The 576716-nt window shown below is 39.5% G+C and overlaps 2 protein-coding genes, 5 long non-coding RNA genes and 2 pseudogenes across 18 annotated transcripts, besides 34 other annotated features; 5 read left to right on the plus strand and 4 right to left on the minus strand.

Moving 5' to 3' along the window:
- Window positions 23908–24408: an enhancer, noted in NCBI's record as "H3K27ac hESC enhancer chr4:42263210-42263710 (GRCh37/hg19 assembly coordinates)". NCBI's record gives its function as "activates a minimal SCP1, AML or CMV promoter by ChIP-STARR-seq in primed H9 embryonic stem cells {active_cell/tissue: H9 hESC(primed)}" and the evidence as "EXISTENCE:reporter gene assay evidence [ECO:0000049][PMID:30033119]".
- Window positions 46969–47108: an enhancer, noted in NCBI's record as "active region_21513". NCBI's record gives its function as "activates an Ori minimal core promoter by ATAC-STARR-seq in GM12878 lymphoblastoid cells {active_cell/tissue: GM12878}" and the evidence as "EXISTENCE:reporter gene assay evidence [ECO:0000049][PMID:35858748]".
- Window positions 47925–48426: an enhancer, noted in NCBI's record as "H3K4me1 hESC enhancer chr4:42287227-42287728 (GRCh37/hg19 assembly coordinates)". NCBI's record gives its function as "activates a minimal SCP1, AML or CMV promoter by ChIP-STARR-seq in primed H9 embryonic stem cells {active_cell/tissue: H9 hESC(primed)}" and the evidence as "EXISTENCE:reporter gene assay evidence [ECO:0000049][PMID:30033119]".
- On the minus strand, window positions 48538–55357 carry LOC124900697 (uncharacterized). The gene is made up of 2 exons (XR_007058106.1): window positions 54822–55357; window positions 48538–49116 (listed from the first exon to the last, which is right to left on the minus strand). It is a non-coding gene; the product is annotated as an uncharacterized LOC124900697 (long non-coding RNA).
- Window positions 56545–57484: an enhancer, noted in NCBI's record as "OCT4-NANOG-H3K27ac hESC enhancer chr4:42295847-42296786 (GRCh37/hg19 assembly coordinates)". NCBI's record gives its function as "activates a minimal SCP1, AML or CMV promoter by ChIP-STARR-seq in naive and primed H9 embryonic stem cells {active_cell/tissue: H9 hESC(naive and primed)}" and the evidence as "EXISTENCE:reporter gene assay evidence [ECO:0000049][PMID:30033119]".
- Window positions 57485–58424: an enhancer, noted in NCBI's record as "OCT4-NANOG-H3K27ac hESC enhancer chr4:42296787-42297726 (GRCh37/hg19 assembly coordinates)". NCBI's record gives its function as "activates a minimal SCP1, AML or CMV promoter by ChIP-STARR-seq in primed H9 embryonic stem cells {active_cell/tissue: H9 hESC(primed)}" and the evidence as "EXISTENCE:reporter gene assay evidence [ECO:0000049][PMID:30033119]".
- Window positions 59055–59204: an enhancer, noted in NCBI's record as "active region_21514". NCBI's record gives its function as "activates an Ori minimal core promoter by ATAC-STARR-seq in GM12878 lymphoblastoid cells {active_cell/tissue: GM12878}" and the evidence as "EXISTENCE:reporter gene assay evidence [ECO:0000049][PMID:35858748]".
- LOC105374428 (uncharacterized) lies at window positions 61727–153983 on the minus strand. Its single transcript, NR_134668.1, has 2 exons — window positions 153890–153983; window positions 61727–62026 (listed from the first exon to the last, which is right to left on the minus strand). It is a non-coding gene; the product is annotated as an uncharacterized LOC105374428 (long non-coding RNA).
- Window positions 65100–65632: an enhancer, noted in NCBI's record as "H3K27ac hESC enhancer chr4:42304402-42304934 (GRCh37/hg19 assembly coordinates)". NCBI's record gives its function as "activates a minimal SCP1, AML or CMV promoter by ChIP-STARR-seq in naive and primed H9 embryonic stem cells {active_cell/tissue: H9 hESC(naive and primed)}" and the evidence as "EXISTENCE:reporter gene assay evidence [ECO:0000049][PMID:30033119]".
- Window positions 65127–65421: an enhancer, noted in NCBI's record as "tiled region #13490; HepG2 Activating DNase unmatched - State 12:CtcfO, and K562 Activating DNase matched - State 13:Ctcf". NCBI's record gives its function as "activates a minimal TATA promoter and a strong SV40 promoter by Sharpr-MPRA in HepG2 and K562 cells {active_cell/tissue: HepG2 | K562}" and the evidence as "EXISTENCE:reporter gene assay evidence [ECO:0000049][PMID:27701403]".
- Window positions 65167–65216: an enhancer, noted in NCBI's record as "active region_21515". NCBI's record gives its function as "activates an Ori minimal core promoter by ATAC-STARR-seq in GM12878 lymphoblastoid cells {active_cell/tissue: GM12878}" and the evidence as "EXISTENCE:reporter gene assay evidence [ECO:0000049][PMID:35858748]".
- Window positions 73035–73540: an enhancer, noted in NCBI's record as "NANOG-H3K27ac hESC enhancer chr4:42312337-42312842 (GRCh37/hg19 assembly coordinates)". NCBI's record gives its function as "activates a minimal SCP1, AML or CMV promoter by ChIP-STARR-seq in naive H9 embryonic stem cells {active_cell/tissue: H9 hESC(naive)}" and the evidence as "EXISTENCE:reporter gene assay evidence [ECO:0000049][PMID:30033119]".
- Window positions 76023–77222: an enhancer, noted in NCBI's record as "BRD4-independent group 4 enhancer chr4:42315325-42316524 (GRCh37/hg19 assembly coordinates)". NCBI's record gives its function as "activates an origin of replication core promoter dependent on BRD2, P300/CBP, MED14 and CDK7 cofactors, and independent of BRD4, by STARR-seq in HCT116 cells {active_cell/tissue: HCT116}" and the evidence as "EXISTENCE:reporter gene assay evidence [ECO:0000049][PMID:35650434]".
- Window positions 77631–78178: an enhancer, noted in NCBI's record as "H3K27ac-H3K4me1 hESC enhancer chr4:42316933-42317480 (GRCh37/hg19 assembly coordinates)". NCBI's record gives its function as "activates a minimal SCP1, AML or CMV promoter by ChIP-STARR-seq in primed H9 embryonic stem cells {active_cell/tissue: H9 hESC(primed)}" and the evidence as "EXISTENCE:reporter gene assay evidence [ECO:0000049][PMID:30033119]".
- Window positions 78179–78726: an enhancer, noted in NCBI's record as "H3K27ac-H3K4me1 hESC enhancer chr4:42317481-42318028 (GRCh37/hg19 assembly coordinates)". NCBI's record gives its function as "activates a minimal SCP1, AML or CMV promoter by ChIP-STARR-seq in primed H9 embryonic stem cells {active_cell/tissue: H9 hESC(primed)}" and the evidence as "EXISTENCE:reporter gene assay evidence [ECO:0000049][PMID:30033119]".
- Window positions 83992–84041: an enhancer, noted in NCBI's record as "active region_21516". NCBI's record gives its function as "activates an Ori minimal core promoter by ATAC-STARR-seq in GM12878 lymphoblastoid cells {active_cell/tissue: GM12878}" and the evidence as "EXISTENCE:reporter gene assay evidence [ECO:0000049][PMID:35858748]".
- Window positions 94907–95201: an enhancer, noted in NCBI's record as "tiled region #6384; HepG2 Activating non-DNase unmatched - State 13:Ctcf, and K562 Activating non-DNase unmatched - State 24:Quies". NCBI's record gives its function as "activates a minimal TATA promoter and a strong SV40 promoter by Sharpr-MPRA in HepG2 cells, with weak activation in K562 cells {active_cell/tissue: HepG2 | K562}" and the evidence as "EXISTENCE:reporter gene assay evidence [ECO:0000049][PMID:27701403]".
- Window positions 159947–160026: a silencer, noted in NCBI's record as "silent region_15392". NCBI's record gives its function as "represses an Ori minimal core promoter by ATAC-STARR-seq in GM12878 lymphoblastoid cells {active_cell/tissue: GM12878}" and the evidence as "EXISTENCE:reporter gene assay evidence [ECO:0000049][PMID:35858748]".
- SHISA3 (shisa family member 3) lies at window positions 160203–165202 on the plus strand. The gene is made up of 2 exons (NM_001080505.3): window positions 160203–161048; window positions 163727–165202. Exons 1-2 carry the CDS (start codon window positions 160772–160774, stop codon window positions 164164–164166), a joined length of 717 nt encoding a protein of 238 aa, NP_001073974.1. The 5' UTR covers window positions 160203–160771; the 3' UTR covers window positions 164167–165202.
- Window positions 160251–161140: an enhancer, noted in NCBI's record as "H3K4me1 hESC enhancer chr4:42399553-42400442 (GRCh37/hg19 assembly coordinates)". NCBI's record gives its function as "activates a minimal SCP1, AML or CMV promoter by ChIP-STARR-seq in naive H9 embryonic stem cells {active_cell/tissue: H9 hESC(naive)}" and the evidence as "EXISTENCE:reporter gene assay evidence [ECO:0000049][PMID:30033119]".
- Window positions 161667–161716: a silencer, noted in NCBI's record as "silent region_15393". NCBI's record gives its function as "represses an Ori minimal core promoter by ATAC-STARR-seq in GM12878 lymphoblastoid cells {active_cell/tissue: GM12878}" and the evidence as "EXISTENCE:reporter gene assay evidence [ECO:0000049][PMID:35858748]".
- A 5885-nt stretch (window positions 165203–171087) lies between the features above and the next one.
- Window positions 171088–419820, minus strand: ATP8A1 (ATPase phospholipid transporting 8A1). 12 transcript variants are annotated; one of them, XM_011513616.3, is made up of 38 exons: window positions 419540–419820; window positions 389710–389824; window positions 388329–388428; window positions 387251–387349; window positions 378748–378793; window positions 363193–363233; window positions 353526–353599; window positions 350975–351044; window positions 349064–349191; window positions 344336–344447; window positions 342528–342693; window positions 340975–341102; window positions 338337–338414; window positions 337334–337422; window positions 331876–331920; window positions 318683–318755; window positions 315220–315325; window positions 313913–313995; window positions 311728–311777; window positions 306632–306701; window positions 287478–287562; window positions 284875–285014; window positions 269731–269869; window positions 266165–266229; window positions 265519–265539; window positions 248211–248383; window positions 227608–227791; window positions 227405–227515; window positions 218240–218314; window positions 218012–218134; window positions 214696–214774; window positions 209298–209359; window positions 207293–207349; window positions 206280–206387; window positions 186332–186420; window positions 185522–185614; window positions 177342–177433; window positions 171088–175728 (listed from the first exon to the last, which is right to left on the minus strand). In XM_011513616.3, the coding sequence occupies exons 1-38, from the start codon at window positions 419586–419588 to the stop codon at window positions 175631–175633; spliced, it is 3516 nt and encodes a 1171-aa protein (XP_011511918.1). In that variant the 5' UTR covers window positions 419589–419820; the 3' UTR covers window positions 171088–175630. The 12 variants fall into 12 exon arrangements, with proteins under 12 accessions (XP_011511918.1, XP_011511917.1, XP_047305464.1 ...); XM_011513615.2 differs by lacking the exon at window positions 353526–353599 and adding an exon at window positions 357004–357077; XM_047449508.1 differs by lacking the exon at window positions 331876–331920.
- RPS7P7 (ribosomal protein S7 pseudogene 7) lies at window positions 234490–235108 on the plus strand (annotated as a pseudogene).
- Window positions 250867–250916: a silencer, noted in NCBI's record as "silent region_15394". NCBI's record gives its function as "represses an Ori minimal core promoter by ATAC-STARR-seq in GM12878 lymphoblastoid cells {active_cell/tissue: GM12878}" and the evidence as "EXISTENCE:reporter gene assay evidence [ECO:0000049][PMID:35858748]".
- Window positions 251811–251860: an enhancer, noted in NCBI's record as "active region_21517". NCBI's record gives its function as "activates an Ori minimal core promoter by ATAC-STARR-seq in GM12878 lymphoblastoid cells {active_cell/tissue: GM12878}" and the evidence as "EXISTENCE:reporter gene assay evidence [ECO:0000049][PMID:35858748]".
- Window positions 255727–256021: an enhancer, noted in NCBI's record as "tiled region #3359; HepG2 Activating DNase matched - State 9:DNaseU". NCBI's record gives its function as "activates a minimal TATA promoter and a strong SV40 promoter by Sharpr-MPRA in HepG2 cells {active_cell/tissue: HepG2}" and the evidence as "EXISTENCE:reporter gene assay evidence [ECO:0000049][PMID:27701403]".
- LOC124900698 (uncharacterized) lies at window positions 260959–262131 on the plus strand. The gene is made up of 3 exons (XR_007058107.1): window positions 260959–261015; window positions 261819–261958; window positions 262050–262131. It is a non-coding gene; the product is annotated as an uncharacterized LOC124900698 (long non-coding RNA).
- Window positions 264417–264917: an enhancer, noted in NCBI's record as "OCT4-NANOG-H3K27ac-H3K4me1 hESC enhancer chr4:42503719-42504219 (GRCh37/hg19 assembly coordinates)". NCBI's record gives its function as "activates a minimal SCP1, AML or CMV promoter by ChIP-STARR-seq in primed H9 embryonic stem cells {active_cell/tissue: H9 hESC(primed)}" and the evidence as "EXISTENCE:reporter gene assay evidence [ECO:0000049][PMID:30033119]".
- On the minus strand, window positions 324595–325137 carry CCNL2P1 (cyclin L2 pseudogene 1; annotated as a pseudogene).
- Window positions 373551–374095: an enhancer, noted in NCBI's record as "NANOG hESC enhancer chr4:42612853-42613397 (GRCh37/hg19 assembly coordinates)". NCBI's record gives its function as "activates a minimal SCP1, AML or CMV promoter by ChIP-STARR-seq in primed H9 embryonic stem cells {active_cell/tissue: H9 hESC(primed)}" and the evidence as "EXISTENCE:reporter gene assay evidence [ECO:0000049][PMID:30033119]".
- Window positions 389683–389732: a silencer, noted in NCBI's record as "silent region_15395". NCBI's record gives its function as "represses an Ori minimal core promoter by ATAC-STARR-seq in GM12878 lymphoblastoid cells {active_cell/tissue: GM12878}" and the evidence as "EXISTENCE:reporter gene assay evidence [ECO:0000049][PMID:35858748]".
- Window positions 399001–399050: an enhancer, noted in NCBI's record as "active region_21518". NCBI's record gives its function as "activates an Ori minimal core promoter by ATAC-STARR-seq in GM12878 lymphoblastoid cells {active_cell/tissue: GM12878}" and the evidence as "EXISTENCE:reporter gene assay evidence [ECO:0000049][PMID:35858748]".
- Window positions 401626–401675: an enhancer, noted in NCBI's record as "active region_21519". NCBI's record gives its function as "activates an Ori minimal core promoter by ATAC-STARR-seq in GM12878 lymphoblastoid cells {active_cell/tissue: GM12878}" and the evidence as "EXISTENCE:reporter gene assay evidence [ECO:0000049][PMID:35858748]".
- Window positions 401906–402025: an enhancer, noted in NCBI's record as "active region_21520". NCBI's record gives its function as "activates an Ori minimal core promoter by ATAC-STARR-seq in GM12878 lymphoblastoid cells {active_cell/tissue: GM12878}" and the evidence as "EXISTENCE:reporter gene assay evidence [ECO:0000049][PMID:35858748]".
- Window positions 404692–404741: an enhancer, noted in NCBI's record as "active region_21521". NCBI's record gives its function as "activates an Ori minimal core promoter by ATAC-STARR-seq in GM12878 lymphoblastoid cells {active_cell/tissue: GM12878}" and the evidence as "EXISTENCE:reporter gene assay evidence [ECO:0000049][PMID:35858748]".
- Window positions 419007–419056: an enhancer, noted in NCBI's record as "active region_21522". NCBI's record gives its function as "activates an Ori minimal core promoter by ATAC-STARR-seq in GM12878 lymphoblastoid cells {active_cell/tissue: GM12878}" and the evidence as "EXISTENCE:reporter gene assay evidence [ECO:0000049][PMID:35858748]".
- Window positions 419547–420016: a silencer, noted in NCBI's record as "silent region_15396". NCBI's record gives its function as "represses an Ori minimal core promoter by ATAC-STARR-seq in GM12878 lymphoblastoid cells {active_cell/tissue: GM12878}" and the evidence as "EXISTENCE:reporter gene assay evidence [ECO:0000049][PMID:35858748]".
- Window positions 420047–420256: an enhancer, noted in NCBI's record as "active region_21523". NCBI's record gives its function as "activates an Ori minimal core promoter by ATAC-STARR-seq in GM12878 lymphoblastoid cells {active_cell/tissue: GM12878}" and the evidence as "EXISTENCE:reporter gene assay evidence [ECO:0000049][PMID:35858748]".
- On the plus strand, window positions 420238–421062 carry ATP8A1-DT (ATP8A1 divergent transcript). The gene has a single exon (NR_186688.1). It is a non-coding gene; the product is annotated as an ATP8A1 divergent transcript (long non-coding RNA).
- A 16861-nt stretch (window positions 421063–437923) lies between these two features.
- On the plus strand, window positions 437924–466986 carry LOC105374430 (uncharacterized). Its single transcript, XR_925263.3, has 3 exons — window positions 437924–438161; window positions 451982–452097; window positions 466618–466986. It is a non-coding gene; the product is annotated as an uncharacterized LOC105374430 (long non-coding RNA).
- Window positions 513037–513096: an enhancer, noted in NCBI's record as "active region_21524". NCBI's record gives its function as "activates an Ori minimal core promoter by ATAC-STARR-seq in GM12878 lymphoblastoid cells {active_cell/tissue: GM12878}" and the evidence as "EXISTENCE:reporter gene assay evidence [ECO:0000049][PMID:35858748]".
- Window positions 548905–549448: an enhancer, noted in NCBI's record as "OCT4-NANOG-H3K27ac-H3K4me1 hESC enhancer chr4:42788207-42788750 (GRCh37/hg19 assembly coordinates)". NCBI's record gives its function as "activates a minimal SCP1, AML or CMV promoter by ChIP-STARR-seq in naive H9 embryonic stem cells {active_cell/tissue: H9 hESC(naive)}" and the evidence as "EXISTENCE:reporter gene assay evidence [ECO:0000049][PMID:30033119]".
- Window positions 549449–549992: an enhancer, noted in NCBI's record as "OCT4-NANOG-H3K27ac-H3K4me1 hESC enhancer chr4:42788751-42789294 (GRCh37/hg19 assembly coordinates)". NCBI's record gives its function as "activates a minimal SCP1, AML or CMV promoter by ChIP-STARR-seq in naive H9 embryonic stem cells {active_cell/tissue: H9 hESC(naive)}" and the evidence as "EXISTENCE:reporter gene assay evidence [ECO:0000049][PMID:30033119]".

Raw genomic sequence — 576716 nt, forward strand, 5'->3', positions numbered from 1 at the left:
ATTTGGATGCAAAGCTGCTTCTTGAAGTCTAATTGATTGTCATAAAGAAGTTCATATGTCAAACAATTTTGTTTCTAGAAGTTCGGCATTTTCTGATTTTCATTTGGCTTAGAAAAGTGGCATCGCCTCAACATGGTTTTATCAGCAGAGAAAGGAAGAAGTGGGGACAGGTGGCTCTTTGGGATCATTTTCTCAATAAACGTTCATAATAATGGTAATTGCTAACATTTATTGAGCACTTGCTATGCATGAAACATTGTCCATTTTATAGACGAAGATGCTGAGGCTTAGGAGAGGTTACTTTCTCAAGGACACACAAATAGAAAGTTAAGATTAGATGCGAAACCAAGCCAGTTGGACCGCAGCACCCACACCCTCACTCCCTGCTCTGCACTCCTCCCAGTGTTGTGCGGGTATGAATAATAGTTCCAGCAGATAAGGCCAAATTCTTTTGATCTTGCCTGGTGGTCTGTTAAACAGTCTTCATAGAGAACTAAAATAAAATATTTTGGTTGTCCATTCTCATCCTTTTATCTCACATGTGACCTTCGGATAATGTGACCACTGCAAATGTCATATTTACAGATTATTCAAAAGGTTTAAAATATTGGATAACATTTCCCCTCTACTTTTCATTATTTGATTTAGAAAAAACTCATAATGAGACAAAAGAAATTGGTAACCTCTAACATCAATAAACTTTTACTTGATGCCAGATGTCTCTTTTATTTAGGTTAATATATAGAAGCAATAGATATGTTAATTCTCTTCCTCCTTTAGGTGATATATTGTCGTTTAAACTACAAGAGTTCAGTATCCACTCTTATTAGCATCTTGGATTCTTTGTCAGTTGATTTTACTTTGTTGCTGTAGCAGGCAGCCTCTCATGTAACTCTGTGTTCTTGGGTTTTATTGCTAGAAATGCACTGAGCACTTTTATAGTTTTACTGTGCATTCTCTTCAAGGCAAAATTGTTATGTCTATACTGATATGCACTGTGTATAGGACATACCATTAAAAATCAACTTGTCACTGAGGAGCCTGAATCTGGGAATAGAATTACTGATGTTTCAGGATTCTAGTGAGGATCATGGAATAAAATTTGGTGATTTCAAATTTGGGTTATGAATGCCTTTTAGCCATGTGAGGTTAAAATGGTTGAAATTTGGTAGTATAAAAAGTCACCGGTTTATTAAAAATGGGTTTTTACCAGGACTCTCCTTGGTTCCCTTTGGTCAATTCCATTAGAAAATCATTAGCTGTTTACATAAATAATTGCAAACTGCTAGCAGGTAATGTGGAGATCTTAATCTTTTTTTTTTAAGTGGAACTTAAAAAAATGTATGTTTAGATAAATTTTTCTCTTCTTTTCTCCCATCCACAATCCCTGCCCATTTCCCTACTTTAGACAGACAGCAAGAAGAAACGAAACCAGAGGAGAAGAATGGAGCTGGATCGTCTGTGAAGACCCTGCCAGGCTGCAAAGAAGCTGCACTCATAATGCAGAGAATGCAGCTGGAGGAGCTCTTTGATTTAACTGTTGTTACTGAAATCTGTGCAGCATCAAGTGACTTAGAGCAGGAAGTTATCTTAGAATTCTGGAAAGATTCAAGGTGATTAGACAGTTGACGAGTGAGAGTTCAAAGCCGGTACCACTCATTTCAGGCAAGGTTTGGGCAGTGACATAAATCCTTAGCCAAGAGCTATAATAGTCTCCTTTAGGCTCCTTGAAGATAGGAGGCAGATCTTAATCCTTTCTGCATCTACAGTGAATTGTATAGAACAACAGTAGGTGCTTCATGAATAGCTGTCAGATGGTGGCTTTGTATATCACCAAAGGATGGGCCTCTCTGTCCCCTTGCAGCTCTGGTGCTCATGGATTAAATTGTTTGGTCCCTTTCAGTTCTTTCTATACCTGGCTTATTGGATACTCTCAACTACATAGTTGGAACCCTCCTTTTCCCATGCAGTAGTGTCTCCCATAAAGAATTTTTGTCTAGATTCTGTAACTTGTCATCCATTTTTGATTACAAGAATGGTTCCTATTCTATTATTTAAGACTCATGCCTCTTCATTTTTAAAATTCAGTTTTGTGTGTGATTCAGATCTTGAGCCCTCCCCTCTCTCCAGCACAGGCTAGTGCTGTGTTCTAAATGTTTGTGTCCTCCTGAAACTCGTATGTTGAAACCTAATCTCCAATGCAACAGTATTAAGGAGTAGGGTCTTTAGGAGGAGTTCATTTGCCCCTTTCCCCATGTGAGGACACAGCTACAGGCACCATTTATGAAGCAGAGAGTGAGCCCTCACTGGACACCAAATTTGCTGACCTCTTGATCTTGGACTTCCCAGCCTCCAGAACTATGAGCAATAAATTGCTGTTGTTTATAAATTACCCATTTGTGGGCAGGGCGCAGTGGCTCACAGCTGTAATCCCAGCACTTTGGAAGGCTAAGGCAGGCGGATCATGAGGTCAGGAGATCAAGACCATCCTGGCTAACATGGTGAAACCCCGTCTCCACTAAAAATACAAAAAATTAGCCGAGCATGGTGGCAGGTGCCTGTAGTCCCAGCTGCTGGGGAGGCTGAGGCAGAAGAATGGTATGAACTTGGGAGGCGAAGCTTGCAGTGAGCCGAGATTGGGCCACTGCACTCCAGCCTAGGCGACAGAGCAAGACTCCGTCTCAAAAAAAAAAAAAAAAAAAAATTACCCATTTGCCAGAGCAGCTCAAAAAGATTAAGACAGCTACAGCTGTGGCTTTAATGACTTCAAGTGTGTGTATGTGTGTCTGTGTCTGTCGATACACATGATGTGTGTGTGTAAATGTGCATATGTGTGTGTTGGTATACATGTGTATAACTGTGTAACTTTGTATAGGTGTAGGTATGTGTGCACGTGACTATGTATTTATGGCCAGGAGTTGGTCTGGTTTTCAGACATCTCCTCCCTCTTCTAAGAACTAACTTCTCCCAGGAACTGGGGGAGGGGGAAGAAAAGGGCGAACATCTCTCTGCCGTCCTGCACAAGTTTGCATGCTCCACTTGATTGGCTGTGTTGCTCTTTTTTCTCAGTGTCTGTGTAGGAGTGATATGGATGATGGTCATTGTCATTTTCCACTGACCAGGGACTCGCTTTCAAGTAGTTCCCCAAGTATTAGCAGGTCCTTTCAAGATACAGCTGGATCTTGCAGCAGACCCCTGGCTGGTTCTGTTCCACTGCATTTCTCATTGTCCTTCCTGCGGTGACAGTACCTAATCTTTGCTATCATCTGGAGCTAACCCAGTGCAAGATCCATCCTCTATACCTTTCTCCTCCAGAAATTCTTGGCTTCCTCTTCCCTGGCAGTCTCATGCTTGCCTCTCCTGCCCTGTCATGTCACATCTCCGTAATTCTCTTTTACATGGTCACAAGCACTGATGACAGATCATCACATCTTCTAGCTATGCAGTCATCTAACCAAGGAATGAAAGGCTGATCTCCTCTTCCTTCAGTCATTCCTGTCTTGACCAGTGAGTCTCTTGAGGCCCCTGATTGGATGAGCAGAGGGGATAGTCTCAAACACTTCACTCCCCTAGCCACATCCTTGCTCTAAATACCCACTTTATACTGACTGGGGGATTGCAAGGGAGGCAGTTAGTGATAGGGCAAGTCCAGAGGTATTTCTTGGTACTTCTCGTAAGCTCTGGAGTGGGATGACCAGCCCGAAATAATGGCATACTTAGAATGTGACAGATTAAGTACCTTTGGTCCTAAGCGTTAGGCCTTAGCTGCAATTCTAAGACAATCAGAAAAGTCCTGGTATATTTTTACACAGACTTTAGATGTGCATTCTAACTATTTGTAGCCAAACTACCCTTACCTAAAAAAGAGCACAACATAAGAACTAAAATGAGAAGCAAAAGGTAGATAAAGAATAAAATGAAACAAATACAAAATGAAAAGCAAAATATTAACATGTTATTTAGTACAAATACCATAAACTTGGTTCCCTTTTAATGATAATAATAGATTATTATGTGCCAAGTACTGTTCCAGGTACTTGACATGAATGATCTCATTTAATCCTTGCAACAATACTATAAGTTCATTTATTTTATTATTATTATTATTATTTTTGAAATGGAGTCTTGCTCTGTCGCCCAGGCTGGAGTGCAGTGGTGCGCTCTCAGCTCACGGCAACCTCTGTCTCCCGGGTTCAAGTGATTCTCCTGCCTTAGCCTCCCAAGTAGCTGGGACTACAGGTGCGCACCACCATGCCCTGCTAATTTTCGTATTTTTTTTTTTATTAGAGACGGGGTTTCACTATATTGGCCAGGCTGGTCTCAGACTTCTGACCTCATGATCCGCCCGCCTCGGCCTCCCAAAGTGCTGGGATTACAGGCGTGAGCCATCACGCCTGGCACAATAAGTTCATTTATTATTAGCATTGTAAAGATGAGCAAATGGAGACAGAGAGAGATAACCTGCACTTGGATGCCAAAGAGTGCATCAGTAACAAATATAGTAAAAAGATATCAAGCTGCTTTTCCTAATTAGCACTCTATGGGTATGTGATGGTTAATTTTATGTGTCAACTTGACAAACGTGGGATGCTCAAGTGTCTTGTTAGGCACTATTTCTGGGTGTGTCTGTGAGGGGTTTTTGGAAAATAATAGCATCTGAATCAGACTTAGTGGAGCCTATTGCCTTCTCCAACGCGGGCGAACAACATCCAATCCACTGAGGGGCCTAAATAGAACAAAAGGCAGAAGGAGGGAGGATATTTTTCATTCCTGCCTTCTTGCTTGAGCTAGGACCTTGCTCTTCTCCTGTCCTTAGAGTGGGACTTACACCATTGGTCCCCCTGGTTCTTGGGCCTTTAGACTCAGACTGAAATTACACCATTAGTTTCCTGGGTCTCCAGCTCATAGACAGCAGATTATGGGATGTCTCAGCCTCCATAATTATATGAGACAATTCTTCATTAACAATATGTATATGTATATGCATATATTCTATATATTCTATAATATGTACATGCATATATATTATATATAATATATGTATATAATTTTGGTTCTTTCCAAAGAACCTATTACAGTGTGCCAATTTCCAAAACAGCTTTTAGGTCATTGTAGCAAAATCTAAAAATTTTACTTGTTTAGTATCAAATCCTTCTGAAAGACAGCGCGAGTGTAGTGGTTAAGAGCATAGATTCTGGAACTGGACTATATGAGAGCAAATCTCAGCTCACCTTCTACTAGCTGGGTGGCCATTTATAGCTAGGGTTCCACCATCTCAGTTTCCAGTAAGTAGTGTTAATATTTAGCCTAAAGGGTTGTTGGCAGAATTAAGAGAATTGGTATGTCTAGAGACACACTGTCAAATAAAAGCAGTGCGTGAGGTGTAGATGTAATTTAAAATTTTCTGAAGTAGCTACATTAAAAAAAAAAGAAGGAAAAAGAAACAGGTGAAATGAATTATAATAGGTTTTACTTAACCCAATATAGGCCTACCTCATTTTATTGTGCTTCACAGATACTGTGTTTTGTTGCAAACTGAAGGTTTATGGCAACCCTGCATCACACAACTCTATTGGCACCATTTTTCTAACAGCACATACTTACTTAGCAACTCTGCGTCACATTTTGGTAATTCTCATAATATTTCTAACCTTTTCACTATTATTATATCTGTTATGGTGATTTGTGATCAGTGATCTTTGATGTTACTATTGTATTTTTTTTTTTTTTGAGACATCGTCTTACTCTGTCGCCCAGGCTGGAGTGCAGTGCTGCAATCTCAGCTCACTGCAACCTGCATCTCCCAGGTTCAAGTGAGTCTCCTGCCTCAGCCTCTCGAGTAGCTGGGATTACAGGCGTGTGACACCACACCCTGCTAATTTTTGTATTTTTAGTAGAGACGGGGTTTCACCATGTTGGCCAGGCTGGTCTCGAACTCCTGACCTCAAGTGATTCACCCACGTCAGCCTCCCAAAGTGCTGGGATTACAGGCATAAGCCACCACACCCGGCCACTATTATAATTGTTTGAGAGCACCACGAACCGTACTCTCATAAGATGGGAAACCTAATTGATCAATGTTATGTGTGTTGTGACTGCTCCACCAACTGGCCATTCCTCCATCTCTCTATCCTTTACCTTGGGCCTCTCTATTCCTTGAGATACAACAAAATTGAAATTAGTCTAATTAATAACCCTACAATGGCCTCTGAGTGTTTAAGTGAAAGGAAGAGTTGCATGTCTCTTACTTTAAATCAAAATCTAGAAATAATTAGGCTTAGTGAGGAAGGCATGTCAAAAGCCAGGATAGGCCAAAAGTGAGGCCCCCTGTGCCAGTCAGTCAAGATGTTAATGCAAAGAAAAAGTTCTTGAAGAAATTGAAAGTGCTACTCCAGTGAATACATGAATGATAACAAAGTCAAACACGCTTATTGCTGATACGGAGAAAGTTTGAGTGGTCTGGATAGAAGATCAAACTAGTCACAACATTCCCTTAAGACAAAGCCTAATCTAGAACAACATCCTAACTCTTCAATTCTATGAAGGCTAAGAGAGGTGAGGAAGCTGCAGAAGAAAAGTTTGGAGGTTGGTTAATAAGGTTTTAGAAAAGAAGCTGTCTCTATACCATAGAAGTGCAAGGGAAGCAGCAAGTGCTGATGTAGAAGCAGCAGCAAGTTATCCAGAAGATCTAGCTAAGATCAATGATGGGCCGGGCGTGGTGGCTCATGCCTGTAATCCCAGCACTTTTGGAGGCTGAGGCAGGCAGATCACCTGAGGTCAGGAGACCAGACTGTCCAACATGGTGAAACCCCGTCTCTACTAAAAATACAAAAATTAGCTGGGCGTGGTGGCGGGCGCCTGTAATCTTAGCTATTTAGGAGGCTGAGGCACAAGAATCGCTTGAACCCAGGAGGCAGAGGTTGCAGTGAGCAGAGATCGCACCATTGCACTCCAGCCTGGGCAACAGAGTGAGACTTTGTCACCAAAAAAAAAAAAAAAAAAAAAAAAAAAACAATGATGAAGGTGGCTACACTAAACAACAGATTTCCAATGTACACAAATCAGCCTTCTATTGGAAAAAAATGCCATCCAGGACTTTCACAGCTAGAGTGGAGAAGTCAGTGAGTGTTTTCAAAGTTTCAAAGGACATGCTGACTCTCTTGTTAGGGGCTAACGCAGCTGGTGACTTTACGTTGAAGCCAATGCTCAGTTGCTATTGCAAAAATCCTATGGCCCTTAGGAATAATGCTAAATCTACTTTGCCTGTGCTGTATAAACGGAACAAATAGCTTAGATGACAAAACATCTATTTATGGCATTGTTTACTGAATTTAAGCCCACTGTTGAGACCTACCACTCAGAAGAAAAGATTGCTTTCAAAATATTACTAGTCATTGACAATGTACTTAGTCACCCAAAAGTTCTCATGAAGGTATACAGGGAGATTAATGTTGTTTTCACGCCTGCAAATATAACATCCATTCTTCAGCCCACGGATCAAGAAGTCATTTTGATTTTCAAGTCTTATTATTTAAGAAATACATTTCGTGGCTGGGCATGGTGGCTCACGCCTGTAATCCCAGCACCTTGGGAGGCCAAGGCAGGCAAATCACAAGGTCAGGAGTTTGAGAACAGCCTGGCCAACATGGTGAAAACCCATCTCTACTAAAAATACAAAAAGTAGCCAGGCGTGGTGGCGCACACCTGTAGTTCTAGCTACTCAGGAGGCTGAGGCAGAAGAATTGCTTGAACCCAGGAGGCAGAGGTTGCAGTGAGCCGAGATCGCGACACTGTACTCCAGCCTGGGTGACAGAGCAAGACTCCATCTCAAAAAAAAAAAAAAGAAATACATTTCGTAAGGCCGTAGCTATCACAGATCATGATTCCTCTGATAGCTCTGGACATAGTAAATTGAAAACCTTCTGGAAATGGTTTACCATTCTCGATGCCATTAAGAACACTTGTGAATCATGGGAGGAAGTCAAAATATCAACATTAAGAGAAGTTTGGAAGAAGTTAATTCCAGTCCTCAAGGATGACTTTGAGGGGTTCAAGACTTTAGTGGAGGAAGTAACTGCAGATGTGGTGGAAATAGCAAGAGAACTAGAATTAGAAGTGGAGCCCGAAGATGAGACTGAATTGCTGTAATCTCATGATCAAACTTGAACAGATTAGGAGTTGCTTCTTATAGATGAGCAAAGGAAGTGGTTTCTTGAGATGAAATCTACTCCTGATGAAGATGCTGTGAACATTGTTGAAATGACAATGAAGGATTTAGGATATTTCATAAACTTAGTTGATAAAGTAGTGACAGGGTTTGAGAAAAATGACTACAAATTTGGAAGAAGTTCCACTGTGAGTAAAACGCTATCAAACAGCATCACATGCTACAGAGAAATCTTGTGTGAAAGCAGAGTCAGTTGATGCAACAAATTCATTTTTGTCTTTTTTTTTTTTTTTTGAGACGGAGTCTTGCCCTGTAGCCCAGGCTGGAGTGCAATGGCATTCTCCCGGCTCACTGCAACCTCCACCTCTTGGGTTCAATGATTCTCCTGCCCCAGCCTCCTGAGTAGCTGGGATTATAGGTGCCCGCCTCCACACCCAGCTATTTTTTGTATTTTTAGTAGAGACAGGGTTTCACCACGTTGGCCACGCTGGTCTGGAACTCCTGACCTCGTGATCTGCCCGCCTCAGCCTCCCAAGGTGCTGGGATTACAGGCATGAGCCACCATGCCTGGCCCCATTGTTGTCTTAATTCAAGAAATTGCCAAAGCCACCTCAACCTTCAGCAACCACCACCCTGATGAGTCAGCAGCCATCAACATCAAGAGAAGGTCCTCTACCAGCAAAAAATTTGACTTGGTGAAGACTCAGATGATAGTTAGCACTTTTTTAGCAATAAAGTATTTTTTACATTAAGGTATGTACATTTTTTTTTTTTTTTTGAGACAGAGTTTCACTCTGTTGTCCAGGCTGAAGTGCAGTGGCGTGATCTCGGCTCACTGCAACATCCACTCCCCTGGGTTCAAGCAAGTCTCCTGCCTCAGCCTCCCAAGTAGCTGGGATTACAGGCACCTGCCACCACGCCTGGCTAATTTTTGTGTTTTTAGTGGAGACAGGGTTTCACCATGTTGGTCGGGCTGATCTAGAACTCCTGACCTTAAGTAATCCGCCTGCCTTGGCCTCCCAAAGTGTTGGGATTACAGGCGTGAGCCACTGTTCCCAGCCTAAAGTATTTTTTACATTAAAGTATGTACATTGTTTTTTTAAAACATAATGCTATTGCACACTTAATAGGCGATAGTTGATAAAGCAGTGGCAAGGTATAGACTGCCACTGCTTTACACTAGACTAGTATAGTATAAACAATGTTTATATGCAGTGGGAAACCAAAAAATTTATGTGACTTGCTTTATTGCAATATTCACTTTATTGTGGTGGTCTGGAACCAAACCTGCAATATCTCTGAGGTATGCCTGTATATATGAAATACTATCATATCGATGATGCATAATTAATATAAAGTTATTAACGAAGCCAGGCACAGTGGCTCACCCCTGTAATCCCAGCACTTTGGGAGGCTAAGGCAGGCAGATCACTTGAGGCCAGGAGTCCGAGACTAGCCTGGACAACATGGTGAAACCCCGTCTCTACTAAAAATACAAAAATTAACCAGGTGTGTTGGTGGGTGCCTGTAATCCCAGCTACTTGGGAGGCTGAGGCAGGAGAATCGCTTGAACCCTGGTGGTGGAGGTTGCAGTGTGCAGAGCTCCTGCCACTGCACTCCAGCCCGGGCAACAGACCAAGACTCCACCTTAAAAAAAAAAATTAATGAGGTATTTTAGATTCTTGTTCTTGTTTTGTGCCGAGTTTTTGGAATCTGGTGTGCATTTCACACTCAAAACATGCCTCAATTTGCACAAGTCTCATTGCATATGCCTAGTAGCCACATTTGGCTGGTGGCTGCCCTAGCAGAGGCACATGGAGAGTGTTATAGGAGGGTTAACTATTATTTTACCTTCCAATTTTTAAAAATTGATTGATTCTCTTTTTCTCCACTGCCACACCTTAGACAAGTTTTTCATCACCTTTGCCTGGAGAAATGTATTAGCCTCCTCACTTGGCCTCCCCACATTCACTAGCCACAGCTCCCTGCCATCTATTCTTCATTCTGATGTCCAGGAATTCCTTCCAAAATACATGTCTGGTGGTATCCCCGCCCCAGTGCCCCTGAGCCTTCCTTGAACCACTCTCCTGCCTCTCTGGCCTTCAGGCACTAACCTTCCTTCAGCTCCATTCTCCTTCGTCAGTCCTTGGAGATGCCCCATTCATACCTCCTTTCTCCTTTCTGTCTGCCTCAGGAAGCATTTGCTAGTGGTTTCCAGTCCCTTGTCAAATGACTTTGTGAAAATGCTGTCATACAATCATATTTTTTTCTCCAAAGCTCTTGTCTCTACTTGTAATTTTGCTTTCATTCGTGGAATCAATTAATTAGCCTGTCTCCTGCCCTTACTAGACTGTAAATTCCTTCAGGGCAGGCAATGGATTTGTTTTATTCACCATTTTATCCCCTCCACCTAGCCCTATGCCTGGCATCTTACAGGCTCTTGTGAAATAATTTGAATAAATAATTGAAATCAGCAAATATGTAACTATTGTTACAAGACCTTACAAAAACAGAATGAAGGGAATTTAAAACAAGGAGAGAAATGCCACATTGTCAGCTTTTAGTTTAATTTAAAATTGTAAAGGGTAAGAACAGAGGGATTCTAGAATAGAATAATGCACCATGTAATAAGATTCAGAAAACTTCACAAACATGGAAATATGAACATTTAGACTGACATAAGGCACAGGCATGAGCAGACTGTGCCCTTTACCACCCCAACCGTATAAAATAAAAGGAGATGGGGAAGAGGAAGGAATATAGTGGGCCATATTCTACTTCTCTCATCCTTGAAAACTTAAGTATTTGATGGGCATAGAGAAGTCTGGGCGGTAAAGACAGAATGATCCCTCTCTAATACAGATTTAGATGACAGTCTTGCTTCCAAATATTCTGTACTCTTTTCTCTGTAACAGTTGAACTATCATGGAAATTCCAGTATTTCAGCAAGTCAACAACATATACTTATGTTTTCTGTATGCCATGTGCTAGGAATACAGTAGAAAACAATATAGCTGTCGTCTCTTTTATAGTGTGGATTTAGGGATGTTATTAACCTCTTATTTCCTTCCCTCTTAATTCTATGTTAGTTGAGCTCAGATGCCAAGAACTAGCTGAGGATTAAAGTACCATGTCAGGACATGTAAGACAAGTGACAGTAAAGGTAGTTCAATGAATCTCACTAATAAGATAAGAAATTCATTCTTCCCTAAAGAGAGAGACAGATGGTAGTGACAATGGAAAGAAAGGGAGAAGAATGCTCCCACATTTCTCCTTCCTGGAGTGTGGAGTGGATAACTGCTTCTTTCTAAGAAAACATGAAGAATCCATGAGAACCTCCACTCACTGCTAACATCAAGCTTCTGGCTCATCAATTGAGTAGAGAGAGAACACTAGAAAGAGGAGTAGGTTGGAGTGAGCCAGAGAGGGGATGAATTTCTATTTTGGATGAGCTACATCCTGGTACCGTAATACATTCATCCCAAAATCTCAGGGACTTAACCCCACAAAGGTTTAGTTCTTACTTCTTGTGCACACGATGTCTGTTAATGCATTTGCAGCAGCCTTCCAAGCAGTGAAATAAATCCACTCACTTTCATCTTGTGGTTCTGCTACCCTCACCAGGGCTGCCAGATTGCCCGGAGCTGTGAGATCCTTGGCATTCACAGCCTTTGCATGGAAGGGACGTATATCTCTCTTATTCACAGTCCATTGTGCAGGGCTAGTCACGTGACTTTGCATAACTGCAAGAGGGCTTGTGGTGTTATTCTCTGTGTTCAGGAAGGAAGACAGCTGGATGTTAGTGAGCACTAAGAATGTCCATCACATAAATGGTGCATTTACAGTATCTGTGAAATATCCAGGTAGAACTATCCCCTAGGCAGTTGGATAGATGGGTCTGCAATGGCACATCTCAAACATGTTGGTGCATAAGACTCATCTCCAGGACACTGTAAAAGATTCAGTTTCTTCAGTCCAACTCAGAGATTCTAATTCAGTAGGTCTGGAGTGAGGCTCTGGAATCTGAATTTCCAGACTCTGTAGAGACCATAATTTGATAAACACTTGTCTAGAAAATTTGGCATTACATGGATGGTTCTAGCTGCCACTCAGGGAGAGGCAATCATCTATGGAAAGAAGAGAGCGGGGTGAGAAAAGGAAAAGGAGCAGACTGAGGCCTGGGAAATACCAAGGGGTGAGTCTGTTTCAAGAATTAGGGTGGGCTGCCCATTTACGGCAAATGCTGCTGAGAGGTCTTGTAAGATGAGGACTGAAAAGGATGCATTGCCTTTTTTCCCCCCTGAGACAGAGTCTTGCTCTGTCGCCCAGGATGGAGTGCAGTGGTGCGATCTCAGCTCACTGCAACCTCCGCCTCCCGGGTTCAAGCAATTCTCCTGCCTCAGCCTTCTGAGTAGCTGGGATTACAGGCGCATGCCACCACGCCCAGCTAATTTTCGTATTTTTAGTAGAGATGGGGTTTCAGCATGTTGTCCAGGCTGGTCTCGAACTCCTGACCTCGTAGTCCCTCCGCCTCGGCCACCCAAACTGCTGGGATTACAGGCGTGAGCCACCATGCCCAGCTGGATGCATTGTCTTTAATGACAAGGAAGTTACCCATAACCTTAGCAGGAGCTGGACACCAGGTCCTGTTTGTTGAAGAGTGGGTGGGAATAGACCACCTGTGTGGACCATTCTTCAAGGATGTTTGGATGTAAAGAAGAGGAGAGAGGGAGGTACCTGAAGTGGGTGGGGTGTGATCAGAGGAACTTTTTTTTTTTTAATTCTTTAAGTTTTAGGGTGCATGTGCACAACGTGCAGGTTAGTTACATATGTATACATGTGCCATGTTGGTGTGCTGCACCCATTAACTCGTTATTTAACATTAGGTATATCTCCTAATGCTATCCCTCCGCCCTCCCCCCGCAACTTTTTAAAAATGTAAGTGAGACTGGAAAATGATTAAGTGCTAATAGGAAGGAGAAGTTGAAGAAAGAGAAGACAAGAGATCCTCACTAGATTTCCTGAGAAGACAGGAGGGGATGGAATATTGAGAACACTTTGGAAGGGTTTGCTCTAGCTCAACAGGGGAACACTCCTTCATCATCAAAGGAGGGAAAGAGGAAATAATGGTTTTGGGGTGCTCACTAGAATCACCTAGGAAGCTTAAAAATGTATATACTGTTGCCTGCTCTCAGCCCTAAGATTCTACTTTAATTGATCTGCCTTACTGCCTGGATGTCAGGATTTTAAACAAGCTCTCCCAGATGGTTCTAATGAATAACCAAGCCTCCAAGGTTTTCACTGGGTTAGAAACAGGTCTGCTTAGGGTTTTTGTAGATGCTTAGGTCACAGCTTAGACAGCACTTCCTTAGAGAAGACCATCCAGGGCACCCATTAAGTTAGGCCCCTGGATGTATGGTCCTATAGCACTGTACTTACTCACTACCTTTACTTCTAATTTCTTACAGAATGCATGTCTTCCTACTAGATTGTAAGCTTGTCGGGGCCACATCTATCCTGTTTACTACTGAATCCCAGCTGGCAGAAAGTAGTCATTTCACAATATTTTTGGAGCAAATGCATCAATCAGACCATCATGTGTAAGGGAGGTCACAGGATGAAGGAACAGTGCAGTGACCTGGAACACCATGCCACGCTGCTGCAACTGTGTCGGTCCGTGGCTGTGTGTGCGTGCTCTGCACCCCTAGATGAACTCACCAAACAGCATCTACGGAAAAGCCCATGAACTGTTGCTGCGAAGCAAAGGTGATTAAATGTAAGGTTATAACAATAGTGAGTGTTTCTCGTGTCATCAAGCATATTTTGTTTGTATTTTAAAGGTGATTGAAGTGCAAAATTACAGCTAGGCATGGTGGCTCACGCCTGTAATCCCAACATTTTGGGAGGCCGAGGCAGGCAGATCACGAGGTCAGGATATCGAGACCATCCTGGCTAACACGGTGAAACCCTGTCTCTACTAAAAAATACAAAAAAATTAGCCGGGCATGGTAGCGGGCGCCTGTAGTCCCAGCTACTCGGGAGGCTGAGGCAGGAGAATGGCATGAACCCGGGAGGTGGATCTTGCAGTGAGCTGAGATCGCACCACTGCAGTCCAGCCTGGGCGACAGAGTAAGACCCCGTCTCAAAAAAAAAAAAAAAAAATTAGCCAGGCGTGGTGGCACGTGCCTGTAGTCCCAGCTACTTGGGAGGCTAAGGCATGAGAATCACTTGAGCCCAGGAGGCGGAGGTTGCAGTGAGCTGAGATCACTCCAATGCACTCCAGCTTGGACGACAGAGTGAGACTCCGTCTCAAAAAAAAATAAATAAATAAAAGAAGTACAAAATTACTTAAAATCTGATTTGTTGCAAAATGAATACAGGTACTAGAAAAGGAGCCTCTTCATGAGACTATTTAATGGAGTATGTCTCCTTGAGGAGCCATCACAATCTGCAGGCAAGTTTGTGTACCTACATCAGTAAGAAAAGCTTTGCTTATTGCAAGAAATCTTATTTCTTCAGCCTTTGTCCAATTGTGTGTAACCACAGGCTCATTCTTATTATACAGATGCAGGACGGTTGAGTATGTGTGATTCTACATCATAATTATATAACCTAAGTGTTTACAATTTTTTTGGTAAATATTTTGCATTTTGTGGGCTATGTTGAGTATGTTTCACAACTAGTCAGCTCCACCACTGTAGTCCCACAGTATCCGTAGACAATACTTAAACAAATGAGCATGGCTGTTGTATTGATTTTATTGCTGTATAGTAAGTTACCACAAACTTAGTGGCTTAAAACAACATCCACTTATCTCACAGTTTCCATGGCCAAGAGTCAGTTTAGCTGAGTCCTCTACTCAGGGTCTCTCAAGTCTGTAGTCAAGGTGTCAGTAAGGGCTGCAGTCTCATCTGATGTTTGTGATCCTCTTCCAAACTCCAGGGCTTACTGCAGAATTTATTTCCTTGCAGCTGGTTAACTTGTGATACCTTGCTTCTTTATAACCCTCAGGAGAGCACACCTCAGCAGGAGGCTCAGATAGGTCCCAGCCGCCCATCTTTTACGGGCTCACCTGATTAGGTCAGGCCCACTCAGAATTATTTTTCTTTGGTTACTCAAAATCAACTGGTTATGAACTTTAATTCTATCTGCAAAATCTTGTCACCTTTGCTATAAAAAGTAACATAATCACGGGAGTGACACCCCATCATATTCTCAGTCCCACCCACACTTGAGTAGAGGAGAGATTATACAGAGTGTCTATACCAGGCCATGGGAATATTGGGGCTACCTTAGAATTCTGTCTGCCACATCGGTGTTCAAATAAAACAACAAATGGATACTGAAATGTGAATAGCAGATAATTTTTCACCTGTCACAAAACTATTTTCTTGTTTTGATTATTTTCCAATTATTTTAAAATGTTATAACCATTCTTAATTTGCGGGCTTGGGGAAAAAAAACAACAAACCATGCACTAGGCTGTATTTTAATTGTGGGCTGTAGTTTGCCATCCCCTGATATAACCTGAAAAATGGAAGAAGATAGCCCAGATTGCCTGGTAAGAAGTAGGTCCCATAACCAGATGTTAGATCCAGATGACATGGCTCTGCAACGTGGGAGCAATGCTGAAGTTTAAGGATAGCTTCTCTTGCAAGTTGCTTCCTGTGACCTGGCAGGATTTAACCTTGAATAGACAGGAGACCAAGGTCACTGACCTAAAGGCATCTCCTGTATGAGGACATGGGGACATCTAGGAAGCTGTTCTCACCAAACATACCCCAGCTGGAAAGCCCCCAGATGCTTTCTGAAGTTGTCATCTTTGTGCTTATTGATGCAAGCTGCAGCTTCTTTGCATTTATTTGTTCCAGTGCTTATTTTCTTCAAGCCTACAAACGAATCCTCTATGGGGCTGTGCAACTTCAAATAGTCAATCAAAGATGAGAATGTTCTTTAGTTTTACTGGAAATGTAATTCTGCAGAAACAGAATTTAGGAACAACCATTAAGAGCAACCATTGCTTTTCATATCACAAGGTACAATCATAATTTCAGATATTTGTATTGTACATCCAGGCTAATTTTCATATTATTTAAATCAAAATTTTCGACAGCACAAATAAAAAGATTAACAACAGTGAAAAACATCCTTGTTCCAGGAGCGCAAAAAATCCTTAATACTATTGTGTGTAACATTAGATATTAGAATCATAATATATTTGTCTAGCCACAAATGTATTTGAACAATGTTAAAATGATGCTTGCGGCATGTATTTCTTCCTAAGGCTTCTGTTTAAGAAAGTCTGGGCTGGGCGCAGTGGCTCACGCCTGTAATCCCAGTACTTTGGGAGGCTGAGGCGCGTGGATCACCTGAGGCCAGGAGTTCGAGACCAACCTGGCCAACATGGAGAAACACCATCTCTACTAAAAATACAAAAATTAGCCAGGTGTGGTGGCGGTCGCCGTAATCCTAGCTACTCGGGAGACTGAGGCAGGAGAATCACTTGAACCTAGGAGGCAGAGGCTGCAGTGAGCCAAGATTGCGCCATTGCACTCCAGCCTGGGCAACAAGAGCGAAACTCTGTCTCAAAAAAAAAAAAAAAAAATGGTGCTTGTCTATCTGACAGGCACAATACAAATATTAATTTGTTCAAACCTTATAATAGCCTTTTAAAGACAGCATTATTATATATCATCCTTGATAAGAAAACTGAGACGCTGAGCACAGTTGGCCAATATCTCCTGACTAATAACTGACTGAACTGGGATTTGAACCCCACCTATTTCATTCCAGATTCTGTGTTCTCAACCACTATCCTCTGCTACCTCTCCAGTATATACTACTAATAAAAATATTTTCTGAATATGCTGACATAGTTTATGATATACAAATAATAAGATATTTTTAATGAAAACACGGAAATTAAAAATTCTTGAAGGTGACATCCCTCCAGGTGACTAACGTGCCCAATTAAATGACCATCTTTCCACTCGTCTAAGCCTCAGCAGGCTTGCGGATTATCTTGTCAGTGTGTCATCCAATATTTCTTTTTTTTTTTTCATCCAGTATTTCTAATGCTAGCTTTGAGAGTCTTTTCCAATAATGGCAATATCAGAATCTTGGTAGGGATCAGTTGCATGGTACAGATTTGCACAATTGTATTAATAATTCATCAGATTTTTTCAATTGATGTAGAAGATGTTATTGTAAAATTATTCAAAATTTGTTACATTTCTATAATATGAGTGAAGACACTGAAATAATCCTGCGATGTTATCAAAGACAAATTTGGTCCTATTCAAACATAAGATTTCTGATACAGATGCCTGTTCTCAGAAGAATACTAATAATGTTTCGACCATCACATGCTTAGTTTTTATCAGCTGAAAAAGTTGATTGTCAAGACATTTTCCAATGACATTAAATCAAAACAATGCCATTGCAATTTTCCATGACACTTTTTCCAAAATGGAGGGACAGAATATTTCTCCATGTGAATCTTTGCATTTTAATCAGAATTGAGGAGAAAGATAAAAATGTGAATGGTTTCACTCTAAAAATAAAATAATTTTTTAGAATACAATTGCTAATAATGTTAAATATTCATTGTGATGTAGATTTAGTGAAACTAATAAAGGGGATGGGAATTGAATTACCTACCTGTAGAGGCATATATTGAAAAGTCTTTAACAGTTTTGCTTTATTTGAAACAAACAAGCCAACAAACAAAGATTTGTTAAAAGGCTGTGAAAAGGATGATCTGAAGAAGGCCTGGAATCATTTCTAGGATATTTTATTTTCTGTTGTTATGGAGACTTTTAAAAACAAAATTCTTATTATTTAAATATTTGCTTACCAAGTCAAAGCAGAAGAAAACAAAATCCTCTATAAAGATTTTCATGAAAAAATATGTTACTATTCCAATATTTCATACCACCTGGTATGACTGATTTATCGGATCATTTTTACTAACAACTTTTGGGGATTACTAAAGAAATTGATACAAAATCTCACTCAATAATCCAAATGAATTACTCAAACTTTCCAAGACATGCTTGGAAAAAATAAAGAACAAATTCTCAATTTATAAATTGAATTCTACAAATGAACACAAAAGTGGAACACCCTGCCATCTGCTTCAACAAGAATGATGAAAATGACAAGACAAAAATTGCATCAACCCCTCTGTAATTTTTGGCAGAATTTTGTACTTATTCTCATGTACCTATATTCTTGTCAATAAAAGGTGATGGTCGAATGTATAACTCATAAAATTTGATTTTGTAATTTTTGAGGCTTTCTAAAAATAAATTCACAAATTAAAAGTATAACTTGTCAGAACATGAAGTCAAATTTGGGCTCTAGAAATACGGTCACCATATGAGTGTTCTGGATCAGAAAGAGCACTCTAAGTCAGAAAGGGTGAAGCAAAGACAGTCACAGTGGATGTAAATGAAAGAAAAATGAGGTGTGGGTGATTTGAGGATTAATGGGGGCTTTTTCTGTCCAGAAGAAATGCATTGCAGACATAAGATGATTCTTGATAAGGTAATAATCGCTTACTATAGTCAAACTCTAAGTACTTCAGCCAGAAACTACTGAGCACCAGGAGAGAGCTATTAGGCATTGTTAAAGCAATTGATCGCTTCCATCATTATTTGTGTGGCTGGAATTTCACAATCAGAACTTATCATGCTGCATTATGAGGCTTGCTGAAATTCACAGATTTGTAGGGACAAATTGGCTGGATGTTTACAAAACTGTAAGGCTATCATTTGCGAATTGAACATCGACAGAGAGTAAAAAAACATCGTAATGCCCATACATTATCTAGGCACCCTGTGTTGGGATAATGCTTGTGAAGCTGACATTAGGCATGAAGAAAAGAAACAAATAGTCTAACAGATCTGGTAGTTAGTGTTTTGGAACAACCAAAGGTTTCTGGCTGGGAGAGTGGAAAACACTCTTATTTCCTGAATAGAAAGTTATGAAATGGTTCATTCATCCACAAATATTTGTTGAGTGTATGCTATGTGCCAGGCACTGTCGAGGTATGAAGAATATACTAGCAAACAAGACAAATCGCAGAGCTGAGGTCCAGCAAAGGCCCAGAGAGAAAAAATATTATTTTGTGACAGTTGGATTGACTATACGTAAAAAACACCCATAAATTTTATGAAGAAGAGATGTCTAATAATATTGCCACTATTAAATACCATCATGTGTCATGTAAATATAGTCAAACTTTAAATTTCTTTTGCATGAAAGTGGTATCTAATTGACTGAGTGTGCTTTTTTTTTGTTTGTTTGTTTGTTTGTTTTAAGACGGAGTCTCGCTCTGTCGCCCAGGCTGGAGTGCAGTGGCGCGATCTCGGCTCACTGCAAGCTCTGCCTCCTGGGGTTCATGCCATTCTCCTGCCTCAGCCTCCCGAGTAGCTGGGATTATAGGCGCCCGCCACCACGCCCGGCTAATTTTTTTGTATTTTTTTAGTAGAGACGGGGTTTCACCGAGTTAGCCAGGATGGTCTCAATTTCCTGACCTCGTGATCCGCCCGCCTCGGCCTCCCAAAGTGCTGGGATTACAGGCGTGAGCCACCGCGCCCTGCCAAGTGTGCTTCTTTTAAAAAATGTAATATTTAACCTTTGCACATTCCCAGAAGTTTGTTCACTTAGTTTTTCAAGAAAATTTAGGTTCGGCTGGGCGCGGTGGCTCACGCCAGTAATCCCAGCACTTTGGGAGGCGAAGGCGGGCGGATCACAAGGTCAAGAGATAGAGACCATCCTGGCCAACATGGTGAAACCCCGTCTCTACTAAAAATACAAAAATTAGCTGGGCGTGGTGGCAGGCCCCTGTAGTCCCAGCTACTCGGGAGGCTGAGGCAGGCGAATCCCTTGAACCAGGAGATGGAGGTTGCAGGGAGCCGAGATCACGCCACTGCACTCCAGCCTGGCAACAGAGTGAGACTCCATCTCAAAAAAAAAGAAAGAAAAAGAAAATTTAGTTCCTTATACATGGTCAACCAAATTAAAATTGATTTGCAAAAAGGTGGATTTAACATATACAACCTAGAGAAATTCCAACTTTGAGGAAAACACAAGGAAGCTCTATAGTTCTACTTGATACCTTCTTATAGTTAAAAGTGTTTCCAAGGAATTCACAATTTTTAAAAATATAGTTCTGGCTTTTTTTGTTGTTTGGGGGTTTTTTGTTTTGTTTTGTTTTGAGACAGGGTCTCACTTTGTCACCCAGGTTGGAGTGTAGTGGCGTGAATATGGCTCATTATAGCCTGACCTTCCGGGCTCAAGAGATCCTCCCACCTCAGCCTCCCAAGTAGCTGGGACTACAGGCGCACACCACCACATTTGGCTGTATTTATTTATTTATTTATTTATTTATTTATTTATTTATTTATTTTGCAGAGACGGGGTTTTGCCATGTTGCCCAGGCTGGTCTTGAACTCCTGAGCTCAACTGATGCACTGACCTTGGCCTCCCAAAGAGCTGGAATTAAAAGCGTGAGCCACCACACGAACCTATATTTCTAATGTACTGAACTCTAGATGTTGGCATTATTTCTCAGATGCACCCAGAAAATGTTCTGATAGTCTAAACAGAACTAACCCTGAAAAGCAAATAAAAATTTCTAAGCACTTCACGCAGTGCTTGGCACATAATAAGTACTTATTAAGTATTTGTAGACATGATCAAGCAAATTGGATATGACAAATTGGCATCACAATAACTAGGTAGTAGGGGCAGATCCAGTTTTGTGGAACCTGAAGCTTATAAAATTGGAAGCCCCCTTTGAAAAAGGAATACAAAATCATCCACATGAAATTAGGCATGAGGCCGGGCCCAATGGCTCATGCCTGTAATCCCAGCACTTTGGGAGTCTGAAGCAGGAGGATTGCTTGAGTCCAGGAGTCTGTGGCCAGCCTGAGCAACATAGCAAGACCCTGTTCTCTACAAAAATAAAAGTAAAAAAATTAGCCAGGCATGGTGGCACATGCCTCTAGTCCTACCCACTTGAGAGGCTGAGATGGGAGGATTGCCTGAGCCTAAAAGTTTGAGGCCACAGGGAGCTATGATTGTGCCACTGCACTCCAGCCTAGGTGACATAAGGATACCCAGTCCCTAAAAAAATAAATAAGTAAAATAAAATAGAATTGGCATGAAACTGAATATTTAGAATGAGAAAATAAATCACTATAAATTATATTTTTTCCAGCTTTATTTGAAGTACAACTGACAAATAAAAATTGAATGAATCTATTTACTGTATAGAACATGATGCGTTGATATGTGTATATGCTGTGTGTATGTCACCCTCTTCTGCCTAAAGCATACCTTCTCCCCCTTCATCTAACCAATCATTCATCTTTCAAAATGCTCCTCATCTATCACCTCTTCAAGGAAGCCTTTCCTGACACCCCCAAAGTCTGGGCTAGGTCCCACCATGTGTGCTCCCAAGATATCACCTCTACCATGACACTTACCCTACTGCACTGAAACTGGCTGTCTACTCATCATCTGAATTCCCAACAGCTGAAGCATCTTAAAGAAAAGACCTGTGTCTTTTATCTTTATATTTCAGCGCCTAGTGCCCAGTAAACATACAATAGCTATTTGTTGAATGAATAAATGAGATTTATTGACTTTTTTTGGCATCAAACGAGTCCAGACCCTAGTGATCTCAAATCCATCATCATACTCTGCACAAACTGATTGAATATTGATCCCTTGCCATTGCTTCAAGTTAAAAAAAAAAAAAAACCTTTTGAAAATATGATGTGCAGGGCTGGGAGCGGTGGCTCCCGCCTGTAATCCCAGCACTTTGGGAGGCAGAGGTGGGCGGATTGCCTGAGCTCAGGAGTTCGAGACCAGCCTGGGCAACATGGTCAAACCCTATCTCTACTAAAACACAAAAAATTAGCCAGGTGTGGCAGCGTGTGCCTGTAGTCCCAGTTACTTGGGAGGCTGAGGCAGGAGAATTGCTTGAACCCAGGAGGCGGAGGTTGCAGTGAGCCGAGAAAAAAAAAAGAAAAGAAAATATGATGTGCAGCTATAAAACAACAAAACTGATTCTATAAGACATACATAAATACCAGGTTCATTATTTTATGATCATCCTTCACAAATAACAATTTGAAATGACTGAGTTGCAGTCAGACTTGAACACATACTTGTTATGAAGAATTATAACTTCATTTCCTACTATAAAACTAATTGTTGCCATTGAAAATGTTGGAAAGAAACAGGCTGGTCTAGAGAAGACTTACAAAAAAATATTCGATTTCATTTCTGTTAAAACTTTACCTGATTTTTTCCTATGTCTTAGTCTCCATGTTCTGTTTTTCAGTTCTGTTTTTCAGTGGACTCCATATCTGTGTCATCCAAGACGCCTACTGTTGACATAAAGCTGCTGCATACGTAAGACTCTACTCAATTTATTTAATTCTACAAAAGCTTACTGAATATTTTCTATTCTAATTGTGCTAGCATTATGATCACATCACAGGAGTCAAGGTATTTGGATGCAATATTTTGTTTTCTAGTCATTTGTTGTTGTTGTTGTTTTTTTTGAGATGGTGTTTCACTCTTGTTGCCCAGGCTGGAGTGCAGTGGCGCAGTCTCAGCTCACTGCAACCTCTGCCTCCTGGGTTCAAGGAATTCTCCTGCCTCAACCTCCCGAGTAGCTGGGACTACAGATGCCCATCAGCACACCTGGCTAATTTTTGTATTTTTAATAGAAATGAGGCTTCACCATGTTGGCCAGGCTGGCCTCAAACTCCTGACCTCAGGTGATCTGTCTGCCTCGGCCTCCCAAAGTGCTGGGATTACAAACGTGAGCCACAGCGCCCGACTCATTTCCTTATTCAACAAATAATGTGAAGCTTTCACTATAAGATCATAAGACACTGCTGTAACTACCACAGGAGGAAAAAGGGATCAATACATTTCTGATTTCATAGAAATTATAATTTAATTAGGGAGATAAGATATGCAGACGTAACATGTTTAACATCAACACTGAAGTTTAATAGCAACATGAGCCAATTATATAAAAACTCTTCTATGATTAAGTCACATCATCCTGGGCTTTTCCAGGCTCTCCCTGGGTCGGTGGGTTCACCCTCACAGGAAGCCGGGTTGTGCTAAAAGGAAAGTTTCAGAAATAGGCTAGTGTTTGAAAATGGGGCAAGTTCCCAGCCTCAATTGCTTCATCTTATATACTCATAGAATGATGGGGAAATGTGTGTCTCCCTCTTTACCCCTCCCTTTTGTGTAGAAAATGCCCTCAGTGGGCTCAGTGGGTATCAGTGCCACAGGTGAGCATAGTAACCCTGACGGTCCCTTACAAGGTTGGCAGCGTGAAGCAGCACCTACCACTGTTGTGCTCTCAGGGTCTTTTTGTGTGTGTGTTTGACATCTGCAACAGATTTATTTTATTTTATTTATTTTTTTTGAGATGGAATCTGGCTCTGTTGCCCAGGCTGGAGTGCAGTGGTGCGATCTTGGCTCACTGCAACCTCCGCCTCCCAGGTTCAAGTGATTCGCCTGCCTCAGCCTCCCGAGTAGCTGGGACTACAGGCATCTGCCACAACAGCTGGGTAATTTTTGTATTTTCAGTAGAGACGGGATTTCACCATGTTGGCCAGGTTGGTCTCAAACTCCTGACCTCAAGTGATCCACTTGCCTCGGCCTCCCAAAGTGCTGGGATTACAGGCGTGAGCCACCATACCCGGCCCAGATTTATTTTTTTAAAGGGATGGATTTTGAGAGGTAACAATATGGGGCAGAAGTATGTAACAGAAAATAAATACAAATGTAAGCTGCTTTGCTAGCTGTTTTATAACCACAACAAACTAGTTCAGAGAATGACCTGTACAAAACACAATAAAGGTTCAAAGATGAAGGCGTTCCCTTAGCAAGGCTGAAAATGTCCATCTCTGGCATTTGGAATTAAAGCTGCAGTCTTTGGTTTTGGATGGATCTCTGGGTGTGTGGCACAGTCCAGGTTTTGGGGAGGTGAGAGGAGTCGCCAGATTCCTCAATCTGGAGAGTATAGTGTTGGTGATGACAAGATTTCCACTCTTCTCTGTGGGATTAGGACGGGAGTGTATTCTCCACCCACCACCAAGCTTAATTGAGGGGGAGATTTCAAGAAGTCTTGTAGCGGGCCGGGCGTGGTGGCTCACACCTGTAATCCCAGCACTTTGGGAGGCTGAGGCAGGCAGATCACGAGGTCAGGAGATCAAGATCATCCTGGCTAACACGGTGAAACCCCGCCTCACTGTGTTAGCTGGGCGTGGTGGTGGATACCTGTAGTCCCAGCTACTCGGGAGGCCGAGGCAGGAGAATGGCTTGAACCGAGGAGGCAGAACTTGCAGTGAGCCAAGATCGCTCCACTGCACCCCAGCCTGGGCAACAGAGCAAGACTGCGTCTCAAAAAATAATAATAATGAAAAAATAATAGAGTACTACACAACTATTAGAATGGACAAAATCTAAAACATTGACAACACCAAATGATGCTGAGGATGTGAAGCAATAGTAACTCTCATTCATTGCTGGTGAGAATGCAAAATGGAATAGACATTTTAGAAAACAGTTTGGCAGTTTCTCACAAAACTAAACAAAAAATTTATCATGTACAATTGTATGGCAATGTAGTCTTACCGTACAATCCAGCATTCATGCTCCTTGATATTTATCCAAATGAATTGAAAACTATGTCCACACAAAACATGCACATGGATGCTTATAGCAAGTTTATTCATAATTGTCCAAACTTGGAAGCAACCAAGATGTCCTTCAATAGGAGAATGAATAAACAAACTGTGATACATCCAGAAAGTGGAATATTATTCAGTACAAAATGAAATGAGCTCTCAAGCCCTGAAAAGACACAGGGGAACCTTAAATGCGTATTACTAAGTGAAAGAATCCAATCTGAAAAGGCTACATGTGTTATGAGTCCAACTGTGTGACACTCTGGAAAAGGCAAAATATGGAGACAGGAAAACGATCAGTGAGCAGAGAGGGGTATGAATTTTTAGGGCATAGAGAATTGTTAGGGCAATGAAACTATTTTGTATAATTATACAATAATGGATACATGTCATACATTTGTAAAAACCCATACAATGTACAACACTGTGAACCCTCATGTAAACAAACTATGGACTTTAGATGGTAATGATGTGTCAGTGTAGGTTCATTGATTGTAACAAATGTACCAACGTGGTGCAGGTGTTCCGGGAAAGGGTTCTAGATCCAGACCACAAAAGAAAGTTCTTGGATCTTTCCTCGTGCACAAGAAAGAATTTGGCACAAGTCTACAGAGTAAAGTGAAAGCAAGTTTATTAGAGAAGTAAAGAAACAAAAGAATGACTACTCCATAGGAAAAACAGGATGTTCCCAAAAGCAAGAGGAAGAAACTGCCCTTTAGGTACAATGTTTATACATAACAAAGGAAAAAAGTCATGGGGGAGGTGTGCTCTACTACTAGGGATTGTGAGAAAGGATTCTTAACCTTTGTGTAACTACTGACTTTTGCAAGAATCTGTATTATTATCTTTAAAGTGAAATTTAGTCTCAAATGAAGAATGTTTTTGTTCTTAAGAAAAAGAAAAAAAAATCATGCGGGAGGTGTGCTTTACTAGGGCTCGTGACAGGATTCTTAATCTTTGTTTAACTACTGACTTTTGCAAGAATCTATATTATTTATCTTTAAAGTGAAACAGTCTCAAACGAAGAATGTTTTTGTCCTTAAGATATCGGAACATCAGGATGTTTACTAGGTCTATTAAGTCCTGGGTCTGTTCAGTAAACATAATTAATCTGTTCCCTTAACTGTAAACATTTTGTGACTAAGATTATGCCTAACCTCCTGGGAATGTAGCTCAGTAAGTCTCAGCCTCATTTTATCCAGCCTCCATTCAAGATGGAGTCGCTCTGGTTGGAAGGCCTCTGACATAGGAGGTCAGTAGTGGGGGAAGGGATCAGGGTGGGGAACAAGTGGTATACGGGACCTCTCTGGACTTTATGTTCAACTTTGCTGTGAACCTAAAACTGCTCTAAAAAATAAAGTTTATTAGTTGTTAAAAATCATGTCTGCTACAATTCCTTTAGCCTTAATTCCTGGACGTAGATTTGTTAGAACAAAATAATTTGGTTTTAAAAATTTTCTGATAGGCCGGGTGCGGTGGATCACGTCTGTAATCCCAGCACTTTGGGAGGCCAAGGCGGGCGAATCACTTGAAGTCAGGAGTTCAAGACCAGCCTGGCCAACATGGTGAAACCCCGCCTCTACTAAAAATACAAAAATTAGCCTGGTGTGGTGGTGGGCACCTGTAATCCCAGCTACTCAGCTACTCAGAAGGCTGTGGCATGAGAATCGCCTGAACCTGGGAGGCGGAGGTTGCAGTGAGCCGTGATTGCACCACTGCACTCCAGCCTGGGCAACAGAGCGAGACTTGGTCTCAAAAAATAAAAAAATCAATAAAATAAATAAATAAAAAATTCTGATACATGTCGCAAATTGCCCTTCAGTAAAAGACATGGGTCCTAAATTACATATAATGTTTCACTTAAAAACCTTGATTCAGGTATATGAAAACGAAATCCATGTATCTTAGCCATGATCAAGGCAACTTTTGATTTTCACAGGGAAGGAGGAAAATCGTGGGAGAGAAAGTAAGCCATAGAGGAACCCACCCTGCATTGTGAGGTAATTAACAAAAACACCTTTCGGCAGAGTTAGCCTTAAGAGACGGTGAAGCAATGAAGTTTGCCTGTGGTGCCCTCAAAGTCCTCTTTCAGTCATTTCTAGTGCCTGGTCCCTCCCATCCAGCCCCTTCCCCCTTTCTTAACTGCATCATTACTCTTGTTCCCATTCCCGACAGGACAGGCACCTCATTAAGGCGTTTGTTAATAATAGATAATAGCGATTAGAATGTTAACTCCAAGGCAGCTGGGTGTGATGGCTATAATCTCAGTACTTTGGGAGGTCGAGGCGGGTGGATCATCTTAGGTCGGGAGTTCAAGACCAGCCTGGGCAACATGGTGAAACCCCATCTCTACCAAAAATACAAAAATTAGCCAGGCATGGTGGCGTCTGCCTGTAATGCCAGCTACCTGGGAGGCTGAGGCACGAAAAATCACTTGAACCCAGGAGGCGGAGGTTGCAGTGAGCCGAGATGGCACCATTGCATTCCAGCCTGGGCGAGACTCTGTCTAAAGAAAAAAAAAAAAGTTAACTCCAAGGCATATTTACATTTTTTTAGACTTTTGGACTTTTGAAGATCTAAAAGTATGTATTTCTAATGTTGGGGATTTGGGAATTCTTACTGTTGGGCATTTGGGGCTAATGGAGATTTCCTGCCACCTCCACAATTGCACAATGTAGGAGGCCCTGATTGTCTCCAAGGCCAGATATATTGTTAGGACTTCCTAGATAAGATGGTGGGCCTCATGATTTCTGGGTGAGACATGTGGGTGGTGTTTGTGTCTTTCCTTAAACAGTGTGCTATAGAGACCCTTTTCTCCAAGTGTGGTCCCTAATCCATCTGCTCAGAATCACTCTGGGAGCTTTTGTTTAAAATACAGATCCCTAGGTCCTTCTACTTACCTGCATTTTACAGTTTTTTGGGTAATCCTTAGTGATATTAAATTGACTCCTCAGATAAGTTTTATAAATACTAAAGTTTAAGAACTAGAGCTATAGAGCAGTGGCTGTCAACCCTGGGAGTACATTGAAATGACTGGGGTATTTTTTAAAAACAAATCTTATTGTGATTCATAGGTCATATTCCAGATATTCTGGTTCTATTGGTCTGGAGTAGGTGCCAGGTATCAGTATATCTTAAATTTTCTTGGTTTATTCTAATGCAGGGTTATCCAATCTTCTGGCTTCCCTGGGCCACATTGAAAAAAGAAGAATTGTCTTGGGCCACACATAAAATACACTAACACTAATGATAGCTGATGAGCTTAAAAAAAAAAACTCATAATATTTAAAGAAAGTTTATGAATTTTGTGTTGGGCCACATTTAAAGCTGTCCTGGGCTGTAGGCAGCCCATGGGCTGTGGGTTGGATAAGCTTGTTCTATTTTTTTTTTTTTTTTTTGAGGTGGAGTCGCTCTGTCGCCCAGGCTGGAGTGCAGTGGCGTGATCTTGGCTCACTGCAAGTTCCGCCTCCCAGGTTCACGCCATTCTCCTGCCTCAGCCTCCCAAGTAGCTGGGACTACAGGCGCCCGCCACCATGCCTGGCTAATTTTTTGTATTTTTTAGTAGAGACGGTGAGAGGTGACAGCATGCTGGCAGTCCTCAGAGCCCTCACTTGCTCTCTGCACCTCCCCTGCCTGGGCTCCCACTTTGGTGGCATTTGAGGAGCCCTTCAGCCTCCCCACTGCACTGTGGGAGCCCCTCTCTGGGCTGGACAAGGCCGGAGCCGGCTCCCTCTGCTTGCGAGGAGGTGTGGAGGAAGAGGCGCAGGTGGGAACTGGGGCTGTGCACGGCGCTTGCAGGCCAGTGCGAGTTCCGGGTGGGTGTGGGCTCAGTGGGCCCCACACTGGGAGCAGCTGGCCAGCACTGCCAGCCCCAGGCAGTGAGGGGCTTAGCACTGGGCCAGCAGCTGCGGAGGGTGCGCTGGGTACCCCAGCACTGCTGGCCCATCCGTGCTGCACTTGAATTCTCACTGGGCCTCAGCCACCTCCACGTGGGGCAGGGCTTGTGACCTGCAGCCCTCCATGCCCGAGCCCCCAACCCCTCCTCCCTATCTTCCCCCCACCACCTTCCACTCCCCACCTTCCCCTCCCAACCTTCCCCCCCACCTTCCTTCCCCCCACCCATGGGCTCTCGCGAGGCCCAAGCCTCCCCGACGGGCGCCACCCCCTGCTCCACCAAGCCTAGTCCCATCAACCACCCAAGGGCTGAGGAGTGCAGGCATGCAGCACGGGACTGGTGTGCAGCTCTGCCCAAGGCACCCACACGGGATCCACTAGGCAAAGCCAGCTGGGCTCCTGCCTCAGGTGGGGACTTGGAGAACTTTTATGTCTAGCCAGAGGATTATAAATGCACCAATCAGCACTCTGTGTCTAACTCAAGGTTTGTAAATACACCAATCAGCATCCTGTGTCTAGCTCAAGGTTTGTAAATGCATCAATCAGTGCTCTGTGTCTAGCTAATCTAGTGGGGACTTGGAGAACTTTTATGTCTAGCTAAAAGATTGTAAATACATCAATCAGCACTCTGTGTCTAGCTCAAGGTTTGTAAATACACCAATCAGCACTCTGTGTCTAGCTCAAGGTTTGTAAACGCACCAGTCAGTGCTCTGTGTCTAGTTAATCTAGTGGGGACTTGGAGAACTTTAACGTCTAGCTAGAGGATTGTAAATACATCAATCAGCACTCTGTGTCTAGCTCAGGGATTGTAAACGCACCAATCAGCACCCTGTCAAAACGGACCAATCAGCTCTCTGTAAAATGGACCAATCAGCAGGATGTGGGTGGGGTCAGATAAGGGAATAAAAGCAGGCTGCCCCAGCCAGCAGCGGCAACCAGCTGGGGTCCTCTTCCACACTGTGGAAGCTTTGTTCTTTTGCTCTTTGCAGTAAATCTTGCTGCTGTTGACTCTTTGGGTCCGCACTGCCTTTGTGAGCTGTAACACTCACTGCAAAGGTCTGCAGCTTCACTGCTGAGGCCAGCGAGACCACGAACCCACCGGGAGGAATGAACAACTCCGGACGGGAGGAACGAACAAACTCCGGATACGCCGCCTTTAAAAACTGTAACACTCACCGTGAGGGTCCACGGCTTCATTCTTGAAGTCAGTGAGACCAAGAACACACCAATTCTGGACACAGTAAGAGCCTTTGAATCCTGTACCTCAAAATCTTTGCCTTGCTGTTTCCATTAATGTTGGGCTTTTATTTCACAATCCTTACCTGATACTAACTCCCTATTATGAAGAACTGATCTGTAAACCAAAAATAAGATCCCAAGGTCTCCCGGCCACCTGCAGGGACTTTCTCTTAGGTCAGGGCACTCTAAAATTTAACCTGAAAGACTGGTTCAGGCCATTATGGGAAGTGGGAGTTGAAATGCATCATTATACCTCTTCCGCATTAACATCAACAGACTTTAAGTCTGATGAGAAACATTTACAATCTATTTGCTCTAAAACCTGCTACCTGAAGGCTTCATCCGCATGGGAAACCTTTGGTTTCCACAGCCCAGACATTCCTTCCCATTAGTAACTCTGTCAACCAATTGCCAATTAGAAAAAATTTAAATCTACCTATAACCTGGGTTCAGCTGACCCCCCCAACCCTGATAGCTGTCCCACCTTTCTGGAATGAGCCAATGTATTTCTTGAATGTACTTGATTGAAATCTCATGTCTCCCTAAAATGTGTAAAACCAAGCTTCACCCTGACCTTGGGCACATTGTTCTCAGGATCTCTTGAGGGCTGTGTCAGAGGCCGTGGTCACTCATATTTGACTCAGAATGAAACTCTTCAGGTATTTTACAGAGTTTGACTCTTTTTGTTGACACATCTGAATCAAATTTCCAATTCTTTATGAATTCTGACCTCACTTTTCCTCCATCCGAGATGCTTCCAAAGCACTGTCAAATATTGCTTTCTCTTAGCGCAGTAAACAATAAACTCAGCCTTGTCTTGTCAATGGGTTGTATTGATGACATTTTGTAGCCAAAAAGTTTGACATAGGGGGAATTGAGAATCACTGATATATTAGAGAGAATGCTAAAGTTGATGTCAGATGGCTTATTATTATTTTAATTGTCTGGGTCCTGACTCTATTGCTTATGAACTAGATGACCTTGGTCAAGTTACTTAGCCTCTCTGACTATTAGTTTCTTTTGTAAAAACAAGAGTTTCTGATACCTCACCTTTGCCTCAGGATCATTATAGGCTTCAAGGAAAATGTCTCTCAAAGTGGTCTGCAACCTGGAAAATTCTTTCTAAATGTAATGTAATATAGATGAACTGACAATCATAGGTTACCCTTTTTTTCCATTTAGCCTTTACTTGAAATTCATAACTTACAGTTTTTGAACACCTACTATAGGGTCAGAAAATACATGGCTCTTGGACCCTGCCTCCCTTTCTACTGCCTAAAGCAGACATTGTGACTCAAGTGCAGTGGTCATTCAGTAGCAGGCCTGATGACTTCAGATTCCTCCCTGTAACAGCACTCTAATGTCACCAATAATTGATTCTCGTTGGCACTCTTGCTAAAACTTATTTGTCATCCTGGCCAATTTAGAAGCAAGGAGAATTTCCTCCCTACACTGAGGTTAGAATTGAAGACTATTGAAATGAATTGACAATAGACAGATTAGCAGGAAACAAAGTTATACAAATGTATTAACATGAACATGGACATAGGAGTCCTGCAAATATGGGACTCAAAGAAGAGCCAGATGACTAAAATGTTTATACTATGCAGAAAGATAAAGAAGCATGGAGTGCGGCAACAGGTTATGGGAAGGAGAAGGTTGGAAAGGCATGACAAGCAAAGGCCGTCTTGTTATGCAAATGAAAATCTCCCAGGTAATCTCAGAGGTGTCCTCACAGAGAACAGATGGTAGCCTGTGGTCAAAGTTTCTCTTTCAGACCTTTAAAATTGGCAGACTTTTAGTCCCTTTTTCCTGTGAGTTCATCTTTCCTAGATCCAGATAATGCAGAAAAGGGGGTTCTTGGAGAAAGCCTGTTTGCATTGCTGTTTCTTTCACTAATGTAGATTTCCTCATGGATGCAAATCTCCCCCAAAAAAGACAGATTTTCAGAGCTATTTCAGTGTCTGCAGCCCCTGTAAAGCCACATTGAAATATAGCAGAGAAATATATATATATGTATGTATATTTTTGAAATATATATATTTTAAAATACATATTTTGAAATATATATTAAAAATATATATTTTAAATATATATATTAAAAAATATATATAACATATATATTTAAATATATATATTTAAAATATATATATTTAAAATATATTTAAATATATATATTTAAAATATATATTTAAAATATATATATTTAAAATATATATTTAAAATATATATATTTAAAATATATATTTAAAATATATATATATATATTATATATATATATATTTTTTTTTGAGACAGAGTCTTGCTCTGTCTCCCAGGCTGGAGTGCAGTGGCATAATCTTGGCTCACTGCAACCTCTGTCTCCTGGGTTCAAGCAATTCTCTTGCCTCAGCCTCCCAAGTAGCTGGGACTACAGGCATGTGCCATCACACCCAGCTAAGTTTTTTGTATTTTTAGTACAGACGAGGTTTCATCATGTTGGTCAGGCAGGTCTTGAACTCCTGACCTCAAGTGATCCACCTGCCTCAGCCTCCCAAACAAATATATTTTTGGGTGGCATATTTTGGTTTCCTTTACCAACTGTCTACCAGGTACTGTGCTAGGTGCTTTATTAAGCTCTTTTATTTAATCTTTACTACAATCTAATATGGCAGATTTTATTGTCCTCATTTTTCAGATAAGGAAACTGGAGCCCAGAGAAGTTAACTAACATGCATTTAGTAAGTAGCAGAGGTTTGTTTTGGAGCCAGGTTGTCTCTCCACATAACATGTTTTATTTATACAATGGCCATTTATTCATTATGTACCATAAGTTCCAAGCTCTTTGATACAAAATAGGTTAAAATGGTTATGCTTTTACCTTATCTGCATGGTTGGTGACCTTGATGTTAGGTAGGCAAAATTTTACCTCTACTCTCTTAGGGCTGTTTTGGCTGGGCCTGAGAATTAAACTGACATAATGAGGCAGGAGGATCATGTGAACCCGGAAGTTCAAGGATGTAGTAGGTTATGATCATGCCCCTGCACTTCAGCCTGAACAACAGAGCGAGACCCCTATCTCTAAAAATAAAAATAAAAAAATAAAAAAATTTAAAACTAAACTAACATGAGACAGATTAACAGCATAAACACATACAAATTTATTTAATATAAGTTTTATGTGCCATAGGGACCCTCATAAGAAAATGAAGACCCAAAGAAGTGGCAAAATCTAAATGCTTTTATACCAGGTTGAGCAAAGAAATGCAATTTTGGGGCTGGTGTGGTGGCTCATGCCTGTAAATCCCAGCACTTTGGGAGGCCGAGGTGGGTGGATCACAAGGTCAGGAGTTTGAGACCAGCCTGGCCAACATGGTGAAACCCCATTTCTACTAAAAATACAAAAATTAGCCAGGTGTGGTGGCACGGGCCTATAATCTCAGCTACCTGGGAGGCTGAGGCAGGAGAATTATTTGAACCCGGGAGGCAGAGGTTGCAGTGAGCTGAGATGGTGCCATTGCACTCCAGCTCTGGGTGACAGAGCAAGACTCCATCTCGAAAAAAAAAAAAAAAAGAAATGCAATTGTGGAAAAGTAACTAAACTATGTGAGGAGGCTAACGGAATATAAGGATTATTTTAACAAGGTCTGTTTGTTCAGAATTCTCTTGGTCTCAACTTCCCGTTCTTGATGATGTGGGAAACCAAAATATGCCACCCCAAAATATACTTCTTTGGCATATTTTGAGTTGGTTATTCAGAGAAACTGTAGAAAGAAATAGCTCAGAAAAACTATCCTTTTGTAAAAGAAAAATTTACATTTACCCAAATTAGTGAAGCAAATGGGGGATGCAGGAAGAGGCTTTCTCTGAGGTCCTCTTATCCGGATCTAGGAAAGATCAACTTGCAGGAAAAGAAGACCTAAGGTTTGAAAGGGAAATCTTTACCATGGGCTACCATCTATTCTCTCTGAGGGCTGCTACCTGAAAGGCTTCATCTGCATAACAAGCCAGCCTTTGCTCACTGTGAGTTTCTTCCCTTCACCCTCCTATAACCTGTCACCACCTCCCCTCAGGAGCTACAGGCTCTATTTCCTTGTGTACGGTGTAAAAACTTCAGTCACCTGGCTCTTCTTTGAGTTCTCATATTCTGTGTGACTCCCATGCTTACGGATGTAATACATTTTTATGCCTTATTTTTGGTTAGTCTTTCTATTGTCAGTTTGTTTTTTTTTTCTTAATTAAAAAGAGAGATGAGGTCTCACTTTTTTGCCCAGGCTGGTCCCAGACTCCTGGGCTCAAGTGATCCTCTTGCCTTGGCCTTCCAAAGTGCTGGGATTACAGGCATGAACCACTGCACCCAGCTATCAGTTTGTCTTATAGACTCAAATTATCGAACTTTCAGAGGGGTGGGGAAAAAACTCCCTTCATTCTTACAGTGACGGGAATGTTGCTTTCCTTTGTGTATGGAGGACATTTTTCACATGGAGATTTTGTCTCCTGCTTTTGGGAAAACAAAGGGAAAAGAGTGCAGTCTTCTTGTGCTTGCTCTTGTGTGCCTGTAATCCCAACTACTTGCTTGAACCCAGGAGGCAGAGTTTACAGCGAGCCAAGATTGCACCACTGCACTCCAGCCTGGGTGACAGAGTGAAACTCCATCTCAAAAAAAAAAAAAAAAAAAAAAAAGTGCCTCTAACTCAAAATAATTTATATGCCAAAGTGGCATCTTTTGGGGTGACATATTCCACCACCCTTCACTGTTTATCTGGGGAAATCCTAGAGGGGCTATGTTTCCTGAATTCACACATTACACTCCTGAATAAACACAGAGTAAATTTTCTGAGTAAACAAGAAAAGCAGGTGGAGATACCAGCCACAGGCTCTCACCCCTCTTACCAGAGTGGTCTGCCTGATTTCCAAGGCTGCAAATACACAAACTGATGTCCTTGTATGAGAGGCTTCTTCCTTCTGCTTGTCTCACTCAACCTAAAGGGCACGGCTATAATAGAGAAAATGAGTGTCTGCCCTGAACAGCCAAGATAACCTTGAAGGGAATAAATGAACATGCATATTGATGGAGCAATTTGAGTACATATTGATTCCTGGTAGCTGGTGTCTGTATTCTTAGCTCATATAATAGGTAGTAGGAGTTCTTATAAATAAGCCTACAGAATACTTTTTTTTAAGAAACTCAACCAACCTTTGGGAGATCTTGTTATTTTTATTTACAAATAATTGATGGAGAATGCAGTGTGGCCTATGGCTTGGTGATTATTGATTTTCAGTCCTGATTAACAGAGCTCAAAACCTATAGGTGGCTACAGAAACAATCCTGAGCAAACATGATTCCCTACTGGGAAATTAATAATGCAAAAGGAAATTCTCCCAATGAGTGTGCTGTTGGAAAGGAAACCATGTTGATTTTTCTTCTGGAAGGAGGGGAATACAGCTCTGGAAATTCCTGCTTCATTCTAAATAGGATCAAATGCAAAAACCAGGGACAAGAGTGAATATGATGGTTTGTGGTATTGTGCTTATATTTCTGTTCAATCAGCAGCAATTGTTAAGTCACTTGCATTTATTTAATATCCATTGCTCACAAAATAGCCTTTCAAGATCTTCTTTTTTTCTATCACTGTCGTGTCATGAGGGAGACAGCAAAGTCATATTCTTGGCTGTGCATGCGAACAGAAGGAGGCTGAATCCATTGGTGTATTCCAGTGGAACAGATACCTAGTGATACTGGAATTGGAACATCCATTCATCCACACATCCATTGTACATTTGCTGAGTGCCAGCCCTGTGTTTGCATCTGCAGATACATAGATAAACAAAACACAAGCCCCTGGCTTAGAAGCTCACAGTCTTATAGGGGAGAAGGAAAGACAGCCATGTGAGCAAATGTAGGCATTCTTATCATCCAAATATAGTCTTTTTAAAAAATCCCCCCAGGGCCGGGCTCGGTGTCTCATGCCTATAATCCCACCACTTGGGGAGGCTGAGGCAGGAGGATTATGAGGTCAAGAGATCGAGACCAGCCTGGCCAACATGGTGAAACCTCGTCTCTACTAAAAATACAAAAATTAGCTGGGTGTGGTGGCGCGAACCTACACTAAAAAAAAAAAAAAAAAAAAAAAATCCTCCCAAAATGTTGGATTGCATATTTTCAGATACAATAACCTATACTCTATTGTTTGTTTGTTTACTTATTTATTTTTGAAACAGTCTCATTCTGTTGCCCAGGCTGGAGTGATGCGATCTTGGCTCATTGCAACCTCCGCCTCCCAGGTTCAAACGATTCTTCTGCCCCAGCCTCCAGAGTAGCTGGGATTAGAGGTGCCCACCACCACACCTGGCAAATTTTTGTATTTTTAGTAGATACAGGGTTTCACCATGTTGGCCAGGCTGGTCTCCAACTTCTGACCTCAGGTGATCATCCTATTTCGGCCTCCCAAAGTGCTGGGATTACAGGTATGAACAACTGTGCCCAGCCCACTCTATTGTTTTAAATTGGAAAAATAATGTGTCCCCATCCCACCCAAAAATTCCAACCAATTTATCTAAGAATCTTTCAAAACACTTGTAAACACCTATACAACTAGCCACCAAAGACTATTGTTTAACATATATAAAAATTTTAAACACGAATTATCTGATTTTTTAAGCATTTAATGAATGCCGTATGGTTTTGCACAGCATATGAAGATACTGAAGAGTACTGCGTATGAATTATGTTTTACTTCTGTTGCCAGGAACACTGCCTCAACGCATCCCACTCTGATTTTGCTTATCAATTGACTATGCACAGTATTTCTCTAATATGTCATGTCCAGTGAAGCTTTCCAGAACCAACAGCACTTTTGAAATTTTTCTGCATTTTCTCTTGCATAAAAAAAGTAGATGGAGATGAATACATGGCCAAGCTGGGTCTTTTGAATGTTTACCTTTCTCAGTGCACTCTGTCACCTCTAAAGTACAGACTTTCCCAGACATCTTATATTCATCTGCCTTACATTCATCTTTTTTTTTTTTGAGACAGGGTCTCACTCTGTCATCCATGCTGCTGGAGTGCGGTGGCACAATCTCGGCTCACTGTGACTTCTGCCTCCCGGGTTCAAGCGATTCTCCTGGCTCAGCCTCCAGAGTAGCTGGGACTCAAATTCCTTACCTCAAGTGATCAGCCTGCCTTGGCCTCCCAAAACGTTGGGATTACAGGCGTGAGCCACCGCATCTGGCTTCGGATGCATTTTTGGTAGACATTTTCACTTACCATTGTGAGATCTCTGTGAGTGATAATGCATGATATGGAAAAACAGAAGCTTGAGATAATGTCCTTTTGGAAGAACAGCTGACATAGAGTAAAATGCAGGGCACTCTACGTTTTTGCCTGGATTTGCATGCATCCTAAATATGCAGATCTATTGTAATGGATTTCTGATTTGGATAAAGATTATTGGGTGAAAAATTGTGCAAGTCATTATAGCAAATGTTTATAAATTGAGTCCTCAGATAACAGAGGATATCCATACTTTCAAGAGGGGTGAGCATAAAGTAATGTGGTCACACAGAGTGATGAACTCTGTTTAGAAAGGTTGGGGAAGATTCCATCGTCTCAGCCCAAAATCTCCTTAAGCTGATAGGCAACTTCAGCAAAGTCTCAGGATACAAAATCAATGTACAAAAATCACAAGCATTCTTGTACACCAATAGCAGACAGAGAGCCAAATCATGAGTGAATTCCCATTCATAATTGCTTCAAAGAGAATAAAATACCTAGGAATCCAACTTACAAGGGATGTGAAGGACCTCTTCAAGGAGAACTACAAACCACTGCTCAATGAAATAAAAGAGGATACAAACAAATGGAAGAACATTCCATGCTCATGGGTAGGAAGAATCAATATTGTGAAAATGGCCATACTGCCCAAGGTAATTTATAGATTCAATGCCATCCCCATCAAGCTACCAATGACTTTCTTCACAGAATTGGAAAAAACTACTTTAAAGTTCATATGGAACCAAAAAAGAGCCCGCATCGCCAAGTCAATCCTAAGCCAAAAGAACAAAGCTGGAGGCATCACGCTACCTGACTTCAAACTATACTATAAGGCTACAGTAACCAAAACAGCATGGTACTGGTACCAAAACAGAGATATAGACCAGTGGAACAGAAAAGAGCCCTCAGAAATAATGCCTCATATATACAACTATCTGATCTATGACAAACCTGAGAAAAACAAGCAATGGGGAAATGATTCCCTATTTAATAAATGGTGCTGGAAAAACTGAATAGCCATATGCAGAAAGCTGAAACTGGATCCCTTCCTTACACCTTATACAAAAATTAATTCAAGATGGATTAAAGACTTACATGTTAGACCTAAAACCATAAAAACTGTAGAAGAAAACCTAGGCAATACCATTCAGGACATAGGCATGGGCAATGACATCATGTCTAAAACACCAAAAGCAATGGCAACAAAAGCCAAAATTGACAAATGGGACCTAATTAAACTAAAGAGCTTCTGCACAGCAAAAGAAACTACCATCAGAGTGAACAGGCAACCTACAGAATGGGAGAAAATTTTTGCAACCTACTCATCTGACAAAGGGCTAATATCCAGAATCTACAATGAACTCAAACAAATTTACAAGAAAAAGACAAACCCATCAGAAAGTGGGCTAAGGATATGAACAGACACTTCTCACAAGAAGACATTTATGCAGCCAAAAAACACATGAAAAAATGCTCATCATCACTGGCCATCAGAGAAATGCAAATCAAAACCACAATGAGATACCATCTCACAGCAGTTAGAATGGCGATCATTAAAAAGTCAGGAAACAACAGGTGCTGGAGAGGATGTGGAGAAATAGGAACACTTTTACACTGTTGGTGGGACTGCAAACTAGTTCAACCATTGTGGAAGTCAGTGTGGCGATTCCTCAGGGATCTAGAACTAGAAATAACATTTGACCCAGCCATCCTATTACTGGGTATATACCCAAAGGATTATAAATCATGCTGCTATAAAGACACATGCACACGTATGTTTATAGTGGCACTATTCACAATAGCAAAGACTTGGAACCAACCTAAATGTCCAACAACGATAGACTGGATTAAGAAAATGTGGCACATATACACCATGGAATACTATGCAGCCATAAAAAATGATGAATTCATGTCCTTTGTAGGGACATGGATGAAACTGGAAACCATCATTCTCAGCAAACTATCGCAAGGACAAAAAACCAAACACTGCATGTTCTCACTTATAGGTGGGAATTGAACAATGAGAACACATGGACACAGGAAGGGGAACATCACACACCAGGGACTGTTGTGGGGTGGGGGGAGGGGGGAGGGATAGCATTAGGAGATATACCTAATGCTAAATGACTAGTTAATGGGTGCAGCACACCAACATGGCACATGTATACATATGTAACAAACCTGCACGTTGTGCACATGTACCCTAAAACTTAAAGTATAATAATAATAATAATAATAATAATAATAATAAAAGAAAGGTTGGGGAAGATTGTGCAGAAGGGAGAGAGGAGCAAGGAAGATCTGCAGGATGATAGTTCACTAGACAGGCCAGGTGGAGAGGCAGAGTGGAGGGCATTTTAGGCAGAGAGAAAAATGTGTGCAAAGTCAGAGTGGCAAAACACCCTATCATATTGTGTTCAGGGAAATGAAAGCAGTTCCATATGGCTGAAGTATAAGGAGCAAGGAAGATGAAATGGAGAGAGAGGCATGGGCCTGAGAGGGAGGGGCCTTATTTGGTCTTTATTCTGGAATAAAGAATAAATGGATGAACCATAACTGAAGGCCTTTAAGCAAGAGCATGTTAGCATCCCATCTGAAGTTCAGAGAAATACTCTAGCAACGAAAAAGAAACAGGATCTGAGGACAGACACTGGAGGGCAGAGATGACAAGGACCCGAGCAAGGGTAGCTGCAGTGCTGATCAAGAAGACAGAATAGACTGGAGAGAGGGCTGAGAGGCAGAACTGATGGGAGTTCATGGTCTCCATGATAGACAGCAGCTCCTTTGATCCTAATGTCTAGATTAGGAAATCAAGATCAGGGGTTCTTTTTCATTTAGTATCTCCCAAATCGAACACAGTTCTTGGCAGACACTCAACACTTGGTAAATGGATAAATTCCATTGTTTAGCAAACACATCTTCAGCCAGGAGCTAAGTGAATGAGTCAAGAAATGAATCAGTGAATGAGTTAATAAATCAAATGACTATTTCCTGGTTAGTTTCTGATGGTCCTCCAAAGCAATTAAAGACTTCTCCTTCATTTCTACCACTGTCCCCATCACACGGAGAGCAGAAGTCACAGTTGGAATATTGCAATATCCTCCTAACTGATTCTGCAGTCTCTATTCTTTTGCCAAAAGTCCCAAAGCTAGAATGGTTGTGAAGTGAGGCTTCTCAGTTCAGGATTGTCTTGACCTCAGCTAAGCCTCAGCCACTCAACTTTTCCCATCATTTCTCTCCTCGATGGAAATAATGATTCTTATTCATCTACCTCACACAGATGTTGGACAGATTGATTAGTTAGTGTTCAAAAATTGCTTGGAGGATGAAAAGTGCTGATTATTATTATTATGTTGTCTAAGAGAAATTCCCTGCCTTTGAAAGGGAGCCATAGAATGGTCACTGACATTTAATTTTAATGCGCTACATCTCACAGGTGGAATATTTATTTACCAATAAAGAAAAATGTCTCTACATAGAATAGCTCCTTGAAGCCCATTCATCTGTTTTTAAAAGATGGAACTGAATTACCATCATGGAATGTAATTTGGGCAACATGGTTAAGGTTGATGTCTAGGCCTTGTGTCAGCAAGGGGTTTGCCCCCTTATCCAGGGGCACTGATGGTAAAAAATGGGGTTGCCTTTTGTAAGCCAAATGTCACCTCAAATGCTTCTGACATCAACCTAGATCATACGCAGAGTATTGGATGACTGTATATATACGCTGTATATATAATTGTTTTTCTTCCTTCCAGAATACTCTGAACTTACAGCTTTTCATCTTGGCCAGGAATGAATAATGGTTTCTTAGGAGTATCTTTTTTTCATTTGTTTGTTTCCTTACAAAGGTGATTTTTATGACTATACCACAGAAAGTTCAATATTGCATAACAACAGCAACAAAAAAGCAAGTGAACATTTTGAATTTTCCTTTTTTTTTTGGTTTGGAGCTTAATATAAAGTAAGGAAAAGTTGTAAGAAAAGTTTGCATTTAAATAATGGGGAGGGAACTCTTAATTTGAAGTGTGTAAATGTAGAATTGATGCTGGTGGCTTGGTATTCCAATCTTGATTTGCTGCTAGTTTTCCTCAGTAACTTGGGCTTTTAGTGTGATTTATGCCTAAACTTTTAGAGTAAAATTTATGAACTGCATTAAGTGCTAAGGAAGAAGCATAAAAATCAGCAATTTGAGAGTCTGGAGCAGTGGAGTGCTGTGTACAAATAGGCTAAATGGAAATAATAGGCTAATAGATGCGTTGGAGAAAAGCAAATGGCTTTCTGACATCAAGGAATCAGAGCTTTGGGAAATTCTTTAATTATCGTCTAATTGGCTGGGTGAGATAGTGTTGCGAAAGATGTATGAAATCAAGAAGTGAGAAGTTTCATTTTAAAATGAAACAGGTTTCTGTAGGGGAACGGTGAAATGTATGGCAGGATTTTACTAATGCAATCAATTGGACCAGCGTAGAACATCACAGAAGCCACGTCTTAGGACTTTGCCCAGCAGATGGCAGAAGCGAAGGTTCCAGATCAGGTGCGTGGGCCTGCGGAGCCATGATCTGTCTTCTAAACCCTGCCCCTGTGGCTGCCCAAGCATTATGGGTGGGGGGGCCCGGCCACTTTGCACTTTTGTTCTTGGGCTACATCTTGACTTTTCCCGGTTGTGTGCCCGCGTCCTCTTCTTCCCACGTTCGATCTCCAAGATTCCTCTGCCAGCCATGGGGTCCCCTGGGAGGGTGTCCATGCACTTTTCCTACTGCCTTTTTTCTTTATTCCAGAGCAGTTGCTGTGGACACTCAGCCCTCTTGATTTCTTTTCTATCCAGGAGTGCTAAGAGACAGCAGGAGTGGGGCCTTGGGAGTGGGGGTTATTGTATAAGCCTCCGAGCCAGGAGTTTAACCTTTACCCTTCGCCACAACCCTATGTGGTAGACAGCATTTTCCCTTTGGCTAGATGAAGCAACCGAGGCTCAGGGAGAATCAGGAGCTTGCCGAACGTCCACAGGAAGTTTTCAGAACAGCAATGGACCCTTTTCACTCAATATTTCCTGTAACTCTTGACCCTTCCAAATTTCTGCGGCGTTTAAATTCCCTGGTGTCATGTGGATCCATGACCTCTGGAAAGGGTGGTTACAGGAACTCTAAAGAGGTCTCAGAACATAGAAAACTTTGATGACTCAGGGCAAGGCGAACTCCCCACCCCAGTCCTCCCGGACCAGACAGACAGTGTCTCCATCAGAGTGAGAGAAGCTGCAGAAGGAGCCGCTGCAAGGAGACATTGTGGGTCTCTGAGAGAGGGAGGCCCATATGCCTCACCTTCCGGGGTGGGCTAGGGGCTAGGATCGGGTGGAAATGAAAGCCCAGCTGGTTTTAGAGGGCAGAGACGTCCTGAGGAGCGTGGCTGGTGTGGCTCCCAGTGGGGCCTGGGGCAGCCTCTGCAGCTCAGGAGAGGCCCAAGCCACAGCAGAAGAACCCCAGCCGGAAGGAACCGTGGAGACTCCAGCGAATGTTCCTCCAGACTTCTCAGGTGGCGCAGCTGAGGACAAGCTGGGAAGGGGAATAGCGCAGAGGGAAAGATCCAGACCACAGCTCCTTCCAGTCCGCCTTGCTCTGAATCACGGCTGCTGCCAAATGCAGGACCACAGTTTGCTGACAAAAAAGGGTTCTAGGCAAATGCATAACATTTTAGCATCTTAGGGGGGGCTTAGTAATCCCTGATTAAGAAAATGTCGTCATTACTTGAAAATACCTTTGATCTATCTATCATTACATATATTAAATAAAATTACTGACCTATTAGAAAACCCAGAGTGGTTCTAAATAAATATTTTCATTTTCCAAAGAAGAAAAAAATCAAGTCAGATGCCAGTCTGCAACACTGTGACCCCACATAGCCCAATATGTGCCAATATGTGCCAATATGGTGAAACGAGGAGGAACCATGATTGACTCAGCTAACCTTTCTGCCCCCTAGTGGAATGGGGACTCACTACAGAAATTGAGTTAAGTTAGGGAAACTTCAATTTTTGTAATTATTGACTTATTTATTTTTGAGATAGGGTATTGCTCTGTCGCCCAGGCTGGAGTGCAGTGGTCAAACTCAATTCACTGCAACCTCTGCTTCCTGGGCTCAAGTGATCTTCCCACCTCAACCTCCAGAGTAGCTGGGACTACAGACGTGTACCATCACATTTGGCTCGTTTTAAAATTTTTTGTAGAGGAGGTCTCACTATGCTGCCCAGGCTGGTCTCAAACTGCTGTGCTCAAGTGATCCTCCTGCTTTGGCTTTCCAAAGTCCTGGGATTACCGGCGTGAGCCACCACCTGGCGAGTTAGGGAAACTTTAAAGTTTCGGTTTTAGCGTTTGGGAAGTGAGGAGCGCCTCTGCCCCACCACTGTGCAACCTTGGAAGTGTGAAGTGACAGCCTTGTGTGTGATCTTTTCTGTTTTCCCCAAGTTTGCATTTTCGACATTAAAGTTTACTTTTTAATAAAAAAAAAGTTTTGGTTTTAGGTTTGTGGATGGGGATCTGTACCCTGAAGCAGCATTGACCCCAGGTTTTTCTGCCTCCCCAAACTGCTCATTTCACTGCACCCGGAGGAAGCGGCACTGTTAAATCAAGAAGTCAACATAATTTTAGCAACTGTTATCTCCGTATTATCTAGATGCCTAATATATATTTTTTAAATTGCACTGTTCAAACCCATTTAATTCAAGGTTCATTTTCCCCACTCATTTCCACTCAATTTAATGAGATTTTACTCAGTATTACATTAAGGCAAATCATCAGGGATCCAGGGATCTCTTTTCAAATATTTTCAGTGTCTTAAACAAAAAAGGCACTCTGTAAGTAAAAAATCACGAAGACATGAATGACTTCAAGATAAGGCATACTTCCAGTCATCCCATACATGAGAGCTTCTCACATATGAATCATTCATCTATTTGAAGTGAGTTTTCACACTTCGGGATAACCCAGTTGTTCTCAACCCTCATCATCATACTTGCAAAAAAGAAAGAGTTCAAAGGGCATTTATAGCAAGATTTTGCAGGTGTATGACCCCTGACCTCATAACGACTGAAGCAAAATTTCCAGGAGTTCGTCAGCCTTCATTTTAAGAAGTTACATGACTTGCCTGGGGTCACGTGGCTTGCTGGTGGCCTGAATGGTACTGACTGGACTTTTGCTGTGGTTTGTGAAACCTCAGGGGAAGGGCAGTGAGGATGTTTTGTGGTAGTTTCAGAGATTCACCTTCCCGGCAATAATGGTTCTCACTAGCACAGAACTGTCGGTTTGTGAGGTCTTTTTCTGGTTGAATTCTTCCAGGGTGACTGAGCTGTCGTCTGCCCTGGGGGCTACTCAGCAAGAAATGCATCTTCTCAATGGTTAATAATGTTCATTAAACTTCATCCTGCCCAGCTCTGACTCTGAACAGCAGCACTGGCTTTCGCTCTGACTTGCAAACCAATGCATCTGCTTCTCGCAGAAAATGTACTTAAACGCTGCATATATATCCTGAGAAATTGATGCTTTCCAGAATTCAGCCCGGACAAGAGCAGCCCTAGTTGGCCCTTTTCACCGTGTGTAGATGTGAAAGAGAGAAAATTCCTCTAGAGGGCGCTCGTAGATTCTTCATGAATGGAGTGCTGGTGAAATGCAGTTCTCCACAAATGGCGCAGACTGCACGGGAGCGAAAGGGGATTTATATAAATAGATGGATGTGGATATGCAATTTTTTTCATCTGCAAATAATGCCTCTTTGTTTTTCTTTCTGATCAGCATCAGTGAAAATCATGCACATGTGGGAAAGTGAAATATGGAGGATTTCTTTTTGTTTCCTTTGTGAATGAATAGTGAACCCTCACCTCTAGGGGAGTTTGCTGTAGTTCACTGCAGTGTCATATTTATAATTATCAGGAGAAGGAGGGAAATTAAAAGATTTGACTGCTTTACTCTTCAGCGGTTGAGCTGTCGGCCCTGGGGACATGCCGGGAACTTCATGTTCTGGCTGAGCTCTGTGGAAATCCTGGGGAATGGCTATTTGACCTCTCATTCAGCCACCTGAGGAAATCAGCTTTGGTTAGATCAGATGGACCATAATTGGCTTTGGAGTTGTTAAAGCACACTCTGGGTACACATTTCTCTATGTTTTGAAAAGCGTGTGTTTTCCTTGGATCAGATCAGCATGTAGGGGAGTCAATCACAGCTTGGGTGGGTGGTTGGACTAGAATGCTGTTTCCCAAGACCTGCTCTGCCTCTCAGCCTCCCCCAGTGACAGGGTGCCTGCCTGGCCCCGCTGGGCCCTTCTCTTCCTCCCCTTCCTCCCCTTCCTCCCCTTCCAGCCCAGGATTAGGGAGAGAGGGCTGAGTCTGCAACCTCAGCTTCCTGGGCTCAGGAGATCTTCCCACCTCAACCTCTCGAGTAGCTGGTATAATTTGCAAGGGAGGCATGGGTTTGGGTGATTTTAAGGGTTCTTTTCTTTTCCTTTTTTGAGACAGAGTCTCGCTCTGTCGCCCAGGCTGGAGCGCTATGGCGCGGTCTCGGCTCACTGCAAGCTCCGCCTCCTGGGTTCACGTCATTCTCCTGCCTCAGCCTCCCGAGTAGCTGGGACTACAGGCGCCCGCCACCACGCCCGGCTAATTTTTTGTATTTTTAGTAGAGACGGTTTAACCATGTTAGTCAGGATGGTCTTGATCTACTGACCTCGTGATCCGCCTGCCTCGGTCTCCCAAAGTGCTGGGATTACAGAGGTGAGCCACCGTGCCTGGCCTTAAGGGTTCTTTTCAACCCTTAGGTTCTATGACTCCATGAACGTGTGGATTCTGAAGTGAGAAGAACATAAATATGAATCAGTGTGACTTCAGCCTTGTAAATGGTATAACTGCTTTCCCTGCCTCTAGTCATGCCCCTCCCCAGATCATTCGCCAGCACCAGGATGATCCTTTACAAATGTGCATTGGATTATGGTTTTCTTTTCTGCTAAAAACTCTTCAGTGGCTCCACATTGCCCTTCATGAAAATGTCCAAACTCCTTAGCACACACAACTTACAAGGCTTGTTACAGTCTGTCCTACAACCTCAGCCCTTCCTCCTGGATGACAGGCAGCTCTCCAATGCACACACTCTGTCTCTCTCATTTCCAGGCCCATGCTGCCCCTTATGCCTAGAACACAGCCTCTGGGCTGACTTGCACACTCCTTGCCTGGCTGATGTTTTTCATCCTTTAGGTCTCGGCATAGGTGCTTCTTCCTCTGAGAAGCCTTACCCAACTCTTAAAGACTGAACGAGGTGCCCCTTCTTATGTTATCTTAGCATTCTGTTCTATCCTTAGCCCTGGAGACACAGAGTTTGTTCTTAGAAGCTGAAAGGCGTCCACGAGGATGTCTGGTAGTGCTGTCTGAATGTTCAAGTCCATTGAGAATGAAGTTCAGAAAGTTTTTAATCTACCTGAGAACCCAAACTGCCCATCCGGACGCTCAACCTTGTTAAATCAAGTTTAGTCTAAAGCTGCCTCCTTACATATTTTAAGTTAGGTCTAAAGGTTTCTCTGTACATTATGAACTGTAACAAGTGAAAGTGTAAACAGACCAGAGCCTACACATGTGCCAATCACCCGAGTTTTGGCCAGTCAAATGTAGCTAACTGTTTGAACCTGTTCAAATAAGGCAAATACTGAGCTGTAACCAATCCGGCTGTTTCTGTTCCTCACTTCCGTTTTCTGTACATCACTTTCCTTTTTCTGTCCATAAATCTTCTCCAACATGTGGCTGTGCTGGAGTCTCTGAGCCTAATTGTTCATTGCTCAATTAAACTCCTTTAAATTTAATTCCACTGAAGTTTTTCTTTTATCAGGCAGAACACCAATCCTGGAACCTATTAAATTATCCTAAATTTGGCCTAAGACCACCTCCCATACCTTGAGTATCACTAAGTAATAAACTGCAACCTAACTTAGTATGTAAACAAATGAAAATCCAATGAGGAGTATATTTTATAGCAAATAGCTGGGTGTCCAGCTTCTGCCAATCACAGGCTGCCATCTGAAAGACCACGTCCAAATTAAGCAAACGCCAGGATGTAACCAATCCAGCTGTTTGTGTACCTCACTTCCATTTTTCTGTCTATAAATATTCCCTGCAAAGTGCCCGCTTTGCAGAGGGGGGCTCTCCTAACCTCTTCTGCTTCTGAGGACTGCATGATTTGCGAATCCTTTGCTCAAATAAACTCTATTAAATTTAATCTGTTTAAAGTTTTTCTTTTAATAATCCTCTTCTCTTCTTTTCTTCTCTTTTTTCTAGACAGAGTCTTGCTTTGCTGCCCAGGCTGGAGTGCAGTGGTGCTGGCATGCTCTAGCTCACTGCAACTGCAACCTCCGCCTCCCAGGTTCAAGCGATTCTTGTGCCTCGGCCTCCTGAGTAGCTGGGATTACAGGCAGCACCACCAGGCCTGGCTAATTTTTGTGATTTTTAGTAGAGATGGGGGTTTCACCATGTTGGCCAGGCTGGTCTTGAACCCCTGACCCCAAGTAATCTGCCTGCCTCAGCCTCCCTAAGTGCTGGGATTAGAGGCATGAGCCACTGCACCCAGCCATACAATCCACAGCTTTCTGTCTACATTAGCAGAACTTTGCACCACTCTTCTGTCTTCATTAGCATGACTTTATTTTCCCAGAACCTGCCTATCGAGGCAAATGGATTGATTGTTCGTTACAGGAACTTGCAAAAGACTCTTCCAAACTCTTCAGTGGAAAGCATCAACAGACAATTTGTGCCCTAAATCTCTGAATCCTTTGCTTCCAAATTCTTGCCTTGCTGTTTCCACCAATTCTGGACTGTTCTATTGTTACTGGGGTGTCTCTGTTTTTAGAGCTTCCAAGATGGTGGCAAGCTTCTTGTTCTCTGACCGGGGGTTCTTGGCCTCACGGATTCCAATGAATGGAACCTTGGGCCATGTGGTGAGTGTTATAGCTCTATTAGGAGCCGTGGGTCACGGAAGAGAACTGTGGAACCCAGCTACTAGCGTTCAGCTCGATTAGGACGAACCCTGGGCTCTTAGCCATGCAGGAACAATGGCAAGCCTTTAGCCTGATTGGGAGCAGCAATGGGTGGCTCGCTGGGTCAGGAGCACAGCGGACACCCTGCCAGATCTGCAGAGGTGGAAGTCAGTGGTGGGTCTGCGATGGCGGCAAACAGCAGTGGTGGACAGCGAGCGAAAGCTCAGCTCGAGCCATAACAAACATAGACCAGAAGAGTGTGCAGTTGCAAGATTTAATAGAATGAAAACAGAGCTCCCATACAATGGGAGGGGACGCAATGGGGGTTGCCGTTGCCGGCCCGAATGCCTGGGTTTATATCCCGATCATTGTCCCTCCCCACTGTGCTCTCAGGCGATAGATGATTGGCTATTTCTTTACCTCTTGTTTTTGCCTAATTAGCATTTTAGTGAGCTCTCTTTACTACCTGATTGGTCGGGTGTGAGCTAAGTTGCAAGCCCCGTGTTTAAAGGTGGATGCGGTCACCTTCCCAACTAGGCTTAGGGATTCTTAGTTGGCCTAGGAAATCCAGCTAGTCCTGTCTCTCAGTCCCCCCTCTCAACAGGAAAACCCACATACTATTGGGGATGTTAGCCAACGACTGCTCTTAACTGCTTCCTGCTGAATTGGGGCTTAGTAGGGGTCGTGCAGTTGAGATTTCCTCGGAAGGTGTGCCTTTGATGTCATCAACATCGGAGCATGGGCTAACAGGCCGGTCTAGGGCTCTGTGGTAGATCTTAGTCATGGACTGCATCTGGGGCTCCATATGAGGAACCATTTGCAGTTTTACAGCTTTGAGTCTGGAAGAGACAAACAACAGGAGGTTAAAGATACAGGGATTGAAATGTATGGCTTGAAGTGCAGGGGATTATTTCTTTGGCACATTTCACAGGCCCTGACTATCTGCTTGATAGTTTTGAAAAGGCCTGGTCCAGTAAATAATAAATTGGCCATCTGATAGATGCTATCCATGCCCAAGTGAAAGGTTTGGTGAAGGGTTTTAAGTAATTTCCATTGATTAGCTGCAGGCAAAAGTATTTTCCCTTTTTCGGTGGCTAGCCATCCTGAGGGGAGGAAACTATGTCCTCGTGTCTATTTCTCCTGCTGAGTACTGGGGCTTGGTTTCCCGGAGGGGATTACCCCATACTAGGGATCCTTCTATAAGCATTTCTAATGGAGGGCCTGCCTTGTGGCTCTTTTGGCTTCAATATCCACTTGGTGGTTCCTTTCTATTTCCTTTTCCTTTCCTTTCTGATGACCCCAGCAGTGTAAGACTGCCACCTCTTTAGGTTTCTGTACAGCCAATAATAATCTCCTAATGGCTTCCTGATGTTTGATCGGTGTTCCCTCAGAAGTTAGGAATTTCCTATCTCTCCATATTGCTGTGTGGGCGTGGAGGACTGGGTAAGCATACTTAGAGTCTGCATATATATTTACCCTTTTTCCTTCTCCTAATTCTAGTGCCTGAGTGAGGGCTATTAGTTCTGCCAGCTGAGCACTAGTTCCTGGAGTGAAGGAATTACTTTCAAGTATTCCATTATCACTGACCACTGCATACCCCACCTTTCAAAGTCCTTTTTCTACAAAGGAGCTTCCATCAGTATACAAGTTGAGGTTGGGATCAGTCAAGGGAACCTCTAGAAGGTCCCCTCGAGCGCCGTAGGTTTGAGCAATCACCTGTTGACAGTTATGTTCTATCTTTTCTTCATTGTCTGAAAGAAATGTGGCTGGGTTAAGAGTTGAACAAGTGGGCAGTCGCAGCACTGGCCCTTCAAGTAATAGAGCCTGATATTTAAGTAAACGGTTGTCTGACAGCCACAAGTCTCCTTTAGAAGTGAGTACGCCGTTTACATCATGAGATGTCCACACAGTAAGATCTCTTCCCTGTATTATTTTAACTGCTTCAGATACTAAGACTGCTACTGCCGCCACTACCTGTAAACAATGAGGTCAACCCTTTGCAACTACATCAATTTCCTTACTCAGGTATGCCACAGGTTGCAAGCTCATCCCTTGGACCTGTCTAAGGACTCCTAGAGCTATTCCTGTTTTTTCTGTGACATATAAAGAAAAGTCTTCCCCGTTGGCAAGCTTAACACTGGGGCTTGGGTTAGGGCCTTCTTTAGGGCCTGGAAAGCTGCTTCTGCTTCAGGTGTCCATCTTAATAAATGGGTGTTGGCTTTCTGAGTTTCCTTAATTAGGGTATATAATGGCCTGGCTATTTCACCGTACCTGGGAATCCACATTTGGCAGAAACCTGTTATGCCAAGGAACCCTCTTAGTTGCTTTAGGGTTTTGGGATGAGGATAAGCCAATACAGGCTGGATACATTCCTCACTGAGGGCCCTGGTGCCTTTGGATAATTTTAGCCCTAAGTATTTAACCTGCTGTGAGCAGAGCTGAGCCTTTGGTTTGGAAACCTTGTAGCCACAGGTGGCGAGGAAATTTAAGAGCACTTGGGTGGCTTGATGGCACAAGGTTTCTGAACGGGCAGCTAAAAATAAATCATCCATGTACCAGAGGACAAGAGTGTCCAGGTAGGAGAACTGGCTCGGCTAATGCTTGGCCAACTAGATGGGGGCTATCCCTGAACCCTTGGGGTAAAACAGTCAAGCTGAGTTGAGACATTGGGTTCGAAGGATCTCCAAAGGCAAACAAGAATTGAGAGTCAGGATGTACAGGGATGCAGAAAAAGCCATCCTTAAGGTCCAGGACTGTAAACCACTCTGCTTCTTCTGGTATTTGGGAAAGCAGAGTATAAGGGTTAGGAACAACAGCCTCATTGATAATCCTGAGATCTTGCACTAACCTCCACTGTCTGTTGGTTTTCTGTACTCCTAAAATTGGAGTATTGCAGGGGCTACTGCATGGTTTTGCTAGGCTTTGAGCTTTTAGGTCCTTAACAATCTTTTGGAGTCCTTGTTGGGCCTCGGGTCTAAGGGGGTACTGCCTTTGGTAGGGAAAGGAGGCATAATCCTTTAGTTTAACTTGAACAGGACAGGCATTTGTTGCTCATCTGTATTGTCCTTCTGTTGTCCAGACTTCAGGATTAATTCCTTCTTCAAGCAGGGGACAACAAACAGGTGTTCCTTCTCCTATGTTCAGGTGTATAATGGCCCCTGCTTTTGCTAGAATGTCTTTCCCTAACAAAGGAGTGGGGCTTTCAGGCATAATTAGAAAAACATGTGAAAAGAGTAGAGTTCCCCAGTCACAACTTAGTGGCTGGGAGAAGTATCTAGTGGCTGGCTGTCGTAGAAACCCTCGGATAGTGACAGATCTGGAGGACAGTTGTCCGGGACAGGAGAGTAAGACTGAGAAGGCCACGCCAGTGTCCAGGAGATAGTTAACCTCCTGACCCTCAATGGTCAAGCATACCCAGGGCTCTGTGAGGGTGATGGCATAGGCTGGCGCTTGCCCTGGGCACCCTGAGTCCTGGGGCTGAATCATCTGGTTAGTGGCTTCTGACTCAGAGGACCTTCATCCCCTGGGGCAGTAGGCCTTCCAGTGATTCCCTTGACATAAGGAGCATGGACGAGGGGGTGGCTTATTTCTATTTGGACAATCTTTTTTAAAGTGTCCTTGTAGACCACACTGGAAGCAAGTCTTATTAGGCATTCGATTTGCCCAGCTTTTCCCTTTTCCAGAGTGTCCAAAGTCTGCTTGCCTGAGGGCCATGACTAAAGTGGTGGCCTTTTTTTAAAATCTCATTTGTCCATTCCACCTGATCCTCCTGATCTCTATCATAAAAAACTGAGGTTGCCAAGTTCAATAGGGTTTCTAAGTTTTGCTCCCGGCCTAACGCAGACTTTTGAAGTTTTTTTCTAATGTCTGCAGCTGACTGAGTGGAAAACTTATCCTTTAAGATTAGTTGGCCTTCAATAGAGTCAGGTGACAGAGAGGTATGCTTTCTCAATGCCTCCCTTAGTCTCTCCAGAAAGGCAGTAGGATTTTCTTCCTTTCCCTGTGTTATAGTGGACATCATTGAATAATTCATAGGCTTCTTCCTAGTTTTCCTTAGTGCTTCTAGCGCGCAAGTTAGTAAATGTCTGCGGCACCAATCTCCATGTTCTGATTCTGTGTCCCAATGAAGGTCTACGCTGGGAACTGCCTGCTGGCCTGTGGGGAATTGTTTTCTTTCTTCTGTTGTCATCCTATCATTGACCTGACTGAGATACCAGAGATCATCAAACTCTCTGGCTGCAGTTATGGTGGCACTTCTTTCATTTGGGATTAGTGTCTGATCTAGCAGTAACAGTATATCTCTCCATGTTAGATCAAAGGATTGTCCTAACCCTTGTAAAGCATCAATATAGCCATCAGGGCTATCTGATAATTTACCTAGGTTTGCTTCAAGTCTGACAGGGAAAAAAGATACATACACTCTGGGCCGAATTCTCCAGAATATATCTTATGGGCGTTTTTGCCTTGGGGGGAATGTTTCCCATCTGAAAAAAAAACATAGGGATGCCAGCACCCCTAGTCATTTTCCAATGAGCATTAGTCTTAGAGTGTCCTCTGTGGTCCTAATGCTTATTCCTTTCCAGGGTGCGTAACCACCCATGGACTTCTGCTTATCAGATTAGTTACGCTCACTGATGTAGCAGTCCTGCACCCCTTTTCCCGCCTTTCTTGATCACAAAGAAAGGGGTCTGGGCTGCTGGATTCTAGTGGTCCTTTACTGGTGTGCCTAACATTGCCTTTGCACTCAGAGGTGAGTTCCTTTCCAGGGTGCTTAACCACTCATGGAACTCTGCTTATCGGATTTGTTATGCTCTCTGATGTAGCAGTCCTGCACCTGTTTTCCCGCCTTTCTTGACCACAAAGAAAGGGGTCCAGGCTCCTGGATTCTAGTGGTCCTTTACCAGCATGGCCAACATTGCCTTTGCGCTCAGAGGTGAATTCTAGACCTGGGCTGGGTTCCTGAGTATTTCATAACAACCCAGCTGCCCCATCAAGATGCATTCCCATAAACAACAGTTCTTATGCAAATTCATGTCAGAGATGGTGTAGGTAACATTTTGAGTCAGGATTGAGATAGAGTCTTTTTGATTCTGTAAGTACTTTAAGGCTTGGCTGAGTGCAAACAGCTCGCACATTTGAGCAGACCAATTATTAGGCAATTTTCCTAACTCTCCTTCCACAAGAGTCTCCCTATCAATTACTGAACACCCATTGTGGTTTTTCACCCCCTCAATCACCCAGGAGGAACCATCTATCATCCTGTCCTAAAGGGAGTTCCTGCTGGGTCTGGTCGGACCTTTGTATGGTAATGAAGATTTAAATCCCATTAGGAAACCTGCTGGGTTAAGGGAATTTTCAGTGGTTAATGTTAAATCACCTTTTTCTAACAGAATAACCCCATACTTTAAGATTTTTGAGTTAGTAAGCTACCTTTTTGCTTTTTTGACTTAGAATAATTCTGAACTGGTGAGGTGTGCTCACAATGAGGTTTTCTCTAAAAGTTACTTTTCTACTTTCTTCTGTTAGCAAAGCAGTTGCTGCTACAGATTGAATGCATTTGGGCCATCCATGGGTTCCTGGGTTAAGGATTTTTGATAGGAAGGCTATGGGTTGTCAGTGGTCTCAGTGTTTTCGGGCTACACCCTTGTTTACACTGAAAACAAGGTGGTATTGGAGTGTTATAGGGTCATGGAGAAGACCTTCAATTATCAATTATAGGTTTTAAATTTACCCTGGCTTTTAAAGGAATGGGGCATACTTTTTTTCTTTACTAGTTCTATCTTTCTCTTTCTATCTCTCTTTGACTCCCTCTTTGTCTCTCTCTCTTTCTCTCCCCTCTGCCTCTCTCTCTCTTTCTCTCTTTTTTCTTCTAGCCCTTTGAAAACTTGGGGCCCTGGCAAGGGTGGTAGGGAATGGGTCCCACATAACTGTCCATGTTGAGAGCTGTATGCCTAAATGGGGAGAGATAACAGGGAGAAGACTCTCTGGGTTCATAGCCTAGGGGCCTAAGGACACAGCATAGATCCCTTCCTTAGATCCCTCTGGAGATAGAACTTGCTAGAGGAAATGAAAGTCTGAACCATTAGTACCTAGGAAGCAGGGATGAGAAGAAGTAGATTTAGAGGTAAAGAGAATTTAGGGGCTACACTTTCAAGAAAGTCATGGTTGGGACCCGGGAGGTATGGGTTAGAAGGAAAGGTAGGGGTGCACGCATGGGTGACTGTTGAGTAGAGACTTCTGGCTGCGCCACGATCTCAACTGTCTAATGCCAGGAGTTCGGGATGACAGCTTTCTGCCTCTAGTCAGCCCTTGGATTCCCCAGGAAAATTGAAAGTGGAAGCTGGTTCCAGGCAGACCAAAGCTCCCAACCCGGAAGGGTTGGGGGTTGTTAGAAAGCCCTTTCCCAGACAGCCTCACACCAGAGTCTTAAGTCTGGCGGCCACGCTAATCGTTCTTAACTGGCCGACAGGTGCCCGGTATTTTCCTCCAATTCTAAGGAAGGTTAGGACAGAATAGCAAGCGGAAGTGGTTCAATATTACTCACTGCTTTGGAGGTCCCTTCGTGGTCACCAAAATGTTACTGGGGGGTCCTTGTTCTTAGAGCTCCCAAAATGGTGGCGGGCTGCTTCCAAGATGGTGGCAAGCTTCTTGTTCTCTGACCGGGGGTTCTTGGCCTCACAGATTCCAAGGAATGGAATGTTGGGCCATGCAGTGAGTGTTATAGCTCTATTAGAAGCTGTGGGTCACGGAAGAGAACTGTGGAACCCAGCGACTAGTGTTCAGCTCAATTAGCACGAACCCGGGCACTTAGCCATGCAGGAACAATGGCAAGCCTTTAGCCTGATTGGGAGCAGCAGTGGGTGCCTGGCTGGATCAGGAGCGCAGCAGACACCCTGCCAGATCCGCAGGGGTGGGAGTCAGCAAGGGGTCTGCGACGGCAGCAAACAGCAGTGGTGGACAGCCAGCAAAAGCTCAGCTCAAGCCATAACAAACACAGACCAGAAGAGTGTGCAGTTGCAAGATTTAATAGAGTGAAAACAGAGCTCCCATACAATGAGAGGAGACCCAAAGGGAGTTGCCGTTGCCAGCTCGAATTCCTGGGTTTATATCCCAATCATTGTCCCTCCCCGTGTGGTGTCAGGCAATAGATGATTGGCTATTTCTTTACCTCCTGTTTTTGCCTAATTAGCATTTTAGTGAGCTCTCTTTACTACCTGATTGGTCAGGTGTGAGCTAAGTTGCAAGCCCGTGTTTAAAGGTGGATGCGATCACCTTCCCAGCTAGGCTTAGGGATTCTTAGTTGGCCTAGGAAATCTAACTAGTCCTGTTTCTCAGTATCATGATACTTACCCAAATTTTTACCTATGTTACCGACCTTGGAGATACTGCTAAACTTTGCAAGGTGGCATTCTCCCTTAGCGTAAATTCAGCTTTGTCTAACAGGTTGTGTTAGTGATGTTGGGGAGCCGGCTTCTGACGCGCTCAGTAGTCAGGAGAGCCGGGTGCTTCTGTCAGAGGCGTTTGAACCAGAGCAACATCATCCTGAATAGGAGCTGGGTAAAATGGGGCTGAGACCTCCTGGGCTGCATTATCAGACGTTTAAGGCATTCTAAGTCACAGGATGAGATAGTGGTCAGCACAAGATACAGGTCATAAAGACCTTGCTGTTAAAACAGGTTGCAGTAAAGAAGCTGGCCAAATCCCACCAAAATTAAGGTGGCCACAAGAGTGACCTCCGGTTGTCCTTATTGCTACACTCCCACCAGCACCACAATTTATAAATATCATGGCAATGTCAGGAAGTTACTCTATATGGTCTAAAAAGGGGAGACATAAATAATCCACCCCTTGTTTAGCATATCATCAAGAAATAACCATAAAAATGGGCAACCAGTAGCCCTCAGGGCTGCTCTATGAGTAACCATTCTTTTATTCCTTTATTTTCCTAATAAACTTGCTTTCACTTTACTCTATGGACTCACTCTGAATTCTTTCTGGCATGAGATCCAAGAACCCTCTCTTTGGAGTCTGGATCTGGACCCCTTTCCTGTAACACTTCCTCCTTAAGAAAGTATGATGAACTTTATTGAACTTCTGGAGAGCAGTTTGCCTGGATTTGGGTGTTTGAATTCTGAATTCAAACTTTACTCACCCACTCACCTGGCCCATGTCTTTTTCCAGTGTTTCAGTCAGGGATCATTAAGAAGGGACATGGGTTCATCTAACTAGCTTTATTGAAAATATGAAAGGGAATCTCTTGAAAACTAAAGTCAGTCAAGAAGTACATCCAGGCCTCAAGGAACCTGGAAAGTTACTAAACAGCTATTCAGACCATATCTTGCTCCCTAAGACCATGTGGCCTTTGGGTTTTGCTTTTCTTTGTACATCTATTCCACGCTTCCTCCACTTTGTTTTGGTTCCAGGGTAGCTGCTCATAGCTTTATCTTGCCATGATGCTGACTTTGTCCCTCACTCTACTTGGCATTGTGGGACCAGTATCTACCAATAGCTGGCTCTAATCTCCACATGTTTGGATCATACTCATGAGAACCCCTGATTAATCACTGACCAGCCAGTAGTGAAGGCTGGAGTCCAGGCTGGCTGGAGAGGGATTTGTTTCGATGCTATCTGTACAGGGGTTTTGGTCACCTGCAGTTTTCCCCTCCCAGCAAGGGCTCCAGGAGGGAGCAGACTGTGAAGGTTTTATGGTTTGGACAGTCAAACTTGCTGATGTAACAGAGATTCTACTTGTTGAAATGTATGAATGTCCTTGAATAGGGCCTTCTCATATTCAGCCAGAAGCATCTTAGCAGGATTCCAAAAAGAAAGACTCAGTCTTCAGTGTTGACTTTAAAACAGGTTTTTGAATTCCATAATGAAACAATAGTCTTGAAATCCAGGCTTTGTGAAAAGAAAATAAGGATTTATAAATTACAAAAGCCTCTTTTACATGTCAAGAGCAGAAGGGGAATGCATTTGAATTGGTGATCTGAACAGAGTGTTTTATGAGAAACCAAAGATAGAGACTCAGGGTATGCAGTAAGAAAAGTCCCTTCCAGCCTTGTGGGGGTAGGGGACAGGCAAGGAATACGAGAAAAGTGAGAGAACTAGAAAAGCTACAGATTCCATGGGAAGGAATCTGTGCTCCCCAGGGGAGGAGGAGATGAGCAAGGGGTGGTGAATAAAGTACAGATGGGTGTGTGGCATCCTACTGTGGCAGGGCTTAGCTCTTGTTTCTGAGGGATAATTTGGGAAATTGTCAGCCCCTTAAGAGTAGCCCTGAATTTAGCCTGGAGCTGGAACTTCATGGAGCCCTCGAGGGGTAATTTGAAAATGTCTAAGTGAGGTACTCAGGTGATGGGCCTGAGAAACCAGGGAATGTGTGCAGGGTATCCATAAGTTCTTAGATGCTGCTGTAGAGGGATGAAGAAGAGTCTGGGGTCAGAATGGGTCTGCAGCAGTTGGGGCCACACCATACTCAAGATAACCAGGTGGGACCAGCTATACCTCAGTGAGGACCCATGCAGGACCTGCAGGGACAAGAGTAGACCAGCCACACGACATCAGGGACCTGCAGAGACCATGGCCATTATGAAGATGTATGAGCTTTTCCCTTGTACCCAAGGGGGACCTTTTGGAGAAGAGAAATAGCCTTGAGAAGGAATTTGATAGTTGAACCAAGTGAACTTCTTTTTTTTTTTTTTTTTTTTGAGACAGAGTTTTGCTCTTGTTGTGCAGGCTGGAGTGCAATGGGCACGATCTCGGCTCACTGCAACCTCCACCTCCCAGGTTCAAGCAATTCTCCTGCCTCAGCCTCCCAAGTAGCTGGGATTACAGGCGCCTGCCACCAAGCCCAGCTAATTTTTTGTATTTTTAGTAAAGACGGAGTTTCACTCTGTTGGCCAGGCTGGTCTCGAACTCCTGACCTCAGGCGATCCACCCGCCTTGGCCTCCCAAAGTGTTGGGATTACAGGCATGAGCCACTGCACCCAGCCTGAACCAAGTGAACATTTACTCAGAGGAGACTGAGTTAGACCCAAAGGGTCTGTTTTAAATTAGAAGAAATTGAATTATCTTTAGTTTTCAAGTTTAAGTTTCTTTTCCACCGTCCACAGGAGTGGGACTTAAGAATGTGATGTGAACAGTTAGGGTGACAAAATACCCCTCCCCTTTTTTTGCACATCTGAACCATTGTGTTCACTGTGCTTTTATCATAGTATTGGGTCTACTAAGCCCACACCATTCCACCCATCATTTAAAAATATATGGCCAGGCGCAGTGGCTCACGCCTGTAATCCCAGCACTTTGGGAGGCCGAGGTGGGCAGATCACGAGGTAAGGAGATCGAGACCATCCTGGCTAACACAATGAAGCCCCGTCTCTGCTAAAAATACAATTAGCCGGGCGTGGTGACGGGCGCCTGTAGTCCCAGCTACTTGGGAGGCTGAGGCAGGAGAATGGCGTGAACCCGGGGTGCAGAGCTTGCAGTGAGCCAAGATCGCGCCACTGCACTCCAGCCTGGCGACAAAGCGAGACTCCTTCTAAAAAAAAAAATATATATATATATATATAAATATAATATATACATATGTATATGCACGCATACACATATGTATATACAAAACAAGGTAGCCAAGGAGTGTATACTTTGACTTACTTGTTCAATCAATATTTGTTGAACAAGTACTATTAAGTGGGCTCTAGTGGTATAGCGTGGAACAAGACCGGCATGATCTCTTCCCTAAGCAGTGGTTAGTCTTTGGGATAAGGGAGGCAGGTCATGTTTCTGTCCAGATGAAGATTTGTCATTGTTCATTGCACTCTGTGGCCGCTTGGAGGTATTTCCTGCCCACATCATATAAGAAGTTAGTACAATTTGTGTATTGGGCAATGTGGTCAGGTGCTGAGTTAAAATTCATTCTAGTTTGAATTCATTCTCTTTCTGTAAAGTTTCCCAGTGCCTATGGCTTTCTGAACCATTTCAACATATATTCATGATTGATCATCATTTGTCTAGCAAATGTTTATTCTGCACCAGTTTATAGGTTCTCTATTAGTTGCCAAAGATTCCGAGATAGATAGATGAAGACCTTTCAATCTGCTGACTGTTTACTGGTGGAATATGAATAAATCAATAAACATGAGGAGGGAATGAAGCTAACTCGGCCTGAGTTTGTGCAGACAAGGCAGGTCTGCCAGTTATGTTGCACAGGGTGTGCACTGCACACGGTGTCAGGCCAGAAGGGCAGAAACCTAGCTCATGGGCCCTGGCATAGGGCTGCATACATCCAGGGGAAACATTGCATTTCTGTTTACACAAGGTGCCATTTGCTCACCAGGCACTGAGGCTCTCCATCCATTGGACTAGCCAGAGGAAGTAACATTTCCTCATTTGCAAAAGAGTGCTGTGAAATCTGACAAGCATTCATAAGAGAAAATGGGATGGTTGAACTGAGTTTAAAAGAAATTGGTCAAAAGGACCACGCACAGGTGGCTCATGCCTGTAATCCTAGCACTTTGTGAGGCCGAGGTGGAAGGATTGATTGAGCCCAGGAATTAGAGACCAACCTGGGCAACACAATGAGACCTTGTCTCTCCAGAAAAATTTAAAAATTAGCCAGGCATGGTGGTGCATGCCTGTAGTCCCAGCTACTTGGGTGGCTGAGACAGGAGGATTGCTTGAGCCCGGGAGGTCAACACTCCAGTGAGCTAAGATCGTGCCACTGCACTCCAGCCTGGGTGACAGAGACCCTGTCTCAAAAAAAAAAAAAAAGAAAGAAAAGAAAAGAAATTGGCCAGACTGGGCATGGTGGCTCACACCTGTAATCCCAGCACTTTGGGAGGCTGAGGCAGGTGGATCACCTGAGGTCGGGAGTTCAAGACCAGCCTGACCAACATGGAGAAACCCTGTCTCTACTAAAAATACAAAAATTAGCCAGGCGTGGTGGTGCATGCCTGTAATCCCAGCTACTTGGGAGGCTGAGGCAGGAGAATCGCTTGAACCCAGGAGGTGGAGGTTGCAGCACGCCAAGATTGCACCATTGCACTCCAGCCTGGGCAAAGAGAGCAAAACTCCATTTCAAAAAAAAAAAAAAAAGAAAGAAAATTGACCATAAGGGCTGGGTGCAGTGTCTCATTCCTGTAATCCCAGCACGTTGGGATGCCAAGGTGGGAGGATCTCTTGAGGGCGAGAGTTTGAGGTCAGCCTGGGCAACATCATTAGACCCCGTCTCTACTAAAATAATAATAATAATAATAACAATAATAATAATAAAGAAATCGACCAAAAAAGACAGAGGTTTTGGAGAGTTTTCTAGGTAAAAGGAAGAGTGTGAGTGGATGTACTGTGGAGGGAGAAGATGGTGAATTTGGAGAAGAATAAGCAGTTTGCAAAAGAGACTGTCCAGGAACATGCTGGGAGATTAGCCCACAAGGATGGTCAGAGGCCAATCATGAGGGGGCAGATGTGCTGAGAAATTGGCCATTTGTCCTGTAGCTCTGGGGAACCTTTGGAGATTTAAATGTAAACTCTAAATCAATACATTTAGCATGGATTCACCCTTCCTGGCCTGCAGCCCTTCTCTCCCCCACTGGCATCTCTATTTTTCTGACCTCTCATTTTCTTTCCTGCCTTGGCCACACGCTTTGGGATTTAACTATAGTCTGCCTTTTCACTATGTATCCATCTGCTGTGAAATCTTCCTCTCCCTTTATCTCTTACCAGATGTAAAGCTCTGTGACAGCAAAGATTGTGCCTTGTACTCCTAAAAAATATCTCACTGGGCAACAATTCTAAAGTGTGGCATATGCACCATCTGTGATAAGTGAGGTGATTTTAAGTAGCACACAACAAATATTTTTCTTTTTATATATTCACAGTATTATATGTTTTACAAATATATTTAATATATTTATTTTAATGTGTAATAAGAAAAAAATACAAGTTAACCAAATCTGTGATTTTACTCATGTGTTTATTTAGGATGAACTTTTTATTTTTTATTTTTTTTTAGATGGAGACTTGCTGTGTTGCCCAGGCTGGAGTACAGTGGTGCGATCTTGGCTCACTGCAACCTCCACCTCCCAGGTTCAAGTGATCCTCCTACCTCAGCCTCCTGAGTAGCTGGGATTACAGGTGCATGCCACCATGCTTGGCTGATTTTTGTGTTTTTAGTAAAGACGAGGTTTTACCATGTTGGCTAGGCTGGTGTCAAACTCCTGAGCTCAAGTGATCCACCTGCCTTGGCCTCCCAAAGTGCTAGGATCACAGGCGTGAGCCACCACACCCAGCCAGGATGAAGCTTAAACAGGGTTTAAGTTAAAGAATTAGTTGACTTAGAGAAAAGAATACTCGTGGCCCACAGAATAGAAAAAATTGCATACTAGGTATGCAAATGACTAAAATTTGACATCTTGCATAGGCTTAACAAATAACAGTTGGGAAATTGACTTGATTTTAATTAGTTTATTTTACATGTTCAGGATGTTTTGCCTAAAAGGTAATAGTATAAATCTTGGAAGGAAGCAAGAAGGAATTAAGGGATAAAAGAAAGGAGAGAGAGAAAGAAAAGAGTTGGGAGAGAACAAGTGCCAGTCTTGGGCCTTGCAGTCTGAGGTTTCCATGCTGCTGGATTGGGATATGAGATGAGCTCATAGTTCTGTGTTTCAAGACTCTGAGCCCATCACAAGCAGATCATCAGGTGTCCAGGAAGAGGTTGGGGTTCCATATCCTCACAGATGAGAAGATTACCTGGGTAGGAGGCAGAATTGTATCATCATCTGGTTGTCTTCCCAGAGTCTAGCTTTGTTTTGATATCTTTTTGTCTTCAATGCTTGCTGGGAAAAAAAACTTTTCCTCTCCTATACTGTTGCAATTCTGGTCACCAAAATGTATGTGCTTTCCCTCCACACCATGCAATTCTCCACTTTGTGGAAGACACTGACTGAATTGTCATACAATGTAACTCAATTTGATGCTATTGGCTGGGCATGGTGGCTCATATCCGTAATCCCAGCAGTTCAGGAGGCTGAGGCAGGAGAATTGCTTAAACCTGGGTGTTCAAGAACAGCCTGGGCAACATAGCAAGATCCTGTTTCTACAAAAATTTTTTTAAAAATTAGCCAGGTGTGATGATGTGCACTTGTGGTCCCAGCTACTTGGGAGGCTAAGGTGGCAGAATCGCTTCAACCTGGGGACTTGAGGCTGCAGTGAGCTATGATGGTGCCAGTGCACTCCAGCCTGGGTGACAGAGCAAGACCCTGGCTCAAAAAAAAAAAAAAAAGGAACCAAGAGAAAGGATGCTATCCACCTAGAAATAGTGTCAGATCCCACAGGTTAGGGGCTCAGTCCCACAAGACTGCCCTCACTTCAGACACAAGTCCAAGTTGTTACCTGTGCTTCTTTCTTTCTTTCCTTCCTTCCTTCCTCCCCCTCCCTCCCTCCATCCCTCCCTTCCTTCCTTCCTTCCTCCCCTCCCTCTTTCTTTCTTTTCTTTCTTTCTTTCTTTCTTGCTTTCTTTCTTTTTCTTTCTTTTCTCCTTCCCTCCCTCCCTCCCTTCCTTCCTTTCTTCCTCCCCTCCCTCCTCTTTCTTTCTCCCTCTTTCTTTCTTTCTTTCTTTCTTCTTTCTTTTCCTTCCTTCCTTCCTTCCTTTCTGTCTCTCTCTCTTTCTTTTTTGAGACAGAGTCTCACTCTGTTGCCCAGGCTGGAGTGCAATGGCACAATCTCGGCTCACTGTAACCTCCACCTTCCTGGTTCAAGCAGTTCTCCTTCCTCAGCCTCCCAAGTAGCTGGGATTACAGGCACATGCCACCACGCCAGGCTAATTTTTGTATTTTTAGTAGAGACAGGGTTTCACCATATTGGCCAGGCTGGTCTCTTGGCCAGGCTGGTCTCAAACTCCTGACCTCGTGAATCACCTGCCTCGGCCTCCCAAAGTGCTGGGATTACAGATGTGAGCCACGGTGCCTGGACTGTTACCTGTGTTTCTGACATACTTGCTATAAATCAGGGATCCCCATGACCCCCTCCTAAGTTTTAATCATTTGCTGCCACTGCTCACAGAACTCAGGAAAGTGATTGACTTAGTATTACCCATTTATTATAAAAGGATATGTAGGGGAGTTTTAAATTTTCCTCTATTCTCTGAAGGTTTGATAAGTTGAATCTATGAAAATCAACTGACAATAGACAAATGAACAGGAGAAAAGGCACGCAAATTTATAACATGCATATGCATGGGAGAATCTCAAAGTATGAGATTCAAAAAAGGGCAAGATACTTGAAGCTTAAATAACAGCTTGAACTACAGAAAGAAATCGAAGCTTGGAGGTTCCTGGAGGGTGGTGGTGAAAAACTATTGGACGGTGAGGGGAGAGACTGCATTTTGAATAAAGATTGTCTCATTGTGCAGATAAAATCTCTCAGGTAGCTGCCCTCAGAAGAACAGGTGAAAAGTCTGTCCAGGCGTGGTGTCTTGGGAGATGAGTCCTCTAGTCTCCTGCTGTGTGAATTAATCTTCTCTGGTTAATGTAGAGATCAGGGAGGAGGTTCACGGCAACCACATTCATTCTGGAGGAACTTCCCTTAGTCAGAGACGGAAAATTGCAGAGAAAACACCTCCCTGTGCTTCAAGAGGGCCTCGGGAGGGAAGGAGGGGTGAGAGGCAGGGGATCAGGAGGTCAGAGAGATTCTCCTGTAGTTCAAAGCACTCAGCATGCCAAAACACCATACTTTGGGGCATTGTTTTGTGAGCCCCAACAGATACATCTCAGGACCAGCCAGATGGAAGAGATGAATGGGACAAGTTACAGGGGTAGGGGCACAGCTCTCCCATGCCCTCTCTGGATGCACCACCCTCCACCACCTCCACATGTTCAGCAACCTGTAATTTCTCAGAATCCTGTACTTTTGGGTTTTTATAGAGGCTTCATCACTTAGACATGATTGGTTAAATCACTGGCCATTGGTGATCATCTCAACCTTTAGCTACTCTCTCCTCCTCCGAGGTCTGGGGATGGGGTTGAAAGTTCCAGCCCTCTAATCACATGGTTGATTCCTATCCAACCAGCCCCCATCCCGAAGGAATCCAGGAGCTCCCAGCCATCAGTCTTCTCCTTAGCACACAAATAAACCCTTATTTCTTCCCAGATTCCAAGGGTTTTAGGAGCTGTGTGCCAGGAAAGAGAGAAAGACCAATATATATATATTTCTTATTATATCGCAACATCACAGTGTCTCTTATTATCCCCTGCCCCACAGCACCCGCCCCCCCCTACCCCAACACACACACACACATCCTTCTCAAGGTCATGATCATTCAGGGAGCAAAAGCACCGAGACGAGAGGTTTAACCCCAACTGAAACCAGAACATGTTCACTTCAATGGGTTTCCTCTGGAAGAAGTTCATATTTTAAAGTTTTTAATGTCTGTTTACCCCATTAAACACTTGGTCTTTGGTTAAAGGAATTTTAGGTAATAGTTCAGAGGTGGGAGATATTTGGGAGTTTTGAGAGAAGCAGGACTTAACCTTTGGCTTTGACATCATAGTCAGTATAGGATGACCTGAAGGATAAACACGTTTTGAAGGTCTAGGATGCCCAACAATGATGTCACCCCAGCCTTTTGATTCTCTCCCTTGGTTCCCATGTCCACAAATACAAAGGGTCCTAGGCCCATTTTCACGTGACCTTTTGGGTCAGTCAGACCACACAGGAGACACCTGGCACTCTCAGAGGGTCTAATGGAAAAGGGTTTAGTGACGAGGTTATTTACTGAGAGGAGTGGGGGTATGAAGCTCTCCAGGTTTAGCCACAGTGGGGCTACTGCTTTCCTAGGCCTGAAGAAGCTGAGGTGGGGGATGATGTTACAGAATTGGGAAGGCAGAAGCTGTGGTCATATTAGAATGCAGCCACTGCCAAGATGTGGCCAGGCCGGGAGAAAACAGAGGGCTCAGCACTCCAATGTCTTTTTCTTCCTGTCCTTTGATTTCCCGCCGGTGCCACCCAGTGGTCAAATAAAAATGGAAGCCAAAGACCAGGCAGGCTGGGTGATGCAATCCACAGAGAAGGGGAGAGGAAGAGAAGGGTGGGGAATTGACCTGACAGGCGAAGAGAATAACTGGCTGTCTACTCTCCTCCCATCCAGTTCCTGGAGACCCCCAGCCCCATTCCCTGCTTGAAAATCATGACGCTCGCAGAAAGTCAGATTTGCAGGATATTAAAAAAAGAAAGATAGAAAATAAAGGACACTTTTATACTTTATGCTCTGTAGATTTCAGTGACATTTTTGCACCTTTTGTTTATCTCAAAACAACTTTGTGAAATACATATTATGGAACTAAGTAGGTAAGTGTGTCTTGCTCAAATCACAATGAATGGAATCAGGACTTGACTTGACCCTCATGTCTCTAAGCTTTTCTCTTTCTTTTAGACGAGTGTCTTTCACTGGTCTCAAAGCCTTGGTGAGCCTTGAACCAATTCCGTGGATTATGACCCGCATTTGGAAAATAATGAAATAGAATTGAAGGGAACAGATTGGATGTCACAGTGTATTACCCATAATACAGGTTAATATTGTTTCTTGAAACTTTAACACATATAAATGTGTGTATGTGCTTTTGTGTATTAGGCTGTGATGTACTATATCACAACTATACACATAAAAAATACAACAGGTATTTCTTCCTAAGGTTTCTGTTAAAGAAAGTCCAGGCCAGGCAGAGTGGCTCACGCCTGTAATCCCAGCACTTTGGGAGGCCGAGGCGGGTGGATCTATTGATGTCAGGAGTTCGAGACCAGCCTGGATAACATGGCAAAACCCCGTCTCTACTAAAAATACAAAAAGATTAGCCGGGCATGGTGGCGGGTACCTGTAATCCCAGCTACTCGGGAAGCTGAGGCAGGAGAATCGCTTGAACCCGGGAGGCGGAGATTGCGGTGAGCCAAGATCACACCACTGCACTACAGCCTGGGTGATGAGTGCAGAGTGAGACTCCATCTCCAAAAAAAAAAAAAATAATAAGTCTGAAAGCATTATGTTAGACCACCTTCTCTTTTCACTCTGTTTATTCTTTCATTCATTTCTTCATTCATTCTCATTTATTGAACATCTTTTATGTGCCAGATCCTGAACTCAAACATCGCCAGATTTTGAATTCGGTATCATCATCTCACGCATTTGTTCAGTGCAAATTCTTTCTCCATTCTCCTTACACGCCCTGCTTCACCACTTTCACTTTCCTAAACAATCCATGCCTTCTTTCATCTTGGGGACCTTTGCAAAACTCCACCTATCCTTTTCCCCTCTCTCTGTGAGCTAATTCCTAGTCATCCTTCAGCTATAGAATCCTGCCTCTATCCTCAAAATCTGGCTTTGGTTCTTGAGGCAATTTTTAAATTGGGCTGCAAGTTATTTGACACTCACTCCAAAGAGGTAGAAACTATGTCACGTCTCCTTGATGTGTACTCATGACTACTTCAACCAATAAAGTATGGTGGAAGTGAAATGGTGTGACTTCCAAAGCCAGGTCATCAAAGGTCATGCAGCTTCCACCTTATTTGCTGGAATGCTCACTTTTGGAGCCCTGAGCTGCTGTGTAAGAAATCCAAATACCCAAGGCCACCATGGTAGAGAGGCCATATGTAAGTGCTCTAGGGGACAATTCCAATTAGATCCAGCATTCCAGCCATCTCTGCCAGGGAGCAAGACATGTAACTGGGTTATCTTGTACTCTCCAGACCAGCCCACCCACAAAATGGATGACACTGAGTGACCCCCATTGATGCCACGGTTAACACAAAAATCACCCAGCTGAACCATGCCTGAATTTGTGACCCACAACATTTATGAGATGTAATAAAATTGTTATTGCTTTAAGCCAGTATGTTCTGGGATGGTATTTTGTGTAGCAATAGATAACTGCAACAATTCTCTCTATGTGCTTCCATAGCATTCTGTTTTGTGAAGTTTATTGCATTGGAGCTTAACTTCTAAGATCTACTTGTCTGTGTTTCCTAACAGAAAATATGAAGCCTGAAATGATATTTTGCTGCCAATTGTATTTCTAATATCTAGCATCGGTTCCACACAAAATATGGACTTAATAATTATTTTTTAAAATTTGGGTTCAATTTTTTTAAATTTTGGGAACAGAGCTTATTACAGGTAAGGTGTTCATATGTTTGTGTCTGCCTGGACCGACTGATCTGATGTAATTATTAATAGAGTCCTCTTTCAGTTTCAAAATGTAAAGGATAAATGATACGAGCACTCTAATTAGAGGGGTCCTCGTGGGACCAGGGAAGGATTCTGAGTGATGCCCATCAGATTCATTAGAGTTCGGATTTGTCTCCGGTTGGATAAGAATGTTGAATTTTTAGATGAGCAATTTTAAAGAGTGACTGTTATTACCCTTGTCACCATTATATTTTGATTATATGCTCTATAATTAGATGTTGAAAATGCTAATGCATATTAATACTTGATTGATTTGATTACCCATCATAATTATACTTTGATCACTTTTGATAAATATATTGATTCATTTTTTATTTACTTCACAGTATTCTTTGTATAACTGCTTTGATAATATCTGATTACATCTTAATATTTGATTGCTTTGAGTAGCTCTTGTTTTAACCGTTGGGAAGTTGGATCATATTAGCTATGATGAACCTACTAGTGGTTATGAGGGTAGATTTTACAGTAAAACATACCTGGGTTTGATGTTCCCCATTACTTATACTGTGTGACATTGGGTAGGTCACTTAACCTCTCTGGCCTTTAGTTTCCCCATCTCTAAAATGGAAGATGATAAAAGTTACTCATGAGGGTGCCTGGTGGATTAAATAAGATAATCATGTATTAGTAGGGTATTCTGGCTGGTCCCTAACTGACATTCTAGATAATTCTCATGTGTAGACGGATGATATCCCCTACTCCACCCAAATATCTATTTGCATGAGCTGATACACATTAAGGCTTTTTGTTGATGTTGTTTCAGGAGGGGGCTCAGGGAGAAGGGAGAAGTTGTTCTGGGTAGGGTGCTGATGAAGGGGAGAGGAAGAGAAGAGAAATGAAGGAGAGGCCATGTCGTGGGCTCCATTCTGCCATTCAGGCCACAAGGTCCAGGTGTTCAGAGTACAAGAGGGCCTGGCCAAAGGGACAAGTGGGCTGACATCTGGCCACAGGGTTGCATTTGCTTGGGTGGCATGAGTATCTTTTCTAATTCACACCGAGGAGCCATGAGAGCCGCTCAGAGGTGTCACATGAAAGAAGGACTCAGTTGAGACTCAGTAGAAATGAAAGAGAAGAGAGAGACTGAGCGCAAACCCTGAAGTTCCTATGTGTGTGGAGGGTTTTGTGAGACTCTAGGTACCAGAACAGCAGTTGAGGCCCGGGAGAGCCTCTTTTCCCCTAGTGCTGTAGTTTGTGCCCTGGATCCCACAGTGCTCTGTGGGAGATGGCTGTGCCTGGCGATCAGCCTTCTCATGGGATTTGGGGACATTAGTGTGTGTGTGTGTGTGTGTGTGTGTGTGCACGTGCACATGCTGAGAGGAGAGGAACATGGATGGTATGTGGGTGGCGGTGACCCTTAATTACTGTAATAGCTAGAAATTATAGAGCATTTAGCTCCAGGTACTTTGCCAAACACTTTATACACATTATCATTTTTAATGGTCACAACAACCCTGTGACAATTACCACTAGTACTTTTATTATCCCCAGTCTACAGATGGGAAATAGAGGCAAAGAGAAATTAAGGAACTTCTCCCGATGCTACAGAGAGTAGAGCTGGGATTTGAATCCAGACGGTCAGATGCCAGAGTCGCTACTTTTAGCCATGACGCCATATTTCCTCCTCATCAGGGAAACTGGAACTGTTCCTGACATGGGTGAGCCCCCTACTCCTATCCCTGGGGTCACCGGGAGCGGGGAGGAGCTCAACTGCTGCATAAGCCCATGATCCCCAACTCACTGAAATCTGTGTTAATGGGATACATCACTTCCTCAGCCTAGGGACACTGTGTTTTGGATATAAAGCATACTTGCCCAGGACCTGGCTCTGGCTTAGGACTCAGTAGAGAATTCTATTTTTAGTGTTCTGGATGATTGGCTTAGCAGTTCCTTTCTTGAGTCATGTTTTTACAGATGAGAACACAGAGAACCTCTTAGCCAAGTCAGTGCTCACTTTGACCTTCTGTTGAGCCTGTCCTTGTCTCTGACCCAAACTGAAGTCCACAGTGCAATGGGATGACCTGCCTTCTCTCCAGCTGGGGGGAGACTCAGGTGTGGGTAATGGTCCCCTGGCACTGGGCCACTGGAGAAGGAAGGCTATTAGCTGCCCATCTGCCGGCTGCTGTCACTGGCTGCTGTCCAAATGACCCACAAGCCCTGGGAACGTTCAATGACCAGACACAGCCATGTGCTCCTGGAACACCGGAGCGACCACCCCATACTGAAAGGACACCTTTCCAGAATCCCATATGAGTCCCCACACATTAGCAAGCCTCTTCTCTTAATCCTTCCTTCCTTTGCAGAAAACCGATGTACCTACATCTCATCCCTGAAACTGTGAGATATTATCTTTTCTTTTCCATCCCTCTATTTTATAACTTTTTGAGTATAGTACAGTAATATTTTTAATATGTTAGGGATTTCCAAAATTGAGATGTTACTTTTTTCATATATATATATATAAAGTTACATTTTTTGGTCATGCATGGATTTAAAAAAAAATCCTTCGAGGAAATAAAGTAAAATGCTAACAAGTCTGTGGGTGATGCGATTATGGGTTAATTTAATTTTCTTCTCTGTACTTCGCAGTAAGAATGTTCTGTTTTTAATGATATGAAAGGAAGTAGATTTTGTTTGTATGGGTTTTTTTTTTAGATTAGTTGCCTCTTTCAATATTTTTATTCTATCTAGTGCAAACTATAGTGCAACTTTATTTCAAGTAGGCATGGTATTTTTTTTTTTACTCCATTTTGCTCCCTAAAATTTCTCTAGGATGGATCTGTTCTGCTAAGGAGTAAGTGGACTAGAAACCAAAAGTACAGACTCAGGCAACTTCTCATACAGATGGAAAGAGCTTTGAACCAAGAGTCAGAAGGGTGAGTCCTCCTTCTGGCTCCACCAAACATTGAGCTCCTTGGTCTTTTTTTTTTTTTTTTTGAGACAGAGTCACACTCTGTCACCCAGGCTGGAGTTCAGTGGCGCGATCTCGGCTCACTGCAACCTCTGCCTCCCGGGTTCAAGCGTTTCTCCTGCCTCAGTCTCCCAAGTAGCTGGGATTGCAGGCGCGTGCCACCACGCCTGGCTAATTCTTGTATTTTTAGTAGAGATGGGGTTTCACCATGTTGGCCAGGCTGAACTCAAACTCCTGACCTCAAGCGATCCACCCACCTCGGCCTCCCAAAGTGCTGGGATTACAGGTGTGAGCCACCGTACCTGGCAGTCTTTTCATTGGTAAAGCCACTTAGACTCCATGGCCTCTGCCATCTCTTCCAGGCCTGAACCTCAGTGAATCTTTGCTGTCTTGTGGAAATCAGCTGGAAAATAGGGCAACAATTAGCCTACAGCTGACTTTGTTAGAATATAACGATTTAAATACTTGAAGATCCTGGTAGTTCAAATTAAGTATGAGAATGGTTCTTCTGGTGCTGAGCAAAGGAAGAAAACTGAAGTAGTAGCAATCTGGCTGGCTTTTCCTGGAACTGTACTTGACGTGTTTTTTTTTTTTTTGAGGTGGGGTCTCACTCTGTCACCCACGCTGGAGTGCAGTGGCACAATCATAGCTCACTGCAGCCTTGACATCCTGGGCTCAGATTTCTCTCTCCTCTTTTTATGTACACATATATGTATGTATGTATGTACACATACATACATATATTTATATATGTAAATTTTTCTGAACTATTTGGGAATAAGTTGCATACATCCAAAGCTGTTGCCCTGGCACTCAGTGCAGTCCAGTCCTGGCCTGGATGTCCCTCAAGCCTGGTGCCACATCTTCCCTCCCATCACTCCCACTGCCACCAGCACACCCTCAGACTCAGACCTAGCGTTTTTCCTCTCATCAGAAAGCCCTCCCTCTACCCACGCAGACCAGAACTCCACTGTACGTGCCCTTCCTTGGGTGTTAAAAAGAAGAGTATTTAATTTGATTGGCTCACTTGGGAGAAGAGGCCAGCTCCCGACTAGAGTGCAGTGGTGCGATCATAGCTCACTGCAACCTCAAACTCCCACCTCAGCCTCTCAAGTAGTTGGCACTACAGGCATGCGCCACCACACCTGGTTTTTTTTGTTTTTGTTTTTGTAGAGACCGATTTTCGTCATGTTGCCCAGGCTGGTCTTGAACTCCTAGACTCAAGCGATCTGTCCGCCTTTGTCTCCCAAAGTGCTGGGATTACACAGGTGAGCCACCATGCCTGGCCTACTTGGTTTTTTTTTTTTTTTTTGAGTTGGAGTCTTGCTCTGTTGCCCAGGCTGGAGTGCAGTGGCACAATCTTGGTTCACTGCAACCTCCGCTTGCTGGGTTCAAGTGATTCTCATGCCTCAGCCTCCTGAGTTGCTGGGATTACAGGTACCTGCCACCATGCCCGGCTAATTTTCATAGTTTTAGTGGAGATGGGATTTCACCATGTTGACCAGGCTGGTCTCTAACTCCTGACCTCAAGCGATCCGCTTGCCTTGCCTCGGCCTCCCAAAGTTCTGGGCTTACAGGTGTGAGCCGCCGTGCCCAGTCTAATTGGCATATTTGTAGAGAAGAACCCACATGGGATAGGAAGGAAAGAAGATGGTCTAGTGTCTACTACTAGTGTCTACAAGCCCATCCCATGTGGTCAATGGATGGGACACAAAAAATCAAAAACACGAAGAGGAAGCCAGAAATGTCTCCCAGCTGGGGAGAGTATAAAGCGTCATAGGCCCCTTTTCCCATTCATGGGGCTGTGTGGTAGGAACGCAACAGCAGCCTCCATGTATTCTGTGACAGTTAATTCATCAATTTTGTTTTCCTTTAGTTAAACTGTAAGTTTAAGGTAAATATTGATATTTTCTAAGATATAAAAGCAGTCACTCATCACAATGCATTTCAACAAAACCAAACAGTTTGGTGATCGAGACTCACAGAGATTTCTCCTAATTGGATAAAAAGATGAGGCCTGTGCTTTTTCATTTGCTTGATTAATTACTGCTCTGAAACCCTTGAAAACAGACATGGTCTGTAAGTGGTATCTGTTGTTTAATCGAGGACAGATGTTTTTGAAAACCTTTTAAATAGGCCTAGAGAGTTATTGACTCTGAAGTGAATCATTGAACTGTATGTTTTTTACAAGTAACATGCCAGCAAAAAATGATTTTTACTAATATTCAAGTTATAGTCACCATAATTGTGGTTTGTCCTAAACCTACCAGCATCTAGAAGCAGCTGCAAGATAATGGTAGTAAATGGCATCACCATCGACCCAGGGGACTAGGCTGAAAATCCAATAATCACTCACAACTTCTTCCTGCCTGTACTTCTCTCCCTCATTCCTGCTCTGTCCAAGCCCCGTTGTCATTCTCAAGTTCATTGCCTAAGAGCAGTATCTCTCCAGGTGTCTCCTGTGTCTGTTCCTACCACCGCTTATGTTAAGACAACTGTGATATGGCTTCGGTGACTGGAGGAGCACCAGGGTCCTTAGTCTCATGCTGATTTAGATAAAACAACACGGACACATATAGAGTGGTTTTAAGGAGCGGAGAGTTTAATAGGTAAGAAAGAAGGAAGAAGCTCCCCCATACAGAGACTGGAGGGGGGGCTCCAAGCCAAGAGAGGAAACCCCATGTGCCGCAGAAAAGTGGCTGCTTATATGAGTAGGCTGGAGGAGGTGGTGTCTGACTTGGGTAGGGCTCAGGGGATTGGTTTGACCAGGCATGTCATTCACGTAGCCTATGGAAAAACTGGCCCTCCCACCCTAGCCTTTTAATATGCAAATGCAGGGTGCCATGATGTTCTACACACGTGGAGATATGTGGGGGTGGTCATGTTGCCAGGCACATGTAGGGGCAAGGGCAAGAGGACAAGGGTGGGAATTGCCATGTTTGGGTGGACCCGGTTTCTAATGGCCTGCATTTGCATATCAAAGCTTGCCAGCCCGGCTCTAAGAGCTGGGGCTTTCCTGCTAGACAAGAAGCATTTCTGGAGCTGCTTTAAAAGAAACAAAAACTTCCCAAGGACCCCTTTTCCTCTCTATCTGCCTAAAATAATTTCTTAATAACTCCTATAACAACCGTATCTATTAGGCCTGGTAGAAAACTACATGCACCCCAGATGGGTGAAGTGAAGAGACTTTAATGAGGACACTATTTGAGAAGCGTAGCGGAGGAGAATGGAAAAGCAAGGAGCAGTGGGGCACCTGGGTGACAAGAAGAGTGATGCCCTTCCTACTCCTAGGGCTGGGGCAGTGGGAGGATACTGTGTTCCCAAGACCCAGTGAGGGCCAATGGAAGAGGCTATGGGCTGTGATCACCCAGTGGTTGCCATGGTCAAAGAGAGCATGTGGAAGAGGCTGTGGCCTGTGTAGCACCGAAGTTGGGGTGAAGGGATAAAAACACCAACCCTTCCTCCTCCTGTCTTCTAGTCTTGTCGGTACCTCCTACTGGCCAAACCCAACTGACACCAAAGGGCAAGGGAGCCCAGGAGATGCAGTCCTCAGGCTCCTCTCTCCTGCACTAAGCACCAAATGCTGGTGAGGGTGTGGAGCAATAGGATCTCTCATTCGTTGCTGGTGGGAATGCAAAAGGTAAAGCACTTTGGAAGACAGATTGTTTTTCACAGAGCTGAACGTGATCTTATCATACATTCCAGCAATCATACTCCTTGATATTTCTCCAGTGGGTTGAAAACTTACATCCACACAAAAATCCTCAGAGGAATGTTTCTAGCAGTTTTATCCATAATTGCTCAAACTTGATCACAACAGTTTCTCTGCACAGGGTAGGGCAGAGACAGCAGAGTGGGTCTGGAGGCTCAAATGAAGAATAACTAGCACAGCAATCACCCCCCTGCACTTGAACTATTGCAGTAGCCTCTTAAAGGCTTCCCTGCCTTCAGGCTTGTTTTCTCTCCTAAAGATTCTCCATAATGTGACAAGAATGCTCTTTCTAAAGCAAAAATCTCCAGGTCACTCCCTTCTTACAACCGTTGAGTGACTTCCCATTGCTCCCAGGATAAAATTAGTACTCCCCAGCATGGTGTCCAATGTCCTGTGAGCCGCATCTCTATCCACCCCACAATTCCTTTGCACTCCATACAATGCTGGGAACATGAACCTCTCTCTTATCACCCACCTTAGCCCCTGCTTAGCCACGCCCTCTGCCTGCAATATTTTTTTTATTCCATTGTGCCTTACTCTCCATGCCTTTTCCCCAGCTGGCTAAATTCTGCTCCCTCACCTTTTGTTTTGTTTGGTTTTTATTTTAAGACTGCATAGGTTTCTTCCCTTTTTTTTTTTTTTTTAGTTTTTAAATAGACTTTATTTTTTCTAGCAACTTTATTTTTTCTAGCAACTTTAGGTTTATAGAAAAATCAAGCAGGAAGTATAGAGTTCTCATGTTCTTCCTTTATACCCCCTCCACAGTTGTTGCACTTGTTATTAACATATTAGTGTGGTGGTACTGTAGCAGGACGAGCTGCAGACAAAACTCCTCAGACACTGAGTCAAAGAAGGAAGGGGTTTATTCGGCCGGGGGCATCGGCAAGACTCCTGTCTCAAGAGCCGTGCTCCCCAAGAGAGCAATTCCTGTCCCTTTTAAGGGCTCATAACTCTAAGGGGGTGCGCGTGAGAGGGTCGTGATCAATTGAGCAAGCAGGGGGTATGTGACTGGGGGCTGCATGCACTGGCAATTAGATCGGAACAAAACAGGATAGGGATTTTCACAGTGCTTTTTATACAATGTCTGTAATCTATAGATAACATAACCAATTAGGTCAGGGGTCAATCTTTAACTACCAGGCCCAGGGTGTGGTGCCGGACTGTCTGCTTGTGGATTTCACTTCTGCCTTTTAGTTTTTACTTTTTCTTTCTTTGGAGGCAGAAATTGGGCATAAGACAATATGAGGGGTGGTCTCCTCCCTTAGTACCTTTGTTACTATTGATGAATCAATATACGTTCTTATTAACCAAAGTCCATAGTTTACATTAGGGCTCACCCTTTATGTTGTATAGTTCTGTGGTTTTAATAAATGCATAATGTCAAGTATCCACCATTATAGCATCTTAAAGAATAGTTTCACTGCCCTAAAAATCCCGTGTTTAACCTGTTTCTCTAACCTTCCCTCCCCTTAAACCTGTGGCAACCACTGATTTTTTTTTTCAACTGTCTTCATAGTTTTGCCTTTTTCAGAGTGTCATATAGTTGCAGTCATACAGTATGTGTCTTTTTTCAGACTGGCTTCTTTCTTTTAGCAATATGCATGCATATCTTTCCATGGCTTGAAAACTCTTTTTTTATTGCCAATAATATTCCATGATATGGATGCACTTCAGTTTGTTTATCCATTCTCCTATTGAAGGACATCTTGGTTGCTTCCAAGTTTGAGCAATTATGGATACAGCTGCAATAAACATTTGTGTGAGGGTTTTTTAGGGGATTGTTAAGTTTTCAACCCATTTGGAGAAATACCAAGGAGTATGATTGCTAGAATGTATGGTAAGACCGTGTTCAGCTTTGCAAGAAATTGTCTGACTTCCAAAGTGCTGTACCATTTTGCATTCCCACCAGCAATGTGTGAGAGATCCCGTAGCTCCATATCCTCACCAGCATTTGGTGCTGGGTCTTGGATTTTGGCCATTCTAATGGGTGTTGTTACATATGAGTCCTAAATTTCTCTTCAAAGAATCAGTATGTCAATATGTTCAATTCTTTTCCTTCTACTTTTAAACTTAACTTCCTTGTAAAGCAACCTTTTTCGATTACCTGCTCCACCCTGACTCATTCCGATTACATGCTCCATCCTGACTCATTCAGATTACCTACTCCACCCTCACTCATTCAGATTACCTACTGCACCCTCACTCATTCCGATGACCTGCTCATTTTACACCCTGACACATTCTGATTTCCTGCTCTGCCATAACCATTTTTCCTGACAAACCACTCACTGCGTCACTCTCTTTAAATTAGTCAATCAGAATTAGTTTAGCCTGTGCGGTCTAACCCTAGCCAATAGGGGAATGACACAGCAGCAGGGGCCGTGTGAGTCAGGGATAAGAACCCCTTCCCCTCCCTTGTCCAAGTGTGGGCTCACCATTTCTCCATCTGTAAGGAAGCACCCTTCTATAGAAGTACATTGCCTTGCTGAGAATGAAAAAGAAAATGTTATAGTCAAGTGCTATTTCTTTTGTGGCACCAAAACTTTATTTATAACAATTTGAGGGCTCGCTGGGGATTACATTCCCCTCTGGGGGCGGTCTCTGGTTCTCTCTAGTGAGGCGGCGTGCCCCGCCCCCCTGTGGCGGTCTCAGCGGTGAGAAATCAGGACCCATGCAGTGCGAGGAATAACCCGAGCTCTCAGCAACGCGGAAAGAAACTTGCCAGCAACCTAGCTTAAAGGATCCTCACATACTACCGCGACGACTCTGCACAGACCAAGGAAGGAGCAGCTGTGGGAGCCGGTAAAGTACTTCCTTGGTGGTCAAATTCTGGAGGGCTAAAAATGTGCGTGTGTGAAAGATCACAAACAACCCTACTTGCAGTGTTGTTTGTGTGGATGGTGACAAGTCCTACTGCTGGACGGAGTGAGTGAGTCCTCTCTGTGGTTCCATAGCTACCTCATATGGCTTAGGGCAGATCCTGCCATTGGATTTATACTGGCATGCCAACACTAAGAGGGGCCTAATTCTCCCTTGGGAGAGCAGCCAGAGAGGACAACACAAGTAGGAAATGTACAAGTGACCTTTAGAGGGGGAAAGGGAGGAAACAGGTCAACCTTCCAGAGCAGCAAGGCAAGTCACCCCCTGGTTTTCTGTCTGGAATTGGTGGGTTCTTGGTGTCACTGACTTCAAGAATGAAGCCGTGGACCCTCGAAGTGAGTGTTACAGTTCTTAAAGATGGTGTGTCTGGAGTTGTTCGTTCCTCCTGTCCGGAGTTGTTCATTCCTCCCGGTGGGTTCGTGGTCTTGCTGGCTTCAGGAGTGAAGCTGCAGACCTTCGCAGTGAGTGTTACAGCTCTTAAAGGCAGCGCAGACCCAAAGAGTGAATAGCAGCAAGATTTATTTCGAAGAGCGAAAGAACAAAGCTTTCACAGCATGGAAGAGGACCCGAGCGGGTTGCCACTGCTGGCTCAGGTGGGAATAACCCTTATCTGGCCCCACCCACATCCTGCTGATTGGTCCATTTTACTGAGAGCCGATTGGTCCGTTTTACAGAGAGCTGATTGGTCCGTTTTGACAGAGTGCTGATTGGTGCGTTTACAAACCTTTAGCTAGACACAGAGTGCTGATTGGTGCATTTTCAATCCTTTAGCTGGACAAGTTCTCCAAGTCCCCACCAGATTAGCTAGACACAGAGCGCCAATTGGTGCGTTTACCAACCTTTAGCTAGAGGCAGAGTGCTGATTGTTGCATTTACAATCCTTTAGCTAGACAGAAAAGTTCTCCAAGTCCCCACCCGACCCAGAAGTCCAGCCGGCTTCACCTCTCAATGGCACTCGCTGGGGTACTTTGTGGCACCTAGCTCGGGCACTCCTGCAGCCCAGAGGGAGCTCGTCCCCAGATCAAGCCCAGCAGGCGCCCACCGGCCGCACCGACTGCGGGGCCCACTTAGCCCGTGCCCACCTGGAACCTGCGCCGGCCCACAAGGGCCGTGTGCAGCCCCGGCTCCTGGTGCCTCTCCCTCCACACCTCCCCGCGAGCAGAGGGAGCCGACTCTGGCCTCAGCCAGCCCGAGAGAGGGGCCCCCACAGCGCAGCGGCGGGATGAGGGGCTCCTGGAGCGTGGCCAGAGCAACACCGAGGCCTAGGAGACGCCGAGAGCGAGCGAGGGCTACTAGCACGTTGTCACCTCTCAGTTTGAGGGATTGAGCCTTCCGGGGCAGGCAAGGAGAGCCATCCCTGGTTTGAGGGGTTGAGCCTTCCACAAATTTCAGGGGGTTGAACCTCACAGAAACCTCTGCTAGTAAGAAGGATATTCAGAACTCCCTTTCCTTTCTTCTCAAGGGAAGAAAGAGTAGCTCCACTTCCACCGGTCCCTCCCCTAGGGAAAGGGGAAGGAGAGGGGAGAACAACAGCATAAGCAGCTGGCAGAGGCAGGGAAAGACCAGCAAAGAGGAAAGAGAAACTGAGAGAGGAAGTTAGAGAGAAAGACAAAGAGACAGAGTCAAAGAGAGAGAGAAAGAGAGAGGCAGAGAGAGAAAAAGACAAAGAGGGAGTCAGAGAGAGAGAAAGACAGAGACAGAGAGAGTCAAAGAGAGAGAGAGAGAGAAGTAGTAAAGAGTGTATCGTATTCTTTTAAAAGCCAGGGTAAATTTAAAACCATAATTAATAATTGAAGGTCTTCTCCATGACCTTATAACTCTCCAAAACCACCTTGTTGTCAGTGTAAACAAGGGTGTAGCCCAAAAGCACTGAGGCCACTGACAACCTGTAGCTTTCCAAATCAAAAATCCTTAACCCAGTAAACCCGTGGATGGCCCAAATGCATTCAATCTGTAGCAGCAACTGCTTTGCTAACAGAAGAAAGTAGAACAATAACTTTTAGAGGAACTCTCATTGTGAGAACACCTCCTCAGGTCAGAACTATTCTAAGTCAAAACAAAACAAAACAAACAAACAAACAAAAAAAGCAAAAAGGTAGCTTCCTGACTCAAGAACCTTAAAGTATGAGGCTATTCTGTTAGAAAAAGATGATTTAACATTAACCACTGAAAATTCCCTTAACCCATCAGGTTTCCTAAATCTTAATCTAAATCAGGATCTAAATCTTAATTACCATACAAAGGTCTGATCAGATCTAGGAGGAACTCCCTTCAGGACAGGACGATAGATGGTTCCTCCTGGGTGATTGAGGGAAAAAAGACACAATGGGTATTCGGTAAGTGATAAGGAAACTCTTGTAGAAGCAGAGTTAGGAAAATTGCCTAATAATTGGTCTGCTCAAATGTGTGAGCTGTTTGCACTCAGCCAAGCCTTAAAGTACTTACAGAATCAGGAAGGAGCCATCTATACCAATTCTAAGTAAATATGGATTGAACAAGGTCTTATTAATAGCAAAGAATAATTGAAATCTCAAACTTACAAGGTTTTCAACAAAAGTTTGCTGAAAGTTAACAGTGTAACATGTATTATCCTAACTTCTAATCTTGTGGCCTTAGACAGTCTACTCCACAGACATGAAGGAAGTTCACTTTGGAAAAGAGTGGTTATCATCTTTGAGAAAAAAAAAGGCCAGCGGGGGTTGTGGGGGGTGGAGAATTTATGTAAAGAGGAATGTTACATGGTAAATTCTTGTCCTAAAATAAATTAACTGTTTGTTTAAAGAAAGGGATGTTTGCAACAAATCAGAAAGTTGAGACATGTCGAAGAAGTGTCTGTGAAAGTCATGAGAAAAAAAAAGTTATAAAAGGGAATTTATGCAAGAAATATTGTATAATGTAAAAGTAATTAGGCCTCCTGAATGTAAAACTATTGAAGAAACAGTTTATGTGCAAGGCGTGTAAGGAAAGTAAAATATCCCTTTGGTAAAAGGGTTATAAAGAGGCATAAGAATGTGGATTTTTACCTACATTAAAAGGTTAAAAAATATTTTGTTTTAAAGGTTTAAGCAAGTTTTGAAACGTTAATTGTAAAGGAAATTCTGAGTGTAAACATATTGGCTAAAGTTAAAGGGGTATCCAGTTTTTCTGTGAACTGGACATTAAAATAAAAGCACAACAGGTTTTTCTCTAACCTGCTCTTTAACAAAAATTATAAAAGGTTAAAAAGAGTCTACAAAAATCTTACTTTATGGTCAGACATTAAAAATTGGATAAATATGTCTACAAGCTTTTATTAAAATTAAGTTATTAATAACACTAATATAAAGGTGAAATTTAGCTTATCTGGTATAAAATAATACAGGATGCATTGTCAAATATAAAATGGTGTTTGGCTTTCTTTGGTCTAAAAACTAGTAAAAATAGGTGCTAAAGGAAATTTCTTAGTAAGAAGGCACCAAGGACTATAAAGTCCACTGCTGATGTCCCCACATTTAAAACAAAAGATCAATTTCTTAGAAATTATATAGCTGGTTTATCTTCCACTTTCCTTTCCCTCAAAACTAAAAGTCTTTTAGCACGGATACCACCCCTAGAACTTCTGGTAAACCAGTGCCAGCCTGAGGATCACGTTCTCATCAAAGGGTGGAAAGAAGGAAAACTTGAGCCAGCCTGAGAAGGACCCTACCTTGTGCTGCTGACCACCGAGACTGCTGTTCGTACACCGGAAAGGGGATGGACTCATCACACCCGAGTCAAGAAAGTGCAGCCCCCTCCAGAGACGTGGGCCATAGTCCCAGGGAAAAGCCTACCAAACTAAAGCTAAGAAAAATTTAACTCTCTTCTATTCTATTAATCCTTCTTCTTTCCTCACTCTATTGCTGACCATCTAACTATTAACATAACCAAGTCAATTTCACCTCAAACTATTGCATTTGATGCTTGCCTTGTTATACCCTGTGGGGGCTTGTCAAGTCAAAGACAGCTCTCTACTTCAGAAAAGTACCTCTGTCCCTCCTGACTCTCCTCAGACTGGACATTAGTGAATTGGGACCATTTAATCTGGGGAGATTTTGATAAAGACCCCAGTGTCAACCAGCAGTCTTGCCCCCTGATGTAGAGCTTTTGTGCCATAGTCGATCCAATGTTCTGTGACCACTGAAGAGCAAGGGTGGACTGCTCCAACTGATTTTTGTAATTTCCTAAAACCATACATTCATTTTACTAGAGGGACAGCCCCCACCACCGCCACCCCTCTGCCAACTGTCAGCTAAACCAGTGCAATCCTATGCAGGTTATTATCTCAAACCCTCTAAGTTCTTCCCCTTTTCTAAGCCAGTTCCCTTCTTTAAGCTAGTTTTATGGTATGGGGGCTGAGGTTTCAGGGACAGAACCTAATGGATTCTTTGAAATGCATTTCTTTGATCCCCTGCCACCTGCACCTTCCTCTAAGCCTTCTTCCAAAACCTCTCACAATGAAACAATTGCTCCTCCTCCATCTAACGACAAGACCAAAATAGCTATTGTAGAAGTTAAAGACTTAAAACAAACTTTGGCAATTAAGACAGGATACCAAGATGCAAATGCCTGGTTGAAATGGATCAAATATTCCATCTACACGTTAAAAGCAATTGTTATGCTTGTGCACACGGCAGTCCAGAGGCCCAGATTGTCCTCTTTCCACTAGGGTGGTCCTCCAGTAGACCGGGTGTGGGCTGCATGGTAGCTCTTTTCCAGGATTCTACAGCCTGGAGTAACAAGTTGTGCCACTCTCTCTCTCTGCTATATCCCAAAGTCTGGCACCCTGCGGGTCAGCCCCTGAGGGCCATCCAGCTTCCATCTCCCAACACTAAGTTCACTTCATGTCTCCCACAACAGGGAGAAAACTTAGCGTTCCTTGGAGACCTGAAGGGATGCAGTGAGCTTAAGAATTTTCAACAGCTTATCAATCAGTCAGCCCTTGTTCATCCCTGAGTGGAGGTGTGGTGGTATTGTGGTGGACCTTTACTGGACACTCTGGCCAATAACTGGAGTGGCACTTGTGCTTTAGTCCAATTGGCTATCCCTTTCACCCTGGCATTTCATCAACCAGAGGAAGGAAAAATAAGACATCATAAAGCGAGAGAAGCCCCTCATGTGTCTTTCGACTCTCACGTCTATTTAAATGCAATTGGAGTTCCATGGGGAATACCAGATCAATTTAAATCCCGAAATCAAATAGCTGCAGGATTTGAGTCAATATTTTGGTGGGTGACAATTAATAAAAATGTATATTGGATAAACTACATCTACTACAACAACAGCAATTTATTAACTACACTAGAGATGCTGTTAAAGGAATAGCTGAGCAATTAGGGGCTACTAGCCAGATGGCTTGGGAAAATAGGATAGCCTTAGACATGATATTAGCAGAAAGAGGAGGAGTTTGCATCGTGATTAAAACTCAACGTTGTATCTTCATCCCAAACAACACTGCCCCTGATGGAAGTATAACAAAGGCATTGCAAGGTCTGACTGCTCTGTCCAATGAGTTAGCCAACAACTCAGGGGAAAATGACCCCTTTACAGGATGGCTAGAAAAGTGGTTTGGTAGATGGAAAAGAATAATAGCCTCGATTCTTACTTCCCTCGCAGCCATAATGGGTGTACTTATTCTTGTCAGGTGCTGTGTCACACCATGCATCTGTGGGTTGGTGCAAAGGCTCATAAAAACGGCACTTACTAAAACCTCCCTTAACTATCCTCCACCTTATCCAGAGAAGCTTCTTCTTTTGGAAAATCAAGCAGAACAACTAAGCCAAGACATGTTAAAGAAGTTTGAAGAGAAAGCGCTATAAGGAAATGCAAGAAGACAAATTGTTAGATATGAGTTCTAAATTTCTCTTCCAAGAAATTTGTCAGTATGTTCAATTCTTTGCCTTCTACTTTTAAACTTAACTTCCTCGTAAAGCAACATTTTTCGATTACCTACTCCACCCTGACTCATTCCGATTACCTGCTCATTCTCCACCCTGACTCATTCCAATTTCCTGCTCTGCCATAACCAGTTTTCCTGCCAAACCACTCACCCCATCACTCTCTTTAAATCAGCCAATTGGAATTAGTTTGTCTGTGCGGTCTAACCCTAGCCAATAGGGGAATGACACAGCAGCAGGGGCCATGTGAGTCAGGGATAAGAACCCCTTCCCCTACCTTGTCCAAGTGCATGCTTGCCCTTGCTGTATCTGAAAGGGCACACCCTTCTATAGAAGTACATTGCCTTGCTGAGAATTAAAAAGAAAATTTTATATTTGAGTGCTATTTCTTTTTTTTGCTTTTCTTTTCTTTTGCATTTTTTTTTTTTTGAGATGGAGTCTCGCTCTGTCGCCCAGGCTGGAGTGCAGTGGCACGATCTCGGCTCACTGCAAGCTCCGCCTCCAGGATTCACGCCATTCTCCTGCCTCAGCCTTCTGAGTAGCTGGGACTACAGGTGCCCGCCACCACGCCTGGCTAATTTTTTGTATTTTTAGTAGAGACAGGGTTTCACTGTGTTAGCCAGGATGGTCTCGATCTCCTGACGTCTTGATCCACCCGCCTTGGCCTCCCAAAGTGCTGGGGTTACAGGCGTGAGCCACTGCACAGGGCCTTTGAGTGCTATTTCTAATGCAGCACCGAAACTTTATTTATAACAGTGTGCAGTGGTGTCTCCTTGTTGTTTTAATGTTTCAGTTCCCTAATGACATATGCCATTGAACATCTTTTCATTTGCTTAGGTGCCACTTCTGCTCCAGTTTTAACGGCTTAGTTGATGCTTTCTGCAGGAAAGCTCTCTCCCCCATTGTGTCAGATAGCCTTTGCTGTGTAATAGATGACTTCAAAACTTGGTAGCTGAAAATAGCAATCATATATCTGTGGGTCACGTGGAGTTCAGCTGATTAGGCAGGGTTGCGCTGGTTGGCCCAGCTTTGGGCTTGTGGGTCTCCTGGGTCTGCTGGGTCTGCTAGGTGACTCTGTTCCATAGGCCTCCAACCTTCTTTAAGCGTATCTGCCATCATATGTTCTCACGACAAAGGCAGAGGCACAACAGGGTGAGTGGAAACATGACATTTCTTAAAGTCTGGACTCACTGAGACATACCTGCAATTAGTTACAGTAAGTCACAGGGCCAACTCCAAATTCAAGGGGCAGTATGAGGCCATAGCAAGGATGTGGATGCATGATGGGGACGAGAGAAGAATTAAGACCAACAAGTCAATCCACCACAGTGCACTACTTTGATCATAACTTTCCTCTAACATGCAAATGTCCTTACCCCCAACCCAGGGTCCCAAAGGGCTTGATTGGATCTGCAGGATGTCATGGAGACCTGTAGACTAAAATGGCAAGTCGTTTGCACCTTAAATACCCAACACTCAGAGGCAGAACAGGAAGGAAATAACCAAAATAAAAACTTCCATCTCACATTCTCCTATTTCTTTTCACATGCCACTGGTCACAGCAAGTCACATGGCCAAAACTAAAGCCAAGGGATACTCATGATGAGGCCATGACACAGTAGGGATACAGAATTGGGGACAATACTTTACCCCAGTATAAACAGAAATGGAAGGATGGTTGTTCTTCCATTTATATCATCTGCCTTGACCACCACTTCTGAAACGGGCTTTAGAAAAATGCCCTTTTTTTCATCTGAGCAAGTTTCTCAGAATGCTTTCAGCCTGGAAAAAGCTGGGGGCTCAGAGGTCTTTTTACATTTCAAAGAGCCACAGTCCTTTATATTCAAGGCCAGAAGTATTTTTGTCAATAATACTTTCGAAAAAACTTTCTGAGTTTTACAAATTAAAAACAAGGAATTTTAAAAGTGGCAAGAAAACACATTTTTTTTTGTTGCCCTAGAAAGGTGAGCTAAAGGAACAAATTTTTCTTAATGACTATCTAAAAAAACAATTTTGAAGATGTGGTCAAAAAGATTGAATAGGAATGTATCCCATACATATTTCCTTATAGATAGTTTTACGGATAAGTAATTCAAGATTTGGACCAAAATATATATAAACTAATGTATAACAAATATTAGCTTGGTAGTAGTGTATTGAAATTGATATTTTAATTTCCCCAAATCTTTGTGAGGATGGCAGATTAAACAGGGTGTTTTTCAGTGAAAATATAATTTGTATATTTAGTGGTTAATGCATAACTTTTGAGAAAGTCTTTTTCAAAGACTTGTACATTGAGAAAGTGAATGATTATGATGTCTGAGTTCAACCTTTATGCAAGTCTGATGGTTTCTAATTGTTCGTATTTTAAAAAATTGTAATAGGATTTATTTGAGTTTTAAATTGATGGAACTTTTAAAATTAAAGATGATAAATGCTTATTCTGTGATTTTAGCATTTTCCTAAGAAGAGGTTCAAAGAACTGAGTGATGTAGACGAGACCAAATTCCTTCCATTTTCATTTACTTACATATAAGGACACAATTTCTCAGCACAAACAAGAAAACAGAAGGAATAAAATTTGGGGAAAATCCTTTATGAGTTTTTTTTGTCTTTATTTTATTTTAAGTTCTGGGGTACATGTGCAGGATGTGCAGATTTGTTACATAGGTAAATGTGAGCCATAGTCACCTAGGTGTTAAGCCGGGTAGGCATTAGCTATTTTTCCTGATGCCATCATGAGTTTTAACGTATTTTATTCTAGTCTACCCATGTGTCAAAATTCATTTGGGATATACCTCTCTGTGTGTCTGTCACTCCATAGTTGCTATTAATTGGGGTATAACAGGTTGTCGTGGGACTATGCCTTTAAGTTTTCTAGGTACCTGGTTGCACAGCTGGAAGGCTTTCCTAGACCAGGGCTACTCAAAGACGTAACATCAGCATCACCTGGGAGCCAGTTCAAAGTACAAGCTCTTGGGCCTTTTCCTGTAACTGTGGAATCGGAATCTCTGGAGGTGGTGCTTGGGTATCTGTGTTAACAAGCCTCTGGATGATTCTGAAGCACGCAAAAGTTTGAGAAATGACAGGGTACTATCTTATTTCTCCTGGAGTCTGGTCTTTAACCTGGGGACTTGGCTTAACTGGCAGTGCCCTGGGTTGGTTGTTTCCAAGCTGTATCTTAATGGCCACACCTTGACTTGGTCTTTGTCTCTGCACTGTATTTTATTTGGGAGTCTTTTACTGGCTCGAAGGGCTGGGGATAAAAAACAGTTCTATTTTCCAACCCAGCTAGTTTGGACTCTGTGTATTCCCTCTAAATTCTGCTTGCAAGCTAACCAGTTCTCCTCTAAGCTATACTATATCATATGTGATGAAGTCTTCCAATTGTAACCTTCTGCCTGGCAATCTTCTTGCTCAAGTTCATAGGTTCATTAGGCACATTTTCTATCTTTCAGGTTAGCTCAGGTGACAATTTTACCAGATATTTTGTCACTACATAACATAGGTCACAATTTTCCTGCCTCCTATAACTGTTTCCTTTCTTCAGCCTCTATCTGCCTCCTAGGCCCAAAACCAATACCACATATTTTAGGATTTTGCTGTGGTACCAATTTCTGTAAACGTTTGATATTGCTGAATAATAAACCACTCCAAAACTTGTGGCTTAAAACAATAATTACTTATGACTGCTCACAGGTCCATGGGTTGACTGGGGTTCTGCTGAAAGGCTGGGTGGCTCTGCTCCAGGACATGGTGGCTGCAGTGCCACTGCAGGCCCGGGTGGCTCCACTCCTTAGAGCAGTGGGCAAGCCAGGGCATGTTCTCATTGCCATGGTAAAGGTGCAAGAAGACAAGTGGAAATATGTGATGCTTCTGAAGTCCTAGGCTCAGAACTGGCCTCCTCTCGCTTCTGCCCACGTGTCACTGGCCATAGCATGTCACATAATCAAGCCCAAAGCCATGATGAAGCCATGACAAAGGTATAAATGCAGGCAAGTGTAAAGAATTAGGAACAATACTTTAATCTGGAATCCTCCCCAACATAAAAATAGAGTCTCTTCTACGTGTTATCATACATTTTTAAACGTACACTCCCAGAACATTTCTGTCATTGTCTCAGAAAAGCAGACAATTGTGCCTCCAGAACCTAGACGGTGCCTGAGGCACAGTAGATATTCAATAAATACCTGCTGAACAAGTGACTGACTGCATAAGTGAATGAATGCATTCCTGATGGATAGTTTGCCAAGTTAGATCTGTAGAGACCAAGAATTAAGGGATGATTTGGCTGACAAAAACAAGAAATGGGGAAAGGATTCCCTATTTAATAAATGGTGCTGGGGAAACTGGCTGGCCATATGTAGAAAGCTGAAACTGGATCCCTTCCTTACACCTGATACAAAAATTAAGTCAGGATGGATTAAAGACTTAAATGTTAGACCTAAAACCATAAAAACCCTAGAAGAAAACCTAGGCAATACCATTCAGGACATAGGCATGGGCAAGGACTTCATGTCTAAAACACCAAAAGCAATAGCAACAACAGCCAAAATTGACAAATGGGATCTAATAAAACTAAAGAGCTTCTGCACAGCAAAAGAAACTACCATCAGAGTGAACAGGCAACCTACAGAATGGGAGAAAATTTTTGCCATCTATCCATCTGACAAAGGGCTAATATCCAGAATCTACAAATAACTTAAACAAATTTACAAGAAAAAAACAACCCCATCAAAAAGTGGGCAAAGGATATGAGCAGACACTTCTCAAAAGAAGACATTTATGCAGCCAAGAGACACGTGAAAAAATGCTCACTACTGGTCATTAGAGAAATGCAAATCAAAACCACAATGAGATACCATCTCACACCAGTTAGAATGGCGATCATTAAAAAGTCAGGAAACAACAGGTGCTGGAGAGGATGTGGAGAAATAGGAATGCTTTTACACTGTTGGTGGGAGTGTAAACTAGTTCAACCATTGTGGAAGATAGTGTGGCGATTCCTCAAGGATCTAGAACTAGAAATACCATTTGACCCAGCCATCCCATTACTGGGTATATACCCATAGGATTATAAATCATGCTACTCTAAAGACACATGCACACGTATGTTTACTGCAGCACTATTCACAACAGCAAAAACTTGGAACCAACCCAAATGTCCAACAATGATAGACTGGATTAAGAAAATGTAGCACACATACACCATGGAATACTATGCAACCATAAAAAAGGATGAGTTCATGTCCCTTTGCAGGGACATGGATGAAGCTGGAAACCATCATTCTGAGCAAACTATCACAAGGACAGAAAACGAAACACCGCATGTTCTCACTCATAGATGGGAATTGAACAGTGAGAACACTTGGACATGGTGGGGAGCATCACACACAGGGGCCTGTCATGGGCTCGGGGGCAGGGGGAGGGATAGCATTAGGAGAAATACCTAATGTAAATGACGAGTTAATGGGTGCAGGAAACAAACATGGCACATGTATACCTATGTAACAAACCTGCACGTTGTGCACATGTACCCTAGAACTTAAAGTATAATTAAAAAAATAAGTTAAAGCAATAAACAGTATTCAAGTATACTAAAAAAAAAAAAGGAATGGTTTGGAATCTTGTCTGGACGTTTAATTCAAACCTTCAAGCTTTTCATCAGTATGTCTTCTTAGGAAAATAAAAGCTTACCTTTGTGTTTGGACTTCATAGGAGCAAAGCAATGCTTAGCATTTGGAAGACAACATAAACTAAAAAAGAGTAATAAAGGAAAAAAAATGGAACCAAAGGGAAATTGCCGAGAAGGAAGAGCTGATGAAATACCTATGGGGGATTTCATGCTACTTTATTTTTCTCAAACTCTTTCTTTGAAGGGATGAGTGAGGGAGTTCTAAGTGGCCGTCCCATGGGCGCCCAGCCCACCACTGCATGTGTTTTGTAATCAGAGCCAAGAATCAAGTGGAGAGAAGGTAGCACTGTAGTAAAACCTCCCTGCGCAATCTTGTTGGCAGGCTGTGTGACAACCTCAGTGAAGTGCATGGGACGGTCTGATGTTGGCTGACCTTGTTCACACCTTTCTTCTGTCTGTGCTCATGGTCTGGCTGTTGCTGCACATGACAATGGCAATATTTCTCCCCTTCAGAACTCGCTTCTCTGCTCTACTTTTCCAGAATTTTATTTTTACAAATATGTTGCAGTGCTTGGGACTAAAAGGAGAGAGAAATACAAGAAAGGGAGGAGGGAGGGAGGGAGGGAGGGACGGAAGGAAGGAAGGAAAGTTAGGACAAAGAAACGAAGGAAGGATAAAGGAAGGACAAAGCAAGGAGGAAAAATGAAGGAAGGACGGAAAGAAGGAAAGAAGGATGAAGAAAGAATGGAAGGAAGGAAGGACAGAGGAAGGAAGGAGGAAGGAGGGAATGTTGAAGGAAAGAAGGAAGGGAGGAAGGAAGAAGGAAGGAAGGAGGAACAAGGGAAGGAAGGAGGGATGGAAGGAAGGATGAATGAAGGAAGGAAGAAAGGGAAAGGGAAAGAAAGGGAAAGAAAGAAAGGAAAGAAGAAAGGAAGGAAGAAAGAAAGAAAAAGAGAAAGAAAGAAAGAAACAAAGAAAGAAGAAAGAAAGAATCTGGAGAAGGGCTCTGGGAGACCTCGGCATTATGGGAGTAGTAACTTGCCCTGTTTTTTCTTCTGTGCATAGGCTGCTCAGAGGTCATACGCAAATCTTGGGCCTGGTGTGGTGGCTCATGCCTGTAATCCCAGCACTTTGGGAGGCAGAGGCAGGCGGATCACCTGAAGTCAGGAGTTCGAGACCAGCCTGGCCAACATGGTGCTCCGTCTCTACTAAAAATACAAAAATCAGCTTGGCGTGGTGGCGTGCACCTGTAATCCCAGTTACTTGGGAGACTGAGGCAGGAGAATCACTTGAACCCGGGAGGCGGAGATTGCAGTGAGCCGAGATCATGCCACCGCACTCCAGCCTGGGTGACAGAATGAGACTCCGTCTCAAAAAATAAATAAAAACAAAACAAATCTGGGGCCATGCCTGAGAAGATTCCATCTGGGCACTTGTGGCTGGTGTCAAACTCATCTTAAAACAAGCCTTTGCCTCGAGCCCTATGCCTATTCTCAAGAATAGCTGGCTCCCTTTTCCTGCCTGGGTTTCAGTGCTGTTGGAACCAGCTCAGGACCCACAGACTCTAAACTCCACAGCAGAGCAGTTTTTGAGCCTGGTGAGGTGGGAGGGTAATGAGAAGTTGTTAATCTAAGGCAGTGACCTTTCCCTGCAAGTGTGGAAATGCTCATCGGAGGACTCCTCCTGCCTGGGATAAGGCCTGTCAGCAGGACAGCAAGCAGATGCATGGAGGAGGAGACGGGCTTCGGTGAAAGGCCATGCCCGCAGCCTTCCCAGAGGCCCTTACAGATCATGGCTCTCAGGCAGCCCAGGGAACCTCAGGCTCAAAGGCTATCAGGGTTTCAGTCTCCTCAGTTTTCCCTTGAAATAGGATGGCCATTGTGGGGCTTAGAATGAGGGGATGTTTGGAATGAAACCCTTTTAGAACACACCACCAGGGCTGAGATGTGTGTTAACTGCTTGGCCCATAGAAAAGGTAGGCTTCGCCTGGGCTGCATTTCAGGAGGCCTGAGAACCTCCGGATACAGCCTCTGCCTCAGCGGGTGCCAAGTTCTAGATTAAGTTTCTGCCTTTTGGGACTGTAGGACTGAAGAGAGTTCTTGACCACAGATGATTGACACACTCAGAGAGTAAAAAATATCCACACTGCCAGAGCAGCTAGTTGCCAGCTTTACGCAATTTTATTTAACCAACCAGCACTAGCTATGAGACAGACCCTTTTCTAAGTGTTTTATACATTTTAACTCCTATTGTATCAACCTCCTGTGCTATCTATCCCATTGTATAGATAAGGAAGCTGAGGCACAGAGAGGTTGAGTAACTTGGCCCAGGTAACGCAGCCTGGAAGAGGTGCTACCAGGCAATCTAGTGTTCTAATCTCATTCTAAGTCTTTTCTAATCATCACACTCTGCTGTCCCTCCATGTTTACCACTGGATAGAATATGGAGTGAAGACATAGAAAGTCCAACAGAAGTCCTTCTGTGGCTCTGGCTTTCAGAGCTGCAACTTTTGGTGTCATCTGACAGATGCACAGAGCATTACAAAAGCAGCCACAGCTTGAGCACTGAAGGCTTGCTTTTTGGAGGCTCAGCACACTCTAAGTCCTCCTGCTGAGTAAAAGGGTGCCAGGCACAGTCTAATTTGGTCACACTTTGGGGGAGCAAATACCTAAGCACTTTGGAGCTGGTGGATTTATCTGCAGGGATTGCAGGGATGCCTGGTGTGGGGATTTGCACAAACCCAAAACACGAACCCCCAGATGGCAAATACATGCTTAATGCTCATTAAAGAGATGGGCTGCTTGAAGGAATTCCTCCATTTCTTGCAAAAGGCAACTCGTATGATGGAAAAAACACAAGTTTTGGAGTCAGAGACTCAGCTGTGTGACCTTGGGTAAGTAATTTATCTCTCCAAGCCTGGTTTCCTTGTCTGCAGAATGGAGTGGATAATACCTTCTCACAGGGTGTTTATTTTTTATTTTTTTATTGAGACGGAGTTTAGTTTTGCTCTTGTTGCCAAGACTGGAGTGCAATGGCGTGATCTCAGCTCACTGCAACCTCTGCCTCCTGGGTTCAAGAGAATCTCCTGCCTCAGCCTCCTGAGTAGCTGGGATTACAGGCAGCCACCACCATGCCCAGCTAATTTTTTTTGTATTTTTGGTAGAGATGGGGTTTCACCATGCTGGCCAGGCTCTTCTTGAACTCTTGACCTCAGGTGATCCACCCGCCTCGGCCTCCCTAAGTGCTGGAATTACAGGTGTGAGCCACCACACCCAGCCCTTATAGGGTGTTTATAGAGGCTGAAGGAGATAATATACAGCTAATCTGGATGGGTCAAACCATTGACTAAGAGAAGGGACATTCCCAGAGGATGCACCATATGGAGGTTAGGAATCAGGAGGTGTGCTCTGGGATGGGCACATTCCCTTGAGAGCTGAAGATGAGCTCCCTGGCTGAGTGGTGCAGCTGAAAGTTCAGGGACTTAGGAGTCAGTCAGCTCTGGGTTCAATTCTTACCTCTATCCCTTATGGGTGACCTTGGAGAATCACCTAAGCTTTCTCAATTCAGCTTTTTCACTAATAAAATTGGAATTTTGACGCACGTCTCTTAGGACTGTCAACATTTGATGTGCTAATGAATGTAGAGAGTGTTAAAATAAAGCTAGCTTTCTCTAACCTTATAGGCTATAGCTTTATGAGTCAGCTAGCAGTCATGATATTCATCTCCCAAGGTCTGCAACAGATAAACATCTATCCCAGTGTTCACTGGACCCTTTATTGCTATTATTTTTAACTATAAACCTTGTTAAATCACTTATAGTTACACAAGGAGGGAAGGGAATGACAGTGACTGGACCCCATTGGAGAATCACTCTAGTAGCCAAACAGTGGGGGAGCTTTTCCAGTTTCCCCTTTGTTAACGTCATTCCTACATATTGACATGTACTTAACCTTTGTAATGTGACTTGGCAAGGCTAGGTTTTGAGGAGGACAGAGTTTTCTTCCAGGAAAGTCTCTCTTCCCTTCTCTCCCATCTTTCTCTCTGTAAAATCACCTCTTGACAACACCCACCAGTTTTGACTCAATGGTGGGCCACTTTTATTCAAAGAATACAAGGATCTCTAGTGGGTCCCTGAATGAGTTTTAAATGGGGTGTATGACACCCCTGAAATGGTGTTACATTTCCTCAGTTAGGGGGTCCACACAGTCACAAGGCTCCACGACCCTCCCTCCCACACAAAGGTTAAGAAACATTGTTCTGAGAGAAGAACGATGCAGAAATGCTACTCCATTTGGGGCCTAAGCACAATTTATTTCCGCAAAAGGATGGGAGGCAGATTTCCTTGGAACTTTTCCCGCTTTCCCTAACACAGAAGTTGTAGCAGTAAAAAAGATGTAAATCTTTTGTGCAGTTTCTTTCCCTAAGTATTTATCTTTGCTTTCTGGGGAGGAAGTCCTGTGTCTTTAGCTCCTCTGTGTCACTGAACCCCCATCTCTGGACCTGTCCACAGAGCAGGTAAACTTGCCTTTTCTAGAAGACCTTTGTCCTTGAAACCCTTAACTTGTTGATGGATGTTGTCATTAAAAGTCCGCAGCTGAGCAGAAGCCCTCCTGGACTCTGAGTTATGGAGTCTCCAAGCCTCTGTGAGCTGGTGACTGGTTAGGTGGCGCTGGGTGACCCCATGAACTTCCCTTACTACTGCAAACAGCCTTGCCCAACATGCACGAGCACCAGATGTCAGAAACCTAGTTGTGCCATTTAGTTTCTTCTTGTTTAGTTTCTAGAGGGTCCTAATTTGTGGCTTTTAAAGTAATTTGTCCCAAAACAAGCACCGTAGACTGATCGACTCTCTTGGGTATTTGTTTCCCATAAATCCAGCTCTCCTTAGATGAGCTTCAACTTGGATTGGAAAGAGAATTTGTTTAGTTATGCTGGGCTGTAGGCACTAAATTGGGCCGTATTGTCACTTCTCTTTGGTAATATAAACAAGCCCACAGACTGCTCACTCTCGTCAGTGACTGTAATCGGTCAAGTCTGCTTGCTGTGCTATAATTCAGAAGGAAAAAGTCCGATAACTTAGTCTGAGCTTCACCTTTCATGAGCCATCAGTTCATACATCACCTATGACATAAAAAGGGCCTCATTCCCACAGAGTTAGCCCCAGAAGGTTTTTCCCGGTGTTAAGTTCTTAAAAATAGCATCTGTGCTTAGGACATTATTCTCCAAAATTTTACACAAGTGCCAATGATTCTACTATATCAGCCTTGCAGGATAATTCCTCAGGGCTCCTTCTGTTTATTTAGGCCAGAGTGAATATTCAAGAACATAATATTTTGCAGGTCAATCTTTTATTGCTCAATCCAACCTACAGTATGCACCACACCTTGAATACCAGTCAACAGGGCTCTGAGGATAAAGGTTCACCTGCTTGTCATTTAGAACATTAATCATTTGACACATATTTTATTGGGTATCTACTCTTTGCCAGGCACAGTATCAGAATGGGGGCTAACGCAGAGAAGAGGATGGGCAAGGCTCTTGGTCTTCTGAAGCTTCTATTTGTATGAAGAAGATGGACCAAACATATAAAATAGTAATGGATAGATAGTAGAACTATGAAGGAAATAGCTAAGATGGTGTAATAAAGATTAATGAAGATGAGGATGGTCAGTGAATGGGTCTCTACAAAAAAAAAAAAAAAAAAAAAAATTCAGCTGAACCTGTAGAATAAGTAGCCAAAGGGGTCAGAGGGGAGAAGTGATCCAGGCAAAGGACCCGTCCTTCGTCTTAGTATTGCTGGACAATTGCCCATGGTTTTTTTTATCCACTGGAATGTTAGAAACCTGAACTTTTGACCCAGCATGGTGGCTCACACCTGTAATCCCAACACTTTGGGAGGCTGAGGTGGGTGGATCACTTGAGGCCAGGAGTTCAAGACTAGCCTGGCCAACATGGCAAGACCCCATCTCTACTAAAAAATACAAAAATTAGCCAGGCATGCTGGTGCACGCCTGTAACCCCAGCCTCTTGGGAGTCTGAGGCATGAGAAATCGCTTGAACCCAGGAGGCAGAGATTGCAGCGAGCTGAGATCGCACCACTGCACTCCAGCCTGGGCAACAGAGCGAGACTGTCTAAAAAAAAACCCCAAAACCTGAACTTTTGTCTCTTAAAATAGTGCATGAGACTAGCTAGTTGTGATGTTTTGAGAGTTGAAGTATTGTCTTGAATAATTGAGTGGCTTTATTTCAGAAGAACCCTCCCCTCCGTAGACCCCCTGGGGGAACCCGGGGAGTGTTCTGCCCATGGGAAGAGTGAGCCCAGATCACTCCCTGCCTGGTTCATTACAACCCTGGGAGAACACCAAGAACTCACTTTGTTGATACACAGTCTCCCAATGGAAAAATTACTTCCTGCTTGTAAATGAGTCACCAGGGGGTGTTGGTTTTCCTTCCAGAGGTCAGGCATGCTATTGAGCGCTGTGATTCCCAACTTGGGAGAACTGGGACACCCTCATGTCATTTGTTAGATTTCTTGATGACCTCATCCTCCAAAAGTGCTATGAGACAAATGTGCTTGTTTTAAACATTTAACTGGTCATAAAATTCATTTTACTTTGAGGAGTTTTGAAAAACTGATGAAACCCCAGGTGTTGGAAACCCATTGTTAGGCATTAAATAATACGTCGATTCGTTCAGGATCCTAATAGCCAGAAAGAAAAACTAGTTTCTTAAGATGTTTCTGTTGTTCAGAAAGGGAGGCAAGCTAATGATCTGAAACAAGAAAACCTCTGAAAAAGAAAAGGTGAGGCTGGCATTTGGATATCTGCTTGGGTAAAATGGTGGATGATTTGCCTTACTTTTGAGAAGGATGGTTCCTGAGTGTATCACCACTACCCTGGAGCATTCTCAGAGCTGCTGCCCTCTGAGACAGCAGGGGCTATGCTGGAGCCCCCATTTCTCCTTCCATGGACCTAGAGATGCTGAGATGTTCTCTCCCTCCCCTTCCTGAAGCCTGTCCCGACATTTCAATGGGAGATGCTCAGTGAAAATTTTCATTTATGTTTCGTGTTGAATTGTGTCCCCTCAAAAGATATTGAAATGCTAACTCCCAGTACCAGTGAATGTGACCTTATTTGAAAACAGGGTTTTTGCAGATGATCAAGTCAAGGTGAGGCCATTAGGTTGGGTCCTAATCCAACATGATGTATTTCTTACAAAAGTAGAAAATGTGGTCAGAGAGACAGACAGGTACAGAGGGAGGATGAGGTGAAGATGCAGTGAGAACGCCATCTACAAGCCAAGGAATTCTATCATAAGCTAGGAGAAAGACAGGGAACAGATTCTCTTTCACCGCCCTCAGAAGGAACCAACAGTGTTAATACCTTGACATCAGACTTCCAGCCTCCAGAACTGTGAGATGATGAACTCCTATTGTTTAAGCCACCCAGGACTTCATTATGGCAGCATCAGGAAACCAATACACTCAGCATGCATTTTCTCAGTAAATAGGAGGTGAACACATACTTGGGATGAGAAACTACTTCTTAGGCCTTTCTTTTTTTTTTTAATTTTTATTTTTAATTTTATCTTTTACTTTTTAGGGCCTTTCTTTATCTTAGGTGCAGAGGGGCCTAGATCTCAAAAGTGTTTGCCATTACTATCACCATAGTCACTATTATGATTTATTTTCTGCCAAACTCTGTATTAATAGCATTACTTTCATTATTTCATATATTTCTTAAAAAGTAGCCAACTGTATACCCATTTTATAGGAGAGAGTACATTGGGATCACCCATCTGATTAATGATGAGACTTGAGTTTTAACTATGCTGGGGGGCTCAGGATCCTGGCTTAGGGGCTTCTGAAGGACTGGTATATTAGTCAGGGTTCTCTAGAGAGACATGACTAATAGGATAGATGTATACAGGAAAGGGAGTTTATTAAGGAGTATTGACCCACATGATCACAAGATAAAGTCCCACAATTGGTCATCTGCAAGCTGAGGAGCAAGGAAGCCAGTCAGAGTCCCAAAACCTCAAAAGTAGGGAAGCCCACAGTGCAGTGTAGGTCCAATAGTCCAAAAGCTGAAGAACCTGGACTCTGATGTTCAAGGACAGGAAGCACCCAGCATAGGAGAAAGATGGAGGCCAGAAGACTTCGCCAGTCTAGTCCTTCCACGTTCCTCTGCCTGCTTTTATCCTAGCCGTGCTGGCAGCTGATTAGATGGTGCCCACCCAGATTGAGGGTGGGTCTTCCTCTCCCAGTCCGCTGACTCAAATGTTAACCTCCTTTGACAACACCCTCACAGACACACCCAGGAACAATACTTTGCATCCTTCAATCCAATCAAGTTGACACTCAATATTGACCATCACAACTGGGAATTGTAAGTCATACTAAAGTATAGCTTCTTATGGGTAAAGGAGTTGTAGAGGGTTGGTCTAGGAATCTATCTACCAATAATAAGACCATGTGTTTAGGAAAATGTGCTCTGAGTTTCACATAACTGACTTGCTAATGAATCTTTGAGACATATTCATTAGTTAGTTGGTTATATTTATGGGTTGCCTGTGGCATTAAGTTGAAATGTTATGTTACTTATAACCATGGTTCAGAATTTTTTAAAAATGTGCAGAGGTGTGCTATATTTTCTTTGTTAAATAATATTAGAAGATTTAAAATGCATCTTTTCTCCCAGCTGGATGAAGGGAGGTATTAATGGGGCTATTCGATTACAGATTAGCAGGATGGAAATGAAATTGAGGGGAAATCAGTAAATCAGAATGAGAGATTTATGTTTTAGTAAAGTCACTAACTTTTACAAATTAAAAATAGGGATGATGAGAGAAACAATTCCCCAGAAATCAAATAACCACACTTTTTGGATTGATGAAGATGGCCCTCCCTACTCCCTTTTTCCTCCATAAATGTTTTGTTCAGAATAAGGAGTATAATCATGGTAAGTGAATGTACAAAATAAGTTTTTTTCTTTTATAAAGAAAGCTTTTGAAACCTTATAACTAGAATTACTTGAGAAAATTATAATTATAATTTTGGCACTGATTCATTATAAAAGTTACTTACTAGATAATCAAAAGGGTTATTTTCTAATTTCCTGGTCAACACATTTTCTGAGACACTCTATTAATCAGATCTCAATTGGATGCAAATATCAGAATCTTAAATTAAACAGCTTAAAAAGTGGGAGGGATTTTAAAAGTCACCTAATTGCAAAGTCTAGTATGATCTCTATTAGTCAATAAAGATGAATGTATGAACCCAGAACAAAACCAGTCTCACCTGTTGATGTTAAAAATGTGGTGTGGACCGAGTGCAGCAGTTCACATCTGTAACTCCAGCACTTCAGGAAGCCCAGGCAGGAGGATCACTTGAACCCAAGAATTCGAGACCAGCCTGGGCAACATGGTGAGACCATATTTCTACAAAAAATTTAAAAAATTAGTCTGGTGTGATGGTGCACACCTCTAGTCCCAGCTACTCAGGAGGCTTAGGTGGACGATGGCTTAATCCCGGGAGGTTGAGGCTGTAGTGAGCCATGATAGCGCCACTGCATTCCAGCCTCGGCGACAGAGTGAGACCCCATCTAAAAAAAAAAAAAAAGAGTGAATATAAACCTAAACTTTGGCCAGGCACGGTGGCTCATGCCTGTAATCCCAGCATTTTGGGAGGCCAAGGCGGGCAGATGGCCTGAGGTCAGGAGTTCGAGGCCAGCTGGGCCAACACAGTGAAATCCTGTCTCTACTAAAAATACAAAAAATTAGCTGGGCATGGTGGCGGACGCCTGTAGTCCCAGCTACTCTGGAGGCTGAGGCAGGAGAATCGCTTGAACCCGGGAGGCGGGGGTTGCAGTGAGCTGAGATCATGCCACTGCACTCCAGCCTGGGCAACAGAGCCAGACTCCATCTCAAAAAAATAAAATAAAATAAAATAAAATAAAATAAGTCTAAACTTCATAGTTTCCCATATGTTGTCCTTAGATTATAAGAGTTTGAAACCACCCAATGTCAGTGAATGAATGACAGCTCAAAGATATAGATTGTTGATTTTGTGTCATTTTTACATTACCATAAACATGTTGGTTGCCTTTGAGTGTCTGGGGGGGCATTTTTAAATTGGAAAACTTTCAAATTTGCTCATAAAGGTTATTTTATCCTGAACTCCTAAGAAGAATAGGAAATGGATACAAAGTTAACTGAAGAACTCTAGCACTTCCAAATAAAATATCCATGACGTCCCCAGATAGTACTTGACCCTCATCATGTGTCTGAAAATGGCCAGCTTTGATGGGATTACATTTGAATTACATAATTCTTTGAAGGCGTTTTACTGACATATTGAACTCTTGTGGGCAAGAGAAGGCCTCCTCTCTCTACCTTCCTCCTAGGCTGATGAATGTCCCATTAAGGTGGTATGAGTTTTACATTTATGTCCCCACATGCTGGAATGAGGCCTAACTTCCATGCTGTAGATTAAGATGGGGAGGTGTGAGCTAATAGGTAGATATTGTTGTTTGATGGGGGAAAAATTCCTTTCTCAAGTAAAGATATTTTTCTTTTTTTAGAATCATGGAATTTGAAACAGCCAAATCTAAAGACTCCATTTTGCACACACTTTGCTGAGGACAGATAAAACCCTTACGAGTTAATGAGAGAGAGTGGGTGACGGGTGATGTGGAAAGAGCATGAGAATAGGAGCCAGGTGCTACAACAGTCTGGGTTCTGATTCCCAGTGGCAATCAGAGGAAAGCTGCCTGGGTCCCAAAGTGCTAACCCCCACTCAATAATCACATGCCCACAGTCAATTACACCAGAGGAAATGCCCACTCCTGATGGCTGTGTTGGGTTTTGGGGTCAGCTTATTCAGAGACTTCTGATCCCTCAGATTTTGGTGGGGACTCTGACATTCGGGTGGAAGCTTTCTGAGCAGAAACTACATAGCGGCTTCCAATAAGCTGGTTTCAGTCAGCACTGAGACTAGTCCCTTGTTTTGTTGTTTCCTGATAATGAGAACAGGGACTTGGGGTCTAAATTCCTTTTCTCCCAGGAAGTTCAACCATTTTAGGAAATCTGTACAGGCACATGCCTATATGTTAATAAAAAAATGCTGCCTATCTTCACTCACCATTCAGCATCCAAGTCCCCGGTGAACATGGTCAAGTTGTGAAAGATAACTTCCAAATCCACCACTGGGGCCACCATTGGCGCCAAGTGTAGGAAAAATGCACTTTTACATTTGAAATTCCTAGCAGACTCTTCCAGGAGAAGCAGCACATTTCACCGCAATGTGGCTACTCAGGTCTTCTCATCTAGCCGTCTACCTGCACACAATGGCCTGTGTAGAGCTTACAGCATCTTGTAGAGTCAACAATGACTGTAACACTGTAAAAGCCCAAGCTGGATTGACAGGAAAAAAAGCACTGTCTCCAACAGGACACAGGGAATATGATCACTCAGAGATAAGCCCACAATGTGAGGCATATGCAAAGACCAAGAATGCAACTGTTCATTGAACAGATTACACAACATCTCCCTTATTTCTTTACTCCGGACCACTGAGTAAGATGATGAGCAGCTTTGTTGTACCTTCTGCTTTTGTTGTTGCACCTTCTACTTTTGTTGTTGCTGCTGTTCTTTTTTTAAAATTCTAGTTCCATGATCCTATTACATTTCTAAAACTCAGGAAACAAAGTACCAGGGTGACAGGAGAATAGAGTTGAAGTCACGTTTACTGACGGAAACCAGGAGTTTGAGCACTGCCAGTTATTAGCTATGTGACTTTGAGCCAGTCATTTAATCATCCCTGCAAACCAGAGGTGACGGTGTTAAACAACCCATGTGGTTGTTATATTAAATGAGATTATGTATAAGGAAGTGCTTGTAAAACGGAAAGCACTGCACAAATACTACTTGAGATTATTGGTCAACTTGCAATGGAAAATGATTCTGTGTCCTTAAATCCCTTTGGCTTCCCTGGTCTCTCCTTTGGGATCACTAACTTCTAGTAGCCACAGCAAGGTGTGCCCAAGCATAGAAATAATCTCATCATCACCTACCATAGAAACAGTGGGAGAGCACACAGGCACTCAAGGACACACTCGTAGTAACATTTCTGGGCTTCACATCAAGTTGAAAATGCATGTCAAAAGGCCTGTGCTTGACCAAACTCTTTTTTCTCACTCTTCCCAGTACCTAAAAAGGATCATATAGTCCTAATTAGGCCTAGAGAGGCCCACAAAAGAAAGTTGTTTCCAAGAGCTGTGGATTTATGGACTGAAAACTGTAGGCTACTGTGTATTTTAATATATTCAGAGAGACAATTAAGATAACTTTAGTTATGGTTTTGGAAAACAGTCTGGGCAGCCTTCAACTGAACATATAGGCCCTCTCTGTCAAAAACCAACTGAAATGACATTTTTGGAATCAACTCACTCTGTTAAAAGCAACCAACCATCTGAAAACACTCAATGAATTGGAATAAAGTTGTACAAAGTTTTGTGATCCTCAGGAGAGGAACAAAAGTTTGGAAGAAAACTTAGCTGCCAAACTGCAGAAACAGAGAACTCACAAGGAAGGGAGTTCAAGGGCCTACATGTGTGAAAAAGATATTCAGCTTCGCTGAACAAAGTAATGTCAGCGAAAACAACAACAAAACGCCATCGATGGGGATAAAAGTAAATTCCAACACTCAGTGTCAGCTAGGTTCTGTAAAAATAGGCACTCTTCTACCCTGTGGGTGGGAATGTAAATTGGTATAATCTTTTTGGATAGTGACTTTGGCCAGATCTAAAGTAAAACTTTAACTTTGTAACTCTGCTTCTAGAAATTTGTTCTAAGAAATTCATCATAGATTCTAAAAGTCATGAGTGAATGAAGATGTTCATTGCAATCTTATTTATCATAAAGAAGATGGGAAAAACCTAAATGTTCAATAATAGGGGAATAATTAAATAACTTGGGATATAGTTATTTATATTTAACATGTTATACAGTGTTTACATTTTATTATTTTGAACTGTATTTAATAACATGGAGAATCTTGTTCTATAATGTTAGTTATAATAAAGGAAGATGCAAAACTGCACACAGTGTGGAAAGCCTACCTAGGAAATCTACATATAGAAAGAGTGAAGAGAATATAACATTAAAGATTGTTACCACTGTGTGGTAAGAATATTCACTGCTTCCATTTTCTTTATATATTTTTGTGTTTTCCAAATTACAGAAATTACATATAATTAACATGTACACATTATTTCAACAATTAATAAAAAGTAATTTTATTTATTTATTTATTTTTTAGAGATAGGGTCTTTCTCTGTTGCCCAGGCTGGAGTGCAGTGGCGTGATCACAGCTCATTGCAGCCTTGAACTCCTGGGCTCAAGTGATCCTCCTGCCTCAGGAACTTGGATTACAGGCACGTGTCACCACGCACTGCTAATTTTTATTTTGTAGAGATGGGGTCTTGCTATGTTGTCGAGGATGGTCTCAAACCCCTGGCCTCAAGCGATCCTCCCACCTGCACCTCTAAAAGTGCTGGAATTACATGCATGAGCCACTGCACCCAGCCTAATAAAAACGTAATTTTAAAAAGAGTAAATATTTGGTGTTCTCAAGAACACTTTCAACTGAGCTAGCTTTGAATGCAAATGGAGCCCCTACCTGCCCAGCAAGGAGGGAGAGGTCATTCCGACCTCTGCTCCTTTCTCCAGGAGAAATTCCAGCTGGAGCAGGAGAGGCATCATCAAAGTGAACACACAGGACTTCTAGTTCTGTCAACCATCAAAATTCTCTTGAATATGCACGACAAGAATTTAAAAGGAAGAGGGTGGGAAAAAAATCCCCTTCTAATATTTCTGCTCTTTTTCAAGTTTTTTTCACTCCCCGTCAGTTTAAATTCTGTTAAGTTTTATCTTTACCTTCTGTCCAATTGATAATCTGAAAATGAAGATAAAGAGACTGAGACATTCAGAATTTTCCCAAGAAAGTGAATTAAAATGGCCTGGGGAAGGCATGACTGAAATCTCTTTCTATTTAGGTTTGAGATGAAGCTGTGTAGTTCTAGAGTTTAGTTGGACCTCTGTGAGTCTAGTTGTTTCTAGCTTTAGCTGATTAAAAAAAAAAGAGCTTTCTCTTTTCCACCAAATAGGAAATGACTCAAACCTTGTCCAGTACATCTAAAAGATAGGATAGAATTCACAACACGGTATCAAGAAGAAAACAGCTGGCTGACATCGGTGCTGGATGTTTTCTGCTTGTCTCTCCAGATACACTTTACATCTCTCACTCTGCCCTCTGTCCAAGAAGACTGGCCATTCTGAACTGCATCTAGGCCTCTGCCTCTAAATTCCAGTTCGGTTTGGCCAGTGGGAGCCATGGGCAGGAGAAACGGAAGGGCCTTGACATATTATTCCCCTGGCTCACTACATGCTGGGCTGGGGCTTGTCAGCGGCTTTATCCTGTAGACAGCCTTTTCCAACAGCTGCAATTCTCTCTGGGCTCCAGCGACTGACTCCTGGCCCTTCCCTTCGTGCTTAGCAGCAGCTTCTGGGTGGTGCTGGCCCCTGGGTGCTTTACCATCCCTTGTTGATTTCCCTTAAACCTCACCAAACCTTTGTAAATTGTCCTTTTCTCAAACTCTCTTTAATTTCTCCTTTTGAATTTGCCATCTCTTTCCTGCCAGGACCCTGAGCTTTAAAATCCTTATGGCACAGTTCAGCTTCATCCTGTGTCATGTCTACCTATGAGAATATCCTGATGGCACATTTGACGGAGCTCATGTTTCATAATCATTATGGTGAGTAGAAAGTTTGCAAGCATTTCATAGTGCGACAGTGGTCAGCTTTAGAACCCCATGGTCTACAATAGTGGATCTTAGCAACTGAGTTTTACAAAACACCACTGTGCCAAAACAGAGGTAAGCTAGAGTGATTTATTAGTAATAATGAAGAATTGAGTTTTCATTCGTAACAATGAAAAAATGTTTTTTATTAAAAACAAAACTAACAAGAGTAGATGTGCTGTTTTTATAATTATGCCATTCTTACTCACAGACATTCCAGTGTGCTTTCTTGAGATAGAGGTAAAGGAGATAGGGCGGTCCAGCAAATGCACCACAATTTGCCCATAAGCTGCATGAATCCATATACCAGTCCATAGAAGTGACCCTGGGAGCATGTACCACATGTGCTATCACTTATCTATATGTAGTGGTAGAAAAAAGCTGGAGAGCTATTGTTGGATCACATAACAATCCATTAAGGGAATGCTCTTGACTTGGTAGCTCTACTATTTGTCATCCAAATTTTCTCATCAGTCTGTGTAGTAATAAAATTACTAATATTTCACCAATAAGTGCCTTAGTTGCATCTTCTTATTTAATCCTTAAAACAATTCCCATTGTACTAATTAAGAGTTCATTGGCCGGGTGCTGTGGCTCATGCCTGTAATCCCAGCACTTTGGGAGGCTGAGGCAGGCAGATCATGAGGTCAGGAGATCAAGACCATCCTGGCTAACATGGTGAAACCCCGTCTCTACTAAAAATACAAAAAATTAGCTGGGCGTGGTGGCGGGTGCCTGTAATCCCAGCTACTCGGGAGGCTGAGGCAGGAGAATTGCTTGAACCCAGGAGGCGGAGGTTGCAGTGAGCCGAGATCGTGCCATTGCACTCCAGCCTGGGTGACAGAGCCAGACTCCATCTCAAAAAAAAAAAAAAAAAAAAAAGAAATAAAGAAAAAAAAGGTTCATTAATAGGCTGAAAGGGAGGTAGTGTATGGAGGACATTCCATACTTTCACAAGGGAGCTCTAGCTAGGGTATCTTGGGATAAATGTGAGCCAGCTAATATTTATATCACTGCTTCCCGCTGAGGCTATGACTAATAGATCTCAAACAGTGAATAGAAAAAAAAGTTCAAATCTCTTCCTCTGGTCAATTTAACTCAATTAAATTGCTAGATCTTGAGGGTGCTGAGATGAATGAAACATAGTTCTGCCCTCCAGGAATCTGAAGCGTAGTTGGTAGACAGAGATATAAACAATTAATGATGGAACAGTAATAAAATATGATTAAAATGATAATAGAAACATGTTTAAAATTTAGTAGGAAAACAGATGAGAGAGCGATTACTTTTTTAAGAGGTAGAGGGCTCTCATGAAAAATTATGTATCGAAGGTGACGGTTAAGCTTGACCTTGAGGGGTGTTTAGAAGTTCAACAGTGAAAGTGGTGGAGAAAGAGGTATTACAGGAAAGGACCCAGTAGGGGTCTTTCTTCTCATTCCTGCCAAAGGCTTAAAGTTTCCAGTTGCTATTCAGCATTGCATTTCCCATGACCTGACTAGATTTCTCACTCGTTCCTCTTTGGGTCTGAGGGATTAAAGTGCTATTGGAAGAGAGGCATTGGGAAAGGAGAGCTGGCTGGTTTTCGGTAAAATCCAACCAGTGGTCTTGGTCTCAGCAGGACCATGTACCAACCACCTGAGAAAACTAGCTAAATACCCCGAGTCTGAAATCAGACAGAAATGTACAATTGGAGATGTGGATCCCGCTGTGGATCTCGTTCATGGGGCCCGCCTCTAACTTGGCTGCACAGATAGCCTTGGAGACAACTATCTGTCAGAGATTCTTGTGGCCACATGGAGTTTGGATTATGAAAGTATTAGGAAAATATTAGGAAAGGAGAATTTATAGTAGAGATTAATCAACTCAATACTATTACTCATAAGTATACTGTATTATATCAGACCAAGAAGAGGAAAGAAGATTTGGAAGATTGTCCAAGATGGCATAATGATTGATAGAGTTTACTTGACTGAGAAAAGCGGACTTTAAAATATGTGAGTCCTACAACTTCTTATCTTTGCCCCCAGACACATGCAAATTTTTTTCTTGCTAAGATCCAAAGACCTTATTCGCCACTGTCTTATGTCATCTGTCTTAAACCCTGGACTTAATATTGTCTCTTGTTCTTCCAAAGTGGTCAGTATAGATACCCTCAAAGCCTGACAAAGAGACTAGTGGATTGGGTAAAAGGAAACCAAAATGAAGGTGGAAAAGAATATATTACTCTTTAAATAGAACCAGAAATCAAGTGCTGAGATCAGCTTGGCTTCAAAAAGTAATAGGATGCAGCAACAAAAAAGACGCAATACTTAAGAGTAAAATTAACAATAAATATGTACGTTTTATATAGGGAAAAAAACAAACTTTAAAACACTCTGAAAGGCACAAAAATAGACTCGAACATATGGAAAGATGTTCAGGAACATATCCCTGTCTTGATAGAATGACTTAGTATCATAAATATCATAAAGATATCAGTTCTTCCCAAGTTAATGTGATCCCAGCAAAAATACAAATAAGCCTTTTTCTGGAGCCAGACAAGCTGATATTAAAGTTCATAGAGCAAAACAAAACAAAATCTAAAAAGCATGCAAGAATATTTGGGGAAACACAGGGGAAAAAAAAATGCTACCTAACATCTATTATAATGTACGATATAAAACTTCTGTAATTCAAGGTGTCGTTCTGGCACATGCATACACATTCAGACCAACAAAATAGAACAGAAAGCCCAGGAATAGACCCACATATGTGTGGAAATTTAGTACATGACAAAGGTGGTATCTACAATCACTGAGGCAAAAATTGACTTTTAAACAAATGGTGTGGGGACCACTAGACAACCATATACAAGAATAAACTCCACATGGATCCAAAATGAAACCTGGCCAGGTGTGATGGCTCACGCCTGTAATCCCAGCACTTTGGGAGGCCAAGGAGGGATGATTGCTTCAGCTCAGAAGTTTAAGACCAGCCTGGGCAACATAGGGAGACCTCGTCTCTATTTAAAAAAAAAATAAAAACAAAATTAGCCAGGCGCGATGCATGCCTGTAGACCCAGCTACTCGAGAGGCTGAGGTGGGAGAATTGCTTGAGCCTGGGAGATCACGGCTGCAACGAGCATGCCACTGCACTCCAGCCTGAGCCACAGAGCAAGACCCTGTCTCGAAGAAGAAGAGGAAGAAGAAGGAAATAATGAAATCCACCAGTGTTAGGAGAAAATACGGGTGACTTTATAGCAGAGATGTGGGGAGATGCTATCTAAATACAACTCAAAATCCAGATGCAACAAAAAACCGATCATTTGAACCACCTAAAAGTAAGACCTATTTGCATGGGAAATTAAAAAAAAATAATGGCAAAGTCATAAGATAACTGACAATTGGGAAAAAAAAACATTTGTAACATATATCACATAGGGCCAATACTCTTAAAATATAAAAAGTAGCAGGATGTGGGAGGTGAGAATGCTTCTCTAGTTTTTTCTTAGTTTATCATTTCAGTCTTCACTTCTGGGCTTTCTGTAAGGGCCACTGTAATTAGCTTGCTGTTGGGTTGGTCTGATTTAACATTTCATGGCCACTTTGTTGTTATTTTTTGCTAACTTGTACTTTTACTCCTGGGGACCTGCTTGATTTATAAGTGTTTTCCCAGTTCACATTTTGCACTGGACTCTGCACCTGGTGTTTTCCCTGGGCGGGCAGCAACGACTGGTTTGCCGGGCTCTCATTTCGCTGAGGGTTCCCAGTGAGACCTGCGCCTGTGTGGGCGGCAGGGGGTTCAGAGAAGGAGGCTGGGTGGAAGGGCTCCTTTAGCAGAGATTAATACACTCCAAAATACACTTAGTTTACAGTCGTGGGGATTTCCAGGTGTTACTAGACACAGAGAGTTCTTTATGGTATCCCAACAGGGATGGATAAGTTTTCAAAGGTGGGGGGGTAAGATAAACAAGTTTTAGGTCATAGATATCTAAACCGGATCCTCATTTTCATCTTTGTTACTTGAGGAATCATAGTTGAATGCACAGAGACTTAATTTAATTGTCTTCAAATTCATTAAAGTGTCATGGATGGGCAACAGGAAGATAATGATATTCTGGAATCAGGGAATGTTCTGGAAAATTAAGGGAATGGTGCCCAGACTGCTTTCCACCCCTCACCCCCAATACCCTCCATGTTACAGGGGGGGCAGCTTTAACCAGAGGTTCACACTCACATCAGGATAGAAGAATGCATTTCCTGGAAGTGCATTCTCGTAGAACTTTGGTCTGAGTTCTGAGCTGGACTGACTCACAATTAACCGGTAATTACTACTACAATAGCACTTTGCATTAGTAGAGAACTTTCTGTTTTTGAAAGCATTTCCACATTACTTTTCTCATTTGATCTTCACATGGCCCTGTGACACAGGCAGGGGAAGATATGTCTGCCCATTTTACAGATGAGGTAACGGGGGCTGACAGAGGTTAAGAGAGGTGGAGAGACAGACCAATGGAGGACTCTGGACTAAAAACCAGGGGACTTGGGATAGATTCCATCTGGCCATTCACCAGATGTCTTGAGCACATCTTGAGCAAGTCAGTTACATAAAGCTTTCTGAGCCTCCACCTCAGCTTCAGTTAAATGAGAGATTTGCACAAGGGGGTGGGTCCTTGAGACCCTCCCAGTGTTACTGTTACAAGATTTTACCACTTACCTGACTTCACCAGGAATTAGTCAGTGGATGGGAAACAGAATACAAGACCCCTGGGCCACAAAGTCCTTCCCTGTCCTCTGCCCCACACAGTGCAGAACCAAGGGCTCACTTGGGATGGCGGGGAGTGTAGACTTTTTCCTTCAGCAGGCTACAGATGGAAGGAATGAGCTTTCCTGTCTGATTGCAGGAAATTTCTGAAGTTCATTTTATTTTCTTGTAATTTTCAATTCCTCCTATGTATTTTTTCATTAACGTTTTCCAGCTTTATTGAAGTGTAATTTACATACCATAAAATTCACCCATTGTAATCACGTAAATCAACGCTTTCAGTAAATGTATGGAGTTGTGCAGTCATCATCACTATCTAGGTTTAGAGCATTTTCTTCACCCCAAAAAGTTCCTTTGTATCCGTTTACATTAGTCTCCATCCCCTTCTCCAGCCCCAGGCAACCACCAAGCTGCTTTCTGTCTCTATAAATTTGCCTTTTTGGGGCCTTTCATATAAACGGAGTCATAGAGTATGTAGTCCTTTCCATCTGGCTTTTAAACGTAGCATTCCAAGTGATGGCAGCGGCAGCCGTCAGGAGCGGCCACTGTGAAGACGCTGGCAGCAGCAGGGGAGGCACGGCCAAGGCTGTAACTCCATGGAGTTGGCAGGAGCCGGGAACAGGCGGGAGCCCTGCCCGGGTCGGAGCTGGCGTGGCACGAGCCCTGCCCGCCTGGGTGCAGCCTCCCCCACAGGCTCGGAAATGCCTGCTCCTGCTACCTGGCCTGTATCTGTTCTTGGCGCCCGCTCCGATTTCGGAGAAAAGTTGAGGCCGAGTCCGGGTGCTGTGGTAACCTGGCCGGGTATGCGTGCGCTCGGGGTGGGGCTGACACGCCAGCCCTTTGCCACCTCGGCCCCCTCCTGACTTTGAGCACTATCACAGAAGGTAGGCCAAGGGAGGGCCTGCCGGCTCCTCAGCTGTAGCAGCTTGGGTCCCATGATGGCAGCAGGAGGCAGACAGGCTTCTGGGCAGAAAGGGGCAGGTCCGGGCGAAGCCCCACCTTCAACTCAGGTACGGCCTGAAGTATGGGGGCCAGGCTCTCATTTCTGGATGGAATCTGAGGCCCAGATTAAGAACTTATGGTGCTTTTTCCAGGCCCACACATGGCTGCCCATGGACCAGTCAGCACACACTTCCTCCCTCCTGAATCCCATAAAACCCCCCAGACACAGCCGCACTCACAGAGGCTTCAGGACTATCAGCTGCAGGAAGGAGCTACCCAATTCAGTTCTCCTCAACTCTTTGGGACGACCTGCCTATGGATAGGAGCTCCCCACTCTGGGTCTCCTGTCCACTGAGAACTGGACACTCCTCAGGACCACTTGCCTGCGGAAAGGAGCTACCCACTCTGGGTTTCCTGAGAGCTGTTCTGTGGCTCAATGAAGCTCCTTCAGCTTGCTCACCTCCAGTTATCCATGTACCTTATTCTTCGTGGAGGAAGGAGAAGAACTCAGGATCTGCCAACTGGCGGGACTGAAAGAGCTGTAACACAAACAGGGCTGAAACACGCTCCCCCACTTGCCATGTTGTGGGCTACAAGAAGGAGGGAAGAGCTGTGGCCCTTTGGGGACCCAGACCTAGAGGCTCCCTGAACCATGGCTGTGACACCATCTTTGGGGCTCTGGATTTTGGTGTCTCCAAACTTCCAGGCACCACTGCACTCCCCTCGTCCAGACATGTGTGCCCACAGTGGAAGCCACTTGTGGTGCATCAGATCCAGTTGCAGGCTTGCACGAAGCTGGTGCCCGTGCTGTCACCTGGAGCTGCATGCCCCACTGCAGCAGCCGGAGTGCCTGGCTGCCTGCAGTGGCCAGACCCTGTGCTTGCTCCTTCACGCACCCTTCACCACTCCGGGCCTGGCTGCCCCTTGGCAGGCATGGGATCTGGGTTGATAGCGCTAGCCAAGTACAGCCTGCCAGGCCTGGTGGGCGGAATGAGCCCAGCAGGCCGGAGCAAAACTCAGGGAAAAGCACCACTGGCCACAGAGGTTTCTGGCTGGAAAAGCAACACCCGAAGAATCCTGTGACACACAGACTTACTTCCTTTTTATGGCCCAACAATATTCTACTGCATGGATATACCACATTTCACTTATTTGCATATCAGCTGATAAATAGTTCAGCTGATTCCACATTTTAGATATTATGAGTAATGCTGCTATAAACATTTGTGTACACGTGTCTGCATAGACATATATATATTTTTTCATTTCTCCTGGGTAAATTCCTAAGAGTGGAAATGCAGATTGTTTTTTTAAGGTCTTATGCAGTGTTTGAATCTCCACCTTTAATTTTTATACTTGAATAAAAGATCCATAGAAAAATGTGTGGGACAAGTAAATACATAATTTGCTTGTATTATACCTGATGGCTTTTTTTTTTCTGAGATGGCGTTTCACTCTTGTTGCCCAGGCTGCTGGAGTGCAATGGTGTGATCTGGGCTCACTGCAACCTCCACCTCTCGGGTTCAAATGATTCTCCTGCCTCAGCCTCCTGAGTAGCTGGTATTACAGGCGTGTGCCACCATGCCCAGCTAATTTTTGTATTTTTAGTAGAGACGGGATTTTGCCATGTTGACCAGGCTGGTCTTGAGCTCCTGACCTCAGGTGATCCGCCCACCTCGGCCTCCCAAAATGCTGGGATTACAGGCATGAGCCACCGTGCCCGGCCACCTGGTGGCTTTTATAAAAGTGTTATCAGTCTTAAAGTAAGACTATACAGTTTATAATCATAAATAAGGATCTGTTATGAACTAAATTATGCCCCCCCCAAAAAATTCATATGTTGAAGTTCTATCTACTTAATATCTCAAAATGTGACAAATTCATAGGTTGAAGCCCTAACCCCTAATACCTCAAGGATGTGACTGTATTTGGAGACTGGGCTTTTAAAATGGCCTTTAAAGAGGTGATTAAGGTTAAACGAGGTCATATGGGTGGAGCTTTAATTCAGTATGACTGATGTTCTCATAAGAAGAGCAGGATACACCCAGGATGTGTGTACAGAGGAAAGGCCATGTGAGGACACTGAGGACATCTGGAAGCCAAGGACAGAGGCCTCAGGAGAAGCCAGGACCACTGGTATCTCGATCTTAGCCTCAGAAGGGTGAGGAGATAAGTTTCTGCTACTTAAGCCACCTAGTCTGTGGTATTTTGTTATGGTAGCTCTAGCAAACTAATAGGTGTTCCTATATTTTAAGAAAGCTGCCTTTAAGTGCCATTGGCAGGGTGTTTCCATCACTCTAATCCCCTTCACATGTCGTATTCTCCATTGAGACCAAACACTCTGCTGTCCTTGGTGAATCTTTCACAGCCTCCCTTTATTCTGTCTCTTCCACATGGGTGGCCTCTCCCTGCATGACCCTGGATCATGGTCACATCTGCAGTTATTCCCCGCAGTGGCCAAAAGCCACATCCTCTGTGAGTACTGCCTCCCACTGGAAGCGAGTCTCTTCGGAACCCCCACCCTTTCATCTCTGCATTTCTATGACAGGAGCTCCCTCTACCCTGTGTGTCAGCTATCGGGTACAACTTATCTTTATGCTGGACTAAGAATCCTTGTGGACAGGAAAAGTGGTGTTTGTATTTATTATCCTCCTAACCTAACCTCTGGCTCAATGCCTGACACAAAGTAAGAATTGTTTCAATTAATTAAAAATGAAAACTGGCTGGGTGCGGTGGCTCACGCCTGTAATCCCAGCACTTTGGGAGGCCGAGGCAGGTGGATCACGAGGTCAGGAGATCGAGACCATCCTGGCTAACACAGTGAAACCCCGTCTCTACTAAAAATACAAAAAAATTAGCTGGGCGTGGTGGCGTGTGACTGTAGTCCCAACTGCTTGGGAGTCTGAGGCAGGAAAATGGCGTGAACCCAGGAGGCAGAGCTTGCAGTGAGCCGAGATCACACCACTGCACTCCAGCCTGGGCGACAGGCACTCCAGCCTGGGTGACAGAGCGAGACTCCGTCTCAAAAAAACAAAAAAGAAACAAGAAATGAAAACTCAAGCTACCAAGATACTTAGAAGTTTCAGAGCTTTATGAAGACATAAAATGCTAAAAGTGAAGTAAGGGTAGAAAAGGAATGCCTACCAATGTGGGAGTAGGCCGGGCGTGGTGGCTCACACCTGTCATCCCAGCACTTTGGGAGGCCGAGGTGAGTGGCTCGCTTGAGCCCAGGAGTTCGCAACCAGCCTGGGCAACATGGTGAAAACCCTTCTCTACCAAAAAAAAAAAAAAAAAAAAATCCAAAAATTAGCTGGGTGTGGTAGCAAGCACCTATAGTCCCAGGTACTTAGGAGACTGAGGTGGGAGGATCGTTTGAACCCGGAGGTCAAGGTTGCTGTCAGCCAAGATGGTGCCACTGCATTCCAGCCTGGGCAACAAGTAAGACCCTGTCTCAAAAAAAAAATGTGGGAATAACAGAATACATACATTGGAAAGTCACTGCTAGTGACCATCAGCCAAGCCACTTCTCCACTTAAAACCTCAGCTTCCTTGTCCTCAAGTGCGAGAGTTGACCTAGCAAAGGATGTTCTATGGCTAACGTGATATGTTTCTATAGATTATGATGAGTTCTGCAGGATTCCTGTTTTTGAAGTGCCTTTTTGAAGGGTGGAAGAAGTTCAAGGTCTAAATTGTATTATAAGTCAATTAAATGAATCTTAAAGTGAATGTTGAGGCCAGGCACAGTGGTTCATGCTTATAATCCCAGCACTTTGGGAGGCCAAGGCGGGAGGGTAGCTTGAAGTCAGGAGTTCAAGACCAGTTTGGGCCACATAGCAAGATCCCGTCTCTAATAAATTTATTATATTATTGTTATTATTATTATTTTGAGATGGAGTTTCACTCTTGTTGCCCAGGCTGGAGTGCAATGGCACGATCTTGGCTCACCACAACCTCCGCCTCCCGTGTTCAAGCGATTCTCCTACCTCAGCCTCCTGAGTAGCTGGGATTACAGGCATGTGCCACCATGCCAGCCTAATTTTTTGTATTTTTAGTAGAGATGGGGTTTCTCCATGTTGGTCATGCTGGTCTCTAACTCCTCACCTCAGGTGATCCACCCGCCTCGGCCTCCCAAAGTGCTGGGATTATAGGCATGAGCCACTGCGCCCATCCTAAAAATTTTTTAAATGAACAAATAAAATGAATTTTGAGTTTCTGTTTTCCCAGTAAAGCTTCTCTACTTCTCCAAATATATATACTTTAGAAGTGCTAGTCCATGCTTTCTGGGGGCCCAAACCTTAAAGAAGGAAACAAGGCACAGGAACTCATGTTCCTCCTCCTTTTGACAATGAACAATTTTGAAGAGATGTGCGCGTGCGTGCACGTGTGCATACACACACACTCTCTCTCACACACAATCAGATTGAAACTATAGAGCATCATTTTCAAATCAAACTCCACCAGGAGAATGCTTTGTGTGGGAATTACACTATAAAATAAAACACAAAAATTCCCCAAGTGACAAGAAAAAAAGAGCTTGTGTGGTAAACAACCCCAGAAGGGGCAAGTACTTCTGTGTAAGTGGCCTCTGACTTTCCTGGCCCAAGTTTTCACTTCTCCTTTGGGTTTCTTTAAGTTTTTCTTTCACTCTCCCTACTACACTCAGTCTCCAAGGATTTGTAGATTTTTATTTCTTTAGGCTGAGGCACAGACAAAAATTCTTTTCTTTTCCTCCCTTTGCTCAGCAAATTTCTGGAAAACAAAAAAACTGGGAGAGAGCAAGGGAGAAATGGAGGATGGGGAGTGAGTACCACCTGGCTGAACTGTCAGCATATAGGCCTCTTTTTCCCAGGCAATTCAATCCCGACCCCAGGCTGGCTGGAACTGCTGGCCAGCCCATAGACCCTGGTCCTCTCCCTCCTCCTGTCTTTAGCTGGTCTATAACATTGTCTTCCTGCTTAAGGCTTAGTCCACCCAATTATCCTGCACCACCAACGGCAGAGGAAGGCCAGTTATGTGGTCTTTAGGAAGTCCCCTAATCCTCTGGGATCTGCTACTGGGCTGGCTTTTAGCTTCTAGTGATAGCTCTTGTTTCATTCACTTGAGCATCAGTAATGAACACTGCTAAAGCCCAACCCCGTTCAGTCTATTTCTCAACTTTCTGATTTCATGATTTCCAGCCATGAAAGTTATGACAAAACTTGATTTCCTCTCTCCCTTACCCTGCTTTTCTTTCTCTCTATACATTTGACGGGAAGGGTCTCTTTGGTGGAATAAAAAGTCTGGAGATTTGTTAGTAAAATAATACACTGAAGTTAAAATAAGTAGATGGTCAACATTAGCAGGGGGAAAAAAAGCTTTTCAGGCTGGGCACGGAGGCTCACGCCTGTAATCCCAGCACTTTGGGAGCCTGTGGTGGGCAGATCACTTGAAGCCAAGAGTTCAAGACCAGCCTGGCCAACATGGTGAAACCCCGTCCCTACTGAAAATACAAAAATTAGCTGGGCATGGTGGTGCATGCCTGTAATCCTAGATACTTGGGAGGCTGAGGTGGGAGGATCGCTTGAACCCAGGAGGCCGAGGTCGAAGTGAGCTAAGAATGTGCCACTGTACACGGTGTTGTGCCTGAGCAACAGAGTGAGACTCTGTCTTAAACAACAACAACACAACAACAACAACAAACAAACAAAAAAAAGTTTTTCTGAAGGACATACTAGTGGATCTCCAAATTCTGGACACATGGTCCCCCTTCTAGCAGCTTCGGCATAACCTGGAGGCTCACTAGACATACAAATTCTCAGGATCCTCCCCAGACCTACTCGGTCAGAAACTCTAGGGACACAGCAGTCTGTATAGTCGTCCCCCTTTTAGCCAAGGTTTTGCTTTCTGTGGTTTTGGTTACCCATGCTCAACCACAGTCTGAAAACATTAAATGAAAAATTCCAGACATAAACAATTCATAAGTTTTAAATTATGTGCCATTGTGAATATTGTTATAATTGCTCATTTTATTACTTATTTTTGTTCATCTCTTATTGTGCCTAATTTATAAATTAAACTTTACCATAAGTATGTATGTCTAGGATAAAACATAGAAAACAGAATATATATCGTTCAGTACTATCTGTGGTTTTAGGCATCCATTGGGGGTCTTGGAATGGATCTCCCGTGAATAAGGGGGAACTACCGTGTCTTAATAAGGCCACCAGAAGATTCTGATGCATGCACCAAGCCTCTGGGTTACACAACATCCATTTTCCTCTTATTTTCATGGTAATAGAACACTGGGCAGCAATGTGCTCAGCTAAAATAAAATATTTCTTATCATCCTTGCAGATAGAATTGGCCAGTGAGTGCAAGCAGAAATCAGGGGGTGAGGTTTCTGGGAAATCTCAGCGAAGGGGGCTGGCTTCATGTTCATCACACCCTTGTTGCCTTTGCCCGCTTCCTGTACTTCCTGCTTGGAACTGGAGGTCCAGCAGCCATCTTGGATCACAAGGTCTAAGGCTGAAGGTGAGAGAGCAGAGAGATTGAAGGAGCCTCGGCCCCTAATAATGTGGTGCTGCCCCATCAGCCTGGCACCTCCTTCCTCCAATTTCTTTAGAAAAGAAATAAATGTCTCTCTTTAAGCCACTGTGGGGCTTTATGCTATATGCAGTTGAACCCAATTCTAACACATCTTATAAATACAATACTCTGAAAAAAACTTAAGCTATAAAAGCCTATTCTAGCAACATATGGTAAAGATGGGGTATCACTCTCCAGATTGAGGCATAAACCCAGGAGGAAAGGCTAGGGGAACAACAGATGGAAAGATCAGTGGCGAGATCTCTGGTGAGACCAGAGATACAGGGTCATTCTCAGATATTCATCCAAGATGAACTCTTTATGGGCTAACTCCATAAAGAAAACACGGATTACTTCTCACCATCCTCTGGACTTTGTGTATATCAGCTAATAATAAGAATTTGTTTCTAGTAATGGAGCATACCTACAAATACAACTAAAGGGCCAAGTATTTTTATAATATCTGTATTTTCTTATGCATATACTCCTATGCTAGGGATTGTGATAGAGAAATAAAGATGAATATTTTAAAGTAGCTACCTTTCAGAAACTCAAGATTTAAAAAAATGGCTGAAAGAGAAGACTTTGAATGCTCACAGCACAAAGAAGTGATAAATGTTTGCAGTGATGGTATGCCAATTACCCTGGTGTGATCATTACACATTGTATCTATGTATTAAATATCACTCGGTACCCCATAAATATGTAAAATTATTACATACCAATTAAAATAGTAACAAAAATTACAAATGTTCAATAAGGGGAAAACCATTGTCTTTTGCAGCTGTTCAGAGACTTGGCCTCAAGAATATTTAACATTAATTTTTTTCTTTTTTATTCTAGGCTAAGGGCAGTGCCCCATCTTGCTAAGGTTGGCATGATGCCTCCAGGGTTTCCTGTGCATGGGTTATGGATCATTTATTTTTTGTTTAACCAAAGTGGTTTGCGTTGAGCTATCTATATTAGACACCTGATTCAATTTGAGTAAATTCCTTTCACTAAAAAAAGATCCAGGCATTGTTTCACTCTGTCCTGTGTTTTCCTTGGGGTAACTTCTTCTGGGTCTGACCTTAGAAATAGTCCTCTCTGGAACTCTTGATGAGTAGGGTTTGGAATCAAAGCAGGGAAGAGTTACTCAGAGCAACTTCGTGGACTGGGTCATTCTGGAGAGGATAGTTCATTCATTCATTCATACATTCACTCACTAAATGGATGTTTATTAAGTACCTATCATGCACCAGGTATTATCCCTGGAGCTATGGTTTCTACTGGTAAGGCCTGGTCCCTACCCACTTTGCTCACAATCAGAATGGAAGACAGACCAGAAGAAAAACCAAAGGCAAACAGAAAGGGAAATCAAGACCCAGAAAGTAAAGGAGACAATTACACATTGTGACATGAGCTGTGAAGGAAACAAACAGGATACTTACAGAGAAAAACCAGGGTAGTGGGTACAGACCTTCCTTAGAAAGCCTCTAAGAGGAGGCAAAATTTGAGCTGAAGCTTAAAGGTTAAGAAGGAGGCAGCCAGGCTGAGAGCCAGCAGTGAGGTGTCCTGGTAGAAAGAACAGGGTGCTCAGAGGCTGGGAAAGGGTTGCAAGTTTCAGGAAGGGAAGGAAAGACAGTGTGAGGGACAATGGGGAGAAGGTGATGGGGCAGCATCTGAGGATTAAGGATTGGGCCGTCTCAGGGCAGAGGGGCTGCTGTGCAAGCCGTTAAATTGCCTGAGGATCTAGAGTTGGAATAGCTTCTCTTTCTCTAGCAACCTGTACTTCTCCCTTTGAGTCTTGTTTTAGATACACTTATTATAAGTCACTGAAAGATCTTCAAGTGCACACATGGGGAGACAAAGGATGAAAAAGAAAATTAGAGATGAGGAGAGAAGGCGGGCAAGAATAATTGGAAGCAGAGGGGCATATGGCTTCTTTGTCTTAGAGAAATCACAAGCACAGCCCTTTGAAGGTAGACACAGAGTTATAAATCTCATTTTATTATTTTACTTTCTTAAAGCTCAATTTGTAAAGTAAGCAATTAAAACGTTCAAATTAAAAAGCCAAAGTAAATCACAATTATGAGTCAGCTCTTAATCTACTTAGATTTCTTTTCCTCTCTCAAAATGAAGAATTACATTTCATGTCAACTTCCACTAAAATCCCAGCAATGAAATTGTTTTCCATGGAATGAAGGCAGGGAGGGGTCTTGTCACATAATGTCCCCTCAGCCAGAGTCCTGAAAAGATCATGTATGGAACAGTCCAATTGTTCATATTGGCATACATTTATACAAGAGTTTTCAAATTAATTATAAGAGTAGAAGACAAAAAAAAAAAAAAATCAAGAAAAGGGCATCTCCTTACTCTGGCCAGGACAAGATGTCAATCTTGTGATTCATCCAATCTGTAAACCTCATTAGAGGTTTTAATAGGGTGAGTTCCGATTGCCAGGGGCAGATGAGAGGTTCAGGTAGAAGAAGATTTTACCAATGGTCCAGGAGGAAAGGGGAGCAGGGTTTCTTTCAGTTACTCACCAATCAGATGCATGTATAAGAGGAAAGTTATAAGCTGTAATCTCCACTGTGGTTGCTGACATTAGATGGCTGGGCTCAGGAAGGAGCCGCGTGACTTTCTTTATATGTTTTTTTTTCACCAGCAACAAGCCGGATTTGAGCTGGCCATTACAGTCCAGTCACCTAAAGATCCCTGTGACTTAATTTCCAAATGCCCTTTTAATCAAGCCAAACTCTCAAATGCTGCAAATTTAGACTGTATTGTCTTCCTCTCTACTGTTCTAATTACACTGTTTTAATTAGATTTCTCCCATCTTATAGCATGTAGCCTGGGACTCAGATTTAATTTGATTTATTAAAATAATGTGATGTTGGAGGAAATTCTCAGCTGTTTCATGAGGTTTGTTTGTCTGTAGAAGGTTCACTCTGAAGTCTGCACAGCAGAGTATGTTTCCTTTCATTCTTTCCTCATAAGCACAGGTTATGTAGCTCCCTGCCCCAGCTTCATCAGGGGAAACCTGAATGGAAGCCAGTGTGAGAAGAGTGGGGAGGAGGGTTGAAGGAAAATAGAAAAAGCCAGGGATGGAGGAGGAGAGCCAAAAGACCTAAGGGACTACAGAGGGAGGAGGAGAGTGAAGGAAACCAGAAGGACAAGGATAAAAACAAAGAAATGAGTCAAGACCTCTTCGATCATCTTCTGAATTTTGTGTTCAGGCATCTCATAGGAAGATTCCGATGCTTGGGAAGCTAATTTTGGCAGAAGTATGCAGGTTTTATTAGAGGAAGAACTAATTGGATGTCCACATGCAAAAAAAAAAAAGAACCTTGGCTCATATGTCTCACTTTATACAAAAATTAACTCAAAATGGATCATAGACCTGAAGGTAAAACTTAAAACTATACAACTTCTAGGAAAAACAAATAAGAACAAGCTTTTGTGGCCTTGTGTTATGCAAATTGTTTCTTATCTATGACACCAAAAATAAGATCCATAAAAGAAAAAAATTGATACATTGGACTTTGTCAAAATAAAACATTTCTGCTCCACAGAAGTCACTAAAAGAAAGTAAAGAAAAGCCACAGGATTTGAGGAAGTATTTGCAAACACATACCTGGCAAAAGATTTGTATCTATCACATATACAAATTTCTCAAAACTCTATAATAAAGAGACAAGCAACTGAATTTAAAAAATGAGTAAAAGACTGAACAGACATTTCCCCAAAGGAGATAAACATGAATAGTAAATAAGCATCTATGAAAAGACACCATTTTTACTCACTAGAGTTATGTAAATTAAAACCAAATTGAGGCTGGCCACGGTGGCTCATACCTGTAATTCCAGCACTTTGGGAGGCCGAGGCGGGCAAATCACCAGAGCCCAGGAGTTGGAGACCAGCCAGGGCAACATAGGGAAACTGATGTTTTATATTTTTTCTACAAAAAGTACAAAAATTAGCCAGGCATGGTGGCGCACTCCTATAGTCCCAGCTACTAGGGAGGCTTAGATGGGAGGATCGCTTGAGCCTGGGAGTTTGAGGCTGCAATGAGCTGTGAGCATGCTACTGCACTCTAGCTTAGGTGACAGAGCAAGACTCCGTCTCAAAAAACAAAACAAAATAAAACATTAAAACCAAAGTGAGATACTACTACATATCTATTAGAATGGGAAGGCAGGCAGACAAAGAAGACAGAAAGAAGAAAGAGAGAGAGAGAAAGGAAGGAAGGAAAAGAAAAGAAAGAAAGAGAGAAAGAAAGAAAAAAGAAAGATAAAGAAAGGAGAGAGAGGGAGGGAGAGGAGAGGGGGAGGGAGGGAGGCGGGCAGGGAAGGAAAGGGAAGGGGAGGGAGGGGAGAAGAAGGGAGAGGAGGGGAAGGAGAGGAGAAAGGAAGAAAGGAAAGAAGAAAGAAAGGAAGGAAGGGAAAGAAAGAAGAAAGAAATGAAAGAGAGAGAGAGGGAGGGATGGGGAGAGAGAGAGAAGAAGGAAGGAAGGAAGGACGGACTGACTGCTGGTGAAGATACCTTTGTGGTGGGAATGTACACCACAAACATACCACAAAATGGTACAGTCATTTTGGAGAACAGTTGTCAGTTTCTGTTTTAGAAGGAGAGAGATGTGGCAGGGCACGGCGGCTCATGCCTATAATCTCAGCACTTTGGGAGGCTGAAGCGGGCAGATCACCTGAGGTCAGGAGTTCAAGACCAGCCTGTGACCAACATGGTGAAGTCCCATCTCTACTAAAAATACAAAAAATTAACCGGGTGTGGTGGCACATGCCTGTAATCCTAGCTATTCGGGAGGCTGAGGCAGGAGAATCGCTTGAACCTGGGAGGCGGAGGTTGCAGTGAGCCGAGATAACGCCATTGCACTCCAGCCTGGGCAACAAAAGTGAAACCTCATCTCAAAAAAAAAAAAAAAAGAAAGAAAAAGAAAAGAAAAAGATCAAAAGGAGAGAGATGTGGCGAGGCATTAAGCCCCGTTGTACAACTGCAGGAATAATAGATGGCTAAGGAAGTGATAAATAGAGAAGACACACAGATGCAAGAACTGACAGGACTTATTAGCTGGTTAGTTGTTATTGATGATGAAAGAAAGAAATATGGGTTAGATTAAATGATTGATTGTTCACCAAATATTCACTCTTTTCCTTCTTTTTCACTTCATGGGGGTAAAGGGGCAAAGTGCCATTGATCCTGGGCTTGACCTTGTAACTGGCTCTAAAAAGGAGGCTTTGAAAACCATGCCAAATGTCTACCCACATTTCTGAAGCTTCCACCCTCTGCCATGAGAAGAGCCTGCTCCCAGTAGCCATATTCCTTCACCCTGGGTCCAAGAATGAAGATCTAAGTTGAAGACTCAAACTCAACATGAAGCCCTGCCTCCTCTACCCCATTCCAGATGAGGCCAGCTGAGCTGCAACTCATTGACAGACCCATAAATATGAAATCAATGCTTGTTGTAAGCTGTTGAAATTTGGAGATGTTCATTAGAAAGATTATTACAGAAGAAATCTAATACACAAAAATTGAGATGAAGCATTACAACTTGGATGGCTGGGAGAATGAAGGACTAATTAGAAAGAGGGAAAAAGTTGGGAAAGAGAGGAACAGAGCACCTTTGGGGGACAAAGAAGTGCAGCATGTTTTTGTTCTGCTTTGTTTGCTTTGCTTTACAAATAATTTGATAGAATTCTCAAGTTCTACTGAGCTTTCAGCTCTTTGAGAGAAATGGTATATTTTGATCATCACTTCAGGGCTGAGCATAGTACCTGGCACCTCATAGACATGCAATAAATATTTGCAAAATAAGTGGATAAGTGAAATATGAGATGATAACAGGGTATTCAGGAGGAAATTCTCTAAACAAAAATGTGAATCAGAACTCAGGTGGGAGAACAAAACTTAGAGATAATGGAATCAATCAGTATAGAGGTGATGGGTAAACCTGTAGGAGGCCATGCATTCTGGAGGGAAAAGTGTAGGGACAGAGGAATAAAAGGCTAAGACAGGCTTTTGGGGTGGCCTAGGGCTAGAGGATGGGAGAATGAAGAGGGGATCTGTGGAGGAGACAGAAAAAAAATGATTGAAGAGGGAGGAGGAGAGCTAGGACCTCGTAGGATCATGGAAGCTAAGGGAGGAAAGGGCTTCCAGAAGGGGTGAAGGATCAATAGTATCAATTGCAGTAGAGAGGTCAAAAAGAATGAGTTAGAGGAAAACACCTAGAATTTCTCCCAAAAGGAAGTCATTGGTGAACTTAGAGAGAGATGCTTTCTTCCATGTTTGAAATATCTATTAACATCTAACAAAAAATATATACAGATATTTGAATCAGGATACAGAAATCAATCAATGTAAAGGCAGGTGACGGCTGATTGAAGGCATCAAACATAACTGAGAGCAAACTTTGGCTTTTAGTGTCATTGTCAAGAAAATGTCCTATGGAACTGGATGGGCAAAAATCACCTTAGAAATAGAAAAAAAATTGACACTGTCACTTCACTCTAATGCTCTGTATTGTTTCTTTTTTCATTCTTTTCTCTGTGGTAGCAAATAAAACAGATGCAGAGAATTCTAGCAGAGAAAACATATATTTCCTTCTAAGTGAAGTATTTGGAAAGCTGAGGCCATCTAGACTAGGTTAGAATTGCCTTAATTCATAACAGCAGCAGCCTCATAAATAATAGCTGGATATCAAGAAGAACCTCTGACATGAACTAGAACTTAGATAACAAGCTGATAGTACAGAAATAAAACTTGTTAGTAAAAGTGAACTTGGGGTTCCATTTTAAAACCGGGATTATTTACTTGGCCAAATGAGGTAATTAACCAAAGAATGATTAAGGAGTCTAAGGAATTAATTTATTTGATAGTAAGAAGACAAGGTTCACTGAGCTTAGTGATAGATGTTAAAGAAGCGATAAGAACGCCCTGTGTTTGCAAGCAAACCGAAACCAAACTGTCTCAGTGAGCTGCTAACTTCAGATATACAAGCAGAAGACTCTGAGAAAGGACTTCGCTGAAACAACAGTGAGAAATTCTACAGCATAAGAAATACTGCAGGGAGAAAGGGAGTTGGAAATAGTGATAGTTTAAAGTTCAATTAAAATGAAATTATTAGTAACTTAATGGTAATAGGGAAGGAAACAAAACAGTAACTCCTTAAAAAGGATTGACCAAAATATCCCAGAAGAGCAATATAAAATGCCCATTTGTTTTTGGTTTCTTATCATTATAAATGATGGACTATCAAAGCAACAGCAAACCCATTAATCAAGACTGTAAACAATTAAAATCTTTTTCCAGATCCGGGAAAGCATCAGAATTATCAAGACAGTGCCAAAAAAAGGAACATAAATTTCAGCCAGCCCTTTGGATCTGGGAAGTGTTTAGGCTACCCAGCCAAAAAGTCAGAGAGCAAACAGTCTAAACTAAGCTGATAACAACTGATCATTAATTAGAACTGAAGCCAACTATCTCAGTTTAGAGAAATATCTTGGCTACTCTGCTAAGAGCCAGAAAGCCAAAGGTCCAAGTTGGGTTCATTATCATTAATCATAGGCAAAGCCACTGCCCAAAAAAGCCCCTATTAGTGAAGGGGCGTCTTTGAGAAGAAGCAGCCCCAAGAGAAGCTGGCAGGGATGCTCCTGGGGAAAGTGAACAGAAGATGGGGGCCCTGCCCACTGTGTTTGGAGGCCTGAACTCAAGGCTCAAGTCCCTGGAATTAATCACATAGAACAAATTCTAGCATTAGAGGACAAGCTGATCATCTGGTAACTTGCTTTTACTGCAAAGACTTTTTCAAAAATGAGATTTTGGTCTTGGAATCCCATTGAAGTAGGAGGAAGAAGGTACAGTACAGGTAGAGCAAGGGAGAAATAATGGAGATGATTTGGATAAAAGGTGTCCAAAGGGAAATTAAATGCTGATAGCACCAAAAGTCAGTCACCAAATGGAAATAGGAAAAATGACAGTGAGTGATCGTGGGAAGTGACGACATAGGGATAGTTTTGAGGGGATTTAAGAATTGGATGCCATTTACAAGTTCATGCATACTCATATTTAAATGCACGTCCACATCCGTAAGAAAACTCTTTTTCTATGTAATTGGAGAAAGCACTAAGTGCCTTTTCATGCAGGTATCTATTTTCCTTATAATAATACTGTACTTCATGGGTTCTAGGCTGCATACTACTTTCACATTTTAGTATCTGAAGTCAGAATGTACCTTAAAATCAATAGTTTGTCATAGTATAATTGGGGTGTTTTTATTATTGATACCTAAAACAGTGATGCTTCTTACCATTGTTGCCATTTAGATGTGATGTAGTTCACAAATATTTCTCACTTATTCAGTAGTTATGCTGTGTTTCACTGAGTGGTCAGTCTGCGCTTTAGCAGAGAAAGTGGGTGAGGCCAAGGTCGAAAGGCAGATCAGTACCAACCAGGGAAGAGACCAGTGCATGATTCAGGTTGCTGAGAACTGACAACATGCAAACCAGGCTCAATTAGTATAGCATTTACTTACAGCAAGAGGAAAGAGGCTGTGCACAAGATCCAGCCCCTTGCAATGCTTTGGTCCCCCGTGGCTAGCAGATATGTTCTGCAGCCAACTTCAACTTCATGCTGCAGTAGAAGGACCGAAACGCTTGTCCCCTGTGGTCTGAAATACAGAAAGCTGGGTGCATGCCGGAGGGCCACTGAAGCATGCGTAGCTAAGCAGTTCCAGGAGAGGTTTGCATGTGCCGAACGCAGCAGGAACCGGCCACACTGGCTGTGCTCTGAGCTCTTTGCATGTAATGCTATTTGTGCACCTGCCAGCACATCCTGTATTGAGTACAAGATTCTTCTTGGAGACAGAGGGGAGGCACCCAGCTGCTCTTGGACCCTTCCCTCACACTATACACATATTTTGTGCTAACTCTTCATTAAAGCCTTATAACAACACAGGGCAAGTTTGGCTCTATAGTAGTTTTCTCCATTTCATAAATGAGGAAACTGAGGTTTCAACATGGTAAATAACCTGCCCAAGGTCGCGCTGCTAATAAGTGAGATGGCCAGGTCCTGAACGCAGGTCCATACATCTTCAGAGCCTGTGCACTTAACCAGGATGCTTACACTACCCTGCCTCTTCCAAGAAGATGGTCTTTGGAGAAGAAAGAGTATTGATAATTTACTCGGACAGGGTAGGTGTAGAAGAGGTGGAAGAGAATGGAGAAAATTCTTTTTAAGTAAGAGAAATACTCCAGGTAAGCAGCCTCTCACCCTTGTGGTTTGATGCCATCTATAATTGAAGGTGTTCATTCCAGGAAGATGGCTTTGTGAATGGTGAGACTGGTGTCTCCAAGCCTGCTCCTTCTATATCCTTGCATACAGGCCTCAGAAACCTGAATGAGTAAGATATTTAGTCCCTGGGGTTCAGATAGTGTGCAAGAAACCTGTACCACTTCACCACTGCTGAAAGATGCACGTTGTATTCCTGGAAGAGTTGATTAAACTTCTCAGTGTCTTAATCATCTAAAGAAGGAATCACACAAATACTATATTCAAACCTGAACTCTGGACTCTGTACATATGCATGTGGAGTATGTGTGTGTGTGTGTGTGTGTGCATGTGCATGTGTATGTGTGTGTATGTGGAGTATGTGTGTATATGTGGAATATGTGTGTATGTGGCGTGTGTGTATGTGGTGTGTGTGTTCAGAGATACATACCATTTTAAAAGCTGTAAAACATAATTACTTGGGTAAGTTTTGAACATGTGTGATATTTCAGAAATACCACTCTGATAGATCTAGGGCATGTTTACATATTTTTAAGCACACTAGGATAATTTCCATTCAAAAACGTGTATTTTATTCCCAAATGCTATGTAAATGGTAATTTTGAATGCATAAGTACATTTTTGGTTAAAGAGAACATCGTCATCACTTAATATATTACTGGAGATATACACAGATGTTGTTTATGCTTATGATTTATGTAAATTGCCTTTCAGTGGGGAAGAAATGTATACATGAGGTTTAAACTTGTTATTTCTTATATATTTAGTGTATGTAGTTTGTTTATATTTCACAGAAAGCAAATACAGAAAAGCAATAGAAATCAGCATATTGTACCAAGCTTTCTGACAATTTTGAATTAAATGCCCCGAATTTGTTAACTTTCAGAAATGCTGAAAAATTAAAAGAGACAATTTAAGAAGGGTGTATTTTCCCATCGTGCTCTGTGTACACCAGTTTCAGTAGTAAACTCATCTTTTTTATGTTCCCTGAGGGCACAGGCATTCGCAGCATCCTTCCTTTGCTCATGATGACTCTTCAGACCCCATGCCCATCTCAGAATATGCTTCATGGGGCCTTGTTCAATCCTACTTCTATTAGTATCCTGTGGCTGCTGTAACAAGTTACCACAAACCCAGTGGCTTAAAACAACAAAAATGTATTCTCTCACAGTTCTGGAGGCCAGAAATCTGAAATCCTTTTCACTGGGCTGAATCAAGAGGTCAGAAGGGCTGTGTTCTCTCTGGAGGCTTAGTGGAGAATCTGTTCCTTTGCTTTTTCCAACTGCTGGTGGCTGTCAGCCATCCTTGGCTTGTGGCTGCACCACTCCAATCTCTGCCTCCATGGTCACCTTGCCTCCTCCTCTTCTGTCTGTATCATCTATCTCTCCCTGTCTCTTATAGGACAGTTGTGATTAGAATTAGAGCCCACCCAGATAATCCAGGATAATCTCTCAATGTTAGGATCCTTGCTATGGACTGAATGTTTGTGTCTCCCCCAAATTCATATGTTGAAACCCAATCCCCAGTGTAACGGTATTTGGGGTGGGGCCTTTGGAAATAATTAGGGTTAGATGACGTCATGAAGATGGGTGCCTCATGATGGGATTAGTGCTCTTATAAAGAGAGAAAGAGACGGGAGATCTCTCTCCACCACCTGAGGATAAATCAAGAAGGCAGCCATCTGCAAACCAGGAAGAGGGCCCTTACCAGACACCAATTCTACTAGCACCTTGATCTTGGACCTCCCAACCCCTAAACCTGTGAGAAATAGATGTTTGTTGTTTAAGCCACCCAGTTTATGGTATTTTGTTACAGCAGCCCAAACTGAGTAACACAATCCTTGATCTCATCTGCAAAAGCCTTTTTCCTTTATAAGGTAAAGGGTAAAGTTTATAGGAATTAGGACCTGATGTCTTTGGGTGGTCATTTTTCAGCCTACTATACTACCATTCTCCTAACCCACCTCAAGTCTCAGCTTTTCCATGAAGTAGGAAAATGGAGACAGTCCTGAACTAGGAATCAGGGAGCTAGCCTCCAGTTTTGACTTAGAACTAACTTGCTTTTTTACCCTGGGCTGTCACTTCTTTGGACCTCAGTTTCCTTGATGTAAAACAGGTGAGTCAGATGCAACTTTGTCAATAAGGCTGCCAGAACAGTTTGGGTGGGAAAATTCTTTGCTCTGAAGGACTTCAATATCATTAGCATATCTGGCCCTAAATGCCTGGTCAAGATGAAAACCCTCACCCACACTTCACAGAGAGAGCCACTGAAATAGAACATCTCTCAGATGCCTTTAAAACAGAATACTATTTAAAACAGAATACTATATTTATGAATAAGAGTCTCCCCAGTTTAGAAGTAATGCATGTCATGCCAGTTAAATAAATATTGAAAAACAGTTTTGAGTACCAACAAGAAAGAAAATAACCCAAGATAATTGCTGCCAGCATTTTGATATTATCCCTCCAGTCTCTCTCTCTTCTTTCTTTCTCTTTCCTCCTTCCTTCCTTTCTCTCTTTCTTTCTTTCCCCTTCCTTCCTCTCTTTTCTTTCTTTCTCTTTCTTTCTTTCTTTTTTCTTCCTTCCTTTCTCTTTCTTTCTCTTTTTCTTTCTTTTCTTTCTCCTCCTTCCTTCCTCTTTCTCTTTCTTTCTTTTTCTTTTTTCCTTCCTTCCTTCCTCTTTCTCTTTCCCTCCCTCTCTCTCTCTCTTTTTCCCCTTCCTTCCTTCCTTCCTCCCTCCCCTCCCCTCCACTTCCCTCTTCTCCCCTCCCTCTCCTCTTCTCCTTTCTTTTTCTTTCTTTCTTTTTTTTTTTTCTTTTTTTCTTTTTTTGAGACAGGATCTCGCTCTGTCACCCAGGCTGGAGTGCAATGGCAGGATCTTGGCTCACTACAGCTTTGACTTTCCGGACTCAAGCAATCTGCTTGCCTTGGCCTCCCAAGTGGCTAGGACTAAAGGTGTGTACCACCACGGCCAGTTAATTTTGTATTTTTTGTAGAGACGGTTTCGCCATGTTGCCCAGCCTGGTCTCGAATTTCTGGGTTCAAGCAATCCACCCACCTCGGCCTCCCAAAGTGCTGGGATTACAGGCGTGAGCCACTGTGCTGGACTTTCATGCATCTCTATACATTTTAAAATTCAAATTGGATCTCACCATACATTCCGTTTCATCATTTCCTTGTTATTCTAAATAATACACTATTGATATTCCTTCATATTATGAAATATTCTTCTATGAGTTGATTTTTAAATGAAATTTAGTATTTCACATGGGTCACTGATAAAAACACCGTGAGTCACACCACTCTGACCCCTGTAAATACAGTGTATCTTTTTCATCTCCTGGGTTTGGCACCACAATTTTGGCACAAGATTATATTATGCTTTTATTCTCCTTATTATTATCATTCCTTTTTGAGACAGAGTCTTGCCCAGGCTGGAGTGCAGTGGTGCAATCTTCGTTCACTGCAACCTCCACCTCCCAGGTTCAAGTGATTCTCACTCCTCAGCCTCCCAAGTAGCTGGGATTACAGGTGCACACACCATGCCTGGCTAATTTTTTTTGTATTTTTAGTAGAGACAGAGTTTCACCATGTTAGCCAGGCTGGTCTTGAACTCCTGACCACAGGTGATCCACCTGCCTCAGCCTCCCAAAGTGCTGAGATTACAGGCATGAGACACTGTGCCCGGCCTTATTTCCTTTTTTAAAATAAATGTGTAAGAATCATTGAGAGTAGGTGCTGGAAAAATAACTTGAATGAAAATTAAAAGTTGGAAGCTGATGAAAGTTATCTTTCTTTTAATTAAGGTTTTTAAATTAAAATTTTAAATCAACACATAAGTGTACATATTTATGTGGTACGTAGTGATGATGTGATACATATAATGTATAGTGATGAGATGAAAGTTATCTTTAAACACTTCCTATCTAAATGGATGCCCTTCCCCATCCTGTTCTCTGCTAAAAGTGAAGATATCAACCATAATGTAAGCAACACTGATGTAGCATTTTAATGTGCCATGAAAGCGTTTGACATACATTAATTCATTTAATCCTCACAGAAAGCATATTAGGTAGGTACTCTTAGAATGAAACTGAGGCACAGAGAGACCAAGTAACTTGCCCAAGTCCACACAGCTAATAAGTGGCAAAGCTGGGATTTCAGTTAGGGTAGCATCACTCCTGAAGTCTGTATTCTTAGCCCTTCTACCATGTTGACTCTTTTTTTTTTTTTTTTTTGAGATGGAGTCTGGCTCTGTCACCCAGGCTGGAGTACAGTGGTGCGATCTCAGCTCACTGCAACCTCCGCCTCCTGGGTTCAAGCAATTCTTCTGCCTCAGCCTCCCAAGTAGCTGGGACTACAGGCAAGTGCCACCATACCCAGCTAATTTTTTTCATTGTTTTTAGTAGAGACATGGTATACCATGTCTGCCAGGATGGTCTCGATCTCCCGACCTTGTGATCTGCCCGCCTCGGCCTCCCAAAGTCATGCTGACTCTTAAAAGGCCAAAAAGGAGAAGTGGGTATGGTGGTAGTGGGAGTCTCCATTTCTGAGGGGTCTAGGAGTGGGGTCAACCTGTGTTGCATGGGTGACGGGTAATCATTTGGTGCCCCTTCTAAGGAAAGCACCTACTCTTTAGGTGCTTCTCCTGCATTGATTTAGCTGTGTTAGATGAGATCAGCAAAGAATGTCCTGTTATTTCTACTCTAGAGCACTATCTGTTTCTGAGGGAAGAGGATACATTACATATTGCTAGTTAGATCTGAAGTCCTGTTTGCAGACCTGAGTTATTTAGCACCTGATTTCTGACTTTTCTTTGCTGATATGTGAGCACCCTTTAAAGACTGGCACCCCAGGCATTGTGTAGCTGCCTGGCACTTTGTCTAGCTCTGACTAGAAGCTGGAGGCAGGCAGTGTCCCTTGGCTGCCTCTGGCATCTAGGGGAAGGAATGGGCGTTCCTGCTTCCCTTTCTCATCAGCTGTTAACTGATATGAAGAGTGACATTCTCCAAACCAGAGGAATGATCAGACCAAGTGTTATTTAAATGCTGACAAAATGATTCAAAATACTCATTAAAAAATGTTATTCATGTCATTATTATATATATTATTTAAATATCACTCATGAATAATTATTTGTTCAATAATTACTTAGAGAGTCCATGTGCCAGGCATGGTTCTGTGTGCTGGAGACACCACATTTTGTAAACAGATGAACTAAAGAAACTTGCCAAGTTCTGCCCTCATGGAGTTTACATCCTGAAGGGGAAGCCAGACAAAATCAAACATACATAGGCTAGACTCTCAGGCAGTGATCGCTGCTAGGAAGAAAAAGCAGCGGCAAGAAGACTGAGTGGATTGGGGTGGGGACAGAAGAGGGAAGCTGTGGGGATAGTGAGAGCTTGGTGTCATCAAGAAAGCCAGTGTGGGCCAGGTGTGGTGGCTCACGCCTGTAATTCCAACACTTTGGGAGGCCGAGGTGGGAGGATCATGAGGTCAAGAGATAGAGACCATCCTGGCCAACATGGCGAAACCCCATCTCTACTAAAAATACAAAAATTAGCTGGGCGTCGTGGCGTGTGCCTGTAGTCCCAGTTACTCCAGAGGCTGAGGCAGGAGAATCGCTTGAACCCAGGAGGCGGAGGTTGCAGTGAGCCAAGATCACGCCACTGCACTCCAGCCTGGGATAGAGCGAGACTCTGTCTCAAAAAAAAAAAAAAAAAAAAAAAAAAGAAAAAAGAAAAAGAAAGCCAGTGCAACTAATAAGGAACAGGTAAGGTGTAGAGTGATCAGAGGTGATGATGCTGGACACAAGACAGGGGCCAGGTCACGCGGGGCCTGAATGTGTTATTCAAGGCAGGACAGGAAGACAGTGATGGATTTTTTTTTTTTTCCTTGAGAAGAGGGTGAGGAGTCTTGGAGGATCGTCGGGGGTGCGAGATGTCTCATTATGTTGCCCAGCTGGTCTCTAACTCCTAGGCTGAAGCGATCCTCCCACCTCAGCCTCCCGAGTAACTGGGATTACAGGCGTAAGCCACTGCACTGGGCTCTCAGTGACAAGGATTTTGAATCAGCAAGAGATATATTCTTGAATTTTCATTGTCAACACCCATTATGGAGCCATGTGGAAGACAGACCCTAGGACGGGAGCAAGACAGGCTGGGAGGCTGGTTAGGAGCTGCTGCAGAAAGATGATGGGGGCTTGACCAGGCGGCAATGTAAGGGGTGAAAAATGGTCAGATTTAGAATGTAATTTTGAAAGTGGAGTTGATGGATTGGTTGTGGGGTGGGAGAGAAAGAAAGCAAAGAAGACTTCTGCTTTTCCCCCTTCAAGGGTAGGCACAGGAGGCAGTAAAATGTCAAAACAAAAGAAAATATTAAATTTGCCTTATTAGATATCTAAGTAAGATGTCTCATTGAATAAATGAGTCAGGGGAGAGCTCCATGCTGAAAGTCTAATTGGGGTTTACCAGCATATATATGTTATTTAAATCCATGGAAATAAACAGTCATTTGGAGCTGCGCCGTCCAACACAGTAGCTACCAGTAGCTACATTTCCTATGAAAATGTACCATCTGAATTGAGATGTACTGTAAATGTAAAATATATCCTAGCTTACAAAGACTTGGCATAAAAAATGTAAAATATCAGCCGGGCACGGTGACTCACACCTGTAATCCCAGCACTTTGGGAGGCCAAGGCGGGCGGATCACTAGGTCAGGAGTTCGAGACCAGCCTGGCCAACATGGTGACCCCCGTCTCTAAATATACAAAAAATTTGCCAGGCGTGGTGGCATTCGCCTATAATCCTAGCTACTTGGGAGGCTGAGGCAGGAGAATTGCTTGAACCCTAGAGGCGGAAGTTACAGTGAGCCGAGATCGCGACACTGCACTCCAGCCTGGGCGACAGGGCGAGACTCCTTCTCAAAAAACAAACTAACACAGTAAAATATCTCATTAATAGTTTTTAATATTGATTAAAATGTTGAAAAGATAGTACTTTTGATAACCTTGGTTAATAAATATATTATTAAAATTAGGCCAGACGCGATGGCTCACGCCTATAATCCCAGCACTTTGAGAGGCCAAGTTGGGTGGATCACTTGAGTTCAGGAGTTTGAAACCAGCCTGGGCAACATGGCAAAACCCTGTCTGTACAGAAAACACAAAAATTACCTGTGCATGGTGGCACGTGCCTGTAGTCCCAGCTATTAGGGAAGCTGAGGCAGGAGGATTGCTTGAGCCTGGGAAGCAGAGGTTGCAGTCAGTCAAGACCATGCTGAGAGCTGACAACGTGCTAGCAGCCCTGGCTCACTCTTGGCGCTTCCTCGGCCTCGTCTCCGCTCTGGCCGTGCTGGAGGAGCCGGCCAGAGCCGGCTCCCTCTGCTTGCGGGGAGGTATGGAGGGAGAGATGCCAGTTGGAGCCGGGGCTGCGCGGGAAACTCGCGGCCTGCCCGATTCCGGGTGGGCCCGGGATTGGCGGGCCCCGCACTCGTCCCAGCCGGCTGGCGCCTGCTGGGCTTGATCAGGGGACGAGCTCTCTCTGGGCTGCCGCAAAGTTGGGGTTAGGTGCCGCAAAGTCCCGGCTGCGAGTGCCATTGAGAGGTGAAGCTGGCTGGGCTTCTGGGATGGGTGGGCACTTGGAGAACTTTTCTGTCTAGCTAAAGGTTTGTAAATGCACCAATAAGCTCTCTGTGTCTAGCTAAAGGATTGTAAATGCACCAGTCAGCACTCTGTGTCTAGCTAAAGGTTTGTAAATGCACCAATCAGCGCTCTGTGTATAGCTAATCTGGTAGGGGACTTGGGAGAACTTTTGTGTCTAGCTAAAGGATTGTAAATGCACCAATCAGCACTCTGTCAAAATGGACCAATTAGCTCTCTGTAAAATGGACCAATCAGTAGGATGTGGGTGGGGCCAGATAAGGGAATAAAAGCAGGCCACCTGAGCCAGTAGTGGCAACCTGCTGGGTTGCCGTTCCCCACTGTGGAAGCTTTGTTCTTTTGGTCTTTGCACTAAGTCTTGCTGCTGCTCACTTTTTGGGTCTGCGCTGCGTTTAGGAGTTGTAACACTCACCAAGAAAGTCTGCAGCTTCACTCCTGCGGCTAGCGAGACCACGAACCCACTGGAAGGAACAAATAACTCCAGATGCGTCGCCTTTAAGAGCTGTAACACTCACCGTGAAGGTCCGAGGCTTCATTCTTGAAGTCAGCGAGACCAAGAACCCACAAATTCCGGATACAATGCCATTGCACTCCACCCTGAGCTATGGGAGTAAAACCTGAGCAATGGGAGCAAAACCATATCTCAAATAATAATAATACACTAATTAAATTAATCTCACTTGTTCTTTTTTTTTTAAATGTGGCTAGTAGAAAACTAAAAATTACATATGTGGCTCACGTTGCATTTCTACTGGGTAGCGCCTGGCTTTAGACAAAAAGTGAGTATAGTAAAAAAAGAAACTTTTTGAGGATTCAACGGATGGGGCATTCCATGATGTAGCACTTGTGAAGAGGGGGACCTAGGTGTAAAAAGGACTCTAAAGGAAGCAGCCTCAGAGGGAAAACACCGGGGAGGATGTTGTGTTCTGGAAACCAAGTGAAAAAAGAGGGAGCCAGCAGTTCAGAGACTGCTGTAAGGTGATGTACAATGTGGACTGGAAACTGACCGTTGGATTTAGCAATGTGGAAGTTGTTGGTGTCCTTGTTGGTTTCAGTGTGTATGTATGTGGGAGGGCGGGGTGGGAATAGGAATGGCATGAAAAACTCATCAGAGTTGACTAAAAAGGGAATTTAGGTAGGGATTAGAGCATCAGTTATAGAAATTTGGCCCTCCAGAGGAGCAGAATAATGGAGGTGCCAAGGAATAGGGGTTCAAGGGAAATATTGTTTGTTTAAGGGAAACATATATTTTAAAGTAGCTACTTTTTATTCTCTATTAAGATTTTGACCTAAGTAAATCATCTTGCAAATATCTATTAGCTCACAGGCATCTTCTATTTTATTTTATCAGAAATAAGAAATGCTAAGAATTTTAAAGGAGTACCCGTATTTGGTTTGGCCCACAAAATCATTGTGAACAAAGTGGTCTAGGATTACAAAAATCTGTTTTTAGGGTTACTAACATTACTACCACAATGGATTGCACACAGTTCCCTAAAACATAGAACTGTGACATTATCTGTGTTGCAGGGCAAGTGTGTGAAATTCCTGAACTTTGGAATAGAACATAAATGCCAGACTTCTTGTATTACATTTTGATGAATCATCATATCTTATTAATCTTAACAGTACTTAGTGTAGCTCATGGCACATAAAAAGTGCTTAATATAATTGAATGAATGAAGACAATCTCAGCATCTGAAATACCAAAGAGCCTAGCAGTACCCAAGAATTCACCAACAGATGGCACCATGCTGTTTCCCATAAGAGCTTATATAGAAACAATGTTAATATGACATTCAGTTCCAATTTCAAGTGCTGGTTAGGGGTAGAAATGGAATCCTCAAGAATATATTTTACTACTTTAAATTTTATAGCTGAATTATTAAAGCATGTTCATATGTTTTTTTTTTCTTATAAATAGCTAAATTATCTAAGGCCCTTTCCTTAGGTCAGAGCTTGAAAAGAAAATGAGATTGATTTGTAGATCAGATAAAGAAAATACCCACAGGTTATTATTATTAAAATATTTGTGAATACTAAGAAGTCGAGTTGCACAATCCATTCTCCCTGAGAGATTAAACTCCTTCAATGGCAGTAAAAACAAGGATGTTTTGCATACATCAGAGCACGGGCATGATGCTTTAGAGAGCAAATGTTGCATTTTGCAGTTCCAGTGTAGACTGGAGGTGACAAGGACCAACCTAAACACTCAGTGTGCTAGACAAACCAATATGGTCTTCACATACCATGTGTAAAATATTCCCTGGAGGGCCACATGTAAATAGAGCTCCCACTGTGACCCTCATTACCTTTTCTGTAGAAGTAATTATGACTTTCATAATTTTCTATGCCCTTTATTTAACCTGCAGGTCTGAGAAGTGGATGGATGTGTTTTAAGACAACAGTGTGGTGAAAAGGCCACAGCTTGGCAGCTCCTATAGCATGGAGAGTCACACACAGGATAGACAGGGCAACAGCCGTGGCATGAGCAACCTTACAGTATTAATCATTTACTTAACCATTTGAGAAGAGTGCCTGCTGCCACTTTATCTATCTAATCTATCTATCTATCTATCTATCTATCTATCTATCTATCTATCTATCATCTATCTATCTATCTATCATCTTTTTTTTTTTTGTTTTTTGAGATGGAGTCTCACTCTATCGCCCAGTCTGGAGTGCAATGGCGCGATCTCAGCTCACTGCAACTTCCACCTGTTGGGTTCAAGCAGTTCTCCTGCCTCAGCCTCCTGAGTAGCTGGGACAACCGGCACGCACCACCATGCCTGGCTAATTTTTTGTATTTTTTAGTAAAGAAGGGGTTTCACCGTGTTAGCCAAGATGGTCTCTATTTCCTGACCTCGTGATCCACCCGCCTCAGCCTCCCAAAGTGCTGGGATTACAGGCGTGAGCCACCACGCGTGGCCCTATCTATGTTATCTATGTACCTATGTATCTATCTAATCTATTTAGTCTCATCATGAAGTCTCTATCTCAGATGCAGATACAATCTGCAGATAAATGCAACTGGCCAAAGCTAAGAAAGTAGGTGCTTTTGAATTGGCTGGCCCTGCCACAATGGAGCAAGACAGGAGATACCCAGAGTTCCTGGTCCCTCCTTGCTCTCTCTTCCTTTGTGAGCCTGGTGACTGAGGTTTCAGGAAAACTCAAGCAGGGCCAGTCTGGGCCCCCATGGAGGGTTAGTAAGGTCTACTTAGGTACTGGTATTGTGTCCGGGATTGGTTCCTTCTGGTGAGTTCTTGGTCTCGCTGACTTCAAGAATGAAGCCGCAGACCCTCGCGGTGAATGCTACGGTTCTTAAAGATGGTGTGTCAGGAGTTTGTTTCTTCAGATGTGTCGGGAGTTTCTTCCTCTAGTGGGTTTGTGGTCTTGCTGACTTCAGGAATGAGGCTGCATACCTTCACAGTGTGTTACAGCTCTTAAAGATGGGTGTGTCTGGGCCGGGCAAGGTGGCTCACACCTGTAATCCCAGCACTTTGGGAGGCCGAGGCGGGCAGATCATGAGGTCAGGAGATCGAGACCATCCTGGCTAACACAAACCCCGTCTCTACTAAAAATACAAAAATTAGCCAGGCGTGGTGGCGGGCGCCTGTAGTCCCAGCTACTCGGGAGGCTGAGGCAGGAGAATTGCGTGAACCTGGGAGGCGGAGCTTGCGGTGAGTAGAGATCATGCCACTGCACTCCAGCCTGGGTGACAAAGCAAGACTCCCTCTCAAAAAAAAAAAAAAAAAAAAGATGGTGTGTCTGGAGTTTGTTCCTTCAGATGTTCAGATGTGTCCAGAGTTTCTTCCTTCCAGTGGGTTCGTGGTCTTGCTGACTTCAGGAATGACAGACCCTCCCTGTGAGTGTTAAAACTCGTAAAGGTAGTGTGGACCCAAAGAGTGAGCAGCAGCAAGATTTATTATGAAAAGCAAAAGAACAAATACCTTCCACAGCGTGGAAGGCGACCCGAGTGGGTCACTGGCTGCTGACTGGGGTGGCCAGCTTTTATTCCCTTATCTGGCCCCACCCACATCCTGCTGATTGGCCCATTTTACAGAGTGCTGATTGGTCCATTTTTACAGAGTGCTGATTGGTGCATCTACAAACCTTTAGCTAGACACAGAGCCCTGATTGGTGTGTTTACAATCCTTTAGCTAAACAGAAAAGTTCTCCAAGTCCCCACCTGACCCAGAAGCCCAGCTGGCTTCATCTCTCAGTATGTGTGATATAGCACATACTTTGCCAGTAGGGTTATCAGTGAATTTCTTGAGACTAACACCACTCTGAACTTTCAAATGTATGCCCATAAATGACTAAACATTTAAATGATGGCTTAGATATTCTCTCCATGTTCTCTTCTACCTGAGTACACTCCTCAATTGCCTTTGTGGGCTTTGCCTATCTTTCTTTTATTGGGGGCCCACCCAGGGATTGGTCACCAGTCTACTCTAATTCACCCATTGACTAAGTTGCTATGAAGATTCTAGCCTTCTTTCCTGAGCTACCACCTCCTCTCTCTAGCACCTGAACCTCTCTTCCTAAGTGTTCCATTAGTATTTCAAATGCAGTATACATGAGGGAAAAACACCTCATCATTCACTTCCCGCACCTACTGCTTTTTTGAATTGACCTTTCTTGTGTACGCACTGTATTTGAAAGGTTTCCAGTATCATATTTTTACTTTAAAAAAGACCATAACTTAGGTAAGTTAAGATGCATAATTATAAAACAGATACTCATGAAGACTTCCCTCAACTTTGGAATGAACACATTAACCAATATGATTGCATCTGTGTAGAGCTTCACTCCCTCAACCTTTTGACTCCTTCTCATAGCATATTAGTTTCCTATTGCCTCTGTAACAAATTCCCACAAATTTAATGGCTTAAAACTGCAGAAATTTATTATCTTGCAGTACTGGAGAGCAGAAGTGTAAAGTGGGTCAGCAGGGCTGCATTCCTTCTGGGGGCTCTGGAGTTTATATGTGGGGGAGAAGCCATTTCCTTGCCTTTTCTAGCTTTCCAGGCTGAAGCATTCCTTGGCTCATTGCCCCTTCCGCCATCTTCAAAGCCAGCATCACATCTTCAAATCGCTCTTTCTCTATCTCTGACCTTTGCTTCTGAAACAAGCCCAGTTTTCCCATAGAACTGATGTTTATGGTTTCTTTTGAATAAACATAGAAATTGACCCTCCCAGTCTTAAAACTTGCGAAAGTTACATTTTTCTCACCTGCGTTGCTTTCTCAGGAAACCAAGCATCAGGCCTCCCAGATAATATCAGGGAGCTGAAATTGACCAAATCACTGCATCTGGACAATGAAACGCCAGACCCCCCACCTGTGATGGTTGCCTGACCAACCACCTGCTGCCTGTTGACAACTTCTTCCTTACCTCTCCCTAATTCCTGTTTTCCATACATGCTTACATTTCTTCCCTGCTATATAAACCCCTAATTTTAGTCGGTCAGGAAGATAGATTTCAGGCTCTCATTTCCCATCTCTTTGGGATGGATTTGGATTTGGACCTATCAGGAGATGGACTTCACACTGATCTCCTGTCTCCTTGGCTGCAGCACCCAATTAAAACCTTTTTCCCTGGCAATATTCATTGTCTCAGTGATTGGCTTTTTGTGTGGTGAGCAGCAGGACCTAGACTGAACCCCCAGCATTTCAGTAACACTTGCATGATCATCTATCCTCTCTGACTCTGACCATCCTGCCTCCCTCTTAGATTACAATGGGTTCACCCATGTAATCCAGGATAATCCTCCCATCTCAAGATCCTTAACTTAATCACATATGCAATGTCCGTTTGCCATGTAAGGTAACATAGTCACAAGTTCTGGGGATTTGGACATGGACATCTTTGGAGAGTCATTATTCTCTTACTACACATAGTAATTACCACTATCCTGAATTGTGTTACAATTTCTTTGTTTAAGATAGCATCGCCAAATAGGGATGTATCTTAACATTTTATTATTACCTTTTGTTTTAGAACTTCATAAAAATGATAAAATATATTATGTAATCTTCTATCTGCTTACTTAATATTATTACTCTAAGATTCACTCACATTACATGTAGTTCATGTATTTGTATTACTGTTTAAAACATGCTGTTAATGTACCTAAAATTATTCACCCATTCTGTAGTTGATATAAGTAGTACGTTACGAATATTCTTGTTTCTCCTGGAGAAGGAATGCGCATGGGTTTCTCTAGAGTTTATATCTAGGAGTGGAATTTCTGGGTTATAAGTTATACTAAAGGATAAAATAGTGGCAAATTACTTTTTCAGTTATTTGACACTCCCAACACAGTACTATAAATGTTACAGTTTTTCCATATCTTTGCCAACAAGCAATAGAGTAAGTCATTACTGTATAGTAAGTCATTTCATTTTTAAAATTTGAACATTTCTATTACTTATGGGAGTAAGTATCTTTTCATATGTTTTCAGCCAATTGTGATTCCTCTTTGGATAAGTGCTTATTCATGTAGTTTGCCTATTTTCCCACTTTTAGGCCTTCTTTATATATTTATTAGATAAATCCTTCATTGGTTGGTTGTATTATGAATAAACAGCCAGACTGTGGCTTGTCTTTTTTTTTTTAATTTTTTATAGTGTCTGAAATAACACAAAGAATCAGATTGTCAAATCAGACTCACACGAGTCAGAGTCTTACCCAGTATTAAGCTTTACTAATACAGGATACAGGTAATTTTGAGATGAAGCAAGGGAGGTCTGGAACCATCAGTGTCACTCTTCAGATCCTTAACTGCCCCACCGGATGCACTCTGTGCCCATAATTAATATATGAGGTCTCTAAGCAATGTGTGAGATTCACCTCTCTCATATAGAAGGAGGCTATTTGGAAAATAAAATGTACCCAATGATGCACCACAAATCTATAAATCTCAAATTTTGTTTACCATGATTAGTTCTAGATAGCCAGATACATCCTGCTAAAAGCACCCCATAGATAAGGAGCATTCTATTCACAAATTCCATTCGTTTGCCAAGATGTCTGTCAGTCGCATGTTGACAAGAGTAGGCCATCTTTCCTGGTCCCTGCTCCCCATTCTCCAGCTGGAGATAATGGATTGCAGCCCTGCTGCTTAACCCTTTATTTCCCAATGTCTTTGATTAATATGTGTGATGTAAGGGAAGAATCCAATGTGTTTTTTTCTCTACTTGTAACCAATTGTCTCAGCAACATTTGTGGAATTTTATGAAATCTTTTTTTTTGAGACTGTAATCTATATGATACCCAATATTTGAAATAGACAACATTTGGGGACTTGCTTTATGAATTAGTTTGTGGTCAAGATTTGAAATATTTCATTTGTGTTTGGTAAGATTGCGTATTCTTTCCAAAGGTTATTATTAATTTACTTTTTAATTGACAAATACAAATTGTATATATTTATGGTATACAATGTATTTTGAGATATGTAGACATTGTAGAATGGCTAATCAAGCTAATTTACATATGCATTACCTCACATACCTTTTTTTGCGGTGAAAATACTTAAAATCTATTTTCTTAGCAATTTTCACATGTACAATACATTATTATTAACTATAGTCACCGTGTTGTACAATAGGTATCTTGAAGACTGTATTCTTTAGCTATTAGAGGCAGAGTTCTATAACCGTCTAATAAATCAAGCTGATCAATCTTGTATTTTTCAAATTTTTACTTCACAAATCTTCACGAAGATTTATTGTGTTCTTAACTTATGAATAATTGAGATAGATGCATTGAAATATCTCAGTATGTTTGCTATTTCGTAATATTTCTCTGTGATTCTATTGATTTTTCTCTCTATATGTGAAGGTTTCATTATTGAGTGCATACAAGTTTAAAATTATTCTTTATCTTGGGTGAATTTCTTATAATTTAGTGATCCTTTCAATCCTGAATAATGCCTTTTGTCTCTGAGTTTATTTTTCTGCTATCAATATATCAGCTTATCAGCTTTTTAAAATTAACATTTGTCTCACCTTTTTTTTTCCTTTTACATTCAATATTTCTGAGTCCTTGTGTTTTAAGTGTGTCTCTTATAAAGGAGCCTATATATTTTTTTTTTCTGTTTTTCTTCTGGTCAGAAAATCTTCGATTTGTTTAATCAATTTACATTTATTGTGATTACTGACATATGTATGCAGTGGTGTGATCTTAGCTAACTGCAACCTCCACCTTCAGGGATCAACTGATTCTCTCACCTCAGCCTCCCAGAGTAGCTGGGACCACAGGTGCATGACATCATGCCTGGCTAATTTTTGTATTTTTTTGTAGAGATGGGGTTTTGCCATGTTGCCAAGGCTGGTCTTGAACTCCTGGCCTCGAGCAATCTGCCTGCCTCAGCCTCCCCAAAATGCTGGGATTACAGGCCTGAGCCACTGTGCCTGGCCTTGAACTTGTTTTTATCATTATTTTTTCTGCTTTTCTTTTAAAAATTGATTGAATTTTGTTTTATTACAGTGTTCTATTTCATTTCTTCCCCACCTACTGGATTGAAAGTACAGACACAATTTCTATTTTTTAGATAGTGTATTTGAAATATTATTACTCATATTTAACAAGCATGAATAAGTAGTGGCAAAGTTCATGTCTTAGCCCATCTCCTGAACAATAAGATTAATTTAGGACATTTTGATTTCAATCACCCAATTTTCTTTTTCTTAGGATGTCTTGATTCTTCCTTATTCTTGAAGTATACTTTTGCTGGCTATATAACTTTAGATTGACAGTAATTTTCTCTAGATATCTTTGAGATTTTACTTTGCTGTCTTTTGGCTTCTATTATTGCTGTTGAGAAGTTGGCTGTAAGTTCAATTGTCCTTTCTTTGTAGGTTATCTGGTTTTTCTCTCTGCTTGCTTTTAAGCCCTCTTTTTCTTTTGAGTTCTGCAGCACCATTACCATATATGTCAGTATTGATTCTTTTTTTTTTTTTTTTTTTTTGAGATGGAGTCTCGCTCTGTTACCCAGGCTGGAGTGCAGTGGAATGATCTCGGCTCACCACAACCTCTGCCTCCCAAGTTCAAGCAATTCTCCTGCCTCAGCCTCCCAGGTAGCTTGGATTACAGGTGCCCGCCACCACGCCCAGCTAATTTTTGTATTTTTAGTAGAGACGGGGTTTCACCATGTTGGTCAGGCTGGTCTTGAACTCCTGACCTCAAGTGATCCACCTGCCTTGGCCTCCCAAAGTGCTAGGATTACAGGCGTGAGCCACCGTGCATGGCTGATTTTTGTTTATTTATTTTGCTTAGCATGTGTTTTAGTTTTTTGTACATGTGAACTTATATCTTTCATTATCTTTCTGGAAATTCTCACCCTTTACATCTTTAAATATTGCCTCTCTTTCATTATTTCTAGTTTTTCTTTCTGGAACTCAAAATAGGTATATGTAACATCTCTCATTCTATCTTTAATGTATCTTAAACTTTTGTTCATATTATCATCTCTTTATCTCTCTGTACTATATTCTAAAAAATGTTTTAAAATCCATCTTCCTGGCCAGGCACAGTGGCTCACATCTGTAATCTTAGCACTTTGGGAGGCTGAAGTGGGCAGATTGCTTGAGCCCAGAAGTTTGAGACCATCCTGGGCAACATGGCAAAACCCCTTCTGTACAAAAAATACAAAAATTAGTCAGGTGTGGTGGTGCATGCTTGTAGTCCCAGCTACTCGGGAGGCTGAGGAGGGAGGATCACTTGAACCCCGTAGGTTGAGGCTGCAATGAGCTCATGATCACACCACTGCACTCCAGTCTAGGCTACAGAGCGAGATTGTCTCAAAAAAAGAAAAAAAGAAAAATCCACGTTCCAGTTTATTATTTTCTCTTCACCTGTGTCTACTCTACTATTGAATACATGTATTATGTTTTATATTTTGACAATTGTAATTTTCACTTTAAAAAAGTTATTTGGTTATTTAATTTCACTTAATAATTTTAATACACTTTTCTCTTCATGCATGCTCATTTTTTTTTTTTCTTTGAGATGCAGTTTTGCTCTAGTTGCTTAGTCTGGAGTGCAATGGTGCAATCTTGCCTCACCGCAACCTCCGCCTCCTGGATTCAAGTGATTCTCTGCCTCAGCCTCCCTAGTAGCTGGGATTACAGGCACCTGCCACCATGCCCAGCTAATTTTGTATTTTTAGTAGAGACGGGGTTTCTCTATGTTGGTCAGGGTGGTCTAGAACTCCTAACCTTAGGTGATCTGCCCGTCTCAGCCTCCCGAAGTGCTGGGATTACAGGCGTGAGCCACCGCGCCTGGCCACGTGCTCATTTTTTTATTCCATCTTTCTTTTTTTTAAGCTATCATACACAATGTTTTAATACCACCCTGCATCAGATAATTTCAACTTCTGAAGTCTTTGGGATTTTAAATCTATATTTTACATGTCTGCTGTCTCTCATTTATGGCATTTTCCCCGCAATGTGTTTGTTTATCTTTGATTGTGAGTTCTTATTTGTTTGAAGACATTATTTCTGAGAAGACAGGGTATTTGCTTCTTCTAGTTACTAGGGCATCTGAATTCCCTGTGACAAATTCGCATCCTTCCAGTTTCCCTGGCCTGTTGTGAGAGTTTCACGTTCAGCTCCAACACCCTGCAGCTAGCCCAAGGCTTGAATTCACCAAGACAGTACATCACGGTGAAATTTGCATGTGGTTATGCCAAAGTTTTCTTTTCTTGCTTTTGAGAATAGTCCTTCATCCTGAGATCCCAGTAATGCATGAAGCATTTTGTTTTCATGTCTGATCTACTTGTTTGTAGTGGAGGACCTTGCAGAGTATTAGACACACTATATAGGACATGGACTTGCATTTCCTTTTTCAGGAAATGCCACTCAATCTGGATGTTAGTCTAGAAATACTTACAAACATATCTACCTCAGCTTTTCCAGGTCTGGCCTAAGCAATTTCTCATGGATCACTCAGAATCTTCCATCTAGACTCTGATTTTCTGACTCTATGCCTTCTAATGTACCCTCTACAATGTCACTAGACTTAGGGACTATACTGACCTTTTAAAAAATATAAACCTCATCATGCCATTTCCCTGATAAATATCATTCCATGGCTTCCCATCACATTCTAAATAAAGATAAAATTTCTCAGCATGGTCCCCAGGTCATCGTCTCTCTCTAGCCTCCCATTAAAACTGGCCCAATTGTCCCATAGAACTGATTTCAATCATCCAGTAGAACTGATGTTTATGGTTTCTTTCAATAAACATAGAAATTAACTCACACAGTATGAAAACCTAAGAAACTTACATTTGCTTTATCTGAATTCCTTTCTCAGGAAACCAATCGTCAGATCTCCCAGATCATATCAAGCAACTGAAACTCACCAGATCACTGCATCTGGACAACGAGATGCCAGACCCCTCACTCTTCATGATTGCCTATCCGACCACCTGCTTCTTGTTGACCAGCTCATCTTCCTTACTCCTCCCTAATTTCTGTTTTCCCACACATGGTTACATTTCTTCCCTGCTATATAAACTCCTGAATTTAGTCGGTGAAAGAGATGGATTTGAGACTGATCTCCCATCTCCTCAGCTGTAGCATCCAATTAAAGCCTTCTTCCCTGGCAATACTCATTGTCTCAGGCATTGGCTTTGTGTGGCAAGCGACGGGACCTAGACTGAAACCCTGCCATTTTGGTAACATCATGTGTCTCATACACCCCTTGACCCAGCATTACCAACCTCGTAGCCTTTCCAGAATGGTCTCTGCCCTCTTCCAGGGCAAAATGACTTCTCATTAGCTGTAAGTTATCAGATCCCTTTGTTTAAAAGTCTGTTTATTCTTCCTCCTAAGTAATGACTCTGCTTTGAAGACCAATTATCTTTCAACTCACAACATTTGTGAAAGCTGAATATTACACAAGTGGGAATGAAAGAAGAAATCCCCAAAGACAATTTTAATATACTCTATAACCAATTTATTACGGAAAAAAATTCTAATTGCGGGAAGAACTATCCAAGGATGAAAGCTTAATTAAATTGTGATCCTGGAAGCCTGAGCTTTTTAATTAAAAAAATGAAACTGTAGAATAACACTCTCTCCAACACTCACACATTTTAGACTGTCAGCCAGGGTAAGTTGTGTGTAATGTTCAGTGTGAAGGGGCTGTTTGAGATGTGTAATTCTTTTGCTTACTGCAAATCTGTCAAGTAAGTTAAAAACTGTGGGCTCCTGGTCTCCCCAAAGTAGAAGGTAATCAATATATTAAATCTAAAACTTAGTTAGATTTAATAAGAATGTTTGGTCAATTGAGTAAAAACAAAATAGATTATTTTTTGAGAAAAATCTATCAACTTGAATTTTTGTATCACATAAATAAAACAATCGATTGATTAGATATTTCCCATTGTTCTCATTGTGCAGTGGTCTCAGAGTGAATAGACAACTCAGGCGACGGATTTGGACTCTGGAGTCATGAGAACAAGAGCACAGAATCAGTAGATTTGGCCTTATGACCTTGGGCTAGTTACTTATATTCTAAGTCTTCTCATAGAGTTGATGGTGGCAATTAAACAAGGTAACACATAGCAAACACCTACCATAGTATCTAACACAAAGTAGGAACTTAAAAATGATTTAAAAGACTGGCGGAGTGGCTCGCACCTGTAATCCCAGCACTTTGGGAGGCCGAGGAGGGGGGGATCACTTGAAGTCTGGAGTTCAAGACCAGCCTAGCCAAATGGTGAAAACTCCTCTCTATTAAAAAAAAAATTAACTGGATGAGGTGGCGGGCACCTGTAACCCCAGCTACTCAGGAGGCTGAGGCAGGATAATCACTTGAACCCAGGAGGCAGAGGTTGCAGCAAGCAGAGATTGTGCCACTGCACTCCAGCCTGGGCAACAGAGGGAGACTCTGTCTCAAATAATTAAAAAAAAACAAAAAAGATTTAGAAAACTTCCACACCAAAGAGTGTAATACAAAATTAACTGCCATTTTGTGACCTCTGTTTGGAGGGAAATAATTTTTTAAAAAACCGTAGAAACAACTCGGCTGGATGCAAATTTAAAAAGCGATCACGAGGTTACCGTTAATGAATCAAAAACACCAGTGTTCACTAATTATCACCATTTTATATGAAGTTCTTCTAAAAAGAGTGTTTCTTGTATGAATAAGTTATTTTTATTTCTTATAATGAAACCTCTGAGGTCTAGCCATACCATCAAAATGTTAAAATATTTTCATTCAGTTAAATTATGTAATGTGAAAATGAATGATGGCCAGGAGACTGATGGCCAGTGTAATTCTGGTGAGAAATTATGTTGCACACATTGGTTTATTTAGTTAGAATTTTCTTTGGGTAATAAAATTAGTGTTATATAAAAATTAGTTTTATCTAACCTCATGTAGACTGCCATAAATGACTCTTGCAAGTTCAACATCCTGAGCAACTGTGACAAATCCCACGGAAGGCAATTTTACAGTAAACCAGGGCTACCCAAGACATGGTGAGAATGAGTTGTTGTGGATGACTGAAGGCTCCAGATAGCTGATATAAAATATCAAAACAATGAATACTTTATTTGGATTGGAATATTTTCTAACTGTATCATACATTTCTTTCTTTTCTTTTCTTTTTTGAGACACAGTCTCACCCTGTTGCCAGGCTGGAGTGCAATGGCACGATCTCAGCTCACTGCAACCTCTGCCTTCCAGGTTCAAGCGATTCTCCTGCCTCAGCCTCCTGAGTAGCTGGGATTACAGGCACGCACCACCACACCCAGCTAATTTTTTGTATCTTTAGTAGAGATGGGGGTTTCACCAGGTTGGCCAGGCTGGTCTTGAACTCCTGACCTTCTGATCCGCCTGCGTTGGTCTCCCAAAGTGCTGGGATTACAGGCATGAGCCACTGCGCCCAGCCTATTTTCTTTTCCCTCTGTCCTTTTTTCTTTTCTCTTCTCTTCTCTTTCTTTCTTTTCTTTCTTTCTTTCTTTCTTTCTTTCTTTCTTTCTTTCTTTCTTTCTTTCTTTCTTCTTTCTTTCTCTCTCTCTCTCTCTCTCTCTCTCTTTCTTTCTCTCTCTCTCTCTCTTTCTTTTTCTTTCTCTTTTCTGAGACGGGGTCTTGCCCAACCTCTTTTCTTTTCTCCCCTTCCTTCCTTCCCTTCCTTCCTTCCTTCCTTCCTTCCTTCCTTCCTTCCTTCCTTCCTTCCTTCCTCCCTTCCTTCCTCTCTTCCTTCCTTCCTTCCTTCCCTCTCTCCCTCCCTCTCTCTCTCTCTTTCTTTCTTTCTTCTTTTCTTTTTTGAGACAGGGTCTTGCTCTATCACCTAGGCTGGAGTATACAGTGACAGAATCATAGCTCACTGCAGCTTCAACCTCCTGGGCTCAAGGGATCCTTACTCCCTCAGCCTCCCAAGTAGCTGGGACTACAGGCACACACCACCACACCCAGCTGATTTTTTTAATTTTTATTTTTTATGTTTATTTTTGTAGAGACAGGGTCTTACTATATTGCCTAGTCTGGTCTTGAACTCCTGGGCTCAAGCAATCCTCCTGCCTCAGCCTCCCAAAGTGCTGGGATTACAGGCATAAGCCACTGCACCCAATCTATTTTTTTTAATTATTAGACAGATCATATATGGATTATAATGCAAGTTTTTCTGGATGACTCATGATGTATCCTTTTTTGGCCTGGATGTTAAGGAATCAGACCTTGATCTTGGTAGTTGAATTAGTCCCTCCATGTCACTCATGGGTTCACTTTTCTTCTTATGGATTTGCCAAAAGCACAAGACATTAATTCCAATGACTTGTCACAGGGTGTTGTTTTGGCAGCAATACTACCCAGGTCCACAAAGATGGCGGCTAGAGCAGGTCCATCACACACCAACTTCTCCTCTTGTCATTTATCCAGAGTCTGTAATCTGGTCTCTGTGTTCATACAGTGTTCAACCAGAAAAAGAACTCAGGGGACTGGGGAGGGGGCATAAAGAACCATGGTCCTTGTCTTCACCAATTTCTTCTGGTCAGTTGAATGTATTTTGCAAATCTGGAAGGATCTCACTCAAAATGCCCAGGTCACATATTCATTGTTTAGCTTAGATGTATGATGCCATTTCTCCTCTAAGTGCTAGCAAGCTGGGTGTGGTGGCAGAGTCAGTATGTTAGAACTGGCCTTGGTTCCTGCCATTGCTACATTAACTTGCATCATAAATGAGTAAGAAGGACAGATAAATGAAAATACCTAAACGTTTAAAAGGGATCTAGGACATGAGTTTGAAAACTGTGGCTTCTGGGCCAAACCCAGCCTGCTACCTGTTTCACATTGCCCACAAGTTATGAATGATTTTTACATTTTTAAATGGTTGAAAAAAACTTAAAATAAGAATAATGTTTTGGGGACGGGCGCGGTGGCTCATGTCTGTAATCCCAGCACTTTGGCAGGCTGAGGCGACTGGATCACTTGAGGTCAGGTGTTCGAGACCAGCCTGGCCAACATGGTGAAACTCTGTATCTACTAAAAATACAAAAAATCAGCTGGGCATGGTGGCGAGCACCTGTAGTCCCAGCTACCTGGGAGGCTGAGGCAGGATAATTGCTTGAGCCCGGGAGGCAGAGGTTGCAGTGAGCTGAGCTTGCAATGAGCTAAGCTTGCGCCACTGCACTCTAGCCTGGGTGACAAAGTGAGACTCTGTCTAAAAAAAAAAAAAAAAAAAAAAAATTGTGATAAGTGAAAATTACATGAAATTCAAGTTTCAGTATCCATAAATAAAGTTTTATTGGACCACAGCCATGTCCATTCACTTATGTATCCTCCATGGCTGCTTTCATACCATAACCTCAGAGTTGAGTGATTGTGACAGAGACCATATGGCTGGCAAGGCCTAAAATATTTACTCTTTGGCTTTTTACAGAAAGTTTGCTGACTACTGGTCTAGAAGAATAAATTTTCTTTGTTTTCTGCTTAGAAATTCCTTTTTTGGACTGAGAAGTAGGGCTATTTCCATGCTTATACAGGCTCATCCACTCTTATAAATAATGGTGAACAACTGTCTTCACATCACATGGTTGAAATACCAAGTATATTTGTGCATGTGTGTGTTTATGTATACAGGCACTAAGTATTTACAATACCTAAGTGTATTTCAATCTGACCATCACATGTGATGATAATTATTAACATAAATTATTCTTGTGAAAGGATAATGTTTATTAAATTAAGTCAAAAATTTTAACAATACAATTTTCATAACCTTCCCCCTATTCAATCAAGGGCATCCACTTGCCTCCAGATGTTTAGAATTTGTTAAAACAGGAAAGAGGAAGAAAAGGTCAATGCTCACGTTTTGGCTACCAATTTGGAATTTCTTTTGTAAGTTCATAGGGAGACAATGGTCTTGAGACAGTTGAACATTTTCTCAATTCCTTAAGCTCTCCTTTATGTATTAAGAGCTATGCCTGTGTGACTTTGGTTTATTAAAAGTGATAGTTAGCATGCCTGTAATCCCAGCACTTTGGGATGTTGAGGTGGGCAGATCATGTAAGGTCAGTAGTTTGAGACCAGCTTGGCCAGCATGGTGAAAACCTGTCTCTACTAAAAATACAAAATTAGCCAGGTGTGGTGGCATGCATCTGTAGTCTCAGCTACTCGGGGGGCTGAGGCAGAAGAATCACTTGAACCAGGGAAGCAGAGGTTGCAGTGAGCTGAGATCGTGCCACTGCACTCCAGCCTGAGCTACGGAGACTCCATGTCCAAAAAAAAAAAAAAAAAAGTCATAAGAACTCAGTAAATGATGTCAGTGAAGTTCCTGATTCATGGAAGAAAAGGGAAAGCCTGTTCCTGTTGGCCCCAGTGGAGTGTGTGGTAAAAGAAGGGGTAGAAAGTTAAGAAGCAATTGGTGAGACAAGTGTATTCTGGTTACTTCTTTCCAAGTCCATGTGAGACGGGAGGGTAGCGGAAACTTCATGGTAAGGTCAAAAGCAGAGTGGGGTTTGCCTCTTTCTCTGTTTCAGCTCTCGCGGGAGTCAGCCATGATGTGGGCCCTGCTTGCTGCCAAGTGAGGAAACCAGTTAAAATGGCAGTGAGAGGTGGCCAAGAAGATAAAGAGATTCAACTAGCACTTTGGAACCTGTCTAGGTCTGTGTGGATTGTGGAGGGATTTGAAGGGTTCCTCAAGCTGTATGGGGAAGCATGGAAGATAGCTGATGTGCCGGCTGGTGGCTTTGCCATGGTGTATTAGTACATTTTCATGCTGCTGATAAAGACATGCCTGAGAATGGGAAGAAAAATAGATTTAATGGACTCACAGTTCCACATGGCTGGGGAGGCCTCACAATCATGGCAGAAGGTGAAAGGCATGTCTCACTTGGCAGGAGACAAGAGAAAAGAGCTTGTGCAGGGGAACTCCCCTTTATAAAACCATCAGATCTTGTGAGACTTATTCACTGTCATGAGAATGACCCACCCCCATGATTCAATTACCTCCCACCGGGTCCCTCCTACAACATGTGCGAATTGTGGGAGTTACAATTGAAGATGAGATTTGGGTGGAGACACAGCCAAACCATATCACATGGTGAGGGTGATTTACCCTGTGGTCAATGACAAGGGGTCAACTGCTCATTACAAGCTAGACAGGGGTGCAGGGAGGATAGCAATGTCCACAGCACCCATGAAAGCCAGAGTGGGGCAGCCTGGGAAGGGAGGGTCATGGGCCCTTTCCAAGCCTCGAAATAAACCAAGTGCTTGCCAACCACAGACTTCTTCAGAGGATTCCTCCCAGAAACTGGGTCAGACTAGCGCCCCTGCACAGGCAACAGTGAGATCCGGAGAACAGCGAGGGCAGTCAGACTCTCTTGCCCTCCCAGGGCAAGGTAAGCTACTTCTCTCCCCTACCCCTTACACTCAGGGGTGAAGACCAGGGGGCAAAACAGCCCTCCTAAAGAGATGAGCCTCAAACTAACTGAATAAATAATCCAGAGAAACTCTCTTAAAGTAGAAGAGTCTGATACACTTTTTTTTTTTCTTTTTTTTTTTTGAGACGGAGTCTCGCTGTATCACCAGGCTGGAGTGCAGTGGCGCGATCTCAGCTCATTGTAACCTCCGCCTCACAAGTTAAAGCGATTCTCCTGCCTCAGTCTCTTGAGTAGCTGGGACTACAGGCATGCGCCACCTCCCCGGGTTGATTTTTGTATTTTTAGTAGAGACAGGTTATGTTGGCCTGGATGGTCTCAATCTCTTGACCTTGTGATCCACCTGCCTCGGCCTCCCAAAGTCTTGGGATTACAGGCATGAGCCACCGCGCCCGGCCTGATACACTTTTAATTAACTACTTTAATTCCAAGCATGCGTCCCAACCATCTCTCGTATACTCGAATGCCTAGCAAGAAGGGACAAAATATCAGCAGTAGAAAAAAAATTTTTTTTTTAAAGAACCTATGAATAGTAATATGCTAAACTTTTGACCCTTCTACTCTATTCAAATTTGTCATGCAGTTTTGTTCTAAGCAGTGACTTTCAAATGTTTTGATCATGTCCCTCAGTAAAAAACAAATTTTATATCACTACCAAGAACATATGTTCATACACACATGCCTGAAATAAAACATCATGAAATCGAATCTACCTTTAATTTGTTGTGTGATGTACTCTCTATTTTCTAGTGTTCTCTAGGTTTGAAAAAATGCCATTTATGTCCCATTAAATTGATTTCATGACCCATCTGATGTGTTTGTGACCTACAGCCTGAAACACACTGCCCCAAAGGCCTAATGAGGTGGATGGAACATCTCATTATACATTATACAGTTCCGGATGCTGTGCTTTCACATCCTTCTGTTTTCATAGCTTCACTGTCCCAACAACTACAGGCAGCAGCCATTTATTAAAGCTCTCTCCATAATATTTATCATAGCAGTCAAGATGCCTTCAGTTATATGTGATCAAAACCCAATCCAAGGCGAGTCACAGTGGCTCACACCTGTAATTCCAGCACTTTGCGAAGCCAAGGTGGGAGGATCGCTTGAGCTCAGGAGTTTGAGAGCAGCCTGGGCAACATAGTGAGATCCTGTCTCCACAAAAAAATTTAAAAATTAGCTAGGTGTGGTGGCATGTGCCTGTGGTTTCAACTACTTCGGAGGCTGAGATGGCAGGATCACTTGAGCCTGGGAGGTAGAAGCTGCAGTGAGCTATGATCGCAACATTGCACTCTAGCTTGGGTGACCCTGTCTCAACAAACAAATAAACAAACAAACAAGCAAAAAAAGCCCCTCAAACTCCAATCCAGACTGAATTAAGCTGAAAGTCAGTGTATTGTCTTATGTCATAGGGATGAGCAGCACAGTGTTACCTGCAAGTGCAACTGGGTCCAACATTTTAGGTCTCTCTCTTTTGCTTCTCTTGCCTCTGAGTTGGTCTTATTCTCACTTAGGCCTAGTCTACAAGGCAGGGAGCATGTCTTTGACTCCCCCAAGCACACAGTTCACAATGTAGAAGGAGAAGCCCCACCCAACCCCACTGTCCACATAAGACAGCTTGTGGACAGATGGGCCCAGAGAGATAAGGAATTCTGATTTCTTCAGCAAGATCTCAGGCCCAACCCTTGGCCAGGAGTGAAGCACTGATTGACAGTCTCTCTAAGCCAACACAGAATGGGAGAAAGTCGGGTACTCTTATTAAAGTAAGGGAGAGGAATTCTGCTCAGACCAGGAGAAAAATCAAGCAAGATAGATTAGAAAGATAGGTCCTGTATGGCAGATGTAAATCATTCTCTTATCAATAAAGTAACTTAAATTTAGAACCTGACAGTAGGCCTGGCACGGTGGCTCACACCTGTAATCTCAGCACTTTGGAAGGCCAAGGCAGGTAGATTATTTGAGCTCAGGAGTTTGAGACCAGTCTGGGAAATGTGGCAAAACCCTGTCGCCACCAAAAATGCAAAAAATTAGCTGGGCGGGCTTGGTGTTGCGTGCCTGTAGTGCCAGCTACTTGGTAGGCTTAAATGGGAGGATTGCTTGAGCCCGGGAGGTAGAGGTTGCAATGAGCCAAGATGGCACCAACTGCACTCCACCCTGCGTGATGGAGTGAGACTCTTTTTAGGACGAGGGGAGGGGTGTAGCATATACACTAAAGAGTTACTGAATCTCGGCTAAGTGCAGTGGCTCACGCCTGTAATCCCAGCACTTTGGGAGGCTGAGGCGGGTGGATCACCTAAGGTCGGGAGTTCGAGACCAGCCTGACCAACATGGAGAAACCCTATCTCTATTAAAAATACAAAAATTAGCCGGGCATGGTGGTGCATGCCTGTAATCCCAGCTACTCGGGAGGCTGAGGCAGGAGAATCACTTGAACCTGGGAGGCGGAGGTTGTGGTGAGCTGAGATTGCGCCATAGAACTCCAGCGTGGGTGACAGAGCAAAGCTCTGTCTCAAAAAAAAAAAAAAAAGAAGAGTGACTGAATCTCAGTCTTTGACATGCTTAACTGGAATAGCATTGCAGACAGCTACAACTTTGGTTGCTACTTCAATTCCAATTCAAGTAGAGAAACCAAGAAAGATGCTAAGAACAAGATTTCTTTTTGCCTTTGATGATAAAAAGTACATTAAAGAAGTACAAAATGAGGGTGATTACAGAATGAGTGGTTGAACAAAATCAGCAGGTGGAAATATGAAGCAGAAAGCATCCTCAAAGTACAATTATGATAGGATGAAGGGCATGCCAGGTGTTAAGTGTTTTGAATCGTCATTAATGAAGACAGCACTATTGACCCATTTGCTGTGGGAGGGTATCACGTTGACTTCACTTGCCACACTGCATAATCTGATTGTATCTATTACATCCAACTTTTCTGGCTGATGTCCTTGAATAACTCACAGCAGGTGTTTGCAAGCCAGGGTCAAGTGTGCATTCTGTACTCCCGATACAGAGGAAACGTCGTTGACCCACAGGAACGGAAATCAAGACCTTTGCCTTACTGGCCCTTTAAGTTACCAACAGAGCTAACCAAACCCAGACTACCTGAGAAGGAGAAAAATTAAAATAAAAGATACCTTTGGCAAGCAATTACATAACAGCTTTCAAAAAAGAACGCTGCAAAAATGTAAATCATTTCCACATGATTTACAAACTTTAAAGGTGACTTAAAAATTCTCAAAACATTCTGTTATGGCTGGTAAAAGTGAAAAGGGAAGTAAGAAGACAGAAACAAGACAAGAACCCTCTGTGTTTTCTTTCTCCTCCATAAAATATTTCCCCCACCAAAAGCACACATGGCCGCTGAGCAGCAACTTACCATTTTTCCAGGGTCAGTTCACTTTTCGTGCTGCTCTAAACCCTGCTGAAAGCCAGCTCCTCGGGGAGCCCCAGGAATGGGGGCTGGCCTCTCTTCAGTCTGCAAGCACTCAGAAGGAAATGCCCCTTGCTGAGAAAGGGGTGGTGTTAGGGGAGAATCCATCTACTGTCAAGGAAATTTCAATTAAATATGGATGCCAATTAATTTAATTTATATTTCTGCATGAAAAATGTCATTCTATTATACATGCACTGGAAGGATGCCAGGAGCCCAAGTTAATAAATTACAGCTCTACCGACATAATGTGGAATCACAGACTAATCGGATACTTATTAAATGCCCACCTGTGCTTGGGGCTACACCTTGTAGAAATCCAGCTGAAATAAGGTCTGTCCAGTAAGGCCTGTCCTTACACTGTGATCATCTGACACCCTCTCTCATCCTCCTCTTCTCCTAGCTTTGGGCATGTCTCAGGAGAACAACTGTAAAAATGAATAATCAACATTCAATTGCCAGTCGTTATGAATGGGCATATTTAATGAATAAGGGAATGAATGAAGGGGAACTGTAAATAATCTATTCAAATTAATCGGGGAACAGGCCTACTCTGGTTAGCAGGAAACTTGCCATGATTATTTGATTACAGATTCAAATCAGCTGGTGGTGGGTAATAATAATACCTACTGGTTATGAAGTGCCAACTCTGTGCCACACTCCATGTTTTATTTTGCATCCTTGCTATGTGTTTTATTTTGAATCCTTACAATAATCTTTCAGGGTAAGGATTACTCCTTCCCACATCCCTCATTTTAGAGACACAAAAGCTGAAGTGCAGTACACAGAAATGACCTTGCTCAAGGTCATGTGATTAGTAAGACGCACACTCTCCTGTCCTGGCCGATTGTCTTTGCATCATATCTCTGTTCTCTAGGACAAGTGTCAGCACTCTCTCCATGGGGGATGGGCTGGTGACTGCCCTATTCTGGCAGTGCTGACACACTGGAGAGTTCTTCATGCACTACAGTGATGATTAAATCACCAGGAGATGACTCTGTAATACCCCCTGCCTGGGAATTCATCCTGCTCTCCTCTGCTGCAGTTCTGTATAGTCGTGAAACGGATGTCACTCAGTTGCAACAAGTTCTCGAGTAGCCACTCATTGTTTTAGCCAGTTATTTATTCACCATTCACTAAGCACCCACTATGTGCTAGGTCCTAGGATCCAATAAAGTAAAAGGAGGTCAGACTAATGGGGAAGACAGATGCCCTAACACAAAATTGCAGTGTGTGTGGTTTAATACCACGGAATTGCTAACGTTCCTTTTGTTGTTTATTCAATCAATCCTTATACCCTGTATGAACACTTACAGAGTCTCTATAACATACTGGACAACAGGCCCGTTCTCACATTTTCAAGCCAGGGCAGGAAAAGTCATGAAAGCCATCAGCCTGAGTCTGTTCTTCTGACTTCCTCTTTCTTCCCATACCTGACTTCATCTTGCACTGCAAGGGGCCTCCCATGTATGTGTCTGGGCATCCCAGCCTATGTGTACAAATTTTGAAACACCTCCCGCCAGAACCTCTTAACATCAGGAAGAGGCTTCTGTGCAGCCTAGAAGCAACTTTTGGCCTCTTTGAGTAGGGAGTGCTGGGATCCAGGACCCAGAGAGTGGTACAAAAAGGGAGGGAATGGGCTTTGGGTGGGCACTGCCCTCTGGCTCTATTCACTCTTTCCCCTGTGGCTGCAGACAGGGCAGAGGAAGGCCAGAGGGCCTCAGAGTATGGTCCTCAATGCAGCCACTTGGCATCACCTGGAAACTCATTAGAAATGCAGAATCACAGGCCCCACTGCAGACTTTGTGAGAGTCAGGTCTGCTTTTTTTTTTTTTTTGAGATGGACTCTTGCTCTGTCACCCAAGCTGGAGTGCAGTGGCGTGATCTCAGCTCATTGCAACTTCTGCCTCCCGGGTTCAAGCAATTCTCCTTCCTCAGCCTCCTGAGTAGCTGGGGTTACAGGTGCACGCCACCACGCCCGGTCAATTTTTGTATTTTTAGTAGAGATGAGGTTTCACCATGTTGGCCAGGCTGGTCTCAAACTCTTGACCTCAGGCGATCCGCCCGCTTCGGCCTCCCAAAGTGCTGGGATTACAGACGTGAGAGCCACTGTGCCCGGCCAGATCTGCATTTTAACAAGATTCCCAGGTATTTCATGGCCTTTTGAGAAACACTCTCTAAGGGCCCTAGCTTAAGCCCCTCTTTTGGTAAATGAAGAGACTGAGGCTGCCCGAAACACAGGGCAGGAAGAGGGGCCTGGCCTGGGGCTGGGTTGCCCAGGTCTGAGAGTGTCCTTCTAGGCACCTTGCTATTCTCTAGGGTAAACATGTGCCACAGCAAATTTCAGAGAAAACACCTTTCGAGTAACTCAGATTGAGAGGGGCCTGGAGTAAGAGATTTACAACAAGCGATCCAAGGAAGAGAATTCCATGAAGTCATGGGCAAGGTAATTAAAGGAAAATTAAATTAAAGTGTTTTTTTCTGAATTAAAGGAGAGTGAAAACAAGTCATTGCACAAGCAAACTTGAGGGAGGGTTGAGGAACTCTTGTTTTTCATTTTGTTTCTGAGGCCAATGCAAATGAGCTGGAGTAGACTCTTCCATAGTCCAGTGAACTGCCCTTTTTTGTTTTTGTTTTTGTTTTCTGCATTCCTTTAGCCTTCCTCCTTTTTCCTCAGTATATTTTAGTTCCCAAACCTTTCTGATCCATGTGGCCCTTCACCTCCCTGCTTTTGGTTTTCTCAAATCATTCACTCAGCTCCAAAGAATATAAAAAAGATAAGTCAACAGAACAATTTTTTTCTTTTTTATTTTTTTTGAGACACGGCATCACTGTTCACCCAAGCTGGAGCGCAGTGGTGCCACCGCTGCACACTGCAGCTTCCACCTCTTGGGTTCAAGTGATCCTGCCACCTCAGCTACCCCAGTAGCTGGGCCTACAGACATGTGCCGCCATGCCCAGCTAATTATATTTTTATTAGTAGAGATAGGGTCTCACCATGTTGCCCAGGCTGGTCTTGAACTCCTGAGCTCAAGGGATCCTCCCTCCTCGCCCTCCCAAAGTGCTGGGATTATAGGCATGAGCCACCATGTCTGGCCAGAACAAAGTTTAAAAATATGGTCAGCAAATATGTCCTAAGAATATTAAATGCATCGGCTGGGCGCAGTGGCTCACGCCTGTAATCCCAGCACTTTGGGAAGCTGAGGTGGGCGGATCACCTGAGGTCAGAAGTTCGAGACCAGCCTGGCCAACATGGTGAAACCCCATCTCTACTAAAAATACAAAAATTAGCCGGGCATGGTGGTGGGTGCCTGTAGTCCCAGTTACTTGGGAGGCTGAGGCAGGAGAATTGCTTGAACCCAGGAAATGGGGGTTGCAGTGAGCCGAGATCATGCCATTGCACTCCAGCCTGGGCAACAGAGTGAGACTCCGTCTCAAACAAAAGGAAAAGAAAAGAAAAAAAGAGTTGCATTTCGATTTTATAAGTTCCCTTCAGCCAGCTACAGTTATCTACATGTTGCCAGTTGTGTTTCAGTTCTGCCTAGCCCATCTTCTCATCCCTATTGCTCACCTATCTTTTCTTTTTCCTCCTACCCTCCCTCTTTTCTTTCCCTTTCTTTCTGCCTTTCTCTCCTCTCTTTCTTTCTTGCTGGTGTTTATTAAAGCATAGTCCAGACATCATGTCAATTAACTCACTTCCTACAGAGTTTCCTTGAGGCAGGGCCACAAGAGAATGTATGTAGGCTGGGGAAATGATCTCTTATGATTATGTTCTTGACCAAAATAAGGAATTTGTGTTACTGAGATAAGAAACAATAAAGAATTTCCAAAACCTCTTCATAATACCCCAGATATTGTGGACTTTATTTTCTATCTCTATGTCTTCCCCCTAGAGTCTTTCAGGGGTGTCTATGAGAACTTTTTCATCTTCCTTTACTATTAAACTAGTAACAGAATAACAAAAACTTTGGATGTTTATATATCTAAAAAGAGGTGAATATTCTCTTTCTGTTGGTGAAAAGGATTCTCAGGGCATCAGTTTTGAAGTTAAAATTTGACAATGGAAAGTTTGCAGAGATCTTCTATGACAAGAAACCAAACATATCACTGCCTCCCCCCAACCCCTCGCCCAGGCAAACTCCTGAAGCTGATTGTTGTAATGGTTTTAAAGGTGCTTAGGATGAGGACCTAGATCTGAAGCATGGTGCACAGTTGTTTACTGTTCACACAAGTCAGATCTACGAAGGATCAAGTAATTTGGAGGTTTGGTTACTTTCCATTAGTAAACATCATCCAACTAAATTTGGGTAAAATGCCCTCTAAATAAGTCAAGTAGACAGGAGCTTTGAATGAGGGAATTAATTATAGCTGGTGTCTCCAGGAAAAAGAATCCCACTGTGGCATGGAGAATGTAATTAATGGGAGGTAAGTGCCAACAAATCACTCCTTAAAATATTAATGCTATCAAAGAACAGCTGGATAATGAGAGAAACTTGACCCTTGGGGGACCAGCAAAGGTTGCTGCTGCAGCAGAACTTTATGCAGTTATGACGTAATGAAATTCCTCTAAATTTTAACAAAAACTAATATTAAAAGGTGTGGTTCTGGGAAAGTTATTAGCAGTAAACATGTCATAATTTTTATCATCTGATTATAATCACTATATCTCATTTTTGCTGTGTTTCTAAGTGACATTTTCCTGTAATTGCTCAGGATATATATACAATTGAAACAACACTCCTAAAAAACAACTAGAGTTAAAAAAAAGATTAAGTCTGGCAAGACCTTTTTTTTGTAAATAAAAAACCCAATATCTAAGAAATTTCTGCAAAACAATTTCCCATATGCTTAAACTATTTAACTAAAAAACTGTTTCATTGTTTGTTATTGAAAGCTCCAACTTAATTTGTTTTTACTTAATAGCTTCGTATTGTCCTAAGAAATATGTAACTCTAAGAGAGCAATAAAGTTAAATATTTACACGGTCCCACTTAACGTGTGAAATGGACATGTATTTTCAGCAGCCACATAACTAAATGCTAATCCCAATACCTAAAATTAGAAATCAGAAGTAATTATTTAATTGGAATATACTTTAACTTAGATAAAAAAAAAAAAAAAAGAAATCGTTTTAATAGGAGATTTTTAAAAAAGTTTCTCCGGAATCGACTCGGTTCATCAGGAAGCTGCGAACGTGATAAATGCGTTTGACCGCGCACCTTGTGTCGCTGGAGCTGAGAACACTTTGTTCCTTTTGTTTCACTCAACTTGCCGACATCTAACTCAGGGACACGGGTATGCAGCTTGTTTGACAAATAAGCCGAGATACACCGAACATATTCACACATACCAATAGACGATGATTGGAAGTTCAGGATGCAGTCAAAATAAATGCTTGCGTTTGGCCCAGGTTTCACATAACACCAGTTTCATAAGGCACTTAGGCCGCTAACGGAGCAGTGCCCCTGAAAATAGCCCACAGGGGACACATCATTTAAATAAATGTGTTTCTTTCCCTGAACAGAAGTTCAGTTCTGCTCAATTATCATTAATTTTGCTCCTTTATTTCCTTTGCGGGCGTGAACGGAGAAGTCGTGCTCTTTGAGGTTTTGCGAGCTGGCCTTGGCTGGCAGAGGTGACCGGCAATCCTTCAGCCGGCGGAAAAAGTGCGAGTGTGTGTGTGTGTGTGCTTGTGAAAATGTGCCGTTCCTCCCAGAAAAAGTGGAAACGTAGGTGGAAAGCTCAGCACATGTTGGCGACACCTAAAAACCATGTTCTCGGTCCTGAACCTTTAGAAGCGGTATCCCAGGAACGAGTCTGAGTCTGTGCAACAGGGCACAGATGATTCGACAAACTTCAATGACTGCACCGCATTCATGCATTATATCCATTGAAAAGTAAATCCAGCGTCTCCACTCGCGCGCCCACGTGCGTGGATAAACGCGGGAATTCGGCAGCCCTCAACGTCACTCTGCAGAGATTTCCGGGCTGTGAGAGAGTTGGGGTGTGCGGCGGGGGAGGGGAGGGTCTGATATCTTCAGGTTGAGAGTCAAGTCCTGGGGGAGCGGCATGGGCGGGGGTGGCCGGGGGGAGGCGGAGGATGGAGCGCGAACCAGAAAGCGCAGAGGACCCTCGGCCCGCGCCGCACCCGCTGTGATTAGCTCCAGAGGCGCGATCCGGGAGGGCGGACTCTTTCTTAACCCTCATTGTCTCCTCCTCCCTCTTCCTTTTTAAAAGACGCCTTGCGGGCAGAGCTGTCAGCAACCCCGCGGCCGTTTGTACTTGGCCGCGGCGGAGCTGACTCCTGCTCCTGTGACAGATAGGGGCTGGGGCTGAGCGGCCGCCTGTCTGGGGTACTCGCACGTGGGGAACAAATTCTTTTCCTCCGGCTCCTCTCGGGACCCGGCGATCGCCACAGGTTGGGACTCTGTGCGGCGCTGGAGTTGGCAGCCCCGGGCGCTATGGCTCCCTTGAGGAGTGGGGAGGGAGGTGGCCGGGGGGTTGGCGCGCCCCTCGCGCGGGGAGCGCTATGAGCCGGGCGAAGGGCGGCAGCGACAGCCCCAGCAACTGCCTCTGCCGGCGCCTCCCGCAGGCCCTCGCCAACTCGCCCCGCGCACCATGCTGACTCCCGGCCTGCGGAACTCGTAGTGCAGCCCCTGTCGCCTCCCCGGCCCCTGCTATCCCACGCAGGACTGGCTTCGGCCGCCGGGGCCAGCAGCTTGCGACGTGTCCCTGGGGAGGCGGAATCGCTGTGCGCCCTGAGCCCGGGCTCAGCCCTTCGCTTTCCAGCTGCGTCCTGCTCCCGGCCGCCCAGGGAGCCCAGTGGCGATGAGGGCACTGCTGGCGCTTTGCCTTCTCCTTGGCTGGCTGCGCTGGGGCCCGGCGGGCGCCCAGCAGTCCGGAGAGTACTGCCACGGCTGGGTGGACGTGCAGGGCAACTACCACGAGGGCTTCCAGTGCCCAGAGGACTTCGACACGCTGGACGCTACCATCTGCTGCGGCTCCTGCGCGCTCCGCTACTGTTGCGCCGCGGCCGACGCCAGGCTGGAGCAGGGCGGCTGCACCAACGACCGCCGCGAACTGGAGCACCCAGGCATCACTGCGCGTAAGTGCGGGGCCCTCGGGGACATATCCCCGCCCGCCTAACGGCGGCGGCTGCATGTGTGCGCGGGAGGATGCACAGACCCAGGCAGGTCTATGCGCCTTCCTGGGTCTGTGCGCCAGGGGGACGCGGCCGGGTGGGGGAATCAAGGGATGAGTGGGTGGTCGCGTTTCAGATCATGGTCCTCTATTCATTTGCAGTCCCGCTTCCCGCCACTTGCGGTCTCTGCGGGTCGGCCCGCAGGGAAAGTTTGCCAGGGACAGTGAGGAGCGCGGGGCTTGTGCCTGGTAGCCGGGGGGAAGACAGCTGGAGCTCCCGGGAGAAGGGTAGTGCGGGTAAAGCCAGGGTAGACTTGGGTTTTGGTGGAGGGGCCGAGGGTGTCCCATTGCTCGCCCTTGTCACTTCGGGAGCTTCGGGAAGTGCCGAATGCAGGGAATCGCGACTCTTGTCGCGCGCTCATTTGCAGCCCTTCAGGGCTAAGAAACCCCAGTCACTTTTTTTTTCTGTCTTAATGATAGCGTTTCTAAGCCACGGCCCCGTTCTGCAGACTTCCTTTCAATTCTCTGCATCGAATTACCCTCTCCGGCCCACCCCCTATTGTCACGCCTTTCAGAAATGCCCAGGTCTTCGAGGTGGAGATTTAGAAACAAGGGTCGAAGGGGCTTCCCCGCCCCCTATTCTCACTTCGGAAAACACGGGTCAAATTTCCGCTGACTTCAGAGCGGAATAAATCACGACCCCAGCAGAGAAAATTTACACCTTGAAAAAAAGTTTTCCACCTGAATCGGAACATCAGGGAAACGCTTTAGAGCTTGAGGCGAGGGTTTTATGGCCAGGGAAACCGGAGAAGCGGGCGGAGCTGAGAGCGGGTGACACCCCAGGACTCCAGAGAGCCGAGGTCTGGAGCCCGCAAGAGAAGGTCGCCGGGAAAGGGAAGAGAGGCTGGAGAGATCATTAAGGGTTCCCCAACGGCCCCTCCCCGCAAACTGATAACCCAGAGGACAGGGGAGTCTGCCCTCCATTAGTGCTCCACTAGAGGGTGAATGTTGGGGGTCAACATTTCCAATCTAGAGGATTCTGGAAGTAGTTCTGGAGAAAAGATGCTCAGCGGAAAGTAGGGAAATCTAGGCCCTCCTGGCCTGTTAGAAAAATATAGACTCTTCCCCACGGCTTCACTCGCTCACCCTGGGGGACCCAGCTGCCCTCTGGGAGTAAGTGCAATTGCCCAGTCTGCAGCACGGGCTTCCTCTGCGCTCCCTACTCGGCTCGGATGCCAGAGGACAGCAGAAGGGAGAGGCAGTCTCCACACTCACTGAGTCTGGGATCAGGCAAACCCTGATGGACCTTGGCTCTGTCACTTGCCGGCGGTGTAACTTGGGCAAGTTACTTAACTGCTCTGGATACCTCTTCTCAGTTCTAAAGTGGGCATATTGCTCTCAAAGGAGTTAAGTTGTTGGTGACGTGAGAGTGTATGAATGCTGGAGCGCAGGGCTCAGTAAATGGTAGTTACTTACCTTTGCCTTGCCTTGCACGCTGGTGCTAGTAAACAAGGGAGAATGGGAGGGACACAGAAGAGCTTACGCCTAGTAGCCCACAAATAATTGATAGTTACCTGTCCCTCACTAGCTCTGTCTGTGGGAATGCGCAAACTTCTCTGATGTATTTCCACATCTGGAAAATGGAGCTTATCATGTCCATCTCACAGGGTCTCCAAGAGACTTTAATCAGATAATGAATAAGAAAGAGCCAGGCACACAGTAGGGACTTAGTCAATGCAGGCTTTCTTTCTTCTACCTGTAAGCTGGAGGCTGCGTCTTAGCACGGCTCTATCAGGGGAGAGACCTGGAGAACTGCCCAAGGGGATGCCTCCGGGCTTGGGAATTTTATGTCTGCCTTGTAGAGAGAGAAGGAAATTGGAGTTTGCTCTGTTTGAGGGATGCTTTTATAGAAAGTCTGGGCCGTGGACACCAAGAATTGCCTGGTGATCTATCTAAAGTTCAGTCTGACTTCCCAGGCTTGGATGGGAATTGAGAGGCACGGCAGCTGGAGTGGGTATTCCAAATCTTTCCTGGAAAGAAGCAGCCAGAGCTGGCAATTTGTGGTGTATGGTAGGAGACACAGTCGATTGGGGCCCTCTGTGAATTTCTTTATACTGTTCTTTCTGGAGTCTCATAAAATCCTGGGTCTGTGTGTAGAGGGGAATCTCATTTAATAGGCCTGGCTCCCTTTGCTTAGACTGGAGATTATTGAATGGGAGATGGATTGCCAGCCTAAGAGAGGGGACAAGTCTCTTACTGCTCACCGTGATCAAACTACTAAAACCTGCATTTAAACCTAGAATTATTTTAACCCCTAAAACTCACCCTTTCCCTCTAGTGCCTGAACAGGAGAACAGATTCCGTTTTTTTTTTCTGACTTCCAGATGTGCAATATGATAGTTAATTGCTAACAGAGGCTACGGTATCCGTTTGCTTCCTCCCTGCTAGGAGTAGCGAGAATATTCCATCATCACGGTTTGCATTGCATTTTGGAGGTTACCATTAACAAGCTCTGAAAAACTGAGCTGACAGCAGTGATAGTAACTGAGTCTCCCACCTCTCAACCCTCAGCTGCCCAAGCAGAGTTCAGAATCTGGGAGATCCTCATCTGAGCATCTGTTTATGTCTGTTTTTGCCTTTTAGAGCCTGTCTACGTCCCCTTTCTCATCGTCGGCTCCATCTTCATTGCGTTCATCATCCTGGGCTCTGTAGTGGCTATTTATTGTTGCACCTGTTTGAGACCCAAGGAGCCCTCGCAGCAGCCAATCCGCTTCTCACTCCGCAGCTATCAGACAGAGACCCTGCCCATGATCCTGACCTCCACCAGCCCCAGGGCACCCTCCCGGCAGTCCAGCACAGCCACGAGCTCCAGCTCCACAGGCGGCTCCATCCGCAGGTTCTCCTTTGCCAGGGCTGAGCCGGGCTGCCTGGTGCCCTCACCGCCCCCGCCATACACCACCAGCCACTCAATCCACCTGGCTCAGCCATCTGGTTTCCTGGTGTCACCCCAGTATTTCGCTTACCCCCTCCAGCAGGAGCCCCCACTGCCTGGGAAGAGCTGTCCAGACTTCAGTTCCAGTTGACACGCCCAGGCCATGAATCCACAACTCAGTCAGATGGCAGACAGGTGGAGCCCTGCTCCCATTGCCACATGCAATTCTGAGAAAATTTCCCTTGTAACTGATCAGTGTCATGGAGGAGCATGCTAGGAAAACACAGCACCTTCTAATTTGAAAGTTCCTGTCTCCAATCACAGAAAGGCTAAACCAGAGAACTGTTTTCTGGTTTTGCAAACATGTGATCATTACATTTCAATCTATGCTACTTTTATTCAAAATATGCAGCAGTTTGACTTTAAAGTTGCAAACTGGCTAAAAACGTTTTACTGGACATTCAGCTATATTGCTTAGAAAAGGGCTACATGTTTCTTTTTCATATAAGTTGTTCATTGAGTTATGATAGGAATATATTCATAAATAAGCAAAGAAAAATACCTAATTGTAATTATCAAAGGTTCACTTAAAAAATTAACTATTAGGTAAACTTAAGGGGGCAGTGAAAAATCTATTTATGATTTCGGGAGTAACCTAACCATGAATAATATTAGCATAATGAGAACATTTACTTTTTAAATAAATAACTAAATTTTGTTTACAATATGAGTTTTTCCAGAATACAAGGTTTCAATAATCACATGAGGAGTTTAAAGTTTTAAATATATACTCAGACATTCATTGTAACACAGAGTGTATGTAAAATCATTTCCCCCACTCACTGGAGGGAGTATTTATTGCAGACTTTTTGTTCAGCAACATTTAGTGTTTCAGTGAAAGTTGGACAGTTGGGGCTTAAAACATTTATTTGTAAAATGAGCTATGTTCAAATGTAAATATTTGTAATTTAATGTATTTACCACATTGACTGTACTAATTATTTAGTAGTCATACTGTAATTTTTATGTTAATAATAACTGGAGTTCAAAGTCTAGCTATTGGTATAATCATCTAATATTATATATATCTCCAGTGCCCCTGAATTTTATGTTTGATGACTATATATTTGGGCATATATCTTGTTGGATTAGAATAAATAAAACACTTTATATTTTCATGAACTCTATTTAAATTTTAATGTGATTCATTTTATCTCTTTAGCGATCCTTCTTTAAAAAAAAGGAAATGTTTTTAACACATACTTCATATTTTAAAATTAAAAAAAAATTCCATATCAGGGCTCGTGAAAGCAGCAAAGGAAGTGAATTTTTATGGAGGTCTCAGTCTACAGCCCTCCGATGTGTTTGGCCTGTAGAGAATTCATCATTAGGACGTTTCTCATAAGAATCTGGATTTCTGGCTTCTCATGACATAGAGGACGTGGCACCAGGGGTCCTGCACTGCCTTGGGGTCAGGTCAATCCTCTTCAGACAGGACACCTGCCATTTGCCAGCCTCCTGCCTGGTCTCCCCACCTGGCCCATCTATTTTTGCTATGCTACCTACCTGGCCCCTGCAGGTGTGGTTTGAAAGCCCAGATTTATAGGAATTCATACTATCATATGTCACTCTCAGTTTTCAAACACAATTAGTTAGAGGCAGAATTCTGTCCTAAGAGAGTTGTTTGGCCTTGTCTCTTCATTTTCTAGTTAAGGAAACAAGTTCAAAGATATTCGGCCTCTGCTCAGTCTAAAGGCAGAGGGGCTCTGACTTCTAGTCTCCTGCTTTATCCTGTATCTAAAAGTGGCCTGACTTCCGGGTATCCCAAATTGTTCAAAATAATTAAGGAAAGAAACAGCTGCATGTAAAAGGATGAACATTTATACACATAATCTTGGGCGCACTCCTATACGATTAGACTAGTTTTATTTATGTTTGTAGTATTTTGGTCCTTTTAATGGTTTTAAGGTTACCTTATTAAAGCTCTTATTATGAGCCAAGCATTAAGTATTAGTATGTATTAACTTATTTTATGCTCTAAACAACCCCAACAGAAAAGTATTACAATTCCTATTTTAAAGATTCGAAAGCTGAGGCACAAAGGAATGAAGCAACTTGCCCAAGGTCCTGCAGCTAGTCTGTACTGGAGTTGATATGCATAAACAAACAGATCCAAACAGCAACGGAAGACCTGCTTTGAGATTTTGATGGTTCTGTGCACAAAATTCATCGGAGATTTTAAGAGCATAAGCCTAAGTTTCGAAGGCAGTGATTCTCAGCCCTGTTGGACCCCAAAATGAGCTCTCCTTAGAACAAATATTTTGTGACATCCCTTTATGAGTCCTAAAATGAAATTTATAGATAACTCACTACACACATAATTTTTAAAAATCAATACAATGCCCCAATGGTGAATAGAAGAAAGAAAGGGAAGTAACTTATTTCTAAATGTAAAGGTTTGGGCAGACTTAAAAAAGACAGATGCTAACCCCTTATTCAAAATCACCATGATGTGACAGCTTCAAATCCAGACGGATGCAGTTGGTAATTCTGGCAACTCAAACACAATCGCACTGATTTCATTAATGTGATTTTTTCCCAGCAAAGTTTGATCATCCTTTGATTTGCACAGTGGCTGTATATCTGAAGAATTCAGTGTATACTAAGGCAGTGCAACAAATATAGGTAAAATGGGATTACGTTTTTTTTTTCACCAGTAGTAATGGTGGACATTCCAAAGTCATGCCGATGGACATCAAGTCTTTTTTGTTGTGCGGGCTGCTTCCATGCATTGTAGGATCTTGGTTACAACTGAGTCCCCCTCAGTGAATGCCAGTAGCACATCCACCTCCGCCCCAACGCTCTAATGCGGAAGATTCCCCCATGCAATTCCACCACGTCCCCTAGAGGGTGGAACTGTCCCCACTGAATACCATCTAGTTGCCAGATTTCTCTAGTAGCTGTACTTTTATTTGTCATCCCTTTGGAGAACAGTTTATGTCCATTAGACAAGTTAATGCTAAGGAATTCATAGAGAGTTCACATCTGCAAATTTCCCTTCCTGAGCAGGATGCCCCAGTCAATTTAACTGGCCATAAATTGTTTAAAATTAGAGAGATGTTGTGTACCTCATTGCAATATGGCATTCAGTGATACTAGATCAAATCATATCACGAAGTAATTATTGATATGCAGTACATGCCTTTGACCTTCTCTCTGGAAGCCAGGTAGCTGATATTATTATTCACAATTTTAGGTAAAAAGCCTATCTTGTGGCAGATTTCTAGATATTGTCCCATTCAACAATTCTTTGCTGAACACCACTTATGGGTCAGGTGCTGAGTGAGATGAATAAAAGATGATTAAAATGCACTTCCAACTCAAGGAGCCCCCAGCATCATGACAAAGACAAATACTTGTGATAAAATGTTATAGATGCTTTATAAAAGAAGCATGTTATCTTTTCCTGCTCTTTGTGGTAACTGCGATTACAGGGGAGTGCAGGATACCCTGGCAGCACTTACAAAGGACACTGTTCATCCTGGAGGTGTTGACATTGGACCTGAGCCTTGAAAGACATGTAGAACTTGAATGAAGAAGACAGGGCAGAGAAAGAAAGAGAAGGGGGCTGGAAATAAGGGAAAAAATATATCAGGCAGAGTAAAGAATTCATAGAGAGGCACAGAAGCACCCACCCATGAGCCTGAAAGAACAAGGAACATTTAAGAACCCAGAAGAAGGCCAGGAACTGTGGCTCATGCCTGTAATCCTCACACTTTGGGAGGCAGAGGTGGGTGGATCATGAGGTCAGGAGACTGAGACCATCCTGGCCAACATGGTGAAACCTCGTCTCTACTAAAATACAAAAAATTAGCCGGGCGTAGTGGGTGCCTGTAGTCCCAGCTACTCGGGAGGCTGAGGCAGGAGAATGGCATGAACGCAGGAGGCAGAGCTTGCAGTGAACTGAGATTGCGCTACCGCACTCCAGCCTGGGTGACAGAGCGAGACTCCGTCTCAAAAACAAAAACAAACAAACAAAAAAAAGAATCCAGAAGAAGAGTGAGGCTGGAGAGAGAAGTGGGGGCAGATTAGAGATCTTGAACACCATGGTATTTGAATAGATGTCAAATGCAAGAGGGAGTCTGGAAGGATTTTACAGGGGAGGGGATGGGATCATATCTCCATTTTAGAAAGATTAGGCTGCAAAGGTCAAATAAAATCTTTTGGAGTTTCCAAGGAGCTGCTCATCACAATCTGCTAAACCACCAAAATACAGCAGAAACTTGTCTGCTTTTGTTACTTTCAGAAAGAATTTGAATCCAACATCCTCATGCCACGATTATTGTGAAAAATAGAAGTTCTGCATTTTGAAAGGTCGTTATGCCAATAATGGATAACATTTATTAAGCGCCATGTGTGTCCCAAGTGCTTTATGAATTGTATCACTGAATCTTCACAACCCTGAAGAAGGGATTATCATCATGCCTATCCTGCGGATGAAGAAATCAAGGCGAGAAGGTTAAACACTGTGCCCAAGGACGGATAATACCATAGGGGACAGATCTGAACCCAGGTGGTCTACTTGGAAATTCTACATTCTGTGTGACATTAGACCTAGGAGGTCTAATTTTGTGAGGAAAACAAAAATATCCAATGTACTTTTCAGAAAATCTATTGGGGAAATAGTGATCAATTGCATCATATTATACATATCCTATTGATATCAGGGGATTGTAAGTCACGGAGAGCTTATGCTGCATTATGAAAATGTGGAATAAAATAAAGCATGAATAAAAACACTAGATGATAAATATTTCTCCCTTTACACATGAGAAATGGGATTCCAGAGGGTGATTGAGCATGGATTTTGAAGCTGTAATGCTTGGGTTAGTTTTCTGGCTCTGTCACTTAAAAGTGGAGTGACTTTGGGCCACTTAAATTCACTGTGTCTCAGTCTTCTCATTTGTAAAATAGAGACATTAGTACTACCTTTTTGCTTATGGTTGCCTTGAGAAGAAGTTACAGACACTGTCTCAGGTCACTTGCATTCTAGTGGGCAGAAAGCTGTGTAGTAAGGATAAATAACAGAAAGCAGATGAAATACTTTAGAATAAAAATGAAAGGCTAAGTACTGCGGGAGGGCAGATATCACTGTTGATTAGGGGTAGGGAACAGAGAAAATGGTCCTACAGTTTGATCAAGTAAGTCCTTGATAACCCATGGGCCCCTTTGGTACTTGGCCAACTTCCTGCTCGTCTGGAATAGGGCATCCTCTCATCCTGTTGGGTACTCATGGTCTGTACCTTTCTTTCATCATCTGCTTTAGAGAGCACATTCGTAGCCAGGTGTGGTGGCAGGCGCCTGTAATCCCAGCTACTTGGGAGGCTGAGGCAGGGGAATCGCTTGAACCTGGGAAGCGGAGGTTGCAGTGAACTGAGATCGTGCCATTGCACTCCAGCCTATGTGTCACAGTGAGACTCCGTCTCAGAAACAAACAAAAAAATAACTGTTCCTTTGAGACAAATTTATTTTAAAATAAATGTGCTTTTCTAACCAAAAAAAAGCACATTTGACATAGTAAATTTGCTTTAAAATGGTTATGTTCCAAAGTGAACAGATTGTACACTTGTCCAAATGGATAATTCCTTATTTTCCCCAGCTGTTTTATTTTTGTTATTATTAGCTACTTCTCATGGTGGAGAATTTACCAGGTTGACTTGAATCCATAGGAAATTTTCTAAACTGAGATAATCAAAAAACTTCCTGAAAGTAGATACAGTCACAACCAGGAATCTGACAAATTTCACTGGGTTGGCATCATTTTACCTTTGCATAATCTAAAATATTTATTTAGTATACGTTCAGGAAAACTAATAATTTACAGGCATGTTAAACTATTAAGGGAACAAACTGTTAACATATTTTTGTATGTACATGGCTATTTTAAAATTGCAATTAAACAGTAGTTAATGACATTATTCTGACAGGAAATCCTTATTTAAATTGCTAGTTTCATGACTTGAAAGTAATAAAAACTGAATGGCAAGAGGTATTTCATATTTTCCAACAAATTTTATTAGCCTATTCATGAAATTATCCAGGTTAGGAAGACCTTTCTTCATTAAAGTGAGGCAGTTCTGTGTTACTGAAAACTTTAGAGACGCCCTATGCATACAAAAACAAAATTTAAATGGAGATGACATATTGAATTTATGGAAATGTATTTCCAGTTTGCTTTTTGCTTATGGTAGTATTAGAAGGCATCTTAAAATACAGGTCAGTGGAAGCACGTGCTTATTTTAAGGAGAATGGAGTTGAATGTGAAAATTATTTGATAGAATTCAGAGGTAACATATCCATGAACTGTTTTGCTGTGGTTTTGCATGGAGGTCCCCACCCAATTGTCGTCCCTGGGAAGACTGTGGGAGAGGACATGGGGCTCCAGGCAGGTAAGCACGCATGGTCTCAGTCTAATAAAATCAGATGCTCCTCAAATTGCCTCTCCAGCGCCTCTTTGAGAACTAATCCTATTCTAGTAATTTACCTAATTGTATCTTCAGTTGTTTCTCTTTTACCAAAGGACACTTATTTTTGCTGAAGTGATTGTTCTTATTTCTGATGCTGTCTATACTTTTGTCTCATGTGCTCAATTTTATTATTTTCTGGTTACTGCCTTCAAATGTTATTGGCTAAACTTGAGCACTTTCTCATGAACTTAAAACAGTTTAGTTGGTTTAGAAAACAAATTCATCCAACATAAAAGGTTGAAACCATGAATAGGCTGTTTACTTGCAAGCTGATTTAAATATGCAACAGGGACAATCCTGGGAGGCTTTTCGTACTGAAGTGACAAAACACAGTAATTTTATTAAAAAATTCTGCTAATTATAAAAACTACCCATCTTACCAAACTAGAGTTAATACACTCCATTTCATGTTTTATTTAGCTGGATTAAAATGAAGGGATATTTTATAAATCACTGGGATACACCTTCTCAGACTAGTTACTGCTGGATTTGAAGGTTTTAGAAAGCAATATAATTTCTAGAACTAGCAATCAAAACTTCAACAATTTTAAGTAATGGTAAAGTTTATTTCATTTTTAATAACAATTAGAGGACAAAATGTTTAAAATTTGCAGTTTAAAACATGCACATTCACAAAAGGCCAATGACACATAACACTGCATAGAAATAATATTACTCAATTTTAATAACTATAAAACACAGTGCATCAAACATCAAGATAAACAAACCTGAGAAAACTACTATAACCACAGATTCAATACTCTCCACTCATGCAGCTTCACAATTTCTACAGCAGTTTCAGCAGGAATGGTTTTTCAGGGAGCTGAAAATACTACTTTATCTTTAACGCAAAACTGCAGTTTTCTGTAGTAGCTGCCTTCCAAGGCTGCCCTGTTTTTCTTAACCTAATAAACTTGAAAATGTAAAAAATGACGATTAAAGTAGTTAAACAACAGATAGTATTTACTGCATTTATGGCTTCCATTTAGAACCATGAAACATAAAAATATTATTTTTAACTATTCTGCTCACATCTTTGCAAGAACAGATTTACCTGTGGAAAGTTGCTGTTAATTCAAAGTAAGCAAATATGAAATCTAGCTTTCCTACTTAAGGGAGATTTATTTGCTGAGAAGTTTTGGGAGCTTTATTAAGAAAAGTTCTTAGAGGCAAGCTAAACAAAAGATTCAATTAAATTTGTTCAAATTTCTTTGTAAAATAATCTACTTATTAAAAAAGTTGTGCAGAGGACCAATTAATTTGTCTACTGAATTTTAAATTCCAGGTAGGCCGTGATAGAACTTTACAAGGCAGAAATAAACATCAAGATTTACAGCAATAGCCATGCATTGGCCTGGATCACTTTAAATATGAACTCATGCAAACCATAAACCTATCAAAAACACAGCTGTTCTCATACAGAAAGTAAATCAAGACGAAATATGGAAAACATTTATTTCCTTTCCTTCAAAATTTAACTTACATTCCACTTTAATAGCTGTTGAAGGTTAATTAAAATGCAGCAAAGTATAACTACGTTACACAAGTGACTTCAGTTATTTTAATGTGAGAAAAATCAGACTATGGTATCTTACGAGTCATTATAGAAATGTTCATCATTAAAAAGCATTTATTAGGCACTGAACTGCATGATGTTACCTTAAGTCATTTACAAAAGAATTCCTGGTCCATGTGATGTGAATGGGCTGGGCACTTTCTCCATAAATTTTGTAGATGACTATTTGTAAGATTATACACTTAATAGGTTTTAAAACCAGGAACTATCAAAGGGCAACTGCACAAAAATAAACACGATTATTTAGCTTTGTAGTAATTATGACATTGTCATAATTTTAAAACTATGAATAATACAATCTATTACTTTCTGACTAGCATTCATTTCCCGAGAAAACATTTTAAATGACAAGTTGTAAGTGTTGTACAGTGCACGCAATGCAAAACAAATTATCATGTGACTTTCACATTGGATATTTAGAATGCTGAACGGCAAAATTAAAGTATAAAATTTAATGATCAGAATGCTGACTGATTTCCATAATTCATTTCCCCTCTGGAAATTAAAGAGGAATCACTGATTCCATTTAATGACCATACAATTCATGTAAATGGCTAACATTATTTAGCAGAATACACATTCACCTGACTTGATTAGAAAAAGTTTTCCATTAACTTAGCAACACTGCTGAAGCAGTCTCACATTAGAGCACAGAGTGGAGGTGGGAGGACGGGAAGTACATATATCATTTAAAATTTACAACGTTCCTGAGAAACACTGTTTTCCTAATAATATCTACAATATAACATCTTTCTGGGTGTGAGACACCAATATATTTTTATATGTATATATAAAACATTTAGAAAGTCCATGCTCAATACCACTGTATACTATTCAACATTAAAGAAGCAACTTCCAGCTTTTCAATGCTAAATGAATGAGGATTTTCTATTATAAGTCGTATTGTCTGAATTGTAAACATTGTAAAGCAACTGTGTTAGCATTTGCCAGAGTCCCTATAAGGAACTTTTTAATTGAAGAGTACGTGCCCTTTATTTCAAAAAAACACATGTTAAAAGTCACATTGACTGTTTATTTCAATCCTGGTAAAACCATGTGACTTTTTTCCAGTTAAGGAAGGTTTAAAAAATCAGACTATTTTCTCTAATTTAACACTGTAAAGTCACTGCAATTGCAATGTTATATTTTAAGTTTCACCAAGAAGGTCATTCCCTGTCCCTCAAACCCCAAGTCTCACCCAGGAAGCAAAGAGACTGACAATGTCAATAATTCAAAAACAGGACGATGGGACAAAGAGGCTCAAATTAGTCACATTTCAGATCATGTTACACATTATCAACCGTAAGTATTCTTCTCATGTTTAAGAGCTCCACAGAAACAATCCACGTTTCAAGATTAAAATAAAACTTACATTTTTAAGTCAGAAAATCCAGTTCTATTATATCCATAATGTTTTTATATTAAAATTCTGCAGAAGGGTGCCACTGATGAAGTGAGCGCAAACAGAAGCAGCTCTTCTCTATTAACAGAATTAAACACTACAAAGTGTTTCTCTGGAGGGGTGCATTTCACTCTTGCTTTCTTATTTTTTGTGGTTTGACCTCAGCTATCACCACTGGGAAGCCCAGGAAAAGCTGCTCTGAATATTCATTCACTGGACAGGTAAAGACTGGGACTTCAGAATTTTGAAGACGATCTTAGACTCTTACACCTGTGGTCTTGCTAGATGTGTTGATTCATGACTCTCTCAATCTGTACCCCAAACAGGAAGGGCTTGGGAAGTAAAGTATGTAAACGTGTGTTCCCTTAAGGTTAGAATTATGTATATGTGTTATAACCTCTTATTTGTAGAAAATGGAGAGGCATACTGGTAACTAAGGAGCTACAAATACAGACAAGGAAATGACATATATCCTAATTTTAAATCTAGATTGAGAAAAAGGGTGAAAAGAATGTGAAAATATTAAACTCGAGAAGCGATCTGAAAAAAAATCACCTCTTCTCAATTCTAGTTGACTTTTTTTAAAAGAGAAAGTTCTACCTATTTTGCTGGTAAGTCCATGTAAAGGCAAGCAGGCTTTTGAGTAAAAGGCAAATAGTTTGCTTCAATCTCTGAAGTGTATCTGAAAACTAATTCCTTTTTTTCAAATGAAAGTATTATTTAAAAAATAGTGTAGAAAACTGGTTGTGGTTTTTAAACAGCCCCTTCATTTACTGTTGGTAGCAAAATAGCCATTTTCAGATGTCTTGTAAATGCTGAAAATAATTGAACTGAAGATACATTTTAAAACATACTAACAAAAGCTACTCATGATGAACGTGTCCTCTGACTGTAAAGTTACCGGCCTGAGTAAAATCCGCATTTTTTAAATGGGGAAAATGTACTACCTATTTGTCCCAATAAGCAGCATGTGACGAATTTTGGGAACTATTTGATGAGTGAACTGTGAAATAATTTTCAGTCTTCAGTATAGGGGGCAGTCACCATAACACTGGGTGTGCTACACAAGACACAGGCATCTCTAGTGGGAACTGGAACACAGGACAAAAGCCCATGCATTTATCTGACATGTTATTCCAAATATTGCAACAGAAGCTTTGGAAATCCCACGTAAATACGTAGCATATGTTTCTTAAGAGGAAAAACTTTAAGACAAAATGACATCACTCAATCTACTGCATTAGCCAGATTTTTAGAAAAATCTAAATGATGATGAAACTTCATCAGAAATACCTGAAACATACATAGTTTGAAAAATCAGTGTCATAACAACAGAGTCACATTAACACGTGTGTCCTCTAACAAATAAACACGACAAACAACAAAGAAGCATTTGTAAGGCCAAAGGTGCAACATCACCGATTTTAGTAGCAAATGCCTTGAAATATTCATTTTTGTAAATCACTCTTACATTTGGAAAGTCAGGCATGCAGATCTTACAGCGGAACTGGAAGTAAACTTTCTCTTACATTTCTGGGCATATGACTACTGAACTAGAAAAACACTTACTGAACCTCTTTGGCAAACATTTATCAAGACAATTTTGGACACAAATGCTTGTTTAGAAATTTTGCTCAGGAAGGTGAGTCAGTTCCTTAAGAATGCTGGTTTGTTTCAGCATATCCTGAAATCTAAGTCTGGATACCAAGAGTCCCTTTAACTAAATATCATTTAGAGTTTTTTAATGGTTGGTTACCTTGTGGTACAGCCAATAAACTGACAGTCAGTTACAGCCCCACAGTAATGGCATAAGAATACTGACTTATTCTCCGTTTAAGAAAGCCCTCTGGCAAGATACCAGGTCATTTTCAATTTCCGTTTACAAAGACTTAGCAAATACCTTAAAAAAATCCAAAAGAGATGGTGTTACAGTACAGTTGCACAGTGCTTATGTCTATAATATACATGAATCTGAATGTCCATCAGCGAGATGAGCTCAGATCTACCTTTCCTCTTCATGGACCAGACTGGAATTGGTTAGCAGACTGCGGTGACAACCTGGTAGCTCTCCTTAGAGAGGTAACAGAGCCTGCCTTTCAGGCTCTCCCCATCACCATTCGTCGGGCCTCTGTTTCGTGGTATCATATGCTCTTATCACTTCAGACTGTGAAACGATTCCATTTTCATCTTGAGAGAACGCATACCCATCTGTAGGTTAATGATAAAACAGAAATTCTCACAAAGGCACTGGAAACCACCGTTATTCTGACTTTTGGGTATTCATTTTCTAGCCTGGGGAACAAATGCAGCCTTCCCACATTCAAAAGCATGGAGACACTGATTTTTAATGCCTAGAAAAGATACAGACTTAACTTCAAAATAAAGAGTGGGATGATCTTAGGTTGCCAGTTTAGATTCTAGGTATTCTTCTCTCTAGAAGACTGAGTAGGCACCCTCAATTCCCCTAAATCCTCTGTCCCGTAAGTCAACTCCAACTCTTCTAATTTTTGCTTCCCCAATTCTGGAGGGGGTGAGGGAGTTGAGTCAAGTGGGCTCACATATTTCCACATAGGTCAGGTGGATGAGAGGAAAGGAAAAGTGATATGTAGGTGAGGTGGTGAATAATGTAATTGATTCAACCATCCCACCATGTACGGTCCCTTGGTATCTGTGGGAATGGCTTCAGGGACCCCCTTAAATATCAAAATCCACGGATGCTTAAATCCTTTATATAAAATGGCACAGTATTTGCATATAACCTACACACATTCTCTCGTAGACTTAAAATCATTTCTAGATTACTTATAATACTTAATACAATGCCCTCACATCAGTTCATTCTAGTGGATTCAATGTAGTATTTCGTCCATGGCAAGTTCAAGTTTTGCTTTTAGGAATTTTGTGAATTTTTTTTTCCCCCTTGAATATACTTGACTCACAGCGGGCTGAATCCACAGATGTGGAACCCACTGATAGAAAGGGCCAACTGTACATCAAAACATCACCTTGTACTCCATAAATATAGACAATTATTGTTTGTCAATTTAAAAAGGCGAGGAGGAGGAGATAAACACAAATAGCTGCTCATGGTGGCAAGTGGTCTCCTTCCTTCAGAGGACATTCCCCTTGGCTCTCAGCATCACAAATAAACTCACTCACGCCCCGACATGGCATGGGCATAAGGAATGGCCCCCAAGGGGATCACATCTTTAGAAAAGGCCTCTTGAAGTATAAAGAGCAAAAGCATTAGACATGAGTATACGTAAGTGAAAATAAATTATAAGTGGAAACAACATGAAACAAAAGATATATTACTCACACAAATACATTTACTACAGGGCTTTACATTTTATATTCTTTTTTAGATCTTGAAATGTTAAGAGGGCACAATATCTAATAATGTCTTACAACTCTAAATATTCATAAATATTTCTGAAGGGGAAAATATATGCTTCCTTGTGTTGTATGAAAGCTGAAAGGCTCTTGCAAAGTTATTCAAGTAGAAAAGATAACAAGACAGGGGCAGCTTTTAAGAATTAAGATTTACTGGCTTTAAAGAAAAAGATTTGAGGAAGCAAGGAATGTGGAAATACTGTTTTTCTTTAAGTGAAACAGCAAGATTTTAAAATTAACTATCTCTTCTGTTGAAAGTGAAATGGTTCTGACCAATGGATTTTCTGTTATTTACAGGTTACAAATATGCAAAACTTATTTTAGACATTAGTTTTAAATAAATATCCCTAAAGTCAGGATACTGTATAAATGCTATGATACAGCAATGGCAGAGAATTTATTTAAAAATAAGAAACTCAAATACTCACGGAGCAGATTTTGTTGCAAGGATTCAGAGCGGTACAAGTTCACGTGGTTCTTCTTAAAGACGTTCTTGAGCAGTTGCGCCCTCTCGGTCAGGCTGCAGAGCAGGTGCAAATGTGTGAAATGAATTATCAACTCGGCAGAGACCCCAGTGTGCCCACAGGACCACCAAAGAGAGTTAGACTTAAACAAAAGATTGCTCGAGAAATCCGTAGCCTAGTGATTCTTTTTACACATTTTCTCAGATAGCGAATGAAATTTCAAGTATTTAGACAGACTTTTGAGGCCATTTTCTCCCTAAGGAGTTTGGTCCCCAATAATCCTTCTCCCAGTAAAAAGTAGGATCTCCTCACCACCCCCCACTCAGTTATATTTAAGTCAAATGGCAACACAGAGCCAGTATAACACAATTAAAATAAAAAAATACAAAACAACAGTAGTGTTATTCACTTTTAAAAACTGACTACATATATTCTAAGCATGGCAATTTTTAGAATAAAAAATTAGTTATTACTATTTTTTTCACATTTGGCACGTTTTGGTATAAACTATTTTTTAGTTAAAAATATTAAAGTAAATATTAACTAACATTACACAAAGAAGACATTTCATAGACTTTTTAACTAGAAGTTCACTACCACTAATATGGTATGACATGTGTTCCTTAATTTTATTTTAAAATAAACTATTTTCAGAAAAATAATTATGGTAGGTGAAATAACAAGGAAAGTATTTTTCAGGAAGTGTTTAGAATAGTTGTCTCCTCAGATACAAATCCAGATAATTATGTAACTTCTAAAAGCACATTGTAAAAAATAAGGCATCTTCTCCCCCAACTTCCCATAAAAGTGTCTCACACAGTAGAAACTCAAATATTTGTTGAATACGTGAAGTTGAGTAATAATTCTGAAATGTACTTATAGACATCATCCATCTTCCAAATCATGCCATTTCTTCATTGTTTTATAAAATTGTTTTGATATTAAAGAACATAATAGGCATGAGAAACAAATAAGTAATCCATATGTGTTGCAGCAAATGTTTATGCAATTTTAATAACTGGAACTGATTCAGCTGAAAAATTTCCATCTTGTGTTTTTCCCACTATAAAAGCTTTAGTTAAATTGCTGTGTTATGTTAGTTCTGTATTTTGCCAATTTTTCTAAGACCCTGAAATGAAACAATATCATATACAAAAAAAGGATCCTCTGCAAAATGAACTCATTGTGTAAATGAATTATGCAAACATTTAGGCAAAAACCGAAGAAAAAATATTTAGAAATGTTAACATTTGTAGTAATCTTCCACATATATATTTTAAAGTCTAGGGAGGTTAACTGGTATTATTGGACATATTTTATTGTCATTGGAAATTAGCTACATGAAGGCAAGAAAACTAATTAATCTAAAACTCCAGCAGTTCTGCAAATAGTTGTAAAACTTGTTTCTGTCAGTGAAATAAACAGATATGAGAAATGAGAAAGGGCCATTTTTACAGAGTTGCTTTCTTACTCTACTCTTTAAATGATCTAGCATTACAGACCCATGGACCCTGAGGGACACTAAAATATGTAACTGCTTTGAGGAAGTCGCAGCTTTAGCAGCAGGTGGTCTGACTTCCTTAGCAGAGCCTTGTGGATGGGGTGCTGGAAAGTCTTTGGTGTTTCAAACCGAAATGACTACGGGAGACTAGAGGATGGCAATGTATCATTATGCAGCATCTTCTTCCCAAAAGACATTTTCCAGGTTTCAGGCTGGCCTTCCTAAATGCATAATACTTTAATATTACAATATTAAAGTGGTAAGAAGGCAGACATGAGAATTTAGTCTTTCATATTACAGCAACTGAAATACATAAGGTAACATAATTCCGTTTTGTACAGTTCATATAAAGGCTCTCATTAGCTCTTCTTTTATATCAAGTTAACGTACAGCATTAAAACAAAGCAGTAAGAAAGTCTCTTTCTTAAGAAAGAAGCACATTACTCAGGAAAGATCATGGGCTCTGGAGTAGGGCTTTGGTTTAATTTTGCGTTGGCTGCTTATTAGCTGGGTCACCACAGGCAAGCTTTTCTCTGTCATCTCCTATATATCAGGAGGGCAGTACTTAACTCTCAGGCAGACTGTGAGGATGCAGGGAGCTGTCAGCACAATGACTGACACTTAGGAAGCACTCAACAAATGCTGGGCCCTCCCACCTTTACCCCCAAGATGCTGAGAATTTATTATAAAAAATCAACTAGAACAGAGATCATCACCAAACAAAAGGTACTTTGTAAGGAGTATTTTTGATGCCTTGGTTTCTAGTCAACATAAGCGCAAGGTGAGATGTGTGTTGCTGCACATGGGTTTTAGTTTATAATGTTCTCATTCTACCTCTTTACTAAGAAAATGACTAGATTTTTGTTGTTTTGTTTTTCCTTAGCTATTTTGAACTTCTTGCTTTAGTCCTGTAGAGCAGAGTCCCTCCTTCAGAATATAAATGCCATTCACAGGAGGTTGCTAAATAAATAAGTGATGATGAGTTGTATTTCTCTAGTCTTATCTTACACCTTTGGGGAACTACTCATTTCAACATCTATGCAATTCTGGGCCATCAATGTTTATAGATACTGATACTACTATTAAGGCACATTATAAAATATATTTATGCTAACACTAATAGATATATTAAAAGTTCAGTTTTAGTGGAACAGCTTAACAGTGTGAAAAGACAAAAAAAAAAAACACTAAAGATACCTTCTCACTAAAACCACATTTTATTCACAACTCTTGACTAGCAGTTTTACGTAGTCTCTTATAGTCTTTCATTTACATACCAAGCTATGTAAATTTTGAGTTTGTTTAATGCAATCACACAACTACTACTAAATATTGTTACCTTATTTCCAAACCCACTAAAATGTTGCAATTTAAACATTTGGTGGAGGTGAATATAAAGATAACATGTTTAAAATAATATTTCAAATACTAAAAAATGTCAGTGTTGGTAAAAACCAATTCATGGTTCTGGAATGTGTTGGAACGTGTTGTCTTAAGGAATTTTCAGTGGGAAACTTGAAGAGGAATAAATTTGCATTTGTCTACATATTGAGTTGATAAGCTATTTAGGTTGACTCATTAAAATAAATCTCCAAAAAGTACGTAACTATCCATTCATGGAATGTTTAATGTATAGCATGCAATAGCTGTCCTACACTAGGGTAGCTGTGGTGGCGGAGAAACAAACAATGAATATAACAGGCCTATCTCTGCCCTGGAGCTGAAAACATTTCAGTGTTCTGTCACTTTTCTTTCTGAATGTTGGACAGAACCATTACCACAGTGATGAGAGAAGGCTGAAGGAAACATTTGACAGATCCCTGTGTCCTCAATCCCCACCAAAGTATTTAAGTCATACTGATATAAAATCGAGTGTGAACACTGAGAAATAAAATTTCCTTTCTACTAGTTCTGGAGCAAGGTTAAAACTGCTTTTCATTAAGATGAACAATACATCAGAAAGGTTAGAGAGAGCACTGTCACCATCTACACCACCGAGTTCTCTGACACCTCATATTCCCTACTCTCCCTGCATGCAAAAGCTGTAAACAATGGCCAAACGGTAGTGCCAGGCAAATCAGTGAGGACTGACCTGAAGATCCTAGGCTAAAATTCTATTTAGTAATGGCCAATGATGATATGCTGGCTAATATCTACAGTGAGAAATAAAAAAGAATTATGAGTCTCATTATTGTATTTGCCTATGAAATGCACTGCTTCACACATACTCCAATGATATCCAAAAATAATTGTCCTGCCTCCAATGAGCCCACAGTGTCCATCATTTCTTACTGTAAACTTTTGGATAAGGTTTAAATGTTCAGGACTAAGATTTGGGTTATTTTACTTTTTTTAAAGTACAATTTCCGTTTTATTTTTCTCCAGTGGACGGTTTTTCCTCAGTTCTTAAGAACTCAGCTCCTCACATGGACTTTGGTAGAAGTCATGAGGCAGCAAGGTTTGGGTTATTTTAAACCTTCAGGAGTAAGGTTTAGGTTATTCTCTCATCATTGTAGACTTGCATTTATTTCTACCATAACCCATGGCTCAAAAGCATGCGTATTTAGAACATACTTAGATTGATTAAACATATTTTTCCCCTAAAATGTAATAAAATGAATCTAATTTGCAGGGTAATATGGTAGGTGGCATACTATTTCCACTAAAAATGGCTGTTTTAACCAAGATGATTTTTTCTGAAAATGAACAAAGATGAGAAATTATTGTAAATATTAATCTTCCTTAAGTGCTTACAATTTGTTTTTCTGACATTTGCATTTTATACACAACTTGAGTTTAATAGTCATACTTACTGAAGATTAAAAAAATTGGGGATGATCAACTCACAAGATCTTTCTTAAGAACTGCATCATTGTATGACAAAAAAGTAAATGATGGTTGCTTTGGATATTACCTAGTTTGGGAAGTACAAATTATACAATTCTATGTTTTTATGAATCAGATTTCTGTTTCACAGCCCACAGGTCAACCATCAATTCAACAATCCTTTCTCCTACTCAGCAATCCTTTCGCCCACTCTTTCTTTCATCCATTCTTTAGTTTATTCTCTTAACTATTCCGTTCATCCACTCAACAAGTATTTACTGAGTGCTACTAAGTTCCTGGTGCTGTACCAGGTGTTGCATTGCAGCTATGACTAAGACATGGGCCTCTCTAGAAGCTCAATCTAGTAGGGGGAAAATAAAAACATACATAGAGTAAACTAATACTTTATAATGCAATGCGATCAGTGTACCTATAGAAGTTTATACAGAGTATAAACAGAGTATAATAGTACAGAGATAGTAGGCTAGGAATTAAATATTGTGAATGCAAACAGCTGAAAAAATTGAATCTACATTGGGTTTGGAAAGCTGGGAATTGGAGTGCCTAGTCTGTAAGAAGGGGCTCCCAAACAGGGGAACAGCAAATGCAAAGACTGGAAGATATAAAATAACATGGTGTTTTGGAACCAAAGAAAGTCTGGTATCATTAGAATTCACAAGAATCACAATTTCTTCCCTTTTGATAAAGTAGATATAAAATTTGCTAAGTTTTGGCTGGGTGCAGTGGCCCACGCCTGTAATCCCAGCACTTTGGGAGGCTGAGGCGGGTGGATCACGAGGTCAGGAGTTCGAGACCAGTCTGGCCAACATAGTGAAACCCCGTCTCTACTAAAATTACAAAAAATTAGCCGGGTGTGATGGCGTGTGCCTGTAATCCCAGCTACTAGGGAGGCTGAGGCAGGAGAATGGTGTGAATCTGGGAGGCAGAGGTTGCAGTGAGCCGAGATTGTGCCATTGCACTCCAGCCCGGGTGACAGTGCAAGACTCCGTCTCAAAAAAAAACAAACAAACAAAAAAAAAAAACTGCTAACTTTTTTTGAAATCTGAAATCAATGTCATTCTCCAAGATTCCTAAAATAATCCAGGGGGTAAAATCAATCCAACAATTCTTTAACCTTAGAGTGCCATTACTTTAAGCATGAAGATGTTTCCATCCAGTTGCTATTTTTCTCCTTTCACAGATCTTCCCCTTGCCTCCCTCCTCCGGGCACCTGCCATCAAGCACGAAGCCACTATGGTTACACTGATCATTAACCTTCTGATCACCAGTGGGCGGCAGTGGCAACATGGAGCACATGCTGGTCCAGGGTTTTTTGTCTGGTATTCAGCTGATAGCTAACACATTCCTGAGTTCTTAGGAAAAACTAAATAGCTATTTTAGGCAAATGAGCGAGGCAGCAGCAGGGAATTTATCTGATGCATTTCCTATGGAGAAGTTGGTGGTCATTTATGCTGGAATTCACTTCTTTCCTTTTTGGGCTCTCTGGCTTATTTTATTTAACAGAAGGAGCTACATATATTACGGAATCACTGAATGTTTAGGACCTGGGGGTCATTACACTGGCCTGATTTATGAATTGAAGTCATTGGTAGACAACAAAAAGACAAACTAAGTATCACGTGGAAGGGCTTAATGTGATTTTATTAACATACTTACAAATCTGGAAATTTACTACTAAGGATAGTAACAGTATTAACAGTGGCCTTTCCCTAATAATTACGAATACATTGTTTTATTCACAATTTCATGAGCTAGAACTCTTTTTTTTTTTTTTTTGAGACAGAGTCTCGCTCTGTCACCCAGGCTGGAGTGCAGTGGCATGATCTCTGCTCACTGCAAGCTCTGCCTCCAGGATTCACGCCATTCTCCTGCCTCAGCCTCCCGAGTAGCTGGGACTACAGGCGCCCGCCACCACGCCTGGCTAATTTTTTGTATTGTTAGTAGAGACGGGTTTTCACTGTGTTAGCCAGGATGGTCTCGATCTCCTGACCTCGTGATCTGCCCGCCTCGGCCTCCCAAAGTGCTGGGATTACAGGTGTGAGCCACCGCGCCTGGCCAGAACTCTTACTGTATTCTTTTTATCGCTAGAGAAAGAGAACTGACATAATTAATTTACTAGCTGAATTTACTGACAAACTGCAGGTACTTTCCTATGAGGAATCCTGTGATGCAAATTTTTAGATGAAGAAAAAGGTGGAGGGAGGAGGACACAACCCTGAAAGTAGGTATTATCATTCCCATCCTGTACACTGGGATGCTGAGTCAGAGATTAAGTACTTTGTCAAGTTAGTAGTAGGCTGTTTTTTGCAGCTCTATTATATTTTTGAACAAACAGCAAAAGGAGGCAGAATTGTGAATGGTTCAGAGCAGGAGCTCTGGGATCAGCTGGCATGGACTCCAGGCCCAGATCTGTCACTAACAACTTTGGGAACTTCATCTCTCGAAGCCCCAGTTTCCTCATCTGGAAAAAAATGGAGATGATGGATCTGTATAGGGTTGTTACTGGGATTCAGTGAGATAGTACACGTAAAATGCAAGGGAAGCACCTGGCACGAAGTGAGCGCTCAACAAAGGTCAGTGCTATTATTTTCAAAAAAGTGGCACACACTGGTGTGTGATGTGTTCCTTCAGCATAATGAGAGCAAGAGAGCTGGAAGCCAAGGTCTCACTGAGTTCTGACAACTACTCCATTGTGTCAAAATGGATAACAACAGTGAATCATGATTAAGGTGACATATACTAGGGTAAAATATTTCCTATAGTTTAGCCAAAACCTCAGCTTTAGTATGATAAAAATGAAGAAAAAAAATAAATTCCTCCTCCTATCTTAATAATTGTCTTTTATTATAGACTGCAACTAATTATAATTTCTTTCTTACAATGCTTTGTGAATTTAGTGGATTTGATTAGCTTTCTAACTTTCCTTTTTTTTTTGGAGGGGGTGGTGTAAGGAAGAGAACTTGGGATAGGTAATTCACTTCATATATGATACATATCTAGGTCAGTTCCTAATAACTACTGAACCACAAATGCAATTATACAAGGTAATTTGCCTTATATCAAACTATGATTTTGATTACATACTATTTTTTTTTCTGAGATGGAGTCTCGCGCTCTGTTGCCCAGGCTGGAGTGCAGTGGCTTGATTTCGGCTCACTACAACCTCTGCCTCCCAGGTTCAAGCTATTCTCTTGCCTCAGCCTCCTGAGTAGCTGGGATTACAAGTGCCCGTCACCATGCCTGGCTAGTTTTTGTATTCTTAGTAGAGATGGAATTTCACAATGTTGGTCAGGCTGGTCTCGAACTCCTGACCTTGTTATCTGCCCGCCTCGGCCTCCTAAAGTGCTGGGATTACAAGTGTGAGCCACCACGCCTGGCCAATTACATACATTTTATTATGGATACTATTTCAAGCTAAAAGTCTTTTTCTTCTCTTGCAGTTTAATAATACAATAATGTTTGTAACTGCCATTTATTTAATGCTCATTAAAGACTTTGCACTATGCTAAGTTCTTTATAATACTTCATTCAACTCTTACAACTAACCATGAGGTAGGTATTATTGCCCCCATTTTATTGATGAGGAAATTGAGGCTCAGTAGGATTAAGCAACGTAGCCAAGGGCACAGTTTAGAAAGCGACAGATTTAAATCCACATGTCTCTGACTCCCAAACCTGCCAATGACACTGCCAGCTTGATGCTGACAAATACAAGTCTTATCACTTATTTCCAACCACTAGTACAAGATAAATTTAAAGTTCATTTGGAAAAGAATATATTCACTGTGTATTTTACCTTTTTCCAAGTACAACTGCTCCTGGGTCTTGAGATTTTGCCTCCAGCTCCTGAACTTCATCGACCAATGTTTTAAAAGCAGTCCTCTTGATACTGCAAAAAGAAAAAAAAAGGGATTTGCATGGAAATACTTCTGTGAAGATTTTACAAAACTAGATGTCTGGCTTATTATCACGCGGTTGATAAAGCACAATGGTAACAAGAGTACAAGCAGTTTTTCAAAAGAATCTTAAAAATTACCGTAATTTTGAGAATATAGAAATTATAGTTTTAAAAATAAATGATGGTTTAGGTTTACAATATTGAAACTCCCATAGTTATTTAAATAAATATCATGTAATTAAATTAAATGCTATCTTTTTTGTGGGAAGACATAAGATTTTAAAATTTATAACCCTTGAAAAAAATTAGTAAGGTTTTCTTTTCTTTCATTTTATATTTTATATATGTTTGGAATCAGGCAAGCAAAACATTTCTTTTTATAATAAAAAATGTTTTTGGAAATAGTACAATTTTTCTTTTACTTTTATATGAGTTTTGGGGCTGTTTCTAAAAAACATACTCCCCGATGTAATTTTCTCCAGTGCCATTTACTTTTCTCTGTTAACTGAAACTACCCGCTTTACTACTCATTTCGTCTTTTAAACTAGTTTTCTAGTTCCTGAATCACCCCTTCCTTATTTAAAATTAAGTAATATTACCAGTCCCTATCCTGCAAGCTCTACATGCTTGAGTTGATGTTACCAAGAGAGAAATCTGAGGATGAATATGCATCTATATTTCTCCGTATATAACTGAGTATATACTTACACCTTGTACACCACATCAAGGAGCAGAGATGCCACAGGGATGAATAACAAGCCCATCCAAAAGACTCCAGAACTGAACAACATGGCTGCCTGTGTAAATCGTCAGAAAAAACATTACTTTAAAACCAAAAAATACATGATTTGTGTTTAGTTTTTATGTATTTTTAAGTGAAACAATTTTAAGAATATCATTCTGTAAGAGAGTATACAACTCTGAATTCGAACTTATGAAATTAACTTAGAATATCAAAATAAATCTTTGAGCAAATTTAAAATATACTCTGGATTAAATTCTCTTATAAGATATGGTGTAAAATAAATCATAATTAGAAACTAAATTTACTATTTCTGGCAAATGAAAATTACTTTTGTAAAATTATAGGATATTAAAAATTATCCAGATAAATCATGACTACTGTATAATCAAATTAAGATACCTACAAAAACAACAATTTGATTATTTTTGGCTAACATTAGGTAGTAATAATCTTAATTTTTGTTCAATGATTTATATAACTGGTATTGGTGCATACCTGTTATTGCTAAAGTCAAACCAAATATCTTGTATGTAAAAGCCAAATAAAAGTGTATTAAAAATAACTTTAATAATTTCTTTGTAATAAATACCAAATTGCTGTATTAGAGCCTTTTGGGTTGCAAAAAAAAATGATTCTGTAATTTAAAAAGTAATAAATTCTATTATTTATTTGCAATTATAATAAAAAATATCTTTGTAATATAATTAGATTACACAGAACTTAAAAGGAATAGTATTATACAATAAAAGCAAAAGAAATATTTTGGTTTCACTTCTTTTAATCTTTTTATCAAGAGGAAATTTTTAGTACCTATTTAAATCCATATATGTATTGTTCTAATTCCATTAAAAAGTAGCCAACTAACGCATGCACATTTAGATTCTACTAAAAATCATGCAAAATTAAAAAGAATCAGGTATGGTTCAGGAATTAAAAATAACCTAGAGTTTAATTATTCTAGGCAATTTCAAAATTACACATAAATAGTCCTAATCAATCAGTCCTTATCAAACATAAACATTTCTAATTTTAAATTATATTTCAGATTACTTATTCATTTGGACTCTCGATTAAGGACTAGGAACTGCTGTTTAAATTTTTTCTGCATTGACATGAGCTTATCGATACAGACCGCAGGTTCAGGGACGCTAAGATTTTTCGCTATGTAGAAGTGAATAGCTCTGAATACTTTTAAAATAAAAACATGCTATTACAAAAAATTCCAGAAAATAAGTTTTGCCACATGGGTTCAATGAAATAGCACCAATATTCGAGACACCAACAAGATGAAAAATACTCACATAAAAGTCACTTTATTTAATAAGCAAAACATGATCTTTGACATGTTTGCTGACATCCTCAATGGTGAAAACCAACAATAACTGTGTAATAGGAAATGTCTATCAAGTCAGTAGATTTTCTTTAGATTGAAAGAAGCTTTCTAGTAAGGTAACAACTGTAAAAAACCAATTTCTTTCTCCTTCTGGGGGGAAAGGTAAGGTAAGAATTCCAAGGCATGCAACTGAAAATACATTTACTTGGCTTAATTTTAATATATTTTAATTTGGTTGGGGGGGGGCAAGAGAAGGAGGATTTATTCTTGCCTTCACCACCTTGTATTAAATGTCCACCAGTGGAAAAGGCAAAAGTGGTGGAGATTCAAGGCTGCTAATTCTGACCATTGTGATGCTAACGATGAATGGAGGAGTGACTGGCGCCCCACCATTCAGTCTACCAGCCTTTGGCATTACAAATGAACAACATGAATTGAGGGGAAAAAAGTTTTTCTGCGTCATATCTGAAAGCCTGTCAGTTTTTTTTTCTTTTGCAGAGTTAATCCAAACCTAAAAGATTTAAAGCCGACATTCGCATTAAAGACAGAGAGTCTCTTTGTATTTTTTGGATGAAGAGGGGGGGAAAAATAAAATCCCACAGAGGTATTTCCTTCCTTTCTGTATAAGAAAGCTCCCCCTCACTCTGAAGAAACCAGTTTTGTCTCTAACTTTTCACATTTCCCCACTCACAGGCAGGTCAGCTGGGAAAAGGCGAAGGGATCCTGAGACAATGGTGGATTGCTCCGAACAGGAGCAGCCTGTTCGGGCCGAGCTCCGGTTCCCTCCGAGAGCGGTTTGCAAATTTCTCCTAATGTGGGAGACTGGTGCACCAGGCCAAGTGGCCCCCACTGCCCCTTCTCAAGGCACTGTGAAACCAAATGGAATTTGCCACGAAAGTGGCTCCCGGGGGCCTTGAGAAGGGATCAGCTGAGGAAGCTGCAAAGCTGGTAACAGGAGGGCACAGGCCGTGTGTGGCGAACAAGCAACTGCTTGTCTCTGCAGAGTGATGCCGGCTCAAAATCGAACCACTGGGGCTTCAAAAATAAACCAACGCTGCCTGAAAACACAACTTGCAGAAGAGGAATTGTTCTGAAATTTCTATGTGAACTTTCAGGGAACAAACCTTTGAGAAAATACGAGTTTATGTGCATTTGGCCAAGTCAGGGGGCATGACCGATAAGAGGGGTTTACCTTCTGACCCACAACGGCATGATCTGTTAGCACCTACGTTCCCACGCCAGACAGAAACCCTTCTTCACCTTCAATGTGCCCATGTTCAGTCTCATAGGAGAGAGAATTCAAGTGTGCCACCTGCCTACAAACTAACGGCATGGTTCTTCAGTCTACCTCTATGTGTTTACACTATTAATATCAGAGTGGCATGCTGTGACTCTTACTCATGGAAATGTATAGACATCTAAAACAGAAGGCCCTTTGCAGAACTCTAAGACTGTCTCCATGGACCCCAGTTGGAGCAGGTCTGGTGATAGGCCTGGAAGTGGTCCTGGCACGGCCCTTCCCAGCTAATCAGACACTCGGGAAGAAACTTCTCAGTCTCAGTTTCCTCAGCTGTACAGTGGATTGTAGGAATTAAACTCAATAATGTTTGTAAAGTGGCTGCATAACATTGATTATTAACAAACTTTCTTCATTTCAATTGTCAAATTTCTTTAAATGCTCTTGTCTCTGGTTCTTTCCAGTGATCTGTCCCATGAGCTTCATGGAAGCAAATTTTTATGACAATATCAAATTAACTGTAAATCAATTTATAAATTTTATGATGTTCATCTCAATAATATCACAGCACACGCTTGTCTTATCTGCTATTTTTAAAACGCAATGATGAAACATAGGCCAAAGTAAGAGATCCCTAATAAAGTGCCATTCATCTCAATTTGCCAATTTAGAAAATGGAGAAAAATAATTTTGTCATAGAAATTATTGACTACACCGGCATAATATATTAATTTTGGAAGGGAAAATTATTTGGAAAATAGTGCTTCAAAACATTTTTTTGGAGGGGAGTGCAGTAAGAGAAATGAATAACTTCCAGAGTAGTTGCGTTAACGCTGGGAACAACAACAAAAAACCAAGAAGTGATTATTTATTAAGTGTCTGGACAAAGCTTTATATAAAAGGCTTCCAAAGCTTAAAAACAGTGAAAAAAAACTATGAAAGGATGCTTTAAAGAACTGATTTACGAAAACGTAGAACTTCCACGTGTTCAAAGAAACATAACTAAAAAAGTAAACAATAAAAAACTGGGAGAATGACTACTACAAATACATGAAATTCTGGGTTAATATCTGACCAGAAAAATAGCCCATTTATCTTCATAAGAATAGCTGCAATCTCAAGAGATAGGCAAGAGACCTGGAAAGGTATTCATAAAAGCAGCAGCAAGTAATTAACAACATGGAAAAGTGTTAAGTCACTCTGCAGTCTTAGAGAACACTGACAAATTAGATCAGATTTTAAAAATTCACCATCAGTTTGGTGGAGTGAGAGGTGTATGGTGGAATAGGTATTTGTAGCAATTTATATTCCCACCAGCAATGAACTAGCCTTTGGAAAAGGTATTTGGCAATGTGCACCAACACCACAAACATTTATTCCTTTTAATTCGATAATTCAATTTCTGAACTATGTGTTAAAATGAAGTCCAGCTTTTGCTTATCAGTATCTCATGAAACTGTCCTGTGGTTGCTAGTCCTGAAAGCATCCCCTGAAAAGGGCCCATGGCCAGAGATTTAGTAAAGGTGAAAAGAAACCATGGCAGCATCCTCTTGGAGAGTCACAGCGCAGAGCAGCGTAAGGCTTCAAGAAGTCAGAGTAAAGCACCCTACTGAATAGTTTTTTAAACCCAGGTTTCCTAAAGGTATTGATTGATTATGGAACACTTTCCCCTACATCCTTCTTACAAACATCCCACACAACTAATTTTGGGGAATGCAAATATTCGTTGTGGGTTGTTATAAATAACAAAATACTAGTTAAAGCTAACAGGGCACTATGTGGCTCATTAGGCAAATGTGCATCCCTCGGTCTGAATGTTATCCAAGCTGTGAAGATGCTGTTCACAGATTGTAATTATCAGAAGACTGATAGTTTAGAAGAGTCCTGGAGGGAAACGTAAACTACCCTGGTATTCTCCCAGGAGCCTTCTGTTAGCATACAAACACCCTCCCTGGAAGGGTTTGCAGTTTGTATCATCATTCATATGGAAATCAGCCACTAATCACCTGTGGCTTAGATTTCTCACCTGAACTTGAAGCACAGGCTAGACTACTGAGCTCCTAACTTGTGGGTCGCACAGGCACCTCAAACCTCACACATCCCACACTGAACACACACTGTCTTCCCTCCAAAGGCTGCTCTTCCTTGGTACAAGCTATTCAGGGAATGGCATCATCCCTGGCTGCCCAAGACAGAAACCTGGGCCCTATTCCTGAATTGGCTTTTTACCCTGTGTCCAATATTTCACCAGGTTCTGTTGTGCTTTAGCATCTTCACATTTATCCATCTCTGGCCAACTTTGCTTATCCCAGTCCAAATAATTTGCCTGTCCTCCTAGCTGTACTGACTTCAGAAATACTCTGCTTCTAGCTGTTCACACTGCAGCCTGAGAGATATTTCCAAAAGGCAAATTCGATGTTAGCAGTTCCTGGATTAAACCCTTTCTGTGGCTTCAGAATGTCCTCAGAATAGAATACAAAATCTTTAATACAATTTCAAGACCTTTCCTATCTGACTTCTGATTGCTTTCCCAGTATCATCTCTCAAGCCAGGCCCATCTCTTGCTACACATAACATGTTTTGATGCCTGGAAAGCGCCCATGCTCACTCTTGTCCTCAGGCCTTTGCACCTGTGATGCCTACTCGTCCTTCAATTTTCCTTTCTTAGACTCAGAGGACACTACTTGGGCTTCCGTTATGTTGGCACCTATCACCCATTTTCTAGTTGCTCATTCATCCTCTTGTTAGACTATATACTCTCTTAATTCTCATGATCCAAGTGCTTAACCACCAAGCAGATGTTCAATAAATAATTGCTGGATAAATATGTTCTCACAACCTAGTGTTGTAGAAACTATGAAAAACAGAGCCTGGGGACCCTGTTCTTGAGATGTGGTGGTTATGGTTTGCTTGGTTTTCTTGTGCTCTGACATGGAGTTATTCTAGGGAGAGTTATTGCCAGATAATTACGTATTTTGGGGAGAGGAGTTGATTCAGCTCCATGACTATCCTTTTCCAATGTAGGCTGCCTTTTCTGTTGAAGGTTGACGAGTGTGCATTAAAAGCTAAATATGTTAAACTATCCCCAGCTCCCAGTCTGAATCATCAGAAGTATTTCAATGAATCCAAGAAAGGTATGATACCTGGAAATAAAAGTGTTTTGTTTTTTTTTTTGTGGTTGTGGGGAGGTGAGGAAGAGCTGTAGAATAGGCAGGAAGAGAAGGAAGTACCAGCATTAACAAAGATTTTAATTAACTACACAGTATGAACACTTTGCTAAGTTAAAGAAAAAGAAGCAGAATATAAAATTCCAGTCTTCCTCCTCTAGGCAAATACAAACTTTATCCTTCTGGCTGCCCTGGCCAAAATCCTCAAGTCATCTTTGTTTCCCCTTTTCTTTGAAACTGTGCATTCAATTTACTGGCAAATCTTATTGGCTTGACTTAAAAAAATCCATACACCAATGTTCACAGCAGTACTGTTCACTATAGCCAAAGGGTGGAAACAACATCAACAGATGAGTGGACAAGGAAAATGTGGCATATCCATACAATGGAATATCATTCAGCTTTCAAAGACATGAAATTCTGGCCCACGTTACAACATGGATGAACCCTGAATACATTTTGCCAAATAAAACAAACCAGACATAAAAGGACAAATGTGTGATTCTACTTAGATGCAGTGCCTGGAATAGTCAAATTCAGAAACAGCAAGCCCAATGGTGACTGCTAGGGGTTAGGGGAAAAGGAGAATGGGGATTGTTTAACAGGTATGAGGTTTCAGTAGGGAAAGATGAAAAAGTTCTAGAGATGGACAGTGGTGATGGTTGCACAATAATGTGAATACGCTTAATGCCATTGAATTTACACTTAAAATGATAAATACATTATGTATATTCTACCATAACAAAAACATTTAAATGAAAAAGAAAAAAAAAAGATTCTTAGAGCAAATCCTCTCCCCACCCCAAATCCAGAATCTACCCACTTCACGCCCTTCCACGTTTGCCTAGGCCCCCATCATCTTCTGTCTGGAGTGCTACAACAGCCTGCTAGGGGTCCCCTGGCCTCCTGCCTGTTCCCTGTACATACTATTCTTAACAGAGCCCCCAGAGCAGTCCTTTTAGAAGTCAGATCGTGACTCCTTGGCTCAACCCTCCAGAGACTTGGAGAAAAATCGAGAGTCTTTACAATTGTCTCATGGCCCTGGGTGTTCTGCCCCAGCCCTGTCTCCGAAGGCCAGCTCGCTAGTGCCTTTTTTTTTTTTCTCCAACTTTTAAGTTTAGGAGTACACGTGCAGGTTTGTTACATAGGTAAACTTGTGTCATGGGGGTTTGACATGCAGATTATTTCCTCACCCAGGTATTGAGCTTAGATATTTTCCCTGATCCTCTCTCTTCTCCCACCTTCCACCCTCCGGTGGGCCCCAGTGTGTGTTGCTCCCCTCTACGTGTCCATGTGTTGTCATCATTTAGCTCCCGCTTATAAGTGAGAACATGTGGTATTTAGTTTTCTGTTCCTGCATTAGTTTGTTAGGAATAATAGTGCTTTTACTAGTCACCCCCTCCCTCATTCAGCTTCCACCACCCTGCAGTCTTCAGGCTCTCAGCATTTGTCTATTTCCATCTGGAATTTTCTTCCAGATAGCCACAGGTCCTGGTCACAACACTTCAGGTACAGTGAGGCCTTGTGTGACCACCCCATTGAAAACAGCACCCCACCCCACCCCATCCTCTCCCCTGCACTCAAGTCCTCCAGAGCATTTAACACAGTCCAGCCTGCTGTATAATAGACTTATGTTTGTATGTTTTTCTTCTCTAGATTATAACCTCCCAAAGGCAGAGATTTTCTTTCATGGTTGTATTCCCAGAAACTAGAATAGCGCTTTGACATATATTTGTTGAAATATATTATTGATTTAACGACTAAGTTACTAAGTTATTGAAAAATTTTTATTATAAAATTTAAAGAGGAAAAAACTTTAATTTTTACTGATATGAGAAGCACTCAAAATAGTATAATAATGCCTCTATTTTCAGTCAGACTCTAATCTCTTTCTCTGCATTTATAATTATTTTCCTAGACTAGATTACAATCAAGAGGAGAAGGTGTATTTTTTTTTGTTCCCCCAAATGGCTCACAAATTGGGAAGAACTTACAATTTAATGATCCTTCTATTCAGAGAATGGTATGTTTATTTATTCAACTTTTAAAATATTTCTCTCATTTTTGTCAAATTTTCTAGTTTTTCTCCTACTAACCATTCACATAACTGGTAAGGTTTCTTCTTGTTGCTGTGAATGGAATCTTTCATTTTTCTTTGTGTAAAAAGGCTATTTTATCTTTAAAGATTTAGGCCCTTTCCAAGGGAGTTAACAAGTTAGAGAAAACTCCAAAAGTGGCAAATCCATTATGTATTTCCTAGGATTTTGCCAAATCCAAGAAGTCAATGGTTCTTTCTGGCTCTGACCCCTCTGAAACATCCTGGTAGCATAACTCTTCAGAGATGATTTGTACCATGATCCCCCGAAACATATACACCTCTCACATTTCTCTTTTTAAAACCTATCTGCCATGGTCTGAGGTCATTTAGTTTCTCTTGTCTCCTCCTAGGTCTCAGTTAACTCTTTTGGTCTTCTCAGGAAGCATCTTCTTCGTGAAATCATCATCAATAAAAATCTTCAATGCTTAGCTTCAAGTTTGCAGGTATTGTTTCTTTTCATGCAAGTTTTCTTGATCTTTCCAACCGCATTGTGGCTCTTTCCTCCTTGCTATACCGCAGTGCTTTGTCTATGCTCTATTAGCGAGGTATCTCTTCGGAGAAGGTGCATTTTGTGTTGCTGTATTCCCATTTCAGTCTCATCTCACCCAATCTCAGTTACCCATAATAGGCTCTTTTCTCCTCCACTTCCTTTTCTCAGTCACCCAATCTCAGTGGACTGGAAGATCTTATTCATGAAACCTGAGACTCCAGGGTTACTCTAGAGTACCCCGAAAACTGGAGAAATCCACAACTTTAACATCTATATTTTTACAGCAAAGATACTCTAGAGTATCTTAAAAGCTAAAATCCACAATATTAATATCTATATTTTTATGGCAAGGTAGAAATATATCAGTAGAATGCTAGAGTCCTCTCTGCTGGCAATGCTACCACTGATGTATGGGAACTTCACATCGACTATCAAAATCAACTCTGCTTTCAGACACTGAAAAGTGTCATTAGAATCTGAACTTGCAAACACTTCTGAAAGTGTCTTTGTGTTCCAGGCTGGTGAAATACCATGGTGGGACACTGCAGAGGTCATAAAGTTGTTGGACTCTTTCTCAGAGGCCCGAGCCTTCCAGTCTGAATTCATTATGGTAGTTGGGCATGGGGTTGAACTGGGTGGTACGCAAGCATCCCTGGATGAGCAGTAAGTGGTGAATTTGCCACCTTGTACTTTAACCAGAGACAAATTCTAAGTTCATATGAACCTTGGCATGAAGAGAAGTCCCACTGAATCCTTCAGTAGCTGCACATCTTGGGTAGTCTGGCTCAACACTTCCCTCTGAGAAAGCCTACAGACAAAGGAGTGCAAATGCCAAATTCTCTGTTCTGGGCCTTATCATTAAGAACTAACTTTACTGTCTTTCATTTTAGCTGAAAAAAATTCTTGCAAATTTCAATTATATGGTATATATATTCACATCAAAATATAATTATCTTCATGACTTCCTAGTTTATCAATAGCATTTATCACTTCCTCTGACTCAAATCTTTATTCTATGGCTTCTGGTACTCTCTGGAATACTGTATATTCTGTAATGAAAAGATGTCTGCCATGACTTACAGTAATGATGTTAATGACATTCAGGTAACTTTTTGTGACCTGGTCTTTGCTCAACTTTCTGGTTCTAGCTCCAATCATTTTCTGCCTTGGTAACACCACACTTGCTCCTTGCTTGGGCTGTTCTGTACCTGGAAAACTCTTTTCACACCCACCTTCCTGGACAGCTTGGGGAACAGTAGTACCAAGACACTTTTCCAAACAACAGCTTGGGCGTCCAGCGCTCTCTTCTCTGTTAGTCCCTGTGCATTATGAGCATAACAGCTAGCGTCTTACATCCTAATTGTCTGTGGGACTACTCCATGACAAACTAGCTCTTCAGAATGGACTCTTTTTGAAACTTTTGATCCACTGAACCCGGTATAGGTCCTGAGACATAGGCACTCCATAAATCTCAGTTTAATTGAACTGAATTGGGCTCTTACATGGGATGGTTACTTTCTCCACGAAACTAGACAGGGCAGAACACCCAGAAAATAACTAAAGGGTGTTTCAGATAAACCCCAATATGTTTACAATTATTCTCAGCAGCTTTTGATTACTCAGAGACAAAGAAAACTCTTGGCTTGGGTTATCCCAAACAAACAAACAAACAAACAAACAAACACAAATCTTAGAAAATATGCAAATTAGATACCAGCTCACAGCATTTATGTGCTTCTTTCCTTTGGACATTTCTCTGGGGTGATGAGGAGCTGAAAAAGGGGTTATCATCTCGTGGGGGCTAAGAACCAATACTCAATCTAGCCATATGATACAAGAAAGAAACTTTGCATCTCTGTTCTCTGGCAAGAGAGTAATAAAAAAAAAAAACGATTAAAAAAGGTGTTTAGAGGGAAAGGAGGAAGAGCTAGTTGGGACCTGGATAAACTAGAAGTTAATTTTTATAAAAAATTTTTTGACTATATATCAATGCATACTGAGAACTAAACATGCAAAAGAAAATAGTCTTTCTAAAAAGGCATCAAGAGCACTAGAAAATGTGCAGTTCTGAAACTATTCTCTAGGAATATAGTTCCCAGAATAGTGAAGATAATTAAAAACATAATTCGTTTTATTTTAATCTTCATTATTGTCCTATTTAAAAACTTAAAAGTCGCAGAAAAATGAGGACAGTATTAGTAAAAAAAATTTTTTTCATTAAGAGAAACAAAATTTTAAAATACTATGATGTTATTAAGTAAGTTGTATGAGACAGGGTATGATATCTCAGTGTTCAATATATTTACTTGTTACACCATTCTTACAGATTTTTATAATTTTGTGATGGTTCTGCATTTTACCTTTTTAAAAAAATCTTTAAAAAGCCATCTCATAAAGCATCAGTTGTTTGATTACAAATCAGTCTGTAAAACACAATAACCTGCATTTCAAGACTGTAGAAAATGATTTTTAAATACCTCAAAACTTCAAAAAGCACTTAGCTAAAGAAAAACAGCTGTTATATGGCTTACATAGAAAAACTGACTTACATGGCTGAGACTTTTAGTTGCCCTTCATTCTATCAAATCTATCTCCTTTCTCTATCTTCTTTAGATGCAATCACTTTGGTCCTTGGCTGGACACCTTTTCCTCCAGCTCAAAGGCTACATCCCTCTGGCTCTCTTGTTGCAGCTACTTTGGCTATATGATTAGCTTTTGGTCAATGAGATCTAAGTAGAAACGTATTGGTAATGTCTAAGAAGGAGCCTCAAATAGAAAGGGTTACTCCTTCTTCCCTCTCTTGCTAGCTGGAAGGTTGGTAAAATGGCTAGAGCTCAGACAGCCATTCTAGACTGAGGAAGTACACTAAGGTTGGCAGTACAGTAAGTTAAAGGCAACCTAGTCTCTGACGACTGTGCAGATTCCATACCAGTCCTGGACTGCCTGTCTCCCAATTGACTTCTATTACATGGAAGATAAATACGTTTTTATCTTGTTTAATCCAGTTACTTTTTTAAATGCTGAAAAATATGCCATAAAGTAACTTGCTTTGGATGATGCATGCTAGGGAGCTTAAGTGACAACTTTGAACAAAGCAGCTTAACACCAGTCATTGACGAGCCCTTTACCTTACCATATGATGGAATGCAAGAATTATGTCCAGTTGGCTGGGCGTGGTGGCTCACGCCTGTAATCCCAGCACTTTGGGAGGCCAAGATGGGTGGATCACCTGAGGTCAGGAGTTCGAGACCAGCCTGGCCAACACGGCAAAAACCCATCTCTACTAAAAATACAAAAATTGGCTGGGCGTGGTGGCGGGCACCTGTAATCCCAGCTACTCAGGAGGCTGAGGCAGGACAATAGCTTGAACCCAGGAAGTGGAGGTTGCAGTGAGCTGAGATCACGCCATTGTACTCCAGCCTGGGGGACAAGAGCGAGACTTCATCTCAAAAAAAAAAAAAAAAAAAAAAACAAAAAAAAAAAAACAAACTATCTCCAGTTATGAGCTTTATTGAAACAGATGGCACAACGACTTTCATACTTTCTTTCATGAGTATTTCTGGCCTGTCATTCAAACAAAAACTGTGGTGGTTCCCACACTAGAATGCTGGGCCTGGAGGGCAGAGAGGCAGTCCGCCCTCTGCCCACCTCACTGACCCCACCTCACAGTGCTCTCTCCAGCTCTCTCTGCTGCAGTCACGGGCCTTGTGTTTGGATGGAAAATCCCGTTGCCACCTTGGAGAATGGGCACCTGCTACTCCTTGAGCGTGAAATGCTCTTCTTCATATGACAGGTATTCATTCCTGCATCATGTGAGTTTCAGCTTAACCGTCCCAACTTCAGAAAGACCTTCCTGGAACACCCATTATAATCCTGTCCCCTATCATATCTGTTCTGTGTTCCTCCCGTCACTTATCACTTTGTCAAATTATCTTTACTTATTCTTCATTTAGTCATTTGTTAACTGGTTTAGTACCTGTTTCTCCTTCCCATTCCCTGGCCCCCTCAATTAGGCAATGGGGATCCTGCCCAATTAACTTGGTATTGAGGAACAGTGCCTGGCACCAATTAAGTCCTCAACACATATTTATGGAATGAATGAATGCGACAATGAATTGACTCTAGGGCTGAATAGTTAAAGCTGTGCCGTACCAGGAGCAGGCTTCGTTCAGCTTTCATACGTTGCTCATCACTGTAGCATACGGGTACACCATGGCCTCTCTCTCGTTTATGACATCAATGCCCCACCATTAAACAAAGGGATCCTTGAGGACAAGGCCAATTCCATTCATCCTTGCATCCTCCAGTGCCTAACACAGGCCCTGGCACACATTAGACGCTCGATCTACACTTGCCGTATATTGCAGGCAAAGGTGCTGTGGTTACAAAACACAATGCTGGTTCTCGTAATGGCTCTAAGGAGAGCTCTCACTGTAAAGTGTATGCAGATGTTCAGAGGTCCTGATTCACGATTACGTTTGTCATACCCATGTCTCCCTTTTCCTCTCAGCATTTCCATATATACTTCTCTTTACAAAATGGGCTTGGAAGTGGCTCTTGGCCAGCTGCCTTTAGAACAGTGAATGAAGGTCTACCTGTTTCATTTACTGTTGGGGGCATGAGGACTGTGACCAATGGCAGGTTTTACTGGATGGACTCACAGTCATTGGCTCATTGAAGAACATCTGACAGAATTTTGCATAGTTGTTCCCTCCAGGCTACTTGGCTAAACACAGTAATCTCAGATGAAACTCCATCATATCATAACACTGCCCCACCTCAGCAACAAGGGTTGGTCTTAAGACCAATAAATTACCACATGCTACGGAGGTAATTAAAAGCTGATAGATCAATAAAGACTCTTTTAACCAGGAAATTCCTCATATGAAAAGTAATTTATTATGTTGGATAAAATAGGCAACAGCACAATTTAGGAAAATCATATCACTAATGTAGTTTATTAATACCTTTCCTACAGGGCTGACACCAAAGGGTTCAACAAAGATTTTTATTGTTTTTCAGAAAGCCTTTACAAACCTCAATCAAGAGATCTGAAATTCTGTAAAACACATGCTCGTTCCTTAACTTCAATTTCCTTCAGTAGTTTTATAGATCCCTTAGGCCAGGGAGAGCAGAAACAGATGGTGCTCGGGAGGACTTTACAGTGCCTGTCTGCAATGCCACAATAAATTTAAAGGTTTTGCTGATACTAAGCTTCTGTTATTAATCCTGATATGAAACGATCCCTGCTGTAGCTGGTTTTTTATTTTTTAATCTGGTTTATTAATCATTGGCTAAACTATTTTCTCCTAGAAATTCAAAAAATACTCAGTAACATCATTTAGACGAGTCGGAAAAGCAGGCCAACATATGTTTATATAACATAGCACTTTTCCCCAGGGCCTACCTTGCCCCATAAATTGTTGTACTGGTGTGAAAAAATACAAGTCAGGTCTGAAAAAAAGTTCTCCTCTTAAATCACAACCATATTTGTGAGAGGAGAGGAAGACAGCAACTTATTTAAAGCGACAGCCAAGTTCGTCACACTAGTTTCTTTTTCCTTTCCTAAATGATTTCTTATTGTTGCATTTTCCAATTGTCTACCTTACCCCCACTGCCCCTAACCCCCGATATCGTAATTCCTTTTGAACAGTTAAATATTTCAATAATTTATGGTTGTGGGACACTTGTTAATCATTATCATTTGAATCATTATCATGGGTAGAGATGTCGAATTACTGTAGTGGAAACAAAGTGCAAAACTATAGGTGGGAATGTTTTCCAAATGAGAACACCCTGCCCACCAACTGAGAACAACCAACTCTCGGCTGGGTCTACAGTAACCAAGTCTGCACTAAACTCTGAGATATTTGAGGAATAGCTTTCTGGTCACTTCAGGCATGCAGAATGAGCGGAAGCAAAAGGGGAAAAGCTATCTGATGCCCTGAAAAGAACTTCTGGGCAGAGACAAAGGCAGCTAAGGACAGCTGAAGATGGAAATAGTATATGCACATCATGACTGGTCAGTTCATCAACCAGATGGAACTAAGTACTTCGATGGGTGGCACTGATGCTAGAAGGGCATTAAATTAAAGTTGATAAGTCTGGGAGAAAAGCCACAGGGAAGGGGAAAGAAAAGATGAGAGAAGAAATGGAAAAGGAACAGACAGGAGTGTGCACGGTGCATCAGGGGACAGAATCAGGCTGGGTTCACACTGTAGTTCAGATACTCTGGAGCTGTTTGACCTTCAGAAAGTGTGTCTTCACTTTGTGTCTGTGAAATGTCTAAAAGGATTTACCTTACAGTGTGGCTGTGAACATTAAATGAGTGACTACATGAAAAGTGCCTCTAACAGTGACTGGCCCTTCATCAATGGGGCCCTATTATAGCTGAGTGGCAACCATTCGTTTTCTGATGATGTAGGATGACTGGGTTTTCTATTTAATAGTTTTTTTAAATTTTTTTTAACAAAATGGGTATTATTTATGCTAATATTGCTGTTAAGAAGAGGCAAGAGGCTAGGATATGAAGTGAGATGGAATTTCTCTAAATAGGGTTGAGGGAGTCAGGTGGGTGTTGAGAAGGGGGAATTATAACTCTGGGCACTTTTTTAAAGAGATGGGAGCACTTTCATATCTGGCTAGCTTATAGAAATTGTTCAGGGCCCTGGGAAAAGCGGGGAAATGGCAGATGGACTGAATGCAAGGAGGATGGCTACAAGACAAAAAGAGTTATCACCTGAGAGTACGGAACAGCAATGGGCCCCAAAAAGAAGGTACTGAATTCCTCAGGATGCTAGCAGAAACCAATGGGATTGAAAAGAATGACCTGGGTTAAATTCTCTGGGTCACTGGCTATTTCTTTGCTTACTACACAGATTTGGAACATGAGTTTAGCGAAAACAAGGAGTATCTGGCATTAAACATAGCGCCTGGAGAACTCAGTAGGTACACAATAAATGTTGGTTCCCTTCCCTCCCCAACTTAGGGAGCAAGGATTTTCTTTCAACACATTGAGAGAAATGGCTCTGTCTTTGCTGCAAAGATGACCCAAGAATGTAAGTTGGAAATGACTATAAAGTCCTGATTGTGTGAATCTGCATGAAGCTGAATATAGAAGCATGAGACCTGTACCTGTAAGTTGCTGAATTTGTATAATTTGCACCCCGAGATCCTGTTAACTAGAGCAAAATATCTGTGCCCTTTTAAGATAGTTCTCTGAAGTGGACGCAGTAAAGAGAGGCATACAAGAGAAACTCTTAGGAATTGGAAGACAAACTCAGAGGCATAGAATGTAGTGCTGCTTAAGTATCACAGTGGCTGGGAGCTCATCTGCCTGGCCTGGGAAGGATTAGTTAAATGAGACCAGCATCCTGTTCTGCTGCTGAAAATCTTCATGTGTTGGAAATCACAAGATGTTGGAAAGATGTACTTATGTGAGCTGAAAGCTGCTTCTCTATAACCTCTATTTCACTGTTTCTCATTTGTTTGTCTAAAACACGGAAGCAAGCAAAAAATGTTATTTGCCAATCACTTAACACTCATTTATGGGGCACTAGGGGCCCCGCACCATTAGGTCTGAGTGAATGAGGAAAGAAATGAAGATACAGTCATCGCTCGAGAAGCAGTTTAAGCATTCTGAAATGGTTACTGTGGCACTGATGTGGAAGAAGGACTGAGGAAGAACAAGACCGCTGCAATGTCTATAGAGAGGAAATGGCAGAGAGAAGAACATGGAGGAGGTAGTGCTGCCAGTAAAACAGAATACAGAGATTTCCTTTCCTTTACAAATCCCTGAAATACCTGCGAGGACTGAGGGTCCCTTTAGACTTCTAATTTCCAGATCAAATACCATGCATTCCTCTTAGCAACTATTATCAGAGAAGGAGCACAGGGCAACGTTTAAGGTAGCAGACCTGGGGATCAGACATCGAAGTTGAAACCTTATCTCTGCCACTATGAGTCAGATAGTGATGTCAGATAAGGTTCCTAACTTCTCTGTGCCTCAATTTCCACATCTGTAAAGTGGTGATCATGGCAACCCATTTGGTGTGAGGATCATGTGAGTTACCGACAAGCACTCTCTCCTGATGTTCATGGCAAACACAACGGAGTCTGCCCTGACTTCTCCTCTGTCTCCTCACATCCAACCTGTCCATCAATCCTATTGGCTCTGCCCTCAAACTGTATTCAGAATCCAACCACTTCTTACCACTGCTGCCCTCCGGGCCCCACACACCATGATCTCTCACCTGTTTTACTGGAATAGCCTCCTAAGCGGCTTGCAATACAACAGTCAGAGTCCTACAGCGAAAATATAAATCAGGTCATGACACTTCCCTCTCAAGCTCCTCCAGTTTTTTTTTTTTTTTTTTTTTAATCTGACTATGAGTAAATGCCACAAGGCTTTATGGGAAACACAACTGAAAATATGGCTCTTGGTTCCCCTTACCTGCTGTACTTTTCTCTAGGCACTTAAACATTTCCATATTTCATTACTCATTGTATTTATGGTCTGCCCCCTTGCACTAGAAAAGTGAGCTATGGGAGGGCATGGGTTTCTGTCTGTTTCATTCAGGACTGAATCCACAGTGCCTAGAATAGCGTCAGACACACAGAAGAATCTCAATAGCTGTTGGATTGATTGATTGAAAAAAAATATATATATAGTCCTTACAGAACTACCTGGGATAAAGTAAGCGTTCAATATTCATGAGGTATTATTGGTGTTATTCTTCCCAGATCTTGGTTGCCTTTTTATAGAGCTCCTCTATTCAGTCAACGTCCCTTTAGAACCACACAGTGTCTCACTCTCCAAAATACCTCCTGAACCAGCACAGAGCAGAACAGGGCTGCTATTCTCTGTCTGCTCCACCTCTACAAGGTACCATCCTGGAGACCCTTATTAAGCTTTTGGGCAACCAAAACACACTTACGTACATAATTAATTATTTAGTGTGGAAGGAATTGCTGCCAAATCAACACAGGAAAGGACTGGGATCCTGGGGATATGATCTTTGGATTAGATACTTATGACCCTGTTAGTGGTGGTGACAGAAATTACCTACACCCTGCATCAGGAATCCTGCAGAACGGCCTCAAGTTCTCGGGGCTGCTCTGGGCCGTGTTTCATTACGTGGATATCATAAACATGTCAAGGCAGCAGATGCTAACATTTAACTTATGCTGGCATTACTTACAATATATTACTATATGCAATAGATAATATATGTAATGTACAATATATTACAATAATATATTGCTATGAAAGTTAACAGTTGAATAAGCTTTAAGACAGTTGGCCAATTATGTATATGCCTACAGATATAAATATTGGCACATACATGAATCTTTCACATTTATATATGTATGTATATATATGTATATATTTGGCTATATTCTTGATTGAGATAAGAATTTTAAGATTAGAAAAATATAGACCTAAGAGTAGTCACTACTTGTTGAAATTAACTGAGTTGTAATGTAACATAACTAGTGACCCTATATCTATAATAAAAATGTTAGAAATTGAATACAGCTACAACATTTTTTGGGACTTATTAGCCTAATGCCCAAGAAACAGTAAATGGAGATGATTTACCTCGGAGAATCTGAGTGGCATTCTCACTATATCCTTATATTGGCATTATTGTGAGGCTCATTTACACGCACACACACCCACATCCCACCACACCCACATCCATACCCACACCAAAATGCTTTGGGAGCACTAAAGTGCTACATAAACTTAAAGTATTCTTCTTTTGTTTGAATAAACAGACATTTTGGACGTGCTAGTCAAGCCTACCCTACAGCTGAATTAATCCATTTTCATATTTTCAGTGGAGCACCAGCTATTTAAACACTATATTCAGAGTAGCAGTAGTAATAAAACAACAAGAAAAGAACCTCTGTTAGCATTCCCACTGTATCTGAAGTGAACAGAAATGTGATGGAGTACTGACATTCATTTCACTTTGAATTAAACACAGCATCACCATGAGTCTCAAGAGACGATATTAAGTTTTGTGTTTGGGTAATACTGGGAATTCTACAGGCAAGGGTAGAATTATATTTGGTGGGCAAAAAGCCAGTCAAACTTCACACTTGTCCTAGAAGTAGGTGGTCAAAACCTCAGTTCTTGTCATCAAACCTATTGGCCACACTTGCTTAAACCATCTGGGTCTCAAATCTTTTGTGTTATTCATTTTGAAAATAAAATAAACATTAAGAAATGAGATAAAGGAAGGCAAAGACTTATGTCTAATGAAAAAGATATCAAGTTAAAATCGACCTAAGGGAAAGGCAGGTCCAATGAGACAGAGCACATCAGATAAAAACAAAGAATAGAATTAAATTTTCCAAATGTCATAATCAGATACATACACATGCACATACTTTTTTTCCTTCAGTTGTATTCCTTTATTTCAGGAAAAGGACTCAGAAACCAAGGTAAAGAGGAGACCCACTCACGGCATTCTCCCTGTTCTGCTTAGAATACATGCTGTTAAAATTTCTAGTTTTCACAATATATGTTTCAAAAGAAGCCTTCACTTTTTGTAGAAGGAAGTATATACTCCTTGATATGTCTGGTTTTGCTGTAATAGTATATAATGCCTCTCTCTAATAAATTTAACCACAAATTTTTAAAAATGTGTCTGCATTCTGCTAATTTATAAAAAGCAGGATGCTGTCAGATAAAATTTCATGAAAATGATCTATAAACCAGACTGTCAAAAGTGAAAGGTACTCAGGCAGTACTTAGGGGCAACAAATACATGAAAACCACTGGAAAGGGTTCCTGGGACTGCGGTAAAACAATGTACTGTCACGGAGCTCACATTACCTTGATTTGCAAGTTACTGTGAGGTCACAGGAAATCCCAAAATGTTTTCCACATTTACTTTTATACATTTTATGTCAAATTTCCTGCAATTGAAATCATAAACCCTCCTACTGCTGGAATCTCTTCAGAAGGAAAGGAGATCTTTTGACACTCCCCCATGAACACCTAATAACTCAATTCCTACCCGTGTAACAAGAAACTGAAAGACAGAATTGAAAATGGACTATGATAAGGCTGAAATGTCAGATGCCCTAATTCTTTCAAAATGAAAACCAAACTGATGTCATTAGGACAACTCAAAAAGTGCATTTAATCTAGTGACAGCAGATTTTTCTCTGGAATAAGAGATAACAGAAGAAATGATAGACTGTCCCCAGACAGAAACTCACCATTTCCCCAAATCTTTAATCAAAATGTATTTGTGGCTTTATGGTGTAATTTTAAAATGGCATCTTCTATATGGATATTCTTAACGAGATTCAAGCTCCCGACAACCATATTTTATTGTCTTGGTTATGTTTATGAAAAGGTAAGTCAGATTTAAGTAAAATGTTCAAGTTTAAAATATTCTCTCAAGATTAATCACTCGAAACTGTGGAATTTAAAAACAGCTTTTAAATGGTCAAATCCTATTTTAATATAAATCAACAAGATGGAAAATTATGCTAAACGATTAAGGTTTGCTAAAAAATACCAGTTTTTAAGGTTTTGTTGGATTGTGAGTTATTAGCGCACATTACCTCTCCTGACATATCAGGGGCCATCGGAATGGCAGGCCACAGAGATGAGTAGATTCCAAAAAACACCACCCAGAGTGCGATGCTCCCCCATATCGCTATGTGGCTGAACTGTAGAGCAAGGAAATCTGAGTCAAAAAAGTTTTATGTAGACCGAGTACACAAATACTAATGAAACTCTCTCAAATTCCCTTATTAACTTTTTATTATATCCATAAAAATATTATCTATAGGAGTTTCTACCTAATTGTGTGTGTTTTTTAATTGGATCTTTAAGTGCTAATCTCTTCTACAACAGTTGCAATGTTTGTGGTACTGGAATTTCGAACTGTTCCTCCTCTAGCTTTTTTGGTAGTTTTCTCCTCTTACGCTTACCTTTTTTACCCCTGAACATTTGGAAGCCTGCCTTACTCTTGGTCTGCATGCTCTCACCGAAACATGTCAGACCCTTGTGAGAATATTATATGTATGCTGATGGCTGTTAAATCCAAACGCCTTGTGGCAATCTTTCCCAGGGACATGAAACTTTAATGTCTTTTTGTTTCCGGGGTCTCTACTGGACGGGGGTACACCGCAAAACTAACGTATCTAAAATGGAACAAGACTGGGTATTTGTCAATGTCTGAGGACAAATCTTTAATATTTTCAGTCTTCAGAATCACTTTCCAATGGGTTTGCTGCAGAACACCAGTCCAGTGACACCTCTAAGAAAAGACTTGTAATCCGTAAGTTTAAAGTCTCACCACTTCCTGGGATACTCATAATATATGACAATACTTTAAAGGCTCTGAGAAGTCTTGTGGTAATGCACTTGTTTAAGTTTGTTTAACTCAGTATTTCCCAACTAAAACCTCCAGTTCTCCTTCCCCTACCCCTGACACCCCACAATTGAAAACCTGTGGACTAGGACATATTAACCTGGGACATATCAAGTTAGAGTGAAGACCACCACCAAGACTGGAGATAATGCACAAGTAAATGTGACATTTCTTGGTTGTGGTTAGATATTTTCTTACCCATGTCCAATATGATGTCTCCAATCCAGCTTTCAAACACACAGTTATCACCACAAACTAAAACAGAAGGGGAAAATGTTATTTTACCTCATAAACATGAAAGTTCATCAAATGACTGAAGGATTTATAAAGAACAGAGATCTCTGAATGTAACTATGGGACTAGGAGACTGCTGCTTGCTTTGTATATCCAACCAGCAAAGAGACAGGTAAATTAGCTGGGCAGCTGACGGGACTGTGATAGGTCAGAGGTGCCCAGGGCAGCACTGCACTTCCGGCTTCCTTGCCTCTCCCTCACCTGCACAGCCTGACCCTCCATCCACGAGTTCCTCTGTATGTGTTTTCTGCTTTTTGTACAATTCATGAACAGCAACAGCACATGCCTGGGTTAATTTGAGTTTTCAAGCTTACTTTACCTTTATTTTAAATCTCCTTTCATATTAAAAGTCCAACTTTCTGAATTTTAAAGACAAATTTTAATGAATAAAATAACCAGACATTTAGAAATCTAAATGCTTACTCTGGAACTTTACTTAAAACCTTGCTGAGTAGGACATGAGACATTTCTCCATGATATATGCACCCATCGCTGGGGCTTACGCTAGTCATTCTGAAAAAGGAAACTGGGGTTGGATTAATTGCTCTGTGTTTTCCACAGTGTAACATAATTATGAAGTGTACTTGCCATGGAGTCAGACTACCTGTGCCCAAGACGTTATCACTTAGCTATTGTGGTTAATGAACAAAGCAAGTTACTTCACGTCTCTGTGTCTCGACTCCTATACTTGTAAACTGGGACTGATAAAGCTTACCAATCTTACAGAGATTTTTTTTTTCTTTTCTTGAGAGTAAAACTCTAAAATACTCAGAACAGTGATTAACATGGAATATTATTTATTTATAATAATACAATCTTAAATATTGTTAGTCGTCAAGGAAACCCTAGGCACCTTTGATAGTTGTGGTGATGGAAGTGATGTTTGCTAGCACTTGATCAATAAATGCTTGAAGTGCCCAGTTCTACTTTAAGGCACATTAAGGGTTTGCACACAGCATGTGATAAGACACTTCCCAGTGGGGTTGTAAAGTCAGGTTACAGTAAGAACAGTTGAGCTTTCTCAGCAGGATAGCTAATGGCAATTTAGGTTATTTGTTAAAATAAAACTTACTAAATGCAAAAATTAATTTATGTGATCCAAACATTCTAAAAGAAGAGATATAGGCCAGGTGTGGTGGCTCATGCCTTTAATCCCAGCACTTTGGGAGGCTGAGGTGGGTGGATCACCTGAGGTCAGGGGTTTGAGACCAGCCTGGCCAACATGGTGAAACCTTGTCTCTACTAAAAATACAAAAATTAGCTGGGCGTGATGGCACACGCCTGTAATTCCAGCTACTCAGGAGGCTGAGGCAGGAGAATCACATGAACCCATGAGGCAGAGGCTGCAGTGAGCCAAGGTCATGCCACTGCACTCCAGCCTGGGCGACAAGAGTGAAACGCCCTCTCAAAAAAAAAAAAAAAAAAAGAGAAGAGATATAGTTTGAAATAAATTAAAGAAAAATACTCTCCTGAGACCTGGATACTGTAAAGTGTCCCCAGGAGACATCCATGACATACGCTCTGATCTATTTCTACCCACTGCTCTGCTTTCGCATTCATGTCATATGAGAAGGAGCCACCAGCCCCTGCAAACATACTTTTGCTTGTCTTTTACTACTTCGGTGGGTTGATGCCAAGAGAAAGGAGACCCCCCAGATTTGGCAAAACCTCATTCCTTCTGCTACTTAACGGCACTGATTTCCTATCATTCAGTTATTTTATTTCATTATTTGATAAAAATGAAATAAGACCCCATTATAAGCCCTGGGTCTTACTTAATTTTTAAAGGGAACCGTAAACAACCCTTAAATCCAGAAACACTCATATCACGTTTAAATTTAAAAATAAAATGAGGACAGATGAAAGGTTTTGATTTTACACGCAAACGAGACCGACATCCCGCACTCACAGTGTACACAAAGTTTCCCAGTAGCAGATAATCCGAGGTTTTCCCATTTCCAAATGCAGTACCTGTACGAAAAGGAGAGGCCTATTAGAAAGGAAAATGAGATTCTTTCAGAATCTTTTCAAAGATATTCAGAAAGTTTGAACGAAGGAAGGGAAATCAAGGGATACACAATGGAGCCAGAAATGAGATTAAAAAAAAAAACAACCCCAAACACTCTTGAGTGCTAACAAAGCTGCTGTAAAGATAGGCCACAAAAGACAACATTGAAGAAGGAAATCCGACTTGTTAACGAATTTTCAGAGTCCACAAGATTAAAAAAAAAAAATCCAACAAATTGTTCAAACAAAGCAGGAAAGGGCATTCTGGATCGTAATAAAGAACTCTGTTAACAATATGGATGAGAGTCATAGGGAATCTTCTCACTATCTCTCAATAAAGTTGTTGGCATTGGGCCAAAAGGGATTCATAAAAGCAACTCACAGAGGGCCAAGGAACACCAGTATGGTTTCAGGCATGTGGTTCTTTGAGGATCTGGCTGAGTATAGGGGCATATTTTAAAGTATTTTGTTATTTTAGCAATGACTAACAAACGTGGCTTTATTTCTATTTATTTATTTTTTTTAGACGGTCTTACTTTGTCATCCAGGTTGGAGTGCAGTGGCGTGATCTCGGCTCACTGCAACCTCCGCTCCCGGGTTCTAGTAATTATCGTGCCTCAGCCTCCGGAGTAGCTGGGATTATAGGTGTGCGCCCCCATGCCCAGCTAATTTTGTTATTTTTAGTAGAGACGGGGTTTCACCATGTTGACCAGGCTGGTCTCGAACTCCTGGCCTCAAGTGATCTGCTGGCTTTGGCCTCCCAAAGCGCTGGGATTACAAGAGTGAGCCACTGCACCTGGCCGCCTTCAAATGTGGCTTTAGACGAAGGAAGTGGTAGCTGATGCACAAAAATTTCTAGTACTGATAAAATCAAGTGAAAATAAGCAAGAGCTGAATAATTAAATCATTGATACCATTGAAAAATTAAAAATCCACGGTATATATAATACAGTGATGCATGCACATATTCAACGTTTATTCAGAGTCAAATATGTAAGGGCAAACTGTATTAGAATAAAGTATGGGATGAAACACAGAGAGTGGTACTGGTGAGCTTTGGAGACACCGAAGTTTAGTTCTATTACTATTAACAGTTGTGTCATTTTGGGTTATTTATAATCAATCCCTATGGAACTCTGTTTAGCTAAAACGAGTGAAGCTATTTAACCTGAGGGGGTTTTGAAGTGACAATGAAGTTCTGTATGTAAATCACCAAGCAGTATCAGGGCAAGGCATGTTCAGCATTTGAATAATTTGGGTAAATCACTCATTCTCATACTTCCTGGTCTATGGATCTCTTTACACTAAAAAATTATTGAGGGTCTCAAAAAGTTTTTATGTGGTTTATGTCTATCAATATTTACCAAATTAGAAATTAAAACAGAAAATTTAAAATTATGTATTGATTATCATAAATATAAAACCTAACACATGGTAATATAAATGACAGGTTTTCTGAAAAGTATTTTCCAAAGCAAACAAAAAAATAAGTGAGAAAAATGGTATTGTTTGGGTTTTCACAATCTCTTATTTCTGGCTTAATAGAAAGCAGCTGGATTCTCACGTTTTGGTTGAAATATAAAAGGAAATCCAGCTGCACAGTGATATGGAGTTACAAAGAAGAAGACTATTTTAATAATCTTTTCCAATAATTGTGGATAGTCTTTGATACTACATCAAAACTCAACAAGTAGCCTCCCTCCCTCCTTCTCTTTCTTTTCTTTTTTTTTTTTTTGAGATGGAGTCTCACTCTGTTGTCCAGGCTGGAGTGCAGTGATGTGACCTCAGCTCACCGCAACCTCCACCTCCTGGGTTCAAGCAATTCTCCTGCTTCAGCCTCTTGAGTAGTTGGGGTTACAGGCACACGTCACCATGCCCAGCTAATTTTTGTATTTTTGGTAGAGACGGGGTTTCACCAGGTTGGCCAGGCTGGTCTCGAACTCCTGACCTCAAGTGGTCCACCCACCTTGGGCTCCCGAAGTGCTGGGATTACAGGTGTGAGCTACTAAGCCTGGCCAACAAGTAGTTTCTCAAAGTGGTAGAGGTAGTTTCTTAAAGGTTGGTTGCCAGTGTGGAATCTGAAACTATATCAATGAACTTTCTGTACTTTATTGCATTAAAATCCATCAGTCTACTTTGTACTTTGCGTTTTTTTTTTTTTTTTTTTTTTTTTGAGATGGAGTCTTGTTCTGTCGCCCAGGCTGGAGTGCAGTGGCATGATCTTGGCTCACTGCAACCTCCACCTCCTAGGTTCAAGCGATTTTCCTGCCTCAGCCTCCTGAGTAGCTGGGACCACAGGCATGCGCCTCCACACCTGGCTAATTTTTGTATTCTTAGTAGAGACGGAGTTTTGCCATGTTGGCCAGGCTGGTCTCGAACTCCTGACCTCATGTGATCCACCTGCATTGGGCTCCCAAAGTGCTGGGATTACAGGTGTGAGCCACCATGCCCAGCCTACTTTGCACTTTGAATGGATCTTTTACCCATGCATGATTCTGCAGTCTCTGGTTCAATCCAGAAGGCACCATTCCTTGAGACAATCACTGCACTTTGGTATGCAGAACTGCTTTATATGTATGTTAATACTTCCCATTTTGTCAAATACAAAATATTATTAAGATGGTTCAAGTTTTAATAAAAGCATTAGTTTTATGGTGTCTTCATGCACATTCTTAAATGAAACCTAGTGCATGACGGTGAAGAATATAATGACTACTAGCACAGTGGTACCACTGTTTGTGGATGGCAAAAGGGTCTTGGGTATTCCCAGGGTCTACAGACTACTCTTTCAGAACTGCTGAGGCAAAGGAATAGATGAATATGTAGCTATATATTACACAGCATGTGTAAAGTTCTTCAGTATCCCCATCCTTTCAGAAATCAAAAAACAAAAGAACCCTCCCCACTAAAACATTCCTTATTTAAAAATGAAAACAAGGCGAAACAACAACTACAAATCTCTCAACATCAAAACCATAAAGTAGTTTATGCTAAACGTCAATTCACCCCTTAAAAAAAGAAAGCAAATGTTCCCTAGTCTTGGCTAGTTTTGGTCTCTATAAGCAGCACTCCCGTGAACTGCCTTGACTGAAGCTGGAGAGCTGCGCAGCTTTCCAGAGAGACGTAATGATGGATCTAGGAACTGCTTCTCTGGAAGATGAAGTCACTTGGGAATTCCTTTCAAACCCTGTCATTGCTAAGGTGTTTTGGATGCTATCTGGTTTAAGTGACTTTTGATATTCAATTTCTTTTTTTCTAATTTAGAAGGTTGAAATAGCAGTTTAGAAGACGGGCATACCTTATCTTTCAAACCTATATCAATTTTGCATTTTGAAAATAAATTTTACTTGGAGAGCTTGTCTGAGGTCAGGGTATCTTGAATTGTACCCTGGACCTCCATATCCTGTTGCTCCAAAAAGTGGAAACAATCTGAAGGTCCATCAACTGATGAACAGATTAAAAAATGTGGCATATCTATACCATGGAATATTATTCAGCCATAAAAAGGAAGTATTGATTCCAGCTGCAACATGGATGAACCACGGTCACATAATGATTCCATTTATATAAAATGTCTAGAATAGGTAAATCCATAGAGATAAAAAAAATGTAAGTAGTTGCCAGGGTCTGGTAGGGAAGGTGTGGAGAAACAGGGAGTGATTGCCAATGGATATGGGGCTTCTCTATTGGATGATATGAATGTCGGGCATCAGATAGTGGTGACATCTGCATAATTCAGTGAATATACTAAAAAACTACTGAATTGTACACTTTAAAAGAGTTAACTTTTATGGTATGTGAATTATATGTCAAAGCCAAACAAGCAAGCAACAAACTAACTCACTGTAATTCTCCTGGCCTCCAGGGTCAATATTCTACACTTTAATTAAATATTCTTACCATGCTCATTCCACAGCCTAGACATTGAAAAGTATTTACTGTTGTAATTTACTGAGCAATTAAAAAAGGAGATTAAAATCTTAGCTAGAATATGAAACCACTGCCTTCTTTGTAATACTCACCTCGCTTATGCCACAAGCTCTTGGTAATTCATTCACAATTTGCTGAGTGCCTACTACAAGCTACGCACTGTTCTAAGCACTGTGAATGCAACGAAACTACTAATTACCTGCCCATCTGAAGCTTCAATTTTAAAAGAGTTTTGAGAAAGATCATACAAAAGAAACAAACATATCAAAACCTGATTGACAAGTACCATGAAGACATACAGGCTGACAAGGGAATAGAGCCTAGGAGCAGTGGGGGCAGGTGGTGGCTGCTCTTTTGGACAGGATGATCGGGGAAGGCTTCTTGAGCACAGACCTGAGGCATCGGAGGGGAGAGAGCCAATTCGAATATCTGTGAAGAATGGGGAACAATTTGGAGGTGGAGGATTTTGTTCTAAGTATGCTAAATCTTTATGGAATTCTGAGGAGGGAAGCACCTGGCCTGATTCATGTTCTGCAGGGATCACTCTGGCTACCTATGGAGAGGAGATCATCAGTGGGCAGCAGCAGGCAGCACTCTCTTCTGTTGGCAACCATTAATTGATAGACGTAGGTATGGCCTGTACTTATAAAGGACTGACAATTCCTTGGGTGTACTATGTGTTGTGTTTTTGATTACCGTAGTATTGAAGCAGGCACGCTGAATGGTTGGTGTCTTCCCGAGGATCTCAAGGCAAAGTCGGCTCCAAGACAGAGCAGCACCAGCTTAAGAATCACAGGGATCTCTTTTCTAAAGTAGCTATTTAATGACTTTTATGTGTATAGGAAATGCACCATGATCCTCTTTCTCCAAACCGAGAGAATAAAATCACTTCCCTCAAAATGAGCAGAGTAAAAGCTAACACTCCAAGATGAACATAAAAACATATTAAAAACCTCATCCAAAACATTGGCTCAAGTATACTTCAAAATACCAGCATGTCTGATTAAGTTCAGTATAAAGGGCTTGATACAAGCCTCATAGGTATAATAAATAGGCTACATAAAATATTAGCACTTATTGTCCTCAAACTATACATCAACAGAGGGAAAAAAAGCCCTAAAATTTAACTCTCTGCAAGTTTGGAAAACATGAGACGTAAAGAAGAAAGGCTTTGCATATATTAAATCACTTTGCTCCCAAAGGAATAATAAAAATCTTCAAAGTGTGTACAATTTTTGGGTGCATGCATTTTAGGTTAAGAGAAATATCATACAATGAAACTGCTATACTTTTAAACATACATTGACAATGAGTTATTTTTCTAAAAAAGTAAAAAGTCATCTCTTTGCATTCATATCCCTTCTACTTACCATACTGAAGGGCTTTTAGTGGAAACCAAAACAGAATAACTGAGTGGAAGAGGCCATTTAAACAATGAACCCAGAAAACCTGAGGGAAAACAAAAATCCATGAGAACCATTTGCGATAAACTAGCTCTGTGAACTCTGACCTTTCTTTTTATCTATGAGCTAGATTCACAAAATGTGTTTCTGTCGGGCCACCACTGTGAATTAATAGAACTGACAGACACTTTCTGCCTCTTAGACTTTCATGGGTCATTTATTTATTTTTATGTTTCTCAAAATGTTTTTTCAGCTTCACTTGAATTTTTTTTTCTGCTTCTCAAAAACCAAATTTAAATTTCTGCCTGAAAAAGAAAATAAAATTTAAAATAAAAAAATGCAGAATTCTGAAATTCCTTAAGTGGGACTATTTTCATAATTCCAGAAGAATAGACTTTTAAAAGATTATAATTTGGGGAAATCCCTTTATATTCCCCACATATAACTGTAAGCTTTCCAATGCTAAAGATGTAATGCTTTCTCTTATCAAGAGATATAAAGATACTCTATACTATTCTCTGCAGGGTATCAAGATATATACTCGTTATAGCCAGTATTATATAATCATACAAATAAAGCACTGTGACTATGACTTTACTAAAGGCTTTCACAATTTAACAGTGTTAATACCAAGTTTTGTATAATTATAACATCATATAATAGTTACTACTTTTTATATCTATTGTATTTTAAGAACAAGAGAGCAAGCGTCACTGGTACTTTCTTTGTAACATGGATGTGAAAGATTAAGTTATAGAAAAACTGTTTAGAATTCTTATGGCCCCTCTGAACAGTTGTAGTTTTGTCATTTAAAAGTGCTTCTTGCAAACAAAACTTATGCTAAATAAAACTGGCATGTATTAATAGTTTTAAGCTGTTCAAACAACAGAAATTAAGTTGCCTGCCTCCCAAAATTTTCCACTGTGAGCTCAATCTCTTTTGTTAGTTCTCCCAGCCACACTGGATTGTATGATCCAATTTACGCTCCAATACATTACACATTTGAACTTGTGTTACTCATTAACCTTTGTCTCTTCTCCTCACTGTGTCATTACCACAAGTTTTTATTTGACAGAAAGCACAGGTGGGTGCAAGAAAAATTAGTTCTACTTTTCCATTTTCCTGACTGATACTTATTGTCACATGCTAATCCTTTAACCCCTGTCACGACCTCAGAACCTCCGACCCTTTTTACCATAACAAACATAAGCATCATCATTCAGGGCAACAATGCTCCCGCACTTGGAACCCCCAGCAACTGCTGTGTATACAACTGTGCATTTTGTAGCCATTTGTCCCTGAATTTTCAAACACTTATATGAGATTGAATCAAATACTTTTCACTGAAATCACTAGAAAAATCCATAAACCCTGTAAAACAGGGTTGGCAACTCGTGTATAAAAACTATAAACACTCAAATGGGTATAGAAATTGTATAACCCATTTGGGTTGATCTGATGACTTGTCTGAACTCCTGGGCTCTACAGATAATGAAAAGACTTTTTTCAACAATAAAAGATACGAGGAATGATGCTCCCACATTAAAACAATATACTACCCGCTATACCCTTTTCCTGGCCACAAAAATGTGTCCAAGTTGCCATGTACAGAAGAATGTGCCTTTGCAGGAATGATTTGGGGTAATTCTGTGAGGATCAATTTATGTTTTTAAGCAAGAATGGCATGGCCAAATTTGTGGTTAGAGGCTAAATTCAGAGACAGTACCATGGAGCCCACACTATGGTAGACGAGGCCTGTGGCTGAGGTTGGTTGGTGAGAATTATTGTTAGTATACCAACCAGTAGACCTGGAACTTCCCCAGCTCTCAGATCACTTTTTCAGGGGAACCAGAGGCCATAGTCTGATTGTGGCTTGCCATCATTTGTGAATGCTCACCATAGGTAATGAAAAACATTACAGCAATGTGATGAAATTTAATACAAACTGGGCATCACAAATAAATTTAAAAATCTAGAAGTAAAAGATTTAAAAATGAAAGCAGAGATAACTGCACATTAATAGTATTAGTTTTAAGAGAGTCCACTAAAAATACTTTTCAGAACCAATGGCATAAGTTAAAGAATCCTTCAGTCTGTCTGTCCTGAGCTAACCAAATTCATTTATTTAAAACAGTGCCACCAAGTTGTATGCATGTGTACAGCTGGATACATAGGCACGCTGTGTTCGTGAAGATCACGTCTCAGAAGAATAATGTCTTGCCCATAAACCTAGCACTATCGTTTATGCTGTGAGGTTAGAGGCACCAAAACACCTGTTTCACTTTATTCTCTTGGCATATGGAAAATGCCATTGAAAAGCTTTATGAATTCCTAAATATTTAAAATATCCTACATTAACTGTCCTGAATTCAAGATTCTGAGTTAAGGTTACATCTAATTATCAGTAACATGCTAATAAACATGCACTATATTAAACAAAAACAATTCTGTGAAAGTGTATTTTATTTGTTGCTTTCATAACACTAATATACAAATGTTAGTTTCAAAATGACACCTAACTTGATTGTTGTAATATTAAATTTTTTCCTCCTCACTCACATTAAACAAGAAATTGAATTATTAACAAATACCAATGGAAACACTTTAGAATATATACTTGCAGGAAAGTAAACTATATAGAAAATGAGGTGTGTGTGTGTGTGTGTCTGGGATAAATACTATTGGATCACACCCAGAATGTGATTTTAGATAAACTGTTGGATATTTTATCTTGTATTTTTAATTTTAGAGCTTGGAAATACTGAGTACTATTTCCCAGAGACTGTAATTTTAATGCCTGACACAATCAATCTAAAATTCTAATGAGGACAAAGTTATTTCACAAAATGGAAAATCAGTTAAGGAACAATAAAATACCTCTCTCACTCCTTTACACACATAAAGCCAGTCCTTACCAGTCCTAGATGACTAACCCCTGTGAGGAGTGAGCATGTCACCACAACACTGCAAAGACAGAAGGCCAGAGAACCAAAAGGACAATGATTTTTATACGTCAGGCCAGCTTTATTGCTGCCTTACAAACCCAAGTGAATTTGGTTACATTTTAATAATAAAACACACAAAAAACCCCAAACTCAACCAACCAACAAAAAACCTTCTCTGCCTGTATCAGAACCTTAAGAAATATGACTTGCCATAGTCGGTACCCTGGAGTTGTCTCAGGCTAGTGTATCCTTGGCCTTTGAAAACCACATACCCCATATAATGAGGGCAGTAAACACAGACCCACCAAACATGTCCCAGCCAGGGCACTGTGTCCTACCTTGGTGTTGAAGTCCAGGGCATTCTGAGATGTTTTGTATAATTCAGGGTACTTCAACATGTTCTCTTTTCTGCATGATCTCTCAAATATTCCAAGAGTTAAAGGAGGCATTGCTGTAAACATCTAAAGCGCACAAACTGGTCATTATGTCAAGCAGCCAAATGCAGGGTGAACCTTTATCTCCCAAGTATTCAATGAAACAGGAATTATCAAATGTCCTAAACTTACCACGTTATAGAGACCTATACACCATCTTTCAAAGAGGATCTGTCCAGAAAAGCCATTAACAAAGGCAAACCAGATCTAGGAAAAAAAACCCAAAACCCCCAAATTAGAATACAAAAGCATAAATGCATTGCTTAGAATCTGTTGTATACTCAACTGCTGCATAATAGCAGCATTAACATATTATACTCATGACTCTTTTGAAAATGACATTTCTTTGGTTTACTTTCTGATTGAAAGAGATGCTTTCATAGGGTATTTGTTATTTATGTCAGAATTGGTCCTGCTTGCTGAATCAAAAAAGAAATATATGAACAGGCAATCACGATTTAAAAATGATAAATAATCTTGTTTTTCTTAACGGTACTTTCAGAGAATATATTTATATGCCATTAAATTTTTACAGCTTCAATTCCCTTTTAAAATATCAGGATTGTAGTTATTTAAAGATTGTTTTTTAAAATTATAAAAGTAACACTTGTTTATTTAGGAAATAGTTTCCTGCAATAGTACAATCACCATTTTTGTCTGCACTGGTTGTATAGTTCATTCAAATTCACAAATTTACCTTACTGGAAACCTGCATATAGAGAGTGTCATACTCTGCTCCACCCCCTTAATATTATGTAATATGCATTTTCTTAAGTTGTCACATATCCTTTAAAATGATGTTAATGGATATGTAACCTCTACAATGTGGATGTAACTATTTTGGACATTTAGCTGGCTTCCAGTTGTTTGCTATTATAAATAACTCTAAACTGAAACCATATATCTCTCTTTTTTCCTTAGGGTGAATTCTTAAGGTGGAATAGGTCAAAGTACATGAGTCTTCTTAATAGTTCTTGATAACCACTGCCAATGGAATCTTAAATTTGAGTTTATATATTAAAATATTTTAACTTAAATTTTATTCATTGATAAAATCCCATCTTGACTAGAGCATAATGTTCTTATATATTTTACAATTCTCTTTAAAACAGAAATCTTAACTTTGGAAACAAAATTAAGGGACAATATGGACAAATTTTTCTCTAGCATGTTTAAAACATAAGAAAAATTAAAGTGACAATTAGTAAACAATAGTACCTACGTTATTGTTTTTAAAAAGCAGACCTGAAGTATAATTAAAAATCAAATATCAAATGGATCTGGGAGAGTACAAAGGCTGGTCCAGCAATGAGATTACATAAGCACAAATACAAAAACAAAACCTAACAACACCGACAACTACAAAACTGTTAGAGGAGAGCGGTCTTGACATGCGGCTCAACTGAATTTTTGAATCAGAGTTGCAGGGAATTTGCTACACTTCACGTTTCATTTAACCTCATTATGGAAGCATGAATTACTACAAATTCACCATTTATCAATATATACCCAGGCTGGCCTCCCTATGAACAGGTTCTGTAGCCACACTGATCTTCCTTTTTACAGTGGAAAGGAATGATTGAGCATGTATAAAAACTAATGTCTGCTTTATGAGATGGAAAAGAAAACAAAGTAGCAATAGCACATTAAAAATAAGTCCAAATTGTGTTAGAGCTGTAACACATATTAACCACAACAAAAGCAGAGAAATCAGAGTCAAATCTGAAATTCTTACTTGCTTTGCTACACATATTTATGGAAAATTTTTGATAATTTGCCCTAAACAAACAGCCAGATCATTGATGCATGCAAACTTTAAAAGAACTGAGCATCTTCACATGAAGTGAAGTTTATTCTTTCCTGGTGAGTATACACAAATTGACAAAACAGACATTAATGCTCTCTATTGTGTTTTCACATTTGGCCTGAGATGTGGATTATGTAAATACATATTTGGGATACTCAGAGTGATGGGGCTATTTTCCATGAAGGCAACTGTGATCTATTGTAGTAATTCATTCTAAAAAGCTCTTTCAGATTTCTTAAGGTATGATGGAAATATAAGGAATTTCAAAACAAACTTCCAATTATGGCCTCTCTAATCTATGAAGACACAGTCTAACCTTTGTTGGTCTGAAGAAAGCCGAAGCGCTCTGCATACCAAATTCGTCTAACGGACAAGATTTGGCTCAAAAGTTGTAGTTCTAAATGCATTTGCAATCATCAATACCGTACAATGAGAAGTTTATGTTAGTAAGTTTATATGTGGGCAAACATTAGTAAATACGAATGGTCCCCTAGCTTCTGTGTACCTAATATTTGGTGCTGATTCAAAGGCTACTACGAGCTTGAAATTTAAGATTCTCCCTCAAATCAATATTTACAGTAAGTTTCAAATTTGAAATAATTTGCAAGTAAACTAACATGTTTGTTTCCAAAGTGTATTTTAAAATGCATGACCTGCTTTATACTTTACGACAATTTTTAAGTGGAAAGGTATCAACACATTTTTATCATTTTATTTTTCCTACTGAAAGGTAGGTGAACATGTTTTTAGAAAATGTATTTCCTGGATTTTTAAGGGTTAACATTTTAATTTATTTTTAAAGAAGAAATGACTAGGTAAGAACAGAAACTTTCAATAGAGTACCTTAGATTTTCACTCTAATATTTTAATATTCAAGTTTACATATCTTAAAGGAGAAAGAGAAGGTCTTTAACAGTGAAGTAGCCTACCAGCAGGCCGATTTCAAGTTAGGCTGAGATTGTAGTTAATATTGGGAACATATCCCGTGCAAAATAAAACAACATCTAAATTATCCCAAACACATAAAAGTACCTCCTCTAATTCAACCAGAGCCACAGATTCAGAAAGAAAACACCGGTCCCTCTGGGGAGGTGTCTAGTTTATTTAAATTCACAGGGAATTCAACTCCCAGCACCACTTGCTGGGACAGTATCACCTTATTGACTTTTATCAAAGCTTCTGGAAATTAGAAACACAACTTGGTTTTGAGATCTTCCCAGAAAACTTGGATGTGACCAATCATTTGAAAGGAAAGGTCTTATTTTATGAGGAAGGAGTCAGACATATCAGAGAAATAAAAAAAAATCTCTCTTTAAAAGGAGCCAATAATTTAAATGAACACCTAGAGCTGCTCCTGGGCAGCTCCTGTAAGAAAGAGCTTTATACCACCATCTGCCAAATCTGTATTCGTCTGGCTGTAATTTACAGCAATGGAATATCTAGATAGTGACTTTCCTAAGCAATATAGCAAGGAGAAAAGCAGTGTTTGTAGTTTTAAATCTATAAAACACATAGTGTTCAAGACTATTCCTTTATTAGCATAGAAATTTCAGACCTGCTTCTCCTGGCATTATTTTCTAAATTCCACCTCCCAGTAGAGGCGTGGCAGCTAAAGCTTCACATTCATTTTCCTGATGGAGCATTTCTGCATATTAAACAGCAGCTTACAAACAGTCAATGAGTCCTCTGCTCCCACGCCTGATCAGCACAAAAAACTGAAAGGAGAGATTCGAGACTGGCAGTTGTCCTCACTAGAGACATTCAATGATGTGTTTTCTGTCTATTCATTCACAGTATTGACATGAGCCATTAACATCTGCAGAACTTGTTTTAGCTGGCAAAAGTTGGGTATCTGGGAATTGATTTAAAAGGTCATTACCAAGACAGTTGAATCATATTCAAAATACATTTCCACAAACTCTTGAGAAAAATAAAAATGAGATTTCCAGTAAAGTTTAGAACTCACTTCCTTTTCACTGTGTAAAGAATTTGATCAGTGTCAAATATCTCATGAACAGGTTTTAAAATCAAAGGCAAGTGAAGTTTAGGGTTAATCAACCACAAATCACATAATTCTGGGTTTGAAACAGGACAGGGCATGAAGATTGTTTTCATTTGATTTTAATGTTTTTATTTTCTCATTAGTACATAAATTTTGTCTACTTTATTGCTGTCAATTTAGATTTAAAAAGCGACAAGTTGGACATTCTTATTTTATAAAATTAACTTTTTATAAGCAGATTTATTGCTGGCAGTGGCTTTAAATTCCTGGTATCTTGATAAATCTATGTAAATAAACTGTATAAATTGTTATTTGCTTGAATGTCAGTGTTCTGGAATGAGAAGAACATATAAATAGAAAAGCTAGATATATAGAAGGGATTGAGAATAGAAAAATAATTACTTTAGAAAAGAACTACACATTTATATAAACAACAAAGAATATTTTTTTGAATCTTATAAACTATTTTAGAAGTGCATTTTGCTTCAAAACACACACTATTCCAGACCAAATCTAGCAGTAATGAACGAGTAAGTTCATTTACGTATCTTGTTTATATTTCCACATATTAGGTTATTTTTTTAATTTTTATTTATTTATTTTTTTGAGACAGAGTCTCGCTCTGTCACCCAGGCTGGAGTGCAATGGCGCGTGGTCTCTGCTCACTGCAAGCTCCACCTCCCGGGTTCACGCCATTCTCCTGCCTCAGCCTCCCAAGTAGCTGGGACTACAGGCGCCTGCCACCACGCCTGGCTAATTTTTTGTATTTTTAGTAGAGACAGAGTTTCACCATGTTAGCCAGGATGGTCTCGATCTCCTGTCCTCGTGATCCACCCCCCTCGGCCTCCCAAAGTGCTAGGATTACAGGCGTGAGCCACTGCGCCTGGCCTGTATTAGGTTATTTTATCTAATAGGTTGTAACCTTTTTAGTGACCATTACACCAAACTGCCTGTACACTTCAAAACTAAGTTTCAATTTTACTAGCCTGACTCATAATAAGAACTATGCTCAGTCAACATTTAACAAGGAGATAAGCATTCTGACAGAGGCACAAAGAACAGGTGAAGCAAATATACACCAGCCCCCAACGAAAGTGTCAACGTACTGACTTTGTTTATACTGTTACTTCTCAGAGTAAAGGATAGAATATGATTTCCATATAGCAAATGGATGGATCTTTTTTTTTTTTTTTTTTTTTTTTCTGAGATGGAGTCTTGCTTTGTTGCCCAGGCTGGAGTGCAGTGGCACAGTCTTGGCTCACTGCAACCTCTGCCTCCCTGGTTCAAATGAGTCTCCTGCCTCAGCCTCCTAAGTAGCTGGGATTACAGGCAACTGCCACCATGCCCAGCTAATTTTTTGTATTTTTAGTAGGGACGGGGTTTCACCATGTTGGCCAGGTTGGTCTCGAACTCCCGACCTTGTGATCTGCCCGCCTCAGCCTCCCAAAGTGCTGGGATTACAGGCGTGAGCCAACGCACCCAGCCTGGCTGTATCTTTTTTGACAGACGTGTAGAAACAGTCAACAGATTAAATGGTAAAGTGGCAGAAACAAACATCTATCTGTAAGGGAACCCTCAGCAGATTTATGAGACCATGGTGGGTCCTTGACAGGAGTGGGAGAATGAGGTTTTCTTAACAATGGGAAGGCCATTGTCATGATCTGCAGAGCTCCAACAGGGACATGAAACTGATAACACCTAGAATTACTACACATATAGCTTCTGACAATAAGAAGGCAACTTTTTAAAAAAAGGCAAATAACATATTTATCATGCCTTGATTAACCATTCAGTTCACTTATTTATCTACCACTGCTGTGCTGCCCAGCATGGTAGAGACTGGCCACACGTGCTCTTGAACACTTAAATGTGATTAGTCCAAATTGAGACGTGGTATAAATGTAAAATATACTCCAGATTTTGAAAACTTAGGATGAAGGATGTAAAATGTCTCATTAATAATTTTTGACAGTGATTACAGGTGACAATGATAATCTTTTGAATACATTGAGCTAGATAAAATATACTGAGATCAATTTTTTCTTTCTTTTTTTTTTTTTTGCTTTTTGCTAATGTGGCTTGCATTGTATTTCTGTTGGCAAGTGATATGGTTTGGCTGTGTCCCCAGCCAAATCTCATCTTGAATTCCCATGTGTTGTGGGAGGGACTGGTGGGAGGTAATTGAGTCATGGGGCCAAGTCTTTCCAATGCTGTTCTTGTGATAGTGAATAAGTCTCAAGAGATTTGATGGTTTTGAAAAGGGGAGTTCCCCTGCACAAGTTCTCTTGCTTTGCCTGCTGCCACCCATGTAAGACGTGACTTGTTCCTCCTTGCCTTCCATCATGATTGTGAGGCATCCCCAGCCATGTGGAACTGTAAGTCCATTAAACCTCTTTCTTTTGTAAATTGCCCAGTTTTGGGTATGTCTTCATCAGCAGCGTGAGAACAGACTAATACAATAAATTGGTACCAGTAGAGTGGGGTGCTGCTGAAAAGATACCCAAAAACATGGAGGTGACTTTGGAACTGGGTAACAGGCAGAGGTTGGAAGAGTTTGGAGAGCTCATAAAAAGACAAGAAAACGTGCGAAAGTTTGGAACTCCCTAGAGACTTGTTGAATGGCTTTGACCAAAATGCTGATAATGCTATGGACAATAAGATCCAGGCTGAGGTGGTTTCAGATGGAGATGAAGAACTTGCTGGTAACTGGAGCAAAGGCGACTCTTGGTATGTTTTAGCAAAGAGACTGGCAGCATTTTGCCCCTTCCCTAGAGATCTGTGGAACTTTGAACTTGAGAGAGATGATTTAGAGTATCTGGTGGAAGAAGTTTCTAAGCAGCAAAGCATTCAAGAGGTGACTTGGGTGCTGTTAAAGGCATTCAGTTTTGTAAGGGAAGCAGAGCATAAAAGTTCAAAAAATTTGCAGCCTGACAATGCAATAGAAAAGAAAAATCTCATTTTCTGAGGAGAAATGGAAGCAGGCTGCAGAAATTCGCCTAAGTAATGAGAAGCCAAATGTTAATCCTCAAGACAACGGGGAAAATGTCTCCAGGGTATGTCAGAGTTTTCATGGCAGCCCCTTCCATCACAGGCCCAGAGGCCTACAAGGAAAAAGTGGTTTTCTGGGCCAGGCCCAGGGTACACTCGTGCTGTGTGCAGCCAAGAGACTTGGTGCTCTGCATCCCAGTTGCTCCAGACATGGCTGAAAGGGGCCAACATAGAGTTCGGGCAGTGGCTTCACAGGGTGCAAGCCCCAAGCCTTGGCAGCTTCCATGTGGTGTTGAGCCTGAGAGTGCACAAAAGTCAAGAACTGGGGTTTGGGAACCTCTGCCTAGATTTCTGAAGATGTATGGAAATGCCTGGATGCCCAGGCATAAGTTTGCTGCAGGGGCAGGGCTCTCATGGCGAACCACTGTTAGGGCAGTGGAGAAGGAAAATGTGAGGTCAGAGCCCCCACACAGAGTTCCCCCTGGGGCACCACCTAGTGGAGCTGTGAGAAGAGGGCCACTGTCCTCCAGACCTCAGAATGGTAGATCCACTGACTGCATTGTGCACCTGATGCCAGCCTGTGAAGGCAGCTGGGAGGGAGGCTGTATCCTGTAAAGCCACGGGGCAGAGCGGCCCAAGACCATGGGACCCTACCTCTTGCATGCTTGACCTGGATGTGAGACGTGGAGTCAAAGGAGATCATTTTGGAGCTTTAAGGTTTTACTGCCCTGCTGGATTTCGGACTTGCCTGGGGCCTGTGGTCCCTTTATTTTGGCCAGTTTCTCTCACTTGGAGTAGCTGTATTTACCCATTGCTTGTACATCCATTGGATCTAGGAAGTAACTAACTTGCTTTTGATTTTACAGGCTCATAGGCGGAAGGGACTTGCCTTGTCTCAGATGAGACTTTGGACTGTGGACTTCTGAACTAATGCTGAAATGAGTTAAGACTTTAGGGTATTGTTGGGAAGGAATGATTGGTTTGGAAATGTGAAGACATGAGATTTGGAAGGGGCCAGGGGCAGAATGATATGGTTTGGCTCAAATCTCATCTTGAATTCCCATGTGTTGTGGGAGGGACCCAGTGGGAGGTAATTGAATCATGGGGGCAAGTCTTTCCTGTGATGTTCTCGTGATAGTGAATAACCATCTTGAGGTCTGATGGTTTTATAAAGAGGAGTTCCCCTGCACAAGCTCTCTTTGCCCACTGCCATCCATGTAAGATGCGACTCGCTCCTCCTTGCCTTCCTCCATGATTGTGAGGCCTCCCCAGCCATGTGGAACTGTAAGTCCATTAAACCTCTTCCTTTTGTAAATTGCCCAGCCTTGGGTATGTCTTTATCCACAGTGTGAGAACAGTAATACAGCAAGTTCCTGGAGGACAGGAACCATGCTTGATTTACTTTGTAGTTGTTGGACTAAGCCTGGTGTCTGGGCTCAGTAGGTGCTACAAAATTGTTTACAGAACAAAATGCATCCTTTTAAAAGTGGTATTCCTGACTCAGGTTTTCATTTTTAAAATGATGTTATGTTTGACACATAAAACGGATTATAGAAATCCCTTGCTATCCAGACAGAAACTAAATATTCTGATAATTTTTAGACAAATTTTTCATCATCTGAACTCTTGCTACTCACCAAACACGGAAACAAAAACAGATCTGGATAGAGAGGGATGCTTGTATGTAACAAAGATCTAAGTTTTGAAACATAATAGGAACAACAAGGCAACAATACCAGCAAAGCTACCTGCATATTCTTCCTGATTGCACTTCTTTGTCTCCTCCCAGAATTAGAGGTGCTAGCTTCAGTTGATGTTTCTCATTCCCTCACCTTTTTTAAAAAATAGCTTTTCTACATGTGTGTTATCCCTCCATGGTGTATTGCTTTCTTTTGCATGTTTTTGAGCTTTATTAAAAATGCAGTCAAGTTTATAGACTTTTATACATTATTAATAATGTATTTTTTACATTAAATACATTATTATCTCATTAGCATCTCTAATTCAACACTTCTTATCAAAGCAACATAACATTTTTAGCTAGAATTTAAACATAATTCTCCATGGCTGACAAACTTTTTTTTTTTTTTTTTTGGGGTGGAGTCTCACTCTGTTGCCCAGGCTGGAGGACAGTGGCACAATCTCAGCTCACCACAACCTCTGCCTCCTGGGTTCAAGTGATTCTCCTGCCTTAGCCTCCTAGTAGCTGGAATTACAGGTGCCTGCTACCACGCCTGGCTAATTTTTGTATTTTTAGTAGAGACGAGGTTTCACCATGTTGGCTAAGCTGGTCTCGAACTCCCGACCTCAAGTGATCCGCCTATCTCGGCCTCCCAGAGTGCTGGGATTACAGGCCACCTTTTTGTTTTAATACATTTAGAATTTATAAAGAGTTGGCAAATAAAATATTAATTAAAACCATGAGAAAACGTCTCCATAAAGAAAATTTCTTTAAATATGTATGCAAATGACAAGGATTTAAAATTTAACCTGCTATTACCTCGATAATATAGAGCACTATATTCTTGTAGAAGCAGTATAAGATGCACTTGGAGACTCTGTTATAGTTCCAGGCACCATGAATCATCAGTAAATTCTTCAAATATTTGAACTAAAACAAGAGTGGGAAAAAATTAGTATTTTCCTTTTCAAAGCATCAGTTGACTGAGAGGAATGATGTGTTTTGCAGAAATGACGCTTTACCTGAGCTATGGAGTAGTCAGAGGAATTAGCTGCCTGCAGGCCTTCATTGCCACTGATACCAACACCAACGTGCGCTGTCTGTATCATGCTGACATCATTTGCTCCATCACCGATTGCAAGCGTTACGACTTTGACTTGTTTCTTAACCATCTCAACAACTTCAGATTTTTGAAGAGGAGAAACCCTGAAATTGAAACACATTATCAATTACTGTTTTCTGAAAAAAGGAATTTTGAAATGCCATCGTGTTGAAGGATAAAAGATGCAAAAGACCTAAATGAATAGTTCTCTGAAGAAACCTTATGATAAAGTTTTAGGTTTGCAAATGTTTACTCATCTGTTAACCTGGTTACTGTATTAAGGAAAATTAAAATAAATAAAAACAAGCCTCAGAGGCAAACCCCTAGGTGACATCTAGAAGAGAGAATGCTTTGTTAAACATTAGCCTGCCAGAATGCCTTTACTTCCTAACAAACATCAGAATTTCTAATTCTTCACTTACAAATTAAAAACAATGTCATAAATGCTGCCAAACACTAACTAAATCCTACATAGTAGCTGGAAAGTAAAAGTTTTGAGCTTCTGCAATCTGATCTTAGATAATGTACTATACACTTAAAACTCTACTTAAATTAATTCTCAGACACCATGGAAAATGCCAAGTATCTGATTATAGTTCATGGGCTTCATTTTCTTCCAAAGCCACTAAGGGTCAAGTAAAAATCAAGCAACCTCTTATACAAATGTGGACCAGGAACAGAAAACACCAGTATCTCTATTAAAATCATATCTGGTATTAGATTTGGAGTTACTTTTCACAGACTTTCTAAAGCCATTTAAGAAATAAACACTAGGACTGGCCGGGTGAGGTGGCTCATGCCTGTAATCCCAGCACTTTGGGAGGCCAAGGCAGGTGGATCACGAGGTCAGGAGATTGAGACCATCCTGGCTAACACGGTGAAACCCCGTCTCTACTAAAAATACAAAAAATTAGCCGGGCGTGGTGGCGGGCGCCTGTAGTCCCAGCTACTTGGGAGGCTGAGGCAGGAGAATGGAGTGAACCCAGGAGGCGGAGCTTGCAGTGAGCCGAGATCGTGCCACTGCACTCCAGCCTGGGCGACAGAGCAAGACTCCGTCTCAAAAAAAAAAAAAAAAAAAAAAAAAAAGGAATAAACACTAGGACAAGGACAGAAGGGTTCAAAGACAGAATGCATAACACACTGTCTACACTGTATTGGAAACTATAGAGAAAGACAGGAAAACTACACAATAAATTGTTCTAACAAACAGTTAAGCTAATAATTAGATAGTAAGAAACAACTTATGTACACAATGTTCAAACAAGAAAAACATCTCAGAGCTAAATTATTTATCAAGGTTATGTGGCATAGATGACTAATAATAAATATCTGCTAAAACATCTGAAAAATCATTTACTATTCTATTTAAAAATGAAGATCACCACTTTGAGAGAATCGATACAACTTTGTCCATTTTCCTGATCATTCCATAGGAAAAATTTTTAGTGGTAGATACTCTGCACAAATATGTGCCTTCAGGAGGCCCCACTGCCCTTATGAACTGCTTCAGCCAGAGCAGCTCTGGTTTTTATTTCAAGTCTGAGAATCATTGCATTAGACTGTGAGCTGCCTGTAAAGTCAATTGGTCTCCTCTTCTTTGTATTTTTAGTGCCTGATCCAAAATAGATACTCAATACATGGTTGCTATACGAAAAAACCATTTTTAATTTTTTCTTTGGATTTCCTTTTACAGTCTGGCAATAGTACAAAATGACACAACTGTGAACTCAGCAAGGAAATGAATGCCTATCAGGCCATTAGCAGGCTATTTCACTGTTAGCTTGATTTTTCTTCAAAGCAATTTTCATTTCATTTTCACATTTTATTTAATTTTTCTTACCAGGCTAATATAAACTGGTAAGTCCACTGGCTGTAGGCCAATGTTTAAACCTGGACTATAGTTGACATTTAGTAAATGTCAAAAAGGAATGCTCACCAATAAATGATCTAGAATGGGAAATGGGCATGAATAGAGAGAAGCATTTGAAAGCTTTATCAAATTCTCTTTAATAGTCTAACAGTATGAATACATTATGAAGTTACACCAAGGGTTCAACAGAACTAGGAAACAGTGGTACTTTTTCCATAACTAAACTTGTAATAAAGGAGAAATCTCTGCAAGGTGAGCTGACATTAGTGATTTTTAAAAAGCATCAGAAAAGAGTTGGACTAAATTTAGTTTTCTTCATGGTGATCACAACCAACCACTGCTTTCTCTGCTTGATACTGTAATTTTCAACACCCAAATTAAAATTGGCTGAGGATTTTCATTCAATTCTGTATGGTTAAATGAGGTGTTAAAGAGTAGGATTGCCCTTAGCAACAATGCCCATTTAAGAAAAAAGAAAATGATATAGTGAGAGACATTTCAAAAGCACACTGCAGCTGCTACTAGCCAGAGCATCTGCTTCCATTACCAAGCTTTAAAAGTGGATGACTGGCTGGGCGTAGTGGCTCATGCCTGTAATTCCAGCACTTTGGGAGGCTGAGGTGAGCGGATCACGAGGTCAGGAGATCGAGACCAGCCTGGGCAACATGGTAAAATCCAATCTCAAATAAAAATACAAAAAATTAGCTAGGGATAGGGGCGCGTGCCTGTAGTCCCAGCTACTCGGGAAGCTGAGTCAGGAGAATCGCTTGAACCCAGGAAGTGGAGGTTGCAGTGAGCTGAGATGGCGCCACTGCACTCCAGCCTGGGTGACAGAGCGGGACTCCATCTCGGGAAAACAAAAGTGGATGACCCTCTTGGAATAAGATTGAAGACATAATGGATTTCCCTGACCATTAGTGATGTCAAGCATTTTTTCATATGTTTGTTGGCCATCTGTATATCTTGAGAATTGTTTATTCATGTCCTTAGCCCATTTTTTGATGGGATTGTTTTTTCTCTTGCTAATTTGTTTGAGTTCCTTGTAGACTCTGGATATTTGTTCTTTGTTGGATATACAGATTGTGAAGATTTTCTTCCACTCTGTGGGTTGTCTGTTTACTCTGCTGACTGATCCTTTTGCTGTGCAGAAGCTCTTTAGAAATGCAAATCAAAACCACAATGCGATACCACCTTACTCCTGCAAGAATGGCCATAATAAAAAAATCAAAAAAGAATAGATGTTGGTGTGGATACGGTGATCAGGGAACACTTCTACACCGCTGGTGGGAATGTAAACTAGTATAATCACTATGGAAAACAGTGTGGAGATTCCTTAAAGAACTAAAAGTAGAACTACCATTTGATCCAGCAATCCCACTATGGGGTATCTACCCAGAGGAAAATAAGTCATTATACAAAAAAGCTACTGGGACATGCATGTTTATAGCAGCACAATTTGCAATTGCAAAAATATGGGACCAGCCCAAATGCCCATCAATCAACAAGCGGATAAAGAAACTGTGGTATGTGTGTATATATATGTATGTGTGTGTATATATTTTATATATACATATTTTATATATTTTATACACACACACACACACACACACAGACACACACATACACATATATGAATGAGATGGAATACTACTCAACCATAAAAGGAATGAATGAATGGCATTCATAGCAACCTGGATGGAACTGAAGACTATTATTGTAAGTGAAGTAACTCAGGAATGGACAAACATTGTATGTTCTTACTCATATGTGGGAGTTAAGCTGTGAGGATGAAGAGGCATAAGAATGATACAATGGACTTTGGGGACTCAGGGGAAAGGGTGGGAGGGGGACTACAAATTGGGTACAGTGTATACTGCTCGGGTGATGGGTACACAAAATCTCACAAATCACCATTGAAGAACTTATTCATGTAACCAAATACTACCTGTTCCCTCAAAACCTATGGAAATAAAAAATTAAAACAAAAGACATAATGGAAGCCTTTTCTTATGATTCTGAAACATCAGTTGGTTGCTAAACAAAGATGTCAGATTTAAGTGGAGATTCATACAAAATAAAATATACATTCTTAAAATATTTAACTCAAAATATAAATGTACAAACTGTGATGCAGGTCAAAGAACCTTACTTTGCATAGGGGTCTGCTGTTTGAAACTGCATGTTTTTGTAGCAGAAATCTCACTCAGGCATAGTCAATGGTTTGCCTCACTAAAATGGAGACCAGAATGTACTGATTCCTTTTACCCCAGTTTATAGTTAGTTTACTCCAAAATTTGACAGCAATATTTTTTAGCAACTCAAAAAGTCTTTTAGAGCATTATACCTGGATTTACTAGCAATAATTTTTACTCAGTTATTTGAATGAAGTTATGAGATATTTAATTAAATGATTATTTCAAGAAGTACAACAGGAATAAACATACTAGGGAACGAGCCCCACTTACAATGCACCAAGTCAATTCATGGAAGCCGAAGAGCATGTACACACCCAAGAGCCTCTGGGTGTGAGCATAGTGTGCTGTGAGTACCTGGCAGAAGGCTGTAGGGAAGGAATGTGGCTGAAAGGGATTCAGGTTTGTCAAGCTGAAGTCAGTAAAAAAGATCCACTATTTTTATAGCATCCATTTAAAAAATGGTTCCTTGCTACAAGGGGGTTACAATATAGCAAAACAAAATTATAAGACATTAAAAATGAATGTAGCATAAAGCTTTGATATGATTGCCCCTCTTTGATAATTTCAGAAATCAACATGGGCTTTAAGAGGCCTCCCTTGATAAGTTAGAATTTGACTTGGCCTTTGAAAGGAGAGGAGAGTTCACTTCAGGTAACAGAAATAGCACATAATAAATTTTAACTTCACACTCAAAATTCTCCAGAATATATTATTTTCTACTGCTGTGTCTCCACCTGTTAAAAGATTACTCTACTCAGAGTTTATTTACTTTCTTGATTGTCAGTACACTTGCTTCTAGATTCATACAATTTCCATGAGTCTAGAACTACCTTACCACACAACAACTTAATTCTTCCTATGTCTATAAAAAAAATCACATATCCATGGCTGAGAATATCTAAAACCTAAACAAATGCCAATAGTGACTCAACGTATAATTCTGAAACATCATAAAGGCACTGTTTTCTTCCCTGAGATTGTTTTATTTTAACCATTTGTGGGTCTGCATCCAGGATTTAAATTATTCACAGTTATCTTCTGTTCCACCGTTGCTTTTTCTTCTTTGGTAGAAGAGACTCCATGGAAAAAGACTACGTATCCAATGTGTACTGTAAACGTCCCTTTCTCTTCCCTGTGGCTCCACAAACAGAGGGTGGTCCTTTCTGATACAACCTAGACGTGCACTGAGTGCAATATGCTTTTCAGATATTATTTTGGCTGTAGTTTCTGCACATGTTATTCATTATTTTTCTTATTTTCTATGCAGTAACTCTCACTGCCCTGTGAACGTTAGATCAGAGCACTGGAAATTTTTACCATTTAAGCTAAGAAGTATATAGGTGGTCCATCTTACATGAAGCTTGTTTTGCACTCTTAATGGGATTAGCTAAATGAATCACCTTTCTAAATGAAATATGAAGAATATATGTACATATATATAATAGATGTATAATAAAGGATAATTTAAGGAATTTTTTATAGGTAGCCAAAAGGAATACAATAATTTATCCACTGGATTGTGTTTTGGGATTAATAACCTAAAAAATTCTTACATATACACAAAATTATACTGATAATATAATATGATCTCAAAGACTTATACTGGAAACTTAAAAATTACTATGAAGTTGCCTTTAGAAGGTAAATCTAGAAAACTTTTTAGAAGAATATGAAGGAACATAGTATTTTCTAGTTCTCCTGAAGTGTTTTATATAGTGACCAAGCCCAGTATTTACTAAATTTCTTTAACTTCCTCAAACTTTAAATTTGAGGTCTGCTCCAGGTGCCTATTTAGAGGTCAGAATCATTAGTGAGGGGATCTGCTGTGCTTTTCTTTGCAACAAACTTCCTAAGATTTCTCCTGTGAATATCAGTGTATTTCCAACTGACTCATATTTTGTTGACTATTTACAGAAATTACAAAAGGAGAGAAAAACGTAAACTAGAAGATCTTACTTGAATCCTTCTGAACTAAAATTTGGCAGGTTCATTTATAAAATTTCACATTGAGAAAAAATTAAGATACAGCAAAAAAAAACCTGATGTACAAAAACTACAAAATATTGTTAACTCCTCTAGAAGCTCACCATCAACTTGTTACTTGGAATGAAAACAGCAGCTTACATAGCAAGTCTTAAAAATGATACTTAGCAATATGGTACATAATGAAACATTCAACCACTTCTTACCTAGAAGTGCGCTATTCAAATGACTGATGAGTGAGAGCTCTCCTAGCCTCCAAAACCAACATCTGTTGATATACTGTGCAGTCATAGGCATTCAGGAGACCTTACAATATAGAGACTGAGTCTACAGAAATAAAATACAGATAGCCTTTCCATAGGACAAAAAAGGAAAGCAAATTTAAAAAAGATTTCCTTTCTGCAATGCATTTTAGATATAAAACCTCTCTTTTGTAGAATTTATGTGGTTATAGGTAAACGTACTGCCTTCTGCTTCAATGATTCAGATAAGTAGTTTAAATAGGGACCGTTTCTATTGATGGTGTGTATTTGATTATGCATGTATGTGCATGTGTGCACTAATTAGCAAATAGACCTATGAAAGGCACTAAAAAGAGAACTCCGCCTAGTATAGATATTTATTATGGTGTTCACACAAGAAAGCTTAGTTTATCTACAATATTGCTGTTCATTTTCTCTTCAGAAAATATCATCTAGTTATATTGAACCTAGCACTGTACTCAGCACAAGGCAGAATTAAAAATGGTAGCAAGCTCTTCCTAGGCTGGCGCTTAGCAAGGAGAAGGCCATGTTCATTTCAAGCACCAAGACTGTGAAGCCCAACAGCGAGACGCCAAACGAGTTAAGAGTCCGGCATCTTTCAGGCTCTTCTGGAGCTGGAGATAAACTCGGACCTCAAGGCTCAGCTCAGGAAGCTGAGTATTACAGCAGCCAAAGAGCCTAAGTTGGTGGTGTCCAGAAAGCTATCATAATCTTTGTTCCTGTTCCTCAACTGAAATCTTTCCAGAAAATCCAACTCTGGCTAGTACGTGAATTGGAGAAAAAGTTCAGTGGGAAGCATGCTGTCTTTATTGCTCAGAGGAGAATTCTGCCTAAGCCAGCTTGAAAAAGCCATACAAAAAATAAGCAAAAACATCCTAGGAGCTGTATATGACACAATTCTTGAGGACTTGATCTTCCCAAGTGAAATTGTGGGCAAGAGAATCTGTGTGAAACTGGATGACAGCCGGCTCATAAAGGTTCATTTGGACAAAGCATAGGAGAACAACATGGAAAGCAAGGCTGAAACTTTTTCTGGTGTCTATAAGCAGCTCACAGGCGAGGATGTTAATTTTGAATTCCCAGAGTTTCCATTGTAAACAAAAATGGCTAGTAAATTCACAGTTAAAAAAAAAAAAAGGTAGTGGAACCAAATAAATGGAAATGTTACAAGAAAGAGAAATTTGGCCAGGAGCAGTGGCTCACGCCTGTAATCCCAGCACTTTGGGAAGCCGAGGTGGGCGGATCACGAGGTCAGGAGTTCAAGACCAGTCGGGCCAACATACCTGTCTCTACTAAAAATACAAAAAAAAATTAGCTGAGTGTGGTGATGTGCGCCCATAATCCCAGCTACTCGGGATGCTAAGCCAGGAGAATTGCGTGAACCTGGGAGATGGAGGTTGCAGTTGCAGTGAGCTGAGATCGCGCCATCGCACTCCAGCTCAGGTGACAGTGCGAGACTGTCTCAAAAAAAAAAAAAAAAAGAGAGAAAAAGAAAAAAAAGAGCATGGTTGAGGCAGTTCCTAAAAACATTAATTTGGATTGACCAAAGTATGTTTTATATATATCTGAATATGATCTAGGAAAAGGACAATGAAAATGAAAATAAAAACACAGAGGGCCCCAAATAAAAGTGGTTTCAAAAATGACCCTGAGGTTTCAAATTTGGGTTACTGGGAGAATGAGGGTCTAAACGTAAATGGAAAAGGCAAGAAGAATATTGACAGCGGAAAAGTATCAGGGAAGTTCTAGATACTCAGAAGTTTAGATAGTAGTGGGATACTCTGGCAGACTCATTTAAGCATGCTGACTGAAAAGTTGGAATTGGACTTGGAAAAGAGTGTAGAGTTGGGAATGTGCCTCCAGGTGTCATTGATTCAAGTATTTACTTAAGTATTAAGTGATCCTTTAGTATGTGATTAAAGCTCTGCGGAAGAACACAAGGAGAATAAAGCAGATCTCAGGATCTTTCTTCTGCCCCCAAGAGTTATTAATTTAAGGACTTTTATTGAGGTACTGTCCCGGGAGTTAAATATTGACAGCCTATATGATAGTAGTCCCTCTCTGTACACCTGCTCTGAAGAGACAGAAATTTTTCCTGCATGGATCAACGCCATGCCACCTCTCTATTTAGGGAGCCTTGCCAATGGGACTGGTGTGCTCTCAACTGGGAAGCACTTCTATTCAAGAAGGCCTAGAGTGCTTCCCCTTTCAGCTCTACCCTGTTGTGAGCTTGGTCTCAGAGTGGCCTCCATTCCCTTCCCATTCCCAGTGTCTGACTGGAGCACACATGCCCTGTGATCTCTTTTCCTATGACTCTGGGGAGGTAAGGAAGGGATAAAGTTTTTTTATTTATTTAATTAAATTGATAAATTAATTTTTTGAGATGAGGTCTTGCTCTGTCGCCCAGGCTGGAATGCAGTGGCACAATCTTGGCTCACTGTAGCCTCAACCTCTTGGGCTCAAGTGATCCTCCTACCTCAGCCTCCCGAGTAGCTGGGACTAAAAATGTACGCCACCATGCATGGCTAATTTTTGTGTTTTTTTTTTTTTTGTAGAGATGGAGTCTCACTATGCTGCCCAGGCTGGTCTCGAACTCCTGGCCTCAAGCAATCCTTCCACCTCAGCCTCCCAAAGTGCTAGGATTACAGGTGTGAGCCATCATGCACAGCCCAGAGCTTGTTTAGGCTGGAAGAAAATCAGCTTGCTCTTCTCTGCCTCATGACCTTCCTATGTTGTGTGGATAAGTTTCTCCAAGGAACCTTCTCTCACCTTAAAACTACCTAGTGGAAGGTGGAACAATTGGTCGCACAGACTATTGACAGAAACTAAAATACAACTCTGAAGATGTCAGGAGTTAAAAAAGGAGGCCAGTAAAGTTCAGGGTCATAATTATCAACTACAAATTCAAGAGAAACCTTTGGGGCGACAGGAAGTGGTGAATACTTGGGAGAAGCTGAGCGGCATGGAGGAAAAGAGTGGCATGTGAGGGATAATGGAAGAACACACAGATGGGCAAGGTTTCTGGCTGCATTGTTCCCTGCCCATGGCACCCTGTTTGAGCTGACCAGCATGAGTGGGGTGAGACTGGGCTGGATGGAGCCTCACTCATTCCAACTGTAGAGTTTGGCTTAGGTTTGGAGCTTATGAAATCAAACCCAAAATAACATGCTTAAAAAACAAAACACTCCAATTCCAGGAGTACATCCTCAGTGCCCTAAAGCTAAAACTGCAGAAAGAATTCCTACGCATGCCTTGGAACAGGAAAGCCAGATCTTTTGGTCAACCTGAAGGCACAGAGCCAGGCAGGGACAGGTGCCAGTAATATGGCTGTGCTGACAGACCCCCGAATGCCACCTCACACGGGGAATTCCATCAGAGTGCAGCTGCCTCTAACAAGAGGAGAGCTCAGGTAAAGGCACTAGGGGAAAACAGGGATTTAATGAACTGAGATTGGGCCCTGCCTCCAAATTTACCTAATCAGGACCTAGCTTTTGCTGTTCCTCCAAAGGGACATTAATGCCTGTTAGAAACAATAGGGGAAAGGGTCCCTCACAGAATAGAGTACAAAAGTTTCAAACCAGCATAGGAAAATCTGACCTAGAGAGTGAAAGTTAGGGGGAGAAAAAAAAAAGAAACAAAATCATAATAGATGGAAACCAAAATAAATGGGAAGAAATGAGGTCCAATATAGCAACAATTATAATAACAATATAATGTTTATTTGCACCCAACACATTGAATTCTCAGAACAATCCCATAAGTTATTATTGTCACCATTTTACAAACGAGGAATCCAAGGCACAAACAATATTTATTAAGGTTTAAGGTAAAATGGCAAATGATGAAGCTAGGATTCAATCCCAAGCAGTGTGGATTCAGACACAGCATTCTTTTATTTTTTGGAACAAGGTCTCACTCTGTCGCCAGGCTGGACTGCAGTGGTGCCAACATGGCTCATTGTAGCCTTGACCTCCTGGGCTCAAGTGATCCTCCTGTCTCAGGACCATAGGTGTATGCCACCACACCTGGCTAATTTGTAATTTTTTTGGAGACTCAAGGTCTTACTTTGTTGCTCAGGCTGGACAGACACAGCATTGTTAACCACTATATTATACAGAAGGATTGAACATAAGGATTTGGAGAAAAAACAAAAGACAAGACACATAATGAAACAAAGGAAAGCCAGGTTAGCAAATTAAATATCAGACAAAAAAAAAAAAAAAATTCAGGACATAGAAAAGGCCATAACGGTCAGAGAGAAATCTTTATATATGACAGTATATAATATATACTGTCAGGCAAAATATATATTTCACCTGAAATATTCAATTAGGCTATATAAGAGAAAATTAGATATAATTTATAAGAGCAACAAACATTTGAATAATAGGTGCCACGTATTAGCTCATTTATTCTTCATAACTCTATGAGAAGAACAATTTCTATCTCTATTTTAAAGATTAAAAAACCAGGGCCGGGCTGGGTGGCTCATGCTTGTAATCCCAGCGCTTTGGGAGGCCGAGGTGGGTAGATCACCTGAGGTCAGGAGTTTGAGACCAGCCTGGCCAACTTGGTAAAATATAGGTCTCTACTGAAAATACAAAAGTTAGCTGGGTGTGGTGGCGGGCGCCTGTAATCCCAGCTACTCGGGAGGGTGAGGCAGGAGAATCACTTGAACCCGGGGAGGCAGAGGTTGCAGTGAGCTGAGATCACACCATTGCACCCCAGCCTGGGCGACAGAGTGAGACTCCATCTCAAAAAAAAAGATTAAAATACTAAAACCAGAGAAGTAACCTGTTGTTCAGCTACTAAGAGGTAGAGTCTAGGCTCTGGAAAGTCTGGCCTCAGTTCCTGAGCACTACAGCACAGGGCATACCAGCAGAGGGAAGAAGAGTGGATTGTTTAGTAAATGCTATTGAAAGAATTTGCTCATGATGCAGAAATGAATAACAAAGGATCCCCCCTCCTTCCTAGCATATACAAAAATAAACTCCATATGTGTAAAAGACCTACATGAAAAAACTAAAGCTGTAAAGTTAACAGAAGAGGCGGGGTGCAGTGGGTCATGCCTGTCATCCCAGCACTTTGGGAGGCTGAGGCTGAGTCGGGCGGATCTCTTGAGGTCAGGAGTTTGAGACCAGCCTGGCCAATATGGTGAAACCCTATCTTTACTAAAAATACAAAAATTAGCCATGCGTGGTGGTGGATGCCTGTAGTCCCAGCTACTCGGGAGGCTGAGGCAGAAGAATTGCTTGAACCTGGGAGGCAGAGGTTGCAGTCAGCTGAGATCGTGCCATCGCACTCCAGCCTGGGCCACAGGGTGAGATTAAAAAAAAAAAAAAAGTTAACAGAAGAACATGCAGGAGTGGGAAGTCCTTTATATCCCAAAAGTGCAAACCATAAAAGGAAAAAATTAGTGGAGTTTGACTATGTCAAAGCCAATGATTTCTGTTTAAGGAAGGGTATCACAGGCAAAATTAAGAAGGGAGCCAGCCTAGAAGACACCTGCTACATCAATAATCAACAACAACAAAAAATCAATGTCCAGAATACACAAAGAGTTCTCATATACAAGCAGGAAAAAAGAGAAGAAACCCAACAGAAATTTCAGTATCCCTTTCCCTTCTTCAGCGTACTACTTTTCTTCATAGCAATATTACCACTGATTTTATATATGTCTGTTTGATATATATCAATTATTACCATTCACACATACACAAGCACACACACAGCAATTATTGTCTTTTGAATATTTGTGTGTATATTTACTGATGTTATTGAACAACAGCTATGATGTGAAGGCTGGGATTATTTTTTTCCCATTGTTCACCGCTCTATTTCTAGTACTTATTAAGGTTACTGGCACACAGGGAGCACTCAAAAAACACTTGCTGAATGAATAAGTGAATGAATAAATTTCAAAAGCAGAAACTGAGAAAGGTAAATACTCCTGTGAGATGTTCAACCTCTCTAGTAATCAGAGAAATTAAAATCAAAACAACAAGGCGTCATTTCACAACCATCAAATTGGCCAAGTTATAAATTCAGTAATACTATGTATTGTTATTAAGGTAGGGAAACAGCAACTCTATTCCATGGATCTGGGATGGCACACTAGTAGAGTTGTTTTGGAATAATGTGGCAATTCTGATGGGAAAGAATTATACATATACGCCACAGCCAAGCAATCCCATACCCATCCCCCTCTCTTTCTCTCTCTCCCCATGTAAGAGTTTTCTCCTAGAAAAACTCTTGCCTGGGGGCATACAGAGGATATAGATTGCAGTACTTTTCATTGTAGCAAAGATTTGGAGGAAACCTCTGTGGTATCCCTATGAGAAGAGATAAATAAAATGATGTATATGCATTAGTGTAATAACAAGCAGTGATAAGAATAAACAAACTTGGCTAGGCGCAGTGGCTCACGCCTGTAATCACTGCACTTTGGGAGGTCTAGGTGGGAGGATCACTTGAGCCCAGGAGTTTGAGAACAGCCTGGGCAACAAAGGCAGACCCTGTCTCTAAAAAAAAAAAAAAAAAAGTTTAAAAATTAGCTGGGAGTAGTGGCGCAGGCCTGTTATCCCAGCTACTCAGGAGGCTGATGTGAGAGGACAGCTTGAGCCTTGGAGGTCGAAGCTTCGGTGAGCTAAGATCAGGCTGCACTCCAGCCTGGGCAACAGAGCAAGACTCTACCTTCTCAAAAACAAAAACAAACAAAAAATAAATTCGTTCTACATATAGTGACATGGATATGTCTCAAAAACATGTAGAAAAATAAAGGTAAAAAATTTTTTTGGCGGGCGGCTCATGCCTGTAATCCCAGCCCTTTGGGAGACTGAGGCAGGTGGATCCCTTGAGCTCAGGAGTTTGAGACCAGCCTGGGCAACATGATAAAACCCCATCTCTACTGAAAATACAAAAACTTAGCTGGGTGTGGTGGCACGCATCTGTGGTCCCAGCTACTTGGGAGGCTGAGGTAGGAGGATCACTTGAGTCTGGGGCTGGGGGATGGCGTACGTAGAGGTTGCAGTGAGCCAAGACTGCACCACTGCAGTCCAGCCTGGGTGACAGAGACTCCATCTCAAAAAAAATTATTTACTGGAGTGTCATTATAAACACAAAGCTTTTCTTCAATTCAATACACATATGATAGATATTTTTCACAGAATCACATATATACAACTAAAGTACAGCAAATGGATGGGAACATATGAAACACTTGAGAATATTTTTTCTAAGGTGAAATAGAATGGGACTGGGGATAAGGGGAATACACACACAAAAAAAAAACCACATAAAAAAATCAAAGAGCCACTTGCTTTAGTTCAAGACTCTAGGGAGATGGCTAGCTTGCAAATCTTCCTCATTCTTTTGCTAGCATGTCCTCTAGCACCTTGCTGGGGGTTTTCCTAGAACAGAGGGAAGGCACCGCAGTGACCGAGCAGGGTCAGATATTTATGGCCCTGGGTTCTTCCTTTCTGTCCTGCTGCTATGTGTAAGTATGTATTGACACCTCATTGTAAAACAAATTCATGTCCTTATTTTTAGGGATTTTCTTGGTTCTGATGGCATGGATAAGTTTAATGGAGCCACCAGATTGTGCAGCTGGCACCATAAAAAGAATGTCCATTTTTTCAAGGAATTGTGGAGAAAGCCAGTGAGGAGAGATGAGGAAATGTTTCAATTTTTGAGAAAAGAAAGGAACAGTCTAGAAATTACTCTCCTTGGAGAGACTAGGAGAGCTTAGCATGAATTCCATCAGTATTGCAGGAAAGTTCTGTTTTAACTACCTCCTTCCATGTTCATTCATGAGCTACAGACACTTTATTATGGCCCCAGGGCTAAATTTAAGCAGCAGTGGTTTTTGTTACTTATAGTCTTATTGGAACATGGCCACACCCATTCATTCACAAATCATCTAGAGCTGCTTTCATGCTACAACTGCAGAGTTGAGTAGCTGTAAGGGAGAAAGCTGCATGGCCTGCAAAGCCTACAGATACTTACTATCTGTCCCTGCACAGAAAATATATGCCCCACCTTGCTCAAAACACCAAGCCCTTCTTTAACTTGTCCTAAGTCAAAATGGCTCAGATCCGTTTACTGAAAAGGAAGTAATCACTGGAAACCATCATGGGTTCAGGGAGAACCAGTTACACAAAGCTAACTCTGCTTCCCTTTCCCACACAATGAGGTCAGTAGGCTGACAGGTCAGAGAAATGCCATAGGTTCCACACATCATGTTCTTAGCAAATCAGAACTGTCAGAGAACCGTAAGCAATCCATTAGGCAGATTTGTATTTCACTGAAGAACAGAGGAGAGTGCTGATGTACTGATGACTGATTTTGTAAAGCTTTGGGGAGGCCTTCAGTAGAAAGCTACAGAGCACTGCATTTAAAATTTGTGGAACAGAAAAGAGTCATCAAGAATTTGGATGTGGTTGTGGAAGGTATATATGTTTATTCAAAGTTAGTATGAAACAAAACAGTAAAATGAATAAGAGGGATGGTGATGGAAATCAAGGTAGCAGTTATCTTTGGGAGGCTCCTCAACTAAAGGGAGCATGAGGGGCTTCTTGGGGGCTGGTCCTGCTTGGGTGCTTGTCACAGGAGTGTGTGCACTTTGCGAAAATCCCAAGCGGGTGCATTTATACTTTATGTACTCTCCATTACGTGTTACCTACCTCATTAGAATTATGTAATCTGCAGTTCTGCTTGTGTGTGTGTGTGTGTGTGTGTGTGTGTGTGTGTACTGGTGATGGTGGCAATGGTGATGATGGTTTACCTAAAAGGAGTCACACCTAAAACTGTAAAATGTTGAATTACAGTAGGCTTCTGTAGCATTTAGATTTCTTATATATTTTTAGACATTTTATTGTCAAATATAGACTTACCTGGTGGTGGTCATCATAATTGGCTAATAGGCTGTAATATAGCCATTGCAGTTCCTTTAATACTACTCAGTCAAGGTGGAATAGCAAAGGAGATGGACAGGGCTGAGCAGATGATTATTATGTTAAAGCAAACTATTGGCATTTTATGAAGTTATAAAGTGTATTCAGTGTGTCCTCTTTTAGCTGTACACGTATGAAAGAAATATTCTCTCAACATTTCCAACATTTATTCATATTTTCTTGGAAGCAAATATAGGGTTGACATTCATTAACAGTTTGTAAAAGTCTTTTCAAAGCCAAACATCTGCTTGGCATCCAATGGTGTTCACAAATTTTTTTCCTTAAAGGAATGTCTGTTGAGCATTTATTAGCTTCATTTGTGCTTTATGACTACTTTTTAAGTAGAACATATATTTAGAGAAATTCTTAAAGCTAAAGACAATCTCTAAAGATTTAAGAAGTAGATGTGCCTTTATTTAATGCACTCATGCTATGACAGCAAATATTCAGTGTCCCTTTAGACTTCTTGCAGGACCCCTTGATAGGAGTAAGGTGAAAGGTTTTGCCTGGAATGCCACTCCCAAATGACAACACTCACTGAAGTCAAGTGTTTTTTTATACACTATGAGGAAAATGGCCTAAAAGGGGGTTAAACTTTGATTAGAGATGTTGCAAGTAGGAAAAAATGCTTACTTCAATTTAACTTTTGCTTTTCAGAAGACATGAGTACATAAATTATGTAGAACGATGATTACTAGACAGTCTAAAAGCTGGAGGCTCTAAGCCAATTTTCAACCAACTGTCACAGAACATAAGTTTCAAAATATGTTTAAACTAAACTGACAACTACAGAAAAATGTAAAATTCTTTGAAAGGCTGGGTTATGTGAACTGATGAGGACCTCAGAAACCACATGCTATTTAACACACAGTAATACTTCACTGCAACATTCCCACTCTCTTCTGGAGGGAATATTAAAAGAGGTAGAACAGATGCTTCCCCAAATTAAGCTGATCCCAGCAGTAGAAAGACTGTTCCCAGCAGAGTGGCCAACAGAAGGAAGGTCCATCCACAACCTAAAAGGGCTATGAGAGGTCCTCTGGCCCAGCAGCTTTCCAACCAGGACAAGATAACCCAGGAAGGGGGCATGTGTGTATTTCCCACCCTGCTATGACGAAGCTGGTCCACTTTTATTTGCTTCCTATATCTGGGTTCCCTGGAAGATAGGAATCACTGATATTCCAATCTCTTCATTTTGTAGGTCACAAAACCAAGGCCAGAGAGATTCCATCAGATACCCAAACTGCCAAATCAGTAGAGCTAGAACAAGCATTCTGTGAATCTCTAGATAAAATGCTTTTATACCAATTATACAGACTGTAGGACCAGGGGGCATAAAGCACTGGTCCCTGAGACTAAGAATTACTTATTTAGTACAGTTACTCCCTGGGATAGTGCTTGATTTCAGCTGTATCCATAAATCTCCATGAGTCTTAGAACAAGCTTTTTTCCCTACGTCTACCTCTCCAAGGAGTTTCAGTGAGTCTGTAAAACCCCTGAAGGGCTTCATGAAATTTTACATGTTTGTGTGCATGTGTACTTCTTCTGGAAGGAATGGTCTATAACTTTCATTTATTCTCCAAAAGTATCCGTGATCACACCAAATCATGAGAATCAGTGGACTTGTGTGAGGGAGTAGAGGGGAAGAAGAACCATAAAGGAGCAGTTTATAACTGGGAAAATGAATCAGAAACTATCTATAAATTAGATGCATTCAGGTTATGCAGGTAAATACTCACAATGTTAAAAACAGAAGCTGCACAGTATCTATGAAAGAACAGTAGTTGGCCAGGTGCGGTGGCTCATGTCTGTAATCCCAGCACTTTGGGAGGCCGAGTGTGTGGACTGCCTGAACTCAGGAGTTTGAGATCAACCTGGGCAACGTGGCAAAAGCCAGGCTCTACTAAAAATACAAAAAATTAGCTGGGCATGGTGGTACATGCCTGTAATTCCAGCTACTCGGGAGCTGAGGCACAAGAATCGCTTGAACCCAGGAGGTGGGGGTTGCAGTGAGCTGAGATCGCGCCACTGCACTCTCCACCCTGGGTGACAGAGTGAGATTCTGTCTCCAAAAACAAAAAAACAAACAAACAAACAAACAAAAAAAAAAAAGAAAAGAAAATACAGTGCTGTTAGACTGATACAAACAGGTTTCATTCCACTTCTTGGGTTTTATATACTTAAGAAAAATATTTGAGGCACAACATTCAACCTATACTTTAGAAACCAAAACCACCAGGACTCCAGAGCCCTGAATAAATTTGGGGTGGGGGGATTAGTTCTGTCTCTGAAAATTTCCTTCAGAAAACAGTGGTGAGAGAGACATAATGTCTGCTGCCTGGGAACAACTGTTTCTTTCAATTCAGCTGAAGACTCTGGAGGGACAACACTCATCTTTATAACTGTGTCAATGAGGCAAACACTAAAATCTGCCTCATTCTGCCCTGTATGCTGATAGTATCTGGGAAGAAAGTGGCTGATGCAATCCTGATGATGGAACTAACATGGAGACTCATTATCTGTTATAGGAAGGCTTTCCCCTCTACTTCCACTCCACCTAGGGCTAAAGAGAAGACTGCAGAGGAAGATCAGATTCTGAATTATCTGCATGTGTGTGGAATGACAAGCAGTAGATTGGAAAATAGTTTAAATTTGAGAGAAAAGCCCATAAAGCCAGTATGAACATAAACGAATTTGGGAAACAGTACCAAACTGTATTTAGAAATAATAATCAGTATTTATCTGGAGCGTCTATCTTCTAATGGAGTAAAATAGAGAATTTCCTGAGGCCGGGAGATTGTAATCATCTGAGAAACGAGGAGTGACACTTGGGTTTAATTGGAAAGAATGATACACAGAATGGCCCACCTATTCCTATCCAGGGATAGAAGCATTATCATGGAAATTATATTCTGAGGTCAGTAAGCAAAATGACAAGAAGATGGTCTGTGCCAATAGTTTAAATGCCAAGAGGCACCAGGCCAAGAAGGTGCACAGACATAAATCCGGCAGTGGCACTGATGTAATTATGGGCTTAGACCAATTCTCAAACATGCCAGAAGCTGAACCACAGTCCTTATGGGAAAAGAGAGAGTATGAAGGTAGTTAGAAGAAAAAAGCTGAGGAAAGATATGTGACTTAAGAAAAAAAAAAAAAAAACCTTAAAACTGGAAATAAAACTCAGTGTCTGCGTAGGGACCTCATGGTCTTGAAACATGCATAAAACAGAACCGAGGGAGGAAGGGGCCACACACATCTTTATAAGCTCAGTTTCAGAGCTGAGCCGCACGTGCACGGCAGGGTGTGATTCCCTTCTAGGGACCTGGTGCCTGGAGAAGCCCAGAGGTCCATGTGACTTGTGAGCATCCAGAACAAGGATTTCGGGAGGGAATTTCACAAGCACAGAACATATTTTTTCTCCCTTGACTCTGCTTTCTAGTTTTTTCTCTCCCTCTGCTATTGTTTAATTTTGTGGTTCGACTTTTTGAAGAATGGTGGGAGGTACTGTGTTAAGCAATGCTTTAAGAATGAGGCTCAGCTGCAATCACTGCAATATGAAAATTGGCCTCCCACATCTTTCCAACCAAACTGTGATTTGACTTAGAAAGAAAGATACATGAAGGAGAGCAGGTATCAAGTGTTACTCATCTTTTATGTGTCGCACTGCGCCCAGCACACACAAAGTAGGCACATAACAGATGACTCTAGGGAACTGGCCATTTTATCTTAATACTTCTGTATTCTGTTTCATGTTGTTTCCAACTAGGAGCCAGCAATCATAACACTTGTGCTTTTGAGCAATCTTTTGTTGATCCTTATGATCCCATTAGTTAAAGTGATTAAGTGACCAAATCTGCCACATTATTCTGATGAAAAGTGTCAAAGTTGAACATTAGTCACACTTAGTCAAGACATTTGCAAGGAATCCAGCAAAATCACTGTAAAAGTAAATTTTAAAAAGCATGAGAATACCAAAGTAAAAATGAGTCAAAATAATTTCCAGTCTCTTTATGATTAAGCAAAGAGCCGGATGACTAATATTAAACATCTGTACAATATATTGTCCAAGAACTTTATAGTAATATTATTTGTTAATACATACCACAGAAAAGAAAAAGAAATTATATGACTAAAATAATTAGACTCCTGGGAAAGATAAGCAACTCTTAATTCTCTGAATATGGTATAATTTTATAGGCTAAAATGATGCTTATAAAGGATATTGAGAATAGTTTAAATTATATTTCAGAAAGTATGTCTCAACTGAAATTTAGGAAATGTCTATAAGGTATAGCTTATAATTCATAAATAATACCATATACAAAATATTTAAGTGAATAAACCCAGACAAAAGAGGTATAAAAAGCATAACTTTATTAGTAAATGTCTTTTTAAAGAAAACGATAAAAGCACATAGAATAGTTTTAAAGATAATACCAAAAGCACAGATACTGAGAAATCTTTCAGAATCTCTGCTAACATTTTATGTCCCAGGAAGAGAAGGCAATTTGAGAAATTGCTACCCAGGATCTAGACTGATCAACTCCTAAGATTCAATAGTGAATGACAAAGGGGAAATCCTTAGTTTTCATGGTGATCACAAAAGAGGAGACTGGGCATATTCATCATATTCATGAACCTACTTTAGGTCTTAGGAAGACGGAGTTTAAACAATTTATACGTAAATATGGGGAAGATTCCTTGACAAGAAACTCAGGAAGGACTGGAGCTATGTCGTTTACAAAAATGCCTTTCTATGAATTAGGCCTTGATAACTCAAAAGAGATTTTAATTTAGGATATAGGCAATTTTATAAATTAGAGGGCAAAGGAATGTATAGTCAATAAATACCTCTCAGAAAAATGCCCAGCTATTTGGAAAATGATTCAGTTTGCATCTTTCATCATGCTATTCCCCCAAAATAAGTCTTAGCAGCTGGATCAAAGATTTAAATATAGACAACAGGACCTTTAAAGAAAGGACCTAGGTGGAAATGCAGGTAGATAATGAATTTTAAACAAAGATAATGGCAAGAAACCTGTCGATTCAAATGAGGAAAAATACTTGTTAATGATTGTTAGGACTCACTTTTTAAAACTAACAAATTCCATCCCAGTTTGTGAACCTCAAGTCTTGAGTGAACACATTAGTAAGTAACCTAACTTTTGTAAACTCTGGATTACTTTCATTGACGTTTATAAATCAAGAACTTAGATCAAGTCATTCTTTACTAAAATCTGACAATGATAAGGAGAACTTACCGACAGCAAATGACAGCTTTGCATGACAAAGCTAAGTCCAGGAAATACTGTCGTACTCCAAAGGTTAAGGCATATTTGAGGGTTTTCCCATCAATTATAAGAGCAAAATCATTCTCTTTCCGGAGAGCATCACCAAGGGTAGTACAGTGACGACTGAGAGTTTCCCTTGTTCCCTGGAATATTAAACAAGCAAAAATGCCATCAACATTTACTCCCATTTGTTCTACTAGGATGCCTTAAGGATATTTGGCAACTACATTTAGTTATTTTTAGTGCTTTTTATGTTTCAAATTGCTTTCACATACTTTCAGTCATTTGATTCTTACTAGCCCCTCAGGAGCCTGCACAATTGTTATCAGAAAAAGTTAGTTACTTGATTGAAGTCACACATCTGTTCCTAGCAGGGTTGGGACTAGACTATAAGTCACCTGTTTCTCAGGTGATTCTGTAGTCTTTGCTCATTATTCTAACCATCATTGTTTGAAATGCTTGTTCCCCGGTGCTGTAAAGAAATAGCACTTGAACATAAATTTAATTTATTTAGTAAGGCCATTTTTACTTTTTGCAGAAAGGGTACACTCGCCAGCAGTTTTGCCACGAGAGTACACTGAACAAAGGAGACAGGGTCATTTATAACCTGACGCGTTCACCCCACCGCTGTGTCCGGTTTCCATTGGCTGGAATGGGACCTCACATTCTGTATTTGTCCCGATTGGCTAGCAACTTAGAACCTTTTAAAAGAGGCAAAGGTAAAGGAGAACAAAGGAAGGCGGAAGTAACTTGTGGAATGCTGAGAAAGGTAAAAACACTTTTAAATAAGGAAGAGGAACAGGCTATGACCTAATCTTGCTTGGACCAGTATAAGCATGTCGGGGCAAATATTTAGGCTAAATTGTGGGAGCTAGGAACATAAAGTACATTGATTTCTTTATTATGGCTAGCACAGGTCTTTGAATAAATTTTGCTTTTAAGAGAAATTACTATTTATTCCTAATTAGACGGGGAGGAAAGTCTTTGAAGAGGAACCTCTACTTTACTTTTTACACGACCATGCAATCACAATACGGCAAACATATTTTCAGTAAATTCTTTTGTTAAAAATCGTGTTAATTTATGAGCTAGTCAAAGTTGCTACTCCATGAATGAAGGGAAGAAGTTGGGGAATATATGCATCACTTAACTATGTTTTGGTCAACAGACTGAATATCCCATGGTGGGCCCATAAGATTGTGAGACCATATTTTTACTGTGCCTTTTCTGTGTTTAGATATACAAATACCACTGTGTTACAACCGCCTACAGTATTCAGTACAATAACAGGCTATAAGGGCTTGTAGCCTAGGAGCAATAGGCTATCTTGTGTAGCCTGAGTCTGGAATAGGCTATGCCATCTAGGTTTGTGCAAGTACCCTCTATGATGTTCATACAATGACAAAATTGCCTAATGTCATGTTTCTCAGAATGTATCATTTCATTAAGCAAACTGTAATTTAAATAATTTACAGGCATTCTTTCAAAAATCCTCAATGCTATTGAATTTAACTCCTAGTAACTAAGAGGAGGAAATGCACAATCTGTAAACTCTTGCCTCTTTTATGAACTGGCTTTTGTAATTTTAATCATGATTTCATGATGTTGTATTTAGTTGGGGATGGTGACCTGTGACTTGGTAATCTTGATGGATCAAATAAAAGAACGCCTTCTATCAATGAAGAGTTCACTTTCAGGGACAATAAAAGCCTTTAGTGTCAAGACAGCTTTGTTCACCTCAACTATTTGTCTCCCTTTGTCAAGAACTGCTTTCCCAGCTCTTCAAAGGGATAAAGTTTCAATACATTTAGTTTTTCTCCCCACATCCTATAGATTCTTCCTATAACCTAATGGAGCCAATTTCCTATTTCACAAGAGCCCTACCGTGGTGAAGAAACACAACACTGGCCTGGCACAAGGAAATATAATGAGTAATTCCCCTCCTATCAGATTTCTGTTCTGAGTGCTAAGCCTACAGTTATTTATAAAATAAATACAAATATACATATTTATATAATAAAATATACCTACAATAAAAATACAGTACACTTATATAACAATTTTTATTATGTTCATGGGATTTACAATTATTGTTCCAATTTAAGCATGTCGTTTTATATATATATGGTCATTTTGTAGTTATTTCACAGAGAAGCAAAGGCATAGGTAATTAAAATTTTATGTTGGGGATTTTTGAAAGTGTTTTTACATTTGTATGCAAATGCGGTTCACACTATGTTCTGGAATATCAGAATCCTTTTACCAAAATAATAGAACCAAGTTGTACTATAAAGAAAGACTGCCCAACTTTCCTAATGCTGAAGCTTCACTTAACAGTTGCCCTGTTCCCCATTACACACAGTGACACAAAGGACCACCATATAGCAGCATTCTTTGCAAAATTTTCTGTTCACACTTTACATCAGGGATGGGGGGAGAGTAGCTGTTTTAATTTACAAGCCTCACCCTCCTGTTTCCTGCTGGAAATTTTTGGCCCAAGAGGACTTAAAGAAGTGAAAAATGTTGGTAATAAATTCCACAAGCAAAATTTACTAATGACAATCTATAATAGATATCCCCTGGATTATCTTAACAGCAAATTCATATAGATTAAATGAACAAATAAGTCAATGAACTGATACAAAATATTTAGCACATACTACACACTAAGCACAGTTCTGAGATGCAACACAGAGATGCAGCATTTAAGTTAACACTTGCTACCATCCTGAGCAGGAGGCACTACTGTTATCTCCATTCTGCAGATGAGAGTGTTTCAGTTCCTTGCTTAAAAATATGTGGCTATTAAGTAGTGACATCAAAGTGAGAATGAAATTTCTGCGGTAGCCTGTCTTTTTCTATGCAATCCAGCAAAAAAAAAAACAACAAACCAAACTTCAGACAGTACCAGGCGCAGCAAGTTAGAAATGGAATGCCCACACCAGTCCCTCTGTTGCTTCCCTTGAGCCCTCATCATCTGTCTCTCATCTTGTCTTTACCACCAACAGAGACATCTCTTTATAAAACAAATTTAAAACACAAATCTTGTCTCTTCTTGCTTTAAAAATTTTCTAGGGCTTTCTACAGCTGACACAATAAAGTCTAAACTCCTTAAAATGGCATGTAAGGCTTCCTACATTCTGAGCCTAACTTTCCTTCCCAGTGCCCTTCACAATCTTGGTTTCTTTTGTTTCCCTCTTCCTGGAATGTCCTCCTCTCCAGAGGATCATCTGCTGCCTTCAAAAACCAAGCTTACCCTGTAAGCCCTCCCAGGTTCAGTCCACGCTACCAAGTGTAACTCATTCTACTGCAGCAAAACCCTGAGTTTCTTGACAGGAAAGACCGCGTTAAACCTGTTTCCCAGCAACAAAGGCAGTGTCTGCAATTACAGATGCTCATGAAATACATATTTATTGAATGAGAGCATTGATAAATTCTGATTTCATCCCGTTGGCAATGCTCCATTTCCCCCTTTATTATCACTTCTGATTAGAGAAAGAGAGAGAGTAAGAGAGAGACACACACAGAGAGAGGTCTTCTCTTTGCTCCCTAATTTTCCAGGGAACAAATAATCCATTACTTTAACAGACTTTCAAACAAAGGCATTGCTCACTAAAAAGCCTCTGTATTTTCTTTTAAGCTATTGCCCAAGTGATTTCTGAGCTGAAAACCTGAAATGAAACCTGAGACGGACCTCAGGAGGACTTCGAATTTCTTGAAAGCTCAGCTGCAAAACAAGACCGAAAGTCAAGTAAACCCCAGAACTGTGAAACGCCCTCATGAACCAACATAGGGTATGCAGTCCTGTGGTCCCCGCTCTCCCTCCTTTATAAGGCATTCTCTAACACCTTAAAATTTATTGAAAATTCTCTAAATTCGTGACATCAGTATCCCTAGGTTTTGTTGGTGACTATCACAGATCTCTGGCAAATCAGAAGGTGTCAAGAGATGTGATAGAAATAACATTTCAGAAGGTGAGTCAAAAACTTCTCACAGTGAATTCACTCGTCAGCCCACCTAGGGTGCAAGGTAACAACAACAAAAAAAGCTGCAAACATTTTCTCATTTTAGTTTATAGTTTTCTTTTGTAAGCTCTGTTGTTAGCTGTGTGCTGCCAGTTACAAGTTATATTTTATCCTTATTTACTGCCGGGAGTATTTTCAAATTCTTTTATTTATGAAACTTTATTGCTTCTCCCCTAAGTCCAGGAGCCATACTTTATGGCTGCATTGCATTGAAGCTTATCTCCTGTAGCTAAGGATAAATTTATTACTATATTAGCTGTTGTTTTGTTTTTTTGGCTACTGAAGGGGGAAATTTTTAAATATTGAAACTTAGTGACTTGTAAAAGTGAAAATATAGCAATGAGAAGCTAAATCAGAAAAAGGATCAAAGACCACAGGCTCAATGAAATAAAAGATCTCTATTTCCTTGTTCTGCATATTTTCACTCGTGGGCTGAAAGTCCAGGAGCATCAGAGACATTGCAAGGTAAAGGCAATCTGGGGAGATGGACAGGTAAGAGGAAAGGCTGGGGTTCAAACACTCAGCCAGGCAAGGGAGGGAGCCACAGTGGAAAGTGAGATTCTCGTGCCCCTTCCCTGACCTGCAGCCTGTGTGGTCATTCTGGACAACCATTCTGCTCTGCTCTTCCCATACCCACAGCACCACACAGACAGAGCCCAGTGCTCACTGGAAGCCCTTAGCCTGAACCTCCTACTATGCTTTCTTGCCTTGCAAATTCACCATTTAGGCCACACCCAACACAACCTCTAGGTTCTGTCTCGTTAACACAGAAAGGAAAAAGCCACCTCACTGCGAGGGCAGGATCTACTCCAGCTCCCTCTTCTTATGTGGCTGCTCATCACTGCTGGTCTAGTCTTTTATCCATGTCTAGTGGATTCCATGTTTCCCAGAGGCTACTCCAGACCTTTTCTTCTCTCCTCAAGAGTCCAAATTTGGCCCCTGTCACTTCGGCAAACATCGGCCTGTTTTACTGAGAACATTTATACATTTATAGCAGAAAGAATTCCCTCAACTTTCCTTCCTTAACCTCAAAACTTCCCTTTACCTAATCCCCTCTAGTTCTTGAGCTGGGGTAACACCTGCCTTCTCACCTTTTGTTTCTTTCACTTCTCTTTGCATCTTCATTCTCCCCATTGGCACTATTTCCTTTTCCTTTAAGCCTACCTAAAAGGTCACAATTTTCTTATTCTAAAAATAATGAACAAATAAACCAAGACACATTCCCTTGACCCTACTTTCCCTGAGTCCTCCAGGTGACATCAATACCTCTATCTTTTGGATCCCTGAAATACTTCATTTACAGTATACTTATACAAGGTAGCATGATGTTGAGTAGCTTATCTATTTATATGTCTATATTCCCTTTGGAACAGAGGTCTTTGATGAAAAGGTAATAACAGAATAACCAAATTATTAATGATTGGAGAATATCTTATAGGAAGTTAAAGTGGTTTTCTTGTGTGACCATTTTAAGGATTGTTGTCTGCTGCCTGTAAAACTCCTGTATACTCTTAAATACTCTGATTTAGAATAAAGAAAATGCTAATGTGCTTATCTCATAGAGAAAATGAAAAAGAGGTAGTCATGATCTAGTATCTACTTTGGCCTCAAATATTTTAAATTGTCTAGTGAATGTAATACAATGTATATTTAGATCAGCTACTTAGTCATCAACCTTGGTTGTAAAACAGTGGGCCAAGGAGAAATAATATTTATTTGGTTTACAAGAAACATGCTTGGGAAATAAAAATAAAGAAACATGCTTGGCAGATAATGAGGCCAAGTAGAATTCCTCACTTTGAATCATTAAGATATAACCTTCCCAAACAGGTAATATGTTCATATAATAAACTCTAATAAAATAATGTAACAGCAATCTTTGAGAAATTAGAGACTAGCAGCTTTATGGCAATCTTTTTCATTAATATTGAGGAAACCCTTGATAAAAACCCTTGATAAAAAAACAGGCCTATATCATAAACGTGCAGTCATAAAAAAGTGAGATGTGAGGGTGCCCTAGACAATGAAATCTGACACAGTTTCATAGTGAAATAAATTAAAAGCCCTGATTTGTTTGGAAAGTATCATAGCATGCAAGTTGTCATTTTCATTTTGGCAAAACTCTGCTTGGAACAAGCTAACGAACCCACAGGCCAGATGTGCAAAGAACATGTGAGGCCACCTAAGGACTGTGTTTTTGATGGCCCCTAAAGTAATGCTGCAGAAAGCACCTGCATAAAAATGGTCCTTTTCAGCTTTCTAGCCGAGGTTTACAGGAAAGACAGTATTACTCAGGAACAAATCCAAGCAACACCCTAGTAGAGAATGTGGAAACATCCCTAAGGAAAGGAAAAGCATAGCCTCTAGAATTTGACTCCATGACTCGTTAGCCAGGGGTTCACAGAGCAGAGACGAGGTGAAAATTATGGGTAAATAGTCCGACATGAAGCAGCTAATGGTAGTGGCTTCCAGATCTTGCTCTGAGGCTGCAATTACTTATTTGTGGCTTCAGTAAATAACATGTGCTCTCTCATATATGTCCCAGAGGGTGTCTATCAGTAAGACTAACCCCAAACAAAAAAGTAAAAGGAAAAAGCCTGTCTATACTTATCTAAAGTATACTTTGGCATTTAGGTCCAAACAAAAACAAGTATCCAGCATCTATACTTATTCTTAGGAATCTGTTAAATGTGTGCAGGTCAAATGATAAACTTATGTTACAAGGAGGATTCTATTCCCAGAAAGGAAAAAAAAATCAAAATTCTGCATTATACTTTGAGTTTCAGATACATCATTTAATAATGTATTTCTATTATGGAATGAGGGTCTGTATCCCACCAAAATTCATATGTTGAAATCCTAACTCCTATTTTGATGGCGTTAAGAGGTAGGGTCTTTGGAAGTGATTAGGTCGTGAGGGTGGAGACCTCATGAATGGGATTAGGGTCCTTAAAGCATTTCTGGAGGGCTCCCTTCTTCTTCCATCATGCACAGACACAAGAAGACACTGTCTATGAACCAGGAAGAAGGCTCTCAAGAGACACCAAATCTGCTGCCACCTTGATCTTGAATTCCTTGGTCTCCAGAAATGTGGGAAACAGACTTGGTGTTTAAGCCCCACAGTCTATGGTACTTTTGTTAGCCTGAATGAACTAAGACAATTTCGTTATTCTTGGATTTGTTATTTTTCTTCATGAGTTCACCACCAGTTAAACAAATAAGCATATGATCGGAACTAACAACAAATCACTTTTGGAAGATATACAACTTTCACCTTTGTCAGAATGAACATAAGTTCAGGAAGCCTGTGCTTCCCTCTACAGTATCAGCAACACAAGTTTCTGTTTTTACTTCCCTTCCTTAGAAAGGAAAAAATGCAACAGAATGTTATTAAAACACCTTCAGAAATCTTGCTGAACAAAGATGGTGACTCTACTGAAACGAGGTAACTGGAGGCAGAGCCACTGTGACACAACTCTTCATAGCTGGTCAGCAGACACATGCGAATTACCAGAGTGTAGAGAAAGCAGTGGTCTGCCTGTATCATACAAACGTGCAGTCATAAAAAAGTGAGATGTGAGAAAGTCCAGGCTGGCCCGTGAGGGTGCATACAATGGCTCTGGACACTGATAACATTTGAAAATAAAATGACGTCACACTGTAAAGAACTAAGTTCCAAAGGTCGAAACATACCCTATGGCTCAGAACTCCAGGTTTTCGTCAACTTCAGGTGGATGTACAGTATGGTAAAGATAAACTAATCAAACATTATTCACCTTCTTGGAAAAGGGAAAATTAAATGTTATTTTGAAAAAAATTCCCTAATGAATGATAAAAGTTAAACAGGAAATAATAAATAGTTTCAACCACTTACTTAAGACAGCAAGAACTCCAAAACCCTTTTGGATCTTGGGCAGCTACGTGAGCTTAGAGTTCTACAAAGGATTATATCACACATATCAAAAAGTATTATGGGTAAATTCATTTCATGGCCTATCATAAACTCTTCGCCAGAGTTATGTATGTATTTCAATGTACCTCCTCATGATTTAATGTAATTTTTTTGGTTTGACTGACTCTAGAAGGCCAACTGTGTGGTATTGGAAAGGTTTCCTCCGAATCCTTGCTCTGCCGCGTACTGGCTGTCTTTCCTCAGGCAGGTGACTTAACTTCTCTGAATCACATTTTTCTCATTCATAAGATTGGGTTACTATCTATTTTGTAGAGAGATTATAGTGATAAGATGTGCTAACTCCTTTATTTGTGAATAAAGTGCCCTGTCCAGTGCCTGGCATGAAGTGACATCCAGGAAAGGTTAGTTCTGCCCTTCCTCTGGTATCAGGTCTAACAAAGGTACTAACACGAAACGCGCCAGGTCCGGTGGCTCCCACCTGTAATCCCAATACTTTGGGAGGCCGAGGAAGGCAGATCACTTGAGGTCAGGAGTTTGAGACCAGCCTGGCCAACATGGTGAAACCCCTTCTCTACTAAAACAAAAAAATTAGCCGGGTGTGGTGGCACATGTCTGTAATCCCAGCTACTCAGGAGGCTGAGGCAGGAGAATTTCTTGAACCCAGGAGGCAGAGGTTGCAGTGAGCCAAGATCATGCCACAAAAAAAAAAAAAAAAAAAAAAAAAAGAGGTCAGGCTTGGTGGCTCATGTCTGTAATCCCAGCACTTTGGGAGGCCGAGGCGGGTGGATCACCTGAGGTCAGGAGTTCGACACCAGCCTGGCCAATATGGTGAAACTCTGTCTGTACTAAAAATACAAAAATTAACTGGATATGACATGACAGGTGCCTGTAATCCCAGCTACTTGGGAAGCTAAGGCACGAGAATCGCTTGAACCTGGGAGGTGAAGGTTGCAGTGAGCCGAGATCACGCCACTGCACTCCAGACTGGGCGACAGAGTGAGACTCCATCTCATGTGACTGGGATAATTTTAAGTTTTCTTATGAAATCTCCCAATGGCAATTTTATTTCAATTTACCTTTTGACTGCCAACATTCAATACTATCAGCTACTTCTGGAAACCTGTCTTCTCAATCTAGGAAAGATGGCATTATCTAGTCTCATGTGACATATAGCTCTTGGTACATGGTAGGAGGACAAATATTTATATAACTAACCACTGATTTTCTCTCTTAATTTCTGTCTCCAACCTGATAGAATTCTTAACTGAAAATAATTGGAAAGTTATAAACTGATGTGGCATTTCTCTTTTATTATCTGTATAGTTCTGCATAGGTGACCACATCAATGTATGTATTTGGTTTAAAATAATTAATTATAAAGACGACACCCAGGGTTTGTTTTGCTGACATGTTCTTCAGACACAACACCACTGAGTTCATTCTTAGGTTTTGTTTTTAAAGCAGAGAAATAAATGTTTACTGGGAGTAAAAAACAAAAACACCACCAGCACCTTACTTTAGTTTGCTAAGGCTCTACCTTTTAAAATCTACTATAAATTAATTTAAAATGTCAAATAAGAGGATATATATAAGAATCTTAAACTAACACATATTTTATTAGCTGTTTTGGTGGTTTGAGGCTCCACCTCATCATCATTTAAGACGTGAGGTATTTACAAATTTATGGTCAAATCATGTTTCATTCTGTCTCTACTCTTACACTCTCCAAATGTTCACACTTTAAAATTATGAATTAACGGAACATTCTAGAAACATTCTTAATAATACATTATGACCATATCAAGTATGGACAATGTTAGCACGTTCTTAAAGAGTGAGTTATGGCTCCCATAATAACATATGGATAAACCATTGGGTATTACTTGCTTTTCTACAATGTGTTATTGATTCAGTGGAACACTGGGCATTCCATATACTCCTACGCAACACATATATCAATACTCCTCCAGCTACTGCAGGTGGTAGTAAAAGAACGTATGCCTGAGAGTAGGGAGAAACTACATTTATGTACAACTGGCCCATTTAGTATTCATCCCAGTCAGGATCACTAGCTCTCTTTGACGTGGTTCCCCTGCAACCCCCTGACACATTATAAAATCAAAACTTATTTTAAAAAATTGTATTTATTGGTTTTTTTTTTTTGATGTAGTTTTTGATCAAAAAGCTTTGGTGTTTCCAAACTCGTAGCCTGTACTAGAACATAATGTTGAAAAACATATGTGTATAGAATCAAACCAATATAAAGTAATTTTTCCAAAACGGGTAAGGCAGACAGAAGGTGAAGTCATTAAAAACACATGGTCAAAGAGGTCCTCCAAACAGCTTAGAGGAAGGCGGCCCAACGAACGCATTTAATCAATATATATTGCTAAAGATAATGGGGAGAGGAAAAGAGAAAAAAAATTCCATGCTTTGCTAATACACAAATATAGGTTTCCCAGGACGGGGGTAGATATGGAATACTGTAATTGAGGAAGTGGTCCAATCTCCCAGAAGGGTCATGCCATCTGACAAAGGTCAAGGGTCACAAAATGGAGGCAGGTAGGAAGAGGAAGTTGTAGTGCTGGGTAAATTGCTCTTGGCCCCTCAACAGAGGTTTGAGATTTGGGATTATGATAGGTTCCATCAGGCAAATAAGTGCTTGCGAGGCATCTAGTCTCACTTAGGGTACAATGCAGAGAGAGGCAGCAAAGTGCTGAATCTGTGTCCAGTCTGTGTTTCAGCACGGGGGTGGGGACATGTAGCAAAGACAGACAAATCCAGGGAAAGGAAGGAAGAGTGGGATAAGGGATATAATTATATAATTTAAAGAGTTTTCTGGATAAAGGCTTTTACCAAAGCCCCCATGGTAATTATTTTAAACCACCACTGAAAGCCTCCTAAACACTTATTTTGACTTTGGTATTAAATATTCTCCAGTGGCAGCAGTGAATGCAGAAGCAAAGCACGCGGGGAGGAACTGGGTAGGCAGACATCCAGTCTCTCTCATTACCTTCAATTCAGCCAGGAAGAGGCTGCTCAGAATACACAACTGGCTTTCTCAAAATAAGCAAATTACAAATCAACAGTTTGGAGAAGGTAACAACTAGGGCCTGTGAGAAATTGTTACCCAGAACCACAGAGAAAGCTAATGTTGGGCCCATTTTCTAAATAATTTAAATTAATTAATGTAAGAAAATAGAAGAATCATGATCTGCCATATTTTCTCAGTGCAAATCCCAAACGCACACAATTTCCATTATTTTATATAGATATATACACACATATACACACATATATATACGCACATATATACACATACACATATATGCACATATACCCCCCCCCACACATATATACGTACATATATATACACACACACACAGTCAATAACATCTTATGTACAGTTGTATTAGCAAAATTAAATATGAGGTCTTTTCAGAATTCCATAATCACAAGATTTGGGCATTGTCATATTCCAGAAGAGTCTCCCTCTTTCAGGGGTTCTGTGGTCCTGGTGGTGAGTGGTAAAGGAGGTAGGAAAATGGGAAAGGGGGATAAGTGTTGGATGGAGAATGAAAATGAAACAAGTTAATAAGTTTGGGAGATAGCTGCTGGAATATTTCTTTCTGCAAATGAGTTACTGCTGCCACTGGAGAAGGTACGGTTATTTAAAACCAAAATCAAACAAAAACAGTTTGGGACTTCAAGCAATCAAGGTTCACATTTAAGATTCCAGCACTTGCTAGACATGGGAACTCAAAGTCTCTATCTGGAACTGAGACAAACACCACCAGCTCTAAAGGAGCACAGATTACAGATACACCAGGCGTACTGGCACATAGTAGGTTTCCTAAAAACTGTCATTTTATGCGTGTGCTGACTCATCAGAAGGTATTGGTGGCAGAGATGCAAAGAGGGCACGAGGCATGGCGTGCGCCTCTCAGAAATGTCAACAAACTTGTGGGGGAGAATGGCAAGGGGGCAGACTAGTTAGAAAGCATTTATCTGCAATTCTAGGTCTCAGGGAGCTCTTGGAAGAGTTCAGAAATTTAGCCAAAAATGAGGCAAAGAATATTCAGGGTTGAGGGGTGGAAGAACTTCTCAAAACAGACACACTATAAATTTGTGAACAACCTCACTTAAGGTTCTCAGCACAAGCCAGCCTCGCTGAATTTTGTTTAAAAAAAAAGGACACATTTAATTCTATGAGCCCAGACAATGGGTTTGATGGAACTTTTTCAACCACGTACTTTGGCTTGCAGCAGACACTGTCTTAAATCCAGGAAAAGGAGAACAGATTATTTGTTCATATGTTATTTTCATTTTTTGGTAATGTTTACACTTTTTACTAACCCATTTATTTCAAATGTAACAAAGTTGGCTTTCTTTACTGAGAGCTACTTGGAGTAAGCAGTGTGCCAGACAATATTCGAACAATCTTTTTGCATTAGGACATTATAAAAAAATATCTTTGCTTCTGATAGGGATACATTAACACCTTCAAAGTTAAACTTTGATCTTAAAATTTCAAGCCAAAAAGCTGAAACAGCTTTGCTAATGGTAAAAGAAAATTCACAGTACTGAAGCACCAATGCTGGCAGTGGAGGAAAACTCAGTGTGGTTTAAAACTTGCCTAAACTATTTTCAAAGCAATACAAAATATATTGTATGAGACTCATGGGACATATCAAAACAAAACCTGAAGTAGCCCAAATTCTCTTTTTTCCCTTCTTTTCTGGAGTTGAGTCAATAACTTGCTTATTCTGGATTTCTTTCAGAAGCCATTCAACAGTGGCCCGTTCCCAAAACAGTGAGGTCTGTCCGCATAATACATGTAAGTTGAGCTTAAAAGGGTACAGATGACAACTTCAGCCTTTATGTCCTGAATGTCCTATAAGTTATAGTCAAAACTTACATGGTGTTAGAATGTCAAATTCAGCTAGAAAAAAGTTAGCAATTCCATGAAGGGTTTTCTTTTACCACAGTGTTGAAAAATATATATTCTAATGCTTGTTAACTTAATATCCAATGTGGCTAACAATTCATTTTCTGTAAAATATGTAAGTGAAGTGAAACACTGGTATCCATAATCAAACCTACAGCTGGTTTGGGGTCATATTCTCAAATTAAGTAGAGAACTTTAAGTAATTTAAGAGTAGAATGGCTGTTCAAAGTCATCTGTTACATCGGACAGCAGTGAAGAACTCTCCTCTAGAAATAATAATACTAAAAAAAAAAATGATGATGATGTCCAGCATTGTTTCTAAGTACTTAACAGGTATTGTTGTATTTAATCCTCACAACTCCACCCCTAAATGAGATGGACATTTTCATTATTCTTGTTTTACAAATGTAGTAGATGAAGGCTAGAAAAACCTATTTGCTTCCCACACTCTGGAATCAAATTCCTTAGATGTATCCCCCAGTGCCGCCGAGCTACCTGAGCTTGGTCCAGTTATCCTTCTAGATTCTTTATCTGTAAAATGGGCATACTAGTATCTACTTATAACATATAAATTAATAGTTTCAGGTATAAATGTGATTGTCCCTATAAAGTCCTCAATCTAGTACCTGGTACAAAATACACAGAAAGCTGCATTTTCCTGCAGGATCCAAACACTACTTCTCATACATTAGGTGGTGGCTCCTGATCAGGCTGAAGGTGAACATCAACAACAGCAGAGACAATCTAGAAAAACTGCCAGGATGATCAGAAGGAGAGGTGGCAGGGCTTCTCAGGAGTTAAGCTTGGGAACACTGACTGCAAGCTTTTGAGGGTAGGAAATTTATGTCTCCAAACATCATGCCTGTTGATTTAATAAATGTATAGTGTATATTTTCCCTTTCTACCCCACTTTTGTTTTCTAGGAAAGCCTGGCAGTACAGAAAGGAGGATGAAAAATAGAAAAAATGGATTTGAGATGTAGCTCTACCTCTGGGGACAGATCCCACAACTCCTCACATAAAAGAGATGCCAGAAGGAGAGATCAAGGTTAAGGGTATATCACGAGAGACTCAAGACAGTCAATTTTGATACCTCTAAAAAATCTGTTTAAGTCACACAGTTAATGGCTTAAAAAATGATGGCCCCTCCCACCCACTCTAGATTTAGATGAAATTGTGGTGAAATCCTGAGCTATCTCAATGAAACATGTCTTCAAAATTTTTCTCCCACAAGAGGAAACTTAGACCAAACCTATACAAAAATATAATATGTTAGGTTGCCTGAAAGTATTTCCAGAGATTTGGAGTTGATGTGCCATGGAGGATATAAATAATATCGCATAAACCCAATCCTTCCAGAACTGTTTCAGTGCATTTCGAAAGAGTTTAATTAGAAACTGGGAGCCAAAGATGGGCCACAGTATGAGATTCTCTAGTGCTTAGCTCACATTCTAGATGTTTCCAGATTTAACAGACAGACTTTAAAAAATTAAAACAAACTAAACGATATAAAAGAGATGCAAAAGTATCACTAGGTATAAGGGTTTATCATTAATTAGAAGTCTGTGGGACATTTCCTGGGCATTGCTGTGGAGTTAGAGAAGTAAAATATTCCCCTTTCAAATCAGTATTTTGAAATTTCTGCCTTTGCAGATGCTTAAAGAAATGTCTTGGCTGGGCGCAGTGGCTCATGCCTGTAATCCCAACACTTTGGGAGGCCGAGCTGGGTGGATCAGTTGAGGTCAGGAGTTCAAGACCAGCCTGGCCAACATGGTGAAACCCCATCTCTACTAAAAATACAAAAATTAGCTGGGTGTGGTGGTGAATGCCTGTGATCCCAGCTACTCGGGAGGCTGAGTCAGGAGAATCGCTTGAACCCAGAAGGCGGAGGTTGCGGTGAGCCGAGATCGTGCCACTGCACTCCAGCCTGGGTGACACAGCGAGACTCGGTCTCAAAAACAAAACAAAACAAAACAAAACAAAACAAAACAAAACAAAACAAAAACAGAAATCTCATATTGAGAACACAATCAGAACTCCTAGTAAAGTAGTTCACAGCAGCACTATAGAAAGTTATTCAAATTTAAAAAATTATTTATCAGAAATACCTAATAGGTTTTGATCAACTTTACATGATTCTTAATTACATTTATCCATGAAATTTTTTTCTAAAAAGAAAAAAAAAATCAAGCTTTCTGCTGATCCTGGCAATTTTACAAGAGCCTGGTGGGTAACTGGGTGAGAACACCTGGCTTTGCTTTTGGACGACATTCTAGCCGGGGCTGCTGCTCTTGCTATGAAAGGAGTCAAGAATGAACCAAGGCAGAAAGACCTGTCAGGTTTCCCTATCAGGTCTGTAGAGTGAGACTTCCATTATGATTGTATTTTCAACTGTAGTTTGGTCTTATGTATTTATTTAAATGTTTTTATTAAAAATGCTGAAGAGTTATTTTTTTTAAGAAGGATACTCATATTGAAACTCAAAAAGAAAAAATTAGAAAGCCCAGTGGAATTTCTTCGGTGGTGATCTAGATTATGGAAGACAAAGATTTCTATTATCATAATCACTAGGAGAAAGGGTTTTCTATCTGAAATTTTAAGAGCTTCAAATATGATACATTATAGAAGTTCAACACAAGAAAAAGATTCAGCTTTTGGATTTTATCAGCTTTAGGAACAATATTTTAGTAGAAAATCTGAACAGAAAAATGCTCAATATGTATCACTTATGTGAAAGAGAACCTACAGTTGTAACTTGCCACCTTAGGGAAAAAAGTAAAAGATGAGGAAATAGTATTTTCTTATAACAAAAATGATCACTATGCAAAACAACTTACAAGCTACTGAAATAATATTCTCTCTACAAAATTTTATAACATCTCATTTTTTACATGTGCCATGTACTGTGCTAACTATGCTAATCCTATGCCAAAGGTTACATTCTCCTTACTTTGTAGGCAGCAGAACTGGCTCAGAGAAGCTGATTTTAATTTGCTGACGGTCCCACAGTCAGATTGGGACAGAACTGTGCTCTTCACCCTGTGCTATTTCACAGAATGATTTGAGTGCACTCATTAAAATTGTCACTTGACAAAACACACATTCACATTTCCTAAGACATTATATTCCTAAGTTCATTACTTAAATGCTAATTATTCTTTGTGCTGATAAAATAATTCTATTCACTACTGATCAGTACAATTTGAACACAGATTGGATGCGTTCCATTTCCATATCAACGAAAAAATAATGATTTACCTACAGGCACTCTAGCACATCTAATGATTTGCCTGAAATCTCAGCCATGGGTTTTATGACACAAGATCGGAAGGAGCTACGCGAAGTGATGTTTCCTTTCCTGCTGAGAAACAAATGAGTACACTGCAGCAGGTCTGACCCTAAACAGTCAGATTTGTAAAGTCACCACTTAACTCCCTGGGAGAAAAGCCTTCCCCAGACAGCAGTGTTAGAATGCCTGGCAGTCTGGAGCTGGACAAATTAGTGTTAATCCATTCAGCCACAGTGTTTGCCTGTGATCTTTAAACTGCTACTCGAACTGCTAAGGAGACTTTTAGCCACTTTACTTAAAAAATATCAGATATGATCAACAACAACCAAATTTAAAACTGATATACTTTTTTTTTTTCAAAAAAGAAGCCCTTAATTAAAAATTACTCAGTGACTCACTTCTCAAATATTTATAGTGTACTTACTATGTGCTAGGCCATTTGCAGGGCACTGAAAAAGAATGATAAACCAGAAAAGACAGACATAGTTCCTGCTTTTACTGAAATTTAGTATTCAACTTGAGACTCCTACCAATGTTTGCTCTGGTAGAAACAGGCAGTCCAAGTACCTTTGAAGTGTTTATTAATTTTGAGTTACCATCTTAGAAACCTCAAAAATGAAAATAAATGCCAGTGTCTTAACAATACACTGGTACAACACAATGAATATTTTTGATATTTCACTTCTCTTTCTTGAGATTACTATTCTCTGCTTGATACTTAAAACATTTAAAGAACATGCTTATCCAAGAACTGGAGAAAGATGATGGCAAGAATAAGACAAAAGAAGCAAGGCTACCATACGCTACGGAAGGTAAATGCCCAAAGCCAGACAGAAAGGATACCAGATCAAATGACGCGTGGCTTGCCCTGCTTTTGCTTCTGCATCACAGAGACAGCTCTGATTTCCTTCAGGTATTAAGAAAAACTGTGCACCACCTGTAACCCATGTTACTGACAAAGACATCAACACCATCCCTTCTGCAGTCATTTCTTCACCATCCCTTCCACGCATGTGGCCTCTCAGCTTCGTCAACATCCCTAATTACCAAGGTTTTCTCTGTTCTTTGCGTCATAATGACTATTTTAAGAAGTTGTATAATCACCTCTACGGCTCTGTCTTCCACCTAAAATAACAAATAGTCTCCTTTACTTTAATATTAACAGGTCACTTGACCTACATATTATTTTGCTAACTATTTTACACTGTATTCCTAACAAATCTTTCCTCATTTCCCAAATAAAACATCAAGTGATCACAGCCATGAAAAAAGACATCCTAGGGATTTACATTTCATTCCAGATGTTAGGACATTAAAGAAAGTCCGTCCTACTAGGAATGGTTGTTTTGTGTTGTTCAATAGCTTTCACATTTTTTTAGAAGAGGTAAAATATATATGAATACTGGAAGTTAAAGCAGATGTAAAATGTTTAACATACAGAATACTTGGATATGAGCAAGTTGCAGTCACTCAGCAACCTCTTGACATAATGCTTTTGTAAAACAACTTTTCTGTCTCACAATATTACGCAAATCATTTTGCAATTTCTTTTAGCTGTCACAGATGTAAAGCTTGAATCAATTTACATCAATGTGACTCAAAACAGAGTACATTATGTTAAAACAGAACAACAGTGATAAGGTACCTTGAACCACAGAAAGATAAAATATTTCCATAGCTATCTGAATATAAAATACTATAGCATGAATATATTATTAAAGGAGTTTTAAAAATACATAATTTTACTTACATCAAGAGAGCCTTCATTTATAACAATCATTCCCATGTTCTTCTTCAACAGTTTGCAGGAGTGTCCTGTATCCAAACACAGAGTATATTAAAATTAATTTCTCCAGAGAATATGTAAAGATGTTAAAACAATGATATGTACTATGAAAATATCTAAAGATGATTTTATAATGACTGAGGGCAACCAGTTGTTTTCCAGGTTTGTAGGAAGTTAAACATGAAATGCTCTTGCTTGCCATAGGAGGGATATGCAACAAGTACATCTGGCCTGTTAAGGCTACAAAGACATCTGGAAAAAGATGGTGGTAAGGATTCTCGATGTCCTGAAGCTGACAAATGGATTTGTAATACACTTCATGATAACCAACATGAAGAGCAAAAGACAGGCCAACGATTGTTTCTAGAAAATAGAATAACAGAACCCTTCTCTAGACACCTAGGGAAGGTGCAGGTGGCTGTCTCTTGGATCCGCTGATCCCATCACCATCTCCCTTCCTGGGAGAATCAGTACATCCTCTACCTTCCTACCCTCTCTTGCTTTGTTGCACTTACTGCAGGGCAAAAATCCTCCCTTTGTTCAATTCAACTTGGCCTACTCTGTACCTGTTTGCTACAGCCGACTGTGTCTAAAGAGGCAACTCTGCTGATGTCACATTTTAAAAATACCATCCTATTTAAAATAATTCCACTATGTGAGTACACTGCCTTTGTGATCTCATTCCGTCTCATGATTTCATGTATCATCTAAATGTTGACCATTTTGAAACTCCTATGTTCAACTCAGCCCTCCTTCCTGAACTCCAGACTCTCATATCCAAGTACTTACTTAACCGCAGACACTTACATAGGAAGTAGGCATTTCCATCATCTCAAAGTCAGCCTACTCAAAAACCAGGCTCCTGACCACACTCCTCCAGCCCCCATCAAGAAAACCTACTTTCCCTTCAGTTTTCATCATTTGGGTTAATGGTAATTCCATCCTTCGGATGCTAAGGCCAAAAACCTCGAAGTTACCTGATCTATTTCTTTCTCTCATACTCTACATCTATCAGTCAATCTTGTTGTCTCTACCTTTAAAACACATCAAGAACCTAACAACTTCTTACCATTAAAACACATCAAGAAGCCAACCACTTCTTACCCTTTCCCTTGTTACCACCTTGGTCCAAGTCTCCATCATATTTCCCCTGGATTAATGCAATAAGCCTATTCACTGGTCTCCCTGATTCTACACTTGCTTCCCTCTGAGTCCATTTTCAGCCTAGCAGCCAGAGTGACTGTTTTTACAGGAAAGTCAGAGCATGTCTTTCCTCTGCTGAGAACCATCAAGTGATGTCCCTGTTTACTTGCAGTAAATGCAGAGTCCTGACAGTGGCCTGGGAGGCCCCGTCCACCCTGGACACTGCTATGCTGAAGATCTCTTCTGCTACTATTCTTTCTTTTATTTTTGTGCTGTTTCTCTCTGTAACAGAAGACAGCTTTTCTCTAATCATCATGCGACAAGCTCCCTCTCCTCTTTTAGGTTGTTCCTCAGATGTCACCTTCTCAATAAGTTCTTCCTGACTGTGCTATTTAAAACTGAATCCCTCTGTGCAATGCCCTGTGTTTCCCTCCCATTTTAGTTTTCTTTATAGCAATCATTGATAGCTATTATACTATGTGCTTTTCTAATTTACTTTACTGTGCGTTTCTCTGACTAGTATCTGAGCTCCACAAGGGCAGAGATTTTGGGTTCTTTCGTTCCCTGCTCTGTTCCTTGCACTTAACCAGTACCTGGCACTGTATATACCACAATTATGCTGAATGGGTGAATCTTCCCTAAGTTTTTCTAGGAATCAATCATGGCTCAAGATTCTAAATGTTAAATGTTACCAGAAACCACTACTATACTCTTTTTTCATAGGAACATTCATAATGGTGAACATATCCTGAACTTGACATTTTCCTATTTTCCACATTTACTGCCCTTTATTGCCATATATTTTCTATTTGTAGTCTGTTTTATCATATTTGTGTTTTTAGGTCTCCCAATTTCAATATGTTCTGCATTTCACCATTATTTTCCTTCTCATATATATTCTTTCCATTTTCTCTCTAATAGCAGCGATAATTTTTACAATCAAAATTAACAACTTGTGTGGTTTGTAAAGTTCTACTAGTTTTTAAAAAATAAACTGAATTTTCTATTAATAACATCAATTTGCTATAAATTTGAAGTAGAGTTTTATATTTACAGGATATGTTAGGCTGACTGCTAATACTTCTAAAATAAATGTTAGCTAAATTTTAAAAAATACACAATATTTTAAAATGGCTTTCTAAAAAATGTGGTTTCATGCTGTGAACTCCTCTAAAATACTTCCTTCAACTTGGGTGGAGTTTTGTATGTAATATATATGATTACTATCAAGAGGATAAATCCATGTCAGGGTTTATAGTGCTCAAGCTACCTACTTTTACTAAATTTGGTGAAAAAACTTTTTTTTTCTTTTTTGGCATATTGCTGGTACTACAGGCTTCCAATGCCAAACAACTTTCCCTGTGTAAGATCTCTGTTAGGGACTCAATTGATCTCCCTACCACCACTCATCCCAATTCCTATGCTGAACTCCTAACCGCCAGTGACACTACATTTGGACATAGTCTTTAAGGAGGTAATTAGGTTTCAATGAGACCATAAGGGTGAGGCCTGCTATGGTCTGAATGTTTGTGTTCCCCCCAAATTCATATGCTGAAACCCAGTCACTAGTATGGTGACAGTAGGAGGTGGGGTCTTTGGGAGATGATTAGGTCATGAGAGCAGAGAGCTCATGAATAGGACTGGTGCCCTTATAAAAGAGGCCTCAGAGGGCTGCCTTGCCCCTTCTACCATGTGAGAACACAGTTAAGAAGGTGCTATCTATGAACCAGAAGGCCAGTGGTCATCAGACACCAAATCTGCTGGTGCCTTAACCTTGGGCTTCTCAGCCTTCAGAACGATGAGATATAAATTTGTTGTTTATAAGCCACCCAGCTCGTGGTATTTTGTTATGGTAGCCAGAACGGACTAAGACAGCACTGTAATGCAATAGGACTGATGTTTTAGGAGGAAGAGACATAAGGAGTAGTACACAGAAGAGGAGCCACGTGAGGACAGCCGATCTTGAACTTCCAGCTTCTAGAACTGTGTGAAAATAAATTTCTGTTGCCTAAGCCACCCAGTGTGTGGTACGCTCTTATGGAAGCCCGAGCTATTATAAACTCTTTCCAAAACATGGGGATTAACATAGTATGAATGCAAATTAGCAACCTTCTTCTTTCCTATTATCTTAAAATAACCTTTGGTCACATAATCAAGTATCAATACATAAATCTTCCATAAGCCCAATCTCCAGACAACTGCAGAAATGTTATCCACATGTGCCACTTATGGATGGGAGGCAGAGATGCAATGGTGAAAAAAGATTGGAATATTCCAATCTTGACATATCAAATCTTTTAGATCTTGAAATGTCTCAAATCCATCTTCTGAACTACATTAACTTATTAAAAAGCACCAACATGTAAAATGTGAACTAGGTGAATTACCGATGTTAATGGCAGTTTCTTGCTTGTCCCCTGTAAGGATCCAGATTTTGATGTCTGCTTTCATTAGCGTTTCTATGGTTTCAGGCACTTGATCTTGTAATTTATCCTCAATGGCTGTTGCTCCAAGTAGCTGAAGATTCTGAAAAAAATTAGTGGTAGAAATGTTTTAAAAATCCGTTCATATTCTTTAAAAACAAAAAATTGAAGTGTGTATATGTTTTAAAATCAGAGACTAAATGATAATTCATGGACTTTGGTGTAAATTCCAACTATCCCATTGAGTTTTCTGAAATATCCTTGACTTTCATGCAGTCTTTAGGCATTACACTGAGGCTCCCTGAAACTGTCTAACCCAACCCCTAAGGTAAGGAACAGATTCTAAAATAAATTTGCATAGAAGGGGAGTAAAATCCAAAGTCAGTTAAAAACAGCCTGGGCACGGTGGCTCACGCCTGTAATCCCAGCACTTTGGGAGGCCAAGGCTGGCGGATCACTTAAGGTCAGGAGCTCAAGACCAGCCTGGCCAATATGGTGAAACCACGTCTCCACTAAAAATACAAGAAAGCAGCTGGGCATGGTGGTGTGTGCCTGTAATTCTAGCTACTCGGGAGGCTGAGGCAGGAGAACCTCTTGAACTGGGGAGGCAGGGGTTGCAGGTGAGCTGAGATCGTGCCACTGCACTCCAGCCTGGGCAAGAGAGCGAGACTCCATCTCAAAAAAAAAAAAAAAAAAAAAAAAAAGTCAGTTAAAAAGGACAGGCATTCTAAAAAAAAAAAAAAAAAAAAAAAAAAAAACATACAAACAGCTATGGGAGACTACCATAGTGAAGATGCAATCTTGCTGACCTGTTTAAAAACAGTGAGGTTACATGTTAACACTATTAAATTGTAATTTGAAGCAGTGTCAGGAAATGTATACACAATTAGAAACCAAGAGGAAAAGAACAACAAAGTGATAGTATTAGTCTCTGCAAGGAAGAACAAGTTGAATGTTTTTCACATAGTTCCACATTTGTGTAGGGGAAGATCAGACTCAAAGATCTCTTGCTCATTAGATATTGTCTTGTACCATAAGACCAAACACAACCAATGGGCTCTGGGGAAAGCTGTTATTATTTTTATTATTTATTTATTTTGAGATGGAGTCTTGCTCTGTTGCTCAGGCTGAAGTACAGTGGTGCCATCTTGGCTCACCATAACCTCCGCCTCCCAGGTCCAAGTGATTCTCCTGCCTCAGCCTCCAGAGTAGCTTGGATTATAGGTACGTGCCACCACACTGGGCTAATTTGCGTATAAGACGGGGTTTCACCATGTTAGCCAGGCTGGTCTCGAACTGCTGGCCTCAAGTGATCTGCCCACCTTGACCTCCCAAAGTATTGTGATTAAAGGCATGAGTCACCACACCCAGCCAAAGCTGTTTTAATCTCTCATGAGAAAGAATGGTTTCTACTCTCATCTTCCTAAACGGAGATGGTAAGCGGGAGAGAACAATCTCTTGGCTGTTAGGGAAACCTGGTTTGCCAAATGGACACAGATAATGTTGTTCTTGGTCCTAAATACATAAGAATGTAGTGATGGATTAAGATATAAAATTTTATTTCCATCACATGACTAGGCACTGTTGCTAGCTGGGTACCCTTCTTAACAGTGCTCTGCAGGCCACAACCAACTGATTCTCAGTCTTGCCCTGTTTCAACCTCCAGCATGATCCTCGTCAGCATTTATCTTTCTTCTCAATCATTTTCTCCTCTCTTGCCTTCATTTTTTTTCCATTTAAAATATAGGTGAGGGCAGAATGGATGCAAGGGAATGAATGCAAGGGAAAGTAAGCCAGAATTGGTGATAACAAAGAAAGCCATTTTCTACTTTTCCTTATTGTTCACCAAAATTGAAGTCTAAAATTAGTCTCAAGCTTTGCTTAGGCATGAACAATAAAGTTAACTATATATACAAACATGCAAGTGAGAGAGAAAGTGTGTGTATATGCATGCATGTAATTTATACCTGCATTAGTTTGGAATGCTTTTTGGCTGCAAGTAATAGAAAAATCTAACAATGGCTTAAATAAATTAATTTTCCTCACTTACGTAGTACTGAACTGGGCAGTTGTGGACATTAAATTTGTAGCTCGACCATACCTCAACTCATTCTCCTGACCTCTCCCAATGTCCCAAGGTATAATTATAAAGGCCATATAGAAGACAAAAATACCAACTGTATCTATCTCTTACATGAAAAGCAAAGTGTTTTGAAAAGCCCTCAGCATATTTCCAAATACTCGGCCAGATAGTTTTACATGGCTAACCCCAACTATTTGTATTTAGCTTTTCCAGGCTCCATAGTAGAGCTGTTGAGGAAGAAGGGGGATGGGAATGAGTGCTAAATTGGCCAGGCAACAGTCCCCGCTATAGCGGCCATACAGGATGGGCACGCACATGCATAGTATTTGTCTTTGTATACATGAGTATGTATGTCTAAGTAGATACACACACATGTCCCCCACTGCCTTGCCTGGTGAAACTTGGTTCATCCTCTAAAACCAAACTCAAAAGTTATTGTTTCTTGGCCAGGCGCGGTGGCTCATGCCTGTAATCCCAACACTTTGGGAGGCCTAGGCGGGTGGATCACGAGATCGAGACCATCCTGGCTAACACGGTGAAACCTCGTCTCTACTAAAAATACAAAAAATTAGCCGGGCATGGTGGCAGGCACCTGTAGTCCCAGCTACTCGGGAGGCTGAGGCAGGAGAATGGCATGAACCCAGGAAGCGGAGCTTGCGGTAAGCCGAGATCAAGCCACTGCACTCCAGCCTGGGCAACAGAGCGAGACAGTCTCAAAAAAAAAAAAAAAAAAAAAAAAGTTATTGTTTCTTTTAAGCTTTCCTTTATTTCTTAAAATAAAATTTCCCCTCTGCTGTTCTCCTACAGAATTTTGCTCATCTTCATGTACATTAAGAGAAGTGTAAATGCATGAGTATGGTAGGTTTGCTCAAAATTAGGGACCACGTCTTGCTCATCTTAATGACTCCACAGCATTGAATGTCAGCATTTAGTATGTTTGCTAAGTGAGCTAATGACAAGACCAAAATCCAGAAATTACAAAAATACTGCTGCAATCTAGACCATTTTCTTTTCAATATATTCCAAATAATATGGATGGTTATTAGACACACTTGATGCATGACTTCTTAGTGTATAATATATAATACAGGAAGGTAAATTTCTTTCAAGAAGATAGCATTATTTTATTTCCTTTAATGGGAAGCAGATTTGAAATCTACCATAACCTGATGAACAATTATCATCAAGAAGTTCAAGCAAGGAAAGGAAGAACAATTCAGCATCAGTGATGCCAGCACCACAACTGTTGAATTTAAATGTTTACACAATGATTCTTCCAAATCTTCAGCTACTTTTAGGGCATTTGCAGTTAAATCATTCTGGCTCACATCCCAGTGAAGATCAGGATATAGCTGTGTTCAAATTTTAAGCATTTTACCCAAGGCATAAGGTTTTTTTTTTTAGTGATCATGGGGACAGCTTATTAATACAAGCCCTCAAAATTTCCTGCAAAAATATTTTTTTGCAATATGTTTCCCAAAACACTGGGGTAACTAGATAATGTGGGAGCCAAGATACGAACACATTCATTAGAAACATATAAACAAATATTTTGTATATTTTCTGTCTCTACTCTAAGGGGAAAAATGAGCTCAGAAAGTCCACCAATATAAAATACATTACCACTCACATACCTATAAAAATAAAATGACTTCACTGGAGAGATCACATTGAAATCATATTTGAAAGAAGGAAAGCATCTAGTTTTGCACAGGTAAAAGAGAAACATTTTCAAAGCAGGCACAAATAACATAAAGGATCAAAGATGTAGGGCCAGCAAGGTATGCTGAGAAAAGTCACACAAGTAGGTTAACATGGAGTGTTGTGGTGGCTTTAACACAAATCCTTAAGAAGAATAATAAAACATTTCGGAATATTCAGCAAAATTGTAATGGGTCTACTTTGATGCCTATGAAGGAAACACTGTACTCCATAAGCGTGTTAATTTTCCCTTTATCCCAGGAGCTCCTTGAGAACAGCACTGGTTAATTTTAGCAGAAGGTTCTGCAGACTCCTTTCCTTTTGCCCTGGTATCATTTATGGTGAGATCAGAATCTTGAGTGATGGGCTGTTCTGCTTTTGGAAATTAATATTGTTAGCTATATAATGATCACTAGAAAAAAAGATTTGAACTTTGCGTGCTTTTCCTGATCATAACACAAGAGTGTTTAGGCTATAATCAATTTCATCCCAAATATGTATTACCTTACACAGATGGCCACTAATGGGCACTAGGGGAATTACATATTCAGCAAGTGTTGAAATGCGATAAAATTCCCATGGCATTTATGGAATTCAAAAAAAAACTCCAAACACTAATTTTACTTTCTAAATGTCACCAAGCTAAATGTTATAAAGGCTTGAGGTTGATGACTCTTTGACATAATATAGATTTAGTTATCACTGAAAAAATCATAAAATAATGTTTATTCACCTAGTAAAGCCTCCAGTAATGTTTTCTCTTTCAGATGTTCCTAATGTATGCAGAATTTTTAAAAAGGCACATAAATGTAACATTTCTACTGTAAGTGAGGACAGAAAGCTTCATGTAGTTTGGTAAAATGTATTATGATAGCTTTAGAAATTATGATTTTTCCCCAATACATGTATATTTTGCTAAATAATGGAACCTCAAAGTGACCTATTTCCATATTAGCAAACATTATGTCAGTGCTTAGATGATGTCATTTTTTTTTAAAGTTTGTGATATGCTTCTAAATGAGAAAGATATAATAATCAAACTCGTATCAACCTAGGCTTCAGATTACAACATGGGCTATTTGGCAGAAATTTCCTTAAAGACAAAGTAATATTATTAAACCAAATTGTACCACTGGAGTAAATGTGGATAAATACTAGTAGGATTTATTTCCATATGAAATAAGATTATGACTAGGAAGATGTTGAAGAGGAAACCAGCATTTCACGGATAGAAAAATTGTACCAGGCACTGCTAAGTGCTTTACATTTAGTAATTCAGTTAATAGCTTTGGGGAGGTTGAGTAAATTGTCTAAGGTCAACTAGAGGTGCAGCTAAGCTATGACCGTAAGGACAAAACACCAAGAACTAATACATACCCAAGGAAGCAAATGGGATGTAAAACTGAGATTAGATGAAAATTAGAATTTTGTTCAAATCATCAGGTTTTTAAACTTTTGTGTCTGTTCTTGGTCTTCAATAATACTTCATTTCTATGAGAGGGTTTCAGCCTCAGGCCTGAGTCACCCGTCAGGTGTACCTATTTCCCTATTCCTACCTGCAGGCCTCAGGGTCACATTTCAGGATTAGCTCCTTTACAAGCACACATGCATGCCTGCATTCATTCACAAATATACTCCAAGCAGGTGCTTCTGGGCAGGTACTTGTGCCGGGGATACAATAGTGAGTTCCTTCCTGCATGAAATTTATATTTCAGAAAGCTTCATTAGAAACTCTCCTTGGATTCCTGGCTGCCTCGTTTTCTAACTGTACCTCCTTGCCTTACTGGTGTTTCTCCTAAACCCTGACTGCCTGGTTGTCATCAAGTCCCAAGTAATTAATTAGCCACCAGGCCAGAAATCTAGATGGTGCTTTTCAAACTTTAATTTTCAGAATCACCCGAGGAGCTTATTAACACAGAATGCTGGGCCCTACACCCAGAATTCCTCATTGAATAGGTCTACGGTGAAGCCTGGAAATGTGCAGTGGTTGCAAAGCTGCTGGTCTGAGAACGTAACTATGAGAACTGCTGATCTAGAGCAGGGCTGACTAGCTTTCTCTGTAAAAGGACAGATGGTGAATACTGTAAAGTTTGAGGGCCATATATTCTCTGTTGCAACAACTTAATTATGCTGTGGTAGCATGAAAACAGTTACAGACAACATGTAAACAAATGGATGTAGCTGTGTTCCAGTAAAGCTTTATTTACAAATAGGCAGTGGGTGGATTTAGCCCTTGAACTGGAGTTTGCAACTCCTGATGTAGAATGCTTGTGAGCATCCCATCTTTGCACCTGGCTCCATCTTGTCTGATCACCGTAGACATCCCCATGTCCAACTCCTACCATTCTCCCTTAGCCTGGCCTTAGACCCTCAGGTACCAATTCTCTTTCTTTTCCTTGCAGTTTCAAACTACAAAGCCTTTAAACTGTAATACAGGATTATCATTATTAGAGAAACAGTGCTCCCCTGGAAGAATCACGTTATATGTTATACCCTATCTTAAAAAATGTTATACACATTGTATGTTACATGCTATACATGTACTCTTATGTGAGTACAAAGGATAAACACAGGAATGAGGTATCATCTTAGTCTCGATGGCTCAAAGAAAATCTATCCAACATGAGCTGACACTTGACTTTAAATACTAAACAATGAATTAAGGTTTAGCCAAGAAATGGGGAGAGGTGGGGAAGGATAAGGGAGGTGATTCCAAATGAGAAGAAATTACATGTACAAAGACAGATGTGTGAAAAGACACATAATGTTTGAGAAGCTGCCATTCAGTCAGTATGGAAATGATAGATGAAGTGACGTGTGGCAGTGAGGAAGATGAGGCTGGAAAAGCCAGCAGGGAATGGAAATGGAAAGGTCTGTGTGTTATGCTGACAATCCCAAAGGCAAGGGACACCTGGCGAATTTTAGAAGAGGAGAGACAGGATCAGATTTACATTTCAGAAAGGTCACTAGTAGCTGTATGGGGCTGGATTAGGACAAAAGAAGCCTGCATGACAAATTAAGAGGCTACTGCAGTCACCATTCTCTTGAGGTTTAAAATACGTTAACTCTGGAATTGGGATGTGCTGTGGGATTCTCAGAGGCATTCTACAACACTGGTTCTCAGAGGTTGCTGGGCTCCTCTGTGTTCTGCATTCCACTGGGTATCATCCTTGTTTTAAAGAGACCTAACACCTTCTTTCCTTTCCCTTTATTCTGGCCTACAGTACTAAGACTAAGAGCATTAAGTCCTTAAACCATTGGAATGGCTCATTTGCCTACTTCTGGAGAAATCATTCAACTGGTTAATTTTTCTAAGGCCAAGAAATAGATTTTAACTTGGTGCTTTTCAAACCATAGAAATCACATTTGAACTCACAAAGCCAAGGGCTTAGTTATAAGGCCAGAATTCACACACCCAGCTGAAAGGAATCAGGATGTGAGAGGTGATTGGGTGTAGCTTGCAAAAACAACGCATCCATCTTATCTGAGTGAGAAGACAGCAATACCCAGGGTGGAAAATCTACCACGAAGCATTCATAAGAAGGAACCTATCCTACCAGAAAGGAGGAGCATGTGATTAGAGATCTAAGGAAATCTTAAGTACTTTAAATAAGAAGATTCTAACGGCCAGTTGAGGGAAAATCATGAAAAACATATTTCCATCTTGTTTTCAAGGAAAATGGAATACAGTACATAGAGTACATAGAGGCTGCCTCACTAAGTAGCTGAGTCTCAAACAGGCTGATGAGCCCCACTTCTCACCCTGAGTGATCTAGTGATTATGCAACTGCACAATTGATTTCATTTTATTTTTCAAGTCTCCAATATTTTATACACATTCTTGCTTTCTTCAAAAGCAAGTTGGCAACGTAACTTACAGATTATTAGCATGGGATCTGGAATTAAGACAGAACAGGGATTTGCATCCCTGCTCTGCCAACCACTGGATATGGGTCCCTGAGCAAGTAACTTAACTTACCTAAGAATCAACTTTCACAACAGCAAGATAAACCTAATAACGTAGATTTAATAAGGATGTTCTGCAGATGAAATTACACCAGTTATCTCACAAACATTTTTGAGTATACTAGGAAAAAATGTTGAATACGTACTTATGACACAGTTATATTTTTGTAAAACATTGTTAAAATTAATAAATTATTCACATTATAAAATGCAAAAACTAAAAAAGATGAAATAAAACAAATAGAAGTTCTAATATTTTCTTGCTTACCCCAATGGATCACGTTGTGTCTCACTTTAGAGGCCCTCCAACTAAATAATCAGGGTAAAGAGTGAAAATTGCGGAGCTTAGTAAATGCTCAGAAAGTGGCAGGTCTAATTAAATGAGCTAACTATAAATGTTCTTAAGCAAATAGAACAGGAAACTACTGGAATTTTAAACCACGAAATCACCCATACATCATGTAAATTTTCATTTCATTTTTAGCACAAATGAAAGTGATATGTGCAGCTACTAAGAATAGATGTGGTAGTTTTATCTGAAGAAGCATTCCATTCTAATACAGAAGTTACTGTGAACTTGGCAGTCATGAATGCTCAAGAAAAGTCCTGTTTTCCATTAAGTTTTATATTTCTCTAGGAATCCTCTAAACCATTTGTTGCCATATGTTGCAAAGGGCACTAAATTGTTGTTTAGTCACACTGAGTGTAATGGTTGATCTATATTACGCCACATCAAGGGACTCTTTAACCATCCCCCAAATGTCAACCACGTTTTGGGGAGGGGTAAAGGAAATAATGTAAAAAAGGATCACTACCTCACTGTCCTATCTTAGTGCCTTATCTCAGTGCCCAGGGCACTAAAGCCTCTCTGGAATGACATTGTTTTAGTTTACAAGTTCACTACCTATCTCCCACCACTGAAACAAAAGGCAGAAATTCTTCTATCCTCTCCCTGCTGAGCCCTAGAGCCTAGAACAGAACCTGCCACGCAGCGGTGCTCAGATATTTGTTGCTGAATCTTTCCAACCCATGATTTTCTCACATTTATATATCAAGTAACTTTGAAGACAGGTTTTATAAATGAACGAATCTAAACTTCTAAAGAATGCCTTCTGTAAAATTATTGGCTTCTTTTCTAACATACCCCTAAATTAATCCTTAGTGATAGCACATTTGATACCAGTGCCTTCAATGCATGGAAAGCATGAACTAGATTTGTTAATAGGGGGCAGGCTTTCATTAAGCAAGTACTTATTAAGCTCCAACTTCTGAATTAATTATTTAAATGAATAATTCATTTATTCATCAAATATTTATTGAGTGGTTAACATAGGCTAGTCAGTCAAGCGCTGGAGACACAGTGATAAATATGATAAACACAGTCCCTGCTTTCGTGAAACTTCAATCTAGTGGATGACATACATCAATCACAAACTACAAAATGCACATAAAACACAACATTGCTATCTGATCAAAAAAGGCTTGACAGCAGAGTTACAGTGTTCTGAGTTTACTCTTAAGCTCAGAAATGATCCTCTAACCCATAACCTATTTTAGAAAAACTTGAACAGATAAAAGCATTGGATAAGTTTCCATTAAAAAAAAAAGTTTCCCAATCCACGCATCATAATAAGAGAAAAATAAAAATCTTATCACCAGGGAAATACTGCTTTAATCAGTGATGAATCTAGGCAGGTATTATAGCTTACGCTGTTTTCTGTAATTCTCAAGATAAATGATTTACTTTCAGAAACACAGAAATTATTAGTAGGTAATCTATGCAGTACTAAAGACATAATTGTATTTTTCTATTGAAGCAAATAAATATTAAACATTTTCAAAAAATTATGTATTCCACGAAGGCACGCCTTCATATTTCAAACAATGGTTTAATTATAAAATAAGGAAGAAAGACCAGAGACTTCTATACTATTAATTTTCAAAGGAATCTAGTAGCATAGTATGAATATGAGACAAAACATAATTTATGTGTCTTAGAAATAAGTTAGAATAAAAGTAAACAAATTTTAACAAAGAATAGAAGCTCAGACCAAAAAGAAGTGATATCACCCTGGCTCCTGATATATTAAAGTGACAGATCAAAGGTGAGAAATTTCAGAGAAACCCCTGCCAATGAAACAAGGAACTTCATAATTATTCTGTTATTTACAATTCTTCTTGAGGAAATACAAAATTTTAATTTAAAAACCTGATTTAGGCCAGGCACGGTGGCTCAGGCCTGTAATCCCAGCACTTTGGGAGGCCAAGGGGGGGTGGATCACGAGGTCAGGAGATCGAGACCATCCTGGCCAACATGGTGAAACCCCGTCTCTACTAAAAATACAAAAATTTGGCTGGGTGTGGTGGCGGGCGCCTGTAGTCCCAGCTATTCAGGAGGCTGAGGGAGGAGAATCGCTTGAACCCAGGAGGCGGAGGTTGCACTGAGCCGACACTGCACTTTAGCCTGGCAACAGAGTGAGACTCCGTCTCAAAAAAAAAAAAAAAAAACAAATTCTGATTTAAAAAATATAGGCTGACACTATAAGTGGTTTCCCAATCTAAAATTATGAGTCCTAATATGTTGACTACCTTTCAAAAGAACGAGGGTGAGATAAAACAGGTCAAGTTTGTTGTCTAAAGAATGAGACCACTGTAAATTCTCTCAAGTGGTGACAAAAAGAGACTAAGAGGTGTTACTGTCCACAATGCCCAATGTGAACCTGCAATTCTTCGCAAAGTGAGTCAAGACAACTGAAATATCCCATATGATAATCCCATCTGCATTCTAACCATGTGAGCTTTCTTATTCCTGAACAAGTTAGGCCTTCCTACTAATCAATGTCACCTCTTGATTTATTTAGTAACAGCAAAAGAAAAAATAAACAAAATAGATGTGTCGGCAACTGATTCGTGAAACAACTCTCAGTGTTAAAATTTTTAGAAATGTCCTGAAAAGCTTACCATATGAATGCAAGTATTGGAGCTCAAACAGTACAGTTTTGGAACAGAGCTGATAATTATATTTTATAGATAGATTTAAAAGTCCTAAATCCTCTCATCTCGAGATGACTGTCAATAGGGATAACAATAGCCGGTGGGCTTTTTCACTTTCCATATCCTCCTTCCCATAGTGTTCCCCAAGAGTGAAGGCAGCACATTCTAGTGCTCAGTGTGCTGGGTAGTAACATACCTGAGTAACTAAGCATCACAACCAAAGGATAAATGCCTTGTTGTATATTTTTGGTCTATTTGGATATTTTTTTCAGCTTATGCTAGGAGTTACACTACCCAAAGGAATAAGGATTCAACTTAGTTTTAAAAACTGAATTACCAGTTTGAACAAACATTGGAGGAACAAGAGGCAGAGAGCAGCATTTAAAAGTATAACCTTAATCCTATTATAACATTTCCTCTTATTTTGTACTAAATTATTATTTTAGGAAAAACTTTACAAATCTTTTACATTTTGAATGTTGTGAATATAATACTACCATTAATGTGGCAATGACATATCAATTCAAATATGTTCAGAAACATCTTGCATACGGGCACAATGATGTACTGATCTTTTGAGGAATTTGTTTTCTAAAAGTCCACATACAAATGTAATACATGGTTTTCAAACTGTGCTTAGTGGATCCTCAGAGTCACAACAAGCCCTGCCTGGAGCACCCACGAGGGCAAGGTGGAGGCTGAGGGGAAAGCCAGTTTGGATCTCCTCTCTACTCTTACTCCAGCCAAAGCAGTCCTGCTTTCGTCAATTATATATATTATGATTCAGGCAATGTTTGCTTGGAAAATTCTGTTCTTAAAAAATAAAAGATGTGAAAACGACCCTCACAGTTTAAAGATTCACTGTCTGACATGCTAAGTCCAATAATGACATGCTAAGTCCAATATTATGGTCTACGTAAAAATAGATTCCAATCACATAAAAAATAGATTGCATAAACAGCATGTCTCAGTTAAAGCAGGTAAGGAAGAAGACAATGGATGAACCCTAGGACTGTATTTGCTCAATTTAAAGCCAGGGTAACATTCTGGAAGAATCTGTGGTCTGACACGCTGAAACTTGCCTCACTAGAGTGGTTTTAATGGCAGTAAATCACAACTTCTGAACCCTAATCCCAGCTGATTTTAACAAAGAATAGAATCTGAGATCAAGAAAGAAGTGATATAACCCTGGCTCTCTATATTAAAAATCCTACAGTCCTCCTATGATCACAGTTAATGGAAACACTTCAGAAAAACAGCTTGGTCACAAAGATCCCTGTGTTATTTATATATTTATTTATTTTTACCTTGAGACAGGGTCTCACTCTGTCACCCAGGCTGGAGTGCAGTGGTACTTTCACAGCTCACAGCAGCCTCAGTCTCCTGGGCTCAGGCAATTCTCCCTGCCTTAGGCCTCCTGAGTAGCTGGGACCACAGGTGCATGCTACCACATCCAGCTAATTTTTAAAAATTATTTACAGAGATGGAGTCTCCCCCTATGTTCCCCCAGGCTGGTCTCAAACTCCTGGGCTCAATGATCCTCCCACCTTGGTCTCCCAAAATACTGGGATTACAGGTGTGAGCCATCACATCTGTTCTATTTTGTCTATTCTTTTTCCCTACAATGATGTCTGCTCTCCTCCAACTGGTAAAATAATCCTTGGAGGCCCATTTCAAAAATTACCACCTCTCCAAAAGCTTCCTTCAGGTCAAATTTGTGGGCCACCTTTTTGGGTTCCTTAAGATTTCTTCATTTAGGGAATTTGCTCAGACCGTGGTACCCAGAGGGCCACAGTCTCATTTGCTTGTGCATGAGCATGTAAACATGAACTGCTTGATGAAAGTTATTTAAATAGATCACCAAATGAAGCTCCAGTTTCAGGAGTAGAGATGGACACAGAATCAGTCTTCATTTGGAGCAGGCTGGCTGAGTAAATGACCCAATCTCTTAATCTTTCCGGATCTTAGATTTTCAACAACAGAGAGCATGGCTTACTATGAAGTGAAGACAAATTAGTTATAAATTCCCGTTTTCATTTATTTTAGGTAAAAAACAGTCATAAGGGAGGTTTCTGTCATCTGTAAACTATATGTAGTTTACATGGATGCATATAGACACATATATAGATGCATGTGTATATGTGTATACACACACTCTCCCCACTTTTAATGGAGTGCCTCAGTCAACTTAAATTTTAATGTAGCTCATGATCGCCATCTGCTGGGAAAACGTTGAACATCTAGTTCAGTTAAAAGCTGGAGGTTGCAAGGCTTTTAATCAGTTATTAAAAGAACAAGAAACAAAACTGTTAAACCTAGAAAATCTAATCTATAAAAAACTCTAGGGCATCCAGAGAGTAAGGATATTAGGTACATTAAACATTCTACTCTAGAACTGAAGTTGTACTTCAAGTGGAAACAATTTAATATGTTTAGAATCCATTTTCAAATAGATTTTTTTATTCTGACATTACATATTAATTCTGTCTCATGAGGATTATAAGGCAAGGCAAGGCTGCCTTATATTCAGAGACAGGAAAAACATCATTTCCAAACTGGATTTTTTTTTTTTAATTCTTAAAAGAGTAACAGAAGCAAAGATTAAAAATCAATAGCACTAATGCTTTAAGATATGTGACTTTAGTTGGGCAGATTAAAAGAGATTGTGATTATGGCCTCAGATTATTTTATTTTACTACATAAATGCCCCAAAGACATAATCATATATAAATATGTTAGGAAATGGAGAGCGAGAAGGTGGAGGGAGTGGGGAGGGAAGAAGTGGGGAAGATAGGCAAGAGAGACATTGAAATAAGTCAACTGATAACAAGTCTCCTGGTGTGTGTATACCTATAACATTTAGGGTGGGAGTATCATGCTGGAAGACACCATACATGCTATCCCATGTCTTTTCATAAGTAAGCAGAATAAAAAGTTCAAATATAAGGAGGAGATATCTAGATATATCTACATATCTATCTCTATATATACAGGTATGATATATGTGAGCTTATATTTATATTTAGGTATCTTCCCCTTACAAAATACAAAGGCTATATGAGAAACAATCACCTTCCATAAAAAGTGATAATCTGTTGAGGAGACAGGACACCAATATCTCGAGTTGCATATGGTAACCTTGTGCAATAAAGAAAACCATCTGCAGCTAGAACATGGCATCCCCACATTACATAAAGGGAGGGGACGTGAGGAGCAGAGGGGGGAAATAGTCCAGGGAGGTACTGGTGGCACCAGCCACCTTTCAAGACAGAGGCACGACGAAGTACACAGTTCGATAGAGAGGAAAGAAGAACAAAGTATCAGCCTTTACTTACCTGGAGAAAAGATCAAGTAAACCGCAGCGGACAGGCTAGTTTGATTCTATGCAATACAAACATGAGTGCTATTGAAGAGTTATCTAATGGCAAGCTAGAGGTTAGAATGAAGTCACTTGAATGATTTAGAGCATGAATACTGGAGGAAGAGTGAGGATTCTGGCTCCCCCTATTAGAAGCTGTGTACTCTCAGCCAAATTACTTACCCTCTCTGTTACCTTGGATTCTTCATCTATAAGACAGGAATAATTAGCACCTCAAAGGGATGTTGTGAGGACTAGATTAATAGATGAAAGTGCTATGAACAGCACCTGGCACACGGCAAGAGCTACACAAAAATGTTTTCTTAATTAAGGAAGCAAGATTCTTGCTATTTATACAGCATCGATCATAATGTATCCATCACTTTCTGGCTTAATAGCCTTGGTTTCTTTATCTGTAAAATGAGGACATTTACAGCTGTGACAGAAATAATACAGGTATATGTTTGTCACAATGGTTTCTTTATCTGTAAAATGAGAACATTTACAGCTGCGACAGAAATAATACAGGTATATGTTTGTCACAATGACTGGACAAGTGTAAGCACTGGATTACTCTCATATATATTATCAGCTATGCAAGCTGTGTGATTACAGTACTATTTTATATTGCATTGCATATTATAGTTATTAACTCAAAGCACACATGTCATGTATGTAATGTGTGCGTGTGTGTAGGGGCATGTTCCATATCCTCAGAGATCCAGAAACTGAAATACATTGGCAAGGAGATTGCCAGACTGGCCAAACCTTGATCCAAAATTGTGAAAAGAGTGAAGATCTATACAAAGTAATGTCTAACCCCAAAGGCTTCTCAGCAATATTTTAATGCATATTAATACTTGTTAATGCTTAGATGATGAGAGGGTATTCAATAGTGAATGGTATGTCAAGATATTTTGATTTTTATTCCATTGGTTCCTTGAATAAAGATCAAAACTATCTGGAAACCAAACCCTCTGTATGATCAACAGAATCATCCACGTACCTTTTCAATCAACTCATAACTCTCTTCGAGTTTGAGTAGCCTGTTCTGCACAGATGTAGATGCTCGCTGATAGACTGCTCGCCACTCCTGAAAGTCGCTCTCTGAAATCTCAGCCACAGCAAAACATAAAGTTCTTAACCCTGAAAAAGATAGCATACATCACCCCAACACACCAAAGATTTTCTTCAGAAGTCTGAGGTTTCTGTTTTTATTTCACAAAGTCCCATTTTGAAAAAAGTGATTCCATACAAACAATATGATGAAGTCCAATTAAATTATGACAAAAACTTAGTATAAAATGTAGATTAATGTTCCCCTGGTCTTTAAAATTGGTACCCTGCTTCTAATTCCCAACCCTTTTAATCCATCTTCCATGCATAGTGTGGCGTTTCTAAAATCTGAATCTTATCAAGCAGTTCTTTGCTTCGAATCTTCCAATTTTTCCCCAGGACAAAATTTAAGCCCCAAAGCACGGCTTATACATGTTTCATCAGGTGCCTTCACTCTCATTCCCTGCCATTCACTTCCCACATAGGGGGGTCTTTGCACATGCTGGTAACTTTTTCTCCATTCTGCTTTTCCCAACGACTGCCCACTGTCTGCCTTGCAAGCAGTTTAAGACTCAGCTCTGAAAATCAGCTCTTTGATGCACCCTCCTCTCACCTAGATACCAAAGGCAGTAACACTCCTACAGCGTGAGTGACAATGTTTTACAGTTTTTCTTGTGTGTCTCCTCTATTAAAGCACTTGGAAAGCAGGGACCCAGAGTTCTTCAGTACCAAGCATAGTGGCTGACTTATTATAGAGGCCTCACAGATGTTTACAAAGGAAGAGAGACCCTGGTGGGGTCTACTGGGAAAGCCACCTTCCTCTTACTAGGATATATGACTGCATTTATTACTATTCTTTGTCATCATAAATCTGTAGTTTAAAAGTCTAAGTATAGTTGAGGGATAGTGGCAAAAAAGAACTGCCAGCAGATATACCCCGGGAAAACAATCAAAGCTGATATGTAAAGTGACCCACCCTGTGTCTGGTGCCTGCCAATTTCGTAACTCACATCTCTCTCAGCCAGAAAAGAGTAGATGCATTGGAAGAAAGGAGAGGCCAAAACACTTGTCAGCTACCCAAGGAAGCAGTTAGATATCTAGGTTCACAAGAAGACAACGCCCTCACTCCAGGTCATTTAACTCTTAGAATGACTAGGACCAGATGCTAGGCTTAGTGATCTCAAGACAAAATGTGTTTAAGGGAACACATCAGAAGTAAGAAGCAAGGAACATACAAAGTTCCCAGAGAACTCTACCTTCCAAGAAAGGGTGGTGTATTGCCAGATCACTGAGAGTGGAACTTAAATCCCTGAGGCCATCTTAGGACATGTTTTTCTCTCTTGGAAACTTGGCTGGAAAACTTACTGGAGGGTAGTCATGGGGAGAAGTGTCATCCAGCCCAGGGACAGAAAGAATAGGGTAGAGGTGGGGGCCAAACCATTAAAATCTATGAGTTGAGTATCTTTAACATCACATCTAGAGAGGAGAAAGATGCCCTCAGCTCTCCTCCAAAACAAAAAGAACCTGTGTTGTATGCTGGGTAGGTTGCACCTGCCAAGGACTGAGGCTGGGCTTTATGGAATCTGAATCCTATGAATATATATGTTTCCATGCTTTTACATTTTGAAGAACTGCACAGAGGTTTTTCAAAAGCCATCTTTTTTTTTGTTTTGGCTTTTGTTTTTGCCTAGTGTTTTAAAAAACATTCCTATCTTTTCTCTGCCTGAATTAACGGGAAAAAGTATTTGATTAGGTCAGTTTGGTGCCACTGGCAACAGTTCCAGCTGAAACAGATAGGAGTGAAAACTGAGACTGGAGATTTAGATTCAGCTATAACTACCATTGTTAAGTACGAGATAAGACTACAAATTCTTGTAGTAACTGACTCTCATGTTTAACAACCCTCGCTGCCTTTCATCTAACCTAGATCCTCTCTCTAGACTATGTACTGCTTTGCCTTGCACATAATATATTTCAGGAGGACAGAGAGACAGAGCAAAGCTTGTTTATCCTATTTTGGATTCTCAGGCCTCACACAGAGCCTGGCGTGTGGTAGGGGCTCTCTAAAAAAGTCTTGAGTTGTAATAAATTGAATAACAATTTTAATAGTTACGTAAGTTTTTAATAGAAAGTCCTGAGTTGAAACTAAATTTAATAGCTATTTTAACAGTTTAGGTTTATTTCTTCTTTCTTATTCAGATTAGAATATCTGTTTTTTTTTTTTGAGTCTTGCTTCTTTTCCTAATGAATTGCTCGAGATACAAAGTGAAGTATCTAAATGGTAAATATGATCCACTCTAAAAGTAAAACATTTATAGGCCCTACCATCTAAAACGTGGGGACAAAGTTGCTCAAAATTTTAATAAATATAGTTTTAGGAAAGTAAAATAAAAACACAGGCTGGGAACAGCATATAGTAAAATCTAAATTGCCAACAGCTGATATCTTACTTTAGGAATCTCTAAGTCTAATAATAATAAGGATCCTGCAAGGTATCAGAAGTATATGATTTCTTTGTATTTTAATCATGCTTTATTGCCAAATTACACTTACCTTCTGTAGCAAACTGCTCTAAATGTTTTAGGGTAATTTCTTTGTATTTTGACGTCTCTGCCAGTCGATCATAAATTACAGTGTCCTGGAAAACAAACAGAGGGTAAAATGATTTAATTAAGCATTCTGGGTTTAATAAAGTTGATGTTGGTAACAATAGCAGTAGGAAATCAGTGTAACAACCACCAATCTCTTTTGGCATTCGTTTTAAAGAACAAGATATTTTTGTCTAATAATACTATTTTGCTAGTGACATTAATAAGTCTCTAGTCTTGCATCTTCATCTTTCCTCTTTCTGAATAAAACTGTAGTTATTCCCATGTTCATATCTCATATTCTACCTCACTTACCTTCCACATGCTGCAAGATCTACCCTAACCCAGAAGGTTTTCCAGAACACCTTCATAGGTATTCATAGGTGCTGCAAGGAAGAACGGTCCAGAACTCAAGTAAGTTTGGCAAACACTGGACTGAGCAAAGCAACAGAGCTTGTCTTGCTGGAATAATCCTCGGGGACTTTAAAATGCCAGTGTGCACAGTGGATCTCGAAGGGGCTACATGCTATGTGCCCCAAACTCGTTGAATCACAGAACTTTTTAGGGTTTAGAGCATGTTTATGGGACCAGTGCTCACAGAAGAACAAACTTTAATACAGGACTAAATCCACTGAGAGGGCCAGTGGGTATTGTGGGAGAACCTCGAACAACTCTCGAAATGCCTTAAATAGCTGAATATTTCTGATTGTGTCACTTTAGCTTTAAGACTCAGTTTACTTAATCTGTAAAATTTTGTTACCAGATTATGTTTAAAGTCCTTTTCAGCTTTAACTTCATGCATCACTTATGCTTCTCTAGTTCTTGCTCTTTTATAAACTGCCTACTATTCATTTAGTTATTATGCAGCTTTGGTTTAGTGCTTTAAGAATTTTAGTGTTCAACCTTCACGGTTTTATTAGACCAGGAAAAAATAAATCACTTATCTGCAATTACTTTCTCAGTGGTATTACCCATTTTGGGGTCTCCAGTCTCAGGGCTGATATTTGGAAGCAGACTAATGGAGTATGATTTAGAACCCTTGAGAGAAACACAACTTAGTGACCTCAGAACAGATGGAGTATTCCAAGCCGCAATTCTGAATTTCTTTTCATTTTTCAGTGATGGAATGGGAAGTGGGGGGCAAAGCGAAAGGAAATGATAGTTTCCCCTCATGGCTCCTTCCTGAGAATGAGAAGAATCATTTGTAAATTCTTCTTTTAAGAAGAATTAAATTTGAAAATAATATTTTCAATGATATTAATACATTCCATTCTAAAACTAAGAAAATATTTGAAAACATTAAAATCATGAAAACAAAAGTGATAAGTAATATAGCTAAAAGGATTAAATTCGGTACTGTATCCAAACATTCTAGCGGAAGACACTGACGTTTAGAATGAGAAAAATTAATTTTCTACCTTCTTTATAGTGTTGAGAAAAAGCAGAAGAAAGATGTGGCCTTCTGCATTACATGTATAGTATGTTTTTAAAATGAAAATGGGTCGGCTAGCCATGCCTACACATGAAAAATGAATAAACATTGTGAAGGTTAATACTGAGTGTCAACTTGATTGGATTGAAGGATACAAAGTATTGATCCTGGGTGTGTCTGTGAGGGTGTTACCAAAGGAGATTAACATTTGAGTCAGTGGGCTGGGGAAGGCAGACCCACCCTTAATCTGGGTGGGCACAATCTAGTCAGCTGCCTGCGAATATAAAGCAGGTAGAAAAATGTGAAATGGCAAGACTGGCCTAGCCTCTCCCGTGCTGGATGCTTCCTGTCCTTGAACATCGGACTCCAAGTTCTTCAGTTTTGGAACTCAGACTGGCTCTCCTTGCTCCTCAGCCTGCAGGTCCCATGGCCTATTGTGGGACCTTGTGATTGTGTGAGTTAATGCTTAAGAAACTCCCCTTTATATATATGTATTTATTCTATTAATTCTGTCCCTCTAGAGAACCCTGACTAATACAGATTTTGGTACCAAGAGTGGCTCTAGAGGAACAGAATATTAAGATGGAGTTCTTTCATTGGTTTTGGGGTTTCTGGAGGTGGCTGCTTAATATGATTAGACCCCAAAATGCTAAGGACTCTACCTGTAGTATGGAGAACACTGATAGTCCTTGGCATAAACTGGAGAGTTATGTAAAATAAATGCATTTGACATTCCTGATTCTTCTTTCATGACAGACAATGAGTTTAGTGACTCTATACATAATACCTTTGGCCATATGTGGAGAACCAAGGAACATAATGAAGCTGGTTGGTTGCTCCTAAGTTCAGTGGACAAAGTAATGAAAGAAAATGATGAACTCAGGGATTCTATCTCCTGGCTTCAGAAGCAGATACTGAGTCTCAAATCTGCTAAGACTGCCCTGAGTGAGAGTCTTATCTCCTGCAGGGAAAGAGCTGAAATTGTGGAAAAACAGACACAAGCTGTTATCATGCGAATGGCTGACCCGCAAGGAAAGGTGCATGCGTAGCCTCAACAGGTGTCTACTGTTAAAGGGAGGACATTGATTGGAAAAGAATGGGACCCCGCAACTTGGAATGGGGACGTGTGGGAGGACCCTGATGAAGCTGGGGACACTGAGTTTGTAAACTCTGATGAACCTTTTTTGCCAGAAGTAACAGCTTCCCCATCCCCAGTAGGGGCAACTTCCCCTCTCTGAACCATGTTGCCATCAGCCTTTCCACTTTTGTCTGAGGAGATAAAGCCTGTGCTGCCTGAGGTAACAACGATGGCCTCCCCTGAAGCAGTTGCCAGGCAAGATGATGTTGATTCTCTTCTGGACCCACCCCCAACACCCCTGTTTGCTTCTAGACCTATAACTAGACTAAAGTCCCAGCGAGTCCCTAGACGTGAGGATGAGAGTGTGACTCATGAGGAGATGCACTACACTCAAAAGGAATTGCCTGAGTTTTCAAATTTATATAAGCAGAAAACTTCTAGGTCGAATGGATAAAAGACTAATTTTGAGTTACAAAAACAGAGAATCACAGTCCCTCAATCAATTTCCAAACTTGAGCCAGTTTATAGACCCAGAACCCCTTGAATGAAGGGGAGGCTGGGTACCCTAGAGGAAGGACTCCACTACATAACCGACAATTTATGCTGTTAATCCTTCTCCCATCCTTCCCCAGAGAGACCTCTGGCCTTTTACCAGGGTAACTTTGCACTGGGGAAAGGGAAATGATCAGACATTTTGGGGACTACTGGACACTGGCTCTGAGCTGGTGATGATTCCAGGGGACCCAAAATGTCATTGTGGTCCTCCAGTTAAAATAGGGGTTTATGGTGGTCAGGTAATTAATGGAGTTTTAGCTCAGGTCTGACTTGCAGTGGGTCCAGTGGGTCTCCGGGCTCATCCTGTGGTCATTTCCCTGATGCCAGAATGCATAATTGGCATAGACATACTTAGCAACTGGCAGGATCCCCACATTGGCTCCCTGACTGGTAGGGTGAGGGCTATTACGGTGGGAAAGGCCAAATGGAAGCCATGAGAGCTGCCTCTCCCTAGAAAAATAGTAAATCAAAAACAATATCACATCCCTGGAGGGATTACAGAGATTAGTGCCACCATCAAGGACTTGAAAGACGCAGGGGTGGTGATTCCCACCACATCCCCATTCAACTCTCCCATCTGGCCTGTGCAGAAGACACATGGATCTTGGGGAATGACAGTGGATTATCAGAAGTTTAACCAAGTGGTGACTCCAATTGTAGCTGCTGTACCAGATGTGGTTTCATTGCTTGAGCATATTAACACATCTCCTGGTATCTGGTATGCAACCACCGACTTGGCAAATTCCTTTTTCTCCACTCCTGCCTATAAGGCCCACCAAGCAATTTGCCTTCAACATACCTTTACTGTCCTACCCCAGGGGCATATCAACTCTCCTGCTTTGTGTCATGATCTTATTCAGTGAGACCTTGATTGCTTTTCACTTCCACAAGATATCACACTGGTCCATCACACTGATGACATTATGCTGATTGGATCCAGTGAGCAAGAAGTAGCAAACACACTGGACTTATTGGTGAGATATTTGTGTGCCAGAGGATGGGAAATAAACCTGACTAAAATTAAGGGACCTTCTACCCCAGTAAAATTTCTAGGGGTCCAGTGGTGTGGGGGCTGTTGAGATATTCCTTCTAAGGTGAAGGATAAGTTGTTGCATTTGGCCCCTCCTACAATGAGAGGCACAATGCCTAGTGGGCTTATGTGGATTTTGGAGGCATCACATTCCTTATCTAGGTGTGTTACTCTGGCCCATTTATCAAGTGACCCTAAAGGCCACTGGACCCCAGTTTTGAGTGGGGTCCAGAACGGACACAGGTCCAGGCTGCTGTACAAGCTGCTCTGCCACTTGGTCCATATGACCTAGCAGATTCAATGGTATTTGAGGTGTCAGTGGCAGACGGGGATGCTGTTTGGAGCCTTTGGCAGGCCCCCATAGGTGAATCACAGTGGAGGCATCTAGGATTTTGGAGCAAGGCCCTGCCATAATCTGCAGGTAACTACTCTCCTTTTGAGAGACAGCTCTTGGCTTGTTACTGGGCTTTGGTGGAAACTGAACATTTGACCATGGGTCATCAAGTCACGATGCGACCTGAACTGCGTATCATGAACTGGGTACTTTCTGACCCATCTAGCCATCAAGTGGGTCATGCACCAGCAGCACTGCATCATCAAATTGAAGTGGTATATACGTGATCAGGCTTGAGCAGGTCCTGAAGGCACAAGTAAGTTATGTGAGGAAGTGCCTCAAATGCCCATGGTCTCCACTCCTACCACTGTGCCTTCTCTTCCCCAGCCTGCACCGATGGCCTCATGGGGAGTTCCCTATGATCCAGTTGACAGAGGAAGAGAAGACTAGGGCCTGGTTCACAGATGGTTCTGCACGATATGCAGGCACTACCCGAAAGTAGACAGCTGAAGCACGACAGCCCCTTTCTAGGACATCCCTGAGGGACAGTGGTGAGGTGAAATCTTCCCGGTGGGCAGCACTTCAAGCAGTGCAGCTGGTTGTGCACTTTGCATGGAAAGAGAAATGGCCAGATGTGTGATTATATACTGATTCATGGGCTGTAGCCAATGGTTTGGCTGGATGGTCAGGGACTTGGAAGAAGCATGACTGGAAAATTGGTGACAAAGAAATCTGGGGAAGAAGTATGTGGATGGACCTCTGAGTGGTCAAAAACCGTGAAGATATTTGTATCCCATGTGAGTGCTCACCAACGGGTAATCTCAGCAGAGGAGGAGTTTAATAATCAAGTGGATAGGATGAACTGTTCTGTGGACACCACTCAGCCTCTTTCCCCAGCCACCCCTGTCATTACCCAATGGGCCCATGAACAAAGTGGCCATGGTGGCAAGGATGGAGGTTACGCATGGGCTCAGCAACATGGACTTCTACTCACCAAGGATGACCTGGCTATGGCCACTGCTGAGTGCCCAATTTGCCAGCCGCAGAGACCAGCACTGAGCCCTTGATATGGCACCATTCCTTGGGGTGATCAGCCAGCCACCTGGTGGCAGATTTTTGCATCATGAAAAGGGCAGAGGTTTATCCTCACTGGAACAGACACTTACTCTGGATATGGGTTTGCCTATCCTGCACGCAGTGCTTCTGCCAAGACTACCATCTGTGGACTCAAGATCTTCCACACAGTACTGCCTCTGACCAAGGCACTTACTAAAGAAGTGTGGCAGTGGGCTCATGCATCCACTGTCACAGTATTCCACACAGCACTGCCTCTGGCCAAGGCACTCACTTTATGGCTAAAGACGTGTGGCAGTGGGCTCACTGGTCTTACCATGGAACTCACTGGTCTTACCATGTTCCCATCATCCTGAAGCAGCTAGATTGATAGAAGGGTGGAATGGCCTTTTGAGTTACAATTACAGTGCCAACTAGGTGACAACACTTTGCAGGGCCGGAGCAAAGTTCTCCAGAAGGCCGTGTATGCTCTGAATCAGCATCCAATATATGGTACTGTTTCTCCCATAGCCAGGATTCAGGGGTCCAGGAATCAAGGGGTGGAAGTGGAAGTGGCACCACTCACCATCACTCCTAGTGATCCACTAGCAACATTTTTGCTTCCTGTTCCTGCGACATTATGTTCTGCTGGCCTAGAGGTCTTAGTTCCAGAGGGAGGAACACTGTTATCAGGAGACACAACAATGATTCAATTAAACTGGAAGTTAAGATTGCCACCTGGACACTTTGGGCTCCTCCTACCTTTAAGTCAACAGGCTAAGGGAGTTACAGTGTTGGCTGGGGTGACTGACCCAGACTACCAAGATGAAATCAGTCTACTGCTCCATAACAGAGGTAGGGAAGAGTATGTACGGAATACAGCGAATCCATTAGGGCGACTCTTAGTATTACCATGCCCTGTGATTAAGGTCAATGGGAAACTACAACAGCCCAATCCAGGCAGGACTACAAATGGTCCAGACCCTTCAGGAATGAAGGTTTGGGTCACTCCACCAGGAAAAAAACCACAACCTGCTGAGGTGCTTGCTGAAGGCAAAGGGAAAACAGAATGGGTAGCAGAAGAGGGCAGTCAACAATACCAGTTACGACTACATGACCAGCTGCAGAAACAAAGACTGTAACTGTCATGAGTATTTCCTCACCAATTCCCCAGCTAACATCATATTGAAAAGGGAAAAGCTGAAAGCTTTCCTCCAAGAACTGGAACAAGATGAGGAAGCCCTCTTTCTTCACAGCTATTCAAAATAGTACTGGAAGTCAAGGCCAGAGCAATCAACAAGAGAAAAAAATAAAAGGAATACAAATTGGAAAAGAGGAAGTCAAATTGTTCCTCTTTGCTGATGACATATCTTATATCTGCAAAAAACTGAAGACTCTAACAAAAAACTTAAATTTTAATAAATGAATTCAGTCAAGTTGCAGGATACAAAATCAATGTACAAAAATCAGTAGCACTTCTATATACCAACAATATCTAGATGAGAAAGAAAAAAGCCAATCCCATTTACAACAGTCATAAAAAACATAAAATACCAGGGCCAGGTGCGGTGGCTCACACCTGTAATCCTAGCAGTTTGGGAGGCTGAGGTAGGCATTCAAGACCTGCCTGAGCAACAAGGTGAAACCCCACCTCTACAAAAAACACAAAAAAGTTAGCCAGGTGTGGTGGTGCGTGCTTGCAGTCCCAGTTACTCGGGAGTATGAGGTGGAAGGATCATGTGAGCACAGGAAGTCAAGGCTGCAGTGAGCCATGATCATACCACTGCACTCCAGCCTGGGCAGCAGAGTGAGACCCTGCCTCAAAAAAATACACACACACACAGACACAGACACACAGACACACACACACATAAAATACACGGGAATAAATTTAACCAAGGAGGTGAAAGATCTCTATAAGAAAAACAAAACGCCTGTAATCCCAGCACATTGGGAGCACACTGGGAGGCCGAGGTGGGCTGATCACCTGAGGTCAGGAGTTCAAGACCAGCCTGGCCAACATGGTGAGACCCTGTCTCTACATAAAATACAAAAAATTAACTGGGCATGATGGCGGGTGACTGTAATCCCAGCTACTCAGGAGGCTGAGGCAGGAGAATCGCTTGAACCCAGAAGGTGGAGGTTGTAGTGAGCTGAGATCGTGCCACTGTACTCCAGTCTGGGTGACAAACTCCATCTCAAAAAAAAAATAAATAAATTGAAGGTGACACAAAAAAAATAGAAAACATCCCATGCCCCACTGGATTGGAATAATATAACTAAAATGACCATATTGCCCAAAGCAATCTATAGATTCAATGCAATCCCTATCAAAATACCAATGTTGAAAATGGCAGATAGGAGGCAGGACTAACTTGCAGCTCCTACTCAGATGGATGGAGCAGCGTGGAGACTCATACTGTGAATTGTCAGGCCTCTGAGCCCAAGCTAAGCCATCATATCCCCTGTGACTTGCATGTATACATCCAGATGGCCTGAAGCAACTGAAGATGCACAAAAGTGAAAATAGCCTTAACGGATGACATTCCACTATTGTGATTTGTTCCTGCCCCACCCTAACTGATACGATATATTCTCCCTCACCCTTAAGAAGGTACTTTGTAATATTCCCCCCAGCCCTTAAGAATGTACTTTGTACGCCTATCCCAAACCTATGAGAACTAATGATAATCCCACCACCCTTTGCTGACTCCTTTTTTGGACTCAGCCCACCTGCACCCAGGTGAAATAAACAGCCTTGTTGCTCACACAAAGCCTGTTTGGTGAACTCTCTTCACACGGACGTGCGTGACATGAACTTTTGCTCCAAGAACTACCACATGAACATATCAGGAAAGCCAAGAGAATCCACACTTTTTGAAGGAGGAAGACTGCTGCTGCAGGCTCCATGGGACAGCTGAGGGACTGTGAGTCAGCTTGCTTTCTCAGCTGGGAAGCTTGTAGCTGGGGGCAAGTTCTCAGCCCTGCTCACTGGCTGCTTGGGAACAAACTTGGTGCTGTTGGGGGTGCACAGTGGGAGTGAGACCAGCCTTTTGGGCTGCAGGCTACATGGGTGCTGGGTAAGTCCTGTGGCTGCCAGCTTTTCCCCACTTCCCTGGTGATGTGTGTGATGCAGCAGAGGCAGCCATAATCCCCCTGGGAACATAACTCCATTGGCCTGGGAACCGCACCCCCATCCCCACAGCAGCCTCATCAAGTCCCACCCAAGGAGAGTCTCAGCTCAGACATGCCTGACTCTGCCCCTAGCTGATAGTCTTTGTCTACCTGCCCTGGTAGCCCAAGACAAAGGACATCTCTTGGGAGCTCTATGGCTTCACACCTACTGCCTGACCCTAGGGCAAGCTTGCATCCTCCCTATACTATAGCAGCTGATGAGCTCTTGAAAGTGCCACCTCCTGGCTGGAGGCCAACCAAAACAAAACCAGCACACTTAACAAAAATACAACCAAGGACCCTCTCCAAGTCTACTTCACTACCCTGCTACCTCCACCAAAGCAGGTGCTGGTATCCACAGCTGAGAGACCTGAAGATGGATCATATCACAGGGCTTTGTGCAGACACTCCCCAGGACCAGCCCAGAGTCTGGTATCTCTGTGGGGTGGCTAGATCAAGAACGGAAATAACAATCACTGCCGTTTGGCTCTCAGTAAGCCCCATCCCTAGAGGAAGGGGGAGAACACCAAATCAAGGGAGTACTCCATGGGATGAAAGAATCTAAACAGTTGCCCTTGAGCCCCAGATCTTCCCTCTGACATAGTCTACCCAAATGAGAAGGAACCAGAAAAACAATTCTGGTAATATGACAAAACAAGGTTCTTTAATACCCCAAAAGATCATGCTAAGTCACCACAATGGATCCAATTCAAGAAGAAATCTCTGAATTGCCAGAAACAGAATTCAGAAGGTCAATTATTAAGCTAATCAATGAGGCACCAGAGAAAGGTGAAGTCTAACTTAAATAAATCCAAAAAATGATGCAGGATATGACTGGAAAAATCTCCAGTGAAACAGATAGCATAAATAAAAAACAATCACAACCTCTGGAAATGAAGGCCACACTTAGAGAAATGGAAAGTCTCAACAACAGATTTGAACAAGTAGAAAAAAGAACTTCAGAGCTCAAAGACAGGGCTTTTAAATTACCCCAATCTGACAAAGATAAAGAAAAAAGAATTTAAAAAAAATGAACAAAGCCTCCAACAAGTTTGGGATTGTGTTAAACGACCAAACCTAAGAATAATTGGTGTTCCTAAGGAAGAGAAATCTAAAAGTTTGGAAAACATATTTGAAGGAATCATCGAGGAAAATTTCCCTGGCCTTGCTAGAGATCTAGACATCCAAATACAAGAAACTCAAAGAACACCTGAGAAATACATCACAAAAAGATCATCACCTCGGCACATAGTCGGCAGGTTATCTAAAGTCAAGATGAAGAAAAAAATCTTAAGAGCTATGAGGCAAAAACATCAGGTAACCTATAAATGAAAACCTATCAGATTAACAGCAGATTTCTCAGCAGAAACCCTGCAAGTTAGAAGGAATTGAGGACCTACCTTTAGCCTCAAATAAAACAATTATCGGCCAAGAATTTTGTATCCAGCGAAACTAAGCTTCATAAATGAAGGAAAGATACAGTCTTTTTCGGAAAAACAAATGCTCAGAGAATTTGCCACTACCAAGCCAGCAGTATAAGAACTCTAAAAGGAGTCTAAATCTGGAAACAAATCCTTGAAATACACCAAAATAGAACTTCCTTAAAGCATAAATCTCACAGGACCTGTAAAATAATAACACAATGAAAAAAAAAGGTATTCAGGCAACAAATAGTATGATGAATAGAATAGAACCTTACGTGTCAATACTAACATTGAATGTAAATGGATAAGAATTCACCAACCAAGTATCTGCTGTCTTTGAGAGACTTACCTGACATATTAGGGCTCATAAAACTTAAGGTAAAAGGGTGGAAAAAGATATTCTATGCAAATGGACACCAAAAGCAAGCAGGAGTAGCTATTCTTATACTAGACAAAACAAACATAAAGCAACAGCAGTAAAAGACAAAGAGGGACATTATATAATGACAAAAGGACTAATCCAACAGGAAATATCACAATCCTAAATATATATGCACTTAACACTGGAGCTCCCAAATTTATAAAACAATTAGTACTAGACTTATGAAAGGGGATAGACAGCAGCACAATAATAGTGGGGGACTTCAAATACTCCAGTGACAGCACTAGATAGGTCATCAAGACAGAAAGTCAACAAAGAAACAATGGACGTAAATTGTACTCTCGAACAAATGGACTTAACAGATATTTACAGAACATTGTACCCAACAAATGCTGAATATACATTCTATTCATCAGCACATGGAACATTCTCCAAGATAGACCACATGATAGACCACAAAACAAGTCTCAACAAATTTAAGAAATTAGAAATTATAGCAAGTACTATCTTAGACCACAGTGGAATCAAATTGGAAATCAACTCCAAAAGGAAACTTCAAAACCATGCAAATACATGAAAATTAAATAACCTGCTCCTGAATGATCACTGGGTCAACAATGAAATCAAGATGGAAATTAAAAAATGACTTGAACTGAATAATAGTGACACAAACTATCAAAACCTCTGGGACACAGCACAAGGGGTGCTAAGGGGAAAGTTCATAGCATTAAATGTCTACATCAAAAAGTCTGAAAGAGCACAAACAGACAATCTAAGGTCACACCTCAAGGAACTAGGGGAACAAGAGCAAACCAACCCCAAACCCAGCAGAATAAATTACCAAGATCAGAGCAGAACTAAATGAAATTGAAACAACAACTATAAAATATAAATTAAACAAAAAGCTGGTTCTTTGAAAAGATAAATAACATCGATAGACCATTAGTGAGATTAACCAAGAAAATAAGAGAGAAGATCCAAATAAGCTCAGTTAGAAACAAAATAGGAGATACTATAATGTAACCAATACGACCAAAGTACAAAAGATCATTCAAGGCTACTGTGAACACCTCTATGTGCATAAACTAGAAAACCCAGAGGAGATGGACAAATTCCTGGAAATATACAACCCTCCTAGATTAAACCAGGAAGATACAGAATCTCTGAACAGATCAGCAGCAAGACTGAAATGGTAATTAAAAAGTTACCAACAAAAAAGGTCCAGGACCAGACTAATTCACAGCTGAATTCTATCACACATTCAAAGAAGAACTGGTACCAATCCTATTGACACTATTCCAAAAGACAGAGAAAGAGGGAATCCTTTCAGAGTCATTCTATGAAGCCACTATCCCCCAATACCAAAACCAGGAAAGGATAAAACAAAAAAAACTACAGACCGATATCCCTGATGAACATACACACAAAAGTCCTCAACAAAACTTGCTAACTGAATCCAGCAGCATATCAAAAAGATAATCCACCAGGATCAAGTGGGTTTCATACCAGGGATGCAGAGATGGTTTAACATCTGCAAGTCAATAAATGTGACACACCACATAAACAGAATTAAAAACAAAAACCAGGCCCGGCATGGTGGCTCATGCCTGTAATCCCAGCCAGCACTTTGGGAGGCCAAGGCGGGCAGATGACCTGAGGTCTGGAGTTCGAGACCAGCCTGGCCAACATGGAGAAACCCTGTCTCTACTAAAAAAATACAAAATTAGCCAGGCATGGTGGTGCACGCCTGTAATCCCAGCTACTTGGGAGGCTGAGGCAAGAGAATTGCTTGAACCCAGGAGGTGGAGGTTGCGGTGAGCCGAGATCGTGCCATTGCACTCCAGCCTGGGCAAAAAGAGCGAAACTCCGTCTCAAAAAAAAAAAAAACAAAAAAACCAAAAAAACCCCCACGTGATCATCTCAATAGATGCAGAAAAGGCATTTGACAAAACCCAGCATCCCTTTATGATTAAAACCCTCAGCAATATTGACACAGAAGAGGCATACCTTAAGGTAATAAAAGCCATCTATGACAAACCCATAGTCAACATTATACTGAATGGGAAAAAGTTGAAAGCATTCCCCCGAGAACTGGAACAAGACAAAGACGCCCACTTTCACCACTTTTATTCAACATAATACGGAAGTTCTAGCCAGAGCAATCAGATAAGAGAAAGAAATAAAGGGAATCCAAACTGATAAACAGGAAGTCAAACTGTCGCTGTTTGCTGATGACATGATCATATACCTAAAAACCCTAAAAACTCCTCCAAAAAGCTCCTAGAACTGGTAAATGAATTCAGCAAAGTTTCAGGATACAAAATTAATGCACACAAACCAGTAGCTCTGCTATACACCAACAGTGACCAAGCTGAGAATCAAGAACTCAACCCCTTTTACAATAGCTGCAAAAAAATAAAAATACTTAGGAATATACCTGACCAAGGAGGTGAAAGACCTCTACAAGGAAAACTACAAAACACTGCTGAAAGAAATCACAGACGACACAAACAAAGGCAAACACATCCCATGCTCATGGATGGGTACAATCAATGTTGTAAAAATGACATCCTGCTAAAAGCAATCTACAAATTCAATGCAATTTCCATCAAAATACCACCACCATTCTTCACAATTAGAAAAAATAATCCTAAATTTTGTATGGAACCACAAAAGAGCCTGCAAAGCCAAAGCAAGACTAAGCAAAAACAACAAATCTGGAGGCATCACATAACCTGACCTCAAACTATATATAATACTATATAAGGCCATAGTCACCAAAACGGCATGGTAGTGGTATAAAAATAGGCATATAGACCAATGGAAGAGAATGAAGAACCCAGTAATAAAGTCAAATACTTATGGCCAACTGATCTTTAGCAAAGCAAACAAAAACATAAAGTGGGGAAAGGGCACCCTATTCAACAAATGGTGCTGGGATAGTTGGCAAGTCACATGTAGAAGAATAAAACTGGATCCTCATCTGTCATCTTAGACAAAAATCAACTCAAGATGGATCAAAGACTTAAATCTAAGACCTGAAACCATAAAAACTCTAGAAGATAATATCAGAAAAACCCTTCTGGACACTGGCTTAGGCAAAGACTTCATGACCAAGATCCCAAAAGCAAATGCAACAAAGACAAAGATAAATAGATGGGACTTAAACTAAAAAGCACAGCAAAAAATATAATCAGGACAGTAAACAGACAACCCACACAGAGTAGGAGAAAATCTTCACAAAGTATGCATCTGATGAGGGACTAATATCCAGAATCTACAACAAACTCAAATCAGCAAGAGGAAAATAAACAATCCCATCAAAAAGTGGGCTAAGGACATGAACAGACAATCCTCAAAAGAAGATATACAAATGGTGAACAAACACATGAAAAAATGCTCAACATCACTAATTACCAGGGAAATGCAAATCATAACCACAATGTGATACCACCTTACTCCTGCAAGAATGGCCATAATCAAAAACTCAAAAAATAATAGATGTTGGTAGGGATGTGGTGAAAAGGGAACACTTTTACACTGCTGGTGGGAATGTAAACTAGTACAACCACTATGGAAAACAGTGTGGAGATTCCTTAAAGAACTAAAAGTAGAACTACCATTTGATCCAGCAATCCCACTCCTGGGTATCTACCCAGAGGAAAATAAGTCATTATACAAAAAAGATACTTGCACACATGTTTATAGCAGCACAATTTGCAATTGCAAAAATATGGAGCCAGCCCAGACGCCCATAAATCAACAAGTAGATAAAGAAAATGTGGTATCTGTATATACCACGGAATACTACTCAGCCATTAAAAGAGTGAAATAATGGCACTCGCAACAACCTGGATGGAATTGGAGATGATTATTCTAAGTGAAGTAACTCAGAAATGGGAAACCAAACATCATATGTTCTCACTCATAAGTGACAGCTAAGCTATGAGGATGCAAAGACACGAGAATGATACAACATACTTTGGGACCTGGGGGGAGAGGAAGGGTGGGAGGGGAGTGAGGGATAAAAGACTACATATTGGGTATCGCGTACACTGCTTGGGTGATGGCTGCATGGAAATCTCTGAAATCACCACTGAAGAATTTATTCATGTACTAAAAAATAAAATAAAATACCCCCCCCCCAACAAAAACAAAATACCAATGCCATTCTTCACAGTTAGAAAAAATAATCCTAAAATTCATATGGAATCAAAACAGAGCCCAAATAGCTAAAATAATCCTGAGCAAAAAGGACAAAGCTGGGGGCATCACATTACCTACATTTAAAATTTATTACAAGGCTATAGTAACCAAACAACATGGTATTGGTACAAAAATAGACACATAAATCTAGGGAACCCAGAAATAAAGTCACATATTTATAACCAACTGATCTTTGACAAAGCTGATAAGAACATACACTGGAGAAAGGTCATGCTTCTTCTTCAATAAATGGTGCTGGGAAATCTAAAAACCCATCCTAAATAAGGATGAAACTGAACCCTTATCTCTTGCCATATACAAAGAAAACAAAAAATCAAAATGGATTAAAAACAAACATAAGACTCAAACTTTTAAAAATACTAGAAGAAAACCTAGGGAAAACTATCCTGGGCATTGGTTTAGGCAAAAAATTTATGACCAAGATCTTGAAAACACAGGCAACAAAAACAAAAATTCACAAATGGGATTATATTAAACTAAAAAGCATAGCAAAAGAAACAATCAACAGAGTGAAGAGAATCTGTTGAATAGAAGAAAGTATCTGCAAACTATTCACCCTAAAAAGGACTAATAGCCAGAATATACAAGAAACTGAAACAACAGGCAACAAATAATTCCCTTAAAAGGTGGACAAAGGACATGAGTAAGCATTTCTCAAAAGAAGACATACAAATGGTCAACAAGTATATGAAAAAAATGCTCAACATCACTAGCAATCAGAGGCAAATCAAAACCACAATGAGATGTATCTTACCCCAGTCAGAATGGCTATTATCAAAAAGACAACAAATAACTGATGTAGGCGAGGATGTGGAGAGAAAGGACCTCTTACATACTGTTGGTGGGAATGTAAACTAGTACAGCCACTATGGAAAATAGTATAGAGAGTTCTCAAAGAAACTAGAATTACCATTCAATCCAGCAATCCCACTACTGGGTAAGTACCCAAAGGAAAAAAAAAATCAATATATCAAAGGGGATACCTGCACTCACATGTTTATTGCAGCACTATTCACAATAGCAAAGATATGGAATTAACTTAAGTGTCCATCAACAGACCAATAGATAAAAAAAAAAAACAGGTGTATATACACACAATGGTATACTATTCAGCCATAAAGAATAATGACATCATGTCATTTGCAGCATCGTAGATGAAACTGGAGGTCATTATCAAGTGAAATATGCCAGGCACAGAATGACAAACATTGCATATTCTCACTTATATGTGAGAGCTAAAAAAAATATGATCACATAGAGGTAGAAAGTACAAACACCAACAGGGAAGGGTGAGACAGAGGGAGGAGGATGGAAGGAGGGAGGATAAAGAGGACTGGGTTAAAGAGTACAAACATACAGTATGATAGAAGGAATCAATTCAATGTTTGATAGCCCGAGTAGGGTGACTATACTCCACAAAAGATGTATTGTACTAAGCTGATGGACACTCTAAGTATCCTGGCTTGATCACTCTGCATTATATACATGTAACAATTTCTCATGTACCCCATAAATGTGTACAAGTAATAAAAACAAGGCTGAGACAGGAGGATCACTTGAGCCCAGGAATCTGAGGTTATAGTGTGCTATGATCACATCACTGCCCTCCAGCCTAGGTGACAGAGTGAGACCCTGTCTCTAAAAATAAATGAATAAATGAATAAATACAATTAAAAAAATAAAAAAGTAACTACAATAAAATGAACAACCAATTTAATAATGGGCAAAAGATCTGAAGATACCTCATCACAGAAGACATATAGATGTTAAATAAGCATATGAAAAAATGTTCAACATCATATTTCAGGGAACTGGAAATTAAGCCAACAATAAAATACCAGTACACATCTATTAGAATAGCCCAAATCCAAAACACTGACAACTTCAAACGTGGGTGAAGATGTGGAGCAACAAAAGCTCTCATTAATTGCTAATGGGAATGCAAAATGGCATAGCCACTTGGAAGACAGTTTGTCAGTTTCTTACAAAATGAAACATACTCTTACTGTAAGATCTTGCAATTATTCTCCTTGGTATTTACCCAAATGAGATGAAAACCTATGTTTACACAAAAACATGCATATGCATGTTTACAGTAGCTTTATTCATATAATGGCCAAAATTGGAAAGAGACCAAGATGTCCTTCAGCAGGTGAACGCATAAACTGTGGCACATCCAGACAATGGATTATTCAGTGCTAAAAAGAAACAAGCTCTCAAGCCATGAAAAGACATGGAGGAACCTTAAATGAATATTACTAAGTGAAAGAGGCCAGTCCAGAAAGGCTATATACCATATCATTCTAACTATATGACATTCTGGAAAAGGCAGTAAAAGGAACAGTGGGGACAGTAAAAGCAACAGTGGTTGCCAGGGCCTTGAGGGAAGAGATAAATGACTAGGCGGGGCACAGGGGATTTGTAGGGCAATGAAAATACTGTATATGATACCATAATGGTAGATACATGTCACTACACATTTATCCAAACCTATAGAATTTACAATACCAAGAGTGAACCCTCATGTACAGTCTAGGGTTTGAGTGATAATGATGTGTCAGTGTAGATCATGGATTGTTACAAATGTACCACTCTGGTGGGGGATGTTGATAATGGGGAGGCTATGTGTGTGTGTGATGGCAGGGTGTATATGTGGACTCTATCTTCTGCTGAATTTTGCTGGGGACTTAAAATTGCTTTAAAAATAAAGTCTATATGAAATATATTAAATTTTTTTTCAGAACAGCAAAAATATATGCAAGCTAATTCTATGATTATTAAAAATGGAAGTCCATCATTTTTTATTTTTTATTCAAAGCTTTAACTCCTCAAACAAGTTTCTAGGTAGAAGATGATTCCAAACTATACAAGAAAGGATGTGATTCGGGTTTTGTAAACTGGACATTTATCAACCATTTAAAGTGGAAGGTCTTAAAGGCTCTCTTTTTTAAAAAAAATTATTTATTTATTATTATACTTTAAGTTCTAGGGTACCTGCGCACAATGTGCAGGTTTGTTACATAGGTATACATGTGCCATGTTGGTTTGCTGCTCCCATCAACTCATCATTTACATTAGGTATTTCTCCTAATGCTATCCCTCCCTCAGCCCCCCACCCTGCAACGGTGTGTAATGTTCCCCTTCCCGTGTCCATGTGTTCTCATTGCTCAACTCCTACTTATGAGTGAGAACATGCGATGTTTGGTTTTCTGATCTTGTGATAGTTTGCTGAGAATGATGGTTTCCAGCTTCATCCATGTCCCTGCAAAGGACATGAACTCATCCTTTTTTATGGTTGCATAGTATTCCATGGTGTATATGTGTTAAAGTCTCTCTTTATTCCCTTATCACTGAATATTACTTTTGGGATGTGGAAGATCTTTACAATACACTTTAAAATTGTATCCCAATCTTCTTTTTATTTAATATTTCTCTGACTAGTCTAAGCTCCTGACAAGTCTTAGGTCTTATCTTCCTATCTCCAAAATGCAGTTCGAACTGTGATGGTAGAATGCATACAATGAAAAAATGTTAGGTGTTTTAATCGATGAGAATACAAAATCAAAAGAATTCTAAAACTAAATTCATGAGACATCATGAAATAATTCTACCAAAATGCTTTAAAATCAAGGCATTCAAAAATTGCATTTCATTGTCTTTAAACCAAGGCATTTAACATTCTCAAAATGAATTTAAATAATAGGCTTGAGCTTCTTAAGTTCAATTTCCGAGTTTCTATGAGACAAAGCAAGGTTGTTGACTCTATTCAAAATAGGAATGTTCCAAGTTGGGAAGGTTATAAACTAGGTAAATGGAAAGAACAGTTCAGAAGGAAAATGCTGACTCATCTCAATTAAAAAAAAGGGCCCTGGTCAGATTTCTCATTTTCCCATGAGTATAAATATATTTAACTGGAGAAATTCAGTTAGAATAACATATTACTATTTCTGTCAATATAAGCTGCCAATATACCAAAGCCATGTCAGAAATTGTTATAATTAAAACAATGCAAGACAAATTAGTCCCATGACATAATTATGGTAGTAACTGTGATCTAATTTTCCCCCATTTCTATGCTCTTAAAAAATTAGATTCAAACTAGAGTGAATCACATTCTAATACAATTTTTAAATATTTTCTGTATTTAACTGTCTTCTAACAATTTATATAGTATAAACCTCAAATATTATGTATCAAAAATTGAATTATAAAAATAACCTAGGCCAAACTTTTTCAAAGCACCAAATTTACCCAGAAGGAATTCCACATTTCACCAGAAGAGGCTGAACACTATTACTATAAAACACCAACAAAAGTGGATGTCAGCAACTTCATGTTAAACATCTGTGTTACATTTCCATAGAATGCCTAACATATACATTATAAACCATCATAAATTATAACTGTAAAAAATAAAAATAAAAACTTACAGCTCCTTTGCAGTAGAGTCGTAACTTTCCAGATGGAGTGCGAACAATCACTGACATTCTTTTCCTAGCACTGAAAGAAAGAGGTTTTGCATAATGTGTCATCATACCAAGGATATGCATGTATGTGTTTGTCATGCCTCACATATTTTGATATTCACAGTAAAAAAATAAATCTGACCAAATCATGAGCCCTAACCTTCCACATACACAAACTATCCCTTGGGTGTACAGCTGGGCACCTGTAAAAGTTACATTATGCTTTTAAGGCACCAGGGTACCATCTACTCTTCTAGTGGAATAGTTGACAAAATAGTTCCTAAGAAACCTACAAGAGCTCATACCCACCAGAGTAAAGTCCTAGTTCAATGTTTTCGGATTTGAAAAAATATTTAAGTTGGTTTCTTAAAGGATAAATTATGTTATAGTTTTTATGAAAAATAGAAATATCAATACAAATCAATTGTTATTAAAAATACAAATGACAATCAGTGACACCCCATCACACATGAAGGCAAATACTAGTACTTTAAAAAACAACTTAAGCATTCACAACTAGTTTTTCAATGATGACTAGCAAACCACTGGCATCATGCTAAAAACTTAATTTATGCAGCAAAATTAAGCTAAAGAGCACAAATATTTTAATACTGTTGATGACATAGTTTAATAAGAACTGTCTGTCAAATGTACATCTTTCAATGCATTAGTAAAAAGAGATAGCAAATAACACTGAATGGAAGAAACTGCGACAGCATTACAAAGGATAGGACTCATTTGGACCATGAGTGTGTAAGCATCCTCCTCAGAACTGAGGGCAGAAGAGGACTACTCAAATGTCTGTATCTATTTGTTTTACCAGCTAAAAAACTGAGATGAGTTCAATATGCAGAAGCAGTCAGTTATGGTATCATAGTGTACAGTCAGGAGTTTCTTTCAGAGGTATTTAGAAATATTTCAGTTCCCGGCCTGGCACGGTGGCTCATGCCTGTAATTCTAGCACTTTGGGAGGCCGAGGCGGGCGGATCACAAGGTCAGGAGTTCGAGATCAGCCTGACCAACATGGTGAAACCCTGTCTCTACTAAAAATACAAAAATTAGCCAGGCATGGTATCACGTGCCTGTAATCCCAGCTACTCAGGAGGCTGAGGCAGAAGAATCGCTCGAACCCGGGAGGTGGAGGTTGCAGTGAACCGAGATTGCACCACTGCACTCCAGCCTGGGTGACAGGGCGAGACTCCGTCTCAAAAAAAAAAAAAAAAAAAAGGAATATTTAAGTTCCCTCTTTCTTTATCCATAATGCTCCTGGTATTACTACCCCAGTCTCTATCCCTGTACATCAGGAATACATTTAATTGGGCCTCCTTTGTAATGACACCTATACATTCTACGTTAGCCCTTCCTGATTCATGCCTCTTTTACTCCAGCTTTGATAATGTGGTCCCAAACTCATCAATGTCCTTGCTCTTCTCTTTTCCTGGTGAAACCTCCAAATATTGGGTGAATGAGAACTCTCTTTTGTGTTACATCAAAGTAGGTAGATGTTGCTGAAGAAAAGTTACCCGGCCATAGAGACTAGCAAATACATGATATACAACACCAACTGGGTGCTCCTTACTGCCCAGTAACCCAGCACATTCCAACAAGCTTGCTCTCTTGCACTGTGCAGGGCTACAGCACACCTTCTCCATTCTCCAAGTCTCCCGCGTTCCCTCCTCACCCCAGAAGCTTGACAAAAATTCACCTTGATAAAAACCTCAGATAAGAAATCCCTTTTTGCCCGGGTATGGTGGCTTACGCCTGTAATCCCAGCACTTTGGGAGGCTGAGGCAGGGGGATCATTTGAGGTCAGGAGTTCGAGACCAGCCTGGCCAACATGGTGAAACCCTATCTCTACTAAAAATTCAAAGATTAGCCAGGCATGGTGATGTGCACCTGCAATCCCAGCTACTTAGGAGGCTGAGGCATGAGAATAGCTTGAACCTGGGAGGCGGAGGTTGCAGTGAGCTGAGATCGAGCCACTGTACTGCAGGCTGGGTAACAGAGAGACACTCTGTCTCGGTTTGGGGGTGGGAAGAAATCCCTTTTCTTTCTGCCATTAAAACCTGCATATCTATGTGTGCACCATCTCCTCCATCTTTTTTCCTGATATGATGGAAGAAACATTTTCCTCTTATCAGAGGCCTTCCTTACACATGCCTGTGAACCTCCTCTCATCTCACTTTCTCAGTAACCTCGGTCCAAAGGTTATGCTGTTCTCCCCAGAATCTGCCTCTTCTCCTTCTGTAAGGATCCTGGTGATAAGCATTTAACATACTCTGTTCTCGCCCCGCAGCCATAAAAAATGATGAGTTCATGTCCTTTGTAGGGACATGGATGAAGCTGGAAACCATCATTCTCAGCAAACTATTGCAAGGACAAAAAACCAAACATCACATGTTCTCACTTACAGGTGGGAATTGAACAATGAGAACACATGGACACAGGAAGAGGAACATCACACACCGGGGACTGTTGTGGGGTGGGGGGAGGGGGGAGGGATAGCATTAGGAGATATACCCAAAGCTAAATGACGAGTTAATGGGTGCAGCACACCAACATGGCTCATGTATACATATGTAACAAACCTGCACGTTGTGCACCTGTACCCTAAAACTTAAAGTATAATAAAAAAAAAAAAAACAAAAAAACTCACCCGATGCAACCACTCCTCCATTAAGCCACATCCCTTTTCAACTCTTTCACATTTCACCTTCTCTAAACCATCACTCATCTATCCCCTTCATTCCCAGTCTTTTCCTTTTTCTTCTCTCCTCACCATTACAATGAATAGCTACATTCAACAAATACTTCTCAAACTTCTTACCTAACCTTGCAGCAGTCTCCGACACAGATGACCACTCTCTCTTTGAATCCTCTTCTCCTGGCTCTGTGCTATGACCCTCTCTCTGTCCTCTACATCTTTAACAACAAGGTTGTCTCTTTTGCTGATTCCTCTTTTTCTAATCAACCCTTACCCTCATGGCTTAATCTTCAGCCTTCCATTTCCCCCTCATTTTATATCTTCTCTTCAGGAGATCCCATTCAGTTTTATGACTTCAAATACCACTTACCAACCACTGACTGCCAAATTGCTATTTCAGCCATAGATTTCTCTTTTGTTTCAGGCCCTTATATTCAACTGCTTGCCTGATAGCTCTGCTTGTATGTCTCACAGTCATCTAAAACCTAAGACTTCAAACATTTCAACCTCCACATCTATTCCTATTCCCACTTCTGCCATCTGTGTAAATGGTACCTCTATCTACCCAGTTGTTCATGCCAGAGACCCTCACCCCTTCCTCGTTTCGCCTTCTACTGCCAATCCCTCACAAAGTCTCTCAGATATTCCTCTACAAGGTACACGGATTCTATTAACTTCCTTTTATTTTCACTACCATCATCCTAGTCTAAACCACTAATGTCTTTCATAGGGACTATTTAACAGCATCATATTCACTTTTCTCATGTTCATTCTTAAACCCACCTTCATCATTGAGTCCTGAAAGAACAGAAACTCCCAACCCTGCTTTATTTTTTTCTTCATGGCACTCATCACCTAGCATAGTGCTTTCTAAGTGTGGTTTAAAAAACGTATCTAAATGGCAATTAATAGACTACTTAATGACAGTCTACAGATATAATACAAATAAGCTTGGGAAAAGCAATCACTCTGACATGAAAAGAAAGAGACGAGGAGTGCACTTTGAAAATACTCCATTCTGTTTATTCAATGTATTCATCTTCTTTGGGCTTTTCAGAGTATCTAAGTTAAAAAAAGCTTTAAATAATAAGTCAGACAGACTGCATTATTTTTGTTATTAACCACTGGCATATGGTCACTCCTAATCAAGACAGCAACAAAAGTTGGCACAGAAAGAGAAATGCCTTTCCTAAGCAATGTACAAGTTTGTCTTATGCAGAAGAAAGTTCAAGAAAAATGATGGACACTTATTTCCTTGAGCAGCAGCATTACTTCCTCATGGCCTTAATTCTGTGAAGTGTCCTGTGAATGGTCACGCAGTCTTTAAAGACCCTGCAGCAAGGGCCTCTCTGCCTCAAGAATGCAGGTAAGCAGGTTACATTGTCACGTGGGAGTAAGAGGCTGAAAACTCACAGGCTTATCACTGATTATAACTGAAGGGATCTATTATTCGACCTTAAGAAATAAAATAAGTAGGACAATCACTTTGCTTTCTGTCCTTTCCTAACAGATGGTAACTGGTCTTATACTTAACAGAGACAAGAATACGGTTTTTCAAATCCTGAAGACAATTAGATATAATGAGCATACAATTAGAATGCCGGCTTCCTGATCCCGACTCATCTCCACCCCACATAAATCTGATGCCTCTAAACATAATTGTGTTTCCAGATCACCAGCCATAAGACGCATGGCCGTATACGCTGGGCTTGTGAATCAGGCAGCTATATTTCAAAACGATTTCTTTTTCTAAATTTTAAAATTGATACACAGTATTTGTACATATTTATGGGGTATATGTGATATTTTGTTAGATGCACAGAATTTATAATGATCAAATTGGGGTGTTTGGGATATGCAAGATCTTGATTATTTAATACTTGTATGTCTGGGAACATTTTAAGTCCTCTCTTCTAGTATTTTGAAATACACAACACATTGTTGTTAACTATAGTTACCCTACTTTATTATCAAACATCAGAATTTACTTCTTCAACATAACTGTGTGTTCATACCCATTAACCAACCTCTCTTTATCCCTTCCCCTCCCACTCACACATCCTTCCCAGCCTCTGGTATCTATCATTCTACTCTTTACCTCCATGAGATCAACTTTCAAAAAGACTTTAAAACTGCAACCAGTAGTCACGCATTGCAATACTCTGAAGAAAGTGGTTTGTAATTTATCTACAGATAATGAGAATAAAAAATGTACTAAAGATTTTGATTTAATATTTTGTCTAAACAAATTTAGTTAAATAAAAACAAAACATACTTTCTAGTTATTCAAAAGGGAAAAAATAAAAATGGATATAAATTTATCTTATCCATACAAATCACTGAGCAGATGTTTTACCTGGTAAACTCCAAGACATTGAGCAATTCATATCTTTCTTCCTGCCCCAGCTAAGAAGAAAAGGAATATATAATTACATACAGTTGGAAAAGTCTTAAGCTTCTAGGAAATAAATCCTAGCCATAAAATTTTACTGTAAAAAATGCCAACACAAACAAATTTTCCCTGCTGAAATATGGAAGGGAGCTTACTAACTTTTACGTAAATTGAGTTACAGGAAACAGAAAATCCAAAACAGGAGAAAACCAAAAGGAAAACCAAAAAGTGTCACCGAAGAGTTCTTAGAATATAACCTGTCCAGACAAGAGAATGGAGGGCTTCAAAAGGGATGTCGTAAGGAAAGAACTGCCAATGAACAGATTATGTGGTGTGACTGTATTGAGAAAAGTATACTAGAAAGTATGGGAACAATTAATATAGATAATAGGGGGGAAAAAAGGGAAGCAATGAAACAAACAGGTAAGAGATTTATCTTTAGAAAATGATGGAAAAAGTGGCCAGGTCTGGTGGCCATGCCTGTAATCCCAGTGCTTTGGGAGGCTGAGGTGGGAGAATCAAAGGAGCTCAGGAGTTCAAGACCAGCCTTGGCAATATAGCAAGACCCCATCTCTATTAAAAAAATAAATTAAAAAAAATATCAGGTGCGGTGGCACATGCCTATCTATAATCCCAACTATTTTAGAGGCTGAGGCAGGAGGGTCACTTGAGCCCAGGGGTTCAAGGCTATGGTTAGCTATGACTGCACCACTGCACTCCAGCCTGGGTGACAGAGCAAGACCCCATCTCTAAAAAAAATAATTGGTGTTGGGAAACACAAAATTTAAAAAACAAAAAAATAATTACCAAATACAACGATGTTCAGCTATGAATACTGTACAGGTAAAATAGAAGGCAATACTACACAGAAACTAAATAATAATTTTTAAATGAGACAATTTATATATAATAAAATGCACAGACCTTTAACACAGAGTCAAATGAAAATTGTGCAGTGTGGTAATTAGCACCCCAATCAAGATATAAAATATTCCCATCCTATAAATCCCCTTGTGCCCTTTTCCAATCAACCTCTTCCCTGCCCTGAGGCAACCACTGTTCTGAATTCTATCACCATAAATCACTTTTTCCTGATCTTGAGCTGCATAAAAATGAAATTAAAAAGGATGCACTCCTTTGTGTCTGGCTTTTTTTTTTTTTTTTGCTCGGCATAATGTTTTTGATTCATGTTTTGATTCATTTTTCATCCATGCTGTTGATGAATCAATAACTCATTCTTTTTTATTGTTTAGATGTTCCATTGTGAGACTGTATCACAATTTGTTTATCCATTCTTCTATTGATGGGCATTTGGTTTGGTTTCTAGTTTTTGGCTACTCTGAATAAAGCTGATAGGAGCATTTTGTTCCAAGTCTTTTTAGAAACAGAAACTTCCATTTCTGCTATATAACTATGAGCACAATTGCTGGCTCAGGTGTAAGTTTACCTCAATTAGACAACTCTGTAAGGTTTTCCAAAGGGACTTTACCACTTTACACATCTGCTAGCAGTATATGAGTATCCCACTTGTTCTACACACTCATTAACATTTGGTGCTATCCATTTTTAAAATTTAGTCTTTAGAAAATAAAAGAAAAAGTGGCCAGGTGCAGTGGTTCATGCCTGTAATCCCAGTGCTTTGGGAGGCTGAGGTGGGAGAATCACTTGGGTAGGTATGTAGTGCCATCTCACTGTGGTCTTAATTGTATCTCCCCAATGACTAACAATGTTTTTTCACATGCTTATTGGCCATCCATATAGCTTCTCTTGTGAAATGTTGGCTCAAGTCTTTTGCCCACTTTAAAACTTGGGCCTGAGTATTTAACTAAAAATTGGAATAAAATCATAATAATTTGAGTATGAGGAAGGATAAACTAAAAGGATGGTGATTCAAGAGATACACCCTCATGTAACAGAATCAGAAGATACATTAAAATTGAAGAGTCAAAACATGTATTAATAGTCACCTTTATTTTTTGAAAATATGAGATGTATAAATGCCTAAAGAAATAGCTAAAAGAACACCCAGTAGTTGCTTCTGGAGTGGGGAACCTCTATTTTACTATGAGCCTTTTGGTATTACTTTATCTTTGAAGCTATGCAAATGTATTACTTGGATTAAAAAGAACCTTAAAAACAACTAACTTACTGAATCTATAATCACCGAGTCGGGTGTTCTTCCAGTGAAAACAAAATTCAATTGCTTGGCTGCTCTGACCAATGCTCCCTCATCTGTTTTAGAAAAAGAGGTAAAAGCAAACACATGATTGAAAAAAAAATATTCTCAGCACAAGAGAAGTACATTAAGGTAATATAATTTTCTGTTTAATTAAAGTTCTTTTTATTCTGGCTCATGTTATTAATCCAATTATTTTAAAATTACATGACAATTCCAAAGAAATGAGGATAATAATCTTAAGTGTTGGAGACACATACAGAACTCAGAGTTACATTTCCGAAATGTCAAGTCTCACTGTTAGTCACAAATTCCTAAGAAGCTTAATTTAAATGTACCCTTTCATCCAGTGTATTTGCTAGAAAACTTTCTCAAAAGGAATCAGAGAAAATTGCCTTCTAAACTTTTATCCTTTTCCTCCTAAAATGTTGAGTCTAGAGAAACTAATATTGCTAATTGAGGATTCAGTTTAAACAAGCTTTAAATGAACTAATGATTTTAATGTCTATGAATTTCATCATGTTAAATAAAACCTTTTTATTGCTAGAGTAGGGTATGGCATAAGAAAACATCACATAGTTTCTACCCTAATGATATGAGACATAACAATTCTTATGCTTTTAAGGAAGTTAGTATATCCTATAAGTCACAGATGCTGGCTTAGAATGCAGTTTAAAACACTTCTAACAAAGTTCTCATCAAACTGACTATCTGCCCAACTTTACATTGAAAACAGATCTAAAATTAAGCCTAAGTACTTAATACTGATAACTGTACTAATAATATTTTATGGAATCCCTTCAAATGCGTAAAACTTTCCTCACCCAAATAAATACACAAGCTTCTTTATTATCATTAACAAAAGAGGAAGGCAAAATTGGTGTTCTAAAGTTATATAAGCTTACTATATTCAGGCGAACACTTCTTCCTTTTCCTATTTGTACCTGTGCAAAATCAGCTTGACTAAGAGTTCTTAGGTATTTATAAAGAAGCGAAAAATTATTATGTGTATGTAAAAAAGTACATTTTTCACTTATGAGAATTACGTTATTCACATTTTCATGTAACTTATGTAATATGCCAAAAATTACATATACAAAGTTACACATTTTAAAATATCATGTACATATTTAACCTTGAAAGCCAAGGTTTTTCTAATTGGTAAATAAAAATTTTTATCTAAAAAACACTCAATTTGGCTATCTTTTTAAAATTAAATTGACTTTTACATTCAGAACAATTTTCCACAAAACAATACTTTACAATTGCTTCATTTGTACCTGGAGATGCTGCTTGATAAATAATCTTGTCACCTTCTCGCTCTGGCACTGCTGTGTGACAGACTGCCATCATTGTAAGAAATTCACATATTATAGGTGCAGTTGGCTGTGAAAAATAAACACATAATTTAAGCCCTTCTCATGTGAACATTTTGACACTGACAGTAATATTACTTCATGTCTATTAAGAACATAGTTGTTGGCCAGACATGGTAGCTCACACCTGTAATCCCAGCACTTTGGGAGGCCGAGGCGGGTGGATCGCCTAAGGTCAGGAGTTTGAGACCAGCCTGGTGAAACCCCGTCTCTACTGAAAATACAAAATCTGGCCAGGCGTGGTGGCAGGCGCCTGTAATGCCAGCTATTCGGGAAGCTGAGTCAGGAGAATCGCTTGAACCCGGGAGGCGGGAGGCGGAGGTTGCAGTGAGCTGAGATTGCAACATTGTACTCTAGCCAGGACAAGAGAGTGAGACTCCGTCTCAAAACAAAACAAAACAAACAAGATAAACAAACAAAACCCCATAAAAACATAGCTGTTATACACTGGGGGTGTGGGATTATAGCCAACTAAGAAGCCAACATCAATTATAAAGAAAATGTGTTTTTTAATTCAAATTATTTTTCTACTCTTTCATTCCTTTTCTAAACATTTATACAAGACAACTTGGTGTTGTCAAATAGAAATAGTATAGTGAGAAAGGCAGATGTAGCTGAATCTTGTCGTTGGAGGACAGGATAAAAATTCGAAGATGTTCATTTACCTAGTTGTAATTCCTGATCAGATTTAAATTTTAGGCATGCAATCTTACTGCACTGGGGTTATACTTTGCGTTGGGGTGATAATGATTGAGGATTTTTCTATAATGCTTTGTCTTTCCTCTCCAAAAATGGTAACTTTATTCATATTTTAATGAATCAAAAAATTATGAACAACTCCTATGTCCAGGGGACTCTTACAGCCTGAGAAGACAGAAGGGTGTATCCTTTCTGCACGGAGCTTAGGGTTTATAGGAGAGAAGCCAGATATTTTAAATTACATATCTTCCTGTCTGGCTCTCAATAAAGAGAAATGTCATTCAATTTAATAAAGGAAAAACATTTCTCTATGCTCTTGGGCAAAAAAAAAATAATAATGTGAAGTGACTAGGGAGATATATCAGAACATTATTTGAAAAAACTGTGTTCAAGCTAGAACAGTGGACTAAACAGACATGGTCCCTGCCATGTGAAGCTTGGCGTTGTGGGGAAGACCGAACACAAATAAATATACACGTATTGTTTACTTATAGCAAGACAAGCACTGTAAAGAAGGGAATATGCAAATATCATGTAATGTGACTTGAGCGAGTCTGTGGTTATTCTCAAGATAATGTAATATTTGAGCTGATGAAGTTTTAGCCTCATGAAGAATTGAGCAAAGTGCTTTCCATCAAGCAGGAAAGGTCGTAAAGAAGGAAAAAAACGATGTGTTTTAGAAAATAAAAGGCAGCCAGTGGGATGAGGAGAAAGGAGCTCAAAGTGAGGGTGACAGCTTAGGCAGGGGCCAGATCATGTTACTTTATGAGTGAAGAGAGAACGCAGAGAATAGGCTTAAACAGGATAGTGAGGGGACTTGATTTCCATTTGCATTTTTCAGCTGTCATGGGCAACAATAACTGGAGAAGAGTAAAAATGGAACCCAGGAGACTGGCCAGGAGGCTACCACAGGAATCCACAGAGTGGGTGCTGGCGGTCTGGACTGGGGTGGTGAAAATGAGGATTAACTGCAGCCGACACCCAAGATAGATTCTAGCAATCAGTGCCAACAAGGACTTGGTGACTCAGAGATCTGGACATGGAGAGAAAAGAAGGCATCAAAGACAACCCTCTAATTCCTAAGAAGAGTCACAAGATAGGTGATGGTATGATTTACTGAAAGCTGAGAATCCAAGAGGGAAGAGGTGGTCTAGGGCTAGGCTTTGTAGATCCTGAAGTTAATATTTTGTTGAAGGCTCGCGCAGAAAAGAGAGATACAAAAACACCCCTAGCAACATACTGATAGGGCCCCACTTGGGCAAAAGTGACAAGTCCACCTGTGCTAGAGAAGATGCATATTTGAGGGTAACAATCATGAGTTCAAGTTGGGACATACTGGGTTTGAAGTGGTTATGAGAAAAAGTTCCGGGGTTTAACTCCAGAAGACTCTATAACTTGATCTTATGAAAACTGAGTGTCAGTGTGATGGTTAATACTGAGTGTCAACTTGACTGAAGGACGCAAAGTGTTGATCCTGGGGGTGTGTCTGTGAGGGTGCTGCCAAAGGAGATTAACATTTGAGTAAGTGGGATGGGGAAGGCAGATCATCTAATCAGCTGCCAGCATGGCCAGAATATAAAGCAGGCAGAAAACTGTGAAAAGGCTAGACTGGCTTAGCCTCCCAGCCTACATCTCTCCCTTGCAGGATGCTTCCTGCCCTCAAACATTGAACTCCAAGTTTTTCAGCTTTGGGACTTGGACTGGCTTCCTTGCTCCTCAGTGTGCAGATGGCCTATTGTGGGATTGTGTGAGTTAATATGACTTAATAAACTCCCCTTTGTGTGTGTATCTATCTATCTATCTATCTATCTATCTATCTATCTATCTATCTATCTATCTAATCTATCTATCTATCTATCTATCTATCTATCTATCTATCTATCTATCTATCTATCTATCCTATTAGTTCTGCCCCCCCCTAGAGAACCCTAATACAGTCAGTAACTTCATAAGCAGGATTTTCACATTGGGTGGCAGAAGCCAGAGTTTCTATTGTATATTTAGCCTATGGTACTGAGCAGATAACTTATTTCTATAAGTTATTTCGATAACTTATTTCTAAAATTGTTAATATTGAATTGTATCACAGAAGGTTCAATAATCATTTAAAATGAAACAATTTGAAAAGACAGAATATTGATGAATGATAATATTAAAATCAAATTAATAACCACCATGAATTAATGTTGGCCAAGTAAAAAGGATTTGGCATAGATTTTGATAATTATTAAAAATGATAATGAGGCCAGGCACGGTGACTCATGCCTATAATCCCAGCACTTTGGGAGGCTGAGGGGGTGGATCACCTGATGTCAGGAGTTTAAGACCAGCCTGACCAACATGGCGAAACCCTGTCTCTACTAAAATACAAAAATTAGCCGGGTGTGGTGGCGAGTGCCTGTAATCCCAGCTACTGGGGAGGCTGAGGCAGGAGAAATGGCTTGATTCTGGGAGGCAGAGGTTGCAGTGAGCCAAAATCACGCCATTGCACTCCAGCCCCAGCGACAGAGTGAGACTCTGTCTCAAATAACTAACTAACTAACTAAATAAATAAATAAAAGATCATGAAAGTAAAAAAAGAGAAACATGTAAACATAGAAGATAGTTCAGAGAAACATTCATTAGTTTTTATTCACTAACAAAAAGACAATGGTTTTATGTAACTTACATGATTATTTTGGAGATTTTCCAGCAATGATGAATCACTAAATGTTTTTTCATCTCCAAACTGTGAGTTCTGCCTGAAGGGGGTAAAAAATAGAGTAAACCCAGTTCATTTATACCAGCCCACTGATCTATTTGTTAATGTACTTTATGAGTAAAGTGTTATGTCTCCAAACCCTCAATAAATTAAATGTAATTTGGCCTGCATTTCTAAGTAAGACATCACAGATTTCATGATTGTATCACAAAATATATTCAAGCATTCTAAAATGTGAAAGATGTTTGCAGTGTAATGAAAAATAGTATTTTACAGTTCATTTTTTCTGGAGTTAAATTATATCGCAGCCACATAAAATTTGTAAAAATATAAAACTAAAACTATTAAAACACCTGGAATTGAATTTCTTCCACTTCCATAATATTTTCAATTTTTAGGATTCTAAGAATTAACGAAAGCTATTATACAAAATATTCTTCTATTTGAGTCATGAGAAATCTTTATATGTAGTGATGAAAACCATATGAAATATAAGAACATGAATAAACCATTTACAGATTATATCAACATCTATCATTAATATCTGAGCAAATATTTATAAACATATTACATTTGTTCTGTAAATATAAGAACAAATAATAAAAGTATGGAATTTTTGTGTTGTGGCTATCTTCAGATGAGCAAATGTATTATGTACTTCATACGATATAAATGGAGTCAATTATCTCTGCAAACTAGCTATCATTTATCTCACGGCCATACAATTTAACATAAAAATACTGAGATTCAAAGGAAAAACAAGGAACACAAGTGGGAATGTCAAAAGAAAAGGGTATAGTTTGCAAAATTTAGTGAAAATATATACATTTGAGGTTTAGTGCACAGAAGAAAATTTCAGATTTCACTGAGGGAAAAAAATGTGTCCAATACTAAACAATTATAATCCAGAAAGCTTTTGATCACAACATTAACAGGTTACAAAGAGTATTATCAATGTCAACATGTCAGATATCAAGACTGTCATATTGTAAAGGCAGCAGCTTGACAGGACGGAAAACTCTTTGAAGAAAACAGAATTTGAAAGGAGAGAACATACATAGTATCTTCAATGAAACACATTTCTCCAGTAAACTTAAGGAGGAAGTTAGAATGTTTATAATGGAACACATATCTACATGTAGTAACTTGCTCTATTAAGTCTCCAAATCGTAAGAAAATACATCTTTATTAGCAGGTAGTAGTTTAGAATGATCAAAATACCCTTGGGGGCCAAAGTGAACACGTCATCATCATCATTATCATTATTTCTCTAATTTTGAAGATGGAAGGAAAAAAATCTAAGAAAAAGATAGCATATATTTATCCTCCAAATATCACCATTAATTAAAAAGAGTTCATTACTTGGGGCTTTATGAAATTTTCCTATTAAAATATATTCATAAATGGTTTGTAGCTGTACTTTTCTACTTGTTAAACAAATGTCAAGGAATATTCACAGTAACATCTTGCAAGAAGTCTATTTTCTTTCCAAAGAATTCCAGACTAAAAGCCGTTTAAATCTGAAGATATGCCTTATTAATCTCACCAATAATTCTTTCATTTTATAAATCAGTTACTATAATTGACTTAATTTTCAAACATATTTATATTTGAGTAGCTCTGGATATGCAATTGAAATATTTACATGGACATACCCCATTTTCCATTCAGTAATGAAAGTTCTGTCAGGGATAATGCTAAAGAACTCTTCTTCTAGAAAGTGACTTCCTTCCCAAGATAATTTAAAAAACCCCAAAACAGGCTGGGCACCATGGCTTATGTCTGTAATCCCAGCACTTTGGGAGGCTGAGGTGAACAGATCACCTGAGGTCAGGAGTTCGAGACCAGCCTGGCCAACATGATGAAACCCCATCTCTACTAAAAATATAAAAATTAGTCAGGTGTGGTCCCAGCTACTCGGGAGGCTGAGGCATGAGAATCGCTTGAACCTGGGAGGTGGAGGTTGCGGTGAGCCGAAACTGCACCACTGGACTCCACTCCAGCCTGGGTAACAGAGCAAGACTACATCTCAAAAACAAAAACAAAAACAAAAACAAAAACAAAAAAACCAGAAACAAAAACTAGAAACAACTCATCCTCTAATCAGACAGCCTGGGTTGGATAACTCTGGCATGGAGCTTCCACCACTCCTCTCCAAAATTTTACAAAATATTTACTTTTAGTAAAAATAAACAGATAAAATTTGCAAGCTCATATCAGTTAAAAATAAGAACCATCACATTAAAAGTAAAAATAATAGGACTGTTAGTCAAACTTTCACAAATAAAAATGCAAGCCAACATCAACATTTGGTTACATCTTTGCCTAGTAATTTTTGAGTGTCACTTTGCTCCCAAGGAGACAATGACGTTATGGTATTTTGCAAGAAGCAATAAGGCAGGGAGTATCACAGTTAAGGTAAGGAGAACAGAGCAGGGAACCCACAATGTCATATAATTTGCAGCTTCTTTAGGCTGACTTAAAAGTTATGATACATTGTAACTACTCATTTTCTGATCAAACAAAAATGAAGAATCTCTATAGCAATAAAAATTAAAATATTCAAAGAATATATGGCTTAATCAGTATAGTTGTCCTTGCATATGACAGTATGTACTAAGACTTTTTTTTAAATTCAAAATTCATGTCAACAGGAGAGCCATCAGAGAAAAGGAAGAAAAGAGCTGAATCCATACTTTTCACCTTGTAAACCAAAATAAACTCCAGATGGATCAATGATTTTATAAATGTACTAAAGATATGTGAAACATTTTTTTAAAAAAAACTTAGGAATGGAAAAAGCTTAGGTATCATATATAATTCAGAAAACATAATATATAAATCTGACTACATAAATCTAAATATTTCTGCATAGCAAAAACTATGGCAACAGGCCGGGTGCAGTAGCTCACGCCTGTAATCCCAGCACTTTCGGGAGGCTGAGGCAGGAAGGCTGCTTGAGGCCAGGAGTTTGAAACCAGCCTGGGCAACACAGCAAGACCTGTCTCTGCAAAAAATTAAAAAATTAGCCAGGTCTGGTGGTATGCACCAGCTGGTGGTGTGTAATCCCAGCTACTTGGGAGGCAGAAGTGGGAGGATCCCTTGAGCTCTGGAGTTTGGGGCTGCAGCGAGCTATGATGGTACCACTGCACTCCTGCCTGGGTGACAGAGGGAGATCATCTCTTAAAACAAAACAAAACACAACCAACTTCTGCAAGAAAAGTCAAAAGCTAAATGACAAACTGGGAAAAAATATTTCCAACTTATAAAGGCTAATTTCCATGGAATAAAAAGAATTACCAGAAATCAATTTACAAAAAGATCAACAATGTAGTACAACAATGAGCAAAGGATATAAACACACAATTCACAAGGAAGGAAATATAAATGGCTTTATATATACATTCAACTTTACCTCATAATGAGAGAGGTGAAATTTAAATGTATCATTGTGGCAAAAATAAAACTTGACAACTTTGTGCTGTTGTAATTGTAGGAAAATAGTAAAGCATGTATCATTGGTGAGAACATAAACTATACAAATTCTAAAAGAAAAGCAATTGGGCAAAATTTAAAATTTAAAATACTTTGATTCAGTAATTCCAGTTCTAGGAATTTATATTGTTTAACTGGTATAAAATACTATATGTACAAATTTATACTTTGCAGTACTTGTTTTTTGTTTTGATTTTTGAGACAGGGTCTCACTCTGTCACCCAGGCTGGAGTGCAACGGCACAGTCTTGGCTCACTTGGAGTGCAGTGACACAATCTCAGCTCACTGCAACCTCCACCTCCTGGGTTCAAGCGATTCTCCTGCCTCAGCCTCCCAAGTAGCTGGTATTACAGGCATGTGTCATCACTCTTGGCTAATTTTTGTATTTTTAGTAGAGACAAGGTTTTGCCATGTTGGCCAGGCTGGTCTTGAACTCCTGACCTCAGGTGATTCATCCACCTCGGCCTCCCAAAGTGCTGGTATTACAGGCGTGAGCTACTGCACCCAACCCCTACAGTCCAGTTTTAATAGCAAAGAGTTAGGAAACACAAAGGCCCATCAGTAGTGCTGCTTAAAAATACTGTGGTGCATTTACAAACAAAGGGAAGCTTTTTATGGAATATGAAAAAATCTCAGAGATGCACTGTCAAATGAAAAGCTGGTGCAAAGCAGTGTGTACAGTATGCTTCACTTTCTGTAAAAATAAGAGAGAAAAAATAAATGTATGAATATTTATAGAAGAGATCGGTAAAGATACACTTGAAATTAGTCACACAGGCTGTCTTTGGCAGGGGAAATGGAGGGCTCTAAGACAGGGAGGGGATCAAAACCTTTTCTTTTACACTCCTTGAATTTGTAATATGTTAATGCATTGTGAACTTAAAAAAATCAAATTTAAAACAAGTACAAAACCCATCAGTCATCTGAAATAAACACCCTATCTATACACTAAATGCACATTATACACATATACATATTACACTCATGCACACACGAAAAAAGCAGGATAACTTTAAAATAACACCGTTTTGTTGTGTGGGTTTTTGTTTTGTTTTTACAAAATTCATCACTTTAATGAGTAAGGAACAGGGAGGGCAGCTCAGACATACCACTAGAATGGGAACTCATGGTTGTGTACACATTTGAACACTTAAGCAAGCAGAATGACAAATTACGAATTCTTTAACATTCCAAATGTCCTGAGTAGACAGAATTGTTTAACTACATAACATGCACATACAGGGAATTTCTTTATTTAGGAGCTGGTAGCCTGCACTTAGGTTGCACAGAGAAAAGTCTATGATTTTCAACACAGATCTAAATATTAGATTGGTGCAAAAGTAATTTGAGATTTTTGCCATTAAAAAACAATTGCAAAAACCACAATTACTTTTGCACCAACCTAATATTTTTCCCATTTAACAAGTTTTAAGTGGAAAATTCAGGTTCTGAGTTCTCATATGTAGCTTTAACTTGTTTTAAACATGTTTATTTATAACATGGATAGATAATGGAGCTATTAAGATCATTTTTCTCATATTGCGAGCCACTGAAACATATATATGTAAATTCAAGCGAATATAGCCATTTTATTGGCCTAACGTAATTGAGTATTGGTTTGGGAGTGAAGAGGCAGCTTGTTAGCACCAAGCCACACAAACGAGGACAAGTGCACTTGCTTTTTATCCAGCGTGTGCACGGCTGCTGCTCAGGTGGGCCGCGCACTGGGACAGGTGCGCACTGGGCCTCGGGCCGGCCTGAAGAGCACTTATGGTCTCCTCAATTCCATTTCAAAGTTCATCACAAGGTCCAGGGTCAATAACCTTTTCCAGAAAGAGTTGTAATGTGGGGCCACTCACACTGAGGTGGACATGCCAATGGCTCAAAGGTAGGCAGCCCTCCAGACATCCCTCTGGGAAAAGGCCTGAGGTCAGCTAGTGACTCTGGGACCCCTGGCTTACCCTCTGATGTCTGCTGTTCCCAAAGTAGTCCCACTCACAGTGATGGCCCACTCACAACCTCAACCACCCTGAAACTGATCTCTGTAGTTACAACTTTTCTTATTGTATTTTCAGAATTATCTGCCCACTCCAATGAGTGGCTTCATGAATTGGATGAGGTCTGTCTCTAAGACTTGTGAGACTTTTGTAGGGGGCTCGTAGTCCTTGGACACAGGGAGCCTCTGTAGGGAGCACCACCAGCTCATCTCAACAGAAGTCACTGGCTCTTTGACTTAGACCTGCAGGGAGCTGAGCTCTGTGGCTCTTCCTCCTCTTGGAAGGAGTGGATCTCAATAGGGACCTAAAAACTGCTCCTAGCTCCCGCTCTGCCTCCATTTCTCTCCCTGTTTGGTAAGACATTCATGAGGCTTTCCTGTGCCCTCCTGTGCAATTCCATGACGTATGGGCCAGGTGTTAGTTGCACTAACACTGTAACACCTGAAGGTATTATAATGATGATCTAATGGTGGGTATCGTGACAAAAGTCTGGCTCTTGGAGCCCTCATCTTTCTGCTTTTTATAATCTGGTTCTTTAAGTTAACGTAATTTTGATCCAATAGTAGAGGCTCAGGTTTCTTTTTTCTCTCAGATGTCAGAGGTGATGAAACACGCTGATGATATCTCCTATTTGTCTTGGAGTCTCTTCTATTTTGGAGGTCGGGTGAACACATGCCATTGACACATGCTCTGTGGAATGCTTCACAAAGGACTTGGTATAAAGAACTGATGGAACACCACCTGTTCGACAGTCATGCCATCGGCAGCAGGCAGAGATCCATGCTGGTGCCAAAGTTCCTTGCTGTGGCTGGTGTGAAGTGGAGGTGGTTGTCAGGGAGGAGGCACCATGCACTATAGCCTGTCTGCAGTGGGCACCCTGTGTGACCTTAGAGGCTCTCCTGGGGGACCCACTGCTGCTGCTGCTGCTGCTCCTGGGACCTCTGGCCTTGGGACCTGGCTAAGAAAGCATTGTTTTGGGGGAAAGTTCTGCACCTCCTGCTTTTCAATGGTACAACTGGCTGCAAAGTAAAGTCCAAAGTAGAGTCCAAAAATATGAGCAAGTGATTGAATTCAATAATAATATTTTTGTTAGATACTGGTTTTGACCAAAGTAATGAGGCCTGGTTTTCTATGTGATATTGTTTGGCTGTGTTCCCACCCAAATCTCATCTTGAATTCCCACATGTTGTAGGAGAGACCTGATGGAAGGCAATTGAACCATGGGGGCAGGTCTTTCCTGTGCTGTTCTCGTGACAGTGAATATATTTCACAAGATCTGATGGTTATTACAAGGGGGAGTTTTCCTGCACAAGCTCTCTTTGCCTGCTGGCATCCATGTAAGACATGACTTGCTCTTCCTTGCTTTCTGCCATGATCGTGAGGCTTACCCAGCCACGTGGAACTGTAAGTCCAATAAACCTCTTTCTTCTGTAAATTGCCCAGTCTCAGGTATGTCTTTATCAGCAGTGTGAAAACAGACTAATACATTAAATTGATACTAGTAGAGTGGGGCACCGCTGAAAAGATACCCGAAAATGTGGAAGCCACTTTGGAATTGGGTAATAGGCAGAGGTTGAAACAGTTTGGAGGGCTCAGAAGAAGACAAGAAAATGTGGGAAAGTTTGGAACTTCCTAGAGACTTGAAGGACTTTGACTAAAGCCTGATAGTGATGTGGACAATAAGGTCCAGGCTGAGGTAGTCTCAGATGCAGACAAGGAACTTGTTGGGAACTGGAGAAAAGGTGACTCTTGTTATGTTTAACAAAGAGACTGGCAGCATTTTGCCCCTGCCCTAGAGATTTGTGGAACTTCGAACTTGAGAGAGATGATTAGGGTATCTGGCGGAAGAAATTTCTAAGCAGCAAAGCATTCAATAGGTGACTTGGGTGCTGTTAAAGGCATTTAGTTTTATAAGAGAAGCAGAGCATAAACATTTGGAAAATTTGCAGCCTGACAATGTGATAGAAAAGAAAAACCTATTTTCTGAGGAGAATTTGAAGCTGACTGCAGAAATTTGCATAAGTAACGAGGAGCCGAATATTAATCCCCAAGATAATGGGAAAAATGTCTCCAGGGCATGTCAGAGGTCTTCATGGCAGCCCCTCCCATCACAGGTCCAGAGGCCTAGGAGAAAATGTTTTCATGGGCTAGGGCCAGGGTCCCCATGCTGTGTGCAGTCTAGGACTTGGTGCCCTGTGTCACGGCCACTCCAGCCATAACTAAAAGAGGCTAGTGCTTCAGAGGGTGGAAGCCCCAAGTCTTGGCAGCTTTCATGCAGTGTTGAGCCTGTGGGTACACAGAAATCAAGAATTGAGGTTTGGGCCAGGCGTGGTGGCTCATATCTGTAATCCTAGCATTTTGGGAAGCCATGGCAGGTGGATCACCTGAGGTCAGGAGTACAAGACCAGCCCAGCCAACTGGGGAAACCCTGTCTCTACTAAAAATACTTAAAATTAGCTGGGCATGGTGGCACATGCCTGTAATCCCAGCTACTTGGGAGGCTGAGGCAGGAGAATCACTTGAACCAAGGAGGAAAAGGTTGCAGTGAGCCAACATTGCACTACTGCACTCCAGCCTGGACAAGACAGCAGAATTCTGTCTGGGGTTGCGGGGCGGGGAAAATTGAGGTTTGGAAACCTCTGCCTAGACCTCAGAAGATGTATGAAAATGCCTGGATGTCCAGGCAAAAGTTTGCTATAGGGGTGGGTCCCTCATGGAGAACCTCTGCTAGCGCAGTGCAGAAGGAAAATGTGGGGTCAGAGCCCCCCCCAACAGAGTCCCTAGTGGAGCTGTGAGCAGAGGGCCACCATCCTCCAGACCCCAGAATGCTAGATCCCAGTGGATCTAGCATTGCACCATGCACCTGGAAAAGCCGCAGACACTCAATGACAGCCTGTGAAAGCAGCCAGGAGGGAGGCTGTACCCTGCAGAGCTACAGGGGTGGAGCTGCCCAAGGCAATGGGAACCCACCTCTTGCATCAGTGTGACCTGGATGTGAGACATGGAATCAAAGGGGATCATTTTGGACCTTTAAGATTTGACTGCCCTGCTGGATTCTGGACTTGCGTGGGGCCTGTAGCTCCTTTGTTTTGGCCAATGTCTCTCATTTGGAATGGCTGTATTTATCCCATGCCTATACTCCCATTGTATCTAGGAAGTAAGTAACTTGCTTTTGATTTTACAGGCTCATAGGCAGAAGGGACTTGCCTTGTCTCAGATGAGACTTTGGACTGTGGACTTCTCAGTTAATGCTGAAATGAGTTAAGACTTTGGGGAATTGTTAGGAAGGCATGATTGGTTTTGAAATGTGAGGACATAAGATTTGGGAGGGGCCGGGGTGGAATGATATGGTTTGGCTGTGTCCCCACCCAAATCTCACCTTGAATTCCCACGTGTTATAGGAGGGACCTGGTGGGAGGTAATTGAATCATGGGGACAGGTCTTTCCTGTGCTGTTCTCGTGACAGTGAATTAAGTCTCACGAGATCTTATGGTTATTATAAGGGGGAGTTTTCCTGCACAAGCTCTCTCTTTGCGTGCTGCCATCCACGTAAGACATGACTTGCTCCTCCTTGCCTTCTGCCATGATTGTGAGGCTTCCCCAGCCACATGGGACTGTAAGTTCAATTAAACCTCTTTCTTTTGTAAATTGTCCAGTCTTGGGTATGTCTTTATCAGTAGCTTGAAAACGGACTAATACACTATGTGACTCAACATCTTTCTAAAGGCAATTACAAAAGAGGAATTTCAAAAACATTCTGTGAAATGGCTGCCTTACTGGAATAAATAAACTATCTGCCAAGGTGACTGCTTTGAAGACTAACATTAATTTGGATGTGTCAGATCTCTTTGTTATACAGTCACACCTGGAAGAATGTTTTAGTGAGCCTAGCTTTTGCGGCAGAATAAATGAATACCACTCACTTCATACATAACTACAGACCAGAATGAAATGAGAAAATAAATAAGACCAGAGGATAGAAAATACAGTGTAGTACTATCCACTGATAGTGTGATAATACTAAAAACCCCAGTGAAATGACTAAGCACAGAACACTTTAAGGTGATCCTTCTGGGGAATCACCCTCACTAGCATTTACTTGAACGATTATCAACAAGAATAATGTGAAACTATATTAAACAGTTGAGAAAAAACAAATAATATGTTATTTTGGATTTGCTTCAAAATGATAGTGGGGGAAAGGCATAAATGAACTGGTCTTAAGTGCATATTATTGAAGCAGGTGGATCAGTACATCTGTCTGCTTTTGTTCATGCTTAAAATTTTCCACAACAGAAGACAGAAAATGATAAAAAATAATTATAGAAATATATAGTTTTAGAAAATGAGCATATCTTAGGGCTACATTGATGTTAAGAATAAATAGATTTTCCCCTTCAATCCAAAGTATTGATACTATCAATCTAGAGCAGTAGATTTTTAATAAAAAGGAATTAATCTGTGAGGTTATATGCTAGCTGATGGTTCTTGGCAATGATGAGAAAACCAGGTTAATCTGCAGTAGGTAGCTACTGGTTGGGAAATAGTTTTATCTCTATAAACTATTTATATTAATACACCTAAGCGAGTAGAGCTACAACCATCATCTGATTATCTTTAATGTTAACAGAATATGTGGAAAGACTTAATACATTATAGGTTTGCCTTCAAACTCAACTAAATGTAAATATGTAATCTACATATATCTAAGAGGTAATTATGTTTTTTTAATTTGGCATTTTTGTGAATACTGGTTCAAGTCGGGCAGTAAAATACACATAAGCTCATGGGTTTTATACATGGAATTCAATGAACTTTACATGAAACTGAAGCTGCTGAACAGCCATATTGGAATGCCCTTTCAGATTTTGGATTTATAGAGTCATCTATACTCTTTACTCCTGAAGATCAGCATGAAGATGCAGTCAGATGCCTGGAGCACAGGATTCAACTGGGATCACACTTTTGATCTTGGTTTCATTGGCAATGTGAAACCAAGTGGATGAGGTTGGGCAAATGCTCAAAGTTGTGCAAAGTTGTATGCCCTCATGCTAACTTTACACAAACTTGTTAAATTTTACCTGCTTAATCTGCTCTTGCCTAACACCACAAGAAATTTACTGAAAGAAATTCTAGGTTGAAAAATATTAAATGAAAAAGAGAAATATCAAGGTAAAATGACTGAAATTTCAAGGATATCTTGTGATCTAAAAAGCAGATATTCTTTAAAGTTACTTAGAGTCCATAGGATGTAATGTAACCAGTACTGTTTTATAACCAGGCTGATGTAGGTTTCAACTCTCACATCATCTACTCGTTTTTATAATTTGGGGCAAACTGCTTCTTTGCCTGAATTTCACCAACTTTAAAATGGCCATGTCAAATATGTCATGAGGATTAAGTGAGAGCACCAGAACTAACACTCAGTGTGGGCTGACTATGTGCAGACACTATCCAAAGCACTACACAAACAGAGCTCATCTAATCTTCAAAACCTCCTGATGATGCAACTACTATTATTATCTACATTCTTCCAGATGAGGACATTCAGGCAAAGAGTTGAGTAACTTGTTCAACAGTACCAGTAGAATGAAAATCTGAACTTGGTTGCTTAGTATCCAAAGCCCACATCTTTGATCACTCCACGTAACCTTGGACACAGTAGCAGCTCAGGAAACATTTGTTCTTTCATTTTTGCAGGCCTATAGGTAATTACTTATTTTATAGATGGAGAATCCAAGTATATATTTAAAATAAAGCTTGAGGCTGGGCATGGTGGCTGACACCTGTAATCCCAGCACTTTGGGAGGCTGAGGCGGGCGGATAACCTGAGGTCAGGAGTTTAAGACTAGCCTGGCCAACATAGTAAAACCCCATCTCTGCTAAAAATACAAACATTAGCCAGGTGTGGTGGTGCATGCCTGTAGTCCCAGCTACTCGGGAGGCTGAGGCAGGAGAATCACTTGAACCTGGGAGGTGGAGGTTGCAGTGAGCTGAGATTGTGCCACTGCATTCCAGCCTGGGTGATAGAGTGAGACTCCCTCTTAACAAACAACTCACTTTACTGTAACGGTAGTGAAAGCCTTCCCTATTGTTATTTTTAAAAATCATTACTATCTAAGCTTATATGTAACTATAAGTGGAAATGTACAAGCAATTTATGACAAAGCTGACAATTTCTTATTTGGAGTTACCTAGTTTAGAATATCAAGTTTTCCAAAAGGGTGTTTTACAAAAAGAACTTACTAAACTAGATAAAATAACATCCGCTCTTTCCAGCACCAATAAAAGTTATGAAACAACCTCTATTGAAAGTAGAATATTTTGAATGACGTGAGTAAACAAACATCAATTTTTAACATTTCCTTCCAACATTAAGAAAAATATGGAGAAGGCAATTTCTTCTTAGGAATAACTGAGTTATTTTAGAGGATATATATATCACTTCTATGCTAATGAACAATATTTAAAATTAATAGAATTATGTTAATGTTATAGAAAAGCAGATATAGTCGAAATTTTAACTACTTCTCAAAGGATTAAATAAGAGGGAATATATACAATATTAAACTTGAATTATCCACTAATAGTAAGATGCTTTGGTACATTTAAAAATATTAAAAATTACTTGTGTGTAAGTGTCAAAATGTACGACACTCCAAGCAATGGGCATGTGGTGTCTCATCAGTTGTCACAAGAACCAAACAGCTGCCTGTCATTAACCCTAGGTGTTGTGAGATTTACTGAAAATTTTTACCAAATCTTCACTTCACTGAAATAAATTCCCTGTTGAAAAATATTTAAATGATGTTATTCGACTTCAAAGTATATTGAAAATGTGGCTTCGTCACCAAATACATGAGTAATATGAAAATAAAAATGGAATGACCTATAAATTCTCAATGTTTTCTAAAGTTACCAACATTAAAGGAACATATTTCCTGAAATTTCATTTGCCCACCAACTCATGATGAATTATAGAAATATCAAAATAAATCTGCACTATCCAAGATGAAAATATAAATTCACAAAGGGGAGGAATTTTAAGGTAAAACCAACAAAAAACTCATAAAATAGTGAAATTAAACCCATAAAACGCTAACTTTAATGATGCCAAAATTAAATATACTAAAGTTAACTCTAGTGCTTGGTAGCATAGTTTTCTAACATTTGGTGCAGATTTTAAAAACGTTCACTTCATAGCCTGCACACAGACTTATTAGAATAATCGTAAGAAACACAGAAGAAAATTTCCACTGCTTGGGTATGTTTCAGTAGCCTCTTTTGGTAGCTCTGTAAAGTACATAAGTAGCGGCAGAAGGTGGCAGTACTGAGCTAGAAAAACCTGACGGCTTCAGGAGCTGTAGCTGAAACCTGAGGTAGTCCAAAGCCCACACTCTGGAATTGATCATTAGACTTTATTACAGATAAACAATGTAAAACTCTGGCAAACCTAATCTATAAACTACATGTTTCTCCATCAAAAATCAGGAATATTCAATAGATTTCAAGAAATATCTACTTTACAGCATTGTTACCCTAACTGCTCAGCAATATTTTATTTATATATATATATTTATATAAAAGAGAGTGAAATGTGTCTTACAAAACAATAAAATGCAAACCTTTTATAGGGATCAATGAGGCAGAAAGTTCCATAGAGCTTACCATTCATCAGGAGAGCAGCCATAATCCTCAGGTTCAGGGACATGGCTTCAGAAAGCAAGAAGAGAGGCAGAAAGAGAGGAAAAATAATCACAGAAAGGCTGGAAACATAAAACCACGAAGAAGGGAAGTATAAAAAGATGGATCACTGAAAAGTTAACAAAATGAACTTTTAGTTGAATCTGAAAGAATGGCAGTTAGTACAGCAAATAGAACATAATGATTCATGGTAGCTCAGCAGGTTTACAAAGTTATCCTGTAACTGTATAGCCAATTTGCCTCTTCACCAGAACATTTACTGATTTTATTCACAAAGTTCATAATTCAGTAGGAATTATTTCAACTTAGCAGTTGAAATGCTAAAGCCAATGGAAAATTAATCATATGTGTTATATAATCAGAATAAAGTGTTTCAAGGTAACAAACATGCTAATATCTTGAAACAAATTATCACACTAATAAAATTTGTCAAATACATTTTAGAAGTAACTTTGGCTACCACGAGATGATGGTTACTTCAACAGGTACATTAAAGTAAAAGTTACCTGCATTTCTATAATTAAATGGAACCTTAGTTTAAGAATTTAAATGATATTAAAAAATTTTCACTTAAACTATTTCACTCATTAAAACACTCTTTATTTCAAACAGGAAACATATTCATTAATATCTTCTTTAATTTCATCCATTCGCTCATCTGAACACTAGGAAAGTCTGATAGATGTACTTCATTTCAGCCAGTCATGTATTCAATTGGAAGGGGCCCATAATACATGACAGACCAGATTTTTTTATTTTCCATTTCTTTCATAATATAATCATATACTTTTCCTGTAAATTTATTAGACATGGAGTTTTAAAATGCAGAGTTCAGTACAAATGAAAAGTCACTGTTATTTTTGACGAATATACAATAAACTTTGTTAAAAACTCATGGGATCCTTTCACTTCCTAAAAGTTCAATCTTTCATCAACCCAGCCAAGGCAGGGACTTCATCATTCCAAGGCACCTCTTCCACTACCAAAACATTAATTTGCTTCCAGTGCAGTATCCACTATATCACTCCAATCACAATGGAGGTGGTCCCTTTTAACTCACTATTCTCTCTCCTACCAAAGGGCTTTTGTGCCTGCTTAAGAAGAAGGGCTAATCAAGCCCTTTGTGGGCTGGACTCCAAGAAAAGGAGTTGGCATGCTGCAAAGCTCTGTGGAAACTGGCTGCAACTCCATGTTTAAAGCAATCACTTCAGATCAGCCTCAAGGCTTGGACCCTAGCCCATGGACTGTGCCAGGGAAGGGCCTGGTACTAACCAAGCAACACTGTGCATGGTCCTGCCAAGCTGCACTAGCCCCAATCTCATACCAGGACAGGGGATAAAGTTTCCCAAGTCATGCAGCTTAAAAGCTCCAGAGCTCAAGTGCCAGAGACCCTCTTCACAACTCTGGCGCAGCCCTGGAAGAATGCTGAGCACTACCTAGAGCCCGATGAGCAGTAGGTGGCCTGCAAACCTGCCACTGATCCTATATGCAAGTTTCCCTGTTATTGCTGCTCCAGAAGCTCTGGTGTCTACGTGGTATCTGGCTTTTTGCCTTTGTATGTGCCAGTGCTATAACATCTACCTGGTAAGTTCTTCACTTAATCAAATTCATTCTTAGATCTCAACTCCAGAATCACTTTCTTAGGGCATATTTCCTTGCCTTCCCTGTTTAGATCAAACCACCCATTATAGCCTCACATAGACCTCTATACTGTGTTAGGACTTTATATTTGTCTGTATGATTACTTAATTAGCATCCACTAAGTGCCAATTAGACTATACACTTTAGGCAGGAGGAAATCATGTGAACTTTTGCCTTTTTTACCTGCATTATCTATCAAAGTGTCACATACATCAACACTTGAGATATACAGATAAATAAATGAATGGAGTTGACTAGAATTTATCACAAGTCATGGTGAGCAGTAAGATAAACATGGCTGTAGCAAGATCTTGGGGGATAGTATTATGATAATCGTGAAATTTCTCGTGGTGAGTCTCTTCTTGGGGTTAAAGAAGTAGCCGATCCTTCCAGCAAATATATAGCTAAACCAAATACTGTCAAGTAAAGTTATTCACACAGTATATTCATATATAAAGATTGCTTTTAAAAACTTATTTTTCATTTAAAGGGAAAATGCAAATGATGTTTTTAATACGAATTAAATGCCTTGTCCACACAAAAAAGCATTTTGTTTGCTTAACAGAATTTCTTTTTATAGACTGTATCTTGTTAAGCCTCATCCAACTTATTCTAAAAGGTCTAAATTTTTTTTTTTTTTTTTTACAAAGATGGCACTTAGGACTGTATCCCAGAATCTTCACTCTATTGAGATTTGTGGCCCCTGAACAGAGAAACTGCTTACCTATTCCGGGTATTCAAGTAACTATTATAAAACTGACTTATTCCCTACAAGAAGCAATTAGCTGAAATGATACTTTAATAACTAATGTTTACAGTAAAATGTCTGGTTTGTCATAAGTTAAATTTACAAATGATATCACAATTCACTTACATTTTACTGTAATTGTCCCATAAAAAGATCTAATGAAATAATCTAATAATTTTGCAGTGCATTCCTAACTAAAAGTTGATTTCTACAAGATAATCATCATTGGCAACTATGTACAAATCTATTTTATTGCCCATCATGAATCCAATTTGGGGCGAAGGTTCAGGGAAATCAAAGAAAATTTATTAAAATTAAATTCTGATGCACGGTTTTAAGTGTTAATTATAATTTTCTTACAAACATGGAATACCCAGAACTAGCTAGGAATTATACTATCAGGAAACTTCAAGCCTTATTCTTCTGATAAGACACAACAGAACTCACTTGAACCCTATCTGGGGTGAAACTGAGCTGTACCTGATGTTTTGGCAACACTGAGGCAAAATCAGCTCTGCACTTGTAACACCAAAGGCTTTTGTCAGGATATGAAATTTTGTGTTACTCTCTGGTTTTGCCACCTCCCTAGGGGCATAAACACCTTGCTTTCTTCCACTGGGGTTAAAAGTGCTCATACATAATAGTTCCCATATTAAGCAATTGTTAAATGCTGCTCTGGGGAAAATAAGATAGCAAAGCCAGGTCATTTCCCCCATCTGGATTCCCATAATCCAAGAGTGCCCAGAGGAAATCTACACAGAAAAGTGCTAGACAGTAATTACTCTCTCTCACCCCTTCACATCTAACCATGGAGACTGGCTGTAATTAAGTAACAGTGTTATTTTCCCTGCTGTAAACATGTGGTCAAGTCAGAAGTCACGGTTTCTCCAAAACTTTCAGACATCAACAACTCTCTACGATGCTAACAGTCCAATAATCCACCAGGATGTGTTTGGGAGGGAACACTGATAAAAACTCAAGGTTAAGGATGCCTAAAAGCACATACACAAACATGATCACTGGAAGCAGTTTAACTAGCTTTACTCTACATGGCTTCTGGTATCCTTGAAAATATGATACCATAACTAAAAAGGAAACAGATTTCGGCTTATACAGTTAAAATTTGCAAACAAATAAACTTCTGTTTATTTCTAAACATTATGTTAGATTTCGTATCTGGAAAAGGACTTTAGAAATGGTTTGGTCTCACTATCCACATCTTAAAGAGTAGGGAATATCTGAAAATAGATTTTCTAGGATTACATGGTAAATTCTAGACAAAGCCAGAACTCATGGCTTCTGACTGTATCTCAGGATTAAGAAATATTATTTCCTCAGGAAGAAATTCACTTCACTGGCAATTTAATCTCAATGATGACAATACTGAGCTCAGACCCACCCTATAACAGTTGTTAATGATGACATTGTCAACAGACACAGATGGGCACTGCTCTTTAGAACTACTGCCTAGGAGTGTTTAAGGACCTCTTCCAAGAATAAGAAAAAACCTGATAAAATGCGGAAGAAAACAGAGGCTAGATCTGATTTTAGCTTTCTGTTCTGAAAATTTCACAATCAATAATTACTAATTTGATGAACCTGCTTATTGAATTATAAAATCACACAAAGTAAAAAACAATGCCAATTATTAAACAGGCCATTGTGGAAATACTAGTTATGAATGAATACAGAATTTGTGTAAAAAAATCATCATAAATCTGAGAACTCTAGAATTGCAATAGGCTTTACTTTTCTCCTCTGGGATGATTGTGGGTAGAATATATAAGTACAAGATGTCAAAAAGTGTGGCTGCAACTCTCCTGCTCCAGTAGCAATTTGTTGGGAGGAGGGTGGAGGAGGCAGGTGAGCCTCTTACATCTAAGGAAATTAGAACATCTTCAGATAAAGAAGAAAGATGAAAAACAGCATCCAGCCCGGGAAGCAGTAAGTATGCTTCTTAAATCAACAGGCTGTCTTTACAGTGTGAAAAAGCCACTCAACTGCCTTTTTAACCTCGTTTATACATATAGTTTATAGTCATTTTTAGTCATGCTCTCGTAACGCAAAGAACAAGGATATCTAGGAATAACCATATACTTTTGGGATTTTTCATGAAATGTTTACTTATTTATAATTTTAACTAAGGCATTTCAAAATGTAACACTCTTTGTCACTGGCTTACTGCTCAGAGTGAGTGGGGAAGAGTGGGTGCAAGCCAGAAAACCTAGAAGCAAGTGTCCATGCTTGTATGAGTAGGAGGCTGATATTTACTAGTCTCACTTCTAGGTAGATAAGGATAATTGGCAAGTTTGACAATAGGCCAATGTCAACCAGCCAGGAGAGTGTTTCACCTTTTGATGTCTTTTCTAGGAAATGTAGAAATTAATTTTCTCACATTACCCTATAAAATATTTTAAAGAGAAGGCTATGGAACAGCTTGTAAGCATACCTGGAAGTAAGAAATAAATTAAATGGGTGCTCAACAAGCAATTCTAAAGAAATTAACAGCCTGATAAAAGTTTCTGATGATATTAATTATCCTCCAGATTCAAGAGTTTCATGTCTCTACCTCCTTTCCATCATCAGAATTTTAGATTGCTCTATGACTGCAAAAAGGAGAGATGATAGAAGAAAAAAAAAGTATCAAAAGGGGTAACTGTCACTATTTTAACTTGAAAACTGCTCAAGGCCTGATTATCTGTCCTTACCAGATCCAAGCTATACTCCAGTTTATAGTAGTGTAAAAGGAAATATATTTGTTCCTTATTACCAGGGCAAGAGAGAGACTTTCAGCAACACTAAACACTGAAAATACCATTGGGCAGAGCACCCACCTCATGTCATCCCAAATGAAAACAATGCTAAACTAGAAACGCGAAATATACATGTGTCCTAAAATTATAACAGCTGCTTTTCAGACTAAAAAAAACCAAACAACCCCATACCCTCCCCTAATAAGAACTCCCAAATGTACCAAACTGTTAGCACTAATTAAGCATGTATTTCATATCCTAATTAAAGGAAAAAACTCACCCATAAGCAACTCCCGCTATGGTGCACTTCTTAAACTGCATTACATTGCATGTCAGAGTACCAGTTTTGTCAGAAAATATGTATTTAACCTAAAAAAGTTTAAAATTTCTCATTAATATTTTGAAAGTCTTTATGCCACTCTTTTACAGAGAAACCCCTCATGCTTTTTATTAACATTGCAGGGGCACAATGAATATTACTAAGGAACTATTTTCTGCCCATTTATCAAGGAATATATTCAGCTTTTTAAAAAGTATTTTACAAATGAATCTTTTCACATATGAATATTAAAGACTATCACCATACTAGAAAACTATATAGACATATGCCTTAGTATGGTCTGAATTTCCACTAGAAAGTGCCACTACCACTACTTAACATTTACAGAGCACTGAAACAGCTATCAGCATTTCTCAATGCAACAGGCAATTGTAGAATTTGTAACAGCTTGCGCAATTAACTTCATGCAACATCTGAACTGGTAAGAAATAAGAATAATTCTGGACTAGATGCTATTTGTAAAGCATAAGTTGGAATATGGCAACAATACAAAAAAGAAAAACCTAGAATATGTTAATGGATTACAAATATACACATATGTGAATATAGTATGAATTATAAATCTAACATTCCTATTGACTAGACTCACATAGCTTCGTTGATGAACTTTTCCTCCCTTCCTGGCTGAAAGGTATGAACAATTCTAAAACTACGTTTATAACTTGAAAATAGCCAATATGTTGCATACTAGCTTGACTATATACCAAGGGACATCTCGAAGCTCTTGGAGTGCTTTACCTTGAGAGCAAAATCTCCTTGAGACAGTGTTTTTAAAAACTGATTTATTAAAAATGAGAATTGTTCATCATGCACTAACAAATATATTATTCAAATAGTGGAAAATTAAAAGCTGTCCATTCATCTGCAGTTATCATATATGGCAGATACCACACCAAATCTAACTTTTTAATTCCACACATAATCAACAATAAATTGAGTTTACCTGGCCAAGTTCCTCATTCAGATTAGATGTTCGAGCCATAGCAGCAGTGTCTGTGGGTTCATAGTGCATGTCAAGATCCTTTAATAAAATTAAGTAAATCATTGAACACAACTGGTAATAAGGAATTGGGTGAAACTTTAAAAGAAAACAATTAGTATATTCGTACTTCAATAAGTCACTGTTTGATGAACTATATGTAGGCACTAATTTCCTGTTATTCCTATACCATTTAATTCGATTTTTCTGAAAAGTATTCAATACAGACTACTATATTCCACAGTAAGGGCAGAACAGTATGGTAGTTAGAGCCTGTCTATGAATCATGCAATCTAGGTTTACTATCATTCCACCATTTTCTATATAAATGACCTATTATAAGGATTAAAAGATACCACACAAAGTGCTTCCTACTGTGTCCGACACAAGGCAGGTATTTAGTAATGTGAGCTAGAACTCAGCAACTAAGAACTGCTCAAATAATTAGGTCTTCAAACCCCTGGAAAAAGTACCCAAGAGATTCTATCTGGTTTTACTTTCTGGGCCAAGAAAGAAAAACAAAATGCACTTCTCAAAAGATAAAAATGTCACGCCTATAATCCCAGCACTTTGGGAGGCCAAGATGGGCGGATCACGAGGTCAGGAAATCGAGACCATCCTGGCTAACACGGTGAAACCCCGTCTCTACTAAAAAAAAATACAAAAAAATCAGCCGGGAGTGGTGGCAGGCACCTGCAGTCCCAGCTACGGTGGAGGCTGAGGCAGGAGAATGGCGTGAACCCGGGTGGCAAAGCTCGCAGTGAGCCTAGATCGCGCCACTGCACTCCAGCCTGGGCGACAGAGCAAGACGCCGTCTCAAAAAAAAAAAAAAAAAAAAAAAAAAAAAAAGAGCATAGTTTTTTACTTATTTGTACTTGCCTTGTGTCCAGTAATCATGAGACTTGACTATATTATCCTATGAAATTAACATTTTCTATATTAGACTATTTTATTAACAAATCAGGGTTGTAGTTCACAAATTTTCATGTCAAATGAAAAGGTCAAAATTCAAAGCCCATCTCTCCCATGTCTGTATTCTGAACTGATCAACATCACTTCTGAAATAGGTTATTGAGTTTTATGTGCCATGTGTTAAGAGAGAGATTAACCAACTGGGCCTTTGTTCAGAAGAGAAAGTGATCAGAATAGAGATTAATCTGGAAATCACATGAACTGAAGGACAACAGAAGGCGGGGAATGTTTAATTAGAAAGGAAAAGATAGGATAGAATTGGCATGATAGCTGAGTTCAGATATTTTGCAAGACTATCATTCAGAAACAAGATTAAGCATTTTCTTAATAGATCCATTGGGAAGAACCAGAATCAAAGGAAGACAGTTATAATCTCATTTTCACACAAGAAAGTTGCTTTGTAAAAGAAGGCTGGAAAGTCAGTGTTCTATCTGTCAGATGTTATAAAATCTCTGTATATTAGAAAGGTGGTTGAAAGCATAAGCCTGCTGGGTTCATCCAATACTAAAATTATATAATTCTTTGAAAGATATTATTTTTGAAAATCAAAACAACAAAGTGATTATCTAGCTTACTTATGTGATTCTCACAATGAGTTACCCTATTATTGCTATAAGAAACTTCAATAAGTCTTACTTATATTTGTACATATCCTATTACGTAATTTTTCAGCCATATATCTCCTGCATGAAGTGAGCTACACCTGCAGCTCATTTTAGATTTCTAAATCACACTGATTTCTTACCAATGAATTAAGAGATTGACAGTTTAGGTAGATAATTCGCTACAAGAAGATAATGAGCAGTTACAAAAGTATGTCATATTTTTCGAAACCCTAATATTGTTCATATTGAAAGACTTTACAATGATTGAAAAAGAAAGAAACATCAAAAATAACACAAAGTTTCTCAAAATAAAAGAAAAATTAAATTTTCTGGCAGATTAGGCCCACAGATTTAATTTAGATAAATTCATTAATTTTAACTTTAATAAAAATAAAACTAAGACATTTAAAAACATTTAGAAAGTAGATGTCCAACATTTTTCTAATATTTAACAATATTCAAGAGAAAAATTATGAAGAAAAATTCAAGTGAAGCTAAAATTGTTTACAGTGTAGAAAATAACATGATATAACATGATAATCTGGTTGATATCAGTAAGAATTACAGTATTATTTGTATAGTGATTGATTATTTTCAAAGCTCTTTGCTATGTCAAGAGATTCCTTAGTCCATAAAACCACTGTAAGATGTAGGTAAGGCATATTATCCCTATGATTGTGTTCAAGAAAATAAGTTTCAAAATAAGTGACTTGAGAAAGTTGATACACCTAGTAAATTATAATACTAGAACCATAATTCAGACACTTAACTCCAAACTCATGGTTCTCCATCTCCCACGACCACCATAGGTTTCCTGAACTAGAGACCCATTTTCCCTACAATGTCTGGCCTGTAAACTTGTGTGATTCTGAGATGAGGAACTTTGCAACAAATTAGGTTCAAAAATCTGATACTGTGGTCAAGAAACGGTAGATATAATTAAAACCTTTTTTCTCCTGAGATATCAAAATATCCTAAGGACAAAATTATTTTGTAGGGTGATAACAATCATAATTCATATTTACCCAATTTATGAAGTATGCCTGGGTAAATTTCACAACTTCTAATGTAACCAATAAGCTGATAGGAATGAGATTGTTGAAAAGGATGATGAAGGTCAAGAAATTCAGTCCAAAATTACTAGCGCCACCATCTGTTGGGAGAGGCAGGAAGAACGTCATTTACAGTTTTATATTTTATTTGCATTGACCCCAAATTAGCATAATACAAGTTTTCCATACTACGCAGCTTATTTGATAATTTGGGAGGAACACTTTGCTGATAATCTATCCTAATTCTCAAGTACATCCTTCAAGATAGAATTGCATTGTGTTCAATATGTTGTTAATCCAGGTAAGAGCTGTATAAAAGTACTAAGACAGTGAAAGGACTGTCAAATATTGCAAACCCTCTTCCAAACACAAAGTTTAGAGACATCAGGGATAGCACTGAGGGTTTATAAATATAAAATCTCAATTGGGTAGAATCACTTTTATATAAATTCTTAAGAGTATTTCCAATTTAAAGCATACTTTAAAAGCAAACAAGACAGCAGCAGCAAAAACAATCCAAACTATATGAGTAATATTCAGTCCTAGGTAAATTATTCTCCTAGGTACATTATACTCTTCTTCCTCAAAATGAAAATAAAACTGCTATACCAGATACAATTATAAAGTATACAAAGAAACAGACTGATGGTAGTAACAGTTCTGATACTGAAATAATAAATCAGTAACTATAAAAACAACTTGGAATTGCTGCAAAGATAAATCAATATAATAAAAAAAATTTAAAAATACCAGTTTTTGCTATGTGATTGTACTAGAATTTGCTTTCACACTTTTGGAAGTTAAGTCTTTATTGGCTAAGTACTCATGAAATGAAAATGTAAACTCATTTGACAGAAATATCCAGGGGTGGTACATTAATATCACAATAATAAAAGGATAAATGCTCTAAAGGAAAACTATTTACTAGCACCTTCTCTAAGATAACATTTAATATAGGACTTACCACATTACTGAGTTCAAATGAAAATACATTGGGTTTAAACATTTTTAAACCATATAAACCACTTTTTGGTACTTTTATTTAAATAAAATATAAACAAAGTATATTTTATTTAAGATAAAATATATTTAAATATTTATATTATTTAAATATATTTAAAATATTTTATATATTTATAAATACATACAATATATATTTAAATATATATGTTTTGTTATATCCACACATGGTCAATCTACTTTCTTTACCATATAGTTAACCACCTATGTTAAAAATATTTTTAAGGAATAGTTTTCGTTGATATATATAATAAATGACTATACTTAGTGAACATTTTATACCACTATAGAGTGCTCATTATGTTTTTAAGGATTCTGAAATTTTAGGATTCCCAAATTTTACTTACACTTGCTAGAAATCTCACTGAAAAATAAAGATCAAATGTCCAGCTATCTTGGCAACAAGGTCTTTTTAGAAACAATACGAAATAAAGTAAATCAAGATCAATTGTGAAACAAATACATGTCTTAATCTAAAAAAGTGCAGTAAGCACTTTATTGCTTACAGTTTAGATTGAGATACCAGTCTTTTCCAGAATGCCTTCGATTCCAAATGGCTGAGCCCACAGAACAGACAAGAGACATGGCAATTAAGATACAAAATAAAATCAAAATTTGTACATTTGTAATCCGTTCCACATTTGAGAGCTTAAGTGGTGGACTTGTTGAATTCTGTAAAAAGAAACAAGATGAGTAATAAAAAATGTACACCAATGATTTAGCAATCTATACTTAGTATTCTGTTGAGGATGACAAAGTCACAACTCAGTATCTAGATGTGGGTGGATACGTGAAAATTATGTGAAACCCATGACAAATGTAATAAGGTGCCAATGGTTAACCACCTTTTTTTCAAGGCCACTACACCACCCAGGCCTTTTTCTAGGAAGTAAACTATAAGAAAGAAGAGAACGAAATTACATTCCCTTTGCAAAAATAGCTTTTGCATTGTGGCAGGTAAGATGAATAATGCATTACTTGGCTATGTAAGCAAACAGGGTAGTCTAGAAACATTTAGTGTTTCCGTTCAGGAAGACAGGCAGACAAGGCAGCCCATGCTCCCGCAAACAGGCACCTGGAAATTTGAACATAGGAAGGCAACATTTAAAGGATCTCCGGCTTTCAAATTTCTGGTGGCATTTAGCAATTGTTTTACTGAACGCAGCAACAATTTAAGTAGTCCTGGCTATAAAGAATAACAGAGGCAAGTTGCCTCAGTTGTATTTGATGATTCAAATGGTTATGTAGACCTGTGCTAACCAAAAAATCCATAGAACAGAAAATTAAATGTCAGAATGAATATGAAATGAAGATTTATAGAATTTATAAAATGGCTAGTGGTGGAATCACTAACAGCAATCTCGCTTGCCTATTGATAATACCTTCATGCCTGTACAAGGTACAAAGGTATTAGCTCTGAGAGCAGATTTTCATTTAGTTTCTTAAAACTGTTTTCCACACCCATCTGACTATTGAATATTGATGGTATAACACAGGGACGGAGCAACTGTAGGCAGGTGTGAAGATCAATGCAAGAATTAAAGCTGATGGCAAAAATAGCCTTACATATAAATGCTATGAAAAATGGTCATTTGATTCAAATTTCTAAAAAATTTTATTAAAAGATAGAAATTTAAAAAGTTGACTATTGCATTAAAATTACAAGACAAATGTTTTAATGCAGATCACTTATCATGACATGGACGACTTGTAATAATCACTATAATAGTTAGTAAATGCTGCCATAGACCCATACACAAAATTCTTGAGAGTTCATGCATAATCCCTGGTGAACCTTCCAGTATTCCCGTGTGCAGTTAGCCATTCTTTTTTTATTTTTTTTTTGAGACGGAGTCTTGCTCTGTTGCCCAGGCTGGAGTACAGTGGCGCGATCTCGGCTCACTGCAAGCTCCGCCTCCTGGATTCACGCCATTCTCCTGCCTCAGCCTCCCGAGTAGCTGGGATTACAGGTGTCCACTACCACGCCCGGCTAATTTTTTGTATTTTCAGTAGAGACGGGCTTTCACCGTGTTAGCCAGCATGATCTTGATCTCCTGACCTTGTGATCCGCCCGCCTTGGCCTCCCAAAGTGCTGGGATTACAGGCGTGAGCCACCGCGCCCAGCCCAAGCCATTCTTATAGGGAGGTAATTTCAAGGTCCCACTCACAGGAGTACCAGATTCTGAACATATAGGGTTGGATCAGGAGTCTGTGACAGATGGTCTCCTATGTTTGGGACCACTGCACTGAGATCTGTAAATCATACACTCACAAAAGCCTTAGGTCCAAAAGGTTTCATAGAGAAAAATTTCACCTGCATCAGCTTGGTGTCATGTCCAGTGTAGACAACTATTCCATGAACCCACTGTGTATTTCTCAACTGAGCTCCTCGAAGAAGAATCTGATCTGCTCCCAGTGGAACGGTGCTAGGACAGATTACGTTGACATTAGAAACAGTATTTTCTAAAATGCTTAAGAACTCTAGTTACCATATAGTTACAAAAGTACCCATTATTAAAATAACCCTTCTCATATTTATTTCTGGAAAGTAATTTCCCCCCAGTACAAATAATTTTCTTAAACAGCAACGACACAAGTATTTACATTGCTTTTCCTTAACACCAACCAGTCATTTTCTGTAACTTCACTATCTGGTATGGACTGCACTCTGTCCCTCCACTATTCACATGTTGAAGTTCTTACCACCAATGTAATGGCATTTGGAAATGACCCTTCGGGAGCTAATGTGATTTAGAAGAGGTCATGAGGGTTGGGTCCTCATGAAGGGATTAATGCCCTTATAAAAAGACACTCGAGGAGTTTACTCTTGTCCTTGTGAGGACACAGCAAGAAGGGGCCTTTTGCCAGCCAGGAAGATGACCCTCACCAGAACCCAATCATGCAGGTACTCTGATCTCAGATGTTTAGCCTTTGGAAATGTGAGAAAAATAAATTTCCATCATTAAAGCCACCTAGTCTATGGTGTTTTGTTAGGGCAGCCTGAGCAAGCTAATACATTAACCAAAATAATAGGTAATGTTTTGGAATTCAGAGGCTAATTTACACAACTATTTATAACTTTTCCTAAATAAGTCCATTTAGATTTCTAAAAGTGTTAGGAAGTGATGGGGATAAGGAATCTGTCTACTCACCTCAGCCTCAACACACACACACACCACACACACCCACCCCCCACACACTCTCTCTCCCCCCCCACCCAAATTAAAAATAGCTTTGTACATAATAAAGGTGCAAAAAAATTCCTAAGATAAATACACAGATCTCACCACTTATTTGCATTGCCAGCCCTGACCCCCTACAGACAAGTCCCTGTACTTAAAACCTCTAGAACATTCATTTTTATAGTATTTGAAGATTGGTTTCCCAAGAATTGTGAATAAATTTCCAATGAATAGTAAGCATTTTGGAGCTGTTCATTCCTTATCATTTAAGACACATTTTTCATGAATAAGGTCCCAGTTGGTATTTTTGTGGATTTTTCACAAGGCTACCCACTATGGTAGGTTACTGGGTGATACAACTCACACAGGGACATAAGAAGGAACAAAGCCACCACAATACTAGAGTTCTTGAGGAAAATGTAATACATAAATTTTAATGGGTCATGGATTACTACTACCAAGTCTTCATTTTAATAAGAGAAAAAAGGTCAAATATAAAGAAAAATATATTTAAAAATTCTGGAAAAAGAAGGAAACAATTCCACAAGAAAAGTCGACAGACAACACAGAACTTCTTTGTAAGTGGAGGCAAAGCGAGGCTGAGGTCTTCATTTCTGGTGAGCTGCTCTGGCCCAGTAGGCTTGGAAGGCTAGTAGCAGCTTGGGCCTTGGACATTCAGGAACTACACAAATTCTGACACAGGTAAAATCAATCCCGATGCGTAGGTAACAATTGCACTTGAATGAATCCTTAGGAAATACTGTATTCCAATTTAGAGAAAGAACAAAGCAATTGCAACTCTCATTCTTTATGTACAATAGCATGCCTTTAGGACCTGTCTGGAAGGAAACCCCTCTGGTATATATCTCAAGATTAAGGGTGCATTTCAGAGTTGAAAGGGGCCTTGGGCCTAAAGTGGGTTTCCAATAACTTCTTGGGAAGCTGCACTATGCTCTGGGACACACGTGTGACAACTGTTCCTTACCCAGCCAATGGGGTATAATATGGCAACTGTCACCTCAGCAGTGGTGGTGTGGATTGACCGGAATTAGACACAAACTCTTCAAAAGCAAAACATACCACTTTTCAATTACAAGGACTCAAGAAGAATTAGTTAGTTTTCATCATAGCTGGTGTTCCAAGGCTTCTGGCATTAGACTATGACCCTCATCCTTAAAAGCAACAAAGTATACTCATTCCAAAGGGTCTCCAAGAGCTTTGGGTAATCACTGTAAACCCCAAAAGTGCCACAGATACAAAGGTCTTGAAAATCTATCTTTCACATGAAATACAGCATATTATATAAATTCTCTTTGTACCTTGAATCTTGGCACCATCATACAAAGTTTCTCCTTCACAGCATAGATTTGCTCAGCAACAATTTGACAGAAAACTGTTAAGACATGGAAGCTGGCCAGTTAGGAATGTCAGACTATAGAAACAATACTGGTATAAATGGCCAAATCTATCATTAGTCTTTAACCAGATGTTCATGGAACGATCACTCTGTGAAAATTTTAGAACAACATATAATTACTTCACGGATTACAGGAAAGCTTTTGGAGGATCTGAATGAGGATGACAGTTCAGGGTATACTTCAAATGTCCTTTAGAATTCAAACACTCTAATAATGCAATTACAAAATAATGAAAACACCAAAAACATTCTCTCAGGCTGCTGAGTTCAACTAGTATATTTAGCCAACATTTAGTTGGCCACTACAATGCCTGGGAGATAAGGTATACCATAAAGTAGGGGAAGCAGGGAAAGAAGGGAATGGAGGAGGAGAAAAGAGGGGAGAAGGGAAGCAGGAAAGACTTCACCTTTTCTGCCAGTTTCTGCCTCATTTCTTTGCTCTCTTTGCAACAAAACTCTTTGAAAAAGAAGTCTATACTTGCTATTTTCAACTCTTCTTCCATTTTCTCAAACTCACTATCGTCAGGCACCTGTTCTAATCAATTTCAATGATCTCCACTTGCCAAACGTAAATATGTTAGTGGTCAGTCTCATTGTACTTGACCATCAGCAATGTCAGACTCAGTTTTGGTCCCCCTGCTTTGGTACAGTTTCTTCACTCTCTCTTGGTTACCATCCTATAAACTTGGTCTCCATCTCTTTCACTAGTGCCTTTGCCTTTCCCAACATAACGTTGGAGGGTCTCAGGATAGCTCTTGGGTCTCTTCAGTTTTCTGTCTATACCCTTTCATTCTCAGTTATTTCTTCCATCCTCATGGCTTTAAATATCTATGCCACTTACTTCCAAACATATCTCATGAACCCAGACTTCTGTCCCAAACTTCAGATATATATTCAACAGCCTCCTGGACATCTCTGTTTGGACCAAACTTATAAAGTCCAAAACTGAACTGCTGACCTTTCTTCCTCAAAATCCTCCAGTGAATTCCCATTTCACTCAGAGTAACATCCTCACAATGGCCTACAAAGCCCATAGGATCTGGCCCTCTATTTTCTCTAGGCCCTTCTTCTATTACTCTCTTCATTGATCATAGCACTCCAACCACACTGCCCTAACATTCCACAATTATTCCAGGCACTTTTCCACTTGAAGATCATGTAATGACAGAACTAATAATTTACACTGACTACTCCTTCCATCTGGAATTATCTCCCTCCAGATATTCAAAAGGCAAATGTCCTCACCTCCCACTCATCATTGCTCAAATGTTACCTTTTCAATGAGGCTAACTGTGACCACCCTAACAAAAAGTTGTTCCCTTCCAAAGACACCCAATCTTCCTTATTCTGTGCTATTTGTTTTCCCAAAGCATTTATCACTTTCTAACATAGTATAAACTTCTTATTTATCATCTTATTGTTTGTATGTTTGCCATTACCTTACTGCAAGAAAGTAAGCTCACAAGGTGCTATGGTCTGAAAGTTTGTGTCTCCCCAAAATTCACATGTTGAAACTGAATTCCCAAAGCGGTGTATCAGAAGGTGGGGACTTTGGGAATGGAATTCATGCCCTTACAAAAGAGGTCCGAGAGCCTCCGCCATGTGAAGACACATACTAGATGACATCTATGAGAAACAGGCCCCAGCAGACACTGAATCTTCTAGTGCCTTGATTTCGGACTCCCCAGTTTCCAGAACTGTGAGCAATAAATTACTGTAATTCATAAATTACCCAGTCTAAGATATTTTGTTACAACAGCCTGAACAGACCAAGGCTTAAGGCCAGGAATATTTATCTGCTTTGTTCACTGTTGCCTCCTTAACACCTTAACTGGCTTGGCTTACTGGGTGCTTAATATGTACTGGTTGAATGAATGAGGGAAGGGGTAGAAGAGAAGAAACAAGAGAGGCAGGAAGCAGGTAACAAAAAGAGATGAGATGACTATAATTAATACCACAGGCTAGAAAGAACATTTGAAATTTCATGGAGGAGACAATAAATTATCCAGTACAATAGACCCCTTGAAGGTAGAGTCTGAACTCCTTGAAGCATCTCAAGATCACAGGAAAGGACCCAGGCCATGCAGATTGAATAGTTAAGCCTATAACACGAGTATTTGGCCAAAGAATAGAATAAGCCACAGGTAATTCTTACTCCCATTGTTTACCCACGAAACAATGTGCCAGAAGCTGGGAATATCTCTGAAAATATCCTCCAGCCAGATTGGCAGGAACTCTGGGAAGTCATCAGCTATACTACATGAATGGATAAGATTCAACATCTTCACAGAAGGACTCAGGGCAGAATAAAAATGCTTTAAAAAGGGTTTTGAGGACTCAAACTTAGCACACAAGAAGATAATATGTATCCAGACTTAGAAGACACAGCAATACTCTATGACACAGTGGATTCTGTGTTTTTATAAAGACGGATTTTACATACCCATGTCCATCAAGCCTTATGTTTCCAACAAAATCGTAGAGATGTCTGTTTGGACTTTCACACTCAATTCTGCCAGAAATCCTCATCAAACTGTCAACGTCTTTGATATCTGATGTTGCTGGTAAGCCCTGTTTGGAATTTTTAAATAAGCAAAAAGTATATTAAATAAGTTGTATCTGGGCAAAGAGGAGGAATTTTGAATTCATCCAAGTCTTAAGATCTAAAAGATCCCATTATTTTTATAAGCAATTCTCCTCTACTCTGTCAAATCATAATTAAGAGACACCTTCCTCCCTGACTTGAGCACAGGTTTTTAGCGCAAGAATAGGGCACCTTTATGAGAGTTCTTAAATATATTTAGGAGACTATAAGCTAGTCTACAAAGATAATTTGAAGTCAGTCCCCAAAGAACCATTTGCTTGTGAAAATAAAAGTAATATTTAGCACTATACAGTCTGAGTCTGTCTTCAGAATCTAAACAAGATGAAAATGGATGGAATCTGTGTTCAAAGAACATAGCTTTGTTTCTCTTTTTTTATTCCAGAGAAGGGAAACTCCAAAACAGGTTTTCCCTCTGGCCAACCAGAAGCAGCTGTCACTGAGCAGGGCCCCTCACACAGTGGCAGTCTGGGTCCAGGCCCTCTGTGATGATCTAGTTCCAACACATCCCAACCCTCCCAAATGTCATTTTCATCATTCATCTAGAAACCAAAGGCATACATTTTTAAAGTCCCTCTTAAAACTTTAAAAACTTTACAGTTATTTTTGCTTGACACGATATGAAAAGTAAATATAGAAATGTAAACTATTCCCCAAGATGAGTAAGATGAGTGAGAGTTTTTGAATGGCAATAGAAAGTACGGCTTTTTAAAAAACTTTAATTTTAGGTTCAGGGGTGTACAATGGAGCTTATGTAGTAAACTTGTGTTGTGGGAGCTTGTTGTACAGCTTCTTTTCTTTTCTTTTTTTTTTTTTTTGAGACGGAGTGTCACTCTGTCACCCAGGCTGGAGTGCAGTGGCATGATCTCGGCTCACTACAACCTCCGCCTCTCGGGTTCAAGCGATTCTCCTGCCTTGGCCTCCTGAGTAGCTGGGATTACAGGCACATGCCACCATGTCCGACTACTTGTTGTATTTTTAGTAGAGACAGGGTTTCACCATGTTGGTCAGGCTGGTCTTGAACTCCTGACCTCGTGATCCACCTGCCTCGGCCTCCCAAAGTGTGATTACATGTGTGAGCCACTGTGCCCATCCTTGTACAGCTTTTTTTTTTTTTGAGACAGAGTCTCGCTCTGTCGCCCAGGCTGGAGTGCAGTGGCGCATTCTTGGCTCACTGCAAGCTCCGCCTCCCGGGTTCACGCCCTTCTCCTGCCTCAGCCTCCCGAGTAGCTGGTACTACAGGCGCCCGCCACCATGCCCGGCTAATTTTTTGTACTTTTTTAGTAGAGACAGGGTTTCACCGTGTTAGCCAGGATGGTCTCGATCTCCTGACCTTGTGATTCACCTGCCTCAGCCTCTCAAAGTGCTGGGATTACAGGCGTGAGCCACCGCGCCCGGCCCTTGTACAGCTTTTTAACATGGCAAAGTCAAATTATAATTTGAACCAGGTGAATAGGAAGAAGTTAAAACATATCAAAGCACTTAGAACTACTATTATCTGAGTGTTAGCTATTACATAATTAAAAATATTACAAATATATCTATAAGATAGATCATATTTAACCAGACAAATACATCAGAATCTTCCATAATACTTAACAATACCAGTTTATAAAACCTCTTTGTTGTGGTTCCATGGGAACATATTTGCAATAGGACAGATTAGTTCAAGACAATAACACAAAGAAAGAAGCTCTTAATTCCATGTAATAAAATAGCAGTGATTATACATATACTTGTATCAGATCTTACCTGTCTAATTTTCAAGTTTGTTTCACCATCTAAGTTGGATGTTTCAATGTAGCACATGGCTTGGGGCTCACTGTAGTTTGGAGTTGAGAAGCACAAAGATTTAGTGCGGGAAGAAAAGCATAATAATAACTTATTTAAATGCTCAGACTCACTAAAGCCTTTCGTTCTAGACAAAGTAATAGTTACTTAGCTTCTTGATGATTTTCATTCTAACAGCAAGATGCTGTGAGGCAGAACCCATGCATGACAACTCACGGATTAGCTTTTCAGCCAGAAGGACCCAAAAGCAATTTCCTGACAACAATCAGTAATGGTCTTCAAGATAATGCAAATGAATAGATTTGCACATTATATTTAAATTGTTCATCCACATAGACACAACACAGACTGTATCTGAAATGTAAAGCAGTTTTGTGTCCGGATTTATCTTTAGCTCAAAAACACCACATGAGATTTCATGCTCATGGCACGCATGTAAATTGGTTAAGAAAGTGGTTGATGAGAAAATTCCAGATTGCTAGTTCTACAAACCTGCATTTACTACCCTTTTAGCTATGATGAATAGGATCACATAAACCATAATATTTAAATTTAAGGTTATTTAAAAAAAGTAATATGAACAAATTTTACAATGAAAGCGGATATATAGCTTTCTCCCTCTATGTTTTCCACTCCTGCTCTCCTATTAAAGTTGCTTGAGAGATTCTCACAGCGGTAAAAACTAAAACTAAAATCAGTCAGCTAGGCCATATTGCTCCTTGACCTAGAAGATGCACTTCATGGGTTCCCCACCAGTGTGTCTTAGTAAAATCTGGTGTGTGGCGGCTGGCCTAAGGGGTCCATGTTCTCCAGTTTTATCACACCACCACAGCCCAGACTGTCTTATCTTTCCCTTTCACATGCTGATTTGACTTGCCCAGCAACTACAGACATCTAAGTTTGTAGCCCAACTGTATAATCTGATCCTTAATTCTAAAGAAAAGCATTCTAATCTAATTAATGCTTGGTTATATAATAGGCTTAATTTACTAATATCACATAAGTATTATAAATGTAATCTCTTATAAGCATGTGTACTCAAAGCTAGAAAGAAAAAAATTTACAAATTACAAACACCTGGAATTTTCTAATCAACTTCCAACTTGTACATGTGCAAAACAGACTATTCCTAGTTTCAGAAATGGGCATGTAGCTTAATTTTGTGGCCCGAAGATTTGTGAAAATTGCTTAAACACATAGACATTAATCAAAAATATTTTACTGATTCATTTTAAAGTAGCTCTGCAGGTTCTTCAATTTACCCTATGAGCTTTCTTTCGTAAAAGCTGCTACTTTTCCCCAAAATTAAGTCCTTCAATATTTATATTTTCACTCTATAACTTATTCAAAATTTTATTTTTAAAATCACTGTCACAATAGCAATTTGGCTCTGGAAATTGCTCGAAATTTGTAATTTACTTATGTATACATTTGAAACATAGTTTATGAATTTATAAAACACACCTGATAATATAGAAGCACGATGACAAAGAAAATACTAAATGACAATGTTGATTCCATATTCTGACAATTAGAATAATATTCTAATTCTACTTTTTTTTTTTGCATAAAGTAACTTATCTAGGTCTTTAAATGGCTAGGAAGTTAGGAAGTTCAAATGGCTAAGTTCTATTTGAAGTTGGGGTAATAAAATAAGCATCGAAATTCAGAACATTCTCAACAATCACTTAGGACAGCAGTTACTGAAGCAATTCTTAATAGTGCTGTGAAAAGGCAGCAAGAAGTCTCAGATAAGGAATCATGCTAGATCATAAATATTTCAGCAAATTATGATGACATCTAAAACACAAACTAGTCAAGAGAGGCAAAGCAGGCTTTTTGATTAGTAAGTGAAAAATGAAACAAGATGCATATCACAATACAGTCACTAGTAGACAGCTGAAATTGATCACAGTAACGTGCACTTTGTCACTAGATACAAGTGGGATAAAAGTCGATCCCAAAGCATGCGGTACAAAATGTGCAACATCCAGCTTTGTGCAGGGGGTCCTCTATAAACCCTATGAGCCCAAATTATAGTCACAATCGCTGGAAGGATTTTACAGAACTTACAGAAAAATTTAAAATACAAGAATAAGACATGTTTATAATCTAATCAATTTTCAATGACTGTTTCATGAAAAGCTTAACATTATTCAAAATAATATCCCGGAGAGATAATAAATTAAGCCTTAGTACTTAGGCATGTTATTAAATACGAATATATATTAATGGTGCACAGGAAATTAAAATCTACCTTTACTGTCATGCCTCTTAGACTCCTATTGATAACAACAGGAGTTCAATTTGCCCAGCTGAAGGACAAGCATCAGTCAACATAGTATTCAAAAATCCCTTTAAAACATCTGTGAAATGTCCATCACCAAGCAGTATAAAAAGTTTGTGTTTTAAAGGAAGAGACACAGAACTCAACCATATTTGGGTGCAACTGTTCTCCGGTTTACGGTGAGGACCCACATACACGCATCCTATACGACTCAGTGGTTCTAACCTTGAGGACAGACTGATGAGATCTGCTGGGAGATGTTCCCCATTGGTCACTTTCACTATCTCCCCTACTGCCACCTACACGTCCCAGTATAAAATAATTAAAATGGCCAAAAAAAAAAATGAACAGAGGAAAAAAAACAAACAAATGGACAAAAGAGACAGAAAGTTCGAAATTATTATAGAAAATAATACATGTTAATAAAAACATCTAATGCCAATTTTTTTCAAAACTTATTTTGATCAGGTCTGAAGGCATAAGAAAACATTTAATATTTGAGGGTTATTTATTTGCTTTTTAGCCCAATTTAAAGTTTTAGTGTGAAAACTTAATTTTTAAAAGTTTACTCATAAGCTTATCAAATTAAAGCATATTTTATAGAGAACTACATTATAGTCTAGATTTTTCTTTCTCAAATTTCTCAACCTCATGCCATCTACTGTATGTCCACTTGTACCAAAAAAGGAAGAAAATAATAATGAAAATTATTTTTTAGGGTTGTGATAGGGTCTTGAAAAAAAAAGTATACTAGTCCCTGCCCCACTTAAAAAAAAACTATTAAAAATGTTCTGACTCCAAAATATTTTTAAAGTTAATTGAATAAATATCTTACTAACTTTAATGCAAAGCTGCAAAGAAGTCAGCTTTGCATTATGCCTTAGGAAGCTTTGCAGTTATGCCTTAGGAAGTCAGAAGGCATAACTGTAGCCTTTTGAGTTACTTAGCAATTAATGAAGTCTAGAGAATGCATTGTTTTGGAAGGGTAAGCCTTTGAATCCAGAGAAATTTTTTCAGAGAGGGTATGAAATAGACATGCGGAGAATATGGACTTGAATTAACAGCTTGAGTTATTTTACCCTACTTTATACTTTCTTAACACATAAATGTATTCATTATTTATTAAATGCTAAAATCTGTTTCATTTCAAAATGAAAGCCTACGAAACACAGTAACTTTCAACCATGTTCATGCTTTAATTTCAAACTACCTCACAGAAGATGTACTCTTAGTAATTAAAAATTAAAAAAATTGAAAATTAAAATATTATAAACAGTTGTTTACTCTTACTGCTAAGTGGTTGCTCACTTGCGGGTAAAAATCATCATGTACTTCTTTTGATAGTGGACAGTGTGAAGATAGTAAATTAGGAGTATTCCAACCCTGACTTAGTCATTACCTAAAGTCAAAATTTCTCTTTCAGTTAAATGATTAAACAACTACTACCTATTTCATGAGGTTAATGTAGATTCAAAGGAGCTAAGTAATGCTAAAACCCTTTGAGGAAAAAAAATACTGAAAGGTGGTACTCTGCTACTTGGATTGAAATGTCTAGCAGCACAGCTTTTATTTTGAATTCTACTCAATAACAAAAAGCAATGAATCAGATAATCTTTTAAAAATATAATCTTGGAGGAAGTTAATCGCTGTGGAGACCATATTAAGACACAGAAACTATTTCGATAAATTGAAATTCATAGCCACCAGTAAGTGTTTTTAATGCTTATAAAACAAATTCTGTAAAAGTGGTCTAAAGTTTAAGAAATACAAGTAGCTTGCTGGGGAGTTTCTGAAGTTGGATAGAGTCAGACGGCAAAGATTTTGAAAATTTCCAACTTAAAATTAAATACAAATTCAGGGCAGTATAGTCGATTATCTTCACATTTTTGAGCATCAAAAATAAAAATTGTATTTAACGGTTCAGCCTATATGATTCATTCTATAATTATGTCTCTAAGAGTTTAATTGGGAAAACAATACTTTCCCAAATTGTTAGAAGGTGTTACTATCATTTTGAACTTATATACAGTCACGTGACAATGACAGGTGTAGCTTCTGAGGAATGCATTGTCAGGCATTTTTGTCACTGTGTGAGCATCATAGAGGGTACCTATACAAACCTAGATGGTATAGTCTATAGGCCATATGGTATAGCAGATTGCTCCTAGGCTACAAACCTGTACAGCATGTTACTGTATGGAATAGTGTAAAGAAACAGTAACACAATACTAAGTATTTGTGCAATAGGAATTTTTCTGCTCCATTATAATCTTATGGGACCACCGTTGTATATGTGTTTCGTAATTGACCAAAATGTTGTTATGCAGCACAAGACTTCAAACATTCAGATGGCCAAGTGTCCAATACATTCATCACATTTTTACTTAGTAAAACTGAATGGACACCATTCTGTAAGGTACTCTTAAAGCTTATCAATTTAAACAAAAAGAATTGGGGAATATTGGAATTTGATCATTTAATCCATCTTAATATAAAAGATGTGAAATCAAGGCATGAGAGATTAAGCAGTTGGTTCAAAATCACCAAATCAGAATAAGAATCCTGGCTTTTCACTCCCTAAAGAGAGCTCTTTCTAGTGCCTGATACTACCTAGAACCTGAGACAATGACAATAAGCTCTCCCTCAAGCTAATTCTGAAGACGCCAAGAATGGACGGTTAGCTTCACTCAGTTTTAGAGATTTATCCTGATAAAGTTATAAGCAAAGGAAACTAAGAACAGAGGGGGTGATTTGAAAACATCTATATTATTTTTTCTGAAAACAAAAACCTATAGGTACATGGCACAAAATTATAGAAATATAACTACCTGCAGTTACTTTAATTGGTTGTAGACTTACTTCTATAAATATCTAGTATAAATACTTTTATTTGTTAAGTTTCGCTAACTTGTCATGAATCAAATCACTTTAAATGATGACCTGATTAAATAAATTTTGAAAAAAGGACACTGTCCATATTCATATGTGGATTTACAAATAAACCTGTCCAAGGAAATGATGATAAACAACCTCTAAAATATTAAAAACAATTTTTCTTAATTTAAAATAGGACTAGTTTATAGTTTTTAAACCTAAAACCATTTGAAAGTCACATTCTTTAAAGAGTAACAGTGCCATATGTTCTGACTACTAATTCATGATTAAAATATGAGTAAAATGAAAATTATTTAAATTAAGTAACTGAAAGAACTTAAAAGAAAGAGCAAAGTACTTTTGTGTTGGAAGAGTATGGCATTTCAAAAGGCATAATGGCAAAAAGAATCATTCATCCATTTTTTTATACCATTCCATCATAATAATCAAGAAACTCTGTAGGGATTTATGACGAACAAGGACTGAAAGATAAAAAATATCAATAGAACCCAATCCATGTATTATATAAAATAAATGACAGGAAATCTTAAAAGAGTTATGATCCCCACAAAAGATCTGGATAGATCCAGAGGGAGAGTAGACTCTTAATTATATTTGAATGATAAAGTATAGTACCTATCACTTATTCTATATGGCAAACATGAAAAAGCCCTTTAAGTCCAATCAATTTTTTAAATGTTTAAATAAAAATTATTAGAGAGGTTTTAAATTCTTCGTTTATTCCTTATTTCCTTGGAGAAATCACAAGGTCAATGCAGGGTAGAGAAACCATCCTCTACACTGTTTGAGCATCAGTAGGCATCTCTACCTTGATGAGAGAAGTACAGTGTCAGCAGGTATATACTCTTTGCCTTTTATTATAACTATATCTCCAACATTTACCTGAAAGAAAACTGGGAATTGGTTAATTATCTGCATTGAAAGATAGTTACAAATATACAACCCATTGTAAAAAGCATAGAATACACAGTAAAAATGGTTATCGGCAAACAAGAACCACTTATCTTCACAAAATGGAAGAAAATTATCTAGGAGTGAGACCAGGGTTGGAGGAATCCTTTAAAAAAAATGAACATTGTATATTGGATATATAACTTATCTTGATAAAATCAATCTATTCTATCCACTTAATTGACACCTTAACTTCTCATATCCTCTCTGACATAAAAATATAAAGGAGGGATTTACCAATATAAATCTTTATCCTATTGAAGAAAATCTCAATGCAACTGGAGACGCTATCATATATAATTGCTCCTCACAATAACGCTTGTGAAACAAGTATTGCTTATAACTCATCATTTGGAGAGAAAGAAAATGAGTTTGAGATTCTGAGATTTTTGCTCAAGATCATGGGGAGTTGAAGAGCTTAGACTCAAATCCACATTTGACTGTCTGCAAATCCTGATTTTGCATAATTTTGTGAAACTATCAATGTATTTTAAATTAAAAATTAATCTCTTCATTGTACTACCTCTTAGCATTTTTCTGAGCCTGGCATAAAGATAAAGAGATACTATTTTCAAAAACTGATAGCAGTCATTTAAGTGACAGATGTGTCACATAGCTTTTGGCAAACAACACAGTAACTAAGCAACAACTTGGCTTAACTGAGTTGACCAAGTTACACTGTTAGCCGCTCCCTTTACATCATGAAAGTTGACCTCTTAGTAGACAAATGAGACTAAACATGAATTTCAATACTTAATAGATGGAAAAAAAAGACTTTCTAAATTAAAGCCTGTTTGTTCTTCCCCCTCCCTACTTTTCCTTGAACTCTAAAATAACACTATGAGGGTAAGAACAGAATAGTGTCTTTTGTGGGAATCATAATAAGAAATTACTGCAGAGGCAGCCCACTGCAGTCTATTATTTACCAAAAGAAGAGGTTAGAAAAGGTTGGGGCAGGGGTATTGTCTTTTTATTTATGACACGTATGCTTAAGTTCTGGGTCCCTTGATTCAAAAAATAATTCAGCTGAAATCTGAAAGTTGGACTAGCTGAAACTGGCAAATTACCAGGGATCTTGGAATCAAACACCCCCTACCTCAAAAAAGGGCAAAGAGGAAAAATTAAAAACTGCAAGTATAAATGTAAACTGGTCCTTAAAATAATGTGCTGTGATGGTACTGTGATTACACTCACTGAGAAAGATAATAAAATGTAAATTCTCTGAAATCATGGCACTTAGAATGCATCCAGGTTACCATTTAATTTTCTTTAATCAACTCCTGTATGTTAATGTTTCCTCTTAAATTCAACTGTGTGCTTCACAAAATCAGAATCACGTCCTCTACACTATCGTGTTAGAGTCTAACAGTCAGACTTAAACAAATCCCTAATTGATTGTGCTGCTTTCCAACATCTTTACTCATTGTAAGACAAAAGAAGGGCTTGTGGTTCCTAAACTCAATAAAATAGTAACAATTTATATGGTACCCCAGTGGCCTGGGAAAACCAGGGGCTTACTAAATGCTGAAGTTCTTACTAAAGCATGCTAAATCAATGACTGCTAAAGTTCTTTACTGTAAGGAAAGTAGGGAACTTAACTCCTTAGAATGTCTATGTTTAAGATCAATTTCTCAAAAGACATCCAAACACCTGTCTTTCCTTTTGGATTCTGAGCTCCTAATACGGCATTCCCCTTCCAGCCTAGTGTGTGCATAAGAGGAACCAAGAGAAGAAAAAGTCAAGATGACAAAAATGCTTTAATCATACATATTCTAATTGGAGGAATGTCATGATAAAGCAATTTTAGTCCCCAAAATGCCAAAGTTAAGGAAATGTTTAGGGCTTTCAGTCCACTACCTACAGCCTTCTGAAGTCACTCATATTTGCAACATCAAGGATTATGTAAAATAGTAAGATTATCAGACTGCAATAGCCTGATTTAAAAATCCAACTATTAGCTGGGCATGGTGGCTCACACCTGTAATCCCCGTACTTTGGGAGACTGAGGCGGGCGGATCACCTGAGGTCAGGAATTCAAGACCAGCCTGGCCAATATGGCGAAACCCTGTCTCTACCAATACAAAAATTAGCTGGGCATGGTGGCAGGCACCTGTAATCCCAGCTACTCAGGAGGCTGAGGCAGGAGAAACGTTTGAACCCAGGAGGTGGAGGTTGCAGTGAGCCGAGATTGCGCCACTGCATTCCAACCTGGGCAACAGAGCGAGACTCCATCTCAAAAAAAAAAAAAAAAAAGAAAAGAAAAAAGAAATACATATTGTGGTGGAAGCTTCATGCACAAAAGTGGCTTTACAGAGTAACTTTTACACATGCATACAGCCCACCATGCTTCCTTAATAAGCCAGAAGAATACGTTGATTCCAAGATTCTTTGGCTAAATTCTCCACCTGCATACATCTCAAAAACCTGTGAACAGTGTTAGCTGCACCTCATTGTAAAGAAATAATCTGTGGCAAGAGCAATGAAGCCAGCAGCTTACCGTTCAGGAGTCACAATGTAGTTCCTTGTGTAGGGCTTTGTGATTACCATACTTTCTTTTAAAACTATGTATCTGCAAGTTAACCTTTTGCAACAGGGAAAAGGTTTCAGGGCAGTAACTGGAGAGATAAACCACTAATATCTGAGAGCTGAAGTCTGCCCAGCTGTGAATGATTAGATGCATGCTAGGCAAATTTGTAGGTCCTTTGAGGATCATTAAAGAGCAACCACAGTAGCCACACATTTAGAAAGGCAGAGAAAGAGCCCTGAAGTAAAGCCCATTTACACTAAGGTCTATCATATTACCTTGGCATGTAGACGACACTCTTGGTTTTGGTTTATTGATTTTATTTTTAATTGGACTAAATATCATATAAGGCAAAGAAAAGACTTGCCTCAAAATCTTGTTATCCCAACAAGTAAGGCTGCTTTTGTGCCTGTTCGCTTGTTCAATAAACGATTTACAAAGCCAGTATTTCAGTGTACATAGTACTATTTTTTTTCACCTATGATTATATCTTATGATACAGGAACCCTTACTTGTCTTGCTTGCTGCTTTAAGCTCACTGCTTGGCATATGCACTCAATAAACACTTGTCGAATGAATAGTATAATTTCTTCTGTGTTGCTACACCATGTGACATTACAGATTTTACTTGTCACAAAATATGAGTATAAAATGCCATAATTTATAAAACTGTCCCTATTGTTGCATTTCCATATGTTCTAGTTTTTTGCTATTATAAGTAAATAATGCTACAATAAACATTTTTATACACGTGGAGATATTCTCCAACTTTTTCTTTTCTTGGGATAAATTTCCAGAATCCCGTTTTCACAGTTCTCAATATAAATAGCCAAACTGCTCGTTCACAATAGTATGTAAATAAAATATTTCATAAAAATAAATCTGAAATGTTTGTTTTTATTTATTGAATAGGTAGCAAATGAAACTTCAATATGGTTTAAATTTGCAAATTTTATTAGGTTGAATATTATACTGAGTCTGGTCAATTATCATATTTCTGGTTTACTGTCAAGTTTTCCTATTTATATAACAATGATCTTAATCATTTGTCCTATTTGGTGCAAATATTTCACATAGCCTGCCTACTTATTTGTGGCAGTTTTTGTTGTGTATTTGTTTTAAAATTTATATAATCTAATTCCATAGATTTTGAGATATTGCTCTTCTTCAAATATTTATTAAGGCCTTTATTCTATTTGTACGTTTTCTAAAAACAACATTTTAACATTTAACTCTTTTAGTCAGTTGACATTTATTTTAGCATAGGTTGTGACTTAGATATAAATATTCAAATGCTATTTCTTAAAACTGCTAATCTGTGATAGCAATTCTTTAAAAAATAATTTTTGCCTCCTTTTTCAAATATTAAACAGGCCTTATTTCAGGGCACTATATTTTATTCTATACTACTTAAATCTGCTCCATGTTATTCTACTCATCAATGTCTATTTTTGCAAACCACAGTGTTTTAATAACTTTTGCTTTCCATTTCACCTGTAATCTTTACACACTGTTCATTTTTCCAAAATATATTCTACTTTCTTAACTGTTTATTTTTGCAAATCAGATGAAAAATTTAGTCAATTCTTGAGGAAAATATAATAATTTCCCTGGGATTATATTACTTCATAATTTGGAACAAGTGATATTTCACTTTTAATTTTTCTGGGAATATGACATACTTGTAAATTTGTATGAATCTTGAATATCAAAGTTTGGATGCTTTCTTTACAAAGGTCATACACATACATTAAATTTACTTGTAGGCCTCCCATAGGCCACTGGGAATGAGACCTCTTCTTCACTTTATTTTCAAACTTGATACTGCCAACTTAAGAATGATGTTAATTTTTGAATATTTATCATGATTTCATCACTGAACCAACTTTTAGTGATTCTAATTACTTCTATAATTCTAATTATTAAATAACTTCAGCTCTTTTGGGCTGGATGACTTTTGGCAACACTTTAAATTCTGTCCTTCTTTATCTCAAAATGGGATGCCTAGGTTAGGTGTGCCATTGACCTGTGAGATGACTGAAAATGCTATTATTATGGGTAATCCTGGCTGGTGATTTGTCTGTCAAAAATAGGAAAAGTAAGAATTACAATAATCCAGGTAGGTTAGCACAATCTTGAAATAATGATTGTTTATTAGGAAAATAAGACATTTTAAAGGTTTAGAGTGAAGTAGTACATTATTATCTCCTGACTTTCTGTTTATTTTCTGAGCAAGCAGCCTAGGTTATTTATTAGCATGCATATTTATGTTAACTACACTGACAACCCTAGGTAAAATAATATTTGTAATAAAATTCATCTTATCATACTTGATTATATCCTACCTGTCTTCTTTCTAAAATGTTTAATTCCATAGGTGCCAGAAAAGAGTAGAAAAGAAACTTATTTTGAAATTGCTTTTAGCATTTTTATTTTGTTCTTCTGAAAAAGAGATTCCTATCACAGAAATAAATAAAACACAACCAAGGTATTTTCCCATTTGTTGCTCTCATGTCAAAAACCAAAGAAAAAATAGGGGTAAATTTTCAACTATATGAAAGAGGAGATGTCAGTCTCTATTCTAGCCACTGATTGAAAATCAACAGAAATTTAATTAATTTTTAATTGGGGGGTACAAGATATCCCCTGCAGAAATACAAGATGACCATGACAAGGTAGAATCAAGGGCATGGACTTCAACTAGCTGGGAAGTACTGGAGTGCAAATAAACTGTTGGTTACACTTCGATTGTCCTAGCAAAATACTGTCCTGTGAGATACACCTCTAATGTCCTGGCAATCCCAGGAAATAAAGTGCCCTAAGAAGGGTGGCTCAGACTCCAAAAAGTCTTTTACCAAGTTACCAAAGCTATTCATTTGTGGATGACTAGATTTTAAACCTTCTTCCAGAACTAAGGGAGAACTAATAATAATTGCTTACCTTTTGAAAGTGAAGGCTGAAAAGAATAAACACCTGAATAACATTTGTTAAATTATGACTTAACCTACTAACTGCCATGTTAGAGGTCCTATAAACAAATTAATCTTTGATGTTAAAGAACTGATTTCATTAGAAGACAATGTTTAATTTGTAAGATTTTTGTTTTAAAGGAATTAGTGGTAAGCAAATGTAATTAGTCTCACTATATGAATTGGAAGTAAAATATGCAGAAGTAAAACATCAGAACTCAAAATTCTTATTTTTACTTGGACAGTAGATGAGTAAAGCAAAAAATTACAACACAAAACAGTTCATGGTTAAATAAAATCTATGATAACAGTACTCAAAATATACTATGAAAAAAACAAAAAGTTCTAGATATTTTTCAAAATAAGTCTTTCTATAATACAGCAGAAATATTAAATGAATGTGACTGAAGATGCCATGCATGTTTATATTACTAAATAGCTTTTATATTAGTAAAATTCTTCACATTTGCTCATATTATACAAAAAATTATATATACTAGAGTACACCGCTATGTATTTCTTCTCCTGGAACAAAATAAAAATCAGTGCATACCTTTTCCCAGTGGACAATTTCCCAAGCACCATTTCTCAAAACTGGAAAGAGAAAAGGTGACATTTTAAACAACATGTTTTACTATGAAAAGGCCATTTCTGATGAAATAATAATTTTAAACGAATAGCTTCAGTCAAAATAACTAGTAGCAATTTTTATAGGTTAAAATTCTAATTATGATAGCAAGAATATGTAAACTTACACAAAAATTAGAAACAACCAATGTATATTTTAGCTCCCACAACATCACTAACAGAGAGCATCTGATTGGTGTTACCAAGGGCTTTCTTTAGCACATAGAGGAACTATGGGGCTCAGCTGGAGGAGAAAGCCACAAAAATGATGTGAAAAAGGAAGCGACAAGCTTAAAAACATTTCAGATGCTACAAGAGTAGCAATGTTTAAAAAGAAAAATCACAAGCACAGAATAATAGATTTCTAATAGTTTAGTAAAAATTTAACACATAAAGCCAACAGAGAAAGAATTTGTACCTTTAGGTTTATATTAATGCAAAAAAACAAACAGCGACAAAAAGCAAAAACAACCCAAATTTTCTTTTTTTTTTTTTTTTTTTTGAGATGGAGTCTCACTCTGTCACCTAGGCTGGAGTGCAATGGCACAATCTTGGCTCACTGCAACCTCCGCCTCCCAGGTTCAAGCCATTCTCCTGCCTCGGTCTTCCAGGTAGCTGGGACTACAGGCATGCACCACCATGTGTGGCTAATTTTTGTATTTTTAGTAGAGACAGCATTTCATCATGTTGGCCAGGCTGGTATCGAACTCCTGACCTCAAGTGATCTGCCTGCCTCAGCCTCCCAAAGTGCTTGGATTACAGGCGTGAGCCACCGCGCCTGGCCCTAAAAATCCAAATTTTCTATATTTGGTTTTCTGAAAAGAAAAAAAAAAGGCAGAAGAAGAGGCTACTATTAAATTATGATGGGGGGTAGGTATTTCTTAGGGTTTCGCTACTGCTTCACATCAGTAGGGTTATCCAGTATAATTTTTTTTTCCTGTGATGTTGTCTGTGCTATAACACTGAGTATGCTAATAAACACCAAAAAATAAAAATAAAAATAAAAATAAAAATAAAACAGGATAAGAGAGTATGTGAGGTAGCCGGCACAGCACTTAGTACTTAGGGAGAGAAATATGTCAAGGCCCATCAACAAATTATCCAGATGTAAATTCCATGAGGGAAAAGCATTTAATATTTGTTTTAATATTATATTCCCTGGAAACAGCACAGTACCTGGCACACAGTAGCTACTCAGTAAGTATTTGCAAAATGCATAATTTATAGGTACAAAAACAGATTCAGTTTCTTTTGATGTTGGGATAGATGAAGCCTGAACCCTCTAAAGCGATCACAATAATAATCCCCAAAATGTTAAACAGCAAATTTAATATTAATTAAAAACAAAAATGTTTTGAACTCAGTGTTTCACAATATAAATTATTTAAATTAAAATATTATCTGTGTTTCTAAATTCCCTGAACACATACATTATGTCTTAGCCATTTTTTTTTTATTACTTGTACTTGCAGCACTTTTGGTATATGGGACATTCAGATGCTTATAAAACAAATTAATGAATACCTCACAGTGCATTTTGGTGAATCAACTTCATTAATTTAAAAAAATAATCATTCCAAGCTAGAGAGAGCTCAAATAAAGTATTTCCAGCACAATATCTTAACCGCAGAAGTTAAAGTACCAATTTTTACAGTGCTTAAACAGTTACGGACCAAGGATCTAAAGCACAGGCACCTTAAATTGATCACTGGATCCTGAAACACAAGACTCTAATGCCTGCAGAGCTCACCCAAACTGATCCCAGGAGTAAATCCCCTGCTCGATGTTGCTCATGGAGCAGTAGGGGTTTGGTGTTTCTGACCCGGAGTCAAAACAGCCTCCGGTAGAAAAGCAAGAGGTGCTGTCTCTGCCAGAGTCCAACAGTATGTTCCTCAAAATAAGTTGTAACAAAGCATAAAGAATAAATGAGGGCTGGGAGCAGTAGCTCACGCTTGTAATCCCAGCACTTTGGGAGGCCGAGGTGAGCGGATCACCTGAGGTCAGGCGTTCGAGACCAGCCTGGCCAACATGGTGAAACCCTGTCTCTACTAAAAAAACACCAAAAAAATTAGCCAGGCATGGTGGCGCACACCCGTAGTCCCAGCTACTTGGGAGGCTGAGACAGGAGAATGGCTTGACCCCGCGAGGGGGAGGTTGCAGTGAGCCAAGATGACGCCACTGCACTCTAGCCTGGGTGACAGAGCAAGACTCCGTCTCAAAAATAAAATAAAATAAAATTAAAATAAATAAATAAATAAATAAATGAGAGCTCCCCTTTAATTATGTAACCCAGTGGCTACAATATAATAAGAGAGATGGTAACAAAGAGAGATGGTAAAGTCCTGTTCAAATCAACTACACCCAAGATCAACTGACAGAGTGAGTGGGCTATAAGTTTGCATTAATTTAGGAAAAACTGGTCAATAGTGTCTAGAGCTCTGTATTGCCACTTATTTCCTTCGGATCCTATCTCATATTAGTAATTATCCCAATAGTAATACTTAGTTTTTTTTAAAAAAAAACTATAAGTGTCCAATATTTCTAAAATCAAGATATTTGACATGAAGATTAAGACTTCAGATTAGACAGGATGAATAAGCTCCAGAGAACACACTATCTTCCTGGAATTTGATTTGGGTCTCAAGTCTTCCAATTCACGGACAAGCTATCTTTCTGTACTTATTTACATCTTAATTTTTCTTGGATATGTTTTGTAGTTTTCTGTGAATGGGTCTTTCACTAGATTTAATTCTTGATATTTTATGTTTTTTCTTAACCTCACGAGGGTTATTTTTTATTCTATATTCCAGTCATTGGCAATATTTAGAAATGCATTAAATTTTTGTACAATGAATGACCTTGTCATCCTGTAATTTTGTTACTTCACTTATTAGTTTGGGTATGGTTTTTTTAACTTTTATTTTGTTGTTTCTGTAGCAATGCTTTTGATGCAACTTAATTTCTCTTTGTGAACAATGCTGCATTATGATTTTTTGGCAGTTTTATTATGCTCATATGCCTCCCTGTTTATCCCATTTTAAAACTCTTACAGAAAAATGCCTTTGAAACTCTGGAATAATTTTTACTACTAAAAACTTCCTGTTGATTTTATGCCTTTAGCATCTCAAAATCTGCCAATATTTTAAAAATCTTCTCCACCATCACCAATATCAGCACCCCTAGTTCAAGGAACCACCCCCTCCCAACTGGATGTCTGTATTAGCCTCAGGCTAGTTTCCTGCATTCATTCTTAATCTCTTTCAAATTCAGTTTCTACAGTGTAGCTATAAGGATTATCTATGATGATTTTACATAAATGTTATAATTACATATTATTATGTATCAGTCCATACACACAAACTTGGGTCACCCCTTGCTCAGAACTCTTCAGTTGGCTTCCCTAGGCTCAAAAAATAAATCAAAACATCTACAAGGCCTTTTATGAAGCAGCTCTTGCCTCTTTCCTGTCATCACTTCTTGTCACTCCCAACACACCCTCCTTATGCCCTCTGTAGTGAGCGCACCATGCTCTCTGCTGTCTCAAATCCTTTGCACATGTTTCCATGCCTAGAATTCTCTTTCCCTCCATCCTCACCTAGTTAACTTGTACACACACCTTGTAGATCTCAGCTTTAACAGCACTTTCTCAGGGGACATTGTGTTGACACCCAGTCCTTCCTCCTCACCCCCAAATCTAAATGAGCTCCGTGCACTTTTCCTTTAGAACACTTATCACAGCATCACAGTTTTACTGTATACTTAATTAAACAGGATTATTTAAGGGCTGTCTCTTCCCCCAGATTATAAGATCCATGACAAGAGAAACCTTCCCTATTATACTCACTGTTACCATTCCAGTGTTATCACACAGCACACACTGGTGCTCAGTAAGTACTAACTGGGTGGAATGCTGGATCCACTAATATTCTTATCTGTCATAGGATCATATAAAACCATTGCAACAGTTATAGATTTACTGAAGATACAACTCCACTACCTAGTAGGGCTCATGTTAAAAATAACATAAACATGACATTTAATAAATAGTTGTATAGGAAAATACTTTGGCAGTTTCTCAAAAAGTTAAGCACAGTTACCACAGACCCAGAAATTCTACTACTAGGTGTATACCCAAGCAAACGGAAAACATATGTTCACACAAAACTTGTATATGAATGTTCACTGAAACATTATTCATAATAGCCAAAGGGTAGAAACAACCCACATGTCTATCAACTGATGAATGGATAACAAAATGTGGTATAGCCATTAAATGGAATGTTATTCTGCCATAAAAATAATTTAAGTGTGGATACAATGACATGAATGAATCTTGGAGATATGCTAAGTGAAAGAACCCAGACACAAAGGGCCACGTATTGTATGATCCCATGTACATAAGATGCCAAGAACAGACAAATCCATGGAGACAAAAGGTAGGTTAGTGATTGCAAGGGATTCAAGGAAGAAAGAAAGACTGACTGTTTACATGTATAGGGTTTCTTTTTGGATTAATGAAAATGTTCTAGAATTAAGGTTGTGGTGATCGGTGCATAACCTTGTGAATGCACTAAACACCCCTGAACTGTATCCTTCAACATGGTGAGTTATATGGTATGTGAACTATAACTGAATTAAAAAATAGCTACAGAAAAAGATGCCAATGAACTATTTTAACATTTGCTTAAAATAGACATCTCAGTTTTATAAGTGACTAAACCAATTTTCAGTGCAAGCAGTTAGAAATGGTTATGTAACCCTCAGAGGCACTAACACAAACTGTTCTCTGGTATCAGCTCAGGGCCACTCCTTCCAGCTCTGTAATTTAATCTAGCCCTCCTCAACATGCTGTGACTTTACAGATGTTTGTTAGTTCACATGTAAAAAATAGCCCTGATCCACTTTGTTGGGTGCCATTTAACACATGGGAAGTGTCACAACAGGCTTCTCAGATCCAACAGATTATGCCAGAGAGTCTTCACTCAATAACGGATAGTGGAAGCCAGTGGCACTTACATGGAAAACCGCCTCCAAATCTGCTGCACTTCTGCCGTCCTCCTTCAAATCTGCTTGACGCCTCCATCTTCTGTACGTGCTCATTTTCCCTCAACCTTGCTCTGATCAGTTTTCTCTCCACATTCAAACTTATTTACCTCCTTTCTCCAACCGACCTTTTGCGAATCTTTGTCTCCAGCCAAACAGTGCATTCTCCTCTCCACCCAAATGTTCTCTCTCAATTCATTATTGGAGAAATACTTAGAAAAATGTGGCATACTGCCCAAATGTACACATCTAAGAAACTTTTAAATACATATTCAATGTTTTCTACCAAATGACAAAATCAATACATGTTTCCAGCAAGACAGGTATGTATACAAGGTAAAAGCTGACATTCCTCTTCTCAAGGCCAGTTTCTCACAGTAAGGAGTACTAACTGATGAATCCTCGCACACCTTTCTCTAGACAAACATGGACATTCTTGTTTTTTCTTTCCCTTTTAAAATTTCTCTGCCACTTGGTTTTCCACTCAACATGCCATAAATACTTTAATGAATAGCAGAGATATTTAACTCATTTTTGGAAAATACTCCATGGCACAGATGTGTCAATTACAACGGGTTGGATAATTAGGTGGACACACAAGACTTCACAGGATGTATTCACAGAAGACTTTACTCAAGGCAAAGGATATGGTACAGCAGGAAAATGAAAGACCAGAAAAGCATCAGAGGCCTGAGAGACTGACAGGCATGGCTCCCCAGGATCCCTTCTCTTTCACCCTCAACACGGGTGTTGAAGCTCCATGGTATGTATGTGAAATCTGAATTTCAGGAAAGCCCAGGCAAAAGTTTCCAGTGGCGTCTTTTCTACCCTCTAGTTGACTAGCCAAGGCAAACTGTGTAGCCAGTAAAACTAGTTAAGCCATCAATCTCTATATATGCTTAAACTGAGTAGAGAAGCTAGTCTTGGGTGGCTACAAGGGAGTTTCAAACCTTAAACAGCACATTATAAATCACCAGCTAGTCCGTCTCATCCTTGTCTTAGGCAGTGTTCAGCATCACACTTCCAGGTGTCCTAGAGATAGGCACAGAGCTGTCCTTGCCCTGTGTGAGACAACTCAATTTTCCACAACAGCTGCATCATAAAGCATTCAACTATTCTCCCCCTGGTGCAAATTCTGACTTCTATTTTTTTCTACTACCACAGCAATGAAATATATTCACATGATTGTACCCTGTAAGAGAGAATGCCCCAGAGAACATTGCTGACTCCGGGGCATTTGAGTTTGTAATTTTATCAGATACAACCAGATACCTAAGAATCTACAGCACTCCATACTTTTACCAGCAATGTATAAATTTCCACTGACTATAAACTGAGACAAGCACAAACTTATCCATTCCTTGAATTTTGTCAGTCTGATGAGTATTTGATATTTATTCTGAAGGCTGTAGTGGTCTGGATTAATGAAAGTATAAATTACCTTTACATCCCTACACTGGGTTGGAATCCTAACTAAATAGAGTAACGCTTCTTTGAAAATATTACAGAACCTTGCTGTTCAACACTTGCTGCATGGGCCTGCTGCATCTGCAGTGCTGGTAGGCTCCCTAGAAATGAGGACGTACTTCTACCCCATCCCCCATTTACTGTGTTCTTGAAATACAAAACCAGAATACAGAAATGAAGAAAGGAAATACACAAACTTGAGGCTAGTGTCTTCTTGGAATATAGATGAGTATACTCTGATAAAGTTAAAAATCAGCTCACAACATAAAAAAAAGTTTCCATACAAATCAAGACTTGAACACTGGCCAAGGAAACTAGTCAATCCTATAATTCATTGTTATCTTTTAGAACTGGTTCTTAAACACCCAGTCCTTAGAACAATGAAAATAAACACCACCACATGTATTATGCTGGTGACTGAATTAGCAATCTAGGTATTTTTAAATCATCAACCTCCTCTGACCCGGCACAAACCTAAGTTTAGAGAAAGCAAGAAACAATGCCCAGCCTGTGATGAGCATTTAGGGTTGTTGAGCCAAAAGTAACAGAGATGCTATTCTGATTCTACAGGTTTTTTTTTTTTTTTAATGTATTCATTTCAGTAGAGAATTAGGTAAACCTCACATTACACAGCCAAGGCCAATGTAATTTTGTACATTTAGAATGTGTTCAAGAAACCAGTCACAATGTAACTGGATTAGATTTCAACAAGGAGGTGACTGTGTTCCTCCCTACCTTCATTTAGGAAGATGACATTCCTCCAATATATGGAAAGCGTTAAGAGCCTAGAGGAGATGATTAAAGAAGCCTGGTGAAGGGGAGTAGGAATAAGTTACGACAGGATTGTCAGAATGGCTAGTGGTATGGTGCTTTGACAGCTCATTGTTTTAAATGCAAAACTCCTCTACCAGTTCCAACCAAACACACCTGTTATAGTTTTCTAACAGCTTAATTAGTCTGACAGTCCTGCCATGGGAGAGCTCAGACTAAACAATTACCTCAAATGTAACTTGTTTTTATTCAGCAGGATACAAGGTAACAGCTTTGTTGTAATAGGTTTCTTTTTTGAATGAAAACATTCTGTTAGAGAACATTCGGGATTCCTCAAAGGCCCTGGAGGAAGTGGCCAGTTTCTCAGGACCCAATCAAATAATGCACAGGTGCAGGTGCTGACTTACACTCTAACATCAGCTTCTCTGAGAGAAGCACGCCTCCCACCCACCCCACCCCAATCAGAATGGTCTACCACTGGGGCCACTGCTGAAAGTGTCACCGGGGTGCCCTCCCCGGGCAATAATATCATTTTTTTTTTTTTGGAGACAGAGTCTCGCTTTGTCACCCAGGTTGGAGTGCAGTGGCACGATCTCGGCTCACTGTAACCTCCACCTCTCAGGTTCAAGCAATTCTCCTGCCTCAGCCTCCTGAGTAGCTGGGATTACAGGTGCGTGCCACCACACCTGGCTAATTTTTGTATTTTTAGTAGAGATGGGGTTTCGCCATGTTGGTCAGGCTGGTCTTGAACTCCTGACCTTGTGATCTGCCTGCCTTGGCCTCCCAAAGTGCTGGGATTACAGGCGTCAGCCACCGCACCCAGCCTATCATTTCTTAAGTGGGTAACAAGAGGCAAGTCATCCAAAAAGACAATGACACTACTGTTGTCATAGAGGAATAGTAAAACCACAGAAAATGTAGTGTGCTCCAATTCCTCTGAGTCAGCATTTAAGAGGAATTTTAGGTCATCAAGGACTGTAGTATAGCTGAGACTATGGCTTTGACTGGGGCAAAGAAGGAAAGCCAATATGCCAACATTAAAATATTATTTTATTCACTATATAGACTCTTACTTCCAAAGACAACTTTAAGGCAAAAGCCTCAGTGTGGCACAAACTGACATGGCACAGGAAGAGTCTCTTGTATAAGCTTGCCTATAAAGGTTACATTAAACCACCAGGGGCTTGGCTGAACCATTAGTGTCCACTGACACAAAAGACAATGGAAACTTCCTGGATTCCTCTTTCAATCATGTAATACACATAATAATACATATATTGATGTCAAATTGGTTGATACTACTTCTATCAACTCATTTATACAACCTTTAAATGAGTTGTCCTAAAAGCACGACCCCCTCACCAGCAGTGTCACTGAGAGGTTAAAACTGAAACTCTGGGGCCCCACTCCAGGCCTACAGAAACTCTAGGTGTGAGTCCCAGCAATCTGTGTTTTAACAAATGCTCCAGGGGATTCTGATGCCAAATTTGAGAACCAATGGCTTATTAAACATCAATATAAGTGGCACGATGTGATCGGAGCACAAAGACCAGCAATACCCTATTCTCGAAATGCTTTCCCTTTCTCCTGCTCACAGTCATGAGTCCCTCACTTTTTCCTCTGCTTAATTGAGAAATTCCTTGAAAGAAAAATCTCCCTCCACTGCCTCACCCATCAGTCATTCCACAACTCCTTGCGATCTGGCTTCAGTTTTCAGAGCTCCACGACTACTCTCTAGTTAAGAAAAATGAACAACGGCTACTTCTTTTAAATGCTGGATTTAGTGGGTGTCTCAGTCCTGGTCTTTTGATTTGGCAGCACTTGGTATTTGACTGGGTTTCTCTCCATTGCCAGGTCCAGTTGAATCTATCCACTGTGTGCTTTCCTTTGTCTTCTACTTGACACAACCTGTCCCCCTCCTTAATAAGAAAATCAATCTCTCTGTGCCTCTCCTTGCCACCTCTCCATACAGCTGTCAAATTCTTTCAAAAGCACAAGTGGAAGCCTATCCATACTTTTCAGAATTCCATCCAAGTTCCTCACCCTGGTTTTCAAAAGACTCCGAAAAATGACCCTAACTTGCCTCCCTGTCCCTGTCCCTCATTGTTTCATGACATGGATTCTATGCCCTGGCCAAAACAGACTATTTGCTATTTCCAGAGTACATCTCATGTCTTCCCACTTCCACAGTAACGCTCATATTAGTCCTTTCACCCTGCATCACTCACAGTTACTACCCTGATATCTGCTTACCAAAGTTCCACTCTTACTTCATGAACCCCTCAAATGGCATTTTGGAATCCCTACATCTCTCATTTGGCCCTTAATTTTTTTTTTTTTTTTACCTTGAATTATATCAGTCTGCATCTTATCTTCCCGACAAGATTATAATTTCCTGTAGGACAAGTATGATTTCTCTTTGCATTTTCTACACAGGGTCCTACACAAGAAAGATGTTCAATAAAGACTTTCTGAAGTAAAATAACAAATGTTCTAACTTTGAATCACACCCATTTTTCCCAGAAAATATGTTAATATAACTTATTTGGGTTTGGCAAAAACAGGAGAGAGAAAAATTCCCATGAAAGCAGACTACCTGGTTTAAATTTAAAAATAAAAGACAATGTGAGTGGAGTATGCACATACACGAATAAAGCACAGAGCAAAGTCATAAAGCCAGCCATAAAATCAGTCCTCTCACTTTAACCATCTTCCCAAATTTCCTCAATGGGTTTTGCTCCTTTGTGTGCAAAAAAAAAAAAAAAAGTGAAAGACAACCTGGAGCTGTCTTTCCCCACAAATATCTCCTCTCCATCCAGAGCTACTGCTGAAGACATCTAACCAGTTCAATGGTTAGATTTTAGTATTTGCATAATACTCAGATCTTTGTGACAATCTGAAAATATTATAAAGCTTATAGATGTCTGAAATTACTTAGGCCATAAATATGCTTAATTTTAAGTCCCTAGGATCACTGAAACACTACTTTCTAAAAACCATTTATAGGTAAGCCAACATACACGTGGCAGAATATATGTTCAGGTCTACCGAACAGAGCAGATGTGGGGGTACCTCCAGAGAGACAAAAAGGGAGCAACACTCTCTTTTTCAGCAGGCAAGAAAGGTGTTGCTATTTTAAGTCCCTTAGCATAATACATCTCTTTGAACAGCACTGAAATGAATTGAACCAGATGAACTCCGCCTTGTTGTTAGTAGGTCATTTCATGCTTAACAACCCGCAACACATTCAATCCACATCAACTCAACACCTTTTTCACAAAGGACTTTAAAGCTGAAATGGTTTCCAGTGGGAGATAAGCAACTATGCGCCCTGCAGGGAAGTAGTCTTGTTAGTGGCTATCAGCTGTCACTCACTCAACTCCATTCAGAAAAGGCTGATTGATGTAGCTCTGGGGAAGGAAGATAAGGTGAATATGAGTCGATTTATTATTTTTAGCTATGTGTCTAGTTTAAAAGAATTTCATGTGACCCTTTCTAAATAATCAGAAAACTGCTTTATTACTTATTCTAATGCTTAGTATCATAATAAAATAGGGTACGATATTAAACAATTTAGCCTTCATTTAACTATAGCATCAAACCAGTTGATCAATGGGCTGCTAAGGATCGCAGCTCTATCTCCCACACATTCTCATATGCAGAATGTATACAGACCATCGTCCAGGGAATACACCTGGGGCTTTAAAAAGCAAATTTACTCATTAGGAAGCATTTACAAATTTTCCCAAATACCTTAGTTTGCACCTGAACTCCATCCATCCTTTCCCAGGCCCCCATGTTGTGATTTTAGATGAAGTTGTCATTCCACTTGAAATATTGACAAGCTAGCCATCATGGCATTTCATAAAAAACGACAGCATATTTTTACCAGTTAAAATAAAAACTAGCTCAATCACCACAATAAATTCATATGGGGACTGGCTTCAATGTGCATATTAGAATAACAATTATAAATTTGTAATTTATAAATTTCTGCAAAGATATATTTGGCAGAACAACTCATCTCAGAGAAAACAATGAGAGATGGCCTCTTGTGTGTGTAGACACATGGAGGAGGCTGTGCCAAAATGTGAGTTCAAATACTGAGGGAAGAGATCAGAGGAAATGAAAGTAAGGTTAGATACAAGGAAAATGAGCGCATTCTGAACAGGGCAGTGCTTTGAGTAATGAAAGGGATCAGTAGACAAACTATTGTATTGACAGAAGGTGAAGCAAGGGTTAAATGATAATATAATGACTTTGACAGAGAAGATAAAGTGGCAAGAACTTCTGCCATATTTGGATTTTATCAGTGACTGTGAAAGTCTGGGACACAGTGTTATGAAGATACTGCTTTTCATCTTATTCGCACTCCAGATAATGAATTTTCAGGAAGGCTTCTTTTCATTTCCAGTCTTTCTTCTTCCTTTATTATGTATACTGAAGTATTTATCTGGAGAGTGGTTCATTTACTCGTTCATTTAACATGCACACAGAGAGCACCTACTAAGACAGGATCCTGGTCTGGGAGCTATTGGGAACACAAAGCTGAGTAAGAGTTGGACCTTCCCTCTGTAGTGTTCCTATCTAGTATGCACAAACCATCACACAACAAAAACACTGGAGCAAAGAGAAGCAGCCACAGTGCTCTGGGTGGAGTGGACCATAAAACTCATCAAGACTCACTCACATCCCTGGACTTCTGAGCGTCAACCTACTCTGTCTTCTCTCTGCAGCTAGGTTGTTGGAAAACAGTACACAATTTTATATTCATCAGGTCACTGAATCATCAACCAAACCAGCTTATATATCTCTGGGGCAAGGCTTGTTTCCAGAAGTGGTGTTGACAACTTTTAGGTTCTGAGTTAGGTCTCAGCTCCATAATTCGATCCCTGATTGAGTTAACTTATCAGTGAAAACAGGGCATCCAATAAGCACCAGTTTTCAGTTAAACGGTTGAAAATGTTGGAAATAAAAAGACAAGTTTATATTTCTGAAGTTGCTAAGGAATGAGAGTGTTACCCTCTGATGCCTCACATAAGGAGAGAAAATATTCATTCCTCTGTGAATATAAAAGGGTTAACATTTGATTGAGAAAAAAATGTCTCTTACATATTATGTGGACTTGACAAACACTGACAAAATGAAAATGAGTTGGATGCTTCAGATGTCCATCAAAAATTAATTACCTGTCAAAAATACTCCTCCCTCCCCACTCCTATACACCCACTTCTGCCTCAATTCAGAAAAGCAAATTGAATTTCATTCTGGCCTAATAACAGATGGCTTTCATGTTAAGCAATCTGAATTATCTGACAGCAAACAGTATCCTACTCGAACATTTTTGTTATCTCCTATCAACTGCCAAACCAAGAAGACCAATACTCAAAGGCAGCAAAGGGGAAAACAAAAATATACTATTCTCTTAGGAAACAAATTCAACTACCAACATAAAAGCCATAATTTCTTGGATATGGGACTTATAAGATCTGAAAGAAAGTACAGTCCCCCCTCAATATCCATGAGGGATTAGTTCCAGGACCTCCCATGGATACAAATCCATGGATGCTCAAGTCCCTTAAATAAACTGGTGCAGTATTTGCATATAACCTATGCATGTCCTTTCATATACTTTAAATCATCTCTACATTACTTATAAGACCTAATACAATTTAAATAGTAAATATGTAAATAGCTATGTAAATAGTTGTTATACTATATTTTTAAACTTGTATTTTTTTTTATTGTTGCATTGTTTTTCTTTTTTTTAAGATAGAGTCTCTCTCTGTCACCCAGGCTGGAGTGCAGTGGCGCGGTCTTGGCTCACTGCAACCTCCGCCTCCTGGGTTTGAGCGATTCTCCTACCTCAGCCTCCCGAATAGCTGGGATTACAGGCGCCTGCCACCACGCCCAACTAATTTTTGTATTTTTAGTAGAGATGGGGTTTTGCCATGTTGGTCAGGCTGGGCTTGAACTCCTGACCTCTGGCGATCCATCCGCCTCAGCCTCCCAAAGGGCTGGAATTACAGGCATGAGCCGCCCCGCCTGGCCTCATTTTTTTTTTTTCCTTCTATTTTTGATCTTCAATTGGTTGAATCTTAGGATGAGAAACCTACAGATATGAAGTGTATTCTGTTGACTGAAATGGCTTTTATAGCTAAGCCCTAATATTTCATTTTTGAATTGAGTTTTATATATATTTATTATAGAAGCTTTTCCTCTCACTTGCCTATTCTCATATTTAGCCATAGGGCCAATCCTGTTATCTATGAAGGGGACTCATGAACCAAGATGGATAGTCAAGAAATAAAATTTTATCTGAATGGTAGGCAAGGAATTTTTTTTTTGGAGGTAAGTACGTACCCAGAAGGGTGGAGCACCTGTGTGGTAGCCCAAAATCATCATAGCTATGGTGACCACACCTCTACTGTACTATGTCAACTTCTTGAGCCAAGGCTTGAAAATCAATAATTGCCAGTCACTGAACATAGGAGCCCTCTGCTACAAGATACATTATGGGTTGGAAAAGCATTTATGTACTTCTGTTTCAAAAGCTGTTACTGAATATTCTGAGCAATACGGCAACAAATGCAAAAACTGCATATTGCCAAAAATACCAGGCTTGAAACGTCTGGATTTTTTCCCTTTCAATTCCTGTGTTTGTCCCTTCACAACTAAACTCCTGGAGTAGCTCTGTCCCAGGCTTCTAACAGTCCCTTACTCCTGTTCATTCTGCCTTCCATCTTTAACCCACATGTTCGGCCTGTCTCGTTTTGGCTCATAAACCTTCAACAGCGACTCAATATCCACAAGAAATATTGGAATCCCCTTGGCTTAGCCTTCAAGACCCTATACAATTCAACCTCAGCCTACCTTTTAAATCATGATTTTGTTTCCCTCTGATGTGAATCTCCTTTCTGCGCCTGGCAGTCTAATAATGGTTCAGCAAAGGAGTCCTACAGTCTTATTTTCCTGAAAAACCCCTCTTCCTCCTTTCCCACTCAACCCACACATAAAAATATCTTCTCCATTCCTCTCTGTTCATCCAATGTCCTCCTAAAATTCAAGGTCTAGCTCAAGATACACCACAGTTTTCTCTCCTTACCAATTTTTATAGCACTTGACATAGAAACTATGATTTGCCACAAAAATCCGAAGATAATTGAGATCATGTAGTCCAAATCCTTCATCTTCCACACAGATCATCTCTTTGTACTTTTACATGTTTTTACATGTACCTATTTCAACAAATATGTTATAAGCTCTTTATAAGTTGTAAGTTGAAATTCCCGTCTTATACTTTCTTATATGTTCCATAATAAAATACTCTCAGTAAATATTTTGCAAATTTATTAATTAGTAAATATATCATCCTTAAATGTATTAAAAATTGGCATATAATGCCTATTGTGGGAGGTGGTGAAAAAGAAGCAGGGAATTTTGACAGGACTCCATAGAAATATCAGCAGTATAAAAATAGTCTTCCTAAATACCAGATAATGTTGGCAGACATCACTTATCCTCACCACATCAGAGAACTTCAGAGATGAGATTCTCAGATGGGGCAAATTCATTCAGAGATGAGCTAAGATGTCTGTTTCTCACATTCCTGGGCATTAAAAAAAAAAAATCTTAGAGCATGATGGCGAATTTGCTTGTATTGAAGATCATTTTGCTTTTGGCTGTATCAAAATGAGCCCCATCCAAAAAGAGCTGTGCCAAAATGCCATGCACTGTACAGAAGCAGGCCGGGTTGTATTTGTTTTATTTCTGGAGTGTCTGTCATCTGCATGTATAACTCAGTGTTTCCAAAATGCTTTTCACTCAAGTGACATCACATGTGATTATTTTCTATACATCTTTTCTAGAATAACATCTGTAGATTACAAACAAAATAAATTTATAATATTTAACACTGTCAAAACAACTGCAGACTTTATGGACTGTATTTGAGAGACTATTGCTATGAAGCACTTAAATATATTTAAAATGTTGGCTTTCAAAAGTATTATCACTATAAATCACTTTAAAGTGAGTTTAAGTGTCATCCTAACAAATGCCACAAAGCAAAAATCAATCTACCCCAAAACAAAAACTTGAGATGCACACTATTTGCAATTGAATTATATGTAATTGAAGTGTTTGTATATACTACAAGTAGGTTTGACAAATATGAGAAAAAAGCATGTAAAATTCCTACCTTGCGTTTGTTTCTTGTTCACTGCATTATCAGCTTTATGTCGTTTCTAAAGTTTAAAAGCAAAAAGAACAACTGTGAAAATGTGAATAAGATTACTAAAACAAGAGAGCACTCATACCAAAAAAGATTTAGCTTATGTTTCTCAAGGTTTTTATCATTTCTCATTCATGTCAATGTTAAAGTATACATTGATGGAGGAGTGGTGATGGGAAGAATTAGAGCACACCTAGGAATTTTAAAACTGAAAGAACAATTCCCAGTATCTCCATAGAGTGCTCCTCTTCTGAGAGCATAAGTTTGTGGTCCTCACAAGGATCTTACCTCGGCACATAGGTAGGATTAAAATTTTAATGTACTAGAAAAGTATGAAAGGTTGATTTAGTATTTTGCTTTAATAACTCACTTCAAAAAGGAGATTGCCTGAGAGAATTATCTATAATAACTACTGTTTAATAATAGTATTGAAATATTTTCAGCTTACGAAATTTGTTACCGAATTAAGCTGAGCACATCCTCTATAATTTAATGATATGCTGATGTCGGCCAATGACTTGAACCAACGATGTCTACCACTGGCATACAGTCTCCCCTGTTCAATGCTCCCCAGCATTCCCTCCTCCCACCACTTGCAACCGAAAGCCATTGAATTACATAATCTTATCATATCTTCCTTCCTCCCAAGAGCACCTACAAAATTACACAATAAGCAAGTGAGTTAGTCTAAGTCTAGGTAGGTTTGAAGAGTTGCATAAGCCAAGGTTTTATAGCAGTGGGTAAGAAGAAGAAACAGAAGGTCAGAGGAAAGGTGAGAATCTGAGTGCCCAGGAAAGCTATTTTCTCTCCGGTTCACCTAGAGGTTTTCCATGGCTTCCATCTAAATTTACAGCATCGAGTGTAACTCATCAGACTCCATTAACACTGCAGAAGAGCGGTGAGTGTAACTAACTCTGTTCGCTCAAAGATTGTATCATACAAAGCCTGAAGTTGAATATAGTTGTGCGTACCTGACTATAATATGGGTTGGAACAAATGTAAAACAAATGAGTTCCTAAGTTTTCCATTTGAGAAAAAATACAGTTTTCAGAATCACAGTGTGCATATGAAAACACTGCAAGAGAAAAATCTAGAAGTGTGGATTAGCACTCCAGGACATGGCAACACCCAAGAGGAATAGATAAGAGCTGGCAGCATACACTCAGTCTGTGGAAACAATCAGCTACTGAACTGCACAAAATGCAAACAAAACATTCAAAATGCCTCTGCGAAAGAATTGTTGAGAATGATTCTTCCCACACAGACATGCAGGAACACAATCAGAACTCCTTTTCAGTATAAAATACTCACTAATAAAAGTGTATTAATGTAGACTTTCAATAGGCATATTATTGCTTCCAAAAGCAAGCACAGTTTGCCAAAAAAGATTCTTAAATGTTTAAAGTTCTGTTAAATTTGTAGCATCAGTAGAGATTTTGTAGTTACAGAACTTTGAAAATATTCTTTTTGCTTGTTAGTAGAGATTAGAAGAAAATTAGAAAGTGATCCAAAACAAATTTTCATCAAAAATAACAGTCCAAGGTAAATTTAGATATTCAAAGGAGGCACAAATGTTTCCAAAATACGAGACAATGGTTAGATTTCCAACTAAAGGAGATAAATAAAAGCTAATTAATGAAACATTCCACTTCAAAGAGGAAATTTAATCTTAGTGAAACCCAAGGCGATCTTAAACATCACTTTCCATCTACAGCGAACTCTTGCACAAGAGCATCTCTTTCCTCTATCTTCCCATCACAGAATTAGGTTACTTGTCATGAAACAAGTGTGTTGAATATATTAAGAATCTATCTCAATAGGCAGATTTTAATCCCATGCCTACAAAAAGAAAGCATCTAACTTTTGTGTCTTGATAAGATTATTCCTTCTAAAACTAATAGTTCATAAAAAATTAAGCTATTCTCTGAGTTCAAATACCTCAACTGTGTCATAATCCAAATTCATTTACTATCACTGAGGGCTAATGAATTATTTAATATCATCAGTATTAGATTGACAGCACACGAATAAACTGTATTGTATAAACAGTGTTATGAACTTCAGGATACATAGTATGCAATGCTGACCACTCCCTCCTTCTGGAAACTCTTCCCTCCCTAGGTATTTCTTATCACATCATTGCCAGGTTTGCCATCTGCACCTTGACCCTTGTCTCCTCTGCCTACTTGCTATTCAGCAATGGTATTGCTCAAGGCTTACTCCCTGGCCCTCCTCACTTCTAACTCCATATTCTCTTCTTACAACTCTTTCATACCTGCAGTTTCAATTATAACCAGTACATAAATATATACCAGTCAAAACTCTCATCTGAGCTCCACGATTATATCTGGTTGCCTCTTTAACATCTCTCCGGCAATCTCAAAGGCATCTCAAACTGTTCACAAGGCAACCAGGGACCTTAATCTCCAAGACCTGGTACTTGTCTCAGACATGGAAACACATGCCATCCATTTACCCAAACCAGGAAATTCATTCTAATACCTTTGTCTCCCTCTCATTCCTATCCAAGCCATTCTTTCACTCAATAAATATTTACTAAACACTGACTATGTGCCAGGCCCTGTTACTGTTGCTGAGACTACAGTAACAAGTGACAAAACCCCTTCCTTGCATGGAGCTTACATTCCAGTGGTTGTGGATAGAATAGGGTATGTAGCCATGTTAGATAGTGGTAAGTCTTGTCAGTTTTACTCTTAAAAATGTACTAAATTCATTTTCTTACTTTTCACCATGTCTACCATACCTGCTGAGTCTAATATATCTTCATTTTTTTTACACTAACAACTAGAATATTCTTGTCTGCACAAATGCTCTGTTCTCCTTGCAATCCATTTTCTACTGTTAAGCCAAAAGGATCTCTAGATGATAATACAGTTAACATTTATTCATCACTTACTATATACCAGGCACTATTCTAAGGACTTCACGTCCATCATTTAATTCTCATTAATAGCCTAGTGTGATTTTTTTGTTTTTTTTTTGAGATGGAGTCTCATTCTGTCGTCCAGGCTGGAGTGCCGTAGTGGGATCTCGGCTCATTGCAACCTCTGCCTCCAGGGTTCAAGCCATTCTCACCAGTATGATTACTTGATTAGTGTCGATCTCTTCTATTGGATATAAGCTCCATCACGGCTAGTTTTACTCACTAACATAGTCTCAGTATTTGGTTCCTACGCATTGTAGGCTTTGAATAACTGTTTTATAACGAATGGAGTCTCCTAGTATTTAAATTAACAAGTTTATAGCAAAGAGGGAACATTTTTAGTGGTAAATATCAATTTAACAAATTTGATCTTTATCACAGGAACTAGCATTTAGCATAATACAGCTTTTTAGAAGAGAGTTCTCCATCAATTTTAGAGTATTTCCAAGTATGTGTGTTATTTGTTATTAACACATAAAAATAGAAAATCATAGTATGTTAAGTTATCTAAAGCATCAAGAGTTAAAATGCACTGGGGGTGGATAAGTCTTCAGTACCTTACCTGCAGGCAATTCTTACTATATTTTAATCTATCTATCTACACATATATATATATATATTTTAAAATTTTAAATCTATATATATAGAGAGATTTAAAAACATTATCTAATAGAATATAGGAAAGTTTACTAGATTGTAATCTCTGCTTTATTCACTGATGTATTAGTGGCAGCCATGACCAGTCTTCACCAATATCCAGCTCTCCACTTCCATGGACCCTGAGATAACACCTTCTCTTTGCCATGCCACTAGTTCTAATATTGAGCTATAAAGAGATGCGTGCTCCATTTCTGGGCCAAAACATAGAAGAACTGAGATTCCATCCCCTCTCCCCACCCTTGCTACAATAACCACCTATATTCCACAAAGCAGAATCTTGATTCAGGCTGAATCCCTGATGCCCACCATCACGTGTCTTTGAGTAAGTGAAAAATAAACTTATATATTAAGCCACTGACATATGAGACATGATTACCAGCACAGCAAAAGTTTAACACATCCTCATACATATCCTAATGAATGCCTGGCAGCTCAAGAGTTCTTCAAATGTTCTTGCTGAACGGATGAATGAAAAGATGTATTCATTATTCTCACTGATAAAGACAGCTCTTTGTCCAACTATCTAAATTGTTATTTGATTTGTCCCCCATTTTAGAGAGTATTCTTTCAAACTTTCTATCACTTTACAGTTTGGCATAAACTTCTTGCTAAACTACTCTTACAATTTCTAGTCAATTTCTTAACAGTGATTTCATTGGAAAACTACTTCATATGATACTATTATCTCACAATACTATTATTACATTCTTTAGGACTGCATGATTAGCAACTTTCTAATAGTACCTGATTATTATATTATGCCAAAAAGAGTTCTGTTAAAAAAAAACTTCTTGGATACAATTTTATTTGCCACGTACTTTCAAAGATGGAGTACTAGAAACCATAGCTAGAGAGATTATAGCTTTGCCAGGGAACAAAACAAAGCAAAACAAGACAGGGAAGGCAGTTTTGAGTAGTGATTATAAGGCAGGAGTCTGGAGCCAAAATGCCTTGTTTGGATTCTGACAGCCCCAGTGTGACTTTGGACAAGTTACCGTACCCCTCCTGCCTCCTCTTATCTGTAAAATAGGGATAAGATCAATAACATCTTCAAGGGTTGTTATAAGATTTAGTAAATGTAAAGGACATAGAGTAAGTACAACCTAGAAGCACAATAAATGTTGGTGACTCTTCACAATCATGCAGAGCCAAGAGCACTGGATAGGACGGAATTCTGATTCTATCACTTTCTTAGACAAGTTACATGACCTCTCTAAGCCTCAGCTTCCTTACCTTTAAAATTGGGTTAACATCCAACTTTCAATGTTATTGAAAAAATTAAACGAGAAAAACATTTGTGAAACACTAGCATGATGCCTAGTAAATTAAAGGTACTCAATGATAATTAGGCTAAACAAAGAAAAGGGAAGTCCAAAAGGCAAAGAAAGTGACAAAAGTGTAGTAAAGACCAATCCCTGTGGACTGCCAAGTCCTACCACAATTTAAAGGTTGGCAAGTCTATGTGGAGCAATGCAGGTAGGAGTCTCTTACACTTCTCAGCTAGTGTCTCCATCAAGTATGTCATTTCCAATCAAGAAGACTATGCTGTTTTATACACATGCACAACATCTGTTTCTACTCTTAAATACTTGGATGATTTTGAAACTGATGATCTAAATGTTCAATTGACCCATTCCTAACATGGCAAATGCCATCTTAATGAGATCCCAATTTGATCCTCTATAGAAAAAGTGTTAATGTTTGTATAACTTTAAATTGGAGCGTTCTAAATTTCTCACCATTTCCTGGCTTTACCATCTTACTTTCCTAAGGATTAACAGATTGTCCTCTCAGACTGGCAAACAACTATTTTAGAATAAAATACCTAGGAATACAGCTAACTAGGGAGGTGAAAGATCTCTACAAGGAAAACTACAAACCACTGCTCAATGAAATCAGAGATGACAAAACAAATGGAAAACATTCCATGCTGCTGGATAGAAGAATCAATATTGTAAAAATAGCCATACAGCTCAAAGCAATTTACAGATTCAATGCTATTCCCATTAAACTACCATTCTTTACAGAATGTCAATGAATAGTTTAAAATTTAACTATTTAAAAATTCATATGGAACCAAAAAGACAGCCCAAATAGCCAAGGCAATTCTAAGCAAAAAGAACAAAGCTGGAGGTATCAATTATGCTACCCAACTTCAAACTACACTACAGGGCTACAGTAACCACAATAACATGGTACTAGTAGGAGAACACACATAGACCAATGGAACAGAATAGAGAACCCAGAAATAAGACTGCACACCTACAACCATCTGATCTTCGACAAAGCTGACAAAAACAAGCAATGAAGAAAGGAGTCCCTATTCGATAAATAATGCTGGAATAACTGGTTAGCCATATGTAGAAGACTGAAACTACATCATATACAAAACTCATCTCAAGATGGATTAAAGACTTAAATGAAGGCTGGGCATGGTGGCTCACGCCTGTAATCCCAGCATTTTGGGAGGCCAAGGTGGGTGGATCACCTGAGGTCAGAAGTTCAAGACCAGCCTGGCCAACATGGCAAAACCCTGTCTCTACTAGGAAAAAAAAAAAAAAAATTAGCCGGGAATGGTGGTGGGAGCCTGTAATCCCAGCTACTCGGGAGGCTGAGGTGGGAGAATCGCTTGAACCCAGGAGGCAGAGGTTGCAGTGAGCCAAGATTGCGCCACTGCACTCCAGCCTGGGCAACAGAGTGATAATCCATCTCAAAAACAAAAAAAACAAACACAAAAAAAGACTTAAATATAAAACCCCAAACTATAAAAACCCTGGAAGAAAACCTAGGCACTACTATTCAGGACATAGGCATGGGCAAAGATTTCATGACAAAGATGCCAGAAGCAATTGCAACAAAAGCAAAAATTGACAAATTGGATCTAATTAAAGAGCTTTTGCACAGCAAAAAAGAAAAAAAAACAACAGAGTAAACAGACAACTTACAGAATGGGGGAAAACACTTGCAAACTATGCATCTGACAAAGGTCTAATATCCGGCATCTACAAGGAACTTAAATTTACAAGAAGAAAACAACCCCATTAAAAAGTGGGAAAAGGGCTGGGTGCAGTGGCTCACGCCTGTAATCCCAGCACTTTGGGAGGACGTGGCAGGTGGATTGCCTGAGGTCGGGAGTTCGAGACCAGCCTGACCAACATGAAGAAACCCTGTCAGTACTAATAATACAAAATTAGCTGGGCATGGTGGCGCATGCCTGTAATTCCAGCTACTCAGAAGGCTGAGGCAGGAGAATCGCTTGAACCTGGGAGGTGGAGGTTGCAGTGAGCCGAGATCGCACCACTGCACTCCAGCCTGGGTGATAAGAGCGAAACTCTGTCTCAAAAAAAAAAAAAAAGGTGGGCAAAGGACATGAATGGACACTTCTCAAAGGAAGACATACATGCGGCCAGCAAACGTTGAAAAAAAGCTCAACATCACCAATTATTAGAGAAATGCAAACCAAAACCACAATGAGATGCCATCTTATACCAGTCACAATGGCATTTATTAAAAAGTTAAAAAATAACAGATGCTGGCAAGGTTGTAGAGAAAAAGGAACATTTATACACTGTTGGTGGGAGTGTAAATTAGTTTTGACCATTGTGGAAGACAGTGTGGTGATTCCTCAAAGACCTAAAGACAAATACCACTTGACCCAGCAATCCCATTACTGGGTATATACCCAAAGGAATATAAATCATTCTATTATAAAGACATATGCATATGTATGTTCATTTCAGCCCTATTCACAATAGCAAAGACATGAAATCAACCTAAATGCCCATCAATGATAGACTGGATAAACAAAACGCGGTACATATACACCACGGAATACTATGCAGCCATAAAAAAGAACGAGATCATGTCCTTTGCAGGGACATGAATGGAGCTGGATGGAGGCCATTATCCTTAGCAAACTAACACAGGAACAGAAAACCAAATACCGTGTGTTCTCACTTGTAAATGGGAGTAAATGATGAGAACACACGGACACAGAGGGGAACACCACATACTGAGGCGCATTGGAGGGTGGAGGGTGGGAGGAGGGAGAGGATCAGGAAAAATAACTAAAAGTAACTAATAGATGCTCGGTTTAATGCCTGGGTGATGAAATAATCTGTACAATAAAACCCCATGACACACGTTTACCTATGTAACAACCCTGCACATGTACCCCTGAACTTAAAAGTCTCTCCTTCTCTCTCTCTATATATATATGAAGTAGTTTAAAAGAACAGGAAAAAAACCAAACCAAAACAAAACATTGGTTTCCTCAAGTAAGACAGTTAAAATAGATATAACAGAAAAAAGGCCTGAATTTATTTGGTAGAGTTAGTTTTATAAAGGAGAAAGAGACTTCCCCTTTCTCTTATTACCACAGAATAAAAATAGCTAATTTGGTTACTATTACTTTCTTTTAAAAAAATGAGATAAAGGAAAAAGAAACTTAGAACTATTAAATAAGGTGAGAAGAAATCCAAGGCATTTAATAAAATGAAATTTATAATTATTTAAATTAAAAAATAGAAAATACCAAAAAATATCACTTAGATAATTTGGAGGGTTTTTCATTTAATTGAAAATAATGTTCAAATGTACTTTTCTCCTCAAGCCAATTATTACAGTAAATTAATTTCTTTTATTTGCTAAACTATAAATGCAATAGAACACTGTAACAAACATTCAGCAATATTACAGAAAACAAAAATCAACTTCAGGGATAGGAACATATTCTAGACATTTTGAAGTTGAATGGATATTTTAAACAGCCCACGCCAAGAATTAAATAATTTAAGAAAAAACTAATATTTAAAGCATATATAAATAACAAAGTCACATACAATTATGAAAAAATAGAATACTTACAATATCTTCTATTATCTCTTTGATAGCTGCCACAGCTAAAATAAATAAGAGAGGAACCAGTGTTGTATAACGACCTGTTGGTGACACATCAGGTATTTGCTGTTTGGAAAAAAAAAAAAAAGAGAAATCCAATGAGAACTAGAAAATTTATAATAGATTCAAGAAAACAGTCTCAGTGCCTTCTAAAATATGCCTCACTGATTTTACTATCTTGGCCGACTAATGCTGAGTGAGGTAATGTGTTCGTATCTAATAAGTACTGGAAAAGCATGTTAATTAGTTTCACAGTAAGCAGTTGTATATAGGACTACAACCTCCATTGGAAGACTGGTTACATAAGTTACAGTATATCTATTCATTAAAATATAACTATTAAAATGATATTTTAGAAACACAATGAATAACTGGGAAAATATCCATACATTGTTATATGAATACAGCAGGTAACAAAACAATAGGTATTCTATGATCCCCTTTTTGTAAACGAAGTCAATAAACGATGCTTGGGAGGAAAAAAAAAAAAAAAAAGACCAGAAGGATATATACCCACAATTTAAGAGTAGTTGTCTCTGATGGTAGAATAATGAGAGTTTTAAATTTTTTTCCTTGTGTTTTGTGGTGTTTTAAAAATTTTTTATTTTCAAGTTCAATGAAAATATTTTTTCAAATTTAAGCATATGTTCAATATGCTACTTTTTAATAAACTAAAACTTTTTCTGACTACAACTAATTTAAATACAAAGAGAAGCACAAGATTTAACTTCTTGCATTCTAAGGTTCAGAGTTGATACTTTTACTATGAAAATTAGCATTTTAAGAAAACGTCCCATCCCCTTTACCACCCAAAATGAACAGTCCTTGCCACATCAAATTTATAGAACACCCAAAATAAGCTGATAAAAATGAATCAAAAGGCTGGAAAAGGTAGTGGATTCCAACACTGCTTGCAGCAGGAGCCAGAAATGTCCACCAAAACCAGCTTATCTCTCGGCATTTACATAAACCTCAGGGGATTGGTCACGGGCTTAACATTTATTAGTACCTGAACATTTGACAAGGTTTTATGACGTGACTTTACCTGCAGCAGTGCAATAAAGAGAAAAAATGAATTAGCAGCTCTTCTGAACTGAGAGTAGAGAAATCTTGGAAGGAATGTGATTATGTTGTATTTTGCAGTGCTAGAAAACAAAAATGAAAAGTAGCATAAAACTTCTCCATAATTAGCACCCACACTTACAAAGTTCTGTTACTAACATATAAAAAGTTAGATAAGGAACATTTGCCGGCTGTTTCAAATTGGGAGAATATTGCAAAGGGTCATTAACCTAAATGAAAAAGAGTGAAAAGGTTAAATAAATGGTAAAGCATGAATACCACAGATTTTTTTTTTTTTGCATAATCTTTTGTCCTATTTGGCCAATTATTCTGCTTAACATTACTAGAAGTAGCTTACAAAGAAGAGCAACTTTGGAGTTAAAGGGCTCCAGCCCTCCATAAGACAGAGTACAACGTGTGACTAGAAAATAAAATCTTGCCAAAAGAACCCCGAAATCAGCAATTTGAGCAATTTGACCAGACACTGTAAACAGAGATGCCTTTCCTGGATAATTTCAGGGAGATCTCTGGGGTTCTGTTTGAATTTTCTTCACTGCCACTCCAGGAACATGGCTAGAAATCCACACTAAACACACCAGATATGCCCACATCAGTAAGATATCACTACTTAGGTCTTAGAAACACCCAGATCTTCCTCTTGTTTATCAAATAGAAAGGAGATTAAAGCAGACACATGCCACATTACCCAAATTGAGAAATGTTCCTCTAGAATTTGAAATTGTACATATTAAGTGGGCACTTCTCAAATCTAGTTAACTCTGCCACTGGAGAAACACTTTATTGGTATTGAAGGTGTTTATGTGGTCCCAGAAGCCGCATAAGTGGCCAGTGCTTACACAGATACTTTTTACATTATTGTTGGAATGAAAACACAACAGTGCAGTGAAGTAATTCGCACAGCCCTCCATTCCTCCACACCATACTAAACTTCACAACTATCAAAAACCAATACTTAAAGACTATATAACCAGAAGGAATTCTTGGTGCAGAATTGCAAAGACCTCTTCTAAAATGTTAAAACTTGCTAACCAAAACCAGTAACGCATCGCTCTATTAACAGGTTTAGGACAGAGGCATTTACACATAAGCAGCTTTCATTATTCAATATCTATGCAGCATCGGCAGAGGATGGGTGCTTATTCTTTCTGCTCCTCGCTATTTCCAGATTCTTATGAATATTTCTCTATGGGAGAGAAGATGGGGAAACAGCCTATTCACACTGCCAACAGGGAGCTCTCAAATATTAACTGACTGCACTGAAAGCTCTTTGCAAGCATTTTCATTTTGACCTAACCAGCTCTGCTCTGCTGGCTGGTCTCATGGCATTCTTTGGTAGTTCTTACCTGACATGGTTATTGCAGAATTTTGTCAGCTGGGGCTGGTTGATGAAAATAGTCCTTACTTCCTCCTGGTCAGCCAGTGAGGTCTTCTCTGAAACATCATCTGTCTTCTCATAACCTTAAAAAGAGATCTTCTTATTGTACAAGAAATGTTTTATTGTCCAGACCAAAAACAGATTTCATAACTAGTCTAGAATATGAAATCTGTTAAAAGCTACTTGCTTCCCCTTAACTGTTGTTTCTTTTATAATAAAAAGTAACATCCCCATATTTAACATTTCTACTAGATTTAAAGGGCAGCATTTAACAGTCATGTAAAAACTGAGCCATATCAAAAACAAGACATAACATCAACTTTCCATTTCCCCCGTAAGTGTTCAACTTCTTTCCTTCCACTATATAAAAAGATGCCCAGAAGTAAACCTTAATTTTAAACTGGTTTAAATTACAGTTTTAGGTAAAACTAACAAGGTAATTTAAAATATAGTCAAAAATTAAAGCATATGCATTTAATACTTTTCTGGGTTTTTTCCCAGATGAAGACAGAAGAAAAGATAAATAGTAAGGTTTAAATAGAGAACTGCAACAATGATCCAACTCACTATCATCACCTATTTTTTTCTCCAGTTAGAATTCATGTTCACAAACGAACTTTAAATTTCTCAAGAGCACTTCAAGTCATCTCATAATCATTGAAACAACAGGATACATTCAACTGGGTACTTTGTTGCAATGTTGACAAACACTTTAAAAAATACATACAAGTTCTAGAACAGAATATCAACAGATAGTATTTTAAACAGCTTTTTGTGTCTTCTAGTGAAAAATCAAAGGGGTGACAACAGTACTGTATCTCCAAAACCCATTTTTCTTCTCTTTTCTGCCTAGCCAATGCCAACTCCTCCCATAAGACCTGCTGACATGTGGTTTCTTCTGAAGTGTTCTATGATGTTCAAGTTAGGTAAAACGTCTTTGGGTTTCCACAGCCCTCTGAACCTCCCCACTCTTCAGCAAAACACTTACCAGAAGGTTTTGTTGCTGCCTGAGTCAGGTTCCCCCTACCAGAATGGGAACTCCCTAGGGCCATAGAGGGTGTGTTATTCATCTTCTCAACACCAGTGCCAACAAACAGCAGGTACCCAATGTTTGCCGAATACATATACCCAATGAAAAATGAGTGGTTGACTGTTTTTTGGGGGCAAGAAAAGCTGCTCCACCCACTGATGAAAAAACAACTGTTGGCCAAGTGCTGGTAACAACTATGTGAAAAGCTGGCCTGTGGGGTTTGTTATAGTATGAAACCAGAAAATCACTGAGGTGTTCTACAAAGGTGAGAAGCATGAGCACAGGGACTGGGGTGTGAGAAACGGTGTCATGTGTGCAGGGGAGAGCAAACAGGGCAGTGCTGCTGGAGCACAGACAGAAGGCGGACGAGAAACCACGCTGAGGAAGCACGCAGGCCAGGTCCCAGAGGACCCTGCGCTCTGCTTGGCAGCCAACCACTGAAAGCTTTCCAAGTAGGAGGGGCACAGGGTGAGAGGCACATTGTATCCTTATCACCCTGGAGGTCACATGGCTCCGAGTAGATTCTGTCACACCCATTTTGCAGTTTCAGACCCAATCAGCAGCTTTGCTCACAGTGTTTCCCTACACCATGTTCTAAACACATACTTTTCCCTCTAGTTTTGTATAATTGAAATTTCACACATGGGTTATTGAATAGAGGGAGATCAATCTTTAAAAAAAATTGAGTCCTTTATTAGGTCTTCCTTCGTGGTAGCATGAAGACCAGAGTGTGCTGTTCCCCGCCTCTGGATTAGAGAGAGAGCCTCAAAAAAACCAGCTCTTCACTCCACTCTGAGCTGATGTTCTCAGGTTGTGTTGTATTTACTTTATATAATGGACTTTTGAGTGTTGTATCTACTTTATGTAATGGGACTTTTGAGGGCCCCGCCCTTGGATGTCCTTAGCTGAGGAACTGGGTGTTACTCCATCCAGACACACCTACTTACATTGAGGTCTCAAACGCTGCTGGGAGAGCACTGGATATTGCTATCCACTGAAAGCAATTGGATACTGCATCTCCCCCTCAGATATTAACTTGTATTCAAGAATTTCTGTGGGGCAAAGGATTTTCCTTGAACTAAAGGGACTGGAATTAACCCCATCCCTTATGTGGGAATCAGAGTAATTAAAACAATCCTAATGGATTAGTAGGGGCCCAACCTAGGTCAGATAATAAGGGATCTTTAAAGAGAAAACTCACCAAAATGAAGGGGAAAATCTAAACTGTAAACTGTTGCCAGGGGTAGGACCATCGAAGAGACTGGATGGCTCTGAGCACAGGATTTCACAGACAACATAGGCTTTCTTTACCCAGGCATTACAGAAAAGCTTTGGAAAGATATTGTACATGAAGCTGAATGTATGCAGAACGCTTCGCTCTGTTGTGCCCTGACCAGGTGTGATACTGAGGAAGGGAGATCTGCACTGAAAGCAGGGAGTGAGGCTCTCAGCCAGTGGAGCTGGTAGGCACCTCTCCCCTGTCTCCTCAGCAGTGACATGGAGAGCCATCAGGCACCTGAAGCCCACTCCCAGAATGTTTGAAGGCCAGAGATTGCAGGTATCACCTTCTGTTATGTATCCAATTCTGTTTACTCCTAGCAGGTGACAGCAAGCTAGCAGTAAACAGGCACAGCAACCTCAGAGGTTCTCAGAAATATCTCAGTGAACATACTTGACCTCAGAGATCCTCAGGAATATTCTGATGAAGGTACCTGGGAAAAAGACTAGCATTTTTGCTAATTTGGAAGTGAGAGTTTGTAACCATTATAATTAAACTCTTCAATGCAATCATCTTACATTGCAGAAATGGGCAACTTAGGTCTGGACTTAACGTAAGTAACCTGTCAATCCAGACTCTTTCCATGTAAAGAGAAACGGACTCTTCCATTTGATTAATGAACCAACACTTTGAGGAAGGTAGGTAGCAATTTTGATCTCACAGCTCTGGGTTAAAGGTGAAAACACATTTGCTACATTCAAAATTGAAAGTTATTCAATATGCACCAGATAATTCTATTTTATGATTTCATTTTTTTATTTCCTCTGCATATCACCACCTTCATCAGCTATAATAACCACATAAAGAGCTACATGTGCATACCTGGGCAATGCCTAAGCTGAGCTATTAGAATGGTGACAAAGGCAATCAAAATAGGAGAATCCTTTACCACCCTGCCCCAAAGAGGGTCAAACTAAGATGGTATTCCTTCTTATACATGGAGTTCTATTCCTCGTTTTAAGGAAGGAACCCATGTCCCTTGCTGTTTAATAATTTAGAGGGTTCGTTCACATAAGTCATTAAAATTTACTAGTAGCTTTTAATCCACCTGTCTGAACTCCTAAGGACTACTGAAAACTCTGACGCTTTTATGTCATCCCCTCACAGAAAGCAAGGGGAAGGCGAGTGCCGTTCTTGATCTGGTAACAGTTCTGAGTCTTCCTGGTAGGTCAGGCCTTCAGAAGCCTTCTTTGTCTGTAAAGTCATGCTAAAGGTGAACTTTACTGAGAGAAAGAAACGCATCTTAATCATGCTCTTTGGTATCTCTCTCAGCTTTTCCTAGCACAATCTTGTGCAAAGAGGACATACAATACTCACCTATTTAACGGAAATGGACTTCAAGACATTCAACAGACTGCTTCTGAGATCCACTCAGTGCCCCACCCATTTTCTCTGGGTTCAGACTGAACTCTGAAGCCCACCATGCAATGGGTTTGAACTCCGTATTAAGTATAGTCGAATGAACAGTATTTGGTAAATGGCAAAGCCAAGAATAAAACATGACCTTAGATAGTTACTTACTTTCACTAGGCTTCAGTTTCCTAATCTGTCAAAGAGAAGTATTCTGTGTTCATGTCCTGGAATAGTTGGTAGTAAATGAAGGAATATGTATGCAATGTACTTAAAACACCTAATATTGTAATAGATTACAATACATGTAATTTGTATTACAATAAATGTAATAGATATTGTAAATGTCTATTATACTTAAAGAGCTAACAGGGTGAATAATGATACAGTCATAGGCTGAGCCTCATAAAAATGGGAGGCGGCTTCTGGGTTAGAGGTTGAAGAATGTTTTGGGGTGGTAATTCTCTACCTTGTGGTGTAACTGACAATTCACCTGCTTCCCTTGTTACATGGTAAGTTACCTATTATACCTCTGGTTCATAGTAAGCCCTCAAAGCCTGATGAATTAACAAGTGAGCAAAACCAGATTAGTAATATACTAGAAACAGATCTCTTTCAAGTAGACATATGTTGCCCAAGCCTGTAGGACTGATGTCCAAACAACAATTAGTAAATTTATGATGAGAAGTAATTGCCACAGGAACTAGAGTAACTGAAGTTCCATAATCAATTCAACTCTCCCAGATTGGCCTGTGTAGAAGTTAAATGACCAAAGTAACCCACCCACCAGTGGTTAGGTGAACTGAGACTCTCATAGCATTAGGGAAGTACAGCCTGATGCAACCAATCCTGCTAAAGGGGTAGATGCATCTGTAGGACCAACCTCTTAAAAGTTTGTTGCAATATCTTGACAATGAGGCCATGATACTTCAAGTCTGTTGGCTAATGCTTCTATTCCCTTCTGCAGAGCTGAGAAGAGTGCTGATAATGTTTAACCCCATGACTTACCCCTTCCTTGACCATCTCCATACCCATTTCCACCTTCGAACACAAATTGATATTTAATCTTCCAATGGGATTACCAAATCCTGTAGGCCTAGGAACCAATCTAGCCCCCTTGCAGGTGACTTTGCTCCTGTATATGTTAGTCTTAGAAAGAAACGAGAAGGTATACTCAATTCGCAAATTTCCAAGTTGTTGGAGACATCTCAAAATGGCCCACAAGTACAGACACACAAAGTAAATGATGATAGTAACACCAGATATATGCGCCTTCCTCACATTTTCGATTCTCCAAGAGACTAACTCAGGCATTCACCCCAATGTCCTTGGTGCTCAGACATTTGACATCCACTAATGGCATTATTAGTCTTCTTAAATTAAGTTTCACAGAGCAAATTGGCAGGCAAATTCATACACCTATCACTTTGAGGAATGGAACTGAGCAAGGATCCTTTTCTATGTATGAAAGCACATTTGTATAGCAGCTTCTGGGAAATCTTAGCTTCTTTCAACATTGTGTTCTCCAAGGTCTGTAACTTCTTAAAAACGGTCAGAATCAAACCAGTTCCCAGAAAAATGAATCTGGTCTAGCTTTTATTGAAATGAGCAAGGAAAAGACTTTTCCTTATTTATGCCAAATAATGTCTGTAATATTCTGCTTGATTCCTATTCCCCCTGCCAGCAGAAAAGCAATTTTGTTTTCTGAATTGTGGTTTATCTCAAGCAATAATAAAATTATCCAGTATTTGCTATGCATATTTTAAACCAGAGACTCTAAGAGGCCAAATTTTGCATTCTTGGTCGTAAAATGGCCAAATGCTATTTCTAAACTTCAGAAGGACCAAGAATTTCAGTATAGGGAATAGTCACATGTAACTTTTAACTACTGAATATGTTAATAAGATTACTTTGTATTACCAAATAAAAATATACAAGCAACATCCTTCTGGTGACTATTTTAGCTTCCAGCAATAATTTTATTTGTCAAGAAAACAAAGGATGCTGGTGGGTCACTATCCTAATTATGACTCTGAAGTGAGCAAGTGCTCATCTTCCCCGAACAGTGTTTCATCACTTAACCCACTTAGGGGCTGTGAGGTGAGCTCAAGTTCTTCTACCAATTACCCACATGACCCTGCACAAACCACTTCATCCCTGGGGGTTATTCTCTTCCTTTGTAAAATGGGGAAGCCAGGCTAGGCTAATAATCTGACAGTTACTCTCAGCTCTAAAATTCTGTGAAATTAATATCTGCTGAGCAGCAGGCAGAAAAGAAATCAATAGTTTTGTTCAGAAGAGCAGGAAAATTCTGAAAAACAAAGTAAAAAAAATTTCCCTTCTTGAGCCTTTATTGAGATGTTTCACAGCAACAGTTGCCTTCCTTAATCTGCAGCCAAAACTCAGTCACGAAGTGAAATGGTGCTTTGTGATGGTAACTCAACATCCATATTTGAAAAGCTAAGCAGTGACTATAATCAGTTGCCAACAACTACCTGGCACCTACTGATCAGTGACTACTGGGTTGCTGAGAATGACGACACAGAGTCTTCCTTTCTTCATCTGCCCAGATTCATCATCACATGCTTATATGCACACAGTACAATGTAACAGAGGAAAATGCTCAATAGTATAAGTGAAAGGCTTCTGACCTGCTCATATGAGAGAAGTATCATTTCTGAAATATTCCATTTTTCATCCGAAATATCATGATCTAATAAGACCTGTTGTTCATTCATTTGCTTATTCATTCATTCAACATACTTAAGAATCTACTATGTTTTGGGCATTTTAAAAATGTTATAGAAATAGCAGGAAATAAGATAAGGTCCTCTTTCTCAGGGACTTATTTTCTAGAGAAGAAAAAGATAATTACAGAACATGGTAAGAATGAGGAAGAAAATAAACAAGTGATTGTAGAACAATTGACAGAAGTCTCTGTGCTTAAGTTTCATTATGCATATAATAGAACTAATAACAGTATCTTACCTCAAAGGGTGGTTGTAAGGACCCAGCGAGTAAATATGAGAACAATGCCTGGCACGTAGTAAGAGTTTAGTAATGAATGTGAGCTATTTTCATTGTTGTTGTTATCACTGCTAGTGATGCTACTATAGCTGCTGCTATTTTACACTGAATGGTCAGAGAAGACGTCTCAAGGAGATGCTGAGTTGAGACCTTGATGACACATAAAGGAAGATAAGGGACAGTTGTCAACCCAAAAGGGGGAATAGCAGGAAAAGCCCTGGAGGGGAGAATGAGCTTGGCATTTCCAGGAACATGAGGGCCACTAACAGTAAACAGAGCATAAAACAAAAAGAAGCAGGGCCAGATTGGGAGAATAACAGCCTGAATTTATATTCTTTATGCAGTAGGAATTCACTGACAGGTTTAAGTAGAAAGACCATTTCGAGGACACTGTGATAATCCAGGTAAAAGATGATGAGTCCTGGGTTAGACTGGTGACAGAGATGAAAGGAAGTGGATGCATACATTATACTCTGGAGGCAGAGCTGGCATGAGCCATATAACCTCTTCATGATTGCATGATGCTCCATAGTACTACTGCCTGGTGCTACTCCACGCAAAAGCCCAAGACATGAAAGAAATGTAGGATTTTTAAAAATCTGACCCATAATGTTTTATTTTGATCACATGCTAAATTTACAATATTTTGGATGTGTTGGGTTACATGTATTGTTCAAATTAATTTTGCCCATTACTTTATTGTAGGATTGTAAATACAACAAATAATTAACCACTTAATGAATAGAATTCTCTTTACAGCCAAACAACCCTAATCCTTAGATACCATGCATCCTTTTTCTCATTATTACATGGTAATCAATAATGTTTAAAATACAGAATATAATCAAGGAGGGCATTAAAGAATCATGCCTAAGAATGAGAGAGACTGTTTAGGTCTACCAGTTATGAGCTCTGGTTACTTTAGACAAGATAATTAACCTTTAGCTACCTACGCTCTTACAAGAGTTTGTGGGGATTACATGAAATAATGCATGTGTAAAGTGCCTGGCTCCTCATGCATATGCAAAAATTCTAGCTATTATTTTTATTATGAAATCAGAAAGGCATACTATGGGAGAAAATAAATAGGCTATGTAGTCAGATGTATGTTCAAATTCAGATTATAACACTTCTACATGGGCAAATTATTTTATCATCTGAGTCTCAGCTTCCTCATCCATAAAATATGGTTAATGTGAGGATGACATTATGTTAGCAATGTAGCACAATACTTGTCATTCAAACAGTTCCCGTCACCCTATCCTCCCCACAGATTAATCTCGCCTTCAAAATACTTGATACGGGAAAACTAAAAGTCTTAAAGACTGTAATGTAGGTATTAACATTTACTTATTTTGGATAATATTTATAGTTGTGACCAGTGTAAATCAATATAGACAGCAAAATAATAAATTTTGCCATATAATTTGGTCAATTAATATTGAGTACTTTTTTTTTTAACAAAATTGTCATCTGTATGGGGTTATGCAACAGAAATGCAGGGGTGGTAGGTAGGAGGGAGACAAGAACAAGATACAAAATCACTGTTGCCTGGTAATACGGTTATAGAACCACTAAGTTTTTTGCAGACTCAACTTTATTGCAATTATAAGTAAGGCTGTAATTGGAATCAGAATATCTATTATATTATTTCCTAAACATATTTAGGAGAGTGCAATTATATAACCTTTCACTCAATGGTTTCCAATATTAGGCATTAAAGGGACCATATTAGCTGCTCAAGTTTCTTGACTTAGGTTGGGGTCATTAAACAAGCAGTCATGCTTGCAACAGTCAAAGAATCTAATAAAAGAATATTAACAGGGAAACTAGACAGAGACTTTACAAGCACAACTGCAGAACTTAGGTGTGATTAAAGTTAGGTACTACTAAGATGGAATTATTAGCATTAACCACTATCCTTTTCAAAGGCTTAATAATTGAAAGTCCTGAATATATATATGCACACATATGTATTTGTATATATTGTTTTGATACAGAAGCTTAAGAATATATACATACACACATATATACATATATATACACACACACACACACACACACACACACATATATATATATATATATATATATATATACACATGTATGTATGTATGTAAGCTTCTTAAGCAGGTGCAGCAGCTCCTGGAAGCACATGAAAAGCTTACAGAAAGGTTGAGGAAGATCTAAGGCAGCTTGACTAATGGAATCAGTTCAAGATACCACAGATTCAGTCCTCTCTGTGTTCAGCCTTTTCATCTCTCCAGATGGCAAATTGACTGTGATTGGCTTAGCATGGGCCATGTGCTTACTTTTAAGTCAAAGAGGGGCATGGTAACTTGATGGAGCAGTCCCCTAAGACTATGGGGGAAGGGGGAGTTCTCCAAAGGAAAGCAATGGGCTTAATACACACACACACACACACACACACACACACACACACACGCACACACACACACATAAGCTTCTTAAGCTGGATCAAAACAATTCTTGGCTGAATAATTAAGATGTTTGTATTTACTTTGTTTTTAGTGGTATCTTAGTACAGATAGTTCATTTAATTATAAATGCAGAAGCAATTACTGCAGTGACAAAAGAGGCTTGAAATCCCATGTTCTGCATTGTTAGAGCAGAACAGTCACTTCAAATGTTCGATTGTGAGCCTGACAGCAGCTGTTCAGAGACGGGTAGGGGGAGAGAGAGAGAGAGAGCTCATGAAAAGAAGGAACCACTACTCTGGAAACAATAAACTGGGTGCTTCAAAGGTAAAGACTTACAAACCACATTTTCAAATATGGCACTGAAGAAATCAAACACCCTTAAAAGCATGGAAATTAAAATGGAAACTATTTAGCAATACCTCTCAAATTTCTAGATCATGACAACAGTAGCCAGAGGAAAAATGGAATTTTCAGTTGCATTAATACACCATCCCTGTACCGAGTGTTAATGCAGACTCTGTGCAGTGGACAATCTGCTCTTTCCAGCTCGGCATCTGCTTCTCCTGGAAACAGCCCATTGCTTTCCTTTGGAGAACCCCTCCCCCAGAGTCTTAGGGGACTGCTCCATCAAGGCTCCATGCTCCTCATTGACTTAAAAGTCAGCACACAGTCCAGGCTAAGCCAGTCAGTCAATTTGCCATCTGGAGAGATGAAAAGGCTGAACACAGACAGGAATGAATCTGTGGTATTAGTCAAGCTGCCTTAGATCCTCCTCAACCTTTCTCTAAGCGTTTCATGTGATTCCAGGAGCTACTCCACCCGCTTAAAGGATATGCTCAGCCTATATATTATGGAGTCTTGACAGAATCATTTCAGTCCTCTGTTGGAAGCCAAGTCCTGTCCCAACACCCATCTAATGTAGGTGGGCAGTGATGCCCTACCCAGACTGGCTAGCCTTCTACAAGAAGCTAAGCCCTGTTCCCTGTACCTCAACCGCTAGCTGGCTTTTCTGATCAACATGGAATGATGACCTGGAACCACAGTGCAATTTTCCTGCTTAAGAATAAGCAGGCTACCTGGAACCTTCCCCAACAGGCCCTACTTGCTGGATCAGATCTCTTCTGATGTTAACAGCTGCCCTAAACAAGCTCTGAGTCCAGCACGTTCTGGGACAACTGTGGATTGCAACTCTAAGGAACTTGCACAATAGCCAAACGGTTTTCCACATCCCTACCTTCTTCTCCATCACCCTCTTGTTCATGCAACTGTGATGCTAGCTCATTACCTCCAAGTCCATCTGAGTTATAACAAACATTACATACCCTTGATCATGTAAAACATGGTTATCTCCTTCAACAATTGATAGCTTTTCATTATACAAAAGGGTTCACTTTTTAAAAGAGTTCTAAAAATGAAGATTAGGAGACATCACTTGTCATATGGAGACTTGCTCAAGGTTAGAGAGTCACTGAGCACCAAAGGCAAGACAACATTTGGAAACTGATAAAGTCCAACCCATATCTAAAGCTCTGACACTGATAGATAGATTCATGCATTCATTCAACAATTAAATTTGACCTCACCTCTCCCTTTAACTCTGTCCTTTGCTGGTCTATTACACCTCAACAGTATTTCCAGTTCAGACATTTCTCTACCCCTTCAGCCTTGTTGGATGCTACTTAAGTGTCAAAATACTCTCCTTGGCCATTCTTCTTTGAAGGGATACCTACAAAAGTTTTGAATATATTGTCTATGTAAAAGACCATCATACATCTGACACTAATCTTTTGAGCTATATGCTTAGTTCAATAATAATAAATGCTATGCATGCTTATGTACAGAGGATGGGACAGGCACAAGGGTATGGGTAAGTATCTATTAAGTATGCTACTCTAATATGGGGAAGTAACATGAATGACCCTTCAGGAAAGTCCCTTCTGTGCACTAAATGTTTGCTAAATTTTCTATTTCAATATAAGGCATCCAAAAATTCCCAGAAATTTATAGTCTTGTCTCTATCCTAATAACCACTAATATATTTTGTCATCAGGACCTGTCATTAGGAGACATGGTAAATGACATGTTTCTTTAAGTGCCTTTGAGGGAATTGATTTAAAAATAAACAAGTGTAAAACACACCACAGCAGTTATTGTCTAAAAAAGGAAAAAAAGTAATGGCTTAACATTTCTTGAACTCACGCTAAATTGCGACAAGCCCCTGAAGTAGCACTACAAATTCTAAGTGGTGGATTCTAAAGAGTACTCCTGACATTCAGAAGAAAGGATATCCTTAAGCAGTATTACAAGGAAATCTATAGTATGCCTAGAGTTGGGCGTCACACATAGTAAACAGTCAATCTTGTTGGCAGCCAGCCTTGGATATTAACCTAAAATAATAGTCATCTTCGGCATGCTGAATTGCTTGGAAATAATAAAACATTTACTAACGCCATTTCATGCTTAACTGGAAAAGGAACCAGAACAATGAAAGACAGAAGGAATTTAATGACATCTCCTTGGGAATAACCCACAGATAACTTTATCTGACAGAAGAATTAAATAGTATATTTGCCAACATAGATGTTTAAAAATTGACACAGAAGCAGACTGCACCAGAAACGAGGGGTTGCAACCACCAGACATCTACCAAGCATCTCCTAGAAGTCTCAATTAGCTTAAAGCACCACTGACTTGCAGTGGCATTAAGTTCACCTCTAAAAATGCACAGGAAACAAGGCAGACTGACACTACGGACTGGATTCTAATCCAAGCAAAAGTGGTAAAGTAGTAATGATACTCTTCAAAAAATAACTGTATCAAAGAGTTTTTGACTGTCAAAGGGGAATACCAGGCCATGTCAGATATGTATTCTGGATTTCAGGAGGGCACATTTCAATTTATTATCAAGACCCACAAAGTGCAGAAGCCCCAACAGCTGTCCAAACCCACATGCTGAGTAATTGTGGAAGGCCCTGACAAGGCGGGGAGGTGGTCAGGGAGGGTTGAAGGAGTTGTATTTAGAGACCACTGCTGCTTCACAGGAAGTACTTGAACAAGCACAAGATTAAAAAAAGATCACAGGAAAGGTTGAAAATAGATAGGTTCACATGTTCAACAGTGAATATTAACAGATGCACAGACATCTGAGACTGGAGGAAAGGTGTTGTAAAAAACGTTAGAGACCACTCGATTTTTCCCCCTTTCATCTGGGACACAAAGAATTGATGAGATGAGCCTGCTGCCTAGAATAGATGATACAATGTTGTTAACAGATAATAAAAGGCAGAACTTCTCAGCTCCAACATCTACTTTGCTTCAATCGTCTATCAAGGATAATCATCTTAAGACTGGAAAGGTTAGAATGAACATTAGTTCGAAGAACTAAACCAAAAGACAAGGTAGGGGATTATTTTAAGAGGGAAAAAAAGAAAAATCAGCACCTAACTGCTCTAAATGAATTCCTAGCCTATAGTAAATACATATATGTATGTGTAGGTATATATAATTATTTTCTAACCTACAGAACTGTGAGAACCTGCAAAATAGTTAAGTGAACTGTTACTAATCAGAGAAGAACTATGGTGAATGAGAGAGGAACTAAAAGATGAAGACAATTTAGTCATCGTTCAGTATGCATGGGGGATTGGTTCCAAGACCCCTTACCAAATCTGCAGATGCTCAATTACCTTATATAAAGTGATGTAGTATTTCAAATAACCTACACACATCCTCTTGTATATTTTAAATCATCTCTCGATTACTTATAATACCTAACACAATGCCTACACGTCATTTGCATGGATTCAACATAGTACTTGGTGTGTGGCAAATTGAAGTTTTGCTTTTTGAAACTCTATGGAATTTTTTCTGAATACTTTTGATCCATGATTGGCTGAATCCATGGACGTGAAACTCAGGGATAAGGAGGGCCACCTGCACTCTCCCAGTGTTCTAAAAAGAAGATGGATCATAAAGATCATAAACCACTGTTTTTTAAAATGGGAGTCTACAGATGTGCTTTCAAAGTTCACAGATTTACAAAATGAGATCCACTGCTTCTAAAGGATTTTTGGGAAAGATCTGAAAATTCAGAAGTTAAAAGAACATTTCTGAGAATTCAGTTAAACATGGAACTGAGCTTAATTATTTTGAAAGCAGTGTTTCTCATACAAAGAATATATTCTCAAAGACCAAAAAGAAATGTTTCCTCTAAAAAAGGTCCTTTACATTAGATAAGTCTGAATAATAATGCTATTGGCCAATGAGTTTGAGGCCAATGCTAGTCAAACATTAAGTGCAGCTGATTAACAGACTGCTTAAAAGGGAGGTGGTGACTGGTGGGGATCAGTAAGCCTCCACTGACTAAATCCCTTTTCTTTCTTTTCAAAAATAGAACCCTCAGCATCTGGATTTCAAGAAGGCTTTTGTGTAGGCCCTATTGTTATAAATGAAGACACACGATTCCATGATTATGAAACAATGTGGATTCACAACTATGTAGCTGACAAACATACATGGAGGGGTCTCACATACTAAAGCTATTCTTTGGCCATCCCTGCCTGTGAGCCCTTCTGAAAGAGCCTCCCCTGGGTCACCCTTGGACTCGGTCTCTCCTTCCATCTCCTGGCCTGGCCTAGTACCTGAGCCCTAGGTGTCAGGGTCAACATGGAGCACCTGACCAGCCAGGCCAGTCAGATCCCTTTTAGAGAATGTGGATTTGTGGTCAGTCAACTCAGCACCAAGTAAGGAACATCACGGACAGGTGGGCTGGAGGGAGCATCATGGCACTCTGAAGCCACATGCATGCCAAAGTTAGGAAGTGAAGGAGCAGACGTACAGAGACTTCCCCCTCACCAGAAAAAAAAAAAAAAAAAAGAACAATGAACCTCTGCTGTGATACAAGAGGATCCCTTACAGTAAATGCCTAACTTGGTAAGGGCTCTGGGTGCAGACTGCCTGGGTTCCAATGACAGGATAAGGACACATGACACGATTAATCAATGTACAGATGACATGAAAAAAATCAGAATTCTAGAAGATTTTGAAAGGCTGAATAAGTTGAAGGTTCTATACTAAAGGCCTAAAGAAGCAACTGTGTAAATACAATATGGGAGACACCTGACCCAGCAAGGCATGTAGAGCATAAATGTTTTTACTGCTTTTATTGCTTTCTTATCAAGAAAAAATCTGAGGTGTCTGAGAATGGAATGGGCTGTCTTAAAAGGGTGTGTGTGGGTGTGTTCCCTTCACTGTGAGGTATTCAAGCCATATCAGTTACTGTGTTGCATTAAATGACTTCTAAGTTCCCTTCCAACTCTAGAATCCAAGGATTCTATCCTTTTAAATTTCTTTTTTTTTTTTAAGACAACTATAAGCTTATTGAGAGAACCACTGATACAGTGCAGGGCGCAAGTTTTCCGCATTTTGTACATGGAAAAGAGTATTATTAAATTAGTTACTACAAATGCTTGTAGGATAGTTAACCCCATTGACTTCAGTAGCAGTGTGTTCATAGGAAGATAGAACTGAATTACAGCTCTGAATGAGCTAGGCCTTAAAAAGTACTGGGGAAAAAAATGAATGAACAATGATGAAAGTTATCTGAATCATTACAACTTTAACTTTTAGAGCTATTTACACATTTTATAACATACAAACAGGTAGATATATGATTAGTTCCAACAGACTAGTCCTCGTTTTATTACAAGAAGCAGAAACACCCAAATAACATCATTATGCTGCTACATTAATCTCAGAATGAGTCAGTGGAGTTTAACTGGCACCTGCTTCTTATCTCCATTGTGACTTTGCAAGAGAGGAAAACAACTCACCTTTGTTTTTTTTTTTAAACAAAGTCTCAATCATCAAAAACATCCAGTGAAGAAACTAAAGTCTTCCTGCCCATTACAACTTTGGTAGGGACATCAGTATAGCACACACAGCAACATACACTGTCCACAAACAAGACAAGTGTTTTATCCTACAGAAACAGACATTACCCAGGATAAGGAAAGTGTGACACTCTCATCTGCCTGTTGATAACACAATGCCACAACCAGGTTTGCCAAATATCCAACAAATCCATTAAACAAAGCTAGAAAAAGAGGAAACCCACAAAAGAGCATCCAAGAACTCCAGCACACCCTAACGAGACTCTGAGAATGGGTGTGGCTCTGGGATGGCTCATCTACCACAAGCACTGTGGGCAGTACTGAAGAACCCACTAAGACTGGTCAGATGAGACTGGCTCAAAAAGCCAAGAATCATTTTCACAAAACAAAGTAAGGAATGGTCGGCATCCTTCAGTTTGTCAGGATGTAGCTAAAGAAGACGACAGAAACCTCCACTAAACAGATTAAGATAGGATGTGTGAATGACAGCTGGTGGGCTGCAAAGACTGAAAAGACCCAGCACATTGCTCAGTGACATTAAAGCAATGACACCTACACATGTGTGAGATTGCCGCACGCCCTACTCAATCCACAGGTAGAACAAAAACGATGCGAGGGTGGATGAAACAAATGCTTCAAGAACCTTCTAATGCCATAAATAAAAATCACTCCATGCAGTAAGTACCTCCTAATGCAACATTTTACCTCAAGATGCTACTACTACTAATTAGAATCATGAAATTAGCTCCCTAGACCTGCTGGTATACCGTGACCACTGCCATGCAAGGTGTGATGGGCATACAGATGAATATAAGAAAACTCCACGAAGACTTCAAAACCACTCCAGCGTTTTTAAAAGTTCAGTTTCCAAAATCTGAACAGCCTGATCTTATCCCAGTCACTCACCAGATGCAGATTCAAAAAACATTTGCTTAGCACCTACTTTATAGTAAGTGCTTTCATTTAATATATCCACTCTGGAAAATGTCCCTGCAGTTTGGAGCACCTCAAGAGCCAAAAGAACGCAGTGATCACGTGAAAGACTGTTCTCATCAACTCTGACTGGGCAGCAAAAAGTCCTGGCAATGTAATTATCGATCCCAAACAGAATAAATCCATACAGTTCCCAGATACCTAAAATTCATAGCAATGGGGAACACGTATTACACTAACAGGTGCATTTACTGAAATTCTAAAGAATATTCAGAGAAAAGAAGATGAGGGAAACAGAAGATGGAAATTCTGAAATCCAGATTTTAGGATGAATGCAATACTCTAAGAGAATAAAATAAATGTCTACAAACATATGTATTTTTGACACATGGGACTTTCTCACTCCTTTCTAAGATGCAAGCTGGTTTTCATTCCTTCATCCCAGTGTTTTCTATTTCGGTAAATGGCACCACTGTTTTGGGCTCAGGGCCCAAAACTTTAGTCATTTTTGACTCCTTTTTTTAAAATTCCATAACCTAGCCATCAACAAATCTGTTGGATCTATCTTCTAGTTATATTCTGAATCTTGACCACTCCCCATCATGTCCACTGATGCTTAGTAGTTGAAGCCACTATCATTTCTCCTTGTTTCAACCCTTACCCCCAAGATGAAATCAGAATCCCTGGGGGTGGGACCAGGGGTCAGTGTGTTGAAAACTCCTTGGGAGATTCCAGTGTGTAGCCAGGCTTGGTCTCCTCACTATCCAACAGGCAGATGATTCGCTGGTAGGTATTATCACTTTATCAAAGAGAAACAGGAGTCTCACAGAGGTTAAGTGACATGCTCAAGGCCGCACAGCTTTGAAGGGCCAGAACACACATATCACTCCAGGCCTACAGGAAGTCCCAGTGCCTTGTTTCACTTTCTCGCCAATTATTTATAGGGCATTAGCTTAGGATGTTAAAGATAGCTTCAAGCGTAGTTATGTCACAAAACAAAAAAGCCCTACTTGCAGGTGGCTACCGTGTCATCTGGTACTGAGCAGACCAAAAACACATGAAACAAACAGTAACAATGGTGATTTATTTGCTTCAATGAATTTTTGTTTAAAAGGTCAATTTTAGCTGAACATATGGAAAAATATCTGACCTATAAAGAAATCTACTAAGTTCAGACTGAAGGCCTTCGTATTAAGGCTTAGTTAAAATGAAAATATATAGGAGAGTGGTTCACCAACCACAGGGATAAATTCCACCGGGAAATTCACTTAATAAGTTCAAGGGGGATTCAATTTGGTACCTGGGGAAATTAAGAGAGTTTTTTCTTTTGCTAATTGTATTCACTTGGAAGTCAACAAAAGGCCAACTCATGTAATGATTCTCTTACTGAACGTTAAACGAAGAGACAGAAATCAGTTGCCATCTGGGGTTAAATTGAGCCAACAATTCAGAACTTTCCAACCTCTACAAGATCAAATTCTGGCTTTTGAAAATAATTTCCATCTGCAAAGTACAAATCACATTATCACCTAATAAAAGGAAAGTCTAAATGCAGAGACAAATAAGGATAGATGAGAACTATAAAATAAACAGCAATCACGAATGCTGGACACAATGCACTTGATCTACAGTACTATGGTGTTTTTCTAATCCCCAGAGCGTCAAGTGATAATCTTCCCACCCGGCAGTGGCCACCAGCAGCATCCTAAAGCTAGAACCCAGCGCCCATCAGAGCGGCCACCGAGAAACACAATGGCCAAATAAAGAGTCTCAAATATTGGCCTCATCTCAGCAATTAGGGAAGGCAGGTAAATTGGGAGTTTTCACATTTTGTACGTTAACCTATAAAAGATTATTTCATGTCATAATGGGATAAATCAATAAATCTAGACTGACGAAAATATACTCCTTGAAAAAAAAAAAGTTGCCACAGAAATTTCAAAGACTATTACCAAGTCATTATGCTATTTTTTTCAGCTGCAAATGACTAAATATTTGGGCTACAAATATAGGCTGAATAAAGCAACTAATTACTACAACATACTAAAAGCAAGCAGGTTACCAAAAAACTAGTAATGACACTGCAGAAAAGCTCATATTGAACAAGCTCCCAGAGTAGATATAACACCAGCTAAAAATAAACTAAATGTGTTGTACTCTTCACTTAGTTGTACTGAATTGAATGTTCAATTCAGAATTTTAAAGAAAGTCTTCAAAACCTAATAAATAGTATTAATGTATGACCTTGATCATTTCTGAGAGGGGAAATTAAGAGGAGTATAATTAGTCCTATTAGCTAACTGGATGATACACAATTTACCAAAAATATTGATTTTCTTTGGTAAATATTTTGGGTAAATTGCTTGTCTATCACTTGGCTAGCTAATACTCTTGGTTTCTTGGCTCGCAACCTATATAGTTGTATACAATTTATTCCCATCCTCTCTGCCAGCAAGTAAATTCAAGGTTGTATACCAGTGTTTTCAATACCACTGCACATGAGAATTACCTAGGAGATAAAATATTAATGCTTGGTCCCTATCCCTATAGAACAGACCAACTGATTCCATCGTTCTGGGATGGGTCTGGGAATCTGTATTGTTTAGAAGCTCCCTATCTAATTCACTATGAAGCCAGGGTTGAGCATCACACGATGTGGCTATAAAAACAATTTACATTTCACAAGCCTCCCACTGCCCTGTCCACATTGGACACACTTTTCATTAAAGATAGCAGAGACATTCCTCCCCATGTCATTTCTCTAACATTTACCCATGACAATGAAAATAAAGTTAGGAAAGTTGACTTAAGTCCATCTGAGAATATTTATCACAACCATTCTGGCATAGATGGTAGACTGAACCCAGCTTAACATGTAGAGCAGCCACCAGGATTGGATAAAACTTAGACCCATCTCATTTCTTTGGTCAGAGACAGAACATGGCCTAGGTTAGAGAAAAAAAAAAAAGTAGAGTGAGACAGACTAGAAGGGAACTGGAAAGGGCCAACTAGTCGCAGCCACTGGAATAACAATACAATGGTGGAGCGACAGATCCAGGACAAATGGAAATGGGCAACACCTACACTCAGAACCAAAGATCTCCTGCATGGGGCAACGATGTGGGTTCAGGTGAGCTGGCCAAAAGCAACTGTGGGTAAAGTGAAAGCAAATGATACTCAGAAACCTTGGTAGGCCTGGCGTGGCATCAAAACGGCTCACAAATGCTGAGCACTGGAGTCCAAGCTAGGGTTGGGAACCAGCATCTTGTCCTGCCAAGAGCAAGGCAGGCCCCCCCATCCTGGAGCTCTATAAGCTGCTGGGACAGGCACTCAGGGTCAGGGAAGTGGTGACAGGGTGTGCATGCCTCATCTTTAGAGTGCTAAGTCAGAGCTCTTCAAATGTTGACGTTAAAGATTTTTGGGACTAAATCTATGTGGGATTGAGGAAGGGACACGGGAAAAAGACGGTCTGTAGAAGCTGGAAGATTTGTTTTATACAACGTTAGCTTTACTTCAGGACCAGAATTAACCACAGGGACCTAGGTCAATTACAGAAGCTGAACTGGTGTAGGCTGGCATCAGAACAAACCATCTCTTTGACTCAACCCTGCATACCATTGTTTGCTTGTTTCACTCACAAAGGCCAATCTTGTACTCTAAACAGGTCTGGCCCACTAAAGTGGTGCTCTGGTCCAGAACCCAGGCTGGCTTTGGCCTTCTTAGTGACATTCTGAGCTGTCACTCAACTAATCTGATATTATTAAGCACAGCCCTAGATGGATCAAGATCAGTCATCTCTTTTAAAGATAATTCACATAAAATAATGAACAGAGGCTCAATTTAAAACAGACACCTCTCTTTGCCAAGTCAATTAGAGGTCTAATTAATCCATGAAGCCAAGTTCTATACAGTTGTCCCTTTAGCACAAGTGATGGTGATATTGTACATAAAAGAATACTACTTAAGAGTTTTATCTACTTCACATCTCATGCTAACATTTAAATAAAAATGAATAGGAAGACATGGCAGGGTGTTTTATTTATCAAATATATTTTATAAGAGATTAAAAAATTGGAAACAAAACAGGCTACAAAAGATGCCACAATGTACTTACATAAAACCTCTAAACTGCCAAGTCAAAGGCAGTATTATCTAAGCACCCATATAATGTGTGAAGTTTTATACACACGTGACTGCCTTCTGTTGTTAAGAAGGGAGCTGAAGACTTAAACCTCAAGATCTACATATGTATTTCTAACAAGCTTACTTTGAGCTATGGGTTTCCATCACAAAATTTTATATTCTGAAAAATTCTAGTAAATCCTAACAAGTAAGCATATGCTAGAGGTATAATTTACAACTATGCTGTTCAATACAGTGGCCACTAGTCACATGTAGCTACTGAGCACATGAAATAGTACAAATTGAGATGCACTATAAAATGCCCACCAGATTTAGAAAACGTAGCACAAAAAATGTAAACTACCACTCATAAATTTTTATAACAAAATATTGAAATAATATTTTGGATATATTGGGCCAAAGACAATTTATATTTATAATACATATTAGTATTTATATATTAAATACACTATTACTTGTATTATTTAATATTAAATATATAGTATTAAAATTCATTTAACATCTCTTTTTACATTTTAAATGTAGCTGCTTGATTGTGGCTCACGTTTTATTTCTTTTAGTGCTGATCTGAGATATAAATGCTGATTTGTAAGTAGATTCCATGGAACCATTAGCTAAATCTAGTTGGTCTAAATTTGACCTTATTCCTAGCAAAAAGGAGAAAAAAGAGTAATATCTCAGCTATCATGTCAGGGCCACTACATGAAATAATAAAAGTGGTAAGTTGGAAGCAGAGTCCACAATACATCAGCAGATAGAAATGAACCATTCTTGCTCAAAAAGTAGTAAAACCAACAGATACCTGGTCAAATCTTATTAATTTAAAACCTCATTTAAAAATACTTTGCTTTAAGACATACAATATAATTTTAAAACCTACAGAGACAAAAATTAACTGAAAAACTGAAATGAATTCAGACTGATACCAATATCAAAGTAGCAATAATTGAAGAGGGAAACTAAGCATACATGACTCAATATAAGAAAGATGCCAATTCTCTTAATATAAATTTATAAACAATGCAATTCCAATAAATATTCCAACATGTTTTTTAACTTGATTCAATGATGTACTCATAAATTCTAGTAGAAAAATACAACTGTGGGGGAAAGAAAACCCAGAAAAACCTAGAGAAAAGAGCAAAGCAAATGGGACAGCTAAGAGAATATTTTTTGTTATGTTGCAATAAAGGAATTTGATACCAGGGGCTAAAAGGGACCAAAATAAAGAGAGGTGGCGGCGGGTGGGGTGGGGGGAAGGGAAAGAGAGACTGACTCCAGAAAAAAACTCAAATATATACATACGGAAGCACCTCAAATCAGTGTGGGAAGAAAGGATTATTAAATATATGGTTATTATGTCAGGTAAATAATTTGAGGAAAAACTTAGATCCAGGCCTCACATTTCACCACAAAGTAAATCACACAGGAATTACTAATATAACTGTTTAAAATGAAACCCAAAAGTACTAAAAGAAAAATATAATTGAAAAATTATCTTGAAAAATATGACATTAAAGCAGAAATTTAAAAAAAGGAAAGATTATACTTCATAAAAATTAATTTACATACATGTTAAAGCACTACAAAGTTAAGATAAACTATGAATAAGGAAAAAAGGTATTATCGTTAACATATAAGTTCTTAAACTTCAATACAAAACTTGATAAACAATTCAGAAAAAAATAATCACTACATTTACCAAAATATGTTAAACCTAATAAAGCAATGTAAACTTAAAGACTTACTTTTTACATTCTATATCCATAAGGAGGAAGAAAAATGCTATACAGTGCTGCAAAAGGGATAAACAGGCACTCTCATTCACTTTCAGTGGGAGTGTAAACCAGTATAATCTTTCTAGCAATTTTCAAATATGTATCAAAAGTCATAAAAAGATATATACTTTTGACCCAGAAATCCCATTTCTAGGGACTTTGAACAAAACCATCAGAAAGGTGTACAAAAAGATACAAAGATGCTTATTCAAGAGTTTAAAAAACTGAAATGACCTAAATGTCCACCCACAGGGTTCTTTAGTAAGTTATTCTGTACTAACATAAAAATGCTAAGCTGTCATAAAATTAATAAAATTGATCTGTTCATTCAACAAAAATTTACTGAGCTGCTACCAAGTGTCAAGCACTATTCCAGGCACTAAGGATATAACTAGTGACAGTAGACAAAATTTACACAAATCTATATTGGCACAGATATCCATAAAATTATTAAAAATAATGCAGATTACCTCATTCTTCCTAACAAATATATCTTTTCTGGAAAATAGTTGGGAAGGACATATACTAAAATTCTAACATTGTAAATATATAAATTTATATGAAGTATATAAAAGTTTATAATCACAATGTGATTATATTTGGATGGCATAGTTTGTGATGAATTTTACTCTCTCCTGCAAGACTTTCTGAAGCATGAGTTTTTCCCAGTAAGCAGGCAGTACTTCTATCAAGACTCATAGTTAAGCTCTTCCATTAAAAACAAAGCTCAGAGTTATCCATTCATTCAACAAATATAGAGTGGTGGCTATGTGGCAGACAAAACTCTAGGTGTAGAGGGTACAGCAGCGAACAAATCTCACAAAAACGCTCCTTTGGGGTGCTAAGGTTTCAGTAGGAGGGTACTAGATTTAGTACATCTAGATTTAGCTCTGAGTATTTTACAAATTGGATTATAAGGCATTTTCATCTTTAGGACATAGATTCATTCATTTAACCAATGCCTACTATGTGCCAGGCAATGTCCTCATGGGGAGCAATATATCAGTGGACAAACCAGACAAAACCCCCTGCCCTTAGGGAGCTTACTACCCGGAGAATACAATCATTGGAAGGTTTGGGCTCCTTTCGCTAAGAAGTAAAGAATGAAGGGGAAAGTGGTGGCCTTCATGTCATTGACATTCCAATGAAACCATGTGAATAGAGACCCACGCAGCAAACATTTCGTTAACTTCAAAAGTGTCCTCTGACCTTTGCAAACATTCCCACAGCTGTAACATTAGGTATATGCTTCAATTCTGTTTTTGAAATGACAGAAAAAACAAACCATGAATTCTGCACTGAAGATAGAAAACCTAAAATAATCAGATCTAATACACTTATATCTCCAGAATTACACTAAGTAAAATGACACCTACTTTGAGATTTTCAAATATTGATGACATGCTGTATCGCTATACTCATACACACCTTCTCACACAGTGCCACTTCAGGTAAAACTGAACTCATCTCCATACTCATCTCCATGTTTCCTTTGGGACCTCCTTCATCGACCACAGCCTTTTGTCCCACCACCCATTTAGCTGGCACACAGCTGGTGCATAATAAGTGGTTTTTAAAGGAACAAAAACCTTAGTCATCTTTTACCTGGAATAGCGTCCTAAAATTTTTCCTTTAAGGACAGCTTAAATTACTTTTTATTCCTTTTGTTACCTTTTATGTAAATAAAACATACTATTCTACATAGTTACAAACATTTTAGAGTTGCCATTTAGAAAAACAATTCCTAAAACAACTTCTGGATACATCGTTTAGCACATATTTTACATAATCAAATAAATGTCATTATATTTTAGCATTATAGTATTCAACAGAAGAAAACACAAACCACTGGATAGGTATGTGAAGTTTTTGTGTGTGTGCATTTCTTTAGTTCTGAACAATTTAATCCTTATTATATGTAAAGTATGAGCTCCAGAGCAGTTTCTATGTTATCCAAGCAAGAGCCTTTGGCAATCTGAGAACTTCACTGTGACTGATTCTGTTGTCTGCCTGATATAGTTTGGCTGTGTCCCCACCCAAATCTCATCTTGAATTGTAAATCCCACAATTCTCACATGTCGTAGAGGAACCCAGTAGGAGGAAACTGAATCATGGGGACAGGTCTTTCCCATGCTGTTCTTGTGATAGTGAATAAGTCTCACAAGATCTGATAGTTTTATAAATGGAAGTTCCCCTGCACAAGCTCTCTCTGCCTGCTGCCATCCATGTAAGATCTGACTTGCTCCTCCTTGCCTTCTGCCATGATTGTGAGACCTCCCCAGCCATGTAAGTCCATTAAACCTCTTTCTTTTGTAAATTGCCCAGTCTCGGTACGTCTTCATCAGGAGCATGAAAACAGACTAATACAGTACATTGGTACCAGAAGAGTGGGGTGCTGCTGAAAAGATACTGAAAATGTGGAAATGACTTTGGAACTGGGTAACAGGCAGAGGTTGAAAAAAGTTTGGAGGGCCCAGAAAGCAGGAAAATGTGGGAAAGTATGGAACTCCCTAGAGACTTGTTGAATGGCTTTGACCCAAAATGCTGATAATGATACAATGAATTCCAAGCTGAGTAGTCTCGGGTATGTCTTTATCAGCAGTGTGAAAATGGACTAATGCACTGCTCAATAACCATACACCCTTTTCCGTTTGTAACACAACACTGGGTAATGTGTCCAGCTGGAAATTTCCATTTCCCAGCTTGCCCTGCAAGTGGAAACCAATGCAAAATAAGCATTAGTTTTTGTGTGGTGCTTTCTGAAAAACCTGTTTGCCTTTCACCCTTCCATTTTCTCCTGGCTAAAACTATTGTACATGATGGCTGGCACCCCAGCAACCATGCTGTGACTTTATGGAAGACAAACTCTCAGGACAGTGAAGCAGAAAGGCACAAGGAGCCAACATCCCTTATGACTTTGTGTAGCAGGCACAGCCAACCCTGTCTACCTCCACACTAGTTTTACAGGAGTGAGAAAAACTATTTTGTGTAAGCTACCATTATTTCAGTCTGTTTCCAGATTTCAAATGCTAAGTTCAAACACCCATTTGATTTATCTGGGGCAGCTAAATAAAGAGACCTAAAATTCTTAGTCTTCTGCTTTATCTACTCTTGCCTTATGGCAAATTTTTCCACTATCAGGGTTTCAACTATTGTCTCTCAAGATTCCCAAGTTTGAGGTTTCCCACATCTCACCTAAAAATTTCCAACTACCTTTAAAACATGTCCATTTGGATGTCCCCGTTACCTCAAAATTTGAATTAGTATCATCTCTTATTTTATTAGTCCTCCTTCCCAATTTCCTTGTTGTTTAATAGATTTTCTCAACCAGTCAAGCTCAAGACTGTAATGGAAATTTCCTCAAAATGTGTTTCACCAGCACCAGGGTATCTTGGGAGGCTCATTAAGAATGCGAATCCCCAAGCCCACCACAGATTTACTCAACTAAATCTTCACAAGCCAGCCCAATAAGATCCCTGATAATTTATGAACCTACTACCAATGTTATTACTAATAAAATATCAATATGCTATTACCAATAAGATCCATGGTAACTTATTAATATTAGAATTCTAAATTATTGTTGAGACTTGCTTTTTTCAAAAAAGTCCTTCTCTCTCCTGCCCTATGTTTACTAAATATTCACTAAATAGCAAAGTCCTATAATATGATTGCTATGATTTGGCTGTGTCCCCACCCAAATCTCATCTTAAATTGTTGCTCCCATAATCCCCAAGTGTTGTGGAAGAGACCTGGTGGGAGGTAACTGAATCATGGGGGCAGGTCTTTCCCGTGCTGTTCTCATGACAGTGAATAAGTCTCACGAGATCTGATAGTTTTATAAAGAGCAGTTCCCCTGCACACGCTCTTTTGCCTTTGCTCCTCCTTCACTTTCCGCCATGACTGTGAGGCCTCCCCAGCCATGTGAAACTGAGTCCATTAAACCTCTTTTTCTTTATAAATTACCCAGTCTTGGGTATGTTTTTATTAGCAGCCTAAGAGCGGACTAACACAATGACCTTTGTGACCTCATTTCCTACTATTCTTCCCCTCACCGTTCCTAATTCCCGATGTGAAACTGAGTCCATTAAACCTCTTTGTCTTTATAAATTACCCAGTCTTGGGTATGTTTTTATTAGCAGCCTAAGAGCGGACTAACACAATGACCTTTGTGACCTCATTTCCTACTATTCTTCCCCTCACCGTTCCTAATTCCCGATTCTCTCCTGCCTTGGGGCATTTGCTCTGGCTGGAACACCCTTCCCCCAGATCCCCACCAGGCCAACTCCCTTATCTCCTTCATGCCAACTTTTCAATGAGGGCTAGTCTAACTAACCTACTTAAAATTGCAATCCATCCACCCACCTTAAACATTTTGCTTTCTCTTCATTTTCCCCATTTGCCACACAACAAATTCTATAATTAGCATATTTTGTGTGTGTTTTGTCTCCTGCCTCACTAGAAAGTAAGCACCTCCAGGGCCATGCTTTTCCTCTTCTGTTAACTGATGTATCCCAAGTGCCTGTAACAGTAGTTGAAGTTCAGTAGACATCTGCTGAATGAGTTAATGATTCAGTCAGAAATCTGATTCCTCCCTTCCCATTCTCACTGTTCCACTCTAATACTAATTCTGACTTTTGTCATTTTAAGACTGTTTTGCAAAAGAGTCTATCTACCATACCTTTTCCTCCAAACCAGCCAACACACTTCCAGACTTAACTAAGTTACTACTTTTAGGATGTCCCTCCCTTATAACGATGTGGCCCCCAACTGGCCCTGTTAGATATTATATATTGGAGTTAGGCTTAAATAAGAAATTAGATTCAATGAACTCTAAGAACCTGTTCAAATATTCGGTCCTGTGTCCAAATGACTCACCTTGGCATTTAAAATGCTTTGTAATCTGGCAGTAATCTACCTATCCAAACTTTTAGCCTGCTCCTTCCAAGTTTCCCTCTGCTCCCGGCCAATTTCCTTAAGAACTCTGAAATAAGCCATGTTCACTTTCCCCATTTGTTCTTGTTATGACTGTCTTCAACACTCTCCTAACTACAGAAATAGATGTCAGTATCCTTTAGGATCCTGCTGCTCAGACTGTGATCTGCAGGCCAGCATCCTTCAGCATTACATTCTTGTCAGAAATGTAGTAACTCTGGCCCCACTCCAGACCTCCTGAATCAGACTCTGCGTTTAACAAGATCCTCAGGTGATTCCTATGAACCTTCGAGTTTGAGAAGCACTGTGTGAGGGCTCATCTCAAATCACACCTCAATGAAATGTTCACTCAGCAGGCCTTATGTTCAGTAATAAGTATGTACTAAATTCCTAATCTTCCACAGGTCCTGCGTCCCCCACAGCATGCACAATATTTAATTAACAACATCCCCTCTTAGACTATTTATTCCCTCTTTAAGTCCTTTCTCCCCAGTTTGGTTGTAAACAACTTACAGGCATGACAGTCATACATCTGGCCAATCTGGATGAAGGGAACAGAAACCCATTCAAGTCATTTCAAGGGGGGGAAAAGAGCTTATTTTAATGCTACTTGGGAACTAGGGCTATAAAATTCGGGAGGGCAGGCTCCAAGGTCTCGCCACCCTCTCTCAGGATCTGTGTCTGCCCATCCATTCCATTTTCTTTGCTATCTCTCTACTCACTCATAGTTTCTGCTTTCTTCTATCAGCAGCATTCCCATGACTTATTATGGCCACCCATTCTCTCCCATACCAGCCTATTCACCTCTGCTCCCTTCTGCTTTTACTCTAAATCTCTAACTTTAATGTTTTCAAGAGAGATATGATTAACACAGAGACTCTTTTTGAGCCAAACCACAAGGTTACAAGTGTCTGAGTCACATAAGAATTGGTTGACCCTGGGTCAGGAGCCAACCATAGTCCAATCAGCTGAGGCCAAAAAGGCTGCAGTTCAGAACAAGGCCCTCTAGGCAGCAGGGCCTCTCTCAAAGGAGAATATTCCTTAGGAAAGGTAGGACTATATTTTTTAGGAAAGAAATATTTCCTAGGAAAGAAAAGTGTGGGCAGAGCAGGCAATGAGCCACAACGCCAGCCCCACAGAGTCATTATTTGTCTTCACCACAGTCCCAAGCACATGCTGAAGCTATAATAAACTGGAATCAACTAATCTCAGGGGAAAGGGTCATTCACTCACCAAGCACCACTATGGCCCTGACACTGTGCTGGACGCACAGGGAATACAAAGATTAAACAAGCAGCAGTCCTTGTTTTCCCAGAGCTCTTAATCCAAATGTGTCACTGAACTAGTTACTTGACCTTGGGCAAATTACTAAACCATATGGGCCACAGTTTCCTCAACTATCAGATGGCACTCCACCTTCACCAACCTCCAGGAGTGTTGTAAGTTTCCATAAAGTAATCTTTGTAAAAGTACTTTGGAAAATACACAAGCCAATCAAGAACAATACTGCAGCCCTGTAATCCCCTCACATGCCACAGGTTTTGCAGTGCTCTCAGACTTTTTCTCTTCCCCTTATTTCCCACAATATAGGACCCATCAATTGCTATTATTTAAAAGAACACCACCAACTATTACCATTCTACTTTCACTATCTCTATGACTAATTTCACTCAGAAGTGTAAAAAAAATGAATTTTTACAGTGTGCATTTTAAAAGTATAATGTATTCAACTGTGTATGTAAAACTATAATGCCCTATATAAGTATTTTTTGGGTATTACAAATGACAGCATGTACCGAATTCCTATGTAGTACACAGGCCAGTTTTGAATCTTGCTTCGTCTTCTCCCCACAGCAGTTTCATTTAATATTTCCTAAATACTGCAATCAGAAAATTTCAGGGACCCTATTTTTACAGGGAGCCCCTAAGGAGAAAAAATGGCCTGTCTCCATCCCTGAAATCCAATTCTCCTAACTTATATATTTTTCTAAAACCACTTCACCACCTGTCTCACATTAAAAGATGGAGGTGGGGAGGAAGAGTGGGAATCAGCGATGATGGCAAGATAGATTTCTGAAAAACATGTTATTCCACCCTCTGCAGGATTCAAGTACAGGTTTATGGGAGAGGACAAACAAACCTTGGGATATTTACAGTCTTGGCTTTGACGCGAGCAAAATCAAATAATATTTACAGAGTGCCTGCCACATGGCAGGCAGGATGTTGAGGGCTCCTCGGAGACGATGAAGAGTCTGGGCCCTCGGAAAGCTTACTTGCTTCTACCCCGGAGCATCTGTTGCTCAGTGTTGACAACCATGGCCATTCAAGAGCTGGCCCCAGGTGGAGCAAAGAAAACAGCTTCCACCTGGCTGAAAAGTCAGCTCAGCTGGCCGAAGTGAGGGTTTCGGGCAAAAGGGAAACACAAAAACGAAACCTCAGACGCGAGCCGGTGGGACTCCGCTGCAGGAGGCAGAATTGCAGAAGCTGTAATGCAGGGAACCCACTCGGCACCCGACCCCGATGAAGGCTCCCCGCGCTTCGAGAGCCAAGGGACTACGGATCAAAGGATCCTGCAGCCGGGGAAAAGCAAACTCGCTTCGCTGGGAGCTCAGATAGGGGGTTGCAAAACGGTGGGCGCCGGAGGCAGGGGCGGCGGGCTGGGGATCTGCTGAGTGGAAATCGAACTGGTGGGGAGGGAGGTGGGCAGGGCGAGTGAGCTCAGTGACTGGGACCTAATGGTCACACTGCGGTGCAAAGCACGCCTCGGGGCTCCCGCGGAGAACACCCATTCGAGGGTACTGGAGCCTGGAAAGGGTCTGCGAGTACACTGGGGGCAGCGCGGGGGGAAGGGTCCCCTAGGGGCCGGGCGCGACAGTCGGACTGCCGCCGGGGAAGAGGTAGGATGCGGTCTCTTCCAGGATAAACACACACGCTCACACACACACTCGCTTCCCGACCCCGGGCTAGCCCCGAGCCTCGGCGGCCCCTTACCTTCGGCGCGCGAGCGGATCTCCGACACGGTCCTCCGCATGGTGGGCATCGCGGCGGCGGCTGCAGGTGGGTCCTCAGCCCGGACTCTGCACCTGTCACGGCGTGGTACACGCGGGAGACCCGGCTGCGCCGCGCAGAGCGCTCAGCTGCAGCCTGGGCCGCGCCGCCGCCCACCTAGGGCAGAGCTGCCGCCGGGCGCGGCCCCCGCACGCCGACAGGAGGAGGAGAAAGGCAGCGGTGGCGGCGAAGGTGGCGGCGCCCGCAGAGCTGGGCGAGCTCTTGCTGCAGCCGCGGAGGGGCGGCTCGGCGAGGGGCGGAGCTCGGGCGCCGGCGCCGGGGGAGGGGCCTGCGGGGCTCGCGCTCCCCCTCCCGCGGCCGCTCAGCAAGGAAGGCGGGTGAGGGGCGGGGAGAGCCAGGGGGAGCCTCCTTCGCCCCGCCCCGCCCCGCTTCGGACCGTATCACGACTCAAAGGGGGGATCAACTCTTAGCCTCCTTAGTCCTCCAGCGTTTTCGCTCCGCCCTGTGGAGTTGGTTGACCCGGTTCCTCCTCCAGGCCACTCGGACTCTCTCACATCTTGCTCAGAAAGGAAAGACTGCTCTGGCTGCTGCATTCTCACGAATCCCCTCCCGCTACCCCTGGCTTTTGATCGCAGTGGAGCCGCCCGTCGTCCGGAAAGAGCTGTTGGGTCTGAGCCGGCAGGCGAAGGCGAAAGGGTCTGGGACTACAAGGTTTAGCTCCCAGCCAGAGCAGGAAAGGAACGACTGACTGTTCGCCATCTGGGTGTAATTCTAACCTCTCTGCACGCCCAGCCCGACTCGTGGCCTGAGCCGCACTTGTCCTCCTGCCTCGCCCACTAGCAACAGGCTGCCAGGTCGGGAGGCCCCTGGTGCCCATGGTGCTCTTGTCCATGGGGCTTGGGTGCATCTGGGCCCCGCCTGCAAGTGGGCCCGGTGCATCTCCCTAGTTCAGGCTCTGCAGCCTGACAAGGCACTGAAATAGCAATTAAGCCAACTAAGTATTGGCCCAGGTGGTTCACAAAAGACTTTTTTTTTTTCTTTTAGTTAAATCTGCATAAAGTTGGATGCAGTCGTTTTATCTGCAAAGGGGAGAGGAGTCTTTGTATAAAATCCATAAATATGTTAAATTTTAATTTGCCGATGTCCTTCAGACTATCATAGCCTCATTACCTTTTATTTTGTATACCGAGATCTATGCTAAAAAGTTGTCAAAACAAATACTTCACCTTCAAGTTAAGATGTAAGGTTTTGTGCTGTTTCTGGCGAGCTGCTGAACTGGCAGGAAAGGAATAAACCAGAAACAATAAATCAGAAGCAATTTGCTTCTTCCCTCATTTCATGCTCTTCCTCCAGCAACCAGCGAAAGAGATCCTCACATAGAGGCCTTTTATTTGAGATCTTTTCACATCCTGAAGGGAGAGAGCTGGAGAGGTTTGACCTGAGAGAGAAGTGATTATTTCCAAGCCTCAGGAAAAAATGAAATAAAATCTGCTAATAGCGTCCTATCTCCATTTGTGGTATTTCTTCTGCTTCCTGCAGGTAGCACTTGCTAATCAGAGCCCTGCCCTACATTAATACTCAGGCAGTCAATGCATATTTATGAAGAGCCCACTCTAGTTGGCTCTGATTCAGAGGCTGGAATTAGAACAAAGAAAATGTATTCTCAGTGTTCATGGAACATCTCAGGGTAAAGCAGGACTCAACAATAAATGAATCTATCTGTTTCAGTGATAGTCATGATTTAAAGTATGGTCTTCTAAACGTAAAAAATGAACACAGCTTTATCTGGACTGTCATCACTGGGCATTTTTATTTCTTCCAAGGCCCAGGGTCTCCTTGTATAAAGCAGGCTTGCTCTGGCTTAATGAACATGAGTCTGAAACAAAATTAAAGGGCTAACATAGCAAGGAAAATAGTAAAAATAATAATCAGCTTTAAAAGTTAGCGAACAGAAACTGGAGGAAATGCAGTGCTTTTCTGATTAACATTTTAGGTGTAATTCTATATGAAGCCATAACCAGTTCTTATTAAAAATCAGTGCGCAGCAGCATGACGATAGTTCATTTATGAGCAATCACCTTTGTAATTCCTAATTAGTCCTCAGATGGGGTTGAGGTTCAATTCTGCTTATTTACAAGTAATAACTGAAGGAACTCCAGAAGTTACCTCTGTTTTGTATAGAGCAATCCATTTTTTACATGTGTGTCCCATTAACTCATCAGCAAAGTTGAAAACGTCATTGATACAGGAAACAAGTCACTTATACAGAGAAGAATATTGCATGATATAGTCTATAGATTACCGTGTGTCCTTTCCCTGATATTATCACTTTATCCATAATGGCAAGCGTATCCCAACTACCTTATTTCTTAAAAACCACTCATTCCTGACTGCTAGAAATCACACATTTTTATTGGTTCAGAACTTGATTGAAGTTGAGGATTGCATTAATCTGCATCTGCTTGATTTTAAGGCTCTCAGATCGTCTCACCTTCTATTGTGTGAGAAGTGCAATGTGCCAGCCCCTGGCAGGGAACTCCGGTTCCAGCCACATGACTTTGTCACGGAATCTGTAGTAGAATTCAGATGTCAGCAAGATCATTTAAAATCTTTCAGGTCATATGACTATACTGCTGATAGACTTAGAAGGAAGAGGGTTATTTAAGGACAACTTCCCTAAGATCCAGGTTTTATCCTCCACAAAATGTACATTGAATACGTAACACGTGTGAGGTGCTGAGCCAGAGAACTAGGTTATAGAGGCACTTAATGAAAGCTAAACAGCAGTAGCAACAAGATGGCTAATATGTCATGCCAAATAGACAAGCAGCAACTATGGACTTTGAGAGAAAGCTAAGTTTCTAAGAGCTAGGGTGATCAACATTGTTGAGCTAGATCTTAAAGTAGGGGTTAATTCTATAGAAATAAAAAGGAGACCTCTTTCTAGTGGGAATGCTTGGTAGTCATTGTTTAATGAATGTTTAAGGTCAGTGGAGTGATAGAGGAGCATATATATTTGGCAGGAACAAAGAGACTGACTTGACTACAGTAAAGGTTTTTCACTGGGAATCCATGTATGGAGACTAAAGGTGCCAGATTTGGGAGAGTCTGCAATGTCATCTTAGGATACTTTTGTTTCCTAATGAGCCTTCTAAATGAATGATGCTAGGAATCCCAATATGCCCACTTTTAAGCGTTTGTGGGTTTTTTTTTGACATTTTTCCCTTGAATTTTGCCACAAATTTTCCTCAACTTTACTAAGTAAATTATGTTCTAATATAATGAACATTGAGTGGCAGATGTTCATTACATTCCCAATAACTGTGCCATGTAGGACTAAATGGGAAAACATGTCCTTAGCTTTCTCTTTGAATTAGGATGGCTGTTTTAAGTCATTAGAGAAAATAAAGTATGTGTAAATACGTCTACTCTGTTCTACTGTCACAGCAGGGTGTGGACATCAATGGAACTTCATTGGCCTACAGACTCAGGTTTAAACTTCATTCAAATCAGAGGTGACTGTCAGGTACCCAGAGTTGGGTAAATGATAGTTGAAATTACAAAGGAAAAAAATACAATAAAAGAACTAAGAGGATGTCACTACTGGAACTAAACAGATTGGAAATCAAGTTTTCATGCCAAGAAAATTAAATAGGAGAAAGAATAGTCTTTTCAACAAAGGATGTTGGGACAACTGGATATCCACATGCCAAAGAAAAAAGTTGGACCCCTGCCTTGTATCATACACAAAAACTAACTCAAAATGGATCAAACACCCAAAATGTAAAAGTTAAATTATCTATAAAACTCTTCAGAGAAAAATAGTAAATATTTATTAACTTAGATAATAGTTTCTTACATATGGCATCAAAAGCACAAACAACAAAAGAAAAAATAGATAAATTGCACATCATCAAATTAAAAACTTTTGTCTGGGCACAGTGGCTCATGCCTGTAATCCCAGCACTTTGGAGGCCCAGGTGGGTGGATCACTTGAGGTCAGGAGTTCGAGACCAGCCTGGCCAACATGGTGAAACCCCATCTCTACTAAAAATACAAAAATTAGCTGGGCGTGGTGGTGGGTGCCTGTAATCCCAGCTACCTGGGAGGCTGAGGCAGGAGAATCGCTTGAACCCAGGAAGCAGAGGTTGTAGTGAGCTGAAATCGTGCCACTGCACTCCAGTCTGGGTGACAGAGCGAGACTTTGTCTCAAAAACAAACAAACAAACAAAAAAACAAAACCAAACTTTTGTGCTTCCAAATACATCATTAAGAAATTGTAAAATAACCCACAGAATGGGAGAAAACTTTTGTAAACCATATAGCTGATTAGCGACTTGTACCTAGATTATATTAAAAACGATTATGAGGCTTGGTGACATGGCTCTTGCCTGTAATCCCAGCAATTTGGGAGGCCAAGTAAGGAGGATCATTTAATCCCAAAAGTTCTAAACCAGCCTGAGCAATGTTGAGACCTTGTCTCTACAAATAATTAAAACATTAGCCAGGCGTGATGGTGCACGCCTATGGCCCCAGCTATTTGGAGGCTGAGGTGGGAGAATCACTTGGGCTGGGGTGGTCGAGGCTGCAGGGAGCTAAGCCATGATCACGCCACTGCACTCCAGCTTGGGAGACAAAGCAGGAACCCATCTCAAGAAAAAAAAAGAACTATTATGATTCACTAATAAAAAGACAACCCAATTTAAAAATGAGCAATGAGCAGAGGATCTGGATAGTTATTTCTCCAAAGCAGATATGCAAATGGCCTATAAACTCATAAAAAGATGCTCAATGTCATTAGCTATTAGGGAAGCGCAAATCAAAAACCTGAGATACCACTTCATACTCAGTAGAATGGCTATGATCAAAAAGATAGATAATTTTGTGTTGGAGAGAATGTAGAGAAGTTGTAGCACTCATATACTGCTGGTGGAATGTAAATGGTGAAGTTGCTTTAGAAAATAGTCTGGCAATTCATTAAATGTTAAACATGGAGTTACCATATGGTCTAGCAATTACACTTTTAGGTATACACCTAAGAGAAAAGTAGATGTCCACACAGAAATTTATACACAAATGTTACATTATTCATAATAGCCAAAAAGGGGAAATAATGCAAATGTCCCTCAAGTGATAAATAAAATGTGGTATATTCATACCATGGTATATTCTGCAATAAAAAGTAATAAAATAACACATGCTATAACATGGATGACTTTGAAAACATGCTAAGTGAAAGAACCAGTTACAAAAGCTCACATATTGTATGATTCCAATTATATGACATGTCCAGAATAGGCAAATCTACACAAACAAAAAGATTAATGGTTGCTGAGGGATGGGGGGTGGAATGGGAGCACTGGGAGATGACAGCTGATGCAGAGTTTCTTTTTAGGGTAATAAAAAATATTGTGATGGATGCACAATTCTGTAAATATACTAATGGATTATATTAAGGTGAATTGTATGTTATGTGAATTATATCTTAATAAAGCTGTTAAAAATTTTTTAAAATTAAATCTCCAAAGGCATCAGCCAAAAAATGACCAAGTCCAGAAAATCCAAAAGAGATATCAGAGGATATTCCTATCTTGGGAGGAATTGCACTTATTAATTACTTGATATTACCTGGTTTGTCATTGTCTGGGACCCCCAAAATTATGAATTGGTCCCCTTTGGGAGAAACTTATAGTCAAGTAGGTGAGAAAAGCTTGCTCACTAATTTGTTAACTCACAATGCAGCTGGAGGTGCTTTGGAAACTCATGTCCTGGGGGTTGTTGGAGACATGGCTGAGAACCCTGCTTGTGATTGAGATTGAGGCATGGAAAGTGGATTACCACACAACCATACAATACATACACTAAGCAGTGCTGGCCACTATACTTCCAATTCTTTTGCAGAAGCACTAAAGAAACGGGTAAATTAATCTTAAGTTTTACATAATTAACATCTTTTAGTTTAACATTTAGGTTGAGATGTAAAATTCTATCTAATAGCAAAGCTGCCTGGTTATTCCAAGTGAAGATTAGGCTTTGGTATCTATAATCATGGGTGTTATATATTAATTTAATGCATAGTGTATGGTTAAAGTATCATTATACTGTTAGACTTGTAAGGGACTTTCTTTGCCCCAGCCTTCTTCATTTTGATTGCTTACTTTGTGTCACCACCTTTATATGCACAACCCTCCAATACACGAGCGAGATGTTTAGGCTCTGTTCCCAGAATGTACCTTCATTCTATGCACATTACTTTATCTCTACCTCTACCACCTGTGTACAAGTCACCATCATCGCTTGCCTGCCATACTTTCTAACTGGTCGCCCTGCTTCTATGCCTGTCTTCCATTCGTCTCACGGGAGCCACCATTATTATTATTGCTTTAAAACACAAACTGGTTCATGTTATTTCTTAAGACTCTTTGGTAGCTTCCCATGGCACTCAGGAAGAAAACCAAATCTTTATGATCCTGCCCTTGCTTGTTTCTCAGACTCAGCTTCTCTAGCCCCTCATTCGTCCACAGGGCTCAGATGATTCCAGCCTACTCCAGCTAATATTGCCCCACTATCCCCAATGCTAGACACTGCCACATTGCCTTATTCTATTTTTCTCATAGTACTTATCACTATGTGGAGTTTTCTTATTTGTTTGTTTACCTGTTTATGATAAATAGTTCTCGCTGCGTTTGTCTTGCTAATTGCAATTTGTTCAACCTTAACAACAGTGTCTGTCATACAGTCCAGGATTCATACATAGTTGTTGAATGAATGAATGTAAATGAACTGGATCCCTCAGATTGGAAACTGGAAATGAGTAGAAGGATAGGTAGTGTTCCATCTGAAGAGATAATAAGTTATGTCCTTCATAAGTATGTTTATTGGGGTATATTATTTTGTGAGAATTATTTGCATGAAATAATTTAGAACATATTTGCTTTGGAGTATTTGATATCAGCAAAACCTTGTGCCACAAAAATTAATGTCAAAATTAAGTGATCAAATTTTAAATATAAACCAATTTCAACCAAAAGTTCTAAATTTGCTGTCATTGAATAATTTAGTCACTTATTCTTACTCATAATGATAAAATCAATACTTTTCCCTCACAACTATGATTCATTTCTCATACCTGTAGTACTACTGTCTTTTCAAACACCTTAGCAAGGTCTTAATACAAAGTTATAGTGTCTTTAATGTTATTATCTTCTGCATATACTGGGTATTTCCAACAAAAAAGTACAACAATGTTTTCTTCAATATAATTGAAAATATTCTGCTCCTGTTTAAATGAAACTAGAGTTTCAAAATGCAGTTTTGTATTATATGAAAGAACTCTTGAAAGAAATTTTTAAAGAATTAGTATCTCCAGGATATTTAAAATCAGGTTCAACTCACACACAATCTTTTGGGAAAAACACTTATTGAGTATTTTATTCAAAAAGTAAATGCACATTCAAAGGGAAATGATCTGCTGTATCATAATATCTAGTGTTGGATCTTACATTCAATAGCGTTATTTCAAACAGATGAAAAGAGATTAATTAAATTATTTTTTTTTTACTTTAAAAGTTTCCTGCATATCAGAGCCAAGATGTGAAAAATTCATACTTAATTAGAAGTGCTGCTTCTTTTCCAAAGGTTACCAAACAGCATTTCAATAATGCTGGTTTCTATACAAAGTATTATTATAAAATAGTCCCTGAACTTGTGTATAAGACAATCAACATAATATTGTCATACATTTAGACATTTTTAAAAGCAGCTTTATTGAGGTAGAATTGATATACAATAAACTTCATGTGTCTAACATGTAGAATTTAAGTTCTGATACATATATATAACTGTGAAGCCATCACTACATTCAAGATAAGAAACATATCCATTCCTTCCAAAAGTTTCCTCTTGACCCATGGAATGGTTCTTATCTGTAACTAGATAAGCTTTTTCATCAGCATTCAGCACAACTTATTGAGTGCCCACCATGTTTTAGATAATGAGCAGGATATTGGAAATTGAGTGGTCAGCTGAAACAGACAGGATCCAGACTGTTATAGAATGTATGTTGCATCAGGAAGACAAATACTAATCAAATTATTATGTGAATAAATATAAAATTACCACGGTATATTGTACTCTGGGCAAGCTAGGCTGTATCTGTATATAATGATTGTATCCCCAAATATTTCTGGGCCTCCACACCTATATCAGAAACCCTTTAATGTTGCTTATAGGGCTTTTGCAATGTATCTAAAAATTTACACTAAACATTTTGTTTCTACTGCATGTTATGTCTTTTATTTTGAAAACAGTATGGTATGATGTTTGATGTATGAAAAGGATAACCAGTGGAGAAAAATATTATTATATAATTTATTTTCTTGATGTTGACCAGAAAGTCAATATTGAAAAAGAAAAAGGGAAGGAAAAAAACCTCCCAAGAAAATCTTGCTTTTTTTTCTCACCATGTCACATTAGGTGTTATTTCAAGGAGACAAAGTCACAATAATGAGGTAAAAAATATTGACGGGGGAAAGTCCAGAATTTTTATTAAAAATCAAGCATAGGCTGGGCGCAGTGGCTCATGCCTGTAATCCCAGCACTTTTGGAGGCCGAGGCAGGCAGATCACGAGGTCAGGAGATCGAGACCATCCTGGCCAACATGATGAAACCCCATCTCTACTAAAAATACAAAAATTAGCTGGGCATGGTGGTATGCACCTACAGTCCCAACTACTTGGGAAGTTGAGGCAGGAGAATCGCTTGAACCCAGGAGGCAGAGGTTGCAGTGAGCCAAGATTGTGCCATTGCACTCCAGCCTGGCGACAGAGTGAGACTCTGTGTCAAAAAATAAAAAATAAATACAAAATTTAAAAAGCATAGTAAATGAAATAAAGACGATTATCAAGTACAATTTTGTAATTCCATAATTCCATGACTTTTAATTTAGAAAGAATGCCAGGCTTAAGTAAGATCATTTTCTGATGAAATAAGCTATAGCTTTCAAATATAAAATATTTGCCAATTGTGTTTGAGCCTCTTAGATGATATGGCCCCTGTTCAGCGGTTCATAATTCACTTTAGTGTTTAGTAGATTTATTGGAAAATCACAACTTTTTTTTCTCTGACCCCAAAAATCTCAGAAACAACATCTGCTGTAAAGAGGGATTGTTTATCACTGTAGCTTCTTGCCAACTTTGAACTGTGAGGAAATCCACCAAATGGAGAAAGAGAATGAATACTTAATTCAGGATTACATTTAGGTATTTGTCCCAGAGAGCAGAAGCTGGGGTCAGGGGCAGACACTTTAAGGAAAAGATATAAAGGAACTAAATGGAGGTTTGTGTAAGCTGGAGACACTGAAGGTATGAGCACAGGTGAACTCGTGCCGGGTGTGGGAGCAGAGTCTACACCTCTTGTATAGATCTGCTTGTCTGTGCCAGACTGCAAATGGCAGCTTTTTTCTCCCTGCCCGTATCCTCCTGTCGTCTGTTTTACGTTTGGTCTAAACACCTGAACACTGACCTTAGCCTATTAAATTGGAATCTCTTCTCTCTTCTTCCTGAATCCATGGTATTCTGATTCCAATTTGCCTCCCCAGCTTCAGCAGCCATATATTCTCTAATTGAAGCAGCTGCAATCTGTTGCCTCGTGTAGCCACTCAGTTTCCCATGCCCACTGGTTTAATTCTGCACCTAGTCCTGGCCCCTTTTGGCTTCCTCTGGGTTGTTCTTGATCTAAAACTGACAGTGCAGAAGGCAAAGGGAGACCTGTAGGTTGGGAAATAGTATTAATAAAAAATTTGAATAGGTACATGGGAGCCAGATTATGAAGAACCATGCAAACCAGCAAAGGTGATAGGAATGAATGCACAGAACAAAAGGTAGTCATTGTAGGGAGGCTCTGGGACACATGATAACCTTGTACTTTGAAAAGGTTTTTGTGGTGATAATAGAATATGAAGCATGGATTAGAGGTAGAGAAACCAGACTGGAGATGATAAAGGTCTGTTCAATTAACAGAGGAAATGGTGATTTTAAAAAGTTAAGTTTGAATATAATATGAGGCATTTATAGTAATACTTCTGGGACTATGGAGAATAAAGGACAATAGTCTATCTGCAGAAAAAACAGATACTCTTCCCTCTCTAGTTACAGATGTAAGTATAGATATAGATATACTTGAACTTTTTAGATGTTGGGTTAATTTCCTACTGAGTCAGAAATTCTGACGTTTGAGGAGGGAAGAGTACCTGACTTAAGGAACAGAACTGAAATCAGAAGATGTGGGTTTGGATCTCAGCTCTGGAACTTTTGAGTGGTTTAATCATGGGAATGTCATTTGAAGACCTTTCTGAACCTCAGATTAGCTCAGTGGGTTAACATGCGGGCTCTGCAGTCAAACTGCTAGACTCTGATCCAGGTTATACCACTTGCCAGATGCTTCATTTTGGAGAAGTTACCAACTTTTCTCTGCCTCAGATTCCTCATCTGTCAAATGGGGATAATTATAACGCCTATTTCATAGGATTATTGTGAGAAGTACCTGAGATATTTTATTGCAACATACAATACAAATTTTAGTTGCTTTTATTTATTTATTTAGAGTCTCATTCGGTTGTCCGGGCTGGAGTGCAGTGGTGTGAGCTTGGCTCACTGCAACCTCTGACTCCTTGGTTCAAGCGATTCTGGTGCCTCAGCCTCCTGAGTAGCTGGGATTACAGGCGTCTGCCACCATACCTGGCTAATTTTTGCATTTTTAGTAGGGACGGGGTTTCAACATTTGCCCAGACTTGTTCAAACTCCTGAGCTCAAGTGATTTGGCCTCCTCAGCCTTCCAAAGTGCTAGGATTTCAGGCCTGAGCCACCGTGCCCTACCTGCCGTTATTATTTTAATTTAGTACATCCAACATTTTTCCTACTCTGTAAGTGACATAAAATTAACGATTATAGTTACTAGAGGCATTTTCTTCAGTCATGCCTTTCTTGGTAAAGTCTAATAATGCAAGTTTATGTAATCTATCATTTGTATGACAAAAGGCATCAATGTTAGATATTTAATTGTGATGGAGGATTCTATTTACTGGTTTCAAGAAACTTGCTGTAAAAATGCTCATTAGTAATATTTAAAACAATGTGCCTCTTTGGGTCATTATGTAAATGAATAAATATAAAATCACCACTGTATATTGTACTGTTGGAAAGGTAGTCTACAAATGTATATATTGATTGTATCCCCAAATATTCAACTGCACATAATGGAAAATCCCAAAGGTTCAATTGCACATAATGGAAAATCCCAAAGTAGCAGTAATTTAAACAAGGTAGAGGTTCATTTGTCTCTCATATAAAAAAAGTCTGAAGATATCTCTACACTGCCTTCAGAGATCCGGAGACTTCTATTTGTACTCTGCAATGCTAACACATAGCTTCCATCCTCAAGGTCACCTCATAGTCCTAGCACACTGAGTCAGATTCTTTCAGCATCTACTTCTGAAGCCTCAGATAAAAGTTATGTTCAGCTCTTATTGGCTCATCACCTGGCCATGTGTAGCAGATAGGGAGGATGGGAAATTAGTTATTTATTCAACCAGTAATGTACCTAGATAAAAATTTGGGATTCTGATACTTAAGGGAAGGAGAGAATGGATTAGCAGGTAGGCAGCCAGCATTCTCTGCCAAACTTTTCAGTAAATCTCAGAAATCTTTCTCAAGGTTGCATTATGAAAATTCTGGAGCTTTCCATGGACGAAATAATACATTTTGTCCAAATTGTGTTTTTAAATGTAAAAAAAAACCAGAGTTTGCATCATCCTAGAAACAGGTTACATGAAACAGGGTTTTAAACTGCTGACACTTAGCAAAGAACTTGTTAAATGTGAACCGAAATAGTATTAAACGGAGTACAATAGAGAATAGAGGCTGAAATTAATTTTGTGAGGTAGTAACTTATTAAGGTGACTTTCTGGATAAAAATAAATGGAATCTTGGAGGTGAATAAGATACTAACAAAGCAATGGATGAAGTAAAACGAAAAGATTTCTTTTAGTTTTTCCTTTGTTTATACAAAAAAAAGGGAAAAGTAAAAAAATTATTGATTTTTGAAGAGACAAGTTCCATAATGGTATTTTGGGAACATCATCTCTTAGCTATGCTCAAACTACACCGTGAGGGAAAGCGCAGAAGGAGAGCCCGGTTAGGATGCGCCTGTGGCCATCTTGTCAATGGAAGTTTTCTGTACTTATGTGTAGTTTTGGGGTCCCAAAAGGATTATCCAAAGCAAACTTCATTTTAAAAATTTAATATTCAATTTATTAAATTTGTATGTAACAAACATAGCTCTTCTTTAAGCTTTGAAATTTAACTTAATTATTTTAGTATACTTAGACATCTAAGTAGATTTAACTTAATTATTTTATTGTACTTAGACATCTCACAAATTTTGAAAATTACTTTTGAAGCGGTGTTTAATTAATGTTTGATTCCATTTATAAACTTAAACCCCCTTAAACATTTTAAACTATACTGACAAAGTTGATACATTTCCTTTTCATATTTAAGTGCTTTAGTCATCTGAAAAAGCCTTCTCAGTACTGAAATAACTATCATAATACGATAAATTTAAATTATAGAAGATATGTCTTAGGCTTTTATAAACTCTCTAATACTGATTAATTTTGACATAGAATCTTTGTCAATTAGTCTCATCACTTTAATTTGGAATTACACAGATAATTTTAGTAACAGGTCAAATTCTCCTAAATATAGTGACTATTTCTAAACCTTACTAAAAATATTAGTACTATAAGTTTGATTTACTTAATCCTATATATGTATATGTAATTCTACAGGTTCACAGCTATTGATTCTCTTGGAAACAATTATGCTATCCAAACAATTTCAGGGTTAGCATGCTAAGCACTTTCGGAGGTTATACTTTTAGCTGGCTGAGGTTGAATGTTAACCAGAGATGTCATCTGAGACATTTGAGCTCTAGCATTACAGATATCCTTGAAAATTTTATGACATTTTTGGCTGTCAATGTGCCTGAGTCCTCCAGATTCAAGTCATCCATTACCTAATACTTTTCTCTACCACATTTGGTCCATTTGGTTGATTTCAACTAGTTTATTACTGTGTCACCCCACTCTAAACTATTTTCATATTTTTTCTTATTAGGACTGGCAGGTATAGTTCTTTTAATGACATTGATTTGGATTTTGTTTACCTCCCAGTGCTTCCTCTAACTGGTACCTTTCAGGTTAAGGGCTAAGCTTACAGCCTGAATGAGGGTGACAGCAACTGGGTGGAAACAAAGTGCAAAATGGAAAGGTATTAGGAAGGGAGAATAGACAGTAAACACTAAGGTTGGGGATGGATTCCAGGAAGAGGAGACCACGTTGAACAAAGACCCAGAGGAAAGGTGGAGCTTGGCAGCTCCAAATCCTCACTCCATATCTGCCCACTCCCAACATCCCCAGCAGTTATTATGGATGGAGGGTGATGTCCTCTCCTGCTGCATTCCTGTGGGAACACCCAACCTAAAATATTTATCTAGACTAAGGTATAGAAAATCTGTAATTTCAGAGCTTCCTTGGGTCTTTTGGTGGCCAGAATTTGCTAAGCAAGGACAGACAGCTCTGTTTCCTGAAGAGATAGATTTGTCTTACCCACCAATAAGCCTCTCCCTGTGTTTGGAAACTAGAGGATGAATATGAGAGTAGTAGTTGGAATGAACATTCGTAACAAAAAGTGCTGTCTCCTGGCTGGAAAAGGGAGTGTGTGAAGATCATTCAATTTTTATAGAACAATCTCCTCTTCAGTACGAACCTATTTGGTAGTTTCTGAAAAATCATTCCTTGTTCTTTTGCATGTGTGTGTCAAGAAAAGAGATATGCCAGAATGATACAATAATTATTTTCTAACTGAGCAGGAAGGATGGTGAGACATGTCACACCAATGGAAGGACCTCATCTCAGGCAGGTTCTTAATATGCCACCCTCATCCACTCTAGCCCCCTCCCTCTGTTTATTTCATTCTAGTCATAATTACCCAGTCTCTGAGCACTAGCTTATTGAGTTCAGTGTATTGCACTGGTCTCAAGATGGTAAGGGTTTTCTGGAGTGGGAAAGGGGTTGGCAGTGAGAAGCTGTGAGAACATTTGTGGGGAAAAGATGATTGAACAGTAGGACAGGGAAGCAAGTCTAGAGACTGGCATGTGCCCTCAAGGAGAGTCTCTGTGAACAGGGTGAACTATTTTTTGTGGTGACATCATATTTACCCTAAAGTTTTGCATTTCAATTTTAGAATTTTGACATAATTTCAGATTACAGAAAAGTTGCTAGGATCCAACAAAGAACATTTTTACTATACGGTATTTGCTTTATTCTTCTCTCTTTCTTTCTCTCTATTGTTTTTTCGGAACTGTTTGGGAGAAAGTTGCTGGCATGAATCCTGTTACTCCTAAATACTTCAAAGTGTGTTTTCCTAAGGCAAGCACATTCTCTTACATAACCACAACACACTGATTAAAATCAGGAATTTAATATTAAAACAATACTATTATCTCATTTACAGACCTTCTTCAGATTTTATCTTTTGTTCCAATAATGTTCTCTAGATCATGTGTTGCATTCAGTTGTCATGTCCTTTTAATCTCTTTCACTTGGAACAGTCTTCCTTTGAATTTCATGATATTGACTTTTTTGAATAGTACAGGCCATTTGTTTTGTACACTACCCCTCAGTATGGGGTTGTCTGATGTCACCTCGTGGCTTTGGCAGGAAGTCATGTTGCGTTGCTGTCAGTGCATCCTACAGGCACAGGATGTGAATACCCCTTTCCTGTTGATGTTAACTTTGACCACTTGGGTTAAGATGGGACTGACAGGTTTGTCGACTGTAAGGTTACTATTTATCCTTTGGTAATTAGTGTTATCTGGTAGGGAGATTAGTTTTACATTGTTAATCAGTCTTACATTGTAATTTCACTCTGTGTATTTGGAACGAAAATTTTGTTGTTGTTTCTTTTACTTTTTAATTTTTCTTTCCCCTAAAGGTGTCTTACTTGTCTACTTGGTTATTCTCAGTGCTGCTGCAGGTACCTACCCTTACATCTTTGTTGGCCCAAGCCTGCAACCCTGTCTGCACTGGCAACTGCCCATACTAGCAGAGTGTTGATGGCAGAGGGAGGAAGCCACAGCTCCCATTGCTCCCTCATCTCTTCAACCTAGAACACAGCCATAAAAACTACATGAAATGTACTTCACTGAGAGTTTTGGGGGTTACCAAAAGAAATTCTATAAGATGGAAAATAAGAAGATATTCCCTTTAAATTCATGACACTTACAAAAAGTTTGTAAACTATACAAAGGCATAGTTTACCTCATACCTTTGTTACAAAAGACATTGAGGCAATTTGTTCTGTAGACCTTATATATACCTCTTCTGTTATGTGGGAAGCTTAGTTCCTGCATGAGATCAGATAAATAACAAAACCAGTATTATCACACTTGAAAACTAATATTAGTTCTTTCATATTGTTACATATCCAGGAGAAGCTCAAGGTAATTTAACTTTTAGTGATTCTTTGCACACAAGTTGGATATCAAAGCTGGAGAAAATTTTCTCATTGAGAAAAACTCTTATGATTGGTGTAAATGTACAGCAATAGTGAAAGGAAACATTTTACTCTGACCTACAGGAAATCTTATTGTTTCTAGTTTTTCTTTACAGAGTAGACAGTGGAAAAAATTATAGAGTAAAATATAGATATTTCCTTTTGAATGTCTTTTTCCAGACATATTAGCTAAGATGTTCAGGGAGCGTGTGTGAGAAATGAGATGGCATTTTCAGTAAGAGCTAACGAGAGGAGTAAGCACACATTGAAATTTCCATTCTGCCAAAAACCTGGTCCAGTGAATATTTCATCTTAAATAATAAGAGGAAAAGCTAATCTCACATTCTCTCAATTTCATTTTAGATTGTTTTCTGGCATTGGGAAGTATAGAGAGAGTTTTCTTTTTCTTTTTTTCTTATCACAACACTGTATGTCTTAAAAATACTGGCAATTGAGAGTGTTGAAATAGTGAGTGAATTATTTGGATTGGTCACCTTGAAGAAGCTGAAAGAACTTGGCAGGTATTCAAAAACTGGAGATTGAATGAGTTAAGGGTAAAATTGATCTGTCTTGCAGCTTTCTGTCTAAAAAACTGCCTCCTTTTTTGCAGTCTTGGAGTCTAAACTCTCTTGTTTCAAACACTGAGAAGTTTTAAAAGCCCTGACAAATGCCAGTAAAATCTATCAAGCAAGGTCAAGGAAACTACTTCCTCTCATCCAGTCATAGGTATCCAGGCAGTTTGCTCAGGCACCTAGAGTGCCACTCAAAGCAAGGCAGTCTGCCGCGCTTGAGCTCTGTTCTTATTTCCCCATAGTACATTCAACTGCCTGAGCATCTGACTCAGACATAGCAGAGATATTGCTGCTGCCAGAGGGTAATAGTTTGTCCTGTTATCCTGGAATGCCCTTGCACTGAGAAAATGAGAAACTGGGCAACTCAATGAATTTCCCATCCTGTGGATTTCTCACTGGCTCTCCCTGGCTCTATTTCTTCTTCCATTTTAGAGGGAATAGTCATCCTGCTTTTCAGGCTACCACCTTTTCTTTGGAATCAGTTGGATGCATTTAATGCATATGGAAGAGATGCTGAGAGGGCATGTAGTAGAAATAAGAATAAAATATTTCATTTTTTTCTGATTTCTTGGAGAATGAAATGTTCCATGTAAGTGTATTTTTCTAGACAATTGAAATCTATGCCTTAAATGTCAAAACTTGTTTTTAACTTTGAGAAATGATGTAGCACAGTGGTTAAGCACACAGACTTTGAGGCAAATTGTCTGTATTTAATCACTCTCTACCTTCGTAACTTCAGGCACTTAGCCCCTTGTGCCTCAATTTCCTCATCTGTGGAGTGAAGATAATAATAGACCTTATCTTACAGGGTTATGGAGAGGATTAAATAGTATTAAATGAGTTATTATATGTAAACATTTAAAACAATGTCAAATATATAGTAAGCATATAGAAGTTATTATTATTAATTTATCCATTCATATACAAATCTTACCCTGAAATGGTACCCATCTTCTTGTTATCTTTTATAGAGTATATTGAACATTGACTACTCAGTGCCTTCATACTCAGGGAAAGAATATAGTCATGCCTTCAGAGAGTCCTAAGATGATGCCGACGATGAAACAATAGCTAACATGGTTTCATGAATGTTCTTGGTTAATCCCTGCAAAAAACCTCTAGGATAGGCACACTAATAAATAGACTTAGAAGGTGTAAGTACTTGCCTGACTTCACATAGCTAGAACCGGATGTGAGATACAAACTCAGGGCTGTCTTACTTCAACGCTGGTAGTCTTGGTCACCTTACCACACTGCCTTGTGGTCAGGACTCCTCATCCCCACAATGGTTTCCAAACTTGAGTATCCCACAGGATCAACAGGAGGGCTTGTTAGAGCATAGATTTCTGGATTCCACCCCAGAAGCTCGGATTCAGTAGTTTTGGGGTGAAGGTTGAGAATTTGCATTCTAAGTTGCCAGGTGATGCTAACGCTGCTGGTCCACAGGAACCACACTTTGAGAACCAATATTTTCACTAAATGACTCCAGACAATATTTAATACCAATTATTTTTTATTTTCTCTTTACTATCAGTTGCCACTTGAAGCTATCAATGTATTCTTTTGCTTTTAAACACTATTCTACGCACATCTAGCCATTTAAAAACTCTCTATAACCTACCTCCTGTGGTATTTGTGGATTTTATGACAGCAGTTGCTGTTTAAGAGGCTGCTTTCAATCACTAATCAGTTCCCTCGTGCACTTGGCTCATGAACGCCACGAGGACTTTGACTTCTTTTCTTAAACATTGCTTCTTTTAATTTTAATGTATAAAGTATCGAGTGACTAAGATTCATGAATTTAAATATCTATCATATGCCATTTTTTCCCCTTCCCAATGTTGAGGACTTTATGCCCATTGTTATAGTAAACTAAATATGGCCTGAGAAGGACTCTGTAATTCTATATTTGAATTCTTGTGAATGGACTGTAACCTAGCTTAATAGTCAGACAAAATTGAAACTCTAACTTAATAGTATGCACCTGTAACAATGGCTGAGTGTTGGCCAATCCCAGCGGCCATACTTCAACCACTCACAGAGGTTGAATGTTCAAACTGCGTCCAAATAAGGCAAATGTCAAGCCATAAGCAATCTCACTGTTTCTGTACCTCACTTCCTATTCCTGTAAGTCACTGTACCTTTTTTTGTTCATAAATTTGTTCCAACTATGAGGCACCCCTGGAGTCTCTGTGAATCTGCTGTGATTCTGGGGGCTGCCCAATTTGTGAATCGTTTACTGCTCAATTCAACTCCTTTAAATTTAATTCAGCTGAAGTTTTTCTTTTATCAGATGGTGTCAGAAGCGGGATCTGAAGTGCAGCTTCTAGCATCCCCCAGCAGTGCTGAATGAACACTCAAGGTACCTGCAGGACCCACTTGTGTCCATTGATCTCTCAGAGCCACTGGGGATCATGGGTAAGCTCGCTCTCCGATTTCAGGGCTCCACGGATTTGTGTTTTGAGCTCTCTGAGTTTCTTTGAGCAAATTTCTGATCCAAACTGGGTTTGGAGTTGTGACAGAAACTGGACTGGGTCTGGGAACAGATTTGATCCAGGAATTAACTGGCTTGGATCCAGTTAGAGGCCTCTTACATCTGACTGGGTCAGAAAGGAACTGGTAGTAAGCTGTAATATTGCAGGGGTTATAAACTTTGGCTTTTGAAAATTCACAGGGATTTTTGTGTTCCACCCCTTTATTTAATTTTTCTTGTGCACTTAGGTAGGAAAAAAAATCACTGGCTAAGTTAATCAAGAGAATCTGAGAGTAAAGCCAATATTGTAGGTAAAAATGGGATCCTTAATTTCTGGAAAACTGAGTTTCTCCTGGTTTATGCTTTAGGCCTGGGAGGCAGCGAAGTCTTACAGAAATGGCAGAATCTTACTAAAGATAACTTACAGTGGAATGTTCTGAATGAACAACAATGCATTGAAGTACATTTAAAAATGAAGGCTCTTGGTGAAGTCCCTTTTGGCTAAGAATGAATTTGGCACTACAGGAGGTCAACTGCTATTGTCTTTGGAATAATCTGCCTTGCACTCTTTGCTGATGGCTGTGGGTGACAGGATTAGGCATGTACAGGATTGTGGGACATGGGGAGCTTTTTCCCTCCTAAAAGGGGAAACTTGAGAGCTGATGAGACTGCTGGAAAAGATTCCCTTTCTACTGAGAAGCAGCTGCCTGAACTTTTCCATGTGGCTGCAATGGGTGGGTCTTTCTCTGGCCTCCCTGATCATTTCGCCTTCCCCACCCTGCCACAGGCAATGCTTTTCTCTCTCTCCTTTCCCTTATCTTTTCTATTACTCAAGGCGACCATCTTGCCCAGAGACCACATGTTGAAACTCCTGGCCGGAGGTTGGATTAATGATGATGGGACCCAAACAGAGACAAATTGGAGTCTTGCCAATTTGATATTGAGTGCTAAGCAGAGTGGCTAATGTCTGTGTTTTGTCACACGTATTTTACTCTGGCCAGAACGAAAAAAAATAATTTTCCTTTATGATGTGTCTTGGCCCCCAACGCGATGTTGCAGGAAGCTGAGTCACTAGAGCCACTCAGGGAAAGGGAACCCAGAAGCCTGGCATCCCAGCAAAAAGATAAGAATTTCTTACCAGTCAGATTTTGGGCTTCTCTCTCTCTGTGCAAATGGTTGAATGAATGGTAAAAATCACTGTTTATCTCCATCTTGCTTTATGTCCTTGAGAGCTTAACCTTGTAACCACACTTTCTCTTGGTCTCCGTCTTCCAGGGAACAGGAATTTTAGGGTTTATGGCATAGTTATCTCTAAAAATTATCTTGAGTAGTTAAAAGCCTTTGCAAGCTCAAAATTAGCTACTCTGGATTCCTTCTGGGGAAGGGAGTGGAGACTGCTCTGTGCTGTAGCTCAGTAGCTGAGGTTTTGCCCTTTCATAGCAGTGGTCCAGGTTCGTATTCCATGCTTACAAAGCAAGTTCTTTTTTGTTTAATATCTGCATGACCTTGTCTAGTCTCTTCTCCTTTATGTATTATCTTAAATTTTCCTTTCTCTGAGCATCTGGGAATTTACCTTTGGTAAAGTTCAAAAGCTGGAAATGGCCGTTTGGCCTGGCTAAAATCAAGTAATAAAAAAATTTTAAGGGACTTTATTAAAGAGTGCTATGGTTAAAAGTCAGCTTAATTAAAAGATATTCAAGCTTTAACAGCCTGGACTCCTTGGGAAAAATGGGAGGCAACAGAAACCCCTTTCCTGGCCCTGTTCTTCCAAGGGCTCCACTCTAAAGCCAATAACCGATTAAGAAACAGAAAAACTGGCAAATGAAAAATCTTACAACTACTGTAGTAATCTCCTTCTGTCTAATTGTATATGTGTTGTGTGTAATGTTTATGTAAAAGAGCTCTAATTAACTGGCTTAAACAAAAGTGCACAAAATCTAATATTTTGAAAGCAAAATAAAAACTATAATGCCTTTTAGTTCATGTAACTTTAGTAATCTTTGGGAAATAAAAAAAGCTTTTAAGATTATTAATAAAATAAAGATATTTTGTCTAAATTATGCAGGTCAGATATTAGGTTTGCTAAATGCTTTAAGATCATAAACTGCTTTGACTTTTGAAAATTGTTCAATTTATTTTGGAGATATTAAATTCTAAATAAAGCCTGGGGATATATGGAATTAGCCATGCCCCCTAGCTATGCAAAGAAAGTTATAAAGAAAAGAGATTTTATATAAGAAAGGATGTTGTATGGTAAATTCTTGTCCTAAAGTAAAATGATTGGTCTTTAGAAAGAGGAATGTTTAGGGCAAGTCAGGAAGTCTAAACATGTCATATATGGTCTGCATAAGTCGTGAAAGAATTTATAAAAAGAGATTTATTCCAGAAATGTGCAATTTAAAGGTGATTAGGCCTAAATTCTTCATAGAATGCCACTATGACTGTTAAATGTACAGCTTGTCTGCTTTACAGCTAGGTAGGCCCTGGAACACGTGGAGTTAGATGCTGGAAAGAATCAGACCTTATCTGCATTTCTGTCTGGGTTCTGGGCTCCACACCTAGTACATAATTAAAATCCCTTACTTAACAAGGTTTTCATCAAAAGTTAAAGTCTCTAAGAGTTAACACTGTAATATGTAATTGACACTGCTGAAAAATAAGTTTACATACACGGTGTGTAAAGAGAATAAAATGTGTTTTTGTAAGAGATTATAAGAAGGTATAGGAATGTAAATTTTTGCCTACATTAGCGGGTTAAAGGATTGTTTTAAATTAAATAAAGCTAAATGTTTGAAAAAGTTGTGGAAGGTTTATTAAAAAAATTGTAAAAGGTTCTATGCGTGAACATATTGGCTAAAGTCAAAATGGCATTATTCAGTTTTTTCTATGAATTGGACATTGGAATCAAAGCACAACAGAGTTTTCTTAGACTATTGTTCTGCTCTGAGAAAAAAAATTGTAAAGGGTTATAAAAGGTTTATAAAAATCTTACCTTATGGTCAAACTAATTAAAACTGAATAGATTTGTAAAATATTACTTAAAACTAGCTTTAACATTAAAAATATACTAATGGAAACATAAAATTTGGTTTTCTCTTTTAAAAAGGATTTTTATGTGATATTAAAAGATTATGAAAGGTTTTGGTTTACCTTTTAAGTAAACTACAAAAGAAAAAGAGAGGAAGTGAAAGAAAGGAGACAGAGTCAGTTGGCTTCCTGCTATCTCCACTGGGTCTTATTTAGAAAGCTGAGTCTACTCTCTATCAGAATAATGTTTTTTCCTTTAAAAAATTTTTGAGTTATCATTTTGGCTAAATGGATGACTTATGGTAACCTAAGATTCTATTTTGTAATATCCAATGTTTTAAATCTTTAGTATTTAATAAACGATTCAAAATCAAGCTCTAGATTATCATGCTAAATCAGCCAATACTAAAATTGTTTAAATATACAATTTGAATAAACTCCATGGTCTAAGTCAAATTACCTCTGATAACATGTAAGTTATCAGTGCTATGCACCTAAATTGGAGGAACAACTAGTATTCAAGAGGACATAAGTCCAATGTTAAGCATGGACTCATGAAGAACCAGGACAGCCATCTTGTCCTTCCTGAGTCCTTAAAGCTTTTGTTATTAAAGGCTCTGCATTCCATGACTCAGCATGGAAAATATAAAATAATCCAAATAGAATATATTGATGTGGTGACTCATAAATTTGGAGCTAGTTTAAAACCAATATTTGGTTCCATTTTCCTGGGAAGACAATCAAAGCTTCAGGTACGTTTGTCTACCTGATGGGCCATTTAAACATTTATAAAGGGATTTCATTCAATTATCATTTTCAATGCATGTTTTCTGGTAGCATAACAGCTTTCCCATGCAAGAGGGCTGTTGTTATAACAGTAGATTATTATACTACAGTGTATTTTTACCAGGTAAAGAGAGCTTTTTATGTTTCACTGAGGGCAATCCCTTCACAAGCTAGAGCCCTAAGATTGGATCTTCTGAGAACATTAGAGAAAGACTGTCCTTCCCAACCACACTTCAGCAAAACTTTGGAGACTTGAGCTTTGGGTTCATAATCTCACAACTGAGAAGGGTCCCTCCACCCTCCTGGAACTGTACACCCATTGGAACTTTTAAGGTAAAACTAACCAGGAAAGTTTCTCCCCAGAAGAAGATGACATCCTTGATTCAAACAGCTTTTCCCAAGTTTACAGATCATGACTTCTACTATCACAAGACTCTTATCTTTAAATATTTTTTCCTTATTTATGCTTCTATGAACAATAGGAATGAAAAGGGGTCTATTGTGTGCACTTATAGGGTATAGTTTTATTTGTGAAGGATTTTGCAGTCAGCCTTATACATGAATAAACTTATACTTTAATAGATAAAAGATGAAGGTGAAGTGTAGGTGAGAAACTTTGGTGGTAAATATGTTGCCTCATAATCACTCAAAACTCCTCTTTGGGGATTAAAGAGACCATTGCCAGGAGGCCTTCACTCTTCTAGCAGGACATCATTTTTTGGGTCCTTTTTCCATGGTTTAGAATAAAAGGCAATAATTAGAATTGTCACCCTCATAATAGGCTCTACAGCAAATTCTGCTTTAAAAGCTATCGTTACACACAGACTTTAAATTCTCTTGTGGAAGTTATACTAAGTTAATAGATGTGGCTAAACAGAAAAGTACCTGTGCAGCTGCTGACACTTGTGGCCTATGGAGAAATACATCAAATGTAGATTATTAAAATTCAGTTGTAGGGTATTAATGAAAAGACCACTTAGTCAAGTGAGTAGACTCTTCATCCAGCTCATTATTAAATGTATTTAATTTTACACGGTTTGGTTTATGGGGACCTTGGGTAAGGACCATACTCCAAACTCTTGGTATTATCCTCCCAATAGTCATAATAATATTCTCCCTGGTACACTGTATTCTCTCAAAGGTTTTAAATGTTTGCATGCAGCCATCTCTAGAACATCAAGTGATCTCTCTTCAACTGGAATGACAAAAGCTGAAAGAAATGTGCAACCATGAGGACACCGTAACCTATGAATGACATGCTGAGATCAAAAACCCAAAATGATGATAACTGAGAGTGGTGCTAAGGCCCTAAGTATTGGTTACACTCTCACTAAAGTGAAACCTGGCCAAAAAGTGGAATTTTTTTTAAACAAAATTATGGGAGGCCATTATTTTGGACTGAGCTCATGCACTAGGCCCCAACAAACTGAACCAAACTAAAATGGAGTCACTCATGCTAAATGTGACACAATCAAACTAAGGCTTTAAGAAAACACAGATCCTAGAACAGATCAGGTTTTGTTTTTCTCCTGTAAACAGGATGTTCCAGCATAAGGAAGTACCCTCTATTCAGTCCTTGGTGCCTCCTTGCAAAACCCACTGTTCTATTGTTTTTCAGTGGGTTTCAAAATCAAATAAGTACATTTACAAAAGAGATAGTAACATCAGTGACTAAGATTTTGGCCAATCTCTCAAAATTGAGAAAATGTCTAAAAGGGGGAATTGTTAAAGCCAACTAAATATGGCCTGAGAAGGACTCCATACTTCTATATTTGAATCCTTGTGGATGAACTGTAACCTAGCTTAATAGTGAGACAAAATTGAAAATCTAACGTAATAGTATGCACCTATAACAGTGGCTGAGTGTTGGCCAATCCCAGCGGCCATACTTCAACTACTCATAGAGGCTGAATGTTCAAACTACGTTCAAAAAAGGCAAAAGTCGAGCTGTAACCAATCTCACTGTTTCTGTACCTCACTTCTGATTCCTGTATGTCACTTTACCTTTTTTGTCTATGAGTTTATTCTGACCACGAGATACCCCTGGAGTCTCTGGGAATCTGCTGTGGTTCTGGGGGCTGCCCGATTCACAAATCATTCATTGCTCAATTAAACTCTTATAAATTTAATTCAGCTGAAGTTTTTCTTTTATCACCATCAAAGATTATTCTACAATAGATCATAGGAAAATCTAGCAGACCACTCTGACTTGGCTGTTTAGTCTCCTCAACTCAGGAATATAGTTCCAAGGACCTGGTGTTGTGTATCCGCTTTCTTATTTTCTATCTATTTATTCAAATCTAGTCTTGTCTTTTGTCAACATAGTTCTAAAATCCTGTATAAGCCATGAGGTGGTCACAGAATTAGGTCTAGAAAGATTTTGAGGAGAGGTAGAACTTTTTTTCTCTTCTGGTAACAGGGTAGATCCTTGATTCCTGAACTGCTGCTTCTTAGATTAACAGTATATGAGTCAGGAAGCTCATGATTCTGGCCTTTTCTGATGTGATCAATTCCCCACTCTATTAAATTACAGATAACTTTGAGTACACTTCTGTGAGAAACTGGACTGTCATGGAGAGCTATATTGACTCACTTGTTTCTTTGATCTCAGGTTGATCTGTTGCATTGCTTTCTTGGCTGTTCAGTAGTAAATGGAAATAAACAAAACCTTAAACATAGCCCAAGTCATCACTGTAGACAAAACTTTAGGTCAATTCTCATGCCCTCACATTTAGTTTCCTATTCTAAACTTACATTTTTTTTCAATATTGCTACATAGTTTTACATAGGCACCTTCTACCTTATCCAATGGCAGTCATCTTCCAAGCCTACTCTGTACCTGTCTTTGGGCTTTGTGTTGCAAGAGAAATATAAAAAATCTTTCTTTAAACCTCTGCAAGTTGGATTTTCTATTACTTCTAACAGAATACATTCCTTAGTTGATTCACTCATACAATCAGAATCCTGGAAGATAGGACTATTCCAGAAGTGGCTAATTCAGTTCAACAAAGTCAACAGAAATTCAACAAAGTTGAATTCAACAAAGTCATCAGAAATTGAGGTTCAACAAAGTCATCAGAAATTGAGGGTCTTGCCATTTTTCTACTTCATAGTTGCTTGATGCTTGTGGCAGCTTCAGACATCATATCCTTTCATACTAATGTGAAGAGAGAGGGAAAATAAAGAAATGTTTCCGTCCTGGTCTTTTTTGAGAGAAGAAAAATGTTTTGAAGTTCCTCAGCCTACTTCTTATGTCTCATCAGACAGAATTTGGTCAGTGTCCACACCAAACTAAATGTTTGCCAAGGGGGATAAATAACCATGGCTGGCTCTGGCCAATCAGGAGTCACTGCTGGGGATGGAGATGGGTCCTGTCTTCCCAGAAGGAAATATTAGGTTGGTGCAAAAGTAATTGTGGTTTTGTAACTGCCCAGTGAGATCACCTTGACCACGGCCTAGGCAGAGCCGATTTGTCAAGACAAGGGAATTGCAATGGTGAAAGAATAATTCACGCAAAGCCAGCTGTGCGGGAGACTGGAGTTTTATTATTACTCAAATCAGTCTATACGAGCATTCGGACATTAGAGTCTTTAGGGATAATTTGGTGGGTATGGGCTCCAAAAGTGGGAAGTGCTGATTGGTCAGGTTGAAGATAAAATCATAGGGGATCGAAGTAAGTTCCTCTTGCTGACTTTGGGGTGGGATCACAGAACTGGTTGAGCCAGATTCACAGTCTGAGTGGTGTCATCTGCTGCAGGGTCTGCAAAATATTTCAAGCACTGATCTTAGGTTTTACAACAGTGATTTTAGTCCCAGGAGCAACTTGGGGAGGTTCAGACTCTTTCAGTCAGAGGCTGCATAGCCCCTAAACCATGATACCTAATCTTGTAGCTGATTTGTTAGTCCTACAAAGGCAGACTGGTCCCCAGGGAAGAAGGGGTTTTTCAGGAAATGGCTATTATCCATTTTGTTTCAGAGTTTAAACTATAAGCTAAATTCCTTCCCATGGCCAGTTCAGCCTACACCCACGAATGAACAAGGACGGTTTAGAGGTTCGAAGGAAGATGGGGTCGGTTAGGTCTGATCTCTCTCCCTGACATAATTTCCTCAGTTATGATTTTTTTCAAAAGTGGTTTGTTTTTGCCTTTTTTTAATTGCAAAGACCTCAATTACTTTTGCACCAATGTAATAGCTACTTGGAGGCCAATTAACAAAATCAAGTTTCTGTTAGAAGGAAGAGGTGGGGAAATGGATAAAGGCTGTTGGCATAGCAACTGACAGTGTCTAGTGGTGAAATACTGCTGGCTTCTTTGACCTGAGTCACTTTCATGGGTTCTTACACCACTTAGGAGAGAAAGTTCCTCAGTGATATATTGGATATTCTGGTAATTTGACATGTGGAAACTTAAACTAATTTTTATTTGGGAAAGTTAATTAAATTGGTAAATGAATGTTATGTAACTTTATAGAATGGTGCAGGATGATGAACCCCAGCCTAACACAAATAAAGCTAGAGTTAGAAAAGTTATTTTATTTTAAAAAATAATCATTAAGGATTTGTCACGAAACAGTCCTTGCAGAAGACTTACTTTCACTTTACCTTTTGAATAACCTTATCTTTTTGGAGAATAATTGCATTCTAGGGCAGATGCCTTAATATAAATATCTGAAAAATGAGAGGCCACCTAGAAATGAGAAGAAAGTTGAATGATATGACATCCTAGCCATTGTTTGTTTTTAAGGTGAAGATGTGAAGTGGCTCTTAATTAAATTTTGCAGAGTTTTGCTGAGAAATTTTATCTCTGCCCTCAGATTTATTCCCAGCTTCAGTGGTTTGTAAGGATGACTGAAGAGCCTGGTCACCTCAGAGCTGTGAGGGCTGGGCTCAGAAGAACACAAAGAAGGACCCCAGTGATTTATGATTAGAAGAGTATTTTTTAAATATTTACAAATGAATAGAACTAGATAACTATAACATGAATAAATAAGGTAGGCCTAGCTGAGCAAAATTATGAGACAGACTGTAATAAACAATGTGTGTTTATTTCGGAAAGATCAACTTGAAAAGGTGGGCATGTTGAGTCTAGCTATCACTCAAGGTAGAATTAACAATAGTCACTTTTTGCTTTATAAAGATATTAAGTTGTCCGATTCTTAGTGGTTCCTGGTAGCAGTTTATATAAATTCCTTAAAGATCTGCATCGGCATATTTATTATAGGAGATGCCCTTTCCCACTAGAATGTACCTATGGGATTTAGGGATGTTTTATCCATTTCAAAAATCATTTTCTTATCCTTCAGTTCTTATCCCTTAGATATAGAATCATGTCCTCTGCAAACAGGGATAGTTTGACTTCTGTTCTTCCTATTTGGATACCATTTATTTCTTTCTTTTGGCTTATTGCTCTGGCCAGGACTTCCAATTACTCTGTTGAATAGGAGTGGTGAGAGAGGGCATCCTTGTCTTGTGTCAGTTTTCAAGGGCAATGCTTCCAGCTTTTTCTCATTTAGTATGTTGTTGTCTGTGGGTTTGTCATATATGGCTCTTATTATTTTGAGGTATGTTCCTTCAATACCTAGTTTATTGAGGGGGTTGAACATGAGGAGATGTTGAATATTATTGAAAGCCTTTCTGCATCTATTGAGATGATCCATGTCATTTTTCTTTAGTTCTATTTATATGATGAATCACATGTATTGATTTGCATATTTTGAAACAACCTTGTCCCCCAGGGATAAAGCCTACTCAATTGCGGTGGGTTAGCCTTTTGATGTGCTGCTGGATTCAGTTTGCAAGTATTCTGTTGAGGATTTTTGCATCAATGTTCATCAAGGATATTGGCCTGAAATCTTCTTTTTTTCTTTTGTCTCCGCCAAGTTTTAGTATCAGGATGATGCTGAGCTCATAGAATGGGTTAGGAAGGAATGCCTCCATCTCAATTTTTTGGAATAGTTTCAGTAGAAATGGTACCAACTCTTCTTTGTACATCTGGTATAACTCAGCTGTAAATTCATCTGGTCCTGGACATTTTTTGGTTGGTAGACTATTACTAATTCAACTTCCAGAGATGGTTATTGATCTGTTCAGGGAATCAATTTCCTCCTGGTTCAGTCTTGGGAGGGTGTCTGTGTCCAGCAATTTATCCATCTCTTCTAGGTTTTCTAGTTTGTGCTCATAGAGGTTTTTGTAGTAGCCTCTGATAGTTATTTTTATTTCTGTGGTCTCAGTGGTAACATCCCCTTTGTTGTTTCTGATTGTGTTTATTTGGATCTTCTCTCCTTTCTCCTATTAATCTAGCTAGCAGCCTATCTTATTAAAAAACCAACTCCTGGATTCATTGACCTTTTGAATTTTTTGTTTGTGTGTGTGTCCTGATATCCTTCAGTTTATCTCTGATTTTGATTATTTCTTGTCTTCCGCTATATCTTGTTTAATTGTTATGTGAGCTGCATGCACCTAGGAATATAATCTGTGGTGTTGGTTCTATTTTCTTTTACTAGTTATACAATTTCACTTTAGACAAGCTTATAACCATTTTGTCTGTGAATTTTTTCATTAGAAGACATGTAATTGCAATATTGTTTTCAAAATGAATAACTAATATCATTGCATTGCTTTATTAATGCTATGCACACTTTGGCTTTAAAAAATCATTTCTTCATATATTATTGCACTTACAAATATAGCTTTAGTTGAATCATTGACTATTAAACACCAAGTGATCAAGTGTTGTCAATTAAAAAGGCCCTTAAATCAAAGCAGCCTTTCCTCTACCTTCCCTTTGAAAGAAGCTACGAAAATTAAAGGACATGCAATGTACTTCTATCCAATATGAAAGTAATAGATCTCTGGAAAATTATTTTAATAGTCTATAGAGAGAGTCTTATTAAGATCAAGATCAAAGCAGCTTCATGGCTGCCTTAGAATATGTATCAGTACACTTTGCTGCTGAGTGAAAAAAGTGAGTTATAACAACAGCATGTAGAGGCAACACCATTTTGTTTTGTTTTTAAAAATGCTTCCACATATGTAAAAATTATGCATAGAAAGACCATTATGAAATACATTAAAATGAACCTTTTTAAAGTGGAAAAAAAGAGATATATGTCAGTAACAAGCATCAGTTTTATTTTTCTGTGTCTGTATAGACATAAATTCTAGAAGTTTCCATGTATTTTGTTGTAAGGCTACCTAGAATACACACCAATAATTAGACCGAACAAAGACACAGTTTACACAACTGAATATTGTCAATTTTCAGTGGTAGAAAGTATAACCAAGAATAGAATAGCAAAAATGACAAAACAAAAACATAAATTTTAAATCTTAAAAGTTATGTTTATCAGAGTTATGCTATTCCTTATTATTATATCTGAAGATGAGTACAATATTGGTAGGCAAGAATGTGAGATAGCTTATTATTGTGTTTAGTATTCCCTCGTGTGAAATAATATTGGCATTTACATTCATAGGAGCACTGTAGTTTTTATTTTTGTTAAAACTCAGTAACAAGCACATTTGTAATATGAAAGAGTTGGGTTCATTTCGCTTTACATAAAAGCAACTTCATACGCAGAGCTCATTAATTTATCCTCAAACCATGTATAAATTATTGAACCAGTCTTGTTTTGCTAGATAAGTGGAATATGAAAATGAGATCTCAACAGGCAATATTTATTAATTTCTATGAAGTCTTTATATATTTCTCTTCTACTTCTTAAAGATACAGAGGGAATTCCAGCATTTCTGATTTATTAAGGAATGAGTACAATCCAGTTAACCAAAAACTTTAGAGCAGGAGTTGAATTTTAAGATTTCTTTAATTTGGTTTGCCTTGGATTATCTCATAAGAACATGATTTTTAATTCATTTATATGCTTTCATATGTGGATTCATCCCCTTTGTTCTTTGATTTTGTCTTTTTATTTAAGAAAACATCCTGGTGGGGCGCAGTGGCTCACGCCTGTAATCCCAGCACTTTGGGAGGCAAGGCGGGCAGATCACGAGGTCAGGAGATCGAGACCATCCTGGCCAACATGGTGAAACCCCGTCTGTACTAAAATACAAAAGAAAAAAAAAAAAGAAAAGGAAAAAAATTAGCTGGGCCTGGTGGCATGCACCTGTATGTAGTCCCAGCTACTTGGGAGGCTGAGGCAGGAGAATCGCTTGAACTCGGGAGCAAAGGTTGCAGTGAGCCGAGATCACACCACTGTACTCCAGCCTGGTGACAGAGTGAAACTCTGTCTCAAATTAAAAAAAAAAAAAAGAGGAGAAAAGAAGACATCCTTCATGAATTACTGATTTCTTAGATTATGTGTTCGTTTGCTCTTTCTCCTGATATTTACAAAGAGGTTTTTTCCAGAAAATGATATTATGAGATTCCTAGAAATAATTGAATTGGCAGATAATTCAGGAAGATGTGAAAAATATATATTAATAACAAGTTGGAAAAATTCAATGTATATAATGACACCAAGCATTAGTGAGGATGTGGGAGAAGATGAAACCATATACATGTTCATTGGAGTGTGAATTGGTTTCACCATTTTGGAGAGCAATTTGGGAGTATCTTGCAAATTAAAAGATGTACACACCTTACCATCTCACTCTTGGATTTCTCTACCCTAGAAAAACCAAGGTACTTTTGCAGAGAGAAATTATTTGAGCAAGTTCGTAACAAGGGAAACAATCCACTTAACAATGAATAAATATATAAATCATGGTTTATTCAGACAATTACAATGCAAGTTTTATAATGAATGATCCAGATCTACATGAATAAACATGATTAAAAAATGCAATGCTGAGTTTTTAAAAAAGTTGAAAGGAATCTTAAAGTATAATACATTCATTTAAATGTTAAACATAGTTTTATTTATGGATGCTACATACATAATAAATGTACAAAACTGTCCATGAAAATAATGCACACCAGCTTTAGAATAATGGTTACCTCTGGGAAGGACGATGGTAGGTTGAAGATATGATGTACCTGTGACATTTCATTTTTAAGAAGACAAAGTGAGCAAATTAAAGCAAAGAAAGCCAAATATTAACATGGGTTTAATCTTAGCATTTTAACAATGTTATACCTACAGGTGTCTTTCACATTATCTTCTGTACTCCTTTATATGTTTAAATGGTTTCATCATGAAAAAGAAAAAAATTCCTAAGTGTTCACTCTGTGAATGGCTGCATCCAACCAAGTGAATGTAATTCCCTTAGTGGGCAGAATTGAAGTAGGGGAATTGAAGAGGCTTTCTCCTAAGCTAGGCATGGAGTAGCTAAAGGAATTAATTTGTCAGTGAATGAACTTTGAAAGTGGCTATTCTCATGTGAACTTAATCTATTCTGATATAGTCTTCTTTAAGAAAGAAAAACTTGAGCAGTTAACTTCTTTAACACTCCTGTATCTGCAGTAATAAAAATAATGATAATATTATATAAGAACTTTATATTCAGGTTCTACTCAATGATTTATATATTTTCTCATCTAATTCTCACAATGTCTCTATGAAGTAGTTGCTATTATAAACCACATTAAAAGATGGGCTAAAGTGCTTTTCCCATTCACATAGCAGAGTTAGTATATTACTGACAAGAGTAACCACGAGAATCATTTACTCTGAGAACAAAAAATTAATAAGTAAATAAAGAAAATATTAGGGAAAATGGGGATGATCCTGTCAACATTCCTTCACTCTCATTTAATAGTGAACTCCGCATTCAGTTGCCATCAGTATAGTTTCAAAATTAAGGAAGATTATGCTTATACACTAACAGACCCTGTATTGTTCCTTTTCAATATTAAATAGAATAATATTTCTTTTTGTTTTAGTGTTAGTAACTTCAAAAATAGTTTTCTAGAATATGAAAACATGGATTTTTATTAATAATCAGCTATTTGAATAGAAAAGTCATGGCTACTTCTTTTTTTATTCTTTGAGACAGAGTCTTCTTCTGTCATCCGGCTGGAGTGCAGTGGCGTAATTTCAGTTCACTGGAATCTCCACCTCTTGGTTCAAGCAATTCTCATGCCTCAGCCTCCGGAGAAACTGGGATTACAGGTGTGCACCACCATGTCTTGTTAATATGGCTACTTCTTAATTTCCTTCCAGCTCATAAAATTTCTGTGTTCACATAGTTAGATTGGTTAGATACTAATTCTACCTTTGAAAAATAATAATCATTTTATAAAGAAATAGAAATTTGCTCATTTGAGCATTTAAAGGATTTTCAAATTGAGAAACTGTGTAGGTAGAGTTTTGATATAATAAAGTCAAAGCAGAAAGATTTCCTAAAATATTCTTCAAGTGTATTTATTTTTCTTGGAAATAAGAAAATCTAATGGGGATGAGATGAAATTTTGCGGTAAGTTGACTAGTTTTCTGAAGTTATTTGAGAATAGGCTTAATTTTTTTAAAGAATTAATTGTAGCTAAATTTATCAAGCCATCAAATGTTCCAATAAGCAATGGTTAATTTCCAGGCATTGAGCTCTGCCTCTTTACAGAAAAGGTCTCATGTAGTCCTGACAACATTTTAAGGTGGGTATTTTTACACTCACTTTACAGATGGGAAAACTGAGGATATGAGAGGTCACATAAAGGGTTCAAGGTTGTACAGCTTGCAAATAGCAGAGTCATGATTCAATCTAGAATAGGGTTTGAATCCATGCTCTCAACTGTGCTGTACTATCTCCCTCAGGCTGTTAAGAAGAACTCTGTGTAAAACCTTCATAACTGATTTCAGGAAAAGCAGGCGAATCTGAGCTCTGAAACCTGCCATCCTGTTTTATGGCAGGTTGAGCACATGCTGCTTCTTGATGAGAAACAGTCACACAGATAGGAATAGTAACCTAAGAGCAAATCAATAAGGGAGTTTGAAAGATGGAGACAGAGTTTAATGGAAAAATGTCTTTGGCTTGGAAGACATGCTAGGGATCTGTAATTTGTTTTTCTTCTTTTTTATCCATAAAAATATTTGAGGAGTAGTATTCCGAATTATTTTCCAGACAGAGAAATTGTAAAAGACTGCCAGAGAGTGAGTGAAGTTGGGTTCAGAATAAAGTGTTTTATTATTACAAAAGCAATATGTGCACATGTTAGAAAGCTAGAAAATATTGATAATCAAAGAAAATAATAGAAACTTAGAAATTTATAACCCTCATTGAGTGGTAAACACCATCATTACCTTGGTGTTCACAACTCTACATACATTCTTTAAGAATCAAATCATGCCATGCAAAAGCTACTTGATTGTAGCTTTTTTAAAGTTTAAAAGCATATATTTTTATTCTTTAAGGCATCAATGGAGCTATAGAAATGTCAATACAATATATGTATATCCTTGATATTTTTGACATTTCCATAAAACTCACTCACCTCAATACAGCATTATTTTCTTCTGTTCTCTATTTAAGATAGTTCATCATAATGATGACCTGACACTTGATGCCAGCTTCTTGGTGCATGTCAGGACTTTCATGAATTGAACAGTAAACGTGACAAATCAGTATCAATCATGATTCTTCTTCCAGGTTGGAAGGCTAAGCCAGGGCCCAAGTTAAAACAGAGTCAACCATAATTTCTGAAAGATAAAAGAGAGCCTACAGGGTATATATTTTACACATGAGGAAAGTGAAGACCCCCCCCAGATAATGTCCAAGGCCACACAACTATTACTAGTTATTGGTGAGAGAGCATGGTGAAATCCACCTGGCCTAACATCTAACCCATTGCTCTTTCATGTGCTGCATACTATCTCCCAGTAAGGATCCCATCTCATGAGATTGGAAGATAGAGTACTGTGTGATCTAGCCTTATTAGAGGCAATGTTTCCAACCTCCAGACTCATGGCCCTGAAGAAATTGGGAACATATCTACAATTATAAAACCCCATAAGGCATAGTAATTGTCTCCATTACACTTTAATAAAAGTCTTTTCTAACATGGGAAGAGCGGAATGCTCATTAGTAGATCTTAGGATTTAGGACAGCCATTGAAGGGGGTTTTTATTTCCTTTGTAAAGTCTGACTGGGCTATGAGGCATGGTGAGAGTTTGAGATAGAGGAATGAAAGCAGACCAGAAGCTGGCCAGAAAATAGCTAAAGATTTAACTTCACCAATAGGCATGTTTCTTTTCCTCATCCCCTCTCTGTCAGTTGTCATTATTATCTTTGCCCATTACTAAGAATTTTACAAAATATAACATATGTCATGCCTATTATAGACATTGAGCTCAGTGCTTTCATATGCATTATGTTATTTAATGTTATGAATCAAATTATGTTATTCACACTGTACAGATTAGCAAACTGAGGCTTGACCTCAGTAATGTTAATACTAACCTTACGTAATTTGGTCAAGGACCTCCAATCCTAGCTGATAATTAATCTAGGATTCTAACTTGTCTTTGGGTGTCCAGAGCCCATGCTGTTTACAATCTGGTACGCTATTCTTCTGATAAACATCCAGGAAGGGTTGAGGTCCCAAAATCCAAGTCAGAGTACAGAGCAAGATTGAAAGTGTTCTGTATGGTGGCATGAGAAGAGGGGTAAAAGCTGGGGCACATGGGATTTAAGGTAAAGAGCTTTCTTCTGGTTCACATTGTCCAGGACTAAGGAATTTGATTTCTCTGACCATCCCTGAGGCCATGCCCTGGGAGTAGGGTTAGAAGGGTCCCCCAGGCTGAGGGTCAGGTCTGTACTTTTTGTCCAGCCGCAAACATAGATGAAAATTAGGAATCAGAGAAGAAACCTCTAGGATTAATGCTAGATGCTCATGGAGGTACCACAAAGCGTAATTCACTCTGAACCTCCTACACACAGTCATTGATGTAACAGACCGATCACAGAGCTCATTCACTTCCAAATACACTGCCAGGTGCTCTCATGGGATTGGAACCTAGAGAGGGTTGAAACTGCTGATGGAAATTCATCAGCCTGGGCTGTTGAGTGAGTTGTAAGACACAGACTTCACTTACCGACCGGAGTAGTATTTATATGCACTATTAACAGGGATTTTATGTTCCGTGGAATTGCTTCTCTTTCTCAGTCTAAGTTTATTTTACATATATTTTAGAAATATTTGACAACTACTCCAAAAAACAGACAGTGGTGGATCTAAGTCAACGAAGCTTCCATGTTGTATTCAGTTCCTGGCTAATGAGAGATTTATGTGTGTTCGGTCTCAGGGCAGAGATGAGAATGATGAGGATCTTTCAGCTAAAGAAAACATGTTCAAGTGACAATATAATGGTGAAAGAGTATACTCAAGCTAATAAATGTCACTCGGAAAAGTAGTGAGCCAGCTTTATCTCTGTGTTGCCACTGTCAGAGTGTGCACATTTTTGATCTGAATATTTATAGCAATAATTTAAAAAGTGTGATCCCTAGACCAATAGCATGAGAGTCAACTGGTAACTTGAAAATGCATTCTCAGGCCCCACACCAAACCTACTGAGTTAGAAACTCTGGAGGTGGGGACGAGTCTTCCAGGAGACTGTGATGCAACAAGTTTGAGAAGCACTGATCTGCAGCATTATACCATTTAACTGTCAGAGCAGCTATATGAGTTAAGTATGATCATCTTTGTTTTACAGAAGAGAAATCCAAGAAATGTCAAATTAATGAAAAGTGTCATGTCCAAGATCACACAGCTAGTAACTGGCAAAATTGAGATTAAAATTCATCGTTATAAGGCTCCAGAATCTATATACCATGCTACTTCCAGATGATTTTAACTATCAACTGCATTTAATTATTTAATCCATTTGAACATTTTCTCTAGAGATAATTATATCATATATATTTGATAATATATGTTTATTTTGCTTTTCATGTAGCACTGAAATGATATAATACGCACATGGGGGAGGCAATAACTCCACTTCCATCCTCTTAGGGTCCCAGTTGGGCTGGAAGATTAAGTTGACACAAGACAGATTAACAGGAAAAAAGCACAAAAATTTATTTAATTACAGTTTTAGGTGGTACAGGAGCTCTCATAAAGAAGTGAAGACTCAGAGAAGCAGTTAGAGTCTATCACTTACATACTGAATTGGACAAAGAATAGCAAATTGTGAGATGTGGTATGACAGAGGGGCTTGGGCTAGGGTAGTTAACTGGGTAGAGAACTGACTAGGAAGGTAAGGGTTAATTTAACCAAATTTATCTGTAAAGATTTCCCTTGGCCTCAACTTCCCATCCTTGATAAGAATGATGCTTTCCTTCTGGTATAGGGAGAACATTTTTTCACATGGGAAATTTATTTCCTGCTTTTAAAAAGTAGAATGAAGGTCAGAGTGATCTTCCTGCATCTGGTGTTTTTTTTTTTTTTCCTTAAGTACCTTTAGTTGAAAATAGTCAATATGCTGGAGCAGCATATCTTGGGGTGGCTTGTTCATAACTCCTTCAGGAGCCATCTTCTGCATGGAATGATCTGGAAAATCTTTCAGATCAACCACTTCCCTTCTATTTCCCTTCAGTTCTTTTTCTTCCATAATTTATTGTGAAAAAATTTCAAAGCTACAAAGCTTGAAAGAATAGTCTAATAAACACCATTAAATTTTTTACCCAGTTTCCAGATATCATTTTGTCACTTTTGCTTTATTTCTCTCTATGTGTATATATAGGTGTATGTTTGTGTATTCCCCACACACACTTTCCTGAACTATTTGAAAATAAGCTGCAGATATTATAACAGTTCATTTCTAAATAACTCAGCATGTGTCTCTAAGAACAAGAGTTTTCACTTACATAATCACGATATTAGTATGCCCAACAAGTTTAACATTGATTCAACAATATAATCAAATATACAGTGCATATTCAAGTTTCCCCTATTATTATTGAGACAGAATCTTGCTCTGTCACCTAGGCTGGACTGCAATGGTGCGATCTCTGCTCCCTGCAACCTCTGTCTCCCAGGCTCAAGCAATTCTCCTGCTTCAGTCTCCTGAGTAGCTGGGATTATAGGTGGCCACCACCACACTCGGCTCATTTTTGTATTTTTAGTAGAGGCAGCATTTCACCATGTTGGCCAGGCTGGTTTAGAACCCCTGACCTCAAAAGATCCGCTCGCCTCAGCCTCCCAAAGTGCTGGGATTACAGGTGTGAGCCACTGAACCCAGCCAAGTTTCCCCAATTATTAAAGAGAAAGTCCCAAATATATATATATATATATATTTTAAATTCAAGATCTAATGAAAGTCATGCAACGTGTTTTCCTGTTGAGGAATTTTAATCACCTCTGTTTGTTTGTTCACTTTCATGCCATTGACATTTTTTGGAGTGTGGATTTGTCGTCTCATAGAATGTCCCACTTCCCATTTGTGCACTCCTGTTGCATCTCATTAGGAGGCACATGATATCTGGACCATTACTGATGATAAACAGTTGGTCATTTAGTTACGTGATGTACAATAGACCTTTGCAATAAAAGTACCCGTTGCCCTTGTAAATAAAAAGTAGTCTGTGAGATGATGCCTTGAGATCATAGGACTATATTGTTCTTCAAAAACTTCACTCAATGGTGATTTTTCTAAATCTATTACTTCTACATTTATTATCTGGCATTTTTCTGTAAAGAAGACCCCTCATTGTTTTTTCCTTTTCCCCCTCCCTCATTTTTTGTATGCATGTATGTACATATGTGTTATCACCATTTACTTTGATTATTCTTAATATTATCTTTTTATTTAATGTATCAGTTTAAGAAATCTATTACTGTTTTTGGAAGCAGAGATACATCACACATTTTGATGAGCAATGTTCACTCTATGGCCACTGGAGTTAATACCTAGATAGAAAAAATAGAGAAGATTAGATAATTTGTATGTCCAATGGATGGTTCAGCCCTTCATTGTTCCAGTCTCTATCCTTTCTTACAACTTCTTTGAGGTTTTTTTTCTTGCTCTGTCTCCCAGGCTGGAGTGCAGTGACGTGACCTCAGCTCACTACAACCTCTGCTTCCCAGGTTCAAGTGATTCCCCTGCCTCAGCCTCCCAAGTAGCTGGGATTACAGGCACCCACCACCATGCCCAGCTAATTTTTGTATTTTTAGTAGACGGGCTTTCAACATGTTGGCCAGGCTGGTCTCGAACTCCTCACCTCAGGTGATCCACTTTCCTTGGCCTCTCAACGTGCTGGGATTACATGTGTGAGCAATCGTGCCCAGCTTCTTTGAGGTATTTTTGGGCGGCATATAGGAAACAACGGCCGGAGAAAATCTTTTACGTTTGAATTTTTTCAAATTCTTGTAACAGTAGCCTGCTTTTAAAAGATCTGCTTAGAATTTGGGTCACAGACTTGATGTCTGGTGGATTTCTACATCTCTGTAAGTTTAGTCATCTTTCAGAAGTATTATATATATACACGTGAGTATGGCATATATCAATATGCTTTATATATATACTCATACATTTAACTTTTATGAGAAAAAAATCTTTATACAGTCATGTGTCACTTAACGATGGGGGTACATCCTGAGAAATGCATCAGTAGGCCATTTCATTATTGTGCCAACATCAGAGAATATACTTCCACAAACCTAGATGGTATCTTGTATTCTGCAGGTAGGTTATATTGATAGCATAGCCTATTGCTCCTAGGCTACAAACCTGCACAGCATGTTACTGTACTGAATATTGTGGACAATTGTCACACAATTGTAAGTATTTGTGTATCTAAACACATCTAACATAGAAAAGATACAGTAAAAAATACAGTATAAAAATAAAAAACTGTATACCTGTATAGGGCACTCACCATGAATGGAGCTTGCAAGACTGGAAGCTGCTTTGGGTAAGTCAGAGAGTGAGTGGTGAGTAAATGTGAAGGCCTATGACAACACTGTACACTGCTGTAGACTTTATAAACACTGTATGCTTAGACTTAATTTATTAAAAATATTTTTCTTTCTTCAATAATAAATTAGCCTTGGCTTACTGTAAACTTTTTCTATATCAACTTTTTAATTTTTTTTATTATTCTTATACTCTAAGTTTCAGGGTACGTGTGCACAAAGTGTGGGTTTGTTACATATGTATGCATGTGCCATGTTGGTGTGCTGCACCCATTAACTCGTCATTTAGCATTAGGTATATCTCCTAATGGTATCCCTCCCCCCTCCCCCAACCCCACAACAGGCCCCAGTGTGTGATGTTCCCCTTCCTGTGTCCACGTGTTCTCATTGTTCAATTCCCACCTATGAGTGAGAACATGCAGTGTTTGGTTTTTTGTCCTTGCGATAGTTTGCAGAGAATGATAGTTTCCAGCTTCATCCATGTCCCTACAAAGGACATGAACTCATCATTTTTTATGGCTGCATAGTATTCTATGGTGTATATATGCCACATTTTCTTAATCCAGTCTATCATTGTTGGACATTTGGGTTGGTTCCAAGTCTTTGCTATTGTGAATAGTGCCACAATAAACATACGTGTGTATGTGTCTTTATAGCAGCATGATTTATAATCCTTTGGTTATATACCCAGTAATGGGATGGCTGGGTCAAATGGTATTTCTAGTTCCAGATCCCTGAGGAATCGCCACACCGACTTCCACAATGGTTGAACTAGATTACAGTCCCACCAACAGTGTAAAAGTGTTCCTGTTTCCCCACATCCTCTCCAGCACCTGTTTTTTCCTGACTTTATAATGATCGCCATTCTAACTGGTGTGAGATGGCATCTCATTGTGGTTTTGATTTGCATTTCTCTGATGGCCAGTGATGATGAGCATTTTTTCATATGTCTGTTGGCTGCATAAATGTCTTCTTTTGAGAAGTGTCTGTTCATATCCTTTGCCCACTTTTTGATGGGGTTGTTTGTTTTTTTTTCTTGTAAATTTGTTTGAGTTCATTGTAGATTCTGGATATTAGCCCTTTGTCAGATGAGTAGGTTGCAAAAATTTTCTCCCATTCTGTAGGTTGCCTGTTCATTCTGATGGTGGCTTCTTTTGCTGTGCAGAAGCTCTTTAGTTTAATTAGATCCAATTTGTCAGTTTTGTCTTTTGTTGCCATTGCTTTTGGTGTTTTAGACATGAAGTCCTTGCCCATGCCTATGTTCTGAATGGTATTGCCTAGGTTTTCTTCTAGGGTTTTTATGGTTTTAGGTCTAACGTTTAAGTCTTTAATCCATCTTGAATTAATTTTTGTATAAGGTGTAAGGAAGGGATCCAGTTTCAGCTTTCTACATATGGCTAGCCAGTTTTCCCAGCACCATGTATTAAATAGGGAATCCTTTCCCCATTTCTTGTTTTTGTCAGGTTTGTCAAAGATCAGACAGTTGTAGATATGTGGCATTATTTCTGAGGCCTCTGTTCTGTTCCATTGGTTTATATCTCTGTTTTGGTAGCAGTACCATGCTGTTTTGATTACTGTAGCCTTGTAGTATAGTTTGAGGTCAGGTAGCGTGATGCCTCCAGCTTTGTTCTTTTGGCTTAGGATTGACTTGTCAATGTGGGCTCTTTTTTGGTTCCATATGAACTTTAAAGTAGTTTTTTCCAATTCTGTGAAGAAAGTCATTGTTAGCTTGATGGGGATGGCATTGAATCTATAAATTACCTTGGGCCGTATGGCCATTTTCATATTGATTCTTCCTACCTATGAGCATGGAATGTTCTTCCATTTGTTTGTATCCTCTTTTATTTCATTGAGCAGTGGTTTGTAGTTCTCCTTGAAGAGGTCCTTCACATCCCTTGCAAGTCGGATTCCTAGGTATTTTATTCTCTTTGAAGCAATTGTGAATGGGAGTTCACTCATGATTTGGCTCTGTTTGTCTGTTATTGATGTATAAGAATGCTTGTGATTTTGCATATTGATTTTGTATCCTGAGACTTTGCTGAAGTTGCTTATCAGCTTGAGGAGATTCTGGGCGGAGACAATGGGGTTTTCTAGATACACAATCATGTCATCTGCAAACAGGGACAATTTGACTTCCTCTTTTCCTAATTGAATGCCCTTTATTTCCTTCTCCTGCCTGATTGCCCTGGCCAGAACTTCCAACACTATGTTGAATAGGAGTGGTGAGAGAGGGCATCCCTGTCTTGTGCCAGTTTTCAAAGGGAATGCTTCCAGTTTTTGTCCCTTCAGTATGATATTGGCTGTGGGTTTGTCATACATAGCTCTTATTATTTTGAGATACGTCCCATCAATAACTAATTTATTGAGAGTTTTTAGCATGAAGGTTGTTGAATTTTGTCAAAGGCCTTTTCTGCATCTATTGAGAAAATCATGTGGTTTTTGTCTTTGGTTCTGTTTATATACTGGATTACATTTATTGATTTTTGTATGTTGAACAGCCTTGCATCCCAGGGATGAAGCCCACTTGATCATGGTGGATAAGCTTTTTGATGTGTTGCTGGATTCAGTTTGCCAGTATTTTATTGAGGATTTTTGCATCAGTGTTCATCAAGGATATTGGTCTAAAATTCTCTTTTTTTGTTGTGTCTCTGCCAGGTTTTGGTATCAGGATGATGCTGGCCTCATAAAATGAGTTAGGGATTCCCTCTTTTTCTATTGATTGGAATAGTTTCAGAAGGAATGGTACCAGTTCCTCCTTGTACCTCTGGTAGAATTCGGCTGTGAATCCATCTGGTCCTGGACTTTTTTTGGTTGGTAAGCTCTTCATTATTGCCTCAATTTCAGATCCTGTTATTGGTCTTTTCAGAGATTCCAATTCTTCCTGGTTTAGTCTTGGGAGAGTGTATGTGTCAAGGAATTTATCCGTTTCTTCTAGATTTTCTAGTTTATTTGCATAGAGGTGTTTATAGTATTCTCTGATGGTAGTTTGTATTTCTGTGGGATTGGTGGTGATATCCCCTTTATCATTTTTTATTGCGTCTATTTGATTCTTCTCTCTTTTCTTCTTTATTAGTCTTGCTAGTGGTCTTTCAATTTTGTTGATCTTTTCAAAAAACCAGCTCCTGGATTCACTGAGTTTTTGAAGGGTTTTTTGTGTCTCTATTTCCTTCAGTTCTGCTCTGATCTTAGTTATTTCTTGCCTTCTGCTATCTTTTGAATGTGTTTGCTCTTGCTTCTCTAGTTCTTTTAATTGTGATGTTAGGGTGTCAATTTTAGATCTTTCCTGCTTTCTCTTGTGGGCATTTAGTGCTATAAATTTCCCTCTACACACTGCTTTGAATGTGTCCCAGAGATTCTGGTATGTTGTGTCTTTGTTCTCCTTGGTTTCAAAGAACATCTTTATTTCTGCCTTCATTTCGTTATGTACCCAGTAGTCATTCAGGAGCAGGTTGTTCAGTTTCCATGTAGTTGAGTGGTTTTGAGTGAGTTTCTTAATCCTGAATTCTAGTTTGATTGCACTGTGGTCTGAGAGACAGTTTGTTATAATTTCAGTTCTTTTACATTTGCTGAGGAGTGCTTTACTTCCAAGTATGTGGTCAATTTTGGAATTGGTGTGGTGTGGTGCTGAAAAGAATGTATATTCTGTTGATTTGGGGTGGAGAGTTCTGTAGATGTCTATTAGGTCTGCTTGGTGCATAGCTGAGTTCAATTCCTGGATATCCTTGTTAACTTTCTGTCTCGTTGATCTGTGTAATGTTAACAGTGGGGTGTTAAAGTCTCCCATTATTATTGTGTGGGAGTCTAAGTCTCTTTGTAGGTCACTCAGGACTTGCTTTATGAATCTGGGTGCTCCTGTATTGGGTGCATATATATTTAGGATAGTTGGTTCTTCTTGTTGAATTGATCCCTTTACCATTATGTAATGGCCTTCTTTGTCTCTTCTGATCTTTGTTGGTTTAAAGTTTGTTTTATCTGAGACTAGGATTGCAACCCCTGCCTTTTTTTGTTTTCCATTTGCTTGGTAGATCTTCCTCCATCCATTTATTTTGAGCCTATGTGTGTCTGGGCACGTGAGATGGGTTTCCTGAATACAGCACACTGATGGGTCTTGACTCTTTATCCAATTTGCCAGTCTGTGCCTTTTAATTGGAGCATTTAGCCCATTTACATTTAAGGTTAATATTGTTATGTGTGAATTTGATCTCGTCATTATGATGTTAGCTGGTTATTTTGCTCATTAGTTGATGCAGTTTCTTCCTAGCTTTGATGGTCTTTACAATTTGGCATGTTTTTACAGTGGCTGGTACCGGTTTTTCCTTTCCATGTTTAGCGCTTCCTTCAGGAGCTCTTTTAGGGCAGGCCTGGTGGTGACAAAATCTCTCAGCATTTGCTTGTCTGTAAAGTATTTTATTTCTCCTTCACTTATGAAGCTTAGTTTGGCTGGATATGAAATTCTATGTTGAAAATTCTTTTCTTTAAGAATGTTGAATATTGGCCCCCACTCTCTTCTGGCTTGTAGAGTTTCTGCCGAGAGATAAGCTGTTAGTCTGATGGGCTTCCCTTTGTGGGTAACCCAACCTTTCTCTCTGGCTGCCCTTAACATTTTTTCCTTCATTTCAACTTTGGTGAATCTGACAGTTATGTGTCTTGGAGTTGCTCTTCTCGAGGAGTATCTTTGTGGTGTTCTCTGTATTTCCTGAATTTGAATGTTGGCCTGCCTTGCTACACTGGGGAAGTTCTCCTGGATAATATCCTGCAGAGTGTTTTCCAACTTGGTTCCTTTCTCACCATCACTTTCAGGTACACCAATTAGAGGTAGATTTGGTCTTTTCACATAGTCCCATATTTCTTGGAGGCTTTGTTAATTTCTTTGTATTCTTTTTTCTCTAAACTTCCCTTTATGCTTCATTTCATTCATTTCATCTTCCATCGCTGATATCCTTTCTTCCAGTTGATTGCATCAGTTACTGAGGCTTGTGCATTCGTCACGTAGTTCTTGTGCCATGGTTTTCAGCTCCATCAGGTCCTTTAAGGACTTCTCTGCATTGGTTATTCTAGTTATCCATACGTCTAATTTTTTTCAAAGTTTTTAACTTCTTTGCCATTGGTTTGAACTTCCTCCTTTAGCTCGGAGTAGTTTGATCTTCTGAAGCCTTTTTCTCTCAACTCATCAAAGTCATTCTCCATCCAGCTTTGTTCCGTTGCTGGTGAGGAGCTGCGTTCCTTTGGAGGAGGAAAGGTGCTCTGATTTTTAGAGTTTCCAGTTTTTCTGCTCTGTTTTTTCCCCATCTTTGTGGTTTTATCTACCTTTGGTCTTTGATGATGGTGACGTACAGATGGGTTTTTGGTGTGGATGTCCTTTCTGTTTGTTTGTTTTCCTTCTAACAGTCAGGACCCTCAGCTGCAGGTCTGTTGGAGTTTACTGGAGGTCCACTCCAGACCCTGTTTGCCTGGGTATCAGCAGTGGTGGCTGCAGAACAGCGGGTATTGGTGAACCGCAAATGCTGCTGCCTGATCGTTCCTCTGGAAGTTTTGTCTCAGAGGAGTACCCGGCCGTGTGAGGTGTCAGTCTGCCCCTACTGGGGGGTGCCTCCCAGTTAGGCTACTCGGGGGTTAGGGACCCACTTGAGGAGGCAGTCTGCCAGTTCTCAGATCTCAAGCTGCGTGCTGGGAGGACCAGTACTCTCTTTGAAGCTGTCAGACAGGGACCTTTAAGTCTGTGGAGGTTATTGCTGTCTTTTGTTTGTCTGTGCCCTGCCCCTAGAGGTGAAGCCTACAGAGGCAGGCAGGCCTCCTTGAGCTCTGGTGGGTTCCACCCAGTTCGAGCTTCCTGGCCTCTTTGTTTACCTGCTCAAGCCTGGGCAATGGCGGGCACCCCTCCCCCAGCCTCGCTGCTGCTTTGCAGTTTGATCTCAGACTGCTGTGCTAACAATGAGCGAGGCTCCGTGGGCATAGGACCCCCTGAGCCAGGTGCAGGATATAATCTCTTGGTGTGCTGTTTGTTAAGCCCATTGGAAGAGCGCAGTATTAGGGTGGGAGTGACCCAATTTTCCAGGTGCCATCTGTCACCCCTTTCTTTGACTAGGAAAGGGAATTCCCTGACCCCTTGCACTTCCTGTGTGAGGTGATGCCTCGCCCTGCTTTGGCTCATGCACGGTGCGCTGTGCCGACTGTCCTGCACCCACTGTCCAGCACTCCCCAGTGAGATGAACCCAGTACCTCAGTTGGAAATGCAGAAATCACCCGTCTTCTGTGTCACTCATGCTGGGAGCTGTAGACTGGAGCTGTTCCTATTCGGCCATCTTGGCTCCACCTCCTCAACTTTTTAATTTTAAAAAACTTTCTCACTCTTTTGTAGTGACACTTAGCTCAAAACACAAACACTTCATACAGCTGTATAAAAATATTTTATTTCTTTGTATCCTCATTCCACAAGCTTTTTTCTATTTTTAAAATTTTTATTTTTTACTTTTTAAAGTGTTTTTGTTAAAGACTAAGACACAAACATGCACATTAGCTTAAACCTACACAGGGTCAGGATCCTCAATATCAATGTCTTCCACCTCCATATCCTGTCACACTGGAAAGTCTTCAGCAATTATAACCCACATGGAAGCTGTCATCTCCAATAACAATTCCTTCTTCTGGAAAACCTACTGAAGGCTGTTTACAGTTAACTTTATACAAATATAAATAGAAGGAATACACTCTAGCAATGAAGATATAGTAACCAGTAACATAGTTGTTTATTATCATTATCATGTACATAATTTATTACATAACGTAGTAATAAGTAGTAATTACATAATTACATGATGTAATAATTGTATACATTCTGTAATAATAATTGTATGTGCTAGACTTTTATAAAACTAGCTGTGCAGTAGGTTTGTTTACACCAGCATCACACAAGAATAATGTGTTGTGCTACACTGTTAGCAATGGCTGCAACGTCACTGGGCGATAGGAAATTCTCAGTTCCATTATAACCTATGTGGTCCATCTTTGAAATGTTGTTATGTGGTGCATAAATGTATTTTCTGTGACAATATGAGTCATCATCAGGTTTTAATATTGCTAATATTGTTTAATATTGCTATGGGGAAAATAAATAACTAAGATGCAAATGATCTCTTTTGTTTCTTGAATAAAATTGAGAAAACAAATCACAACAATTGGAAGCAACTTTCAGAATATGTGCAAAATATAAACACAATGAATTGTGAGAAAGTAAATTTTGTGATACAGTGGATGAATTGGGATTAAAAGTGGTAAATTACTATTTTGATAAAAATGTCATTTAAAAATTATTTTAAAAAGTCACTTCATGATCATTTAGACTTGCTCTTATGAATTAATAATGTACATATATTTTAAAAGTATGTGTAGGAAAACAAGAAAAACTGGGAAAAGTAATTTAGGATTATTTATAAAGTGGAAATTAAGAAAAATTAGAGAAGCTGAGTGTAATGAATTTCCAGCTATGCCCCTTCTGGTTTTCTTGAAAATTATGTCTTCTTAGTGCTGGGAAAACCCAGAAAAAGACCAAATCTGTGGTTGAGTAAGTGGTTTGGATATTAGAAGTGTATCTGCAAAACTTCAAAACAAATCTGTTACTTTAAATCAAGCTCCCAAGAATTTATTTCTTCAACTTTTTCATCATTCTTCCATTTAAGTGTGTATATCTGGGGGATACATTGTCCTGTGCAGCTCACTTAGCTGGAGAAAATGTTTCAGAGTTTGGATTTTTCAGAATTTGAGGCAAACCATCTTGATCTTTCAGGTGCAAACAGTGTCACCGTGAACTACTGGACAGGATGTACCCTGCACACTGGCTCCTAGCCAAGAAGAAAATGGGGCCAAACGGATTGCCAAGCCATGCACTGGGAGCAGATGCTTCACGTGGATCAAGAGGCTTCTGCCCAGAGGGCCTTTCTATAATTTATGCAAAGAACACAAATGGGCTGTTAACCCTAGCCAAATCTACAACATTGATGCAATTTGGAGATATTCTCCATTAAGTGCTATTCCCACATGACTCAGGAAGAGAGGTGGCGAGTGGCAGATGAAGGCGATGCTCCTCCATTAAAATGACAGGTACTGGCAGGGCGCAGTGGCTCACACCTGTAATCCCAGCACTTTGGGAGGCCGAGGCAAGTGGATCACCTGAGGTCAGGGAGTTCAAGAGCAGCCTGGCCAACATGGTGAAACCTCGTCTGTACTAAAAATACAAAAATTGGCTGGGCGTGGTGACACACACCTGTAATCCCAGCTACTTGGGAGGCTGAAGCAGGAGAATCACTTGAACTTGGGAGGCTGAAGTTGCAGTGAGCTGAGATTGAACCACTGCACTCCAACCTGGGTGACAGAGTGAGAAATCATCCAAAAAAAAAAAAAAAAAAAAAAAAAAAAGACAGGTACTGATTATTGATGATCACTTTTCATTTTCCCTGGTCCCTCCAGAAGAGGAAACTGGTCTTACAAAGCTTTTTCCAGTAAAAAACAGTGCTTATGTTTAAAGAAATATTTCTAGTATTCAAGTTGAGTGACACGTTATTAATGGAATCTAGTTTGGGGGATTTCTACTTTGAGTTTTAGTTCCTATGATACTGGAATTTCAAAATAAAAGCACTTAAAAATATCCTTTATGGTAAGTTTTTAACTACCTAAGAATTTTTTATTCTTTATTTTTACTCTCTGCAATCATGTTAGGACAGCTTAAAATAATCAATGGCTTTTGAAGGAAAATCTTTACCAAAAAAGGTTAAGGGACTGAAAAAGGAACAACAGTAACAAACCTTAAAGAAGCGTTTATTGCTATTTTCTTTTTCTCTTTCTGTTGCTAGCTATTTGATCTTTCCTAATATAGCTGATTCTCACTGTTACCTCTAATTTTTTTCTGAGAGCTTTTGAAAACTATTTCTTTGAAAGAAAGTAAGGCAAAGCAACAGTTTAGTCTGTTTATCAGACTTCAATATTAAAATATTAGAAGTACTTTTGGAAAACTTCTTAACAAATCTTCTGTTACTTTAAATAAAGCTCCCAGAAATTTATTTCTTCAACTTTTCCCCTATTATTTCATTAAAGTGTGTATATCTGGAGAATACATTGTCCCCCAGATATTAATTAATTAAGCAATTTAGTTAAGCATTAATTAAGCAATTTTATATTTGTTTTTATTACAGTTGCTGTTCTGGTCAGAATGATTGCCAATGATAGCAACCTCTAACAAACACTGCACTGAAGTTAATTGTCTTTACATCCCTGAAGGGGGAAACTGGGAAATGATGGTGATTCTTTGAAAATAGTCATTCCATTTTTTTTTTTAGATATGCCTGTTGAGCTACCTTTTCCTTGTATACATGTGAGCAACAATATTTCTAGGTATAGATCATTTATAGCTAACCAAGTTCCCACAATCTCTGCAAACCTTTGTACTTTTCTTTTTTCTTTCTTTTCTTTTTTTTTTTTTTTTGGTTTTTTTTTGAGACGGGGTTTGTCCAGGCTGGAGTGCAGTGGAGCAATCTCGGCTCACTGCAACTTCTGCCTCCCAGGTTCAAGCAATTCTTCTGCCTCAGCCTCCCGACTAGCTGGGATTACAGGCATGTGCCACCACGCCTGGCTAATTTTGTATTTTTTTTTTTTAGTAGCGACGTTGTTTCACCATGTTGGTCAGGCTGGCCTCGAACTTCCAACCACAGGTGATCTGCCCACCTTAGCCTCCCAAAGTATTGGGATTACAGGCGTGAGCTGCTGTGCCCGGACACCTTTGCACCTTTGTACTTTTCAACAGCTGTGCCTGTTCCACTCCCTCCCCAACCCACTGCCCCTCCACCTCCAAAGGCCTCCTTACCATGCCAGATAGACCAGATGATTGTTTCATCTTGTTGAATCTTAACTTGCTACCCTGGAGATACTGCCTACATTCTACCCTGGAGATACTGCCTACATTCTACCCTGGTTTGTAGTTTTCAGTGTGATGATATACCTGAGGCAAGTGTGTTGGGGTAACTAAGAGTAATCTTTTTCAAATTGGTTTATAATCAAGCAAATTTCTCACTGGAACTCAAAGAGAGGGAGACAAGCTCCTTCTTTTCTCACACCTCCAGTTGGGGTATGTTTTTTTCTCGTTACGAAGAAATATTCAATACTTTTAAAACTTGGCCAATTGCCAGATTCATGATGCCACTGTAAAGGTTTACAACGGATTTTTGGAGGTAGCTATATTTAAGACTTTGCTATTATAACATCAGAGGCTGTTAATTCTCCAATGTCCACTATAAAATAACAAAGTGGCGATTTTGTTGCTTTCTTACAGAGTCAGCAGAGAGGCTACAACTGAGGAGCTTTCATAAATCACAAATCACAGGATTTACAATTTGGGGAACTATAAGAGGAGATAAACAACAAACTGAGGTTTTTGAGATATTGGGAATGTTGCTGACCTGTAATACTGATTCCTATTGTGAATTCCTTTTATTATGTACTTATTTTTTCATAGTAGTAGATATTATACTGCCTATATTCCTTTCTGATAATTTTGGGAACATAGAACAGCAAGATTTTGATATTTGTAACATTTAGCATCTGAGTGCAAGTGACAACCCCAAAGCAAGAGTGGCTTAGAGAAGGCAGATATTTATTTCTCTGTCAATTAACAGGAGGCAGAAGCAGGCAGTTTAATAAAGAGACACCACAATCAGGTGGGACTAAGGTTTGTTCTACCAGGTCTTTTTGTCACCCTAACATGGTTTCCAACTCAAACTCCAAGATAGCTGCTCCAGATGGAGACCTCACATCTGCACTCCCTGCAGGAAGGAGGAAGGGTCTGACCTTTCCTTTAAGGGGGAACACTTCCTGTAGCTGGTACACAACACTTCTACTTAGATCTGACTGGCCAGAATTTAGTCCTATGGCCATGTGTCTCTATAAGGAAGACTAAAATGTAAATTTTATTTTGGACAACCATATGCCCAGCTAAAAATTAGTGGTTCCATTACCAAAGAAGTAGGAGAGGATGAATATTGGGAAACAATTAGCCGTCTCTGCAATAACCTTTTAATAGTTTGCTCTAGATGCTATAGAGGCTAGATTTTTCCATTTTGTTTTGTTTCTTATTGATTTTCTTAAAGAAAAATACTAGATATTTACGTATAAACAATACTATTTTTTTCTGTCATATTTGCGACTAATAAATTTCAATGCTACTTTTTAAAGTCTTTTAAATTCAGTTAATGTTTATTAAAGGAGAGATATAAAATGCTTATATTGTCAAATTTACTAACCATAAATGTTGGGATTTTTTTCCCATTGCTTTTAAGTGTATAAAATGTTTTCTATCCTGAGATCCAGAGACTGGGATCAATAACCACCTTCATTTTCTTCTACTTTATTTTTTGTTTAACTTAATTAGGTATATGGTATGAGGAAAGTCTCTAAATCCGTAATTATTTTCTAAATAGCCACTGTAGATCTTTGTTATTTATTAATCTTTTTCTTTTGCATTGATTTGTAGTGTCTTATTCATTATATAATTACACAAACAAAAATAATATATGTATTTTTAACTTACCCTGTTTCACTGGTGCCAGAAATGTTTTTGTAGCAGAATATTTGCTTGTGATGAGGAATTTTGTTGAAAAGTATTTGGATGTCCTTCTGGCACAGTTATCACCATTTATTACCTAGAGATAAAAACATTTCTCTCTTTTTTAAAAAGTGAATTTAGAAAATGCTTCTCCACATGAATGTCCTGTAAGCACTTCAAACTCAGTATGCCCAAAAGAAACCCATCATTTTGTAGCCTCATTACAACTCTCCTCCTGTAATGTTTCCCAGGACGGTTAATGGTGTAGCTTTTATCCAATCTCCCTAGCTACAAACCTCAGCATCACTTTCCTTCTGCATTTCTTCCGCTATTCCCCAGTGTTTGCTAATCTGTCCTGCAATGTTACCAGAATCAGTTTTTTTTTTTAATTTTTAATTTTATTTTTAATTTAATTTTTTTTTGGAAGACGGAGTTTCGCTGTTGTCACCCAGGCTGGAGTGCAGTGGCACAATCTCGGCTCACTGTAACCTCTGCCTCCCGGGTTCAAGTGATTCTCTTGCCTCAGCCTCCCGAGTAGCTGGGGTTACATGCGGCTGCCACCGTGCCCGGCTATTTTTTGTATTTTTAGTAGAGATGGGGTTTCACCATGTTGGCCAGGCTGGCCTCAAACTCCTGACCTCATGTGATCTGCCCGCCTCGGCCTCTCAAAGTGCTGGGATTACAAGCGCGAGCCACCGTGCCCGGCCCAGAATCAGTTTTCTCCATTTGTTGCCACTGCCTCTACTCTCAGGGTTGCACCTTCTCTACCCTGGATGCTGAGAACAGCTCCAGCCTCTCACCTGTCCATCCTCTGCATAGGTATCAGTTATCTCCCTAAATTACAGATTCAAATACATTACTTCTTCTGCTCTTAATCCTTGAGTGGCTTCCCATCATCTTTGGAATAGAGTTCAAACTCATTAACATGATATTCAAAGCTGAACACAAGGTAGGTCTACAGCAAACTTTCTTTTCCCCACTCTTCACTCCTGGCTGCCCATGAAACCTGTGTTCTGTCACCCAGGTAAATGGCTCACCTTTACTTTTGAATATTTACACATCCTTTTCCCTTGAGCTGTTTTGCGCATAAACACCTTTCCCTCTCTGTTTGCATAACCCACACTTTAAGTCCCAGATCAAATATCTTTGGCTCTTGAAAGCTCTCCTTATCCATTCAGTCAAACTTAATTGCTGGGTGCTCTATGCTCCTATTGAATTTGTGCACACATTTATCATAGCCCAGATTACCTTCTAAATTATTTAAGTTGGAGTGTATCTGGTGAGACAGTACTTTTTAAGAGGACTAAACTGGCCATCTGTCTTTGTAGAAACAGAATATTACTTTTTTGCAGATTTTTTTTTTTGTTCTGGGGAATAACCCAAATATTTTCTCTTAGTTGTACAACTGCAAGGTGAATTTGCACCTGCAGTGTGAAGTATATGTAACTCCTGTCCCTCTAGTACCCCTCAACATTCAGAACTAATCCCTGGTGAAGAGGTAGCTATGTTTGCAGAGAGGCCAAGGAATATCCTGAGAAGACATAGGGAGATGCCATCTCTTTCTTTCAGAGGTTTAGTGGTAGAATTTTTCTGATAGGTTGAGAAGGTCCTGCTGTGGTTCCCAGTCACAAAAGCTGTGAAGGACCGAAGGGGAGCTCGCTGTGAAGAGGGAAGACCTTACTAATGACCCAGACTCATTACCACTGTCCCTGTTTGTGGAGGTCAGTTGTTTGTGATAGAGCTTGAGTGTGGGCTAGAAACTTCTCTGATCTGACATCCTGTCATGGTGGGTTTGTGAGTGCAAACTAAAGGAGATGAAACTTTGGGAGCCCAAGCACGAATTATCACTGCAGCCTCTTCAAGAACCTGACTCAGCAAGGATGACTTAGCAACCAAAAGCAAGGACACATTTTCGATAATGACACACCAGGTGGTAGCAACAAAAGTAATGAAAATTATAAACCAAGTTTCACAGTGCCCTGATCAAACTCTCTAATTTTGTCTTGTGAACTACAAACGGTCCTCCTTGAACTGAATAAATGCCTCTCTTCCCAAGACTCCTGTTGCAGAAAGAGCTTAGATAACTCAGAAATGGGGCAATTCAATTGTTAAAAGTGTGACCATATTTGTACTCCAAGCTGGTTAAGCAGGTTTTCCAGGTTACACTTAGTTGTGTCTCCCCAGTGACCCTGTGAATGTTGGCAATGTGGGGAATAATCTTTATATCTCTCTGGTGATGAGAACGGTGATTTGAACATTATAAATATTTGAATTGAATTGTTTCCAGCCCATGTTTATTTTAATGTTTATAACTACCATCATGAAACATGTAACATTTAAACGTTTTGTATAAAACCATACTTTCCATTTGCAAACATGCCTGTAGCAGGTATGAGCCATTTGATATTAAATATGAAGCAGAGCTGCCTCTGCTCTTTGGGTCCCAAGCTGCAGTTACTACTGTATATTATCATTAGCAATATAATAAACCTCTTAGATATACAGTGTCATTACATTTTTGAAAAAGGTATTTTTGCCTACTTTGGTTGGAACTGGAGAAAATTTCTTCACAAAGTCAGCCCCCAGTTCTCTAGTTGCAAGTTTTTCAAATTTGCTTGGTCTTGCTCTGTTGTGTAGAAATCGATTACCATTCCCTGCAACTTAAAATATCATTTTTCTTGTTTAGAGAGGAGGTTTCTAAGTGTGCCCTACTATTGGAGAACGTTTATGCTGACCACCTATAATTTAGAATACATAAATCTGCTCCGGGGAACTTGTGCTGGCTCAGCATTTTCCTCCTAGTTCGTCAAAGAGCCTTTTGTGCCAGCTCTACATGGTCCTTATTGTTAGTTTCTTTTCTCTATTGTTGGCTGTTTACATGAAAGGAGATTCAGTGGATTGTTTGAATTTAACTTTTCATACCCTCTGTGAAACCACGTGCTCTATATTCCAGTGGTAAATATAATATCCAGTGGTTTTACTGAAATTTGCAAGAATTTTTATTAAAAGACCTACAGAGGTATTTCTGTAGGAAGCCAGTGCTGATCTAGCTACAATTCTATGTATGTACATTTATATATATGAATGAGTATATGAATGTATGTATCCCTCTCTATCAAACCAAGTATCTAATGGCTAGTAAATGTTTAACCATAGGATCTCCAGGCAGAAAAAAGCTCTAGTTATAAACTTTGTCAATTTCTGTACCATAGCTTCTCCCACTGTGGCTCATTTCAAGCTACCAGTATGTCAGCATTGAACACAGAGTTGGGAAGTGATGCACTGGAGAACACTTTATATGGTATTTTCACCATATAGACACAAAAGACTTAAGTCCCAGAGCACAGATAAAAGTACATAGTAAAATAACTAGAAAGCAGTCACTTTTGAGTATTTATAATCTTTGTTTGAGTGTAATTTATTTAATCATAAGCTTATGTAATTCAGGTTTTTTTGTTTGTTTGTTTGTTTGTTTTTTTTTTTTTTTTTTTTTTAAGATGTAGTCTCTCTCGGTCACCCTGGCTGGAGAGGAGTGCAGTGGCGCCATCCTGGTTCACTGTAACCTCTGCCTCTCGGGTTCAAGCGATTCTTCTGTCTCAGCCTCCCAAGTAGCTGGGATTACAGTTGCACGCCACCAGGTCTGGCTAATTTTTGTATTTTCAGTAGAGACAGGGTTTCGCCATGTTGGCCAGGCTGGTCTCGAACTCCTGACCTTGGGTGATCCGCCTGCCTCTGCCTGCCGAAGTGCTGGGGTTACAAGCATGACCCACTGCTCCAAGGCTGTAATTCAGTTTTTAATAATGGTCATGTTTAAGAACCACTTGCAAAATTCCTGAAAATTTAGCAGTTGGCTTACAGTTGGGATAAACTGGCTCCCATACAACACTGTATTAATCTATATACTTCTATCCACTTCCTTCCCTTTTCTAAGAAGAGTGGGCTCCTGTGGATGGGGAGATCTTTGTTTAACCTCATGTGTAGATAAGCTGGTATGGGGGATGAAGTAGGACTAAATTGCTGAGTGAGATAAAGGATGAAACTTTTGTGTGGGGGCAGTTGAGCACTAAGATTTTAGGAAGCTGGAGGCAAGAGTTAGCTTGTTCTATGATAGAAGGATGGAAAGGAACATTCCTTTCTTCCTCATTATGAAAACCATGGGGAAGACTTACATACTTTATTTATTTCATGCAAAGTTGAACTATTCAAATTTGGAATAGTATGATATAAAAATATTACTAGCCTCTTTTGTAATAGAAAGTTTAGAATATTATAATATACTGTTACATTTATTCCTATGGGATAATTATCTTTCCAGTTTCCTGAGTAGAATGACTGGTGTTTTCAGAAATGCATCAATCACATAAAACACTGTAGTTTGCCATCAGGTACTTGATGCAAATTCCTTTTTTCATTTCTTATATGAAATCTTTGGTAAAATCTACATTGCTTAGTAATGTCTTTAGTGGGAATGGATTCTGTTTGAGAGGAAAATAATGTAGAGTTCTAAATCATAGTTGAAGTGACTGAGACTATATGCTGGGTTATAAGAGGTATTTGAAAACAATGTTATCTAAGGCTGGAAATTAAATTACATTAGATGAAGTACAGAATCATCTGTTAAAAACCTAAATTTAGGCGGCATAGCATGGTGCTTCAGAGTACAGATCCTATAGCCCAACTATTGGAGTTCAATTACAGATTCTATCACTTATTACCTGTGTGACTTCGGGAAAATTATATAACATCTTCAGTTTTATTGGCTATAAAACAGGAATTTTAATAATACTTATTGCATTGTTTTGAAGATTAAATGAGTTACATATAAGGCACTTAGAATAATTCCTGGCACATTGTAAACTCTTAATAATACATATTGCATTGTTTTGAAGATTAAATGAGTTATATATAAGGCACTTAGAATAACTCCTGGCACATTGTAAACTCTAAGGTTAGCTATTATATCTAATTGATCTAATAATTTAGGAATAGGATTAATTAGAATATAATATATATATACATATTACATATGTTGGGCTTCTGAGTAGTTCTAATGAAGAGCTTTTTCCCTGTTTGAATTCTGAACGAATTAAGATATAAGAAACAAGAGTGATACAGATGGGGGAATAAAAATATTTCCTTTATTACTGACAATGCCGATAAAGCACAACATGCTTGCGTCTGTATGCAAGTAGGCTTCTTAATCCAGAAACTTAAAATTAGGCAGGCATACTGACCCTGGAAACCTACAAGCATCCTCTGGAGGGCCAGACTCTTTCCATATGGCTGAGAGCAAAGAACAGCACACACTGACTGAAGGTGGACTGACTTTCAAAAGAAGGGGAAAGGAGGAGGCTGGGCTCTGCATGCCTGGCTGCTCCTCCATACTTAACAACCAAATTAACTTACTGCTCTATAAGTGAGTAAGTGGGGACAGGACAGGGAAGAGCCAGGATTATTTCATAATGGAGCTCTTTCCACAAGGTAAGGAATAGAAGGAAAAGAAAAGCCTTCCCCTCTGTACCACTTTTTAGCCATTAACACAGAAACTAATTTTAGAGTTTTTAACAGAGGGCATTTTATTTGGCTACTCAGGTCGTGAAGGACCTAAGAAATTCAACTGTGGATACCCTCCTGAAACAAATAACTTCCACTGGGGATACCCTCCTTAAACAAAGGGAGAAGATGGTACTACTAGAGTCCAAGGGCTGGAGTCACCCAGCAGGAGCTAGAACCATGGTGGGTCTGTCCAGCAGAAGCTCCAGCCACTTAAACACTGCCTGAGGCAGGAGAAATACCCTGGCTTCTCCTTCCTCCACCTCTCCAATCTCTGTCCAGTGTCTCCCACTGGCTGACTTTAGATGACAGCCAACTAATAGGAAAGCCTGGAAAACAGCCTGCAGGGCCAGCACCGCTGCTATACAAAGTAGAGAGGGAGAGGGTGAGTGATAGATCTCTAGGCAAACAGGGCCAGGACCTGTGGGCGTGTGGGTGCATGCGCACATGTGTGCATATGTGTGTACATACACACATCTTCTATTTCACACTACTCTGCTTTTGAACACTTTGTACTGTGTAGATCAAAATATCTTTTCAGATAGTATGATTTTAGTATTGCTTAGAGACATTGGTTTATGGAAGTAAATTGAAGAAAGTTGAAAATCAATATACAATTTGGTCCATTCTAAAAATTCTGGCCAACATACTCTGCAATAGTTCTAAGATTATGGGTTTCCAGACTATTTCCTGATAGTATCAGATTATTGCCTAAATTTTCTATTTTTTGTTGTCCTTTTAAAGATAGACTCAAGTGAAATTCTATACTTGGAATTCAACTTGATACAAGTCAAGCAATATAGATGCTCTACCTATTCAACTCCTATACATCAGATAATGGGCACCTTCTCATCTTGGTTCCTACATGAAGTCTTCCCAGAGCACCATAGCCCTCAGGGAGGTCTTCATCATTAAATTTAATGCACTTAATTTTGTGATATTGCTTTGTAGAGTTACTTGTTTTATTTGTCTAATCCTGTGCCTCATTTTTAAGAATTGGCACTGTGTCTTAAACTGTCACAAATTCTCCAAGAAGTTAGTTGGTTAAAGCCAAGTTGTATGGGTCTAGTTTAAAAGTCCACTATTATACCATTGCTTAACAAAGTTTTCTTAAAAGCATTTTATTTTTAGGCTTATTTAGTGCTCATAGGTCATTTTTCCATGTTGTGAACCAAAACAATTAAAGAAATGGAAACATTGGATTGGATTTGTTCTCCTGAGAATTATGAACCAATGGGCCACAGCTGCTTGCTCTCAAGGTCTGGTATGATAATGAGTCTCCAGTAGAGAGGTAAAGAGTCAGATGGCCTGAAATTGTTACCAGTACAAGGTGTCCAGGTCCTTACATCTTGAACAAAGAATTGGACAAAATGCACAAACAAAGCATGAAGAGCCAAAGCAGGGATTTATTGAGAATGAAAGTACACTCCACAGTGTGGGAGTGGGCCCAACGTAGGGGCTGAAGAGCCCCATTACAGGATTTTTGGGAGTTTAAATACCCTCCAGAGAATTCCATTGGTTACTTGGGGTATGCCCTATGTAAATGAGGAGGATGAAGTAAAGTGACAACGTCATTTACTATGGAGAGGATATTTCCTGTCATAGCTCAAGTGTGGATCAGCCTCATGTTCTCTGCCTCCAGACCCTGTTTTCCTGCCTCAAAATGAGATCCTGGTCTAAAGTAAGATGAGCTACTTATGTAACCTCTTACACAGAAAGTTGAGATAATAATGGTACCTTCCTCATTTAGTGTGAAATAACCTGTGCTTTTTGCTTAGAACTGTGCCCAGCCCTTGGGATTAGCTGTTATGATTCAGTATGCCTGTTGTTTTTATTTGCTTATTTATTTATTTATTTATTTATTTTCTCGAGACATGGTCTATGCTCTGTTGCCCAGGCTGGAGTGCAGTGGTGTGATTACAGCTTACTGTAACCTCGAAGTCCTGGGTTTAAGTGTCAAAGGCATCCTAACCAGAGTGATTCCATCTTGAATAAAGGCTGGATGAAGCCAAACCTTCTGGGTTACATTCCTAGAGTGTTGAACACTCTTGGTCACAAGATGTTTATAGTTGAGAGAACGAGTTAATGATGTTAACTAACTAAATAAATAAAGACCCAGAACTTATAGAAAAGTCCAAGTACTTTAAGAACAAGAAGCATTCTTAGTTTAAGGATAGTAACATAGAAAAGCATCAATACTGATAGCCTGTTACAAGCTCATCACAAGCTTTTGTAATAAAGTATACTATCCTTAATAATCTGTGTAAACAAACATCGTATTTGAAATGGGTATTTTCCTCTTCTTGCTTTCTGAGGATGCCCAACTCTGTAATTGAGCAGTCTGTAAAAGACTATCTTAAATTTTCTCAACTCTGCAATTCACCCTGATTTCTTTCTCATGTGAGATCCAAGAACTCGCTCTTGGGGTCTGGGACAAAGCCCTTTTTCTAGTGATATAAGCAATCCTCCTGTGTCAGCCTCTCAAGTAGCTGGGATTACAGGCACACGCCATCACACTCAGCTAATGCCTATTGTTTTTAGAAGTTTATTTTCAGATAACAGTCTCAGAAATATAAAACACTGAGTTCCTACTTAACGCACAACAATATCTCATGCGCTTATCTGCAGAGCTGCATCGAGGGAACTGAGAAGCCGAAAAGCTGCCCAAGGTGCCAAGCTCTGAGGGATGGTGAAACATCATTGGAACTGTAGCAAGTGAGAGATGTGATTACTGGAATTCCCTGTGGGAGTATTGTGTTTTAATGAAAGAGGTGCCTTAAGGAAGCACCTAGGTTGCGAAAGGTGCTCAAGCAATAATAGATGATTGCGAAATCACCTTCTCAGGAAAGAGCCCTGTAACTGTAAGGATTCTGCTTTGTGAATGCAAATTTGGGCCAATTTATGGTAATGGTGAAAAGGTGGAGAGCTCCTATCAGTGGTCTTTCTCCATTCCTTCCCCAAGCACCACTAAGCTCCAAAGCTCACTGAGCTATACTATCAAACAGTATTTGCCTAGCATGCTGCACCAATTCATTAGGTCATCAGGTGTATATGAATCATGCCATGGATTAGTAAATTGAGGGAACTTGTAATTTGTATCAGTCAGGGACCAAGTGATTTGAACAGAGAGAATTTAATATAAAAAGTTAACTAAGTATAAAGTTATTAACTAAATAACTGAAAAGGTCAAAAGACAATTCTAAGGATCCTTGAGGCAGCAATTGTTAAGAAGAAATTAGGGCTGAGGGAAGATAGGGAAGAGGCTGGAATTACTAAAATAATTTAGAGTTCTAGAAGACACACCTTGAGGAGCTGAAACTCAGACCTCTGAGGAGGGGTCTTGCTCAGCTGGTTCTGATGTCTTTGAGCTCAGAGGAGTGGCCTTGCTATACACTGAATATTTGTGTCCTCCCCAAATTCATATGCTGAAAACAAATCCCCAATATAAAGGTTTTCGGAGGTGGGGACTTTGGGAAGCGATTAGGTCATGAGAGTAAAGCCCTCATGAATGGGATTAGTGCCCTTATAAAAAAGAGCCCAGAGAGCTTTCTTTGTGCTTTCTGCCACCATGGAAGTTACAGTGAAAAGAAGGCTCTCTATGAGCCAGGAAGTGGGCCCTCACCAGACACTGAATCTGCCAGTTCCTTGACCTTGGACTTCCTAGCCCCTAGAACTGAGAAATAGATTTCTGTTGTTTATGAGCCACTCAGTCTATGATGATTTGTTATAGTAGCCAGAATGGACTGACAGACCTGTGGAGCGGGTGCTGGCCCAGCTGGTGCTGGGGTCCCTAGGGATGGGTGGGACTTGATGAGGCTGGTTCTTCAAGTGTTAAAAAACTGCCAACTGGATTCAGTTGCTACTACAGGAAAAAACTGTTGCCCTTGGGGTGAAGAAAAATTGCTGGGGTGATGCTTACCAAACAGGAAGCAGCCAGCAAAGAGCAAGTCTCTCTTTCCTCCTCCAGCCTTGTAGCCTGTCCCTATTGGCAACAGCAAGCCACGGAGTCCCAACCCCTGCATGGCAAAGCAGGGTATACAGAAGGGTGGGCTTAGAGCGGCAAGATAGTTATTTAATACCTGGGACACACATATTGTGCATCATAACAGGGTATGTAGTGAGTATTGGTGGCTGCATCTTGAGCAAATACTTTACAGAGCTTCTACTGCGTGCTACTGGAAATACAGAGCTGAATATGATCTGTGTGTCCCCTTAAGTAGGAGACAGGGAGTCCAATTTATAGAACAAATAATGTGATGAAGGAACAAACATAATTGTGACCATAGTACTATGGGAGCATAGAGAGGGGAACCTATAGGTAGTGAATCTAATATTCTTTACTTCGTGAATTAAGTGCTATCTCTGTAGCTTAATTATAATAAAATAAAATAGAAAACAGCATCAATGTTGATGTCAGTTTAAAAGTGATCAGTAAAGGTAGTGTGGAGCAGTTCTTAATATTTCCCTTATGTTTCACCAAACTTAATCTCACCAAATCTGTCAAACCAGTACCATCTATTTTTGTTTACTGATTTTTTTTTAATTTCAAAGAATTCTGATGCTGTCAAATTCAGGATATTTCTTTGTTCATGGAAATAATTATACATTTATTTTGTTGAGCTTTACCTTTTAGTATTCTACAAAATGGAATAATATTTCACAGTTCTTGAGTAATGTTGGTAAAAGTAATGTACCAGTGATATTTTATAAAGCTATTCCAAACATTTATTTTCATGTATTAACTTAGCCTACAAATATTTGCTTTGTGCATACTATGTAAAGTGTACTTCTCTAGGTTCTGGAAGAATATAAATAGAAAAGACACGATGTGATAGACACAATTGGGTGCTAACATGCCGGCTATTTCTCTGCTTTTATCTTACTATCACTAATTAGATTTTGTCTAGATATTGAAGAGCAACAAGTCCCAGCACAGGGACAAATCTTGATTGGTCTAAGATAATTATAGTAATCCTGGTCTCCTTTGCTTTGGTTTAGAGTGGGGTTTGTAACCAGTGTTTACCCATTCATTGTGAAGTGAATTTTCTTGTAGGCTTCTGGGAAATATTTTTTGCCTTGGTAAAATGGATAAAATGTCTTAGTGGACATTGTTGTTTGAGGATATGATATTTGGAGTTATGGAGGCTATCTGAAAATCCTAAGATGACAGCTTCAAAAATCACAGAGATGCCAGCTGGCATCCAGTCATGTAGGCCCACTGAACTGGTCACCTAAACAGTAAGACTATTTTAGGAAAGTGCTGACAAGTGACTTACTGTGTAAGGGTAGCAAGTTAGACTCTTCTGGGTGACCAGAACGGACTCTTCCAGAGTGGCCAGTTCAGTGGGCCAACACAACTGGAAGAGTCTAACTTGCTACCCTTATTGCCATTTTTAGTTTGGTTCTGTGTTAGTTGAAATCAAAGTAATTCTAAATGATATACATGGTCTCTGTCTTGCAGTCTTCTAAAGATTAATACATAACTTTTACTTTTTAAAACAGCGTTCTAAAAAAGGAGTAGTATTTTGCTGCATTACATGATTTTAACTGGGAAAACAGATGTTTCAGGGAGTAGATATCATATAGGTATACAGTATGTAGATATAAAGTATCTTGCCAAATAAGTTATATTAGTCCATTTTCACACTGCTATAAAGATACTACCTGAGACAAGGTAATTTATAAACAGAAGAGGTTTAATTGACTCACAGTTCCACATGGGTGAAGAGGCCTCAGGAAACTTACAATCATGGCAGAAGGTGAAGGGGAAGCAAGGCATGTCTTACATGGCTACAGGAGAGAGAGAGAGAGAACAGAGCAAACTGCTACTTATAACACCGTCAGATCTCGTGAGAACTCACTCATTATCATGAGAACAGCAAGGGGTAAACTGCCCCCATGATCCAATCACCTCCCACCAGGTCCCTCCCTTGACACGTGGGGATAACAATTCGAGATGAGATTAGGGTGGGGACGCAGAGCCAAACCATATCATAAGGGATGCTCTGTCTTTTAAAGAGAAGTATCTCCATGAACATCTAATAGACTGGGAACTTTCTTGTTCCTATAGCATGTTCTTGGCTCTGCTCTGCCTATCTTAATTTCCTTCTGTTAGAGATTTCCTAGGGAAGGTATGTCTGGACTTCCTCTGAACTTGCTCCTGAAAGTCAGACTATTTTAGAAAAGTGCTGACAAGTGACTTATTTCTTGCCACTCACTAGACATTTTTAAAATAGATGTAAACATTGAGTTTTGGAGTGATGTTTGGAAGGGCCACACCTTGCTTGTCAGGGAAGTTGTTTCCTGAATGTGCCTGATTTCAAACTAACCCCACGTAATAAACTATTGCTCTTCTCATGCTTTCAGTATCTCCCTGCCTCCCTTTATAAACTCTAATAAATTAACCCTAAGAAACAAATTGACAAAGAATGTGACTAGAAAATTTACAAAAGAAGACCTGTACATAGAAAGTGAACCAAGTGTTCAGCCTAATTAAAAAATAATAAATATAAAGAAATATTATTTTCTGTTTATCAAATGTACAAAGATTTAAAAGTAATAATACCCCATGCTTGAGAGAGTTGGGGATATAGACGGTCTCAAGTATTGCTTGAAGATAAATATATACCCCCTTATGAAGAATTATGGCAATATGTATTAAGTTCTTGAAAATATTTATAAATTTCAGCTAGGCTAGTCCAATTCTAAGCATTGATCCCAAAGAAATAATTCTTTTATTATTTATTTATTTATTTTTATTTTGACAGATTCAGGGTGTACAAGTGCAGGTTTTTTGAATGGATACATTGCATAGCAGTGAAGCCTGAGCTTCAAGTGATAATTCTGAATGTAGAGAAATCTTTATATACTCGCAGCATTATTTATACATAATGAACAGTTTGAAGCAATCCTATTAATCAATACTAAGAAAAGTGTGGATATATTTTAATGCACCCTCACAATGGATGCAAATATGAAAATTATGCAATATAAAAATTATGGCTATATAATTTTATACCTCAAATGAAAGGCTATTGTTTTAATACTAACAGAAAGTATCAAAATAAAATATTATATATGCTGTGTGTTATAACTTTACTATGAAAAAATATAAAATGGGAAAATATAAGATTTTAGCAATATTTTTCTCTGAATATGAAAAATATTTTTTCTATATACTTTTCTGTAGTTTTAAAATTTCCTGAAATGAGCATGTGTTATCTTAATAATCAGGAAGGAAACAATTTGAGAAAAAGTTTAACAATTTTCTTATAAGGACTACTTAGCTTCTATTTTTAAAAGAAGATCTTCCAACTGCTATTATTTTTCATTTATAAAAAAATGAAGCTACTAAAATGTAAAGCTTCCTTAGGTCTCTAGGTTTCAAAGGTATAATGAAATACAAAGGAATCTGGTGCAATTTTTGTTCTTTTTTTCCATTGTCATCATGACAATGCATTTATAACAGGCAATTTTCTGTTCTCTGGAAAACAAGATACATCACATTAGAAACAGATTTCTGTCTGGTGTCTCAGAACATTTCCTGCTTTTCAAAGATGTTGTGTTTTTCCTTTTTCTTGAAAAGTCGGCAGTTTTGCAGAAGGCTAGGTATATACAGGCCTAGGCCTACATTCAGGCTGAAGGCTGGGGTGCTTGCTACCTGTGGGGCAGTTGTTGAAAAACTAGGGAACGAGTAGAATGAAAAAAATCAACACCAGGAGTTTGGGAACCCACACTTATCCTCTTTTTGCCTTTTGAAGATTGCCTGGATGCCTTGGGGCTAAGTCTCTGAATAATTACAAGCTAATGCTGAATATATATCATCTCATATACATATGTATTTCTTCAAGTAAATGTAATGTATTCCCGAGGTCACACTTCAAGTTTGTATGTATATATATAAGATGTTAAAAATCTTATTTTTTTCCAATTGTTAATATATGCTGATTACTTAATATGTGTGTGTGGGTGGGGAGTGGTTTATATTAGTTTTCTATTACTGCTATGGCAAATTACCTTAAACTTCGTGTCTTAAAGCAACACCAATTTATGATCTCACAATTCTGGAGATAAGAGGTCCAAAATGAGTCTCTCTGGACTGAAATCTAGGAGTCTGCAGAGCTATGTTCCATCCTGGAGGCTCTAGGGGAGAATCCATCTCTTGCCTTTTCCAGCCTCTGGAGGCTGCCTGCATTCCTTGGCTTATTGTGTCTTTCCATCTTCCCCAACCAGCTGAGTCTTCACCACATGGCATCACTCTGACACCGATTCCTCTGTCTCCCTCTTACACATCTTAGAACTGTTGTGATTATATTGGATCCTCTCAATAATCTAGATAATCTCCCTGTTTTAAGGGCAACTAACTGGCAACCTTTATTCTGTCCATGACCTGAATTCCCTTTGCCATGTAACCTAACACATTCACAGATTCCAAAGATTAGGACACAGGCATCTTCTGGGCCCATTGTGTTGCTTGCTGCAGGAGAGTTTCAGAGAAGTAAAAAGATGTAAATAAACAATCTGAATTCAATCACTCAAAGATAACTACTGTTAACATTTTGGCAAATATTTCTGCTTAAATTTTGTAAAATCTTGAACCAAGTTGACTTAGATATAGAACGGAAACTTTAAATGTTTTCTGACCCATTTGTATATATATTGATATAATTCATATACGAGAAAGTCTCTGTCCCTCCCCTGTGTTCTTCCAGGTTTCTTTATGTAAATACATATACAATAACATCTCTGTTCCTTTCTTTATCTTGTAGTGGGAGTGGGCACAGGAACAATAATAATAAATAATATTTATTGAATATTTATCATGCACCAGACACTATGATAAGTTCTATGAATTTAATCTTCACAACACTTTGAGTGGGTACTATTATTATCTTTACTTTTAAGATGCAGAATCTGAGACACAGAGTAGTGAAGTAATTTGCTCACAGTTTTTATGTGGTAAATTATAAACTGAGATTTGAACCCAGAGAGTCCAATTTCAGAGCCCACATGCTTAGTTACTATAATGAGCACATTGCTTGCTAATTTAAAGAGTTCGTTAAAATTTCTGTCATCTCAAAAAATTCCTTACATAGAAGGGATTTTGCCTCAAAATGTCATGTGTTTCTGGAAAGGTGTATCTGACACTCTTGGTTGGTGGCCCAGGAGCTATACCCAATAGCCATTCCAAAACATTTTCTGCCTTGCTGGTACCCACAATAGAGCTGAAAAAGCAGAAACTTGCTTTTAAAGCCTCTATTGAACTCAGTTCTGGCCAAAGAAACTGTAAGACATTTTCTGAGAGAACTCTGGGGAAGCTGTTGCCTTTGTTATGTCATCAGGAAGGAGAGTTATGAAACTTTTCTCTCTCTCCTCTGTCCAGCCCTTTTCCCCCATTTGGACATGGCCACATGAAGATACAATATTCAGAGGTAAGGCAGACCTCTTGCAACAATACTACAGGAATTTCAAAAATTTCAGCACAACTTCGGACATTGTGGAGTTGCCAAACCTGGAGCTGGTTATCTCCAGACTTCTTGTGAAGCACAGCAATAAATAGTCTTACACTTTAAGCCCATGTTAGATTTCTTTTACTTGCAGCCAAACACATCCTAATTAATACACAGCTCAATAGTACTACTAAAGAGAAAACATCTGTAGTGTGTGGTAAAATCATGGGCCTACCTTTTAAGAGAGATGTAGGTATTTGCAATACCATGACAGCAGCCTGTCTCTATGCAAGGGGTTTTGAAACCTTGTTATGGGAACTGGGAGGAGTTATCCTGGAAAATATGATCAAAAAAAAAATTATAATATGTAATATACTTGAAGGGCTCTCTGATAGGTTGAAAGCATCCACAAATTCTTGCTATCCCTGTGTGCACATTACTTTGCAATGTGACATTTCAGTTGTTCTGATCCATCCATTTAATTTCCATTTGGCCATGTATATTAGTTTCCTAGGGCTGCCATAACAAACTGGCGGGCTTAAAACAACAGAAATTTATTTTCTCATGGTTTTTGAAACTAGAAGTCTGAAATCAAGATATTGGCAAGCTCAGGCTTTCTTTGAAGTCTCTAGGGGAAAATCCGTTCCATGCCCTTCTCTTCTTAGCTTCTGGAGTGACCTGTAGTCCTTGGGGTTCCTTGGCTTATAGACATCTCTCTCCACTCTCTGCCCCACTAATCACATGGCATTCCCCCTGTGTGTTTCTGTATTTATTCTCTTTTCATAAGGACACCCAGTCATACTGGATTAAAGAACCACCTTACTCCAGAATGGCTTCACTTCAACTTAACTAATTATATCTGTAGCAATCAATTCCCAAATAAGGTAGCATTCTGAGATGCTAGGAAGGATATGAATTGGGAGTTGGGGGACTGGAGTAGGAGACACTATCTGACCCAGTACATCATGTGATTTGCTTTGGCAAAAAGAATATTAGCAAATAGTACATCAGAGACTTGTAAAGTGTTATTTTTGCAACCTTGGGACCACTGTAAGTAGAAGTCCATTCTGACTTACTGGAGGATGAGAGACCATATGGAGCAAAGGCAAGCCAAAATGTCCCAGCTGAGGGCACCACTAGAAACACCAGCCTGACAATTGCCAGACATGTGAATTAGCCATTCTAAACCATCCAGTCATAGTCAAGCTGGCCAGACTGGAGGAATCACCTGGCTGACCCACGGAATCATGAAAAATAATAAATGTTTGTTGTGGGGATGATTTATTATGCAGCAAAAGTGAACTAATATGGGCTCTGAAATGAAAAGGAGGGTTGATTTGTTTGAGGATGTTCCAGAGAGCAGAATGATTTCGAGATTCTTGCCAACTTTGAGAGGCTGTGGTTTTAGGATTGACTTTCCTTCTAGTACCTAAAAGTTGCAGAAATAAATATTTCAGTTGAATGCAACAGAGAAGTTTCTAATAACTGGATTTGTCAGATGATGTACTTGACTGTCCCCCAAGGGGAGTGTTGTAAAGGAAGATATTTTTTGGGAGACTTAATTAGAACCTCTGATCGTCATTTCAAATCTAAGACTTTATGGAAAAAGTGTTTGGATGTTAGAGATTAAGAAATGGGAAAAATTATTGATGATTTAATATCCTTTTACTGCATTGCTCATGCCAAAAATTGTAGAAAGGCCAAAAATTACTCAGCATACTCTCTAAAATTCACAATATCGGCTGGCATTATTGCACATATTCTTCATAAATTGAGCCTTGGACCACGGGTTGGAAGTGAGCCTTTGACTTTGGGCTTCTTCATTGCCTTCTCTATTTCATTTTACCTCCTCTTCTTTCCAGGGTTAGAAACACGATGGTTTCTTGCCAACTGGTGAATCAGTATGGAACTAAACCTGGGATTGGGCCAGGCCTGAAAGCAGTAGACTAAACTAGAGATAGGGTCATCAGGCAGCCCTCTGGAATGATGTCATTTACCACCTTAAGGAAGCAGGATAGTGAAATGAGCCTGGGAGAACTGAACAACCTGGCATAATAGGAGCCTTCAGATGGCTGCTAAGGAACACAGATATCTGGGGTGGAACATTCTTGGGATGAGTACGTTAAGTATAGTTATGCTAACCCTACCATGAAAATAATGTAATTAATAAGTATGCTAGTTCTGATTTTTTGGCCGATATTATACTCTTGTCAGGGTTTAACTGTAATAAGATCTTCTATGCTGTCTCTGGCAAGTCAAAAACTTCTTTAAACTTCGGTTTCTTAGAGTAATTGGTCTTAGATTATCTCCAAACTTTTACCTAATAGTAAAATTCTATTACGGCCTAGAGACAGTAATATCAGATATTAATTGAGGCTTAAAATGTCTTTAATTCATTAATATTTCATTTGGAATGTTATAACTAGAATTGATTGACTCCATTATAAATGCCTGGCACTGGGAAAAGAACTTTACATCCATTATCATGTGTATTTATCATAGTAACTATATTATTCAGATGAAAAATCTGAGGCTTAGAAAGGTTAAACAACTTTCCCAAGGTTACCAAACTATTTAGTAGATTTCTAAATAGTACATCAGCTCTCTCATCTTTAAGATAGATATTTAATTATCCTAGTAATAGCTTAACAATTTTGTACAGATGAACAATTATTGGTAAAGAATACACAGAAAATAGCACCCTAATATTTTGTTGTCTTAATTTATTTACAATTACCTCAGTGTAAATACTGTTATCTGTGTGCATGTACAAATAAACTCTGATCTATACCTTAGGAATGATTATTTTACAGCTGAAATACCCTAAGAAGAATCAACAACCTTCTGAGGTAGAGTTACTTAGCATTTTAAGTATCATTATCGAAATTTATACTGGATAATTTGTCAATTAACATAAGGATGATAGAAATAATTTTATCTCGATGAATGTGATGCTCAACATACATGGAAGGTTATACGTTTACATGGGCCCCATCACTCTTGCACTAATTCTACAATGTAACACCTCAATAGTGGGGGTCTAGATTCTGGCCCCTTGCCTACCCTGAATCCCTCTGATTGATGGAAATTCAATTGCCTCACTCCATTTCAAGGCTGGCTGGTTCTGCTTTCAGAATATTATCATATTTGGATAAGAATGAAGCTTTCATGCAAGGCCTGAATCAATCTACCTGGGAGCAGACAGTGGCACTTTCCTTGGTGTTGCACAAACAGGTGTATGACTGTTTTTGTGCCTGTTTGATAACTATTTAAGCATTTGGGGTATTTAGGTTAAGTCTTGCTTTCACAGTCAAAGCCACTCAGTGACAAAGTTGAAGTAATTAGGTATCTCTCACCCACCACTGACCACAAAAATCTTCTTATACTAAAGAACCTGACAATTCCTGCATGGTAAAATTGAATTGAGGCAATCAAACAAGGAACAAACCACAAAGATATACAGGATGACCTAAGGGAAAGAAATTTGGAGATTCACATAAATCTCATTCATGCCGCTTTCCCTCCATGGAATTGATCATTGCTTCTAATTTATCTTTCAGCATAGAATGTGTGCTCAGTTGCCTCATTTTTCACCCCAGCCAACTAAGAAATACTTGTTTAAGGTTGAAATCAACACTGAACATCATAAAACATAGTTCAGTTATACACTTTTTATAATAGGAGATATTAATGCTTTGTGTGTACCAGGCATTGGTCTAAATATTGAACAGGTATGAACATTTAATTTGCACAAAATTTAATGAAGTCAGTATTATTGTTATTACCACATTGCAAAAGAGGCAAGTGAGACACAGAAAAGTCAAATGATTTGCTCAAAGTCACATAGTTAATAAGGGCCAGAAGAGGGACACAGACCCAGGTATCTATTCCAGAGTCTGTGCACCACAATTTTATTTTATTTTGTTTACTTATTTTTTTTGAGACAGTCTTGCTCTGTTGCCTAGTCTGGAGTGCAGTGGCATGATCTTAGCTCCCTGCAACCTCTGCCTTCAGGGTTCAAGTGATTCTCATGCCTCAGCCTCTGGAGTAGCTGTGAATACAGGCACGTGCCACCATGCCAGGCTATTTTTTGTATTTTTAATAGAGATGGGGGTAGAGATGGAGTTTTGCCATGTTGGCCTGGCTGGTCTCCAACTCCTGATCTCAGGTGATCTGCGTGCCTAAGCCTTCCAAAGTGCTGGTATTACAGGGCTGAGCCACCTCGCCCAGCCTATATGCACCACAATTTTATACAGTTCATTTTCCTGGTGTATAAAGCTGGGAAAAGACAAACAATAATGGCATTCTGGTATTTCCTCCAACTACAAGGTAGTTTCCAACTTTGAGGTTCCCTGATTTATCTGGCCATTTCCTCTACTAATTTGCAAAATGGATTAAGGGTCAGATCAAAGACCTTCCTGGGGCTCCAATTCTTAAGCGGCTACTGAAGTCTCACTGGAATGAATGGGAAATACGGTGTTCATTAACTCACAGTTCCATGAATAATCCCTTACACAACCAGAAAAATGCATATTGTTCCTGCTTTCTATCTCTGACCATACAGGGCCAACAAACAGACATTTTTAACAGGTTCCTCTGAGATATCCTTTTATCTCCATGTAATATGTTTAGGATACATGTGTACATTGGACTGGGCTGCCTGCTCTGAAACCAGCCAGCAATAGTTCCCTGAAGTCATCAGTCACAGCTGAGTTTCTGTAATGATGCAGTTGTATTTAATGAGAATGAGCAATTTATTTTATTATGTAAATTTTGAACTTTAAGTATAGCTCCTCAGACTTTTAGTTTGAAAATTGCAAAAGAAAACCGAGGAAATATTAAGAACTATGGAAAAAGTTGGAACTATTTCGCCAACATCACGGCCAAAAGAAAAAGGACTTTCACATATATGTTGGACAATTATCTATTACTATAGTCTTATAACCAACTTGGTTCTTAATGAGTATTAATTATTAGCAGAATTCAATCACAAATGACAAAAAACATGTGAAGAGAAATTTTCCAAATAAAAGCAAATGTTATTTTAGATTTAATGTGTGATTTTGAAATGAAGAAAGTATATAATTGTATTAATGGAACATCAGTTACTTTCTTTTAAAAAAATTGTATTTTATTGTTAATTGACAGATAATAATGGTATATATTTATGGGGTACAATGTGATGTTTTGATACATGAATACATTGTGGAATGACAAAATCAGGTTAATTAATATCTTTATCACCTTGCATACTTATTTTTTGTGGTGAGAACATTTAAAATCCACTTTTTAAAAACCAATTTTGAAATATAAAACATATTATTATTAACAATAGTCACCATGCTATGCAGTAGATGACCAGAACTTATTCCTCCTAACTGAAACTTTGTACACTTTCAGGGAAGACTGTAAACATCTCCCCTTTTCCTGTCCACCTTTCACCCCTGGTAACTACCATTCTACTCTCTACTTCTATGAATTTGATGTTTCTGGATTCCACATATAAATGAAATCATGTGGTATTTGTATTTCAGGTGCTTAGCTTATTTTACTTAGGGAAATGTCCCGTAGATTCATCCATATTGTCACAAATGACAGAATTTCCTTCTTTTTAAAAAAGGCTAAACAGTAAAAAAAAAAAAAAAAAAAAAGGCTAAATAGTATTCCAATTGTATATATATACTACATAGTTTTAATCCATTCATCCATTAATGGACATCAGTTAATTTCTACCACACTAAATAAATGTTGAATAAGCATTTATCCTGCATTGTGCCTTTACATTGTTGATATTATTCAATAGGTTTTCTGGAATGCAAGTATGAATAAATTATTAAGATGTATTAAATCTATATAACTTTGATATGTATAGTTCCTCCCTCTAATTTGATTTTTTTGTCCTATGTATGTTGTGGATGATTGATTTTGTGTAACACATGAACAAGTTATCTTAATTCCTGTTACGCATTGTGTTGTTTACTCTCCAAATTCATATATTCATGTCCTTGTCTACCATACCACAGTATGTGAACTTATTTGAAAATAGAGCTACTGCAGATGTAATTACTTAAGATGACATTATATTGAAGTAAGATGCGCCCTACTCCAATATTACTGGTGTCCTTATAACAAGAAAAATTTGCACATAGACATGAATAGAGGGAGAAGGCCATGTAAAGATAGAGCCAGAGACCAGCTTGATGCTTCTACAAGCTAAGGAATGTTACATACTTCCAGAAAACTACCAGAAGCCAAGAGAGAAGCACAGAACAGATTCTTCCCCATAGCCTATAGGAGGAACCAACCCTGCTGACACCTTGGTCTCTGGCTTCTGGCCTCCAGATCTGGGAGACAACACACTTCTGTTGTTCAAACCTCTGAGTTTGTGGTAATCTGTTATAGTGGCCCTCACAAACTGTATTAGTCCATTTTCACACTACTATAAAGAAATACCTGAGACTAGGTAATTTATAAATAAAGGGAGTTTAATTGACTCACAGTTCTGCATGGCTAGGGAGGCCTCAGGAAACTTACAATCATGGCAGAAGAGGAAGCAAACATGTCCTTCCTCACAAGGCAGCAGGAGAGAGAAATGCGTGAAAAGGGGGAAGAGCCCCTTATAAAACCATCAGATCTTGTGAGAACTCACTCACTATCACGAGAACAGCATAGGGGAAACTGCCCCCATAATTCAATTACTTCCCTCCATCAACACGTGAGGATTACAGGTCCCTCCTTTGACATGTGGAGATTATAATTCAAGATTAGATTTGGTTGGGGACACACAGCCAAATCATATCACAAACTAATCCATTTCCTATCATGTAATGAAGACAGGATAGATTCATCTGGTGCGGTGGAATGACTGAGATTTTTATCTTTATTTTGCCTGGGACATTATCTGATTATACAACCACTTTCAAACTGCTGTGGGTTTTAAGAGATTGAAGCCAAATATGATGTATGTGCCTAGGAGGCCTGGGTGCTATTAAATACTCTTGAGGTTGAGTGTTTAAAGAGACATTGTTTTCTTCTATGTACAACTTGTTCCAAAATGTTCTTGCATTATTCATTTTTTAGGATGTGTTTATGAAGCCTAGATGTTTTGAAGTCGCTGGTAAGTAAATCTATATTATTTAATTTTCTAAATTTAGAAATGTTGGCCGGTAATTTACCTTCATATTTCTTCCTGGAAATCTGACATTTAATTTTTTTTTCATCAGCCTGGATGTTTTCATGAACTCTAAAGTTCAACAGTGCAAATAATTTGTACCTGAAGTGTATTTGTAGCATGCATGGTCAAGGGTCCAGGGAGCTTGAAGAACAAATAGTATGACACAAACCAGTTTTCAAAAGTAGCCTGAGAACACTTTGTTTTTTTAAGGGTTATGGTTAGTGAGCACGGATCTCACCAGAGTTCCTAAGATCTTACTAACTATTTAAAAGATGAAGTCCACTCTTCCAATTATACTTTGAAACAAAATAGAAAGATGTACAAATAAAAGACTTTTGGTATCCCTGAAAATGTTCTGTCTGCAATGGAAATCAATAGATATTTCTCTCATTGACGCACGTTATTTTTTTTGGAGATGGAGTCTTGCTCTGTTGCCCAGGCTGGAGTGCAGTGGTGCAATTCTCCTGCCTCAATATTAAAAAATGATAAATTTCCATGCTTTGTCATTTTTGACTCCTGAGCTCTTGTTAGAACTTGTGATAGTGTTAATTATGCTTGTGGTAGTTGACTATCAATTCACTCCACAGGGAGCATGAAATGCTCAAGATTTTATAAATAATATCCATTTACTGTATATGTACTGTGCTTATAATTTTCTTATTTTAGTTCATTGAGTGTGTTTACTAGGAGAGAACATCTTTGCTATACATAAAATATTCTATAACATTTTAAAAAATCAGGGATATTTATGTATATTTAAATCAAGGATTGAAAGAATATTCCTTTTTTGTGTTCCTACTATTTCTTAAAGCATCATATACTAATTAAATATTTGTTGTATATTTTCGACTATGTTCAACCTATTGTGTAAGATGCTTGGAGAAGGAGCAGGGCATAATAAAAGACACAACACGTTTCTGTCCTCGGGGGTTTTATCTGGGGCTTTAAAAGGAAACCTATGGAAAGATAAATATATGGTAGGGAGCCATGTTTTAACTTACTGTTATGTGAAAACTGTGGAAGTAGATCTCAGAAAAGTGAGTTGTCATGAATCAGGGTGGTCAGAAAAGTGGAGAAGTGGGGATTGGGCTACAAGAAGGTAAAGAAGAGGAAGAGAATGGACACAAAGAAAAAGCAGTCTTTGAAAATCCTTATACGCTTGGTGATAATGAAAATGAGTAGGTTGAATTGGTTGAGAGAGCCAGATTTTTTTGTAGAAAGCTCTCCATAATAGGAGAAGGACAATTCTGTAATCATCAGGACAGAAAGAGATAGCTTGAAAGATCGCCACGGAATAGACTGGAAGAGGAAATGTCTGGACAGTAAGACACAAAAGAGGCTGTAGGACAGTTCAGGCTTGCGGCTATGAAGACTTGTCCTGTAGTGGTCAGGGTGTATTTGAATGATATTAGAAACAAAAACCCATAAAACAATGTAAAAATACCTTAAACAATTAAATGTAGAACTAAGGAGGAGCCAAAGGAGGATGATTATATAACAACTGCAGTTACAGAGTGAATGATACCCCTTTGTTTAACTAACAAAACAACCTTCAAATAATTCCTTGTCTCATCATGTTTATAGTTATCGATGACTAAACATCTGCTTCACAAGAAAATAAATTGTTACCAAAATTTATTAAAGAAAATACATACACTAAAAATTCCAAAGATGTCTGTTTTATTTCCCACATTCAGTATTGCTATTGTAAATCTCTTCTTATCCCAAGTATTGTACAATAACTGATATTCCATATAATTCTAGAAACTGATAAGATTTAGTTCAATAGGAACTATATTGTGGGCTAGGCGCGGTGGCTCACGTCTGTAATCCCAGCACTCTGGGAGGCCGAGGCGGGTGGATCACGAGGTCAGGATATCGATACCATCCCGGCTAACAGGGTGAAACCCCGTCTCTCCTAAAAATACAAAAAAAATTAGCCGGGCGTGGTGGCAGGAGCCTGTGGTCCCAGCTACTCCGGAGGCTGAGGCAGGAGAAAGGCGTGAAGCGGCGAGGCGGAGCTTGCAGTGAGCGGAGATTGCGCCACTGTACCCCAGCCTGGGGCCTGGGAAACAGAGCGAGACTCCGTCTCAAAGAAAAAAAAAAAAAAAAAAAAAAAAAAGAACTATATTGTGGCTTCAGATATAAGAAGGAGAAAGATTTATTCAAGAAATCAGTCTTATATCTTGCTGTCTATTTAAAATTCTGGAAGTGCAGATAAGATAATTTACTTGCTTGAAAATATTTTGTGATCCCTTATTGTCCCTAAAATGAGGTTCAAAATCCTTAGGCAGTATAGGGCAGTGGGGAAAATGTTGAACTCTGGAGACTAACCAAGCTTCAAATTTTGATTTTCTTACTTATCAGTAGTATAAGTTTGGGAAGTTTATTTAATCTGTCAGAGCCTCAGTTTTCAATAGCAACAAAAATGATAATAGCCACTCATAGAATTATTATGAATATAGGAAGAGATGAGTCACATAATTAGCATATTACATAGTAAATGCTCAATGGGTCTATTATTTTAAGCAGATTTGTGTTAGTCTAAACTACCATGAACTGTCTCCATCATACTTTTCCTATAGTAGTTTCCTCTGCTGATCTTCATTCTGCTTATCGTATGGTCAAGCTGAATTCTTTTTAGATCCATGGTCTGTAATTTCTGCCTCTCTGCTTTTATTTATACGGTATCCCCTGCAAGGTACCCTCTCCATTTCTCACTTCTCATCCAGATTTTTTTTTAGGATTCTATGCATCCTTTCAAAGATCAATTGAAAGGTCATTTTCTAAGAAATAATTTTTCTGATACTACCAGCTCTTCCGATCTCTCACAACAGTTGTGTCTCTTGAGGGCACTACATAAATCACATTTCTTGGTTATTCAGAATTCACACTGAATAATTTGATAAGCTTATTAAAAGATATTAAACAAGTATAGAAAATCTCTGGGGGGCTCAGAGAGCCAGACTTGAAGCTATGCAGCCAGGAAAAATGCCCACCTGTATTGAAAGACTGGTTTAATGAGATCACTATTACCATTTCCTCTCTGGACTATGCTCTGTCAACCATGTAGCCTGGTAGTCCTTGCATTAATCAGATCTAGACCACATATGAGAAACATAGATGCAAGGGTGTGTGAGAAGGCACCACATACACACACTTTTTTTTTTTTTTTTTTTTTTTGAGACAGTCTCACTCTGTCGCCAGGCTGTAGTACAGTGGCATGATCTCGGCTCACTGCAACCTCCCACTCCCTGGTTCAAGCGATTCTCCTGCGTCAGCCTCCCGAGTAGCTGGGATTACAGGCATGCGCCACCATGCCCAGCTAATTTTTGTATTTTTAGTAGAGACGGGGTTTCACCATGTTGGTCAGGCTGGCCTCAATCTCCTGACCTCGTGATCCGCCCGCCTCAGCCTCCCACAGTGCTGGGATTATAGGCGTGAGCCACTGCGTCCGCCCCACGCCCACTTGTTTTTTGTTTCCTGCTTTGGATGGAAGAACTTTGCAGTTTGAGAAATTACCAAAATGAAAGATATTTAAAGATGTTGTGTGGTTACAAATGAAAAATGTTTAAACAGACCCTTACCGCTTAAAAAAACCTTTTTAATATAGTAATTTTCAAATACATAGGAAAGTAGAGAACAATAGTGCCGTCAACCTTCCTCCTCTCTCCCCATTGACTCCTTACCTGTCTATAACAATCATCAAGTCATAGCCACTTTTGTTTTGTTTCATGACTGTTCCTGCCCACTTCTTTCTGCATGAAACTCCTCCCACCCACACCTTCTAGTAATTTTGAGGAGAATCCATGCATGACATCATTGCATTAATTTCTAATTCAATTTGTATCTCTAAAAGATAATGAAGTGCTTAACATAACCACAATTCCATTATCACGGCTACAAAGTTAAGGATAATTCTGTATTGTGAACAAATGTCCCCAGGCAGTGTTTGAGTTCCCCTGATTATCTTCAAAGTGATTTTTTTTTTTTTTTTTTTTTTTTTTTTTTTGAGACAGTCTTGCTTAGTTGCCCAGGCTGGAGTGCAGTGGCCCAATCTTGGTTCATGCAACCTCTGCCTCCTGGGCTCAAGCCATTCTCCTGCCTCAGCCTCCTGAGTAGCTGGGATTACAGGTGCCTGCCACCACACCTGGCAAATTTTTGTATTTTTAGTAGAGATGGGGTTTTGTCATGTTGGTCAGGCTAGTCTTGAACTCCTGACCTCAGGTGATCCACACACTTCAGCCTCCCAAAGTGCTGGGATTATAGGCATGAGCCATCACACTCAACCTCAAAATGATTTTTAAATTTTGATTTGTTTGAATCAAACAAGAAACCAAGCAAGTTTCTCAATACATTTGCTTGTCGTATGTCTGTTAAGTCTCTCTTAATCAGTAGATTCTCTTTATCTCTTTTTTTCTCTTTACAATTTATTTGGTGAAGAAGCCAACTCATTCATCTTGTAGAGTTTTCTGAATTCGAGATTTTTCTAAGTGCTTTCTGTGGCGTCATTTAACATGTACCTGTCTTCCTCCCTCCCTCTGAAAACTGGTAATTAGATCTAGAGCCTTGGTGTGATAGCTTGATCACAGAAAAGCTGGAATTTTTAGAACCAGTTTTCCTGACTCCTAGTCTATGCTGTTTCTAACCTGCCTCTTTAATGAGGCACAGAGTACATGGCCTTTTATTTGGAAAGAAGGAACAGTTCCATGCTTATAAAATGCTCAGAGTATGCTCAGTATTGCTCACCGTTCAACACATAGAAAAGACAATATGTATCTTGAGAAAGCCTAAAGAAAATAGGGAAGCTGACCCCAGAGTCCTTGGCCACTTTCTTTCTGCAGACGTTCTATTGAGGAATGAATGATATGCTTTGCTTTTGTATAATTGGCATTTCTGGGATTTGGTTATCATATGCAGAGGTTAAAAAAAACCCTATATCCCTGCCATAAAATGCATCAGTAGGAATACTGAGCCAGCATGGATACAGCAAATACATATAGCATGAGTTATGTTTGGTGGTGACAGGAGGGAGGACATGAAGGAAATCTTAGATGATTTATATATATATATTTTCTCCCTTATCTCTTTGAGGATTTTTGCTTCTTTTAAATTCGACCCATTTATTCCAATAGTTCTAGTTCATGTGTATCTATTGTTTGGCTTATTGTCTTTCTGTTATTAACTCTTGGGAATCTAATTATTTTGACTTAAGAATAAGGGTGTTTATAATTGTGTTTGTTAATCTTATAGGGCCATAGCAATACTTTATCAAATTATAAATCATTCATTTAAAGCAAAGCAAAGCGATTCCTAACAATTCCCTTTTAATTATAGAGGAGTTACTGACTATACAAGGTTCAGTTGTATGAAGAAAAGCTGGATAGACATCAATTCCTATTGTTTTTCCTCTCAGAACTCTTCTTTTATGAAGAACTTTTTATTTCTACTGCTTCATATGGGTAGGTTGACACTCTAAAAGTGCTTTGGATATAACATTATTCAAAGCGTATAAACGAAAGAGTTGTATGGAAAAGGCATTTTCAAATAACATGCACAAGTGTAGGAGATGAGTGGGCTGGGCTCTGGCTTTGCACATTTGGAAGAAATTTGTTAACAAAATGTCTCATCATAAAGACATCAAGTAAGACAACCAATAGGATGAGTCCAGTGACAAACGGAAGATCATTAGCTTCATAAAAACCAAATTCTTTATCACAAAGAAAACTTATTTCAAATGAAACTGGTTATAAAATCAGGGCATCTAGCCATTTGGGTATACTTAAATTACGTGAGCCATGTTTATTCTGGAGTGAGGTACTTTGCACACCCACACAAAATCCTGTTTTTTCCAATGATGTTTTATACACTCACTTTAACCACCACCCTATATTTACAGAGAGATGACCAGAATTATTTGTCAGACATGGTTTAGAAAAGAAAGCTGACAAAATAAAAAACTCACATGGATTATTGATTCCTTCCTTCAGTGTCCATAAAGAATCTATAGAAAAAAGAAAAGAAATATACTTTACATATGCAAACCCAAATGCCAGGCTTTATGTTAATAATTAATCCTTGGCTTAAAGAGACCATAAAAAGAATTATGAAACTTGAGGATTGAAACAACAGTAAAGACTCACATGCCACCATTTGAAAGACATGGCTGAAATAGTCCTTTGATGGAAATGTAAGATAAAATGACCAGGACACAGAGAGTTTGAAAATGAATAAGCTAAATATTCAATCCAAAAAGTTCGAAATGCAACAGAGAAAATCCAAAGAAACCAATTGAAAGCAACAAGAAAGGAGGAATTAATAACAATAAAAAGTTAATAAAATAAAGAACAAAAAACATAAAAACTTCAACAAAACTAAAAATATCTAGTTTTTTCCCCCAAGATGATGGATTAGAAGCATTTAGCATGCCTCAGCCACTTGGAAATAGCAAGATAGTGCATAAAAGATCAACTCTGTGAGCTTTCATTTCATAGGGAAAATGGAAGTCCCTTGGAATCATGAAGGACACTCCAGATTCCAAGGAGAACATGGGCAAACAGGCCCTGTGACAACGTCTGGCTGACAAAAGTGAATGAAACTCCAGTACATGAGAGAGGCACAGAGACTCCCTCTGTGACTCATCTTTCCACTGGGGATCAAATTAACCTAGGCCAGAGGACAGCACTGTTTCTCCCAAGCTCTGGAGCTAACTTGGCGAGAGGCTGGAAGACATTGAGAGGGAAAGACACTGGTAAAAGGTGCAGAGATTTTCCCAGACATGGAGTGAGGCAGGACACCATTTTTATTCAGGGCACATACAGAGTGAGTCATTGTTTGGTGACCCGGCAGTGTGACCATGCAGGCATTTTAGTCTCAGGCCAGAGATTGGAGCGCTTGCTCTGAAGCAGGGTAGGGGCTTCCACAGCCAGAACTGTGTAAAGTACCTCAGCAGTAGGTGCTGAATTTGTTGTTCTCCCTGTCTCAGGTGTGGGTCAGGAGGACAGCTGCTATAGCTATGGTATCTCTTGGGTGATGACACTTGTAGCTAAGGCCAGCTTGGCAACCTGGAACGGGTCGACATGTGTCATTGTTGCATGCCCCAGCCTGCTCCTCTGAGCTCACTGTGCAGCAGGGCCCCCTCTACTTCATCCCCAAGCAGAACTCCAGATAGAGCACTCACTTGCCTGGGCCAGCAGCCTGAGCAACCCCACCCTTCCTGTGCAGAGATCCCAGTGCACTGGATTTTCCTTTGGCACTGGTGTTTATGCCTACCATCAGGGGACCTGTAGGTAGGCCTGCCTGATCTATTCCTGCCCATGTTGCTCCCCACCCTCATGGGGCTAAGCAGGGAATTCAGGCCACTGTGCATGCCACAGATCACACTATTGCCTGAGGCGACAGAGAGCTTCTCCAAATAAACAAGAATCAAGTATGTACTCAGCATTGGCTGCAGTTGGCTTTTACCCGTAAGTGACATCTATCTATTGGATTACAGGTCAAACTACTCAGCCCAACAAAAAACCTACTGACAGAATTGCATGGGGCTATAGAAGCAAAGCCCCAAAACCCTACCCAGCCTTCTCTAAAGTCACATCTCCTAGGGAGTGGGGGAAAGAAAAGAAAAAAACCTGCAATAATATTATAGGGGAAAAAAGAAAAAAAATCCTACCTGCATAAAAATAATTACAAAAATCAGAAGTACAAGTGTCTTTGGAAGAGAAGGAACCAGAACAAGAATTTGGGGACTATGAAAAATCTGAATGTAGTGACACCACCAAAGGATCACATTAGTCTCTAGAAATAGTTCCTAACGAAAATGGAAACTCAGAAATGACATAGAAAGAATTTAAAGCATAGATGGCAAGGAAACTCAACAAGATCTAAGACAGAGTTGAAAATTAACACAAAGAAGCTTCTAAAGAAATCCAGGAAATGAAGGAATAGATAAACATCTTAAAAAGAAATAAATTAGAGCTTATGGAATTGAAAACCTCACTTAAGGAATTTCAAAATACAATGGAAAGCTGTATCATAGACTAAATTGAGCAGAAGAAAGAATTTCGGAGCTTGAAAACTTGTCTTTCAAACTAACACAGTCGGACAAAAATAAAGAAAAAAGAATTTAAGAAATAAGGCCTTTGAGAAATATGGGATTATGTAAAATGACCAAACTATGAATTATTTGGATTCCCAAGAGAGAAGGAATGGAAAACTTTTAAGGGAATAATTCAAATCAATTTCCCTAATATTTTTAGGGAGGTAGGCATGTAGATACAAGAAATCCAGAAAATACTTGTGAGATACCATGCAAAATTAACATCACCAAAGCATACTGTCACTAGATTGTCTAAAGTCAATGCTTAAAAAAAAAATCAGGAGAGATTGGGGGCCTATTTTCTGCATTCTTAAAGAAAAGAAATTCCAACCAAGAATTTCATATCCTGCCACACTAAGCTTCGTAAGTAAAGGATAAATAAAATATTTTCCAGATGAGCAGCATTAAGGTAATTTGTTACCACTAGACTAGCCTTATAAGAGATTCTTAAGGGTGTTCTAAATATGGAATCAAAAGAACAATACCTGCTACCACAAAAATGATTTAAGTACATAGCACACAGTAGACTCTATAAAGCAACCACACATTAGAAACTACAAAGCAACCAGCTAACAATTTCACAAAAGGATGAAAACCTTACATATTAATACTAACTTTGAATGTAAACAGTCTAATTGCCTCATTTAAAAGACACGGAGTAGCAAGTTGGATTAAGACACAGGACCCATCTGTCTGCTGTCTTCAAGAGACTTATCTCACACGTAATGACACCCAAAGGCCCAAAGTAAAGGGTTGGAGAAAGATCTATCATGGAAATGGAAAACAAAATAGAGTAGAGGTCACTATTCTTATATAAGATAAAACAGACACTAAATCAACAACAGTAAAAAAGGACAAAGAGAAGCATTACGTAATAACTAAGGGTTCAGTTCAACCAAAAGACTTAACTATCCTAAATATATACACACCCAACATTGGAGTATGCAGATTCACGAAACAAGTACTTTTAGACCTTCAAAAAGACTTAGCCACTCAATAGTATTGGGGGACTTCAACACCCCGCTGATGGCATTAGATAGATCGCTGAGGTAGAAAACTAACAAAGGAATTCTAGACTTAAATTCAAGCCTTGACCAATTGGACCTAATAGACAGCTACAGGATACTCCACCCATCAACCACAGAATATACATTCTTCTCATCTATACACAGAACATACTCCAACATTGACCACATGCTTGGCCATAAAGCAAGTTTCAGTAAATTCAAAAAAATCAATATCTTACCAACCATACTCTCAGACTACAGTGGAATAAAGATAGATATCAATACCAAGAAGTTCTCTTAAAACCACACAGAATAATAAAAAAAATGAAAATGAGAAAAAACAAAACAAAACAAAACACATGGAAATTACCAACTTGCTACTGAATGACTTTTGGGTAAACAATAAAATTAAGGCAGAATCAAAAAATTCCTTGAAATAAATGAAAACAGAGACACAAAGTGCCAAAATCTCTGGGATGCAGCAAAAGCAGTGTTAAGAGTAAGTTTATGGCACTGAACACCTACCTAAAAAAGTTAGAAAGATCTCAAATTAATGATCTGATATCACATGTAGAGGAACAAAAACAAACAAACAAACAAACAAACAAAAAACCACGAACAAAGTAAGCTGAAGCTAGCAGAAAAAAGAAATAACTAAAATCCGAACAGAACTGGACAAAATTGAGACCTGAATATTTATACCAGAAACCAACAAAACCAAAGGATTGATAAGATCGATAGACTGCTAGCTAGATTAACAAAGAAAGAGGATCCAAATAAGCCCAATTAGAAATGCAAAGGTGATACTGCAACCAATCCCACAGAAATACAAAAATTCTCAGAGTCTCTTATGAACACTTCTCTGCACATAAACTAGAAAGTATAGAAGACATGGATAAATTCCTGGAAACACACAATGTCCCAAGATTGAATCAGGAAGAAATTGAAGGACTGAACAGATCAACATTGAGTTCTGAAATTGAATCAGTAATAGAAAACCTACCAACCATAAAAAGCCCCAGACCAGAGGGATTTACAGCCAAATTCTACCAACATATAAGAAAGATCTAGTACCAATTCTTCTGAAACTTTACCAAAAACTGAGAAGGGACACCTCTCTAATTTACTGTATGAAGCCAGCATCACCCTGATACCAAAATCTGTCAAATATACAATGAAAAAAGGAAAATGCAGGCCAATATCCCTGATGAATATTGATGCAAAAATCCTCAACAAAATATGAGCAAATTGAATCTAGAAGCATATCAAAAAGTTAATTCACCATGAACAAGTAGGCTTCATTCCTGGAATGCAAGCTTGGTTCAACATATGCAAATCAATAAAATTGTTTTGCCACCTAAACAGAATTAAAGATAAAAATCACATGATTATCTCAGTAGACAAGACAAAACTTTTGATAAAATCCAACGTCCCTTTATGATAAAACCCTCAGCAAACTAGGCATTGAAGGAACATACCTCAAAATAATAAGAGTCATCTATGACAAACCCACAGCCAATATTATACTGAACAGGCAAAAACTGTTCAGTATAATATTGAACTTGTTCCCTTCCCCTTGAGAATTGGAACAAGGATGCCCACTTTTACTCAATGTCATACTAGAAGTCCTAGCCATAGCAATCAGGCAAGAGAAAGAAATAAAATGCATCTAAATAGAAAAAGAAGAAGTCAAACTACCTCTCTTCACAGACAATATGATTCTACATCTAGAAAACCCTGAAGACTCCACCAGGAGGCTCCTGGAATTGATAAATGACTTCAATCCGGGATACAAAATCAATGTCCAAAAATAAGTAGCATTGCCATGCACAAATAACATTCAATCTGAGAGCCAAATAAGGGATGCAATACGATTTATAATAGACACACACACATACACACACCACACAATACCAGGTAATATATCTAATCAAGGAGGTGAAAGATCTCTACAAGGATAACTATAAAACACTGCTGAAAGAAATAATAGGTGACACAAACAAATGGAAAAACTTTCCAATATCATGGATTGGAGGAATAAATAACAGTAAAATGGCCATACTGCCCGAAGCAATTTACAGATTCAGTATGGTTCCTGTCAAACTACTAACATAATATTTTACAAAATTAGAAAAAAAACTATTCTAAAATTAATATGAAACCCAAAAAAACAAAAACAGCCCAAAGAACCAAAGCAATCCTAAGCAAAAAGAACAAAGCTGGAGACATCACACCCTCTGACTTCAAACCATACTGTAAGGCTACAGTAACCAAAACAGCTTGATACGGGTGCAAAATCAGACACATAGACCAATGGAACATATTGGCAAACCCAGAAATCAACCCACCTACAGCCATCTGATCTTTGACAAAGTTGACAAAAATAAGCAGTGGTGAAAGAACTCCCTATTTAATAAATAGTGCTGGAATAACTGTCTTGCCATATGCAGAAGAATGAAACTGGACTCCTACATTTTACTATATAAATACAAAAATTCACTCAAAATGGATTAAAGATTCAAATGCAAGATCTCAAACTATAAGGATCCTTGTGGCGAACCTAGGAAACACCATTTTGGACATCAGCTTTGGGAAAGAATTTATGACTAAGTCCTCAAAAGCAATTGGAGCAAAACAAAAAATTGACAAGTGACCTAATTAGACTAAATAGCTTCTGCAAAGCAAAATAAACTATCAACAGAATAAACAGATAATCGACAGAATGAGAGAAAATATTTGCAAGCTATGTATACAACAAAGGTCTAATATCCAGAATCTACAAGAAACTTAAACAAATCAACAAGAAAAAACAACCCTATTAAAGGTAGGCAAAGGACATGAACAGACACTCCTCAAAGAAGATATATGTGTGCAACAAGCATGAAAAAATGCTCAACCTCATTAATCATCAGATAAATGCAAATCAAAACCACAATGAGTTATCATAATTACCAGAGTGGCCATTATTAAAAAGTCAAAAAATGACAGATGCTGGGAAGATTGCAGAGAAAGGGGAGAACTTATACACTGCTGGTGGAAATGTAAATTAATTCAGCCATTGTGAAAAGCAGTTTGGTGACTTCTTGGAGAACTTAAAGCTGAATTACCATTCAACTCAGCAATTCCATTATTGGGTATACATCCAAAGGAATATAAATCATTCTATGATAAAGACATGCATACATATGTTCATTGCAGCACTATTCACAATAACAAAGACATAAAATCAACCTAGATGTCCATCAATGGTGGATGGGATAAAGAAAACGTGGTACATATGTACTGTGGAATACTACACAGCCGTAAAAAAGAATAAAATCATGTTCTTTGCAGCATCATGGATGGAGCTGGAGGCCATTATTCTAAGAGAATTAATGCAGGAACAGAAAACCAAATACCACATGTTCTCACTTGTAAGTGAGAGCTAAACACTGAGTACTCATGGACATAAAGATGAGAATGACAGACACTAGGAACTACTGGTGGGGGAAGGAGGAAGGCACAAGGGTTGAAAAATTAACTATTGGGTACTCTGCTTGCTACGTGGATGATGTGATCAATTAAATCCCAAAGCTTAGCGTCCCACAATATGCCCATGTGACAAACCTGTGCTTGTACCCTATTAATCTTAAATACAAGTCAAAATTGTTTTAAAAAAGTCTGCAGCAAGCCTGAGCAAGGAAAAAGAAAAATAATAGAAAAATAAACACACAATGTAAAAGAAAAATAACTACAGATATAACATATTTTAAATAAAAACATTATTATGGGCAACTATATAAGAATATAGTTGATAACACGTAAGAAGACATAACATATTTGGAAAAATATAACCTGCTCAAAGTAGAAAATTTGAACAGGCCAATAAACAGTAGTGCTGACAAAATGATTGCAAAAGACCTTTCTGCCACCAAAACTTTAAACCCCTTAGTCTGTTTCACAGAAAATTTTTGGAGAAAAATTAATCTTACAATTTTTTTTTTAGAAAAGTAGAGGAGCTACTGGCTTATTTAATGAGATTAGTGCAATCTTGATTCTAATATCAGATAAAGGCAATAAAATAAAATTATAAGCCAATTTCACCTGTGAATGTACATTTCAATATTCTAAATAAAATATTAGCTAATCAAAAATTTGGTCATTAAGTAATAATTCATTATTCAAATCAAGTTTATCCCAGGAAGTATTAAAGTCTCAACACAGAGAAAATATAGCAACAGCATTCACTATATTAATAGGAAAAAAATATGATTATTTCAATTGATGCAGCAAAAGCATTCGATAAACTTAAACATTTAGTTGTTAAATGAATTAAATAATATACATGGAAATATGTTAAAATCTTGAGAGGCTATGCTAATATAATATGTTCTAAGAATCTAGGACAAGTTTAGAATTTATTAATGGCTTAGTTCCTTAATTTAATTTACTATAATTTTATTGAAGTTGATCTTTCATCCCCGGAAGTCCAGTATGAAAAGCAGCATTTTTAAATACAAAATGACTGGGCAGAAAATGGTCATAGGAGAGGATGGGTTTTAGCTGCAGTCCTGCAAATAGCCTGCAGCAGAACCAGGGAAATCAATACAAAGATGACTTTAAGCCAAGCTACAGACCTTTAGTTGCCTGGACAAATTTACTCTTTCATTTCCTGAACAATAAATCCCTATAACCTTTAATGTTTGCTTTAAAAAAAAGTAAAAGTTTTGGAAACAGATCCTGCTATTTTAGTAGGAAAAAGATCCTACTTCCCAGACACACTGTAACACTTTGGTATACACCTTGGCCTATAGCCCAAGTTACACCCTCCAGCATTTAAACAGTTTTCAAATTAGCCAGACGGGTATGAGGAGACAGGTGAATTAATAAGGAGTGGTTTGATTCTGTGATCTGGAGAGAGAGCAATGGTTAGGGATATTAAAGACAAAGCAGTGGTCCACCAGTCTGTAATCCCCAATTAGACTACACCTCTTATCATCACAACATTTACTGTATGACTGGAATAACAGAAAAGATATTTTACATAGGAGACAGAGGAATATCTGACAAGAAACACTCTCATGGTAGACTATATGGGACAATTTACATGGCCCATAAGTATACAGAGAAAGATATATCTTTTGTTATTGTAGGGTATTATATAATCATTACCATGATCCTCTCTCTCATATTTATCTTGCTTTTAGTTTACAACAGTTGTTAGAATCTTCACTCCATCGTTTATCACAGAAACCTCAGATGAAAATAGAAACAAGGTTGCATATATTTTGCCTATCTAGAAGTTCAGTATCAGAGTGTGTGAGTTATTTATCCTTAGTCTCATAGGTATTAAGTGGCAGAACTGGTACTCACAGTGCTTGTGCTGGGATACTGCAGTGGGCATCTGTGGAATTAGTTGTGTCTTCTAATTAGTTGTGTCTGTCACAGTGTCCCTCTCCTCATTCCACAGGATGCTCTGAACTCTGAAGGTGCCATGCTAGTAGCTAATGGGTTCCATCCCTGGAACTTGGGGGCTTGGGGCAAAGAGAGAAATAGTACACTTTCTCCAGAGGGATGAAGCTGTGATGGGAAAACCGTTATAACTCCTGGCATCTAAAATCAAGCAATCAATGGATTGAAGAAGTAAAGAAGCAATCCCAAGAGAAATGGCTGCGAATGAAACGTTTAACAGGAAGCAGAGGCAAGGAATAGAGTAAGCAATTCTATGGCATTTCAGCTCGTGCTTCCTATCACATCTAAGTTTTGGCTGCATTTTTGTTATTCCTACAGGTTAATTGCCCAGTTCTTTCTTCGATTATACTTAACTTAAATTCTTCCAGTAAACTCCCTTTGTGTTTAAGCATTAGATGGAGGAAATTTTTAAAAATGACTTAATATGGCTTTGCATTTTCTGGTTCCAGTAGGCGTTTAAAGATGGAATGTTCTCTAATGAGGTATTCAGACACCACCTCCTATATTTAGAAACTTCTCAACTGTAGTTTTCTTGACGTAAATTATATATTCTCCCCTAGTTCTTTACTTACTCCCTCCTCAGTTACTGGTGTGTGAAACTTATATGGGTCCCCTATGGGTCTTCTATGTAAGTCCCATTGCCTATCCAATGGGTTCTGTTGGATAGAACATAATATGAACCTTCCTAGTCTCTCTGTTTCATGCATGACCCATATCTGATTCACTGGAATCCTTCACATACCCTTTGACCTAATAACCTTTGGGATGGAGGCAGACCTCACAATCCTTGGGCTCATTGATCAACAGCTAACCATCCTGCCTGTAGCTCATTGTATTTGTCAGGTAGTAGTCATATTCCAGTCCATTGTGTTTTTTTATACTGTGTGTTCACATATTAAGTTCACCAAGTAGTCTCACCGAGGCTCCTCTAACTAGTTTTCAGGTAAGAATGGGCACAGCAAATCTCCCCATTAGTGGCAACACATTAGCGGAGCTCTTTCCTGAGGAATCATCTTTAAAAATTCCCTTCCTATTGAAAGAATCAAGCATTTTGCTTATTTTTCCTATTTAAACTATAGCTCAGGGAAGCCAAATAGTTAATGAGGGTAAGTTTTACTCCATAAAAGTATAACAGATAATGAATAAAGGAGAAATAGAACACAATGTCAATTTTGAGTCCTTAATGATATAGTTGATCTAGGAAATGATCATTCATAGTTGTTACCACCATAAAAAGAGAAACCATTAGATATTATATACTTCTTGGTAGAAGTATATACCACCACCTCTGAAGTGTTCTTGTCAAAATTTTATTTTGAATTAGATCAAGCTTCTAGATTTAACTACTAGGTTACAGGAAATACAGGGGATGGAAGAACATGTTAAAAGACACCATGAGGAAGTAGTTATTAAAGTTTAGAGTGTAGAAAACCTGCCAGGACAAATGATCTGATTTTTTAAAAAACCCAAAAATTGCAAAGGGAGAAAAGCAAGCATGAAAAAATCTTGAGAGACTTAGGAAACATAATCAAATGCAACATGTGATTCTTGTTTGGATTCCGATTCAAATTAAAGACTTTAAATAAAATGTGTAAGATGAGAACATTGAAACACTGACTTCTAATTTGAGAATTATTTTTAATATTTACATGTGATAATAAATGAAATCATGGCTATGTTTGAAAAATGCCCTTTATATTTAAAGGTATATAATGACATATTTATGGACAAATTGATACTGATATTTGGGCTGTGTTTCATAATGATGCTGAGGAAGTTGAATCCAAGCAGTTTCCTTCAGAGCCTAATGATGAAATTATTCTGTTGCAGTAAAGAAGAAAATGTATAGAAATAAGGGATTTGTCAGAAAAGAGTGTACTGAGCAGTTTTATTGATTTGTGAGAGCCATGTAGGTGGGTAGTCAGTGATAAGTTAGAAAGTAGTTTAGGGCCAAACCTTGGAGGGCCTTAAAAAATAGGGTGGCTAATATGAACAAAATCATTATTTCAGTATGTAAGGCCCTATAATTTTCTGTACCAAAACTTTGTGATATAATTCAATGATAATTTAAGTGCTAATCAGCATGGTTTGTCAAAATAATAGAAGCTTCCTTTGATGGAAGATGAATTTTGAAAACGATTAGACCTATGGAAAATGAATAATGAATTTTAATAACAGTTTCTTAATAGTGACAGGGATGCTTTTCCGTAATTTTATTTTGGTCACCTGGATTATACACTTTCAGTGTTAAAGCCCTGGAGAACCACAGTTAAAAGATAATGCATTTGCTCTGTACCCTATGTAGAGAAGAGCCCATGTTTTTCCTAGTGTTAGAGCTACTTGGCCTGCAACATAGATGTTATTGTATAAATTGGAATATGATTTGATTTGATCCTGAAAGATTTATTTTAATATCAAGATCAAGAGTCAAATGTTATTTTACCCAGCTTCTCAGGTGAGCCATGTTTAAGCCTCTTACAATTCGTGCATAACCGAAAGGAGATGCAGATTTGTTCTAGACTTGAAAAAGAAGTTAGAAACATGGGTTCTAGAGCAAGCTCATGAGCCTAGTAACTGAGTGACTGCTGAACATGTGAAAGAGTCAGCAGGACTGCCGAGTACTATTACTGGGCTTTATTCGGAAGTAGATGCAATTTATAAATTTTTCGGCCTAGATTTGTATACATATCCACATCTTCTCTGTGACATTTTGAATTTTTGACAATATATTTCTTTTAGAAATTCTCCTCTCTTTTGCCTACATGGCGCAGTTCATTTTCATCTTCTGGGTTGTCAGGAACATCTTCTTAAGTGTCAGTATTTCAAAGAGCTCCATCTTTGATTCTCTTTCTCATGTGATGTATTCTTTTTAGGGTGGCAATGTAACATCACAATTAAAAGTATAGAATTTCAAGTTAGAGAAACCTTGAATATTAGCTCTGTCACTTTCTGCTTTGTAATCTTGGAAAACTTAATATTTCCGGTGATCTTAGAAAATTTAATATTTCTAGTCTCATTTTCTTGTCTGTAAAAATAAGCCACCTTCTTTCACCTCCCAGAATTGCTGGGATGTTGAAATGAGGTATTATATAAAGCCCTTATTATAGTGCTTGGCACATAAAAGATGCTGAATAAACAGTACTAAAGATTATTCATTTTTTTCAACTTCAAACTATGTGCTTACGACTCTATATCTTTAGCTAAATCTTTTCAATTGGGCTCCAAATCTCAATATGCAATAGTCTATTTTAGTGGTTGCCAAATGCCAATTGTGGCTTGCTGTAAGTCAGTGATTGGTATTATACTGGTACAAGAGGAATTGAAAAAAATAAGGACACTTGGTTGATTTTTAAAATAAAGGCAAGTTTATTTAATTTAATAAATTGCCTTTTATATTAAGACTCTTTTTAATTTTTCATATTGAAATATCCTTTTATAAAAATGAAATATTATTAGTGGATGACAGGGTTTTGTTTTGTTTTTATGTATCTTGACTTAGCAAAATAAAAGTTGGCAGTCTTTAATTGATTTCTAAAATTTATATGAATTATGCTGGTATGTGAACCCTGAAAGCTTAGGAACCTCTCATCCATTGGAAAACTTTACTTGAATAAACCACGAGCACCTCAAATTCAACACTGTAAAAAGTGTATTTCTTATTTCCTCCTCCCCCTACACATAAAACCCAACTTCCTTTTTATTGCCTGTCCTAAAGGATGTCATAATCATTCATTCCAGTCAGTTTTCAGAAAATCTGAGTCATCCCCAAAACCCTCTTGGATGGTAGTACCCTTACATTCAATCGATTGCTAAATCCTTCAGTTCTATCTCTTGATATTTCTTGATTCATGCCCATTGCCACTATCATTATAATTTTTTTTTTTTATTGGGATTGTTTTCTTTCTATCTCCAGACTCCTGCTATTCCAATTTGTCTTACCCTAAGCTGCCAGAAACATCTTTTACTTTCCTGCCCGAAATCCTTCAGGGTTCCCCATCACCTTTGGGGCTAAACATTTTAGTGCAGCCCAAATGTCCCTCCCTTCCCATCTACTGCTTCTCCTTCACATGGATCCCTCATGCCTGCTGTAATTAACTACTTGCATCTATATTGTCTTGGGATCTTTACACATTCGGTTTCACCTGCTGGTAAATATCCTTCTCTCCTCATTTAGAAAATTCCAATTAGTTATTCAAGATTCAGTTCACATATTCTTCCATCCCAAGTCTTCCCATACACCCCAATATGAGTCTTGCATCTCTCTTCTTTGTCCTGAACCTCTGTCATAGTAACCAAACACAAGGTGGTGCAATTTTTTAGGTACATAACTAGGTTTCCTTCTCATCTGCGGAAACTGCTGTTGGGAATCACACCTTGCACCTCTGTGTTTCAGTGCTTAATACAATCCTTGATACACTTAGGTGTCCAATAACTCTTAGCTGCATAAATGACTATAAACCTTATATTATAGAGTTAAAGCTTCTATTAGACTACATTTCTGCTCCCAAGGGCCCTGCAGACCAAAATGTTAACCCAAAATGGTAGAAACCCATAGTCATTGTATTTATTTTATAGCCTCCCTATTAGGGAATTGAAGCATATAAAACAGTATTGGTGTATTGGCACATCTTTATATTATTTAATTTCATTATTGAATAAAAGTGTTTGGCTGAGGGTGTGAATAGGGGTTGAGCAGAGGGAATAGGATGCCTACTATTTACCATGGCTACACAACCCTAGACCAGGATTTGTTCGTGAATATTCCCCTTTTCTTTTAGGTGCTAAACCATGTCTCCTATGCTATGCGTAGAAATAACCACACACACACACACACACACACACACACATACACACACACATACACTTATTTAAAAAGATTACCAAGTGAGAGAAGTTGATCCAATAGCCTCTCTTCTTGAGTAAGAGTCCTAAAATCTTAATAATAATCCAGTATTTTCCTGAAGGATGGTCCTTGCTTTGAATTCTACCTCAAGACTCAGAGGGCACCCAAAACAATATCTGCTGCTTATCCACAACTGTGCCTTTCACACTCCATCATGCTGTCCTGTCCAAATGGTGTTTAAGAGAAAGAAACTCCCTTACCCCCTCACAGAGGGTAGTTAAATTTATTGAAAGGCTTTTACTATCTAAGCCTGATCAAAGGCTTATATTTTCTTATATGTAATTGGTGACATCATATATGTTCTTGATGGCATGAAAATACTTTGGCGCTATATTAGTGAGAATGTGTAGATTTGCAGTTAATAAACACCCAACTAAGCTTTTGACATTATGAAGAGTCTGGAGGAAGCAGTAAGTCTAGTTCATCAGCTTAGTAATGTCATCAAGGACCCTATTTCTTTGCGCCTTCCTGTGCCTCAGCATATTTAATTTTTGTCCTCCTTTATTGCATCATGGTGGCAAGATGGTTGTTGATGTTCTAAGCATCACTATGACTCAACATCATCCCAAATAGAAGGGAAGCAAAAGGGAACATTAAATCATGATTGATAAGACTTATCATAATTCAGTCCTTGGGATTGGGCATATTATCAACGCAAACATAATTGAACTTCTGTTAGTCAGAAAGAAGGGAGAGAATAGCTGTTATATTCGTCAGAAAGAAGGGAGAGAATAGCTTTCTGTTAGCCAGAAAGAAGGGAGTGAATAGCTGTTATGTAGGCAATTAACATTGTCTACTACATGTAATTCTTCTCTTTGAACTATGTGAAATATAACAGAGTTACATAAAGGCTCCACCTTGAAGTTTACTTCTGCTATATCTGTACCCAAGCAACCTCACTTCTCCCTTTTCCCCCTTGACTCTCCATATTGTAACCTTTCCTTCTCATGACAACTCTCCGTCCCCACCCAGTGGATCTGAGCAAGTCCTACTATATATTTATTACTACATATTAGGTTGAATGACATGAACTTACCAATGTTAACATATTGTTCTCACAAAAATATCATAATATACCCAATTAGTGTGGGATTAATAGAAAATGAATAACCATGGATAGCAAGTGAATAAAATCTGCTTAAAACTCCAGAGAATGTCTTCAACAATGGAAAAAATCTATCCAATTTACAAATTGAACAAGTGGAAGACATTTGACATCTTCATTTGGAAAAAGGAAAAAGTCATCTGCTAATAACATTTAATCATATTCCTAGAGAGTGTCAATAGTGGGCAAGGAGATATCCATTTTTATTTCTATAATTTCAGTAGGTTTATTCAGTCCTGTCCCACAGAGAGAGAAAATATATTGCCTTATGACTTTTTTTTAATAGCGTGAACTGCTGTTTACCTTATGATTTCTATCTCTCCCAGCTGGGAATACCACAATGGCTATATATTTTTTAAAAAACATGAAGCTCAATGGAGAATAATTAATTTTTCTGCAGCAGAACACTTAAAATTAAAAAAAGATGAGTGGAAAAATCCAGTGCAATGGTGAAAGATAAGTGTCTGAAACACCCAAACATGGAGAAGATCCAGCACTTTGCAGAGAGCTATAGCCAGACTTTGTAACAGGAGAGGAAGTCATCTGGAAAATGGCATTTCTCACACACTGGCTGTAAGTCAATCTCCTGGGTAGGAGTATCAGGTTAAACAACCCTTGCCGGTCTTTCATTTCTATGAATGTAATAAGACTCTGGCAATAGAATCATTCTTTTGTTCAGTGGTTTCCCACCTGCTGCTCACAAACTGCTAAAGTCATCCTCTTCCTCAATGTCTTGCCCACCAAGTTGCACATACTTAGTCTGATATGTCCCTTGGGTGGACGAAATAGATCAATAGTATCAGAAGTCAGCCTGCGATTCAGCCAAATAAAAAAATAAAGCAGAGTGGAAATTATTAAAATGGAGGCCATTTAATAGCTGGACAAAGAGAGCATGAACACTGTTAAGGAGGTTAACGAGTGGGAGGAAAGAAAGAGGACTAGAAATAAATGCACAAATGACAAAACAGAAGTGAAGATTTTCAGAAAATAAAGGCTTAAAAAGCCAACTTTGTTACACACAAAACAATGGCAAAGTAAGATAAAAGCATTATGATAGTTGGGAAAATATAGATTCCAGTTCTGGCTTCACCAACTATTGATGGATTTTTGAACAAGCCACTTAATCTTTACTTTTTAAAACAGTTTTATTGAAATATAACTCACTGTCTGTAACATTCACCAGCTTAAAGTGTACAATTCAGTGCTTTCTGTTATGTTCACAGAATTGAACAAAAATTAACACAATCTAATTTAGTGTGTTTCATCACCCTGAAAAGAAACCGCATACTCATTAGCAGTCATTCATTCCCTAATTCTTTACTCTTCCAACCCCTGGCAGCCACTAAGCTACTTTCTGTTTCTAAAGACTTGTCCATTCTGAATATTTTATGTAAATGGAGCCATGTATTATGTGGACTTTTATGGCTGCTGCTTTCACTTAATATAATTTTTTAAGGTTCATCCATGTTGTAGCATATATTAGTACTTTATTCCTTTTTATTGCCAAATACTATTTCATTACATGGATATATGATATTTTATGTATCCATTTATCAAGCAGTAGGTATCTGGGTTTTTCCCTCTTTTTAGATATTGTGGATAATGCTGCTGTGAGAATTCATGTAAAGGCTTTTTTAAGCCAATTGAATCTTGCTATAACTTCATTTATAAAACAAAACTAGAGTTTATGCTCTATGTTTGTATGTTTGAAGAAATCATTTCAGATGTCTTAGTGATTTATGACATAGGTATAGAAGGATACAATATAGATATGTTTTCAGCTGATATTTCTAATAACACAATTAGCAATAGCATATTTTAATTCTAGCTTTCAGTTGGTAAATAGATAAGAGAGCTCTTTAAATATTGGCTGATTAATAGACCCTTTGATTTTCTTTTGTATTTATTTATCCATCCATTCATCCAATAGTTACCAATGCTTATGAGTGCCAATTCTGTGCTTTTCCCACAAGACACACAATGGTATATAAGAAAGAACTTACACATAAGGAATTCATATTCTGGTAGAGGAGAAAGGACATGTGTACAAATCAGTGAAATACATGGTAGAAAGTGAGAATGACCTTTAATGAGACTCAGATACGGCCTCAGTGAGTTCAGAGATTCTTTGCTCACAACAACATTTCAACAAATTATTTTCCTAGTTTATCTCAACAAATTCTTGTTGGTATTTCAATAAGAATTTGTTGAGATGAATTAAGAAAAGAGAGATTTATTTAGGTATGGAAAATTTAAAGGATCCAAGTAGGAAGTAATTGCTGTTTAAATATGATGTTGTTAAAGATCTTACAGTGGTGCATAATAATTGCCAAAGAGATCTGAAAGTGTTGGTAGCAGCTAGTTACAGAAGCTCAAATCCTGTGCCTTATGGAGCTATATGATTATACTTTGACACACACACAAAAACCACCCTACATTGCTGTCCAGCTTATTTGAATGTACTTTGCACATTGTATTAGGGTTCTCTAGAGAGACAGAACTAAGGGAATATATAAAGGGGAGTTTATTAATATTAAGTCGCATGATCACAAGGTCCCACAATAGGCCATCTGCAGGCTGAGGAGAAGGGAAAACCAGTCTGAGTTACAAAACTGAAGAACGTGGAGTCCAATGTTCAAGGGCAGGAAGCATCCAGCACGGGAGAGAGATGTAGGCTGGGAGGCTAGGCCAGTCTTTCTTTTTACATTTTTCTGCCTGCTTATATTCTAGCCTCGTTGGCAGCTGATTAGATTGTGCCCACCCAGCTTAAGGGTGGGTCTGCCTTTCTCAGCCCACTGACTCAAATGTTAATCTCCATTGGCAATACCCTCACAGATACACCCAGGATCAATAATTTGCATCCTTCAATCCAATCAAGTTGACACTCAGTATTAATCATCACACACACCAACATCTCCTTGGAAATAATTGTGACCTTTCCTTTGCCATCATTCTACCAAATATTCTGGAGGTCAACTAAAAATCCTTATAAGAAAGTAACATGTGAAATTATAAAGCAAAAACAGAAATGAATTTTGTTAACTCATGTATCATAATCCAGTTGCTGTTTTACAAATACTCCCGAGAACTTACTGTCAGGGAATACTGCTGTATATCATATTTCCTTTTCTCAGAACTAACGACAACATTTGATACACTGAGAAGTTTTGCTGATTTGGTTAATTTATTAAAAATAATACAAATACATATACCAAAGATGCAATGTATTGATTGCACATTGACTTGAAATAGCTTGATCATGATATCCTGCAAAACTGATTCATTCCAATCATAACTATTATCTGTTTCTTTTCCTGAGAAACAATATTAAAATGCATTGATTTGTAATCAGAATGCTCTGAGATACCATATCTGTGAATACTGGAATTTATCAAGAGTATCCTTTCAGTATAGTAGCAATCAATCAGTCATGGATCCTTTCTACTTTTAGTAGAAAGATTAGAGACGATGTCATGAAGGAATGGAGACTAGCTGAATCAGGAGGGAGACAGCTTAGCTAAGAGGAAGTTAGAGAGCACTCCCTGTAGAGAAATGACATGAGCAAATGAGCAAATAGTGTGAGGAAGCCTTATATGAGTTACGTGATGCTCCTTATTGTGGGAGACATTGCACGTTTCTGTTTTATAAGTAAATGGAAGCATAGTTAGGAAATCAGAGGTCAATGTTTTAAAAATTTAATTTAAGTTCCAGGATACATGTGCAGAACGTGCAGGTTTGCTACATAGGTAAACGTGTGCTATGGTGATTTGCTGCACCTGTCAACTCATCACCTGGGTATTGATCCCCATATGCATTATCTATTTATCCTGATGCTCTTCCTTCTCCCACACTCCCAACAGCCCTGGTGTGTGTTGTTCCTGTCCCTGTGTCCATGTGTTCTCATTGTTCAGCTTCCACTTACGAGTGAGAACATGTGGCATTTGGTTGTCTGTTCCTGGGTTAGTTTCCTGAGGATGATGGCTTCCAGCTTCATCCACGTCCCTGCAAAGGACAAGATTTCATTCCTTTTTAGGGCTGCATAGTATTCCATGGTGTATATGTACCACATTTTCTCTATCCAGTCTATCACTGATGGGCATATGGGTTGATTCCATGTGTTTAGTATTGTGAATAGTCCTGCAATAAACATATGTATACATGTATCTTTATAATACAATGATTTATATTCCTTTGGGTGTACACCCAGTAATAGGATTGCTGGGTCAAATGGTACTTTTAGTTCTAGATCCTTGAGGAATTGTCACACTGTCTTTCACAATGGTTGAACTTATTTACATTCCCACCAATAGTGTAAAAGTGTTCCTATTTCTCCGCAGCCTCTCCAGCATCTGTTGTTTCTTGACTTCTTAGCAATCACCATTCTGACTGGCATAAGATAGTATCTCATTGTGGCTTTGATTTGCATTTCTCTAATGATCAGTGATGTTTAGCTTTTTTTCATATGTTTGTTGGCTGCATAAATTTCTCCTTTTGAGAAGTGTCTGTTCATGTCCTTTGCCCACGTTTTGATGGTTTTTTTTTTCTTGTAGATTTGTTTAAGTTCCTTGTAAATTCTGGATATTAGAGCTTTGTCAGAAGGGTAGATTGCAAAAATTTTCTCCCATTCTGTAGGTTGCCTGTTCATTCTTATAATAGTTTCTTTGTTGTGCAGAAGCTTTTTAGTGTAATTAGATTGCATTCGTCAATTTTTGCTTTTGTTTTAATTGCTTTTGGTGATATCATCATAACATCTTTGCCCATGCCTATGTCCTGAATGGTATTGCCTAGATTTTCTTCTAGGATTTTTATGGTTTTGGGTTTTGCATTTAAGTCTTTAATCCATCTTGAGTTAATTGTTGTATAAGGTTTATAGAAGGTGTCCAGTTTCAGTTTTCTGCATATGGCTAGCCAGTTTTCCCAGCACCATTTATTAAATAGGGAATGCTTTCCTTATTGTTTGTTTTTGCCAGGTTTGTTGAAGGTCAGATGATTGTAGATGCGTGATCTTACTTCTGAGATCTCTATTCTGTTGCATTGGTCTATGTGTCTGTTTTGGTACCAGTTTCATGCTGCTTTGGTTACTGTAGCCTTGTAGTATAGTTTGAAGCCAGGTAGCATGATGCCTCCAGCTTTGTTATTTTAGCTTAGGATTGTCTTGGCTATATGGGCTTTTTTTTTGTTTCATATGAATTTTAAAGTAGGTTTTTCTAATTCTGTGAAGAATGTCAATGGTAATTTTATGGGAATAGCATTGAATCTATAAATTACTTTGGACAATGTGGCCATTTTCACGATATTGATTCTTCCTATCCACAAGGATGAAAAGTTTTTCCATTTGTTTATGTCCTCTCTTACTTCCTTGAACTGTGGTTTGTAGTTCTTCTTGAAGAGGTCCTTCACATCCCTTGTTAGGTGTATTCCTAGGTATTTTATTCTCTTTGTAGCAATTGTAAATGGAAGTTCATTCATGATTTGGCTCTCTGCTTGTCTATTGTTGGTGTATAGGAATGCTTGTGATTTTTGCACATTGATTTTGTATCCTGAGACTTTGCTGAAGTTGCTTATTAGCTTAAGGAGCTTTTGGGAGAGGTCAATTTTTAAGAAGTGACTTCCTAAATAGACAGGTTTTGTTAAGTATACAGCCACTCTCATTGGGAAGAAACATGGGTAAGTTGGAAAAAGAATACCCATTTTACTGAATAATTCTGGAGAAAAATCAAATGACCTTGAAAATGAGTTCTGCCATAAGTTTGTTGAGATAAGTGTAACTATCCCCACACCTCTGCCAAGAAATCTTACTCTGATTTATCTGGTCAGTTTCTTCTAACACTTTTCTACAGTAACCATTCCAAACTTCTTTTTTTCTCCAAACTCCAACCTGACTAAACTCATGTCTGCCAACTATACACTCATTCTCATAAAATAACTTTAATGATAATAAAGAAAATATAATTCATTAACTAGAAAGCCACTTAATTTCTTCCAACACACAAACGTTCCTTTTTGTTCAATGGGACAGAGTAGAGATCTCAGAAGTAAGACCATATATCTACAGTCATCTGATGTTCAACAAACTGGCAAAAACAATGAATGGGGTATAACTACACCCATTCACCCTTCTCTCTTCCTGTGATAATTGAAAATCATCTCTCCTCTCTAAAGCTTATCTTAGTACCTATCCTCTAAGTCTCTTTTTGGGATGTATATTCTCTATCTGACCCTTGGTGTCCACTTTCCACCATTTTCTCCTGCTCTTGTCCCAGGAGACTGACCTAAATCACCTGTATAAATGCTCCCTTGCCTCTGGCATTTGGTTGGATATGGCCAGTGGAAGTCACCAGCATTTGATCAGAAAATAGGAGAATGGTGAGGCCGGGATATTTATTCCTCTTTTCCAGGCTGCAGGGTTGGCATAGCTGTGTTCCTGTATCAAAGGCCACAGCACTTACACTGGGAAGTTGGCTCCTACAGCTACGTACATTACATACATGTCTCAAAGGCTTTGGTAACCATTTCCTTCTTTTTTTTTCTTTTTTTTTGGACAGAGCCTTGCTCTGTTGCCCAGGCTGGAGTGCAGTGGTCCGTGATCTCGGCTCACAGCAACCTCCACCTCCTGGGTTCAAGTGATTCTCCTGCCTCTGTCCCCCAAGTAGCTGGGATTACAGGTGCGTGCCATCATGCCCAGCCAAGTTTTGTATTTTTAGTAGAGATGGGGTTTCACCATATTGGTCAGGCTGGTCTTGAACTACTGACCTCAAGCAGTCCACCTGTTTTGGCCTCCCAATGTGCTAGAATTACAGGCATGAGCCACCGTGCCCAGCCATGATCCTTCCTTATCAGGCATAGCTGAGGAACCTATTGCTGATACCAGGAGTGCATCACTATCTTCGGTTTCTTTTCCTTATTTTATCCATAATTTTGTCAATGGATCATTCATTAACTCACTTTATTTCCCTGCTTTTTTTTTTTTTGAGTTGCTGCTGCTTGACAAGACCCTGACTATACACTTCCCTCCTACTTCCTTAACAATTATTCTCTGTCAAAAAAATTATTACAAACTTGGAAATAAGGATAAAAGGTGAACAGCATGTTCTTTCATTGTCTTATAGGGAGATTGCTTTATTGGTCTACCCAAGGATTATCCAAGGTGATGTACTTTGTTCACCTCACGCTTTATTATGGATTAGACATGCTTAGTGAAGTTACATGCTAATTTATGTATTTTTGCCCTATAAGGTTACAAATAATTTCTGTCCAAGTTTTCTCTTTCATAAAAAGATAACTCCAAAGCTTCCAGTTTTTTCAGGATATTAATAAATTTCATAATGTAGCAATCTTATCCTCAATTCCTTTATTAAATTTCTTATAATAAATCAGCTATTCAAATCACTGAGTAGGTCTTAACATTTTCTGGGTTACCTTATTAATCAATGAATTAAATGGTGTCTTTAATACATGTTCACTTTATATTTGCATTAGAGTCATGATTTTACCTCTTTGAAAATTCCACTTTAGCACCTCTTTTAATTATCTTTCCTGTCTTATTCCCACAGCTTCCATCTTTCGTTATCTATTGGTTCCTTCTTTTATGAGTTTAAGTGTCCTCAAATCTCTATCATTAGAAAAGCAACCAACCAACCAACAAACAAAAAACCCCAAAGCCTCCTGCATTCCCACCTATACTTTATGCTTCTTGGAAGAGTTGCCTTCATACACATGCTTTGTTCATTTCTTCATTTCATATTTACTTCTCCTTCCACTGACATGATTTCTTCTTCCATGATTCTAATGAAACTGCTCATGTCAAGGCAGTTAAAGACCTCCTTATTCAATTTAATAAACATATTAAGTTCTAAAGCTGTTCAAGTTCATCATTCTATTTGACTATGGTGTCTCTTTTCATTATATATATATTTTTATATTTTTCATTATATATATTTATTTTTCATAGAATCTTGCATTTTTTATTTTCTTTCTTTTTCTTTTTTTGAGACGGAGTCCTGCTCTGTCACCTAGGCTGATGTACAGTAGCGTGATCTCGGCTCACTGACAACATTGCCTTCCGGGTTCAAGTGATTCTGCTGCCTCAGCCTCCTGAGTAGCTGGTATTACAGGAGCATACCACAACACCCGGCTAATTTTTTTTGTATTTTTAGTACAGACGGGATTTCACCATTTTGGCCAGGCTGGTCTCGAACTCCTGACCTCAGGTGATCCACCCACCTTAGCCTCCCAAAGTGTTGGGATTACAGGCGTGAGCCACCACACCCAGTCTCTTTTTCCTTTCTGGTTGAAATTTTAAGGCTTTTGATTGCTTTTAAGAGTGGTTGTGCCTGGCCAGGTGCGGTGGCTCATGCCTGTAATCCCAGCACTTTGGGAGGCCAAGGTGGGTGGATCACGTGAGGTCAGGAGTTCGAGACCAGCCTGATCAACATGGAGAAACCCTGTCTCTACTAAAAATACAAAATTAGCTGGGCATGATGGCACATGTCTGTAATCCCAGCTACTCAGGAGGCTGAGGCAGGAGAATTGCTTGAACCTGGGAGGATTGCACTACATGCCAACATGCCAGCCTGGGTGACAGAGAGGGACTCTGTCAAAAAAAAAAAAAAAGAGTGGTTGTGCCTCAAGATTTTTGCCTTAGCCTTCTTTTCTTTCTTTTTTTCCAGTTTAATCTTTTATTTTCTCCTGCTTGGAGTAAAGTGAGAAAGTGAGAAGGAAAAATAGCCCAGGGATTTTATTAGTTGGAATTCCACAATTTCTTTTAACTTTATATTTTGATATAACTTAGACTTTATGTAAAAGTTGCAGGAATAGAGTTCTTGTATGTATACCCCTCACTCAGTCTCTCCTAATATTAACATCTTCCATCACCATAGCACAATACTTGACACCAGGAAGTTGGCATTGATACAATACTATTAACTATAGACCTTATTCGGGTTCGCTAGTTTTCTCACTAATGTGTCCTCCTCATCTAGAATCTAATCCAGGATTCCACACTGAATTAATTGTCATAAATTCTTAGTCTCCTCCAGTCAGTGATGGTTCCTCAGTCCTTCCTTGTCTTTCAAGATCTTGACACTTTGAAGAGTACTGATCAGTCATTTTGTAGAATGTCCCACAATCTGTACTCATCTGAAGTTTCTAGGATTAGATTGAAGTATGACTTTTTGGAAAAAACACCAGAGAAGTAGTGTATCACATCAGAATTTATATAACATCCATAGATTTTCTAACTAGTAATGTTAACTTTGCTCATTTGGTTAACGTGATGTCTACCAGAATTCTTCATGGAAAAGCAACAACAACACTAATCATTAGAGAAATGCAAATCAAAACCACAATGAGATACCGTCTCACACTAATCAGAATGGCTATTATTAAAAGGTCAAAAACAACAGTTCCTGGAGAGGCTGTGGAGAAAAAAGACATGCTTATATACTGTTGGTGGGAATGTAAATTAATTCAGCCACTGTGGAAAGCAGTTTGGAGATTTCTCAAAGAACTTAAATCGGAACTACCATTTGACCCAGCACTGGTAATAGTTATTGGGTATATATCCAAAAGAAAACAAATCAGACTGAGCGCAGTCGTTCATGTCTGTAATTTTAGCACATTGGGAGGCTGAGGCAGGTGGATTGCTTGAGTTCAGGATTTGGAGACACCTGGGGAACGGGGAACATAAGGAAACCCCATCTCTACCAAAAATTCAAAACTTAGCTGGGCATGATGGCGTGCACCTGTAGTCCCAGCTACTCAGGAGGCTGAGGTGGGAGGATCGCTTGAACCCAGGAGGTTGAGGTTGCAGTGGGCTGAGATCACGCCACTGCACTCCAGCCTGGTGACAGAGCAAGACCCTATCTCATAAAAAAAAAGAAAAGAAATCATTCTACCAAAAGATACATGCACTCACATGTTCATTGCAGCACTATTGACAATAGCAAAGACATGGAACCAATCTATGTGCCCAACAACAGTGGATTGGATAAAGAAAATGTGGTTCATATACATCATAGAATACTATGCAACCATCAAAAAGAATGAGATCATGTATTTTGCAGCCATAAGGATTAAGCTGGAGGCCATTATCCTAAGTGAACTAACATAGGAACAGAAAACCAAATACTGCATGTTCTCACTTATAAGTGGGACCTAAACATTGGGTACTCATGGACAAAAAGTTTGCAACAATAGAAACTACAGATTACTAGAGGGGAGAGGGAGAGAAGGAGCAAGGGTTGAAAAACTAACTATTGGGCACTATACTCAGTACCTGGGTGATGAGATCATCTGTACCCCAAACCTCAGCATCATGCAATATATGCTGAGACAGGTTCTTGCTATGCTGCCTAGGGTAGTCTCAAACTCCTGGTTTCAAATGATTATGTGACCTCAGTCTCCAGAGTAGCTAGGACTACAGATGTCTAACACCATGCCCAGCTTCATCAGATAATTTTAATAACAAAGGGTCAAGTAGTAGCGTTTTCTCCTTCTTATTCTCCATATATTTCACACATGATTCTGTTCTTTTCCACAACTTCAATTACCATTTAGCTCTGTGGTACAGGCCTAGCTTTATCTACAAAGCACCAGATCTGCACATCCAACTGCTATCGGACATCTTGGATGTCCCAACATATCTCAGACTCCAAATAGCCACAAAAGAACTAAACCTTCTTACATTTGCTGCCTCTTCTGTGCTTCCTAAATTATTGAATAGTGCCATCAGCACTAGGTTACTTAAGCCAGAAACCTGGACACGTTTCTTGGATTCTTCTACCTTACCTTATATATTCAGTTAGACTCTAATTGGGACAATTCTACCTTTTAATTATTTCTCAGGTCTATTCTTGTCTGCACCCTGACTCCTACCTTTTGGGTTAGGCTGCAAACATTCAACTGGCCCCTAGTTAGCCTTCCTGCTTCTATTTTGCCTATTCTATGCCATTTATCTAAAGTGCAGTTTTAATCATCTCATTCACTTTTAACCCTTAAATACCTCCTATTTCCTTTGGATAAGTCCAATGTCCATATCATGCTCCTTCATCTTCCATCCCTGCCTTCTGCTACCATCACATTTCTTGCTATTTAATTCACCAACTCTTTGTTCCAGCCATAGAAGGGGATATAAAGGCCTAGTGAGACTCAAGTATTGAGCTCCATTGAAATAGGCTTGTACTGTGTTCTCTACAGAATACAAGATTATCAACCAAAGGGGAAGCAGAGGTAACAAAAATAATAAAAATATATTTGCAAATTGTGGCTGATAAACTGAGTTTACAAAACAGTAGTTTTTAATTGGAAGAAATAAAAGCTATTACTTGCAGGCCACTTGCTGCCCTGTACCTCTTTCTGGCTATGCCGAGATTGTAAAAACTGATTGCTCTTTACTGGGGCCATTTTTCAGGGTTGTTTATGCAGTTGGTAATCTTGAAAGATGAGGTAACATCTCCTCTTAATTCCAGGCAGAGAACAAGTCTGCTTCCTCCTTTCTGTAAAAGTGTTGGATTCTCCAGCCTCAGTGTTCCTCAGCAGGGGTGCAGATACTCTGCTTGTGTAGTATTCATCTGAGCTCCTCAGTGTCTCCCCCATGGGATTTGGGGCATGGGATTTGCATCACTGCAAATCTGCGGATGCTCCTGCTGCTGGCTGCACTATGCAAAATAAAATCCTTTGTTTTTTACTCAGGAGTTTTATCTCTTTGGCTAACATTCAGGAAAGAACAAAAGGCTAATTTGTTAGCTTGTAAATAAAATCCAACTTGAACGTTTTATATTTTTAAAGTAAGTAGTTCTTTTGCTTTCACATCATTGTAAGAAATGTTGGTCAAATTCCACTTTTCTCCCGAAAAGGAAATTAAAATAACTGATGATGATCCCAGATAACAATGGCATCTGACACCCCCACTTTGAAGCACTCCTCAATAGTGATAGGTTAGCATTCCATATCCACTTTTTCTAATTCACAATCATGAGACTTAAGGCTGTGTTAGGAATATGAAGTCATGTTATTCTCAGATTCTCCAGGGCATCTGAAGTTTAAGAGATTTATTATTTTATTGGTTCAAAAATAAATCAGCACCTCTAATTTATTGATACAACCACAAGAATATGGATCATCAAATCCTGGCTAGAGTATCTGAAAGAATGGATGTACAGTGAGCTGAATGAGGAAGTCCAAAATCGAACCCAGTTTTTCATTAATTCATTCTGTAGACAATAAGCACCTACTGATTTCCAGGCACTACTCTAGAAAGTAAGAATATGGAAATACAAGACAAGATCCTTGAAGTCTTTTAAAGCTTAGAGCTGAAGGAAGAGACTGACATGCAAACATTTCTAATATGATGTAATAAGAATTTTGATAAAACTCAGTATACTACTAAAGTGCCCAGTGCACATGAATGCCCACCCATGTTCACACATAAAATACTTTTAACTCCATTATCCAGAAAACACTACTGTTCATAGTTTGGTAGATTTGCTAGATATCCTTTTAGACTAATGTTTTTTATCCTGGGAATACATAATACAACATATATATGTATATATATACACATATATATGTATATGTGTATATATACACATATATATGTATATGTGTATATATACACATATATGTATATACTTAATATATACTTATGAAAGTATAATTACTTATATATACTTAATTTAATATACAATCATATATGTAATATATACTTGTATAATATGTACTTATAAATATATATACTTATGTAATATGTATATATAATTTCACATATGTAATTAAGAAAACACAATAAGTGCTATAAAAATACATGCTGTGCTATAAGTTTATGAATACTTTATCCAGAAACCCTTTTCTATGACAGCTCATATATATATATATATATATATATATATATATAAAATTCATTAGGAATCCCAAATGTGAACTATACTTCATTGTCCAAAGAATTTAAAAAGATAATACATAATTTGTCTAACAAACTTTCTGTATTTTCCCAAGCCTTCATAAAAGAAAGTGATAGAATTCATGTTCAGTTGTATGCACTGAGTGTACATAAGGAAAATACTTCTATTTCATTACTGTTCTGAGACTGAAATGACAAATTAAATTCATGAGGAATCAAATTCACTTGGAACAAACAACTCAGTATTTTACATTCTAAACTGATAAGAACTGCCAGGGTTTGAAAAAGTTTCATGTATTGTGTTTGCATTTTGGAATTTCAAAGGCCTGCTATTGATTTGGTTACCATAGACTTCAAATGAATGAGTATAATAGCAAGACTACTACCTGTATTTGCCAGCACCCCAATAAAATTTTACATGGAGGGAAATCTTTCTTCTGTCTGCCACAAGATCACTGAAACATGGTGCCCAAGGGAAAAATGGCTGTTGTCCTCTTCCTTAAAGGGTGACTGCAGGTGAGGCTGTGACTTGAAAAATGTGAGTGTGGCAAATACAGCAGTTTGCCCACTCAATGCCCATATATGGAGCCTTCTCCCTACATAACGTGGTACCATCCACTGAGATGTAAGCAAGAGTCAGCTGAGTGAGGCTTCCCAGAAAGCCATAGCTTTCTTGATGAGGAAGGACAAGCACAGCCGCGCTGCCCCTTCTGCCTCGTTCTTCACTTTGCTCTGGTCTCATTCTTCTTTCCTTGCACTGTGGAACCATGAGGCGATGATGAGGAAAAGAAGGTCTATGTGGCAAAGGCACAGGGGCAAGAAGACAAAAGTTCCTGAATTTCCAGTGACATCAGTGAGTAAGTGAATGCCAGTTACCACCTTCCCTTGAGCTTCTTCTTCTGTGAAAAAGAAACTTTATTTAAGCTACTGATAATAATATATTTTTTACTTGCAGCTAAACTTATTTATAACTGGTATAGTAGGAAATACAGATTTGCCTCTACTCTCCCCTTTACACAGTCTCCAAATTCAGCACTTGTAAAACAGTATGAAAGAAAGACAACATATTAGGTGTTTGGGTTCGTAAGTTTGTTCCTTCATCTCACACACCATTGGTCAGGTAGTTCTAGAGCCTAATATTAAGCTCTGGGTTTCAAAATTTAAAAGATATTTAGATGCCCCAGAAAGAGTTCAAAGGAACCTTCAAAAAGAAATATATGGCTTGTGAATAAAGATTTAAGAAGAAATACTTTAAAAATCAGCCACTACAGTATTTTTGGCCATGAGAAAGAGGTGAAAATTTATTATTAGCAAACCAAATCTTACAATGTATTAAAAATACATCATGGACAAAATGAATATTTCCCAGGAATTTTAGGAAGCCTTAAAATTAAAAAGTACAAGGCATGATACAACTGTTCATTTAGATTATCATTACCAAAATTATTACCTTCCTGCTAATTTAGAACTCTATGAGGGCAAGATTGTGTCTATTTTGTTTTTGTTTTTGAGATGGAGTTTCACTCTTGTTGCCCAGGCTGGAGTGCGATGGCGCGATCTTGGCTCACTGCAACCTCTGCCTTCCAGGTTCGAATGATTCTCATGCTTCAGCCTCCCGAGTAGCTGCGATTACAGGCGCCCATCACCACACCTGGCTAATTTTTGTATTTTTAGTAGAGACAAGGTTTCACCACATTGGCCAGGCTGGTCTTGAACTCCTGACCTCACATGATCCACCTGCCTTGGCCTCCCAAAGTGCTGGGATTACAGGCATGAGGCACCGCACCCGGCCGATTGTGTCTGTTTTATTCATTGTTTTACTTCCAGTTCCAAGTATCTGTGCTCATAGTAGGCATCAATAACATATTTTTCCAATAAAATTAAATTGCATGTGATTAGATATTATAGAAATTTAGTTTTAAAGGTATTTATAGAAACCAAAATGTTTCACATATTTCAAGTCATTTCAAAAGCAGAAGATAAAATTATTTCACTTTTTTAAAGGTAGAAGTAATGTCCTAAGGAATCCTTTTCAACGCTTTGGAATCAGGGTGGCCAAAAATATTTATTCAGTCCTCCACTATTGGCTAACATTGGGCTGCAGTCCTTATAGCTGAACAATAGACTCTTCTTCCTTGGAATACTCCTCAACACAGTCTTAGAGTTACCCATTACCAGACAATCAGAATTAGCACAGGCAACACAACCAGATTTCTATTTCTGCATTGTTGTAGGAAAAAAAATCACAAAAGTGACTCTAACAGAATATCTAATTATACATTGAATGATAATACTAGTATAGAAACAGCTTCAGGAAAGCCTAGCATTTAATGTATGTTCAATTTCCCCACTTTTGCTTTCCCATGATCATGAACGCGGGCCCTAATGGCATATTTGGGACAAATTATTTATTATTTCAGATTTAGACAAAGTCACTTTTGGTGTTTAAACTTTAAGTAATTTAATGGTTTGGTGAATAATTTGAATTCCAAATGTAGCTCGGTTTTGGCAAAGCCAAACATAGATTATAATTATTGCATGTGTGTCAAGTTATTGTCCTCAAACCTCTTAAATATGTTCCAGCCAGGAAAAGAAACACATTTCTCAATTACTTTTGAAAAATCATGTGTTAAAAATGACCAAGGGGTTCAAGATAGTTGCAATAAATTACTTAATAAAGGCAGTCTTAAATTGCGGAGAATTACCTTGCATAATTAATTTGAGATTCAGCAGCATGATAATCAGTATCATTTTCTGTAAAAATCAGGAAACTTTAATTGAATATTTCTATTTTATCCTCAGGGGGGCTTTCTCCAATTTGATCAGTCACAAAGTTCAGAGTGTCAGTTTTAATTAGTTTTGTGCCAGAGGGTACCATTTGCCCTTATAAGTATCATCAAAGGGCTCTAAAGATGCTTTTTCTTTTTCTTTTTTTCTTTTTTGAGACTGTGTCTTGCTCTATCGCCCAGGCTGGAGTGCAGTGGCGTGATCTTGGCTCACTGCAACCTCTGCCTCCTTGGTTCAACCAATTTTCCTGCCTCAGCCTCCAGAGTAGCTGGGATTACAGGCGCCTGCTACCATGCCTAGCTTTTTTTTTTTTTTTTTTTTTTTTTTTTTGTATTTTTAATAGAGACAAGGTTTCACCATGTTGGCCAGGCTGGTCTCAAACTTCTGACCTCAGGTGACCCACCTGCCTCAGCCTCCCAAAGTGCTGGGATTACAGGCGTGAGCCACTGTGCCCGGCCTAAAGATGCTTTTTCTGTGAGGGTTTAGATACTGAACTTCCATGATGAATTATCCATACACTGGAGCCTTGGTTTCTTCACAAGCAAAAACTGAAAAGTGTTTTCCAGTTTACTTTGTCTTATTATATATAGATATGACTCTTATTTGAATTAGAAAAATGAACTATCAAAGATTTACATTTTTGTCTCTTTGTATAGAGGGATACAGCATATTTCTTAGAATTTACCAATTGGCTTTAAACTTTTAATCTCACGGTTAAATGAAAAGTAATTATAAAACTTACTAAAGACAATAGCAACTCTTAGAAATATAGGCCTAGAGGCCAGGCACGGTGGCTCACACCTGTAATCCAAGTACTTTGGGAGGCCGAGGCGGGCGGATCACGAGGTCAGGAGATCGAGACCATCCTGGCTAACATGGTGAAACCCCGTCTCTACTAAAAATGCAAAAAAAAAATTAGCCGGGCGTGGTGGCGGGCCCCTGTGGTCCCAACTACTCGGGAGGCTGAGGCAGGAGAATGGCGTGAACCCGGGAGGCAGAGCTTGCAGTGAGCCGAGAATGCACCACTGCACTCCAGCCTGGGCGACAGAGCAAGACTCCGTCTCAAAAAAAAAAAAAAAAAAAAAAAAAAGGAAATATAGGCCTAGGGCACCGGCAGAGAAAAAATGGAGGATGGGAGGCAGGACCAACTTGCTTCTCCCACCTGGATGGACAGAGCGGCGTGTGGAGACTCACATCATGAACTTTTGCTCCAAGAATTACCACAGGTACATACCAGGAAAGCCAAAAGAATCTACAGACCCTTTAAAGGAACTGACTTGCCGCCACAGGCTCTGTGAGACAGCCGCAAAACTGTAGGCGCCTTAAGTGTGTAAGGGGGAACGTCTCTCCCCGAAAACACATCCTCAACAGGGAACACGAAGGTCCAAATCACAGGAGAAGGATTTAACCTTACCTGGATTTGAGACAAATTTAGAGAGCTGAGCTAAGTATAAGGGTTGAGGAAGCAGTGGGAAGACCCCCGTGGGCACTTTTGGTCCCCAAGGAAGCCATTTATGACTTTGTCTTGCAGACGCCCTTGGGTAGGGCTGCCAGGAGAATTGGGGAAAGATCACAGGGAGAAGGAAACTTCCAGCTTAACTTTTTAACAATTTCCACCAAACGAGCAAAGTTTCCTGTACAGAATCCGGGGGAGGGGCGAACAGGGATTGCAGAAACGAGGAAGCCTGAAGCCTGAAAGCCCTACTTGCTTTCTCAGCGGGGGAGGCTTGTAGCCTGGGGCAAGTTCTCAGGCCTGCTGGTTGGCTGCCTAGAAATAAACTGGGTGCTATTGGTGGGGAGTGAGACTGGCCTTTTCGCTGCGTGGAAGCTGAGTAAGGCCTGTCACTGCGAGCTTTCCCCCACTTCCCTGGCCACTGTACTACACAGCAGAGGCAGCCATAATCCCCTTGAGAACATAACTCAATTGGATGGAGAACCGCATCCCCAACCCCCACAATGTCTGCAGCAAGCCCTGCCCAAGGAGAGTCTGAGCTCAGGCACACCTAACCCTGTCCCCACCTAATGGGCATTCTCTACCTGCCCTGGTAGCTGAAGACAAAGGACATAATCTCTGGGAGCTCCATGGCCCCGTCCACCACATGAGAAACAAAAATATTTATCCAGGTGAACCTAGGGCAAGCTTGTAGCCTCCCTCAACTACCGCAGCTGATGCTCTTTTGAAAGCGCCACCTCCTGGCTGCAGGCCAACCAACACAAAACTAGCACACTAAACAAAACTACAACCAAGGACCCTCACAGAGTCCACTTCACTCCCCTGCTACCTCCACCGGAGCAGGTGCTACATGGTGGAGAGACCTGAAGATGGATCAAATCACAGGACTCTTTGCAGACACTCCCCAGCACCAGCCTGGAGCCTGGTAGCTCCCCAGAAGAGAAATAATAATCACTGCACTTTGGCTCTCAGGCAGCCCCTAGGGGAGGGGGGAGAGCATCACATCAAGGGAGCACCCTGTGGAACAAAAGAATCTGAACAGCAGCCCTTGAGCCCCAGATCTTCCCTCTGACATAGTCTATTCAAATGAGAAGGAAACAGAAAAACAATTCTGGTAATATGACAAAACAAGGTTCTTTATTACCCCCAAAAGATCATACTAGCTTACTAGCAATGGATCCAAACCAAGACAGAATCTCTGAATTGCCAGAAAAAGAATTCGGAAGGTTGATTATGAAGCTACTCAAGGAGGCACGAGAGAAAGGTGAAGTCCCACTTAAAGAAAAAAAAAATACAGGATATGAATGGAGAAATCTCCAGATAAATAGATCGCATAAATAAAAAACAATCACAACTTTTGGAAATGAAGGGCACACGTAGAGAAATGGAAAGTCTCAACAACAAAATCGAGCAAGTAGAAGAAAGAGCTTCAGAGCTCAAAGACAAGGCTTTTAAATTAACCCAGTCTGACAAAGACAGAGAAAAAAGAATTAAAGAAATAAACAAAGCCTCCAAGAAGTTTGGGATTATGTTAAATGACCAAACCTAAGAATAATTGGTGTTCTTAAGGAAGAAGAGAAATCTCAAAGTTTGGAAAACATATTTGAAGGAATAATTGAGGAAAACTTCCCTGGCTTTTCTAGAGACCGAGACATCCAAATATGAGAAGCTCAAAGAACACTTGGGAAATTCATCGCAAAATGATCATCGCCTAGGCACATAGTCATCATGTTATTAAAGCCAAGACGAAGGAAAAAATCTTAAGGGCTGTGAGGCAAAAGCATCAGGTAACCTCTAAAGGAAAACCTATCAGATTAACAGCAGATTTCTCAGCAGTAGCCCTATATTCTAGAAGAGATTGGGGTCCTATATTTAGTCTCCTTAAACAAGACAATTATCAGCCAAGAATTTTGTTTCCAATGAAACTAAGGTTCATAAATGAAGGAAAGCTATGGTCTTTCAAAGACAAACAAATGCTGAGAGAATTTGCCATTACCAAGCCAGCACTACAAGAACTGGTAAAAGGAGCTCTAAATCTTGAAACAAATCCTCAAAATACACCAAAATGGAACCCCTTTAAGTCATAAATATCACAGGACCTATAAAACAATAACACAATGAAAGAAAAAGCAAGGTATTCAGGCAACAACTAGCAAAATGAATAGAACAGTACTTCACATCTCAATACTAACATTAAATGTAAATGGCCCAAATGCTCAAGAGATACAGAATGGTAGAATGTATAAGGGTTCACCAACCAAATATCTGCTGTCTTCAAGAGACTCACCTAACACAGAATAACTCACATAAACTTAAGGCAAAGGAATGGAAAAAGATATTCCATGCCAATGGACACCAATGGTGAGGAGGAGTAGCTATTCTTATATCAGACAAAACAGAATTTAAAGAAACAACAGTTAAAAAAGACAAAGAGGGGCATTATATAATGATAAAAGGACTAGTCTAACAGGAAAATGTCACAATCCTAAATATATATGCAACTGATGCTGGAGCTCCTAAATTTATAAGAGAATTACTAGTAGACTGAAGACATTAGATGGACAGCAACACAATAATAGTGGGGTTTTTGAATACTCCACTGACAGCACTGGATGTGTCATCAAGACAGAAAGTCAACAAAAAAACAATGAACTTAAATTATACCCTAGAGCAAATAGACTTAACAGTTATTTACAGAACATTCTACCCAACATCTGCAGAATATAACATTCTATTCATCAGCACATGGAACATTCTCCAAGATAGACCATATGGTAGGCCACAAAACCAGTCTTAATAAATTTAAGAAAATCAAAATTATATCAAATACTCTTTCAGACCACAGTGGAATAAAATTAGAAATCAACTCCAAAAGGAACCCTCAAAACCATGCAAATACATGGAAATTAAATAACCTGCTCCTGAATGATCACTGTGTCAACAATGAAATCAAGATGGAAATTAAAAAATTCTTTGAACTGAATGGTAATAGTGACAAAACCTATCAAAACCTATGTGATACAGCAAAGGCAGTGCTAAAAGAAAAGTTCATAGCATTAAATGCCTATGTCAAAAGGTCTGAAAAAGCACAAATAGACAATCTAAGGTCACACCTCAAGGAACTAGAGAAGCAAGAACAAACCAAACCGAAACCCAGCAGAAGGAAAGAAATAACCAAGATCAGAGCAGAACTGCATGAAACTGAAACAAACAAACAAAAAATATAAAAGATAAATGAAAAAAATTGGTTATTTGAAAAGATGAACAAAATGGATAGACCATTAATGAGATTAACCAAGTAAATAAGAGAGAAGATACAAATAAGCTCAATTAGAAATGAAATGAGACATATTACAACTGATACCACAGAAATACAAAAGATTACTCAAGGCTACTATAGATACCCATATGTGCACAAACTAGAAAACCTAGAAGAGATGGATAAATTCCTGGAAATATACAATCCACCTAGATTAAACCAGGAAGAAACAGAAACTTTGAACAAATCCATAACAAGCAGTGAGATTGAAATCATCATAAAAAGACTTCCAACAAAAAGAAGTCCCAGACCAGACTGATTCACAGCTGAATTCTATGAGACATTCAAAGAATAATTGATACCAATCCTATTGACACTATTCCAGAAGATAAAGAAAGAGGGAAACCTCCCTAAGTCAGTCTAAAGCCAGCATTACCCTAATACCTCAAACAGGAAAGGACATAACAAAAAAAGAAAACTACAGACCAATAAACCTGATGAACTTAGATGCAAAAATCTTCAACAAAACACTATATAACCAAATTTAACAGCATTTCAAAAAGATAATCCATTATGATCAAGTCAGTTTCATACCAGAGATGCAGGGATGGTTTAACCTATGCAAGTCAATAAATGTGATACACCACATAAACAGAATTAAAAACAAAAATCACATGAACATCTCAACAGACACAGAAAAAGCATTTGACAAAACCCAGCATTGTTTTATGATTAAATCCTCAGCAAAATCGGCATAGAAGGGGCATTTCTTAGGGTAATAAAAGCCATCTATGACAAACTTACAGCCAACATTATACTGAACAGAGAAAAGTTGAAAGTATTCTCCATGAGAACTGGAGCAAGGCAAGGAGGCCAACTCTCACAACTTCTATTCAATATAGTACTGGAAGTCCTAGCCAGAGCAATCAGAAAAGAGAAAGAAATAAAGGGCATCCACATTAGTAAAGAGGAAGTCTAGCTGTTGCTGTTAGCTGATGATATGATCGTACAGTTAGAAAACCCTAAAAGTCATCCCCAAATCTCCTAGAACTGATAAATGAATTCAGTAGTTTCAGGATACAAAATCAATGTACATAAATCAGTAGCACTGCTCTAAGCCAACAGTGACCAAGCTGAGAATCAAATCAAGAACTCAACACCATTTACAATAGCTGCAACAAACAAACAAACAAACAAATAAAAAATATAGGAATATACCTAATCAAGGAGGTGAAAGACCTCTACAAGGAAAACTACAAAACACCGCTGAAAGAAATGATGACAGAAACAAATGGAAAAACATCCCATGATCATGGATGGGTGGAATCAATATTGTGAAAATGACCATACCGCCAAAAGCAATCTACACATTCAATGCAATTCCCATCGAAATACCAGCATCATTCTTCACAGAACTAGAAGAAACAATCCTAAAATTCATATGGAACCAAAAAAGAGCCCACATAGCCAAAGCAAAGCTAAGCTAAAAGAACAAATCTGGAGACATCACACCATTTGACTTCAAATTATACTATAATGCCACAATTACCAAAATAGGATGGTGCTGATATAAAAATAGGCATATAGAGGTTGGGCATGGTGGCTCATGTCTGTAATCCCAGCACTTTGGGAGGCCGAGGTGGGCAGATCACGAGGTCAGGAGATCGAGACCATCCTGGATAACACGGTGAAACCCCGTCGCTAAAAATACAAAAAAAAATTAGTCGGGCATGGTGGAAGGCGCCTGTATTCCCAGCTACTCAGGAGACTGAGGCAGGAGAATGGCGTGAACCCGGGAGGTGGAGCTTGCAGTGAGCCGAGATTGCACCACTGCACTCCAGCCTGGGCCACAGAGTGAGACTCTGTCTCAAAAAAAAAAAAAAAAAAAATAAAATAAAATAAAATAAAATAAAATAAAAAATAAATAAAAATTGGCATATAGACAAATAGAACAGAATAAAGAACCCAGAAATAATGCCAAATACTTATAGTCAACTGAATTTTGACAAAGCAAACAAAAACATAAAGTGGGGAAAGGACACCCTGTTCAACAAATGGTGCTGGGATAATTGGCAAGTCACATGTCGAAGAATGAAACTGTATCCTCATCTCTCACCTTATACAAAAATCAACTCAAGATGGATCAAAGACTTAAATCTAAGACCTGAAACCATAAAAATTCTAGAAGATTACATTGGACAAACCCTTCTAGATATTGGCTTAGGCAAAGACTTCTTGACAAAGAACCCAAAAGCAAATGCAACAAAAACAAAGATAAATAGATTGGACTTAATTAAACTAAAAAGCTCTGCACAGCAAAAGAAATAATCAGCAGAGTAAAGAGATAACCCACAGAGTGGGAGAAAAATCTTCGCAAAGTGTGCATCTGACAAAGGACTAATATACAGAATCTACAAGGAACTCAAACAAATCAGCAATGAGAAAATAAAAAATCATATCAAAATGTGGGCTAGGGACATGAATAGATAATTCTTAAAAGAAGATATACAAATGACCAATAATCATGAAAAGATTCTCAACATCACTAATTATCAGGGAAATGCATATCAAAATCACAATGTGATACCACCTGCAAGAATTGTCATAATCAAAAAATCAAAAAATAATAGATGTTGGTGTGGATATGGTGAAAAGGGAACACTTTTACCCTGCTGGTGGAAATGTTAACTAGCACAATAACTATAGAGAACAGTGTGGAGATTTCTTAAATAACTAAAAGTAGTTCTCACATTTTATCCAGCAATTTCACTATGGAGTATTTACCCAGAGGAAAACAAGTCATTATACGAAAAAGATACTTGCACACACATGTTTATAGCAGCACAATTTGCAACTGCAAAAATATGGAAAAAGCCCAAATGCCCATCAATCAATGAATGGATAAATAAAATGTGATATATATATATATATACACACACACACATATCCATATATATACGTATATATGGCTATATGTGTATATATACATATATAGTGTGTATATATACGTATATACACACACGCGTATATATACATGCGTGTGTATATACGTATATACACACATATGTGTGTGTGTATATGTATATACACACGTATGTATGTGTATATATGTATATGTATACATATATACCATTTCATTCCTTTTTATGGCTGAGTAGTATTCCATGGTGTGTGTGTGTGTGTATATATGGTATATAGGTATACATATGTGTATACATATACATAGGTGTATACATATATACCATATATACACACACATATGTATACACACACCATGGAATACACATATACACCATGGAATAACATATACATATACATATGTATATGTATAGGTATACATGGTATATGTATACATGGAATATATGTGTACATGGTATATGTATACATGGAATACACATATACATATACATATGTATACATATGTATATATATGGAGTACACACATACATATATGTATACATATATACCATATATATATACACACACACATATGTATACACACACACCATGGAATACTACTATATAGTAGTCCATATATACATATATATGGTATATATGTAGACATATATTCCATGTATGCATGCATTCCATGGTGTGTGTGTGTGTATATATATATATATATATATGTATACATATATACCATATATATGTGTATGTGTGTGTGTGTGTGTGCATGTGTATATATACATACACCATAGAATACTACTCAGCCATAAAAAGGAGTGAAATAATGGCATTCATAGCAACCTGGATGGAATTGGAGGCCAGTATTCTAAGTGAAGTAACTCAGGAATGGAAAACCAAACATTGTATATTCTCACTTATAAATGGGAGCTAAGCTATGAGGATACAAAGGCATAAGAATGATAAAATGCATTTTGGGAACTCAGGGTGGGGAAAGTGTAGGAGGTGGGTGAGGGATAAAAGACTACACTTTGGATCGAGTTTACACTGTTCAGATGACACGTGCACCAAAATCTCAGAAATCATCACTAAAGAACTTATCCATGTACCCGAACACTACCTATTTCCCCAAAACCTATTGAAATTTTTAAAAAAAGTCTATAAAAATCAGAATAATTATAAAACTTTCTGAAAATATAGAAATATTTGACTGAAATGGGACTTGAGCGATGGAGATAAATGGGCATGAAATCATGGCAGAATAAAAATATTACAAGTCCCAAATATTAGTGCTATTTTTATACTTAATTTTTTATGAGCAGATTTTAAAAATCAAGTGATTATATCAATTTAATAAAAATAGTAAAAAATTATTTGGTTTGTCGAATTATAAAACTGGTTCAGTTATAGTTTTTTGAGGAATTAAAATTTCAAGTATAGGTAGATTATAGGGGAATTATAAAACTCAACTAAAAATATTAATGCTTTTAGGAAGAGTTTATTCTATGCCTTGGGAGGAAATATTTGAAGATTATACTAGAAACTTTTGTTGCCAAAAAACAAGTATGCTTTGAAATGCTGTGATGTGGTGTTGACAGAATTCAATAGCCAACTTAAAAAGAGATACCACTGGCCAAAATGTGACCATTTGAGCATCAAAAATAAAATTAAAATTGCAAACGATTAAAACAGCAGAGGCCAAAAGAAGCTATAATTTATAATGATGCTGTATTGGTCAATTTTTACACTGCTTTAAAGATACCACCTGAGATTCAGTAATCTATAAACAAAAGAGGTTTAATTGACTCACAGTTCCACATGGTTGGGGAGGCCTCAGGAAACTTACAATCATAGTCAAAGGTGAAGGGGAAGCAAGGCACAGTCTTACATGGCAGTAGGAGAAAGAGGTGGGAGTGGAAGGGCCAGACACTTATCAAACAACCAGATTTCATGAGAGCTTACTCACTATCATGAGAACAGCAAGGGGGAAATCTGCCCCCATGATCCAATTACCTCCCACCAGGTCCCTCCCTTGACATGTGAGGATTACAATTTGAGATGAGATTTGGGTGGGGACACAGAACCAAACCATATCAGATGTTAAAAAGGAAATGGAACTTTATTTTCTTGTAATATAAATGATACTGTATTCAAGTTAATTTCTTTGGAGAAAAATAACATTTTATCAAATTTCATTTTATACACATACACACACACATACACACACACTCACACATATATAATGGAAGCATCCTATCTGTAGAAGGATCCTATCCCATGTATACTCAGACTTCTAAACTTCTCTCTGAATACCTTCAAGGAACTGAATAAAAATTTATCTAATAATGTTCCATATCCATCAACTAATTGCATCTGAGATTACTGAGGAGATTCTATGCCAAGATTTTTATTCTTCTGATTTTTTTATCATGTATTTATTCAAAACTTCTGTTTGGATGGAATTCATTGTATAAGACCAAGAAATTTATAATACTTTATGATTCCAAACAGTCACAATTTAATAAAAATAGACATAAAATTATTTGACAAAATTATTTTTTTTACTTTGCTAGAACTTAAATTTATAAAGCCTACCTTCTTAGAGCATCTTATATATGATGAAATTCAGTGTTCTATGGTTTTCACTTGAGCATGTTTAACAGGATTGGGTTACCAGCATTACTAAAAGGACCTTAAAATATTTTATAAAATGGTCCTTCATCTTGGAACTTCAGAAAGAGTTATTGATTTTAGCACAATGCTCACCATATGCTTACCATAGTCTCTCAAAGTCCTAAAAAAAACCCTGTGGAATGAAGGAATCTTTTAGCGCTGAAGTGGAGAGAATGCTCTATTACAATTGTGAGTGCTTTTTTGCATATAGCAGAGTATTTTGAAAACATCATTTACTGTCACATATACATTCCAATGTGATGCATTTGTATTCCATTTTGTCTGTTTCATGAAAAACTGTCCATAGCTTGAGGTGAAAGGTAATTGCTGCAAACAAATGCATCAGCCCATTGCTATGGCTTCCCTCCATTTCTCCCATGTAAAAAGTGCTCATTTTTGCAATCTCTTCTTCAGAAAGCTGTGAATCTAAGTACCCAGAACAGTTTGTTCCTTCTCTTTTTCATCTAGAACAAACAAAGAAGTGTCAAGGGGATGGAAGAAAGTCCTTCCCCAAGCATCTCAGTGAATATACGTTCCTTTTAAACTGTTGAACCTTTTTTGTTTTAGAAAACTTTTCATTGTTTGATGTCCATGATGATCACTTAGACTAATTCGCGAGCCACTGGACTTAGCAGAGCATGGATATTTCTTAAATTTGAAACAGACAAAGCTCAGAAAGACAAATTTCATCTCTGTAGCCTTTGTTTACAATTTGTATTGGGTGGGACTTATTTACAGTGCATTGCATCTAGGCAGTGTTGCTGTTGCTTCTTATGCCAAATGAAAGAGGAATGTTAAAGTCTGCAAGATGATATTCTCATTAAATTATTATGATGTTTTTATTTATACAAAGTTAGGTAAAAATGACCTCATAGGTTTCTATCAGCTCTGTAATTCAATATCCCAAATGACTCAATTATTTCGTCTTAAATCCATGACGCTTACAAGAATTTCTAAATTATCGCCTGAGAGATAATTTTCACATTTATTTTTAGAAGGCAGAAGATCATGGATTAATATAACTGTAGGTTAGAGAAGAGAAGCACTGTATATTTTAATACTTGAAATGTATGATCTCTTAATGAATGGTGTAATTTATGGGCCAATGCATGGGCTTTGGATTTTGGGCTGCCCTGTGTTGAGATCCTGGCTTGGTATATCAGTTAGCTTTCTTTGATTGCAGAGAAACAAATATTGCCTAACTTAAGCAAAAAGGAAACTTATTGGCAAAATTTTAAGATATAACAAACTTGAAGATTCGAGAACTGCTTCTTGAAATTGGCAGAAACCAATAGTTTTGGGTGAGTCAAGAAAATAAGAACTAAAGAAAATTTCTCAAGATAGGAAAAGTCAGATGGGGGTACTGCTTCTGAAGGAATGGAATATCACCATTTTTTTTTTAAAGCCTTGTACCATTTCCTCAAGGGTTAAAGTCCCAGAAAAGAATATTTGACTAAATATTGTTCCCCAACTAGTACAAGTCTAGTGGAAAGAAGGATCCTCTCCTTCAATTTCTGTAATGAAAGTTATCAATTTGCCACCTATTAAAATATTCTAAATGAGTGAGATATGATTCCCCAAGAGGAAATTGGAGTGCTGCAAGAAAGGGATAATGGATGCTGGGGGCCAAAGAGCAACAAATATACATTATGCATGGCTGCTTACTAGCAGTATGATGATTGGCAAGTTACGTAACCTTTCTAAGCCTCAGTCTTATCTATAAAATGGCAACAATAACAATTTCTTCTTTCTTGGATTATTGTATTAAATGAAATAATATATGGACAATCTGAGGCTCATAGTAATCATACCATACATATAAGCTATCATTATTATTTTTTAGTTTCTACAGTCCTTTTGCAGACATTTGTTTATTAATTTCCCACAATATCCTGTTAGATAACTATAATGGATTATTATCCTTGTTTTATGGATGAGAAACATGGACTTAGAAGGAGTTGCCCAAAACCTAAAGCCTGGTGTTCTCTGAAATCCTACGTACTTTCTTCTGTGGAGTGCAGCACGTCACTGAAATATCATCACTTTGGAGAAAAAACAAAAAGCAATGCTGTGACATAGCATTGAGCAATAGTCAGAACTAGGTAACATTCAGATAGAGCTCTTATAGCAATCGGATTGTTTGCTCACTGCTTTGCTGAAGGTTAATTCAGCTCTTGTGGATATTGACTGGAAGTGGATGTCCTGAAGAACACGCACAGGATGGTGTCAATGTTGCAGTGCAATTCTGTGACCTTGAGGTTTTAGCGCAAAGAAACCCAAGCTGATAAAACTGTGGTGCTTTAAAAGTATAGTTTTGATACTGTTCGCTTATTAACAAAATGTGAGAGTACAGAAAAGCAGTCTGTCATATACCATAGAATTTTTTAAAGCAATCCACTGCTCTGTGTGTGGGCAGGTCTGGATTCCTTTTTAGTTTCACACCTGGACATCCATGCATAAGGGTGGGACATACTGTTTAATAACAAGTATGTTTTTCTGTCCTGAGTTTTACTATCTTGCAACATTGCATCTCTGTCTTGGTGAATATTTACCCAGTCTAGGAGGCTGTTTTCAGGACCTAAAAGACAGCATTCTCCAGTGAGCATTCTCTAGCTTCCCACCTCTGGGGTCCATCTTCCTTTACTGATCTCTCTGGAACAAGAAAGCAGAATTGTTCTTGTAGTAAACAAAGTCAGCAATATCCAACTGTGCTTTTAGCAAGAAAGGGACCAGAAAGCTGGGAGAATTTATTGATTTCTTGTTGATCCTCCTGATTTTCTATGTTTTTTCCTTAAAGAATCTGAAGTGAGATTTTGAAAACTGTCCAAGTTACTAATTTTCTTTTAAGACCTCCAGGCTGCCTGGTTCTTTTGTATTCTCCTCTGTACTCACTTTTTGCTGCCTTATATGTAAATTCTTAACATTGAAGGCAGTGCCTCCTGTGAGACTGTGGACTCCAAGAGAGTTAGAGATAATATCTTGTCCACTTTTTGCATCCTTTAAGTGCACTTCAAAGTGCAATCTGTGGACCAACAGCAGAGACATCACCACGGAGACATCAGAAATGTAGAATGTCAAACCCTGCTCCAGACTTAGTGTAACAGTATATGCATTTTAATAAGCTCTCTAGGTGCTTTGTGTGCACATTTAAAATTGAGCAACATTGCTCTTCAGCACTTTTGACACAATGCATGTTAAATAGTAATGAAGATAATAAAGTATGCAAGCTAAATAATTATTATTTATGAAATCCTCTTCACTGCCATTTCTTTACCTCTTCAACATTCTCTAGTAACATCCCAATGCTAGAAGCAATGGAAACTTTTGAAGACATATGAAGTTGGCAATTTCAGAATCCACTTGCACAGCTCAAAAAAAGGAAAGCAAAAAGAAAATAGAAGTAAGTGATCATCTAGTGAGGAGTGCCGGAGGAAGAGAGTCATTGTTTGTTAAGTTCGTGTTCTTTATGAATATCATGAGCTTCAAAAAGCAATAGGTTTCTAAGCCACAGCTGCATTTCCCTCATTGCCCCATCTCAATCTCAACCCATTCATTCACTTTTATGTGTTTCATTTACCACATTTTCTGTGCATGCTTTATTTACACAAAATAATCACATTATAAAATATGTACATGTCTTAGTTCATTTGTACTGCTACCACAAAATACAAAATACCTGAGACTGGGTAATTTATAAAGAACAGAAATTTACTTTTCATGGTTCTAGAGGTGGAGAAGTTCAAGATCAAGGTGCCAGCAGGTTGGGATGTCTGCATCTTCCAAGAGGAAGGAACACTGGGTCCTCATGTGGCAGAGAACAGAAGGGCAAGAGAAATGGATGCAGCATGAGGCCTCTTTTGTGAGGGCCTTAATATCATTTACGAAGGGAAGAGCCCTTATCAACTAATCACCTCTTAAAGACCCCAGTTCTTATATCTATCACATTGACCGTTAAGTTTCAACCCCTGAAATCTGGAGGGGACACATTCAAACCATGGCAATACACAAAAAGTAACACAGAATAACCCCCACCCCAAGCCCCCAAAGCCAAATTTAAAAGCCAATTTGCTAGGCCATGCATTATAATATCACAAAAATAGGTTAATAAATGTGTTTCAGTTGGTATACGGTATATGAATTGGTATTTTAAAATTTTAATTAAAGGATGATAAAAAGTGACTTTAACAATAGAAGTTTGTCAGTGATTCTTTCTCTGTTTCTTGAATTTCTTGTGTAGGATGCTGGCTATTTTGCTTACCCACAGGGTTCATTCTGGTGGTGATTATGATTGTGTAAACTCAAACTTCTGTTCCAAGGAGTTATTTTAGTTGACTTGAGTTCTGTTCAATATTTATTGATTGCATGCTTTGTGTCAAGCACTGTGGTAGGAGCGGGGCATACAAGAATGAATATGACACAGTCTGTGTCTTCCAGGAACTTGTGGGCTGCTGGGCTAGAAAGTCATTAAACAGAGCATGTCAAGAAAATAATTTAAGTGTTTTGATAGAGGGATACTCAGAGTTATGTGGGTCTTAGGAGATGGGCATTGTATGATTGGATGGGAGTAAAGAAAGCCTCACTTGGGAGGTGAATCTTAGATTTTGTTTTGAATGAGCAGTGGGAGTTAAGTAAATAAATGAATGCTGCAGACACAGTCTAAGTAGAAGTTATATTGAGAATATAAATGCTGATGGTGTGAAACAGCATGGTCTGTTCTGGAAACTTTGCCAAGATGCAAATTATAATGTAAGAGATTCATATGATGAGGCCAAAGAGAAAAGCTAGAGCCCCAGTGTGAAAGCCTCTGGAAAATATTTACCAAACTCACCATATTTAAATTAGTTATAGGTATGTGACACCCTAAATTCTATGTTAGAAAAAAAAATTCATTGGCTCAAAAGAAAATTGCATGAATGTTTCAATCTTATTGTAAAAGTATTTCCTCTTTTTCATTAGGATGTGTTTATGTTCCTCAATAGGGAAATGGCTTATGAAGTTACGCCACTTCACAGCATATTGAGGGAGTCATAAAAGCACTGGGAAAAAACCTGTTATTCAATAAGATAGTATCTACATCAACACTGCATTTTTTGGTAGGCATTAGAAGTAGCACTTAACAGCTTGCATGAATCATTTTGACTTAGATGTGCATGACTGTAATGTTGTAGAGTGGTGAGCTGACCTATGGAAAAGGAATAAACATTAAGCTTTGCTTTTGCAGAAACCACAACTGATGCATAGCAACGTCTAGAAAAATTACAGCACAGATATCAAAGAGAGGTATATTATTATTAATTATTTTACATAAGAGGAAGAAATAAAATACTTGTGTATCCCCCGTATATCCTGTACTTTCTTTTTGGCAAAGGAAATTATTTACACTAAAAATCAAACTCCATGAGGGTAATATATGGTGTTTTTCCTTCTGTTGAATTCAAAACACTTAAATACATAGTGAGCACTCAAGAATTATATACTAAACAAATAATGCATAAGCTGAGTTTTTCTTTGCAATGTCTTATTTGGTAGATTCTACCATTCATAAAAATATTAAAAACTATAGAGAACAACGCCCTTGGGAGCATAGAGATAAGTAGCATCTTGTAGAGTTGGTCCCCTGTTGTTCAGATAACTCATTCTCTGTTGAGCAAAGCCAAGGGGGTGGTGTTTAAAGTTTGAATTGGAGGTATAACAAGTTATCGAAGATTCTAAAATTCTCAGTGATGTTTTGAAAATTTTAAAATAGATTAATACATGCTTTTTGATAAATTCCAAGCAACTACAAAGACATGGTAACAATCCCGTGTAGCACTAGTGTGCTACAAAAACAGACTAGTAGGTCAGTGAAATCAAATAGCAAACTCAGGTTAGAACTATGTATTCCTGCTACCAGAGATGAATTAACAGTGGAGGTAACAAAACTTAGGCTTCATTATTTACTTACTCTGGGTGGGAATTCTCCTAAGATATTCACATTGTTATGTGTTTTTGTAAAATTTTCAAGAGTAAGATAATTTTGCTTCATTAAGTTAAGACAGTAGCTCTTGCCACTCTGAGTTCCCCTTCATCGCACTTCCCTTTTGTCTCATAGTATTAGAGTGGGCATGGACAGTTTTGGAATTTAGCTAAGAGAAAGTTGAGTTGGGAGTGCCATTTTAACTGAAATTTGGAAAATGTACCAAGGATATGAAAACACATGTTAGAGAAGAAAAATTGAAAAAGGTAACAATCATGTATCACAGTATCTACTCAAAATAATTGGTAATCAGAAGATCTAAAATAGATCAGACATCTCTCCTATAATTGTTACCTCCAGCCAGTTGGATAATGGCAGCATTGACAGGAATGTGGGGGTTTAGAGATCCTCATGGCCTGGTGGGAATGTAGCCTGAGTGTATTCATTTTGGAGATGGTGATTCCAAGAATGTATTCATTTCTATATTTTCTAGTTTATATGCATAGAGGTATCCATACTAGTCTCTGATGGTTTTATACATTTCTGTGGGGTTGGTGTTAATGTCCCCTTTGTCATTTCTGATTGTATTTATTGTATCTTCTCTCTTTTTTTTCTTGGTTAATCTAGCTTGCCGTCTATCTTATTTATTTCAAAAAACTAACTCCTGGTTTTGTTGATCTTTTGTACAGTTTTTCAAATCTCAGTTTTCTTCAGTTCACCTCTGATATTGTTTACTTCTTGTGTTCTGCTAGCTTTAAGGTTGGTTTGCCCTTGTTTCTCTAGTTCCTTTAGATGTGATGTTAGGTTGTCCATTTTAGACCTTTCTGATTTTTTGATGTGGGTATTTAGTGCTATAAACTTCCCTCTTAACCCTACTTTAGCTGTGTCCCAGAGATTCTGGCATGTTGCATCTTTGTTCTCATTAGTTTCAAAGAATTTCTTGATTTCTGCCTTAATTTAATTGTTTACCCAAAACTCATCAGGAGCAGGTTAATTTTCATGTAGTTGTATGGTTTTGAGCAATTTTCCAGTATCTATTTCTATTTTTATTGCCCTGTAGTCCAAGAGTACGGTTGGTATGATATCAGTTTTCTTTGATTTTTCTGAGGGTTATGTTTTACGTCTGATATGTGGTCACTTTTTGAGTATGTGCCAAGTGCAGATGAGAAGGATGTATATTCTGTTGTTTTGGGGTGGAGTTCAGTAGATGTCTATTGGTTTCATTTGGTCAAGTGTCGAGTTCATATCCTGAATATCTTTGTTAGCTTTCTGACCCAATGACCTGTCTAATACTGTCAGTGGAGTTTTGAAATCTCCCAGTATTATTGTGTAGAAATCTAAGTTTCTTTACAGGTCTTAACGAACTTGCTTTATAAATTTGGGTGCTCCTGTGTTGAGTATGTATGTATGTATGTATGTATGTATATATATATATATACACACACACACACGCACAGAGACACACACACACACACACACACATATATATGATAGCTAGGTCTTCTTTTTAAGTTGAACCCTTTACCATTATGTAATGCCCGTCTTTGTCTTTTTAAATCTTTGCTGGTTTAAAGACTGTTTTGTCTGAAATTAGGATTGCAACTTTTGTTTTTGTTTCCTGTTTTCCGTTTGCTTGGTAGATTTTTCTCCATCTCTTTATTTTGAGTCTTTGGGTGTCTCTGCATGTCAGATGGGTCTCCAGAAGACAGCATACCACTCTTCTTTATCCAGCTTGCCACTTTGTGATTTTTAATTGGGACATTTAGCCCACTTACATTCAAGGTTAATATTAATATGTGTGGATTTAATTCTGTCATTGTTCTGTTAGCTGGTTATTATGCAGACTTGTTTGAGTGGTTGCTTTATAATGTTCTATTTACTTAAGTGTGGTTTTCTAGTGGCTGGTAATGGTCTTTGCTTTCCATAGGTAGCACTCCTTTCAGGACCTCTTTTAAGGCATGTCTGGTGGTAACAAGCTCTCTTAGCATTTGCTTGTCTGAAAGTAATCTTAATTCTCCTTTGCTTATGAGGCTTAGTTTGGCTGGATATGAAATTCTTGGTTGGAAATTCTTTCCTTTAAGATTGCTGAATATAGGCCCCCAATCTCTCCTGGCTTGTAAGATTTCTGCTTAAAGGTCTGCTGTTAGCCTGATGGGGTCTCCATTGTAGGCGACCTGCCCCTTTTCTCTAGCTGCCTTTAATATTATTTTCTTTCATTTCTACCTTGGAGAATCTGATGAGTATGTGTCCTGGAGATGGTCTTCTTGTGTAGTATCTCACAGAGCTTCTCAGCATTTTCTGCATTTGAATGTTGGCCTCTGTAGTGAGGTTGGGGAAATTTTCATGGATAATATCCTGAAATATGTTTTCCAAGTTACTTGCTTCCTCCTCCCTTGATATAGTTTGGATATTTGCTCCTGCCTAAATCTCATGTTGAGTTGTAATAACCACTACTGGAGATGGGGCCTGGTGGGAGGTGTTTGGATCATGGGAGCGTATCCCTTATGGCTTGTTGCTATCTTCATGATAGTGAGTTCTTGTGAGATCTGGTCATTTAAAAGTGTGTGGCACCTCCTCTGTCCCCACTCTTTCTCTTGTTCCTGCTTTTGCTATGTGAAGCTCCCACCTTTTCCATGTACAAGCTCCCAGTTTGCCTTCCCATGTGAGTAAAACCTCCTTGAGGCCTCCCCAGAAGTCAAGCGATGTTAACACTATGCTTCCTGTACAGCCTGCAGAACCACGAGCCAATTTAAACCTCTTTTCTTTATAAATTATCCAGTCTCAATTATTTCCTTGTAGCAATGCAAGAATGGCCTAATACACTCAGGGATGCCAGTGAATCATAGATTTGGTCTCTTTACATAATCCTCGATGTCTTGGAGGTTTTGTTCATTCTTTTTTGTTCCTTTTTCCTGATTTTTTCTGACCTAGTTCAGAGAACCAGTCTTTGCGCTTTGAGATTCTTTCCTCAGCTTTGTCTATTCTGCTGTTAATACTTGTGATTGCATTATGAAATTCTTGTAGTGTGTGCTTGAGCTCTTTCAGATCAGTTGGTTCTTCCTTATAATGGTCGTTTGGCCTATAAGCTCCTGCATCACCTTATTGCAATCCTTAGATTCCCTGGATTCAATTTCTACTTTCTCCTGAATCTCAATAATCTTCATTCCTATCCATATTCTGAATTCTGTTTCTGTCATTTCAGCCTGGTTAAGAACCCTTGCTAGGGAACTAGTGTAGTTATTTGGAGGTAAGAAGACACTCTGGCCTTTTGAGTTGCCAGAGTTCTTGCACTGATTCTTTCTCATCTGTGTGGGCTTATGTTCCTTTAACTATGGCAAATTTGAGTACAGTCAGCTGACTTCTTTTCTGGATGTTTTCAGAGGGCTGAGGCTTTGTCCAGGGTCTTCATTTGTAACTGAGTATTTGTCCTTGGTTTCACAGAGGGGTATATTAGCAAAGTATTTTTGGTGCTGAAGTTTGGGCTTTGATCCAGTCGATGGCACTTAAGCGTAATGGCATGTAGGTAGGCTCTTGCTCAGCCATAACTCCTCTGTGTTTCCTCACAATTGCAGCTACTCTGTCACTCAGTACCCTGAAAGTGTGGGCTCCTTTTCCACTTGAGTGCTGGCTGGAGATCTCGGTTTGGCACTCCTCGGCTGCTGCATACTGCAGTCCTGGGGTGAGCTAAGGCTTTATGTTCCTTCCCTAGCTTGGAGGCAGCAACAGAAGGGACCTTGGCAGTGGCTATGGCAGAAGACCTTTCACTTGTCTCTTGGGGCTCCACCCCAGAGGAATGCAGAGCCTCTATTGATTGGTGCAATTGGCCTGGGATGGACCGGCTACTTTGTGGACCTCTGGGCAGGGGTTTTGTCGGGGCGACAGACTGGCCTCTTTCCTCAGGGCAACTGCAGCTTGCTGGAGGTGTGATTAAAGCACTCAGGAGAACAGAGAAGAGCGAAACAAGACAAATGCCCATCTAGGAGAGGTACCTTTGCTCCTTCCTGCTCCTGGTCCAAGAGCAGTAAGGACAGAACTACTGCAGTAGCAGTGGCAGAGGGCTTTCAGTTTCCCCTGTGAGCTTCACCTCAGCGAATCGCAGAGCCACAGCTACTGGGAATGTTCAGCCAGGAGGTGGGGCAGATGTGCTGCTGGCGGAAGCTGGAGGCTCCACTTAATGAACAGTGGGGAGTTGAGGGCTTTCAGGGAGAAGAAACTGGGCTCCTTTCCATATGGTGATTGTGGCAGGCTGGAAACCTGAGTACAGCCTTCAGGCTCTTTGTTTTTTCAGTCTGAGGACACCAGGGGCAGAACTGCCGCCATGGCAGTGGCAGAGGGGCTGTAAGTTGCCTCTGGGAGCCCCTCCTCAGCAAAAACAGAGCCACTAGCAGTAAGAATGCTCAGCTGGGGGTAGAGCAGGTGTTCTGTGGTCCAGCGTTTGGGGCCCTGCCTGGTGAAGAGTTGGGGGTAGGTCTGACAGGGAAGAGAGACAGAGCTCTTCTCTGTATGGTGGCTGAAGCATGCTGGAGGCAACAGCATAGCAACCAGGGCCCTTTGTCCCTTCCCCAGCCTGAGGGAAGTAAGAGTGGTACCACTGCAGCAGCAATGGCAGAAGGGCTGTGGTTTGTCTCTGGGATTTCTTCCTCAGAGAAACGACTGAAGTGTTCAGGTGGGGGCAGTGTGGCTATTCTGGGGGCCAGTTTGAGAGGTATTAGCCAGTGATGAGTAGCAGAGGTTGGGACCCATGTGGAAAACAGTGTGGCTGCTTTTCCATAAGGCTGTTGCTCTGTGCCAGGGGTCTGCGCCAGTCCCCAACCACCTCACTCCCTCTAGAGCCTAAGGGCAAGAGGAGCGAGGGCTGCGGAGTGGCAGGAATGGTGGTGTGCCTCTCCCTCTGGGAGCTCCATCCCAGGGAAGAGCCGAGCTGCTCCCGGTGGAGAACTTAATGGGGCTGGAGTGGCCTGTGTCCCAGGCCAGAGGGCCTTGTCCTGCAAGGTGCAGTGGATGCAAGGCCTGCAGCACATCCCTGCTCAGCCCCTTTGAATTTGACCCCTTTCCTGGGGGGCGTGCAAGAGAGCCTGGCCTCCCCTATTGCTGGAGCTGCAGCTGCTGGTGCTGGGGTGCCCAGGCATCCAAGGCTTCTAAGATTCTGTATGTGCCTGAGTGGCAGCTCTGCCCAGATTCCACATAGCTCTTTGTGTCAGTCTGAAGGCCCCAGTTAAGGGATTCATGGGGGATCTCCTGAGCCCAGGGATACAAAGGTCTGTGGCAGAAGTATGGGTCCCCAGGTACTCTCACTCACTCACCATTTCCTCATGGTAGAGGGCCTCCTTTGGCTCCATGCCGCTCCTGGGTGGGCAGTTGTCCTCTTTTGCTCTTCTCTGTTCTCTGTGGGTCTCCTTGTTTCACTGATGAATCTTAATGTGTCCACCTGGATGTTCCAGTTGAAGAGCTAGTTTTTACCCACCACTCTTTTCTTCTTTCCATGAGAGCAGCTCACTCTAGCTGCTTCTAGTCAGCCAATTTGGCCCCCCTATATAATTTGTACTTGCCAATTATACCTTAAAGCTGGGGCAAAAGAAAACAAACAAATAAATATAATGGTAAATAAAAATTTCTGAAAGGAAAAAAAAGATATATAGGCAGCCAACAAAGTTATTGCTTAACGTGTAATCAAAAAGATCCAGCTTGGAGAGGCAGAATACTCCAGCAGCAAGTCATAATCCCTTCTCTAAATCCCAGGCCTGAATTTTTTTCAGATCTGGAACTCATCAATGGATGGAGAGGCTGATTTCCCTCTATGAAAAGATTTTCAACACCATGGCAAGTATGTCTTGTAGTGATTCTCCCACTCCTTTCTCAAAGGATTTTATCATTTACTTGGGGGAAATGTACACTGGGAAAAGGGGAATACTCAGATCTTTTAAGGACCCCATTAGGAGTATGTAACTCCATATGGGGTTCTTGTATGCACATACAAGAACAACTGAATATAGGGTGATATAGTTTGGATGCTCATTGCCTCCAAATCTCGTGTTGAAATGTGATTCCCAGTGTCAGAGGTGGGGCCTGGTGGGAGGTGATTGCATCATGGGGGCAGATCCCTCATGAATGTCTGAGCACCATTCCCTTAGTGATTAGTGAGTTCTTGCTGTGAGTTCATGTGAGATATAGTTATTTAAAGGTGTGTGGTACCTCCCCAGTTTCTTGCTCCTTCTCCTGCCATGTGATACACTGGGTCTCCTTTGCCTTCCACCATGATTGTAAGCTTCCTGAGGCCTCACCAGGAGCTGAGCAACTATTGGTGCCATGCCTGTACAGCCCATAGAACTGTGAACCAAATTAAACCTCTTTTCTTTATAAATTTTCCAGCCCCGGCTATTTCTTTATAGCAATGCAAAAATGGCCTAACACATAGGGTATGAGTTGATGCCAAAACCTAGAAACCTAAGGTGCCATTATGGCCTCCTTTGGAATAGAAATGACTAGGAGGGTGGGGAGTGTCAGCAAATAGCTTAGCAAGTAGCTTAGTTTTTTGCTTAGAGAGGTTAAAGGAGGAAGATTAGAAGGTCAGGGATGAAGAAGTATGGGGAAGAGGCATATGGATGGACCTATGTGAGTGAGTACAAAGAGTGAGGGTTTTTGTGTTGCATGTTAATACTCACCAGAGGACAGTGACTGTAGAAGAGCTTCTCCACCAAATGAGCAGAAGAGCTTGGTGAGTAGGTAGCTAGCCTATGATCTTAACTATTCCAGTGCTTGCTGAATGGGTTCATGAAAGGAGTAGCATGGTGACAGAGATAGAGCCTATGCCTGGGCCCAGCTGCATAGACTCCTTCTCCCTAAGGCTGATACACAAATTCTGTTGCTGAATATTCAAACTGTCAGTAACAGAAACCAATGCCAATCCTCTAGTATGATATCATCACTCTAGGTGACCAACCAACCATGTGGTGACAAGTTGTTTACATCACACACATTCCACTTTAGAAAAGATGGCATGTATTCTGGGTACACTTTTGCATTTCCTTCCCACAGTGCCTCAGCCAGTACTAATATTGAAACAGTTGTAGTTTTAAGCCCCTAGTTTTGGAATGAGCTGTCATGAATCAGTAGATAACATGAGCATGTTATTGGGAACATGGTATTTGGAAATAGGATGCAGCCATTAAAGGAACCCCAAAACATATGGATTCGTTGGTGGGTAGGGCTGATGAGACTGTTAATAAAATCTTAAACACCATGAGGAGCATGTTAATAGACGCTAAAAGGGCCCCAAGTAGGCTGTTGGGGAAGGATTAAAAGCAGGTAATGAAAATAGTATCAGAGGTTGGAAGAAAAGTAACTCTTGTTATATAATAGAAGAAAGTTTAGCAGCACTGTTTCCTGCAGTGATAGAAAATGTATCTAATTGTATTAGTTTGTTCTCACCCTGCTCTAAAGAACTGCCTGAGACTGGGTAATTTATAAATAAAAGAGGCTTAATTGGCTTATGGTTCTTCAGGCTGTACAGGAAGCATGGCTGGGGATGCCTCAGGAAACTTACAATCATGGTAGTAGGAGAAGCAGGCACATCTTATGTGGCTGGAGTAGGAGGATGAGAGAGAAGGGGGAGGTGCTACACACTTTTAAACAACAAAATCTTGTGAGAACTCACTCATTATCATGAGTGTAGCAAGCAGGAAATTCCCCCCTTTGATCCAATCACCTCCCACCAGGCCCCTCCTCCAACACTGTGGATTACAATTTGACATGAGATTGGGTGGGGACACAAATCCAAACCATATCGCTAATGAATCCAATGATCTAGCTAAGGAGATTTCCAGGAAGAATATTACAAATGTCACCTTGCTTCATAGGAATAGATTAAAAAAACATATTAAGCATAATGTATAGAAAATAATGTATAAAAAATGTATAAAAAGCATAATGTATAAAAAACCTTATTAAGCATAATGTATAGAAAATATAAAGAATTAAGGACTTGCTGGTTTTGAAGTAAAACTTTTTCATTCCTAGCTTCCTCACATGGCAGAAAGAAAGTAGTTTCTTGTTTCCGAAGTAAGAAAGGTTATCAGGACAGATATCAAATTCAGAGAACTGACAAAAAATCGTAGTCTAAAGATAAAATCAAGTGTCAATCGTTTCTTAAATAAATAAGACATATTTTCTACTTCAAAAACCTTGGATTCTATTGTAGATTCTAGTGGAGGAGACAGACAAGTAAGCAAATATATACAATTTAGTGTGATAAAGGCCCTAGTGAAAATAAGCTCAAGTTGTTATGTTAGAGAGGTTCCGTGAAAGGACATATATGTAATGCTAGCCCCCAATGCGGAAGGAGCTAAGAAACCAAAGAAGGAGGCAGACAAATCCAGTTTGTTGGTAAAGGGTGGCTTATTGGGGAACTTACGGATTGAAGCGTGGTCTTGAGTGTTTTTATGACAGAATTAAAAGTATATTCACGATATCGATTCTTCCTATCCGTGAGCATGGAATGTTCTTCCATTGGTTTGTGTCCTCTTTTATTTCATTGAGGAGTGGTTTGTAATTCTCCTTGAAGAGGTCCTTCACATCTCTTGTAAGTTGGATTCCTAGGTATTTTATTCTCTTTGAAGCAATTGTGAATGGGAGTTCACTCATGATTTGGCTCTCTGTTTGTCTGTTATTGGTGTATAAGAATGCTTGTGATTTTTGCACATTGATTTTGTATCCTGAGACTTTGCTGAAGTTGCCTATCAGCTCAAGGAGATTTTGGGCTGAGATGATGGGGTTTTCTAGATATACAATCATGTCATCTGCAAACAGGGACAATTTGACTTCCTCTTTTCCTAATTGAATACCCTTTATTTCTTTCTCCTGCCTGATTGCCCTGGCCAGAACTTCCAACGCTATGTTGAATAGGAGTGGTGAGAGAGGGCATCCCTGTCTTGTGCCAGTTTTCAAAGGGAATGCTTCCAGTATTTTCCCATTCAGTATGATATTGGCTGTGGGTTTGTCATAAATAGCTCTTATTATTTGGAGATGTGTCCCATCAATACCTAATTTATTGAGAGTTTTTAGCATGAAGCGTTGTTGAATTTTATCAAAGGCCTTTTCTGCATCTATTGAGATAATCGTGTGGCTTTTGTCTTTGGTTCTGTTTATATGCTGGATTACATTTATTGATTTGCGTATGTTGAACCAGCCTTGCATCCCAGGGATGAAGCCCACTTGATTATGGTGGATAAGCTTTTTGATGTGCTGCTGGATTCGGTTTGCCAGTATTTTACTGAGGATATTTGCATCGATATTCATCAGGGATATTGGTCTAAAATTCTCTTTTTTTGTTGTGTCTCTGCCAGGCTTTGGTATCAGGATGATGCTGGCCTCATAAAATGAGTTAGGGAGGATTCCCTATTTTTCTATTGATTGGAATAGTTTCAGAAGGAATGGTACCAGCTCCTCCTTGTACCTCTGGTAGAATTTGGCTGTGAATCCGTCTGGTCCTGGACTTGCTTTGGTTGGTAAGCTATTAATTATTGCCTCAATTTCAGAGCCTGTTATTGTTCTATTCAGGGATTCAACTTCTTCCTGATTTAGTCTTGGGAGGGTGTATGCATCCAGGAATTTATCCACTTCTTCTAGATTTTTCCAGTTTATTTGCTTAGAGGTGTTTATAGTATTCTCTGATGGTAGTTTGTATTTCTGTGGGATCGGTGGTGATATCCCCTTTATCATTTTTTGTTGAGTCTATTTGATTCTTCTCTCTTTTTTCTTTATTAGTCTTGTAATTTATAGGTTCAATGCCATCCCCATCAAGCTACCAATGACTTTCTTCACAGAATTGGAAAAAACTACTTTAAAGTTCATATGGTACCAAAAAAGAGCCCACATTGCCAAGTCAATCCTAAGCCAAAAGAACAAAGCTGGAGGCATCACGCTACCTGACTTCAAACTATGCTACAAGGCTACAGCAACCAAAACAGCATGGTACTGGTACCAAAACAGAGAGCTAGACCAATGGAACAGAACAGAGGCCTCAGAAATAATACCACATATCTACAATCATCTGATTTTTGACAAACCTAACAAAAACAAGAAACGGGGAAAGGATTCCCTATTTAATACATGGTGCTGGGAAAACTGGCTAGCCATATGTAGAAAGCTGAAACTGGATCCCTTCCTTACACTTCATACAAAAATTAATTCAAGGTGGATTAAAGACTTAAATGTTAGACCTAAAACCATAAAAACCCTAGAAGAAAACCTAGGCAATACCATTCAGGACATAGGCATGGGCAAGGACTTCATGTCTAAAACACCAAAAGCAATGGCAACAAAAGCCAAAATTGATGAATGGGATGTAATTAAACTAAAGAGCTTCTGCACAGCAAAAGAAACTACCATCAGAGTGAACAGACAACCTACAGAATGGGAGAAAATTTTTGCAATCTACTCATCTGACAAAGGGCTAATATCCAGAATTTACAAAGAACTCAAACAAATTTACAAGAAAAAATCAAACAACCCCATCAAAAAGTGGGTGAAGGATATGAACAGATACTTCTCAAAAGAAGACATTTATGCAGCCAACAGACATACGAAAAAATGCTCATCATCACTGGCCATCAGAGAAATGCAAATCAAAACCACAATGAGATACCATCTCACACCAGTTAGAATGGTGATCATTAAAAAGTCAGGAAACAACAGATGCTGGAGAGGATGTGGAGAAATAGGAACACTTTTACACTGTTGGTGGGACTGTAAACTAGTTCAACCATTGTGGAAGACAGTGTGGTGATTCCTCAAGGATCTAGAACTAGAAATACCATTTGACCCAGCCATCCCATTGCTAGGTATATACCCAAAGGATTATAAATCATGCTGCTATAAGGACACATGCACACGTATGTTTATTGCGGCACTATTCACAATAGCAAAGACTTGGAACCAACCTAAATGTCCATCAATGATAGACTGGATTAAGAAAATGTGGTACATATACACCAGGAATACTATGCAGCCATAAAAAAGGATGAGTTCATGTCCTTTGTAGGGACATGGATGAAGCTGGAAACCATCATTCTCAGCAAACTATCGCAAGGCCAAAAAACCAAACACCGCATGTTCTCACTTATAGGTGGGAATTGAACAACGAGAATACTCAGACACAGGAAGGGCAACATCACACACTGGGGCCTGTTGTGGGGTCGGGGGAGGGGGGAGGGATACCATTAGGAGATACACCTAATGTAAATGACAAGTTAATGGGTGCAGCACACCAGCATGGCACATGTATACATATGTAACAAACCTGCACGTTATGCACATGTACCCTAGAACTTAAAGTATAATAAAAAAAGAATTAAAAAATATATACAAGGGAAGAGAGAAATTTATAATGAACCCTCATGTACTATCGCTTATCTTAAAAATAATCAAACTATGGCCAATCTTGTTTTACTTATGATTACCCCTCCCCCTAGTACCTCATTTTAAAGTAAAGCCCAGGCATCTGTAATATTGTCTATAAATACTTTAGTGATCTCTAATTGGCAGACTCTTTTTGACTAATAATCACAATACCTTTATCACAGACACACACACACACTAATGCTAAGTCCTTAATACTGATGCCTCCTTTTGAACAAGCTAGGTCAATGTTGCTGAATACTTGCTGGGAAGTAGATAGGTTCTAGATTACTTCAGACTGTTAATGCAGAAAGAGAATAATTTGGTCTCTGAAGTTCTTGGTAGAAATTCCGTTTTTTTCTCGAAAAATTATGCTAGGTTCCTTTTTATGGGTATTTATTAATAGAGTAGAAAAAAATTGTCCTTAATGCCCCAAGAAGGTACAAAAATGTAAGAAATGGAATTCACTATGGGCTTTTGATTTTGTTTCTGAGTAAAGTAATAAAAAGTACTGGGAGTATTGGGGGAGTTTCTCCATTTCCTTCATTTGTCTAGTTATGTCTAGAGGGGCCTAGCTACTGATTTCAGGCCATCCCTCTATACTCTGTCCTTGGTGTTAAATGTTCTCATCCAACACTCTCTTGCAGTTCTGGGCTGATGTGGGTAGATGAAGCTCTCCTATCTTTAGGGAGAGGGAAAAAATTCAGTGCTGTTAATAGCTAGTATTGTAAATAACTGGAAATGAAGAGAAAAGCTAAACAGAACCATACTTGGTGTCGTAGTGTTGGGACTTCTATTTAAGTAGTAATTTACAATCAAATTGCCATCTGGCCTTGAAGTAGTAGCTACAGGGCTTAATGCTTCAATTTGGTCAAACCCAGAATACATGTGTGAAGACTTGGAGACTTGAGCTTGTCATGTTTTGAGATCTGCAAGGGTTAGTGAGGCAGGTGCTGGGGAAGTTAATAGTTAGTAGGCACCAAATTGTAAGCAAAGAAATTAGAAATTGTTGAAGTATTTTTAGTAATAGATTGTTGTGATCAGATTTATGTTGGTGTGGGCTATGTAGGAGGGCATAAAGGCCAATAGGAGAGCGTGATATCAATACAAGGTAGAAATAATTAGTGCATGAACTAAATTAGTGTTGATGAGGACCGTGGCTGTGGCCAGCATGAGACAGTGTTTGCAGATCAAACCTACAGTACTGGGAACCTGTAAGATGGGGCGTTGAGAGGAAGGAGTTAGAGATTGCTCCCATGTTTGTGGCTTGCTGTCTTGGAGAATGGTGGTGTGGAAATTTCCAACTTCAGTGTTTCTTGGCTGCTGTGAATACTGGATTACTAGTCAGAGACTGCTGCTACTCTGAACCCCATCTAGTATTACAATAGCAGCATCTTTGAGGCTAGGGTTTTAGCCACAGAATTAACTGGGGGATGGATCAGGCAGTCTGTATTGGAGCAAAATGCTTATCTATTCAATGTGTCCTCCCTTCCCCAAGAAAATAATCCCCATGTTCTCATGTTCAATTTACATTCTTCATATTCCCTAATGCTTTATTTTTAGTTATTCTCACATTGAAACAAGACTCTATTTGGTCTTCCCAAATTCTGGAGTCGACTTGACCATTTATAATCTTATAGATTTTAATTTAAGAAATGAAAACACATTTTGATTTGAAGGCTATTGCAACTTGAAACTAATACTTTTCTAACTGAGGTAGGGCTTTGCTTACTAGGCTTCGCCTATATCCTGATATTCATCATTTATTAAAATCTTTAAAATGCTCTTTATCTCTCTCCTGGAAAATAAATATAGCTCTCGAGCTGTTTTCCTTCTGGCGAAACCAGAAACAACAGCAGAATATTTAATAATAGATTGCTCTGAGAGCCAGGATCTCAACAGGCTTTGTAAGTGGGCTCTTTGCTTTCCCTGGGAGGATTGGCATCCATTTTACATAGTGGCAAACAGATGTGGGAACAGGATATTTTGTTCTTTTCAGAATCGTTTACACTAGCTTTAATTGACTGGAGGATTTGTTTTTTTTCTGTGAGCGATTTCTTCCCTATTTAATACATATTCATTTGTCTAATTGCAAAAGTTAGTCACCTGGCATAGCCAGAAGTGAAGTAATACAATGACTACAGTTATCATCTAATAAAGAGACACGTTTTCTTCTCATATCTTTAACATCTAATCTTTCTTTTCCGTTCTTCAAGTAATGCAGCAACGTGAGTCATATACCTGGGGCAAATCGACTGAACGTAAAAAATGCAAAATCCGAAATATAATTGTTGGTGATTTTTCTTGCATTGGGACAAATATTTAATAACATTTTAATTTACTATGTTGTACTCAGAAGTTAGTTTTATATAATTTACTGTAATACATAACTTACTGGGCTCTGGCACTGATGGTTGATTTACTTTTCTATCAGTTACTTAATTAGAATGCATTATTCATAGTTTTTCTGATGAGTGACCTAATTATTATGCTAATTATAATAATCTAAGTCTTCAATGTTTTCTAAAGCATCTTGCCTGATGGGGTTATTAAATACGTGTATAATTATGGTTTCATAAAAATTCAGAAACATGATTTGATAGACATTTTTATTTATACTTAGACTTTCAAGACCATCAAATATATCTTTTGCATTGAATTCAATTAATTTATTAAATATTATTTTCCTTTCCTAATATAAAGCTGCGAACCAGCGTAACAGATAAAATGGCAACCAACTTCATCAGTAGTACTAAGAAGTGCAATAGAATTTTATACCCACTCTTGCTTTTGAGAACTTTGACTTTAACAAGAAAAATTTCCTTCATGATGCGAGAATTCTCTTAAAGTCAAAAGGAGTGAACTGACATGATATTTATTGTTATATTGACAAATTTTAATTATTCATGGGAGAAGCAACTGCGCTGGTGGTTATTATTAACTATTTATACCTGGGGCATGTTTTCGGTACTTTTCTACCTACTTCGTTTAAGGCATCTGGCCAAAATTATTACATTTGTATGTGTCTAATTTCACAGCAAACTTAGTATTTGAAAATATTGGGATAGTGCATTGATTCCAGTAATAATAATTACATTTTAGCTAGCTCTCAAGGGCATCTAAAGCTTGAACATCAGACACACAATCAAGGTAACAGAAAGTGATATTTTGATGTCTGGTCTTAGACAAAGCAATTTGATAGCTCATGGCTAGGTCTATATAACCAAGAACAAGTTAGGGTTAAAATACACATTGTGCTCAATTTTTTTGCAGCCTAGTTGTTCAAAGGATTTTTTGGAGAGCTGAACACTGTAACTCATGGCTTTTGTGAAAAGGTGATTCTGAAGAAATAGGACCAGCCCCTTTTCTGGTCACATCTCATTTTTGAGCACATAGGTATAGATGATGAAAATGAACATTGTTTAATTATTTAAGTGCTTGTAGACTGTAATGTTTTCTCTTATTATTTAACTCCCATTTTTTTCTGTATAATTTTTAAACCGTTGACTTCTATTTCAAACTCTGGAAGCCAAAAATTGTGTCCTCCAAAACTTAGCAAGTGGAAGACATTTGAGGACCTTATAGTCTCACTTGTTACTCTTCTCTTCTTCCTAGTCCTTTTTGAAATCTTTGGCCCATTTATGATAGGGAAACTTGTGTGCTGTGATCTGATAAAAATATCTTGATCTCTATTTTTATGGAGCTGCTGTAATTTGACACATATTGAACAGGCTACCTCCCCAAACCCCATGAAAGAAGCTGGTAGCTTCTATACAGAGATATTGATTTTCAGGTTGCAGGGTCAGAGTGTCATTTGAAATATTGGTTAGAAGAAAAACCACCATTAGTAGTTTGTGTTTTGCTTGTTTTAAATAACTTTTGAAATTATGTGGGATAAAAATAAAGAAAAATTAGATTATTTCCTATCTCCAGCATCTAGTGAGCCACCTTTATGGTTCCATTGCAGTTCATAGAGAAAAAACACTGCCAAGCTAAAAAGCACTATACGGACTCTCTCTTCAACTTTTTCTGTCAGTGTAGCACAGACATAACCTTGGGGTTTGATTGCTCGAAGGGTGGTAGGCAAGGTGTATCTCTGAGATACCTCCTTCTGCAAACTCTTTAAAGTTTGTTCCCCCACTTTTTTGGGGTAGAAGTAAGGAGTGGGAAAGAGATAATTATTACTTTCTTTAATTGATTGGTAGTGATGCCCTTCTTTTGCTGCTTTTTTGACTAATGGTAACTTATAATCAATGCCCTCTCTATGGTTGATGACCAAATACTGACTCCTCTTGGGACACATGTATGAGTTTCTGGGAGGATTTTGTGGGATAACGTCACTGCTGTGTGAGGTGCAAGCTCTGGCCCTTCTCCTTCCACTCTCAGCAATAGTCAAAACAAGCCATCTCTCTCAGCTTCTTATGGGAGGCATTCTGTCATGGGTGAACTGAACCTTTGGGTCAGGTCTTACCAAGATGGCTCAAGCATAGATGCCTTCTCTGGTGGTCACATGACCTACAGGAAACTCTTACATCATTGCTAGGGCTGTGATGAAGAACTCTGTACATGTTGTAATGGATCTTGTGAGAACTTCTTTTGGAAGAATGGTACCAAAAGAACTTCTTTTGGTACCTATTTGTTTTGACTTGTCATTTGTTTGTTATTCTTCTATACATTGGATATTCATATTTCTTTTTTTTATTTGAGCTGTTGTCTTTCATTATAGATTTGTAAAAGTTTTTGTGTATTCTAAACATTAATTCTTTGTTGGTTTTGTATTTTGCAAATCTCTGCTTCCTTCTGTCAGCTATGTAGTAACTTTATCCATTGTATTTTTCATTGACCAGAAATTCTTCATTTTGATGGAAGCCATCTGCTTTTTTCCTTGTTTGTGCTTTTAAAATTTTGTTTAAACAACCTTTCTCTCACTAAGGTCTGTAACTATCTCGCATTTTATTTTACCAACATTCTAGTTTTATTCTTAATCTTCAGGCATGTATTCTTTCAATAGTCTACTTTGGTTGGTAGGTTAAGTAAGGATTTGCTTTTTTCCCAAAATTTTACTAACCCATTCACTATTTCTTAATGAATTTGTGGTGATACTCTTGTGGATGGTTTGTCCCTGAGCTCTCTACCATGTTTCATTGGTCAATATGATTGTTTCTATAAGAATACCTTAATTTTATTATTATTATGCTTTTAAAATATGTATTAATATTGCCCCTCCTTATTCATCTCTTTCAAGATTGGTTTTCTTCTATTAAATAATTGAGTAAATTTACTTAATTCTTTAACAAATCCAACTGGAAATGTTATTGGTATTACATTGAATTTATAGAATAATTAGGAAAAATAAATAACTTTGTAACGTCATCTTATCTAAGAAAATGGGAATGTCTGTTTAATTTTATAAATCCTCTACTATATCTTTATTAGAGTTTTAATGTTTTCTCTATAAAGTTATTGTGTGTTCTTGGTTGAGATAATTTCTAGATATTTTATTTTTTTTCTCTTTTTTGCTATTATCATATTTTTTAGTTACTGATGGGGTAAATTTGTGCTATAGCCAACTAAATTTCTAATCTTTCTTATTCCTAACTGCTTTATTAGGTGAATATTACATGGTTTTATTAGGAGATCATTATTTGCATGTAATGATCATTTTTCTTTTCCTTTTTTTTTAAAATTTGAGACAGAGTCTAGCTCGTCGCCTAGGCTGGAGTGCAGTGGCGTGATCTCGGCTCACTGCAAGCTCCACCTCCCGGGTTCACGCCATTCTCCTGCCTCAGCCTCCCGAGTAGCTGGGACTACTGGCGCCCGCCACCATGCCTGACTAATTTTTTGTATTTTTAGTAGAGACGGGGTTTCACCTTGTTAGCCAGGATGGTTTGAATCTCCTGACCTCGTGATCTGCCTGCCTCGGCCTCCCAAAGTGCTGGGATTACAGGTGTGAGCTACCGTGCCTGGCCTTTTCTTTTCCTCTTAATTTTTCCTTCCTTTTAGAATTGTTGAGTCTTCTAGTGCTATATTAATCAGTTATGGTGATACTGGGTATTTTTAATATTTTAAAGGGTATGCCATCTATGTTTCTGCACTAAATGTAGTGTTTGCTAAAAGGTTTTGATATATGATGTTTACTGATGCAAGAAATTTCACTTCTAATCTCAGTTTGCTAAGATTTTTGAACTTAAGAAAAGGTCCTGAACTTTATGAAGGCCTTTTTTTGCATCATTTAAATAATAACATGATCTTTTCCCCTTTACTAATGAGAAAAATGGCATTCATGGATTTCATGATGTATAACAATTTTTGCATTTCTAGGATTAACCGCATATGAGCATGAAGCAATTTTTAAAAAACGAATTGTTAGGTTCAGTTAGCTATGTTTATGACCTTGAGTAAGTCATATAACCCTTCTATGCCTGAATTTCTTATCAGTTAAATGGAGATAATAGTCAAAGAGTTGTTTTTGAATTATATATGGTCAGAGCATAGATGAGTGCTTGATGCATAATAAAAACTATCTTTTATTCATATAAGACTTTTTTTTTGCAATTAGCTAAATGGTCTGCTATTTCTTTTACTTGTGTGTTTTCTGTTTTTTCTAGCCTTCAAAGTGAGCTGGGCACTTTTGGACTTTTTCAAAGCAAACGCTTTTAAACAAACTGAGTGCTTACCAGTTTGGTCCTAGATTTTGATTTTTTCCTCTTTTAAAGACAACAGTAAATATTACCGTACTAGTTTTTCAGGGCTACTACAGCAAATTACCACAATCTGAGGGGGATAAAAAACAGATATTTATTCTCTCACAGGTTTAGGGGCTAGAAGCCTGAAATCAAGGTGTCAACAGAGCCATGTTCCTTCTAGAGGCAAGTGAAAGCTTCTTACTTGCCTCTCTCGTAGCTTTTGGTGGTTCTTTGGGTTTCAGATGCATCACTCCAATTTCTGCCTCTAGACAGGGCCATTTTCACTGTGTGCCTGTGTCTTTGTGTATCCTCTCATCTCTTACAGGGAAAATAGTCATATTAAATTAGGGGCCCACTGTAGTTCAGTATGTTTTCATTTTAAAAAGTAATTACATCTACCAAGACTCTATAGTGTTTCCAGATAAGGTCACATTCTGAGGTTCTGGGTGGACAAGAATTTTTGAGGATACTCTTCAACTTAGTAAAAGTACCAGAAGATATCAACCCCTTTTTTGTATTTCCTGAAGCAGTTAATCCTGAGACAATGTTCTTGATCTTAGCTATTCCTTTTTTTCTTTTTAAAAATTTTAAAAAATTTATTTTTTTTTTTATAGATCCAGGGTCTTGTTATGTTGCCCAGGCTGGTCTAGAACTCCTGGGCTCAAGCAATCCTCCCTGCCCCCAGCCTCCCAAAGTGCTGAGATTACAGACATGAACCACCACACTCAGCCAATCTTAGCCATTCTAATAGACATGCAGTGATACCTTGTTTTATTTGCATTTCCCTGGTAATGCATGATTTGGGGAATCTTTTCATATGCTTATTTGACATTGTCATCAGTATATCTTGTTTGGTGAGTCTGTTAAGGATTTTGCCCATTTTAAAATTCAGGTTGTTTTCTTTCTTATTGTTGAGTTTCAAAAGTTCTTTGTATATTTTGTAGTCCTTTATCATACATGTCTTTTGCAAACATTTCCTCCCACTCTTTGGCTTGTCATTTTATTCTCTTGATGGAGTCTTTTGCACAGCAGAAAATGTTAATTTATATGAGGTTCAGCTTATCAATTCTTTTTTTCATGACTCATGCCTTTGGTATCATATATAAAAAGTCATCACCAAACTCTTAAGTCATCTAGATTTTCTCCTGTCTTATCTTTTAGGCATCATATAGTATATTAGTGTGTTCTTGCACTGCTAGAAAAATACCTGAGACTGGGTAATTTACTAAGAAAAGAGGTTTAATTGGCTGATAGTTCTGCAGGCTGTACAGGAAGCATGGCAGCATCAGCTTCCTGGGAGGCCTCAGGAAACTTACAATATTGGCGGAAGAAGAAGGGGAAGCAGGCACATATTACATGGCTGGAGCAGGAGAAAGAGCGAGAAGGGGGAGGTGCTACACACTTGTAAACAACCAGATCTTGTGAGCACTCACTATCATTAAGAGCAGCACCAACAGGATGGTACTAAACCATTCATGAAGGACCACCCTCATGATCACTTACCTCCCACCAGGCCCCACCTTCAGCACTGAGAATTACATTTCAATATGAGATTTCAGTGGGGACACACATCCCAACCATATCATTCTACCCCTGGCTCCTCCCAGATCTCATGTCCCTTCTTATACTGCAAAATCCAATTATGCCTTCCCAACAGTCCCACAAAGTCTTAACTCATTCCAGTGTTAACTCAAAAGTCTGAAGTCCAAAGTCTCATCTGAGATGAGGCAAGTCCCTTCTGCCTATAAGGCTGTAAAATCAAAAATAAGTTAGTTACTCTCAAGATTCAATGGGGATAGAGGCATTGGGTAAATACTCCTATTTCAAAAGGAAAAAAATTGGCCAAAAGAAAGGGGCTCCATGCCCCATATAAGTCTCAAACCCAGCAGGGAAGCCATTATATCTTAAAGTTCCAAAATCTGTTTTGACTCCATGTCGCCCATCCAAAGTACTCCTAATGCCTTGGGAAGCCCTGCCCCTGTGGCTTTGCAGGGTTCAGCCCCTGTGGCTGCTTTCAAGGGCTGACACTGAGTGCCTGTGGCTTTTCCGGGTGTAGGGTGCAAGCTGTTGGTAGATCTACCATTCTGGGGTCTGGAGGATGGTGGCCCTATTCTCAAAGCTCCACTAAGCAGTGCTCCAGTGGGGACTCTGTGTGGGGGCTCCAACTGCACATCTCCCCTTTGTACTGCGCTAGTAGAGGTTTTCATGAGTACGTCACCCCTGCAGCAGGCTTTTGCTTGGACATCCAGGATTTTCCATGCATCCACTGAAATCTAGGTGGAGTCTCCCAACCTTCAACTCTTGAATTCTGCACACCTGCAAGCTTAACACACTACATGGAAGCTGCCAAGGCTTATGGCTTACACCCTCTGAAGCAGCAGCCCAAGTTGTACCTGGGCCCCTTTGAGCCATGGCTGGAGCTGAAGTGGTTGGGATGCAGGGAGCAGTGTCCTGAGGCTGCACAGGGCATTAGGGCCCTGGCCCTGGCCCATGAAACCATTCTTCCCTCCTAGGCCTCTGGGCCTGTGATGGAGGGGCTGCCACAAAGGCCTCTGAAATGTCTTGGAGGCCTTTCCCCCATTGTCTTGGCTATCAGCATTTGCCTTCCTTTTAGCTGAGAGCCCACACTTCACAAGGCCAGGCTGCAAAATTTCCAAACTTCTATGCTCTATTTCCCTTTTAAATATAAATTCTAGTTTCAAGTCATTGCTGTGCTCATGCTTATGAGCATAGGTTGTTAGAAGCAGCCAGGCCACATTTTGAATGCTTTGCTGCATAGAAATGTATTTCACCTGATAACCTAAATCATCATTCTCAAGTTCAAAGTTCCACAGCTCTTTAGGGCAGGGGCACAATGCAATCAACTTCTTCGTTATACATAACAAAAGTGACCTTTGCTCCAGTTCCCAATAAGTTCCTTATCTCCATCTGAGACCCCCTCAGCCTCGACTTCACTATCCATATCACTATCAGCATTTTTGTCATAACCATTCAACAATTCACTAGGAAGTTCCAAACTTCCCCTTATTTTCCTGTCTTCTTTTGAGCCCTCCAAACTGTTCCAATGTATGCTCATTACTCAGTTCCAAAGTGCTTCTGCATTTCCTATACATTTTATAGCAGTACTCCACTCCTGATGCCAATTTTATATATTAGTCTCTTCTCATACTGCTATAAAGAAATATCTGAGACTGGGTAATTTAATAATAAAGAGGTTTAATTGGCTTACGGTTCTGCAGGCTGTACAGGAAGCATGGAGGCATCAGATTCTAGGGAGGCCTCAGGAATATTACAATCATGGTGGAAGGTGAAGGGAATGCAAGAACATATTACATGGCTGGAGCAGGAGAAAGTGGGGGGAAGTGCTACACACTTTTAAACAAGCAGATATTATGCGCACTCACTCACTATTACAAAAGCAGCACTGAGAGGATGGTGCTAAAGCATTCATGAGGGACCACACCCAAGATCCAGTCACCTCCCACCAGGCCCCACCTCCAGCACTGGAGATTAAGTTTCCACGTAAGATTTGGGTGGGGACACAGATCCAAACCATATCATGTAGTTTAGCATTTTACATTCAAGTCTCGTCTATTTTGGGTTAATTTTTGTGAAGGGCATAAAATCTGTGTCTAGATAAATTTTTTTGCATGTGGATGTCCAGTTGTTACAGCACTAGTTGTTCCAGCATCACATCTTTTTCCCATTGTATATTTTCTCCATCATATTTTTTATCCAACTTATTGTAGACAGATAAGCAAAACAATGTTTCTTCAAATGTTTAAACAAATGTCAGTGTAGTCAGTTGACTATACTGATCTGGGTCTATTTCTGGGCTCGCTATTCTGTTCCATTGATTTACTTGTCTCTTCTTTTGCTGATACCACACTGTTTTGATTAGTATAGCTTAATAGTAAGCCTTGAAGTCTCGTATAGTGTCTGTTCTCCAAATTTGTTCTTCAAGATTGTGTAGGCTATTCTGGGTCTTTGACCTCTCCATATAGACCTTAGAATCAGCTTGTCAATATCCACAAAATAACTTTCTAGTATTTTTTAATCAAGATTGCATTGAATCTACAGATCAAATTGGGAATAACTGGTATCTTGACAATATTGGGTCTTCCTATTCATGAAAATGCAATGTCTGAATTTATTTAGGTCTTTGATTTCTTTTATCAGAGTTTTGGTATGCTGATTTTTTGCTTTCAGTACTGAGGTTGAGAAGTCAGATGCCAGTCTGAGTCTTTTCTTTTGTAGGAGATCCACTTTTCTTTTTGTAAATTTCATTATTGTATCATAATATGTCTTAGATATTCTTCATTTTAATTATAATGCACTTAGGTGGGATTTTTTTCTCATCTTTCCTGTTTGGTAATTGTCTTTGCCCATTCAGGGTGCGATAACAAAGATATCACCACCTCCTAATGCCATTGCATTGGGAATTAGATTTCAACATGAGATTTTTTTTTGGTGGGGGGAAACAAATATTCACTCCATAACAGTAATTTATCAGCTTATGAAATTTTTCGATCTGAGATCTTTTCTTTCTTTAATTCTGGCAAATGTATTCTTTTATTTCTTCAAATGTTTATAATTATGTGTTTCTTCTCTACTTCTAGAAACTCTATTATCTACATGTTACCATCATAAATATACATACAAACACACATAATACACACAGACATAAGCATACACACATATGTATACTCTTTTATCCTTTTTTGCTGCCTTATGAGAGAGTTCACACATTATTCTTCATAGCTCACTATTTCATTCTTCAACTTATTTATCCTGGTAATCAACTTACTTACTATGCTATTTATTTTAGCTATTATATTTTAAAATCCATTATTTCTACTTGGTTCTTCATTATAGTTTCTACTTACTGTTCTATGTTACTGATATCTTCCCTATCTTCTTTGGCTTATTTTGAATTCTTGGCCAATTTTTTCAACATTTCTGCTTCAGAGAAAGAATTTATGTGGTTCAGTTTGTTGTTTTTCATTAGCAATGGTAAATTCTCAGATACTTTTTTTTCCTTGCCTGTTTGTTTTTGTTTCTTGACTCATGGACTCATATTTCCTTGGGTCTAGTAATGCATATGAGGAAGGGACAAAGCCCAGAACCTAATCCATGCTCATCTTAGCAAGTTTAAGGAAAGGGGAAGATACGATCTCCAGATACCAACAAACTACTGTTGATATCACTCCCATTTGCTATCATTCCACCAAGCAACTCAGAGTTTACCTTTAAATTAATAAAGAGAAGCAGCTTTGCAATAAAGCAGTATCTTTAGATTGTAAACTACCAGTTTAAAGGCTTAAGGGAAAAGAGGTTGGAGAAGTCAGTTTCCTGGTTTGGCCAGGTAGCTCACACATTTTCTTTCTTTACTTTTGTTTTCTTTTCTTTTTTCTTTTTTTCTTTTTTTTTTTTTTGAGATGGTGTCTTGCTCTGTCGCCCAGGCTGGGGTGCAGTGGCACGATCTTGGCTCACTGCAAGCTCCGCCTCCCAGGTTCACATCATTCTCCTGCCTCAGCCTCCCAAGTAGCTGGGACTACAGGCGCCTGCCACGACGCCCAGCTAATTTTTTGTATTTTTAGTAGAGATGGGGTTTCACTGTGTTAGCCAAGATGGTCTCGATCTCCTGACCTCGTGATCCACCCACCTCGGCCTCCCAAAGTGCTGGGATTACAGGCGTGAGCCATGGCTTCTGGCCACACATTTTCATTACTTTTCACCTTTGCAGGGTGATTTAAACTGACATTGCCAATTTTGATAGTGAAAGGGCAGGATATGATTATCTTAGGCTAACATGGGAGAGAGGCAAGAGCCAATCTAGAAGATTTTCATATCCTCCTACTTTTAGTTTTGGCTTTTGTTGATCCCAGGCTGCAATCAGTTATCTACTTCTTATACCTACTCCAGTTAAAGAAAGCTTTTTGTCCCTCAGGGTTTTCATGAGTCTATGTGTTTTGTGGGTGTGCCGGTTCCTGTAATCCATACTCCCCTCTTGCTTCTGCACTCCTCTAGGGCTGGGTCAAGCAACCCCATAGCGCATACTATTTTGCCATCTGTCCTGGAGCTAGGAAACCATGGTGTGCTTTCTACTTGGTACTGTGTGGATTTGGCTTAGTAATGATGATGTACTCTGGGAGCATTTAGACTCAGAGAGAAACTTTCCATATTTGGCATATTCCCAATGCTGTGACAAAGGACACAGTCACAGCCGATCACTCTGCTAGACTTTGATTGAGGGCCTTGTTATTAACTGGCTTCAGATGAAATTTTAAAAGAAAAGGATATTTTTTACATTGGCATTTGAGAAATTGTGCTACAGAAGCAGTATATACTTGTCCTTTCACTTGACAGAGAACACAAAGTACTTTGAGTTGTTCATGGCTCCCTCAACATATTTCGGCAAAAAAGCTGATGTTTTAAATTTATTGACAATCTTAGGAGGAAGACTTACTAAATTCTTCAACTCAACTCAAATGTGTCCAAATGTAGCCTACCATTAATTATAATACTAGCTATATAAGTAGACTGTAAAGTAATCAGTTATTAAAGTAAATTAAAACATTCTTCTGAAGTTCTTTCCTTCTATTATACTTCATTTAGACCTGATGGGTATATATAAAATATTGGTCATCTGGCCACTAGCAGATACCAGATGAAACCAATACATTATGTCACAGAGGGTGCTAGACCTTTAGTTGGGATGTGTATGAAAGTGTAAAGCAAGATGTGTAATGTATTTGCATTTCACCTTGGCCTAAATCCCTCCCAAGTACAAATATTAGGGTTTTTCCTTTCATATCATCAGCGTTCCTTTGGGAGTTAGGGAGTCCCTTTCCTATTTTGAGGGCTTTATGACTTTCCTGGATCATTGCAAAAAGGAATGTGTGCACCCAACACAGTTCAGATTAGGTCGAGCAAAATCTTAGTTACAGATGAACATTACATGGGTAACATGGATACCATGGTTAAGTGACTGTTTTAATCAGCGAACACCCTCAGCAGATGACAGCAAGAACAGCTTTACATAGCTTTTTAACAAAAGTGACATGAAGATATTCTCTTAAATGTAGTGGTTTAATAGCTTCACAAATGCTTATTGAGCATCTGCCACATGCTAGGGATTTTTCTAGACTTAAGGGACCACAGTGAACAAGATAAAGTTCTGCTGTCATTGTTTACAAGGAGACAAAAAGTGAGTGAAGTACGATGTAGTAAGTTCTAAAACATAGTAAAATTGGGTGAGGTGATAGAGAGTGACTGGGAAGGTACTTTATCTTGGGTGGTTAAAGATGCCTTGTTGTGAGGATGACATCTAAGCTGATACCAGAAAAATACAAGAAGATTGGAGACACAGTATGCCAGGTGGAGGGAAGAGAAAGTCCAAAGTGCCAGAGTCATATATTTTCAAGAAGAGAAATAAGTATGGACTAAACAAGGTGATTGAAAGGGAGAATAGTATGAAATAAGATTGAAGAATAGGTAGAAGCCAATTCATTCAGGGCTTGTGGACCCAGAAAAGGAACTTGAATATTATTTTAAGGGTAATGGGAAACACATCAAATTGATTTGCAGTCCTGCCATCTATCCCTTTAAAATATTCATGAAATGTGACTCTTTCTCACCATCAAACCAGTACTTTCCTTTCTCAAACCCTGCTCCCGTAATTATTACTCTTTCTGCTGGATAATTTTTAGCATTCTGTTTTTTAACTTTTATTTTAAGTTCAGGGATACATGTGCCAGTTTGTTACATAGGGAAACTTGTGTTACAGGGGTTTCTTGTAAAGATTATTTCATCACCCAGGTCTTAAGTCTAGTACCCATTAGTTATTTTTCCTGATTCTCTCTCTTCTCCCAGCTTCTACCCTCCCAATAGGTCCCATTGTGTGTTGTCCTCCTGTATGTGTCCATGTGTTCTCATTACTTAATTCTCACTTATAAGTGAGAACATGTCATAGTTGGTTTTCTGTTCCTGTGTTAATTTGCTAAGGATAATGACCTCTAGCTCCATCCATGTCCCTGGAAAGGACATAATCTCTTTCTTTTTTATGATTGCATAGTATTCCATCGTGTGTGTACCACATTTTCTTTTTCCAGACTATCACTGATGGGCATTTAGGTTGATTCCATGTCTTTGCTATTGTGGACAGTGCTACCATGAACATATGTGTGCATGTTTTTATAAATGAGTGATTTATATTCTTTTGGGTATATGCCCATTAATGAGATTGCTGGGTTGAGTGGTATTTTTGTCTTTAAAACTTTGAGGAATCACCACATTGTCTTCCACAATGGTTGAACTAATTTACACTCCCACAAACTGTGTATAAGCATTCCTTTTTTCTCTGCAATCTGGCTAGCATCTGTTATTTTTTGACTTTTTGATAATAGCCGTTCTGACTGGTGTGAGATGGTTTTTCATTGTGGTTTTGATTTGCATTTCTCTAATGATCAGTGATGTTGAGCTTTTTTTTTCTCATATGATTGTTGACTGTATGTATGTCTTCTTTGAAAAGCACCTGCTCATTTCCTTCACCCACTTATTATTGGGGTTGTTTGTTCTTTTCTTCTTGTGAATTTGTTTAAGTTCCTCATAGATGATGGTTATTAGATCTTTGTTGGATGGATAGCTTGCAAAAATTTTTTTCCCATTCTGTAGGTTGCCTGTTCACTCTGATGATAGTTTCTTTTGGTGTGCAGAAGCTCTTTAGTTTAATTCGATTTCATTTGTCAGTTTTGCTTTTGTTGCAATTGCTTTTAATGTCTTCATCATGAAATCTTTGCCTGTGGCTGTGTCCTAAATGGTATTGCCTCGGTTGTCTTCCAGGGTTTTTTTTTTTTTTAATAGTTCTGGGTTTTGTATTTTAGTCTGTAATCCATCTTGAGTTAATTTTTGTATATGGTGTAAGAAAGGGGCCCAGTTTCAATCTTCTGCATATGGCTAGCCAGTTATCCCATTTATTGAATAGGGAATCCTATTTTTGGTTGGTAGGCCATTTATTTGGTAGTGGCTTGGGGTGGGGTGCTGAGCAGGTTTGAGTGCTTTCTATGTGCCCTGCAAGCAGTTGTGACCACTCAGGGTGTGGGAGGATCCCCTGTTCTCTGCTCAGTGTCAGTGCAAGGGCTGGTCACTGGTGGGGCGGGGCTTGCTGGCTCTCTGCTTACCAAGACTGTCTGCAATGGCGGTTGGCGGGGGATCTGGGGGCATACTGCACTCCGTGTGCTGGGGGTCAAGTAAAGCAAAACCCACCTGTAAAGACGATGACCAGCAAAGTGATTTGGGAGTTGCTATGGGGTTGGGGGAAGCTCCAGTATGGGGAAGGAACATGTGAGCTGGTGCATGGCCATAGGGGCTGCCTTGCTGGAGCTCTTCACTGGTCAGGCATGGTCAGCTGGCACATAAGCTATGGTGTGGGCTCCCCAGGGCACCCAAGACTCCCCTGTAAGCAGGCATGGCCAGGCTGGGGCCCCAGGAGAGGCCAGCAGACCAAGGAGCGCTCACGTCTCACCAGCCCTGTCTGATGTGCAAGATCTCCCTGCAGATACCAGGTCTGACAGTTCTTCTAGGGCTAAAGTCTCTTATGGGAAGAAGTCAAGCCTAGGGGCATTGGTTGTCCCTGGCGGTGCTCCACTAAAAGATGCTCCAGCATCAAACTCTCCCTCTGGGCTCCACATCAGCTGGTGTGCTGCCCCATCACATCTCCAAGAAGCTCTCCCAGCCACCTCAAGAATCTGTGGCGGTCGAGAGCTCCCCTCCTGCTGGGGTTCCAGAGGGCCATGGTGAGAGCGGGTTACTCCTTGCCAGTTCAACTCGCCTGTTCTCCTAGAGCTGTTGTAGTTCCAAAATGAGTCCTGGTGTGTGGTTCCCAGCTTTCAGCCTAGCTTCTGTGTCTTCCCTTCATCCACTTTTGGTGCCTTCCCTCTGAAGATCTGCAGAGTCCAGGGCCCTAGTATTCTTTTAATAAGAGTAATGATAGGATTAAACTGAATTTTTAAAAAAGAACTCTGACAACTGTGTGCAGAATAGATTGTAGAGAGGCAAGTGTAGAAATGGAAAAATCAGCTTGAAGGTTATTTCATGGTCCAGGTGAAAGATAGGGTGGACTAGGGTGGAAGTAGTGGAGATGGTGAAAAGTGGACCATTTGGAGTATATTTTGGAGGAGTAGTTGGCAAGAATGCTGTTAAATTGCATATGGGAAATGAGTAAAAAAAAAAAATGGTTTATCAGTTTTGGAATGAGCAGATAGGTGAATGGTGGCACCATTTATTGAGGTGAGAAAGACTCGAGTAATAATAGGTTTGAGAAGAAAGCAAAGTTTTGTTCTGAGACGCATACTCAACATTCAGGTGGTGTCAAGTAAGCAGCTGGATACATAAATCTGGTGGGCTCCACTGAGTTGACTATATATATATTTAATATATATTTAAATTATATATATAATTTAAATTATATACATATAATTTAAATCCTTTTGAATGCATTATATAACATTTATAAGGAGAGGCTGTAGATAAGTTAGAGAAGATGGCCTGGGTCCCAAAACCTAGAGATTGAGCAGAGGAGGTGAATCTTACAGACAAAACTGAGAGGGCGAGGTAAGAGAATACCCGAAGAGTGTTATGATCCAGATCCTAAGAGAGGGAAGAGTTACTCCTGCGTATTCCTATAAGTGCAAACCCAGAAGTAACCATTTCACTTGGCAAGGTGGAGGATATTGTTGACTTTGATGAAAGTTAGTGGAGGACAGGATGAAAAGTCAAAAAGTGGGTGTTGGCAACTATAGAGAAATCTAGTGAGGGGTTTGCTATAAAGAGAACATAAGTTTAGATGAGAGATTTTTTCATTGTTTGTCTGTTTTGCTTTTAATTTTTTTTTTCTACTTTTAAAGGAAGGGGATACAAAGTGCATGGTTGGGAATAACCCAGCAGAAAAAATAGTAATTACAAGATCAGGGACTTTGAAGAAAAAGGAAAGAGGGATAGGATTTAGTAGAGGTGACCTTGGCCTTGGTGGGAAGAGGCTGTTCACTGTAACAAAAGAGGGTAGTGTGGGTGCAGATGCAGGTAGCAGGCAGATTTGTTGGAAAATTAATGAAAATTTCCTCCAGTGGTCTCTACATTTTCAGTAAAATGTGAAGCAAGCTGAGAATGAGGAAAGGGAGAATGTGCTGGAGGTTAGAAAAGAGGAGAGGCATAGAATAACCATTTTAGAAAGTGAGAGAGTAAATATACTAGAAGAATATCGTAGGATTATCAGGCAGTATTGAGTATCCATTGGAAGTCTGTAGTAGTAGGCTCACCCAATATGGCAAGCATCACCATTAGACCCAGAGAAGAGCAGTAGCTTGAGACCAGTCCTTTAGAGAGCACTGTTCTGGCCCTTTCTGATATGACCTCTAATGAGACAAAGAATCTATGAGCTTGAGGGGACATGGCCACCAGGAGCTCTTATCCTCTCCTCCTCTATCTAGATTATGTTCTGTGTACTTGGGATCCTGGGGTCCAAATGACCCTGATCCTATTTCCAGGGTCCATGTTGGATACTTTTCTGAGTCCTTCCTCCTTTGGGTGGGCTTCCCTGCAGGTGTCTGCACTTTGAGGTCCTCGCTTGCAGGGATGTGATGGAACTTGCACATGTAGGCTGGGCTGTCCATGTATGTGTGGAAGGCCCCTCACAGTGTCATGTGCAAGTAAGATGGGAAAGGTCTGGACTGTGATTTGAGGGCTGGGGACTTGTTTTCTGGATACCATCACATTTTAGTCAGTGTGAAATTCAAAGAAGTCTGAGAATTCTGTTTGTCCTTGGACTTCCAGGTAATTAAGAACATATTTGTCAACATAGGCACATAAAACATGACTATATTTAACAGTTTATTAGCTTGATATATACATTTTCAATATTTAGACATGTGATATGTAACTCCTCTTGCCCCAGGCTCCAGAATGTTTGGGGTGCACCTGAGCATGACCAGAGATACATAGCAGTGCTGTCCAACCGGACTTTGTGCAACCATGGAAGTGTTTCTATACAGTACAATACAGTAACCCCTAGCCACATGTGGCTATTGAGGCTTTGAAATGTAGTTAGTGAGACTGAGGAAGTGAACTCTTAATTTCATTTAATTTTAATTAAATTTAAATAGCTACATGTGCTTAGTAGTCACCATTTTGGACATGCAGATCTATGGACTTGTCTCTTTTTCCAAGCAGCTTTCTAGTGATAGAGGCCAATTGGGTTCAGTTCTATCACAATAATGACTCTTTTCCCCTCTGCATGGTCTCACCAGAGCTTGTCAGGTCTCAGAACCCACTGGCCTCTACCAGGCTCACACCCTGTACTATTCCACCTTGCTGTCCTTTCTTGGTCTGGAAGAACACTTTCAGTCTCCCCAGGGCTTGGATAATTTGAATTCCTGCTCTATTCCATGCTTTGTTATGGAATAAACTATCCACTAGTTACTACTTCCACTAGAATCTTCCCTTTTACAGCTCAAGATATGTATTTTTTTTTTGTTCTCAACAAAATAACACTCTGCAAATCAATGACTTTGACTTTCAAAGTGATTGCTTCTGATGAGGACTTCAAGAGTTTATTCTGTGAACTTAAAAAGAATACCCTGAAAATTGATTGTTCTCTTTTTGATTTTCTATTATAAAAATTCTGACTCCTCAAGGTCGTAAGAATTCTTCTTCACTATCTCCACAAAGGTTCACATACAATGTGCTTTCTGAAAAGTATAAAATTTAATATTTCATGACAAAGTATTTCAAACAGAAAGTGACAAAAGTTTTTGTGTGCTTGTACCAGCAATAATACTCTAAAGATGTCCATCACTGTGATAGGAGAGTGAAGCAGAGGTGACTTAGAATAGAGATGGGAAATGTGGATGAAGCTGGGTATACCCCTTGTGAACCTCCACTTTCAGTGGGCACAGGAATGTGTGCTCCTCTCCCATGCTGGAGTATAGGGAAGCCAGTGAACTCACAATAATATGAGATAGACAAAGCTATGAAGGAAATAAGTGAAGATTGCTTTAATCCCTCCATTCTTTTTTGAATTGCTCAGATCACATGTGCCACATTTCCAGAACTGCTAGAGTTCTTCTCATTTCTCTGCTCCTTGACCTCAAAGCACTTATAGTATATTTGGGGAGACAGGTACTAAACAATGAATATTTATACAAAAATATAATTAGAAATTGTCCAAGAGCCATAAATTGAAAGGAAAGAATGCCACTGGGGAGAATCATGGAGCTGTAGAGGAGAGGCTGAATGTGAAGTGATGTTTCTACAGTGTACGAAAGTTGAGTAGGGATTAGACAGAGTGGGAGGAAGAGAATTCTAGGGCAAGATCCTGAGGAAGCAAAGGGGCTGGTGTGTTGAGGAAGAGAAAAAAGGACCGTTTGCTTCAGGAAGACCGAGTGGTGACAGAGTGATGTGAGAGGCAAGGTTCGAGAGGAGGACAAGGGCTTAGGAATGATTAGAAGCTGGGCTATTATTCTAGGTGCAGTAGAGAAACCACCAAAGGGT

The sequence above is a fragment of the Homo sapiens genome, chromosome 4 (assembly GCF_000001405.40).
Source record: "Homo sapiens chromosome 4, GRCh38.p14 Primary Assembly".
In the NCBI taxonomy this organism is placed as follows: domain Eukaryota; kingdom Metazoa; phylum Chordata; class Mammalia; order Primates; family Hominidae; genus Homo; species Homo sapiens.

Coding starts and splice junctions, on each gene's coding strand:
- SHISA3 (NM_001080505.3), top strand. CDS start 160,772: ATGAGGGCACTGCTGGCGCTTTGCCTTCTCCTTGGCTGGCTGCGCTGG. Junction 161,049..163,726: donor GCACCCAGGCATCACTGCGC/GTAAGTGCGGGG, acceptor TTTGCCTTTTAG/AGCCTGTCTACGTCCCCTTT.
- ATP8A1 (XM_011513616.3), bottom strand. CDS start 419,588: ATGCCCACCATGCGGAGGACCGTGTCGGAGATCCGCTCGCGCGCCGAA. Junction 306,702..311,727: donor AATGTCTTGGAGTTTACCAG/GTAAAACATCTG, acceptor TCTTTCTTTCAG/TGCTAGGAAAAGAATGTCAG. Junction 266,230..269,730: donor AGAAACTGCCATTAACATCG/GTAATTCACCTA, acceptor GTTTGGATACAG/GACACTCCTGCAAACTGTTG.